The sequence below is a fragment of the Antechinus flavipes genome, chromosome 1 (assembly GCF_016432865.1).
Source record: "Antechinus flavipes isolate AdamAnt ecotype Samford, QLD, Australia chromosome 1, AdamAnt_v2, whole genome shotgun sequence".
Classification (NCBI taxonomy): domain Eukaryota; kingdom Metazoa; phylum Chordata; class Mammalia; order Dasyuromorphia; family Dasyuridae; genus Antechinus; species Antechinus flavipes.
Genome location: NC_067398.1, coordinates 286,929,805 through 287,493,743, shown reverse-complemented (window position 1 = coordinate 287,493,743; position 563,939 = coordinate 286,929,805). Strand labels below are relative to the sequence as shown.

The 563,939-nt window shown below is 34.3% G+C and overlaps 4 protein-coding genes and 1 pseudogene across 5 annotated transcripts; 2 read left to right on the top strand and 3 right to left on the bottom strand.

The window, feature by feature from the left end:
• Positions 1-50,651: 50,651 nt before the first annotated feature.
• On the bottom strand, positions 50,652-52,157 carry LOC127538419 (tubulin alpha-8 chain-like). The gene has a single exon (XM_051962190.1). The coding sequence runs from the start codon at positions 52,089-52,091 to the stop codon at positions 50,742-50,744; it is 1,350 nt and encodes a 449-aa protein (XP_051818150.1). The 5' UTR covers positions 52,092-52,157; the 3' UTR covers positions 50,652-50,741.
• Positions 52,158-72,241: 20,084 nt separating this feature from the next.
• Positions 72,242-75,214, top strand: LOC127554904 (Na(+)/H(+) exchange regulatory cofactor NHE-RF1-like; annotated as a pseudogene).
• Positions 75,215-87,279: 12,065 nt separating this feature from the next.
• Positions 87,280-312,771, top strand: MCC (MCC regulator of WNT signaling pathway). Of its 2 annotated transcripts, XM_051962155.1 has the most exons (17): positions 87,289-88,123; positions 184,141-184,254; positions 202,490-202,632; positions 206,208-206,350; positions 219,506-219,669; positions 224,617-224,823; positions 245,747-245,893; positions 247,023-247,112; positions 248,395-248,543; positions 260,249-260,389; positions 263,291-263,391; positions 265,535-265,718; positions 280,296-280,530; positions 285,754-285,960; positions 294,589-294,689; positions 305,589-305,711; positions 307,227-312,771. In XM_051962155.1, exons 1-17 carry the CDS (start codon positions 88,067-88,069, stop codon positions 307,405-307,407), a joined length of 2,487 nt encoding a protein of 828 aa, XP_051818115.1. In that variant the 5' UTR covers positions 87,289-88,066; the 3' UTR covers positions 307,408-312,771. The 2 variants fall into 2 exon arrangements, with proteins under 2 accessions (XP_051818123.1, XP_051818115.1); XM_051962163.1 differs by lacking the exons at positions 305,589-305,711; positions 307,227-312,771 and adding an exon at positions 295,939-297,540 and having other exon boundaries at positions 87,280-88,123.
• Positions 312,772-314,316: 1,545 nt separating this feature from the next.
• Positions 314,317-386,539, bottom strand: DCP2 (decapping mRNA 2). Its single transcript, XM_051962177.1, has 11 exons — positions 386,391-386,539; positions 373,221-373,372; positions 358,892-359,019; positions 357,712-357,810; positions 353,611-353,763; positions 353,283-353,395; positions 353,092-353,199; positions 344,113-344,248; positions 341,088-341,201; positions 334,713-334,764; positions 314,317-321,527 (listed from the first exon to the last, which is right to left on the bottom strand). Exons 1-11 carry the CDS (start codon positions 386,441-386,443, stop codon positions 321,364-321,366), a joined length of 1,272 nt encoding a protein of 423 aa, XP_051818137.1. The 5' UTR covers positions 386,444-386,539; the 3' UTR covers positions 314,317-321,363.
• A 42,746-nt stretch (positions 386,540-429,285) lies between these two features.
• Positions 429,286-563,648, bottom strand: TMC1 (transmembrane channel like 1). The gene is made up of 20 exons (XM_051972587.1): positions 563,537-563,648; positions 561,247-561,291; positions 558,448-558,613; positions 550,019-550,147; positions 535,080-535,170; positions 531,100-531,181; positions 524,364-524,470; positions 521,218-521,316; positions 509,436-509,578; positions 481,703-481,847; positions 479,890-480,084; positions 470,437-470,616; positions 469,982-470,143; positions 463,474-463,602; positions 447,494-447,561; positions 444,205-444,444; positions 437,142-437,267; positions 433,272-433,350; positions 433,121-433,172; positions 429,286-429,371 (listed from the first exon to the last, which is right to left on the bottom strand). The coding sequence occupies exons 1-20, from the start codon at positions 563,646-563,648 to the stop codon at positions 429,349-429,351; spliced, it is 2,373 nt and encodes a 790-aa protein (XP_051828547.1). The 3' UTR covers positions 429,286-429,348.
• Between the last annotated feature and the right edge of the window lie 291 nt (positions 563,649-563,939).

Below are 563,939 nucleotides of genomic sequence, written 5' to 3'. Positions count from 1 at the left end.
GAAAAATATTAAGTGCTCTTGGATCGGCCGAGCGAACATAATAAAGATGACAATACTCCCTAAACTAATCTATTTATTTAGTGCTATACCAATCAGACTTCCAAGAAAATATTTTAATGATCTAGAAAAAAATAACAACAAAATTCATATGGAACAATAAAAAGTCGAGAATCTCAAGGGAATTAATGAAAAAAAAAAATCAAATGAAGGTGGCCTAGCTGTACCTGATCTAAAATTATATTATAAAGCAGCAGTCACCAAAACCATTTGGTATTGGCTAAGAAATAGATTAGTGGATCAGTGGAAAAGGTTAGGTTCACAAGACAGAATAGTCAACTATAGCAATCTAGTGTTTGACAAACCCAAAGCCCCTAACTTCTGGGAAAAGAATTCATTATTTGATAAAAACTGCTGGGATAATTGGAAATTAGTATGGCAGAAATTAGGCATGGACCCACACCTAACACCATATACCAAGGGGTCCATGACCTAGGCATAAAGAACGAGATTATAAATAAATTAGAGGAACATAGAATAGTTTATCTCTCAGACTTGTGGAGGAGAAAGAAATTTGTGACCAAAGATGAACTAGAGACCATTACTGATCACAAAATAGAAAATTTTGATTACATCAAATTAAAAAGCCTTTGTACAAACAAAACTAATGCAAACAAGATTAAAAGGGAAGCAACAAACTGGGAAAACATCTTCACAGTTAAAGGTTCTGATAAAGGCCTCATTTCTAAAATATATAGAGAACTGACTCAAATTTATAAGAAATCAAGCCATTCTCCAATTGATAAATGGTCAAAGGATATGAACAGACAATTTTCAGAGGATGAAGTTGAAACTATTACCACTCATATGAAAGAGTGTTCCAAATCATTATTGATCAGAGAAATGCAAATTAAGACAACTCTGAGATACCACTACACACCTGTCAGATTGGCTAAGATGACAGGAAAAAATAATGATGAATGTTGGAGGGGATGCGGGAAAACTGGGACACTAATGCATTGTTGGTGGAGTTGTGAACGAATCCAACCATTCTGGAGAGCAATCTGGAATTATGCCCAAAAAATTATCAAATTGTGCATACCCTTTGATCCAGCAGTGTTTCTATTGGGCTTATATCCCAAAGAAATACTAAAGAAGGGAAAGGGACCTGTATGTGCCAAAATATTTGTAGCAGCCCTATTTGTAGTGGCTAGAAACTGGAAATGAATGGATGCCCATCAATTGGAGAATGGCTGGGTAAATTGTGGTATATGAATGTTATGGAATATTATTGTTCTGTAAGAAATGACCAGCAGGATGAATACAGAGAGTACTGGCGAGACTTACATGAACTGATGCTAAGTGAAATGAGCAGAACCAGGAGATCATTATACACTTCGACAACGATATTGTATGAGGACATATTTTGATGGAAGTGGATTTCTTTGACAAAGAGACCTAACTAAGTTTCAATTGATAAATGACGGACATAAGCAGCTACACCCAAAGAACGAACACTGGGAAACAAATGTGAACTATCTGCATTTTAGTTTTTTCTTCCCGGGTTATTTATACCTTCTGAATCCAATTCTCCCTATGCAACAAGAGAACTGTTCGGTTCTGCAAACATATATTGTATCTAGGATATACTGCAACATATCCAACATATAAAGGACTGCTTGCCATCTAGGGGAGGGGGTGGAGGGAGGGAGGGGGAAAAAATTGGAAAAGAAACGAGTGCAAGGAATAATGTTGTCATTATAAAGTAATCATTAAATAAAAAATTAAAAAAAAAAAGAAGAAGAAATAGGAAGCCTATGCCCAATGCACAGGGTAAAGGTAAAGAGCAACAATAATAAAAAATTGAATCCTGAAAAAAAAAATTACCCTGGCATGGGTTCTGTCAATAAAAAGTTATTATAAAAAAAAAAAGAGCATGATTGATTGTGGTCACAAAACAATTTTTGAAGTAATTCACAATTATTTCTTCAAATAAAGTGGAATTCATGCTAAAAAAAAAACATATAGGACTGCTTGCCATCTGGGGAGAGGATGGAGGGAGGGAGGGGAAAAGTTAGAACAGAAGTTAGGGCAAGGGATAATGTTGTAAAGAAATTGTTTTCAAAATTACAAAAAAAAAAAGAAAGAAAGAAAGAAAAGAAAAATTACTTATGCATATGTTTTGTAAATAAAAGGCTATAACAAAAAAAAATAAAATAAAAACATTATATATACATGCCTAGGATCTCATATCTCCCCTCCTGGCTATATGCTAAGTAAGCTTAACAGAAGAGAAACACTGATACAGAAAATATATGCCTGGCATTCTTTACTCCCAATCAAAATAGCATTTTTGAATTGCATTCAAGTCACGGAGAGTAAGTAGTACATTTTCATTGATCCAGAGTAACTCATCCTTGGATTAACTGGATCAGTGATAGAATTAGTAATTTATATCATTTTTAAAAGATATTTTATTTCTCAGGAATGAAAAGTAAGCCTCAGAGAAGTACTTTGTTCAAGATCAGCATTGAGATAATTTTGGAATCTTAATGCAATACAGGGTTACATTAACTTTGGGAGCTGATACCTCAAACCATTTAACTTCCTCTTCTGGAGGATAAATGTAGATTATTTCAATACCGATGAATTGGAGTTGGAATAAACAGAAAATGTTGATGATGATTAGGCAGGCAACGTGAAATCAAGCTTGTAGTAAACTAACTGCCTACATATTTTTTTAAAAAATAACTTTATATTTTATTTTGATTTATGTCATCATATTATTCCAAATATCCACTACCCTACCCTTCCTAGTGGGGTGAGAAAAAGCAATTTTCAGAAAGGAAAAATCAGCACCAACTGATGAAAAAATATGAAGACTTTCAATATATAACAACTTTAGACCTCCAACTTCCATGACAGGGTATATTGGAAGTGTTGGGAGTTCTGCTTGACCTTTATAATTTTCTTAAATTTACTTTTCAATTTTTTGGTGTGGGATTGTCTTTCCATTTATATTGTTGTAGTTATTGTATACATTGTTTTCTTGACTCTGCTTACTTTACTGTGCAACATTTCATCTAGATTTTTCCAGAATTCAGTTTTTTAGATGACACAACTAAGAGAGGTCCAGGACTAAAATTAGGATAGACCTGAACTCAAATCCACATTCTAATACTCTCTGAATGAACTTGAGTAAGTCATTTAACCTCTGCTTACCTCAATTTAATTATGTATAAATTGGGATAATAATAGTTCCTACCTCACAGGGTTATTGTGAAGATAAAATGTGATGATAATTATAAAGTACTTCCACAGTGCCTGATAGAATATTATGTAAGTGTTAATTATTATTATCATTATTGTTGATTATTCATCATGCATGGCATTTTCCATAGAATAGAAATATCCCATTACATTTTCATACCACAATTTCTTTAGCCATTTTATAATTAATGGGTATCAATTTTATTTCTGATTCTTAGTGAGTACAAAAAGTGCTGTTATAAATATTTTGGAGTATAGGGGTACTTTCTTCTTATTTTGATGGGTTCCCTGGGGTATAAATTCAGTAATGGAATAGTTCACAGGGTATGGACATTTCAATAAGTTTATTTGCATAATTCCAATCTGATTTCCAAAATGGTTGTGCCATTTCACAGATTTACCAGCAACAATGTGCCTATCTTTCCATAGCTTTTCCAACATTGACTACTACCACTTTGGGGATCATTTTTACCAATTTGCAGAAGTGAGAAGTGAAACTTCAGTATTGTCTTTATTTGTGTTGATGTTATTATGAGTGAGCTAAAATATTTTTTTTTGGTATTGTTGTGAATACTTTGCAATTTTCTTGAGAATTATTTCTTCATATCTTTTGAACATTTATCTCTTATAGATCAGTTATTATAACAGCTGATATTGTTATTATTTATATATCTTGAGTAGCAAACTCTTAAAAAAATTTAATATGAAGATTTTTTTCCCAGTCACTTCCCTTCTTATTCTAGGTACATTAACATATTCACATAAACTTTTCAAATAATTAATTAGCTATTGTATCTTTTGAAATTATGTTTATATCTTCTTTAGTTAAGAATACATTTATCGGGTCTTCTGGCCAAGATGGCTGAAAGGAGGCACATAGCTGTGTAAACTCTGCGTTTTCTCTCAGAATCCATTTCATTACAAGCCTCTGAATTAATGCTTTACTGAAAAAAAAAAAAAAAAAAACACAAATAGTTACCAAGAGAAGACATCCTTGAAATTCGCCAGGAAAGTTTGGTTTTTGCTCAAGGGCAGGGAAGGTGTTAGATCGGGAGCTGTTGGAATCCTTAAAAAGTGCTATTTTAGCATGGTACTTAGCAAATCCTCTAGCTCACTAATGTATTTAAGTACTCACTGGAGTTCACACATTTGGGAGATTTCAGGGTTTAGTATGAGATAACTGAATTCACACCTCCCTTAATCCCTGCCTCCAGAAGGAGGAGTCAACCTTTGGGAGATCATATATAAAGAGGCTCTTAGCTTCAGGTTAGTGTGTTACTTCGGAACATTGCCAGGGGTTGGAGAGGAGCACTCTGGGAGGAAGCCCACAAGCCCTCTCTCGGAGGCAAAAGAGACTCATTCTATTTTCCATCTGGCTGGCTGGAGGCTGAAGGACAAACCTTTGGATTTGGAGACATTCGGAGGGAGCTCTTGGAACCAAGCAGAAAGATAGGCCTCTAAGAAAAACTAACTGGGCTCTTTTGGAGGAAGCAATAAAAGATTTGAACTTTTAGCACCTGACTGCATTTGGGTGATTATTACTTTTAACTGAAACTAAGGCTGCCTCCAGAAAACCTCCCCAAGAAACCTGCTCCCAGAGAGAACCATTATATTATAAAAGAACAAAAACACCATAGGGTGCAGGCTGAGGGCAGGCAGCAACAACCAAAGCACAACAGGAAGAGCACAGCAGGCAGCTCACAGTTGAGCAGAGCAGAGTGTGGTAGGATGTGATCTCAGCTGTCTCTGCAGGGAGAGCTTTGCCTCAGAATTGGATACTTTGCCCCAGCGCAAGCCAGTAGCCCAGCAGAGAAACTAAAAACACAGGGGGTGAAGAATACATCCCCCTGAACACCTGGAGTCTCTCAGAACCTGACCACCCCTCCCCCACAGTGTCTCTGCATGCTCTCAGAGTCTCAAAGCACAGGCGCAGCACAGTCCTGCTAGTGCCTCACTGCTGCCCCCCGCAGTCTGTAGAGGAAGCTTGGTAACACCACCCAGTCCAAAAAAGAAAAAAAAAAAAAAAAAAAAAAAAAAAAAAAGCAGATTCCATTTGTTTTTTTTTCCTTTTTTTCTTTGCTAGTTTGTCTTTGATTCTTCTCTGACAAAATGAGCAAAAAATTGAAACGAACCTTAACCATTGACAGCTTCTATACTGATAGAGAGCAGACTCTAAACCCTTAGGAGACTAAAAACAGACTGTCTCCAGGTGAATCCCCAAAGGAGGAGATCATCTGATCCTCAGCACAGATGAATCTCATAGAAGAAATAAAAAGGCTCTCACAAGGGAGCTAGAAGAAAAATGGGAAAAGGAGAGGGAGGCTTGGCAAGAGAGTCTGGAGAAGTCATCCCACACATTTAAAGACAGAGTGGATAAAAAAAATCAAATCGTTGAAAAATAGAATTAGTGAACTGGAAACAGAAAAATAGCTCTCTAAAAAATAAAATTGGCAAAATGGAAAAAAATTCCATAGAACAAAACAACTCACTTAAAAACTCAATTAGACAATTAGAAAAAGATATTTTAAAAAAGAGTGAAGAAAATACTTCATTAAAAATCAGAATCGAATAAATGGAATTGAATGACTCAAGGAGACAAGAAGAATCAGTCAAGCAAAACCAAAAAAAAAAAAAAAATCAAATAATGGAAAAAAATGTGAAATACCTTCTTGGGAAAACAACAGACCTAGAAAATAGATCTGGGAGAGACAATCTGAGAATTATTGGACTCCCAGAAAAATATGATGAAAAAAGAGCCTGGACACTATTTTCCAGGAAATTATCAAATAGAACTGCCCAGAAGTCATAGAAACAGAGGGCAAAATAGACATTGAAAGAATTTGTCGATCACCTACTGAAAGGGATCCTAAAATCAAAACACCAAGAAATATAGTGGCCAAATGCCAGAACCTTCAGATGAAGGAAAAAATACTGCAAGCAGCTAGAAAAATCCAATTCAAATATAAAGGAGCCACAATAAGAATTACCCAGGATCTAGCAGCGTCCTCCTTAAAAGATCAAAGGGCCTGGAATATGATATTCCAAAAGGCTAAGAAACTCAGTATGCAACCAAAAATAACTTACCAGCCAAAATGAACATCTTTTTCCAGGGAAGAAGATGGACATTCAATGAAATAAGTGAATTTCACTTATTTTTGATGAAAAAACCAGAACTTAACAAAAAGTTTGACCTACAAATATAGAACTCAAGAGAAACCTAAAAAGGTAAAAAGAAATCTTGGGAACTATATTTCAGCTATAAAGATGTATAAAGAATACATGTATACCTTGTTCTAGAAACTAGAGGTGGAAAGGACATTGTACCAGAAAAAGGGTAAAGTGGGGGGTACTACATCTCATGAAGAGGCAAAGGAAACCTATAATATCTGAGAGAAAGAATGGAGGGGGATGAATATAGGGGGTATCTTACTGCCATCAGAACTGGCTTTAAGAGAAAAATTTTAGACATATTCAATTTATGGTGAAACTTCTCCCACCTCATTGAAAAGTAGGAAGGGAAAAGTGAAAAGGGAAGGAATAAGCTAAGTGGAAGGGAATAAGGAAACTGTGAGGAAAAGGAGTAAAATAGGGGGAGGGATTCTAAGGTGGGGGGAGGGATACTAAAAAGGGAGGGCTGTGAGAAGCAAGTGGTGTTTAATATTCACAAATTTAATACTGGGGAGGGGCTAAGGGGGAAAGAAGGGAGAAAAGCATAAACCGGGGTTAACAAGATGGCAAGTAATACAGAATTGGTCATTTTAACCATAAATGTGAACGGGGTAAACTCCCCCATAAAGAGGAAGCAGTTAGCAGAATGGATTAAAAGCCAGAATCCTACAATATATTGTTTACAGGAAACAACCTGAAGCAGGGAGATACATACAGAGTAAAGGGAAAAGGTTGGAGCAGAATCTACTATGCTTCAGGTGAAGTTAAAAAAGCAGGAAAAAAAGCAGGATCCTGATCTCAGATCAAGGAAAAGCAAAAATTGATCTAATTAAAAGAGATAAGGAAGGGCACTATATCTTGCTAAAGGATATCATAGACAATGAAGCAATATCAATATTAAACATATATGCACCAAGTAGTGTAGCATCTAAATTCTTAAAAGAGAAATTAAGAGAGCTGCAAGAAGAAATAGACAGCAAAACTATAATAGTGGGAGATCTCAACTTTGCACTCTCAGAATTAGATAAATCAAACCAAAAAATAAGAAAGAAGTCAAAGAGGTAAATAGAATACTAGAAAAGTTAGATATGATAGCTCTCTGGAGAAAACTAAATGGAGACAGAAAGTACTACACTTTCTTCTAGGCAGTTCATGGAACCTATACAAAAATTGACCATATATTAGGACATAAAAACCTCAAATTCAAATGCAGTAAGGCAGAAATAGTAAATGCATCCTTTTCAGACCACGATGCAATGAAAATTACATTCAACAAAAAGCCAGGGGGAAGTAGACCAAAAAATAATTGGAAACTAAATAATCTCATACTAAAGAATGATTGGGTGAAACAACAAATCATAGACATAATTATTAACTTCACCCAAGAAAATGACAATAATGAGACATCATACCAAAATGTGTGGGATGCAGCCAAAGTGGTAATAAGGGGAAATTTCATATCCCTAGAGGCCTACTTGCATTAAATAGAGAAAGAGGTCAATGAATTGGGTTTGCAACTAAAAATCCCCAGTCAAACACTAAACTTGAAATTCTAAAAATAAAAGGAGAGATCAATAAAATTGAAAGTAAAAAAACTATTGAATTAATTTATAAAACTAAGAGTTGGTTTATGAAAAAACCAACAAAATAGACAAACCCTTAGTAAATCTGATTTAAAAAAGGAAAGAGGAAAATCAAATTGTTAGTCTTAAAAATGTAAAGGGAGAACTCGCCACTAACAAAGAGGAAATTAGAGCAATAATTAGGAGTTACTTTGCCCAACTTTATGCCAATAAATTCAACAACTTAAATGAAATGGAAGAATACCTTCAAAAATATAGCTTAACAGAGGAAGAAGTAAATATCCTAAACAGTCCCATTTTAGAAAAAGAAGTAGAACAAGCTATTAACCAACTTCTTAAGAAAAAATCCCCAGGACCAGATGGATTTACATGTGAATTCTACTAAACATTTAAAGAACAATTAACTCCAATGCTATATAAACTATTTGAAAAAATAGGGATTAATTCTCCCTGTGCAGCGGGAGAACTGTTCGGTTCTGCAAATATGTATTGTATCTAGGATATACTGCAACATATTTAACATATATAGGACTGCTTGCCATCTTGGGGGGGGGGGGAGGGAGGGAGGGAGAAAAAAAACGAAACATAAGTGATTGCAAGGGATAATGCTGTGTAAAAATTATCCTGGCATGGATTCTGTCAATACAAAGTTATTATTAAATAAAATTAAATTTAAAAAAAAAAAAAAAGAAAAAGAAAAAATAGGGATTGAAGGAGTCCTACCAAACTCCTTTTACTACACAGATATGATACTGATACCTAAACCAGGTAGGTTGAAAACAGAGAAAGAAAATTATAGACCAATCTCCCTAATGAATATTGATGATAAAATCTTAAATAAAATATTAGCAAAAAGATTACAGAAAATCATCCTCAGGATAATACACTATGACCAAGTAGGATTTATACCAGGAATGCAGGGGCTGGTTCAATATTAGGAAAACTATTAGCATAATCGACTATATCAATAACCAAACTAACAAGAACCATATGATCATCTCAATAGACGCAGAAAAAGCATTTGATAAAATCCAACATCCATTCCTAATAAAAACACTTGAGAGTATAGGAATAAATGGACTTTTCATTAAAATAATCAATAACATATATTTAAAACCGTCAGTAAGCATCATATGCAATAGAGAAAAACTGGAACCTTTCCCAGTAAGATCTGGAGTGAAGTAAGGTTGCCTATTATCACCATTATTATTCAATATTGTATTAGAAACACTAACCTCGACAATGAGTTGAGAAAGAGATTAAAGGAATTAGAGTAGGCAGATGATATGATGGTATACTTAGAGAACCCCAGAGATTCTAATAATTCACAACTTTAGCAAAATTGCAGGATACAAAATAAATCTCCATAAATCCTCAGCATTTTTATATATCACCAACAAAATCCAACAGCAAGAGATACAAAGAGAAATTCCTTTTAAAATAACTGTCGACAACATAAAATATTTGGGAATCTAGCTACCAAAGGATTACAAAAAACTTTTCACACAAATAAAGTCAGACTTAAGTAATTGGAAAAATATTAAGTGCTCTTGGATAGGCCAAGCGAATATAATAAAGATGACAATACTCCCTAAACTAATCTATTTATTTAGTGCTATACCAATCAGACTTCCAAGAAAATATTTTAATGATACAGAAAAAATAACAACAAAATTCATATGGAAGAACAAAAGATCAAGAATCTCAAGGGAATTAATGAAAAAAATCAAATGAAGGTGGCCTAGCTGTACTTGATCTAAAACTATATTATAAAGCAGCAGTCACCAAAACCATTTGATATTGACTAAGAAATAGATTAGTTGATCAGTAGAATAGGTTAGGCTCAGAAGACAAAATAGTCAACTATAGCAATCTAGTGTTTGACAAACGCAAAGATCCTAACTTTTGGGATAAAAATTCATTATTTGACAAAACCTGCTAGGATAACTGGAAATTAGTATGGCAGAAATTAGGCATGGTCCCATACTTAACACCGTATACCAAGATAAGATTAAAATGGGTCCATGATTTAGGTATAAAGAACAAGATTATAAATAAATTAGAGGAACATAGGATAGTTTATCTGTCAGACTTGTGGAGGAGGAAGAAATTTGTGACCGAAGATGAACTAGAGACCATTATTGATCATAAAATAGAAAATTTTTATTACATCAAATTAAAAAGCCTTTGTACAAACAAAACTAATGCAAATAAGATTAGAAGGGAAGCAACAACCTGGGAAAACATCTTCACAGTTAAAGGTTCTGATAAAGGCCTCATTTCCCAAATATATAGAGAATTGACTGTAATTTATAAGAAATCAAACCATTCTCCAATTGATAAATGATCAAAGGATATGAACAATTTTCAGATGATGAAATTGAAACTATCTCCACTCATATGAAAGTGTTCCAAATCACTGTTGATCAGAGAAATGCAAATTAAGACAACTCTGAGATACCACTACACACCTATCAGATTGGCTAAGATGACAGGAAAAAATAATGGTGAATGTTGGAGAGGATGTGGGAAAACTGGGACACTGATGGTGGAGTTGTAAACAAATCCAACCATTCTGGAAAGCAATCTGGAATTATGCCTAAAAAGTTATCAAACTGTGCATACTCTTTGATCCAGCAGTGCTAGTATTGGGCTTATATCCCAAAGAGATACTAAAGAAGGGAAAAGGACCTGTATGTGCCAAAATGTTTGTGGCAGCCCTATTTGTAGTGGCTAGAAACTGGAAAATGAATGGATGCCCATCAATTGGAGAATGGCTGGGTAAATTGTGATATATGAATGTTATGGAATATTATTGTTCTGTAAGAAATGACCAGCAGGATGAATACAGAGAGGCTTGGAGAGACTTACATGAACTGATGCTAAGTGAAATGAGCAGAACCAGGAGATCATTATATACCTCAACAACAATACTGCATGAGGATGTATTCTGATGGAAGTGGATTTCTTCAACAAAGAGAAGATCTAACTCAGTTTCAATTGATCAATGATAGACAGAAGCAGCTACACTCAAAGGAAAAACACTGGGAAATGAATCCAAACTGTTTGCATTTTTGTTTTTCTTCCCTAGTTATTTTTATCTTCTGAATCCAATTCTCCCTGTGCAACAAGAGAACTGTTCGGTTCTGCACACATATATTGTATCTAGGATATACCGCAACATATTTAACATATATGGGACTGCTTGCCATCTAGGGGAGGGGGTGAAGAGAGAGAGGGGAGAAGTCGGAACAGAAGTGAATGCAAGGGATAATGATATAAAAAAAATTACACAGTCATGGGTTCTGTCAATAAAAAGTTATTTAAAATAAAAGAATACATTTATCTATTACAGTGAGAAGTATATGATCTGCTTATGTCCTCGTTTTTTAATTTGTATAACCTATTAATATTAAGATCACATATCCATTTAGAATTTACTGGGGAATGTGATGTAAAGCATTGATCTAAGCCCAATATATGTAATATTCTTCTATAAAATGTAATGTCTGGGAGCAAGTTTTTTGGGGGGCTTTTGGGAGCAGCCTTCCTTTCAGTTCAGTAATCACAAGTGTAGACAGGGATTAAAGTCCAAATCCTTTATTGACTCCTTCAAAGTCTTATCTCCTTCACTTGGGACTTTGCTAGTTTTCTGGAGGCCTTCCGGATCTTGTTTCAGTGTTCTTCAGAGGACAGCCTGCCACCACTTCTCTGTCTTCCTTAGTTCTGCCTGACTGCCTTCTCTGGCTTCTGAATCTCCCAGACTGAATCCTGCCTGAGGCTCTGAGAGCTTCTAATGGGCTTGACTTTTCTGGCCCTGAGAGCTCCTCCTTAAATGTTCCATACCGAGTATACACCAAACATAGGAAACCATTATTTGTTGTAGGATTAAATCAATGCTAAACAAGATTTAACCATTATCTCCTCAATTCCACTTAGTACCTTGTTTCAAGTTCTGGCCCACAACATCTCTTTGTATGATTAAATCAATCATACGGAATCATGCTAAATTAGATAATTATTGTCTCTATCGATTCCACTGACTTAGCACCTTATTTCAAGTCCTGGTCCATAACATATACATGCCATACTTTCTAATTTTCCTTATAGTTTTAATAACAGAAATTTCCCTCGAAAAAGTAATTTATGTTTTTCATTTTATCAAACCCTGGATTATTAGTTTCAATTGTTTCTTTATCTCTCTTGTCTAATGTGTTCCATTGATGATTTGTTTTGTTTTGATAATTATTGCTTTATAAAAAGTTTGGAAATGTTATTCTCTCTTCATTTCTACTTCTCTTCATTTCCCTTGCTATTCTAGATCCTTTATTTTTTCCAAATGAATATTAAAATTATTTTATCAAGTTCTGTAAAGTATTTGCTTGGTAATTTTATTGGTTCAACATTAAAAGAATACTATTGATCATACTATCATTTTTATTATATTTTCATAGCCTAGTCATTGAATATTACTCCAGACATTTGATTTGTTCTTTGGATATATAAAAGTCCTTTGTGTGCTTTGGGAGATATTTTGTATATCTTGCAGTAATTTGGAATGGGATTTCCATGATCATTTCTTGTGTTTTATTATTCTTATACAAAAATGTTGATTTTTAAGGATTTATTTTGTATTTGTTTACTTTGTTAAAGCTATTGTCTCAATTAGTATTTTTACTGATTCCCTAGGATTTTCCAAGGAAACTTTCATATCTTCAACAAACAGGGATAGCTTTATTCACTCTTTATCTTTATTTCTTTAATTTCTTTCAATTGTCTTATTGTTATTGCAAATATTTTCTGAATTGTATCAAATATGATGGGAAGAGTAGATATAATAGCTTCTCTTCTATATTTACTGAAGAAAGTTCTAGTATATTCTTATTGCATAGGATACTTGCTATTTGTTTTTGATAGAATTATTTAATAATATTAAACAAAGGTTCCTCTATGCCTATACTTTTTAGCACCAAAGAGTATTGAATATTTTCAAAAGCTTTTTTGTGTCTATTGAGATGATCATTTTGTTTTGGATAGTTGAGCTTTTAATATTTAATCATATGTTATTTGTTTTCCTAATGTTGAACCATCCTTGCATTTCTGGAGAATGGTTATTATTGTAGTTGACATATTTTTGATGTAATTCTCTTTTAAACCATTAACACCAGGAATTTTTCCTTCATGATGGGACTTTACAACTTTATTTTCTTTTCTGAGATTGCATTTTCTAAAATCTGCATAGTTTTCTGATAGCATGAGTATTTTATAATTTTGAAGTTATTCCTTTATTTGTTTGTGTTGTTGGTTTTGTTAGCATACAGCTAATTTGGTTGTATTCCATCACTTCTGATATTGATTGTTTCTATAACTTGTTATGTGACCCACTCATTTTTTAGGCTTAGATTATTTAGTTTTCAATGAATTTTTAGTATATCTTTCCATGGCTCTTTATTATGCATGGTTTTTTATTGTATCCTGATCTGAAAAGGATGTGGTTAGTATTTCATTTGGTTTTGAGTTTTTTATGACCTGATACATGGTCAATTTTTGTATTGGTGCCATGTACTGCTGAGAAAAAGGTATATTCTTTTCTATCCCCATTCAATTTTCTCCAAAGGTCTGTCATATCTAACTTTTCTAAAATTCTGTTTACCTCCTTAACTTCCTTCTCATTTATTTTGTAATTAAATTTATGTAATTCTGAGAGGGGAAAGTTGAAGCCCTCCTCTAGTATAATTTTATTATCTGTTTCCTTAAATGAATTAAACTCATTTAACTTCTCTGATAGAAATCTGGATGCTATACCATTTGGTGTATATATATCTACTATTGCTAATACCTCATGTTCTATGGTACCTTTTAGCCAGAGATAGTTTCCTTCTTCTCTTTTCTTTCTTCTTTCTCTTCCCTTCCCTCTGCCCATATAGAGTATCATAGTCCTGTCCAAAGGAATGTAAATTTTGATCCCTGAAATCTCAAGATATCTTGGGATTTATGGACTAGGACCATGTCTTAAATCCAAATCATTCTGGCTCTCATTGTTTGACCAATAAGAGGTTTCAAGTCAAGTCCAGTTGGTCATAGTTTGGGTCCTAATTGATTCAAAGTGAATATAAATGGCAATTGTATTATTTTGATTGGACTCCCTGAGGATCTTCCCATTGATCAGTGAGATTTTTTGGTTTTGTTTTTGGGTTGTTGTTGGGTCTTTTGGACAAGGTAGAAGAGTTTCCCTCCCCCTTCAAGTTCATGTAAGTCTTTCTAGAATTTTCTGAAATCAGTCTGCTTATCATTTTTTACAGAACAATAATATTTCATTAGCTTCATAAACCATAACTTATTCAGTCATTGCTCAACTAATGGGCATCCATTCAATTTCCACTTTCTTGCCACTACAAAAAGAGCTGCTACAAACATTTCTGGGCATATATAATCTTTTCAGAATATAAACCCAGTAGTGACACTACTGGATCAAAGGGTATGAACGTTTTTTTTTTAATAATTATAACTTTTTATTGGCAGAACCTGGGTAATTTTTTACAACATGTTTGAATTTCCTATTGCACTATTGAAGGCCTCACACCTGTCCCATTGTCCTATACATATTAAAGGTGTGACTCACTATCATTATGGTATAAGCTCCTTCCATGGATGCTTGATATCATAATCTGTCCATAATGTCCCCATCTGTCATTTTCATTCATTCATTCACTACCAGATTCCCACCTTTATTTCTAACTCCTTGTGTACATTAAAAAGAAATCTCTTACTTAAAAGAAAATCTTGTTTTCACTCTGTTGCTATTGCTGTCCTTAGACTGATGAATTTATTAATTTCTTTGCATTTCTTCACTTCTGGCTTTCTTTCTGAAAAAAAATGTTTCCAACTCTTCATTTTTAAACATCCACCTTTTTTTCATGCATGGCTAAGCTCAGATTTGCAGAGTAGATCACCCTGAGTTTTGTTGTTCTTTAGAAAACATTATTCTATTCCTTTCTATATTTCCTAGTTAGTGCAGAATATTTTGTATTACTTGAATATACTTTCCTTTGCATTTGAAGGTCTTTTTACTGATTCATTGGGGACCTTATTGTTTCTGAATTGAATTGCTAACTTTCACTGCTGTGTTTCTAGGAGTTTATAGCCTTGTTTATTTGTTTGTTTTTTCTCCTAAAGGACAACTGGGAATTTTTTCAATTAGAATTTTATTACCTATACTCAGAATTTCTGAAAAATTCTCTTTTCTTACTTCCTTTATTATATTGTTTTTTTTAATTCTGTCAACTTCTTCTGAGAGATCTATGATCTCACATCTTCTGTTGCTTCACATATTCTGTTTTGCTTGCCTAACTAGCATATTTTCCTTTAAAGTTATAGATTTTTGTTTATTGTCGTTTAAATTGAACTTCATTTCTGTATATTGTAGTCCCAAACTAGTATTCTCTCTTTTGTTTCCTTGGTAACACTTGCCATTTCAGATTCCTGTTTTTTGTACTGCCTGTAATTTTATTGTTGCCACCTGAAAACAAATGAACAAAAGTCAAAGATGCTGCACAACTGCTATTAACTCTGAAAATACCAAAGAACTCACAGAGGGCATTGCAACCACAATTGAGACAAAGAAATAAAATAAAGTTAAAAACAATAAAACCAAAGATTGAACAGGAATCATAAGCAAAAAGTTTTATTCCAGTGGAGAAGGAAAACAAGATGCATGAGTAGGTATCTTCTCTAGAAGACCTGTTGGAGTTCTTGTTCTTCTTTAAAATATAATATGAAAGATGGTTCTCTCTGGGAGAAAGCAGGTTTCTTGGGGAGGTTTTCTGGAGGCAGCCTTAGTTGCAGTTGAAAGTAATAATCACCTCAAAACACAGCCAGTTGATAAAAATTCAGATCTTTTATTGCCTCCAATATAGCCCGGTTAGCTTAGAGGCCTATCTCTTAGTACCTTGTTTCAGGTTCTGGCCCAAAACATCTTCTTGTAAGATCAGATCAATAGTCTATCAACTCTAATGAGTTAGCAGTTTGTAAAGATTCCAACAAAGACCCAAAGCAGTGAGGCTACCCTTTGATGTATATTGTTGTGGCTAGACAAAGAATCAAACAGTGCAGTGTAATAATCGTATTAGAAAAAAGTCCATTAATTGCAGGGCTTCGTATCTGGACCTGTCAGTGTTTGCTTGAGTTCAGAGACCATCAGTTCTGTGATTTAATTGCAACAGAGCTCAGAAAATTAGTACAAAGAGCTGTTATGTCAAACTCAGGCTACAACATGCTTGATAGGCCTTATCTCCTAATAGGAGTAAAAAGAGAAAGCATCCTAACACTGTTTCTGGTCTCATAATTCTCCATTTCCTTTTGGACCACTTAGGAAGTTGTGTCTATTAGTCTTGTGTTCAAGAGTCCATATTCATCTCAAATACCACAGATTCCTCTGTCTTAGCAATGGTTGGATCATTTTCCTTTGTTTTATAGGATTTATTCATAAATTCCTGAACTCATTTACTAGCTCTAGAGGATGTTTCCTTCCACTATTGCTAATTTTTTCCCTTCTTCTTTATGTATTTATGTTTAAGGTCTGAGTTTTCTTGTTCCTGAGATCTTTGGTGATTTCAGTGTCCTTCCATAGCCTTATCTTCCCTTAGAGCTCAGTTTCTAATTTCTTCCCTTTTGATTGTGGTTTTCTTAAAAAAGCTGAATTTTAAACTAAGCCTCCTTCCAGAGCAAGCAATTCATAGATCTTCAGCCTGGGTCTCTTCCTCTAGCTGACTTTTCAGTAGTCAGAATTGGCCCCAGCTGAGTGCTATGTTCTTTCCCTCAGGCACAACCCTCCTACACAGACACACCCATAGTGTCTTATTGTGGTTTCTTGTCCCTCTTTCTCTGTTCTTTGGCCTGGCACCAGCAGTTTAGAACTTACAGAGTTAGTACTACATGATTAACTGCCCCAGCACTACTGATATCACAGCATTGCCCATCCTAGCAGTCCAGAGCATTGAAGCACAAGCACAACAAGGTTTGGGCCCTCCAGCAGGTTTTTGTTCCTAAGGGGCTCTCTCTAATTGGCTGGCTGTCAAAGTTTCTGCAAACTGGAATTAAGAGTTCTATAGCAGTGGAAAGATAGAAGGGGACTGACTTGTGGAGGTAGGAGTTTTTAATCTATGTTATGTTTTGGTTCTGCTAGTACAATCTCATTACTAGTAGCTTTGGAAGTGGTAAATGAGCTCAGAATCAGTGAACACCAATTCATGAAGATTTTTATACTGCTTTTGGATTCTGGGTGTCCTAGACTTTGGAGGTAGCCACGTTGCAGAAATACCCTTGTTGAGCAAGGAACAATGATTCATGACCATGGGAACGGGTTTCAGTCTGAAGGTCACAGCCTAGTTGCTTCTGAGCAGGGATAGCTGAACAGGGCCTCTTGCCTGTGAGCTAGTTGCTAAATTGCTGGATTGGCCCTCCTCCCATTGGCAGATACCATATATATACAAAGCCCACGAACTGCTTCTCTGAATGGTGGTTGGGGATTGCCTACTGTTCAGGCACTGATCACTCTTGCAAAAATGTATATCAACAAGGCTATACAGTATAATAAACTGGAGCTCTTTTCATACTCTATAAGTATCCTGCCTCATTCATCTTGCCTCTGAGATCATAGGGCTCATATACTTTGAACTCTTAAGACAGCCGCAATAGTTTTCCTTCAAAGAATCATCTGAAAAATGTATAAACATGTCATCTATACTTTTATTCAAGTCATTGATTTAATGTTATTTATTATAGGATCAGGTACAAATAACTCAAATGAAGGCCTCCTGCTATGCATACTCTTGTTCTAGTTTCCCCAAACTGACTTCCATATGTTTAACTAATCTTGCTAAATCTAACAGTTAAAAAAAAAAAAAAAAATTGACTCACCTTCTCCAACAGCATTTTTTAAAATTTATAACAGTCTAAGAAGCAATTGAAAAATTTGGCTAACCCTCAAGGTTGTGAAACACCCATTTGATGCTATTGGGAGGAATCACTACACCATTAATAGATCCATAAGGTCAAATAGAGAAGTGAAGTCCATGTATATGTGAGAGGATTTAAAGGAAAAAATGGCTGAACTTTATGTACATAAAAATGACATAGTATTATATGAACTTTGACCTTTCCCTCTTATTGTGGTGAATTTGGATTAAACTGATGAACAATTTACCAGTGTTATGCCTACAAAGTATGTGTGTGTGAGATCTCTGCTTTTTACTCAGATCTAGTACATTTATTAATTATTTATTTAAAGAAAATAAAGACATTTATAACAACTTCACAGAATTAAAGACCCAGAATTGAAAGATACCTCAAAGACATCTGTTCTAATTCTTTAATTGTATTGTTATTATTCATTGTTTGTCCTCCATTTTCTAAGAGGGCCAAGACATCAGTAAAGTGATGCCATGACATACAAGTGAGTTGGATTTAACTTCACTTTCTCCGCCAGAAGGATCTGAAAAAATACATGAATCCTGGAGGGGAAGACCCTCAGGATTTCTGGCCCAAACAGAAACAATTATTATTTACATGCAGTGAACCAATCTGGGCCAAACAATGACCAAGAGGGGCTTAATCTGGAAACTATTATTGGTCAATCCATGAGAACCAGAGTGATTTGGGTTTAAAATATGATTCTAACCCCTAAAACCTAACATAACTCTTTAATTTTATAGATTAGTGAACTGGGGCTGAAAATCATGTGGCAGAGCCATGATTTAAATTAAGGTTATATGATTCCAATTTCAGTTATCTTTCCATTGTGCCAGAAAGATCACTAACCCTCTTAGAGATGAACTTTTAGTTTCCCCATTTTTTCCAATTTTTAAACACACAAAATGACTGGTCAGATATTATTGGCATATTCTCATACTGGTATAGTATGAGGACTAATTGAGGAAATGTCTATATCAAATGTAGGTAACATGAGCAGTGGAGTGGCAGAGAGAATTAATTACTAAGGAAAGAGTGATTGAGAGATTAAAGTTTGCACTGTATAGAAGTTATACTATGTCTTAATAATTGGTTCATTTTAGTCCTAGTATATTAATAGAATACCCCCTAAAGTTCATGTGTTTCCCTCCTTTGCATTTACCTGGAAGTTTATTTGGAAGGAAAAATGTGTATTAACTCAATCATAAATTGTTCCATGCCTCAAGTTGGAAAAATTTCTTACATGTGGAAAAGTTGGGCTCTCTGTATTGTTACATATATGTGTATTTCTTATTAACCCCTGACTTCTTTGTCTTTGAAATAAAACCTAGATTATTACAAATATCTTAACAAAAGAATTGATAACGTATCTGTGAATAAACAGGCAATGAAAAGACAAATTGAGAAAGAGCAGAGATTTATTAGAAATTCCCTTAGTCATTGGGGGCATGATTATACTAGTCATATCACCCCAGTTCTTTTAGTACAATATGCCTGCTGATCTGATATGATAGCCCTCATCAATAGTATCCTTCTCTGCTTCAGCTCACTTCTTTCTCATTTGCTGATTACCTCTGGGTTGCTGTTCGTTTCTGGCTTAACTTTGTATGATTCTGAGCTTTCCTCTCCACTTCTGAACCCTCAGAATCTCTATCTGGTTCTGATAAATTCTCTTTTATACAAATCCTTCCATGAATGATTCTTCTTTCACATACTAGTTTTAATTAATTCAGAGGTGTTTGAGTTCTATTCATAATCACTTCTGATTGGTTTAATCAAAGTAATTACTTTTAAATGAAGCAGGATACTTATTGAAGCCCCATCCTTATTTTCTGAAATTATCCTCATCAAACCTAATGGAATGTGTTTCACAAAGTCCACAATACCTAATCCTTGATCACTCTACAGTGAAATGCATTATGTTTTTTGATTGCCTTGCACAACACTGTGTACTAAAAGTTCTCAGGTAAAGGATGTCTAGCATGGTTCATAATAAAATCTAGCAATGAATATTTCTCCCTCTCCAGTAGATTTAAACTCTCAATCTAGCATAAAAATGCTCTGCCATCCAATTCCAATCCCAAAATAGCATCAATTTTTCCTTAGCAAGCTTGAAAAGAAAGCCAGTCCAAATCTTGGTTGGAACAATTTAGGCAGACTATGCAAAATAATACATAGCTATCACACTAAGAACAGTTCACAAACTAAGGATATTTAATTATATAACTCATGCACATTACTAATAACAACATACCAAAATTTGTAGGACACAAAGGAGTCCTTATGGGAAAATTTATATCTCTAAACACTTTCATTAGGGAAAAAAACAAAAAAGTAGGGCTATAAGATTAATTAAGTATACAATTTGAAGAATTAGAAAATCAATAATTCTTTAAAAATCCAATTTGACACCAATGTAGAAATCCTGAAAATTAAGGAAAAGTAAAAAATAACTTTCACAGATAAATTATTTACAAACTAACAAACATTTATATAGTTCTTTAAACCATTTTACCATACTTTTTCTTATAGTTGTATTGGCATAAAAAGTGTTCATGGGCTTACAAACATGCACATTATTACATAAAATGTTTGCAAGAATAATAAAAGGAGTCTTATCAAATTCTTTCTATGACACAAATAGAATAGAGAAAGACAGAGACAGAGAGAAAGATGTGCCCAGAAGTCAAAATAGAAAAAAAAAGCATAGACTAATATTGCAAATCATTTAAATAAAATATTACCCACAAGCGTACAACAGCATATCACAAAAATGAACATATATATGCTATTACAAGGTTGGTTTAATATTAAGAACATTCCTAATGTGTCCATATTACAAATGGAAAGATAACATAATTATATTCACATATACAGAAAAAGAAAGCTTTTGACAAAGTTGTTTAAAAAACAAGAAACATAGGAATAAATGAACAAGTATTTAAAACAATAAATTGTATCTAAAACAAGTGTCCTTTCTTTTTTTTTTACCATTTCTATGTAATTCTGTTTATATCATAAAACAAGAAATGAGGAAATAAGCATAGGCAATGAAAAAACAAAATTATTAATTTTGTTAGTAAATCATACTATATTCAAAGAAATCTAGAAGGTTTCTCTTGATATTATTAACAACTAGAGAAATACAAATTAAGACAACTCTGAAGTACCACTATACAACTCTCAGATTGGCTAAAATGACAGGAAAAGATAAATAATAAATGTTGGAGGGGTTGTGGGAAAACTGGGATACTAATAGATTGTTGGTGGAGCTGTTAACTGATCCAACTATTCTGGAGAGCAATTTGGAACTATGCCCAAAGAACTCTCAAGCAGTGTCTCTATTAGGTCTGTATCCCAAAGAGATCATTAAAAAAAGAGAGAAAAGGATCCACATGTGCAAAAAATGTTCATAGCAGCCCTTTTTGTAATGGCAAGGAAACTGAGTGGATGCCTATCAGTTGGGGAATGGCTGAATAAGCAATTGTATATGAATGTTATAGAATATTAATGTTCTATAAGAAACAATCAGCAGACATTGTAGGTGGAGTGAATACATCCAGCCATTCTGGAGAGCGACTTGGAACTGTGCTCAAAAAGTTATCAAACTGTGCATACCCTTTGATCCAGCAGTGTTTCTACTGGGCTTATACCCCAAAGAGATCTTAAAGAAGGGAAAGGGACCTGTATGTGCAAGAATGTTTGTGGCAGCCCTCTTTGGAGTGGCCAGAAACTGGAAACTGAGTGGATGCTCATCATGTGGAGAATGGCTGAATAAATTGTGGTATATGGATGTTATGGAATATTATTGTTCTGTAAGAAATGACCAGCAGGATGATTTCAGAAAGGCCTAGAAAGACTTACATGAACTAATGCTGAATGAAATGAGCAGAACCAGAAGATCATTATATACTTCAACAACAATACTATATGATGATCAATTCTGATGGACATGGCCCTCTTCAACAATGAGATGAAACAAATCAGTTCCAATAGAGAAGTATTGAATCGAACCAGCTACACCCAACTAAAGAACTCTAGGAAATGAGTGTGAACCACTACATAGAATTCCCAATCTCTCTATTTTTGTCCAACTGAATTTTTGATTTCCTTCACAGGTTAATTGTACACTATTTCAAGGTCCGATTCTTCTTGTGCAGCAAAATAACTGTATAGATATGTATACATATATTGTATTTAACTTATACTTTAACATATTAAACATGTATTGGTCTACCTGCCATCTAGGGGAGGGGTTGGAGGGAAGGAAGGGGAAAATTGGAACAAAAGGTTTTGCAATTATCAATGCTGAAAAATTACCCATGCATATCATCTTGTAAATAAAAAGCTATAATAATAATAAAAAAAGAAATAAAGAGAGTCAAATCAGCTTAAAAAAGAAAGAAAGAATCAGCAGGATGATTTCAGAAAGGCCTATAGAGACTTGCACAAACTTATGCTAAATGAAGTGAATAGAACCAAAAGAATACAATTCACAACAACAAGATTATGTGATGATCAAATGTGATGGACTTAGCTCTTTTCAACAGTGAAGTGATTCCTGTCAATTCCAATAGACTTATGTTGGAAAGAACTATCTGCATCCAGAAGGATGACTATGGGAACTGAGTATAGATCATAATGTAGTATTTTCATGTAATTTGTTGCTGTTTGCTTGCTTTTTTTTCTTTCTTATCTTTCTTTTTTTATTTGATTTTTTCTTGTACAGCATGATAAATGTGGAAATATGTTTACAAGGCATGTTTAACCTATATTGGATTACTTGCTGGCTAGGGGAGAGGAATGGGGAGAAAATAGTGTAACACAAGGTTTTGCAAGGGCAAACGTTGAAAATTATCTTTGCAAGTATTTTGAAAATACAAGGCCATTATAAAATAATTAATAACTTAGCAAACTTGCAGGATATAACATAAATCCAAACAAATCATCAGTATTTCTGTTTGACACTAAGAAAACTCAATAAAAAGAAACGAAGTGAAATTCTATTTAAAATTACTACAGAATGTATACAACACTTGAGAGTTTATTTACTAACACAAACACAATAACTATATAAATACAAATACTAATCACTATTTACAAATATAGACAGACCTAGTGAGTAGATAAATATTAATTGCTCATGTGTATGCTGTCTTAATATAATCAAATGACAATACTACTAAATTAATTTACTCATTAAATGTCTTGTCAATCAAATTGCCATTTATACATTTAGAAAAATTAAAACAAAATTTATATGGAAACACAAAGGTCTAGAATCTCAAGGGAAATAGATTTTAAATGTGGAAACAAAGGGAGCCTATCAGTACCAGATCCCAAACTGTATTACAAATGAATAATTCTCAAAATAATTAAATACTATTTTTAAAGGAAAGATTGAGCAGTAAAAGATATTAGATATACAGAATCAAACGAAACTTAGTAGTCTAGTGTTTGATAAACATAAAAACTCAACTATTAGGATGAGATTCACCATTTCAGGAAAAAAATGAACTCCTGGAAAAGTTGAACAACAGTATGGAAGAACACAAGGATTATTTTATGATCCCAGAGGACCAATGATGATGCAGACTAGCCAGCTCATGAAAGAGATGTAATGGACTTGGGACAGAATGAGACATCGATTTAACAGGCAAAATCAATGAGGGAATTTGTTTTCCTTGATTGTGCATATCTGTTATGAAGATTTTGTTTTTTCTTTTTCCCCCCTCAATGGAATGGATGTGGGGAGGAGAAAAATATTTTTTGATTAATTAAAAATAAGAATAATTTAATTTTTAAAAAGTAAATAAACTACTGAATGCTATCCTCTTGTGGGCAAGATATATCTTAGAAGATAATATCAAATTCATGAATAATCAGAAAAAGGGATGGATTGATCATATAAAAAATAACATTTTTGTGAGGTTATGGGAAAACTGGGACACTAATACATTGTTAGTGGAGCTGTGAACTCCACAGTTCACAGCCTTGTGGAGTCCACAAACCACCATGAATTATTAAGATTCAAGAAAGTTCTTTAGCATATAGGATAGGGCCTCTAAGGAAAATTCATTTAAAAAGACATGGAAAAAATCCACATTGTTGAAAAAAGCTTCTAAGTCTATGAAAAAATATAGTCCCTGTGAATTTTCTATTCATTTCCCCCAAAATTTTAAACTTTTATAGTTTTTTTTTTTAAATCCAAGTGTAGTGTTCATTTTATCAGATCATTTTAGCCTGTCAAATCCCCTATTTTGTTCTTTAATGTTAGTAATCCCTTAAAAATTTCTATTTTTAAAATTGGTTAAACATCATTAATATCTTCATCCAAATAATTGACAAAAAATTCAAATAATAAATGGATTCCTTCTTTTAAAAATATACTGCTTCCTACAGTTACTCTTTTTAGGAAAAAACTCAACATAGGCTTTAGAAACCTATAATAGCAACTAACATATTTATAATATATAATAATGCCTGACTCTTTATGAAACCATTTAAACTTTTCTTGGTAAAGATATTTAGTGGTTGACAAAAACAAATTCCCCCCCAAATAGCTGAAATTTCATGTTTCTTACTGCATTTAAAATTTTAACCTATCAGAGCAGAGGTAAAGGTTATCTGATTGTGGATTCATTGTTTATCATTGTATTAATTGCACTTCTAAAATCTTCAAAAGTTATTTTCTCTTTAATGTTGTTACCATTGTATAAATTATTCTCCTAGTTATAATCATTTTGCTTTGTATCAATTCATAAAGGCAATCTGTTTCTTTTAAAATTATCCATCTTGTCATTTCTGATGACCCGATAAAAGTCCATTATATTCATCTATGAAAAAATGTTTTAAATATTCTCCAAAAGAAGGATAGCCCCTTGCTTTTTATAATTACCATAAAATAACTGGAACAATGTACAGATCCAACAACAATATATAATTTAGCTATTTTCTAGAAGGCTTTGCAAAATCTGTCATTTTATTCTTCTCATCTTTGAGAATCTGATGAGTATGAAGAGAAATATTAAAATTATTTTAATTTATATTATCTTAATAATATATTAATTAATTAATAATATTTTAATATTATATATTAATATATAATGATATACATATAATTAATGTAGAGAGAGAACTATATTGATATAGAACAATTATTGATAACTTAGATATCTTTCTTTGAAAGCTGCCTACTCTTTTGTGATTTATCCATTGCAGAGTGTCTCCTGGACTTATACATATGAATTAATTCTGTATTAATCTTGGATTATGAGAGCTTTATCAAAAAAACTTATTGCAAAGAATTTTTTTCCTAGATTACTCATTTCCCTTTTATTTTAACTAAACTATGCTAGATTTTTTGTGTAAAAAAATTTAATTTTATATTATCAAAACTGATCATTTTTCCTTGATCTCCTCTATTACTCATCTAGTCATGAACTCTTCTGCTCTCTATATATCCAAAAAAAAATCCAAATCCTTGTTCCTCTAATAATTTTATGATGTTAACATTATTATCTAGATTCTATTCAGAACTTGGTATATGGAGTGATTAGTTGGTATATGGCTTTTAATTAGAAACCTAATTTCTTCCAGACTGTTGTCCCATTTTCTCATCATTTTCTGTCAACTAGTGAGGCTTTTTTCCCATTAAATGAAATTTTTGGGTTACTCTTAACACATGGTTAATTGAAGTTTCTTGCTTTCATATGTTATTTATCTAATATGTTATCTCAGTGAACTCTCTTTTTAAAATAAATACCAAAATGTTTCAATGAATACTGTTAATATAGTCTGAGATGATATTTTCTTTCCACTTGTTTTTTTCCATTAATATCCTAGAGGTTTTCAACCTTTTGTCCCTATATACAAATATCATTATCATCTTTTTCTTGCTCTATGAATATTATTTGGGGAGTTTGATTGGTACAGTACTGAATAAGTAAAATATGTAGTATTGTAATTTTTATTATTTTGACTCAACTTGCCCATAAGCATTTAATTTTTCTTTACTTATTTGGGTCTCTAGTTCTGAAGAATATTTTATATTTAAATTTGTAGTTTGTGAAAAAATATTAGAAGCTATGTTGCCAAGTGTTTTATTGTTCTTATTCCCTTTTTGGTATTATTTGGAATTGCAGAAAGTTGGAACTCTAAAAAGGCAGCAGAGCACTTATGGTTAATTACCTACTCAATGTGAGATAATGGTTCTATAAGCATTTACTTAGATGATATGGTAATGTGATGGCTCTCCTCACCATTGGCACTTGCTGAATGTGTGGTGATGAGATAATGTTAGGCAAAAATTGGAGGGCTGAGGGAGAGAGATCAGAGTCTCTGCCACAGCACACTGAGGACAGAGGACTCAGGTTTCAGACTCCAGAATCCGGAATTCATCTTGGGCAAGCCAAGTGGCAGTTTGCCTATCACCTTCACTTCTCCTCCTAAAGACCAAGGACTTTGCCTGATCCTGACTATGACTGATCCTCCAGAGAGCTAGCCTGAACATTATATACTGGCACCTATATGGACTAAGGATCTGCATGCAGCTTGATCGTAATTTCAGTGAAGAAGTCCCTGTGACCTGAAAATAGGATGAGTATTAAAATGGAAAAGGAGGAAACTTTGTTAAGGGCTAAATTAACTTTTGTTTTGTAGCTGAAATGGGGCAGATACTAGGAAAAGAGTCTCCCCACCCCCACACCGAGAGAAGTCTATAGAAAACATACTAAGGTTAATAAATAGGCAAGGTTTGCTTGTAACTTGGGAGCAGATTGGTGGACTCTTAGAAATATTAGAATATACATCCTCTTGGTTCTCCAAGGAAGAAGAATTAGAGGCAGATAAATGGAAACTAGTAGGAGAGCAACTTATAGACTGTTACAATGATAATGGTCCTGATTCAATTTCTTTTTTTTATTATAGCTTTTTATTTACAAAATATATGCATTGACAATTGCAAAACCTTTTGTTCCAATCTTTCTCTTCACCCCTTGCAGGATGGCAGGTAGACCAATACATATTAAATATGTTAAAGTATATGTTAAATACAATATATGTATACATATCTATACAGTTATTTTGCTGCACAAGAAGAATCAGACTTTGAAATAATGTGCAATTAACCTGTGAAGGAAATCAAAAATTCAGGTGGACAAAAATAGAGGGATTGGGAATTCTATGTAGTGGTTCACACTCATTTCCCAGAGTTCTTACACTGGGTGTAGCTGGTTCTATTCATTATTGAACAAATGGAAATTATTTGGTTCATCTCATTGTTGAAGAAGGCCACATCGATCAGAATTGATCATCATATAGTATTGTTGTTGAAGTATATAATGATCTTCTGGTCCTGCTCATTTTACTCATCATCAGTTCGTGTAAGTCTCTCCAGGCTTTTCTGAAATCATCCTGCTGATCATTTCTTACAGAACAACAATATTCCATAACATTCACATACCACAATTTATTCAACCATTCTCCAATTGATGGGCATCCACTGAGTTTCCAGTTTCTAGCCACTACAAAGAGGGTTGCCACAAACATTTTTGCACAGGTCCATTCCCCTTCTTTAAGATTTCTTTGAGATATAAACCCAGTAGTAATACTGGTGGACCAAAGGGTATGCACAGTTTGATAACTTTTTAAGCATAATTCCAAATCGCTCTCTAGAATGGCTGGATGTATTCACAATTCTATCAACAAGTACCTGATTCAATTTCTAAGGAAATATTCTATATATACAACATAATACAATTGGCCTTAAAGAATCCCACAAGTTCTAAAAAAAGAAAAAAGAAAGAAAGAAAGAAAAAGAAAAGTTTTGAGGAGAACAACCAGTCAAGGAAGCCTGAGAAGAAAGAGGAGGAGAAGGGGATGGTAATGACATAATAGTGGAAAAGACATAGAGAGTTGAGTGAAATTAAAGGGTGTGGTGAATCTCACTCTCACAGCTCAGCTTCACATCAGCCTATATCCCAGCAGGATCTTGACCATCTCCCACCAATTTTGCCTTCTTGGGTGAAGGGAAGAGGAAGAGGAGGAGGGGCAGTGGTATCACCAGCACCACCCCCATAGCAACCCCTCTCTCCCCTCCCCCCCATGACTCAATTACAAAAGGCACTACTTAAAGCTCACAAAGAAGGAAAGGATGTATCTGATTTGAGAATAGAAGCATACCCTGTGCTGAAGACCTTAACTCTTCAGGTCAAAATAAAAGAAGATACACTTCTTTTAATCTAGAAATTATCAAAGATCTAAAAAAGGCTTGCACTCTTTATGGGTCTACATCATCTTATGTTAAGATGTTATTGAAGAATTTGGCTTTTGAAGATTTAACCCAATCTATAGCAAGGACACGTTTAGAACCTGGACAAAACTTGTTGTGGCTTTCTGAGTAGTGGACTTTATACTGGACACAAGCTCAATGAAATAGGCAACCTGGAGTTAATACACTCATCTGTGACCAACTAATACTTGTAGGTTCTTATGCAGATACTTTAGCACAGATTAATTATCCTATAGCAGCATATGAGCAAATTGTTTGTACTGTTATCAAAGCCTGGGGCACCCTCCCAGGGAGGCAAGATAGAGGGGAAGCATTCACGACAATAGCACAAGGTCCAAATGAACCCTTTGCTGATTTCGTGGGACATCTGCAGACAGCTGTCATACAAACTATTCAAGTATTCAAACATGACCAATCAGCCAAGAAACAACCTGATGGGAGAAAGGATTTACAATTAGGGAAAATAGAGTTTTATGCAGCTGGGACTACTGAGATATTCCCTGAAGAGGTGAAATCTATTCCTCTCTGGCTTATAGATCCCTTGCCTCCAGACATAGTAGGCTTGACCATTTCACCTCCTGAGAGTGCTTACAAAACAGTGTCCATCCATACACTGATATGGGAAACCAGGGAATGTGTAGATAATATCCCAGTCACTAACACAGGTAGACAATGTGTGACTTATCAATCAGGAGAAGTAGTAACATCAGGTTTACTGATACAGACTCCTAATAGGCAATCTGATGATATTTGCCCAGATTTTGACTCCCAACAACAGAATCTAGGAATATTTTGGATTGTAGCTGTTACAGCTGACCATCCTATGCTCACTATCTATATAAAAGGCATACCATTAGAAGGAATGGTAGACACAGGTGCAGATCATACAGTCATTAGAGGTGCTAGGTGGCCCATTCATTGGCCAAAGATTAAGGCACACACAGCTAAAGTTAGTATTACCCCTTTGAGATGGACATTTGAAGGTGAAACAGGAGTTTTTGCTCCTTTTGTAGTTGAAAAGTCCCCTATCAATCTGTGGAGAAGAGACATCTTATAACAGTTAGGATTACAAATGAATACTTCAGCTTTTTAGGCAGGGCTACTATTGAAGGGCTGCCAACATTCTCACCTGTTCCTATTCTCTTTTTTGTATTTTTTTTATTATATCTTTTTATTTACAAGATATGGATAATTTTTCAGCATTGACAGTTGCAAAACCTTTTGTTCCAATTTTTCCCTTCCTTCCCCCCACTGCCTCCCCCATATGGCAGGTTGATCAATACATGCTAAATATGTTAAAGTATATGTTAAATACAATATATGTATACATGTCCAAACAGTTATTTTGCTGTACAAAAAGAATCAGACTTTGAAACAGTGTACAATTAACCTGTGAAGGAAATAAAAAATTCAGGTGGACAAAAACAGAGGGATTGGGAATTCTATGTAATGGTTCATACTCATTTCCCAGAGTTCTTACACTGGGTGTAGTTGGTTCTATTCATTACTTCTCTATTGGAACTGATTTGGTTCATCTCATTGTTGAAGAGGGCCATGTTGCTCAGAATTGGTCACCATATAGAATTGTTATTGAAGTGTGCAATGATTTCTTGGTCCTGCTCATTTCACTCAGCATCAGTTCATGTAAGTTTCTCCAGGCCTTTCTGAAATCATCCTGCTGGTCATTTCTTACAGAACAATAATATTCCATAACATTCATATACCACAATTTATTCAGCCATTCTCCAATTGATGAGCATCCACTCAGTTTCCAGTTTCTGTCCACTACAAAGAGGCTACCACAAACATTCTTGCATATACATCATCTGTTCCTATTCAATGGAAAACTGATACACCAGTATGTATGAATAGAACAGTGGCCCTTAGCTAGTGAAAAAATTCAGGCCTTATTAAATATAATACAGGAGCAATTTGACCAAGGACACTTACAATCTACTTACTCTAAGTCCTCGGAATTCCCTTGTATTTGTTGCAAAAAAGAAATCTGGAAAATGGAGGATGTTTTTAGATTTTAAGACAAGTAAATGAACAGATGGAAACTATGGGAACTCTTCAGCCTGGACTTCCATCTCCTACTCAATTGTCTAGTGAATAGCCTCTTTGGGTTATAGACATTAAGGATTGTTTCTATTCTATCACTCTAGATAAGGAGGATATGAAAAGATTTGCCTTTTCAGTGCCCAGCATTAATTTAGCTGAGCCTTATAAAAGATAAGAATGGACAGTTTTGCCACAGGGAATGAAAAATAGCCTTACTATGTGTCAAATGTATGTTGCTGCTGCTCTTACTCGGTAAGAAAAGCATTTCCAAAAGTTGTGTTGTTACATTACATGGATGATATATTTGGAGTGTGCATCTGAGGAGCAAATGTTAGAAGCATTGTCTACAAAAGACCATAGAAACATTAAGGAACTACAAATTGCATGTAGCTTTAGAAAAAATTCAAAGACATGCTCCTTTTCAATATTTAGGATATAAAGTATATACTAAAGTTCTTACAGTACAAAAACTTTCCTTAAGAACAGAGAAGCTAAACACTTTAAATGACTTTGAGAAATTGATAGGAGATATCCAATGGATGCATCAGTGTTAGCCTTGACTACCTATCAATTACAAGCATTATATGACATTTTAAGGGGAGATAATGCTTTAAACTCACCACACCAGCTTACAAAAGAAGCTCAAGAGCTTTTGAGAGAAGTTGAACTGGCTTTATCCAATGTGGTTGAAAGAATTACTCAAAAACTCTTGAAAATATCAGTTTTTGCTACATAAGAGGCACCCACAGCAGTCCTTCATCAAGAAGACAGTGTGATAGAGTGGGTGAACCTCCCAGCACAACCAGAACAAAACCTTATTCCTTACCCAGTGCTTGTGGCTAGAATTTTATTAAAGACCATTAAGCAAGCAGTACAATTATCTGGGATAAGACCTGACAAGGTATACATCTTTTATACTAATACACAAATTAATGTGTGCTGTGAGACCATCCCACAGTGGCAAATTTTATTGGCCATGGCTCCAAATTTTACACACGGGTCTTCATTAAAGATAAACTGACTATTACATAATTGGCAATGGATTCTTGAAGAAAAGATTTCTAAGGTTCCTCTTGAAGGACAACTATCTTTACAGATGCATCCAAATATAACATTTGTGCTGTATACTCTCATGACTTAACTATAAAGAGAATCGTCAGAACTCCTTTTCGGTCCACTCAGCAGAATGAATTGAATGCAATCTTTCTATCTCTTACTTATTATCCAGGAGATATAAATATAATATCTGATTTGGCCTATTCAGTAGGTGTGGTACAAAGAATCGCCACGGACCAAATGAAATTTGTAGCTTCTAAAATATATCAGCTCTTTAAGGAACTTCAAGAGCAAGTGAGAAAGCATCCAGGTAAGATTTATATCTTGCATGTCCACTCTCATAGTGGACTTCCAGGTCCTATTTTTGATGGTAATTCACAGGCAGATCTCCTTCTAACCATCTTATCCAATACTTCTTTATTTTAGGCAACCCCAAAATCTCATTCTAAATATCATCAGGCTGCTGAAGCTTTATGTTTACAATTTGGGATAACAAAAAAACATAGTAAAAGGCTGTACAACTTACCTCCCCTTCCACCCTCCTAAGCTCCCTCTGGGAAAGAACCCTTGTGGTTTGAGACCCAGTGAAATCTGGCAAATGGATGTCACCCATTATAAATCTTTTGGTCATCTGTCTTTTATCCATGTTGTAGTAGATACCTTTTCAGAATTTACTTTTGCAATACCAGCAGCAAAAGAGAAAGCCTGAGTGGTCACTGAATTCCTTATAAAAACTAGGTGGCACAGTGGATAGAGCACTGGGTTAGGAGTCAGGAATTCCTGAGTTCAAATCCAGTCTCAGATACTTATCAGCTGTGTGATCCTAGGCAAGTAACTTAACCTCTGTCTGCCTCATAAAAAGCCACAGGTAACTCTAGAGAACTTCTAAATTTAGTTCTTTATACAATTAACTTTTTGATTTTTGACAAGATGCATTGGCTCCGGCAGACAGGTTTTATAACCCACTCGCAGGGTCCAATGTGATCAGCTCTACTATCTTTAGATAATTGCCAGGTTATGTAGAGAGATCCAGAAAGTAGTGAATGGAAGGGACCAGATAGGTTAACTGCTTGGGGAAGAGGGTTTGCTTGTATCTCCTCGGATGGAGAAGGAATCAGATGGGTGCCAAAGAACCATATTCAATCCTTGTCCATCAGAAAGAGACAGAGAAGACCCTTGAAACAAAGGAGAAGATCCAAGAAACATAGGGTAATTCCATCACTGACTGTACCTACCACTGAAAGAGCATGGCAGTTATAGCAATTGACTCATGGATATTAAAAATTGATAATGAGACTTAGCAGGACTTTAAAACCCTCAGGAATCATTGGAATCCCTAAGACATAATAAGACTATTGCAGGACTTCAAAAGCTTACAGGAATCATTGGCTTTCCTGACATGTGAAGTAATGGACAATAGACTGGTTTTAGACTATCTTTTGGCTGCTGAAGGAGGCATATGTGTGATTGTCATTTATATACCCTCATTCTAGGACTTCTGGAAATCTTTTACAATACCACATTGATTCATATTGTTTGTTATATCACTACTTGCATGTACAATTCATGTTTGTTACACCACATTGAGCCTGCACTGGCTGTGGGGAGAGTCATCACTACTAGCCTGTGCTATAATGCTATGTGCTTGTGTAATACCTCCCATGCTGATGGATTTATGTATGGTTGTTTCTAGTAAGAACCTTCAACCCAGAAACCCGCTAATAATATCTGATTTGACTACCCACTTCACTTTGGTATTTTTCATCTCTCTTCCTGAGAAGTCAAGGAGGGTGTGATCTCCTTTTGGGGGTTCTCCCCTCCCTGAGAAGTCAGGGAGGGTGTGACCACCTGTATTCTAAAACAAAAGAAAGCGAGAAGTGTAGAGGGCTGAAACTCTGAAAAGGTGTACTTGAATCTAAGACAGCAGAGCCCTTAAGGCAAAATATCTACTCAATGTAAGATAATGGTTCTATAAGCATATACTTAAATGATGTGGTAATGTGATGGCTCTCTTCACAATTGGCGCTTGCTGAATGTGTGGTGGTGAGATAATCGTAGGCAAGGATTGGAGGGCTGAGGGAGAGAGATCAGAGTCTCTCTGCCACAGCAACTGAGGAGAGAGGACTTCAGGCTTCAGACTCCAGAGTCCAGGATTCATCTTTGGCAAGCTGAGTGGCAGCTTGCCTGCCTTCTTCACTTCTTCTTCTAAAGACCAAGGACTTTGAGTGATCCTGACTCTTGAAGCCCTCCAGAGAACTAGCCTGGACATTATAGGTAATGACGGACAACTTCGCTTTATCACTGATTTTATCTGAAAAGCTGCTAACTTAACTTATTATATGTGTTTATTCTTGGATTTGGAAAGTTGATAATTATCTTATGAGGGAAAGATCCATTTCTTCTTATACTTTCAAGTTTTTAAAATAGAAATGTTAGATGTTATCAAAATCCTTTTTTGCATCTTTTCATACAATCATGTAATTTTCATCATTTTTATTAATATAATTTATTGTATTTGTTTTATTCCTTCTATTAAATCAATCTTATATTCCTGATATAAATCCAACCTATCCTATTTGATAATATGTTAAATTATTTGTATTAGTGTACTCTTTGAATTTGGATATATATTGAAGTTTTTCACTTTTTTCTCCTTGCTTTATGTGTGGAATCCCTATTTATATTAAAGAAAGTGATCAAAAATATAATCTTCATGTCTATTTTTGTAAATAGTTTTTGTCATTTATTTATAACAATTTATCTTGCTTATGAGACTTTTTTTGGTTTAGTATCTTATTTGTTCTTGTTCAATTTGTTTTTATGATATTGAGTACTTTAATAATCTACATATTCTTTTGTTAATTTGGGTATTTTTATATTCATGTAAGTATTTACTTATTTCCTCTAAGTTATCAGTTTTATGAGCAGAAAATTGGAGCAAAATAGTTTCTGAAAATTTTCCTTAGGGAGCTAGAATTATGGCTCAGTCCCTTAATTCAGAAGGAAATCTGAATCAAAAAGAGATATGGTAGTATGTCACATAATAAGGGTTCATAAGGTAACAAAATATATAAATATAGAGGAATCAAGGATTTTAAAAGTCATCATGAGCACCTCACTTTCATCTAAATTAGTCAAAAGAAGGTTGAACACATTAAAATACAAAAATGCCCATAAGGTATGAAACAGAAAGAAATTAAATTCTACAAGGATATAGGTAGGGACAGGGATAATAGTGAGGGCTGAACAGATGAGGGAGAAGTCATAAGCAAAATAAACTCCAATACAGAAGGGTAAAACATGGTAAGGGGATTAAAAAGAAAGAAAAAGGAAAAAAGATGATGGAGTAAAGGCAGAAATTAGTCTGATTTCTTCCCCAACCCCTTCCAAATATCTTTAAATAATAACTCTAAACAAATTCTAGAATAGCACAACCCACGAAAAGATGGAGTGAAATAATTTTCCAGCCCAGGGCAATTTAGAAAGTCAGCAAGAAAAGTCTGTCACACCTGGGTGATAGTGGAGCATAGTCCAGCACAGGTCCTATCAACACAGCTTCAGCCCCAACAATGGCAAGCAGGAGCAGAACTTGGGAGCCACTGAATCAGTAGTATTCAGAGATCTCAGCCCATGGATAGTAAGGGGGTCAAACAACTGTTTAGAAGAATATTACAGGGGTCCTTTTGCTAGCACTGAAGCAAGATGTTGTTGTTTTGCTCATACTCAGATCTAGGTAGCAGTCCTAGACAAGGAGGAGCTGTAGCACATCAGAGCTTATAGGCACATTTGCAGGGCAGAAAAGAGTGTTTGTGGTTGCTTACAAACCAGAGCATAAGCCAATAAATACACCTTTCCTTAGTTCTTCCATGTTGGAAGGTCCCCAGAAGTTTCTCTGAAAATAACTGCAAAAACATCTGAAGTTTTGGACAGTGCATCCTTCACCTTGAAAGCCTAATTCTAATAAAGAGTTAAAAATTAAGTAATAAGCTGGGAAAATGAGCAAACAATAGAACAAATTTTGACTATAGAAAGTTATTATATGACAAGGGAGATCAAAACACATACTCATTTCTTGGCCAAGAGGTTGTTCTACTCTAGCTGTCCTGATTTCAAGTAGCCACACTCTACCATTTTGACCTTCTTATTAAACTTTATAATACACAGCCTCTTTCCAAATCTCCAGCATATAACCAGTCAGCAGTATATCTTTAAGACTTCAATTTCATCAGAGGATGTACAATAAATGTAAGCTGCAATTCATCCATGTCTTCACCTAGGTTGTGACTAACACTTATTGCCTAGTATCCAATTTACTGATGACAAGTCTATCTGAACATAGCTAGGCAAATCAAAAACTACACCATCTGCATGGTATGATAAATTCTCAAAGTTTTTCTAGTTTGGTAGGACTTTTCCAGAGCCTGGACTCTTATTGGGAAGTCTTTGAGAGTTTGGGCCTCTTCTATAAGACTTCAAAGGAGGATTATATTTAGTGGAGGTAGAACTTAATCAATAAATATTAGATCAGGTGAGGGGGGAATGAACATTAACACAGAAATAATAAAATAATAAAACAATATCTTCAAAGGATTTATAATGTAGTTAGACTTCCACTTGTTGAGAACATATCATATACAAGACATTATGCTAAGTATTTGGAAGGAATTAATGATTAAAGACTCTCATCTAATATTATGTGTAAAACAATAGCTATATTATATAAGGGAAGTATATAAAACTGGAAGAAGAAATAAATGGAAAACCATCACCTCCTTCCATTTGATTTAAAAATGTGTTTTGAGGGCAATATTAAGAATAAGTAGACAAAAATAAACTATTTTTGTTCTCAAATAGGTTATATTTTTCCTACTCTTCTGACTTGGGGAAATTAGAAGTCCTCATAGAAAATATGGCATGTGAGGTTGGCCTCAAAGAGTAGATAGAAATAAAATATAGTTGGGAATGAATGACAATCTAGGCAAAAGGAACAGAATGACTAAATATAGGGAGTGAGGAAGTAGCCGAATACAAGGAACAGAAAGAGTATAGGCTACATGGCAGGAAGTAGTGAAAAATGAATCTAGAAAAGTGGTTTGAAGGCAATTGTGGAAGGCATAAAATGACAAAAGAATTTGAAAATTCCAATATCAATGGTACAAGGAATACAAAGTGCAAAACACTATAATAAAACAAAAATCCTGTGAGATATATATTATAGGTGTTATGGAGTAATTTATTAAAAGCAAGATAAGGATTGAGGCAGTTAAGTGGACAGTGAATAAAATGCCAGGCTTAGAACTTTAATGCCAGAGAGACTGAGGCAGGACAGTGTTAGGGATCACAGCCCTAACTCCTGAGTGGAATAGGCCTTATGTGACCAACACTGCATGTCCACCTGAAATGGTGAAGAGTGTAAGTAATGAGGGGCAAAAGCCAAGGTGTGGTGAGACTCCATTTATTACAAAGACTGCAGGTCCTTTTATCATCTTGGTGCCTGTTTCTAGTTACTACTTCATACATAATCACATTCTAGCCTATAGTAGATACATGATTCTCTATAGAAAACTACACATAGATATGATGTGTGCATTCCATTCCTAATAAGGATATTCAAGGTACTCCCCTCTAAGGTCCAGCACGCCTCTTCTGGGAACTGTCACATTGCTCTTTTGGGTGGGAACCCCTTCCTCCCAGCGCCATCTTGTTCACCCTTACAAGGTTACCCTCAGATAACCTGAACCATGCCCTGTGTAATGTCCAAGGCTGGCAGAGGTTGGCAGGCCCTCTTACAGGATAGAAATTGGAGAGTTTTAATATTTTTTTTTGAAAGAGAGAGATTTGCTGGGGGCATGATGCCCCCAGGGTTGATGTCTCAAAACATCCAACAGCTGATGTATGCTTCCCAGTAAATATATATGCACATGGCTCCAAGCTACTAGGGGGTAGACTGAGGCAGGGGCAGAGTCAGAACAATGAGAGTGGGAATGGACTATTAGTCCAGTTCTGACAGGATGGGGGGAAGCAGTGGACATTCTGATAAGTAGGGAAGGTCTGGGGTCATGCTGTCTAAGAAGGTCTTTCTCCTTATCTGGATCATGATGATTAGGAGGAGGGATGTTGCAACCAGGCAGAACAATTCAGGGAAATTGAGGTAGAACAATTAGGGAAACTGAGGTAGAATAATCAAAGGAAACTGTGGCACAACAGAACCAGGAAGATTCCCAGCTTTGTGGATTCATGTCTGATATTAGCTATGTGACCCTGAGCAAGTTGTTTAACCCCATTTACTTCAGTTTCCCTATCTATAAAATGATCTGGAGAAGAAAGTGGCAAACCATTCCAGTATCTTTGCTAAGAAAATTTCAATAAGATCATAAAAAAGTTGGACATGACAGAAAATGATTCAACAAAAAATGGGGATTATGAAATGGGAAAGATGTGGTCCAATTTTGAATATCACTTGAGGTAAGTATTTTTTTAAAATACCAGCTTTCTGCTGATTTTATCATATGGCAGCAAGCCACAGAATACAATTTTTTCCAAAAAAATTAAAAATGAATATCACAAAAGCATAGTAGGTGTGAACACAGTAGGTGTGAATCAGGCTGTAAGCTATAGCCAATGAGATGCTTCAAAGAGGAACAGGAATAAAATATGTCATCAGGGAATTGTATGATAGAAGTATTACTAATATTTGTAATAATGAGAATAAGGAGATGGTTTAGACATATGACAAAAAAAAATAAATAAAGAGCCAGGTTACTCATAACCTTAAAATATCAGGACAATGTAAAGAGGATTCCAGCACATTGCAATGCTGTGAAGAAACTTATCTGAGGACATTGGCTAGCATTTACATAGGATTGATATGAGATCTGAATCATTGGAAGGACCTCTCAAATAGATGAGATCATAGATCTATTTACAGATTCAAAATGCTAAGAATCAGAAAATTGTTTTCGTCTGATATTTTCAATTGTTTGAAAAGGTGAGATGATCTATTTGCAGTTCAAGAACTATGTCAGCTAGGAGAATCTTGTTTTTTAAAATGAAAATCCCTTAGAAGTGTTAGTTACAAAAATAATTGCATCATTAGAGAATTCTTAATTATCAGCCTTTAATAATTATTTTAGACAGTTTAAATATGCAACCTAGAGACATTTAGATTCATGCCTTTAATTGCTGATGACTATAACTCCTGGGAGGTAGAAAGAACTAATTGGAAGAAAGATTATTATAGGAAGTGAATCCTGAAGCATTATCAGAAATACAAATTAGTACTTGAAAGTATTGTCAAAATAGAAATGAAATCTATTTCAATCTTGGACAATGAATGTAAAACTTGTGAAGAGGTCACTTTTGTATTTAGGTATAATGGAAACTAAATTTTTGCATTATTATAAAATAAGTTTAAGTAACTGCACAATAATTAATGGCAGAATCAAAACACAGGTAAACTATGCATATTAAAAAGTCCAAGCAAAAGGGCTGAAGATGACTGGAAAATATTTCATGATAATTAAGCAACATTAATGGATGGTTTTTTGAGTAGGACACATAGTGTTTAATAATGTCAGGTGGCACAGTGAAGAGACCACTAGATCTGGAATCAAGAAGAACTGAGTTCATCCTACTTCAAATACATACTAGTTGAGTAATTTCTAGACAATTCATTTATTTTCAGCTTCAATTTTTCTTTAAAGAAAAAAAAAGGATTGTTGAATTTTTCTATATCTTGTTTTATCAGGTTGAATATATTTGTAAATATTTTGTTAAGTTGAGTATCTTTGTAGATAATAAACTGAATTTTCACAAGTCAACTGAATTTTAGTTTTATGTTCACATAATTATGTGCACTTTTTGTTCATAATTATGTTACTTTTTGGTCATTCTTTTTATATCTTCTTTGTTGTCAATTTGCCCAGTTGATTTTTTTTAATCTGGGTAATTTCATTTTCTTCCCTCTTTTTCTAGAATAGGTTAGCTAATAGTTGATTGACTTTTTAGTCTCTTCCAATAAAAAGTTTTTACTTTGGCTTTATAGATTTTATCTTCAATTTTCAACATTTTCTCCTATAATTTTCAAAAAATTTTTCTTATGAGCTTTTGTGAATTTGCTGATCTTGATAATGTTTTAAAATTTTTCTGCTTCCTCCACTGATCATTTTTTGTCTTTAATTAACTCAAATTTTCAGAGATATAAAATTTCCTTTGATGACTGTTTTAGCTACATCTCATAAATTTTATTATAGTTTCATTATTTTAGTTTATTTAATTCAATTGTATTCTGTTTGTGGTTTCAAGTTCCATTCCAAGCACCTTCTGTTCTAAGATTATTATTTTCCATGCAAATTTTTTTCACCTCCAGAGCACTTTCACTTTAAAAATCTCTTCCTTCATTTCTTCTAGGTATTCTTCTAGTCATTATAGCCAAGCTATTTCCCCCCCCAAAGACTCTTTGATCATGGCTTTTATGTGATTTTATTCTAAAACAATGTATAAGTGATATTCTTTGTTTTGAACAATGTTCAAACATTTTTTCTGAGAGTATGAATAATCAATGTTTGGTCATATGACTTTGAATAAGAATTAAAATCTTTTCACTTAATCTTTGTCTTTAAAGTTGATCTTTGGATGCCAAGCCTGTCTAGATGGCCCTATAAGAGCCTCTCTATTCCTGGAATAAAATTTTGTCCTGTCTATATCTTACTTTGAGGAGAAGTATTATGAAGCAATGGAATAAATAACAAATATTTATTAAATGCTTGCTATGTTCCAGCCCTGTGTCCAGCATTGAGAACATGAAATAATGGGGGAAAGTCCTGATTTTCAGGGAGGTCATGGTATAATTGGAGAATGCCAGAGAAACTGAGGCAAGACAGAGATTGATTTTTTAATATATTGATATGGAGAATTTAGACTAGCTGAAGCCAGCCTGCTGCATAGGACTCTTGTTTCAAAACATTCAGCAGCCAGAAACTAATTCAAGAGACTTTCATAGTTAGGGGAAACAAAAAGCAGGTGGGGTGGGGAGAACGAGGATACTGGACAAGCCACAGCTCCAGAAAAGGATCATAACTCAATCCTGACAAGATAATGGTAAGGGGGACAAAGGTACTGGGTGAGTGGACAAGATAAGAAGGTCAAGGGCAGGAGACAGCAAGGCCAAGCAAGGGACAATACTCAAAGGAGGAGGAATTATCCCAGCAGGCATTTGAGATAAGGTACCTAAAGTTTTATGATACAATGGAATGTAAAGTGGCCAAGGTTTTAATTCTCTCAGTCCTAATGGCCAGGAAGGGGGAGAGTGGAAGGGGGAGTGGCCAAAATTTTATTCAGGGCATAGCATAATTCAGGGAATCTGAGGCATTACAAGACAACATACAAAAAACTATTTACAAAGAATCACTATATCTACTCGATAAATTAGTAATGATTTCAAAGGGAAAGTACAAAGGTTAAGAATAACTGGGAAAGATTTCTGTGCAAAAGATAAAATTCTTCCTGATACTTGAAGGAATCCAGAGAAGCCTGAAGAGGAGAAAGGGAGCTGAGAGGAGGAGAAGGAAAGGAAGGGGAAGAGACAGAGATAGAAAGAGAAAGACAGATAGACAGAGTTCTATTCATGGAGAAGAGTCATTGAAAATACCTAGAATCAGGAAATGGAACAGGAGACAAGAAAAAGAAGACAAGTATCATTGGATCCTAGATGATATAGAAGGTACTAATTGGTTTTGGAAATATAAGAAAGGCCAAGATTATGAAGAGGTTTAAAAGTTGCAGTATTTTGTATTTGGTCTTCAAGTTAATAAGAAAACATTGAAGTTTATTGAGTAGAAATGGAGATGATTTGGTCAAAACTGTACTTTACAAAGGCCAATTTGACAACTGAATGGAAGATGGAGTAGAATGGTGAATGGTGAAGCAGGGAGATCAATCAATAGGCCACTACAACAGACCCGGAATTAAGGGATAAGAGCCTCCACAATAGCAGTGAAAGTGATAGAGAAGAGAAGAGAGTGAATATAAGAGATGTTATGAACATAGAATCAACAGTCTATGGCTGTTGATTGGATCTGGGGTTAAGAGAAGGAGGATGACACCTACATTGTGAGCCTAGGTAACTGAAAGAATGATGGTATTCTAAAATTTTTTTGGAGGTGGATGTAATTTTTTCATCAGGAGTCCTTTGGAAATTTCTTGGATCATTGTAGAGTAGCCAAGTCTTTTACAGTTAAATATGATTATAGTACTGCTGTTACTTTGCACAATGATCTGCTTTTTACTTCATTTATCAATTCATATAGATATTACTATGTTTTTCTGAAACCACTCCTCTTGTCTTTTCTTATTAGCACAATTGTACACCAAGATTTGTAATTCAGAGAGAAAAGCATTCCTTTTCAGTCTTAGGAAGGATTCAGCATCCCACTACCCAGCATGGAGAAGGGAGTAGAAAAAAATAAGTACCCATGTCCAATCCCATAGTTATATCAGAATGTAACTTCAGAATGTTACATCAGTTTGACAAATAGCAATCCAACTTCAATATCCAAATAAGAGAAAAAAGAGTATTGTACAAGAAACCACAAATCTCCATGCTGAAAGCTTATTGTTTATCTTTTTTAGGCAGAAAATTTCCCAGTACTCAATGTATTTTTAGGTAATTTTAAGGGGAAAAAAAGAAAAAGTTTCAAACAACCAAGCAATATGTTAATCAATCTGCAAGCATTTATCAATGATTATTATGTTATAGACACTAAATACAAAAACAAAAATGCAGTCACTCCTCAAGTGCAAGATCAAGGAGCTTGCACAATATTGCTGAAAATGTATACACATATAAATACAAGGGACATACATGGTAATATGGAGGATAAAGGGAGAGAGTCTCATTTGGGAGGATCAGAAAAAACCTCTTCAACTAATCTTTGAAGGAAGCTAGGAACATCAGGAAGTAAAGATATAAAATAAAGACATTCCATGCCTATGAAAAGACATGGAAATATGAAATGAAATATTGTTTGTGGAATAGAGCAAATCGATATATATAACTCTGGGCAAGACATTTAACTCAGTAACTTTTGGTCAGAGGTGTCAAAAAACATTGAAGTGGGGCCAGAGTATGCCCTAATTCTCTGAGTCCCACTGAAATGTACTGTTTGTAGATTTAACAAAATAAAAATACAATAGAACATAATATTAATGTGTGGCTTTCTAAGCATTGTGTAGCCTTCAGGGAGCCTAATATACAATTTAGGGGTCCAATTGTATTTGATTTTGACACTACTTGCCTAGACAAATCTCTAAAATTATAAGTTACAGAGAAGATACTAACCTAAGTAAAGATATGATGCTTCCCCATCCAGGAGTTCCTTCTTCCAATGAAATCACAGGTTCATTCTCTATCCTTATATGTCAAGTACATCATATATTTATACTTGTATTTTACATATAGTACAGCAAATTCCCACATTCTGCAAGTATCTCTTTTCCAATTACTTTCAGGGAAGCAGTTAAAATTGGATATTTTTGTTTTTATCTGTAGACTACTTATAAAATTACTTCATATGACAGCTTTTGGTATTTTTTTAATCTATTAGAAAATTTTGGCTTGTGGGGTTTACTTACAACCTTCCCTTAAAATTACAGAAAAAATATAATCTGCTATATTTCCAGATTTTTATGAATGGTAAAAATATGGATAAAAATAGATTTTCAATGAAAGTTAAGTACTTTTAGCCTTTAACTGGTAAGGTAAGCTTTGTGATAAAGCTTTGTGCTGCATTTAGATAATCTGCACTATCATCTGATTTAGGATGTAATTGGCAAAAGTATACTCAAAAAAACCTGAACAAAGTATATTTATATAATATAATAATTTAATGGGTTACTATCAAAAAAATTTTTATACAAAAGAATGAAATGAAATTTAAAAAATAAAAAATTCTGAATACCAAGGAGATAATCTATAATCCCATGTTTGTTGATGCACAAAGACCAGAATTTGTATATCCTTAGCTCAGGAAAGAGATTAAGTCTTAGAATCATCTATAAAAGGAAGAAAATCATACCTATTGGAATTATTGACCATGAGTCTAGGACCACTGGAATCCTCAGCTCAAGTCCCAGAGAGGGTCAGAAAGAACAAAGCTGTAATGTCAGGGAATCTGAAGCAGATGTCAGCTTTATTATGTAAGGCATGTAGGGGATTACCATCTAATGCTTGTAAACAGAGAAACCCAGAATCTTGTCTGAGTTCAGTGAGAGAGAGTTACATAAAACTATTTAAAGCTAAAAATCACAATGTTATTCTGATTTAGATGGCAGTTTCCAGGAGCATGAAGCCTTGCAGTTTTTCTAGGTATGCGTAACCAGGGTATTGAAACAGTGGGGACTTTTCCATGTTGCAAAACCACATTGCATCTGATGGTTTCAACATTCAAAGAATCATTGGTATGGGATTACCTTGTTCAAAGCTCAAACATATGGTTAATGTTAGTGAGATCATGTTCACATTCCCTCCTTTTGACCAAAGAAACAAAAAGTACATCCCCTGATGGCCAAGTGGGGAACAACATGGAGTATGATCTTATTGACTAATATAGCAGAACAGAGAGAGATAAGAGTGAGAACAAACTTAAAGCCTGTGAAAGCACAGAGACATAGAACCCACATATCTAAGTTTTAGGGGTCCATTTCCCTGGGAAACTATCCAGAGATGTCAATATTGGGGACTCAAGGATGATTTTCTCAAAAAAAGTGATGTGTTTGAATAACTAGTTGACTCATTCGTTTAGGAAAAAACATTCTTCTTGGATTAATTCACAGGTACCTCTTTGGGCAGCCAACAGGACATCCAACACATAGGATTCTGAAACACAGTGGACAGAATGTAATTGTCATTGTGATGTTGTTCTAGTGACAATGTAGAGAGTTGAGGTGGGAATCCCCTTTTGGTTGGAGGAGCAGGTCCTTCGTGAAAGAATTCACAAACCCAAAATCTGTTAGTGGCAAAGGGAAGTTTTATTGGCACTGCAGAAATCAGTTTTGCTACAAGACTGACTTCCTCAGTGGCAGAGAAATGATAAAAGATTTTTCCCTGAGAAGAGGGTCTCTTCACAGAGGGTAAGAGTCCTGGCAGGCAGCTAGGCCAAGAAGTTCCTTGACAAAGCATAATCTTGCTTTGGACATTCTGCAAAGAAATGAGTTTAAAATTGCCCTTTAATAGAAAATGTGAGAATGAAGTTCCCAGTTGAAAAGAAAGCCAATGTCCCCAGGCTTAGATACTTGTCAATACCAGGCCCAGATCTCCCAATTGAATGAAAATCGCTTTGAAGGCTTTAGAGTTTCCTGAATGAGGATGCAACTCTTCAAAAGATCAGTGGGGGTTGATTTGCCCTTGAATGATGACACTTATCTCAATCTGGGAGAATGTTTCTTCTTTCTAGACTCTCTGGCGCCTGGGAGACCTCCAATCTCTCTTCTTTTGCAGATAAAGGGGATATTGTTTCAGTGATTATTTTACACAATTTTTACAGAGTTCACTCCTGTCAATTTCAAGGGCTGCATGCCAATTGCAATAGACTGAGTGTGTTCAGCAAGTTTGGCAGAGATTTAGGAAAAGAATCTGCATTAACCATACCTGTAATAACCCCCAAAAAAGCAAATAGCCCCTAGGATGAAAAAGAGAATATAAGGTGCTCTACTAAGTCTCAACAAGGAATGTCAGGTGTAAATTAGCTAGTAGGCTAGGAGATCTGGGCCCCATAAAGGCAAGTTAGGAAAAAGTGAGACCAGGTCTCAGGCACCCTTGCCAAAAGTATGGCAAAGTCAATACAACTGAGTACTTAAGAAATACCTTTCAAGGTTGTTATGCAAAGAGACAAAAAAAAGAAAACCTATTTAATAGGAAAAGTAACTTTTGGTTCCTCAAAGTCATCTCACCAGAGGCTGGAGAATAAGAAAGGCCTGGTGTGGCTCTGATAGTCCCATTATCAAAAGTAGTAGCAATTTAACCTTTCAGAGGTTAAAACAAGAGGTACCAATCTGGATCCTGGAAAATGACTGGGGAACTGGCCAGTTGTTTACAGTTTCAATTTCTCATCTTCCAACCTTCCCACAAATGGGAGGTAGGCAAGGGGGACAAAGTTTCAGAGCCCCCCCAAAATTAAAGGGGACACAATTTACATAGCTTTAATTGGGTGGACTTAGTTATGTAAGAGAAAATTGTAACATATAGTGAATAAAATTTGAGCAGAAATGCTATTAATACAAAACAATTTTTAATCTCAATATTGTCATATGAATTGCAATTGTAAAAGAATATTACTGTGTGGGACTAGCCCACCCGTTCAAATAAATCAAACAAATTAAGGAGATTTCTCAAGACAAAAGCAGAAAGGAATTTTATTACAATCTCATGAGAAATGGCCTCTCCCTCCCCATAAGCAGGCAAGAAGAGGCAAGGCCCAGTTAACACACAAGAATTATATAGGGGTCTGGGTTAACACTCCCTATAAACTGGATCTTTGCCCTCATTAGCCAAGACAAATGACCTCATATTCTAAGTCATAAATGAGGAAAATTTTTCAACCCAACCACATTTTTAGGATTTAGGACATAAGGATTACCTTATATGGGAGTTTCAATGCCAAGGTGGCCCCAACTTAATCTTACAAAGAAAAGGACCATATGGTCCCACTCCTTGTAAACTATGTGATCTCTGGAGAAAGAAACTTGGCCCTGAGACACAGCCGGCCTTCACTCAATTTTTACAACACTGTCTCCATCTTGTGAGACAGCTTTTACAATTTATTCATTCGTTACCATTTGAAAACCTGACCATTATGAAAATTATTAAGGTGGTTTAAAGATGCAGCTTCAACAATTTCATGATGAGTCAAACATCAAGTATTTGTTATATGTATCTAAAGCCTCAGAATGTAGTCAATTTTAATTTGTAAGTAAAGGAGTAGTGAAATGTTAACAGTTAGGGAAATATCAGGAAAATATTCAAGCTCTAAGTTGTGATTAGTGAAATTTTGCTATTTTAGATAAAAATTCCTGGGATTGTAAATTTCCTGGTTTTTGAATTTTGATTACTGGAACCATTATCTTAATTATCATAAAGTCAATAGTAGAAAATGGCATGTGTGGCAGTCTGAGGACTGTTAAGGTGGATGTTTGTTCCTAGGAAAGGTTGTGAGGACAAACTAGGACTATATTTGGTTGGTTGTTTTTGTTTTGTTTTGCTGAGGCATTTAGGGTTAAGTGATTTGCCCAGCATCACACAGCTAGGGAGTGTTAAGTATCTGAGGTCAGATTTGAACTCAGATCCTCCTGACTTCAGGGCTGGTACTCTATCTACTGCATCAACTAGCTGCCCCAAGGACAATATTTGTAAGTGAAGTTAAGCAGAAGTAATTTAGAAATTGAAATCATTGCTTTTATAGGGGAAAAAAATAAGTGTTGATGTTTCTTTTTGTTACCAGAATTCTTTTAAATGAAATTAAAGATTCAGAATCCTTTATTTAGGAATTGAAGATGGATCTTGAGTTCTGGCCTTTGAGATTTTGGTTGGTATTATATGCAGAAAATTCTCTCCATCCCTGAGTGAATCAATGTGTGTCACAACATCCAACAAGTTGAGGTCATATAATTTTCAGATGAAGAAATTAAAGCCATTTCTAGTCATATGAAAAAATACTCTAAATCACTATTGATAAGAGAAATTCAAATTAAAACAACTCTCAGGTACCACTTCACATCTCTAAGATTGGCTAAAATGACAGGGAAAGATAATAATAAATATTGAAAGGGATGTGGGTAAACTGGGACATTATGCATTGTTGGTGGAGTTATAAACTGATCCAACCATTCTGGAGAGCAATTTGGAACTATATCCAAAGGCCTATAAAACTGTTCATAATCTTTATTAATCCAGCAATGTCTCTACTGAGTCTGTATTCCAAAAAAATCATAAAAGAGGGGAAAAGACCTACATGTGTAAAAATGTTTATAGCAGCCCTTTTTGTAGTGACAAGTAACTAGAAATTCAGTGGATGCCAATCAGTTGGGGAATGGATAAATAAGTTATAGTATATGAAGATAATAGAATATTATTGTTCTTTGAAAAAGATGAGCAGGCTAATTTCAGAAAAGCCTGGAAAGATTTACATGAACTGATGTTGAATGAAATGAACAGAACCAAGAGAGCATTGTGCTTTGTAATAACAAGATTATATGATGATCAACTCTGATGGACTTGGCTCTTTTCAACAAAGAGGTGATTCAAGGCAATTCCAATAGACTTAGATGGAAAGTGCCATCTGCATCCAGAGAGAGAACTATGGTTATTGAATGTGGTTCAAAGAATAGTATTTTCAATTTTTGATGTTATCTTTGTTTGTTTGCTTGTATTTTTTTTCTGCTTGGATTTGATTTTTATTGTTCAGCTTGATGTTTAACCTATATAAACATATGTAAAATTGCTTGCTATCTTGGGGAGCAGGTAAGGGGAAAGAAAGGGAGAAAAAATTTGAATACAAGGTCTTGCAAAAGTGAATATTGAAAACTCTCCTTCCATGTATTTAGAAAAATAAAATACTATTTAAAAAAGGAAATGATGAGCAGTCTGATTTCAGAAAAGCCTGGAAAAACTTATGTGAACTGATGCTGAATGAAGTGAACAGAACCAGGAGAACATTGTACAGAGTAACAGCAAGATTATTTGATGAAAGATTACAATAGACTTAGCTCTTCTCAACAATATAATGATCCAAGACAATTCCAACCTATTTGGGGTAGAAAATTCAATTGGTGTCCAGAGAAAGAACTATGGAAACAGAATGTGAATTGAAGCATACCATTTTCATCTTTTTTGTTTGTTTTTTTCTTTTTCATGGTTTTTCCCTTTGTTCTGATTTTTCTTTGACATGACTAATATGGAAATATATTCTAAATGATTATATATGTATAATATGTACATATTTCTGTCTTGGGAAGAGAGGAGGTAAGGGAGAAAAAGAAAAAAATTAAAACTCAAAAGCTTACAAAAATATAATTGGAAAAATAAAGTACTATTGAGGAAAAAAATAAAAAGTAAAACTATGAAGGAATAGGTAAAAAGAGTAATTATGTTTTATGAATGGGGTACAAGAGAAAAACATTGACACAGAAATTAGATGGGGGGAGGTCTTGTAGTTCTGGATCATCACTCTCATTGACAATGAGTTAAAGAAATATATATATACATATATATGCACATATATGTATATATATATATATTTTACATATGTATATATGTATATACATATGTAAAAAATCTAAATTTATAAAGAAATAACAGGTATAAAGAATAAAATAAGGAGGGACGCAGAAGGGTATATAGATTAAAGGGAATGGGATAAAGAGAGAGGGAAAGAACAGGGGGAGAGGATAAAGGAAGACTCACTGGAACATGTAGGAGGTTGGTTAAGTAACAGCAAGGCAAGGTAGTAGATATAAGTAAAGAAGAGGAGTCAGGAAGGATAGGAAATAAAGAGATACACACAAACAATAATAATGATCAAGAGTAGAGTTTATTAGAAAAAATCAAGTGTAGTAATCATTGATCTTAGACAAGTTAAAATAGATGTAATTAAAAGGGAAAAATAGGGTAACTAATTCTGTATCAGCCATATTAAACAATATTGCTTTAGACTATTTAAAATAATTAGACAATATAAGGTTGCTATTGTGTAGGAAATTATTATTTGGTGGATATAGAAAGCCCAAGAAAGACTTGGCCTTATGTAGGATGATGCTACCTACCTTCAGAGTAACAGAGCACAATCATAGTACAGCTTTACATAGATATATATGGATGTATTATGTATATGTGAATGTATGTGTGTATATATGTGTGTGTGTGTCTGTATTTAAATGTAGCTTTCTTGAGGGATAGGGAAGGGAGGAAAGGTGTAAAAAAGAATAAAGTACAAGTACACAGCAGAGAACAAAAGAAAACCTATAAGGAAGCAAAGAAAAGATGGACAGCACTGGACAGTACTGAACACAATGTGTAGTATTTATTATATAGACTTTCTTGAGATGGAAAGTTACTGTTTTATATTTTGAATCCTTTCTTTTGTTGTTCTGTTGTACACGTGGCAATTTTTTTTTCTTTTCCTATTTTCTTTTTAAGTTTTGAATAAATAAATAAATTTAAAATAAAAAAAAAAGAATTTGTCAGTTTGAAAAAGTTTGGAAAGCAATTGAGGAAGGAGAGATACATACTCTAAACCGACACAAAAACAAAAAGGCTCTGGTTATTGTGAGAGCTATCTCACTACATGAATCCCATTCAGAAAGTGTTTATTTTTGGTGCAATTAGATAGTCTAGAGACAAATTCTTCATAACAGTCTTAGTATATGCCTATAAAAATCGGAAGTCATTTGAAAGTTTGAGAAAAATGAGGTTTAGATTAAATAATCTGAAGTGTTATAATTTTTATCAAGTATAAATCTTAACAAAATATTAACAATATTTTAACAATGTTTTTCGCAAGTTTCTGCTGGTCAGAGTATTTATATAATATATCAAAAATGGCTTTTTTTCTTTTTTCTTTTTTGGTTTCTATTTAGTTAGGAAAGAAGACAACAATAGCAGGATTCTTTTTTTTTTTAATTTTTTATTTAATGATTACTTTATATTGACAACATTATCCCTTGCACTCGTTTCTTTTCCGATTTTTTTTCCCCTCCCTCCCTCCACCCCCTCCCCTAGATGGCAAGCAGTCCTTTATATGTTGGATATGTTGCAGTATATCCTAGATACAATATATGTTTGCAGAACCAAACAGTTCTCTTGTTGCATAGGGAGAATTGGATTCAGAAGGTATAAATAACCCGGGAAGAAAAACAAAAATACAGATAGTTCACATTCGTTTCCCAGTGTTCATTCTTTGGGTGTAGCTGCTTTTGTCCGTCATTTATCAATTGAAACTTAGTTAGGTCTCTTTGTCAAAGAAATCCACTTCCATCAAAATATGTCCTCATACAATATCGTTGTCGAAGTGTATAATGATCTCCTGGTTCTGCTCATTTCACTTAGCATCAGTTCATGTAAGTCTCGCCAGTCCTCTCTGTATTCATCCTGCTGGTCATTTCTTACAGAACAATAATATTCCATAACATTCTTTTTTTTTTTTTTTTAAGCTTCAGTGGTGATCCGTGCACACATGTATGAACACACACATGCACGAAAGTCCACATTTATTGCTAGTAAGAAAGATTTTATTTTGGGGAGTGTGCGAGAAGAGAAGGATATGAACACTGAGACGAGTTTGGATTCTGGATGCCTTCTAGAACTCCTCGCTTTCATCTTCACCCTCTATAGAGTCTGTGCCCACTTCCTCATAATCCTTCTCCAGGGCAGCCAGGTCTTCCCGAGCCTCGGAGTACTCGCCTTCCTCCATGCCTTCGCCCACGTACCAGTGCACAAATGCCTGCTTGGCGTACATGAGGTCAAACTTGTGATCCAGACGGGCCCATGCTTCGGCAATGGCCATAGTGTTACTGAGCATGCACACTGCCCGCTGCACTTTAGCCAGGTCTCCACCAGGTACCACCGTCGGGGGCTGGTAGTTGATACCAACCTTGAAGCCAGTGGGACACCAGTCTACAAACTGGATGGTCCTCTTGGTCTTGATGGTGGCAATGGCGGCATTGACATCCTTGGGCACGACGTCCCCTCGGTACAGCATGCAACAGGCCATGTACTTGCCGTGCCGCGGGTCACACTTGACCATCTGGTTGGAGGGGTCAAAGCAGGCATTGGAGATCTCGGCGACGGACAGCTGCTCGTGGTAGGCCTTCTCAGCAGAGACTATGGGCGAGTAGGTGACGAGCGGGAAGTGGATGCGAGGGTAGGGCACCAGGTTGGTCTGGAACTCCGTGAGGTCCACATTGAGGGCGCCATCAAAGCGCAGGGAGGCAGTGATGGAGGAGACGATCTGGCCGATGAGCCGGTTGAGGTTGGTGTAGGTGGGGCGCTCGATGTCCAGGTTCCGGCGGCAGATGTCATAGATGGCTTCGTTGTCCACCATGAAGGCACAGTCCGAGTGCTCCAGCGTGGTGTGAGTGGTTAAAATGGAGTTATAAGGCTCCACGACAGCCGTGGACACCTGTGGGGCTGGGTAGATGGCAAACTCCAGCTTGGACTTCTTGCCATAGTCCACAGAGAGTCTCTCCATCAGCAGAGAGGTGAAGCCTGAACCTGTACCGCCCCCAAAGCTGTGGAAGATCAGGAATCCCTGCAGTCCAGTGCATTGGTCCGACAGTTTTCGGATACGCTCCAATACAAGATCAATTATTTCCTTTCCAACAGTATAATGACCCCGGGCATAGTTATTGGCAGCATCTTCCTTGCCAGAGATCAGCTGTTCAGGATGAAATAGCTGTTTATAGATGCTGGTCCGGACCTCATCTATCACAGCAGGCTCCAAGTCTACAAAGACTGCTCTGGGGACATGCTTGCCAGCTCCAGTCTCACTGAAGAAGGTATTGAAGGAGTCATCACCACCCTCCAGAGTCCTGTCACTGGACATGGTACCATTGGGTTGGATACCATGTTCCAAGCAGTATAATTCCCAGCAGGCATTGCCCATCTGCACTCCAGCCTGGCCGACATGGATGGAGATACATTCACGCATGGTTGCTCCAACGAGTGAAGATGGGAGGGTGCTGTTGACTGCAGACAGGTTACGGGTCTCTGCCAACACAGCAAATCCCCATAACATTCATATACCACAATTTACCCAGCCATTCTCCAATTGATGGGCATCCATTCATTTTCCAGTTTCTATACAAATAGGGCTGAATAGCAGGATTCTTAATGAAGTGATTTTAAACAAGTCAGTTATTCAGATTTTAATTCTTTTTTTCTTACAAATTCATTGTCTTTTATTATTTGTTAGACTGGGGGCACAAGTCATATTTTCAACTTGACTGGTTTTTCATGTTATTACTGTACATTTTGAATTGGCTACTTTTATCACCAGTTTCCCAATGTATTGAGTGTCATACTATAGTCAGTTTTCCACATGCTTTTTAAAATTCTAGAAGGAGATAATAGGATTAAAAATATTATATATTACTTCAACAACAATACTATATGATGATCAATTCTGATGGACGTGGACATCTCCAGCAATGAGATGAACCAAATCAGTTCCAATAGAGCAGTAATGAATTGAACCAGCTACACACAGCGAAAGAACTCTGGGAGATAACTATGAACCATTACATAGAATTCCCAATCTCTCTATTTTTGTCTGCCTGCATTTTTGATTTCCTTCACAGGCTAATAGTACACTATTTCAAAGTCCGATTCTTTTTGTACAGCAAAATAACTGTTGGACATGTATGCTTATATTTTATTTAATTTATACTTTAACATATTTAACATGTATTGGTCAACCTGCCATGCTGTAAAATTACCCATGCATATAACTTGTAAATAAACTATAATAAAAAAAAAGAAAGAAAAAAAATAGTATATATTTGCTTTCATAGACTAATGAAGGAAAGATATTTTCCTTAATTCTTGTCTATTGTGCCTATTCATTCTAATGTACCTATTCATTTCCTTTAGATCAGTTAAGGTGATGAAATAAATACTCTCTTACAATATACTCTCTCCCACAAATACTATACAAAGACCTAGAAAATTTGCTAAAATAAATCCCAATCAGGAATTAAAGAAAAAAGTCCCAACATAACATGGATTTTGAGTCAAGTCTGTTATACATCATCCTTCCTCCAGAGGTCTTAGAGGATTTGGAGTTATCTGGGTCACTTTTTTTGCCACTGGTTAGAGCATTTCAGCAATTGTGCTCTCCCAATTTTAATTCAGTGGCTAACATTCCAGTTCCATTTAAACATTTAACATTAGATTAGCCTTTAAAAAAAGATATGTATATATATACATATATATATATACATATCTTTTTTGGAGGGGAAAGGATAATTTAATCATTTTATTAACAAGGATATGAGGTTATTAAATTTAAAAGGATGGTCATTTCACCATTTCTTTTAGACCAAAGACAAGCATGCCCATCAAACACTTCATCAAGGATTTCTCATTATGGGATTAATAGGGGAGACAATGTGAGAAGGAAAATGGAAAGATGGATGATGTTTGACAAAAATCAAAGGGGACAATTCCCTTTAATAACATTGACAAAATCAAAGAGGGCAGTCCCTTTTGACAAGAAGACCTTAAAGAAAAGATTCAAAAGGGTAAAGTAGACATCTTCTTTCCTTTAGAAACATCTTATGCAGTCCTGTGCCTCTGGTGTGGTCTGTTCTTCTCCAGTTCAGGTCACTTATAGAAATTTCCTACAGAATTGATCTCAAATAAACTTCTAGTTTACTTTGCCAAAAACCAGGTAAGATAGTGAAAGTTAGTTCAAACCTTATGTCTTTTCAAATTATGAATCTTTTAGATCAGGAAATTCACAATTTTACCTATCATCTATATCACCTATTGTTAGGTTAAAATTTATGATTTGCTCCTACAGGATGGCTTGCTCCCACAAGACCTAAGATTCCAGGCTGTATGAAAATGCTTAATAACAATGAATATAATAACAATGAATTATTTTAAAAAGGAAAATAAGAATTGACAATGAAGTTCTTACAGCAAAAGCATTTAATGCATCCTATGATTAATATAACTAGTATAATACAAAGAGATAAACTAGAGGGGAAGAGAAGAAAGAATACATCACCAATTCAGGGAAGCACCAGCATTGCAGACCTCAAGCTGGGGAACCCCAGATCATAGCTTTGCAAGGCTCCACCAGGAGAGTCCCAGGCAGAGTATCCTCTCCATGGGTGAGATTCCAATTTGGGTATTGATCTATCATGATTTAAATAAGCCCAGGGAATAAAGGTGGCTAAATGCCAGCAAGACTGACTTCACTTTCCAGTGAATCCAGAAGCAGGGCCAATCCTGCCAGAGTCTGTCAAGAGTGAAGCTTTACTCCTAGAGTGGCTAGTTCTAGTATATAGATAACACCCTTGGTGATTTTGGCCAGAATCCATCCAGCTTGGTGTTCTTGAAACTATATTTATTCCCAGGGTGATTCAGTAGCTACAAAACAGGGATGAATAATAGTTCACTGTATTGTAATTACCCCATGGACATGGAGGGAAACCGAGGACCAAGGCCTAAGAATCTTATCCTTATGCCTACATCTTTTACTTGTAAGGGATATTTGATTTTAAAATGTAGTAAGGACAAATATATGAACATTTTTCACAACATCTTAAAGACATAGAGTCCCCCCCCCCCACCTTAGATTCTAGGGAAGGAACAGGTAATGTCATCCCTTAGTTCCTACATAGTATTGGTTCTAACAAGTTTAAGTCCAAAACTCCAAAGGATAGCAATTCTAGACTCTAATTTCTCAGGGTTTTCCAATGGTCTGGCTACAAAATCTAACCTGGAAGCATGAGCTCCAAGATCCACCAGATTATACATTTCTTGTGGGAAGGGATTGACTTTTGCCTCTTTTCATATCTTTGGCACTTAGCATAGTACCTGGCACATTAAGGTGCTTAATAATTGCTTATTGATCGATCTTTATGACTTAAACTCTCAGGTCAGGAATTTCAATCCCTAAAACAAGAGCAAATAAAAAAAGACCAAAACCCTAAGCATATATTCTTAAGGTTGCATTGCTTAAAGGAGGAGTAGCTCTCACCTGCCAACCCTTCTTAGTATTACTTATATAAGTGAAGGGGTCCTGCACACTTAGATGCAAATGGTGGTAACAACTGCTTGTCAGATAGATTTTAAAGGTGACAGTAGTTCAGTCAAAGCAGCCAGTGAAAAGAGACTTATCCCAACCATATGACAGGCCAATGGAGAAAATTCACTCAAGCCCCAGTTTTCTTTTTTCGCAGAAGCAGATTTTCAGAGTCCAATAGAGAGGTGACTCTGTCTTAAGTGATCTGAACATATGTCAAGTTCCTATTACAACCACAAGTCAAATTTTTATTCCAGTTTGGCATAGAAAGACAGAGACAGGCCAAAAGGTCTACTGACATTGAGGATGATTCAGGAGTGATCTGTTAAACCTTTCAGTATAAGGATTAAACCAGACCCACAGACAAGAAGAGGTTTCAGATATACTTAAAAGGGTTCAGACAAGCAACATGAACAAGTGATTCACTATAAAACTAGGTCATATATTCAGATTACACTAAAGGACTCTTACAGGAACATTAAGGAGTAATGAGTAGTCATCTACTTAGGCTGCTAAGCTGTGTACTAAAAGGAAAATCACAGAAGCAAATAGCAGTTATGTAACTGACACCAGGAGGAGAGGAGCAGATATCTCAGTTTCATTCCCCAGTTCAATCTAAAATTGGCCATAGAATAACCAGGGCAATATCTCTTTGTATTATACTAGTTATATTAATCATAGGATGCATTAAATGCTTTTGCTGTAAGAACTTCACTGTCAATTCTTATTTTCCTTTTTTGTCATTCTGAACCTGCAGATCTTTTTCTGGCTGATAGTGGCTGAGCCCAGAAGTAATACACTATAACTCCAACTGGGGGAAAGCTCACAGGTATGCTTTTCAAACCCAAATCCCTTTAAAGAATTTGCAAAGTTCCAAACATAAGGGCAGTGCTGAGACTTGACATTGGATCATAAAACTTTGGGAGCACTGAGAGCTTAACAGAACCCAAGTCTGAGCTATTTCTAAGATCCTAGAATAACACAATACTCAAAAGCTTAAAAGAATGCCAGCACAATCCAAGATAACATAAGCCTAACTCAGATATTCTATCAAGAAGTGTGCAGATTCTGTTCCAAATATAAAATCCAAAATCAGGAAGTGAGTGGGAAGAATGAGGAAACCAAAAAAACTAAAAAAAAAAAAAAATCGTACCATAAAAAGCTATTGTGTGGACAGAAAAATTCAAGACATAAACACAGAAAAAAATTATTCCAAAACATCTACAAACTAAATATCAAAGAAAAATAGTTTGTATGAAAGTTCAACTAGAATTCCTGAAAGAGATACAGAATGAAATTTTTTAAAAATTGAATCTTTTCATAAATGAAATTACAATATTAGAGAAAAATGAAAAAGAAATGAGATTTATGGAAGAATGAATTGAAAAGAAGCATAAGAGATCTAAAATTTTCCCCAAGTCTATCTGAAAATTAGAATAGAACAAATAAAACATTATGACTCCTTCAAGAAAATAAGAAGTACTAAAATAAAGTCAAAAGACTTAAAGAAGAAAATGTAAGTTTTCTCATAGCAAAAACAAGTGACCTGAAAAAACAGGTTGAAGAGAGATCACTTAAAAATCACTTTCCTCAAAAAAAGAACACAAATATCTAAGATATCCAAGAACCAAAAGTCATTGTCCATCCCTATAGAGGAAAAGTGAATAAATCATCCTATAAAGATCACAGTAGGGGTAGAAGGTAGGGTTCAGCGCTCTCTTTTAGTCATTGTTGGCAAGATTTTTTTTCTAGATTCCTCCTTAACTGATACTTTAAGTAGAAGATGATCATCTATGCAAGAGCCCCAAGTGGCTTCAGAAAGGACTAGGAAATGGTCAACATGGTGTTTGCTCTCCAACAGCTCCTGAAGAAATGCCAGGAGCAAAAGAGAGTCCTTTTTGCTGACCAAATCCCTTGAAGAGGACTTGTTCATCAGTATTGTACATCAATTTCATGGTCTTAGGTACAGGGAGAACTTTTGATACCATGTAAAGAAGTTTGAATTTTACTCTGAATTTATTCTGTACTCAGGAACCACTGAAGATTACTGAGAAGAGGGAGAAGATTACAGAGAACAAGTATGATCAGATGTGTGCGTAATTTCTAATTGTGGCATTAAGGATAGATTGTGGAGAATAGAAGTGTGACTACAATTGAACTTACTGAAATAGTACTCTCAGGTGGTAACAGTGAGAAGAAAAAAGAGATGAATTTGAGAGATACTGTGGAGATAGAATTAATAGGTTCCAGGTACTGCTCAATAATCTTTAGTGATTCCTTGTTGCCCAGAATATAAAATTCAAATTTCTTTTCTTGGCATTCAAGGTCTTCTTGCATTTAACAACATCCTCACCTTTACAACTTTATGCCATACTACTTCCTCCAGTACTTATGCTCCAATCTAATACAACAAAACACTCAACTCTTACATTCTCTTGCTTTTACTTAGACTTTTACCTATACCTAGAATGTCTACCTTCTCTCCCTTCACCTATTGAATTTCTGTGTTTCTTTTAAAGCACAAATAGATGCTTTCTAAGAGGCTTTCTCAGATCCTCCTGATTGACAGTAACTTTGTTTCTCACACTTTATATTTTATTTTAAATTATCTAATGTACTTACATAATATTGTACATTATACCTACCTACTTTATTCCCTCAATAGAGTGTAAACTCCTTGACAACAGGCATCTTTCTTTGTTTTCTCCTTAATGTATAACAGCACTCTATATATATTTGGTGCTTAATATAAGCTTTCTATATTTTCTTGTATTATATCCTTCATTCTACTTTTCTCTTACTCTCTTTATCAGTCACTTCCAAGATCTCCCTTCACCAACATCAAAAATCTTTTAGCTATTTTATTCCATACAAAGATAAAAATTATGTATATAATATTGTCCTTCAGAATATTATAAATAAAAACCTAGAACATAATAGTATTATCGTGTTTCCCCGATAATAAGACACTGTCTTATTATTTTCTTGGACAGAAAAACACCAGCGGGCTTATTTTCAGGGCAGGGCTTATTTTAATGAACCTTGACAGCAATTTTAACAAACAGGTAAATGTGAACCAAAAAAAGTACCTTTATTCAATAATGATCATGTCATCTTCTTCAACAACATCGTCATAAGTGTCCATACCCTGAATTCCATCCTGGATGTCTTGGGCCTCTATTTCCTTCAGAAGAAGTGGACCCAATCTGTCATGTCCAGCAATATAGCTCTCTTTAAATGAACATGTCTTGTCCAGGTAACCTGCTCGTAGTGCCTTGGCAACACAGCTGTCAGTAATTTTATCCCATGACTTCTTCACCCAAGTCACGACTTCTTGCAGACAGGGCTTCACAAATTTTCCACGCTGATTTCTTTCCATTCTATTTTCAATGTAATCACTGACTTCCATGCGCAAATGGTCCTTGAATGGCTTGTTTATTGCAATATCAAGGGTCTGGAGATAGGCAGTCGTTCCTGCAGGAATCATTACTTGATCTATTTTTCTCTCTGCAAGGAAGTTCTTCATTTCTTTAGCGCGGTGAGTGCTGGCTGAGTTCTTCTTTTATCCTCCATCATGCCCTCTGAGTTCTTCTTTTATCCTCCATCATGCCCCTTTTATCCTCCACCATGCCCCTCACTCCCACTTATATACCAGGTTTTTATGTTGTCCTCCCTCATCTCTCCTCTGCGGCACTGCTCTCAATGGCGCCAGCAAGCAAATCACTGGGGAAGAACAGGATGCTTTGATCCAGCAGTGTTTCTACTGGGCTTATACCCCAAAGAGATACTAAAGAAGGGAAAGGAACCTGTATGTGCCAAAATGTTTGTGGCAGCCCTGTTTGTAGTGGCTAGAAGCTGGAAAATGAATGGATGCCCATCAATTGGAAAATGGTTGAGTAAATTGTGGTATATGAACGTTATGGAATATTATTGTTCTATAAGGAATGACCAGCGGGATGAATCAGAGAGAACTGGTGAGACTTACATGAACTGATGCTAAGTGAAATGAGCAGAACCAGGAGACCATTATATACCTCAGCAATGATACTATTTGAGGATGTATTCTGATGGAAGTGGATCTCTTCGATAAAGAGAGTTAATTCAGTTTCAATAGATTAAAAATGGGCAGAAGCAGCTACACCCAAAGAAAGAACACTGGGAAATGAATATAAACTGCTTGCATTTTGTTTTTCTTCCTGGGTTATTTATATCTTCTGAATTCAATTCTCCCTGTGCAACAAGAAAACTGTTCGGTTCTGCACACGCATATTGTATCTAGGATATACTGTAATCTATTCAACATGTAAAGGACTACTTGCCATCTGGGGGAGAGGGTGGAGAGAGGGAGGGGAAAAATCGGAACAGAAGTGAATGCAAGGGATAATGCTGTAAAAAATTATCCTGGTATGGGTTCTATCAATAAAAAGTTATTAAAAAAAAAAAAAAAAAAAAAGGAAGAACAGGATGACGTGCTCACTGCTGCAACTCTGATTGGATGCTGCTCGGAGCGTGGCGTGCGTTTCATGGGGGGGGGGGGGGGGAGGGAAGGGGACAGATGACGGTGCATACAAAGGGAACCGTAATGTAGCATGTAGCGCAGGGGATCACCTTCACTACAGTAGCAATCTCAATAGGGCTTATTTTCAAGGGAGGGCTTATTTTAGAGGAATCTTACACAGTAAGGGGAGGGCTTATTTTCGGGATAGGTCTTATTATTGGGGAAACAGTGTAGCAAATATAGTACATCTTAAAATTCTCATTTCTCACCAAACCTTTCTAAAATTCAATTATAAAGTTATTTTATTCTATACAAAGATATAAATAATGCATGTAATATTGTCCTCCAGAATATTAAAAATTATGTATTAGGTTATCTACATATAGTATATCTTAAAAACTCTCTACTCTCACTAAATCTTTCTAAAATTGTTATAAAGTTATATTATTTATAGGAAAATGGACTTAACCAGTGGGAAAGCAGAATCCCTTAAATCTAGAATGCTTTTTTAAAGGAGGGCACATATAAGATTGGCCTTTAAGAAATTGATGACTAAGTCTCAGCTAATTTATTGCCATAAATAAAACTTTGTCAACTGCAAAGCTACAAAAACATGAGAAGACATTTCTTAAAATAAAGTATTAATTACCTATATAGAGTACATCTTAAAAACTCTCAATTCTCACCAAACCTATCTAAAATTCAGTTATAAAGTTATATGAGCTATAGGAAAATGGACCTTAACTATCATCTTCTCCCCTCTCATTTTACAGATAAAGGCCCAAAGAGTCAAAATTAGGGATATTATTTTCATCCAGATCCTCCTAGTCCAAATTCAGTGCTTTTTCCTGTCCCAAATTGCCTCAACTTTTTGTCCAACTTACTGATCATCTAAAGATACCATTTAATTGGTATACAAAATGCTCACCAAATTAATTGTTTTCAGTGCCAAAGAAGGTAAGTAGATGTGGACAAGTCAGCAAAGCAATAGAATTTCTTTGTATAATGGAAAATTGACTCAAATTTATCAGAATTCAAGACATTCTCCAATTGATGAATCATCAAAGGATATGAACATATAATTTCAGATGATGAAAATGAAACCATTTCTAGTCATATGACAAGGTGTTCTAAATCACTATTGATTAGATAAATGTGAATTAAGACAGCTCTGAGATACCACTGCATATTTCTCAGTTTGGCTAAGATGACAGGCAAAGATAATGATAAATGTCGGAGGGGATGTGGGAACATTGGGACACTAATACATTGTTGGTTGAGTTGTGAACTAATTCAAGCATTCTGGAGAGTAATTTCGAACTATGCCAAAGGGCTATCAAACTGTACATATCCTTTAATACAACAGTGTCTTTACTGCGTCTGTATTCCAAAGAGATCATAAAAGAGGAGAAAGAATTTACATGTACAAAAATGTTTTGTTGCAGCCTTTTTTGTAGTGATAAAGAACTGGAAATTCAGTGGATGCTGATCAGATGGAGAATGGGTGAATAAGTTGTGGTATATTAATGTTATGGAATATTATTTTTCTATAAGAAACAAGCAGCAGGTTGATTTCAGAAAGGCCTGCAGAGACTTGTATGAACTGATGCTAAGTGAAATGAATAGAACCAAGAGAACATTGTACACAGCAACAAGAAGATTATCCCAGGGTCTGCTATGATAGATGTGGCTTTTTTCAACAATGGGGTGATTCAGGCCAATTCCAATGGTCCTGTGATGAATAGAGTCATCTGCATCCAGAAAGAGGACTGTGGTGACTGAATGTGGATCCCAACATAGCATTTTCACCTTTTTTGTTGTCTGCTTGCTCTTTATTTTCTTTCTCATTTTTTCTCCTTTTTAATTTGATTTTCCTTGTGCAGCATGATGAATGTAGAAATGTGTATAGAAAAATTGCACATTTAATATATATTGAATTACTTGCTATCTAAGAGAGGGGATGGAGGGGAAGGACAAAGAGAAAACTTGGAACACAAGGTTTTGCAAGGGTAAATGTTGAAAACTATCTTTGCATATGTTTTGAAAATAAAAAGTTTTATTTAAAAAAATTAAGTAAAAACAAATATATATATAAAAAAGAAATGTCTATGTAAGTCTTAGGTACTTCAGTTTTTTTTTAAGTCCTCTATTGGAAACATTTTTAACTTCATCATGTGAACACTGTGCCTACCTTGACAATATATAAATAATCTATAGATGGCAATGAATATTGTATATTTTTTAAAAATTTATTTTGACCATATTTATCATACAGATTAGAAAAAGCAAGATCAATGTTTACTGTAGCGTCTAAGCAAAGTCTCTTCTGTGCTTTTGGATAACAAGTCCTATAACATGGTCATGCTGGACAACCTTTACTTCATGGACCTAGAAACTATCATCCAGTTTACGTTTGAAGAAGCTTATTACCAAAATGTTGGTCAGAATAGATTTTTTAACATAGGAATGTATGAGACCACTTACTAAGGTAAAGAAGTACTGCCAAGTACATTTATGGAAATGTTATCAGTGACAATCAGGTGTTAAATCAGTACAATTAACAAATTAAAAAAAAAAATTTTAGGAGATGGCACATCCTTGTAAACATTATTTCTTAATATGCATATTGTTATGCAAGTAATTAAACTTGAGAAATGTGGATATGGTATATTATTATATTTTCCAAAATTTTAATCAAGAACATTTCTCAATTACAAAAACATAATCAAACTAAAGTTTATTGGGATTTTTCCTTGTCATCCATGAGTACAAACTGCTGAACTCTTTAAACTGTCGTCATTGGGAATGAAAGTGAGCTCAACAATAAGAAGGATCATCCACTCATTTGTAATGAAAACCATGACCTCCAATTGAGAAATTCCTTATAATATTTTGTATAGGTTCGCTATTTAAAATCGTAGTTTTTAAGGAAGCTATTGTATTTTTAAGCAATTCTGCAGTTTTCCAGATATCCAGAAGGGGGAACTCTGGTTTAGTGATTATTTCTCTCTTTCTTTAACAACTTTAGTTTAACAGGAGTTAGAAAACAGGTTGCTGCTAGTTCAAAGATCCAGTTCTTGAACATTTGGATCCATCTTTTAAAGACCATAGCTTTTAACTGTGACCTTTCAATTCACTGGCATGATGGTCTGTACGTTTCTTTTTTGGACCAGAGCTCTGATTTCACTGGTTCTAAGAATTTTCAGTGAAGAAGCTCCAGGTTGGCACTTTCTCTGATATTTGTATCCTAAAAAGTTGTCTACGATACTTGAAAAATAAGATTTATGCTAGGTCAAACAATCTTGGATCAGACCTGATGATAAGACCAGTTCTCCATCCACTATATTCATCATCTTGGATATAATGGGTTTTTTAAATGTTGAATTAAATTGAACTTTGGGATCTTACTTCAGGCTTTTTCCAATAAATTTTCACTAAAAATTAATATAAAATAGGTTTCAGGAAAACAAAAAGTATGTTAATTTAATTTCCATTATCCAAGAAAGGAATAGAAGTTTAGTAAAAGAATGTTAACTGCTCTTTTATTTTCTTTCTCCCAAAAAATTTTGTTTACTTGAGAGCTGTTTCAGTATAATGGAATAGAGCTGTTTGCTGATCCTAATGTATATTTACATAAAGAAGTGTTTTTTTTTTTTCCTTTTTAAATAATGATTTAACTTTGGAAAATTGGAGGAGGTATCAAATAATTTTGTTTAATGTTTAATTCTGCATCTTATGAATAGGTAAGAAATTGTCTTGAAAGCATTTAAGAAAACATTATTAATGTTATATTGAAGCCATAGTAAAGAGGTTTTTAAAAAAGTTATCTGTTGTCCATCTATAAAATATATATCTTGTAGCTTTTTGTGGTGTTAGGTCTAGTTATATCTTTATTGTATTCAAGGATAGGAACATTTATTGATCTAACCAGCTCTAGTTTTAACAGCATGTTAAAGATAGCCTTTTTCAAAATAATTCACTAAATTTTCTAAGAGCAGAATGTTATTAATAGAGTTTGGTTTATAAAGACATCTTATCTCCCAAAGAATTTTATATTTCAAGTATTATATAGTTGACATCGTTATAAAGTGTGCAAACATATAATTTTCTCAAAAGCAAAAATATTTGGAACAAGTACACAGAAGATTCCAGGTTTTTGTTCCTTTTTTAGCGCCATTTTTCTGAGGAAGTCAGTGACTCTTTAGTTTGTCATCACCATGTAGAAAATCTTCTAGAAACACCTGTTTGGAATTTTATTTTAAAAATTTCATTTGAAACCCAAATTTGAGTTTCTCCTTACCAAAAATCAAAACTCTTAAGAAAAATAGAAACCATGTTTAAACTATATATACTTACATTTGTCATGTGTTTATAAGGATATATATAGATATATATATATATATCTAGATATAGATATATATATATATATCTAAGTAGCTAAAGATCTCATATATTTCATCCCTCAAAACTTTTGCATGTCAACTATGCAATTTACAGCTCAGCTGACTGAAAGGATTTGAAGTATATCCCCTATTACTGGATTAAATCCAATGGTGCATGCTTTTATTATAGTGGACCTAATTAACTTGCAGTTGAACTAATCAAAATGGCATTTCTCATGAGCTGGATCCCATTGGAAGAGATAACATGGTAGTTAGGGCTAGAAGCCTCAGTCTCTGAGAGAGTAATACTCTAGGAATATATATGATGATAATTGTGAATATACATTTAATGAGAAAAGCACCCTACTCATGTACCCTACTCATGTTAGAAGAAGAGACATTTTGCACCCAACTCACAATTAGCAACTTTGAATGAAGAACAATGGTATGACCATCTATTCATTAACAACTAGAGTCCAGTAACAGGTAAGTAACTGGTTTTCTAAAAAAGTGATATATTAATTTACTACTTTAAGGAGCTTATACCTTCTAAAAGCCTAATGGTCACTTGATCTATTCACCTTTAGGTGCCTTCTGAAGGCATAAACTTTCTGATCATTATGGAAAGAAATCTCCTAAAACCAGACAACCTCACTTTAAGTCTTCCATAGTTGTTTCTTGTTCTGAGCTCTAAATAAAAGAGGCAGAGAATATTTACTAGTAAATAGGAGTTATCAGTATTCTTAAGTGTAGAATATAGGCTCTCAAAACCTCAAAAAGATACCCAAAAAATCTTTTTTAGACTGTGAGAAAGCAAATATCAAGAGTTTTCTCTGGACTGTATCAAGAATCATCTGAGTTCCTCACACCCAATAGCTAAGAGGCCTGACTTGATTTTTATAGGATTGATCTTTAATCATTTATCATGGTCCCTGATCAATACTATGTCATCAGAGTATTGGTATATATCAGTGCCCTTAGGAAACAGGATTTCTTTCAGGTCTCTCCCTACCAGATTTAATAGTATGAGAGTTTAAATACTCTTTTACAAGAACAGTGAATATATTGGAAGGATTAATTTTAGGTGAAATACAACTATCATTGACCTATATCATCCAGAAAAATAGATTTAAAAGAAAAGACATTATTAAGCTAAAAAAAAAAAAAAATCTACAGGGCAGCTAGTTGGTGTAGTGGATAGAATACCAACTCTGAAGTCAGGAGGACCTGAGTTCAAATCTGACCTCAGACACTTAAAACTTCCTAACTGTGTGATCCTGGGCAAGTCACCTAACCCCAATTGTCAAATAAAAACAATCTACCAGAATTTCAAGCAGTATGTCTTCTGCTATCTGCAGTGGCCTACTTGCACTGATAGCCATGTATGACCTGGCAGCCTCTTTGGCTGTCCTAATTGGCTCAAATTTCATCACTTGATCTACTCATGTCTCCTATGACTCAAAATATAATACTCAAAATAACTTATCCACTCAAAATCATACTTAAAACAATATTATTGTTGTTTACAATTTCTCTTAATTCTGCTCATTTCACTCTTCCTTATTTCATGGAACACCTTCCATATCTCAAGATTGTTTTAATTTGCATTTCTCTAAATAATAGTGACTTAGAGCATTGTTTTTATTTTATTATATATTGTTTTGATTTCTTCATTGGAAGACTGACTCTTCATATCCTTTTACCATTTATCAATTGGGGAGTGATTCACATTCTTACAAATTTGATAGTTATTTATATATTTTAGATATGAGACCTTTATAAACTGTACATAAAAATTTTACCCAAATTTCTGCTTCCCTTCTGACTTCAGCTATATTTGTTTTATTTGCACAAAACCTTTTTGATTTAATGTAATCAAAATTATTCATGTTACACCTAACTTTGCCTTCTAACTCACTTAGTTATAAATTGTTTGCCTGTCCATAAGTCTGATAAGTAACCTGTTCTAATGTTCTTCTAATTTCTTGTAAAAATCTCTTTTTATTTTTATTTTTATTTGTTTGTTTGTTTGCTTTTTGCTGAGGCAATTAGGGTTAAATGACTTGCCTAGGTCACACAGCTAGGAAGTAGTAAGTGTCTTGAGATCAGATTTGAACTCAGGTTCTCCTGACTTCAGAGTTGGTGCTCTAAAGTCTCTTTTAATAATCAATTTTGATTTTATCTTGGTAAATGAGGTGAGATATTGAATTATGCTCTGTTTTTGCCATATTTCTTTTCAGTTTTCCTAATGATTTTTACCAAAAAATGAATTCTTATTCCTAAATATTAAGTCTTTAGACTTGTCAAATACAAGATTATTATTTTTTATTTGCTATGTTTACTCAACCAGGACCACTTTAAAATCTGATATTGCTAACTTCCTTCTTTTACATTTTTTCCCCATTAATTCTTTCTATTTTCTTGACTTTTTGTTCTTCCAAATGAATTGTTATTTTTGCTAATTCAGCAAAAAAATCTATAATTTAATTGGAATTGTGTTGAATATATAAATTGGTTTAGGTAAAATTGTCATTTTTATTATATTGGCCTTGCCAATTCATGAATACTTAATATTTTTCCAGTTTTTAAAATCTAATTTTATTTGTGTAAAAAAAAAGTTTTCTTTTAATAATTTTGTTTACATAATTCCAGGGTTTGTTTTGGCAGGTGTACTGCCAGGTATCTTATTCTGTCTAGAGTTATTATATCTAGTTGGGCAAGTTATTTAACCTCTACTTGCGTCAGTCTCATCAATTTTAAAAGGTTGCATCTACTTTATAAGGTTGTAATTATCCAATGCGATAATATTTACAAAGAGCTTAGTACAATTCCTGGCATATTGGTGGTGACTAATAATAAATAAAATCTTTTTGCTTTCTTATCTCCATCAAGTTGTCCTCAAGACAGGTTAACCATAAGATGTTGCAGGTTGGGAGTAAGATGGAGGTGAGGGAGCCAGCATCAATCTAATACTAATATATCAAATCTATCACTTTTTTGAATATCAGCCCCTCCCTTGCAGATCCTAACTGGGAACCAGCCACAATGGGAATTTATCTTTAAAGGACCACTTATACATAACTCTCCAATTCAGTCACCTAAAATTGGGAAAAGAAAATATCCCTATCTCACTGATTTAACAGGCTATGGAAAAGTTAATTCTATTATACCACATTTTCACATTGTTCTAATGACTCATTAATTACTATTTTAAATTCTCCAATTTCTTGATTTCTCTCTAACGCCTAGTCTACCTTTAAACCATAGCTCCACAATCTTTATTCTAATAGGTCAGCTGCTCTCGAATGGGTGATAATAAGTAGAGATGGCCAAATCTGATGCTTTCCTTAATTTCACAATATTTCTGGAATATGCACCTTTTTCTTCTCTGAAACTGCCACTACTATAACATAATCCCTCTTCATCTTATGCCTAGACTATTGCAGTAGCCTAATGATCTTGGTATGCCTGACTCAAAACTCTTCCCATTCTAATCCATCTTCCACTCAGATATCTAGGTGATCATCCTAAAGTTTGTGGTCTGAATGTTTCACCCTCTTATTCATTAAGCCACTCCAGTGGCTCCCTTCTGCCTCCAGGATCAAACAACAACAAAATCTCTTGCTTGTTTTTTTAAGTTCTTCATAACTTGGTTTTTCCCCCCACGTCTCTTGTTTTCTTTTTAAATCTTTGTTATTAAAAAGAAAAACAGAAAAGGAATATAAAATAAAAGAGAACATTAGTATGTGCCCAGCACAACCCAGAGGAAGATTCAAAATATATAAAAACAAATGACTAGTTCAATAAAGTGTATGTATGTATATATGTATACACACACACATATTAGTAGAAGAAATTATATTCATGAGAGTCCATCTTTTCTTTACTTCCTTGTAAATTGTTCTATTACACAGCAGAGATGTTGTGCCCTTTTTTTACTTTATTCTTTGCCCCTTTCCACCCCCATGGCTTTCATCCCTTCTCACCTCTCCCAAGCAGGCTATAGTTAAGAAAAGATATGTTTAAGTGTAGATATAGATATATAAATATACATGTGCATACACACATACAGCCCCTCCATACACACACACACACACACACACACACACACACACACACACACACACACCTTTCCTCTCCCTGCTGACCCTTGGCTTTATTTCTGCTCCTTAACTTGCCTTGCTATTACTTAACCTCCTCCTTCTTCCCATCCCCAATAATCCCTCCCTTGTCTACTTCCGTCACCCTCTGCTTCCCTGTCCACCCATGCCTCTTCCCTTATTTATAGATTTTTGGAGGGTGCTATACCCTTCCTGGTATATATGTAGTGCTATCTATTTAACCCATTCCCAATGTAAATAGGTTTTCAGAACTATGAGTCCTCCTCCCCACTTTAATACTCTGCACCTCATGTGTATAACATAATTATTATTTTTACCTTAACTCTGTGCCAGTCTTTGTTTTGAACTACCCTATTGTTGGTGTCAATCTTAAACATATGGTATATATTTCCCATGTTAAAAAAAAACAAAATTGTCCATGTTGTGTTCCTTGAAACTGATCTTTGATATTGGCTCTTATATTAAATTTTCTATTAAGTTCAGGTTTGGTTGATAGAAAGTCCTGAAAATTTCCAAGTTTATTATGTCCATTGAAAAAATGGACAATGGAGAAAATCATTCAATATTATAAATAATTTTGCTGGACTTGATACTTTTGGCCACAGACCTAATTCTTTTGACTGTGGATCAGGAGATATGATTGCAGGAGCTGTGGAATTTTATTGTGGCTGCTGCTAAGTCCTAGAAAGAAAAAAAACCTGAGAAGGAAAACAAAAAAATGCAATCAAACAATAACAGAAAGAGTGAAAATACTATGTTGTGGTCCACACTCAGTTGCCATAGTCCTCTCTCTCTGGGTGAGATGGCTCTCTTCATTACTGAAAAATTGGAACTGGTTTGAATCATCTCATTGTTAAAGAGAGCCATGTCCATCAGAATTGATCATTATATAGTGTATAATGATCTCCTGGTTCTGCTCATTTCCCTTAGCACCAATTCATGTAAGTCTCTCCAGGTATCTCTGAAATCATCCTGTTGGTCATTTCTTACAGAACAATAATATTCTATAACATTCATAGACCACAATTTATGCAGCCATTCTCCAATGGATGGGCATCCATTCAGTTTCCTGTTTCTTGCCACTACAAAAACAGGTGCCGTAAACATTTTTGCACATGTGGGTCACTTTCCCTCCTTAAAGATCTCTTTGGGGTATAAGCCCAGTAGAAACACTGTTGGGTCAGAGGGTATGCACAGTTTGATAACTTTTTGAGTATAGTTCCAAATTGCTCTCCAGAATGGTTGGATCTGTTCACAGTTCAATCAACAATGCATTAGTGTCCCAATTTTCCTGCATCCCTTCCAACATTCGTCATTATCTTTTCCTGTCATCTTAGCCAATCTGAGAGGTGTGTAGTGGTACCTCAGAGTTGTCTTAATTTGCATTTCTCTGGTCAATAGTGATTCGGAGCACCTTTTCATGTGACTAGAAATAGTTTCAGTTTCCTCATCTGAAAATTGTGTGTTCATATCCTTTGTATGGTTGAGTTCTTTCTTCTTTATTGGTTCCTTTTTTTATTATTATTATTAAGTGGCATTACTGTAAGCGCCTCTAATTGTGAGGTGGGGAAATGGTGCCTCTAGCTTCACTTCAACTCTCCTCTCCCCAACCAAAAGCTCCCCACTCCTGCAAGTGCACACAGCCAGCAGCATTTTGCCCCACTGCTTCTGCACTCAGGGATGTGCTGGTTCCTTCTCACCCAGGGCTGCATCTGCAGCACAGTTGGCTCTGGGTTATCTAATCAACCAAGGTTTCCTGAATCCTCCCTAACTCAGACTCCCTACTCCTCAAGGTGTCTATGTAAGTGAAATTTTCTGTGGTTACTGCTGAGGCTCCAAAACCAGCTTGCCCCAGGGCTCCCCACCTGATGTTTCTGTGAAAATAGCCTTAATGTGCTTGCATTTCACTTGGGATTAATCCCCAGCCTGGGGGCTTTCTTCTGAAACCTGGAGGACCCTGTTTTATCCCAAGACTACTGGATTTTCACTATTCTATGTTTGCCCTGAGATGCAAATTTGTGCTATATGTTGGGGGAAATTTGAAGAGCTTGAAATTTACCAATCTACTCAGCCATCTTCCCAGAACTCTCTTGTTCTCTTATGTTCTGTTACCCTTTAATATACTCTGTTATCCAACAAGTCTGGCCTTCTTGCTGTTACTCCCAACTCTATGCTTTTGGGGCTGTCTCCTGTATTTGGAATGTTTTCCTTCACCTCTTTTTTTTCTTCCTTCACCTTCTTGATCTCTTCCTTCAAGTTGAGCTAAAATCTTACTTTCTATAAGAATTTTTTTATACTCCTACTCCATATTAGTGCTTCCTTATCAAATTATTTCCAGTTTTATCTGTACAATGTAATTAAGAGCTCTTGGGGTATAAATTTTTTACTTAAAATATTTCTTCAATTAAAAAAAATAACTACTTGATTCTTTAAACATTATTTACCTCATTATTTAAATTGCACAAAAATATACTGTTTTCTTAATTGAAATAAAAATCCCAAGTAACCTAAGTAATTCTTGGGTATTCAACAACAAAATATTACTTTTTTCTTTCCTGTCTTGAAAGCAGTGTAGGTAACGGTAATTAATGTATCATTCTGAAATTTGCTGAGTAGAAAAAGAGATACAAAATTGTAAGGAAGAAATAAAAAGGAATTTAAATATCAAATAAGGGAGAACAAGGAATAATTAGGGAAAAATGAAAGCAATGTAAGAAAATTATGACAAAAATTTTTAAAAAGTACGAACCTTCTTTTTTTTTTTTAAAGCTTTTTATTTTCAAAATGTATACATGGATAATTTTTCAACATTGACCCTTGAAAAACCTTATGTTCCAAATTGTCCACACCTTTTCCCCTATTCCTTCCCCTACATGGCAAGCAATCTAATATTATTATACATGTTAAAATATATGTTAAATCCAAAATATATAAGCATATTTATACAATTATCTTGCTGCATAAGACAAATCAGATTAAAAAGGAAAGAAAATGAGTAAGGAAAAAACATAAGCGAACATCAACAAAAAGAATGAGAATATTATGTTGTGATCCACACTCAGTTCCCATAGTCATCTTTCTGGGTATAGATGGCTCTCTTCATCACAAGATCATTGGGACTGGCCGCAATCATTTCATTGTTGGAAAGTCACATCCATCAGAATTGATCATTGTATAATCTTCCTGTTGCCATGTAAAATGATCTCCTAGTTCTGCTAATTTGACTTAGCATCATTTCATGTAAGTCTCTCCAGACCTCTCTAAAATCATCCTGGTGATCATTTCTTATAGAACAATAATATTCCATAACATTCCTATACCATAACTTACTTAGCCATTCTCCAACTAATGGGCATCCACTCAGTTTCCAGTTTCTTGCTACTATGAAAAGGGCTGCCACAAACATTTTTGCACTTGTGGGTCCCTTTCCCTCCTTTTAGATATCTTTGAGATATAAGCCCAGAGAAATACTGCTGGATCAAAGGGTATGCACAATTTGATAATTGCTCTTCAGAATTGCTGGATCGTTCACAATTCCACCAATAATGTATTAATGTCCCAGTTTTCCCACATCCCCTCCAACATTCATCATTATCTTTTCCTGTCATCTTAGCCAATCTGAGAGATGGGTAGTGTTATCTCAGAGTTGTCTTAATTTGAATTTCTCTGATCAATAGTGATTTAAAGCACCTTTTTATGTGACTAGAAATAGTTTTAATTTCTTCACCTGAAAATTGTCTATTCAAATCCTTTGACCATTTATCAATTGGAGAATGGCTTGAATTCTTATAAATTTCAGCCAATTCTCTATATTTTTTTAAATTGGGGCCTTTAGAAGATACAAAATCTTAAGGAAGAAAATAATTCCTTGAAAAAAATAACTGGGAGAGACCTCCTCCCTCCTCTCGGCCATGACTCCTGTATATGTTTCATTCCGGATTCCCGGGAGCGGAAGTGGGGAGGGCAGAAGGAGGGAAGGGAAGACAAGGGATGATTGGTGAATCAGCTCCATGAACAAAGCTCCCTGAGGTGCTCCAGAGCAAGATGAGCGCAGACGGGACTCCGGGAGCACCTTGCCCCAGCTCTGTAATCTGGAGGAGGAGCCGAATGGCTACGGCTTCCACCTCCACGGCGAGGGCAAAGTGAGACAGTTTATCCGACAGGTGGAGCTAGGTTCCCCGGCGGAAAAAGCGGGACTGCTGGCCAGTGACCGGTTGGTGGAGGTTAATGGCGAGAACGTGGAGCAGGAGACTCACCAGCAGGTGGTGAGCTGCGTTCGAGCCGCATTCATTTCCCTGCGCCTGCTAGTGGTCGACTAGGAGATGGACGAGAGCCTGCAGAAGCTGCATCCAAGAGCGGGAGAAACTACTGCGAGTCCAAGAGGGGAGGGATGGAAAAGGGGGCGGGGAATGGGAGGGTAGGGAATGGGGGGAAGAGGGGGAGGAGGGAGCCTAGCCCGCAGAGGACCGCGGAGAAGCAGCAGCAGGGAGCGGCGGGGAAGCCGCGGGGAAGCCGCGGGAAGAGAAGAGCCAGCAGGAACAGAGGGAGCTGAGATTCCGACTTGGTGCTATGAAAAAAGGTCCCATTGGCTATGGCTTCAACCTGCACAGTGATAAGCCTAAACCTGGCCAGTATATCCGTGTTGTGGGTTCCAGCTCACCGGCTGAGGCTTCAGGGTTCCAGGGCCAGGACCGGATTGTGGAGGTGAATGGGATCTGCATGGTAGGAAAATAGCATGGGGACGTGGTCGCTGCAATCAAGCCTGGTGGAGATGAGACCAAGCTGCTAATTGTGAACAAGACGACAGACGAGTTCTTCAAAAAGTGTAAAGTGATACCGTCCCAGGAGCACCTGAGTGGTCCCTTGCCAGAGGCTGTTGCCAAAGGAGGGGTAGAGAAGGAGAGCAGTGGCACCTGGACTGAAGCAGTGTGTTTGAACCCTAAAGCAGCATTATCAAGATCTACCTACAGTGAAACTAGTGATGAGATGGATTCTCCCAGGGGTCCGCAAATTACGGCCTGCCGGCCAAATGCGGCAGCTGAGGACGATTAGACCCCTCACCCAGGGCGATGAAGTTTCTTTATTTAAAGGCCCACAAAACAAAGTTTTTGTTTTTACTATCGTCCGGCCCTCCAGCAGTCTGAGGGACAGTGAACTGGCCCCCTATTTAAAAAGTTTGAGGACCCCTGCAAGACAGTCCCAAGAAACAAAATTCCACTTTAAGAAGAGAAAGTTGGGGGAGGGGGACTGAGTTGCGCCCCTTGATCTTCCTTCCCTTTCCTCTTCTCATCTCTTTCCAAATCAAAGTACAAATCAGCACCAGCATCTGATTTTCCTAGAACCCATGTTCTTTCTAAAACCCAGGAGCATGTTTTCCTTTTCTATCCAAATAAAAAGACACCTTTCCCTAAATCCCTTCTTTTTAGGGCCCTAAGAAGGGTCCACTTCTTGACTACGGGTTCCCTACTCCCTGCCAGCTGGAAGACTACGAGATGATTTAATAGGATAGATTTTTTTTCCAATTTATTTATTTTTTCATGCCATCCAACATAAAATCGTCCTGAGCCTGAGAATGGCTGAATGCACCCTACGGGCAGAAACCACATCTCAGGGATGGTCAGCATCTTCTCCCTAAAAGCTACAAATCAGGGTATTTGGAGAGGTTTTTTGTTTTGTTTTGTTTTGTTTTTGTTTTTGTTTTTTTGTTTTTTTTTGGAGGGGGAGTGGGAAATGTTTGTTTTAGTGTCATACATAAGTTTAGACGGATTTTTTTGTGTTGTGATTAATATAATTTTTCACAGTTTCTATGTTCAAAAAAAAGAAAAGAAAAGAATAATTGGGCAAGTGGAATTAAATGACATTATGACTCCAAGATATAAAATTAAAAATAAATGGAAGAGAATCTGAAATATCTCATTAGAAAAATAATTAATCTGGGGGACAGATTGAGAAGAGGCAATATACGAATTGTCACTCTACCTGAAAGTTATGATTTAAAAAAAATAATCTGGATACATTATTACAAGAAATTGTTAAAGAAAAGAAGGTAGAGATAGTAAGAATCCACCAATCAATACATGAAAGAAATCATAGAGAAAAAACTTACAAGAATGTCATAGTTAAGTTTCAAAACCCAGGTTAAAAAGAAAATATTGCAACCTGTGAGAAAGAAATTAACTACTGTGGGAAAACAATCAGGATTTTACAAGGACTAGCAGGTTCTATTCTAAAAGACTAAGCCCTAGAATATTATATTTCAGAGCAAAAGAGCTGAGCTTGCAACCAAGAATAACTTATCGAGCAAAGTTGAGTATAATTCTGGGAGAGGGGAAATGGACATTTGGTGAGCTGAAAGACTGTCAAATATTAGTAAAAAATAAAAACAAAAAACAAAATTGCGTAAAAAGGAAAAAAAGATAAAAAAGCATAAAAGGAAGAACTAATACAGAGGAAAACAGGCGGGGGGATGGAGGGCTGTTATTGGTTAGAATATCATTTAGATTGAAGAAACAAAGTGTGCTTCTGAGGCGATTTTAGAAGTCTTCTAAACTTTATGGTGAAAAAGGTCAGGGAGAAACCTAAAAAGGTGATTAGGAGATTGAGGGAGAAGATAAAGAAGAGAATTTTAGAAGTATGGATAAAATAAGGAATAAGAAGGTAAGAGGAAAAGATAAGGTGATTGGGATAGGTTAAAAAGAGAGGCTGAGGAGGAAAATAATGAGTAAAATTAAGATGGAGGGAAATTCACAAATAGAATGTATAACTTTGAATGTGAATGGGATTAACTCACCTATAAAATGCAAACAGGTAGAATAATGGATTAAAAATAAGAATCCAATATGTTGTTTATAAGAAATATGTGAGAACACACAGAGTTAAAATAGAGGGTTGGAGTAGAATTTGTTACGCATCAACTGATATAAAAAAATGATGATCTCAGACAAAGTTATGGCTAAAATGTATTAAAAGAGATAAACAGGGTAACTACATTTTGATAAAAGGTACCATAGACAATGAAGCAATATCAATTTTGAACTCATATGCACCAAATACTATAGCATCTAAATTAAAAACAAAAAGTTAAATGAATTATAGATGATTAGTGCTAATAGTAGCACTAAAATAATAGAAGACTTATCTTACCCTCTCAGAACTTGAAAAACCTATCCCAAAAATAAATGAGAAAGAAGTTAAGAAAATAAATAGAATTTTAGAGAAACGTAATATGATAGATATCTGGAGAGAATTGGATGAAAATAGAAAATAATACACTTTTTCTCGGAATTCATGGTACTTTACAAAGTTTGACCATATATTAGTACTATAAGTATCAAAGTTAAATACAGAAAAACTAATATTAAAATTAACCTTTTCAGATCATAATTCAATAAAGCTATATTTAACAAGGGACCAAGGAAAGATAAATTAAAAAATACTTGGAGACTAAAATAACCAAATCTTAAAGAATGAATGAGTTACAATATATTTATGTGTCCATCCCAGCACCTTTTCATAACTGGCAACTTTAGATGTATTCATTTTTGTATTGGAATTCATCATAAAGATTAGCTTCTGATTTTGGCTTGTCTTTTGATCATGCATAAATTGGATTTAAGTGAGGCAGAGTTGCACAGTCATCAGCCTTACTCTCTCTTGCAGAGTCATCAGGACAGAATTAAAATGACTGGTAATGACTCGAAATGCACTGGATGACCTTAGCATCTTCAATGTCTGACCAAGCTCTAAGTGCTCCACAGCACCTGCTTCACCTGTCATAATGGTCTTTGGAAACAAACTGTTTTCATTCACTCATTCCATCAGGAGAAGTCTTTACATATTTGGGGTATGTAACTCATCATAGGGTTTGACACCCCTTGGTTATCCTTAACCTGATTTAGCCTCTTTGCTGAAACAGTTTACTGGAATGTGGCCACTGTACATGCTATAACTTCTTGGACCCACAAATGAGTGTTGGGTAGATCAGGTAGACATCAAAAGTAGAAAGCAGCCCTATAAAAGGCTCAGTAGCCTTCACCCCAGAGGCACTAGTCTTTCCTGAACATGCCCTCTACTTCATGTCTTTTGATTCTTGCATAAATCTTTGTAGATATAAAAAGTGATATAGGTGATGGATATAGGTGATATAAATGACATAGATGATGTAAATGATAGGTAAAATTGTGGTCTAATAAGATCCCAAATTTGAAAAGACTTAAAGTTTGAGCTAACTTTCATTATTTACCTATTTTTTGGCAAAAATAATTTGGAAGTTTACTTGAGACCAAATCTGTAGGAAATTTCTACAAGTGAATTCTCCTGAATTGGTGAACAAACCATACCAGTGACACTGGACTGAATCAGACGTTTGTTTCTAGAGGAAGGGAGATATCTACTTTTTTCCTTTGTGTCTTTTATCTGTAAGGTCTATTTATTGAAGGAAATTAACCCTCTTTGATTTTGTCAATATTATCAAAGGAAATTGCCCCCTTTGATTTTTGTCGAGCACCATCCATTTTCCCATTGTCTTCCCATTGTCTCTTACATTGTCTTCCCTTCTAAGTTCCATAGTTAGAAATCCTTCATGAAGTGTTTGATGGACATGATTATTTTGGTTTCTGATCTAAAAGAGATGGTCAAATGACCATCTTTTTAATGTAATAACTTCGTAGCCTTGTTAATGAAATGATAAAACTGCCCCCTCTCTGCAAAGAGAATGAGTGAGTTAAAGAACAAATCATAGAAACAATCAATAATTTCATTAAAAAGTGACATTATTGAAACAATATCAAAATCACTGGTATACAACAAAAGCAGTAATTAGAGGAAAATTTATAATTCTGAATGCTTACATCATTAATGCAGAAAAATAGCAGATTAATGTACTGGTTGTGCAATTTTTAAAATACTAGAAAAACAAATTAAAAATCTCTATTTAAACACTAAATTGAAAGTCCTAAAAATTAAAGGTGAAATTAATGAAATTGAGAGGGAAAAAGAAAAGCACTGAATTGATAAATAAAAGTAGGAGTTGCTTTTATGAAAAAATAAATAAAACAGATAAACCAGTGGTTAATTTTATTTAAAAAAGAAAGAAGAAACCAAATCACTTCTTTCAAAAATGAAAAAGGTAAATTACACAAAGATGAAATTAGAGTCATTATAAGGAGTTATTTTGCCCAATTATTTGTCAATACAGCTAACAATTTAAGAGAAATGGAAGTATATTTACAAACCCATAAATTGCCTAGATTAAGAGAAGATGATATAATAGCTAAATATGTTTATTTTAGAAAAAGAAATTGAATAGGCCACAAATGAGCTTCTTAAAAGAAAAGCACTAAGACCAATTAAATTTACAAATGAATTCTATTCACCATTTAAAGATCAACTATTTTCACTATTAAATAAATTATTTAGAATAATTGGTGAAGAAGAGATCCTACCAAATTTCTTTTATGAAACAAATATAATAATGTTACCTAAACCAGGAAGAGTAAAAATAGAAAAAGAAAATTCATTAACATTAATTAATGAATATGAATATAAAAATCATAAATAAAATACTAGCTAAAAAATTACAACAATATATTACAAAAATTATACATTATGATCAGGTAGGATTTATACCCGGAATCGAGGGATGATTTAATATAAGGAAAACTATTAACATAATTGATTTCATAAGTAATAAAAAATTTAAAATATTATCAATGCATCGATAGATGCAGAAAAAGCTTTTGGTGAAATTCAAAACTGATTTTTATTATAAGTACTTGCAGGTATTAGTATGAGTGGACTTTACCTTAAATTAACAAAAAACATTTATCTAAAACCATTAGCAAGCATTATTTTTAATAAGGATGAACTAGAAGCCTTCTCAGATTAGGTTTAAACAAAGATGCCTACTGTCACTAATGTTATTCAATATAGTATTGGAAATCCTAGCAATAGCAATAAGAGAAGGAAAAGAAATTAAATCAGAAATCAGAGATAACAAAACAATCTCGTTTGGCAGATAAAATGATAACATACTTGGAAAATCCCAAAGACTCAACTTTTTAGTTATTTGAAACAATTAATAATTTTAGCAAAAGTAGTAGGATATAAAGTAAATCCACAGAAATTACAAGCAGTCTTACAAGTCACAAACAAAATGCTGCAAGAAGATAGCATAATTTAAAATAACTCTAGACAGTATAAAATTGCTAGGAGTACAATTGCCAAAACAAACCTAAGAATGATATAAATAAAATTATTAAAAAAAAAACTTTATACAAATAAAATCAGATTTAAATAGTTGTAGCAATATTGATTATTCATAGATGGGTAGAGCCAGTACAATAAAAATGATGAATTTACCCAAATTAATTTATATATTCAACACAATTCCAATTAAATTAACTACTTTTTTGACTGAAGGGAAAAAATAATAACAAAATTCATTTGGAAAAACAAAAAGTCAAGAAAATAAAAGGAAATAAATGAAAAAAAATGTAAAGGAAGAAGATTCAACGATATAAAATCTTAAACTATATTATAAGATAGCAATTACCAAAACTATGTGGTCCTGGCTAAGAAACAGAAAGATAAATTAATAGAAAAGAGTAGATATACAATTTACCGTAACAAATAATAATAATAATAATTTTGTATTTGAAAAGTGTGAAGACTTAAGGTTTTGGGATAAGAATTCATTATTTGACAAAAATTATTAGGAATACTGGAAAGGGACTTCCGGTTAAGATGGCGGAGAGGAGGCTCACAGCTGCATAAGCTCCACGCTTTCTCTCACTATCCACTTCATTACAAGCCTCTGAATCAATGCTTGACTGAAAAAAACCCACATATAGTTACCAAGAGAAGCCATCCTTGAGATTCGCCAAGAAAGGTCTGTCTTTCCTGGAGGGCTGGGACGGTTTTAGATCGGGCGCAGGCGGCGGGCAGCGGCAGTGAGAGCACGGGAGCAGACTGGAGAGGGGGTGGGGAGTGATCGCAGCCATCTCTGCGGGGAGAGCTTCGCTACAGGTTTGGATACTTTGCTCCAGCAGCAAGTCAGCAGCCCAGCAGAGAAGCTAAAAACACCGGGGCTGAAGAATACAACCCCAAATAGCTGGAGCCTCTCGGGACCTGGCCGCCCCCCCCTTCCCCCCTCACAGTGACTCAGCACGCTTTGGGATCTCAGAGCGCACGCGCAACACAGTCCTGCTAGTGCCTCACTGCTGCCCCCTGCAGTCTGTAGAGGAAGCTCGATAGCATACCCAACCCCTCCCCCAAAGAAAGACTCCAGTTTTTTCTGTTTTTCTTTGGTAGTTTGTCTCTGATTAATAGACAGAATAAGCAAGAAGCTGAAGAGGACTTTAACCCTTGACAGCTTCTATACAGATAGAGAGCAGACTCTAAATCCTGAGGAGACTAAAAACAGGCAGTCTCCAGGTGAATCCCCAAAGGAGGAGATCATCTGTTCCTCAGCACAGATGAACCTCATAGAAGTGATTAAAAAGGCTCTCACAAGGGAGCTAGAAGAAAAATGGGGAAAGCAGAGTGAGGCTTGGCAAAAGGAGAGGGAAGCTTGGGAAAAGGAGAGGGAGGCTTGGCAAAAGAGCCTGGAGAAAGTTAAAGAGAGAGTGGATAAAGAAGTAAAATCCTTGAAAAATAGGATTGGTGAACTGGAAAACAAAATTGGCGAAATGGAAAAAAATTCCACAGAACAAAAGAACTCAATTGGACAATTAGAAAAAGATTTTAAAAAAGTGAGTGAAGAGAATACTTCACTGAAAATAAGACTTGAACAAGTGGAATTGAATGACTCGAGGAGACAAGAAGAATCAGTCAAGCAAATTCAAAAAAATCAAACAATGGAGAAAAATGTGAAATACCTTCTGGGGAAGACAACAGACCTGGAAAACAGATCCAGGAGAGACAATCTGAGAATCATTGGACTTCCAGAAAAACATGATGAAAAAAAGAGCCTGGACACTATTTTCCAGGAAATTATCAAAGAGAACTGCCCAGAAGTCATAGGAACAGAGGAAAAAATAAACATTGAAAGGATTCATCGATCACCCACTGAAAGGGATCCTAAAATCAAAACACCAAGGAATATAGTGGCCAAATGCCAGAACCCTCAGATGAAGGAAAAAATACTGCAAGCGGCTAGAAAAACCCAATTCAAGTATCAAGGAGCCACAATAAGGATCACCCAGGATCTGGCAGCATCCACATTAAAAGATCGAAGGGCCTGGAATATGATATTCCGAAAGGCTAAGGAACTTGGTATGCAACCAAAAATAACTTACCCAGCGAGAATGAGCATCTTTTTCCAGGGAAGAAGATGGACATTCAACGAAGTAAGCGAATTTCATCTATTTCTGATGAAAAAACCAGAACTTAACAAAAAGTTTGATCTACAAATATAGAACTCAAGAGAAATCTAAAAAGGTAAAGATTAATCTTGGGAACTATATTTTGACTATATAGATGTATAAAGAATACATGTATACCTTGTTCTAGAAATTGATGTGGAAAGGACATTGTATCAGAAAAAGGGTAAAGTGGGGGTAGTACATCTCATGAAGAGGCATAGGAAACCTATTATATCTGAGAGAAAGAATGGAGGGGGATGAATATAGTGGGTATCTTACTGCCTTCAGAATTGGCTTTAAGTGAAAAATCTTAAGACATATTCAATCTATGGTGAAACTTCTCCCACCTCATTGAAAAGTGAGAAGGGAAAAGTGAAAAGGGAAGGAATAAGCTAAGCGGAAGGGAATACGGGAACTGGGAGGGAAAGGGGTAAGATAGGGGGAGGAACTCTAAGGCGGGGGGAGGGATACTAAAAAGGGAGGGCTGTGAGAAGCAAGTGGTGCTCACAAGCTTAATACTGGGAAGGGGGGGAAAGGGGAAAGAAGGGAGGAAAGCATAAACCGGGGTTAACAAGATGGCAAGTAATACAGAATTGGTCATTCTAACCATAAATGTGAACGGGGTAAACTCCCCCATAAAGAGGAAGCGGTTAGCAGAATGGATTAAAAGCCAGAATCCTACAATATGTTGTTTACAGGAAACACACCTGAAGCGGGGAGATACATGCAGGTTAAAGGTAAAAGGTTGGAGCAAAATCTACTATGCTTCAAGTGAAGTCAAAAAAGCAGGGGTAGCCATCCTGATCTCAGATCAAGCTAAAGCAAAAATTGACCTAATTAAAAGAGATAAGGAAGGACACTATATCTTGCTAAAGGGTAGCATGGATAATGAAGCACTATCTATATTAAACATATATGCACCAAGTGGGGTAGCATCTAAATTCTTAAAAGAGGAATACTGGAAAGAAACGTAGCAGAAACTGTCCAATATCTTACACATTTACCAAGATAAAATCAAAATGTATACATGACCTAGACATAATGAGAGATTTTACAAGAAAATTTGAATAACATGGAATACATTACTTATCAGAACAATTTATGAAAGAAAACAAAATTAGGTATAAAAAGGATAATTTTGATTACATTAAATTAAAAAGATTTTGTATAAATAAAACAAATATAGCCAATATCAGAAGGAAAGCAGAAAAATGGGAGGGAAATTTCATAGACAGTTTATGAGATATAGGCCTTAAATTTAAAATATTAAAATATTTTTGTCAAATCTATAAGAATATGAGTCATCCCCAATTCATAATTGATCAAAAGATATGAGACAGTTTTCCTATGATAAAATCAAAACAATTTGTAGTCATATGAACAAATACTCTAAATCATTATTTATTAGAGAACTGCAAATTAAAGAAACCTTTAGATAATATTTTATACCTACCAATGGCGAAAATGATAGGAGAGAATGACAAATGTTGAAAGAAATGGGGAAAAATTGGGACACATTCATTGTTGGTTGAATTGTAAATTGATTCAAGCATTATGAAGAACAATCTGGAATTGTGCCCCCAAAATTATTAAACCACCTATACCCTTTGATCCAATAATATCACTACTAGATCTATTTATGAAAATAATTAGGGAATAAGAAAAAGAACCTATATGTTCTAAAATGTTTACAACAGCTGTCTTTGTGATGGGAAAGAAATGGAAATTGCAGGTATGTTCATTAATTGGGGAATGACTGAACAAGTTGTGTTATGTGATTATTATGGAATACCAATGTGCCATCAGAAATGAGCACAATTTTAGAAAAACTTGTACATAATAATGAAAAGTGAAATGATTGTAGTGTTTACACTGATAGGAATATTGTTTTAAGAATGACTTTGAAATGAAAAGGCTATTTTGACTATTATAAATAGCCAAATTAATTATAAAGAACATGCAAAGAAAAATTCTTTCTGCTTCCAGAGAAAGAACTGATAAAAAGTTTGTACAGAATGATTTTATATGTGTGTGTATGTGTGTGTGTGTGTGTGTGTGTGAGAGAGAGAGAGAGAGAGAGAGAGACTATATCTAATTCCAGTCCTCTCTAGAGCAAAGAGGAGGGAAGAAAAAAATAAATTTACATGATAATTTTATTGTATATTTGAAAGGAAGAGCAAGTTGTGCATGGCAGATTTGTAGTTTCATGTACAATCAAATTTTTTTTCTATACTATGTTAAAAAAAAGTTTTTTTTAAATTGACCTTATTTTTTATTTTCTAATCACCAATTAGGTTAACAAATTCACACACTAACTGAGTCTGAAATTGTATGTTATATTATTCTTCACTTCTTGTCTATCACTTTCTTTCCAAGAGATAAGAAAGTCATTAGTCCTTTGGAGTTATTTTGGTGATTTTTTTAAATCATAGTTCTTAAGTCTTTTATAGTTGTTTTCCTTTAGTCATTGGATAAGTTTTAAATATCAACTATGTACCAGATAATGTGTTAAATACTAGAAATACAAAAAGAGTCAAAAGATAGCCCCCGCTCTCAATGAGCTTGAAATTTCATGGGATAACAAATCTGTGCAAATAAGCACAGATTGCACAAATGGGAATATTCTAATCTTATAAATTTTTCCACTAATTCTTTTCAGTCTATCCTCTATCAATATCAAAATCCTCCCCAGTTTTTTTTAATCCATCTCTTTAGTTAATTCTTATACCACAATAATATTAATATTAATATACCATGAAAAGTAACATGTTGCAGTGGATAGAGGACTGGTCTTGAAACCAGGAAGACGAGTTCAAATTCTGTCTCTGACAAAAACCAGTTATGCGACTTTGTTTGTTGAGGGATGAGATACCTTAACAGCGTTTGGGGGTCCCCAGGCCAGTGTCCAGATTTTGTGAAAGAATTGGAAAGAATTAGCAGTCCCAGTCTCCAAGTGGGCTCCTTCCTGATTAGGAAAGTAGCTGTGATTTGGGGTACAATTTCATTTAGTTTTCTGTGGCCTGAAGCTAAGGAGCGATCTCTAGATGAATTGAGGGAATAATTTCTAGATTAATAATGGATGGTGATTATTTCTGAGGCCAGGATCTCCAAGTGAATTGAAGGTGGGGATTTTTTTTTTTTAATTAAAGCTCTTTATTCACAAAGCATATGCATGGGTAATTTTTCCAACACTGACCCCTACATAACCCCCTGCAGCAAATTGTCCCCTTCTTCCCCTCGTCCCCTCCTCTATCTGGCAGACAGTCCAATGCATGCCAGATATGCTGAAATATATGCCAGATGCAATATGTGTATTCACACAGCCATCTGGTTGCACAAGAAAAATCAGATCAAGAAGGAAGAAAAAGAAAAACTGAGAAAAAAGAAACAAAATGCAAGCAAATAATAACAGAGTGAGAATGCTATGCTGTGTTGCCATGATTCTCTCTCTGGGTGTAGATGATTCTCTTCATCATTGCACAAGTAGAACTGGTCTGAATCATCTCAATGTTGAAGACAGTCATGTCAGTCAGAATTGATCATCACATGGTGGTGATGTTGCTGTGTATAATGATTTCCTGGTTCTGCTCATTTTGCTTTGCATCAGTTCATGTAGGTCTCTCCAAGCCTCTCTGAAATCATCCTGCTGGTCGTTTCTTATAGAACAATAGCATTCCATAACATTCATATGCCATAATTTATTTAGCTATTCTTCAATTGATGGGCATCCACTCAGTTTCCAGTTTCTTGCCACTACGAAAAAAGGCTGTCATAAACATTTTTGCACATGTGGATCCCTTTCCCTCTTTTAGGATCTCTTTGGGATATAATCCTAATAGAAACATTGCAGGATCAAAAGGTATGCATAGTTTGATACCTTTTTGAACATAGTTCCAAACTGCGCTCCACAATAGTTGGATCCATTCACAGTTCCACCAACAATGTATCAATGTCTCAGTTTTCCCACATCCCTCCAACATTTGTCATTATCTTTTCCTGTCAACTTAGCCAACCGGACAGATGTGTAGTGTTGTCTTGATTTGCATTTCTCTGATCAATAGTGATTTAAAGCACATTTTTATGTGACTAGAAATAATTTTAATTTCTTCATCTGAAAATTATCTGTTCATATCCTTTGTCCATTTATCAATTGAGAGAATGGCTTGAACTATTATAAATTTGAATCAATTCTCTATATATTTTAGAAATGAGGCCTTTATTAGATCCTTTGGATGTAAAAATGTTTTCCCAGTTTATTGCTTCCCTTCTAATCTTGTTTGCATTAGTTTTGTTTGTACAAAAACTTATTAACATAGTCAAAATTATCTATTTTATGATCTTTTGGTCACAAATTCCTTCCTCCTCCACAAATCTGAGAGGTAAATTACACTATTTTTTTCTACTTTGTTTATAGTATCATTCTTTATGTCTAGATCATAAACCCATTTTGACCTTATCTTGGTATAGGGTGTTAGGTATGCCTACTTTCTGCCATACTAGTTTGCAATTTTCCCAGCAGTTTTTGTCAAATAGTGAATTCTTATCCCTCAAACTGGGGCCTTTGGGTTTATCAAATATTAGATTGCTATAGTTATTCACTATTTTATTTTGTGAACCTAACCTATTCTGCTGATCAACTTCTGTATTTCTTAGCCAGTTCCAAATGGTTTTGATGACCACTGCTTTATAATATAGTTTTAGATCTGGTACAGCTAGACTACCTTCATTTGCTTTTCATTCATTATTTCCTTTGAAATTGATCTTTTTCTTCTTCCAGATGAATTTTGTTGTTGTTTTTTCTAGGTCAGTAAAATAGCTTCTTGGGAGTTTGATAGGCATAGCACTAAATAAATAGATTAGTTTAGAGAGTATTGTCATCTTATTATATTTGCTCTACTTATCAAGAGCACTTGATATTTTTCTAATTTGCTTAGATCTGACTTTATTTGTGTGGAAAGTGTTTTGTAGTTTTGTTTATATATTTCCTGACTTTCCCTTGGCAGATAAATTCCCAAATATTTTATATTATCAATAGTTAGTTTAAATTGGAATTTCTCTTTGTATTGCTTGCAGTTGGATTTTGTAAGTGATGTATAAGAATGCTAATGATTTAGGTAGATTTATTTTATATCTTGCAACTTTGATAAAGTTGGGGATTATTTCTAATAACTTTTCAATTGATTCTCTGGAGTTCTCTAAGTATACCATCATATCATCTGCAAAGAGTGATAATTTGGTTTCATCATTACCTCCTCCAATTCCTTTAATCTCTTTTTCTTCTCTTATTGCCACGGCTAGCATTTCTAATACAATATTGAATAGCAATGGTGATAGTAGGCAACCTTGTTTCACCCCTAATATTATTGGGAATGGTTCTAGTTTATCTCCATTACATAAGATGCTTGCTGATGGTTTTAAATAGATGCTACTGACTATTTTAAGGAAAAGTCCATTTATTCCTATACTCTCTAGTGTTTTTAACAGGAATGGGTATTGGGTTTTATCAAATGCTTTTTCTGCATCTATTGAGGTAACCATATGACTTTTGTTAATTTGGTTATTGATATAGTCAATTATGTTATGTAGTTACACCAGTTCCTGGGCTACACTGAGCATGTGTTGTGCTCTTGGCCTGAACATCTCTTTGGTATCTGGGGACCTTTCTGTCTCTCTGCTATGCAGACCTTTGTGAACTGTGACTTGCCCTATATCATCTATTTGATTTCAGTCTGATGTATTTTCTAGATCTATTTGAAGTAGTCTTGTGTAGGGGAGCTTGGCTATACAGTTCACTGCCACTTCATCATCTTGACTCCGCCTCCCCCTACCTTTTACTAGGATAGGTCTTTCATCCCAGGAACCAGAAGCAAAATAAGTAATCAATTTCAGAAGTAAAGGCTTAAGAGCAGGAGGAATTCCATTTTTGGATGACAGAGTTTTGCTTGAAAGAATCAGAGGAGGTAGGACTCTCTTCAGAGCTGGCTTCATTCTAAAAGTCCAACCATTAATCCTAATCCTGTGCTTTGGAGTCACAGAGAAAAATTCAACCCTCTTTCACATTTCTTTAGATATTAGAAAATAGTTTTCCTTCCTAAATATAGAAAATGGGTTCCATCCATGTTAACAGAGAGGGAAAGTTAATAACCATCCTGGATTGATAATTACAAAAGTATAGATTCTAACTCACATAAGAAATCCCTTTTGCAATATACTCTACAAGAATCTAGTTTTTCCTTGAAGACATTTAAGAAGGGAACTCACTAACTACCTAGGAAATTCATTCCTTTTTGGGATAAATTCCCAGTTTTAAAGAGTTTTCCTCTGCATCGTTTTAAATCTGTCTCTCTACCGCTTTCACCTGTTTCTCTTCTGGGGTCAGAGAGGCTCTTCCAAGATGACAACACTTCATATCTTTGAAAACAGCTGTTATAACCTTCCCTATCAAATCTCTTTGCTACGCTAAATATCATCAGTTCCTTCAACTAGTCTTCCAGTAAATATAGTCTTCAATCCCTTGATCATCTGCTTCTGGAGGAGTTTGTTAGTTTGTAAACTATCTTTTAATTCCCAAGATTCCTTAACAATTCTCTTTGGTTGATCTGAGAAAATATCTGCCTTAAGCTAATGTAAAATCTTAATGAAGTTCAAGACTATCTGAAAGTTTTCAGATTAGTCAGTACCTTAGAGGGAAGGACTTTTCATGACTTAGTGAAGTCTATAGCTTTTCCTTTTCCTTTCCCTGTTTCCTTCCTCCCCCAAACCCTAGACAACCTTATTTCCTAGGCTATTTAAGTGGCTTTTCTTGTTTTTTTTTTTTTTAAAACCTTGTAGTTTTAGATGCTGTAATTAGTATTACAAAGACTTTGGAAAGATGCCTGCAGTTACAAAATGTCCTCCTCCCTCCTTTTTCTTTTTAGGTCCCGCCTCTTCTGCTCACCCTTTAGCCAGCAGCAAGACAGCTGTGTTCAATCAGAAATCACTTACAACTCCAGGCTGAAAAGGAGGGGGAAAACTATAGTGTGTAGTGCCGCTGAGAGGTCGATGTCTCACTCCAGCGGTCTCTTGTTCCACGGGGCTCGTCCGACTGATTCTTTGGAAGCGTCCTGGATGGTTTCTCGAGTTCTGGTCTCTTCTGGTAGTTGTCTTCCAACCCAGCTGAAGAGAAAGGTAGCTCAGAACTGCGAGGATATTGTTGGAGCTGTTATTTCACATGGACTTTTGGCAGTTTGGAAATGCAAAGCGTTTACTACCTTCTGTCTGCAGTCGGGGCAGTGTTAGAGAATTTTTTGTAGCAATGGATCTTTGGTGAAACGAAAAACCTAACAACCTGGCTATTTTCGGAGTGCTTGCATCATTATTTTGGATTTACAAATTCCTGAGTGAAAATGGCTGTCTGAACAAAATGTGCAAAAAGGAAAACGCGTGGAAAGGGAGTCAGTATTGAGTCTTATACACAATTTCCGTGTATTAAAACCTGGCGGAATAATCAAGTCTGAAAAGTTCAATCATGAATTCTGGAGTTGTCTTGAAATATGGAAATGACTCCTCTGCGGAGCTGAATGAGGTAAGAAAATCGCTGAAGTTTGAGCGTTCCTATTTGTCATGCGGTTTTTTTTTTTTTTTCTTTTTAAAAATCCTTCCTCTTCCTTTTTCACGTCTGTCTCCCTCCACCCCCTACTTTGTGCTTCCAGGCTGCAGTCCTTGCGATGAAAGATTAATTGATTTTCTATGTTATGTTTTAACTTGCAGTGCTGCTCAGGAAATGACCTGAACTTACTTTTACTTTGAATTTGCACTGAAGTGATTAAAAACAAAAACGATTCTTGTTCGGAGAGGCTTTTTCCTTGATTTAGTAAAGGATTCCCTCTCCTCTTCCGCCTCCCTTCTCCCCCACTCCCCCATTCGTTGTTGCTGTAGGTACAAACCATAGATCTTAGCAGAGATTAAGCGGATGGTAACTAAAATTTGATAGGAAGAAGAAATAGTATTAAGCCAACAACTTTGGTTGAACCCTTGAAATATTTGATTAAAATTTGAGAGAGTCCTGCTGCGTCTGTTTTGATGAGTTTATTTTTGTTGGGGGATGGGAAGGAAGGACAGTGAAAGCCTTTTAGAAGTTGATTTCCTGTCTTAATGGTAGGACTTGGATTCCACCAAACTAACTGAAATCTTGACCAGTTGTATTTAAATGGATTTTCAAATTAAAAGTCACCTAAAACGTTATGAAGATATTAGAATAGTACTGCTCTAAATTGCCCTTTTTTATAGCTGTAGGAATATCTTGGACATTTTGTAGTGGTTTTGAATGCGTGAAAAGAGCTGATAAGATTTTTAATGTCCAATTTGAGATTAGAACATCATTGTTTGCAATTTTTAAAAATGATAAGACTGATATAAACTTCTTTCTTTCTTTCCTTTTTTTCTTTTCCCATTTTATACACAGCTAATGAAGGGGGAAGTGAATAAATGTGGCAAATGTAGATTTCCAAACTAGTCACAAAGATGACTAGAGATGAGATCTATATCTTTCTGTGGTTAGCTGGATGGGGGTTGGAAATTTGAAAGAACTGGAGAGGAAGAGGAAGAACATCAGAAAAGGAAACCTGAGAAGGTTTAATGTTCTCATGAATAACCACTTACTGCAATTGGCCATGTAGCATGACACTTTGATTTAAAAATCTTTCTATTGTACTGTATTCTGTTTTGGTGGGGGAGGAGGGAGGAACAGATAAAATTACATTTTGTATTTATAGACAGTTACATTAGTTACGTAAGCCATATATTTTACAAATCCATTTAGGATTGGGGGGGAATAGATAATGACCTCAGGATTTTGTAGATGAAGATTAAGGACAGTTATTAAATAATGTGCCAAATTTACCAATAGGAAGTTATTAATATGGTAGGAAAAGAACCAAAGACACACATTTAAATCCTAGTAGGACTCTAAACCTCTTTTCCCCCATGTCCTGATGTCAAATCCTTTTGAAATTTTTCTTTTTTTAAAATGATGTTATGGCATAAAAGAATATTCACTAGGCTCACTAATCTTGCTTGCAATATTTATGAATATCATCAGTTTTTCTGTGCCATTTAGTTTCCTGGGCTTTAAACTTAAATGGTAACAATTCTGAGAGGTTTTTTAAATTGATTTCTGGATAAACCATCATTTTCTTGTGCAATGTTGTCAAACTCAGAAGTGGGGAAACTATATTTGAGGGCCTCATAGTGACTTAAGTTTTTAAAATGTAATATTATCCATGTTTTATTGTATTTTTATTTATTTGTTAAGTATTTTCTAATTACTTAAAATTGGTTTGGGTAGGATTTGGTGATGTGTTGGGTGGGAATGAGATCTTCATTTTAGTCCCTGTTTGTTTTTTTAACTTAAAATTGTGTGCTATCTCAGCAAAATGCTTCAAAACAGGCCTCAATTTCTGCAGTAGTAGTAATTTACAACTTAAAAAAAAAAAAAAGATATGCAGAACAAGCAACTTTTGCTTATAACCCTGCAATCAGAGCTACACCTTAAACTTGAAGTCAAAGCAAAGGTAGGTTTACCCTGCCATCTTCTAGATTTTTTTTATTATCTATTTTCCTCTAGCAATTTTTTCTTTCCTTCAAACTCAATCTGAATTTCCAGGAGTTTTCTCCACAAACATCTATGCTCTTTGATTTTATTTTAATAATTTTTTGGAGTCCGAATCAGTATTTTTGTAGGGATGGTCCTTTATTATTGATACAATTTAAGTTGCTTTTAAGTGTTTGAAAAACCTCAATCCAAAATAAATTTATGCTAGTTTGTTTTTTAAAAAAAAAGAACTTAAACTTTCACTTTCTGTTTTTAAAAAATTAAATTTAAAATGATGTGTACCAGAATAAAAGTGTGCATTTCCATCTTTTTAGGCTGTCGTCCAATAAAACATCTTGGTTTCATCAAATATATATTCTTTTCTTCATCTTTCCTTCTATGTTTAAGACTTTTTTTTTTTTAATAACCCGTACAACAAACTCTATGGAGAAATTGCTTTCTCTATTAAAAACAACAACAATCCGTAACTAACTTAAATAATAATGAAATGGCTCTCCCCAAAACCTTAAACTTATTGAAATTAGCTCAAAGAGGGAATAGCAAAATACTTTTAAGAATGGACAGGGTGAAAGGAGAGAGAGTGAGCAGGATAAACAGCCCAAATTGAATGAAAGAAAATAATTATAACTGTATAAAAATTTTTATAGCAAGTTTCTCTGATAAAGACTTTATTCTCAAATATATAAAGAATGGAGTCAAATTTATAAAAACAAGAGCCATTTCTCAGTTGCTAAATAGTCAAAAGATATAAACAAGCAGTTTTCAAATAAAGTAATCAAAGCCTTATATAGTTTTATGGGAAAAAAAGTTCCAAATCACTATTTATTAGAGAAATAACAATTAAAACAAATCAGAGCTACCCTTCCACACCTATCAGGTTGTCTAATATGACACAAAAACGAAAATGATTGGTTAAGTCATGAACTGATTCAGCTGTTCTGGAAAGCAATTTGAAACTATAGTGAAAGGGCTATAAAAATCATGCATATCTTTTGACCAAGCAATTCTATTACTATGGCTGTATCTTGAAGAGATTTAAAAAAAAAAAAAAAAAAGAAATATTTTAGCAGGTTGTTTTTTATTTTTGTTTTTGACATGGTGAAGAATTGGAAATTGATGCAACACCCATGAATTGGGCAATGATTGAACAAGTTTTTGTATGTGATTGTGTTGGAATACTATTAAATGCTGTAAGAAATGACAAGCAAGATATACTTGGAAAAAATGAGACGTCTATGAACTAATGCAAATTGAAATGAGTAGAAGCAGGAGAATATCGTATACAGTAACAGCAATATTAGATAGTGATCAACTGTGAATAATTTGGCTATTCCCAGCATTATAATGATCCAAGAAAATTCTGAAGGATTTATGAATTAAAAATTCTATACATCTCTAGAGAAAGAACTGGTGGACTCTGAATGAAGTTTGAAACATCCCTTTTCTTTAATTTTCTTTCTTTTCTTTTTCTTTTTTTGGTCTGTTTTCTTTCACGACATTTTACAAGATTGTACATGTATAATCTATGTCAAATTGCTTTCTCAATTGTGGGAGAGGGGAGGGAAGGAGAGCATTTGGCACTCAAAAGATTTTTAAAAAATGAATGTTAAAATTGTTTTTACATCTAACTGGAGAAAAATAAAATATTGAATTATAAAAAAATCCTCCATATCTCAGGGTTATCAAAATTAAGAAAAAACTATTTGTCCTACTTTCCTTTCTTGGAAAGCCTCTTTATCTCTACTCACATAGCTAGCCCTCTGATGTAGATCTTCATTCCATCTTTCCTATCATATTTATAAAGTGGTGTTCTTAAAAGTCCTACCCTTGCTTAGTAAGCTTCAAAAACTCCCCGTCCTCTTCAGAATCAAATATAGAAAAAAAAGAAGGCAAAAGATTTACATAATTTTGTTATTTGAAATGAATAACAAGTTGAATTTAGTAGATTTGCAATTTCACTTACAGTCATCTTTTTATTGTATTATGTTATGGAAATGTTTTATTCCATAAATATATATATTAATGTTTAAAAAGGGGAAAAATTTTTAAAAAGAATCAAAAAGGTTTGATTTTGATTCAAATTCTATGTTTGGCATTTAAAGCTCTTCACAATTTGAAATTTTTCTGTTTCCAATCTTCTTGTACTTTACAATCCACCATCCATTCTAGGTTATAGCTTTACATTCTGCTCTCCTTCAATATATAAAGAATGGAGTCAAATTTATAAAAATAAGAGCCATTCCTCAGTTGCTAAATGGTCAAAAGATATAAACAAGCAGTTTATAGGTAACAATCCCATCTTTCAACTCTGTCTTTTTACTGACATGCATGTAATACCTTCCCTTCTCATCTCTAATCTCTTCCCCTTTCTTCAAGACTTTGCTCAGATCCCACCTTTTGCAGGAGGCCTTTCTTAGTGTGGACCCTTTGATATTACCTTCCATTCACATTGTGTATCTTGTTATGCAGTTAGCTACATGTTGTTTTTCCCATTACAATGTGAGGAAAGAGAGGGATAATATTTTTGCCTTTCCTTATATTCCTAGCACTTAGAATGATGCCTGGCGTAAGTTTATGTATGTTTTATGTATGCTTGTTGACTGAAAACTTTCTTGTGGCAAAGGAGCACATCCTCAAATATCTAGCTGTAACCCTGCCACTCCAAATTGGTGGAATTAAAAGTATTGATGATTATGAGACCAAGTCCGTCTTAATTGTCTAAAAGTTTCAATGATCACAAATATCATTCTGGATATCCTGAGTTAGCCTTATTTAATTGGTGTTGAACTTTGATACTGGCTTGTCAGTTTTAATTTTTTAAATGCCTTCCAAATCATTTCTGTAGCATGGAGACAGGAGAATTGATACTGGGTGCATTTTCCTATTTATTATTATTGATGAACAAATTAGGCTCTTGCCAACAGTGTAGGATGCTTGGTAATAATACTTGGGAAGACAGTGTCTGACTTCAAAGAGGTTGCATTCTTAAAATTACAGCAAAAAGATAAGATTGATTTAATCAGTAACAGAGTAAACGAATTTAATATGTATTAAGATGAGTACTTTACTTCAGGGGAAAATATAGAATATTTGATGTATGTGTTATAAGTAATCATGCTAAAATTTTATTCCAGTTATTCATCATGACTTGAAAGTAAACAACGTAAGAGTTTTAAAGTTGTTAGCAGAATATAGGCTCCAGAAAGACAGAGTAATATAATGGAAGTATGTTGGCCTTCATTTTTGATGAGCAATTTAAATCTGGCCGTAATGTAAGTTATGACTATGGGCTAGCCAACCTCTCTGGGCCTTACTAATTTTATATATATAAACATCATTCAAGAAGTACTTACTATGTCTCTACCATGATCCAAACACTGAGAATACAAAGTAAAAAATAAAACAGCCCATCACGAAAACAAAATATACATATGTAATATTTTAAAAAGTAATTTGGGACAAGAAAGGGAGAGCACAGGTAATTAGGGGAAAAATAAAAAAGACCTCATGTAGGAAATGGAATTTAATCAGAGTTTTGAAGAAAGGTAATCTAAGAAGCAGAAGTGTGTTGTGAGGTCAATTTGTCTAAATCATAGAGAAATATAAAGTGATGTAGAAAACCTTTTTAACTAAAGTTAAGGGAATGATTTGTAAAACTTAAAAATATTGTATAAATGTGGATTGTTATCACCAAGTCAGTCAGTTAGTAAAGACTTATTAAGTACCTACCATATGCCAAGCACTGTGTTAAGCTCTGGGAGTACAAATGCAAGAAAAGAAAGTTAGTCTCTTTCCTAAAGGAATTTCCAATCTAATGGAAGAAAACACGGAGAAAGCTGCAAAGTGGTGAGCCTGACGGAGGGTATTTAACTGTTGCAGCTGCTGAGAAATGAAATGTTCTAAATGAACTACTTCCTCATATGGAGAAATTCGTGGCTCTACTCTCCAGTTAGAAGACAATGGTGTTGAGGTGAAATCCTAAGGATGATGGGATCTTGCAGAATGTTGTTTTTCTAATAATGAGCTTCCTGAGGCATGGTAGGGAAACCAGAGAAATAGAAAAGTAGTGTAGCATGGTGATAAGTGAAAGGCTGGCATTCAAAAAATATCCCAGATAGATTCATCACTTATGGTGATTTTCAATGTAATATAAGTTAGTTTTGTATAAGCGAATCATGAAAGCCATTTGCTAAGGTATGAAGCACTTGTCACTTTTGTAGAAAAAGAACCCACATGAATTATTTTCAGCTTTTTACAGTATTGAAGTGTTATGAGCAAACACCAAATACCTTAATGGGGAAAAAGCAAGATTTTTTTTAGGTTGTTAATTATATTTAGGTATTAAAGAATATTCATTTCATAGATTCATGGGACCTTGGAGTTGGAAGAGACCCCAGAAATGATCTGAATATCAGAATAAGAATCTCTGCAACATCCTGAAGATGAGACCATATATGGGGAAGTTAAAGTTAGTTGGTGCAGTGGATTGAGCTCCACCCAGGAGTTAGGAGGACTTGAGCCTCAGATACTTAAAATACAACTTAACCCTAATTGCCTAAAAAATAAAATGAGTATATATTCTCCCCTTAAAGATGTATAATGAATGTATAATTTGTTAGCTTGGTGCCTTTGACTTTGCGCATCTATATTTGAGCATTTCCTGAAATTTAGTTTGTTGTAAAATGTAGACAGTGGACATGTAGTATATATATATAAAATGTAGTACCTGTGGACATTTTGTATAACACTTAAGTTTTCAAAGTGTTTTTTGTCCATGACTCACTTATAAGGTAGATAGAAATATCAGTTTACAGCCTGTTTACAGATAGGGACACTGACACACAAAAAGTTTACTACTATAAGGTCATCCAGTAAGTAATAGAATTGGAACTTTAAGCCTTCTAACATCAAAATTATGCTCTTCCACTATAATAGAGTATTATCCATGATCACTAATGATCTTAAGATAAAACCTATATTTAAAAACAAAATAATAATCCTTGCCAACAGGAATTTAACCAAAATCTTAACTAGTGAATTGACTAGTTGTATTATTTTTTCCAGTTTATTAAGTGATCATCTCAATGAATTCATCAAGAGAATTTTTTTTTTTTAGTAGAGAGACTTGTTGGGAATTTTGTATATGCTATTTTTATGATTTTCCATTCTATTCACAAAGGGAGAAATACTATAAAATTGATAGTGACATTATAGTCTTACAAATCCTATAAAGAGAAAAGCTTCTTTCAGTAATTGAGTGTTATTTTTAAGGGCAGGTACTATTATTGTGGATCTTGATAAACTTCGTGTATAGTTTTGTCTTTCCTAAATATTACAGGTACCTCCTTTGGCTCTTACAGCAGACATAAGTCAGGAAGAAGTTTCAAGAGCAGTATATAAGGCAGTGAGAGCATGCTGATATTATTAATTATTCACACTAATACACAACATCTGAGATTTAAAAAGCTCTTCACATGCAATCTGACAATTTCAATAAGGAGATTGTCTTAGGTGTTTTATTGATATGAATGACTTTTTCTTAGGCAAACCTAGAATAGTAGAAATTAGTCATGACTGAAATCCAATTTAATGATTTTTGTACTATACATACAACTGTTTATTATGTATAAAGATTTTTTTTTGCAGTACTTCAAAATATTTAATTTCCTCTTTTCTCTCCTTCCTTTAAAGATACTGCCTCGATAAATTGGTTCAAAGTCACCTTTATCAGATCTTACAAAATTTTGTCTTATAATAATTGCCTTACAATTCTTCTAGATTGTACTAAGCTAGTCCTTTAGATGAACTTTACCTCTTTGTGTCTCATTAAGCAGTTCTAATACTCTTAGAAACTTACCTTTACTAATTAAAAAGTAGCATTTCCCATCCTCCAAACCCCTCCCCCCCAATTCAATCCTTCTATGATCTGGAATCTTCCCCTCCCTGAACACCCCACATTAGTTCCACAAGTTGTAACATAATGTAACATTGAACATTGCATGATGAGCAACAACTTTGCTTGTATGTTTGATGAATACATCTGGATTGTGGGGATCCAATGGCTTGTCCAAAGGTTGGCAGAGTTGAAAGGAGTGCTACATTTTGAGTCAGAATGTTCTGGTACCTTAATGCAAATTCTGCCTTATTCGCCAGTTGTGTAACCTTGGCTAAATTGCTTAAACCTGATCAGCCTGTTTTCTCATCTGTAAAATGGAGATGTCATCTCCCTCAAAGAGTTGTTATGAGAAATAAGTAAGTTTGCAAAGTACTTTGTAAACCTTGAAGTACTGTTTAATTATTTGTTAATAATATTTTGGAAACTCCTAGGGCTGTTGAATAAATGTTTTTGATAATGAAAGTGGAGATGATTATAGATTAGGTGAAATTACTTTTGATTCTACTGTGTTCTGTACTTTCACACTAGGCAACTTATAGAATCTTAGAATTGAATCTAAAGCTAATATAGTTCAACCATTACCTGAACTTCAGTTCAGAAAAGTCTCCAATTCTGATCCCTTGAAAAGGATTGTGCGGTGATCCTAGTCCTATCCTTTGGCTTTATCAGTACTCTATGGATGTTCAAATATTCCTTCATTTTCCAACCATAGTAAAAACGACAGGGAACCACATTGTGTACCTAATCAATCTCTTCTTTCCATTCCTGGTTAAAGACCTGTTTCAATAATAGGCAAGTTTAGTCATTTGTTATTATTATTTTGCTGAGGCAATTGGGGTTGAGTGACTTGCCCAGGGTCACACAGTTAGGAAGTGTCAAGTGTTTGGGGACAGATTTGAATTTGGGTCCTCCTGATTTCAGGGCTAGTTCTCTATCCAAAGTTTAGTCATTTAACAGATATTTGGTAGGTATCTATTTTTTTGGTATATTTGGTAAGTATTTTGTGCCAAGCACAAAAGTAGAATAGTCCCTGTCTGCAAGAAATTTATATTTGGGGGTAAGAGGAAACAATATGAACATATAAAAACAAACATAATATAGAAATTATAATTTTTGTGTGCAGTGAACACTTGGGGTATGACAAGAATAGACTTCCTACTGAACTTTTAAGGAAACTTTGGGATCCTGGGAAGAGGGAGCACATTAATGGCTTGGGGAGAGCTTTAATCAATAAATATTTATTAAGTACATGCTCTGTGCCAGATGTTGTGCTAAGTGCTAGGGATACAAAGAAAACATAAAAGACAGTTCCTATCCTCAAGGAGCTCAAAGTTTAATGGCAGAGGCAAGATGCTAACGACACACTTTATAAAATATATACAAAATAAATAAAAATAATTGATAGAGGGAAGACACTAAATTAAGTGTCAGAAGGGTCAGAAAAAACTTAATGTGGAAGATAGGATTTTAATTGAGACTTAAGCAAGCAAGGAGAGAGATGAGGGAGCAGAGCATTCCAGGCATGAGGATGCCAATAAAAATGCACAGAGTTGGGATTTGGAGTATTGTGTTTGAGGAATAGCAAGGCAGGATATGGAGAATGAGAAAAGAATGTAAGATTTAAGAAGATTTCTATTTTAAAAGTAGAAGAGATAGGTTATGCAAGATTTTGAATACCAAACAGCATTTTCTATTTGAATGTAGAGGTGATTAAAAAGTCAGTGGAATTTTTTGAGTAGGGGAGTAAAGATGAATTATATGATCAGATTTGAACTTTAAGATCACTTTTTAAAATAGCTGAATGGAGGATGGAGTCAAGTAGGAAGAGACTTGTGGTAGACAGGCCAAACAGCAGACTATTGCAGTAGTCCTGATATAAGGTGCTGAAGCCCTATATAATAAGGTGGTGAAAGTGTTGTAAGAGATATTAATAATATTAATAGGACAAAGTGGTCAGATAGATATGAGGACAGCAAAGAGAAAATAACCTACCTAAATCTTAGAGAGAAGAAGGTATCAATAAGAGGGTGTCAAAAGCTTTAGTAAAGTCCAAAAAGAGGGAACTAAGAAAAGACTATTAGGTTTGACTAATAATAGATTGTTATTAATTTTGGGGAAAGTACTTTCCATTGAATGATGAGGTTAATATGTCTTAAGAAGGCATGAAGGCAGGAGATGCAATGTTATAGATAGGGAACAGCAAATATTCCAGGTTGTCTCGAATGTAAATTGTGTGAAAGTGTAATGATACTAGAAAAATAGATTGGAGCTGGATTGTGAAGGGTTTTTTGAACTGGGGAATGATATAGTCAAACATGGTTTTAGGAATATCAGTTTGGCAATTATGTATAAAATGAATTGGAAAGGAGAGAGTCTGTCTTCAGAATACTAAAACATTTAAAATATAATTTTTAATCATTTGTATTTATGGAGGGAATCACAGTATAGGGCATTTATAATATGTCCACTGGGTAAAGAACTAGAATTCCTCCCAAGAAATGAATTTCCTAATGGTATTTTCTTCAGGATGTCACTAGTAGGATAATAACTTCTAAGTTTCAAATGAATAACCTAAATGAGCAGAGTTTATATGAAGAGAGATGAGAATCAAATTTATAGTGTAAATATTTACTAAAACTTCATATTTTTTGGTAGTCCTAAAGGAAAATTGGTAATAAATTGGGAAAGGAATATTTTAAAAGACATATTTTTCATGAAGAGTAAATTATTCTAAAGCTCTTGGAATTTATATAAATTATTAGTATAATTTAAAAATACTTATGAAAAATCAATTGAAACCTTGAAATAGAATTTCTTTAAAATTTTATTTTAATGATATATTATTTTTCTAATTACAAGGAAAGGTGTTTTTCAACATTCATTTTTCTAAGATTTTGAGTTCCACATTTTTTTTCCTCCCTTTCCTCCCCCTCCAAGACAGCAAGCAATCTAATAAAGGTTATACATAAACGATCGCTTTTAACATTTTTCTATACATTGGGAAAGAGTAATCGGAACCAAAGGGAAAGAAAGAAAAAACCAAAACAAACAATAACAACAAAAGGGTGAAAATAGTTTGCGTCAATCTGAATTCAATCTCCATATTTCTTTCCCTGGATGTGAATGGCATTTTTCATCCAGCCTATTGGGATTGTCTTGGATCATTGTAGTTCTGAAAGAGCTATGTCTGTCATAGTTGATCACACAATCTTAATGTTACTGTGTACAATGTTTTCCTTTTCTGCTCATTTTATTCAGCGTCAGTTCATATAAGTCTTTCCAGATTTTTGTAATATTAGCTTGTTCATCTCTCTTTTTTTGTTATAGTGTTTTATTTTTCAAAATACATGTAAAGATAATTTTCAACATTCATTTTTTTTGATCAATTAAGATAACCAAGTTTACTATAATTGTTCACAAAATAAGATTATAAAGGATACAAATAAGGGTCTTCTGGGCTTTCTTTTTCTTTTTTTTTTTATTAAAGCTTTTTTATTTTCAAACCTATGTATAATTTTCAACATCTACCCTTGCAAAATCTTGGTTCCAAATTATTCCCCTCACTTCCTCTTACCTCCTCCCCTAGATGGCAAGTAATCCTATATATGTTAAACATGTGCAATTTTTCTATACATATTTCCATAGTTGTATAAGAAAAATTAGATCAAAAGTGGGGGAAAAAAACCATGAGAGGGGAAAAAAAAAAAAACAAGACAAACAATAACCACAACAAAATGGTGAAAATACTATGCTTCGATCTATATTCAGGCTCTATAGTTCTTTCTCTGGATGAGGATGACATTTACAATCCCAAGTCTAATGGAATTGCCTTGAATCAACGCATTGTTGAAAAGAGCCAAGATCATCACAGTTGGTCCTGTGATAATCATATTACTGTGTATGTTTTCTTTTTTTTTCCATTATTTTTTATTAAAGCTTTTTATTTACAAAACATATGGCATGGGTAATTTTTCCAACATTGACCCTTGCCTAACCTTTTGTTCCAAATTTTCCCTTCCTTACCTCCTCTCCCTCCCCTAGCTGGCAGGTAATCCAATTCATGTTAAATATGTGGAAATACATATGGGATCCAATATATGTATACATATTTATACACTTGTTGCACAAGAAAAATCAGATGAAGAAGGAAGAAAAAGAAAAACTGAAAAAGAAAACAAACTGCAAGCAAATAACAACAGAGAGAGTGAGAATGCTAGGTTGTGTTCCATACTCTGTTCCCATGGTTCTTGCAAGCTCTGAGTGTAGATGACTTTCTTCATCACAGCACAAGTGGAACTGGTTTGAATCATCTTAATGTTAGCGAGCCATGCCCATCAGAATTAATCGTTGTATAGTCTTCTTGTTGCTATGTACAATGATCTCCTAGTTCTGCTCATTTCACTTAGCATCAATTCATGTAGGTTTCTCTAAGCCTCTATGAAATCATCTTGCTGGTCGTTTCTTACAGAACAATAGTATTCCATAACATAATTTATTCAGCCACTCTCCAATTGATGGGCATCCACTCAGTTTCCACTTTCTTGCCACTACAAATAGGGCTGCCACAAACATTTTTGCACATATGGGTCCCTTTCCCTTTTTTAGGACCTCTTTGGGATAAAATCCCAGTAGAAACACTGCTGGATCAAAGGGTATACACAATTTGATAATTTTTTGAGCATACTTCCAAATTGATCTCCAGAATGGTTGGATCTATTCACAGTTCCATGTATCACTGTATCACATTGTATCAGTGTCCTAGTTTTCCCATGTCCCTTCCAACATTTGTCATTATCTTTTCCTGTCATCTTAGCCAATCTGACAAGTGTGTAGCGATATATCAGAATTGTCTTGATTTGCATTTCTCTGATCAATAGTGATTTGGAACATCTCTTCATGTAGCTACAAATAGTTTCAATTTCTTCATCTAAAAATAGTTAATATCCTTTGACCATTTATCAGTTGGGGGATAGCTTGAACTATTATAAATTTGAGTCAGTTCTCTATATATTTTAGAAATGAGGCCTATATCAGATCCTTTGGATGTAAAAGTTTTTCCAGTTTATTGCTTCCCTTCTAATCTTGTCTGTATTAGGTTTATCAGATCCTTTGGATGTAAAAGTTTTTCCAGTTTATTGCTTCCCTTCTAATCTTGTCTGTATTAGGTTTATCAGATCCTTTGGATGTAAAAGTTTTTCCAGTTTATTGCTTCCCTTCTAATCTTGTCTGCATTAGGTTTCTTTGTACAAAAACATTTTAACTTAATATAATCAAAATTATTTATTTTATGATCAATAATGACCTTTAGTTCTCTTTTGGCCACAAATTCCTTCGTCCTCCACAAATGTGGGAGATAAACTATCCTATGTGTTAGGATCCTTACAAGCTGTTAGGTCATTAGAATTGATAGAGACAATAATTGTCTAATTTAGCATGGTTCAGTATGATTGATCTGATCTTACAAGGAGATGTTATGGGCCAGAACTTGAAACAAGGTACTAAGTGGAACTGATAGAAACAATGCTTGTGTTCACACCTTTAGAGAGCTCATATAAACAAGAAGCTCTTAGGGCCAAAGAGCACTCTGGGAGGAAGCCCACAAGCCCACTCTCAGAGGTGGAGTCAGATTCATTCCATCTTCTATCTTTGTGCTGGCTGGAGGCTGAAGAAAACAGGCAGAAGCAAAGGACAAGCTGTAAGAGCTCTTGGAATCAAGATAGAAGAAAATAAACGTTTGGATTTTATCAACTGGCTGTATTTGTGGTGATTATTACTTTGAACTGAAACCAAGGTTGCCTCCAGAAAACCTCCCCAAGAAACCTGCTCCCAGAGAGAACCATTATATTATATAAAAAAAGAAGAACACCACATTTTGGCGCCCTGAACGTGGGACTGACAGGACTCTGATCTCAGATCCTGAATTCAGTGGAAAAGCTTTTGATCCTTATTTAGTGGAAAAGTCTCCTCAACCCAGAAATTAGGGTGAGTACAACAAAGAAATTTTGTTTAAAAAGTTAAAGTAGAATTTCATCTAAGATGGGACAGATGTTTAGAAAACAGCCTGTTTCTGTTCAAGGAAAATGTTTAGAGAGTATTGCCAAGGTTATGAAAAGCCAAGGTTTGATTATAGTTTTGCAGCAGATCACTGAACTTTTAGAAACTGTAGAACGCATATGTCCTTGGTTCTCTATGAGAAAAGAATTGGATCTAGAGGAGTGAAAATTAGTAGGAGAGGATCTTTGTCAATTCTACAATAAAATTGGACCTGACTCAATTTTCAAAGACATACTTAGTACATATAATTTAATACAACTGGCTTTAGGAAATTATTTAAGTGTTAGAATAAGGAAAAAGAAGAAAGAGCAGGAGGGGAGGTGCCAACTAAACTAGGTGAAAAGGAGGAAGAATCAGATAAGAATGGAGTAAAGTACAATTCTGAGTGTGATACTTCACAGCAGGAGAAATTAGATCATTCCATATCTCATGACCCTCCCCCCTCAATTAACCCTTCATGGGTAGAGGAAGAAGGGGGAGGGAGAGAGGCAAAAACACAATCAGCATTTCCTGTGAAGCAGAATATGACAAGATTAGAAAAGGCATTAATTAAGGCAAAAAATGAAGGAGAAGATATATCTGATTTTATAAATGCATATCCTGTGATCGAAGAGCTTGCCTCTTCAGGTCAAAAAGGGAGAACATACACTCCTTTTAATTTGGAAAAAATTAAAGATTTGAAAAAGGGTTGCACTCTTTATGGGGCTACATCCTTTTATGTTAAGATGTTACTAGATAATTTGTCTTATGAAATCTTAACCCCGAGTGATTGGAAATCCATAGCTAGAACATGTTTAGAACCTGGACAAAATTTGTTGTGGCTTTCAGAGTTTCATGAATTATGTAGGATTCAAGCCCAATAAAATAGACAAACAGGAGTTAATGTACAAATCGCTTTTGACCAACTAGCTGGTGAATGGAGAGAATTCAGAACAGATTTATTATCCCAAACCAGTGTATGAGCAAATTTCTAAGGCTTCAATAAAATCTTGGAGTTCTCTTCCAGGACAAAAAGATCTAGGGGAAGCCTTCACAAAAATAGAGCAAGGTCCCAATGAACCTTTTGCGGATTTTGTGGGACGTTTGCAAACAGCTGTAATAAGAACCATTAGAGATAATGCAGCTACAGAAATAATGACCAGACATCTGGCTAAGGAAAATGCCAATGAAGTTTGCAAAAGAATTATATGGGGACTAGACAAAGATGCCCCTTTAGAGAAGATCATAAGGTGCTGTGCCACAGGGGGCACAAATGAAACAAACTGAAAGAGCATGGCTGATAATGAGACTGTTAAAAGAACTTTAAAATCTTCAGGAATCATTGGATTCCCTAATACAAGATGAACAAAAACCAGCAGGAATCATTGGATTCCTTGAGATGAAAAATTGTTGTTGAGACTACTGCAGTACTTCAAAGCTTACAGGAATTATTGGATTCCTGGCACATGAACTAATGGACAATGGATTCCTTTTGGATTATTTCTAGGACTTATGGACATGTATAATTCTGTATGTTGATTCATGTTATTTGTTATATCACTACTAGCCTGTGTTATATTGTTATGTGCTTATGCAGTTATGTGTAATGCTTCCCATATTGATGGAATAATGTATACCTGTTTTAAGTGAGCCCTTTTAGAAACCCGCTAATCTGATTTGATTTCCCATTTCCTTTGGTGTTTTCATCTCCCTTCCTGAGATGTCAGGAAGGGTGTGACCACTTTCTTTTTATGGTGTTTTCACTTCTTTTTTGAGCAGTCAGGGAAAGTGGGATCACCTTCTTTTTGGGGTTCTCACCTCTTTGAGAAGTCAGGGAGGTCATGACCACCTTATGTTCTAAATCAAAAGAAAGCGGGAGATGTTAGATTCCTTCCAAGCTGTTAAGTCATTAGAATTGATAGAGAAAATAATTATCTAATTTAGCATGGTTCAGTATGATTGATCTGATCTTACAAGGAGATGTTATGGGCCAGAACTTGAAACAAAGTACTAAGTGGAACTGATAGAAACAATACTTGTGTTCACACCTTTAGAGAGTTCATATAAGCAAGAAGCTTTTAGGCCAAAGAGCACTCTGGGAAGAAGCCCACAAGCCCACTCTTGGAGGTGGACTCAGGTTCATTCCATCTTCCACCTTTGTGATGGCTGGAGGCTGAAGAAAGCAGAGGCAGAAGCAAAAGATAAGTTGCAAGACCTCTTGGAATCAAGGAAGGAGAAAATAAATGTTTGGATTTTATCAGCTGGCTGTATTTGTGGTGATTATTTCTTTGAACTGAAACTAAGGTTGCCTCCAGAAAACCTCCCCAAGAAACCTGCTCCCAGAGAGAACCAGCATTTATATTATATTTTAAAGAAGAGAACACTACACTATGTTCTTCTAATTTCTTTATAGTATTCTTTATGTCTAAATGATGAATCTATTTGAACCTTATCTTGGTATAGGATGTTAGGTGTCGATCTATGCCTACTTTCTGCCATGCTAGTTTCCAAATTTCCCAACAGTTTTTGTCAAATTAGTGAATTCTTATCCCCCAAACTGGGGCCTTTGGATTTTTCAAATATTAGATTGTTATAGTGATTGACTATTTTGTTCTGTGAACCTAACCTATTCTACTGATCAACTTCTGTATTTCTTAGCCAGTTCCAAATGGTTTTGATGACCGCTACTTTATAATATAGTTTTAGATCTGGTACAGCTAGACCACCTTCATTTGCTTTTCATTCATTATTTCTTTTGAAATTCTTGATCTTTTCTTCTTCCAGATGAATTTTGTTGTTGTTTTTTCTAGGTCAGTAAAATAGCTTCTTAGGAGTTTAATAGGTATAGCACTAAATAAATAGATTAGTTTAGGGAGTATTGTCATCTTATTATATTTGTTCGACTTATCAAGAGCACTTGATATTTTTCTAATTTGCTTAGATCTGACTTTATTTGTGTGGAAAGTGTTTTGTAGTTTTGTTTATATAGTTCCTGACTTTCCCTTGGCAGATAAATTCCCAAATATTTTATATTATCAACACTTATTTTAAATGGAATTTCTCTTTGTATTGCTTGCAGTTGGATTTTGTTAGTGATGTATAAGAATGCTGATGATTTATGTAAATTTATTTTATATCTTGCAACTTTGCTAAAGTTGTGGATTATTTCTAATAACTTTTCAATTGATTCTCTGGAGTTCTCTAAGTATACCATCATATCATCTGCAAAGAGTGATAATTTGGTTTCATCATTACCTCCTCTAATTCCTTTAATCTCTTTTTTTTTCTCTTATTGCCAAGGCTAGCATTTCTAATACAATATTGAATAGCATTGGTGATAGTGGGCAACCTTGTTTTACCCTAATCTTATTGGGAATGGTTCTAGTTTATCTCCATTACATATGATGCTTGTTGATGGCTTTAAATAGATGCTACTGACTATTTTAAGGAAAAGTCCATTTATTTCTATACTAGTGTTTTTAATAGGAATGGGTGTTGGATTTTATCAAATGCTTTTTTTGCATCTATTGAGATAATCATATAGTTTTTGTTAATTTGGTTATTGATATAGTCAATTATGTTAATAGTTTTCCTAATATTCACCAGTCCTGAATTCCTAGTATAAATCTTACTTGGTTGTGGTGTATTAACCTGGGGATGATTTTCTGTAATCTCTTTGATAAGATTTTATTTAAGATTTTAGCATCACTGAGTGAAATGAGCAGGACCAGGATTTCATTATATACTTCAACAACAGTACTATATGATGATCAATTCTGATGGACCTGGCCATCTTTAGCAATGAGATGAACCAAATTAGCAGTACCAATGGAGCAGTAATGAACTGAACTAGCTACACCCAGCGAAAGAACTGGGAGATGACTGAGATGAATTCCCAATCCCTATATTTTTGCCTGCCTGCATTTTTGATTTCCTTGACAGGCTAATTGTACAATATTTCAGAGTCCGATTCTTTTTGTACAGCAAAATAATGGTTTGGACATGTATACTTATTTTGTTTTAATTTATGCTTTAATTTTAACATGTTTTGGTCATCTTGCCATCTAGGGGAGGGGGTGGGAGGAAGGAGGGGAAAAATTGGAATAAAAGGTTTGGCAATTGTCAATGCTGTAAAATTACCCATGCATATAACTTGTAAATAAAAATCTATTAAAAATTAAAAAAAAAAAAGATTTTAGTATCAATATTTGAAATGGACAAAGGGCTGGCCTCCCCTTCCCTCCCTCAATCTTAACTTAAAGGGCCCAGAGAAGGGTCTGCTCATCTAGATTAGGGGACTTCTTTTGCACTTCAAAGTGCCAAATCAACAATGCTCCCAAGGATATCTGTTCCATGAGGGTGGTCACCTAACCCTGATCCCTATCTATGTTAAAACATCTGCCTTTGTATCTTTCTTCCTGTACAGTCCAGTTACTGTTTAATGTCAAAAGTGCCAGCAAGGGTGAACAAGAATGCTTATAAGGCTGTCCCTACTTCATTTGGCACAGAACTATGCCAGAATCCTACTGGAGGTCCATCCTGGCCATGCACACCATCTAGGCCAGTTACAAATAAATTATTTCTAAATTATGAATTACTATGGCCGTCTTGAATTTTATTGCCTGGGCTATTTCATATTCATTAGGGCAATTGGTCTATAATTTTCTTTCTTTGTTTTCATCCTACCTGGTTTAGGTATCAGTACCATATCTGTGTATAAAAGGAATTTGGTGGGAGCCCTTCATTCTCTATACTTTCAAATAGTTTATATAGCATTAGAATTAATCATTCTTTAAATGTTAGGTAGAATTCACATGTAAATTCATCTGGTTCTGGGGATTTTTTCTTAGGGAGTTGATTAATAGCTTGTTTTACTTTTTTTTTTCCTAAAATGAGACTATTTAAATAATTTATTTCCTGTTCTGTTAACCTGGGCAATCTATATTTTTGTAGGTATTACTCCATTTCACTTAGGTTGTCAGATTTATTGGCATAAAGTTGTGCAAAGTAACTCCCAATAATTGCTCTAATTTCCTCTTCATTGGTGGATAGTTCTCCCTTTTATTTTTGAGAATAACAATTTGATTTTCCTCTTTCCTTTTTCAAATCATATTAATGAAAGTTTTATCTGTTTTGTTATTTTTTTGTAAAACCAACTCTTAGTTTTATTTATTAATTTAACAATTATTTATTAATTTATTTATTTATTCAATAGTCTTTTTACTTTCAATTTATTGATATCTCCTTTTCTTTTTAGTCTCATGCTATTAACATTAAAGTGATTTCTACATTCTAGAATGCTAAATTGGTATAGAAAAATAGTTATGAAATAAAAAACAAACAAACACATGATATTTATGTGATAGTCTTCATTGTCCATATTTTCTGGTATTATGAGGGAGTGTCTATTGAAACTATGGAACATTTCTATAAGTATAGTGGTTGCAACATCAGCCTAATATTTTATTGTCTATATGAAATGGGCTTGATTATACTTCCCAGAAAAACATATAACTGTTTTTCTTGCAAAAGTTTCTTTGGTGTGAAAGCAAAATATCAAATGGATAGCTAAGAAAGGAATGATTGTTTTCTTTTCCATGGAAATAAGTCATGTTGTATAAGAAGAAAATATATTTCTTTGAGAAAATCTCATGACATAGATTTTCAGAGGAAGCAAGGTAAAGAGCATTTGGAAAAAGAAAATTGTAGGGGAAAACCACGAAAACAGCCAGACAGAAGAATTCTTGATTTTTAGAAACCAATTACAAAGCCTGCATAGAGGAATAGTGCAATGGTTCTGGTGAACTATTTGTGTAATTTACCTGTGTAAACTATTGTTGGAACTCTCTCCTCAAAATAAAGTCGCTAATTTCTTGAGTTGTCTTTATTATTATTTAGTTTTTCAAAAAGGCAGAGGAAACAATGAAGATTTACTATTGTGAACTTGATCCTTACTAATGAAAACTTGCTTAATGAATGAAACAGAAATCAGAAACAATGGGAACTTTGGAAAGGAAGTGATCCATCCCCCTTTCGAGTTAGTGATGAAAAAGAAACAAATCGGATTTAGGAAGAGAAGACTTTGAAAAGTTTAAAGAAAGAGAAGAATCTCTTGGGCTGAAATCTCATTAAGAAAATCAGTCCAAGCAAGATAAGGTTCTCTGTAAAAGATAGATTTTGCTGCCAAATAAAAGGGGAATTTGTCTAAAGAACTCATTTTCAGATGGTATTTGACTTAACATTACTGCCATCTCCTAAAACATCTCCTTTAACAGTGTATAATTGGCCAAAATCCTATGAATAGTCAGGATTATGAAAGAGTTATGACTTATTTTTAAACTATGTTTAGACCAAAAGAGGTCCAGGAAGAGATAGAACCTCTCCTTGGGATAAATAAGTCAATAATAATTGACAAATGATAAAAAGTGTAATCATGCAGTTGTTCTTTTCTACCAAGAACAACGATCATCCAGATGGTAAATATGAAACAAAAAAAATTTAATAAGTTTTTTTGTAATTTTAGAGCAATGAATTCAAGTTATCAGACAAATTGCATCCTACAGATGCACAGGAGGGGCATGCCTCAACTTCTAGGGTAGATCTTCCAAACACACTGGGCAGTCAGAATATACTTAAAATCAAGTTTTTGAGCACAGGTCAATATATTTACTTTAATTTTTCAGCCAAAGGACGCAATTAGTTCAAAATGAAGGCATTTAATGAAATTGTATAATAAGAAAAACAATAATAAACATTCCTTATATAGATACTCCTTAGCTTTGTAGAGAGAGAAATAATGAGGACTGCAGGTTAATACCATAGTTATGAATCAGACAAAATGAAAAACCTGTATTATCTTTGACATAAATAGGGAAATTTGGAAGGAAGAAGGATTTGAGGAGAAAGATAATGAATTCAATGTTAGACATATTGAGTTTAAGATTTCCCTAAGACATACAGTTTGAAATACTCAGTAAGCAATTGAGGATATAAAAATTTAAATTCAAGGAGGAGACAATAAGTGTTGTGTGTGTGTAAGTAATCAGCATAGAGATGATAATTAAACTCATGGGAGCAAATGGCCTCACCAAAAAAAATAGTCAGAGAAGAGGGCCTAGGACAGCGCCTTGGGGAATCCCCACAATTAGTGAGGTGTGATATAGTTGATAAGCCAGAAAGAGACTGAGAAGACTGGTTAGACAAGTAGGAAAATTGAAGTATGAAGAAAGTATGGGGGGGAGGGGTGTAAATAGTGTTCGGTGAAGCAAAAGTCTTTTACTCAAAATCCTTCTATAACTATCACATTTGGCAGTTGATTTAATTGATAAATTTGGAATTCAAAATGTAAAAGATTGAGTGATAGAGGATGTCAAAGAATGTAACATTGACAACTGATCTAATGCATAAAATAAAATACATACAATTAAATATTTTGTCTTCAAATCAGTTAGTTAACATTTGGATAGGTGAATTTATCTTTGATAAATTTTTATGTCCAGAAAGAAAATTATTATGAATCCATGGTTCAATTTTAATGCCATCAAAATAGAAATAACTTCTGAAAAAGTTCTGAAGTATTTCCAGTTTTCTCATTAAAAAAATTGACAGAGAACTTTATATTTTAACTCTATCTTGTTAAAGCACTAACTATAATAATTGAAAATTTGTAAGAATGTTGACCTTTTCTCTCTCCTTACATACAAGAAGCTTAGCCAAAGAAAGCCTTTATGTTTTCAGTAGCATCCATCATGTTGACTTTGGATCTTAAATTGAGTGATTTATCTCATTCAAATGATTAACAATATCTGCTAAGTAAGCCAGACAATGGATAAAATAGTTTGTTTCAAAGTGTTTGAAGAATGTCTTTTTTTTTTCCCTAGAAAAAAGCAGAAGTTTCTGCCTTTAGTTCAAACAAATGATTCAAAACTTGTCTTCTTAACATATGCAGGGGATAATTTTTCAACACTGACCCTTGCAAAACTTTCTGTTCCAGATTTTCCCTTCCTCCTCCTCACCTTCTGCCCTATATGGCAGGTAATTCAATACATATTAATTATGTTAAAATATGTCAAATCCAATATATGTATACATATTTATACAATTATCTTGTTGCACACGAAAACTCAGATCAAGAAGGGGAAAAAAAACCTGAGAAAAGAAAATGCAAGCATACAGTAAAAGAAAGAGTGAAAATGCTATGTTGTGGTCCATACTCAGTTCCCACAGTCCTCTCTTTGAGTATAGATGGTTCTCTCTATCACGGAATTGGAACTGGTTTTAATCATCTCATTGGTGAAGAGAGCCATGTCTATCAGAATTGATCATCGTATAGTCTTGTTGTTGCTGTGTGTAATGATCTCCTGATTTTGCTCATTTCACTTAGCATCAATTCATGTAAGTTTCTCCAAGCCTCTCTGAAACCATCCTGTTGGTCGTTTCTTACAGAGCAATAATATTCCATAACATTCATATACCATAATTTATTCAGCCATTGACCAATTGATGGGCATCCATTTGGTTTATTACCACTACAAAAATCCTACTTGTTTAATGATGCCGAAGACTAATTACTCTTCTAATACATTATTACATATAATACAATATTACTGAATATTACATTAAATATGTGTCTTTACTACAGACATTCATTTGATTTACCAGGCTTAAAATTATTACTTTTCATTGGAAGAGTACTTTTCTTAATACCTTTGATATTCTTAAGATAGATTTCTAAACAAGAAATAAGTTCTGTTTTGAGGGTGAGATGTGATAGGACTGATTGAAATGTAATTGTGCCCATATATACAGAAATAGCGTCTTTATATATTTATATAATTATGGAAACTCACAAATTGAATTCAGATAACTCTTTGCTAAGTCACAAATGAGTTGTTTTTTTGGGGAAGTTTGGAGTATGGGAAAGGAATATTTCTTAATTTGTAATGATAAGAATTTAAATTGATTTTGAGAATTTATGTTTTAAAATTTTTATTAGTGTTCTCTTACAGTTATATGAAAATGAGTAGTAAATGGTTCTAATTATAGGTCTACACTTATTACCATTTAAACTATGGAAGGGCAGAACTTCAGTTTTCTTCAATGCCTTTGGCACCACCATTTTAGAGCGAGACAATCTTAGATTCTTGCTGGTTAGGAAATTTTTTTTTGGCATGTTATACAAAGTAACAAAATTATTCAAAGGAGGTTATAGATGTTTACTCATTGCAACAGTCAGAGTAAAATATCTAATCTTATCAGAAATGGAAGGTTATGAATTTTTATCTTAAAACATGGATTTTTATTTGTTTTTGTTCTTATTGCCAAATACATTATTTAATGCTTTGAGAATGATTTCCTGAATGTTAGGACTTTTTTTGTCTGAGAATTCTTTAAGTGTTTGACTGGTTTAAGACTTTGAGCCAGTGACTGTACCTTTCTCAGTCCCAGTTTCCTCATCTGTAAAATTATGGGGTTTGACTAAGTAATCTTCAACTTCCTTTTTAGCTCTAACGTTGTGTTATTCATAATTGATTTTTATAAATACAATTTTCATTATAGATTTAAAGCAGAAATCAAACCTGTATGGTTTTCTTAGTATTTAGCCCTAGTAGGAAGCATCAACAGATTTTTAATCCTCTTTTAAGGGGACACCTAATGAATTTCATCCATTGTTTGTGGATTTGAAGATAATTTGTGCTACCTTGTGGGCCCAGGTTACTGTGACAACTCAGAGCATCCTTTTGAAGGAAGGAACTGGCTAGATTTATCTTTTTTGTCTTTGTATTCTCAGTGCTCAGAAAAAGTATAAACACTAAATTGAATTGAATTCAATGAACTGAGAATCTAGAAACATCATCCTTGGTAGCTAGTTTATTCGGAAAATTACCCAGATGTTGATTTCTAAGATCCGTTTGTTTGTTTTGATGATGCTATTTTCCATGCAGATTTGGTACTTTAAGCGGTAATGCAATAGCATTGAGAATACCATAAGCCTCTATATTCTCTATCACTATATATTCACAATTAAAAGAAAAGACAATTGCACTTAATGTTTTTGATGAACCAATCAACATTATTAATTTCTTTTTTTTTAAAATTTAATTTTATTTAATAATAACTTTGTATTGACAGAATCCATGCCAGGGTAATTTTTTACAACATTATCCCTTGCACTCGCTTATATTTCGTTTTTTTCCCCTCCCTCCCTCAACCCCCCCCTCCCCCAAGATGGCAAGCAGTCCTATATATGTTAAATAACATCATTAATTTCATTAAATCTTTATGCATCATTCTGTGTGATGAAATGGGAAATGAGCATGTGTGAGACAATGAAACCCCTGATCAAACATGACTACTCAGAGATCTCTCAAAGTGAAAAGTAGAAGTTTTATTAGAATCTCAGGAGAAGCAGGTAGTCGGTGCCCTGACTGCTCAGAGAAAGGAGGCCAGTTTTACAAAGGCGGTTTAAATGGTCAAGAAAACAAAAAGATTATAGAAACTATTCACCCACCCATCTCCTGTTAATCCTCCTAAAATCATTGGTAAACTCAACCTTTATTCGTTTATTTGTCTTTGGAATACAGATGGGCTTTTGTGGTACGAGAGTCTTGGTTAAGCAATAAATGTTCCAAAATATTAAGAAAAAGAGGTCTATTCTGTTTCAAAGTTTAATAATCATTTTCTAAGAAGATTTATTTAGAGCTAAATAATTGATTAAGCCTGAACGGTTAAAAGGTTTCCTAGATTACTTGATCTAGTAACTAAGGAAATTTGGTCTAATTTACTTCAGATAAGTAATCAACAAATAGAGATAGCCAGTTTGGAGACTTCTCATATCTCTAGGACATTAAATAATTTAAGTTCTTCTCTAAGCAGTTAAGTAAAGGTCAAGGGGTTACCTTAGGTATTTTCTACTGGAAAAGTAAATCTTTGCTCTTCTTCCCAGAGCCTAATAATTAAACAGATCCTTGATGCTGAATCTTGAATTACCCAAAGTTATTATTCTGAGAAGTCCTCAGTTTCCTGTTTCACTAAAGCATAAAGCTCTTCTGTTATATATGAAAGAAAAAGCACTTGGGGAATTGAGTTGTGAACTTTTTATGAAACATCATACTGACAAACAGGTTTTGGGAAAATATTTTCTCAAAAATGAACCTGTCCCTTCAAGGAAAATAACTGACAGTATTTGTTGCCAATGATAAAATTTGAGCTTTGATGTGGAATTTCAAGTTTTGGAAACTTATGTGATCATGAGCTCGACAGCTTCCCAATACTTAAGATTTTTTTTTTAATGAGAAAAATCAGGAAAAAAACCACAGATCAATGGCCACTAACAAATGTGTTTTTTAAAAAAAATATTAAATAATAAAATATGTCATCTTTCCAGTGATTAATGCATGATGTTACAAAATCACACATGAGTAAAAGATGCATTTAGAACTTGGGAGATCAATGCATGTTTAATGTAATAGATTATGAAAAGTTCATATATATAATTTTGATTCTACGTTCCAACCAACCTTGAAGAAATTGTCACTTGTTGAATTTTGATGTAATTTGAAGGAATGAATGTCCACAATTATCAGAAAAAGCTATTAAAATACTTTTCCATTTTCCTATGATATAATCTGTGTGAAGCCAGATTTTTTTCATATTCTTTAACCAAAACAATATATAAAACCAGTTTGGATTAAAATGAGAGATAAGAATCCAGAGATTAAAGAAATTTGCAAATATATAAAACATTGCCATTCTTCTTAGGTAAATTTTTTTGTTTTGGAAAAGTTATTTTAGGTAAAAATGGTTTTGTTGTTAATGTATAATAGGTTTTTGTTATTTTAAATAAATTAATATAAATGTCATTGGATAGATCCCACATAAACAAAAGCTCATTAGGATTCTGAATTTTTTAAAGTGCAAAGCGTTTTGGAGACCAAAATGTTTGAGAATTTCTTCCCTAGATGATAGTTTTCCAACCAAATTCTTATAAAAGAAAGAGGAAAAGGATTCAGAGAGTAAAGGATTATAGGGATATATGTGCTTCTGAAATGTGGGGGAAAACACTCATTAATTTTTTTTTGGAGTGTTTGATCCCAAAAGGAAAATATGTGAAGAGTTTAAAAATAGAATCTTTATGACAAAAAGGCCCTTTAAAATAATCTACCAGGTGAAATAAATGGCTAACATCTGTTGTCTCATCCACAACGGTTTTCGCTAGTCTGCTGCATATTAATTATTTAGGAATTTAGGAATTATTTAGGAATTATTTAGGAATGGTGGCAAATGTATTGCCGGTGATCTCTGAATATATAATAGAGGAAAGCGCTCTACCTGCTTTTTTTGGAGGCATTTTGAGATTACTTCTTTGTTTCAAAGGGATTACTAAGAGCTTAAGTTTGTTTGAATCTGTTAAAGACTATGAAAGACTGGGTCACACCCTGAGCAATTTGTATTAGAAGGGGAAACTGTCTCAGAATTAGTTGAGGACAGAGATTTTGAGCATATGACTTCTGACTTCAAAGCAAAAGCAAAGATTGGGAGAAGAAAAAAAGAACTATTGAGGGGAATTATTGACTTTAGAAGGAAGCCTATTATATCTGCTTGTTTGCTTTGACTCAGTTATATACTCTTGTGCGGTTCAGAAATGGTGAGGGGGTCACCATTTAATAAAAAAAAGCTGGAGAGATCTCTAGAGACAAAGCAAAGTTTATTATACATTCTCTCAAGAAGAGCATCTCACCTATCGAGCAGACAGTTGAAGGGAGGAAGCACCGTTGGGGGCAGGGTCAACACTTCTAATCCCTAACCCAAATACCCCCTCCCACCACTGACCCTCATCCTTATTGGCTGAGGATCTTGCATTCTTAACGCAGGAACTACCCAAGAAATTGAACTTGACTAATAAGTACATAGTGGCCCATATTTGACCGAATCAGGGAGATACTGATGTCATAGGAGGATAGCAGGAAGGGGACTTAAGTATGCCCTTGACTCAATGCTTAAAGTCCTTCAGGCCTTCTCAAACTCTGAAATAGATGAAGCCTTACTCGATTTTCATAACTGTCTTGAAAGATCTCATCTCATCTTGTTCATTCTCAAAAGTTTGACTTAGGAGGTCCATCAGACTTTGCTGGAAGCCTTCCTTGATTTTACTTGGCATCTGGAGGGTACTTATAGAAGAACACTTTTGTTATTTGGGGGTTATCTGTAAAGAGCTGATAATTGAAGTTATGGAAGTATAACGATAAAAGTAAAGAACAGGGTCTTGAGCAGTGCTCACAATTAGACAGTAAAGGTAGAATAGTAGCCTCAGAAGGTCATGGAGGAGTGACAGTTCTCCATAAGCATATGCATGAGTTTAAATGGTTTAACAATGCAGTCATTGTATAGAATTCTTAGTTGATCAAAACTGGATTATAACTAATCTTTTGGCTATCCTTATAGAGGGCTGGAACTCTAGAAAAGTATACTTGAAACAAGGTGTTAACTCAGTGGAATTGATGATATAATGGTTCTGTAGTTCACATTTATATTTAGTACTTAGTATGGTGATAAAATGATTCTCTAAGTTCACACATAAACAGTATGCTGTAATGATGTAATTACAATAAAGTATATGTTTGGGGCAATTGCACCTACCCAAACTGACTATTCAGGAGTCACTCCAAATGATGTATAGAAAGAATTTATTAGAATCTTGAGAAGCAGACCATCCTGGCCTGTAGGCCCTAAAGGACAGCAAGTATACCTACAGGAGAAGAATCATTCACTTGAAGATGCTTACAACTTTTATACATTTCAGACAAAGAACCCCCCAAATCCCACCCTCTACAGGCTGTGATTGGTTACATAAACCTTCATCCCCCTATTTGGTCAGTGGAACCCAGTGAAAAAGGTGATATACAGCTTCGGCCATTTAATTCCTTCTTTGGACAATGGAATGCAGTCCAGGTCTCATCTAAAATCATGTGACTGGGGCCTATCGGCCTGATCTACTTTAGTTAACAGTCTCTGATCAATATGTGCTTAATCTGCAAGTTCTTCACCTTTCCACACATATATAAGGGCTAAAAAGGACTAGAAGATAGACATTCCATCTTTGACTCCCAGCCTTGTTGTAGCTGTCCTGCCTTCATCACTTCTCCACCAAGACTAAGGACTCAGGCTGATCCTGAGGACCTCTAGAAAGCTAGCCCAAACATTACATACCCTATTAGAATAAGGCTGCTTTCCCTACTTATTAATGAAAATTTGGGAGCATCTACCAAGTGGCATAAGAGATATGAAATGTAAAAAAAAAAAATGAAATAAAATATTAAATGGAGATAAATTGCTTGGCAAGTCTTTAAAATGTTATATGTGTATGTGTGAACTATTATATCAATCATCAAGGACACATGCTATTTGAAAAGGAGACTGGTAGTGTGATCATGAAATGTTTAAAATAAAAACTATAGCTATACACATTATGTAGATTTATTAAGGAGGATTTGTAGAAGAATCAATCACCAATCGTTATTTATTTATTTATTTTGTGGCAGAAGAAATTTAATGCAATGGGTAATTCTGTGCAGAACTAATCTGAGCAAAACTGGTGAAGATAGATCGTGTTTGTTTGTTTGTTGTTGTTTTTCTTTTGGTGTGTGTGTGTGTGTTTATTCATATCTCCTGCTTTGAATACTTTTCTTTTTCTTTAAAAAAAAATAATAGCTTTTCCTTTTTCTTTTTTAAAAATCTTTTTTTTTTCTTTTGTGAGGCAGTTGGGGGTTAATTATAACATATTAATATAACAAAATATTATGAGTAATGAATTTTAAAGATTGACATATGAAGGAATGATATGAGAGAATACAGAATGAAAAAAGTTATAAAACTATACACCATTTCAGCAATGTAAGGACAACTCTTAAAGCAACAAAATTCACTTTGAAGAGATGCTATTAAATTTGCAGATGGTTAAAAATTAGGAGAGATCTCTAATCCATTGTATAACTTGATCTAGGAAGTTGGAATAAATTTTAAAAATAAAATTTTGTAGACATAAATATAAAGTCCTATAATTGGGTTTAAGGAATTAATAATTACTATCAGTTGTTCTGAAAAAGATATGAGGGTTTTAGTATACAAGTTTAATATGAATTTGGAGATATGAATGTCCTGCAACTAACATATACTGATCTATGTGACCCTGGTCACTGAATCTGGTGGTTCTGAAATGCACACAGCATCATTTTTTTTTTTCTGTTCTGAATCATAACTACAGGATATTTGGAGAATTGCTTATGTGAAAGTTGCTCATTTGATTTATAAGCTGCTGCACATCTTTTGAGAAGCTTTGACTTAACTTATTAATGAACAGTAGTAATTACTAGCAGTAAGTGGCAGAATAGAAATGGATCTGCTTTGGTAGACCAAGTTTAATTAAAGGGGTGTTCTCTACACTTTTAAAATCACAGCTCTAGGCCAAAAATAATATGGAATATGGAGATGAAAGCCATACCTTTAGCTCAGACTGACTTGAATCATTTCATATGGATATAGTTTTCATTTCTGGGCACCACATTTTAGTAAGGGCATTGGCAAATTGAAGAGAACTAAGAGGAATGCAATTTCAGTAGAGAAGGTCTGTGCCATTTAAGAATTGATAGAAGAAAATGGAAAGACTGGAAGAGATAAAAAGTACAATACTCTGTTAGTTGTCTTCAAGTATTGGAAAGGCTATCTTGTAAAAGTGTTGAACTTAAACTGTTTTGTTCTAGGGTAGAATTACAAGCAATAGGTAGCAATTGGAAAGAAGAAATTTCAGGATTTGTTAAGAGTGAGAAATGTGGGGTGAGAGATACCCGAACAGCATGGGCCCCACAAGCAGGTGTCTGCAGGTTTTTGCAAAAGATTTCACAGTCCTTATCTGCAGGTGAGGTTTTTGCTCCCCCCTCCCCACCCCCCCCCAAAAAAAAAAAAAAAAAAAAGGTTTATTTTCACTGAGAAACTACTTCCCTCAGCAGGCTATTCCTGATAGGAATTAGCCAAGGTTTGGGTACAGAGCCTGGTCTTTTATTAGCTTTCTATGGTTTGGGGCTAGGGAGTGATTAAGGGCTAATTTTCATATCAATAAGGGTAATGATTGTTTCACAGACCAAAGTGATTCATAGATTAATTGGAGGTGAGGGATTCCTTTGGTAAACCCTGCAGAGATTCAGGTGGGTGGGGATCATTTTTAGGAATTTCCCCAGGCCAGGTGGCCCACCCTACACAGAGATTAGAGGACATATTTCTATCACATTAGATTCATGTTATGAAAAATTTGGTTATAATTATTGTTGTTCAAAAGTAGAATAACTCCTACCTGGAGAAGTGGTGCATTTTTTTCCCTTGGTGGTTTTCAAGCAAATTTTATTTTAAAAAAACAAAAAAACTTTTATTAAATGTCTACTGTGTGCCAGGTATTTGCTAAGTGTGATAATACAAAGAAAAGCCAAAAAAAAAAAAAAAAAAAAAAAGATATGGGCTTTGGGAAGAGATTCTTGTAGAAGTTAGACTTTTAGTTAAAGCCATTAGGAAGGCAGGGAAACCAGGATATTGAAGTTAAGGGGTGAGGGGAAGGTTCTAGTGGAAAATTTTAGGGATGGAGGCAAAACCATGAAAATGCAAGAAATTTAGATATAAATTATAATGTAAAGAACAGCAAGGAAAGCGGTGTCATATAGAATATGTACAGGGAAGTAAGATGTAAGAAAATTGAAAAAAGCAGAAGACAGGTTATAAGGAGTTTTAAAAACCAAAAAAAGAATTTTATATTTGATCCTGGAAAAATAGAAAATCCCACAGGAGTATATTGAGTTGGCTTGGGGATTGGTAACATGGTCATATTTGTGCTTTAGGCAGATTAATGGAGAATAAACTTGAGTGAGAATTGGTTTGAGGCAGGAATACCAATTAGAAGACTTTTACTTGAATTTAGGCATGAGGTCGAGAGGGCTTTCACCAGATTGGTGCTGGTTTCAGAGGTGGGAAGAGGGCATATGAGAAATGTTACAAAAGCAAAATTGACAGGACTTGGCAGCAGATTGGAAGTGGATTAATGAGGAGTGAGGAATAGAGAATGACATCAACATTGTAAACCTAGGTGGCTGGGAGGTTGATGGTACTCTTGATAAACAGTAAGTTAGGAAGGAGGGAAGGTTTGTTGTGAGGCTAGATAATGAGTTTCATCTTAGATGTATTAAGTTTGAAGTTGCTATAGGACATAAAGTTTGCTATGTCCAATAGAGAGTTGTAGATGTGAAACAGAAGGTCTTTAGAGAGATTAGGGCTGGATAAATAGATCTGAGAGCCCTCTGTATAAAGAATTGACTCTACAGTTGTTGATAAAATCGCCAAATTAAACTGGACAGAATGGGAGAAGAGGATGAAAGACAGAGTCTTGGAATATACCTATGCTTAGCAGTCATGACCAGGATGAAGATTTAGCACAAGAGAATGAGAAGCAGCAACCAGAGAGGTAGGAAAAGAGCCAGGAAGTCTCTCAGAGTATCAAGGTGTGTCATCAAATCTACAAGGGTCAAGAAGGATGATGTTTAAGAAAAATACATTTAATTGAAGAATGAACTTTATGTTGAATTATAAAATTGGAAGCCAGATTGATTTAAACTGTGTCCCCTTTAATCTTTGGGGGAAGGGTGAGCTGGGGTCTCAAGCCCTCCTGGCCTTTGGGAGGGATACACTCTTCTGTTCATAAGGGAAATTCCCAGATAAGTAATTTCATTCACTTGGAAATCTCTGCCTGGACCGAGATTCATCACATGATTCATCCAGATTCATCATCAGATTCATCTGGAGATTGGCCCTCAGCTTGGAGCCAGAGACCAAAGAAGCCCCAATATATCTAGCGCTGTATGCCCAGACATTTCACAGAAGTCCTAACAAGATTTTGCCCGCTAAGAAAGCTGTCTTAGCATACTGTTTTCTTAGTGTAAATAACCCCATTCTTGCCATAAACCTTGAGTCTCTTCATTGGAGTTTGTGAAGTCTTGCTGTCAGGGGATCTTAATTCTCACATTTAAACAAGATTATACAGAGAAAAAAGGAAATGCAGACAGATAAGGAAATATGTTTAAAAGAATTGCACATATTCTTGTTTGCTATCAGGAATGTAAAAGAGGGAGGAGGGAAAAATTTGGAATGCAAAATTTTACAAAAATGAATGTTGAAAACTGTCTTTACATGTATTTGGAAAAATAAAATGTTATTTCTAAAGTAGGTAATGAGAAGAAAGGAAGTGATGGCACTGGTTATAGGAAACCTTTTGAAGAAATTTAGCCATGAATAGGAAGAGCGATATATGAGATAATAGAGAGTGGGCATGAATGGATTGAGTGAATGTTTGCTTTTTTATTTTGTAAGAATTGAAAAGGCATACATTTGGCAACAGTGAAGCAGCCAATAGACAGGGAAAGATTGAAGATTAGTGAGAAAATGAGAATGATGGAGAGGCAATTCTCTGGAGAGGATAGAAAGAAAAAGGATCAATTGTACAGTTAAAGGAATTTTCCCTGGCAAGAAGAAACACTTCTTTACATGAAGTAGGGATGAAGGAGCTAATGTCAGAAGGCATCTGAGTCTTGTGAAAGGAGAAAAAGAGAAGAGCGAGTTCTTGGCAAATGGCCTCAGTTTTTCCAGTGAAATATAAGGCATGAAATTAAGACAACTCTGAGATACCACTACACACCTGTCAGATTGGCTAAGAAGACAGGAAAAAATAATGATGAATGTTGGAGGGGATGTGGGAAAACAGGGACACTGATGCATTGTTGGTGGAGTTATGAACGAATCCAACCATTCTGGAGAGCAATCTGGAATTATGCCCTAAAAGTTATCAACCTGTGCATAACCTTTGATCCAGCAGTGTTACTACTGGGTTTATATCCCAAAGAAATACTAAAGAAGGGAAAGGGACCTATATGTGCCAAAATGTTTGTGGCAGCCCTGTTTGTTGTGGCTAGGAACTGGAAAATGAATGGATGCCCATCAATTGGAGAATGGTGTAAATCAATTGGGTAAATTGTGGTATATGAATGTTATGGAATATTATTGTTCTGTAAGAAATGACCAGCAGGATGAATACAGAGAGGCTTGGAGAGACTTACATGAACTGATGCTAAGTGAAATGAGCAGAACCAGGAGATCATTATATACTTCAACGATACTGTATGAAGATGCATTCTGATGGAAGTGGATTTCTTTGACAAAGAGACCTAACTCAGTTTCAATTGGTCAATGATGGACAGAAGCAGCTACACCCAAAGAAAGAACACTGGGAAATGAATGTAAAGTGTTTGCATTTTGGTTTTTCTTCCTGGATTATTTCTATCTTCTGAATCCAATTCTCCCTGTGCAACAAGAGAACTGTTTGGTTCTGCACACATATATTGTATCTAGGATATACTGTGACATATTTAACATATATAGGACTGCTTGCCATCTAGGGAGGGGGTGGAGGGAAAGAAGGGAAAAATCGTAACGGAAGTGAGTACAAGGGATAATGTAAAAAATTACCCTGGCGTGGGTTTTGTCAATAAAAAGTTCTTATAAAATAAATAAATAAATAAAGATTTAAAAAAAATTTAAAAAAAAGAAATATAAGGCATGATGCTCAGCTAAAGTATGGCAAGCATGAAAGTGTAGGGGGGTGGGAGGAGGGGAAGAATGAAAAATTTTGGAAAAGCTAATGCAATGAGTGAAGTAATGAATCAGAGAGTTATAAAAGTATTGCATTGCTGCAATGAAGATTGAATTGAGATTAACAAATTTGTACTGGACCCAGAAAACACAGTTTTATTATTTTCCTCAGTTTTGTCTAACAGACTGTGAGAAGAATGGAAGGCATACAGTGGTGAGATCAGTGATAATTTAAGAGACAAAGGATTCAAATGAAGAGAACATTATAGGGTTGAACTAATTAATTACTTGGTATTGTCATAATGGGAATTTTTTTTTTTTCAGTTTTGAGTTAGGTTACATGTCTGGTGAGCTCTCTTTTAATTATAAAATGCTGGTACTTCTTTTCTAACCCAATAGATAGTAGCATGTACTTTCACTCACAATCATTATCAAGTGGGTTTAGGAAGATTATACTTAAGGTGTGGTTATTGAGTGGTGTGGAAGCAAAAATTGTCAATAAAAATAATTATCATAGCTGTTCAAAATTAAAATGGACTGCCTTCTAAGGTAGTGGATTTCCCAACACCTTGAGTTATTAAAGCCTAGGTGGATGTCATTGTATTATGGGTGTTGTAGAGAGAATTAATGCATTAAGGAGTTTGCCTAGAAGACTTAGAATTTTCCCTTCACTTTGAAGATTCTGTTATTCAGTAATACATAGACATTTATTAAGTGCTTAATAAGTACTATTGATACAAAGATAAAAGTGAAAGTGGGTTTAAGAATTTACCTTACAGAGAGGCAATCATGTACTTACAAATGTAATTAAGTGCATAGAAAATATGAAATAGTATTTACAACGTAGTTTTGGTAGAAAGTACATTAGCAGCTAGCATGAACTAAGTACTTCATGTAGAAGGTGGTATTTGATCTAAATGTTGAAGGAAACCAACATTTCCAATGATGGTGGGAAGGGAGAACATTTTTCTCCAGAGGGAGAACTCAGTTCTCAGCCTGGCTTGGGGAAAGAGGGAAGATTAGAACATTAGAGCTAGACCATGACAAATTTAATGAATGGTTTGACCATGATTATGTACAAAGGTATTGTGCTAAAGTATTTGTGATACAAAAATGGGATAATATAAAACTCCAGGTGGAGAAAGACTTTGAATCTGAGACCTCAGCAGTGTGGGCATTTCTTTCATAGGTGTATCTCAACCCATCTGTGATTTCTCATAGTTGTAAGTCATTGACCATATATTTTCATGATTATTACAAAGGCATGTGAAATAATGAGTGCAAGGAAAATAAAAGAAATGAAAAAAAAAAAAAAAAAAGAGACCCAAGTGAAGAGCTATGAGAAACTTGGTGGTAGTATTTAAAATAGTATAGTGTTAGTGTTTGAGGCAGAATAAATCACTTGTGAGGTTGTTAAGTTCAGGCTAGCTCCCTGGAGGCCTCAGGACAACCAGATTCAGGATAAATTAAAATCCTTGGTCTTTAGGGGGAGAAGTGAAGGAGACAGACATGAGGCTAGCCACCAACTTCTCTCCTCCCCATCCTATGCAAAGTGAGTTCTCTCCTCTCTCACCCCACCCTCTAATCCTTGCCTACAATGATCTTAACATCAAACATTGAGCCAGCACTAATGTTGAGGAGAGCTATTTTTCCAAACATATGCTAATAGAGTCATTGTCTTATATGGAATAGGTAATTAGCCTTAAGTGCTCGGTTATCTGATTCAAGTATACCTTTTCATAATTTCAGCCCTTTACATCTCCTCCTTTCTTTTGTTTTAGAACACAGGTGGGTCACTCTATCCCTGACTTATCAGTGAGGTGAGAACCCCAAAAAGGAAGTGATCATGCCCTCCCTGACTTCTCAGGAAAGGAGGTGAAAATAAAAAGAAGATCATCACCCCACCCACCCCCCTTCTCAAGAAGGGAGGTGAAAGCACTAAAAAGGAGATGATCATGCCCTCCCTTACTTCTTCAGAAGAGACTCCCCACCAAAGGAAAGTGGGGAGTCAAGCCAGATATTGTTAGCAGGTTTCTGGGCTGAAGGGTCTTACTAGAAACTGGTATATACAAACCCATTAGCATGGGGGGTATTACACAAGCACAAAGCAATAAAGTATAGGCTAGCAGTGATGACTCTCCCCACAGCTGGTGCAGGCTCAATGTGATGTAACAAACATGAACTGTACATGCAAGTAGTGATATAACAAACAATATGAATCAACATGGTGTTGTAAAGGATTTCCAGAAGTTCTAGAAGGAGGGTATGTAAATAACAATCACATATGTGCTCCTTCAGCAACTAAGAGAGGGTCCAAAACCAAATTATTGTCTATTACTTCATGTGTTAGGGAATCCAATGATCCCTGAAAGTTTTTGAAGTCCTGCAACAGTCTTTTTATGTGTTAGGGAACCCAATGATTCCTGCAGATTTTGAAGTCTTGCAACAGTCTTATCATGTCTCAGAGAATCCAATGATTCCTGAGGGTTTTCAAATCCTACAATAATCTTATCATGTCTCAGGGATTCCATTGATTCCTGAGGGATTTGAAGTCCTGGATCAGTCTCATTAACAATTTTTGATGTCCGTGAGTCAGTTGCCATAACTGCCATGCTCTTTCAGTGGTGGACACAGTCAGCAACGGAACCACCCGATATTTCTTGGGTCTTCTCCTTCATTTCAAGGGTCTGTTCCGTCTCTCTCCGATGGATAAGGCGAATACAGCTTGTTGGCACCCATCTGATTCCTTCACCATCTGTAGAGATACAAGCAAACCCTCTCCCCCCAAGCAGTTAACCTATCTGGTCCCTTCTGTTCACTGCTTTATGGATCCTTGCCCGGCGATTATTTAAAGATAGTGGAGCAGCTCGCACTACACACTGCCCTTCCATTGGGTTATACAACCTGTCTGCCAGAGCTAGCGCATCTTAGTCTAAAATCAAGAAGTTAACAGTATACAGAGCTAAATTTAGAAGTTCTCTAGGGTTACCTGTGGCTCCCCCTTTCTTTTGTTTTTGGAGGAGTGTCATAATGTCTCTTTTTCTCCTCTCTACTATTGCCTGTCTTTGAGGATTAAAGGGTATGCCAGTGGTGTGTAAAATCTGATACTGTGCACAAAAGTGAGCAAAATGTTTAGAAATATATGCAGGTCCATTATAAGTTTTTATTGCTTGTGGCACACCCATAATTGCAAATGCTTGTATAAGAAATTCAGGGACCACTTGGGCTGTCTCTTTTGCTGCTGGTATTGCAAAAGTGAATCCTGAAAAGATGTCTACCACAACATGGATAAAAGACAGATGACCAAAAGATTTATAATGGGTCACATTCATTTGCCAAATTTCATTAGTTCTCAAACCATGAGGGTTCTTCCCTGGAGGGAGTATAGGCGTGACGAAAGGAAGGCAAGCTGTACAGGCTTTTACTATGCTCCTAGCTTCCTCTCTTGTTATTCCAAATTGTAAACGTAAAGCTGGAGCAGCCTGATGATATTTAAAATGAGATTCTTGGGCTTCCTGAAATAAAGGAGTATTGGCCAATATGGTTAGAAGGCTATCTGTCTTTGAATTACCATCAAAAATAGGACCTGGAAGTCCATTATGAGAGTAGACATGCAAGATATAAATCTTACCTGGATCCTTTCTCACTTGCTCTTGAAGTTCCTTAAAGAGCTGATATATATTAGAGGCTACAAATTTTATTTGGTCTGTGGCAATTCTTTGTACCACACCCACTGAATAAGCCAAATCAGATATTATATTTATATCTCTGGATAATAAGTAAGAGCTAGAATGATTGCATACAATTCATTCTGCTGAGTGGACTGAAAAGGGCATCTGTAAAGATGCATCTGTAAAGATAGTTGGTCCTTTAAGAGGAACTTTAGAAACCTTTTTTTCAAGAATCCATCGCCAATTATGTAATAGTCTGGTTATCTTTAATGAAGACCCGTGTGTAAAATTTGAAGCCATGGCCAATAAAATTTGCCACTTGTGGGATGGTCTCACAGCACACATTAATTTGTGTATTAGTATAAAAGGTGTATATCTTGTCAGGTCTTATCCCAGATAATTGTACTACTTGCTTAATGGTCTTTAATAAAATTCTAGCCACAAGCACTGGGTAAGGAGTAAGGTTTTGTTCTGGTTGTGCTGGGAGGTTCACCCACTCTATCACACTGTCTTCTTGATGAAGGACTGCTGTGGGTGCCTCTTATGTAGCAAAAACTGATATTTCCAACAGTTTTTGAGTAATTCTTTCAACCACATTGGATAAAGCCAGTTCAACTTCTCTCAAAGTCTCTTGAACTTCTTTTGTAAGCTAGTGTGATGAGTTTAAAGCACTGTCTCCCCTTAAAATGTCATACAATGGTTGTAATTGATAAGTAGTCAAGACTAACACTGGATGTATCGATTGGATATCTCATATCAATTTATGAAAGTCATTTAAGGTGTTTAGCTTTTCTGTTTTTAAGGAAAAGTTTTTGTACTATAAGCAACCTAGGGTATATATTATATCCTAAATATTGAAAAGGAGCAGGCCTTTGAGTTTTTCTGGAGCTATGTGCAATTTGTAGTTCCTTAACGTTTCTATGGTCTTTTGTAGACATGCTTCTAATATTTGTTCTTCAGGTGCACATCCCAATATATCATCCATGTAATGTAATAACATTACTTTAGGAAATGCTTTTCTTACTGGAGTAAGAGTAGTAGCAACATACATTCGACACACAGTAGGGCTGTTTTTCATTCCCTGTGGCAAAACTGTCCATTCATATCTCATATAAGGCTCAGCTAAGTTAACACTGGGCACTGAAAAGGCAAATCTTTTTATATCCTCCTTATCTAGAGGAATAGAATAGAAATAATCCTTAATGTTTATAATTCAAAGAGGCCATTTTCTAGCAATTGAGAAGGAAATGGAAGTCCAGGTTGAAGAGTTCCCATAGTTTCCATCTGTTCATTTACTTTTCTGAAATCAATCAGCATCCTCTATTTTCCAGATTTCTTTTTTACAATAGATACAGGGGAATTCCAAGGACTTAGAGAAGGTTGTAAGTGTCCTTGGTCAAGTTGCTCCTGTACTATATCTAATGAGGCCTGAATTTTATCTTTGGCTAAGGGCTACTATTCTATCCACACTTGTGTATCAGTTTTCCATTGAATAGGAACAAATGAAAGTGTTGGCAGGCCTTCATTTGTAATGTTCTCTGTTTTGGTTTTCTTCAGGTCTCTGGTAGCAGCCTTCATTTGAGTTCAGTAATCACCACAAATGCAGCTAGGTGTTAAAGTCCAAATCCTTTATTGTCTCCTTCAAAGTTTTGTTTCCTTTCATGGGGCCCAGTTAGCTTTCTTAGAGGTCTATCTCTCTCCTTGGTTTCGAGAGCTTGAGTTCCTGCCTGTTTTCTATGCCCTCTGAATTTCTTCAAATGAATCCTGGCTTATATGCCCTACACTGAGTATAAAGCAATCATTATACCACTAGGAAACCATTATTTGTTGTAGGAGTAAATCAATCTTACTGAACCTTGCTAAACCATTATCTCCTCAATTCTACTTAGTACCTTGGTAAGCATCCTTTGTTCCAGGTTCAGTGTTCTGGCCCATAACTGTAAGGGTTCTTTGAATGGGCCAGCACAGTGCAACAGGAGGTTTGAGTGCCCTAAAAGTAGTTTTCTGTGGCTAGGGACTGTCCCATGGGCAGGGCTCTTGTCATATTGAGAAAGCTTTGTATGGAAGACGGCTCCCTTACTGATTGGCTGTGTATGACCTCACAGAACCTTTCTAAGCCCACTGCAAGCAGCAGGTCGTTCTCTTTATTCTGGGGTAGCTGAGCTGAGTGTATGGATAGCCAAGAGAGGTAAGAAGCTTGATAGTGAACACATGGGTCTCCAGACCACCTGTTCATTGGGGAGTCAACAAGTCAGGGCATTATGTGAGTAAGGCATTATGTGAGCAATAAAGGCTTTAAGTTTGCACATGGCTGTTCTTGAGTGCACTATCGGTTATCAAACAATGATTCAAGAAATCGTAGGCAGAGATCTCTGAAAGCCTCAGAGGAGGCGAGCTAGGTCAGTGGCCAGAGATACCCTGACGCCATGGGAATTAGGAGAGACTGGCAATGTGAAATATCTGGTAATAAAACAATATTTTACACATAACATTCAACAGCAGCCCTGTCTAAAAAACCAAGGCACTCATTTGTAATGCTAATTGTTGTAAAATGTCTTTTCTCCATAGATTGATAGGGATTTTGTCAACTATAAAAAGAGTAAAAACTCCTCTTTCACCTTCACATATCCATCTCAAAGTGGATAGCACTAACTTTAGCTGTTATTGATCCTCTTACATTAGACATGTAGGTGTCTGCCTTAACCTTTGGCCAGTGACTGGGCCAGTTGACACTTCTAATGACTATATGATCTACACCTGTGTCTGCCAGTCCCTCTAATGGCATGCCATTCATATAAATAGTGAGCATAGGATGGTCAGCTGTAACTGCTACAGTCCAGAATATTCCTGGATTCTGTTGCTTGGAGTCTAGGCAGCTATCACCAGATTGCCTATTAGGAGTGTGTCAGTAGATAAGGGACACAGTTCCAATTTTATAATTCAACAAAGTTCATTCTTCAATTAAATGTATTTTTCTTAAACTTCATCCTTCTTGACCCTTGTAGATTTGATGACACACCTTGATACTCTGGGAGATTTTCTGGTTCTTTTCCTACCTCTCTGGTTGCTGCTTCTCATTCTCTTGTGCTAAATCTTCATCCGGATCATGACTACTAAGCATAGGTATATTCCAAGACTCTGTCTTTTATCCTCTTCTCTCATTCTGTCCAGTTTAATTTGGTGATTTTATCAACAATTGTTCCTATTTTGGGAAGTCTGCATCATAGCCTGTGTATAAAAGCTATTTGTCCCCACTGTGGCACAGATCTTATGATCTCCTCTAAAGGAGCATCCTTGTATAGTCCTAGTATAATTATTTTACAAACCTCATTAGCATTTTCTTTAGCAAGTTGCTTTATCATAATTTCTGTTGTTGCATTTTTGCCAATAGTTTGTATGACAGCTGTCTGCAAACGCCCCACAAAATCGGAAGCAAAGGGTTCATTTGGCCCTTGTGCTAATTTTTGAAGGCCTTTCCTCTGTCCTGTTTATCTGGGATAAATCCCCATGCTTTGATAGCAGTAGAAGCAATTTGCTCATATGCTGTTATGGGTAATTAATCTGTGGTGAAGTCTCTGCATAAGAACCTACACCTGTTAGTTGGTCACAGGTGATTGGAGTATTAATTCCAGCTTGCCTATTTTGTTGGGCTTGTATCCTACAGAGCTCACTATATTCAGAAAGCTGCAACAAATTTTGTCCAAGTTCTAAGCATGTCCTTCATATAAGTTTCCAGTCACTGGGGGTTAAAATTTCACGTGCCAAATCCTGTAATAATATCTTAACATAAGATGATGTACGAGCAGGGCCAGGAGATCATTATATACTTCAACAACAATACTATATGATGACCAATTCTGATGGACCTTTCACCCCTTTACATGAGGTGATGGGAAATGGGCTGAGAAGGATTTCTGGGAACAGCTGGCCTGTTGAGTTGGGCTCTGGAGGAAGGGGAGAAATGGGTCAGGGAGGAAGATGTAAGCAAAAGCATGGAAAAAAGATGGTTGAGGTGAGGCAGGAGAGTAGGTCAGCAAAGAGTAGTAATGTGAAATAAAGAAAGAAAAATAGACTGAAGCTGGCTTCAGTCTTCAAGAGCCTTGAATTTCAGGATTTTATTTTTTCCAGGAGTTTATATTTTATTTGTTATTTTTGTTATTTTTTTTTACTTGTTAATAATGTTATCTGTATTCTTGTAAACAATACTATTTGTAATATTAGAAATTTGTAATAACAGATATTTGTTAATATGCCTGAGTGATACATTAGGACTGAATAACTACTGGAGATACTACATAAAATATAATGTGTAGGCAATGTTTGTATAGCTTGTCTCTTAAATAATTATATAAGTTACCTTTTATATCAAAACATTTCAGGTATACAATGTTCTTGTCTCCCTGGGTTATCTCAAGAGAGTGCAGATGGGTCATAAATAATATAGATCCATTAAGATTGATACGTTAATCTAAAAACTGGCATGGGGCTTGGGAAACTAATAAAAGTTCGTTTACTCTTTTACCTGGTCTAGTGAAAAATCAGGCTTTGTAAGTATTGTTATTTGATTAATTATCTTTGGAAAACTGAGTTGGCAGGAAAGTTTTAGTCATAACAAATATGTTTACTTTTTCTTTTGCTTGATAAAAAAAAACCCAAAGTTATTTGATTAGCTTCATTCATTCCTTCTGTCCTGGTATCAAATCCTGGTAGACAGTTAGTTCTTGGGTCTAATAGAGGGAAAAAAAGGAAGAATCTCCTATTCCTCAGCATAATGATTAAAAAATATGTAAAGATGGAAGCCAGGATGGTGGAGATGACATATGTTTCTTTCTGACCTTCTCCTACAACCCTCAGACTAGTTAGCAAAACCAGCCTCTGAATCAGCTCTGGATCAGCAGAACCCACAAATATTGGGAATGCAACAAATTACCAGCAGAAAATAATTTTGAAGAGCGCCAGAAAAGGTCTGTTTCAATTGGAAATGGGAGGGAGGCAGCCAGCGCAAGCAGCTGAGCACAAACCCCAGTGCATTCAGTGCAGAATCCTTGGGTGGTGTAGACTCTGTAGAGCAGTATGGACTCCTGGAGGAGAATCTATAAGGAGGAATCTACAGGAATCTACAGCAGTATTGGCTACTCTGCCCTGGTTGCAAGCCAATAGATTAGCAGAGAAGTTATAAAACATCCCACATAAACACAAAAGATCAATAGTGAACCCAAAATGCCAGAATCTAACAGAACCTGGTCACACCCACCCAGTCAGTACTGACCCAGTGTAGCCCCAGCTACTTATAAAAGAAGCTACTGCTTATAGAGGAAGCTTGGAAAACCTCCCTCATCTTAAAAGCAGACCTTAACTTTTTTTTTTTTTTAATGAGTAAAAAAGTAAAGAGGACTCTAACAATAGACAGCTTTTATGATGAAAGAGAAGAACAAATTTCAAACCCTGAGGAGATTAAAGGTAGATTGTCTCCAGATGAAGCCCCCAAAAGTGATATAACCTGGGTCTCCATCACACAAGGCTCTTCTAGAAGAAATTAATGAGGATCTTAAAAGAGAGCTAGAAGAAAAATGGGGAAAGGAAATGATAACTTTGCAAGAGGGTTTGGAAAAGGCATATAAGTCATTAAAAGATAGATTTGATAAAATGGAAAAAAAAAGCAACTCTCAGAAAAACACAATTTATGAAATAGAAAAAGAACATAACTCCTTAAAAAAACAGAATTTGTGAAATGGAAAAAAAATTCCATAGAACAAAATAACTCATTTAAAAATTCAGTTGGACAAATATAAAAAAAAGTTAAAAAAAAAGTAAATGGAGAAAATAACTTACTAAAATTCAGAATTGAACAAATGGAAATGAATGACTCCATGAGACAACAAGAATCAGTTAAGCAAAACCAAAAAAATTAAAAAAAATAGAAAAAAATGTAAAATACCTAATCGGGAAAATAACCGACCTGGAAAATATCTAGGAGAAACAATCTAAGGATTATTGGACTCCCTGAAATACATGATGAAAAAAAGAGCCTAGACACTATCTTTCAGGAAATCATCAAAGAGAACTGCCCAGATATCACAGAAACAGAAGGTAAAATGACCACTGAAAGAATTCACCTAACACCTCCTGAAAGAGACCCCAAAATTAAAACCCCAAGGAATAACATGGCAAAACTTGAGAACTATCGAACCAAGGAAAAAATATTACAAGCAGCCAGAAAGAAACAATTCAAACACTGAGGAGCCACAATAAGGATTACTCAGGACTTAGTAGCTTCCACTTTAAAGAATCGACGGGCCTGGAATCTGATATTCTGAAAGGAAAGGAACTTGGAATGCAGCCAAGAAAAAATTGCCCTGCTAAACTGAGCATTTTCTTTCAGGGAAGAAGATGGACATTCAATGAAACTGGTGATTTCCATTTATTTTTGATGAAAAGACCAGAGCCAAACAAAAAATTTAACTTCCAAATTTAGAATTCAAGAGAAGCATAAAAAGGTAAAATGAACTCTTGAGAACTGTATTACTGTTATGGGTATACATAGAGAGTACATGTATAATCTGATTTTACTGTTATAAAAAAAAATTAGAAGTGGAAAGGGGATTGTAACAGAAAACAAAAAGAGGAAAGTGGAGATAAAATGAGGGAAATTACATCTTAGGAAGAGGCAAAGAAAACCTATTATAATGAGGGGAAGAAGGGAGGGTGATGAATATTGTGTGAATCTTACTCTCATCAGATTTGGCCCAAAGAAAGAATATTAGAGATATTTGATTTCACCAAGAAACATCTTTCACCTTATAGAAAAGTGGGAGGGGAAAGGGGAAAAGGGAAGGAGTAGGCTAAATAGAAGGGAAAACAGATATAATAGGGGAAAAGGTATAAGAAAGGGGGAGGGTCTCTAAAAAGGGAGGAGTGCTTGAAGCATGTGTTCATAAGTAAAATACTGGGGAGGAGGGAAAGGATAAAAAGAAAGTATTTTGGGGGCTAATAAGATGGCAGGAAATATAGAATTAGTAGTTTTAAATAAATGTGAATGGGGTGAACTATTCCATTAAAAAGTAAGTGGATAACAGACTGGATTAAAAGCCAGAATCCTACAGTATGTTGTTTACAAGAAACACATTTAAAGCAGAATGATACAAACAGAGTAAAGGTAAAAGGCTGGAGTAGAACCTATTATATTTCAGGTGAAGTCAAAAAAGCAGATGTAGCCATCCTGATCACATATCAAGCAAAAGCAAAAATTGATCTAATTGATCAAAAATTGATCTAAAAGAGATAAGGAAGGACACTATATTTTGCTAAAGAGTGCTATAGATAACGAAGCAATATCAATATTAAACATATATACACCAAGTGGTGTAGTATCTAAATTTCTAAAGGAGAAGTTAAAAGGATTGCAAGAAGAAATAGAAAGCAAAACTATTATAGTGGGCGATTTCAACCTTGCTCTCTCAAAACTAGATAAAACCACAAAATAAATAGGAAAGAAGTTAAAGAGGTAAATAGAATACTAGAGAAATTAGATATGATAGATCTTTGGAGAAAACTGAGCAGTTCATGGAACCTATACAAAAATTGACCATATATTAGGACATAAAGATCTCAAAATCAAATGCAGAAAGGCAGAAACAGTAAATGCATTTTTTTCAGATCATGATGCAATAACAATTACATTCAATAAAAGACCAGGGGGAAGTAGACCAAAAGGAAATTGGAAATTAAATAATCTCATGCTAAAGAATGAATGGATGAAACAGCAAATCATAGACACAATCAATAATTTCATCCAAGAGAATAACAATAATGAGACAACATACCAAAATTTGTGGGATGCAGGCAAAGCGGTAATAAGGGGAAATTTTATATCTCTATATGCTTACTTGAATAGAATAGAGAAAGAGAAGATCAATAAATTGAACTTGCAACTAAAAAATCCAGAAAAAAGAACAAATTAAAACCCCCAATGAAATACTAAATTTGAAATTCTAAAAAGAAAAGGAGATAATATTGAAAGTAAAAAGACTATTGAATTAATAAATAAAACTAAGAATTGTGAACTATCCACCAATGAAGAGGAAAATTAGAAAAAATTATTAGGAGTTACTTTGCCCAACTTTATGCCAATAAATTTGACAACCTAAGTGAAATGGAGGAATACCTACAAAAATATAGATTATCCAGATTAATAGAAGAGGAAATAAATTACTTAAATAGTCCTGTTTTAGAAAAAGGAAATAGAACAACCTATTAATCAACTCCATAAGAAAAAATCCCCGGGACCAGATGGATTTACATGTGAATTCTATCAAACATTTAAAGAACAATTAATTCCTGTACTATATAAACTATTTGAAAAATAGGGAGCAAAGGACTCCTACCAAATTACTTCTATGACACAAACATGGTATTGACACCTAAACCAGGCAGGATGAAAACCGAGAGAGAAAATTATAGATCAATTTTCCTAATGAATTTTGATGCAAAAATCTTAAATAAAACATTAGCAAAGAGATTGTAGAAAATCATCCTCAGGATAATACACCATGACCAAGGAGGATTTAATACTATGATTGTAAGGCTGGTTCAATATTAGGAAAACTATTAGCATAATTGACTATATCAATAACCAAATTAACAAAAACTATATGATTATCGCAATAGATGTAGAAAAAGCATTTCATAAAATCCAATACCCATTCCTAATAAAAACACTAGAGAGTATAGGAATAAATTGATTTTTCCTTAAAATAGTCAGTAGCATCTATTTAAAACCATCAGTAAGCATCATATGTAATGGGGATAAACTAGAACCATTCCCAGTAAGATCAGGGCTGAAATAAGGTTGTCCACTATCACCATTACTATTCAATTATGTATTAGAAATGGTAGCTTCGGCAATAAGAGAAGAAAGAGGAATTAAAGCATTTAGTGTAGGTAATGAGGAAACGAATTATCACTCTTTGCAGATGGTATAGTGGTATACTTAAGAGAGTCCCAGAGAATCAACTAAAAAGGTATTAAAAATAATCCACAACTTTCGCAATGTTGCAGGATACAAAATAAATCCACATAAATCATCAGCATTCTTATACATCACTAATAAAGTCCATCAGCAAGAAATAAAAAGAGAAATTCCATTTCAAATAACCATCGATAGTATAAATTATTTGGGGATCTATCTGCCAAAGGAAAGTCAGGTTTGCTATCTGAGCAAAACTACAAAACACTTTCCACACAAATAAAGTCAGATCTAAGCAATTGGGAAAATATCAAATGCTTGTGGATAGGTCAAGTGAATGTAATAAAGATGACAGTACTCCCTAAACTAATCTATTTATTTAGTGCTATACCAATCAAACTCCCAAGAAGCTATTTTACTAACCTAGAAAAAACAACAACAAAATTCATCTGGAAGAACAAAAGGTCAAGAATTTCAAAGGAATTAATGAAGAGACAAGCAAATGAAAGTGGTCTAGCTGTACCAGATCTAAAACTATATTATAAAGCAGCAGTCATCAAAACCATTTGTTACTGGTTAAGAAATACAGAAGTTATTCAATGGAATAGGTTAGGGTCACAAAACAAAATAGTCAATAACTATAGCAATATAGTATTTGATAAACCCAAAGGCCTCAGTTCTGGGGATAAGAATTCACTATTTGACAAAAACTGCTGGGAAAATTGGAAACTAGTATGGCAGAAAGTAGGCACACCTAACACCCTATACCAATCTAAGGTTGAAATGGCTTCCTGATCTAGACATAAAGAATGAGATTATAAACAAATTAAAAGATCATAGGATAGTTTACCTCTCAGATTTGTGGAAGAGGAAGGAATTTGTGACCAAATAAGGACTAGAGATCTTTATTGATCACAAAATAAATAAATTTGATTATATTAAAATAAAAAGTTTTTGTACAAACTAGGAAACATTTTTTTTACATCTAAAGGACCTGAAAAAGATCTCATTTCTAAAATAAGAATTGACTCAAATTTATAATAGCCATTCTCCAATTGATAAATGGTTAAAGGATATGAACAGACGATTTTCAGATGAAGAAATTGAAATTATTTATAGTCATATGAAAAGGTACTCTAAATCACTATTGATCAGAGAAATGCAAAATAAGATAACTCTGAGAGACACCTGTCAGGTTGGCTATGATGACAAGAATAGATAATGATGACTGTTCGAGGGGATGTGAAAAAAACTAGGATACTAACATATTGTTGGTGCAGCTGTGAAGGGATCCAACCATTCTGGAGAACAATTTGGAACTATGCTCAAAAAGTTATCAAACTGTGCATATCCTTTGATCCATCAAAGTTTCTACAGGGATTAGATCCTAAATAGATCTTAAAGGAGGGAAAGGGACCCATGTATGCAAAAATGTTTGTGGCAGCTCTCTTGTAGTGGCAAGAAACTGGAAACTGAATGGGTGCCCATCAATTGGAGAATGGCTGAATAAATTGTGGTATATGAATGCTATGTTCTGTAAGAAACAACCAGCAGGATGATTTCAGAGAGGCCTGGAGAGATCTACCTTAACTGATGCTAAGTGAAATGAACAGAACCTGGAGATCATTATACATGGCAATAACAAGACTATATAACGATCAGTTCTGATGCACTTGGTTCTCTTCAACAGTGAGATGATTAAGACCAGTTCCATATGTGCAATGGTGAAGAGAGCCATCTACACCCAGAGTGAGAACCACGGGAACAGAGTGTGGAACACAACACAGCATTCTCACTTTCTCTCTGTTGTCATTAGCTTACCTTTTGTTTTCTTTCTTAGTTTTTCTTTTACTTTTTTCTTGATGTGATTTTTTTTGTGCAGCAAGATAACTGTATAAATATATATACGCATATTGATTTTAACATGTACTTCAACATATTTAACATATATTGGACTATCTGCCAGCTAGGGGAAGGAGTAGGAGAAAGGAGAGGATAATTTTGAACAAAAGGTTATGCAAGCGTCAATGTTGGAAAAATTCCCCTTGCATATGCTGTGTAACTAAAAAGCTTTAATAAAAAATGTAAATTTAAATATAAATACATATTTTCAGATAATGATAGGCAATTTTTACCTAGCCTAATTGGTAGAAATTTATACAAATGAATAGAATATAGTTAATAGCTACCCTTGATATAGCACTTTAAGTTTTGCAAAGCATTTTATATACATGAAATCATTTGATCCTTTCAGCAACCTTGGGGGAGGTAGTGCTATTATTATCTCCATTTTACAGTTGTGTCCGCTGAGGCTGAGGGACTTGCCAAGGGTCACTTAACTAGCAAAAGTTTGAGGCAGCATTTGAAAGTTGGTTGTGGTAGATTCCAAATATAGTACCCTACCTCATTTCTAAAATTCTAAAATCTCTAAAAAATAGAATTGACTCAAATATAAAAATACAAGCCATTCTCCAACTGATAAATGGGCAAAGGATATGAACAGATAATTTTCAGGTGAAGAAGTTAAATATTTCTATTCATGAAAAAATGCTTTAAGTCAGACTTGATTAGAGAAATGCAAATTAAGACAACTCTGAGGTACCTCTACATAACTTTCAGATTATCTCAGATGATGGGAAAACATAATGAATAAATGTTGGAGGGGTTGTGGGAAAACTGGGATGCTAATACTTTGTTGGTGGAGCTTTGCACTGATCGAACCATTCTTGAGAGGAATTTGAAAGTATGCTCAAAGGGCTATCAAACTGTGCATACCCTTTGATCCAGCAGTGTCTCTACTGGGTCTGTATCCCAAAAAAGATCATAAAAATGGGACAAGGACCCACATGTGCAAAAATGTTTGTAGCAGCCTTTTTTGTAGTGGTAAAGAATTGGAAACTGACTAGATGCCCATCAGTTGGAGCAGTGGTTCTCATGAAAGTATGGTCTAGAGAATCCTGGGGATCTCTGAAATCCTTTTAGAGGGTCTACAAATTCAAAAATTAGTTTTTATTTCCAATATGGTAAATGTCTATAAATATAATCCAGATAAACAAAAACGCTTTGGAAATACCCTCAATTTTTAATAGGATAAAGATACTGAAAACAAAAGTTTGAGAATCACTGATTTGGAGAATGGCTGAATAAGTTATGTTATATGAATGTAATTGAATATTATTGTTCTATAAGAAACAATCAGCAGGCTGCTCACTTCTCTTTAAAAGAGAAGTGAGCAGATCTAGGAGAACATTGTACACAGCTACAAGAATGTAACGATCAGCTGTGATGGACTCTTTTCAACAATGAGGTAATTCAGGTTAATTCCAATAAATTTATGATATGCAGAAAGCCATTGTCTTCCTGAGAGAGAACTATGGGGACTGAATAAGGATCAAAACATAGTATTTTCACTTTTTAATTGTTGTTTTCTTACTTTGCAGCATGATGAATGTGAAAGTGGAAATGTGTTTAGAAGAATTGCACATGTTTAACCTATATTGGATTACTTGCTGTCCAGGGGAAGGGGATGGGAGGAAAGAAGGAAGAAAAATTTGTAATGCAAAGTTTTGCAGGGATCAATGTTGAAATCTATCTTTACATATATTTTGAAAATAACAAGTATTATTAAAAATAAAAAACCCAATATATATAATACCCTACTCATTACACAGATGAACTCTTCATTAATAATCACTGTGCTCTGATACAATTTTAGGAGGTTGCTTTATGGTGTACCTTAAGAAGAATACAAAGTATAAAACTGGAAAATTTTAAAGTATTTTGCTTAAAGTGACATTCTCTTGAAATTCATTAAATTAAAAGCCCAAGAATCTTATGAAAGTTTTATGTGTCTATTTTACCTGCCAACATAAGGTTTTATTATCCTTTTTTTGGTGGGGAGGAAGATAGGTAATATTTTCCCCAATTGGAACAACCTGATTCCTATACTCACTGCTTGAAATAATTAGTTGTTTTTTTCAGCCAGTTCTGGTTTTCTTTTTAACTCTATATCCGGAATCCATGTAGAAGTAAGATATTATTTGCAAGACTGGGTGGAGGAGACCTGAATTTCCTTTAGGAAATGGGTCAGAGATGAGTGTGGTTAGTATTCATTTTACTTATTTTTAAGCTTTATAAGTAAACATTGAAAACATGGGAAGAGAATTTTCTCAATTTTTCTTCAACATTTTTCGTTTAGCAGTTAACATTTTAAAGAAAATTGTACTGGCATATTGTATCAAAATTTGCTTCAGCATGTATCTTTATTCTATCTGATAAAAGACTTGGGTTCAAAGATACATTCCTTGAAAGAAGAACGTGCTAAGTTTCTCTGTTATTGCATTTTACTAAACTTTTTGAGTTCTTGTTCTACTAAACTATATCTTAATGGAAGGAAAGTATTATCAAAACTTTATATATTTTAAGTAAGCTAGAGTTTCATTCAGAGGAAGTCCGAAACTCCCAGAATCTTAGTCTCTTCATTTGTAAAATGTGAATAGATGCATAGATGGTCTCTGAGAGTAGAGAAGTTACAGTTCTAGATGTATGATGTTGTTATTCTGGTTTCTTTCTGGTTCTGTGTGAGAGCAGTACAGTTGATTGCATGTATTTGGGCATGAATCACAGAAGCAGATATGCTTTAAGGAGTGGCTTTAATAACAGTATGTTGGTATTAGTGTAAAAGGTATGGAAGACTTTTAACAGTTCCTTTTTTTATGGTAGATTTTATAGTGATTGCAAAGTAGTTTTACTTAATGAGCCATTATAGCATTTCTGAGAACTAATCAAATAACCATTAAAGTTAGAATTGGTCATTAATTATCCCATTTATAAACTTAAAATAACATGGGCAGTGGAGTTGATTCTCTCCTCTTAAAATTGAGTTGGAGAGGGTTTCCTCTTATTTTTTCATGTTAGCTTTTGCTCAAAATATATTTTTACATATACTTGCATATCTTTTTGGGGGAAGGCAGAGATTTAATCTCCTAGTTTTTATATTTACATAAATATAAGTAAGAATGATAGTTTTTATATCGATATATGATCAGTTTTATTAGTATATGATCATAGGCAGATCTCTGGGTTTGCAGTTATTCCTCTGTAAGTAAGGGGATCTGATTAAATTAAAAGATTAAATGATCTGAGGCATATCTTAGTTGTGCTATCCTATGGTCTCTTATCAACTTATGATGAGAAATCTTTATTTGGGCTTTGGGATAGGGCATAGGATACCTATGATTTCTCACTGTCACTAGGTATCCAGGTTCTCAACTATTGGATAAATGTGACATTTAACCTTATATCCATGGAACATAGTTATTTAACATCCATTAACCTTCAGGTTTCCTCACTTGGAAAATGGAAATAATACTCATAGTACCTAGTCGATTTTCTAGTACTTAGGAGGTTAAATGAGATAAAGGATTTTACAAATTTCAAAGAATTATCAAGATGCTTTTATTAGCAAAATATTATTTGTACCATTTATATTCTATTTTTAGAAAAGCTCTTAGGAAAAAATTTATACATTTGTTAATCTCAATTTTTTTCAAGTCATAGACATTAGCAATAGCAATTATGTAAATGACATTTTTACCTTGCACAGATATTAAGAAAAATCAGGATTTTTTTTCTTTTTCTTTCATTTTCAACTACAAATTTAAAAGGTGGAATAGTGAAAACATTAATGAAAAAGTAATGAACATTTTACTTCAGGAGAAGAATGAATTGTGTAGAAAGTAATAGCAGAAGAATCCTCCATATTTGGGCTTTTTGAATTGTAATATCAAGTGTCAACCTTCCCTTAAAGTCATCTTTTATATAATTTTGAAAATTGCCAAATGGAACAATAAGTTATTTTTATTTTAATTTTGTCCAAAGCCTCATACTGAAATAAATTTAAGTATGAATCATTGTATGTATTGGAAAATGACCTTTACTAATGGTCCTGTGACAGTCTTATATCTGGAAGAAAGGTGAGCAACAAAGTTTCAAGAGCTACTTGGGGTATCGAGACATGAAAATATAACGCAAAAAACAATAACATATGTTGAATATTAACTATATTCTAGCTATTGTGGGGTACAAAGACAAAAAAAATGGTCCTTCTATTCTAGAATGTTATAGCTTAGTGGAGAAGGGATGATAGTAGCAGTAATTCAACATGTACACAGTTGAGTATATGACATGGTATTTAAAGAGGGAAAGAACATCTAGCAGTTAGTTGTACAGAGTAGTCAGGGAAGGCCTCAGGTAGAAGGCCTAGCCTTAAAAAAAAGAATTTAATACATTCTGGGCTTAGAGGAATCTAGTTCAGAAAACAACTAGTACTTGCACTTTGGGTTGGAGAAAAGTTTCAGTATAGTAGGAGAGACAAATACCCTGTTTAGTGATTGATGGCACCTAAGATTTTTAAGTTGACAGAATGGGATTTGAGGTCTATGTCCTGTGGGAATGTGTTTATAGTATTAAAAGTCTTATAGGAGGGATTTAATTTAGAAAAAAGCTAGTAGGACATTTTGGTTTGGAGAAATGTTTCAATACTATGGAAGGATGATGTATCAGGTAGGCAATAGAGAAATAGATGTCTTTTAGAAATAGATTTATGAAATTTCCTGAAATACTTTTGTAAGAAATAAAATATCTCCACTGACTTGCTGATGAATTCAGGAAAGATTTATTTTACGTTTTTGCATGGATGAGTGCCTAGATTGGTAGACACACATTTGAAGCTCCAAAGGCAGCTTTTTATTTGCTATTCTGAAGCACAATTTTTTTCCCCTAATTCCCCATTAATTGGATGTTACTGAAATTAGACAACATGAATCTCCACTCCTCATTACATAGGCAGTCCCTGCCCTCAAGGAGCTTACATTTCAGAAAGAAGTTAACCTAGGAGAGGTAAGGGCAAAGAATAAAAGATTCTTTTCAAATCTCAGACCATCACACTTGATTACAAAAGTCAGTCCCTGCCCCCCAAGGATTCTTTTGGGGTAAGATATGTCCTTGTGAGTCAGTTTTCTAATTTAAGTTTCATTTCTTCAACTTAATTTTCTGTGGAAACCAAATAAATGTTCATCCATTTCTCATACTTCTTTTTCGAAATCCTGGAAAATCTGCAATTTTTCCAGGAGACTTTGGTGAATTGCTCTCTCTAGAATTGAGAATGAAACTCCCAAAAGAACTGTGGAAATTTCAGCATAACATGAAATTTAAGTGTCCTGATATATTTCTCTTTTTCTTTTATCATTAAAAAAACTCTGAACTTAAACATCAAAAAACAAATGCAGCTACACATGGAAAGTGGAAATGAAAAAGAGAATTGTACGTGTAGTGGTATATTTGCATTGTTGACAACTTGCTTCTCCCTTCAAGTATTTAAAAAAAAAAAATCAGCATTCTATTTTCAGAGCTGTTTGTCTTTGTTTCTAATTGCTATTCTTTTTGAACATCTCTTCCTTTGCTTTTTCTCTGTTTTTCTTTTCTTGGAGTAGCTATAAAGTAGGTATCTACAATTTGCTGTCCATTAAGATATAACCACTTTAATTTTTTGTGATGTTTAGTGCACATTACTTTGAGAGCCTTCTAAATTCTTTTGAAGAAAATCTCTAAGATATCCATATATAAGGCATCAGAGTGATAGACAAAACAGACTTTTTAAATTATTGTGTCCTTCTTAGAATTTTTAGTGTGCTTTTTTGAAATTTAGTTTTAAAAAATAAGAAATCTATATGTTGAGTCTTTTGTGCTATACTCTACATAATCAGATGAGATACACTTTACATAAAGTACCTCCTTTTACATAATTTTTATTTTTATATGTTCTACATATTTTTAAAATAGTCCATGTATGGGAGCAAAACTTAAAAATGGAAGAATTTAAAATGTTCTAAGAGACCTTTCTGTTTTAAAGCATTTTTCAAATCTTTTTTACTTATAAGACCACAGATCTTCATAAATATAGCTTACTTATGTACATGTACATACACATATAGTATACACGCATTTATTTATGTGTATAATTCAATACATTACTTTCAAAGATATTCAGTTTTTCAGCATTTATCTTTGGACTTGCTTCTGTTAACTTTTGTGCATTTTAAAAAATGCTCTAGTGACTAATTTATTTCTTTTTCGTTTTTTTCTAACCATTTTATCAGTTGCGCTCCTTGGGTGATTCTTCTCCTGAAATAAAGACAAATATTCATAGACAAGCAAAACCAATCCATATACTTGACTTGTTGAAAAATATGTGGTTCATTCTAACCCATGGCATGCATCAGGAGAATGGGTAACATGCTTCATGTTAATTCTTTTATAAGGGGGAAGAATCTCCCAGTACTTTATCTGTTTTGAAAAACCTAGCTTTTTATGTTAGGTTTGTTTAAAATGAGATGAGCCCACATTTTTAGATCATGAAACTGTCTCTCTTTAAGCATTATATTATCTTAATGGAATAAGATTTGTGATTTGTGGATTTGTGAACAAAGAAAGGAAAAGCAACTGCTGCACTTAACTGATTATCTTGACCTACCATTTGCCCTCCTGATTTAGTGGATGATGTTAGTAAGGAGAAAAAAGTAGAGACACTCAGATCTTATTACCCTTTCACCTATCTTGACATCCAAGCACAGTCCCATGAAATATTATTCTTTCCATCCCAGCTTTCTCAATTCTGTAACCATAGCAAACATTCTCAGGAATAGAGTGGGAGACATACAATGAGACATACAATATATATATATATGTGTGTGTGTGTATGTATATATGTATGTATGTATATGTTGTACTTTTAGTGGAAGAGGTTTTTTAAGATTTATATTCATATCATTTATACCTCTGTGTAGCCTAGTATTTACCAGGCCATGTATACAAAGTTGAAAAATATACTCTATTAAATTAATGTTAGTAGTGGAAAGTGGGGAGAAGAGACATGAAAATCTACTTGTGAGAATTCACATTATTATTTACTCTTTGGGTATTGTTGTCTTTTAAAGGATATTTTTACTTGAAACAAAAATAATTACTCTGACATTAAAATTATAAATAGAAATCTACATGACTTTGGTGAATCTTTTTCTCTGGTCAAGGTACATTTATAAAAATACATACTTTGCATACTTTGTGTTCTAGTTAATAATGAATGCTACATCAATTCCGTCATTACACATAATGAGATTACATGAAATATTTTCTTTATACTTTACTATAAACTTTTAAAGTCTATGAACACACAAAAAATATTCATCCTGTTGGCTTTTAGTTATGTGGTCTAAAGTTTCTGGTTAATTTATGGTTTCTGAAGTGAAAAAGTGAGGAAAATTTAGGCCCATAAAGGAAGAACAGAGCAAGCTGGACTCTATTTTTAAAAATTGCACAGCATTTAAAATAATCTCATATTGCTCTCTAAGAAATCCATTTTTAAGACTATTAAAATGTTTGATGTTTGATGGGTGTAAATAATTCATGAAAGACTATAATCTCTACTGAATCAAAATTATGATTGACCCAAAAGGCAGACACATGATAGATACTATGAATGTACGTTTTTGTGCAAGAAGATCTCATCATAAGTATAATTTTTAAAAGGAGGTAGTTGACTTATACAGTGAAAGAGGGAGAGAGAGGGACAAAGAGGGAGACAAGTGAGAGGGAAAAAGAGAAAAGAGAGGAAAATCTCTAAATTTTGGTAGCTCCACCTTGGAGGATTTGTGGGAATACATGAATAAGAGTTAAAGAAGATGTGAGGGCCTGAATGAATCTTGAGGAGAAAGAGCAAAAAGATTTAGTGCCTTAGGCACTTTAGAAATCATCCAGTACAACTTCTTCATCTTATGAATAAGCACAGTGAGTTCCCGAATGTTTAGATTCCTTGTCCAATATTTAGTCAGCACAGATTTGCATCTGGATATTTTGACTGATTACTTCCTTACTATGCCATACTTTACTCTTTTAGAAATTAAAGACAAATATTACAAATAATTGTTTTACAAACGATGAAAAGTAGTATTTTTGATGATAGCAATTTTTATAGATATCAAGTTTAGTGTATGTGCCTATCATTTGCTGCAATTATTTGAGAGTTCCTTCAATTCCTCAGTGATAAAGAAAGATCCAGGTTTTATAGTATTCTAAATTCTAGAGATGATCTCTACTAGTGTTACAGGTGCAACCTGCTAGTGGCTGCTGGAGATCTAATTCTGATGAGCAGAATAGATCCCTTCATGTGAGAGGATGATAAACGATACAAGGAGACTGAGTGGCAATTGCATTCTGTGACCTTTTTCCTCTTCCCTCCTGCTTCCAATTAATTTCATTTCCAATCCACAAGCAACATTGGCTTCAGTAAAGTGATTTGCAATTCCTTTAAGTGTGTTTTGATTCACAACTGTGGGCACTTTTGGAAAATCGACCTACCTCTTCACACTTAAGCATGGTCCTTAACATACTAGTATGAAGAGAATTGCCATAATTTTTTTTGTTTAAAAAAAAAAAACTTTCACACATGAATTAACTATACAAATTCAGGTTAATCCTGTTTTAGCTCATTGGCCTGGGTATCTCCCTATAAAGAAAATGTATAGGATGGTATTGTGTGGGACAGCTATGATTCCAATCTAAATTAAAATCAGAGACTCTCAAGGTAGAAAACCGAAAGGATTTATTATGATCTTGCAAGAAAGTGCAACTCCCAACAGATAAGGGTCAGTAAAGGAATGCAAAGGTCAAATTGCAAAACACAAAATTATAAAGACCCTAAGACAGAAGCCACTGACCTCCCCAACACATTGTCTGGAGGAGTTTTTGAAATCTATCCTAGAAACAAAAGAATAGGAGTAAATAACAAACTCTTTATCCATAAAGTACTTAAATGCTAATTAATAGGTGAGGGAACAGGAGGGGAAATGTTTTTTTTGTTTTTGTTTTTGTTTTTTTGCTTCCACGCTTACATTCTTTTTTTTTTTTTTAATAACTTTTTATTGACAGAGCCCATGCCTGGGTAATTTTTTTACAACATTATCCCTTGCCCTCACTTCTGTTCTGACTTTTCCCCTCCCTGCCTTCACCACCTCCTCCAGATGGCAAGCAGTCCTATACAAGTAAAATATGTCACAGTATCCTATCCTAGGTACAATATATGTGTGCAGAACCGAACAGTTCTCTTGTTGCACAGGAAGAATTGGATTCAGAAGGTAAAAATAACCTGGGAAGAAAAACAAAAATGCATGCAGTTTACATTCATTTCCCAGTGTTTTTTCTTTGGGTGTAGCTGCTTCTGTTCATCCTTGATCAATTGAAACAGAGTTAGATCTTTTCTTTGTCAAAGAAATCCACTTCTGTTATGAGTTCAAATGTTGGAGTTCTTGTTTTTCTCAAAACGCAGCCGGTTTAGCTTAGAGCCCTCCGGATGTCTCCAAATCCAAAGGTTCTGTCCTTCAGCTTCTGCCTCTGCTTTCTTCAGCCTCCAACCAGCACAGAGATGGAATGAATCTCTTGTTTCCTTCACTTGGGGCTCGGCTAGCTTTCTGGTGAGTCTTTCAGACCAGCTTGGTCTCAGTGGGGGGCGTGCAGGAGCCTAGCCACCTACCACAGTGGTGTGAGATGAAGATGAATCTAGTTGTTCACTGAACTCTCACTCGTAGCTTTATCCTCTGAAAACTCTTCGTCTGCCACCAGAGTCGCTCCTCTCCAGTCCAGCTGAACTCTCTTCTGCAACCAGCCAGCCAAGTGGAAAAAATGTATTCTTGAATAGCTCTCTCCTTATATGCGAATCTTCTGAGAGAATGGGATTATGGGTTTTCTCCCATAGTGCTCTCTGGCCCAAAGAGCTTTAAGGGAGGTGTGAACTCCCTTGAAGTTAGAAAGTTTACTTTGTGAAGCTAGCATACTTGTGAACTCCAATGAGTAAAGGTGTGAACACAAGCCTTGTATTAATTAGTTCTACTTAGTACCTTGTTTCAGGTTCTGGCCAAAATCTTCTTGTAAGATTAGATTAACTCTAATTAGTTAGCAGTTAGTAAGGATTCCAACACACTTCCATCAGAATACATCCTCATACAGTATCATTGTTGAGGTATAGAATGATCTCCTGGTTCTGCTCATTTCACTTAGCATCAGTTCATGTAAGTCTCATCAATCCTCTCTGTATTCATCCTGCTGGTCGTTCCTTACAGAACAATAATATTCCATAACGTTCATATACCACAATTTACTCAACCATTCTCCAATTGATGGGCATCCTTTCATTTTCCAGCTTCTAGCCACTACAAACAGGGCTGCCACAAACATTTTGGCACATACAGGTCCCTTTCCCTTCTTTAGTATCTCTTTGGGGTATAAGCCCAGTAGAAACACTGCTGGATCAAAGGGTATGCACAGTTTGATAACTTTTTGAACATCGTTCCAAATTGCTCTCCAGGGGAAATGTTCTTACAAAACAATTGAAACACTTGCAGCTTTTTAGCCATAACTCAACTTGTTATTACAAGGTCTCGAGTCACAATTAGGGCATAGGTCAAGACCACATTCTTATGAGAGATCTTCACTCAGTTTATCCCACTCAGTCCCTCCTCTTTTTATTAACTTTTGAAGAATGTGGTCTTGATACATTTCCTCAACCATCTTGTTCTCAATGTCCAATCCCTCTGCACCTGATGTGGTCTTTTTTCTCTAAGGGGGTCCATTCTGGTCCTTTTAATACTCCAAGTCTAACTAGATCTCCCCCTCCAGGTTGTTCAGTTTTTCCTCTGTGAAAATCTTAGTCACGTCCCTGAAGTTAAATTTTCCATATAAATCCTACTTGTGGGACATGTCTGCTACCTTCCTTTGGGTTAGTGCATTACGGCACTCTGCCTCATGGTGTCTTTCTCCTTATCCCTGCCCCCATGCCATGTAATATCTTCCCTAATGCTACCATGCTTCCCAACCCCACTTCTCTTCCTTACAGCTAACTTGTAATGACCGCATATTTAAAATCAGCCGGAGTCAGGAATTCAGGTTAAGGGAAAAATCTTCAATATTTATTGAAGTGAAGAGATGAACAAGGATTGCGATAGCAATATGGGCAAGAAAGATTGCTATAGCAATATGGGCAGCTGCAACAGGAAGCCAGCTAACAGAGAGCGATCTGCTGAGCAAACCGTTGCAATAGCAATGCCAAAAGTCTCTCCTTCCCCTTCCTTTTCCACTCCCTTGCCTCCACCCACCAAAATCGTTCATTTCCTATACGACACATCAGATCTTGCACAAAGAGTGGGCGGGGACCATTCTTTCTCCAAGCTTATATATTAATAGATTATGGTCCAATTACTATTTAGTCTCATGTGCTTGGGACCTCAGTGCATCAATTCAAGCCTCAGCCCATTACACTAACCAACTCTTTTTTTTTTTTTTTTTAAGTCCCTTCAGGATTTAGCCTGCCAACTATGCCTCAAACTCATGAAATTATGAGTTCCACTGAGGAATTTGTCTTTCATATGCTCTCTGAATTCTATTTCATGTTTCTGGTGTCTATTGTATCCCTTCATTTTGTCTGTGACTTATTTCCCCAAATAAATCTAGCCTTTGCCAAAGAGATTGGTCATTGTGAATTCTTCACATGATCAAACTCCAACTTTTGACTGCCATCATCTGGTGACAAACCCCACACCATAGATCACCTCAGTGAAGACTAGGTTTGGAATGGGACAATTTTTTAATGTCTTTGGCAATTTCTTTCACTACCTGTCCATTATCATCAATTTTTACACAGCAAGAATTTAATTTTCCACAAACTTTATCTTCTTCAGGCACAAGTAGTATAATACCAATTTATGCTGGAGTACTGCTTCTCTAATCTGAGTGGCCTGGTCTGCTAACAAATCCAGTGCCTTGTTGTCTGGTTATGGCCTGGAATCTAATGAACCTATTCAGGATACAAATTGAGGTTCTATTCCCCCAACTCCCATCTGGGGCTATCTAAATGTGAAATGGCTCCTTGCCCAGAGAGAATTTATAGTAGAATTTAAAAAATTTAAAAATCACATGAGATATTGAGGAAAAACTAAAAACAAAAACGAAAATTAAAAAAAAACAAACAGAAAAAAAGATCCAAGAAAAGCAAGAAGAATATGAAAAAAAAAAAAGTTAACCAACTAGAAAAGAAGATTGTCTCAAAGATGAAAATAACACTTTGAAAATTAGAATTGGGCAAGGGCAAGTGAGTGAAGGTATGAAAAACCAAGAAATAAGAGAAGAAATAATAAAGAATGAAAAAATAGAACAGAATGTGAAACATTTCATAAGAATAATGATGTATCAAGAGGAAAGAATATAAGAATAATTGTACTGCTTGAAAGTTGTGACCAAAACCACTATACACCTATCAGATGGGCTAAATTGACACCAAAAAATAATGATAAATGTTGGAGGGGATGTGGGGAAATTGGGGCATTTTGGAATTATGCCCAAAGGGTTATCATACTGTACATACCCTTTGATCTAGCAGTGTCTCTCCTGGGTCTGTCATAAAAAAGGGGAAAGGACCCACATGTGCAAAAATGTTTGTGACAGCCCTTTTTGTAGTGGCAATGAACTGGAAACTGAACAGATGTCCATTAGTTGGGGAATGACTAAGTTATGGCATATGAATATTTTGGAATATTGTTCTATAAGAAATAATCAATAGGCTGATTTCAGCAAGGCCTGGAGAGACTTGCTTGAACTGGTGCTAAGTGAAGTGAGCAGAACCAGGACATCATTGTACATGGCAACAACAAGATTATACAATGATCAATTATGATGGACAGCCCAGTTTCAATGGACTTGTGATGGAGAGAGTCATCTATACCCAGAAAAAGGACTGTGGGAACTGAGTATATTTCATAACATAGCATTTTCACTCTTTTTGTTGTTCTTTGCTTACATTTTGTCTTTCTTATTTTTTTCCTTTTTGATCTGATTTTTCTTGTGCAACATGATAATTGTGGAAATAAATATAGAAAAATTACACATATTGAAATATATTATTGTTCTATAAGAAACAATCAGCAAGATGACTTCATAAAAGCCTGGAGAGACTTATATGAACTGATATTAAATGAAGTGAGTAGAACCAAGAGAGAACATTGTACATAGCAACAACAAGAATAAGTGATGATCCATTGTATTTAGACTTGGCTCTTTTTAACAATGAGATGATTCAGGCTAGTTCCAATAGAGTTGTGATAGAGTCATCTATATCCAGAAAGAAGATGTTGGGGACTGAATATGGATCACAACCTGAATATTTTTACTTTTTTTGTTGTTTGCTTGCTTTTTTTTTTCTTTCTCTTTTTTCCCCTCTTTGATCTAATTTTTTTCTTGTGCAGCAGCACAATAAATGTGGAAATATGTATAGAAGAGTTACACATATTTAACCTATATTGGATTACTTGCTATCTAGGAGAGATGGGCAGAAGGAAAGAAGAAAACTTTGGAACACAAGATATTGCAGTAGTGAATGGTAAAAACTATCTTTGTCTATATTTTGAAAATAAAAAGTTATTTAAAAATACATAAATAAAAAAAGAAAGTTGTGATAAAAAAAGAATCTTGACACAATAATAAAAAAAATCTAAGAAATTTTCCTGGAGTGATAGAACATAAAGGGAAAATAGAAATAGGAAAAAATTCACTTATCACCACTTTAATGAGATCCTTTGTGGAAAACACATAGGAATATTATTGCCAAATTTTGAAACCCCAGATCAAAGAGAAAATTTTTCAAGAAATAAGAATAAAACAGTTCAAATCCATTGAAGCTACAATTAGAATTACACAGGATTTATCAGCAGCCACAATAAAAGACTGCAAGTGTTGGAATCATACTTACCTGGAATCAAAAGGACTAGACCTTTGGCCAAAAATATCATCCAGCAAAATTACCTATAACATTAAATGAGAAAAAAATGTACATTCAATTATTTTGCAGATTTTTTTTTTAGTGCTTTCTATCATCCAAACAAACTTAATAGAAAATCTAACATAAAAGCCAATATCAAAGATCAAGTTCAAGGAACTCAACATGAACAAATTGTTTATGTTTTTTTTTTTTTTTTTTAACATTGGAAATGCATACCATATGTTTAAGATTGACAAAAAGAAGCTTGGGGAAGAATTAAGGTAAAAATAGTAAATATACAAATGAGGTGCAGAGGAAGAATAGATACAGAGGTATTAGGGGAGGAAGGCTCATGTTCTGAAAACCTACTTACCTTGGGAATAGGTTAAATAAGTAACACTGCATATATACACTATGAAGGGTAGAATATGCTCCAAAATCTATAAAGGATCTAGGGAAGAGGAATGGGTTGATCAGGAAACAGAGCCTCTGGGAAAAGGACAAGGGAGGGATCTATGGATTGGGGGAGGTTAAATAATTGCAAGGCAAATTAAGGAGCAGAATTAAAGCTAAGGAGAAGTAGGGATAAGAGATAAGTGTATATATAGGTGTATGTCTACATCTTTTTTTATAAATATATTTTTATTTTAACTATACCTTGGTTGAAAGTGAACGAGATGAGGTGAGATCTTTCAAGACAGTTGTGAAAATCGAGTAAGACTTCATCTATTTCAAAGTTTGAGTAGGCCTTAAGGACTTTAAGCATTAAGTCAAGGGCATACTTAAGCCCCCTCCCTGCTATTCTCCTAAAGGCATACTTAAGTCCCCTGGTTATCCTCCTATGACATCAGTGTCTTTCTGTTTAGGTCAAATATGGGCAACTATGTACTTACTGGTCAAGTTCAATTTCTTGGGTAGTTCCCTCGTTTAGAATGTAAGATCCTCAACCAATAAGGATGAGGGGTCAATGGTGGGAGGGGGTATTTGCATTAGGGATTAAAAGTATTGACCCTGCTCCCTAGGTGCCTCCTCCCTTCAATTATCTGCTCCACGGGGTGGGATGCCGGATTCTTGCAAGAATGTATAATAAACTTTGCTTTGTTTCTAGAGATCTGTCCAGCTTTTTATATTAAATAAGTATCTGAACCACACAGAGGTGGTGGTGAGGATGAAAGGGAAAAGAAGACTAAAATAAAAAAGGTGAGCCACAGCACAGAACAAAAGAACAATTTATAAGGAAGTAAAGATGGATACTCATGAATATAATTTCTTCTACTATTATATGTACTTTCTTGAACTGGTAATTTGTTTTTATATATTTTAAATTTTCCCTGACATTCTGCTGGGCACATAATAATGTTATGTCTTTTTAAAAAATTTTGCTTTTTGTTCCTTTTCTTTTCTTTTTTTTATAAAATGAATAAAAAAGAAATAAAGTGGCAAAATTTATCATCCTTCATGTAAACACTCAAAAGCAGAGGTAGTAATCATGATTTTAGACAAGGCTACAGTAAATATGGATAATAAAATGTAACAGCTTTTACCTTTTATTTTATGTTTAAAGACACCATGCAAATCAATCCATGTTAATACTTAAAATCTATGCACACATAAATATGTAAAGGGGAAGTTAATTGAATTTGAAAGAAAAATAGGTAGTAAGACTATAAAAGTAGGTATTCTCAATATACATTGTTCAAAGCTAGACAAATATAAATACAAGATAAACAAAGAAAGAAATCAAAGACCTGAACAGATCTTTAGAAAAATTATAGGTGATAGACCTCTCTGTTGGTCCAGATGAGAAGAGAAAGGAATTAATATACTTTTAACTTTACATGGTACATTTAAGAATAAACAAGTAAATAAAACTGACCAATAAATTGAAGCATAAAGATTTCATGTAAAGACATAGAAATGCAGATATATCAAATATAATTTATTTATCACAATTCAATAAAATCACATTTGAAAAAGGACCCTTAAAGTAAACACAAAAATTAAATGAAGACATTGTTATTACTATTAAGATATTATACAGAACCAGCGGATTAAGGAACAACTTACACAAACTCAAAAATTTCATTAAAAAAAATAAAGATAATGAGATAGTATGCCACAATTTATGAGATGCTAAAGCAATTCTGAGGGGAAATTTTCTATCTCTAAATATTTTCATCAAGAAAAAAGAGAATAAATCAATGATTTGCATGTTCAGTTAATTTACCAAAAAACCCCCCAAAAAACAAAAAAAAAAACCCCAAACTTTGAATAACCAGAAATCCAACTAAATTAGAAAGTAGAAATGCTGAAAATTAGAAAAGAAATTAATGAAATAGAAACAACAAAAAATTGAATTGATAAAATCTTGGGCTAATTTTTCAACAACAGCAAAACTAATAAAATCAATAATATCTAAATGGTTATGAATAAGCTTAATGTCGGTTGAATTGTTGAAATTTAATGTTAGGACAAAATTAGACATTCTCAAGTCATTAAACAGCTTAAAAAAAGAAACTTTACTTTGTCCTAATATAATAAGGTTATGCACTTGTGTACTTGTGTACTTGTATGTACTTGTGTAGATTGATCCAGCCATAGTAGAGAGTAGTTTGAAAGTATGCCCAGAGTTATTAAACTTTGTGTAATCTTTGATACCTTATATCTCTCTTTTTTTTTTAAATTTAATTTTATTTATTTATTTTTTTTAAGTAACTTTTTATTGACAGAATCAGTGCCGGGGTAATTTTTTACAGCATTATCCTTTGCACAAACTTCTGTTCCGATTTTTCCCCTCTCTCCCTCCACCCCCTCCCCCAGATGGCAAGCAGTCCTTTACATGTTGAATAGATTACAGTATATCCTAGATACAATATATGTGCGCAGAACTGAACAGTTTTCTTGTTGCACAGGGAGAATTGGATTCAGAAGGTATAAATAACCCGGGAAGAAAAACAAAAATGCAAGCAGTTTATATTCATTTCCCAGTGTTCTTTCTTTGAGTGTAGCTGCTTCTGTCCATCTTTGATCAATTGAAACTGAATTAGCTCTCTTTATCGAAGAGATCCACTTCCATCAGAATACATCCTCATACAGTATCATTGTTGAGGTATATAATGATCTCCCGGTTCTGCTCATTTCACTTAGCATCAGTTCATGTAAGTCTCGCCAGTCCTCTCTGTATTCATCCTGCTGGTCATTCCTTACAGAACAATAATATTCCATAACATTCATATACCACAATTTACTTAACCATTCTCCAATTGATGGGCATCCATTCATTTTCTAGCTTCTAGCCACTACAAACAAGGCCACAAACATTTTGGCACATACAGGTCCCTTTTCCTTCTTTAGTATCTCTTTGGAGTATAAGCCCAATAGAAACACTGCTGGATCAAAGGGTATGCACAGTTTGATAACTTTTGGAGCATAGTTCCAAATTGCTCTTCAGAATGGCTGGATGTGTTCACAGTTCCACCAACAATGTGATACCTTATATCTCGAAGAAATCAAAAAAAGAAGAAATGGACCTTTATGTGTAATAATATTTATAGAAACTTTTCCCCCCCTGAGGCAATTGGGGTTAAGTGACTTGCCCATAGTCACACAGCTAGGAAATGTTAAGTTTGTAAAGCCAGATTTGAACTCAAGACTTCCTGACTTCAGGGCTCCATTTGAATTTATAAAGTTTTCTTGGTTTTAAAAGATTAGACTGCATATAACCATTGAATACTATGCAGAAAAATAATATGATACCTCTTTCCTATAATACAGCCAAGTAACAAAATTCTGCCTAGTCCTGGTTTTCCTTAACAAATGTCCATGTTTAGAATATCTAAGGATTAAGTGAAATAAAATTATTTATTACTTATCTCTGTTGTGAGTCTGGATGGAATTGTGAAAGGGAAAGGCTTTTCTTCCCTCTCTTTACCTTATAAAGTAGTGTAATTTATGTATAGTTACTAAAATATCTTTATATTTTAAACTTGCCTTTACCTTCATTTATCCCTCATTATTATAGAATAAGAGAGTTAAAACTAATTTGATATTGTGATGAAATAATTATTGTATACATAATTTCAAGGACTTCCTATTTTTAGAGAACTAGAATGCAATAAATTGTGCTAAGCCTACTTTAAACTTTCTTAGATTGATATTACATTGCTTAAGAGCTATAATTATGACCAACATTTTATTTTCATTGTATAGATTATATAATAGATACTTGAGCTTCTTGTCTGTTTTGATTCTGGATGAAGGACAGTTTTTTTTTTTTTTTAATAACTTTTTATTGATAGAACCCATGCCAGGGTAATTTTTTAACAGCATTATCCCTTGCATTCACTTATGTTCTGATTTTTCCCCTCCCTCCCTCCATTCCCTCCCCCAGATGGCAAGCAGTTCTTTACATGTTGAATAGGTTACAGTATATCCTAGATACAATATATGTGTACAGAACTGAACAGTTTTCTTTTTTTTTTTTTTAAATTTTTATTTAATAATTACTTTATATTGACAGAATTCATGCCAGGGTAATTTTTTTTTTTTTTACAACATTATCCTTTGCACTTGTTTCCTGAACAGTTTTCTTGTTGCACAGGGAGAATTGAATTCAGAAGGTATAAATAACCCGGGAAGAAAAACAAAAATGCAAGCAGTTTATATTCATTTCCCAGTGTTCTTTCTTTGGGTGTAGCTGCTTCTGTCCATCTTTGATCAATTGAAACTGAATTAGCTCTCTTTATTGAAGAGATCCACTTCCATCAGAATACATCCTCATACAGTATCATTGTTGGGGTATATAATGATCTCCCGGTTCTGCTCATTTCACTTAGCATCAGTTCATGTAAGTCTCGCCAGTCCTCTCTGTATTCATCCTGCTGGTCATTCCTTACAGAACAATAATATTCCATAACGTTCATATACCACAATTTACTCAACCATTCTCCAATTGATGGGCATCCTTTCTTGTTGGAATCCTTACTAACTGCTAACTAATTAGAGTTGATCTAATCTTACAAGAAGATTTTGGCCAGAACCTGAAACAAGGTACTAAGTAGAACTAATTAATACAAAGCTTGTGTTTACACCTTTACTCATTGGAGTCCACAAGTATGCTAGCTTCACAAAGTACACTTTCTAACTTCAAGGGAGTCCACACCTCCCTTAAAGCTCTTTGGGCCAGAGAGCACTATGGGAGAAAACCCATAATCCCATTCTCTCAGAAGATTCACATATAAGGCGAGACAGCCATTCCAGAATACATTTTTTCCTCTTGGCTGGCTGGTGGCAGACGAAGAGTTTACAGAGGAAGAAGCTACGAGTGGAGAGTTCAGTGGACAACCAGATTCATCTTCATCTCACACCACTGTAGTTGGTGCCTGGGCTCCCCAGAAGGATACAAGAGAAATATTCCATCTCTGTGTTGGTTGGAGGCTGAAGAAAGCAGAGGCAGAGGCTGAAGGACAGAACCTTTGGATTTGGAGATATTCGGAGAGCTCAGACCTCTCTCTCTGCTAGCTGTTTGTTTCTCTTCTTCTTTTTGCTTTTTGCTGAGGCAGTTGGGGTTAAGTGACTTGCCCATGGTCATACAACCAGGAATTGTTAAGTGTCTGAGGCTGGATTTGACTTCAAGGCTGGTGCTCTATCCACTGAGCCATCTCCTCCCAATGTTATGAGTTCAAATGTTGGAGTTCTTATTCTTCTCAAAACACAGCCGGTTTAGAGGCTTAGAGCCCTCCGAATATCTCCAAATCCAAAGGTTCTGTCCTTCAGCCTCTGCCTCTGCTTTCTTCAGCCTCCAACCAACACAGAGATGGAATGTTTCTCTTGTATCCTTCTGGGGAGCCCAGGCACCAACTACAGTGGTGTGAGATGAAGATGAATCTGGTTGTCCACTGAACTCTCCACTCGTAGCTTCTTCCTCTGTAAACTCTTCGTCTGCCACCAGCCAGCCAAGAGGAAAAAATGTATTCTGGAATGGCTGTCTCGCCTTATATGTGAATCTTCTGAGAGAATGGGATTATGGGTTTTCTCCCATAGTGCTCTCTGGCCCAAAGAGCTTTAAGGGAGGTGTGGACTCCCTTGAAGTTAGAAAGTGTACTTTGTGAAGCTAGCATACTTGTGGACTCCAATGAGTAAAGCCTTGTATTAATTAGTTCTACTTAGTACCTTGTTTCAGGTTCTGGCCAAAATCTTCTTGTAAGATTAGATCAACTCTAATTAGTTAGCAGTTAGTAAGGATTCCAACACTTTCTTTTTCCAGCTTCTAGCCACTACAAACAGGGCTGCCACAAACATTTTGGCACATACAGGTCCTTTTCCCTTCTTTAGTATCTCTTTGGGATATAAGCCCAGTAGAAACATTATTGGATCAAAGGGATCCAAGGATCATAATTTGATAACTTTTTGAGCATAGTTCCAAATTGCTCTCCAGAATGGCTGGATGTGTTCACAATTCCACCAACAATGTATCAGTGTCCCTGTTTTCCCACATCCCCTCCAACATTCCACATTATCTTTCCCTGTCACTCTAGCCAATCTGACAGGTATGTAGTGGTATCTCAGAGTTGTGAAGGACAGTTTTTAATATTACTTACATTCCTAAAAACTAGTGCATGGTTTCAACATCAATCTTTTCTCTAGTACCTAAAATTTTGTTCCTTTTCTATGGCTATTTAAATTATTGTTAAATTTTAAAAAATCATTTAACAAATCCCTACTATATACACTCCATTGTGATAAATGACGAGAAAACAAATATAACCATGCTCTCAGGACACTTAAATTCACAGATTTATTAATTATGATACTATTTTATAAAACTGTTGTCTTAAATATTTTCCACTACATACTTTTGACTATCAATTTCCCCTATAAACATGCTATATTCGTTTCTACCTACATGCTTTTGTCTGTTATTACTCTTGACAAAATTCTGTCTCCTTTCTTTCACCTCCTCTTGTGAAGTCTTTTCTATCCTAGCCTCCCTTTCTCTGTTCTTTTAAAGCATTTAAGTCTAACTCTCATGTAGTGTGACTTATCTCTGGTATGACATTTCTGTTTTATGTATTTGTGGTGAACAAGATGGAGTGAGATCTCTCAAGACAGTTGTGAAAATCGAGTAAGGCTTCACCTACCCCAGAGTTGGAGTAGGCCTGAAGGTCCTTGGGCATTGATTCAAGGGCATACCTAAGTCCCTTTCCTGCTATTCTCCCATGACATCATTTTCTTCCTACCTCGATCAGATATGGGTAGCTATGTACTTACTGGCTAAAGTTCAATTTCCTGGATAGTTCCTGCATCTAGAATGTAAGACCTCAGCCAATGAGGTTGAGGGTCAGTGGTGGGAGGGGTATTTGCATTAGGGACTATTTAAAGTATCAAACCTGTCCCAAAGGTGCCTCTTCTTTTCAATTGCACGTTCAACTGAAGAGATGCCCACTTCTCTCAAGAATGTATAATAAACTTTCCTTTTGCTCCTAGAGATATTTCCAGTCTTTTTTTTTATTATTATTATTAAATGGTGATCACTCACTATTCTGAGCCACACAGTAGTGTCTTCACTTGTCTCAGCCAAAATTATTTCATGTTTAAATGAAGAGGTTGGACTAGATTACTTTAAGGATCACTTCCAATTTGAGGTTGATGATCTGTGATCCTTTTCCTTTGAATTCCTTTGATAATTTTCAGTCTATATCACAAAACTTTACAACATAGCTTTATTATCAGTATTAATTGTTATCATCATCAGTATTTATTTTAGCTCTTCAGAACCAGGAGCTCTCATTATGCTTAGCCATTTAAGGTAGTGAGGGGAACATAGGTTCAAATTAATGCTTAGTGTTGCTAATTTTAAAAGAGATAGGGAAAAAATGTAGATAAGTTACTTGATTATGCATTTTGGTATCTTAGAAGTCCTGAATGGAGCAAGTCATTTGTCTGAAAAATTCCTGCATGCTGTTAAGGCCCAATATTGTCACTACATTTCTTCCACTGATTTACCCTTCTGTTAATGCTGAGCTCTATTGATCAGTCTTAGTGAAGTTACCAAATCAGATCACATTATTCTTATTGGAAAAAAGAAGCTAAAAATCACAAAGAATTTTTTTCTGAATGTTTTATTATGAGCAGACTAGTTGAGTGAGGACCATGCCTTTGAAATCCTGTCTCCTCTAAAATGTGACTGAGTTAGCATTTCCAGAAGTCACTTAACTTTCTCAACACTGTGTGTAGATGTCAGCATCTTTTTGCTGGCTCTTCACTTTTCTTGTTTGTACCTGTAAAACAATGTGGACTGAAGTGTTCTGATCAAAATATGTTGTCACAGGAAAAGATTGTGTATAGTATCTCTGCTATTGTATCATCCAATCCTACTTTCAAAGCAAACAGTAGAGATAGGTCAGCTAGAACAGTTACCTGCATCCTTATGATGTAAAAGGACTTTTTTGGTTCTCTGATCTTTGTGGAGGGCCTGGGTTAGAAAATCCTGAATCTTCTGGTTCTGCCTCACCAACCTCCTTCCCCTTCCCCCCCACTCTTAATTCACCTGAAGATCACTCTTTATTTTCTAGCCTCTCCTGAGATGATCTCTACCCATAATTCATCTGGAAATTATTCTCTAGATCACCAACCATCACCCTTAATTCATCCAAAGATCTATCCCTAGCCCTAGGCTACGGAAGACTAAATAAAATTAAAATCTGTCTCTCAATTCCCTGCTATCTCCCTACTCAGGATCCTATGGGGCTGAGAACCCCTCAGTCTCAATAAATCCTCTTTTGCCAAACCTTGGAGACTGGGACTTCGAATTCTTTTATAAAACCTGTGACACTGGCTTGGGGACCCCCAAATGCTGTTAGGGTGTTTCATCCCTCAACACTAATATATCAAAAAAAAAAAAAAAAAAAGAAAAGAAACAATTACTTTGCTCTTAAGGGATTTGAGAACTTTTTAAGGTGTAGGGAAAAACTTATTGGATCAGTTAATATAAAACCCTTTTCAAAAGGATCTTTCCTATTTGGCCTGTAAAATAAATAAAATTAATAAACATATAGAAAATCAAAGAACTATCCAGAAAATCAAAATGAGTCTTTAAAAAACTTTTTCTTTCCTTTTGTTTTTTTAGTGTCCATTAAAATCTTCTCATGCGAAACCAGTACGTTTGTTAATGTTTAAATTTTCCATCCTTTGGTAAGAGCAGATTGATCTTGATTTACTTTAGATGGAAAATCAATGACATTTAAAAATTGGAAAGAAATTTGAGGCCCTAATTATTAGCAACTATTTCTGAGGTATTTATGTAAGATGTGTTTCTATGTGGCAGAGTTACCATGCCCATTTTTAGCTAAAATTGGATGTATTGTTCTAGGAGCTAGAACTATTAGAGAAACTCAAAGGACAAAGGACATGTTCCATCCTGCTCTATTCTGATTGTCTTATCTGTTTTTTGGAATGAAGACTATCTTAATGAATCTCTACCAACTTAATTGAGGAATAAGATAAGGGCTGCAGGAGGGGCTCTGTGTGGAGGGGAGTAGGGGAAATGGGGGTGGTGGTAAAGGAGGTGAGGGGGTAGAACAATACACTAATGACCTGGGAGTCTACATGATATAATTTAAAAAGGAGCAGACTAGCAGTTGAGAGGCTTGGGCTATAATAGTTGCTCTCTCACTTGACTATATTATTTTGGGCAAGTCACTTTTGGTCCTTAGTTCACCTGGAAAATGAGGCTTGTACTTAATTTCTTTTTTTTTTTTTCTTTTTCTTTTTTTTGCTGAAGCAATTGGGGTTCAGTGACTTGCCCAGGTCACACAGCTAAGAAGTGTTAAGTGTCTGAGGCCAAATTTGAACTCAGGTCCTCCTGACTTCAGGGCTGGTGCCCTATCTACTGCACCACCTAGCTGTCCCTGTTGTTACTTAATTTCTAAAATTTGTTCCAGCTTTCATATTATGCAAATATCTTATATATCCAAGCCCAAAGTAGATGAACCAATAATAGAGATCTCACTCCTATTTAATATTCACTTACCAATTAGTGCCATAGTATGTCAGATAGGTACATGTAATCTGGACTATCACTTTCTATGGGGAAATACTGCTTTCAGTCAATTAGCAGTAAATAAGAATTGATTCAGCTTCTACTGTTTACCACCACCGTGCTAAGAATATTTTGAAGCTTACAAAGACACAAGTCCAACAATTTCTGACCTCAAGGAACTGATATCCTCTTATGAGAAACCACATGTACAGATATAGATAAAAACAGAAGATATTCAATAAATACATAATTATTTTTGAGCAGCATTGAAAGCTGGGGTAGGGAGCATGGGAAGGCTTCAATTACTTGAATTGAGCTTTGAAGGGAGCTAATATTTCTAAGATTTAACAAAGAAGGAAGACATTCTAGGGGTTTCCTATGCAAAGGCAGGATGGCAGGAAATAGATTGTTATATATGAATAACTGCTAGTTTGGCTTAAAATAGAAAGTATATGAAGGGAAGTCATGTGTAACAAGCCTGGAGTGGAAGTCTGTCACTCAAATGTTAAGTATTTTAAATGTTTAATAGAGATATTTATATTTTATCCTGAGCCATTGATGTTTTGTGGGGAGGGTTAGATCTATGTTTAAGATATCATTTTGGCAGCTATGATCTGGTTGGATAAGAGAGGGGAAAACTTGAAGCATGTTGCTCTAGTCCAAATAAGAAATAATGAAAGCCCAATTGGGGTGATGACTGCAAGAGTGGGAAGAAGGGAAAAGCTATTAGCTGTTTAGTCAATATAGAACCAAAATGACATGGCAGTGCACTGGATAAGTTATATGAAAGAGAAGGGTCACAGAGGGTTGAGTTTACATTTTATTTTTCGTAGCTACATGTCAAATTTTAAAATTGTTATAACAAAAAGTTATATTAAAAAACAGCATCCTGAAAATCTAGCAGTTCATTGAATGCCTATTTTGTTGTTGTTGTTCAGTTTCAATGCAGGGTATGATTCTTTTGACTGCAACTCCAGTTCTTTTGCTCTTCCAAATGGTCTATGATCTTTTGTTGTAGCTGCTGCTAGGTCTTGTGTGATTCTATTGTGGCTCTGTCATATATGAATTTTATTTTCTTGTTGCTCATAACATTTTCTCCTTGACATGGAGGTTTTAGAATTTGGCTATGATATTCCTGTAGATTTTCTTTGTAGAATCTCAGGTGGTGATATGTATTTTTTTTTTTTTTCTATTTCTGTTTTCCCTTCTTGTTCTAATGCGTCAGGGCATTTTTCCTTAATTATTTATTAGAAGCTTCTTGTTTTGATTGTAGCTTTCAGGTTGTCCTGTTATTCTTATTTTTCTCTTTTTGATCTGTTCATTAGTGTTTATTTTTATAACATTTATTTAAAATAACTTTTGTTTCAAATGCCCTTCTTTGCTCTACTCCCTCCCTCAGTTATTGAGAAAGCAAGCAATATATCAATTATGAATGATAACTCTTCTTAATTTTTTCTTTTTCACTCATTTAATTTTTAAACTTTTTTTATCTTTTTTTTAAGCTTTTCCAGGAATTGGGCTTATTTCCAGTTTGCAGTTTTCTTTCAGACTTTATAGCTGTTTTCATATTATTATTTTCTTGAGTTTGTCTTTTCTTCCTTTTCACCATAGTAGCTTTCTTTGGCCAAATTCTCTTTTTGTTATTTTGTGTTGTTTACTTATTTTCTCACCCCATTTCTTTGAACTTTATGTTAAAATTAGGATCTGCTCACCTTGGGCTGGAGTACTGATCCAAGTTTCAGGCTTTTTTGCCCCTAATATTTTCAGTCAGTTTGAATGTTTTCAGGGTTTGCAAATGTTAAGTCCAGAGAATTGTCACTGCTCTCCTGAACTATGATTTGGTCCTTCCTCAGCAAAGTCCTCTGCTTCTTTGTAGCTATTAGGGCTTTTTTCTGTGTTGGAATGTGACAAGGGCACTTGCTCCCTTCAAACCCCAAGTGCTTCTCTCTTTTCTACTCCCTTATGAATATATAAGAGCTACTTGCTGGGATAGAGTGGAGAAGAATAGTAGAGGCCTAGAGGTAAAGGTTTTATCAAATAGCTCCAGTTCCTGTACCCTATACTAATACAGGGGTTTCTTGTAATCTCTTTATAAATAGTTGTATAATTTGCATACTGCCTTTGGGCTAAGAGATCCTGAAGCTGAGCTGCTCTTGCTTAGGTTGTAGCTATCTGTGAGGCCCACCAGCTGCTGCTGCATGAGCTCAAGGCTAAATTACTCCACTTCCCTGTCAGAGATCTCTCTTTCTGACCCCCTATTTAACTTTGGTTGGAAAAATGCCTCTAGTTTTGAATTTTGTTGACTTTGCTGCTACAGAATTCAATTCAGGGCGATATTTTAAAGTTTTTTAGAGGAGAATATTGGGAGAGCTGCGTTGTGGCACTTAATCATCTACTCTGCCATCTTGGTTCCACCTTTTTCTTTGTAATATATTTTAAGCACTTATTTAAAGAATGGAAATGAGGAATGGATTAAGTATAAATTAGAAGAGAATAGTTAACTAAAAGAATGGAAGCTGACCCTAAATTTGTTCTTGAGATTGCTATCTTTGCTGCCTTGATGAAGCCAAAACTTCATCATCTCAGATTTATAGCATATGTTCTATTTTGAAGAAATTTTCTACAGTGCTTCAACATTAAGGAATCTGTATCGTTTGAATTTTCCAATATTTCTTGATTATTCTGCTCTTGAATTGAATTAATTTAGATAAGTTTTAGAACATCCCCAAATAAAATAGCCTTTGTAAGATATCTAAATATACTTCACTTACATTAAGGTCTGTTATATTACAAACTGGCCAAGACATTTTTCTTGTTTACTTAAAAGTTTAGTTGAGATTATATACTCCTTCTGTACTAAAGAGAATTATGTTCGGGAGGAAGATACCTACACAAATTGACTACTCAGAGATCACTCATAAAAAGCAGAATATTTATTAGAATTTTGAGAAGCAGTTCATCTCATTCTGCGAGCTGAAGCTCACAGTAAGAGGGCCACTCCTTTGAGAGTAGTCACAGTTTTTATACATTTCAGACAAAGAATCCCTAAAATCCTACCCTCTTTATGTTGTGATTGGTTACATAAGTCTCTATTCTCCTATTTGGTCAGTGGAATGCAGTCGATAATGTGATGTATAACTTCTTTGGCCACGCATACTTTTTTAGTCCCTTCTTTGGGCAATAGAATGTAGTTCCGGTCTTATCTAAGTCATGTGACAACAAAGAAGCCGAAACTGAGGCCTTAAGACTTCAATTAATTTAGCTAACAGTCTCTGATCAATATGTGCTTGATCTGTAAGTTCTTCACCTTTTCCATACCATTATATGGCAGGAAAAAAAATCATGAAACTAATCTTAGTTTATTTCATTTTGCCTCTTTCCCTTTTATGGAAAAATATATTTTTGTTGCTCATCAGCTTTTTTTTTTTAACCCTCATATTTGCTTATCTTGTTGTAACTATAATCTTAAAATGACCACCAAATATTTATAAAACTTCAAACAAATCTTTTTGATGTGCTTTTTTTTAATCTTGTCTTTAGCAAGTGAAACTATAATTCTGAGTAACTATTTGAACACTAAACAAAATTTTTCATTTCAAGATATTCTTTCAGGACATGGCCTAACACATTTTAAGGATAAATGGGAAGGAAAGAAAATGGGAGAGAAGGTGAAGGAAGGCTGTTTTTTATCAGATGTAGAGATTTAACATTAATATAATGATCATTGGATAGTGCTTTTTATATCTGGTTTCTTACTGCTACTAATACCTGTTACATTCTTTCAGTCTCTCAAACACCATTTTAGTTTTTCTTCTAATAATCAGTATGGTTTAGTAGGTTTCAAGAAATATCCATTCATTTTCTTAGCGGCATTATGTCTATATATTTGTTTGCCTTTGTGTGGGATGCAAAGACCCTAACTCAAATTGACTGAACAAAGGCATCTCAAAGTACAAACAGAAAGTTTCTTTATTTCAATTCTTGTGAGAAGCAGGACAATCCCTCACCAGAAAGTCTGGAGCAGGAAAGCCAATTTTACTGAAGTAAGGAGTATAGTTATAAAGCCAAGGCTTACAGAAACCTCTTTCACCTACCCACCTCCTAATCTTTTTAAAAAAATCATTGGCCAACTTGATCCTCATTCCTTGTCTTTGGAATATAGGTGGGCCTTTGTATGTTGATTAAGCAATAAATGTTTCAAAATGTTATTAAGAAAAGGGGTCTGTTTTGCTTCAAAAGTAAGTAATCAATTAAGCAAGAGAGGTCGAAGGTTTCTAAATTACTTAAGCCAATAATCAAAGGGGTCTGTTTCAGGCATTCCTAAATAAATCAGATAGGAATGGCTAGATTGGAGATTTCTCAGATATCTCTAGACCATTAAACATTTGGTCAGGTTTAATACTCTATGAGAAGCAGTTGAGCAAGGGGTCAAGAGGGTTATCTCAAATATTTTGCTGGAAGAGCAAGTCTTTGGTCTTCTTCTAGAGCCTAATAATTAAAAATTTCTAATTTTATCTAAATAATTAAAAATTAGTGCTGAGTTTGAACTACCCAAGGTAATTATTCTGAGAAGTCCTCAGTTTCCCCATTTCACTCATTTTGTTTCTTGCAAGACAAAAAGGTGAATTAAGATTTAGGTTATTTTGTAACTACTTTATTAAAATAAAATACTTTGAATAAGCTGAATATGCTTAGAAGTATTGCTGGCAAATTGTTGAAAATTCTATCTTAATTGTATTCCCTCGTAGGCCTCAGGAATTGAATTGTACTTCTTAAACATTTAATTTGATAAAGGAAATCTGTATCTTTAAAGAAACCCTATTAGGTAGTAGTAAGTCTTGGTTCATATATCAATTATATTATTTTTGTTTTTTGCAATTGTTGCTAAACAATCTTATGTAAATTACAAAAAAAAAAAAAAAAGAAAGAAAAACATTTTCTGCTAAATTTCCATGTGTGTTTTTTTTTGGGGGGAAGTAAATTTATCTTTTTAATGATATATGCAAATATCTATCTATAATATAATATAATATGATATGATATAATATTATATACATATATATGCTATTATTGTTATTATGATCCCTGACCACATTATTAATGTTATCAGAAATATGGCATAAAAGACTAGCAGTAAATAGGGTAAAACGAGTGTGGAAGACTTCTTCCTGTTGACCTTCGTCCACTTTTGATCTTCTAGTGACAGATAACTGAAGGCCTGAAATAACTGCACAGAATTTAAAGGATCTGACAGTATTCCTGAAAAGTAAGTGATATTCAGCCTGTTGCCAAAAAAAAAAAAAAAAAAAAAAAAAATTACATGGAATAGAAAAGCAAGTGCTTTATTCTAAATTTTTAGGAAGAACCAATAGCAGCCTCAAAGGTGGTATTTTAAAATTTTCATTATCTTGGCATTAAATTGATTTTGCTTCTTTGGCAAAGTTAATTCCAAATGTGAAAACTTTCAGAGATTCCAATAAACAGCTCATCTGTAATTTTAAGAGTGTGAGAAGTTACGGGAATTTTTCATAGTCACATTTATCATGTGACTTGATACCAGGTTTAGCTCCTTCAGGTATTCTAGGATTGGTGGCTTTCTGGAATTTCATATATACTCATTAAAAAAAAATAAAGGTACATAAGAGATATTATATGATGCTAATATCTAGTGATTCTTAATATTAATTTATATCATATTTTATATCAGGTTTCATATATTTATGACTTTTGTAATTTTTTGTTGAATATTGGTTACTGTGCTGTTTTGTTAAAGTCTTGGAAAACGAATCCTCATTCTAGTGAATAAAGAAATTTTATTACAGCATTCTGTAAATAACATCTACTTAGGGAATATTCTTTGGTCCCTGGAGAAGGTCAACAAAATGATATTAAGACACAGAATACTCTGGTCTGAAGAATGCTGAAAGCTTATTGATATGAGATTAGGCTCACTGGACACATTGTGCTGTCACAAGCAGGAGCACATCCAAGTAATTGAGAGGAAGAAGAAGGGAGGAGCAGGAAAGAGAAGTTGAAGTTCATTAAAAGGCTCATATTAAATGAGTGAGGGGAGGAGGGAAAGAAATCACACCAAAATCATTTACTGTTCAGTCAGTGGATAAGGTTTGTTACTCTATTTTCAAAGAAATAAAGCAGTCCTTTGTAAGATATGAGCATTGTCCTTCAAAAGTAAAATCCTGGAAAAAAAAAAAAAAAAAAACCTTATTTTACACTCTTTTTAAATACTGTTTGTGTGATTGAGATTGCTCCCTGGACAAGAAGATCACCACCATCTTATAGAGCTGACCATTGTTAAATTTAGCAACTAGAAAGTCAACTAGCCTTTGAACTCCCTCCAGTCTTTGTGTGCCTGTATTGGGTGTGTCTGTTTTTGAACAAAAGGGAAGAGTACTGATTACTAAAGGTTTCCTGACTGTGTGTGGATCTGCAGTAATAAAAGGGAAATAGAAGGGAAAAAAGTCACATAAAACAAATGTTATTTTGATAGCATTTGGTCTCCTTAATTTGTAAACTATGCTAACTGATATGGTTGATGTAGATACCAGATGATGGTAGGTACCAAATGTTGGGGTTTCCTTTAATCTTTCTTCTTTGCTTAGTATTTTGCTGTATTCTTGTGTGCACATAAATCATATTTGTGCCTTTATAACTGTCTGCAAGCACAACAAAGGAATTAGATTAGACAATTTTTTTTGTTAATGTGATTTATACATATATTTTTTACTTAATAGTATGCTATTTTTCCTATTACATGTAAAGATAGTTTTCAATATTCATTTTTGTAAGATTTTGTTTCAAATTTTTCTCTCTTCCCTTCACTTCCCCTTCCCCTTGAAAGCAAGTAATCTGATATACGTTATGCATCATAATCATGTTAAACATAGTTCTCTATTAGTCATATTGTGAAAGAAGACTCAGAACAAAAGGGGAAAAGAAGAGAAAGGGGAAAAAAAGTAAGAAAAGTGAAAATAGTATGCTTCAATTTGCATTCCAATTCCATAAGTTTATCTTTGGATATGCCCAGCATTTTCCATTCCAAGTCTCTTGGAATTGTCTTGGATAGCTGGATCAGAAGAGTCTATCGTAGTTGGTCATCACACAGTTCCGTGTACAGTGTTCTTCTAGTTTTGCTCACTTCATTCTGCATCAGCTTATCTAAGTCTTTCTGTGATTTTCTGAAATCTGCCTGCTCATCAGTTGATTGTTGTACTTTATCAAAAGGTTTTTTTCTCCATCAGTTGATATAATCGTAATGAAATCCTGGATTGCTAGATGGGATTGTCAGAAAGAGTCTGAAGTACTGATAAAATTATTCCCTGAGATAACAGGAGGATCATTTTAACCTTATAGGTTGTGGATAAACCCATCTTGTTCTATTCAGTCAGAATCCAAGAGATGTCAAACCCTTGAGGTTAGATTTCCCCTATAAATTTGTTTATGGCCCATGCCATCTTTGCTGAATCCTTTTTGGGGTTATAGCTCTCCATGGTTTTCTGCCTCATGGTATCTTTCTCCTCATCTCTCCCCTATGCCTCATGATGTCTTTCTTTCTCTTTGTTCCCCCACCATATCTCATGGTGTCTTTCTTCTTATATCTGACCAACTTTTAGGGTACATAATCCCTATATGGATTTAGCTTACTAGTTAAGAGTACGCTTCCACCTCATGGAGTCTCTTAGTTAATTGTGAGTTTCACTAAGGAACTTGTCTTTTCTATTGTTAATTGTTAAAACCTCTTTCCTTGCTAAGTATATGCTCTCCTAATTCTATTTCATATTTCCCATTCCTGATATCTATTGTATCTCTTCATTTTGTCTGTAACCTCTTCTAAATAAATTTATCTTTAGCCAAAGAAAATGGCCACTGTGAATTCTTCATATGACCAAATCCCAGTATTTGATGCCTCAATCACAATATTTAGTGCTAAACCCCAAACATGTCATTTGGAAGTAGGAATTGCTATCCTAAGCACATCATTCATATGATCTTCAAAATGCTATTATTAATGGTTATGTTAATTCTGTTAATAGCTTTCCTTATGTTAAATCATCCCTGTATTTATTCCTGGTATGATTCTCACTTGATCATAATGTATAATCTTTGTGATACATTATTGTGATCTGTTAGCTAGTATTTTATTTAGGATTTTTGCATTATTCTTTAATGAAATTGGTCTATAATAATCTTTCTCTTTTTTTACCCTTTCTGATTTAGGTATCAATATCATATTTGTTTCACAAAAGGAGTTTGATAGGATCTCTTCTTCACTCCAAAGAGTTTATTCAGTATTGGAATTAGTTGATCTTTAAATGTTTGATAATTCACTTGTGAGTCCTTCTGGTCTTGGAGCTTTTTTCTTAGGAACCTCAATTATGGCTGCTTGATTTCTTTTTCTAAAATAGTTCTATTTAAATATTCAGTTTCCTTTTCTCTTAATCCAGGCAGTTTATAGTTTTGTAAATATTTTCCTGTTAGAATCCTTACAAAGTGTTAACTCACTGGAATCGATAGAAACAATACTTAAGTTTACACCTTTGAGAGTTCACATATTAGCTCACACATTAGAGTTCACAAGTCCTGGAGATTCACAAGTTACACCTCCCACAATCCCATTCTCGGAGGAGGAGTCAATCTTTGGGTTCACACCTTTAAGAGATCATATATAAGAAGCTCTTAAAGCCTCAGTCAGAGTCAGTGAAGTCAGTCAATTGGGGAGACTGACAGAGCCAGAATTTAGTTGAGAAGATTTAGAACTGGAGATTCAGAGAAAGCTGGAGGCAGAAGTTGGAAGAGTTAAAGGACAAGCTGCAAAAGCTCTTGGAACCAAGGAGGGAGATAGGCCTCTAAGAAAACTAACCAGGCTATTTTAGAAGAGACAATAAAGGACTTGTACTTTAACAGCTGGCTGCAGTTGAGGTGATTATTACTCTAAACTGAAACTGCCTCCAGAAGCCCCTCGAGAAACCTGTTCCCCAGAGAACCATTATAGTTTTTCCATTTCTCTTAATTTGTTAAATTTATTGGCATGTAATTGGATAAAATAATGAGTTAAGACAAATTATCATTTCCCATAGAGGGGCATAGTGACTAGAACTTTGGGCCTGAAGTCAGAAAGACCTGAATTCAAATCCACTTCAGATGCTTAATAACAGCTTGACCCTGAGCAAGTCAATCTGCCTCAGTTTCCTTAACTGTAAATACTAATAGCATCTACTTTTTAGGGTTGTTGTTAAGATCATAATATTTGTGAAACCCTTAGCATTAACTATGATGAACTTAACTCTTTTCAACAATGAAGTGATTCAGACCAATTCCAATTGACTTTGTGATGGAGAGAGCCATCTGCAACCAGAAAGAGGATTATAAGGACTGAAACGTGGAGCACAACATAGTATTTTCACCTTTTTTTTGGTTGTTTACTTGCTTGTTTTTTTTTTTCTCTTTCTCTCTCTCTCTCTCTCTCTCTCTTTTTTTTTTGGCCATTTTTATCCCATTTTTCTTATGCAACATAGTATTTGTAGAAATATGTTTAGAAGAATTGCACGTGTTTAACCTATATTGGATTACTTGCTTTCTAGAGGAGAGTCAAAGGGAGGAGAGAGGTAGAAAAATTTGGAATACAAGGTATTGCAAGGTTGAATGTTGAAAACTGTCTTTGCATGTATTAAAGAAAAAATAAAAAGCTATCATTATTTAAACAACAACAACAACAACCCAAACCTTAGCATTTAGCATAGGTACTTAATAAATACTTGTTCTCTTTCATTCTTCTCCCAGAGAGTGTAGCTGTAATACAGTGGAAGGTTGTAGGCAAAGCAGTCCCTATGTATGTAGGAAGACTTAGATTCAAGTCCTACCTCTGACACATACTGGCCACATCACTTAACATCTCAGTTATAGTCAACTCTCTAAGACTATGTGTTGCAGATAAAAAGTTGAATTATATTGGTAGAAGATTCCTTACCTGGAAGTTCCCCATACTAAAGAAATCACTTTTCCAGTTCTTATTCTTAACATATTTGGTTTTCATAGTGGCTAGAAACTGGAAATTGAATGGATGCCCATCAATTGGAGAATGGTTGGGTAAATTGTGGTATATGAATGTTATGGAATATTATTGTTCTGTAAGAAATGACCAGCAGGATGAATACAGAGAGGCTTGGCGAGACTTACATGAACTGATGCTAAGTGAAATGAGCAGAACCAGGAGATCATTATACACTTCGACAATGATATTGTATGAGGATGTATTCTGATAGAAGTGGATTTCTTTGACAAAGAGACCTAACTGAGTTTCAATTGATAAATGATGGACAGAAGCAGCTACACCCAAAGAAAGAACACTGGGAAATGAATGTGAACTATCTGCATTTTTGTTTTTCTTCCCGGGTTATTTTTACCTTCTGAATCCAATTCTTCCTGTGCAACAAGAGAACTGTTCAGTTCTGCAAACATATATTGTATCAAGGACATACTGCAACATATCTAACATATATGGGACTGCTTGCCATCTAGGGGAGGGGGTGGAGGGAGGGAGGGGAAAAATCGGAACAGAAATGAGTGCAAGGGATAATGTAAAAAAAATTACCCTGGCATGGATTCTGTCAATATAAAGTTATTATTAAATAAAATAAAATATTAATAAAAAACATATTTGGTTTTCATCATCTAGAATATGAAAACATTTTTCCCCCCAGAGGAAATATTCATGATTAAAAGCATGAGATTTCACTGTAATCTATGTTTCCAGATTTTTTCATGAAGTGTTTTTCTCTATTTCTCCCTATCCTTACCTTTTTTGTATATTTGTATGGAAATCACAAGTATTAAAAGCACATATTGATTTAGAGAACATAATCAAGTTCCTGTTATAATTTCTTTATCTCTTCATGCTCAACAACCAATGTTTGTAATTATTTTCATAGAAGTCCTCTTGAAAATATTAATCCTTTAATTCAACACGTAACCACTCTGCCAACTCACAATTAGCTGTGCTTCTCTCTCTCTTTCCCTCCATATATATGTTATATTCCATATGTGTTTATACACACACACACACACACACACACACAAATATGTAACACTGGCAGATATAGATATGTATATATGTAAATATATACACATATCTGTTAATGTGAAGGAGAGAAAGACAGAATCGGGGGAGGGAGGGGTAGTGGGTGTCAGCTAAATGGTTCAGTGGATAGAGTTCTGGGCCTGGAGCCAGGAAGATTTGAATTGAAGTCCAGCCTCAGACATTCACTAACTCTGTGATCTTGGGCAAATCATTTAACCTCTATATGCCTTAATTCACTGGAGAAGAAAATGACAAATCATTCTAATATCTTGTGTAACTATACAAAATTGCACATGACAGAACAACAAATAATTTATTTGTTAATATTTACTTATATTTATATAGATAATTTTTATCTCTTTATATAGATATTTATATAATCTAATATTTATATAGATAAATAAAAATTCCTCACTTCTAAATGTATTACCATCCATCCCCTTCTCTTTTCAACCTTACCCACCCCCAGCTTCATTTAATCCCCTTTGGTTACACAAATCCATATTTAAATAAATAACCAAATTGTTTTAGATTAGCAATTTTTTTTTGTTTCAAAATCTCTTTATACTCACAAAATTATCAAGGCCCTCTTCCCAAAAGTTTTGTTTATGTGGGTTGTATCTGTCAATGTATTATCATATTATAAATGAAAATATCTAGAAATTATTATTTAAAACTTTTAATTTCATGGGTACCCTGAAAGGATCTTGGGGCCCTCTAGTACTCAGTTCAGAGAACTTCTTTCTAAAAGAAACTGATTTCTGTCCAAACAAATGATAAAACAGCAAAGAGAATTGTAAAGAATAAAAACTCCATGTCTCCCATGAAAAAGAGGAAAGAGCAGAAAGGAAAAAAAGTTTGAGAACAGGAATTGCCAGTTCTTTTCTCAGATATCACCTTTTACTTTCTGTTTTGATGTCTTATTGTTTTTATTACCAGTAGGTACCAGTTTCTGAACACATAAAATCCTATCTGTGCTGGGTTTAGGATAGCTTCTTTCTCCCTTTGTTAGAATATTCTATATGTCTACTTTGCTACACCACTATCCCCAGTGTCCATAGACTTCTCTGATTCTCTTTGCCAATGTAAGCTGGAAAAAGAAAAAAATGGTCATTGTAATTTTAAAAGAAATTTCCCAATCAGAACTAGGTCTGATGTATTTTCTAGATATCTGTGGAATAGATGTGAAGGCCAACTCACTTATTCTTTCTGCTATTATCCCATCTTGGCTGTATTTTCTCAAGGCAATGTTCTTCTACTATACCAAGCTACTTCACATGATATACAGTGAAAATTGCTATTTCAGTTAATTCGTCTATTTTTAAAAATCATACAAGTCATGGAATCACTGATGTTATTCGTCACCCATTTATTTTTTTTTAATCGTTACCTCTCTTCCTTTCTTTCTCCTTTCCTCAAAGAAGTTGAAGAAATCTTCCTGATGGTTTCCTATTTTGCCTAGTCTTTAGACTTTAGTCCTTAGTCCTTAACCCAGCCCAGAATATGTTTGCAATGGAGCCTCCCTAGGTCATTGCTAAATTTCATGTCTAATTTGCAATGCATTAAAAGTAGTGTGCCTTTAGAAGAGTTTTAGTTTGTCATACAGATGAAAAATGTGTTTGAGGCATCAAATTATGTTGGACTGAATTAAGTAATTTCTTTCAGACTAGATTTTAAGTCTGATTCTTAATTGTTAACTAATTTGCACTCTATAAGCACTCACATAAAGAAACATTTTATTTTTCTGTAGGTTTATAAGAGAGATTTAACCCATTTCAAAGGTGGTTGGCTTCAGATGAATAATTAATTATTTATTGAATTTCAACCTAAATTCAAAGTAATTCTTATACTAATGTGATTAACAGGATATTTTGCAGCTGACTACACTTGCACTGCTGCTTTAAGTTTGCCTGCTAAAAGAAAACATTTGGACTTCTCCATGTGGGTACATAGTGCATTTTTCTCTAACTTTTGAGGTAGGACAGAACTTCTGGTAGTTGGAATGATTTAGATCCATGTTCATTTGTGGATACAGTTAATTTTTTTTTGAGAATTAATCCATCACAGGCTTTAGTTTATTTTGCTTCCAGTACAAAATGGTGAACAAGAAGTCCAGAAGGTAGATTCTAAAAACTTCTGAAAGCATCTTCAATCAGTTGTGCTAGCTTGCTTTTATTTTCCTTCTTTATTGAGTTTGTAACTATTTTTGGCTTATTTGATTTTACTTTCTGCTTCCCAGATTCAGATTTTTCCTTATTTATTTTTAATATAGATTGTTTGATAATGAAATTAATATTTTACTATATATGGCATATTTCTGTCTAAGACTTTCTTGATGTATATGTATAATAATGGTTAAAAGGTATAAAAATTTTAGATTCTATGCATGAGGTTTTGTAGAACACAATTTTTAAAATAATGGTTGTATCTATTTATAGCTCCAATAATAGCATATATATATTTCTGTCTTTCTTCCTTCTCTCAAACATTAACTACTGTCATTATTTGTTGTCTTTGCCAACTTTCTAGGTTTTGGTGGAGGGTGTGATAAGATTTGAAAAATTTAATTCAGAACATAATAATTAAGCTTGTGTGGGACAATTTTATCCAAAATTAGACTCTCAGGGGTGTCTCAAGGTATAGAACAAAAGCTTTATTAGGACCTCGCTAGAGCCGCCGGGCAGTCATCCAGACTTCCAGCAAAAGGGATGTGTTCAGAGCCAGGAGAGAGCTGCCACCCAGTGCCCACTTGCAACTTTTATACAGCCCCAAGAAAAAGCCCAGACCCACCTCCAGTACCCCTCATATATATTCTGATTGGTTATATAGATTGTGTTCCCGGAACAATCTAGAATGTTTACAAGTTATAAATCTTTCTTCTCCCCCCCCCCCCCCACATGATTTTTAAGAAACTGAAACTTAGGCCTGCAGGTTTTACCTACTTTAACCAATAGTTATGAGAGATATTCAAGAAACCAAAACGTAGGCCTGCAGACTTGATCTATTTTAGTTAATGATTATGAGAGATCTTCACTTTAGCTATTTGCACTCAAGCTGAATCTTGAAGGAGATTCCCAGGCAAGGGAAATGAGAAGGGAAAGCATCATGGGTAAGGCAAACACCTAAAGACATAAGAGAAAGATGGAATGGTGTTATCATGTGTAAGAGCAAAAAGTAGAGTGTGGAGGGGAGTAATATGTAAAAAGGTCAGAAAGTTAAGATAGGGATAGCATGTGAAGTTTTTTTGCCAGAGACATTTATATATGAACTATCACTTTTAGTTGATAGAACATTACTCAGGTTTAAAGGGGGTGGGGTAGGATGAGAAATACTAACCTGGTCAGACTGGATCTACTACAAGTTTGTTGCAACTTTTATACAGCCCCAAGAAAAAGCCCAGACCCACCTCCAGTACCCCTCATATATATTCTTATTGGTTATATAGATTGTGTTCCCGGAACAATCTAGAATGTTTACAGATTATAAATCTTTCTTCCCCCTCCCCCCCCCCCCCCACATGATTTTTAAGAAACTGAAACTTAGGCCTGCAGGTTTTACCTACTTTAACCAATAGTTATAAGAGATATTCAAGAAACCAAAACGTAGGCCTGCAGACTTGATCTATTTTAGTTAATGATTATGATGTATGTAATGTTGTATAAACAACATGATCTGAGCCCTCACTGCTGCTCAAGCAATCCTACTGCATTTCCCTTATTAACTCATTATCCCATTGTTCACAGTGGCTCTTGCAGACCCTTTCATTTCTCCTCAAACCTTCCATGGCTTTTCTTACCCTCTCAAGTGAGGACTGTGGCACATGTTTTACAGAAAAAAAATGAGGCCATTCTCTGTGAACTTCCTCTTCTTCCCTTTTTCTCATTTTCTATAGTTCAGATGCTTTCTGCCTCTTTTTTTTTTTCCCTCATACATGTTTTACATGATGAAATCTTGTCTCCTTAATAGATTGCCATCTCTGTCATCTTCAGTCTTTTACTTTTTTCATTCTCTCCTCGTCTTCTGGATCATTTCCTACTGTCTATACAAACATGCCTATGTCTCTTCCATTCTCAAAAAAAACCCCTCACTTGATTCTTCCATCCCTGCTAAATATTCTTATATCTTTTTAACCCTTTGTAGCTCAAGTTCTCTAAAAGGGGGTACCTAGTACCTATGTAAAGTGAATCTATTTTCTCTTCTCTCACTTTATTCTTAATCTTTATAATTTGGTTTCAGACTTTATCCTTCATCTGAAACTACTCTCTCCAGAGTTACTAGTAATTTCTTAGTTGCCAAATTCAGTGGTCTTTTCTCATTACTCATTCACCGTGACATCTTTGAAACCTTTCGCTGATGCTCTTTTCTCTCTCCTCTCCTGGCTTTTTTCCTATCTATCTGATCATTCTTTCTCTATCTCTTCTGTTGAATCTCTGTACAAATTATGCTCTCTAATTATAGGCATCCCCCAAACTTCTGTCCTTGGCTTTCTCTTCTTCCTCTATCCCAGGGCTTCTTAAATTTTTTTCACTTGGGTCCACTTTTTACTTGAGAAATTTTTACATGATCTTGGATATATAGACATATGAAATAAATACACAAATCAAACATTTACTGATAATAAATTATAATTCCACAATCCCTATATTATTAGGAGACTTTATATGGGGTTTATAAGGTGACCCACACTTTAAGAAGCTGGATTCTATATTATTTCACTTAGTCATGTCACCATGAATGTAATTGCCATCTTTATGCTGATTTTTTTCAAATTTGTCTTTCTTTGCTGACCTCCAATCTTAAATTTCTAAATGACTTTTAGGAATCTCAAACTGAATCACCAATAGATATCTTAAACTCAATATGTTCAAAATGGGACTCATTATCTTTTTCATTAAACTCTCTTCATCTCCTATTTCTCATTTTACTGTAAAGGGAAACATCATCCTTCCATTCCTTTAGGGTCTCAGATAAGGAGTCATACTGGATTCCTCAATTTCTTTCATCCCCTTATATCTAAGTTATTACTAAGGCCTGCCAATTTCATCTTTGCAACATCTCCTAATATATCCCTTCTCTCCTTTGCTGTTGCTTCCACACTATTGCAGTCACTAATCATCTCATGCCTTGATTATTACAATAGCCTACTGAAGCTGGAGCTGGATACACGATTTTCTGGAGTGGCTGCTGCAGTGAAGGGGAGCTTTGTGAAGCTGGTGTAGGTTTTGTGATCAAAACTAATCTAGTAAATAAGCTCTTATGCCTTTCAAAAGGAGTGAACCACAGGCTTGTGACAATGCGATTGCCACTTGCAGGAAAATTCCATATCACCATCATCAGTATCTATGCTCTCACAATGATGCATCCTGATGAAATTAGAAAGCCCTTTTCATCAGTGTGCCAAAAGAGGGCAAGCTTATAATTCTGGGTGACTTTAATGCTAGGGTAAGCTCACACTACGAGACATGTCAGGGAGTCCTTGGGAGAAATGGATTTGGAAAAAGCAACAACAATGGTCACTTATTACTGAAGATTTGTGCATCTTGTGATTTCATCACCAACACTGCCCTCCATTTATCTAAACACAATAAAATTTCATGGATGCTCTCTTACAGCAAACATTGCCACTTAATAAACTATGTGATTGAAAGGAAAAGAGACAGACAGGACGTGAAAGTGATGAAAGCAATGTGTGGTACAGAATGTTGGACTGATCATAGACTTATCCTTTCCAAGCTGAATATTCACACTCAACAAAAGTGGAGTCCCCAAGACAAAAAGATTACCAGAAGAATTAATGTCAACAGCTAGAGTGCTTCTCTGATAGGGCATAGATTTGTTGCTAACTTTGAGGGTAAATTGAGCCAACTCACAATTGGCAACAGTAGCAGAAAAGGAGTGGGTAGTTTTCAAAGATTTGGTGTACAGCATTGATGATCTGTGTCAGTTTACTGATAAGTCTGCAGCAATTACCTTATCCAAGATTGAGTAAACATTTAGATCCTGGTGCCCCTTCATCAGTATTCTCTCTCATAAAATGAAAAGAAAAATATTGCTGTTGGTGCTAGTGTGTAATAAACAAAAAATAAACAAACAAAAATATGACTTCTACCCAGTGAGCTGTATTGTAAATGATATTTAATGATTTCAAGTTACCAGGCTATAATTGAACTTCCTTGTACTACTACTACCCCAGTATTTGCCAGTAGTGGGAGTTCTAACTCTGAATGTGTTTGATTTCTTGACCATTTTGACAGTATGGATTTTATCGCACCAGTTAGTTTCTGTTTATTTGCCAGGAGTCTTAAAGTGAATTGAGTGATATTCTTTGGTGAATTTCATAATTTCAGCTTCTCAGGCACAGGAATTAGAGGTTCTCTTTAATTTTTTTTTGTTATTTTTTAGGCTTTTCAATGTCAGCAGGGCATTATAGAGGAGAAAGAAGGTAGGACTGAGAGTTAAGATCCCTGGTTTATTAGTCTTATCTGGTCTTCAATAGATTCATCTGCAAACACAGATATTTACTATGGTAGTATGGTAAGATTAACTAATACAAAACAAATTTCCATGATTTATTATAAAAACAGCTTGGCAGTAAACTTTACATACTTTATTTCATTTATCCTCACAATAATCTTGTGAAATATATATTTATAGCATATTAAAGAATTGTGGTATGATCATCATAACAATTTAAGACAGGTGAGGAATGTCTGAAGTGGTCTTGACGTGGTCTCCTATGATGTCATTTTTTATATGGATTACATAAACCCTTAGTAATTTGTTTGATTTGCTTTCTCATTCTAACCTGTATTCTAACAAGTATAATCACAGACGCTGTAACCTCCATCCTTCCATCCATCTCTCAAGGAACATTTTTAGGATTTAAAGGGGAAGGAGTAGTTGGCATGAGGTGGACTTGCTTTTTTCCACTGTATTAGCTGACCCATTAGTTAATAAAGTAGTGAAGCCATGGAATATTTCTATTTCCTGAGAAAGGAAAAAAAAATGTTCTTGTTTCTTTAACAGCAACATTTTTGTTTCCTCCCACCCTCTGAACATATTTTCATTTCAGTTTTATTGATTTAACTGATTAAAATTCAGTAACTACATAGAATCTTGTTTCATTATGATTGATAAGATTGAGACCTTAAGTTTATTGTAGTTTTTAAAGTTCCAAATGAAATATTTGAGAAACAAGAGCTAGATGGTCATATTCAAAGATTCATTTTTCCCAAATAAATGTTCATTATATTTCAGTTTTTTCTTTTTAAAAAGACCATCAAATTTAATTTGTCAGTATAATCAGGTTCCTTGTTTTACAAAACATTTTAGAAAGAGTTTGTTTTTTTTATCTCTGGAACTGATTAGAGCCTACAAAAGAGACAGCTCAAAAATCATCTTGTTACCAAGATTATATACATATTTGGTTCATTACAGGGTATATGAGGCTGTATTGCCAGTTGAAAACAGTTGTCCTCACTAAAATATCCAGTTGGATTTTTAAAATATTGAATTGGCTGATAGCTCATCTATAGATATAGCCTGAAATTAGACATAAGAACAGGGTACTTTTGAGAGAGGCAGGTTAGACAAGGGAATTATTGCTTGCTTTTATCTCCAGAGGCCGAAGTCTTAAGTTCTGATTTATATCTACAATTATTCCAGCTCTGCCAGGTTTAATGGAAATAAGTTTGAGATCCTATACTGACCTCCATCCATTCTCCTCTTTCAGGATTTTAGATACTGTGTTTACTTTGAAATAAATGAGACTTACAAAAAGATCTGGCAAAACAAGGTTCTCACAAGGCTTTATATGAGCATTCTTTTAAGTTTGTGGGATTCCCAAGCAATGAAAAAGAAACAAATCAAGAGTTTAAATGTAACTCTGTGTTTCTGATGCCTATCCTGTCATACTTAAAGGAAACTAAACTATTTAAAGGACTAAATTAATAAGGACTATAACACATTTGAAAAAAAACTATAATGAAGTCATAGACTACATTGAAAGGCATAGTTTTCAGTATTAGTTTAGCAGTAGCCTTATTGTACTCTTCAATGTCTTCAGTATTGAATGCCATAATTTAGAAAGGACATTGATAACCTTAAGAGAAAAGTTAGAACATAGATCATGCTATTGGAGCATCAGTTGAAAGAACTGGGAACGTTTAAAGAAGAAAAGGTTTCGAAGGATGTATTGAATTATCTTTGTTGTGCTTGGCTTCAGAAAAATCCTCTAATAAGTGCTTGATGGCCAATTCACAAGCAAGTTGTAGTGGGGAATTCATGTTCAGATACAGATTTCAACTAGATTGTTCCTTTAAACTCAAATTATTTGAAGATATTTATGGATATCTGACCTTTAGCTTATAAAATATTCTCTCCAGGATTTAAGTTCACTATCATCTCCAATTCTGTTCCTTGCTGATGTTCCTTTTTTCTTAAAATAGCTTTTTATTTTTCAAAATACATGCTAAAATAGTTTTCAGCATTCATCCTTACAAAATATTGTGTTCCAAATTTTTCTCCCTCTCTTTCCTTCTCTCTCCTCCTCTAGACAACATGTAATCCAATACAGGTTAAACATATCCTTGCTGATGTTCTTAATCCTTGTCTTTGTTGGTAATTATGTCTGCTTGCACTGGTGCGTCATTACCTTCATTTCTTGGCTTTGAATTTCTAAAAGTATTCTTATTTGTTCCTTTCTTGGTAACTATGTGAGAGAAAGGAAGATGAAATCCAGAAGTGAGAAACATGGTGTCATCTCTTGATTACTCTTTTTTTTTTTTTAATAATTATAACTTTTTATTGACAGAGCCCATGCCTGGGTAATTTTTTATAACATTATCCCTTGCACTCACTTCTGTTCCGAATTTTCACCTCCCTCCCTTCACCACCCCTCCCCTAGATGGCAAGCAGTCCTATATATGTTAGATATGTTGCAGTATATCCTGGATACAATATATGTTTGCAGAACCGAACAGTTCTCTTGTTGCACAGGAAGAATTGGATTCAGAAGGTAAAAATAACCTGGGAAGAAAAAGCAAAATACAAACAGTTTACATTCATTTCCCAGTGTTCTTTCTTTGGGTATAGCTGCTTCTGTCCATCGTTGATCAATTGAAACTGAGTTAGATCTTCTCTTTATCAAAGAAATCCACTTCCATCAGAATACATCCTCATACAGTATCGTTGTTGAAGTATATAATGATTTCCTGGTTCTGCTCATTTCACTTAGCATCAGTTCATGTAAGTCTCTCCAAGCCTCTCTGTATTCATCCTGCTGGTCATTTCTTACAGAACAATAATATTTCATAACATTTATATACCACAATTTACCCAACCATTCTCCAATTGATGGGCATCCATTCATTTTCCAGTTTCTAGCCACTACAAACAGAGCTGCCACAAACATTTTGGCACATATAGGTCCCTTTCCCTTCTTTAGTATCTCTTTGGGGTATAAAACCAGTAGTAGCACTGCTGGATCAATGGGTATGCACAATTTGATAACTTTTTGGGCATAATTCCAGATTGCTCTCCAGAATGGTTGGATTCGTTCACAACTCCACCAACAATGCATCAGTGTCCCAGTTTTCCCGCATCCTCTCCAACGTTCGTTATTATTTTTTCTGTCATCTTAGCCAATCTGACAGGTGTGTAGTGGTATCTCAGAGTTATCTTCATTTGCATTTCTCTGATTAATAATAACTTGGAGCATCTTTTCATATAACTAGAAATAGTTTCAATTTCATCATCTGAAAATTGTCTGTTCATATCCTTTGACCATTTATCAATTGGAGAATGGCTTGATTTCTTATAAATTAGAGTCAATTCTCTATATATTTTGGAAATTCGGCCTTTATTAGAATCTTTAACTGTGAAAATGTTTTCCCAATTTGTTGCTTCCCTTCTAATCTTGTTTGCATTAGTTTGGTTGTACAAAGGCTTTTTAATTTGATGTAATCAGAATTTTCTATTTTGTGATCAGTAATGATCTCTAGTTCATCTTTGGTCACAAATTTCTTCCTCCTCCACAAGTCTGAGAGATAAACTCTCCTATATTCCTCTAATTTATTTATAATCTTATTCTTTATGCCTTAATCATGGATCCATTTTGATCTTATCTTGGTATATAGTGTTGAATGTGGGTCCATGCTCTTGATTACTCTTAATAATGATGATAGAGAGTAGGTGAAGCATAAAACTCATTCTTGTCAGTGGTAAATTGCATTTAACTAAGTTAAAATAAATAAAGGGAGCTGAGGATTGGAAAATTGCCTATATAGTTTTCTCTTCCGTTCTCTTCTGTTCCTCACCTCTTTGGAACCTGTCCTTTATCAGAAGTGATCAAAAAGATATTATTTAGTGAAACTCAAGCCCACATATAGTTGGAAGTCTTTCACATCTCTTTGTCTCTTTTAAAGAAAAATTACTTAAAAAAAAATCATATCTTTCTTCCTAGGAGATACAACATCTTTTCCCAAGACTCAGATAAGATAGTGTATTTTTGTTTGTTTGCTGAGGCAATTGGGGTTAAGTGACTTACCCAGGGTAACATAGCTAAGAAGTATTACGTGTCTGAGGCCAGATTTGAACTTAGGTCTCTTGACTTCAGGGCTGATGCTTTATCTACTGCACCCTAGCTGCCCTAAAACAGAGTATTTTTGACCGAGTTTGTGTCTAAAAAGGGAAATCTTGCCATTTCTAACTCTACTCTGTAGGATGTAGGATCATTTCACTGAAGTGAAAATAAAGAATTTATTTCCTGAAGTTTTATCTGAAATCTGGTCATTTCTTTTGTCGTGCAGCTGTATTTCCTTTCCTTCTTTAAATCTGAGACACTACTGCTTTTAGATCAGCTTTTGATTTGTTATTTGCAGCCCAGTGCAATTAATTGAGTTGAAACTGCTCTAATATTTTAATTTATCAGTAATGGTGAATTTTGAGGCCTAATCTCATTCCCAATAGTTTGTTTTCCTTCTTTTCCCCATTCAAATCCTCACAAGATTTTATCAGTTGAGTGACATTAAATGAATCAGATTGTCTTAAAGCATTTTTTTCAATATGTAGATAAAATCTTTTCAGTACTTTTTTTTTTTTGTAAAACTACATTTATCCTTGAAGATCAACTTCAATTTTTTAATCAGAATTTTTTTTGACATTTTCCATAGTCATAGCCTTTTAATCAGCAAATATCTTCTCTACTCTTTACCCACCTATCTACACATGAGATTTGAGATTGATAGTGATTTAATTATATAGATATGTAGATAGATAGATAAATTTGTCTATCCATATAGATTTGTATATGATTTGGATCATGACAATAAAAGGGAAGAGAGGTGGTAAGAGATTTTTTTCATGAAATCATAGGAACCTTATAATGTACTGAAAGTTATAATGTGCTGAAAGTGAGTCAGCAAACCTTCCAGAAAAAGCAATGACAAAATATCTTCTGGGCATATGTATTTGCAGTTTAGTTTTCAAAAAGTTAAAAATCAGTGAGTTTCATTACACCAAGATTCTGAGGGAAGTAAATGGTTTTCAGTCACAATTATTTTGGAAGGGCAGAAATTTTCCACCCATTAAGTCTGATTTTTTAATCATTAAGTAGTGATTTTTAGTCAAACTATATAATAGCATTTGGATATCAGATATTCTCCTAAATTTTAAATGAAGCCTATGTCCTGAACAGTAAAAGTTGCTCAGGGGAAGCTGCCAGATGGATTTAAACTTCTCAAATAAAGAATAAAAGAAAGCAATTGCTTCTTTACAAAGAATTTCTATAAATTAGTCTCTTGCAAAAATGTAAATTAGTGTCTTGCTAATATCTGATTTTCTTGGAAGTTTAATAACATGTCAGGACCACAAATTATGTAATTACATATTTATTTAATTTATAAAGATAAAGGCTAATTCTATATTACCCTGTTAGAGGCAAAAGCTAGAGTATTATTTCTAGTTTAGGTCTTCAGTTTTTATGGGTATTCTTTCCTACATACTAAATATTTTAGCCTTTTCTGTACCCACTAATGCTCTTTTTTTTTTATCTTTTCTTTTTAATTTTTTTATTATAGCTTTTTATTTACAAGTTATATGCTTGGGTAATTTTACAGCATTGACAATTGCCAAACCTTTTGTTCCAATTTTTCCCCTCCTTCCTCCTACCCCCTCCCCGAGATGGCAGGTTGACCAATACATGTTAAATATGTTAAAGTATAAATTAAATACAATATAAGTATACATGTCCAAACAGTTATTTTGCTGTACAAAAGAATCGGATTTTGAAATGGTGTTCATGTAAGTCTCTCCAGGCCTTTCTGAAATCATCCTGTTGGTCATTTCTTACCGAACAATAATATTCCATAATATTCATATACCACAATTTATTCAGCCATTCTCCAATTGATGGGCCACTACAAAGAGGGCTGCCACAAACATTCTTGCACATACAGGTCTTTTTCTCTTTTTAAAAATCTCTTTTGGATATAAGCCCAGTAGTAACACTGCTGGATCAAAGAATATGCACAGTTTGATAACTTTTTGAGCATAGTTCCAAATTGTTCTCCAGAATGGCTGAATATAATCTCAATTCCACCAACAATGTATCAGCGCTGGTCCCTGTTTTCCCACATCCCCTCCAACATTCCACATTATCTTTCACTAATGCTCTTCTTAAACTATTTTAACTATTGCAACAACAACAACAAAAAAAAAAACACAAAAATTTTTTTGTTTGTTTCTGTTTTTATAGCTCCATTTAGCAGCCCTGGCATCTCTGAAAGGAGACATAATGGAGCTTAATAATCGTCTACAGCAAACAGAAAGAGAAAGGGACCTTTTGGAAAAGAAATTGGCAAAGGCACAGGTGGGTGATGTATAATGTTTCTGAAAAGTGTTTTTTTAAGACTCAGTTTTAAAACTAGAATGTATTTTGATAATTATTCATAGAGAACTTAAAGGTTTACCAGTTCAATTAAATGACTTTTATTGAGGATCTAAGCTTAAGGCACTCTACTATACAGAACCTTCAGTGTCTTCAAGGAATTTATATTCTACTGGTTATGTATTGTTTGGAAAACAGTGCATAAGCAAGTAAAGACAAAGTAATAACTATGTAATTTTAAGAGGAAGAGCCCTAACAGACAAGAGAATGAATATAAATTTCCTCAAAGTGGTGGTATATAAGATGTAATTTGAAAGCTGAGGTAAGATGGGGTTGTTCTGGGTCCCTATGCAAAGAAAAGAGAATAGTGGAATGTTTTGTATATGGAACAACAAGCTTGGTAATTTCATCAGAAGAGAGCTGATCCTTAGGAGGAGTGTTGATCCCTGGATAATAAACCATAGCCACCTCCCTTTCTTGCAATTAGGAGTGGGAAAATTGAGTTTTGAAAAGAGCCCAGGAAAACCTTGAAGTTCTGACCTCCCTTTATATACCATTGTATCATAAACGCATATTGCATTATCTCTATCCTTGCTATCGCTATCTTCTATCCTTGATTCTCCCTTCTTTTGAGTATTGCCTCTTGCCTCATGTCTTCTGTCCTTGATCTTCTTATCTTGACCCCTGTTCTGTCAAATTTAAGTTATGATCCTTTCCTGGAATTTTGGCTTGTCCATCCTCCCAGTGTCCTTACCCCCCTTATCTGCCTTTGTTTGCCCTATAAAATTGTATACTCAAGTTATGTATTCTGTTTGCAAACCCTAGTTAACTATAAGAATATATAAGCTCTCTGCCTCTGTTTATCTGCACTGAGTACTTTGGACTACAGTTCCATTCAGTCAGCTAGCTTAAACTCTCCACTTTAAATTAAAAACTAATCTCTACTTGCCTCAATTTCTCTGGTATCACAGGATGAGTATGAATTAGGGATGTAAAGATAGGTGGCACCCCAAACTGAGAATTATGTATTTTCTCCAAGAGGCAATAGTAGCAATTATTTGTTGTGTTTACAGAGTGCTTTATGTACATTACCTCATTTGAGTCTTACTATACTCTAAGAAGTAGGTACTATAGAAAAATATTGTCCCTGTTTTACAAATGAGGAAACTGAGGTTTAGAAAGGTTAAATGACTTGCCCTTTATTACATAGCTTAGTAAGCACAAAAGTAGTATTTGAAATCTAGTTTTCTCCTGGCTCCAAATTAAGCATTATTTCTAGTGAAAGTTTAACACCAACATTTTACTAATAAAGAAATTGATGTACAGAGGGACAAAACTTCTCTAGGGTTTTTCTTAATATAACAAAATGACATCTGGAATTCAACTCTTTTGACTTCCCATGCAATGTTCTGTTTAAGAAAAAAATGATAAACATAATAACCACCAATAAAAATGAACAATATTTCAATACTTCAATATATCCATGTTATCTATTTGAAAATCAGAATACATTTTCACTTTTTCTCACCCCATAAAATTGTTATCTCTGTTCTTTGGTAGATTTTAATCACTGGGGCTATCCAATATCTTGTGAGTCTTCTCTCAGATCTTTTTTAATATTTCATGGGCAACAACAGCTAGAGTATCTTTCTGTTATCTCTGGCCTCACAACTAAATACACTCATTTGCATTTCCTAAATTTCTAAGATAAGCTCATCCACTTTTCCAGTCATGCATTGCTTGATGAATGTACTTTATCATATTCTACAGCTTTCTTTGCCCAAATTGCTCTTTGAATATAGGAGAGCTTTTGTTTTCTCACAGAGAGATATTGAGAGAATATTTGCATTAAGGATTTTTTAAAATGTAGGGTATGATAGATGTGTCTGATTCCAGGTGAGTTTTTGTTTAATGTTGGAATTAAAGAAGATACTTGTAGGTAATTTAACAGATAACAGAAAGAAGGTTGCTTAACTTTGGCAGAAAAAGGATATTTAGCAAGGATACTACAATTCTTAATGTAATTAAACTCACTCTCACTCCTGACATCCCCCAATTTGGAAATGCAACTGGTCAGCATTGGGGAAGAGTTGTAACTCACCATGGTCTCCTGCGTTGTCAACCCTAACTTAAAATAGAGGATCTTTTATGCCTTTTGACTAGGAAGCCTTGTTAATATAGTTGATCTACCTGGAAATTGTGTTTAAGAAGGGACAACTTGAGCTCAGCACTTTTGACTAGTTGCCTTTTAGGGAAAAAACCAAAACAAACAAACAAAACTTGCTTACTCATGTATCCAAGAGGGACAATCCTGGTTCTATCTTAAGAGGGGAACAGCTTATCTTTCAAAGCATTGTTCTTTTCAAATGCTGATTTCAGCCCAGTGTATACTGATTTCAGATTCATTGTTTATTCATATTACCAGAACCAGAGATATGTTCTCATGTATGTTAGTATGAGGTTTTTTTTTTTTTTTAATCTATTTGGCTTTTCCTATGTCAACTGGACCAAACCTGTTGGCCAATGGAGGTTGTAACCAAATAGCCAGAGCAGGGAAAACTTATCCAGAGACTAAAACAAAAATTAATTTCCTATAGGAAGGGAAATAGCTTGTAAGCAAGGAAGGGAGCTAGATATATGTTCTAGAGTTCCCCCCCAATAAGTGGTGGAATCCAAGGCAGTGAGGCTAAACTTCAATACTTATTCCAATGGCTACAGAGTGAGTTATAGTCCTGATAATGATGGGTAACAACAACAATGTGACAAGTTGGATTCATAGCACATCTTCATGATTGAAACTTGTCTGAGCTTGTCCCATACTTGTCTAAACTCAAAGACTACCTCATGCTGTTCTAAGCAGTGCAATAATCATATAAAACAATTCTGGGATTTAGCTGTGGCTGAGATCATCCAGGGGTGAACACAAAGGATTGTTTTTTGCCAAACTCAGGGCATAGCTTGCATGCTGGGCCTTGGCTCTGCAAAATACCATGTCTCCTAATACTTGATACCTGGATTACTAATCAACCCAATGTTAATCTAGAGAAGGAAGCATTTAGAGGATTTTGTGATTTTTGAAGAGTCCTTCTATGTGGACTCTCCCCAATGTGATCTAATTATAGCATACAGAACTTACAACCACAGGGGAGCTGGAGTCCTGATCATATTTCCAGGGTGGAAAAGAATATTTGTGGTCATTCACAGACTAAAGCACAAGATGAGAGAATAGTAAACATACCTTATTTTAAATCATACCACCTTGAAACAACTGAAATCTTATAGATCTCTAGAAGTAGCTGTGAAAACAGCCACATAAAAGCTCTAAGGCTTCATGTAAAAACACCTTTGAAGCAGAGCTCCCCTTTAGCTATAAGAATTAAAAATCAAAAATAGGCTGGAAAAATTAACAAGCAACAGGAACAAATTCTGACTATAGAAAATTACTATGGTTACAAGGATGATCAAAATCTACTCAGAAGAAAACAACAAAATCAAAACTCCTTTATCCAAAACCTCTTAAAAAATATGAATTGCTCTTAGGCCATGGAAGAGCTCAAAAAGAATTTTAAAAATCATGTAAGAGAGGTTAAGGAAAAATTGGGAAGAGAAATGAGTGATGCAAAAAAAAAAAAATCATGAAAAGAGAGTCAACTGTCTGGTAAAAGAGGCATAAAAACACTGAATTAAATAACACCTTTAAAATAGACTAGGCTAGGGGTAGCTAGGTGGTATAGGGAATAGAATACCAACCCTGAAGTCAGCAGGACTTGAGTTCAAATCTGGCCTCAGATACTTAACACTTCCTAGTTGTGTGACCCTGGGCAAGTCACTTAACCCCAATGACCTTAGCAAATAAATAAATTAAAATAGACTAGGCTATATGGTTAAAGAGGTACAAAAATTCAAAAAAGAGAAAAATGCCTTGAAAAGCAGAGTTGGCCAAATGGAAAAGCAGAAGCAAAAGTTCACTGAAGAAAATTATTCTTTAAAAATTAGAATTGAACAAGTTGAAGTCAGTAATATGAAACATCAAGGAACAATAAAGCAAAACTAAAAGAATGAAAAAAAATTAAAGAATATGTGAAATATCTCATTTGAAAAACAACTGATTTGGAAAATAGATCCAGGAGAAATAACTGAAAATTATTGGACTACCTAAAAACCATGGTCAAAAACAGAGCCTAGACATAATTTTTCTTTTTTTTCTTTTATTGTATTTGAATGGATATTTATTTTTTATAAAGCTTTTTATTTTCAGAACATATGCACCGATAATTTGACAACATTGACCTTTGCATAGCCTTATGTTTCAGATTTTCTCCTCCTTCCTCCTACCCCCTCCTCTACATGGCAAGCAATTCAATATATATTAAACATGTTAAAATATATGTTAAATCCAATATGTATAAACATATACAATTCTCTTGTTGCACAAGAGAAATCAGATCAAAAAAAAGTAAATGAATAAGAAAACAAAATGTAAGCAAACAACAACAAAAAGAGTGAAAATGTTATGTTGTGATCCCCATTCAGTTCCTACAGTCTTCTCTCTGGATGTAGATGACTTTCTTCATCATACAATCACTGGAATTAGCATCAGTTATATCAATGTTGGAAAGTCATGTTCATCAAAATTGATCATTGTGTAATATTGATGTTGTGTACAACGATCTCGTTTCACTTATTTCACTTAGCATTAGTTCATGTAAGTCTCTACAAGCCTTTCTAAAATTATCCTCCTGATCATTTCTTATAGAACAATAATATTCTATAACATTCATATACCATAACTTATTCAACCATTCTCCAACTGATGGGCATCTACTCAGTTTCCAGTTTCTTGCAACTACAAAAAGGAATGCCACAAACATTTTTGCACATGTGGGTTCCTTTCCTTCCTTTAAGATCTCTTTGGGATATAGGTCCAATAGAAACACTGCTGGGTCAAAGAAAATACACAGTTTGATAACTTTTTGAACATAGTTCCAAATTGCTCTCCAGAATGGTTGGATTTGTTCACAACTCCACCAACAATGCATTAGTGTCCCAGTTTTCCCATATCCCCTTCAACATTCATCCTTGTCTTTTCCTGTCATCTTAACAAATCTGAGAAGTACATAGTGGTATCTCCGAGTTGTCTTAATTTGCATTTCTCCGATCAATAGTGATTGTACTCTAGCACATTCTCATATGATTAGAAATAATTTTAATTTCTTCATCTGAAAATTGTTCATATCATTTGACCATTTATCAGTTGAAGAATGGCTTGAATCTAGACATTGTTTTTCAAGAAATTATCAAGGAAAACTGCTCTGATACTCTGGAACTAGGAGGCAAAATTGAAATTGAAAAAATCCACCAGTTTATCCTGAAAGAGATGTTATATATAGGAATATTATAACCAAATTCCCAAGCTCCCAGGTCAAGGAGAAAATATTGCAAGAAGCTAGACAGTAACAAGACAAGTATTGTGGAGCTATAGTCAGAATAATAAAAGATTTAATAGATTCTATGTTATAGGATGAAAAGACTTGGAATATTGTTATAGGCCAGAATTTGAAACAAGATGCTAAGTCATTGGAATTGATAGACAATGCTTATGTACTTAGTTCACACCTTTAGAGTTCACACCTTTAAGAGAGTTCACACATTAATTCACACATTAGAGTTTACACCCTTAAGAGAATTCACACATTAGTGTTCACATCTTTAGAGAGCATATATAAGCTAGGAACTCAACTAGGATTGACTTCAGGAGATTCACAAGTCAGAAACCCACAAGCCCACTCTCTGGGAGGCTGAGTCAGAGTCATTCCTTCTTCTACCTTTGTGCCAGCTGGAGACATTCAGAGGGTGCTAGAGGCTGAAGTTGGCAGAGGCAAAGGACAAGCGAGAAGAGCTCTTGGATCCAAGTTGAGAGATACTCCTCTAAGAAAACTAACCGGGCTATTTTGAAGGAGACAATAAAGGACTGGACTTTAACTCCTGGCTGCATTTGAGGTGATTATTACATTGAACTGAAATGAAGGCTGCCTCCAGAAGCCCCCTGAGAAATCTGCTTCCAGAGAACTTTATAATTTAGAGAAGAGAACATTACATTTTGGTGCCCAACAGGGGCAGACATAATCCTGATTCCAGTGGAAAAGCCTCCGACCCTGATCTCAGTGGAAAAGCCTTTGATCCTGATTTCAATGGAAAAGTCTACTCAACCCAGAAATTGGTGTGAGTACAATAAGGAAACTTTGTTAAAGAGCTAAAGTAGAATTTCAGCTGAAATAGGACAGATGTTTAGAAAACAACCTGCTTTTCCTCTTTAAGGAAAATGTTTAAAGAGCATTGTCAGACTTATGAAAAGCCAAGGTTTTATTATAATTTGGGAGCAGATCACTGAACTTTTAGAAACTAGAAACTGTACAGTACACATCTCCATGGTTCTTTATGTAAAAAGAATTGAATCAAGATGAGTGGAGATTAGTAGGAGAGCAACTAGGTGAATACTACAATTCCAACCCAAACTCAATTTCCAAAAATACACTTAATACATATAATTTAATACAATTGGCTTTAAGAAATTATATAAGTACTAGAATAAGGAAAAAGAAGAAAGAGCAGGAAGAGGAGGAGACAACTAAAGCAGGTGAAAAGGATGAAGAATCAGGATAAGAATTCACAGCAGGAGAAATTAGATCATTCCATCTCTCATGACCCTCCCCCTTCAATTAACCCTTCATGGATGGAGGGAGAAGGAGGAGGGTGAGAGGCAGTAACGCAATCAGCTCCTCCTATGAAGCAACCTATGACAAGATTAGAAAAGGCATTGGGTAAGGCAAAAAATGAAGGGCAGGATGTATCTGATTTTATAAATGCATACCCTGTGATTGAAGAAATTGACTCTTCAGGTCAAAAAGGGAGAAGATACACTCCTTTTGATCTGGAAAAAATTAAGGATTTGAAAAAGGGTTGCACTCTTTATGGGGCTACATCATCTTATATTAAGATGTTATTAGATAATTTGGCTTATGAAATCCTAGCCCCCAGTAATTGGAAATCCATAGCTAGGACATGTTTAGAACCTGGACAGAACTTGTTGTGGCTTTTGGAGGATCATGAATTACGTAGGATTCAAGCCAGATACAATAGGCAAACAGGAGTTAATGTACAATGGACATGTTTAGAACCTGGACAGAACTTGTTGTGGCTTTTGGAGAATCATGAATTACGTAGGATTCAAGCCAGATACAATAGGCAAACAGGAGTTAATGTACAAGTCACTTTTGACCAACTAGCAAGTGAAGGTCAATACAGCGAGAATTCAGAACAGATTAATTATCCCATAACAGTGTATGAGCAAATTTCTAAGGCTGCAATAAAGCTTGGAGTTCCCTCCCTGGACAGAAAGATGGAGGTAAAGCCTTCACAAAAATAGACCAAGGTCCCAATGAACCTTTTGCTGATTTTGTGGGACAGAAACTAGCTGTCACAAGAACCATTGGAGAAAATGCAGCTACAGAAATAATGACCAGACATCTGGCTAAGGAAAATGCTAATGAAATTTGCAAAAGAATTATATGGGGACTACACAAAGATGCTCCTTTAGAGGAAATCATAAGACATTGTGCCACCATGGGCACAAATGCTTATTATACCCAGACTATGATGAACATGGAAAGACAAGGTCCCTCTTGGCAAGGGACTTCTAGAGAAACTCATCAATGGTTTCAGTGTGGAAAGATTGAACATCTAAGAGCCCAATGCAGATGTAGAGATAGAGTGAGAAGACAGGGTGAGAAAAAACCCAAAACCCCATGTCCAAAATACAACCAAGGCTTCCCCTGGGCCTCAGAATGTAGATTGACCCAGGGAAATGAGAGGCAGGGCCCAGCCCCAAGATATCATACAAAAGATAAGTGGGGCATGATGGCAGCTGAGTTTACACCCAAAGGTTTTTAGAAGGTCAGGACTCTGGTGTGATCAATCAGCCAAAAAGCAATCATATAGCAGACAGGGATTACAATTGGGGAGAATACAGGCTCTTTAATCCAGTGCCCAATGCATACAGCTCCAGTGTAATTGCCAGATGATGAGGAGAGTTTTAGAAAGTGGTAAATAGAAGGGAATTAGGTAGGTTAACTGCTTGGGAGAAAGGGTTTGCTTGTATTCCTAAAGGAATAAAATGGAGAAGGAAACAGATGGGTAATAATGAGCACCTGTAGAGAGATAGAAAAGGAGAAAACCTCAAAACAAAGGAGAAGATCTAAGAAACACTGACACTGAAAGAGCATGGCTGATAATGAGGCTGTTGCAGGACTTGAAAACCAGCAGGAGCCATTGGATTCCCTGAGATGAAAAATTGTTGATAAAGACTGTTGCAGGACTTGAAAACCAGCAAGAATCATTGGATTCGCTAACACAAGATGAGATTATTGCAGGACTTCAAAGCTTGAAGGAATTATTGGATTCCTGGGACACGAACTAATGGACAATAGATTTCTTTTGGACTATTTGTAGGACTTATGGACATGTATAAATTCTCATGTTGATTCATGTTATTTGTTACATCATTTCTATCCTGTGTTATGTTACTATTTCCTTATGTAATTTATGTAATTATGTGTAATATCTCTCATATTGATGGATTTATGTATACTTGTTTCAAGTGAGCCCCTTCAGAAATCCGCTAATCTGATTTGATTTCCCATTTCCTTTATTTTCATCTTCCTTCCTGAGCAGTCAGGGAGGACATGATCACCTTCTTTTTATGGTGTTTTCACTCCTTTTTTGAGCTGTCAGGGAAGATGTGATCACCTTCTTTTTGGGGGTTCTCACCTCCTTGAGAAGTCAGGGAGGTCATGACCACCTTATGTTCTAAACCCAAAGAAAGTAGGAGATGTTATGGTCCAGAACTTGAAACAAGGTGCTAAGTCACTGCAATTGATAGAGACAATGCTTATGTACTTAGTTCACACCTTTAGAGTTCACACCTTTAAGAGAATTGACACATTAGAGTTCACACTTTTAAGAGAGCATATATCAGGAAGAGCTCCCACAAGCCCAGAGAGAACCCACAATCCCACTCTCGGAGGAGCCAGATTCATTCCATATTCCACCTTTGGGCTGGCTGGAGATTTGGAGGGAGCTAAAGGTTGACGCTGGAAGAAACAAAGGACCAGCAGCAAGAGCTCTCGGAACCAAAGAGAGAGATAAGCCTCTAAGAAAGCTAACCGGGCTATTTTGGAAGAGACAATAAAGAACTGAACTTTAACTCCTGGCTGTTATGATTATTACTTTGAACTGAAAGGAAGGCTGCCTCCAGAAGCCCCCAAAAGAAATCTGCTCCCAGAGAACATATTCTAGAGAAAAACTTTGCAGAATATGATATTCTGGAGTGCAAAAGAGCTAGGATTCAAGCAAGAATCACTAAATATAATAAAACTGAATATAATTTTTCAGAGGAAAAATTGCTATTCAATGAAATGAGGAATTTGAAACATTCTTGATATAAAGATTCCCGAGCTCAGTAGAAAATTTGACTTTCAAATAAGATTCAAGAGAAGCATAAAAAGATAAAAGAGGCAAAGGGAAATCAGAAGGGACTAATAAGATATGACTATATACATTCCAATATGGAAAGATGATATTTGTAACTCATAACTCCAAGATCACAGTTCCAGGTAGCAGTCCTAGACTGAGGAGAAGATTACAGCCATAAGGGAGCAAGGACCTTGATCACATTTTCAGGGTGGAAAAGAATGTTTGTGGTCACCTAGAGACCGAAGCAATTAGGGCAGTTAGAAGGAGTGTATATAGATAGGAAAAAATGCATCAGTTTATCGTGAAAGAGATATTTTATTATATACAGGAATATTATAGACAAATTCCAGAACTCCCAAGTCAAGAAAAAAATATTTAATCTAATATCATGGGATATCTTAAAAAAAAAAAAACTAAAATTAAGGAGTGAACAAAGGGAGTGTGAGTTGAATATGATGGAATGATATCTGAAAAAAAATAAAAGGGTGAGAAAGAGAAAGGGAGAGATAGAATGGAGTAAATTATCTCACATACAAGGATCAAGAAAAAGATTAAACCTTACTCTCAAAACTGACTCAAACAAGGAATAACATTCAATTAGGTATATAGGAAAGTAGAAAAGAAAAGGGATAGAGAAAGAGGGGAGTTCTTAAAGAAGAGAGATTAGAGGAGGTGATAGTTAGAAGCAAGACACTTTTGAAGAAGGGCAAGATGAAAATGTTTGTAGCAGCCCTGTTTGTAGTGGCTAGAAACTGGAAAATGAATGGATGCCCATCAATTGGAGAATGGCTGGGTAAATTGTGGTATATGAATGTTATGGAATATTATTGCTCTGTAAGGAATGACCAGCAGGATGAATACAGAGAGGCTTGGAGAGACCTACACGGACTGATGCTAAGTGAGATGAGCAGAACCAGGAGATCATTATACACTTCGACAACGATATTGTATGAGGATGTATTCTGATGGAAGTGGATTTCTGTGACAAAGAGACTTAACTGAGTTTCAATGGATAAATGATGGACAGAAACAGCTACACCCAAAGAAGGAACACTGGGAAATGAATGTGAACTATTTGCATTTTTGATTTTCTTCCCGAGTTATTTTTACCTTCTGAATCCAATTCTCCCTGTGCAGCGGGAGAACTGTTCGGTTCTGCAAATATGTATTGTATCTAGGATATACTGCAACATATTTAACATATATAGGACTGCTTGCCATTTGTGGGGGGGTGGAGGGAGGGAGGGGAAAAAACGAAATATAAGCAAGTGCAAGGGATAATGTTGTAAAAAAAATTATCCTGGCATGGATTCTGTCAATACAAAGTTATTATTAAATAACTATTTAATTTAAATTTAAATTAAATTAAAAATTTAAATTAAAACAAATAAAATGTATTATCTTTTCCCTCAAAAAAAAAAAAAAAAAGGAAGGGCAAGATGAAAGAGAGAATAGAATAAGCAGAAAGGAAAATAGAGTAGAGGAAAATATAGGTAACAATCGTAACTGAAAAAATTTTTGAAGCAAATTTCTCTGACAAATACTTCATCTTTCAAAATACATGAGAAATGAGTCAAATTTATAAGTATAAGAGCCATTCCTCATTTGATAAATGGTCAAAAAATATGAAATGTTTTTAGGTGAAGTAATCAAGGCTAGCCTATTTATACCTATATGAAAAAATGCTCTAAATCATTTTGCTTGGAGAAATTCAAATTAAAACAGATCTGTGGAACTACCTCCACCTATTAGATTGGCTAATAGGACAGAGAAAGAAGATGACAAATGTTGGAGAGGATGTGGGAAAATTATATCAATCCATTGTTAGTAGAGTTGTGAACTGATTCAGTCATTATGTAGAGCAACTTGAAACTATGTCAAAAGGCCTATGAAACCATGCATAACCTTTGACCTACATATATCATTATCCGAGAAATAAAAAACCAAAAAGTTATGTACAAAAGTATTTATAACAGTTCTTTTCTGGTGGTAAAGAATTGGAAATTGAGGGAATGCCTACCAATTAGGAAATTGCTGAACAAGTTTGTGATATTTAATTGTGATGGAATACTATTTTCCTATAAGAAATGATGAACTAGATATTCTCAGAAAACCTGGAAAATATATATTAACTGATTAAAGTAGATTGAATAGAGCCAGGAAAACATTGTACACAGTAACAGCAATATTGTAAGATGATCAACTATGAATGACTTAGCTATTCTCAACAATACTATGATCCAAGACTACTCTGAAGGCCTTGTGATGAAAGGTGCTATCTATTAACAGCACCATCAGAAAGAACTGATGGAATCTAAATATAGATCAAAGCATATTTTCTCTCACTTTTTTCTCTGGTTTTTATGTATGCCCTTATATTTAAAAGCTGTAATTGATATAATAACTTAAAATCAGAGTCCTTGGTGGGATAATTTTTCCCCCTGAGGAAATTGGTATTAAGTGACTTTCCCAGGGTCACACAGCTTGGAAGTGTTAAGTGTCTGAGACCACATTTGAACTCAGTCAGGTCCTCCTGAATTCAGGGCTTGTGCTCTATCCACGGTGCCATCTATCTGCCCTGGTGATATAAAATTAAGTTAATGAAGAATGTCAATAATTTAAACTCATTCTCAAAAAGAGCTTAAATTCTTAGGCCATTTTATCTCAAGACCATGGTTGTTTCAGTTGCAGTCAATTTTCAAAGTTAAGCTGTATCTAGATGCTTGCTTGTAGATAACTTCATTTATTTAAGTAGTCAGACTTCATCATTCTGGTATAGATCCCACCTTGTCATGTTATATCATGTTTGTGGAATATTTCTGTAATCTAACTAGTCTTTTATTTAAAATTTGTGTATTAGTATTCATTAGGGAAATTGTTCGTTGGTTTTCATTCTCAGTTTCTGCTCTCCTTGGTTTAGTTATCAAAATTATATCTGTGTTAAAGAAAAAATGTGGTAGGACTCCTACTTATCTATTTATTCAGATGATATAGATAGTAGTGGAATTAATTAAAATTTTTAGAAGAATTCACTTATGAATTCTTTTGGTCCTGGGGATTTCTTCGTAGGGAATTCATCTTAGGGAATTATTAGAGAATTAAATTTTAAAAATTTATTCAGTTTCTTTTATTTTAATATTCTGTTTCCTTTTCTATAAATATGGGTAATTTATATCTTAGCAAATATTTATTCATTTCACTTTAGGTTGTCAGGTTTAATGGCATATAATTAGACAAAATAGATCCTAAAATTGTTTTGATTTCACCTTCATTGGTATTCCATTCACCCTCTTCATTTTTGAAATAATATTAACCAATTTTACATCTATTTTGTTGGTTTCGTGGTAAAATCAGTTTCTTATTTTATTAGTTCAATGGATTTTATAAAAATCTTCCATTTTATTAATCTCTCCTTTGATTTTTCAGGATCAGTATTTTTGATTTGCTATTTTTTTCTACTTTATTTAGTTGCATAACCAGTTCATTGATGAATTTTTCTCTTTTTTCCCCCTAATGTAAGCATTGAGTGATATAATATTTCCCTTAAGTACTATTTGCATCCCATAAAGTTTGATGTGTTGTCTCATTATTGTCATTATCTTTAGTGAAATTTTTTTAATGATTTGTTATTTGACTCATTCATTCTTTAGAATTAGGTTACTTAGTCTCCAATTAATTTCTAAACTATGTTTCTAAGACCCTTTGAATATAATTTTTATAACATTATGGTTCTAAAAGGATCTGTTTGATATTTCTGCTTTTCTGTGTGTGTTTGTGAGGCTATTGTGTCTTAATACTCTTTTCTTTCCTATTAAGTTTTCTCCAGACACCTATTATAGCTATCTTTTCTATAATTCTGCTTGTCTCCTTAATTTCTTTCTTATTCATTTTATGGCTATATTATCTAGTTTTGAGAGATTGAACTCCCCTACTAGTGTATTCTTACTATTTCATTCTATAACTCATTTAACTTTTCCTTTAAAAATTTGGATGCTATGTTATTTGGTATATACTTCACTGTCTTTTAGCAAAATATAATTTCTTTGCTTCTCTCTTTTAATCAGGTCTATTTTTTTCTTTTTTGTGTGTGATACCATGATTGCTTGCCCCTGAATTTTTTTATTTCTACTAAAGCATAATAGATTTTGTTTCAGCCCCTTGTTTTAACTATGTGTTTCTTTTACACGGCAATAACAAAATTATATGATGATCAATTCTGATGGATGTGGCTCTTTTCAACAATGAGGTGATTCAGACCAATTCCAATGATCTTGTGATGATAAGAACCATCTATATCCAGTGAGAGGTCTGTGGGAACTAAGGATGGATTACAGCCTAGCATTTTCACTCTTTTTGTTGCAGTTTGCTTGAATTTTATTCTCTCTCTCTCTCTCTCTCTCTCTCTCTCTCTCTCTCTCTCTCTCTCTTTCTCTCTCTCTCTTTTTCTTGTGCAGCAAGATAATTGTATAAATATGTATGCCTATATTGAACTTAACATTATTTTTACAATGTTTGACATATATTGGATTACATGCCATTTAGTGGAGAGGGTAGGGGGAAGGGGAGCAAAATTGGAACACTGGGTTTTTCAAGGGTCAATGTTGAAGAATTACTTTTGCATATTTTGAAAATAAAAAACTTCAATTAAAAAAAGTTTCATTCTATCTACTTCCATTTTATGGGTAAGTTTATCCCATTCACACTATACTTATGATTACTGTGTATTTCCCTCCACCTTATTTTCTTCTGTTCATCCTTCTCTTCATGTTTTTTACCCTTTTCCTTTGCAGGTATTTATTTTGCTTCTTAACACCTTTTCTTCTCTGTAATGTTCTGGTTAGCTTTTTGGAGGTCTTGAGACCAACCTTCGTTTTAGCAGAGTGATCACCATGAGAATAGTCAGGGATAAAGTCCAAAGTCTTTATTATTGCCTTCAGCCTATCTCCTTCATCTAGGGCCCAGAATGAGTCTTGGTTTCAGTGCAGGAAGCAGGAGAGCCACCAGGACGGTCTCTGTCTTGAAGTCTGTCTCTGGCTGGGTTTGTCCCAGTTTATATACTCTATTACAATTACATCATTACAGTATATTGAGTATAAACCAATCATATCACTAGGGAACCATTATTTGTTATAAGATTAAATCAGTCATACTGAACTAGAGAACTCACATGCTAAACTAGATAACCATTGTTTTATCAATTCCACTGAGTTAACAATTTGTTGTAGGATTAAGTCATACAGAGTTCCTGCCCTTTACACTTGTCTTAAACCCCTTTTTTCCCTCCATCCTTGTTGGATAAGATAAATTCTTATATCTAAGTCTCTGTATGTATGTATATATTCTTCCCCTTTTCAAACAATTTAGACAAAAATGAGGTTCAAGCATTACTTATGTCCTGTCCCCTCACCATTTGTATCTCCACTCTTAAATTGATTCCTTAGACACCTCTTTAATGTGAGATAATTTCCCAATTATCTTCTTTTTTCAGTGCATCCTTTTCTCACACTTCCATTCTTCTTTTGAAATAATTCCAATATAATGTGCCCTCTGTCTATGACTCTTTTAAAATACCTTAATAATATTAAAAGTTCTTAGAAGTTACCTAAATCATTTTCTTATATGGAATTGTAAACAGTTTCATGTTATTGAGTCCCTTATGATTTTTCTGTCATGCTTATCTTTATATGTGTTTAAATGTGAAATTTTTGTACTCAATTCTGGTCTTTTCATTAGGAATGCTTAAAAGATCTCTATTTCCTTATATACCTAATTTTTTTTCCTCTGAAGGATTATATCCAGTTTTGCTATGTAGATTTTTCTTGGTTGTAATCTTAACTCAGTCAGCTATGCAATATAGATCGACAGGTCTGGAGTTAGGAAGACTTAAGTTCACATTTGGCTTCAGGCATTGAATAGACTCTGGGCAAGTCACTTAATCCCATTTGCCTCAGTTTCCTCATCTATAAAATGGAGAAGGAAATGTCAAGTCACTTTAAGTATGTCAGCTAACAAAATCCTAAACTGGGATCATGAAAAGTTGGACATGACAGAAAAATGACAAAATAAAGCAAAGTTTTGTGTGATTGTTACTGTGATTCTATGGTATTTGAATTATTTCTTTCTGGCTGCTTATAATGTTTTCTTTTCGACCTGGGAATTTTAGAATTTTGATGATTATATTCCTAGTAATATTCTATCATATCATGTTGGGGTATCTTTCAGGAAAGGATTACTTTTCTTTCTGTTTCTTATATATTGGGGCAAGTTTCCTTTATAATTTCTTGCAATATGATGTCCAGATCCCCGCCTTCCCCCCCCTTTTTTTAGTCTTGGCTTTCAGGTAATTTATTCTCTCTTAAATTATCTTTCCTTGATCTATTTTTAGATCAGTTGTTTTTAGCAATGAGTTTCACCTTTCCTTCTGTTTTTTTCATTCTTTGATATTTCTTTATTGTTTCTTGATGTCTCAATAGAATTATTAGCTTCCACTTGACAAATTCTAAGTAATCGTTTTCTTCATTTTTGTTTTATTGCTTTCCCATATCTTACAGCTATGAATGTCTGAGGCAGGATTTGAATTATGATAAAGGTGATGCACACATGATAATTTTATCCATCATAACTCCTTTCTGCTCACACATCTTTCACTTACCTATGTTAAAGTATTACATTCTTGGGTTTCTCATTCTGCAATTAATCATAATCAAGAATGCTGTAACAAATTTGGTTTTTGTTAGCTTGTGGTAAATGCAGTTGACATCTTGCTTTCTCCAGAATCTTTGTGGGAATTGCTTTACTTCATCGCATGTCTTATAAAGCTCAAGAAAGCTCAAGGGGATTCCTTATTAAAGCAATTTTTTTTCCAACAGAATATATGTATAACACAGAATTAAGAAAGTGTTTAACTTAATATGATAAAATAAGGTGGCTTGTATCCTGTGTTTAGTTTATTAATATATTCAGGGTCTAAAATTTGGCTTCATTCTGATCTCACTAGTCTTTCCCTTCTGAGTTGTCTTATTTGAGTGATGATGAACCAACATTTTTTTCATTAGGAAAACCATTCCTGAGGGTCTCCTACTACCTCACCACCATACCATGTTTGCCTGCTTGGTTGTACTGTAGAAATATTCAGTAACTTGAAATTACTATAATTCACTTGGTTGTTGTGGTCACATAATTTATATCCCTGTAAACAAATCTCTAATAACATCTTGTATGGACTTCTTGGCATCTTTACCATGATCTTTTCAACATCATTATTAGTGTATTTGAGAGTATAGTCTTTCATTCAATTAAAATATTAATTTAATACATATTACTGGGCACTATGCTAAGTTTTAAAAATACTAAGGAAAATCAAACAAACAACCTAAAGAAACTTGCATTCTAATGTAAGTAACAAAGAATGTACAAAATACTGAATAGATGAGAAGTATCTAAGGTGATCTAGAAAGACTTGCAGAAATTGAAAGGTTTTGTTTTTTCTTTTGTTTTTGCTGAGGATTATATATATTTCAATAGTATTTTATTTTTCCAAATACATGTAAAGATATTCAACATTCATTTTTTGTAAGACTTTATATTCCAGACTTTTCTTCCTCCCTCCCTTGCCTTTCCCCTACAAGTAATTTAATATAGGTTAAATGTGTGCAATTCTTTTACAAATTATTTCCATATTTGTCATATTGTACAAGAAAAATCAGACCAAAAGGGGAAACTAAACAAAACAACAAGGTGAAAATACTATATTTTGATCCATATTCAGTCTCAATAGTTCTCTCTCTTGCTGTGGAGTGGATGGCATTTTTCATCCCAAGTCTATTAGAATTGCTTTGAATCACCACATTGTTGGGAGGAGCCAAGTCCATTGCAGTTTATCTTTATCATCATGTAATCTTCTTGTTCTCTTAGCTCTGCTTGCTGAAAGTGAAGTTTAATATGAGTCTTGTAGAAGCCAGGAAAGGAAGAAATAGAGGTGTGATAAGAGAAATATCATAGGAGAAATGGAGCATCTTATACAGCAAGTAGACTAGTTATGCTGGATAACAGAACTAGCGACCACTTGAGCCAGGAATCTAACGTAGATATCCTGGCTTCTGCTTCAAGTGTTCTTACCACTGTGCCATGTGATCAATATAGTTCTGAAATAAATGTCTAATCTGTCAGAAAGTGAAAGAAAAACATGTTATCTTTTTGGTATCTTCAACTACTAACTTGTTCAGCCATGGAGTTATCATGTATTGAGATCATTGTAAAGGCAGAGAAAGAATTTTGAAAGGCAAAGTAGCATACTGGTTAGACAGAGAGCTTCTGGTGGAAGATCTGTTCACTGCAGAGGAGTGCCAGTCTGCATTGGGTGAGAGAATTTCATGATCAAGAGTTCCCTATCAGGAAACTGCAGGTCCAATAATAAAACAACAAAGCCTGTTGAGTTTATTTCCTTCAAGTGTACTATAGACAAATGTGAAATACAGTGAATTTTGACTTTGGATGATCCTATCATAGGAAAATAGCCAATTTATTATATTTGGGTTTGATTATGGACTCTTCAGCATTTCCATTTGGTATTTGAGAAGATTTTAATCTAGATATTGAATGGAATCATATACCTAGGATGACCAGATGAGACATAGACTCTCAGTGCGCTTTTGCTTCTTTTCTATGGTTTCTTCCTTGGAGTTAGGGAGAGCAATCCCATCTCATGAAAGAACATGAAGATGTTCAAGAACAAATGAACCTGCGTTATGAGGAACGAATCACGGAACTTCACAGCATCATTGCTGAGCTAAATAAGAAAATTGACTACCTCCAAGGAACAACAATCAGGTAAGGTATTCCAGATTGTTTTTCTAATTTCTTTTAAAAAAAATTTAATAGTATTTTACTTTTTCCAGATTTTTCTCCCTCATGTCTCCTTTCCTCCCCATCCCAAAACAGCAAGCAATGTGCACATTTTTCTAATTTCTAAAAAGGAAATGATGTAAGAAAAATATAGATTATGTGATCACAGGTATAGATAGAACCCTTTATTATGGGGAATATTACAAGGCTATTATCTGTTTTCCTTTATCCTCTTTATTTTGGCTTTGTTTCACATAAATAATGTATTCCTCTCTAGGATCTTAAATTGGCTTATGGGTATTGGAGCTGGGCATCTTTCTGTGGTAATCTTTTATAATTGTGGAGATGTAAGGAACTGGCCTCAGGAAGACAAATTCATGTCTCTCTCTGATATACACTTGCTCTTTGACTCTCATTGCCACTTAATGTCTCTCAGTACTCCAAGACTAAGAAGTTATGGAGAATAAGAAGTTACAACAGTCTCCAGTCTGCATTGGTAGACAAAATTCCTTTTACTAATGAAATTACAGATGTAGAGTAGGTATTTTTCTCTTTCATCTTCACCCCTCAACCTAATACTTGGGTATTTATTGATTCAAGCTATCTGCTAAATATGGTTTTTCCAGTCATCAGAATGAAGGATTAAAAAACTTATTATTGGTAGAGTTAAGTGACTTTCTTGGAGTCATTGTCATTGATGAACAAAAACAGGATTAGACTTCAGAATTTTTCGTAGTCTTTTTCTCATTTCTATAAGAATCATTGATATCTAAAACTTCATCCTCAGCCATAGTTTTTTTTTTTTTTTAAATCCACTGTCCCAAGTTTATTTAGTGTGCTTTCCATCATCATTCAGAAAAGGGTTTGATTTAAGTAGATTATTAGATTAGAGATGAAATTTTTTGTTTTAAGAAGGCTCGTGGAACAGCCTTAAGGAAAGTAGATAGTTGGTACCTACATCTGTAGAAATAACAGGTCTATATATAAGCATTTTCTTGGAATAACAGAAGATTTGTATAAGCATTTTCTTGCCTAGAATTCTGAATTAGGGCGAGAGGAAAATTCTTTAAAATAAAATTCTAAAGCTCTGTCTTAAAATATCCAAAAGGATAGGAAATTGGTAGAATAGTAAGTAATCAAAATAACATTAATAGTAGAAACAATGTCTATTCTACTCTTAATATTTTCTTTACAAAGAATTGTGCAAAAAGTTGAAGTTGGAATTAACCACATGCTATCATTGATAACATAAATATCTCAGTCTTTCATCTTTCAAGGTTGCAAAGTTAGCAAGATTTGGGCAATATTGAACTTTCTGTATAAACAACAAATTATAACAAAGTTAGTAGAGACTGATATAAATTAATTTATATTTTATATGAAAACATAATCACTTTTCAGATACCTCTGAGTGTGAGGCCAAATGGATTTAGGAAGTTTTTAGAAAGTGGCTTACACTTGTTGAGCCTATGGCATTTTAATGAAGATAAATCATAAGGTAGTAAAAAAAAAAAAGTTAGAAGAGAGAACATTTTATTATGAATAAATTAATAGACTTAATTTCTATAATGCTTTGAATTTGAAGGAACATTATTAAAATACTTAATTTTCCTTTACAAATAACATTAAAGTAATGATATGAATACCACAAAAATTCCTTTGCTATATTCTTTTTGTTTTAAGAAAAAATAAAAAACTGAAGATACATCAGGTAATGGGCAAATATTTTCTTTGAACTATTGTAGTTTAGAGATTATTTCCCCATGAACTTTACATAATATGATGTTATTCCCAGAATTTGAAGATTATTTTATCTCAGAGTATTTGAAAAAAAATATTCCATTGACTCTTTATGATTCTTGACAGATTCATATCAGCTATGAAGCTGATGATGATATGAGCTAGATATGACATTGAAGATCAAGGAACATAATGGCCTTGGATAATACTCAAACAAAAGCTATCCATATTATTGTTATTTTTAAGTGCTGGGGTGTAGTTAGTTATATTATAGAGTTTAAGGAAAAATTTTCCAACTCTGATATACTTGACTTTTTTCCAATCCAATACAAACAAAAAACAGTCTACTAGGAACTTATGTTTGGATGAAGGATACAACATGTGTGTAAAAAAAAAAAATCCATAAAAGATAGTAGATGCAAAGCAACTTCATTTTTAATTAATTAATTTTTTTGAAAGGCAACTTTAGAGAATAAATTTCTAGTAACTGGGGTCACTAGTAAAAATTATGCTGTAGAAGATGGTGTTTAATTAAGGCTTGAAGAAAAACAGAGTTTGCAACACATTCCAGGTGTGAGGGACAGCCAGTACAGAGAGAGGGAAGTAGAGTGTACTGTGTATATGGCTGATCTGTAAAGTAGGAGGGGATTCAGAAAAATGGAAAAAGCATGGAACCAGGTTGAAAAGCTTTAAGCTGAAATGGAGGATTTTGTTACCTCTAGGTTCAAATATAAGGAGTCACTTCAATTTACTGAATATGGGGACAGAAGGAAAGAATTATGTCTTATGGAACTTTGCAGTACAGGTTAAATTCTTTATCCTCTTTGGAATTTAGTTTCTTCCTCTGTAAAATTATAGGATTGGCCTCAATGATTCCTAGAATTCCTTCCAGCTTTAAATTTGATAATCTTGTAAACTTGTGGAAGATTCTGGTTCAGTTAGATCTGTAATAGAGTCAAAATAATTCCTCTTTATTTTTTTAAAGTTTATTTAGAATAAATTAAGGAAAATGCATATGGAATTCATCTCTCTTAATAGGAAACAGATTAAAGTAGATTCAAGTAATATTTTTATGGGTCTTTGAACAATAGATGGCTTAAAATTACTTTATTAAATTGAATTGCATTGGATTAAATTGGGTAACATTGCATTTAACCCAATTTAATAAACAATTTGTTTGTAAAACTTTGGACCCATTGATTAAAAATAAGAATTAGGAGATAAGAACACCATCCCTGCTTTCATGAAGTTGATAGTCTAATAACTCAGTTTTATAGGATGGAAATTACTTCTCCTCATAAATCCTGCAGCATCTAGTTCAGTTTGAAGTATGAAGCTTAACTTTCCATTGGTTTTAGCAGTTCATTAGCTCATTCAAATTACTCTGGGCTTTCTTTTTCAAGAAAAAATACCAATCAGCAGAAAAGGTTGGGAAACTGCTCTACAGCTGTGTATCTGCTCTCATCTTCTATGACTTATATGCTAGGGTATTAGAAAATAGCCTCTTTCCTCATTTGAATTGAAAAGTATTTCCAATTCAATAAGTTATAGTCCTATTCCATTTATTTATTTTTAAATTTATTTTTTTTCTATATTCCCACTTTATAAGTGAATATATTTGTAGGAGTAACAATAGATCTTGATCTACCACCTAAATCGAGAATGTGTGTCTTTGATTTGTTAAAAAAGGAATCTTTATGACTGCTGGGAGAGAGGTCATCACTCCATGGGTGGCTTTGCTCTTGTCCCTTAGTCTTCCTTGAGTGACTTTATCGTAATCCTCCCATTGTGGGTTATCTTACTGACTCTTTTTTGTTTAGGGAAGAAGATGAGTATTCAGAGTTTCGATCAGAGCTCAGTCAAAGTCAACAAGAAGTCAATGAGGATTCTCGAAGCTTGGATCAAGACCAAACATCTGTTTCCATCCCTGAAAATCAATCTACCATAGTCACTGCTGATATGGGTGAGTCCTTTAATAAGAGTAATAGATTTGGAATTAAAAAAGAATTGAGTTTGCATTCTCCTTCTGTCACTATATGTATGTGACTTTGTTTAAGTCAGTTAACTTCTGGGCCTGAAGTTTCCTCATATGCAAGTAAGGGCATTAGACTAAATGATTTCCAAAGTCTCTTCCACCCCTAAATTAGTGAATTTATAATGCTTATGCCTATTGCAACATGGATAGCGCTCTAGTCTTTATATATCTAATACATGTTATGTGAAGGAAGTATTAATCTGAGAATTTAAATCAAGAAGTCAAAGAATAGTCTTTAGATGAACGAAGCAAATAAAGTTCCAAATAGATACATGACCTTGACATAAAAGGTTTTTGTCATAAATGGTTCATTGCTCTATAAACTTTGTCCATAGAAAATATGATACAATTTTTACATATCATTACTCCTTTATAAGGTGTGAAAAAGTTTCTCAAGCAACTAATTGGAATTAGAGAGAGGTTAGCCAATGGCTTCCTAAGCATTAGCCTTAGTGGATTTTAAAAGCAAGATTAAGCTCTTAGAAATCACTCTTTTCCAGATGTCTAGAAGAGGAAGTAATCTTTAGAGGGAGGAAGAATTTATTTTTTACCTTTTTCATTACACCTCTACCAGAATCCACTGGGAAATGGGAGAATTAACTGGCATCAATTGACAGTGTCATCATAGAGCATAGTAACTGAGATATTGAGCCAAGAGATAGTGTGCCCAGAAGTCCATCTCCAGAATTCAGTTGATGTGTGGAAAAGAGAACCCAGGAAACCAAGCAGAGCCATCACACTCCAGGAAAGCATCATGAGGACTTTATGACAAGAGTAAAAATATCACAGTCTTATAGTATGAGGTGTAAATTCATTGGCAATGTGTGTTCCTTACATATCTATAATCTCTGGTAACTTACTCTGCATTTGTTCTATTCTTCCCAATGATCCAAAAAGTTTCATTCTATGGAACAATTTCTTTTTACTTCCACCCCATCCTCTAACTAGATAACCCGAAAGCTCATCATCTTACAGATGAATCTACCTTTTAAGTTTAACATCTCAATCTTCTGATTGGAAGGCTGGAAGAAAGAGCAATAAATTCCTCTAAAAGTTTTCTTTTATAAATAAAGAAGATTCAGAATAATCCAAGTAACTCTCCATTTTTTTTTCAACATTCTTGATTTACATTCCATAAAATATCATGCCCCCGAGTTGAAGGGGAAAAACTCTTTTCAGCTTTCTTTTGTGTGTTGTCTTTACACATGGAATTATAACTTCCTTTAAGGCACAGACTATCTTTTTCTTTTTAATTATCTCTCCAAAAAACCTGGTACATAGTATCTCATCACAATCATATTCTATCACAATCACATGCCAAAACTTTTTCAGCCCATGTTCAATTGATGCATCCCTCAATTTCAAATTCTTTACCATCACAAAAAGAGCTACTATAAATATTTTTGTACCTGTAGATTCTTTTCCTTTTTATTTGATATCTGTGAGGTACAGAACTAGTAGCAGTATCTCTGGGCCAAAGGGTATGCAAAATTTTATAGCTCTTTGGGCATAATTCCAAATTGCTCTCTATTATGGTTCATTAGTTCACAGCTTCAACAGTAGGGCATTAATGTACCTATTTTGCACATCCGATCCAGCATTTATCATTTTCATTTTATTTCATGTTAGGCAGTGTGAGATAGTACCTCTGAGTTGTTTTAATTTGTATTTTTTAATTATTAGTGAGTAAGAGCATTTTTATGTGACTATTGATTTTTTTCTCCTGAAAACTGCCTATTCATATCCTTTGGATATCAATTGGATATCAATTGGAAAATGTCACTGTTATTTATATAAATTTGTCTCAGGTCTCTGAGAAATTTGAGAAATGTGGCCTTTATCAAAGAAAATTGCTATAAAAATAAATTCCCCAGTTTTTTGATTTCCTTCTTATTTTGTCTGCATTGGTTTTATTTATGCAAAACCTTTTCAATGTGATGTAATTAGAACTTCGTGTTTTACGGTACAATCTCACTACTGAATCCAGCAATCTCACTACTGGATCTGTATTCAAAAGAGATAATAAAAGAGGAGAAAGTTCCCACATGTGCAAAAGTATTTGTAGCAACCCTTTTTGTAGTGGCAAGAAATGGGAAATTGAGTGGATGCTCATACGTTGGGAAATGACTGATTAAGTTATGGTATATGAATGTAATAGAATATTATTGTTCTATTAGAAAAAAAAGATGAGCAAGCTGATTTCAGAAAGTCCTGGAAGGATTTACATGAACGATGCTAAATGGCTGAGTAAAATGAGTAGAACCAAGAGACCATTATACGCAGTAACAAGAAGATTATTTGATTATCAAATGTGATAGAGTTGAGGTTCTTCTCAAAAATGTTGTGATTCAAGATAATTCCAATAACTCAGAATGCAGAGACAGAATTATAGAGACTGAATGTAGATAAAAAACACAGTATTACATCCTTTTTTTTGGTTTTTCTTGTGTTTTCCCCCCTTTTGATCAGATTTTTTTTGCACAACATGACAAATTGTTTAAAAGAATTGAACATATTTAACCTATATCAGATTGCTTGCTGTCTTGGGGAAAAGGGAGTTAGGGAGGAAGGAAGAAAATCTGAAATATGCAGTCTTGCAAAAATGAATGTTGAAAACTACTTTTATATGTTTGGAAAATGAAATACTATTAAAAAAATTTAAAAAATGATAATGATGATAGTACTTAGACAAAAGAATTATCTGTTTTATATTCCATGATCTTTTCTATTTCTTCTTTGGGCTAAACTTTTGGGATAAACTTCTACTTTATCCATTGATCTGAGGAGGTAGTTTTCCCCCCATATTCCCCTAATATTTTTATGGTCTCATTCATTATGATGAAATCATGTATCCATTTTAAGTTTACTTTGCTATATACACTGTGAGATGTGGTTCTATGCATAGTATTTGCTTTCCAGTTTTCCCAGAATTTTTTGTCAAATAGTGATTTCTTGTCTTAATAACTTGGATCTTTGGGTTTATCAAACACTAGGTTACTGTATCTTTACTTGTATTCCTAATCTATCCTGTTAATCTACCACTCTTTTTCTTTGCCTGTACCAGATTGTTATGATGATTATCACTTTGTAATGTACTTTGAAAACTGGTTACTGCTGTCACCTTCACTTTTTTTTTTTTAAGCGATTGCTTTGATGTCTTTTACTTTGTGTTCTTCCAGATTAAGGGGTAAAAAAATAAATAAATAAATAAAAGAATTGTATGGGGAGAAGAGGAAAGGGGGAGGCAGAATTGGTAAATTATATCACATAAGGAGGTGCAAAAGACCTATTATAGTAATGGGTAAGAAAGAAAGGGTTGTGCTTACTCTCACTGGATCTGGGTCAAAGAGGAAATAACATAAACACTTAATTGGATATAGAAATTTTATCTTACCTTATAGAGAAATGGGAGGATAAAGTGTAAATAAAAGGAATACTGATAAAAGGGAGAGCAGATTAAGGAAAGTGAAGATCAGAAACTAAGGTGAATAGGGACAGGGCGAAAGGAGAGAGAAAAGTATAAACAGGAAAAATAGGATGGAGGAAAATATGCAGTTAGTAATCAGAACTGTGAATGAGAATAGGATAAATTCCCACATAAAAAGGAAGCAGATAGAAGAGTGTATTAAAAGCCAGAATCCTACAATATGTTGTTTATAAGAAATATATTTAAATTAGAGAGATTCACACAGAATAATTGTAAAAGATTGGAGTGGAATATATTATGCTTCAGTTGAAGTGAAAATAGTAAGGGTAGCAATCCTGATCTGAAACAAAGCAAAAGCAAAAATAGATCTAATTAAAAGAGATAAAAAAGGAAACTACGTCTTGCAAAGGTACCATAGACAATTAAATAATATCAATATTAAACATATATGCACCAAGTAGTATAGCATCCAAATTCCTAGAGAGAAGTTAAGTTATGGGAAGAAATAGACAACAAAATTATGCTAGTAGGGGACTGCAGCCACCCTCTCATTACTAGATAAATCAAACTACAAAATAAACAAGAAAGAAGTAAAGGAGGTGAATGGAATTTTAGAAAAGTTAGATATGATAGACCTCTGGATAATAGGGTTAGAAAGAAATATACCTATTTCTCAATTGTATATGGCACCTACACAAAAATTTTCCATATATTAGGGCATTAAAAAGCCTTACAATCAAATGCAGAAAGGGGAAAATATTTACTGTCTTCTTTTCAGATCATAATGCAATATAAATTATTAAAGGCCATAAACTGATGAACCAAAATTAATTGGAAACAAATAATCTAATCCTAAAGAATGAATGGGTCAAACAATAAATCGGAGACAACATAATGAAAATTATGGGATATAGCTAAAATAGTTCTTAGAAGAAATTTTATATTTCTAAGTGCTTACATGAGTTAAGAGGATATCAGTGAGTTAGATTTGCAACTAAAAAAGCCAAAAAACCAACAAAAATTCCCATTTAAATACCAAATTGGGAAATCTGAAAATTAAAGGAGAAGTTAATAAATGTGAGTAAGAAAACTATTGCGCTGATAAATAAAACTAATCATTGATTACATAAGCATTTGGTTAATTTGATTAGAAAAAAGAAAGAAAACCAAATTACCAGTCTCAAAAATGAGAAGGGAAAACCTCACCACCAATGAAGAGAAAATTAAGACAATAATTAGGAAGTATTTTGCCCAAATTTGTGCTAACAAATTTGAAATGTATGAATATTTGCAAAAAAACATAAAATTGCCTGGATTAACAAAAGAAATAATACAACATCCCATTTTAGAAATAGAAATTGAACAAGCTATCAATGAGCTCATAAGAAAAAAATTCCAGGGGCTAGATGGATTTACAAGGAAATTCTACCAAACATTTAAAAACAATTAATTTCAACATTGTATAAACTATTTGGAAAAATAGCTGAAGAAAGAGTCCTTTTATGATGCAAATATAGGTCTGATATGTAAAGCAGGAAAAGCCAAAACAGAGAAAGAAAATTATAGACCACTTTCCTTAATATCAATACAAAAATTTTAAATAAAATATTAGCAAAGGGATTTACAGCAATTTTTTGCCAAGATAATGACCAGATGGGATTTATACCAGGAATGCAGGGCTGGTTCAATATTAGGAAAATATTAGCATAATTGATCACATCAATAACAAAACCAACAAATCACATGATTATCTTAATAGATACAGAAAAGGCCATTGGCAAACCATTTCTAATCCTATTAAAAAGCATTAGAGAGCATAGGAACAAATGGAGTTTTCCTTAAAATGATAAATTGAATCTATCTGAAACTATCAGTAAGCATTATATGTGATAGCAATAAGCTAGAAGTATTCAGTTAGACCAAGGGAGAACAAAGATGTCCATTATCACCACTATTATTTATCATACTACTAGAAATGTTAGCTTTAGTAGTAAGAGAAGAAAAAAAATAGAAAGAATTAGACTAGGCAATGAGAAAACAAAACTATCACTCTTTGCAGTAGATACATGGTATTCTAAGAAAATCCTAGAGAATCAACTACAAAACTATTTTGAAACAATGAATAACTTTAGCAAAATTTCAGGATATAAAACAAACCCTTATAAACTATCAGCATTTCTATATATTACCAACAAAGCCCAACAACAAGAGACAGAAAGAGAAATTCCATTTAAAATAACTATAGACAATATACAGTATTTGGAAGGCCACTTGCCAAGACAAAGCCAGGAAAAATATAAACACAATTACAAAAAACTTTTCCCACAAATAAAATCAGATCTAAACAACTAGAAATATATCAATTGCTTATGGATAGGCCAAGCTAATACAATAAAAATGACAATTCTACCCAAATTAATCTACTTATTTCAGTGCCATACCAATCAAATTGCCAAAAATTATTTTGTTGAGATAGAAAAAATAACAAAATTCATCTGGAAGAACAAAAGGTGAAGTATATTAAAGAAATTAATGAAAAAAATGCAAAGGAAGGTGGCCTAGTTAGAGCATACCTAAAACTATATTATAAAGCAAAAGTCATTAAAAAAAAAATTGGTATTGCCTAAGAAATAGTGTGGTGGATCAGTGGTATAGGTTAGGTACACAAGACATGAAAGTGACAATAGTAAAATGTCTGATAAACCAAAGCCTCTAGCTTCTGAAGTAAGAACTCAGTATTTGACAAAAACTGCTGGGAAAGCTGGAAAAAAGTAGGGCAGAAACTAGGCATAATACATTTTGATCCTAATTGTGATAACATTCTTAGGATCTAAATCTTCTTATTTGGGAATTTAAGTTTAACCTTACTAAGTTCCTTATGATTTCCCACTTATGTTTATATTTTTATTCTTTTGAGTCTTGTATTTTTCTTTTTATTTCTGATCTTTTCAGCATTAATGCTTGCAAGCCCTCTATATCATTCAATATCCTTCTTCCTCTCCCCCAGTATTATACTCAGTTTTGCTAAGTAAGTTTTTCTTGGTTGAAATCCCAGCTATTTGCCCTCCAAAATCATCATTCTAAGCCCTCTACTCCTTTAATGTGATTGCTACTAAAACTGTATGGTTCTGATTGTAGCTCTACAGTATTTGAATTAATTCCTTCTGGCTGCTTGTAGTATTTTCTCTTTGACCTGAGACTTCTGGGATCTGAATATAATATTCGTGGGAGTTTTTATTTTGAACTCTCTTTTAGGAGATAATTGGCTTTTAGTTTCTATTTTTCTCCTTGGTTCTAAGATATCCAAGTAGTTTTCCATCATAATTTCATTAAATATGATTTCCAGAATTTTTTTTTATCATGGCTTTTAGGTAGTTTGTTAACTCTTAAAATATCTCTCTTGGATCTGATTTGCAGGTCAGTTGTTTTTCCTTTGTCTTTTCATTCTTTTGCCATTTGGTTAGTTTTGTTTTGTTAAGGGTTTATTTTCTTCAATACTTTTTGGTGTCTCTTTTCTTCATTTTCTTTTCATAATATTCTTGCATAACTTTAAATTTATTTCCCAGTTTATCTTCTATTTGATTTTTAAAATCATTTTTGCCATTAAAAATATTTTTAGCTCTTTTAGGAATTTGTTTTTGAGAATGTTTTCAATTTTCTTTTTTCTTTTTTTTTTTACAAGATAATATTTTCCTCTGAATTATAAAAGTTTCGAGTTTTAAATTAATCTCCTTCCCTCCCCTCATCTCTTTCTGAGTTGTTAAGCAATGTGATACAGGTTATACATGTAATTGTTTGGTAGACTTCACCTGTGAATCTATCTGGCCCTGGAGATTTTTTCTTAGGGAGTTCATTAATACATATTTTTTCTTTTACTAAAATGGGATTATTTAAGCATTCAATTTCCCCTTTTAATCTAGGCAAATTATATTTTTTGTAAATATATATCCATTTTCCTTAGATTGCAATATTTATTGACATATAATCAAGTTGGATAATTTTTAACAATTATTTTAATTTCCTCTTTATTTGGTGGGAAATTAACTCCTTTCATTTTTGATATTGATAATTTGTTTTTCTTTCCTTTTTAATTAAATTACCCTATGATTTATCTATTTTATTGCTTTCACACTACCCTCCCCAAACCATTTTCTAATTTTATTTATTAAATCAATTGTTTTCTTAATTTCAGTTTTATTATTTTTTTCTTTGATTTTTCAAGATTTTCAATTTGGTGTTTGTTTAATTGGGGAATTTTAATGTATTATTTTTCTAAATTAAAAAAATTCAATGCCCAATTCATTGATATCTTCTTTTTCTATTTTATTAATATATTTAAAGATATAAATTTTCCTCTAAATACTACCAAAGTTTTGGCATGCTGTCTCATTTTTGTCATTCTCAATGTAATTGTTTTTAAGCTTTGTTCTTTTACCCACTTATTCTGTCAAATTAGTGTGGTGTTATCTTCTTTTTTATAATAGGATGGTTCTCTGAGAGCAGGTTTCTTGGGGAGGTTTTCTGGAGGCAGCTTTAGTTTCAGTTCAGATCAATAATCACCCCAAATGCAGCCAGGGATTAAAGTATAGTCTTTTATTTTCTCTTCCAAAATAGCCTGATAAGCTTTCCTTGGTTCTGACAGTTCTTGTTGCTAGTCTCCCAGCAGAAGCTGGCTTCCAGCTCTCTCTGAATCTTGGTTCTACTCCTCTGAATCCTTTGTTCTGCCCAACTGCAGTCTTTAGCTTGTCAGTCTCCCGAACTCACTGACTTATGGCTTTCAATCTTTTTCAACTGACTTCTCCTGACTGAGCTCAGCTCTTTTTATGCTCTTTTAGATGTGTAAATGCAAAGGTTGACTCCTCCTCCAAGAGTGGGATTATGGGAAGTGTGAATTCTCAAAGCTATAAAGTTCACTTTGTCTATCTCCCATACTTGTGAACTCCAATGTGTGAGCTCTAATGTGTAAACTTTCTTAAAGGTGTGAACTCTAATGTGTGAACTCTAATGTGTAAACTCTTAAAGGTGTAAACACAAGCATTGTTTCTATCAGCTCTAATGACTTAAAACACTTTGTAAGGATTCTAACAAACTAGATTAGTTTTTAATTAATTTTTAAGTCTGGTTCCACAACACTTTATTGAATGTAATTTTTAGTCAATTGTGATATGATTTAATATTTTTGCTTTTCTGAGTTTGTTTTGAGGTCTGTCATATTTAACTCTAATAAAATTTTATCCATCTTCTTAACTTTTCTTGTCTATTTTTTATTTACATTTATCTAATTCTAAGAATGAAAAGTTGAGGATCCCCACTAGTACAGTTTTATTGTCTATTTTCTCCTGTAATTTCTTTTAAAATTTAGATGCATATGTTTGGTTTTATTACCTGTTGTACCCTTTTACCAAGATAGACTTTTTCCTTATCTTTTTGAATTAGATTTAGTTTTAGATTTTTAAATTAGACTTTTGAGATTATGATTTTAAAACTTTAGCTGAAGTATAATAGATTTTGTTTCACCCCCTTACCTTTACTCTGTGTCTCTGTCTCTGTGATTCAAATGTTTTTTTTTTAATTTTTAAAAATTTCATTCATAAAAAGGAATTTTAAAAAAAGAAAATATGTCATGTGCCTAGCAGAACATCAGGGAGAATTCAAAATATATAACAGCAAATTACCAGCTCAAGGAAGGATATATAATAGTAAAAGAAATTATATTCATGAATATCCACCTTTTATTTCCTTGTAGGTTGTTCTTTTATTCTGTTGCACACTTTTTTTACTTTATTCTTTTTTTCCCCTTTCATCTCTCCCACCTCACACAAGCAGGCTGTAATTAAGTAAGGATGTATTTATGTATACATATATAAATATTTACATAGACACACATACTGGTGTGTCTCCCCCCATCTTTCTTATTTTTGATTTAATTCTGCCCTTTATCTTGCCTTGCTATTACTTAACTTCCTCCCCACCATGGATTCTTCCCTTGTCTTTCTCCCTTACCCTTTGCTTCATCTTCTACCCGTCCCTTTCCCCCTATTTCTTTATAGATTTTGGAGGGTGCTAGATCTTTGATGGTATGTAGGTAGTATTGCCTATTTAACTTATTCCTGATGTGGTTGGTTTTCAGAACCACAAGCCTTCCTCTTCCCTCTGATGCTTCTATGTCTGTTCTTCCTGTGCACCTCATTTGTGTAACAAAATTACTATTTTTACCTTAACTCTGCCCTAGCCTTTTTTTTTAGTTACTCTATTTCTGATCTCAATCTCAAACATACAGTATACATTTCCCATGTAAAAAATCTAACTTCCTTGTTAACTTCCTTGAAATTGATTTTTGATATTGGCTCTTATATGTTAAAGCAGTGGTTCTCAAACTTTTGTTCTCAGTATCTTCATGTTATTAAAAAACTATCAGAGATCTGTTCAAAAAGTTTTTGTTCACATGAGTTATATTTATAGCTATTTACTATATTAGAAATAAAAAAAATAATTTTGAATTTGTAGACCCTCTGAAAGGGTTTCAGAGACCCCAACAATTCTTTGGACTACACTTTGAGGACCACTGCGTTAAAGTTTCTATTAGGTTCAAATTTGCTTGATTAAAAAGTCCTGAAAATCTGCAAATTCATTGAAAGTCTATTTTTTTCCTCATTCAATATTATGAATAATTTTGCTGAATATAATATTTTTAGCTCCAGACCTAGTTCTTTTGATTGCCAGCATATATGATTCCAGGATCTGCAGTCTCCTATTGTGACTGCTGAAAAAAAAATACAATTCTGTATAATTTTAATTGTCTCTCCAATGTATTTGAATTTTTTTCCCTTGTTTCTTGCATTTCCACAAAGGATCTCTTTGAGGTGATCGGTGGATTTTTTCTATTTCTCCTTTCTTCAGATGTTCCTTTCACTCCAGGACAACTTTCTTGGTTCATTCTTTATATTGTTTTGTTATTTATTGGTCTCTTGTAGCTTCACTAGGTTCCCCTTCCCTGAATTTAATTTTCAAGGAGTTATTTTTGAGATTGTAACATCTTCTTTTCTAGTTGGTTAACTTTTTTTCATAATTTCTTGTTTTTCTTGGATGGTTTTTATTTTTTTGGTGTTTCCTCAGTGTTTTTAAATTCTTTTTTGAGTTCTATAAATTCTCTCTGGGAGCCATTTAATGTCACTCTTTTAGATAAAAGTTTTTTTTTTTAAACTTCATTGTTCTCTGAAGATGAACTTCAGTCTTCCCTGTTCCCATAGTAAATTTCTATAGTTGGGTTCTTCTTTGCTGGTTCATTTTTTTAAATAAGAAGTATTGGTGTAAGTACTTCTAATTGTGGAGTGGGTGATTGTGAAGTGCTACTCTCCCACTTTACCGCTAATCAATCCTAATTCCTAGGTCTGATCAGAGAAACTCTGGTAAATATTTTAAATCTTACCTCTTATTGAGGCCCCCAGAAATCCTTCAGCTGCGATCTCATATGGCCGCAGTTTGAGCACAACAGAGCACCCGGGAGTTTTGGCAGACAAGCTTTAGACTTTATTCATGTGGTTTACACCTCACTCTATGACCTTCTGCACTATCTTAGTATCTCTCCCCGAGACGAGTTCCAGGTGAAGAAGGTGGAAAAGAGATGGAAAAGAGGTCAAGCGCTTCCTCCTGTGAATTTATATAGGGTCTATGGGGTCACAGGCACAATCCAATTGAAGATGGAGATTAATTCCCATTCTTGATGTGATTTCAGAGTGTTTAAGATTCCCACCATGGCTGGAGGTCCTACCCAGGAAGGAAGTCCCTATGTACTCATATCCAATCACATCCGGGGACCTCAAGACCATTGACCTACTTACATCCCAATTGCTTGCCTGACCTCTCTAATGGACCTCTTACAGGTGGTTGGTACCTCTAGCTTCCCTTCACCTTTCTCCTCTGACCTGGAACCCCAAACCAGAGTTTGACTCTCCTACAAGTGCCAGCAGTGTCCCTACCCTACAGCTTCTGCACTTGGGTGTCCTCTCTCAGGGCCAGGTCTCTGCAGCACAGCCGGATGTGGTGTTCCTCATTAGCCAAGGTTCTCTCAGTCTTGCTGGACTCAAATCCCCTCCATGAGGATGAATTCCTCCTCCATGAACAGTCCGGAAGGTGAAAGTTTCTGTGGTTCCTGATGAGGCTTCAGCCAAACCAAGCTAATCCCAGGGTTCCCCACTTAATGTTTCTGTGGAGCTAGCCTAGAGATATTTGCATTTCACACAGATTAATCCCTGGCCTGGGGTCTTCAGCTCTTCTTGGCTTGTACCAGGAAGACCTATGTTCTGCCCAAAGTCTTCTTGACTTATCCCTAGTCTTGTTTACCTTGACACACAAATTTATTCTGTTTATGAGGAAAATCAAGAGCGCTTAAAAATTACTGACCTACTCTACCCTCTTCCCAGAATCCACCCTCAAATGTATTTCTTGTAAATAATTTATTGTACAGTTCTGGATTTTAATCCATTCTGCTGTCTATTATAATATGTATATTATGGGTGAATTCATCTCATTCACATTTATGGTTTTTATAACTAGATATGATCCTATTTTTCCTTTGTTTCTTTTTATTTCTTTTTTATCTTGCACCATTTCCCTTCCCTTCCCTAATAGGTTAATGAAGCATTATGCTTCCAGTCACCACCAACTCCAATCTTTCTTTCCTTCTGTCCTTATCTTTTTTTTACTTTGCTGTAGGGTAAGATTGATTTTTGTATTCCACTGTTCAAAGGACATCATTTTTGTCACTTTATTTGCGTAATTTCTTTCCAAAATGTCTTTATTCACAGTTTCAGAATATACTATTTCCATCTTTTGTAATTTTTGTTTGTTTATTGGGTATGAAGTAAAATCTCATGGTTTGTTTTTCTTTAAATGATTAGTGATTTGAAGCATTCTTTTATATGATTCTTAATAGTTTGCAATTCTTTTGAGAACTGTTTTTTTATATCCTCTGACTATTTTGTATTAGGGAATGGTTTTTGGCTTTAGATACACATGTAGGCACATAAATACACACATATGCATATATGTTTGTGTTTTGTATGTATTATGGATGCCAAACTCCCATCTAATTAATATGAGAGGGGGCCCAATTTTGAGAGCCTATATAATATGCTCTGCTTGATATCAATCTACATGAAAGCTTGATTGTTTTAGCTGAAGTATAAAGATTTACAGGGATCCTTCATAATTATAATGTATCATAATAGAAAAAGGAAAAACAACACAGCCTGGTCATTATGTCTATGCTGCTTATACCTTGTGTTAACCTTCAGAAGAGATATCTGATATATGCTAAATAGACTTGACTTGTTGCTAATGGTAAGTACAACCTGTTCATGTAATCAGAAGTACTTTTCCTTTCTCCAGATCTCATCCCTCAGAATTAGATCCTATCCTGAGTATGTTAACTGTTATGTCCAATAATTGATCCTAATTTTTAATATAATAATAAGTAAAACACTTGAGGCTACCAAGTGGCTTAATGGATTGCATGTCAGTCTCAGACCTTTACTGTGACTCTGGACAAATCATTTAATCTTTTTTGCCTAGAAGCTTTTTGATGTACTTACTGAATATACTTAATTTTGCTCTTTTTTTTTTTTTTTTTTTTTTTTTTTTTTTTTTTTTTACAGATAACTGCAGTGATCTTAACTCAGAACTGCAAAGAGTACTGACTGGACTGGAAAATGTTGTTTGTGGGAGAAAGAAGAGTAGCTGTGGTCTTTCAGTAGCTGAAGTAGACAGACATATTGAACAGCTCACCACCGCAAGTGAACACTGTGATTTGGCTATTAAGGTAACCATACCAAACTCACAGATCAAAAATGATATCATTTGAAAGATTATCATGAAAAGACATACTCTTTACACTTTCCTATTGGTAATAGATACTATAAAGTAAAAAACCATGCTCAGTGTGTTGTGCCTTCAAGCAGATAGCAGATAATCAGCTCAAAAGCAGTCACAGCCTGATAGCAGTGACCAATTTACACAAATATAATTAGGTTATTTAAATGTTGAGCCAAATTCTTTCAGTGTCTGAGAAATTCCTAAGTTATATTAATCAGAACTCGTAGGAGCTTACCAAGTAAGATAATATAAAGAGAAAAGAGAAGAGGGCCTAAGACAGATCCTTTTTCTTTTTTTTGGCCTGCTAATTATACTTTATTCTTTAAAAAACAAAAAACAAACTCTTAACAAAAACCAAATATAATGGAAAGTCCATATTCATAGCATTTTTTAAAAAGGATTGCTTGTGCAACAGTGGGTCTCAGTTTTGTGCATTTTCCATTTTCTTTTAAGTGTATTATAAATTCAGACTATAAATTTTAAATCCTCCCTCTTTTCCTTCCTTCCTTTTATCTTTCTTTCCTTTCTTCTTCCCTTCCTCTTTCCTTCTGTCCTTCCTCTCTTTCCTTTTTTGCTAAGACAGATTCTTTTTTCTCCCCGAGTACATATTTTCTTTTTTCTTTTCTAACTTTTTTCTTTCCTTAATAATAGCTTTTTATTTTCAAAATACATGCAAAGAGTTTTCAACACTCATCCTTGCAAAACCTTGTGTTCCAAATTTTTCTCCTTCTTTTCCCCTTACTTCTCTCCTCTAGACAACAAGTAATCCAATATATGATAAACATGTACAATTCTTCTATATATATAGTTCCACATTTATCATATTGCTGCATAAGAAAAATCAGATCCAAAATGAAAAAAAAGTGAGAAAAAAAAATAAGGAAACATCAAGAAAGGTGAAAATACTATATTGTGATCTATTCAGTCCTCATAATCCTCATTCAGGAAGTAGATGGCTTTCTCCATCACAAGTCTATTGGAATTAGCCTGAATCACCTTATTGTTGAAAAGACTCACATAAGACAGATTCTTAAGGGCATAATATGCATGATGAACTCATAAAGGAAATTGAAAATACTAAGATTGGAGGAGAACAAGAGTAAAGAGTGTCATGAAAGCCTGAAGAAGAGATAGTATAAAGGAAGAAATGGTAATTAGCATTGTCAGAGGCATCAGAGAAATCCACAAGTTTGAGGATTGAAAAAAGGTCATTAGATCTGGCAATTAAGAGTTCATTGATAACTATAAAGGGCAGTTTCAGTTGCATAATGAGATTAGATGACATATTACAGAGGGTGAGAAAGAATATGGCTGGATCAGTACAAAGTCATTAACTTTATAACAAGAATAACATAGAATATATGTTCTATTGAGAGAGGACCATAAATACAAAAAGGAGTCCTTTAAACATATTATTGCCTGCTCATATATATTAATATATAATCCCAAAAGAATTTCCTTGCTCAAAATCCATATCTAGTTTCAGAGGAAGAACTTGAAAATGCTTCTGAACCCAACACTCTGTCATCATATACCACATAGCTTCTTAGCCTCCTAACATGAGAATCTTAATAATTGTAAGAGATGTTTAAGTTAGGAGCAGCTAGATGGCACAGTGGATAGAGCATCAGTCCTGAAAGTCTGGAGGACCTGAATTCAAATCTGATCTCAGACACTTAAGACTTCTTAGCTGTGTGACCCTGGGCAAGTCACTTAACCCTAATTACCTCATCAACAAAAAATGTTATAACCAGAAGACTGCTTATATCAAGGCAAAGTCTGATCTAGTGTTTGCAAGGTAATATCCTATATCTACATCTAATCTAAGAATTATTTTCATCAAAATTTTTCAGTATCCCAGAGAGACTTAGCATATTTTATGTAATGATTTATCTTTTTGAGTTACCTGAAATATGTCAGTACAGTTATGAGGAGGATCTCTGATGTTAGCCTTTTCTAGTATCTCACAGCTGTTGTTTAAAAACTTAAAATGACAGAGGAGAAGCAGCAATGTATATTAAGTGAGAGGAAGCCAGGAGGATGAAAGTATAGTTCTCTGAGAACCCTAACATCACTGGACCACAGACTTCTGAACCACAAATTAAGGAGAGTGTCAAGGACAGTCTTCACTTGAATGAACAGGTATCTTTGAGAAGAGCATTAAATGTGAAAATATGAGCTCTTAGTACTGTAAGTAGTATTAATAATTGCCACTACATGCTAAAAGGAGAAAACAGAGAAGTATCTTGTTTGTTTGTTTGTTTGTTTTTTAATGTGATAATACCCAAAGATAGCCATATGGACCTATGTTTTTCCTTTGTGTTTAAAACCTACCTGGAAAGTATTTATTGGCACCACCTGGAAATCATGATCTATTTGGGAAATATATTTCAATATAATTGCCTGACCAGTTAGTACTTAAGATTATCATTATGTTATGCATTTTCTCCATCCATATCTATACACTTAAGCCCTGACCCTTTAAAAAATTCATAGGCTAATATTTCTTTCTATAAGGAATGTAGAATTAAGTGTTTCAGAAAACAGGAAAAATTGGTAAATTTTTGGGCCTCATTTTCCATGTTATTTTTCTTTTAAACACATATACACATACAATATTCAACTCCCATTTTCAAGCACTATTGAGGAAGGCTTTATAATGACACATCCATCAAAGACTATGTATTTCTTCTTCAACAGGCTGTTTTGCTTTTTTCCTGTTTTAGAACTGAAGCTCATACATGCAGTCTAAATTCCTGTGATGCATGAAGAGCTCTGTTATAGTGAAATAACTTGTCTTGTCACCTAATTAGTTTTTTAAAAAGAAAACTATAAATAAGGAAATTTCCAATCAGATTTTCTACATAATAGTTATTATAAAGTGTTCCACAGGAGCAGCTTGTTGAGTAGTTGTATGATCCTAAGGATTTAAATATTTTTGAGATTCTTAATCTAGAATTGCAAAGGTAAAAAGTCATGAGCCTACTGTGTTCCAGGAAAAAGAGAGCTGTATGTGAGGAACATTAAAAAGGCCAGTTTGCTAAACCATAGAGTGTGAGAAAATCATATAAATAACAAGATTTGAATATTTGTTTGGGGCTAGGTTGTAAAGTTCTTAAAAGACAGAGGAACTTAATGTTTGATCTAGAGTCAATTGTAATTGACAGGAGTTTGTTGATTAAGGGAGTAGTAACATGGACAGACTTAACAGTTTAGGGGAAAAACTGTATTTAGGATGAAATTATGTGTAGCTTGTAAGGGGAGAAACTTAATACAGGAGATCAATTATAGACAAGAGGTGATGAGAGCTTGAACTAGGGTGATAGCCATGTAAATAGATTCTAGAAATGTGAATGTGTAAACCGCAACATTTGTCAACTGATGGATATATAGTAAGAGGACAAATATAACAAGCATAATTTTGGATAACACCAAGGTTGTTAATTTGAGTGACTGAATGGTAATATCTTTGACAAAAACAGGGAAGTTCAGCAGAGGTACTTGTGGCAAAAGACGAATTCAATTTTTTTACATATTGAAACTGAGATGCCCATAGAATATTACATTTTAAAAACCCAGTGGGCTATTAGAGATGTGCAACTATATTTGATGAACATATGCATAGAAATGATAAAGTTGCAGAAGATGATGAGATCACCAAATGAGAGCAGTTAGATGAAATAAAGATAATATCTATGATGCATTTTAACTAAGTATCTAGTATATTGTAGGCACTTAGTAGGAAATGCTTTTTTCCTTCCTTAGGAAAAGAAGACAAGAGAAGAAACCCATAATTAGGGGGTGTGACTTGGATGATGAGCCAGTAAAGGAGACTCAGAAGAAGACAGGTTGAAGATATTCCAGGAGTAGGAGCAGCATAATAAAAACCCAGAGAGGAGAGAGGGTATTAAGGAGCGAGAAAAGTCAGTTGGGTCCAAATGCAGCAAAGAGTTCAAGAAGAATGAGTATGAACTTTGAAAATGGCGTTAGATTTGCCAATTAAGAGGTTCATACTAACTTGGTTTCAGTTGAGTAATAAGATTAAAAGTCAAATTGCAGAATTAAGAGAAGTGGAGATAAAGATTGTTGATGGCTTTTTTCTGGGAGCTAGGCTGCAAAGGTGAAGAAAATCATAGGATGATAGTTTGAGTGGATGATAGAATGTAATGATGTGTTGGATTGGGATTTTTGGCTTTGTTTTCTTTAGCAGTGCTTGTGTTTTAAGAAAAGAGCCAGTACATAGAGAGAAACTGAAATTTAAAAAGTAGGGATGAAGAGGTCATTCTCCTCCAACAACTGGGAAGCAGTGGACTGGAGAAGAGCTAGCCTTATCCAGGAAAGAAGAGCTCTGCATCAGAGACTGGAGTAAAGGAGGTTAGAAAGAATCAAAGGGAGTTTGTGGGTAATGCTTTCTATCTCCACAAGTTTGAGATGTGTTGAACTAAGAAAATTGGGAGGGGAATAGTGTGAGAGGATTGAGGAGAAAAATTTTGGAACAGTCTATGAAGAGTAGGACATACAATCAGTTAGGGAAGAATAAAAGAAGTGTCTTGCTATGGTGGGAGGACCCAATTGAGATTACTTAACACATTTTAAATGCTTGTATTGAATATTACAATTCCCTTCATAGATGTAAAATGAGGAAAAATAATATTTTCCTGGTTCATGAGATTTTTGAATAGCAGTTTATGACCATACTTGCTCAAGAAATCTGTCTGTAAAACAGATGAATTATTGAAAATTTTAAGATTTAAAAGAATATAATTAATCTTAAATACCATTTTAAAAGAAATCATTGTGCCAATCTCAGGTGGACTCATTTATTTTTGATGCATTTTTTCTCTCTCCTTAATCTCTAAAGTTAATATCTTTTCCTTCTTTCTGGTTTTTGTAGACAGTTGAAGAGATTGAAGGAGTATTAGGTCGAGATCTCTATCCCAATTTGGCTGAAGAGAGATCTCGATGTGAAAAAGAGCTGGCTGGCCTAAGAGAGGAAAATGAAAGCCTGACTGCCATGCTGTGTAGCAAAGAGGAAGAACTCAACAGGACCAAAGCCACCATGAATGCTATCCGGGAAGAAAGAGACAGACTCCGAAGAAGGGTAAGAAGCATGGTAGCATACGTAGCTTTTTTATTTTCTCTTGAAAGTATGTTTCTAAAAGGAAATAGTTCAGAAAGATTCTATCTTGAACTTTAATTATCATTAAAAATCTTAGCTTTCCCAAACCATTATTTATAAAGTAATATTTTGAAAATATGCAGAAGAAGTTGAAATAAGATTTTTTTTCTTTAGTAAAGTGATTTAACCTAATGAATAGGAATCCAGGTACATTTTCATCTTCTGTCATGGAATGTTTTGATAATAGTAAAACTGAAGTGTAGAAACAAGAGTAGAAAAATATATCAAATTGATTTGCAGAAAGAGTGATTTTTAAAGTTATGATTTCTCCTTGAAAGGCATATCCTTTGTCTTGTTCTGAGTTAGCTCTGGTTTGAAGTAAAAGAGAACAAAACAAAAGTAGGACTTCTCTCAGTAAATGTGCTTTGAAATGAGCTCTGAATCTCCTGGCTATTCTAAACTCATTCTCCTTTTCTTAGTGTCTTGTAGTAAAATGCCAACCTAAAATCTTTGTTTTCTAAAACATAACCAGTAGGAGTTCAATTGAGAGAAAACCGAATCACTACAAACAAAAAAGTTTTAGAAGACACAGTCAGCCCTCTAGTAGTCCCTTAATTCTCATCACCTTCTAAAGAACAACTCTGAAAAATGTGATTTCTCTATTAATATCAACATTAGTGAACATCACATTTGTTTCTAAATTGTGTGCCATGTTAATTTTCTTATGAATTTTCATTGTACTTGAGTAAAGAATACAGAAAATTTTTAAATTAATATTTTTCTTTAGTAGCTGAGCATATCAATAATTCTTAATTATTCAATTAAATTATCTTAACTTTTTTTTTGTATTCTGATATTTTATTGCTTACAATTATACATATGAACAATTTTTAACATTCTTTTTAAAAAAGTTTGGGTTTCAAATTCTCTCTCTCCTAACCTCCTTCCTCCCTAAGACATCAGGCAATTTGATATAGGTATGCAAAACATATTTTCATATTAGTCATGTTATGAAAGAAAACAGACCCCAAGGAAAAAATTAAGTGAAAAATAGTATTTATTTCAATCTGCATTCAGATACCAATAGTTCTTTCTTTGAAGGTGGATATTTTTCATCATAAGTCCTTCAGAATTATCTTAGATCATTGTATTGCTGAAAGTAGCTAAGTCATTCATAGTTGTTCATCATACAATATTGCTGTTACTAGAACAATGTTCTCCTGCTTTGGCACACTTCATTTTGTATTAGTTCCTGTAAATTTTTCCAGTTTTTCTGAAAGTATTCTCTTTATTTCTTATATCACAAAACTATTGCATCACAATTATATATCACAACTTTTTCAGGTGTTCTCCAGTTGATGGAATCCCATCAATTTAAGAAGAGCTGCTATTTTTCATTTTAAACAATCTTTTGCACAGACCTAGCAATATTATACTTTTTTAGCTCTTTGGGTATAGGACCAAATTGCTCTTTATTCTCTGTGTCATAGGCTTAGACAAAATATATTACTGTTACTGGCAGTATGACTTATTATTAGATTAACAAACTATACATAAACATATTTAAATATTTCAATAGTTTTATCGGATGTGAGAAATATCACAGGGAAAAATCACTAACCATCAGATACAGTTGCTCTCCTCTTTAATATTAGGTTTTAGTTTTTTCCCCCCCTTATTCTCAGAATAAGTTAAACTCAATTCTGGGAAAGTTGAATTCAGACTTTTGAATTCAGAATTCCTGAGTCTAAGGTCAGTGCTCTATGTACTGCATTAATTAGAATAATTTACCAGTTTGCTTCCATAATGAAGGACAAACAACCATTTCTGTGAGTAGGAATTTACTTACATAAGCACCAAGCAACAGAGCTTGCTTCTTCCCTTTCTACTCCTCTCCTCTTACCTCCTTTCTCCTTTTCCCTCTCTTCTTTCTTCCTTCCTTCCACTCTTCTTCTCCTCCCTTCCTCCCTCTTTCCTTCTTTCCTTTCCTCCCTTTCTCCTTCCACCCTCCTCCTCTTTTCCTTTCCCCCCTCCCTTCCTCTTTTCCTTTCCCCCTTTTTTTCCTTCTTCCCTCCCCTCCCCTTCCTTCCTTCTGCCCCCTCCTTTCTTTCTTTATTTCTTCCCTTCTTCCCTCTCTTCCCTCTCCCCACCCAAATCATTCTGACTAAGCCAAGCCCACTTAGTCTGTGTTCTTTTTTGTAAATGGCAATTGTTACTGTTTTGGCAGAAATCCTGAATGTCTTTCCTTCCCAGATTGATACCCACCCCCCCTTTTTTTTTCTTGATTAGGTCACAAGGCCATTCTTTGCCTCTTTTCTTTCTTACCTAGCTTAATCAGAGGGTCATGCTCAATCTTCCTGATCTATATCTTGCCACTGAACCAAGATAGCTCTGAAGGGGAAAGTGTAGCAGGTACACAACCCTTCCTCATTCCCATCCAATTCATGTGTACATCATGGAATCACCTCCCTGATTTCATGGCTGTCTTCGAGAATGAAAGGACAAACCACAACAACATTTGTGAACTATTTGCTCAAAGAGCTGTTGTGATTGCTATTTCTTTTCAACCAGCAATCAATCAGCAATACTTATTAAGCACTGAAAAAACAAAGAAAAGCAAAAACAAACACCACCCTTCTAGATCACAACATGAATATACAGGAAATAGAAAGTAACTTTAGAAAGAAAGGCTTAAAGCAATGAGAATAAGAGTAATTTGGGGGAAGACAGAGAAAGGAAGAGGAGAAAAAATAAGACATCTAAGCTTAATCTTGAAATAAGGGATTTTTTTTTTTTAATGATTTAACATTTTTTATTATAACACTTCTAAGTGGATATCATCTTTGTGATGTTTAAGTTTTAATATATATGTAATCACAAACTCAAAACAGAATTGTTTCATTCTTGATGGTAACTTCTTAGAGGGACAAGTGGCATTCAGCCACCCGAGATTGAGCAATAACAGGTCTGTGATGCCCTTAGATGTCCGGGGCTGCACGCCTGCTATACTGACTGGCTCAGCGTGTGCCTACCCTACGCCGGCAGGTGCGGGTAACCCGTTGAACCCCATTTGTGATGGGGATGGGGATTGCAATTATTCCCCATGAAAGAGGAATTCCCAGTAAGTGCGGGTCATAAGCTTGCGTTGATTAAGTCTCTGCTCTTTGTATACACCGCCCGTTGCTACTACCGATTGGATAGTTTAGTGAGGTCCTCGGATCTTTTTTCCCCCAATAGTGTTTTATTTTTCAAAATACCTGCAAAGATAGTTTTTAACATTCACCTTTGCAAAGCATTGTGTTAAATTTTTTTCTCCTTTCTTTTCCTTCCTCCTCCCTCCCCAAGACATCAAATAATCAGATATAGGTTTAAACATGAATAATTCTTCTAAACATATTTCCATATTTATCATATTGTGCAAGAAAAATCTGATTAAGAGGGGAAAAGCCATGAGAGAGGAAAAAATAAGCAAACAACAACAACAAAAAGGTGAAAATACTATGCTTTGATACACTTTCAGTCTCTATAGTTTTCTCTCTGGATGCTAATGACACTTTCTTTAACAAGTCTATTGGAATTGCCTACCACATTGTTGAAAAGAGCCAAGGAAGGAAAGAATTCTAAAAGGAGAGCATTCCAGGAATGGAAAGCCAAGTAGATGAGCATTTTGTGCGAGGAACTCTGTATAAAGGTGAGGAACTCTGTATAAAGGTCTGAAACTCTTGAGTTCATGCCCTGAGGTCAGACACCTGAGCACTTAAGGCTAACTATTGATTGGACAATACTCTATTAGCATATGCTTGGAAAATGGCCCTTCCCACTATTCTGTGCTGATTCAATCTTTTGGGGTATACAAAGAATTGTGGGAAGTATTAGGGGGTGGAGTAGGACAAGCCAGTGGTGGAGGTGGAAAAGGAAGGTTGAGGAGATCCTGTGTCCATTCCCTTTACTTCTACCCCTAAAGACCAAGAATAGAGACCAAGGACTTTTGCTTATTCTGACTCCGGCTGATTCTAAGGTATCCAGGGTGCTAACTAGGTTTTCACAACTCTGTAAAGTAGAGCTGATTTCTTTTATATCTTTATGACCTTCATATAAAATACATAGTTGATATACTTTTTTAGGTATACTTCTGAACAAATTTGAAGCAAACTTCAACATTATTTGATCCATAAGAGCCTCTGTCTCATTGAACTGCTACTTTCAAGAATTAAGCCATTTTTTAGGTCATACAGACCCTTCTGTGGAGTAAAGCCTATGTTTGTCAGTGCTTTTTTTTATATTTATGTCCTTCTAATGTCTGGGAAAGATTGTTGAGCTTAACAAATCATTTGAGCATTGGTCCCCCTTCTATGATTGTCCACTTACTGACAAAGGGAATATGTGTCGCTGGTATGAATGAATTATTGGTGTGACAAATAGAGGCTACTAAACAGCTATGATATGGCTTTTATCCTAAATGCCCAATGCTATGTTTCCTTCCTTATCTCTTTTAATTAGATTTATCTTTGCTTTTACTTGTTCTGTGATCAGTATTGCTATCCTGCTTTTTTTTCCCCCTCATCTGAAGCATAATATATTTTGCTCCAACCCTTTATCTTCACTCTATATATATCACTGTGCTTTAAATGTGTTTCTTGTAAGTAACATATAGAATTCTGGCTTTTAATCCAATCTGCTATCTGCTTCTGGTTTATGGAGGAATTCATCCCATTCACATTCACAGTTAGAATAACTAATTCTGTATTTCCTGCTATCTTATTTACTCTAAGTTATTCTTTTCACTTTTCTATCCCCCTTCTCTCTTCCCATTGCTTTTGATGACCACCTCCCTTGAATAATCCTTCCCCTTTAGAGCTCCTCCCCTTTTTTTACACTTTTCTTCTGTTTTTCCTTCTATTAATCTTTCCCTTTCTTTCCCCCTTTCCCTCCTGCTTCCCTATGAGACAAGTTTCTTTATGATACCAAACATGTCTGATATTCTCTTAGAGCCATATCTGATGAGAATAAGATTCACACAATGCTCTTCCCCCTCCCTTCTTTCCCACAATTATAATGGGTTTTCTTTGTCTCTTTCTGAGATGTAATTTTCTTATTTTACCTCTTTTTTCCTTTTCTTCCAGTGTTATCCCTTTTCCACCTCTAGTTTCTTTTTCATGTTATCATAATAAAATTAAATTATACCCACATTTTCAAATTATACCTGCATCTTTAAATTATACCCATAAGAGAAATGTAGTTTTCAAGAGTTCTTTCCTTCTTACCATTTTATGCTTCTCTTGAGTTCTGTATTTGGAGATCAAATTTTTTGTTCAGTTCTGGTCTTTTCAATAGAAATAAATGAAATTCACCTATATCATTGAAAGTCCATCTTCTTCCCTGAAAGATAATGCTCATTTTAACTGGATAGCTTATTCTGGGCTATAATCCACATTCCTTTGCCTTTAAGAATATCATATTCCAGGCCCTTCGATCCTTTAAGATGGAAGCTGCTAGGTCCTGGGTAATCCTAATTGTGGCTCCTTGGTATTTAAATTATTTCTTTCTGTTTACATTATCTTTTCCTTGGTACGCCAGTTCTGAAATTTAGGCATGCTATTCCCTGAGGATTTAATTTTGGGGTCCCTTTCAGGAGGTGATTGGTGGCTTCTTTCAATGGCTCTTTTACATTCTGATTCTAAAATATCAGGGCAGTTTTCTCTTATGATTTCCTGTATGATAATGTCTAGTTTCTTTTTTTTCATCCTGGCTTTTAGGAAGCCCAATAATCCTTAGATTGTCTTTCCTAGATCTATTTTCCAAGTCAGTTGTTTTTCCTAGGAGATATTTCATATTTCTTCTATTTAAAATTTTTTTTGTTTTTGTTTGATTCTTGAAATCTTATTGAGTCATTCACTTCCATTTGTTCAATTCTAATTTTTAGTGTATTATTTTCTTCAGTTACCTTTTTTAGCTCCTTTTGCAATTGGCCAATAAAATTTTTTTGTTCATTGCATTCTTTCCTCATTTTTTCCATTCCTTCTTCTTATTTTATTTATTTATTTATTTTTTTTTGCTAAGGTAATTGGAGTTAAGTGATTTGCCCAGAGTCACACAGCTAGGAAATGTTAAGTATCCAAGGCCAGATTTGAACTCGGGTCCTCCTGACTTCAGGGCTGGTATTCTATCCTTTCTATTCCTTCTTGCAATGATCTCATTTCATTTCCCCATTTTTTTCCTAACTCTCTTTTAAGATCCTTTATGCAATCTTTGAAGAAAGCCTCATGAAATGGGGATCAGCTCATGTGTCTCTTTGGCACTTCTTATGGAGTTGCTTTCCCTTTAGGAACCTCAGGATTTGAAGTCTTTTCTCTCTCTGCATAAAAGCTGTCTTATAGTGAGAGTTCTTTTTTGTTTTTTATTCATTTTTTAAAGGCTTGAGATCTGTTCAGTGCAAAGGAGTGAAAGCTGCTTTAATTTGCTTTGGGACTATTCTGCTGATTGATTTCCAGTGCTGGGTAATGGCGGCTAGGTCCAGTGTTCTTCTGGGGTTCAGGGTTTACAATTTGTCTTTTTCAAAAGACAAATCTGCCAAACCACCTGCTTGCAACCAGGACAGAGTGGCCTAAGAAGTTCACAGAAAATTTCCAGGTGTGTAGAAGCTACAATGCTCTGATTCTCAGCTCCAGTTTCTTGCCCCGGTCTCCTGTTTCTTTCCTGTTTGAAACAGAGCTGTTCTGAAGTTCTTTCAAGGTATCTTCTTCTAGAAATGTGTTGTACTCCAAATATTTGTGGATTCTTTAACTTCAAAAGCAGTTTAGAGGCTTAATCTGCTATTGATTTGAGAGAAGGCTGGAGGAGGTTACAAAGAGCTGTATTTGCTTTCCACTATATTGGCTCTGTCCCCTGATAAGGCTTAACATTTCAGAGATCCCAAGGATCTTAGAGATCATATGATCAAACCCTTCTCATTTTAAATATGAAAAACTGAAGTTTGGGTAGTGGATGACTCACTTAAGGCAACATTCTATAATGTACATGAGTCTTTTGAATTTTAGCCCTAATCTAATCTAATGAATAAATTAATCTAGTATAAAAATCCTTGGGAAAAAAATAATAGTTAATTTGTCACCAATATTTTACTTTACTTTTTTCTAGTTAGTGATACATGTATGTTTCTTTGTCTCCTTCAAGCCAAAGTTCCCAAGGTGCTGTCATAGAAGTACCGGATTCAACTAATAAGTGGAATAAATAGAGTTGGCATTCCAGCAAAAGTTCATTGGATCATAAAATTAAAGCTAGGAGCATATTTATGAGATTTCCTAGTCCAAAGCTTTTTGAACTGTAGATTGCACCACAAAACAAATGGGGTGATTATGAAAAATTTGCTAATAGTAAAAAGTTTCTGAATGCTTTCTATCCTGCAGTCTCAAATAATCTGCCAAGATTTAATTCTTTATTAAAAAATAAACAAGTACATCAATCTCATTTATATGCAAATTTGCTTTCATCTTTAATAAATGGTAAAATTATAAGTATACCAAAGAATTGTTTTAAAATAAATTTCTTTATGATTTATTATCAGTAAATGTTTGATTTATATACTTATTTTACATACCTATATATCTGGAGTCACATTAAAATAAAAAAGGAGTACTGAGTGGAAAAAGTTTAAGAAGCCCTGTTCTAATTCAACCCTCTCACTTTACAAATAAATTTGAAAAATATTTTAGTGAATAGGATCAAAAACCGGATTTTCTGTGATGAATAATTTTGGGTCACTTTACTTTGTACATTTTCTTTCCCTTCTTCTTATTAAAAAACTCATTGTAATTACTTCCAGGAGAATGAAGTTCACTTTTTGTTGTTGTTAGGAGAAGATGGAGGTAAGGGAGAAACAGTAAGAGAAAGCCATCTTAAGATGTATAGGCTTAGAGTAATTTCCACAGTATAACTTCAAAAAGTAATATAGTACTACTATATACTCTTACAGGACATTTAAAAAAAATTCACATAAGTATAAAACAGTTAAAGTATGTCTATTAAGGTATGTTTTTTTAAAGAATAGCTTTTTATTTTCAAAATATATGCAGAGATTATTTTCAGTATTCACCCTTGCAAAGCCTTGTATTCCAAATTTTTCTCCCCTCTTTCTACTCCCCCTCCCCATTCTCTGCCTTTAGACAGCAAGTAATCCCATATATGTTAAACATGTGAAATTCTTCTAAACATATTTCTACATTTATCATGCTACATAAGAAAAATCAGATCAAAAAGGAAAAAAAAATGAGAGAACAAAAAGCAAGGAAAAAATAACCAAAAAGGTGAAAATACTATGTTATTATCCACCTTCAGTTCCCACAGTCTCTTTCTGAATGCGGTTGGCTCTCTCCATCACAATTGTGTCTATTGGAATTGGCCTGAATCATTTCATTGTTGAAAAGAGCCACGTCTGAAGAAATTGAAACTATTTATAGACATATGAAAATATGCTCCAAATCATTATTAATCAGAGAAATGCAAATTAAGACAACTCTGAGATACCACTACACACCTGTCAGATTGGCTAGAATGACAGGGAAAGATAATGGGGAATGTTTGAGGGGATGTGGGAAAACAGGGACACTGATACATTGTTGGTGGAATTGTGAACACATCCAGCCATTCTGGAGAGCAATCTGGAACTATGCTCAAAAAGTTATCAAGCTGTGCATACCCTTTGATCCAGCAGTGTTTCTACTGGACTTATACCCCAAAGAGATACTAAAGAAAGGAAAGGGACCTGTATGTGCCAAAATGTTTGTGGCAGCCCTGTTTGTAATGGCTAGAAGCTGGAAAATGAAAGGATGCCCATCAATTGGAGAATGGTTGAGTAAATTGTGGTATATGAACGTTATGGAATATTATTGTTCTGTAAGGAACGACCAGCAGGATGAATACAGAGAGGACTGGCGAGACTTACATGAACTGATGCTGAGTGAAATGAGCAGAACCAGGAGATCATTATATACCTCAACAATGATACTGTTTGAGGATGTATTCTGATGGAAGTGGACCTCTTTGATAAAGAGAGCCTTAATTGATCAAAGATGGACAGAAGCAGCTACACCCAGAGAAAGAACACTGGAAATGAATATAAACTGCTTGCATTTTTGTTTTTCCTCCCGGGTTATTTATACCTTCTGAATTCAATTCTCCCTATGCAACAAGAAAACTGTTTGGTTCTGCACACATATATTGTATCTAGGATATACTGCAACCCATTCAACATGTAAAGGACTCTTGCCATCTGAGGGGAAGGGGTGGAGGAAGGGAGGGGAAAAATCGGAACAGAAATGAATGCAAGGGATAATGCTATAAAAAATTACCCTGGCATGCGTTCTATCAATAAAAAATTATTTAAAAAAAAAAAAAAGAAAGAAAAAGAAAAGAGCCACGTCTGTCAGTTGATCATTATATAATCTTGTTCCTGTGTATAACATTCTCTCATGTCACTTAGCATCAGTTCATGTAAGTCTCTCTAGGCCTTTATGAAATCATCCTGCTTATCATTTCTTATAGAACAACATACTCCATAACATTCATACAGCCATTCCCCCAACTGATGGGTATTCTAGTTTCTAGTTTCTTTCTACTACAAAAAGGGCCAGCAAAATTTTAAAATATATTTTCCAGAGACCACAGATGATTTCAGCTATTTTTTGGCTTTGTCAGACTTCAGAGAGCACATGCACATTTAGCACCTTATATAATGAACTTGCTAGTTGTGTTAATTTGCAAAAAATCCCATGATATGCTTGATAGATATTCCACTAAGGTCATTATTTCTTAATTGATTGAAGTTAATTAATTATAAATACGATTAATTCAATAATATGTTTTTGATGTTCATCTATATCAGCTCTAGAGTTATATCCTAATTATTCATTCTGTTTACAGGAAACGGGATGTTAAGTCTTATCAAAATTTAACCCATCTGAAAGTCTATTCCAATAATTGGCAACTGCACTAATCCCTTTATTCTGAGTCAGCCTGCTCATTATCTTATTAATAATAACATTATTATTATCTTATTATGACTCATTTTATTAATCCTCAGCCTGGGTTCTAAAGAAATCATTGAATATGTCCCATTTTTGTCAAAAATAATAATGTAGTCTCTCTAATTAATTAACTCTAAGCTCCCATATAACATTTTTCTCATAAGCCTTTGCCTTCTCTCTTCCTCTCTGCCTGTCTGTGCCTCTCTTCTTTCTTTCTTTTCTTTCTCTCCCTAGTCTACTAGCTGAAACATATACACTTTTAATTTTTAACAGTAAAACAAATCAAAGATTACATTTAAATATTTCCCGAGACTATTACAGTAAAAAGAATCAAAGAGTTAACTCAAACTATCACCAGTAGTAGATGAATTCTTAACTCTAAACACACTACTATTCATTTCTCTCAGAAAATGTCAGTCACTCATGAATTCTTTACTATACTTTCACAGCATATTTTCTCCATTGCATAAAAGTTAAAACTAATTTCTCTCAGAAATTATTTCTTTGAACTATTATTGGCAGCTAGCTCTCTCATTCTCTCAGAAAATAACTTATCTTAATCTACTCTGTCTACAATTTCTCTCAAGCCATGTCAGCAGAATCCAGCTAACATTTTCTCTATACCCAAGATTCTACTCCCTCCTACACCATCATAATATTTATACTCTTTGGGACAGTATATTGAAGTTTGGTTTGCATAAATATACAAACATCTGACCGAGAGCCAGAAACTTTTGTTAATAGTGAATATCACCTGTTTGTCATGTGTTTCATCCTATCAATTCACAATTAATAAGTATTAACGTATAACATGGTGGTTAGGCTATCTAGACCCATCAGGCTGAGATTACAGTAGAAATTTTTGTCAGTCCTTCCCTTTGCCTGCCCATATGGTTTGCTCCGAGTTCATTGCTTTGTATGTCTTCTCAGTCGCAGACTTAGGAGCCCCATTGTTCCATTTCTGTGCTCACCTCAGATTTCTGTAGAACAGTTCTACTTTTAGTTCTATTCTTAGGCATCCTTCCCATAAAGAAGCTGGGGTGGAGAAGAGAGGGCTTTAGGGAAGAGAAAGTAAAAAAGGTATCCATAGTATAAACATGAATTAAATATGGAATAAGTAATTTTATTCCTATACTGGAAGGGGAATGCTAAGCAATAAAGAATCATAGATCACAAGCAATTGAAAAGTGTTCATGCTTTTCAATATCTCATTAGCTAATTAACCTTTCATTCCCATTGAGTACAGCCTGATCAATGCCAACTGGGCTCTTTATCTTTCTATTGGGTTCTCTCTGCATAAGTAACTCTTTTCCTCTTGACTAGTCTGAATCTGCCACTGTCATTGTTGCTGTTGCAAGCCCTCCAATAGCAAACTTCCCACTGTTTATCTCTGAAGGAGACAAGGTGCTAACTCCTTTAAATGTCTTACAAAGTTCTACAGCCCGAAACATAATGTTTACACTACATCCTGGAGCAGGATGGATTACCTCTTGTTTAACCTTAGGATCCTAAGAAAATACAGTTTTGGAGTAAAATTGTCCATTCACTGAGGGAAGAAATTGCTGAATTATCACTCTCTAACTATGCTGGAAAATCATTGGCTTAAGCTTATCATCTCCACTGGGTTTTGTTTTAAAGTATTACATGACTTATGGTTAGAAGTTTCTCTTGTTAGATATGAGTCCCTAGGAAAGATATTGTAAGCATCAGCTTCATTTTAACATTATAAAAGGTATAGTATCTCAACAGATAAGATGAGAAGCAGAATACTGTTTTTATTTCTAAGTCCAATACTCATTGGACCACAGAGCAAAATGAAAGTCAAGAGAACTGAAATTTATTAAATACCAGATATGTGCCAAACATTGTGCTAAGTGGTAATGATACAAAGAAAGGGGGAGGAAATCCCATAAAGAATAGACCCATTTCTTTAAATATGAAAAAAAAGTTGTTTGCTTTTCTTTTGTATGTCTCAATTGTTGTTTCATTCAGTAATTATTCTGAGAATTGTGGTCTATTCCTCATCTCTTAAGAGTATATTTAGTCGGCAAGCAGAGAAACTAAAAACACAGGGGGTGAAGAATACAACCCTGAACAGCTGGAGTCTCTCAGACCTGGCCATCCCTCCCCCACAGTGTCTCATAACGCTCTCAGAGTCTCAGCACAGGTGCAGCACAGCCATCGCTGTCCTGTTGGGGCCTCGCTGCTGCTCCCTGCAGTCTGTAGAGGAAGCTCGGTAACACCACCCAGCCCAAAAAAGAAAGCAGATTCCTTTTGGTTTTTTTTTTCTTTTTTTCTTTGCTAATTTGTCTTCGATTCTTCTCTGACAAAATGAGCAAAAAATTGAAATGGACCTTAACCATTGACAGCTTCTATATGGATAGAGAGCAGACTCTAAACCCTGAGGAGACTAAAAACAGACTATCTCCAAGTGGATCCCCAAAGGAGGAGATCATCTGGTCCTCAGCACAGATGAATCTCATAGAAGAAATTAAAAAGGTTCTCACAAGGGAGCTAGAAAAAAATGGGAAAAGGAGAGGGAGGCTTGGCAAGAGAGTCTGGAGAAGTCATCCCACACATTTAAAGACAGAGTGGATAAAGAAATCAAATTGTTGAAAAATAGAATTAGTGAAGTGGAAACAGAAAATAGCTCTCTAAAAAATAAAATTGTCAAAATGGAAAAAAAATTCCATAGAACAAAACAACTCACTTAAAAACTCAATTGGACAATTAGAAAAAGATATTTTAAAAGTGAGTGAAGAAAATACTTCATTGAAAATCAGAATCGAACAAATGGAATTGAATGATTCAAGGAGACAACAAGAATCAGTCAAGCAAAACCAAAAAAATCAAACAATGGAAAAAAATGTGAAATACCTTCTTGGGAAAACAACAGACCTGGAAAATAGATCTTATGAGAGACAATCTGAGAATTATTGGACTCCAGAAAAATATGATGAAAAAAAGAGCCTGGACACTATTTTCCAAGAAATTATCAAATAGAACTGCCCAGAAGTCATAGAAACAGAGGGCAAAATAGACATTGAAAGAATTCATCTATCACCTACTGAAAGGGATCCTAAAATCAAAACACCAAGAAATATAGTGGCCAAATGCCAGAACTCTCAGATGAAGGAAAAAATACTACAAGCAGCTAGAAAAACCCAATTCAAATATAGAGGAGCCACAATAAGGATTACCCAAGATCTAGCAGCATCCACCTTAAAAGATCGAAGGGCCTGGAATATGATATTCCGAAAGGCTAAGGAACTCGGTATGCAACCAAAAATAACTTACCAGCCAAAATAAGCATCTTTTCCCAGGGAAGAAGATGGACATTCAATGAAATAAGTGAATTTCATCTATTTTTGATGAAAAAACCAGAACTTAACAAAAAGTTTGACCTACAAATATAGAACTCAAGAGAAACCTAAAAAGGTAAAAAGAAATCTTGGGAGCTATATCTCTGCTGTAAAGATGTATAAAGAATACATGTATACCTTGTTCTAGAAACTAGAAGTGGAAAGGACATTGTACCAGAAAAAGAGTAAAGTGGGGGTACTACATTTCATGAAGAGGCAAAGGAAACCTATTATATCTGAGAGAAAAAATGGAGGGGGGTGAATATAGGGGTATCTTACTGCCATCAAAATTGGCTTTAAGAGAAAAATTTTAGACATATTCAATTTATGGTGAAACTTCTCCCACCTCATTGAAAAGTGGGAAGGGAAAAGTGAAAAGGGAGGGAATAAGCTAAGCGGAAGGGAATACAGAAACTGTGAGAAAAAGGAGTAAGATAGGGGGAGGAACTCTAAAGTGGGGGGAGGAATATTAAAAAGGGAGGGCTGTGAGAAGCAAGTTTAATACTGAAGAGGGGTTAAGGGGGAAAGAAGGGAGAAAAGCATAAACAGGGGTTAAGAAGATGGCAAGTAATACAGAATTGGTAATTTTAACCATAAATGTGAACGGGGTAAACTCCCCCATAAAGAGGAAGCAGTTAGCAGAATGGATTAAAAGCCAGAATCCTACAATATGTTGTTTACAGGAAACACACCTGAAGCAGGGTAAAGATAAAAGGTTGGAGCAGAATCTACTATGCTTCAGGTAAAGTCAAAAAAGCAGTTGTAGACATCCTGATCTCAGATCAAGCAAAAGCAAAAGTTGTCTAATTAAAAGAGATAAGGAAGGGCACTATATCTTGCTAAAGGATAGCATAGACAATGAAGCAATATCAATATTAAACATATATGCACCAAGTGGTGTAGCATCTAAATTCTTAAAAGAGAAATTAAGAGAGCTGCAAGAAGAAATAGACAGCAAAACTATAATAGTGGGAGATCTCAACCTTGCACTCTCAGAATTAGATAAATCAAACCACAAAATAAATAAATAATAAAGAAGTCAAAGAGGTAAATAAAGTACTAGAAGAGTTAGATATCATAGATCTCAGTAGTTCATGGAGCCTATACAAAAATTGACCATATATTAGGATATAAAGACCTCAAACTCAAATGCAGTAAAGCAGAAATAGTAAATGCATCCTTCTCAGACCACGATGCAATGAAAATTACATTCAACAAAGGCAAAGGAAAATCGATCAAAAAATAATTGAAAACTAAATAATCTCATACTAAAGAATGATTGGGCAAAACAGCAAATCATAGACATAATTAATAACTTCACTCAAGAAAATGACAATAATGAGATGTCATACCAAAATGTGTGGGATGCAGCCAAAGGGGAATAGGAGGAAATTTCATATCCCTAGAGGCCTATTTGCATAAAATAGAGAAAGAGAAGGTTAAAGAATTGTGCTTGCAACTAAAAATGCTAGAAAAGGAACAAATTTAATAACCCCAGTCAAACTTGAAATTCTAAAAATAAAAGGAGAGATCAATAAAATTGAAAGTAAAAAAATATATATTGAATTAATTAATAAAACTAAGAGTTGGTTTATGAAAAAAACCAACAAAATAGGCAAACCCTTAATAAATCTGATTTAAAAGAGTTGAAAGGGGAAAATCAAATTGTTAGTCTTAAAAATGAAAAGGGAGAACTCGCCATTAACGAAAAGGAAATTAGAGCAATAGTTAGGAGTTACTTTGCCCAACTTTATGCCAATAAATTCAACAACTTAAATGAAGTGGAAGAATACGTTTAAAAATATAGCTTGCCTAGATTCACAGAGGAAGAAGTAAATATCCTAAACAGTCCCATTTTTAGAAAAAGAAATAGAACAAGCTATTAACCACCTCCCTAAGAAAAAATCCACAGGACCAGATGGATTTACATGTGAATTCTACCAAACATTTAAAGAACAATTAACTCCAGTGCTATATAAACTATTTGAAAAACTAGGGATTGAAGGAGTCCTACCAAACTCCTTTTACAACACAGACATGATACTGATACCTAAACCAGGTAGGTTGAAAACAGAGAAAGAAAATTATAGACCAATCTCCCTAATGATCATTGATGCTAAAATCTTAAATAGAATATTAGCAAAAAGATTACAGAAAATCATCCCCAGGATAATACACTATAACCAAATAGGATTTATACCAGGAATGCAGGGCTAATTTAATATTAGGAAAACTATTAGCATAATCGACTATATCAATAACCAAACTAACAAAAACCATATGATCATCTCAATAGACTCAGAAAAAGCATTTGATAAAATCCAACATCCATTCTTAATAAAAACACTTGAGAATATAGGAATAAATGGACTTTTCCTTAAAATAGCAGTGGGGAAAAACTGGAACCTTTCCCAGTAAGATCTGTCATGAAACAAGGTTGCCCACTATCACCATTATTATTCAGTATTGTGTTAGAAACGTTAGCCTTGGCAATAAGAGTCGAGAAAGAGATTAAAGGAATTAGAGTAGGCAATGAGGAAACTAACTATCACTCTTTGCAGATGATATGATGGTATACTTGGAGAACCCCGGAGAGTCTACTAAAAAGCTATTATAAATAATTCATAACTTTAGCAATGTTGCAGGATACAAAATAAATGCCCATAAATCCTCAGCATTTTTATACATCACCAACAAAATGCACCAGCAAGAGATACAAAGAAAAATTCCATTCAAACTAACAGTGTAAAATATTTATTATATTTATATTTATATATTATATTTAGTTGACAGTATAAAATATTTGGGAATCTATCTACCAAAGGAAAGTCAGGAATTATATGAGCAAAATTACAAAAAACTTTCCACACAAATAAAGTTAGACTTAAATAATTGGAAAAATATTAAGTGCTCTTGGATAGGCTGAGCGAATATAATAAAGATGACCATACTCCCTAAACTAATCTATTTATTTAGTACTATACCAATCAAACTTCCAAGAAAATATTTTAATGATCTAGAAAAAATAACAACAAAATTAATATGGAAGAACAAAAGATAGAGAATCTCAAGGGAACTAATGAAAAAAAAAATCAAATGAATGTGGCCTAGCTGTATCTGATCTAAAACTATATTATAAAGCAGCAGTCACCAAAACCATTTGGTATTGGCTAAGAAATAGATTAGTTGATCAGTGGATTAAGTTAGGTTCACAAGACAAAATAGTCAACTATAGCAATCTAGTATTTGACAAACCCAAAGATCCTAACTTTTGGGATAAGAATTCATTATTTGACAAAAACTGCTGGGATAACTGGAAATTAGTATGGCAGAAATTAGGCATGGACCTACACTTAACACCATATACCAAGATAAGATCAAAATGGATCCATGATTTAGGCATAAAGAATGAGATTATAAATAAATCAGAGGAACATAGGATAGTTTATCTCTCAGACTTGTGGAGGAGGAAGAAATTTGTGACCAAAGATGAACTAGAGACCATTATTGATCACAAAACAGAAAATTTTAATTACATCAAATTAAAAAGCCTTTGTACAAACAAAACTAATGCAAACAAAATTAGAAGGGAAGGAACAAACTGGGAAACATCTTCACAGTTAAAGGTTCTGATAAAGGCCTCATTTCCAAAATATATGGAGAATTGATTCTAATTTATAAGAAATCAAGCCATTCTCCAATTGATAAATGGTCAAAGGATATGAACAGACAATTTTTAGATGATGGAATTGAATCTATTTCCACTCATATGAAAGAGTGTTCCAAATCACTATTGATCAGAGAAATGCAAATTAAGACAACTCTGAGATAGCACTACATACCTGTCAGATTGGCTAAGATGACAGGAAAAAAAAATGATGAATGTTGGAGAGGATGCGGGAAAACTGGGACATTGATGCATTGTTGGTAGAGTTGTGAATGAATCAAACCATTCTGGAGAGCAATCTGGAATTATGCCCCAAAAGTTACCAAACTGTGCATACCCTTTGATCCAGCACTGTTACTTCTGGGCTTATACCCCAAAGAAATACTAAAGAAGGGAAAGAGACCTGTATGTGCCAAAATGTTTGTGTCAGCCCTGTTTGTAGTGACTAGAAACTGGAAAATGAATGGATACCCATCAATTGGAGAATGGTTGAGTAAATTGTGCTATATGATTGTTATGAATATTATTTTTCTGTAAGAAATGATAGCAGTATGAATATAGAGAGCTTGGGAGAGATTTAACATGAACTGATGCTAAGTGAAATGAGCAGAACCAGGAGATCATTATATACTTCAACAACGATACTGTATGAGGATGTATTCTGATGGAAGTGGATTTCTGTGACAAAGAGAAGATCTAACTCAGTTTCAATGGATCAATGATAGACAGAAGCAGCTGCATCCAAAGAAAGAATACTGGGAAATGAATGTAAATTGTTTGCATTTTTGTTTTTCTTCCTGAGTTATTTCTACCATCTGAATCCAATTCTCCCTCTGCAACAATAGAACTGTTTGGTTCTCCACTATATATTGTATCTATACTGTGACATATTTAACATGTATAAGATTGCTTGCCATCTGGGGGAGAGGGTGGAGGGAGGGAGGGGAAAAATCAGAACAGAAGTAAGTGCAAGGGATAATGTTGTAAAAATTAGCCTGGCATGGGTTCTGTCAATAAAAAGTTATTTTAAAAAAAGAATATATTTAGTCATTTTTAATTCCTTAGCAAAGGAAAATACTATTGGAAATAGAATGGGGCTTTCTTTAGTCATGTAGCAAGTGTGATTTCACAATATTTTCCAGACAAATAAATATCCATTCCTCTAAGTGGAACAAATAAGTATTGACTTTTCTTGTTCTTTAGACTCCTAAAATATTTTACAAATACAGGAAACTAGCATCTTATTATCATCATTGAAACAACTATTGGACACTCCATTTAACCTAAGTTTCCTAGACTCTTGTTTCACTTTTCCCCGTGCAGAATTTACCTTATCTGACTTTATACAATGAAATTTTAAAATTCTGACAAACTAATTGTCAAAATTATCATGTTAATAAATGCTGTTATAGATCATAGGCCGAACCAATCATATTCTTTTTATGGTAACTATAATACATGCAAAATATTTTTTTCTTTTGAATCTTCTTTAAAAACTGATCTTTATAATCTTCTAATTTGAGATCTGAGGATGTGATTATTAATTTTTTTCAGATTTTTTTAGACTTATTTTTTGTTTACCAATATATCTCAGTTGAAATAAGTAAACTAGATTTTAGCTTTTTCTGTCTTGTTTAAGACTATTCATTATTTCCTTCCATATTCATGCTGTTCTGTTTTTTAGCTTACCTATATTGTATTTCTTAATGTCTTTATTAATTTCATTTCTCCTGGATTCCATGTAAGGATTTTTATTCACTGTTTGCTAATAAAGCAAAAACCAAAAGAAACAATTATTTGTTATTTTGGTTTGTTTGTTTTTTAGTATTCTCAGGGTACAAAGCTTATAAAGAGTAAAATCCAGTTTATGCTGTGCAAGGGAATATTTTGTTTCTAAACCAACAGTTTAGGGGCAGCTAGATGGTGCATTTCATAGAGTCAGAAGGATCTGAGTTCAAATACAACCTCAGAAACTTGACACACTAGTTGAGTGATATTGGGCAAGTCACTTAATTCTGATTGCCTCACCAAACCCCCCCCCAAAAAAAACAAAAACAAAAACAAAAACAAAAAAAAAAAACCCTACAGGATAAAAGATGGATGGGATTCTAGGAATAAAAGAAATGAAAGGATAATAAATTGGTCAGAATTGTAGAGGAAAGAATTTTTTAAAAAGTAAATAGTTTTATAAATGAGATGCAAAATCTTACCCATGTGACAGAATTTCTGAAAATTAGATTAAACTAAATAGAAATAAATTACTTCATCTAAGAAAACAAAAAATTTACTAGAACAAAATGAAAAAAAAAATACAAGAAAATGTAAAATATTGTCATCAAATCAACTGGCCTCGAAAATATTTCAAGAAGGGATGATTTAGTAATCAGCAAAGCTCTGTGAAAACCATGACCAAAACAAATTGAAAGCCTAAATTTTACATTCTAAGAAATCATGAATGAAAACTGCCCAGACCTCTTAGAACTAAAGGGTTAAGTAAAAAGGAAATAAAATCCATTGATCACCTCCCTCAGTGAAATTGTAAAATGAAACCTTCCAAGAATGTTATAATCAAAATCCAAAGTTTCTAGGTAAAGAAATTATACTGCAAACAACTAGAAAGAAAAAATTCAAGTTTTAAGAAGCCATAGTTCAAATAAAGCAAGACTTGATAGGTGCTTCCTTCCCAAGAAAGGAGGATTTGGAATATACTATTCCAGAAGGTAAAAGATTAAAGACAACCAATAATTACTTACCTGGCAAAACTGATTATAATCCTATAGGAGAGAAATGGAATTTAAATGAAATAGAAGATTTCTGAATGTACCTCATACAAAAACATCAGCTAAGTATATATTTTGAAGTATAAACCCAAATAACAAATTAAACTTAGGAAAATACATACACTTAAACAATTGGTAGAGTTTATAGGATGATGAAGTATTTGCTTCTAATAAGGAGAGAAGAAACCATATTCTTTCAGAAAACTACAGTCAAATAAATAAATATATTTTGTTGTGTTTTTAAGGTCTTGGGAGAAAGAAAAGGGAGCCATAAACAAACACTAGGGAAGAAAGAAAAAGGAAAATTGAGCTATTTAAGAAGACTGTACATATACAGAAGAAGGAATAGATTACCAAGAACTTCACTTTCACCTAAAGTAGAGAAGAGCTGAATGTACTTACTTGTTTATGTGTATTTCATATATGTGTGCATATGCATACACATAAAGTTTGATGTAGAGACATGTTAAATTCAGTAGGAAATTAGGTTGGAACAGAGAGAAAGGAGTAGGAGATAGGGAGTAAGAAAGGATAGATTTAGTGAAAGGATTAGTCATAGATTTCAACTTACAGGGTAGATTGTGAAGGGAAAAATAAAAGGAAAGAAATTCGTTTTCCCTATGTTTCCCCAAATTGGGAAAAGGGAACTGAACAAAGGAAGAAAAGCATTGTATCAGTTATATAATTAATGTTGAACACATTCCTCTCACCACTTTGTTTATAAACAGAGGGCAAGAAGACAAAAAGGAGGCAATATAATGATAGGATAGAGTAAAATACCGAATAAATTATCAAAACTGTGACTATGGATATGATAAACTTATCTATAAAATGAGGGGAGGGAAGGTAGAATAATAAGTAGAAATCATTTGACCCACAAAATTTGCATACAAGTCTAGATCTACATAATATTTTGTGGTTTTTATCCAGTTTAAGTTTCCTGACTCAGTCTCTGGCAGTCAGTCTTTCGGAATGAGCGCTATCCCATCAAGACATCCAGATCATGAACTCAAATTTTAATTTAAATTTGCTAAAGACTATGTCATTTGTGTCTAAAAGATTTTATTGTTTCAGGTTCGAGAACTACAAACACGCTTACAGAGTGTCCAAGCAGCGGGACCTTCTAGTCCAGGTCACCTCACTTCTATTAACCGACCAATTAATCCCAGTACTGGAGAGCTGAGCACCAGCAGTAGCAGCAATGATATCCCCATTGCCAAGGTGAACTATTTTGAGTTGGCAATAATAGCTTTCCTTATGTGAGAGCCAGTTTCCATTGTACACCATTATTGTGCAAGCATGTGATCGGTTAGAAAGAATTCCTTGTGTTCCAAGACAATTTTCCCAATACTTAGAACTTCTATGTTTGAGCTAAAGAGAGAGGTAATCCACTCATATTTTTTATTCTTTTTTCAATTGGGTCACAAATACCAGTTCACAATAACCAACCCAGCATGGCAAGGACTTCCTAGTGTGATAGCTCATTGTGAAGACAATCTGTGCTTCAGATTGAATAAAAGTTTCCTCTTGTCTACAAAATAGATTGAGACAATGGAAAAGAGATTTGGTTAGTATACGTGTTCTTCCCAGGTAATAAGAACAAAAATGGTAGCACTAGAAAAATGGGGGCAGATAGATTATGACCAGAGTGAAAACTTTTTTTAGACCATCTGTATCAAAATGAGAGAGAAGTTTGTGTGATGGACAAAAGAGCTAGGAAAATGACCTCACAGATCTCAACTAACAGGAAGTCTGTTACACAAAGAAGGCCTGTCAGGGTACTGTGTCAGCTTTTCCAGCAGATATCTCTAATCCTAATGCTGTATTAATAAATGGAGTTTAGTTAAGCTGATTTTTTTTTTCCTGAGGCATTTGGAGTTAAGTGATTTGCCCAGTGTCTCATAGCTAGGAAGTGTTAAGTGTCTGAGGCCAGATTTGAACTCAGGTCATCCTGACTTCAGGGCTGGTGCTCAGTTAAACTGACTTTTAAGAAAATAAGTAAAAAAAATTTTTTTTAGGACATAAGAATAAGCAACATTAATTTGTTTCTTTTCAGGGCAGGTTAAACACATGTGGAGAAAAAAATCTGGCTGAGACATAATCAAAACCTCACATAGCTCATAATCTAGTAAGGGGCCAAGATACCAGTACATTTAGCTGTAATACATCATAGGCGTACTATGTATTATGTAGTAGTACTACATATCAATGTACTTAAGTACATCGATATGCTTTGAAACAAAATTCTGTGTAAGGCCTAAGAAAGAAATTTGAAGAAGTTTGACTGAAATACAAGATAGAACAGTATCGATATATACACACAATCCAAATGATTTGTGATTTTCTTTAGGTTGCTGAGAGAGTGAAGCTGTCAAAGACAAGATCAGAGTCTTCTTCATCTGATCGGCCCATCCTAGGATCAGAAATCAGCAGCATAGGGGTGAGTGTTCTTTAGAGATGCATCAGAAAAAACTTTAAAAAAACTACTTGGATTTTTTTTAAGTTTAGAGATTATTTAAATGGACATTCAAGTTTTTGATCCAACAAACCAATTGACTATAATGCTAATTTTTTTTTGTTTCCAACATTGATTTTAATGTAGTAGATAATTTTTGTGAGAGCAAGTTATTTTTATTTTCCTTTATGAAACTATTGAAAAAGAAATTATTTAGGTCTGATCATTGTATACAGATGAAAAACTGAAGCTTTTTTCTGTCTTCTATAACATGAAATGTTTTCTATGACAGAAAACATTGTAGCTATCAAGCCCACAAAGAACCACATTTTGTTCACCTCACTATTAAAAGGGGATAAATTCTCTAGCAAGGATAAATTTTGCTTCTGAAGGATTAGCTCAGCATTATGAAAGGTTGAGATTTTGTACTTTAGAAGTAGAATTTTTGTCAGTGAAACCAATAAATTCCTAATTTGGAGCAGAGTAGATAGGTGATTGAAAATAGATAAGGAATTTATCTAGTACTCTTAATGGATTGCATAGTGAGAAGAATTCACAGTGGACTCAGACACTATTTGATACTGCATCACATGAACTTACAGTTTTCATGTAGAATTTTGCCTTTTGTAGAAATTTCACTGAATTGTGAAAATGCAGTCAATTAGATGTTGACTTTCTAGAAATTCCTTTAACTATGCTGAAATCTCAGGGCTCTCAATTGTAAAGAACAAAAAAGTAAAGAAAATGCCTAGGTTCCATAGGTCTGTGCTATTCTAGGACTTAGAAAGGAGAAAGGTGGATCTGTTTGTGCCTGCTGCCAGACACTATTGATTCTAAACATGGAATATTTGGATGTGCTTATTATTAAAGTCATTTCTAAAAACTATTTTTTAAACTTGCTTTTGGAAATATAGTGAAATTATGTAAAGCAAAAAACACAGCTGAAGTAATTGTCTCTCTTTTATGTGGTACCCAGTTCTCTGAGAATATCAGCTTACAATAATTTGTTATCGGAATCTTTACAAAGTATAAAGTCATTAGAGTTGATAGAGACAATAATTATCTAATTTAGCATGGCTCAGTATGATTGATCTGATCCTACAAGGAGATGTTATGGGCCAGAAGAAACAAGGTACTAAGTGTAACATGACTTTACACTTTGTAAAGATTCCAACAATTTGTCATTTCTACAAGTGGAATGGATTGGAATCCATTGCAATACCAGCCTGTAGCCTTATCAAAGAGGATCTTCTAACTCTTACTTCAGGTATCTGGCAGTGTGGCAGAGCATCTTGCTCACTCTCTGCAGGACTGTTCCAACATCCAGGAGATTTTCCAGACCCTCTATTCACATGGATCTGCCATCTCAGAAAGTAAAATTCGAGAATTTGAAGTAGAGACAGAGAGATTGAACAGGTAAGTTTAAAAAATGACACCTGAAGATACAAATACAAAAGTGTCTTTTCTGCCCTACCCCCAATTCCCCCACACTCTATTCTTTCCTTTTCACATCCCTCTCCTAGCTCTTGTTCTCACTGTGTTTGTGTCACATAGACTTATATGTTATCAATCATTACAGTCCCCTTCTTAATATGACCAACATCATAGAAAACATTTTAGTTGTCAAATAATGTCCAGATTGATTTTCCTCTTACTATATGATATACTGATTTGCATGTGTGTCTGTAACAGTACAAAATCTCAATGGTATTTTTTCATCTCAGTCATAATTTTGAATTGGTTCGAAAATTATCCTGTGTAGACTGAAGTTCCTGTCTCCAGGAAGTGCACATTTTAAAAAGTGACAAACTGTCTTACACATGTAGACACCTATAAATAACCCACCATTTTCTGATAGTTTAGTATTTCTTGTTTTCCAACATTGGGTAATTTATTGCTTAAAAATATGATAGCTATTAACTTTATAGAGTAGGAAGTGAATTACTCTGCCTTTCTTATATGCTATGAAAGGAATGTATTCCTCTGAATTGTCTTTTGAATTCTCTCAAATGCATCAGTTGCTTGAGGTAAATTGACTATAGATGATTTTCCTCTTGGCAGCATTCACTCTGAGGATTTTTTGATCTTTTTAAAATTCAGTGTTCAGAACATTTATTCTTTTAAATATGCTTTGAAAATTCTAGATACCCTTGTGTTTGATGCCATTCTCTTCCCATCTCCTTCAGGAGCTTGCCTCTGTATCTTCCTAATTTTCAACCTCTTCTAGGTTGACGCTCTTCAAAACTTTTTTCTGTTGTCCAGATTTTCCCTTTAAATCCATTAAGAACTTTCATTTGGCCTATTATCCCCTCAAAATGTTATCCTATTTCTCTCCTTCCCTTTACAGCAAACCCCCCAAGAAAAAACTGTTGTCCTTGATACTCTCTCCTCCTTTTATTTCCTTCCCAACCCTTTGAAATTTGGCTACCCTCCTGACTACTCCATTGAGAACTCTCCCTGCAAGTTCATTAATGCCTTCTTACTTGCTAAATTAAGTTATCTTTTCGTAATTCTCATTCTTCATGACCTCTCTACAACATTTGACACTTCACTATTTTCTCCTCCTGGATACTTGCTCCCCTCTGGATTTTCACAATATTCTCCTAGAGCTCTTCCTATGTGAAATTCCTCTTTGAGTCTGTTTTCCTTGTAGAATTATTCCCTGACAATATGTCATCAAATATGTACAGCCCCCCCCAAAAAACAAGTTTCTTTCCTATCTCTTCTTTTTTTATATTTTCACCATCTGCCATATATTTTTCATCAGCTACCATCTCTCTATTCATTCTCAAATCTGTGCATTTCTTATTTCTCTCTTGAAATTATCCTGTCTTTCTAACTTCATTTCCACCTAGATAAACATCTCAAAATCAACAAACACAAAGCAGAACTCATTATTCTTCCTGTACATATTCCTATTTATTACTTCCCTATTTTGTTAAGGTGACCTTTATTTTTCTGTTTCCCCAGACTTACCACTTAGGAATCACCTTTGATTATTCACATCCACCCACCAACCATTACCAATCGTTTGCCAGTCTTTGATTTTCCCTCTACAGTGTTTCTTACATCTTCTCTTACCTATATTATTGTAATAGTCTCTTAACTGGCTAACTAAGCTGCCAAACTAAAATTCTTAAGTGCAGATCTAACCATGTCATTCCACTGCTTAAAAAGCTTTATTAACATCCTTTGTTTTTAGGAAAAACTCTTTTATTTTGCATTTGAAATCCTTTACAGTCTGATCAGGGCCTACCTTTTCAGGGTGACTGCAAATTACTCTGCTTTAATGCACTCTACATATACCTTGTCTAACATAGATGCCATAATGTTATGCTCCGTACTAGATATTCTATCTCCTATATCTGTGCTTTTGGTTGGGCTATGAATACTCCTTGTTACTTCTGAGTTTCCATAAAAGCTTAGCTCAAGTGCTCCCTTATTCAAGAACCTTATTATCCACCCCTATCCCCATCACTCTATACTTATTTTTCATATATCCTGCATTTACACATAATAAGTTAACATTTTTATAGTTGCAAAGTGCTAGGTATTTCTTTACTCATCTGTATCCTTCATATGAAATATAATTTTCTTAAAGACACGGATTTCCTACTCCCCTGAAAACTTCCTGATTATCCTGGTCTAGTGTCCTACTTAATTTAAACTTGCTATTAATAGCCAGCATTTACTGGCCTCTTTGGTCTCTAAAAAAATTTTAAATTAGATTTGGTCATCTAAAAAATAGATGGTATTTATATTTATAGATATCTATTTATATATATATTTATAGGTCTCTATATTCTTATCTGTAGATCTCTCTAACTATACCTATAAATAGAGTTAGCTAGATACAAACACACACACACATACACATCCAGCAATTACTTAAGGTACTAGAAAGACAAGCAAATGTTGACTATTAATAGCAACTTTAAATTAAGTAGAACACTATAGTAGAACAATTTTTGAGTAATTAGAAATCTTTGCCTTCAAGAAACTTACAATCTGTGTGAAGGATTAATAGCTATCTATTCATATCTTTAGTCATTAATATCTATAAACTATTTCAGTGATTCATTTAATCATATATACTTACTGATCTATATTAAAATATTTCTTCCATCTGAACAATAAAAATCACTGATATGAACATATAATACTTTTTTTTTTAAAGAATTGGCAGATTGGAGAGGATTCTGGGAAGATGGAAGAATAAGTCAAAAAATTCTAAGCTCTCCAGATTTCCCTCACAAACAAGACAAAATAGCACCTTAGGGCTAACACAGAATGTTAAAACCAATTAAGAATTAGGGTGCAACAGTGGAACAACAAAGAATATACCAGGATAGAAGTTTGACCCTTATGAAGTATAAACACCTTCAAGTTAGTTTAGCTGAAAGAGAAAGTGGTGAACCCTGATGCTAACTGGGTTGGGAAACAGCTTCAGCTCCAGCCATAGTAATTTTCATATCCCACATAGAGTGGCATATGAGATCTCTGAATTGGGGAAGATTAAGGAAACCTCTACTGATAAGAAACATTCAGTTCAGTTGTGCTGTTGAGATAAAGCCTTGCAGAGGAAGGAATTAGTACACACCAGGTGAGTGCAAAAGCAGGAAGACAGGGATCCTGCTGGCTGTGGGCACGTACAGGAAGATAGAATTCTTGGTTTAGGGTTCCAGGACAGAGAGGACAATTGAAGTAGGATCTCATACCCTCTCATAGTAGAGTGGGTTATGGCAACAATCTGCTAAAAAACTAAAAGATTTTAAAAATGAGCAAACTCTGGGCAAGTCACTTAACCTCAATTGCCTCAGCAAGAAAAGCAAAAAAATAAAATAAAATAAGAATAAAAAATAAAAAATAAAAAAAACGAGCAAACTAAGGAGAATGACCCCAATGATATAAAGTTAATTCAGGGATAGTGAAGATCAGGATTCATCTTCTGAGGAGGATATTGAGGTAAAAAAGCTTCTTCTACCCCAGAAAGTAATGTTAAATGGCCACCTGCCCATTAAGAATTCATAGAAGAGGTTGTTTCCGGTTAAGATGGCGGAGAGGAGGCTCACAGCTGCATAAGCTCCACGCTCTCTCTCACTATCCATTTCATTACAAGCCTCTGAATCAATGCTTGACTGAAAAAAACCCACAAATAGTTACCAAGAGAAGCCATCCTTGAGATCCGCCAAGAAAGGTCTGTCTTTACTGGAGGGCTGGGACGGTTTTAGATCGGGCGCAGGCTGAGGGCAGTGGCAGTGAGAGCACGGGAGCAGACTGGAGAGGGGGTGGGGAGTGATCGCAGCCGTCTCTGCGGGGAGAGCTTCGCTACAGGTTTGGATAATTTGCTCCGGCAGCAAGTCAACAGCCCAGCAGAGAAGCTAAAAACACCGGGGCTGAAGAATACAACCCCAAACAGCTGGAGTCTCTCAGGACCTGGCCACCCCCCCCCTTCCCCCCCTCAGTGACTCAGCACGCTTTGGGATCTCAGAGCGCAGGCGCAGCACAGTCCTGCTAGTGCCTCACTGCTGCCCCCTGCAGTCTGTAGAGGAAGCTCGATAACACACCCAGCCCCGCCCCAAAGAAAGACTCCAGTTTTTTCTGTTTTTCTGTGGTAGTTTGTCTCTGATTAATAGACAGAATGAGCAAGAAGCTGAAGAGGACTTTAACCCTTGACAGCTTCTATACAGATAGAGAGCAGACTCTAAATCCTGAGGAGACTAAAAACAGGCAGTCCCCAGGTGAATCCCCAAAGGAGGAGATCGTCTGTTCCTCAGCACAGATGAACCTCATAGAAGTGATTAAAAAGGCTCTCACAAGGGAGCTAGAAGAAAAATGGGAAAAGAGCCTGGAGAAGTCAGTTAAAGAGAGAGTGGATAAAGAAGTAAAATCCTTGAAAAATAGGATTAATGAACTGGAAACAGAAAACAGCTCTCTAAAAAACAAAATTGGCGAAATGGAAAAAAAATCCACAGAACAAAAGAACTCAATTGGACAATTAGAAAAAGATTTTAAAAAAGTGAGTGAAGAGAATACTTCACTGAAAATCAGAATTGAACAAGTGGAATTGAATGACTCGAGGAGACAAGAAGAATCAGTCAAGCAAATCCAAAAAAATCAAACAATGGAGAAAAATGTGAAATACCTTCTGGGGAAGACAACAGACCTGGAAAACAGATCCAGGAGAGACAATCTGAGAATCATTGGACTCCCAGAAAAACATGATGAAAAAAAGAGCCTGGACACTGTCTTCCAGGAAATTATCAAAGAGAACTGCCCAGAAGTCATAGGAACAGAGGAAAAAATAAACATTGAAAGGATTCATCGATCACCCACTGAAAGGGATCCTAAAATCAAAACACCAAGGAATATAGTGGCCAAATGCCAGAACCCTCAGATGAAAGAAAAAATATTGCAAGCGGCTAGAAAAACCCAATTCAAGTATCAAGGAGCCACAATAAGGATCACCCAGGATCTGGCAGCATCCACATTAAAAGATCGAAGGGCCTGGAATATGATATTCCGAAAGGCTAAGGAACTTGGTATGCAACCAAAAATAACTTACCCAGCGAGAATGAGCATCTTTTTCCAGGGAAGAAGATGGACATTCAACGAAGTAAGCGAATTTCATCTATTTCTGATGAAAAAACCAGAACTTAACAAAAAGTTTGATCTACAAATATAGAACTCAAGAGAAATCTAAAAAGGTAAAGATTAATCTTGGGAACTATATTTTGACTATATAGATGTATAAAGAATACATGTATACCTTGTTCTAGAAATTGATGTGGAAAGGACATTGTACCAGAAAAAGGGTAAAGTGGGGGTAGTACATCTCACGAAGAGGCATAGGAAACCTATTATATCTGAGAGAAAGAATGGAGGGGGATGAATATAGTGGGTATCTTACTGCCTTCAGAATTGGCTTTAAGTGAAAAATCTTAAGACATATTCAATCTATGGTGAAACTTCTCCCATCTCATTGAAAAGTGAGAAGGGAAAAGTGGAAAGGGAAGGAATAAGCTAAGCGGAAGGGAATACGGGAACTGGGAGGGAAAGGGGTAAGATAGGGGGAGGAACTCTAAGGCGGGGGGAGGGATACTAAAAAGGGAGGGCTGTGAGAAGCAAGGGGTGCTCACAAGCTTAATACTTGGAAGGGGGGGAAAGGGGAAAGAAGGGAGGAAAGCATAAACCGGGGTTAACAAGATGGCAAGTAATACAGAATTGGTCATTCTAACCATAAACGTGAACGGGGTAAACTCCCCCATAAAGAGGAAGCGGTTAGCAGAATGGATTAAAAGCCAGAATCCTACAATATGTTGTTTACAGGAAACACACCTGAAGCGGGGAGATACATGCAGGTTAAAGGTAAAAGGTTGGAGCAAAATCTACTATGCTTCAGGTGAAGTCAAAAAAGCAGGGGTAGCCATCCTGATCTCAGATCAAGCTAAAGCAAAAATTGACCTAATTAAAAGAGATAAGGAAGGACACTATATCTTGCTAAAGGGTAGCATGGATAATGAAGCACTATCTATATTAAACATATATGCACCAAGTGGGGTAGCATCTAAATTCTTAAAAGAGAAACTAAGAGAGCTGCAAGAAGAAATAGACAGTAAAACTATAATAGTGGGAGATCTTAACCTTGCACTCTCAGAATTAGATAAATCAAACCACAAAATAAATAAGAAAGAAGTCAAAGAGGTAAATAGAATACTAGAAAAGTTAGATATGATAGATCTCTGGAGAAAATGTAATGGAGACAGAAAGGAATACACTTTCTTTTCAGCAGTTCATGGAACCTATACAAAAATTGACCATATATTAGGACATAAAAACCTCAAACTCAAATGTAGTAAGGCAGAAATAGTAAATGCATCCTTTTCAGACCACGATGCAATGAAAATTACATTCAACAAAAAAGCAGGGGGAAGTAGACCAAAAAATAATTGGAAACTAAATAATCTCATACTAAAGAATGATTGGGTGAAACAGCAAATCATAGACATAATTAATAACTTCACCCAAGAAAATGATAATAATGAGACATCATACCAAAATGTATGGCATGCAGCCAAAGCGGTAATAAGGGGAAATTTCATATCTCTAGAGGCCTATTTGTATAAAATAGAGAAAGAGAAGGTCAATGAATTGGGTTTGCAATTAAAAATGCTAGAAAAGGAACAAATTAAAAACCCCCAGTCAAACACTAAACTTGAAATTCTAAAAGTAAAAGGTGAGATCAATAAAATTGAAAGTAAAAAAACTATTGAATTGATTAATAAAACTAAGAGTTGGTTCTATGAAAAAACCAACAAAATAGACAAACCCTTAGTAAATCTGATTAAAAAAAGGAAAGAGGAAAATCAAATTGTTAGTCTTAAAAATGAAAAGGGAGAACTCACCACTAACGAAGAGGAAATTAGAGCAATAATTAGGAGTTACTTTGCCCAACTTTATGCCAATAAATTCGACAACTTAAATGAAATAGAAAAATACCTCCAAAAATACAGCTTGCCCAAACTAACAGAGGAAGAAGTAAATATCCTAAACAGTCCCATCTCAGAAAAAGAAATAGAACAAACTATCAATCAACTCCCTAAGAAAAAATCCCCAGGACCAGATGGATTTACATGTGAATTCTACCAAACATTTAAAGAACAATTAACTCCAATGTTATATAAACTATTTGAAAAAATAGGGATTGAAGGAGTCCTACCAAACTCCTTTTATGACACAGATATGGTACTGATACCTAAACCAGGTAGGCTGAAAACAGAGAAAGAAAATTATAGACCAATCTCCCTAATGAATATTGATGCTAAAATCTTAAATAAAATATTAGCAAAAAGATTACAGAAAATCGTCACCAGGATAATACACTATGACCAAGTAGGATTTATACCAGGAATGCAGGGCTGGTTCAATATTAGGAAAACTATTAGCATAATTGACTATATCAATAACCAAACAAACAAAAACCACATGATCATCTCAATAGATGCAGAAAAAGCATTTGATAAAATCCAACATCCATTCCTAATAAAAACACTTGAGAGCATAGGAATAAATGGACTTTTCCTTAAAATAGTCAGGAGCATATATTTAAAACCATCAGTAAGCATCATATGCAATGGGGAAAAACTGGAACCTTTCCCAGTAAGATCTGGAGTGAAGCAAGGTTGCCCACTATCACCATTATTATTTAATATCGTATTAGAAACACTAGCCTCGGCAATAAGAGTCGAGAAAGATATAAAAGGAATTAGAGTAGGCAATGAGGAAACCAAACTATCACTCTTTGCAGATGATATGATGGTATACCTAGAGAACCCCAGAGATTCTACCAAAAAGCTATTGGAAATAATTCATAATTTTAGCAAAGTAGCTGGCTACAAAATAAATCCCCATAAATCCTCAGCATTTTTATACATCACCAACAAAACCCAACAGCAAGAGATACAAAGAGAAATTCCATTCAGAATAACTGTTGATACCATAAAATATTTGGGAATCTATCTACCAAAGGAAAGTCAGGAATTATATGAGCAAAATTATAAAAAAGTCTCCACACAAATAAAGTCAGACTTAAATAATTGGAAAAATATTAAGTGCTCTTGGATTGGCCGAGCGAACATAATAAAGATGACAATACTCCCTAAACTAATCTATTTATTTAGTGCTATACCAATCAGACTTCCAAGAAAATATTTTATTGATCTAGAAAAAATAACAACAAAATTCATATGGAACAATAAAAAGTCGAGAATCTCAAGGGAATTAATGAAAAAAAAATCAAATGAAGGTGGCCTAGCTGTACCTGATCTAAAATTATATTATAAAGCAGCAGTCACCAAAACCATTTGGTATTGGCTAAGAAATAGATTAGTGGATCAGTGGAAAAGGCTAGGCTCACAAGACAGAATAGTCAATTATAGCAATCTAGTGTTTGACAAACCCAAAGCCCCTAACTTCTGGGAAAAGAATTCATTATTTGATAAAAACTGCTGGGATAATTGGAAATTAGTATGGCAGAAATTAGGCATGGACCCACACTTAACACCATATACCAAGATAAGATCAAAATGGGTCTATGACCTAGGCATAAAGAACGAGATTATAAATAAATTAGAGGAACATAGAATAGTTTATCTCTCAGACTTGTGGAGGAGAAAGAAATTTGTGACCAAAGATGAACTAGAGACCATTACTGATCACAGAATAGAAAATTTCGATTACATCAAATTAAAAAGCCTTTGTACAAATAAAACTAATGCAAACAAGATTAGAAGGGAAGCAACAAACTGGGAAAACATTTTCACAGTTAAAGGTTCTGATAAAGGCCTCATTTCCAAAATATATAGAGAACTGACTCAAATTTATAAGAAATCAAGCCATTCTCCAATTGATAAATGGTCAAAGGATATGAACAGACATTTTTCAGAGGATGAAATTGAAACTATTACCACTCATATGAAAGAGTGTTCCAAATCATTATTGATCAGAGAAATGCAAATTAAGACAACTCTGAGATACCACTACACACCTGTCAGATTGGCTAAGATGACAGGAAAAAATAATGATGAATGTTGGAGGGGATGCGGGAAAACTGGGACACTAATGCATTGTTGGTGGAGTTGTGAACGAATCCAACCATTCTGGAGAGCAATCTGGAATTATGCCCAAAAAATTATCAAATTGTGCATACCCTTTGATCCAGCAGTGTTTCTATTGGGCTTATATCCCAAAGAAATACTAAAGAAGGGAAAGGGACCTGTATGTGCCAAAATGTTTGTAGCAGCCCTGTTTGTAGTGGCTAAAAACTGGAAAATGAATGGATGCCCATCAATTGGAGAATGGCTGGGTAAATTGTGGTATATGAATGTTATGGAATATTATTGTTCAATAAGAAATGACCAGCAGGATGAATACAGAGAGGACTGGCGAGACTTACATGAACTGATGCTAAGTGAAATGAGCAGAACCAGGAGATCATTATACACTTCGACAACGATATTGTATGAGGACATATTTTGATGGAAGTGGATTTCTTTGACAAAGAGACTTGAGTTTCAATTGATAAATGACGGACAAAAGCAGCTACACCCAAAGAAAGAACACTGGGAAACGAATGTAAACTATCTGCATTTTTGTTTTTCTTCCCGGATTATTTATACCTTCTGAATCCAATTCTCCCTACGCAACAAGAGAACTGTTCGGTTCTGCAAACATATATTGTATCTAGGATATACTGCAACATATCCAACATATAAAGGACTGCTTGCCATCTAGGGGAGGGGGTGGAGGGAGGGAGGGGAAAAAAAAAATCGGAACAGAAACGAGTGTCAATATAATGTAATTATTAAATAAAAAATTAAAAAAAAAATAAAAAATAAAAAATAAAAAAAAATAAAAAAAAGAATTCATAGAAGAATTTAGAAATTATTACAAAAATGAAATGAGGGAAATTGAAGAAAAACTAAAAAACAGAAAGTAAACAATTAAAGAAAAACAAGAAGATTATGAAAAGAAAGTCAGCTAATTAGAAAAGGAGATGCAGATTCTTAAGGAAGAAAATGACTCTTTGAAAACTAAAATTGGGTAGAGGGAAGTCAGCATAGTTATGAGATCAAGAAATAATAAAATAAAATATAAAAAATTGAAAAATTGAAGAGCATATGAGACATCATATAAGAAAAATTGCTGATCTGATGAAAAAGAAGATAAAATTTGGGAATGATAGAGCCACCTAAAAACTACAACTAAAAAAAAAAACTTTTGAAACAATAATAAAAGAAATAATTAATGAAAATTGTCTGAAGTGTTAGATAAGAGGGGAAAGTAGAAATAGAAAAATTCCACAGATTACTACTTGAAAGAGATCTTACAAGGAAAACCAACAGGAACATCATAGCCATATCTCAAAACCCTCAGATTAAGGAGAAAATATTACCAGAAACAAAAATATTTTTGCAGCCAAAAATATCATACCCAGCAAAATTAAACATATTCTTGAAAAAAGGAAAAGGGACATTCAATGAATTGCCAGGCTTTCATGATTTTGTTAATGAAAAGACCTGAACAAAATAGAAAATTTGTCAAATAAGATAAATGTCAAAGACAAATTTCAAGGAATTCAAAAGAGACAGTTTATGTTTTATACCTGGAAAAATAAGCCATATGTCTAAAATTGGTGTTAATAATTGGGCAGTTTGAAAGAAAGATTAGGGTATATGTGATTCTAAAAAGTAGAGCCATGTAGGAAAAGGTAAAAAGATGAACTAATGAACATTACACAAATGAGATTGAAAAGCAAAGACTGACATGTAGGAAATTAGATAGGAGAAAAGGGCTAGTAGTTCTGGAATCTTACATTAAGAATAGTTTAAAGAGGAAACAATACATATATATCTAGAAGAGAATAAAAGTCTTCTAAATTTATAAATAAATAAAAGAGGCAGGAAATAGGATAAGGAGGTATAGAAGAATATATAGATTAATGGATATGGGATAAGTTGTGTGTAGATTAAGGGGAATGGAATAAAAATGGAAGTTGAGGGGAGAAGATAAAGAATAAATCCTGAGGGTGGGACAGGTTAAATAATAATAAGGGAATGTAGCAGATAGAAGTAAAGCAAAGGAGTCATCAGAGATAGGAAATGAAAGATGTAGATAAACTTAATAATAATGATCAGTAATAGAATCTCTTTCTCTTCTCCAAGGGGGGCAAACAGTCTGATATAGGTTATATGTGTACAGTCATGTAGTAGGAAAAAAAGCAGCGTTGTAATCTTTGATCTCAAAGTTAAAGCTAAAATACATGTAATCAAAAGTGAAAAATAGGAAAACTAACCTTTGTGTCAGTCATATTAATTGATATTTTTTACATTTTAAAATAGCTAGAAAATATATAAAATATAAGAAAATATAAGATGAATTAGTAGATTTAGAAAAATAAAGACTTATAAAGGGAGCTATTATCCACCTTCAGAGAAGGAGCCTTCGTATTTTGTTTTTCCTTTTTATTTTTTATTTAAATTTAAAAAAGATAAATTTTTAAAAATATTGGCAGATTTAATAACTTCAGCAGAAAATTTGAAAATGAGTCTGTTTCTTTGTAGTCGAATAGAGCACCTAAAATCTCAAAATGATCTGCTGACCATAACACTGGAAGAATGCAAAAGCAACGCTGAGAGGATGAGCATGCTGGTGGGGAAATATGAATCCAACGCCACCGCTTTGAGACTTGCATTGCAATATAGGTAAGTCCATGGTTGTGATGAAGACAGTAACAAGACATTGTCTTTTAAAGCCACCTTTTATTTCAAAACCTATCTTGACAAATTTTGGCATATACCTTCTAAAGTTTGGGGCAGATGAGGCTGAAGTTTAGGAAAATTGATATTTAGTGTATTAGTGTACCAAAATCTCTTTGTAGCATTAAAAGAAGAGTCTTTGGCTGGCTTTTAAAATAGTTGTGGTTATTTTTAGGAGGTCAAAGTGATAGACTTTTATCTATGGCTCACTGATCACTGAAGCTTTTTACCAAGACTCAGGGTCAGTCATGGCATCTTTCTCTGGGCAGATCCAGATTATATGGAATGTTAGTTATCCCCTCTTTTTCCTGCTAAGACCCCTCCCCCCCACTAAAAGTTACCCATTTTGCAGTGTCAAAGCAAGTGGTACTCTCTTTAGAAACAGATAAGAATACAGTCTCCCTATTAGTCAAGTGAACCAAAGCTGTGTGTGAAATGGTTGACTTTTACTCCCTCTTCTTTTTTGAATCTTTTTTTTCAATAGTTTTTCATTTTTTTCCAATTATATGTAAAGATAGTTTTTTAGCATTTATTTCTTATAAGATTTTGAAGTCTAAATTTTTCTCCCTCTTTCTCTTCCCCAAGGGGGGCAAACAGTCTGATATTGGTTATATGTATACAGTCATGTTAAACATATTTTCACAGTCATATTGTGAAAGAAGAAATAGAATAAAAGAAAAAAACCATGAAAAAAAAAACCCCAACAAAAAAAAAAGATAAAAATAGTATGCTTCAATTTGCATTTAGAGTCTTTATCAGTTTTTTTTCTGAATGTGGATAATATCTTCCAACATGAGCCTTTTGAAATTGGAGTCCTTCAGCCCTTTTTGTAGTGGCAAGAAACTGGAAACTGAATAGATGCCATCATGAAAAATGGCAGAGTAAGTTGTGGTATATTAATGTTATGGAATATTATTGTTCTATGAGAAATGATCAGCAGGATGATTTCAGAGAGGCCTAGAGAAACTTACATGAACTGATGCTAAGTGAAATGAGCAGAACCACGAGATCATTGTACATGGCAACATCAATATTATACAACGAACAATTCGAGATGATTCAGACTAGTTCCAATGATCTTGTGATGAAGAGAGACATCTACACCCAGAAAGAGGATTGTGAGAACTGAGTATGGATCACAAAATAGCATTTTTACTCTTTTTGTTGTTGTTTGCTTGCATTTTGTTTTTTCTCATTTTTTTTTTCCCTTTTTGATCTGACTTTTCTTGTGCAGCAACATAATTGTATAAATATGTACACATATTGGAATAATTGCGCTAACACCCAGGACACCCCAGAATCAGCTGGAATCAGGATAAGCAAAAGTCCTTAATCTTTATTCTTGGTCTTAGATTCAGGATTGAATACTCTGCGATCACCTTCCCCCTCATCTCCGCCAATAATGTGCCTCTGGCTATCTTTACTCCACCCCCTAGTCCCTCCTACAGTCCTCTATACACCAATCACTGAGCCAGTACGGATAGTGGAAAGGACCATTTTCCAAGCATAATGCCCATAGAGAATACTCCAAGCGGTAGTTAGCCTTAAGCGCTTAGCAGTCCTGACCTCAGTGCATTGATTCCATAGTTAAAGCCCTCTACAACATATATTGAATTCAACATATTTTAAGATATTGAAAAATTATTTCTGCATATGTTTTGAAAATTAAAAAGCTTTAATTTAAAAAAAAGAAAAAAGGAACTTAGCCCACTATTGTCAGCATAATAAATTTTTTGTCCTTTAACTTGGGGGGAAAAAAAGAAGTTGGAGATCCTTTTCTTGAAAGGATTAAAGTCAATGGGGGTGGCCCAAGTTCTTTTCAGAGAGAAACTACCCTTCCTAGTGATATTAATTTAGCATTTTTTAAGAGTAAGCATTCAAGAAATAAGGAGGTAAAATAAATTATTATTATTATTCAGATAGGCCTAAATGAGTTTTGTCGCTTTTCTTTTATACCATTTGTATGCTGGTTGGCGTAGAATACATGTCACAGGAGTAATGGGGGTAAAAAGGCCAAGAGGATTACTTGAGATATCTTATTTGCACCCTAGCAAGTTGGCAGCATTTGTTCTTTAGCATTCATCACTTACATGCTCATTGTGAATGAGTTTTATGTTAGGCTAAGGGTTTTACTGATTGCCAGAATTATGTTTTACTCTTTCTATTGGTGACCATGATTCAGAAAGAGCGACGTCTTTATAGGGGAAGACATTAGAAGTTTTAAAATTTTCTCATCGAACCTCTCTCTATTCACATTTCAAAGGAAATCTAGAAAAGGGAGCCAAAAAGTAGAGTACCCTCCAAATGCAATTTCTCTATGCCTTAGTGGAAAATGGCCTCTAGATTTTAGTGCTTATTACATTTCATCTGAGCATTAAAAAAAGGCATACTCATCCCTTCCAGTTTTATTTTATTGCATCTTTTGGTTTTTTTCTAAATCTTAAAATAAAGGAGAAAAAAAAAAGCATGGTTACTGTTGATCCCAATAAATATTTATGGTGGATTTTTGTTCAGTTGTGCCGAGCCAGAATAATTGAGAGATAAGAGGAATAGACTTGTCATGGAGAAAAATTTCTCTAGCTTCATTTCTCACAGCTTACATTTATGTAGTTCTTATTATCTGCAAAGTACTTTTTTAGACAACTTGGATCATAATGGTGCATTAACTCCTATTTTACTGATGAAGAAAATGAAACTTAAAAAAGGTATCTATATTAACATATTTGTTTAGTGTTGATGCCAAGACTACAAGAAAGGTCTCTTCTCTTTAATTGCAATACCTGTTTTCTCATCTCTGACTGTATATATTTTTCCTTAATTGAGGACTTTGAATTTTATGTTTTACAGTGAGCAATGCATAGAAGCCTATGAACTCCTATTGGCGCTAGCAGAAAGTGAACAGTCTCTTATCCTTGGACAGTTCCGAGCAGCGGGTGTGGGATCTGTTGGTAAGGGCCACATGAATATCTCATAATTCTCTTAAATCCCATTCTGTGCTTCATTGAATATGTATTATCTTGCTCCTCTAAACTTGAGTTTTGGGGCTGTTTATGTGGTTTTTTTTTTTTCTTCTCTCCTAAGTAAACTGGTTATTTTGAATGGAATAAGGATTGTAATTGAAACACAGAATTACAAATTAAAACAAACAATACTTCACAATAAATTTATTTTCACAGATTAATAGAATTGCTAGACATTGACTTGTGCAGCAATAGAAATGATTCAACTTTGTTCTTTCAAAGCAGGAACCCACTTTCTTCAGTGTGTGGCATTGGCTTCGAGGGACTCATTCCTCTGTTGATTTTTTTTTTCCCCCTCAAGTTTTCTTTCCCATAATCAGAGCTTTATAATTTTTGTGTGGTAGATTTTTTTCTCTTTATTTTGAAGTCACCCTTTCCCAGTTACTGTTCTATAAAACCCTGATTCCTTTGAAATGTGAATAGAGGTTCCCTGAGAAAATTTTAAAACTTTTAATGTCTTCCCCTTTAAAAAATATGTGGAAATGTATGAATGTTTATGTATGAATTTCCTTGTTGCCCTTGCTCCTAAAATATTCCTAGTCTCTTTTTATCTAATAGTACTCTTTACAAACACTTTAATTTCATTAGGCCATTCTTAACTTCTTTTTTTTTTTTTTTTAATAGGACAATTACCTTTTCTAACTCCAAAACAGAGACAGTGCCAGCAATTCTATTAAAAACCTTATTTTTTTTTTTTCAGCGTCTTTTAGTGGATCTATAAAACTCTAATTCTCATATGAAACTGATCCAAAAATGGTCTTGGCCATCCCTTAAGATTTTTAAAAACATACCTATTAACAAATATGATCAGTTAAAAGGGAAAAATCATTTGGCTTATTTTTAGTTTATATTAGAGAGAACTCTTTATTTAAAGTTCAAAAACATTCTTTTTTTGGTAAGCTCTTGTAGCCTAGAACATAAACACAGTATAGAGATTGGGTATAGCTGGGATCATTTAAGTAAGTGTTTAAAATTAGTAATAAAGTAGTTCAAATTTACCTAGTTCTAGGTAAAAGATTTCTTTTACCTAAATATATTCATATTTATTAGGTAATCTTAGTTATACTATTTCTTCATAGTTGAACTTAAGAATTCTAATACTTAAAGGATGTATGATTTCATGGCTGTCAGTTCAACTTCTAACCAACCCAGATTGCAACCCTTCTGCTTTAATAGTCTTCATAGTTTTTTGGGGCAGAGGAAAAAATCATTTACAGGTTACTCAAATTGAATTGCTGAGTTTCTGAATTTTCTAAGCCTAGTCTTCAGTTTCCTCAGACAGGAAGTTTATTCCAGTCATCTTATAGCCAGAATTTAAAAAGTTTATTCCAATTGTTTTATAGCCAGACTGAATCCAGCTTTTCTAGGCTCTTAGGTCCAGTTTGCTATCCATATTACATCATGATGCCTTTTATTTTTTGCCAACGAAAAGGAAATGTCAGTGTTATAATGTTTGATCCCAGTATAATTTTTTTTCATAGACTTAACAGAGTTTTAAAAAAATTCATACTTTATTTGTACTTTTATTAATAACTGTAGCTAGATAAGCTCTTTATAGATATTGTCTCAGACTATTGATCAGACAAACATAATAGAAATGCAGTAATACCAGGTAAAAGAAATCTAAAGATAATTCGATGTTTTCATTTTAGCCATTAGTTCCTTCCCCTTTTCCTAATAATTCACAGGGAAGTGAATTAGTGGTAAAGTTGCATTATCTGGCCATTTGTTTCCCTTGTCTGCCCTCATAAAGAAAAACCTCTTTATGAAAAAAAGATGATAACCTAAGCCTAAGTTGGATAATTTCTGAATAATTGGATCTTAGAAGTGAAAGGTATTTTATTTCATACATGAGGAAACTGTTGCCAAGAAAGAAGATTACAAGATCAAAGAACAAGATTATATAGTAAGAGAACCAGAACGGGAACCTAGGTGTGCTGACATTTAGTTTAATGTCTTTTTCCCTACAGCACCCTACTTCTCATCCATTGAGTAATTGAATATTGCTTGCCTATGTTCCTCCCCAGGCTTATGCTATGTCAATTATTCCACTGATTACTTTACAACTTAGGGGACCAGACAAGAGATGAAAATGTTACCCAGATGCTTAAGCATGCTCATGATTGCCGGAAGACAGCAGAAAATGCCGCCAAAGCACTGCTGATGAAGCTGGACGGAAGCTGTGGGGGAGCATTTACTGTCTCTGGCTGTAGCATCCAGCCATGGGAGAGCCTTTCTTCCAACAGCCATACCAGGTAACCAGAACACGTTTCTTCTCTTGTCCTTTCTGCATTTTCTTTCAGCTTTAACAAGATTATTGATGTTTTAGTCCACTTATTCATTCAAACTGATGTGTAGGGTGTGCGGGCAACTATGTGTGTTTGCATCTGCATGTGTGTGCGCGCATGGGCATCATCATCAGGCTTGCGTGACCTAATTCTTTTTGAATCTTGGCCATATTCCATTCAAACTCTTTCTGTTTATTCTAATATGCAGGAAGTATTTTCTAAATTATCCTTCTTATTCCATGTGCAGATCAAAGTACCTAAAACTTTATAGGTTAGAGATAGAATTTATATCACAGGGTAGAAAGTACCGCTATTTTTGTTACTGCCCGAAAGTATATCACTGTATGGGTTTCAATATGTGCCATTTGCAGATGCAGCAATGTGGGCTAGTGCATCTTGCTGCCTGCCTCAAACTGCAGAAAAAGACAAAATCTTCCCAAATTCACTTAACTCATTGCCCACTGCCATGTTCTCTTCTTGTTCCAATTTATGCCAACAGTTGACTTGCTCTCATTCCAGAATGTAATTTTTTCATACTGTAGCTTCAGTACAAAAAACAGGTATTTTTCCTAATGGTATATCTAGTTGTTGTATGTATAGATTGTATATTAATTTTGCATAGACATATACATATACTTTGTCAGTGATGGCAGTCATTTTGTGCTATAAATCTTCTACTTAAATGGTTCAGTAAAGTTACTCTCCTCAGCAGTCTTCATTCTAACATACAGAGATATGTGAGGGCAAAAGTTTTATTACCATCTGTTCAGAAAGGAGATAAAAGTGAAGAAGGAGTTGAAATTTAAAAAAAATCCTGCCTGGAGTCAGCCTATGCAAATTTAAGCTTTCTCAAGGTACATATATAAATCTTAAGTTGGTTGTACTGATACTTTAGGGAAAAAAAGTTCCTTTCTAATATATTTATGAGGGGTTCAGAATACCACAAAATGTTCTGTGCACTAGGTGACCTATATTAGTTCTTAGGGAAAATGATCTCTGTTGCTTGGTAGAACTTAAACAAGTTTCATACTATGTGGCAGGAAGCACACACAAAAAAAAGTCCCCAAATTCTTTCATAATTATGGGTAATTGTTGTTATTTGTTTCTTAATCCTGATAGCCTAACTCATAGACTGTTAGGATATTAGAACTAGAAGGGATCTTTGATATTTTCCTTTCCAATTTTCTCATCTTATAGATGAGAAAATTGCAGCCTACAATGGTAAAATATATTGCCTACCACCAAAAGAAGAAAATTACTAAAATAAAATTTTATATAATTTGTCTACAGTTGTAAGGAATCTTTTTGAATAGGAAATTGAAATAGTGAAATGCTTGAAACGTAATTTTTGTTCTAAATCTAATTTCTGTCAGATGGCTGTCCAATTTTCCTAAGAGTTTTTGTCAAATAGTAAGCCTTTTCCCTCGTAAGTGGGATCTTTTGTAAGTTCGTGTACAACAATTACCTTTTTTAAACTGTACTATGTTCTGAAAATGCTTGTTTTATCCCATAAATTAAAATTAAATATAATTTTTTTAAAAAAAAGAAAACCATAAGCTACTATGTTTGTTTGGTTTCCTATGTTGAATACCTAATCTGTTCCACTGTTTCTCTTCTCCCTTCCTCCTTCTTTTTCTTTCTTCTTCTCCTCCTATTTCTTCTCTCCTTCAGCACAAAATCATTTTTACTACTTATTGCTTTGTAATACATTTTTGAGACCCCTCTTTTCTTAGTTAATAAACCCCCCTTTCCTTCCCATTTTTAAAAATTATTACCCTTGAGAATCTTAAATTTTGTTCCTTCATATGAATTTCACCATTATTTTTCTAATTCTACAAAATATTCTTTTGTGAGTCTGATTGTTTCAGCACTAAATCAAGTAATGTAGGTAGTATTACATTTTCATTTTAATGAGTCAGCTTAATGAAAATAATGTTTCTCAGATCATTTAGGCCTGTCTTTATTTCTTCAAAGAGTGTTTTACAATTTGAATCATGTAGACCCTGGGTAAATTTTGGTAGATAATTCCCAAGAATTGTATAACTTGTAGATATTTTTTAAAGGAATTTCTCTTTCTGGTTCATCTTTTCAGAGTTTGTTGTTATGTAGGAATGTTGATGAATTACATGCATTTGTCTTGTATCCTGAAACTTTATTGAAGTTTATTTCAATTAATTTTTACTTAACTCTCTGTGGTTCTTGAAATTATCATATCTGTAAAAAGATAATTTTGTTTTTTCTTTGTCTATGTTAGTTTCACTTTCTTAACATTGCTTATAGCTTGCATTTCTAGCACAGTGCAAATCAAGTCAGAGAGGTAGAGGAAAAGGTGGAAAAAGAAATGAGAGTAATAAAAGAAAATCATGGAGAAAAAGGAATCAACAGTATGGTAAAAGAGGCACAAAAAAATACTATATAAAATAACACCTTAAAAAACAGATTAGGCCAAATGGTGAAAGAGGCACAAAAATCCAAAGAAGAGAAGAATGCCTTGAAAAGCAGAATTGGCCAAATTGAAAAGGAAGTATGAAAGTTCAACTGAAGAAAGTAATTCCTTTAAAATTAGAATTGAACAAGTAGAAGCTAATGACTTTATGATACATCAAGAAACAAAGAAGTTGTCATAAAATTGAACAATTCAATGAATTAAGCATGCAATTAAAAAATTTTTGAGCTCTTCCATGACCTGAGACTTAATTCATATTTTTCTTGGAGCTTTGGATGTGGGAGTTTTGACTTTATTATCTTCTGAGTATGTGTTTTGATTTTCCTTGTTATCATAGTAAGTTTTTGTGATCAGAATTTTTTTTTTTGTTTGCTCATTTTTTTTATTTTTAATCCTTTGCTAAAATGGGGTTCTGCTTCCAAGGTGCTTTTAGTCCTGTACTTTCATCTCAGGCTTCCATTCTAAGCTTCAGGGATTTTCAGTGGCTGTTTTTAGGGATATGTTTTATGGATTTGTAAGTTTTTAATTCTTTCAGGATGGCTTGATCTAAGAAGAGGTATGATTACTAGTTTGTGACCACAAGCACTCTTTTCTACCCTAAAAACATGACCAGGGTCCCAGCTTCCCTATGGCTGCAAACTCTGATGTGCTACTGCTCTTCCTCACCCTGAGACTACCATCCAGGACTGCAGTTCCCTGGACTGGATCTAAGTTGGGGCAGTGGAACAGAATTCTGTCCCCAGTGCCAGCAAAGAGTCCCCTGTAATTTCCTTTAGACTAATTGTGAACTCCAGAAGCAGCCACCATTGATGCTTTAGTCCTTCCCAGGGACTGCTTCTGGCTTGCTGAGGCCTTCACTGTCACCTCAGTGAGATAGATGTTTCCTGAAGATCTAAGTTGCGCTGGAAAATTATTTGACCCATCCTTTTGTGAATTCTACCACTCTAGAATTAACTTTAGGGCATTATTCAAAGGTATTTAGAGAGGTTTGGGGGAGAGTTTAGGCAAGACAGGAGTCTTTTCTCTGCCATCTTGGTTCTGCACATTCTTGCTTTGGATTTTAGTTAGATATTATTTTAAGAAAAATTCCAATTATTCCTATGCTTTCTTGTGTGTGTGTGTGTGTGTGTGTGTGTGTGTGTGTGTGTGTGTTTTAACTAAGAATGGATGTTATATTTTTTCATTTTCATTCTCTTATAACCCTTCTGCTTTCTTCCAGCCCCATCATTCAAATTAACCTGTGTCCTCTCTCTGGGAATACAAAGAAGGGCAAAGATAGTACCCACTCTCATGGAGCTCATAGTCTAAGGGAGAGACAGCATACAGCAGTGAAGTTCAAGCAAGATATGTTCAAGACAAGTTGGCTATAATCTTGCTAGGAAGGCACTGAGATTATAGAGGATTGGCAAAGGTTTCCGCAGATGGCAATTAAGCTTAGACTTGAAAGAAGCCAAGAACCAGAATTAAAATGAAAGACAGCTCCAGCAAAGGAGATAAGAGTCAGTGAAAAGACGTGGAATTAGGAAATGAGTGTTATAAGAGACAGCAAAGAGAACAATTTTATTGGATCACAGAGTATATAAGTAAGATTTAAGAAGACTAGAAAACAAAAAAAAGGCCATATTTTTAAGGATTTTTAATACCAACCAGAAGATTATTTGAGGAAATAGGGAGCTACTGGAATTGATTAATGACTGAATGGAGGCAGAAAGAGATGTGATATGTGCTTTAGGAAGATCAGTTGGACAATTACCAATCATTTCTTGATTTCCTTTTTTCAATCTTTTTTTTATAGCTTTTTATTAACAAAATATATGCATAGGTAATTTTTCAGCATTGACAGTTGCAAATCCTTTTGTTCCGACTTTTTCCCTCCTTCCCCCCACTCCTTCCACCAGATGGCAGGTTGACCAATACCTGTTAAATATGTTAAAGTTTTTTCAATCTTAATTGCTATTTACCTGTTTGAAACCTTTGACCGTATTGATCACTTCTTCAAGATATTCTGTCCTTTGCCTGGTTTTTCATGGCATTGTTGTCTCTGGTTCTTCTACTTCTCCTGACTGCTCCCTCTCATTCTCCTTTGATGTGCTTTTTTTTTTTTTTTTTTTTTTTTTTTAAATCTATGTCACTTCAATAGCACTAGGTTTACTTCCTGGGTTCCATCTTGATCCTTTTTTCTTTTTTCTATATGTTGTCTCTCTTGGTGATCTTACTAGTTCCCATGGGTTTACCTTATCATCTCTGCAGATGATGATCTCTAGTCCCAGACAAATTGCATTTTGAACATTTTACAGTTTGAACTGCCTCAAAGTCAAGATATCCAAAATAGAACTCATTATCTCTTCCAAAATTTTTTTCCCACTTCTGAACTTCTCTGCTACTATAAAGGGCACCAGAGTCTTCTCTTTTACTCAGATTCACAACCCCAGTATTATCCCAGACTCTTTTTTTCCCCTCCTTATATGTAATCATTTGCCTTGCCTTATCATTTTAATCTTTACAATATTTTCCATCCTTTCCTTTCATTCCACTCCTATTTTGTAATCATTACATTCTCACCATTTCTTTTCTGTTTTGTTTTAGTTTGTTATGTTTTTGGCAAGGCAATTGAGGTTGTGATTCTCTCAGGTTCACACAGTGAGGAAGTATTAAGTGTCTGAGCTCAGTTTTGAACTCAAGTCCTCCTGACTTTGGGGCAGGTGCTCTATGCACTGTACCATCTAGCTGTCCCCATTCTCACCATTTCTTGCCTGGATTCTTCCAACCGACTTTTTAATCTTCTTGCCTCTAGTCTTCCATATAGTTGCAAAAGTAATTTTATAAGACCTGGATTTGTCCATGTCACATACATACCTTTCCCCATTCAATAAACCCCGAATCTAATATTTGTATAGTTCTTTATATAGCTCTCAAACACTTCATTTCCTTCCTAGCTTTCCATCCTTCTTACATTCTACTTCTATCTAAATCCCCTGTGACCCACTTATATTTGTGTATTGCTGTTCTTTGCACGTGATATTTAATTTCCCATGTCTATTCTGTTGCCCTAGTAAAGTTCTTTTCCATGTTTAGAATGTTTCATCTCAATCTCTGGCATTTATTAAGACAACTCAGTCAACTTGCATGGTCCCTTCCCTGTCCCTCTCTCCCTTCAGTCAATTCTAGACTTCCCATGGTATGTCTGCTCTGTCTACTTTGTATAGTATTTTCTATGTAATTTTTTACTTACATGTTATTTCCCTTTTAGAACTTAAAACTCCTTTGAGGTCAAGGGCTGTTATTTTTCTTTTTCTTTCTTTCTTTCTTTCTTTCTTTTTTTTTTTTTTTTTTTTTGTATTTTCCCTAGTGTCTAACACAATGCTTGGCTTAATAATAAATATTTAGTAAGTTTTTCAACTGACTTAAAACAATTCCCATTGAATATTGAGTCATTGTTATTTTAAGAATGGGGTTAGGAAAGTTTAGATAATTTCATGTAGTCTATACTGAGTGAGGAGAATGTGTGGGTGTGGGTTCAAAGGTCACTGAAGAGTATCTTTGTGCCATTGCAGTTCTGATTTCATAGTGACTGCTATACTATGCAAAAAACCAATGGCAAGTAATCAATGAAAGTAAAAACGATGTAATGTGAAATTAAGCAAAACCAAAAAGAAAGAAGCCCTGTTATCCTGTCCATATCACCTATGCTAGGGTGAAAATATGTATAGTCTGCTTTTTAAAGTAGTTCCAACAGGATTCTTTATCTACAACTCATGCCTACATTCCATCTGCTCCCTCACATACACAACCCTGAACTCTGCCCAATTGACTAAGATATAATACAACCTCAAACAGAATATTCCCTTGCTGATAACTGAGATCATAGACAAGCAGTTAATGGATGACATAACCTTCACCCAACAGCTGACAGCTTGTCACTAGGAGACAAACCACAGGCTGCTTTGTCTGCAAGCACCTATAGAAAGTATATATGGTATAGAAAGTACCATATTACATTTCTTCTTTTTTAAACATTATTATAATCATATTCAGCCATGGAACATTAAGAACATAAAACCATGTTGTAATTAACCTAGCTAATCTATTTTCCTTGTTGACATTCTAGAGGTGGAGGGGAGAGAGTTGGGCTTGTAAGAACACTTTGTTTGTTGTTCATCTGGAAATTAAGCTTTCATTTTGTGAAAGCAGTTTTTCTTGGTGAAAGGATATCTACAAAGGAAATTTTGTTTTCTTTTGAAAACAAAAGTCACCCAGGCTTTTTTCTATGGCTTATTCACACAGGTTTGTGAGGGTGATGGTGATCGAGGTGGGGAGGGAGGGTGTGAGAGCTGTAGAAGACTGATACTCTTTGAAAGGATTTAACATACATCCAAGCCTTTCAGCCCGTGGGCCTCGTTGGTTCAAGTTCTCTGGAATCATTTTAAATGATCCCTTTCAGTTCTAAAATTCTAGAAATTCTTTTGAATGGATGGTTTCTGAAATATGAGGACTCATAAAGTCTTGCAGAAGTTGCAAAGGGAGAAAATGTAAGTCTTATTAGCTCCAACCATTCATTCATGCATTTGTCAAACCTTTCATTAAATATCTACTATGTACAATGCATTCAGAATAAATATGACCTATATTCATAGGTGGCCTTAGAATCAGGAAGACTATTTGCCTTGTCTCTGACATATAAGAACTATGATATGGGCAAATATAACTTAACTTCTGTGCCCCAGACAGTTCTCTGATACTACATGTCACAGTGAATGTTCCCTATATTGATGAAGTCTAGACACGCCTAGTGCAGGTCTAGGAGGGGGAAAATGTAATGTATTATACACTGGGGAAGAAAAGAAACATAAGAAAGAAAAATAATCCCTGCTGTGTTTTGTCACATTAAGGCATTAAGTCCTATATCAGAGAAAATGTAAAACAAATAAGGAAATAAGCTCTGAGTGAATGGGAATGGTTTCTTTTTTGTCTTTGTATTCCCAGCACCTGTTAGCACATTATAAGCACCCAACAAATGCTTATTGCATATAAAATCCTATAAGCCTTAGCAATAGATTATTTATAGAAAGTGAGGGAAAGCAGTAGAGCATGACACTCATATTTAATTAAGAGGTTGATGGTAACCTTAAAAGTAAGAGAAGTTTGGCAGAGGGAAAGGTTTGAATAGGAGGGGGGAAAATGAGTTTAATTTAGTTTAGTTTTTTGTTTTTATAATTAGAGCTTTTTGTTTTTCAAGATACATGCAAAGATAGTTTTCAACATTCACCCTTGCAAAACTTGGTGTTCCAGATTTTTCTCCCTTGCTTTCCATGTACCTCCTCCCCTAGACAGCAAGCAATACAATATAAGTTAAACATGTGCAGTTCTTTTAAACATATTTCCATATTTATCATGCTGTACACAAAAAATCAGATCAAAAGGAAAAAAAAAAGCAACAACCACAACAAAAAAGATGAAAATACTGTGTTGTGATACCCATTCAGTGCCCACAGTCCTCTTTCTGAATATGGATGTATGTCTCCATTACAAGATTATTGGAATTGCCTTGAATCACCTCATTGTTGAAAAGAGCCAAGTCATCACATAATCTTCTTGTTACTGCATACAATGTTTTCCTGGTTCTGCTTACTTCACTTAGCTCAGGTTATATAAGTTTCTCCAGGCCTTTCTGAAATCATCCTACTGATCATTTCTTACAGAACAATAATATTCCATTACATTCATTTACCAAAACTTATTTAGCCATTTCCCAACTAACAAGACATCCACTCAATTTCCAGGTCCTTGCCACTACAAAAAGGACTGCTACAAACATTTTTGCATGTGTAGTTTCTTTTCCCTTTTTAATGATATAAGTTCAGTTTTCAATGTTGAGTTTAAAATGTCTATAGGACACCAAGATTAAACTATTTAATAGGAAGTTAGAGGTGTGAGTCTAAAGATTAAGAGAGAGAATAAATCTGGATAAATAATTCTAAGTAAGAGTAAAGATGATATTTTAATTCATAGAAGTTGACAACATTACCAAATGTAATATTATAGAGGAAGTGGAGAAACATGAGATAAAGCTCTAGGGAACACATTCAGAGTAGGTGTGACTGGATGAAGATCTATCACAAGACACTGAGCAACAGTAAGAGAGACAAGAAGAGAAGCAGGAGAGTGTCTAAAGAGAAGGGAAAGTAGTGTCTAAGGTAGGATGTAAAACTAGGTCCTCTGGTTTCATCACCAGTGATCTTTCCACTATACCACATCATTTCTATTTGCAAAGAGGATCATTAATAGTATCAAAGATTGCAGAGAGGTAAAGAAAGATGAGAACTGAGAAAAGGTCATTAGATTTGGCAATTAAGATATCATTAGTAACTTTGGAGGGAACAATTTTAGTTGATGAGTTTGAGTGCTAGATAGTAGAGAGTTAAAAAAAAAAAAAAAAGGACAAGAAGAAAGGATGTGGAGGTACCTATTGTACACAACCTTTTTAAGGTCTTAAGCCACAAAAGGGAGATATATGGAACAATAACCAATGCAGATGGATGGACTAGTTATGGAAAAGGAAAAGGGAGGCAGAAAGAAGTAAGGAGGGAGAATGTTCCAGGCATAGGGGACAGACTTTACAAAAACACAGGAATGAGAAGCCGCCTGGTTTGAGAAACAACAAGGCCAGTGTTTAAATGATAGAATGCAAGAAGAGGAGCAACATTTAATGAATTTGGACTATGGAAGGTATGAGAAATTAAGAAATGGTGTGTAACAACCTTTGTAGGATTTTTCAAGCAGAGTCATGCACATAGAGGTGATTTCCTCAATTGAGGCCTTGTTGAGGTTAAATAAGATCAATTTTTCACGGACTGAATTCAGTTGTGTATGACTTCTAGCTCTATTCAGAAATATTCAAAAGGAGTGGTGTTTGGTAAGCAGAAGCAATGATTAAAAAAAAAAAAAGGAGCAGTGGTTAAAAAAAAAAATTACCTGTTGCTTTTGATTCTCTTTTTAATAGAACTTGGTGAATGTTTCCATTGATGACATCATTGGGCTACTTTGCTCTTAAACTGGGCACATCTCTTCAAGGATGTTATAATGTCGTTGGAGCCCACATGTAAACCAAGGCAAATATCCAATTTCCCAGTTAGGGAGAGGAAAGATAGTTTGGGAATTGGGAATTGCTAGAATTTGTCATCCAGAGATGTTCTACAGCTATTCTACAATGCCCAAAGCGTGATGATGAAGATATAGTGTGTATATATACATATGTATATATGTGTATGAATTATATGTATGTGTGTGTGTGTGTATTTATTTATTTATCATAAAACTCATTTTGTCTAGTTTTGTGGTAAAATTTTTTTTCCCTGATGGCCTGAAATATTTCTGAATGTTTTCCTACTTGCTGGAAGAGGGACGATTTTTTTAAACTCCATTCCTGTCTAAAGATGCAAGTCTTATGACTTCTGAATGTTAATATTCTTTTGTCAGCAGTGCATATACTTAAATGTGTTCATTGTTCAATTGTCTTTAAATCTTAAAGATTTTCTAGTCAACTACTATTCTACCTCTGTCGTCTTCTTTCTACAATTGTGGAAACAGAAATGGCACAGTACAGTTGAAAAGTTTCCTGGTTATGGAGTCAAAAGACCTGATTCACATCCTTCTTTAGACACTACCTGTGTAATATTGGTCAAGTAATTTAATTTCCTTGAGCTTCAGTTTCTTCATTTATAAGTTGAAAGGTTTATGGCTTTTTATAAGATTAAAATTTGTTTTATAAAAGTTAAAATGACTTGCCCAAAATTAGACTATTAATTGTGTGAGGCTGTAGGCTCCTAAAATCTCTGAAAAAAATTTTTTGATATAAGATCTATCAAAAAACTATTTGTACAATGCAAAAAGACAATGTTTTGTTTTCCTTTATTTTAAAGTCTGCATTGTTCATTTGTGCTCAATTTCATCATCTATATCTACAATAGTATTCTTTGGCTACACTTATAATTTAGTCTAACCTTTCGTTAGATCACTTTTTTATATAGTTGATATTCTTTCATTTGTAGATAACATATATTTTACTGAGGTTCTCCAATAGAGAATACAGTTAATGTTATTGATCTTGTAAGAGCCCAATAGATATCAAAATGGCATTTTGTGTGGCAGATTGGAGTCAGGGAGGGTTCATGCCTTCAAGAAAAAAATACTTTATAGCAAAACTAGACGTTCATTGGCAATAATTTAACTTTATGTGGATGCATGTCACTGTTGTTTTTTAAAGAGTAAGAAAAAAAAGAATCCCGATATTCTTTGAATATTGTGTCACTTTGGGGTATTGCTTTCAACTTTGATTTATGAATATCAGTAAGAACTTTGTGAAATCAGAGGGAAAGAAGATTTAAAAAATCGTTTCTTAAAAACAAACAAACAAAAACACCTTTTCTTTTAGAATTGTCTTAATTACTATTTTACTGTATTTCATGGTGTGGGATTGTTAAGCAAGCCTAATACCAAACCTGCTTTCATTTTGATGTTGATGATCATTAAACAAACAAATGTTACTAAACAGTTAACAAAAAGAAGATTCAATTAGCCTTATATATAGCAAACCTACAATGGCACTTAGTTTTGGCAGATATCACCTCTTCCCCTCACCTTTTTGGCATTATACAAAAATATCTGTTCAACTGGGCAAACAGGTGTTGGTATAGTCTTCAGATATATGTAAGTATGTGAAATTTGAAAATATGATATCAACCTTATGTGAATGGGACCTTTTATGCACCTCAGTGACCAGGAAACCACATCAACAGAGTTCAACAAGAAACTTTTATCAAGGGAATTGTGAATATATCCAGCCATTCTGGAGAGTGATTTGTAACTATGCTCAAAAAGTTATCAAACTGTGCATACCCTTTGATCCAGAAGTGTTACTGCTGGGCTTATATCCCAAAGAGATCTTAAAGAAAGGAAAGGGACCTGTATGTGCAAGAATGTTTGTGGCAGCCCTCTTTGTAGTGGCCAAAAACTGGAAACTGAGTGGATGCCCATCAATTGGAGAATGGCTGAATAAATTGTGGTATATGAATATTATGGAATATTATTGTTCTGTAAGAAATGACCAGCAGGATGATTTCAGAAAGGCCTGGAGAGACTTCCATGAACTGATGCTGTGTGAAATGAGCAAGACCAGGAGATCATTATATACTTCAACAACAATACTATAAGATGATCAATTCTGATGGATGTGGCCCTCTTCAACAATGAGATGAACCAAATCAGTTCCAATAGAGAATTGAACCAGCTACACCCAGAGAAAGAACTCTGGAAAATGAGTATGAACCACTACATAGAATTCCCAGTCCCTCTATTTTTGTCCACCTGCATTTTTGATTTCCTTCACAGGTTAATTGTACACTATTTCAAAGTCTGATTCTTTTTGTACAGCAAAATAACTGTATAGATATGTATGCATATATTGTATTTAACTTATACTTTAACATATTTAACATGTATTGGTCAACCTGCCATCTGGAGGAGGAGGTGGAGGGAAGGAGGGGTAAAATTGGAACAAAAGGTTTTGCAATTGTCAATGCTGAAAAATTACCCATGCATATATCTTGTAAATAAAAAGCTGTAATAAAAAATTTAAAAAAAAAAAAGAAACTTTATCAAGGTGTCATATTTTGAGCTTTGGCCTACTCTTGGGCCAGTCAAGTCGGTGGCTTTGGCACTTATTAGAGAAGACCAACCCTAAGCTTTATTGCCAGGAGTAGAACAGGGAAATAGAGGCAAACTTGGATAGATATTGTTCCTGTTAAAGAATTCTGAAGTCTTCTTATCTTACTATAACCTACTGTAATTTTTCCCTCTTCCCTTTGTCTCTCCCCTCCTCTTTCCTTACATAATCCTGCTTTTCTTCTTCACCATAATCTTCAATTCTTTAATCCCTCAATTGCCTTCCAGACTGTCTTTCCTGAACTAACTCATCTCTCAACTTTTCCCTATCTTGAATCCTTGGTAAATTCAACTCTATATTATCCTCCTTTCTTGAATCCAGAGCCCCCTTATATTGCTTATTATGCCTGGTCAAACCTCAGTCATAGAACACTCTCACCATGTCTTTCCTTTGAAAATCAAAAGAGGGAGGGGGAAGAGATTTCTTTCTCTATGGAACTTTGTGGCAAAGAAAATGAAAGAATTTTTGAGAGTGATTTTGTAAGATGTTTTGAGTAATTAAATGGTGTAACTGTTCTTGGGAGTAAAGGGAAGTCATCTACAATTGTAGTGAAGATTTATGCTATATGATTAGAATGATTCATATAGCTAAAATATTATAAATAATTATGTTTATTTTATTATGTTTTATTAATTTTAGTTTTATTAATTAGTTCATAGATAGTAAGTTTTATGTCCAGATGCTTAAGTATTTATTTAATTCCGGGAGACTGAGTGGTGTTGTGTGTAACAAAGAAACTGAGAAAGAGACAGACAGAGTGAGCACATGCTACTGGAAAATGTTTCTTCAGTTTATCAAATAATGCTTGCATTGACAGGAATTTTAATTACTTGAGAGATATGTTAAAATTTATTTATGAAGAAACAAATTAATATACCCTGTTGGCACAGTGGATAGAATACCAGGCCTGGAATCAGGAAAACCAGAGTTCAAATCTGACTCTAGACAAGTCACTTAATCTTGTTTGTCTGAATTTTCTCATCTGTAAAATGAGTTGGAGAAGGAAATGTCAAACCACTCCAGTATCTCTGCCAAGAAAACCTCAAATGGGACCCACAAAGAGTTGGATATGGCTTAAAAAAATTAACTAAGATAAAACTAGATCTTAGAACTCTCTGATTAAATGATATGATTTACATTAAAAATTATTATAAAATATAAAAACCAGTCTTAGCTTATGAGCCATATGAAAACAGAAAGCAGGATGAATTTGATCCATGGGCTATAGTTTGCCAACCCTTGTTCTATGTAGTTTACAAGACAATAAATCAACCTCTGATTTCTAGTGTTTGCCAGTCTCCAAGAAGTAAATAGTCACACTGAAAATGTGGTTCCTCTGCACTTGTATGAGCTGACTTCAGGACACTTCTTGAAATTTCCCATTTAATTCTATTTCAAACCCTGAAGTTAGTCTTCTTAGCTTTTCCAACACTATTGATCAGCTGTTTCAGGGGAGTCTTTCTGCCTATCAAAATAGTCGTGTTTCTGCTTCTTTTCACTTACCTCTATCAAAGATCTTATAGAAAACAGATTTACAACAGAAGCATAGGAATATAAAATAACTTGTAATTTATTTTAAAAAACACAATAAAATTTACAGTTAGAGTGATGAGGGTAATAACAATTCTTTCTCCCAGGGTCATTGTAAAGATGAAATGAGATAATGTTTATAAAGCATTTAGCAATTCTTAAAATGGTGGCTTCCCATTGTTATTATTATTAAAATGAATAAATGAATGGATGTTGGGAATGCAAGCTTATTAAAAATCCTATTTCCCTTATTGTAGTTTCCCAGCACGATGATACAACATTTGTTGGAGCCTCCTCAAACATAGCCAGTCAAACATAGGTTAGGATATTTGATAGTTACAAGCTTTTAGGTTATGCTAAATGATTTATCCAACTCCTCAGATTGTTTTGGGAGTCACCAGAAACATTTCAGATAGAAAACCAAAAACATTTCAGATAGATAGATCAGAATCTAAATGGGCCAAAGGCCCATATCATAACACATTACTATGGAGAAGATTCACCCTAAATCTGGGCTGGTTCTCAAAACCTAGAAGAATCCACTCAATTCCATCTCTGGTGAGAAACATATGATTTTGAGTAAATGAAAATCTTTAAGCGATTCTGGACTTTATGGGTGTTAAGCACCTAGCTCAAGCACCTAGCTCATAGAAACAACTCTACTTTTTCTATTAATAAAGTATATTCCTTGCATGGTTCCTTTATGTTCCTTTGTGGTACATTGGATCAGAATGAAGTTTTAGGTCTGAAAATTTTAGCTATCCTTTCATTACTATCTATCTTTATCATTCCTATTCTAACACTGAATTATGGAAATATTTATAGGACTTTTTTTTTTTTTTTTCAGCACCACCAGCTCCACTGCTAGTAGCTGTGATACAGAATTCACTAAGGAAGATGAACAGAGACTAAAGGATTATATTCAACAGCTCAAGAATGACAGGGCAGCTGTCAAGCTGACCATGTTAGAATTGGAAAGCATCCATATTGATCCTCTTAGTTACGATATCAAACCTCGAGGAGATAGTCAAAGACTAGATCTAGAAAATGCTGTGCTGATGCAGGAGCTGATGGCAATGAAGGTACCTGTTCAATCACTGTTTCTATTTGCCAGACTGTCGATGGATGGGAGAATTTAGAGTTTCTCCTCAGAAGTGCCTTTGACAAATGATGGTAACAAATCAACTGTTACCTTGGCTTTTGAAATTATAATGGTTGTCTATGGACTTTTTTTTTTCCTTGTCTAATGAAAAAAAGGACAAGTGCCTAAAGTTAAATATGTTATGAAAGTATGTGATGTATTTCAATTATTACTAAGAGAAAGAAATTGAGACTATGAAAGAAATTTATTTATTGGCTTACAGGGAGTGACCAGATTAGGGACTGGAGCAGGATAGGACTAATCTAGAATAGAATGATAGTACAAAGAGAAAAGTATCAGGTGAAAGAGTTTGCATCTGGGTAAACAATTGATTTGGGATTGCATGAGCAGAATAGGGCTAATCTAGAGAAGGATGATAGTCCAGAGAGCTGGATATGAGATGAAGTTTTAAACCTGGGAAAATAATTGATTTGATAGCCACAAAGTAAGCGGATGTATCAAAATCTAAGCATAAGGTTATAGAATCCACTAGCCCCAAAGTAATTCTCATTCTGGATTATGTTATTTTATGTGTGTCCCATCCCCCTAGTAGTTTGCAAGCCTGTTTTTTATACAGTGTGTATTTAATAAATTTCCTAAGAACAAGATAAAACTAGTTTTTGTCTGAAAAAGATCTGGGTTCTTTAAGTAGATTCTAAGTTCCCCATGAGTTAAAAGTATTCTGACAGCCAAAATTCAATATTAGTGTTGAGAAGCAAAATCTCCATGACTAGGGAAATGATAAGTCCAATTTATTCTGTCTTCCCTTGTCAGACCATATCTGGAATATTATATTCTTGTATAAAAAGTAGGAATTGTCAATAGTCCCAAAACTGACATTTCAGAAATTGGCCAAGGGAATTATAAAGTAGGATATCAAGTAGATCAAGTGGGCAGGATCAATATGTTTCTCTTTTCCACTGGGACAAACCCTGCTCCTCTACCTAAGAATAAGAAAAAACAATTCTATGGCATACTAAAATAACTTCATGTTAGACCATACTCTTATCTAATATCACATTAAATATCTATTCTTCCTTTGCTCTTGGCCTCTGACAGGAATATGGCAAGCTTGGGCAGAGACCTGAGTTGTTTAGAAGACTAACTCTGGCACATCTCATTTTCCAAACTCTTCAAAAAATAAAAACAAACCCAACCACTCTTTCTCTTCAAACTCATGAGTTAGTTTATCTGGATCATACTATCTGCCTAAGAGATCTAATGATATAATATTTATAAAGTGCTTTGCACAGTGTCTTTCACATAATAGATACTTAATAAGTGCTTATTCCCATTTTACCCCAATAGAATGGGGACAGTTTAATGCATTATTTCTCATATTACTGTTTGTTAATTAAGATTGAATGGTTGGATTATTTCCTTGCTGTTTGGGAAGAAAGTAAAACAATCCACTTTTAGCCTTTAATTTCTGAGGGGACTAGACACAATTTCTGGGATCCACAAGACATAAAGTCAGACTGATTTACTTGTTCTCTGTCTTTACCACTCCCTAAAAATTCAACTAAGGAATGTGTTGTATAAAGGAATAGGTGACATACTTATCAAATTAGCTGGTGACATAAAATTGAGAGGGATAGCTAACACATTGGATAACAGTCAAAATCTAAGAAATTTTGACAAAAAAGTTTAGGGTTTAAACCAAGAAGATAATACTAAATAAGAAGAAACATGAAATGTTACATTTAGATACAAAATAATCAACTTCACAAGTATAATAGGGAGATATAAACTCTATCAGTCATTTATCTGAAAATAAAAAAGTGACATTTTAGTGAACTACCAGCTCAGTATGAATTGGCCAAAGTAACTAATACAGTCTTGGGCTTCATTAAAAGAGGTATGGCTTCCAAGAAGAGGGAAATGATAGTAAATGTGACAGTTGTCCAAAAGTATAATGGATTTTTGTGACAAGTGGTAAGGTTGTAACTCCTTGGAGTTCTTCAGGCAGAGGTGTCTGAGCTCTTCTTAGGACATGGGTTCACCTAGATTGATACTGAGATGTAGAAGAAAAGTCTATAATTTTGAGAATCAGGAAACCTCAGTTCAAATCCTGATTCTAATATTTAATTTACCTTACCTTTGAGTAAGATATTTGGTTGCTCTGAGCTTCAGTTTCCACATTTATGACATGGGACTTAAAATTTTTACATTCTTCAAAATGCAAAATGTTTTGTAAAATTTTAAGTAAGTGTACAATAAATGAAATTATTGTGTGTTTTTAACCACCCCATAGCTTATTATTTTGAAAAGCAAGAAGTAGAACTCTAGTGCCACTGGGCATTTCAGTTTCAGTCTTCTTGCCTATTAATGGGAATATTAATAGAACATTGTAAGGATGAAATACAATACTAAGTGCAAAGCACTTTGCAAATCTAAAGTACTAAATGTTAGCCATTATAATTATTCTTATCAGCTGAAGAACACAGAAGAGAACTATCAGAATGATGGAGGATCTTAAGTTTATGCTAAGTACAGATTGTGTGAAGTAATTAGGATACTTAGCCTGAAAAAGAGAAGGTGGAGGAAGAGTTGTAGAAAGGAGGCAATAACTCCAGTCTTCCATTGTATAAAATTGTCATGTTCCTCATACATATGGCATGCTATCTGCTGTCTTGATGCTTTCTCCCAGGTTGTCCCAGGGGAGGAATGCATTACCTTCTCATCTCTGGTTAGAATCTCAAGTAACCGTCAAAGCTTAATGAAAGTGCCACCTCTTACAGGTTATCTGTAAAAATCCCAGAAGGAAGAAACTAGCAGTGGGGAGTGGTGGATGAGAGACAGTGGAAAGGGCCCTTAATAAAACTAGGAATTAGAGTCTTGAAGGAAGCTAAGAGGTGGTAGTAAAAAGGGAGAGCATTTAAGGCATGGGAATAGTCAATGAAAAGGGACAATTTCAGGATGGGGTATGCAAGGAACAGTAAGAAGGGCAATGTCTGGCCCACAGAGGACATGAAAGGGAATGAAGTTCAAGAAGACTGAGGAGAGCCAGGTTGTGAAAGGCTTTAAAAGCTAAACAGAGGAATTTGCAGATAATAGGAAATTCACTGGAAATTATTGAGCAAAGAGCATAGACTTGCATTTTTAGAAAAAAGCGAGGAGAAACTTAAGGAAGGGAGTCCTCTAGTAGTCCAGAAACAAAATGATGAGCTTACAACAGGGGTGTTTATTATGTGCATGGAGAGTGCTCTTACAAGTAAAAATGATAATATTTGCCAAAAATTGGATATGTTGAGTGAGTATAAAAGAGGAGTGAAGAATGACAAAAAATTCAGACAATAAGTATGTATTAAATGTGTACTGTGGTATGAATCCAAAAATGACATTCCCTGCCTTCGAGGAACTTAAAATATAATAGGAGAGAAAAAATGCTTGCAAATATATACAAAACTATCCTATTTACAGCTTAAATAGGAAATGATTAACAAAGGAAAGGCAATGAAATTAAGAGGGTTCAGAAAAGTTTCCTGTACACGTTGGAATTTTACCTGGAACTTGGAGAACTACAAGGTGGAATGGAGAAGGGAGAACATTTTAGACAGTGGGAGCAACTAGATTTTTCCAGAAGTCTGGAGCCAAGTGATGAAATGTTTTATTCATGAAACAGCAAGGAAGCCAGTGTCACTGAGTCAAAGAATGAGGTAAGTACTGGGAGGACAGAAATAGGTTACAAAGGGCTTCAAAAGCCAAGTAGAGGATTTTGTTTTTTAGCAAATTAGCCAAGATGAAAGAAAATAGAAATAGCAGTTGAAAGGCTATAGAAATATAGACCTATTGAAGCACTAGTGAAGCTGCTAGTTGCTTCAACTTTTCTGGAAGGCAATTGAGCAGTATGCTAAAAATAGGATTAAAATGTCCATTCCTCTTAACCCATGTTTCCCATTGGCTAACATATATTCTCAGATCAAAGACAGAAAGGTCTCAAATATACTTAAAATATTCATAGGAGCATTCTAGGGAACTAGAAACAAAGTAGATTTTTTTCCTTTTTGTTTCTCCATTTATTAAGCAATGAAAGAAATTTTGGTATTTGGTTAAAGTGGAACATTACTCCAACATAAGAAATGATGAACATGAAAAATTTAGAGAAAAATTGGAAGACTTCATGAACAGATATTAAGTGAAATGGGTAGAAACAAAAAGGCAATATGCATAATGACTAAAATAATGTAAACTGAAAAGACACCCCCCCAAAAAAAATACTAAGTGCTTTGTAATTTAATGACCAAGATATAGAAAAGGATGAGAGAATGCACTTCTTTCTCTTCTTTGCAGAGGGTAGAGCTTTGTGTGTATTGTTACTCAAGTGTTAGTTTTGGTGAACTAATATTTTCTCTTTTTGTAAGAAATGGTTTATTGGGTTAGTTGGGAAAGGCAGCAGCAAATATATTCAGAAATTAGAAAGATGTAAAAACAGAAGGTAATTTTCTCTTACAGAAATAACATAGTCCTGTGTCTTTCATATGTCAACAACTTGGCTAATATAGAGTTTTTCCTACATCATAAACAGATTATACTGATGAGCCAATTTTAAAGTAGTAATGTAATGAGTAGACTTTTAAATAAATGCTATCTTGATGGTAGAAACCATTCTTTGAACTTTCCCTTCTAGAGCAAATAGTTCATCTGCAAAGCTGCTCATACCCATTGTAGGAGCTGATGGTAATGGGAAAAAAATCGCTTACAGAGCTGGTATAGTAAAGGTTCAAAAATAAATCATTGTTAGCATGATCTAGCATCTGACCCAAATACAGTGCTCTCTCATTTAGAACTCAATTATATTCCTTCTTATTGAAATGCCAGTCTTTCATTTCTGTGGCCGCCTTCTAAAGAATACATTTTTTATTGACTCTCAGAAATAGACAAGGAGACATCTGTTTATAAGAGAGAAAGAGATAATGAAGGAGATAGTGACAGAAGGCGCTGAATGATAAATCAAGATTCTTAGCTGAAAGGGCTAGAGAAGGAGGGAGATCTAGAAAAGCCACTTTGGAAAGAATTAATTAGGTAGATATAGAAGTATTGCCTAGCAGAAGTGAGCGCCCAGTTGAGATCATGTGACATAAATTTGTAGTAGACACAATCAAAATGTCTGTGTGATTTTTTTCCCTCTGTGAATTAACAGAAAATTTCCTTTGCCACATAGGAGGAAATGGCTGAGCTGAAGGCCCAATTATATCTACTGGAAAAAGAAAAGAAAGCTCTTGAACTGAAGCTGAGTACTCGAGAGGCCCAGGAACAAGCATATTTGGTGCATATTGAACATCTCAAATCTGAAGTGGAAGAACAGAAGGAACAAAAAATGAGGTCCCTCAGCTCTACCAGCAGTGGGAGCAAAGAAAAATCTGGCAAGGTAAAGGATTGTAAAGTGCTGGTCAGTAGTTTGAATGGCAAATAGTTCTGGGTGGATAACTGGAAGGGAAATATATTGAGGAAGGGAGGAGGAAAGTAATTCACATTTTCACTACTCTTTCCAGGATATAGAATGTATTCAGAAGTTAAGATTCAAAATGGGTGTCATAAATTGTTACTGTCTCACACATTTTTGTTTCCCAGTGTACTTTGCAAACTTTACCTTTTATTCTGATTTCTCTAATGTTGAGGGTTTTTTTTTTTAATTTGTTTTAATTTTTTTTCAGTTAAACTTTGTTTTCTTCATTCCATTGAATATCACTGAATTAGTTTAAATGGCATTTTCTTTTCTATTATATTGGCTCAATCTGCATAAGAAGTTAATATTTTGAAAATTATTTGGGTATATTTCCACAAAGACTATTTTGTAGCTGTAGTTACTATGTTGTCTTAAGTAGGGAGATGCCTAATTTTTTTTTTTTTTATATTCTGTATTTACCTTAATTGGAATTTTTATTTCTATCTCTTCTTGCTGGGTTTGTTGGAAATATATAGAAATGGTATTTGGATTTATTTTTTTACCCTACAATTTTACTGGAGTTATTTTGTTAAATTGTAATTGACTCTAGGCTTTTCTAAATAAACATTATTATCTACAGAAAGTGATCATTTTGTTTCCCATTTGCCCATGTTTATTTCTCCAATTTTCTCTTGGTATATAGCTAACTTTTTTTTTTTTTTTTAGCACTACATCAGATAATAGTGGAGATACTTCCTTGCTTTTTCTCTGATTTTACAGGAAAGGTCTCTAGTTTATTCCTATCATTGATAAGGCTGTCTCTTGATTTTAGATGCCACTTAGCATATAAAGGATAGGTTTATTTTTTAGTGTTCTTAACAAAAAAGGATGTTGATTTCTGTCAAAAATTTTTTTTCCTATTTAGATGTAATCACATGGTTATTTTTACTAAATTCTATTATGTCTATAATTTTCCTATTATCAAATCCTAATATCAGATAATAATATCAAAAATTTTTTTCCTACTATCAAATTCATTCCCAAAGTAAATCAAACCAGGTTATCGTGTATAATTGTTGTGATATATTGATTTAGCCTACATCATAATAAATAATAAGTCAAATCATAAATAAATCAAAATAAAACATTTTATTTAATATGTTTAAGTTAATAGTCATTAGAGATAATAGTCTATAAAATACTTTTATTTATTTTTACTCTCTTTGATTTAGGTATGAAAACGACTTTTGTATTGGTTGAATTCCTTTTGCTGGGGCAGCTAGGTGGTTGCAGTGGATAGAGCACCAGCCCTGAAGTCAGGAGGACCTGAGTTCAAATCTGGTCTCAGACACTTAACACTTCCCAGATGTGTGACTTTGGGCAAGTCACTTAACCCCCATTGCCTCAGGGGAAAAAAAAAAAAAAGAATTCCTTTTGATTCTGTTGTATATAATATGTGGTGTCCCAAATGTCTAAAAGCTTAAAATTTCCCTAAAGATTATTAGGACACCCTATATAACATTTAATAATTCTTTAAACATTTAGTAGAATTTGATTTCGAATCCAACTGATCCCAGAGTTATTTTCTTTGGAAATGTATTTATGACTTGTTTTTTTCCTGGAATTGAGTTATTTAGATTCTTAATTTCTTATTCTGTTTAACCTCTGCATTTCATATTTTTATCAATATCCATGTCTCTCATTAGAAGTGTGTGAGACAGGTGATAGACCCACTTTCCCAAATTAACTAACCAGAAACATCTTCAGGTACAAAGACAAAACATTTATTTAGTACCTGCAGAAAGAGGCCCAGACACACAACTGGGAGCCATAGCAGCTCCCACCATGTGCTCCTGGAACCAGCTTCCGGGTTGTCAGGGTTTAAATAACAAAAGACCCAAGCCTTTTCTTTGAGACTAAAAGGACGCAGTCACCAATATTGTCTGGTTACCACAGGTCATGTCGCTTCCTGTAACTTTCTGAGAGTCTGACCTTTAGAGACCATGTGACTCCCTGCAACTCAAGGTCCAAAAATTGATCTTCCAACTCTGGGAATAGAGATCATGTGACTTAGTCTCAAACTGAGAAAACTTCATCCAATCAGTCCTATTCAGAAGTTTTATTGATAATTAAATAAAATAATTTATTAATTCCCCTTCTTTAATTTTCAGTTGCTATGAATTTTTCTTTTTAATGTTTCATGCTGGTAATTTGGTTTTTCTTTTCCTTTTAATCAAAATAGTTACTAATAGTTTATTTTATTGATTCTTTTCTTCCTCCAAAAAAGCCCGATTCATTAAGTAGATTTTTGCTTTTAATTCTGTTTTTTTCTGTCTTTCTTTTCAAGATTTCTACTTTTAAATTATTAATTGTTTGGGTTTATGAAATAATTATATGTACAATTCATTCTCTCTTTCTTTTTCTTTTCTTTTCTTTTTTCTTTTTCTTTTTCTTCTTCTTTTTTTTTTTTTTTGCTAAGGCAATTGGGGTTAAGTGACTGGCCCAGGGTCACATAGCTAGGAAGTATTAAGTATCCTCTCTCTCTTTTTAAAGATGATTTTATCTTAGGCTTATTTCATCAACATCATTCAGAAAATGTGTTTTCTCATTGTTGTCTATTTTTTTTGTTTCTGTGATTTGTTCTTTGGCCCACCAATTGTTTTATTTAGTTTCCAGATTAATTTTTCATTGTGTTTGCAATGGATAAATTTTATAACATGACTTTTTGGAGCACCCTATACTCTACCTCAAGGAGCTTGCCATGCAGCTGAGGCCAGTTCCTTTTTTTCCCAGCTTCTAAATAATCTCAAAAAATTACTTGGGGTCTGGACTGAGATGGATGAAAAGTGAATTCACTGTAATTGAAGGAAATCCAGTCCTCAATTGATGTTGCTACCAAGGGTAGCAAGGTGAATGGTAGGGAAATATTCAGGGGAAAAGGTTGAAATTGCAAAAGACCCTAAGGAAGAAGGAAATTCATTAAAAAAAAAAACAAACAAACTTGACCATAAACAGATGTTAATTAATAGAAGGTTAAAATGGCCTCCAGATTATCTAAAGAAAAGCAAACATCTCTGAATGATTTTGAAAGACTAAGAAAAACAAGGACATTGGATCTCTAAGAAAGCATAAAATCACCGCAGAATGTTCCTGAATGGTTTGAAACAGAAAGATTTTTGAAAACAAATTTTGTGATCTATATAGCAGAAATAATTAGCTGAATCAAAAACTTGGATTCTTGGTGGCAAACCTGTATTTTCAAATATATATATATATATATATATATATATATATATATATATATATATACACATACACTATATATTCAAAAGTGTATATTTATATAAAATCTCTATCCTAGCAAAATATATTGATCTTGAAATCTTGAAGATAGGATAAATAGAAAATACAAATCTCCCCCTAAAAAGTAAGATAATTTTTCTTACATTATGGAAGAAAAATACTCATAATTTCTAAACACAGGCAAAGGTGGGCATGGGGAAGTGGGGAGGAGAGATCAAAAGAATCCTCAAATCACTTCCAGTAGAGAAAAATTATACTGCAAACTCATAGATATATGATAGTTTAATTTAATAATTCTAGTGACAAAACAAATTCTGCAAATAACTAGGAGAAAAACCCTTAAAATATAAAGGAAACAAAATTTGAGTAGCACAAAATTTTTCTGCATCCATCATAAACTGAATGAGGGAATGAAAAAAATGTAACCACACTGACATACTTGCAAATAATATAATATTAAAAGATAGATTTTCAGTAAAGGAGAAGCAATGAAATATTTCTTCAAAGGAAGTCAAACCTAAACAGATTTTTGCTTTACAAAAGTCAATCCAAGTATCAGAAATACAAGAAAGATATCCATATATATATATATATATATATATATATATATTCACAAACATGGCAGTAATTGATAGCATCACTATGTCCTACAAGAATTGATATTTTTAAGAGTGAGACAAGCAATTGTATATGAATTGGAATTAAGTGAGGTGGAGTTTCCACAAAGTTATCAACCTCTCTGTCCCAGTGCCAAGACAAAATAATGACTGATAATAGTTCAGAATGCTGTGGAGTACCTTGGCATTTAGGTTGGTCTAAGCACTCCACAAAAGGAAGTGCTTCAAGTGCCTACATGGCTATTGAAACAAATTGTTCTCATTCACTCATTCTGCCAGGAGAAGTCTTCATGTGTTTGCAGTAGATACTTCTCTAACTCAGTTATGCTCAATTTGCTGAGATAAATGAAAAACCCAAGAGAAAGAGTTCTGAGTAATTGGTATTCAATTTATTAATTAGGCTAGCTAATTCATGGTCATTGGTTTCTCTTGGTAACCAAAGACATGAAGAGACTGGATGTCTTAATGTACTTTTAGAAAAGAGGGTGCTCCTTGAAACAAGCAGAAACAGAAATGATTGTACACAATAACAGCATGAATGTGCAATGATCAACTATGAAAGACTTGGTTCTTCTCAGTGGTTCAATGATCCAAACAATCCTAATAAACTTTGGACAGAGAATGCCATTTGTATCCAGAAAACGAACAGTGGAGATTCAATGTAAATAAACACATCCTATGTTTACCCCTTTTTTGTCTTTTTTTTCTTTCCCATGGTTTTAACCTTTTGCTCGGATTTTTCTCTCCCAACATGATTCATAAAGCATGACAAGTAAAAATCAATTCTGATCGATTAAAAATTGATGAGGGGGTAAGTTAAAAGTCTTCAGCTTCTTGGCTTGATCATAAAACTCAACACTCCAGCAGTCTGAACAGGGAAATCCATTTCAATCCAGACCAGTCTGGTTGGTTTTCTCCTTTACAAACATCAGTTATGGGGAGAGAACTGGGAGATACTAGGGCATAAATTTAAATGCTTTTGGGGTGGAATTCACTTAGATTAGATTCTATTTATACTCTAAAAAAAGGCAAAGTCTCCCAGCTAGGTGGGGTCAAGCCTAAGATCTAGGAGCATGTTCCCAGAAGATTTGGGCAATCTATTAGTCTGTACCTTTGAGACTGGATGACTGACCTACAACCTAAATAAGGAAATAGAGAAGCATGGATCTCAATTTAATAACTGTTTATTAATATAGTAGAAAAATAATTTCCCTCATTTCTTTCATGTCATTTCTACTGATAAACTATCTATTTCTAAATAAAATAACTAAATAGCTAAATAGAATAGCTAAATCATTTGACATACCAGGGACTTGGGTGTCAAATTTTTTTTTTTCTCTGCATCTTTAACAATTTGTAACTAAAACACCTACAGGAATATTTGCAAACTGCATCACTCATGGGTTGCTTCCTAGGATGATGACTAGAACTAGAAGCATTGCTCAGGGTGCTAAGCAATCTCCATTGGAGTCTGGGGATAATGTGGTCAAAAAGGTAGTGGTTTGATTTCTCTGGTAATTGCTGACTCTTATCTGTTTCAGGTTGCCTTCTTGCTTCTGTTAGGGTGGCTTGTCTATTCTGTGAGTAGCACTTGGTTAGCAGTAGGAAGAAATGACTGGCCACTTTTCACAAAAATTTCTTGCCTGGAAGGAGGAATGATATTCTCAGTGGTATTCCAAGGGCTCCTTTGTCTGCTGAAAGCAGCTGGTCATCAGAAATTGCTAATGAACAAAAATGGGCCATATATGCAGAATTTCTCCTGGTATTTGTTAGAAGTAGGCCTGGATGTCAATGCTCTTCTCCAGGTTTTTGGAGGCAGGGTTCCAAGCTCTCTGAATCAAGGCCTGAAGAGAGATGGTAGTCTGACTTGGCTAGCACATTCTTCCTTCTGTCTCTCTTTCACAGTGCCTCGCTGCTTTAAATAGCCTATCCTGTCTGTTCTATGATCCATATGGTGGGGAGAGATGGTCTTTTAATCACAAAAGTTGCTACAATGACTATGAGCACTGGGATGAAAATAGGACCAGTGGTTTGGGGAGTTTTTATCGTTAGGCAGGAAGTCCACATGTAAAGAACCATATACATATTTTCAGAATTTTTCAGTGCATTGATCAATTTTGCTAATTTTTTTCTATTCTTCTTTTTCTTTAAAAAAATTATTAGTTATTTGAGATAGCTACCTGAGAGGACATGAGGGGAAGAATACTGAAAATAATTCTTGTGACATAAAAACGAAAGATATTATTAAATTGTATTTAAAAAAATAAAAACAGAATCCTTGTTTCACACACACACACACACACACACACACACACACACACACACACACACAATCAAGCAAAATAAATAATCACGTTGGCCATATCCAAAATGAGTAATGCTCCTATCATTTGTATAGACTTCTACCTTTACTCTTAATTATGTGAGCTAAATCTCTTTTACCCTATTCCACTTTTCTTCCCTAATGGGGCCTTTTTCCTCTTCCCTTTTCTTAAGTTCATCAACATATAGTAAAGATCACTCCCAAATATTCTATTTTATTTGACTCCCTCTATGATTCCTACTGATAACACAGTTTTTTTCTTTTCTTTTTTTTTTTTTAATTATAGCTTTTTATTGACAGAACATATGTATGGGTAATTTTTCAATACTGACTTCTTGCAAACACTTCTGTTCCAACTTTTCCCCTCTTTCCCTCTACCCCCTCCCCTAGATGGCAAGCAGTCTCATACATGTTAAACATGTTAAAGTGATATCACAGTTTTTAAGAGACGTTTATATTACAACTGCTCCCTATTAAGATACAAACACTTCATCCTTTCTAAAAGATACAAAGTCTATAAAGACATCTTAAATATTTTTCAATTACTTGTATTTTACTTTTTTATGTTTCTCTTTACTACCATATTTCTGCTTGAACTTTCTATTTAGGTCTTATATTTTCATCAGGAATGTTTAGCATTATAATAGCTTTTTTTTTCCAGTTGAATTATTCGTGGTTATAAACCTATATCTTTTTGCCTTTTCAAATACCTTAGCCCAAGTTCTGTACTCTTCAATAGCTGTAGCTGCTAAACTTTTACCATGTTGACTGATTCCTCTGTTCTTCAACTCCTTTATGGCTATTTGCAATACTTTTTTTATTGATTTGGAAGCTATAGATTTTGTGTATGACATTTCTAGGAGGTTTTACTTTGAGTTTTTTTTTCATGAGATAACTGTATTATTTCTATTTTCAGTTTTTTTTCTGCTTCTAAAAGATCTGCGCGATTTTCTTTTAATGATTTCTTGAAATATGTCTAATGGTATATGCTCTAAGCAAAGCTTCAGTCTCCATATCCAACCTTCATCCTCACCCTTCCCCCCAGGAAGCTTGGACCTAATGGGATGGTGGGAGAGTATAAGTGTCCAGTAACTCAATACCTCTCAGAAAATGAGTTGGGTAAAGAAGGCCAGGTAGGTGGGGCAGTGGATAGAGCACCAGCCCTGAAGTCAGGAAGACCAGAGTTCAAATATGCCCTCAGGTACTTAACACTTCCTAGCTGTGTGACCCTAGACACTTAATCCCAATTGCCTCAGCAACAAAAGAAAAAAGAAAACATCCAGTTCAACTGGATGTTTTCTCCAAAGCTAGAAGCCACATTTGCTTCTTTGGAGAACTGGGTGGGGAAGAATGGTTAGGTTGCAGACTGAAGATGTATTCCTTATGGCACAAAAATTGTTTAGTACTCATGACTTTCATGGTATCTTCTGGAACCAATTAATGATGAGTCCCAAGGTATCACTGTATCTTGAGCTGCTTTGCTTTTCAGGAGACATTATTACATTCTTTTATATTTCTAGTGGGTGTAAAATAGACTCATGTATTCAAATATTCTTTCCTTCATATTTTGAAATTTTTCTCTAAGTCATTTGTAAAATGTGTTATTTGTCATTAGAATTGCTAAATTTAATCAATTTTGAGTTTTTTTAGCTTAGGTTTTTTTGTTTTTCTAGAGGCAGTTTTGTAGATTTTTTTGATTAGTTCTTTATGTTTTGTGTTCAGAAGTTTGGGGCAATTTTCTTATATTATTTCTTACATTGTAGAGTTCATATTTTTTTGAGTTCTCCTGGAATTCCTATGATCCTTAAGTTGACTCTAGGCTTCCTGCCTTCAAATTCAATATTTTAAAAATTAATTTTTATCAAATAGGCTTTTGTTTTTATTTTATTTTTCCTACTTCCAACTGAAAAACAAAGGGAAGCAAAATTTATTGTTTCAAATATGTATATTTAAGTAAAACACATTCTGCTAATAGTCATGTGCAAAAATCATGTGATGTTTGCATGTGTGTTCACATGTACATACATACATAGATCTGCATTTTGAGTCCATTACTGATTGGGAGGTTTTTAGCTTGTTTCCTCATGCTTTGGAATGCTGGTTGTTGAACTAATTCCTAATTCTTGCCAAGTTGTTTGTCTTTACATATTTACATGTTAATTTTGTTAATTTGTTCAATTGTTTAAATTGTCTTCCCTGATTCTACTTACTTCACTTTGCATGTGTCTTCTTGAGATGTACACAGACTTTAACATGACACTAGTGCATTTTTTTTGTTACTTCATTTGTATTTGCTCTGCTATAGAGCAGGTTCAAGTTTCTAAGATAGTCCAAATTATATATAACAACCAGTTAATTTATTTTCAGGAGTGTATGGATGGAGCCTCATCTGTGCTATCATTAGCTGACCTGAGGATAACATTCAGTGAGAATGATTTGGCTGCAGAAGTTACCAATGCACTGCGACGGTATGTAGCCTTTCTCAACACACCAGAGAAATGACTTATTCTCTTAAAATAAAATTTCATCTTGGATTTTATCAGTTAATCAGCCAGTTCTTTCTGGATTTTCAAAGAGGGTGGTACAGCTGGCAACTATTTGACCATTTTGCCATTGACTTTTCTACTTTGAAAAAAGTGAATCTTTTTGGAAAGGAAGTTGTATATAATGTTGAAAAAGCATGGCGCACTTTGATGCTAGGTCTTTCAAAAAGAAAAAGGATGTGTCTGTCATATAATAAATAATCTGAGTGACCATTGCTGTGATGGAGATTTCACCTACTTTTTGTTCCAACTCCCATCTATTTTTTCTTTTTATTTCAAATTATTCTAAATGTTGCTGCCAGCTGTCAGCTTCTGTGACTTTATAATTAATGAATATAATTACTTTTCTGAGACAGGAAAAAGCCAGCCAGATATCCCATTGATTCCCTTGCAAGGAGAAATTGCTACATGCTAGAGAAATGAGATCAGAAGCCACTAACTAGTTCTAACTGAGCCTTTTAGGTTCTGTCTTATAAGTTCCTGATTATTCAAATTTCCCAAATACCAAAGGTGTTTTCTGGCAGAGATGAAATAGGCATGAAATACAGCATCTGCTGACTAAACATAAAGATTTTTTTTTTCCTGTCTACTACAATGTATTTTAGTGGACCATCTCAAATCAGTTAAACATGAATTTCTCATTAAAGAGCCAGGAAATCTGGAACCAAAAAAGATCCTGCAGAACAAGAGAAAGAAACTTAATTATCCTGCAACTGATTTGGTTTACTTGAATTTTGTTTTGTTTTTCATTTTTTCCTTTTTGATATGATTTTTCTTGTGTAGCTTGATAATTGTGGAAATGTGTATAGAAGAATTGCAAATGTTTAACATGTATTGCTTGCTGTCTAGGGGAGGAGGTGGGGGGAAGTGAGAGAGAAAAAAATTTGGAACACAGGGTTTTGCAGGGGTGAATGTTGAAATGTTGAATGTTGAAAACTATCTCTGCATTTGTTTTGAAAATAAAAAGCTTTAAAATTAAAAATAAAAAATAAAAAATTATACCGCAATTGAAATAGATATGTTTAGAATAAATATGGTATAAAAACATGAGAGCTGATTTGATTTTTAGTTTTGTTCTCTTATTTGTTTTCATAAGCTGGAAAGATTTAAGAAAAATATGTCAAATCACAGCAGAGTTAGAGTTTAATCTCTCATTACTTTATTTGCCTTGCAGATAATTTTAAAAATATAACTTGAAAAACCAGCCACAGAAACATTCAAATGAACAAATAAAAAGAAAGATTATACCTGAAGCCATAAACTCCAAACCTAATGGTTTGTAAAAGTTTGTAAAAAATTTTACTGATAGATCTTATTTTGACAGAACAGAAATTCCCCCATAAATCTCCTAAAAGTATATGCACTTATTAAAAAAAAAAAAAAAAAAAAAAAAGCCTGTCTGCTTTTTTATTTTGTTGGCTTCATTTGTTAATGAAAAAGTTCTTCTTTCAACTTTGATAATGTGGCATCAACATTGAATATTAATTTTGACCCATTCTTCCTCAGTATTCTCTTTACAAACCATGCTAAAAACAGACAATTTGAATTTTTTTTTAAAGTGTATTAAATGTTAACAAAATGATAATGGAAACTTCCTTGTACCCTTCTGATCTTTTGTTAGGTATATTTTTGAACTTTTTTTTGCTATTAATAATTTCTTACATTGTTTAAATGTTACATTGTTATTCCAGTTCTTCATACCGTACCTTCATATAAGATTATACTTCTTTTTGTTCTTTATATTTGTCATGGCAGTTGGATAAACCTAGACAAGTCACTTAACCTGTGTGTCTCTGTTTCTTCATCTATAAAATGGAGATGATCATGATAACATCTGTCTCTCAGAATTAAGGTTAAAACAAGCTAATATTCATAAAGCCTCAAAGTACTGTTTAAATGTTAGCTATTACTCTTGTTTATAGTTTAGAAGGAGTGTTGCTGGTAGATAGAGAACCAATGTTAAAACCTGGCAAAACTCAGTGTCTCAGATCATCTTCCAAGTCTGTAGTTTGAAGAGCAATGGCTGATTTGCATTCATAGAAGAAGTTTTTTTTTACTGGAAATTTCTAGACATAAGTCCAAAGCTCCCTACACCTACCCTTTAAAAAAAAAAAAAGAAGAAAATTGCTAAAAACAGGTTGGTAGTTTTAGATCCCCGTATATCAGAATTAGGATATCTAATTTAAAAAATTACCAAAGAGAATAGGTAATGTGTTGAGGAAGAAGCATTAAATCTGAAGTCAGATAATCAGGGTTAATTACCTTACTTACTGTTTCTTTATCTACAAAATAAGGATTTAAATTAAGTAATTTCAAAAATCCCTGTTTGCTCTTGGGATAATCATATAGTTCCAGTTTTGGATTAGATTTATCCATAAAATTAAAAAAATAATTTTTGTCTCCCTGAAGCTCAAGTGCCAATCAAAACCAAATTATTCAGATCTTTTGCCTATAGTAGTGTTGTTTTTTTTAAAACTATTTTCTTTATTAATTTTTTTTGTTACAGTCTAGAATGATATTTAATTAGATTATAAGACTAAAACTTCCTGAGGTTACATATATAAGGCCAAATTACTATCTGTTCTCATTCTGCTTGATTATCAGATTTCTATATAGACATGCTTAAGCTTTTATTGTTAGAGCATTTGCATTCAGCAAGTTTTGTTTTTGTTTTGTTTTTTGAGGGAGGGATTTTATTTGTTTGTTCCAAACTCTTGATTATAAGGTCTGTGCTGCCTCTGTTCTTTGATCAAAATAAAAATCTGCAGTTATTATAAACACCATAACATGAACACAAAAGTCACAGGAGTTTTTTTTTTTTTTTTTTTAATGTGTTCTTATTTGATAGAATATCTTCTTGTACTTATTTAGCTTCATTCTTAGGATATCAAACAAGAACTTTTAATTGATCTTTTCTACATTTCTAAGGTATAGACATTTCTCTGTATATAAATGTAGAAACTAGCCCTGAATAGCTAAGTTGCTTATCCAGTCAGCTCATAGGGGAAGGAAGGGGTCCTGTGCCTCTCCAGGCTGTTCTGACCCTGTTAGGTATTCCATCCTTATGGATTTAGATTATCTTTTAGTGATTATGTGCCTAATCTCATGTGAATGTATGTGAACAATATACCCACTAAGGTCAGCATCTGTTTAGATAAGATCTTATCAACAGACAAGATAGACAGATGTGTGTGTCTTATATATACTTAGCTATTTTCATTACTTCCTTTAGAATGTGATCTTCTTGTGAACAGAGACTGTTTTTGTTTTGCATTGTGTGCCTAATTCTTCACACAGTGCCTGGCACAAAGTAAATGCTTAATTGGGAGACTAGCCAAGATGACATAGTAAGAAGAAGTCATGTAGTCCAGCTCCCCTAAGATGAACAAAGATGACCATGCCAGAACTGGTAATGATCAGAAACATAAAGAAAAACAATAATAGATCTACTTTCCAACCCACGAGTTAGAAAATATGGAATATAGGTTTTGTTGGATTGGAGACTAGATTTGTGAAGAATTAGTATATTGATCTCGGCTCTTGGGTAAAGAGTAGGGCCTTAGTAGTTGCCTTAGTTCCTAAAGGGGATACTTTTCCCCTACATCCCTTTTCCCATATCAAAGAGTAGAGCCTCAATGCTTTGTCCTAATCTCTAGAGGAGAAGTTTAAAGCTTGAAATCCAGCCCCATCCAAATTCACTTAGAGTCAGACCCCTGGAAAAGTTAGAAGAGGAGATCTTGGAGCCATTCTCCAGGTTGCATAACTGTTGCTTTGACCTCAGTAGCACAACAGATAAGATAAGCAGTGTTACAAATATGAACTTGCCCCTTAGACTGCAAAAAAGTTCAGATTCCTACACTTTTTTGTTATTGCAGAGTTGATAAATACTTTAGCCTACAGCATTCTCTGTTTTGTAAATCTCTACCATAAAGCCATCTTCTGTTTGAATCATCTCCAACTCCATTTCCTACACTCTTACTTTTATTTTTAATACATTTTTCATATTTTGACAACTCAACTTCCTTGTAAAAAAGAAAAACAAACAAAACTATTTAATCCAGAAACTGTGCTCATGAGGTATTTGATATTTTATTGTTCTTATATCTTTGCTGTGAGGATAAAGGTCTATTTTATTTTGTCTTTTCCAAAAACATCACTGCTTTATTCCATTACTAAGGAGTTTATCTTCTTTTCAGTTATCAGTTTTCAGTTATTTATTCAATTCCATATTTAAAGTTCCATATGTAAAGTTCTACTTATTTCACTTGGCCTGACTTTCTATAATTCATTTGCCATTTCTTTAAATTCCTTTCTTAATGTATGATATCATTTCATGTTTCATAATTTTTTACCTTTTCCCCAATTGATGGACACTTACTTATTTGTTTCACTTCTCAGCTCCAACAAAGTATGAGTATTTTAGCGTATGTTAAACCTTTGCTGTTGTCTTAGACTTACTTGTCTAATAGTGAAATTACAATGATTCGAATGATTTTCTTATTCCAAACGCTTTCTTGATAACCTCAGCCTGAAATGAATATTCTATCTCCTGAATTCTAATGGTATGTTATGGGCCAGAACTCTGAACTTGAAACAAAGGATTCTTGAATACAAGGTACTAAGTCAGTGGAATTGATAGACAATAGTTATCTAATTTAGCATGGTGCTTAACAGTTCTCTAGTTCAGTACATATACTTAGTACTTATTGTAGTTCTACAAGATTCACACCTTTGATAAGAAAGCATATAAGCTGGGACAAACTCAGCCAGAATCAGAACTGGAAGACAGAGACCGTGGTGGCAGTCCTCCTGCTTCCCCCACAGAAACCAAGACACATTCAGGAGGACTTCAAGAAGCTGGCAGAAGCAGAGAAGACAATGGGTGGCAGCAGGAGCTCTCAGAACCAAGGAGAGAGATAGGCCTCTAAGAAAGCTTTTAGAGTATAGTGAATTATGTATGATTCAAGCCCAATGCAATAAGCAAACTGGAGTTAACATACAAATCACTTTTGACCACCTAGCAGGCGAAGGTCGTATGCAGGCAATTCAGCACAAATTAATTACCCTACAGCAGTATATGAACAAATTGCTACTATTGCAATAAAAGCTTGGGGCACCCTCCCAGGGAAGATGGAGGGGAAGCCTTCACAAAACTAGAGGAAGGTCCCAATGAACCTTTTGCTGATTTTGTGGGATGTCTGCAGACAGCTGTCACAAGAACCATTGGAGAGAATGCAGCTATAAGAATTATGATAAGACAACTGGTTAAGGAAAATGCTAATGAGGTTTGCAGAAGAATTACATAAGGACTACACAAAGATGCTCCTTTAGAGGAGATCATAAGACGCTGTGCCACAGTGGTCATAAATGCTTATTATAATCAGACTATGATGAACATGGAAAGACTTGCTCTTGGCAAGGGACTTCTAGAGAGATTCGTTGATGCTTTCAGTGTGGAAAATTTGGACATCTGAGAGCCCAATGTAGGCATAAAGATAAAGTGAGGAGACAGGGTGCTAAAACACTATGTCCAAAATGCAACCAAGGTTTCCAATGGGCCTCAGAATGTAGATTGACCCAGGGAAATGAGAGGCAGGGCCCAGCTCCAAGATATCATACAAAAGACAGATGGGGCATAATGGCAGCTGAGTTTACACTCAGAGAGTCTTTAGAAGTTCAGGACTCTGATGTGATCACTCAGCAGAAAAGCAATCAGATAGCAGAATTACAATTGGGGAGAACACAGGCTTTTTTAATCCAACAGAAGGGCAGTATCCAGTGCAAGCAGCTCCAATGTAATTGCCAGGTGATGAGAAGAGATTTAGAAAGTGGTAAATAGAAGGGACTAGATGGGTTAACTGCTTGAGAGAAAGGGTTTGCTTGTCTCTCTACAGATGGAGAAGAAAATCAGATGGGTGGCAACAAGCACCTGGAAAGAGACAGAAAAAAAAGAGAAAAACCTCGAAACAAAGGAAAGACCTAAGAAACATCTGACACTGAAAGAGCATGGCTGATAATGAGAGTGTTGCAGGACTTTGAATAAAACCAGCAGGAATCATTGGATTCCCTGAGATGAAAAATTGTTTATAAGACTGATACAGGACTTCAAAACTTGCAGGAATCATTTTTGGACTATTTCTAGGACTTATGGGCATGCGTAATTCTTCATCTTGATTCATATTATTTGTTACATCACTACTAGCCTGTGTTATATTGCTATGTGCTTATGTAATTTAAGTAATTACATGTAATACTTCCGTTATTGATGGATTTAGACCCTTAAGAAACCCGCTAATCTGATTTGATTTCCCATTTCCTTTGGTGTTTTCATCTCCCTTCCTGAGACATCAGGGAGGGCATGATCATCTCCTTTTATGGTGTTTTCACCCCTTTTTTGAGCAGTCAGAAAAGGTGTGATCACCTCCTTTTGGGGGATTCTCACCTCCTTGAGAAGTCAGGGAGGTCATGACCACCTGTGTTCTAAAAACAAAAGAAAATGGGAGATGTTATGAGCCAGAACTGTAAACTTGAAACAGAGGATTCTTACAAGATACTAAGTCAGTGGAATTGATAGACAATAGTTATCTAATTTAGCATGGTGCTTAACAGTTCTCTAGTTCAGTACATATACTTAGTACTTATTGTAGTTCTACAAGATTCACACCTTTGATAAGAGAGCATATAAGCTGGGACAAACTCAGCCAGAATCAGAACTGGAAGACAGAGACCGTGGTGGCAGTCCTCCTGCTTCCCCCACAGAAACCAAGACACATTCAGGAGGACTTCAAGAAGCTGGCAGAAGCAGAGAAGACAAAGGACTGGCAGCAGGAGCTTAAGCTCTCAGAACCAAGGAGAGAGTTAGGCCTCTAAGAAAGCTAACCAGGCCCCAGGAAAGGAGACAAGACGTGGAAAGAGACAATAAAGGATTTGGATTTTAATCCCTGGCTCCACCTGTGGTGATTACTGAACTGAAAGGAAGGTTGCCTCCAGAGATCCCAAGAAAACCTCAACAGAGAACATTACATTTTAGAGAATATTACAATGGTACTTAGTATCTTTTACTGCAGAAAATTTAGTAGATTTTGTAAATGCCCAATAAATGGTTTTTGAATACATGAGTGAATGAATCAAAACTTTTTGGTACTAGGGTACTATCCTCTTTGGTACAAATGCATGTGTTCCCAGCTCTGCCTAGCCAGGTCTTACCTAGATTATCTTTGACTTAGCCTTAACTACCAGTAGCCACTAATATCAAGAATCCTCAATGAGATAATTATCTTAACTTTTCCAAGATAACAATTGAATTAGTTATCTTAGATTTCTTTGTCTCTTATCCCAGGCTTTTGAGAAATCCACAATATTTCTTCATTAGGAAACCATTACAAACCATTATGGTTATTTATACAAATAACTCATTTGTATGCAATGGTCTAGTACAGGGGTCCTCAAACTTTTTAAATAGGGGGCCAGTTCACTGTCCCTCAGAGTATTGGAGGGCCAGACTATAGTAAAAACAAAAACTTTGTTTTGTGGGCCTTTAAATAAAGAAACTTCATAGTCCTGGGTGAGGGGGATAAATGTCCTCAGCTGCTGCATCTGGCCCGCAGGCGTAGTTTGAGCATGCCTGGGCCTAATAGCTGCTGGATGAAGCAAGCTAAGCAAACAAAGTCTCTTGAACAGCATCCCCAACAGTGATTATACTGAGTAGTTGTTATCTATAGATTTAAGACAGATGTACTACCAACAAGCTTTTCTATATTGTACCCACAGAAAGACTGCTCATTCTCTCTTTGGTATAATTCTCATAATAGCCATGAAATATTTGGCATAGTGAGGAACCCAAGGCTCTGGGAACTACCCTGTGACAAACCATAGTAAGCCACCAAATAAAATAAATGCTTAACTCAATAGTATAACAATTGCCAAATTGTGCTGTCATCTACAAATTTTTGCAATATAGAAAAATGCTATCTAGTCCTAAATAAGAGACTTCAGTTCAAGGGATAATAAATGAAGAAACTGCATTGTATATCTTCACAAATTGTGACATAGGGACAGCTAGGTGGATAGAGCATCAGCCCTGAAGTTAGGAGGACCTGAGTTCAAATCTGGCCTCAAACACTTAACACTTCCTAGCTGTGTGACTCTAGGCAAGTTGCTTAACCCCAATTGCCTTAGCAAAAACAAACAAACAAAACCACAACATTTTGTGACATAGTGGAATGGGCTCTACACTTAGCAGAAATTGGGGCTCAAACCCCAGGAAGTTGGGGGTTCAAATTCCAATTTAGAATTTGTTATATGTGTTATTATGGGCACGTTACTTAGAATGAGAAAATGTTAGAATTAGAAGAAAACTTGGCAGCCGTCATCTCATCTCAAACAAAAATGAGGATTCTTTTTAGGTATAGTTTGTAATAGATGGTTACTCAGCCCCTTCTACTTCTGGATAGCTCTGGTATTTAAGATTTTTTTTCCTGACATAAAGCCCAATTTTTTCTCTTTGTAACCTTTACTCATTGTGCCTTGTTTCTGTGGCCAAGTAAGTTCTGTGGCCAAAGTTTTTTTCAGAAAGACAGCATCATGTCCCAGTGCTCTTTAATTTTTTTTCCAAGCTCTAATTTTCATGTTGCATTTACTCAAAATCCTTCAGAGCTCTGATTGTTCTTCTCTGGATGTTCTCTGCCTTATCAACAACTTTCCTAAACTTGCATCTATATCTGAATACAGTATTCCATATTCTCAGACCTCTTGGGAACTTAATGAACCATAGACTATATTACCTTTTTTGCCTTGGCCCATCCCAGTGCTGATTCACTCTGCAATTTCAGTCCATCAAAATCCCCAGATCTTTTTAAAAACTACTACCTAATTAAATTTCCCCTCCTCTCTCATCTTGTATTCTTAATATTGACTTTTAAAACCCAGTAATAAATGTTTAGTCTTAGTATGGAGCAAAGCCACCCCATCATAGAAGAGACGGGTGAAGGAGGAGATAGTGACAGAAGATATATAAATGATATGAGATTAGGAAGAGGGGTGAAGAGGGAGATCATAGCATTTTTTCTGTAAAACATGTGATGAGGATCTTAGCTAAGAGCCTAAGGTTGGAGAGGGAACTGTGGGGAATTTGTTGTTTAATGATTTTTAGTTTTATCAACTCTTTGTGATCCCATTTGGGGTTTTCTTGGCAAAGATATTAAGGCTTGTCATTTTCTTCTCCAGTTTATTTTACAGATAAGGAAACTGAGACAGTTAAGTGACTTGCCCAAGGTCACACAGCTAGTAAATGTCTGAGGCCAGATTGAATTCAGAGATAGGCGTCTTTCTAACTCCAGACCCAGTGTTCTATCTACTGTACTACCTACTTGCTCTTAAGGGAGGTTTAAGGAAAAATGAAAAAGTTTGAAATAGCTACTATGGAACAATTACCTTGCAGCAGTGAAGGCCCAGTTAGGGTTATGTAACCCAAATATGCACTAGACCCAGTTAGAATGTTTGTCTGATTTTCTATAGCTTTGTTTAGCAGCACATGTGTAAGAGCAAAGGCTGCAGATTGTGGGAGTGATCCAAAGCTGATATAAGGAAGCTAGGGATTCAAGAAAGGACAGTGTAGACCTGACTCAATAGGTCACAATGGAGAAAAGAGAAAATATGTAGTGGAAATTTGCTAGAAAGTAGCAATGTTAAATCTTGCCACTACCAGCTACTAGCTGTTTTAGCACAAAAAAGTAATTTAACTCCTTTGAGCTTTAGTTTCCTTATCTATAAAATTGAGATTAATACTTTTGATATTTAATTCACAAGGTGATTGTAAGGACTATATAAAATATGCAAACCTATTTTTGCCATCTCTTCTCAGTTTTACATACCATCTACAGTTGTTCCATGTTCCTTTCTTGGAGATTAGAACCATATCTGTTTTCCCCCCACAAATTAGACTTATTTTAGAGCTGACAATGGAGATTAGTTTGTCTTCCCTTTTGAGCAATTATGGGCAGAAATAAATTCAGTCTCTTGAAAATGAATTATATTCTTGGTCCAGACCATCTTGTCCTTCCTGTGATTCTCAATACATTATTAGATCTTCTTGACATTGGTTAAGGTCAACCAGGAGACCCAGTATGTATTTTAACCCATTATCCTGTGGTTTCATGGAAGATGCCTAATAGATGTGCCTTGTTAGCCTCAGCCACAGTTATTTTTATTTATTTCTATGACTCTTATACTGTTTGAAATATAAATAGGTAGTAAAGCATGAAAATATTCTGGGGAGGATGGGAACATCATTATTCCATGTCCTCATAAGTAAATTGTTGCAATGTCTGGGCTAGCTCTCTGGAGGGCCTCAGGATCAATTGCAGTCAGAGGATCAGTCAAAGTCCTTGGTCTTTAGGAGGAGAAGAGAAAGAGACAAGCAAGTTGCCACGTGGCTCATCAAAGATCGATCCTGGAATCTGGATTCTGGAACCTGGGGTCTTCCGTGCTGAGCAAGCTGTGGCAGAGAGATTCACTCTCCCTAATTCCAATCCTTCCCTCTGATTATCTCCTCACAATACATTCATTAGGTGCACCAATTGTGAGGAGAGCCATCATATCACCATATCATTTAAGTATATGTTTATAGAACCATTATCTCACATTGAATAGGCACTTAGCCTTATGTACTGTGCTGTCTTAGATTCGAGTACCCCTTTTCAGAGTTCCAGCCCTCTGCAATCCTTTCAGCCTTCTACAAATTATATCACCTACTATATTTATCTCTGATCCAGCATAGTACACTCACCATCATCAGACCCCTCAATGCCTCTTCCCTTGACACAGGGAGAAGAAACTGAAAGCCAGAGTCCAGGAGCTTGTGAATGCCTTAGAAAGACTGACAAAGAGCAGTGAAATCCGACACCAGCAGTCTGCTGAGTTTGTTAATGATCTGAAAAGAGCTAACAGGTAAAAATTCACAAAATCTCAGTTTGATTTTCTATCTTGCATACTCATTCCCATATTTTTACTTTGGTCAATATACAAAGAATTATATAAAATTGTATGAAAACATTGCCCCACTCCAAAAGGTTGGTTTAGAAGAAGCTGCCTCAAGAACCAGGCCCTCCATTTAATAGACATGGCTCTTCCTGAGAAGGGATTTCTTTGCTTTTTTTTTTTTGCTTTTTTTTTTTAACCCTCAGGAATTAGCTAGTTTCAAATCGATTGTTGTCCCTCTTTTTTGAAGAGAATGAAAATGACAATACTACATTAGAATTGAGTTACAGTATGTCTAATTGTGGCTGATCAGACCAATATAAGCTTGGAATGCTCCAAATGTAAAAAAACAAGGTGAAGTTGGTCCCAGCAATATCATTCCATGTTTTATAGCCTTTAGTGTCTAAGTGGTCTACATTTAAGAACTGTTTTTAGTTTTAGAGTCAAAAAAGGATAACCTGGGTACCATCCTAGGAGGTGTTGTATGGTAGAAGGAAAACCAAACATGGGGCAAATCAGAGGGATTGAGTTCCAGCTCTACTACTTGCTATCCTCTGTAACATGATTAAATGACCTCTAAAATCCTTTCTGTCACTGGATCCATAATATAGATATTTTTTTCTATTTTCTGTTTTTTCTCAGACAGGAGTGAACCTGTTTTGTTATTGACATGACTCTCACTTTTCTGGCAACAATTTTTCTTTTTATTTCAATCTGTCTTTTTTATTTCAGTCTGTCTGCCTACTATGAATCATTAAGAGAAAAAAACTGGTTCTCTATCTTTCCTCTTGCCTCCTCCCATTTTTTTAACTTTTCCATCTTTTCTATTTGCTATAACTGTTCTGTTATACTTCAAATTGCTAGTATCACTTCATATACTGCCAGAAGCAATTAAAATGATGGAGAATAGGAATTTAATTATAAAAACTCATATGCCATATTTCTGAGTATTACTAGTTAAGAAAAGCTCAAACTTGTGTTAAATAGATAATATAGAAACTCATGTATTTTTACCTTTTATTACATATATTTTTATGTATACATAGAATTTGTCATTTTTAATCTTTGGGGGTTTTTTATACTGGTTTAACATAGGTTTTTAGGGCAGTTGTTCAATTAGATCCTTTTTAACCTAAATTGCAGATGGGCAGCAGAATTAATGGATAGAAGCTGGTGTCAGAGCCAGGAAACCATCTAATCCTATACTGACTGATACACATTAGCTGTGTGACCCTGAATAAATCATTTAACCTCTCAAGAGCTCTTGGGAGTCGTCTTTAAAACTGAAGTTTCATAAAGGCTCACTATTTGCATTGATGAAGTCACAGGTCTAGTCCCTATCCTAATTTGTTCTTCAGCCTATCTGACATGCTTTCTTTCATGTCTGTTGTCCTAGGCTAATTATTCACTTTTAAACTTCATTCAATTAGCGTCACTTTAGCTAAGTTGTGTTTATACCTATCATCTTTTTCCATTCCTCCATAGTAACCTGGTGGCTGCATATGAGAAAGCCAAGAAGAAGCACCAAAATAAACTGAAAAAGCTGGAATCTCAGATGATGGCCATGGTGGAGAGACATGAAACCCAAGTGAGGATGCTCAAGCAGAGAATAGCTCTTCTGGAGGAGGAAAATTCAAGGCCCCATACAAATGAGACCTCACTTTAAAAGGTTTTCAAAGCACCAAAACTCTGCCCACCAAAGCCAATCTTGAGGGAAAGACCAGGAGAGTTAAAGTGTATTAGGGGAAATCTACCCAAGGAAAGGCTGCCAGACAGGAGCAGTATCTATCAAGTTGACCTTGAAGAGCTTCCCAAGAGACAATGGTGGTTGACTGCATATGTATTACTGTGCAAATAAAGGGAATGTATCTTACACCAAGGTCCAAAGAAGAATCAATGATAATGCACATTTCTTTTGTTCAGGTTTTCCTGGCCTACCATACCTCACAGGTAACTGATCCCAATAGATTTGTTTTCAGCCTGTTTCCTCTTACCATTCCCACCCCCCAAAAACCAAATACCTTTGTCTGTCTTGAAGCTACTATATAAAGTGAGTTTTGTTTTCAATAATTTCAATGTTTTCTCTTTTTTGTCCAGATAGATAGTGTGCCCATGTTTAAATTTTCCCTTAGTTTTCCACCTAATGTTAGGAAAAGTTCTGACATAGATATATGGCAGGTGTGTGGTCTTAGGTGCCCAAGGGATGCTTATTGAGATCCTTCATATTTGAAGTTTATTTTACAACTTGAGGATCTCACCTAAGTGTGCCTTCCTCATCCTTGAAGCTGAGTTGTATATGTCATTCAAAATGTGTGTCCTTCACTAATGACTAGCCCAGATCCTTTAGTGGAACAGTATAAACCTGGAGTTTCTGAGAAATGAAGCCTTTGTGAAACTTCCCTTCATGAATTTGGGACGTCAGTTCCCAAAATGTTGTATTATGTGGATTTCTCAAAAACAAAACAAAACATTTCTGCAATTTTCCATATTAATCCAAAACGTTAAATATAAATATAAGTTGGAATAAATACATTTTAGCAAAGTTGTGCTAAAGAAGCCATTTTTGTTAGAACGTGTAGAATTTTCAAATCAAAGGAACTTTCTCCATAGTTTCCCAATATCCTTGTGGCTTGTGGTCTCTTTACTCAGGGAAAGTAGAGATTAGCACACAGTGACTAGAACAGTCTCAGATGAAGAATGTATGGGACTAAAAAAAAATGCAGTTGCCCACACACTTCTTAGGTTAGATTTGGAATTATTTTGTTTTGTTTTTTCCAGTTGAAAGTTTTCTACTCCCATCTCAAATGGGAGTAGCTGCTAAATGTTTTGACTTACTAACTTCTGCCATTTTAATTTCAGCTCTTCTGATTAGCCCTCCTTTATCAACATTTTCAACTAATTTTCACCTGTGATTTTTAAAGGCCCAATCTCAAATTAGCTAATAGCTAATTTTGTAATGGCAACATATGAGGTTCTATCCGAAGCTATTTATCAATTTTTTTTTTTTGGTACTATCATACCTGAATATAAACTGAAATTCATGTAAATACTGAGTAACTAGGCTGAGTAAAGAGGCTGAAATTGGTCTGTAAATCACTCTATTGTGAAAAAGTGCAGGATTTATATTGAGTGGAAGAGCATGTTAAGGTTCTAGCTATAATAGAATTCCACTGTACAAATATTAAGCACTTTTACCCACAATGAGTTATGCTGCTTGGGATACCAAATAAAATTAAACAAAACAGTCTCTGTGATCAGGGATCTTCCAGGGAATAGGCAATGTATACAAATAAGATGAAATGTATTTGTTTTATTAAAGGGAAACTGTGTCCATGGTAGGATCAGACAAGGAGAGACCAGAACTCTATCAGAGCTAGAAAGCATCTGAGATTTTCTAGTCCAAACATCTTATTTTTGTGGAGAAATGCAAGTAAAATGGCTTGCCTAAGGTAAGTAGTAGAGCCAGGACTTAAACCCCATGTCTCTTGCTTTTTTTCCTACTACATGATAAAGCAATGAAGTTGTTGACCATATTGAGCTGTTTCCCCAAAGTAATTGATTAGGTTCTGATGATAAGACAGGTCAGCATTAACAATCCTTCCTATTCTTTTAATAAATAGCTAGCATTCATATGCTTTAAGGTTTTGCAAAGTGCTTTACTAGCATTTTATCCTCATAATAGCCCTACAGATGGAAACTGAGGCAAAAAGAAATTGACTTATCCAGATCAAATAAGCTAGAAAATGTTTGTTTGAGACTTTTGAATTCAGATTTTCCTGGCTGAAGTCAGGCCCAGCATTTTGCCATTTAACTGCCTCTTTTTAAATATACACTAAAGACATACCACTTTGCTTACTGAATGAGAAAGTTCTTCCAGGGAAAAATAGAATAGTGTTGCTTCACAATTGTGTAAGAAAATAAAACACAAGAGATAATTTTTCTTTGCTTTTATTTTTCAAATACTTGAAAAGAATAATTTCCAGCCAAAGCTAGAACTGTAACAGTTCATTTAAATAATTACACACACACACTCACACACACTTCAAGGAGTGGTCCAGACTTGCTTTCTTCAGCTGTGTGAAAAGTTGCTCTACTGATACAGTTCAGCAATTCCTCTATCTGTATTGTACAATAAAGAAAAGGATTAATGAGTTGCCCATGTACCATATAGCCAGTATATGTCAAATGCAAGAATGGAACCCATCTTTTCCTTCAAGACCTACCCTTGCAATGCTTCCTTTTTTATGATTAGATTTATTAAAACACTGACTCTAAAAATTCATGAAAATTGGTACTCAAATCTTTTGTATTTTAAACTAGGTACATTTAAAAAAATTTAGTTAAACATAATTTTAATTGATTATCTCTGATTTGGGTAGGGTAGAAACAATAGAGATAAAAGTCTATTTTGCCTTCCAGTTCTAGAATTCTTTAATTATTATTTGACCAAGAGACCTTTATCTCCATTTTTTTCAGGTTCCAAGAGGACTACTATCTGTTAGATAAGCATTATAGTTTCTAGTTCATGATTATCAAAGTGTGTAAAAACTTTGTAGCCTCTCCCCACCCTGCAAAAATTTTTTCCTGATGTCATTCCTCTTTTGTTGAAATTAAGCTGTCTCTGACATCACTTAATGTCTAGTTCATCTTATTTTAGAAAATAAGCAGAACAAATATTTGCTGTAACAAATATTTCGACCTTTTTTATGCTTTCTAGTTGTAAGTAAAGAGACAGTTGAGGGAGAGAGGAATGTGGTGGAGAAAAATCCTAGGGAACCAGCAATTTCACTTCAGCAAGAGAAAAATCTTCCTTTAACTCTAAAGTGAATAATCCTAAAGTCTTACTTGTTTTTCCCCCGAGATTAGCCTTTTGTACAGACTAGAATGGTCAAAAGGTGCCTAATTTTTATTTGTCCAGTTCAAAAAAAATACCACACAAGAGTTTTTGGTTCTATACCCTCGGGTTGGTTTTGATATACTGTGAAGACCTTTAGTATATTATTTTTAATAATCTTTAACACTTTTCTTCTCTAAAACTGGTATGTATAGTCTTCCAATGAAAAAGCCTTTCATGGAACAAAATTTACCTAAAAATGTCTATTTTTTACCAGTATTCACATGCCTAAATTTTTGCGGCATGTTTGGTGGTGAATATAATGCCAGTTAACAAACTCATCTGTTCTCATTATATAATAGACATAGATGTCAAATAAATATAATAAATTAATAAATATAATAGTTCAACTTTTCTTTCATCTGTGTGTCCATAACCTGGGCTTAATGAGCAGGTTTCTCTGCTCAAGCCTAAAAAACTTATAGAGGCCTTTCTTCAAAGCTATTACAGAAGATGGAAAATATTTTTTAAAACAAGCAAACTTATTTGAAACTATCTTGATTTTTCCTGGTTACAACCAATCTAAATGTTTTTCCTAAATAAAAAAAATGTCCTTTTTATTCTTCAGAAAAAAACATTTGAGTGCATCCTCAAATCGTAGAAACTGTTTTACAATATCTTCCTTATAGTATTTCCTTAAAAGCCACAAAAAAAACTGTCTTATAATTCTTTCCAAATTCCTGCTGGTTCATTTTTTTTTTTTTACACGAGTTATTTAATTTTTGAGTTGATTCTTTTAAAGGAGGGAGAATGTTTTGGATAGGTGGAAGTTTTCAAACTCTTCATTTTTTTTTGATTTTCTCTGGTAGCTGAGTTTTGCAAATGTTGGAAAAGCCAATTCCTTGTATATGAACCTAAAAAAAAATTTGTAAACAATAATTAAGAAAGGAACTTATTAATGCTTTATCTATTAATGCAAATATCTATTTATTCCATGAGTCAGCAAGTTTGGTTTTTTTTTTTGATTGTTGTTTTTGCTGTGAAATAAAGTGTTTATTGCTAAAAAATGTCTTTTAAATCCAAATAAGTTGACTTATTTTTTAAAGTATTTCTTTTATTAAAATATACTTATGTGCAGATAGGTCAACTTATAAGTGTAAAGTGTTCTCCCAAGAGCTATTTTGTTATGTAATCATTTATGTTTAATAAGTTATTGTAATATCACAAATACCAATCTCCACATTTACATTTTAGTTACAGTCTTTAAAATTTTAGATACTCCATTTAGACTTCTTATGTTTGTTCATTCATCTTTCTGTTACAGGATCTAGGAACATTTATATATGTTTAAGTAAATGCTCTTATGTGAGGTACTCTGAGTAAAGTGTTACTGAAAACTAAACCTCTGAAATAATTATGAAACTTGGCCATCAGTTGGAGGTGTGTGATTCTCTTAACAATAAATACAACTTAAATGCACTTAGGAAACATTAATAAAAGCCTTACTTCATAAGGACCATGAATATGAATTATAAAATAGTAGCTCAGCAGAACAGAATTAGGTCCATAGCTCCTCTGAATATTAACTGGAGTGCATGTAGACAAATCTAGAGTTGTTACAGTTGCAGCAACTGGTATAACGATGTGTTGCTAGTAGGAATATGTAAAGTTCATTTCATCTTCATTGCAGTTATTCAGAAAGTCACAAAGCAAAACCTCTTATCAATCTTACCGAATGTAACATAATTACACTTATTCACTCATCTGTTCCCAAGAAAACTTTAAAATAGCATTTTATTTGTTTTGCATGAAAGCTTAGTTTTTTCCTGTTCATTTTTTTTTAAGTGCAACTTTTATTTCACTCAAATTAGAATTCTTAGAAAATTTGCACCAGTCTAAATGCATTGTCTTTGTTATTAAAGCACATGTTACTGTCTGGGATTTGTCATTTATTGTTCAGTTGTATCATAAGCTGTTACTTTATCCTATATTATACCTTGTGATTTTTGATTCTTGTATGTTTTAAGTGTTTCCAGTTTCCTTTAGTTTTAGCTGCTGTATAACGGCTATTGTGTTAATATAGAATTGTAAAAACAAAAACAAAAAACCTGCATTTATTTATACAGAGACATTTATAATACTTATTTTACAAATGTTCTTATATTCAGAATAAATATTTCTAATGCCATAATAAAATTGTCAAATATTCCTACTGTCTAAAACAATTTAAGTAAAATAAGATCCTAGGAAAGCAAAATCAAAAGTTGTGAACAATTTAAATAAGATAGTATGTTTTACACACTAATGTCAAATACCAGTTTTTATCTTAAATTTAAAGAAATGTTCCAATTAGAGGACAACAGTACAGAATACATCAAAATGGTTAAGCAGACAGGAACAGTATTTTGTAGCATACATAATAAGCACATCTAACTCCTGCCAAGCAAAATATTACTCATGTCTTTTACTGGAATTTGACAGAAGTAGGAAATTAATGTATATAAAATTCATTTTTGTTTGTCATGGAAACAAGGAAATTAATATAGCCTACCATAATTAGAACTTAACTAGGTAAGGAAGACTTACCTATATCCACTGGGCCACATATGTGTGAATACTGCTAGAGGTTCTCATACTAAAAATTACAAAGTGCTTTTAAAGAAAAGATATAGTAACAATGTAATAGTATAAGGATCAAATAATAAGCTTTTAAAAGTTATTCATTAACCTTTTCAGTGTTCAAATTAAGCTTCCTTTGATGATTTGGTTTTTAAGTAAGATTTATACTTGTCAGTCTGAACATTTTGAAGAATTGTATTAATTTGTAGTCCTCACAAAATCCTAAGTATCAGATCCCCGGTCAAATTAGCAATTCAGAAATAGGAAAAAAAAGTAAGCTCCTCAATGTAATTTTTGTTTTCTCAGTACTTTTGTATTTAACCAGCTTGGTTCACACAATTGCTATAACACAATTGCAACTCTGCTGGAGCTTATGTTGCCTCAAAAATCAGAAAGGAATAAAGTTCTTGCTGGCTATAGAGGATAGACTGAGGTTGAATGGGAAGTAAATGGCTCTTCTTTCCCAGCTCCATGCCAACTGTGAAACGGAAGCAGTAGGCACAAAACTATGGAATATTTATAAATGGCCTTCTGCCTCCTTTTAACTAAGTGATCTCTGAGAACAATGTCTCAATTTAGGCAACTTCTTTTTCAATCACTTTCTTAAAGATTCTTTTCATTAAAAAGGTTGCTTCTTCACAAGAATGGAAAATTTTGTTAGTTAGGAACTCAGTAGTTATCTGTTCCAGACCACAACAGAAAAATAATCCTCATTACAGCATACTATTTATGATGTTCATTCCATCTCTGCTCAAATATCTCCAATGAAAGATAACCCATTTGTTCCCCATACATTGCATCCCATTTTTGAACAAACATTTGGATGAAGGGTCTTGTCATAAAAATTGGTGAGTGTATGTACAACTGATTTATTACTTGCTCTTTTCAGTAGGGACTGAGAAAAGTTTTGAAGGGAAGGAGAAAGTTAGAACTCAAAATTTAAAAAGAAAAGAATGTTTTTTAATAAATTATAGATTTGAAAAATAAACTAGTGAGTAACTTCTCTATTAAGTGATAGAAAATTAAAATCTGAAGTAGCAAGCCTTTCATCCTGCATATGTAAATGGTTGCTCTGGCATTTTAAATAAATTAGTAAAAGGAGAAAACATCAAAGTGTCAAACTGCCAGAGCTAAAAACTTTATTGATTTATCACACAATGCAAACAATAATGCATTCTCTCCAAGAATACAGAAAATTTACCCAATAATGATTCTACAGAAAAAAGTAATATTTGAATACTCATCAGAAATAAATGTTTTAAAGTACAAAAAAACCCCCAAAATATGATTAAACATTAAGCAAAATATGAAAATGTTTTAATTCTGAATTGATACTTTTACATAAAAAAAAGGAAATAAACATAACTTAATACTAACAACACATGCCTTTGCTGTTTGTTGGTGGTCTTTAGGACTCTAATAAGTCTCATAACGTAGAAATAGTTAAATATCCTTATTTCACTAACACAATTACTTACAAATCTTTGAGAGATTTCTACTCAATTTTAGCAATACTTAGTCCTTTTCCCACAGAACAAGTGAATTTCATTACGATTTGGGAAAAGAAGAAATCCCACAGGTGTAATTCAATCATAAGAACTTAAGGACTATCTAATACTCAACCACTTATGAAGATTAAATGTGATAACAAACTTTCTAGTCAGCATTAGCCTCTCTCTAAGTTGAAACTGACTGGTTTCACTGGTTTCTTTTTTGGTGTCTGTGTGTTGTTGGGTCATTATATATTATATACATAATATATATATTATATATTAACAAATAAAAAATATAGAAGAATTTGATTACTGCTTGGATAGATTAATTTAAATGTTCTGTCATACATCTTCAAGGATCTTATCCTAGAAAGCAGTTTAAAAAAAAATATCCCTGGTATAATCTAATTGGAAAAAAAGAATTATTTGTTATAAGCCAAATTGTTATTAGAAAATAAAGAAATTTATAAACTTGCATTACTCTTCCTTAAAAAGAGTCAGTTTACTTCCTTAATGATTCTATACATGATTAGTAGTCTGTATTTATTAACTCCTTTAGTCACTAATATTTTCTTTCAATTGCCATTTAAAGGGAAGTGCTTCACTGAACACAGTTGTGCTTCAACACTATCAGTCCTTTTTTAAAAATTGTAAACTGAGCTATGCCCATGTATTTGGGGAACAGAGAAAAAATGTTTTCTCATAAACAGAGTACCATATTACCATAGCAACACAACTTCAATTTCTCTTATAAACCAACCTGTAATTTTAATATGTTTTAGAGATAAAAAGAACTTCCACTGATCATAAAAGGGTTTCATTTGCCCCCATCCGAAAAGATTTATCTTAATGTCTTTAAAAAAAAGGATAACAACAACAAAAAAACCCAAAACAAACAAAAACAAAAAAAAAGGATAACTTTTTATAGGAGGGATCCAGACTGAGCCTAGACTTTATATAACTAACATCAGTTTTCTTAAACTTATAAATTTTATCCTTTACAACAGAATCACAAATGGTCTGAGTTCATTTTTTTTTTGCATATTTTCTTTCTGCTACTAGCCACTGTTTTTTGGGTCAAACAAGTGTGGTGTTTCACAGCTTTTGAGAGCTGGCACACGAAGGTCCCTTTGTTTTCTTCTCAGGTTTTAATCTAAAGTCAGCAAAACACTAAATGCAAAACTGTTCTCTGAACATGTGCAATAAGAAGCTTATTCTGGTACAGATGATAAGCATAAAATAAATGTTAAAGGCAACAGTTTTCAATGTGGCTCAGCAAAACCAGATTGCTTGAAAAGTAGTAGAATGCACAAAAAGGAAATATAAGCATTTTTTTTGTGTTTTTCCCATCAATGCATACAAACAGTACATGAACTGTACTGTATAATTCACATATTATACATAAATAGACCAAATTGACAGTTTTTAAAATTTCATTTTCATGTAAGAACCTTGAAACTGCTTTCCATCATCAAAATCAATGTAAAACCATAAAAGTTGGGTGCTATAAACAGTATAATCAACCATTCAGCAAGTTTGACATCTGCTTTCTCCAAGCATAAGGAAGGAATATTAGTGCAGATGGGTGTGCACTGAGTTTTTATACTACAGTTTACACTGTTGTTAGAGCCTAATATGTACAATGCTTTAAAAAAATTAATAAAATTATTAAATTCTTTTACTACAAATATACTACCCCAAATTTGTGGAAAATATTACCTGGGTTTTCTGAAAGGAAGAGACATGTACATTTTTTTGTACGTGAGTACATTTCTTGCAAGGTAAAATAGTTAATTCCCTGCAGGTATACCACAAAGATATGAAGAGAGGACTACAGTGAGAAAGCTCAGAAGACAACACAACATTCTATAATTTTTCTATACCACTCAAATTTGAGTCGTGTTTTATTTTATTTCTTGAGGGGAGGAAGATGTTCTTAATGTATATTCACACTAAAGCTCTTCTAGAGATTATCCAAATCACAACATACTGAATTTAAAAGGATCCAGAAATCTTTATGGCTGGAAATTTGCGGCTTTCACCTTGTTCTTCTAGGGGAATGATCAATACTATGTTTATTAACTTAAAGGTGGAGGTGGTATAGGAGGTCTATAAACAAATGACTGGAATACAGAGTTCTCTTAACTATACCTTCCCACTGAATATATGGTTTACCAAAATAACACAAGAATTTTCTTGTACTTAACTCCTTACTCACCTTAAAAAAAAACCAACTTGTATATATACATTCAAGACTTGATTCTTCCATTGAAAAAAAAGTAACCTAAGGTGCTATACAGCTTTTTCACCCAAATCAGCCTTACACAACATTTTTTCCTCCACAATTCTAATTAGAGGTTCATTCACTGAGCTAACTATAACTGATATAAGAATGCAATGTATCCTTTTAATAGTCTTATTTTAGAGACTTTTCTTTATAATATGTAGATTTAACTATTGAATTTTAACTTTATCCCAGAATTTTTTTGCTCATATTTACATAGGCTGTAAAATGCCAATCAACTCAAATGAAGGTTAAAATAAGTTCAATTCCCATGTTGAGCCAATTTGCTTTGCTTACACAGTACCTATTAATTACACTTCTGTTTAATCATGTTTTAAAATCATGAAATTAGTTCTAAAGGGGAACAGAATGAGTGTGATCATATTAGTTCAAAGGAATTAATACCACTAGAAAAGATAGTGAATATGGCATATTAGACACAAAGGACAGCAGCATATTAAAAATCTAAGTATGTCTTTAATTAGCACAAAACATATGACTACTAAATTAGGATCACAAATAAAAATCCTACTGTCTGCTAGTTCACAAATGCCCTATGCTGAAAGGAAAAATGAGTGAAAGGGAGTATAGTTCAGCAAACACATCTATTACTATCAAAGCACTTAACTACCTATTATTATTTTTGTTTATGAAGTATAACACAATTATTAAAAGCTCACCTTAATTTTTATTTCTAGTTATTTCAGTTTGGCTCAAGTGGTCCAGTATCAGCAGAGAAAGAAACTAAGTCCCAAACACTGTGGTAGTCTTTAAAAGGGGGGAAAAAATGCCTTCCATTAGATTCATTTGGAGACTGAATTACATGGCAATCATAGTAAATACTAATTAATTTTATTCAGAGCTGGAGAAAGCATGGCATTGGTCATATGCTTTACCATCATATTCAATAAACTAGTATTTAAAGGGGAAAATAAACTATTATCTAGCTTAAATATAGACTTTCAAGCACTAATTTTCCCCCTATCAAATAAAACCATAATGGTTATAAGAATAAACGTACCTTCTTAAATTCCTTTCTTAATGCTCATTAGCAAACTATTCCTTCCACTAAAACTAGTCTATGAAGTATGGTCTTCTCACCTTATAGGCTTAAACCCATGACAATTGTTAACCATTCTTTCCAAATTTAAATTCATACTATATAATCATATTGTAAAAGTGATTTGAGCTAAATAAGCAGTACTTAAGTAACAGTAATGAGCTAGGAAGTCTAGGATTGGATAGGGTTTACTTGACGGAAGGCAAAAAGGAAAAGGAGAAAATAAAATGATTTTTAACATATACTACACACTGAAGACTAGAACCCTTCAAGAAATTATTCAAACCATAACATGCTGAATTAAACAGGACTCTTTAATCTTTATGATTCCAAGTACCAATATTCAAATTTATAAATTACTGAAACCTTTTTTAAAAAATGCTTTACCAACACTGTCAAATAAAATGGCTTTTGCTACAGATTTTCATCATTTGAAATCAACTATTTATGTGTTATTTAGTAGAAAAGTAAAAGCCTTTGTTTGCAAAGGCTCAAATAAATAAGTGATCATCACAATTCATTTATTAATACAGAATGAAGCAGAAGTATTTAAAAATTAAAAAAAAAACTCAACCCTCTTAGTTTTCACACAACTTTAAATTTCTCTAAGGACTTATTTATTCACAGTTAGTTCTATTAGACACTCACACCTGCTCAAATACCTATCTCTCAGAGAAGTATGTCTTCATTTGAGAAATCACTCATCTGGCATGTCTTCACATATAGGCTTGCAGCAAAACATGAAAATGGTACTCCTGCATTTTGGAATACACTTTAAATATAAAATACTTAACCTAAAATCTTCAAATCATAAAAATTACATATTAAAAGTACCTACAAAATTTTTTTTTGAAATGCAAAATATTCTCAGTGCATTGTACCTCAGAACACATAAGGCTAATAATATTTAATATTCAAAAAGAGAATGCCTCACAGAGGCATTTTTAAAAATGAAGCCAGTAACAGTATTTTTCAACTTCCTGAAATCCAACACACTTATAAAGAAGTAAATAATTATCTCTTTAGCATACATTTTATTGGATTTTCCTCTAAATTAAGAAGAAATCCAGTTTTTGTGCTAAATTTGGCCTTTCTCAGGACATTTTCACCTCTGAAAACCTGATTAACCTAGAGTGCAAGGAAGTAAGTTTTAATTTATGTATGTTAATCCCAAACTATTTTGTAGCTAGTTAAAGCTATAAGATTGAAATGAACATAATCCTATCCTAATTATACCATCCTTAATACATAGTTTTCATAGTACATCAAAAATTAAAGCGCACAAGTACTTATTATTAAAAAAGGACATTTAGCTTTTGAAGATGTTTGTTAACTAGATGAATAAGGGAGGATCCATTTCTGGTCAATGCTGATCTGTTTTGCTTTAATATTCTGATTGGGAAATACAATGGTGCCAGGGCACCAGGAATACTGACCAAGGCATTAAAAAAACTTTTAAAAATAAAAATGGCTTCTGAATTACAATGAAAAAAATTCCTTTTGGGCAAACCAAGGTTTTCTTCTCTTATTGCTCATATATTGCTCACTAACTATACAATATGGCTCAGGAAGACCCAAGCAAAGAAGCAATATTCTAAGAAAGTAACAGAAAAGTTTTCCAATCACATTCATCTAAAGCATAAAAAAATAAATAAAAATTGTGGAAGTTCACAAGTTTGTCACATTAAAAGATACAGACTTCTAGAGTTCTTAATACTAGATATACTAATGTTAATGAACACCTACCTGCCCAGTATCAAAGAGGTCAAAAACTTTACTCAATAAATAGAAATTTCCCATTTAAAAGCCAATGCATGATTATTAAAATAGCTCCTATCTTAAATTCTACTGGTTAAATTGAGTTCCTTTTAAATGGGCTAGCTATCTAGAATTAAAGGTACCTATAATAAGATTTGGCAGTAGGGACTGTGGATACCACACATAATATGTTTTAAAAAGCAAACAAAGGTATGAATAAACATGGGTACTCATATACCCAAGTATTCCTTCTCCTTTCTTTACCCATCTTACACAAATGTCATACTTGAGGTCAGACACAAAATATTAAAGCACCTTCATCCCTAGTGATTGTCCTTAATTAAAGTCAAATTTTCACTACAAATGCATATTATCTACTTAGACATGATTCATTAATCCTGAAGTAACATTCCTAAAAGAATGAGATGAAATTACAAAATATTAGTTTTTTTTTATTTCCTAACCATACATGGAGGCAAAAATGAAACAGATACCTTCTCTTCTCTCATTCCATTATCCAGGGGCTAGAGCATGTCTAATTTTGTAACTCTAGATCACACTACTACCATTAGAAAATAGAATGTCAATTTCTATACAGCCACTCTGAGATGTGATCCTTACATAAAATTCAATAATATTGGTTTTGTACATATACATATTATATTTTAGGGGAAAAAATCATAGCAAAGAAAAAAACTAAAGTACATACTAAATAAGAGTTAAAATGAGGATGAGACAAAAACAGCACCTGTGTACAGGCCTTCAATTCTCACTCCATAAGCCTCACAGGGTTCATCATACATGCAGCAGAGAAGTTAAATTTTTAGCACTGCTATTCTTCACAAATCCAATTCTTTTCTCTTCAGTAAAAATTATTTTGTCTTTAAGGGAAGAGAAAACTGGACCGAACTATGCAACTTATATTTTCTAAGTATAAAATCTCAAAGAAGTACATTATAAAGATTTGAGAAAAAGGAGCCAGGAGTTAAATATAAGCATGGATATCAGGCTCCAATAATGTCTCATCACAAATACTTTAAAAGGCTTTCAACAGCCCAAGAACTTGGAAGCAGAAAAGTTTTATGAAATGCCTCCAAAGCAGATGAGATGTTGAATTTGATGTCACTTCAGCAATCATAATCAAAAATCAGTAATTAGTAGGCAGAGTCTATATAATTCTCTTGCAGTCCCCCCACTCCAAAAAGAAAAGGGGGTATATTCCTTTCCAATTCTGCCATCTGCCTAGACATAAAACTTTTCTAAGATGTTAGTAAAATATTAATTATATTTTTTAACCCAGAACACAAAATACTTCAGCCACACAGAAAGTACACTCAAAACCAAAATGCTGAGCTATAGAGCAGAACACTGAAAAGATAAATTTATGTATAAAAGTTATACTGCATTTACAATGCAAGTAATTTTCACACCATTCTTTTGCAAAGAGTAATCTCTTCAGGAACACCATTGCCTTCCTGTATTTTTTTGTCACCTGAGAAAGATAAGGCTTAATTAGACAAGCACTCAATGACAATAGATCTCTGATCCTGGGACTTCCTAAACACTTCTCTCTCTCAAAGGTCAAAGTTCTTCATTATGGCATTGTGGTCAAACTTGAAGCTCAAAAAAGCTCTTGATGAAAACATGAACTTGCAGTGTCCATTACATGCTATAGAATGCTCTTCCACCTGATCTAGTAGCTGGTCTTCACTGGAGCAAGAAAAATCATATACTGCATCTGTTGAAGGAAACAAAATAAAGCAACTATTAAAAAAAATACTGCATCCTAAGGACAATTATGGACACAAGAAAATTAATATACCAAAGTATCTTCCTACATTCAAATGCGCCATTTCTTTCTACATTTGGCCATTTTCCAATTTGTTGCTTAATTCAACTTTTAGAAAGGCTTTTTAACATCCCTATCTTCAAATTAGGTCTCTACTCTGACTTACTCTTGACTTACTAAGGGTTTACTTCTTCACAGTTATAATTTTGTGTCTACTTAATGAGAGCCTCTTGGTAGAGAAATGAATCCCGAGATGGAAAAAGTGTACAAAAATGAGCAATATTAAAATGGTGTGGCTAAAGAAGTGGTGATGGTATTAGCAGTAATTGTTATAGTATTTTACTATGTTTTAAATTTAGTCTAATAAATTATTAAACATTAATTATATGCAAAATATTAAGATAGGTACATAAATGCTACAAAAATAATCACTTAGTTTTCAAGGAGTCTACACTATAAATATTAAAATAAAAACACGTACAAGAAAAAAACATGATACAAAGAAGAATGTGACAAGGACAAAATAGAGGTTCAAACAAACTGTTAATAAAAATTGAAAAGGTTCTTTTAATTAGAAAAATTAGAGGCTTTATGGAGGAGCTGAACCTTTAAGGAAAATAAATCAACAAATGAATATGTGAAGAAAGGGAATTCCAGGATGGATTACATAACTACACTAAGCATGAGATCAAAATATAGCTAATGGTATACTACTGGAACACAGATTTAGGGAAAAGAAATTGATATGAAACAAAACTGACAGTTGAAGCCAAACTGTTTATTAGTATGTGGAATTTGTATTTTATTTTATATTTTCAATCTATAAGCATGTATTAAGTACTTACTATGTGCCAGGCACTGGAACAATAGGGATACAAAGGGCAAAAGACAGTCTCTGCTGTCAAGGAGTTGACAATCTAATGCATGATAGGAAAAATTTACTATTTTTGAGAAATACATATGTCTTAAGTATAATCTGTACTTAAAACTATATTGTAAAGCAGCAGTCATCAAAACCATTTTGTACTGGCTAAGAAAGAGAGTAGTTGATCAGTGGAATAGGTTAGGTTCATAGGAAAAAGAAGTTAATGACTACAGTAATCTAGTGTTTGATAATTCCAAAGACAACAGCTTCTGAGACAAAAACTTGCTATTTGACAAAAACTGCTGGGAAAACTGGAAATTGGTATGGCAGAAACTAGACATTTCTTAACACCCTATATCAACGTAAGATCGAAATAAAGAGTGATACTATAAGCAAAATAGAAGAAGAAAGAGATAGTCTACTTCTCAGAACTGTAGAGAAGGAAGGAATTTGTGGCCAAAGAAGTAGAGTACATTATAGAATACAAAATGGATAATTTTGATTATATTAAGTTAAAAAGTTTTTGTATAAACAAAATCAATGAAGACAAGATTAGAAGGAAAGTAGAAAACTGGGAAAAAAATTTTACATCCAAGAATTTTGATAAAGGCCTCAGTTCTAAAATATATACAGAATTTTTTTTATTGTATTAAAGTATATTTATTTTTAATAAACATTGCTTAAATAAATCATGTTGGGAGAGAAAAATCAGAGCAAAAGGGAAAACAATGGAAGAGTATTAAAAAACAAAAACAAAAACAAAAAAAAGAAGTGAACATAATACATGTTGATTTACATTCAGTCTCCTTAGATCTTTCTCTGGAAGCAGATGACATTTTCTGTCATCTCTCTCTCAAAGGTCAAAGTTGTGGTCAAACTTGAAGCTCAAAAAAGCTCTTGATGAAAACATGAACTTGCAGTGTCCATTACATGCTATAAAATGTTCCTCTATTGGGACTGTTTTAGATCATTGAACTGCTGAGAACCAAGCCTTTCATTAATTGATCATCACATATTCTTGCTGTTACTGTGGACAATGTATTCATGGTTCTGTTTGTTTCGCTCAGCAATAGTTCATGTAAAACTTTCCAGGACTTTCTATAATCAGCTTGTTCATCATTTTTTATAGAACAATAATATTCCAATACCTTTATATACCACAGCTTGTTCAGCCATTCTCCAATTGATAGGCACCTATTCCTTTTCCAATTCTTTGCTACCACAAAAAGAGCTGCTACATTTTTGCATGTGAGGCTTTTTCCTTTCTTTATGATTTCCTTGTGATACAGACCAAGTAATGGCAGTGCTAGGTCAAAGGTCAAGGTACAGCATTTTGGACATAGTTCCAGATTGTTCTCCAGAATGGTTAGATCATTTCCTAACTCCACGACAATGCATTAGTACCCCACTTTTCCCACATCCCTTCAAACATTTATCATTATCCTTTCCTGTCAGCTTAGTCAATCTGAGAGGTATGAGGTGGTACCTCAGAATTGTTTTAATTTGCACTTCTCTAATCAATAGTGATTTACAGCATTTTTTCATATTGCTATAAATGACTTTAATTTCACCACCTAAAAATTGTCTATTCATATTTTGTGGTCATTTATCAATTGAGGAATGATGTGTATTCTTATAAATTTGACACAATTCTTTATATATTTTAGAAATGAGACTTTTATCAGAAATACTGACAGTAAAAATTTTTCCTGGCTTTATACTTCCCTTTTGATCTTGTTTGTGCAAAAACTTTTAAATTTAATGTAAAGTTGTCCATTTTGCTTTCATAATGTTCTCAAGTTCTTCTATGATCATAAATTCCTCCTCTCTCCAAAGATCTGATAAATTATGGTTTGTTCTCTTAATCTGTTTATGGTATCATCCTTTATACCCAAATTATGTAGTCATTTTGACTGTATTTTGGTATGAGATGTGACATCTATGTGACTCTATGCTGAGTTTCTGACATACTATTTTCCAGTTTTCCCAGCAATTTTTGTCAAATAGCGAGTTCTTATTCCAGAAGTTGGAATCAAGTAGGCCTTGATTATTGTGTCATGTGTATCTAATCTATTCCATTGATTCTTAGCCAGTACCAAATGATTTTGATTACTGCTACTTTATTTATTTTTTTTAATTAAAGCTTTTCATTTACAGAGCATATGCATGGGTAATTTTTTCAACATTGACTCTTGCATAACTTTTGTTGCAAATTTTCCCCTTCTTCCTCCCAGCCCCTCCCCTATCTGGTTGGTAGTCCAATACATGTTACATATGTTGAAATACATGCAGTTATCAGGTTGCACAAGAAAAATCAAATTAAGAAGGGAAAAAAGAAAAACAGAAAAAAAAATGCAAGCAAATAACAAAGAGAGTGAGATATTGTGTTCTACCCTCTGTTCCCATGGTTTTTTTCTAGGTGTAGATGATTCTCTTTGTCACACTGCATAAGTGGAACTGGTTTGAATCATCTTGATGTTGAAGAGAGCCACATCCATCAGAATTGATCATCATATCGTCTTCTTGTTGCTGTGTATAATGACCTCCTGGTTCTGCTCATTTCACTTAGTATCAGTTCATGTAGGTCTCTCCAAGCCTCTCTGAAATAATCCTGCTGGTTGTTTCTTATAGAACATTAGTATTCCACAGCATTCATATACCACAACTTATTTAGCCATTCTCTAATTAATGGGCATCCACTCAATTTCCAGTTCCTTGTCACTACAAAGAGGGCTGCCATAAACATTTTTTGCACATGTGGGTCCTGATTATTGCTACTTTATAATATAGTTTTAGATTTATTAGCCATTCTCTAATTGATGGGGATCCACTCAATTTCCAGTTCCTTGTCACCACAAAGAGGGCTGCCATAAACATTTTTTGCACATTTGGGTTCTGATTATTGCTACTTCATAATATAGTTTTAGATTTAGTACTGCTAAGCCACCATCCTTTGTATTTTTTTCCTTAATTGCCTTCATATTCTTGACCTTTTATTCTCTCAGATGAATTGTTATTTTTTTCTAGTTCTATAAAATAATACTTTGGCAGCCTTATTGATATGGCCCTCAACAAGTAGACTAATTTGGGCAGAACTGTCATTTTTATTACATTAGCTCAGCCTAGCCATGAACAATTGACATTTTTCCAATTGTTTAAATCTGATTTTATTTGTATGAGAAATGTTTTACAAATGTCTTCATGTAGTTCTTAGGTTTGTCTAGGCAGTTAGATCCGCAAGTATTTTATTTTGTCTACAGTAATTTTAAATGGAATTTATCTCTTGCTGATGATTTGTGTAGCTTTATTTTATATCCTGCAACTTTACTAAAACTGTGAATTGTTTCCAGTAAGTTTTTGGATGATTTTCTAGGATTCTCTAAGTACATCATCTGCAAAGAGTGATGGTCGTATCTCCTCATTACCTATTCTAATCCCTTTAATTTCTTTCTTATTGCTAAAGCCAACTTTTCTCATACAATTCTGAATAAAAGTGGTGATAATGGGCATCCTTCTTTCACTTCTGATCTTACTGGGAATGCATCCAGCTTCTCTCCATTACAAATAATGTTTCCTATAGATTTGAGATACTACCCATTATTTTAAGCAAAGTTCCCTTCATCCCTATATTCTTCAGTGTATTTAATAGGAATGGCTGCTGTATTTTGTCAAAAGCTTTTTCTGCATCTATCATGATTTCTGTTGGTTTTGTTATTGATATGGTCAATTGTGGTAATAATTTTCCTGCTGATAAATTGCTATAAATTGACAAAGGTCAATATTTTATTTAAAAATTTTCCATCAATATTCATTTGGGAGATTGGTGTGTAATTTTCTGTTTTGGCCCTTTCTAGTTTAGATAGCAGGACCATGTTTGTTTCAAAGAAGGAAACTTGGCAGAACTCTTTCTTTAGCTATTTTTCCAAATAGTTTACATAGTATTGAATTTTTAAATGTTTGGTAGAATTCACTTCTGAATCCATCTGACCCTGAAGATTTCTTCTTAGGGAATTCATTAATAACTTCTTCTATTTCTTTTTTTCTAAAATGTGACTATTTGAAGTATTTTATTTCCTCTCCTATTAACCTAGGCAATTTATGTTTTCATAAATATTCTTCCATTTCGATTAAATTGTCAGATTTGCTGCCATAGAGTTGGCAAAATAGTTCCTAATTATTGCTTTAATTTCTTTTTCACTGGTATTAAGTTTACCTCTTTCATTTTTGATGCTGGTGATTTGTTTTCTTTCCTTTTTTTATTCAAATTAACTAAATATTTATTTTGTTATTTTTTCATAAAACCAAACAATTTTGTTTACTAGCTCAATAGTTTTCTTAGTTTCTATTTTATTAATCTCTCCTTTGAGTTTTAAATTTTCTAATTTGATATTCAATGGGGGTGGGGGGTGGGGGTGGTAATTTGTTCTTTTTCTAGCTTTTCAGCTGCATGCCTAATTCAATGATTTCCTTTTCCTCTATTTTATTCATAGCTATTTAGAGATATAAAATTTCCCCTAAGAACTGCTTTGGCTGCATCCCATAGATTTTGGTATGCTGTCTCATTATTGTCATTTTCTTGGATGAAATTATGGATTATTTTTGTGATTTGTTGTTTGACCCATTCATTCTTTACAATTAGATTATTTAATTTCCAATTGGGTTTTAGTCTATCTTTCCCTGATCCTTTATTGAATTAATTTTTATTGCATTGTCATCTAAAAAGGAAGCATCTACTATTTCTGCCTTTTTGTATTTGATTGTGAGGTTTTTATGCTTTAATACATGGATTTTTGTTTATGTGCCATGTACTGCCAAAAAAGAGGTGTATTCCTTTCTGTCCCTATCCAGTTTTCTCTAGAGTTCTATCACATCTAGGTATTCTAGGATCCTATTAACTTCCCTAGTTTATTTCTTGTTTATTTTGTGATTAAATTTGTCTAATTTGGAAAGGGGAAGGTCAAAATTTCATACAAGAATGATTCTGCTGTCTATTTCTTCCTGTAACTGGCTTAAAATCTTCTCTAGGAATCTGCCTGCTCTACCATTTGGTGCATACACATTCAGTATTGTTACTTCTTTATTTACTGTACCCTTTATCAAGTTGTACTTTTGCTTTACCTGAAATCAGAATTGCTATTTCTGCTTTTATTTTTTTTTACTTCAACTTTAAGTGTAATAAATTCTGTTCCAGCCTTTTACCTTTATTCTATATGTCTCTCTGTGTCAGATGTGTTTCTTTTAAACAACATACAGTAGGATTCTATTTTTTAATCCACTCTGCTATTTGGTTGTTTTATTGGAGAGTTTATGCCATTCACATTCACAGTTAAGATTCCAGTTCTGTATTTCCCTCCATCCTGTTTTCTCTCCTGAATATACTTTTGTTCTCTCTTTCCACCTGTTCTTAGGATTGTTTTTTTTTTTTTACCCACTCCACTTATTACCTTATTTTTAATCAGTCCTTCCCCCCTTTTCTTACCTTTCCTACTAATGTTTCTGCTCTCCCTTCTATCCTGTCCCTCCCTTTTCTTTTTCTTCTATTTCTTTATAGATTACATGAATTTCCATACCCAATATGCCCATCCTTCTCCCCTTTTCCCCCCTTGATTTAATATGTCTTTTGGTGTGAATTAATTGTCCCATTATACCTCCCCTTTCCTTTTTCCAGTACAGACCTTTCTCCACTTCTTAATGTCTTTTTTCTTTAATGTCATCACATCAGAATCCATTCACAACCACACCCTCAGGTCATGTGATGACACTCTTTGTCTAACCCAGGGATATATTCAGTTCTCAAGAGTTACAGATATTGTTTACCCATCTAGGAATGTAAACAGATTAGACTTTAAATATATCCCTCCACCCCCATCGTTTACCTTTTCTTGAGTCCTGCGATTATAAATTAAATTTTCTGCTTAGTTCTGGTTTTTTCAATAGAAATGATTTAAAGTCTCCTACTTCATTGAAGCTCTATCTCCTCCCCTGAAACACAATGCTAAATCTCACTGGGTAGTTAATTCTTGGCTATAATCCCAGGTACTTTGCCTTCTGAAATATGGTATTCCAAATCCTGTAATCCTGGGTAATCCTGATTGTTGCTCCTTGATATATGAATTGCTTTTGTCTGGCAGCTTGCAGTATTTTTTCCTTGAAATTATAGTTTTAGAGTTTTGCAACAATGTTCCTCGAGGTTTTTCTTGTGGCATCTCTTTCATTAGTAATCCATGGATTCTTTGAATGAGTTTTTCCCTGTTTCTAGAATATTGGGGCAGTTTTCCTTAAGGACATCTTGTAGAATGCTACCCAGGCTTTTTTTTTGGTCATGGCCTTTGGTTATTGGCTTACCAAATTATCTCTTCTGGATCTATTTTCCAGATCAGCTGTTTTGCCAATGAGGTATTTCACATTTTCTTCCATTTTTTCATTGTTTTAGTTTGTTTGACTGATTGTTGCTATCTCATAAAGTCATTAGTTTCCATTTGCCCTTTTCTAGTTTTTAATGTATCATTTTCTTCAGTTATCTTTTATATCTTTTTCCATTTAGTTTATTCTACTGTTTAAGTAGGTGTTTTCTTCAGATGGTTTTTTTCTTTCCTTTTCCAAACTGTTAATGTCTCATTTCTTTTCTCATTTTTTCTTTTATCTCTATTTGCCTTTTGAAGTCTTTTATGAGCATTTCCAAGAAGCCTCTTTGGGCTTGAGACCAATTTATCTCATCTGAGATTTCTTCCGTGGACATTCTGTCCTCATCTGAGTTTGTGTTTTGGTATGTCCTGTCACCAAAATAGCTTTAGCTTTCCATTGTCAAGGTTCTTTTGTTTCTTGCTCATTTTCTTTTCTTTTGGTATTTCCTCTTTTTTACTTTTAAGGTGGAATTCTGCTCCTGGAGTAAAGGTAGCACTGTTCCAAGCTTCCTATGCAGCTCTGAGCACAAGGGCCTCTTGTATTATAAGGGGATGATTTTTGCCTGCTCTGTTCAAGAAATAGCCTGGTTTCCCAGAGTTTGCCTTCTGATCTGAGACTGGGGGCTGCCCCTGCCTTCCTCCTCTGATTTGCTCCTCTATTGAGCTAGGACTGAGGGTCTTAACTGCTGATTTGCTTTGATTAAAACCTTCTCACCTGCTTTCCCAGAGCCAATCTCACCTGGCCTGAACACCCTTTTCATTCTAGTGAGACTGACCTTTCTTGAAGTTTTTTCAGTCTCTCTTGAGCTGGAGAGTGATTTCATTATATCAGATTCTGTTCAGAGGCTTGGTTTCATGTGGTTTTTGAGGGAAATTGGGAGAGCTTGAGTAGCTTCTGACTTTACTCTGTCATCTTGGTTCCACCCCTGGAACTCAATATATACAGAATTGACTGAAATTTATAAGAATATAAGCCATTCTGCAATTGACAAATGGTCAAAGGATATGAACAGTCTATTTTCAAATGAAGAAATTTAAAACCATTTCTAGTCATTTGAAAAAATACTTTGATCAGAGAAAAATGCAAATTAAGACAACTCTGAGATAGCACTACATACTTCTCAGATTGGCTAAAATGACAAGAAAACAATGATAAATATTACAGGGCATGTAGAAAGACTGGGACACTAATATGTTGCCGGTGAAGTTGTGAATTAATCCTACCATTCTGGAGAACAATTTGGAATTATGCCCTAAGGGCTATCAAACTGTAAACCTTTTGATCCAGCAATGTTTCTACCAGGTCTATATCCCAAAGAGATAAAAAAGGGAAAGGGACCCACACATGCAAAAATGTTTACAGCAGCCTTTTTTGGTAGTGTAAAAGAACTGGAAACTGAGTGTATGTCCATTAGCTGGGGAATGGCTGAATTAAGTTATGGTATATGAATGTGATGAAATATAATTGTTGTATAAGAAACAATCATGAGGATGATTTCAGAAAGGCTTGGAGAGATTTACATAAAATGATGCTAAATAAAGTGAGTAGAACCAAGAGAAAATTGTACATAGTGGCAACAATATTATGTAATGATCAATTGTGATGGACTTGGGTTTTTTCCAACAACGATGTGATTCAGGCCAATTCCAATAAATTTGTGATGGAGGGAATCTTCTCCATTCAGAAAGAAGACTGAGGATTGAATGTGGATCACAACACAGTATTTGCAGTTTCTATTGTTGTTTGCTTGCTTTTTTTTTTTTCTTTATCATTTTTTCCCTTTTTGATCTGATTTTTCTTGTGAAAGATAAATGCAGACATAAAAGAATTGTACATGTTTAACATATATTGATTAGATTGCTATCTAGGGGGAGGGGGTGTGGGGAAAGAAGGGAGAAAATCTGGGAAGATAGGGTTTTGCGAGGATGAATGGTGAAACCTATTTTTGCATGTATTTTGAAAATAAAAAGCTCTTATTTAAAAAAATAAATAAAATTTATTATCTTTACTTTGGCAACCCCTCCCCCCAAAAAAAAATTAGATGTGGAAGGTGCTTTAGATGTGAAATGCTGCAAATACTCTTAAATAAGGTCACTTGTATAAAGGAGGAAAAAGGATCCACATGTGCAAAAATGTCTGTAGTGGCTCATTTTGTGTTAGCAAAGAACTGGAAAATGGGTGAATGCTCATCAAATGGGGAATAGCTGAAAAAGCTGTCCTATATGAAGATTTAAAAAAAAAAGCAGAGAAATGAAATCTGACAGACTGGATTAGAGAAGAGAGGAAATATGGAAACAAGCAGACCAGTTTAGAGGCTATTACAATGGAGATAATGAGAACCTGAACTAAGCTAGTGAAACTCAGCAAATAGGAAGAGATAGATTTAAGATTTTTGATAGAAGTGCAATTATTTTGTAAATGACTGAACACAAGAGTCTGGGAGAGAAAATTAAAGATGATTCTTCTGTTTTAAATCTATATAACCTAACAGTGAATGATGGTGTCATGCTCTTGAAAAAGAACAGGCTTTAGATCAGATATGGGGAATGTCCAGTCTGCTTAAGTCCCATGAAATTGTTTGTTTTGGCTCTGCCAAAGTCCATAGGCAACAACAACTACCTACTGTTTGAGTTCTTTAAGTTGAGAATTCTAAATGACCCAAGAATGTTATAAATATCCAAATATACCCAAATGATCTTTGGCAGAAAAAAAGGCTTCCCAACCCTGTCTTAAACGATGAAGCTCAGTTTTAAATATTTTAAGTGTGAAATGGCAAATTTCTAAATAGAGAAGTGCAGCGGGCAACTGGAATGTGGGGGAAATTAGAACTAGATAGGTTTAGGAGTTAACAGCATAGAGATTGCAAATGAGAAGCCTTAAGTAAAAACTATACTTAAGAGTACTGAAAAAGAAGAGAAACCATCAAAGGAATATGCATATGGACAGGAAAAAACCAAAGAAATGAATGTCAAAGAAAGCCCACGAAAGAGAAAGTAACTAGGTGACCTGTCAAGTATCAAATACTGCATTAAGTTCAAGAGGTCAAAAAACATATAGCTATAAAATAATAACACTAGAGAAAAGAACACTGGGATTGATTTTTTCTTGCCAAGTGTAACCTCTTAACATCTTATTCCAAAAGAATAAAAATATTATTAAATGTACTGGATTATCAAACAGAGCACACCCTTTAACTCTACAATACCACTACTAGATCTATATACCAAAAAGATCAAATAAAAAGAAGAGGATCTATATGTACAAAATTATGTATAATACTATACAGTAGCACTTTTTGTGATGGCAAAAAATTAGAAGATGAGGGAATGCCCATCAAGTGGGGAACACTGAACAAGCTATGGTCTATGATTGTCATGGAATACTATTGTGCCATTAAAAAAACCTGAGAAGATTTATATGAACTGATGCAAAGAAAAGTGATTTAAAACTAATTTATATACTTAATGCCATCACAATTAAACTACCAAAAAATTATTTTATTAAATTGGAAAAATAACAAAATTCATTTGGAAAAACAAAACAAATAAATATCAAAAGAACTAATTTAAAAATGTGAAGAGAGATTTAGCAATAAAAGATCTTAAACTATAAGACAGTAATTATTAAAACTATTATTTTGGAAGTAAGCTAAAAAATTATTAAACTACCTATTCTCTTTGATCCAGCATTACCACTATTAGGTCTATTACCAAAGAAATAGAAAAGAACTTGCATTTTCTAAAATGTTTATATTAGCTTGTTTTGTGGTGGGAAAGAACTGGAAATTATAGGAATGCCCATCAATGACTGAACAAATTAAGGTATATGATTGTGATGGAATACTATTATGGTATAATAAGTGGACAACTTAATGTTCTTAGAAAAACATGGAAAGACTTGCATGATATAATGAAGAGTGAAGTAAGCAGAACCAAGAAGACAGATGGAATAAAATCAATATTGTCATAAAGACAACTTTGAGGGAATGTTATTTTGTCTATTATAAATACCCAAATTAAATATAAAAGAAGAAAGAACTGATAAATAGATATATGTATAGAATAATTTTATATATAAAAACAATTCCTTATGTTAGCCATCTCTAAGGTGGGGGAGGAGAGGAAGAAAAAAAAAGAAATTTACAAACTTTATTATACATTTGAAAAGAACAGCAAGGTATACATAATAGATGTGCACTTTCATAAGCAATCATTTTTATTTAATGTTTCAGAAATATTTATTTTATTTCAGAAATTAAAAATATTGTAATGATGATCAATGAATACTCTAATCAAGATGGTGACAAAAATAACACCATAGAACTCATGATGAAAAATGCTATAAACCTTAAAAGAAAGAAGTGATGAATTCTGAGTGCACACTGAAGCATACTTTTTTCACTTTATTTACTTTGCCCTTTTTTTTTTTTTTGCAAGATGGCTAATATGGAAATATTTATTACTTCGAACGTATAATTAATAAATTATTTGCCTTCTCAATAGATGGGGAAGGGGCAGGAGGAAGAGAATTTGAAACTCAAAATTTTAAAAGTGAAGGCTAAAAATAAATGAATAAGTAAGTAACAAATATATATACTTTAAAAAGTAGTACAATACAAATTCATTTATCCAGTGTTCTAATTTACCCAGATTCCCCAACCCTTTTCTCTCTCCTCTCAGTGGGAAGGGAAAAAAAGAGCAGGGGCAAGGCAGGGCAAGTCTGGAACATTGTGACAAAATATGGTAGAAATAGATTTGGAGAATAAAAGATCACCTGACTAGAACCCATTTACCACTCCAGATTTTAAGTTTTTGTAGCTCCAGATCATTATCAGATGATCTAAACATACAAAGTCATATTTTACTTTCATGTGTTTCTAATATCTTTGATTTCTGAAGAATGAATAAAAAACCTTTCATTCAATGTAACATTCTTTCCCAACTCAAATGAGTTACGAGAACTATTTTATAGAATGGAATTTTATAATAGTAATTATATACTCAACTCAGGTACTTTCATTAATTATATCTAGGCACAAATTTTTCAAGCATGGTTAAAACATCCTGCTTCTATTCCAACAGCACACTTCACTCAAAATCGTAACAAAGACTAGAGAAAGGAATATTACTATAAAGCTTCTTATTTCTTAGAAACATTTCCATATAGAATCTTAAATTTAGATGCTGAATAATTACATTACTAAAAAGAAAACTGTATAATTCAGAAAAAACAGGACATTCCTTTTTCAAAGTAAAAACTATTAAATGAGCATTAGAAAATAGCTTTATATATGCTAGTTTTAATTTCCAATTCTGATCATTATAGTTTTTCAAGTGAGGATAAAGAGACACAATTTTTTATTCATAATAAAAGTCTATTCTTATTTAAAATTTTAACCCTATTATCAAAACCGTTACCTACCATATTTGATTTCTAAGGTGTGACTGTTATAGATTTAGCATATGACCTTTAGTAAGTCATCAGTCTATCTACATTCAACATAATAAATATGTATGAAAGGACTTGAAGTTTGAGATCTATAAAGAAATAGTGCTGATATGAAACACAATAATCACCTCATCTTCCTTATTTAGCTTCATTATTTACTATATTGCATATTACAGAATTAAATATTCTACTAAAAAATGAAATATAATACTCATTTTTCTTATTTCTACCTGCTTCAAAATTGAAAGGCCATTATTACATATAGAAAATACATACATAATTTGGGCAATTGCTCTATAATACATAGTTCTCCCAATAAAAAGAAGGCCCTTTTCTATAAAAACTAAGCCAGTCAGAATAAGTCCTAAACAATGTCACATTAGATTGAGAATATCAAAAGATAGGAAAATACTCACCTGTTTCAAAATTATCCTGAAGTTTCCTTATATGAAGTTTCTTTTCACATTTCTATTAAAAAAACAAACAAACAAAAAAAACCCAATAGTTAAGCTCTTCACATAGTAACCCAGAAATATAATTCTAACATCACTAAATAGGAAGGATACATTAGTAATGATAAAATTTTCAAATTAAATTCTCAATGACAATTATGTTCTCTTGAAACAACAAAACCCAAACTATTTCTTATTAATACTGTCTACACGGATAGATCTAGTTAATACTATTCAAAGATAAATAATATATGGCATTTAAGTTGGGTTTTCCTTGGTGTCAGTAGTAGGAGATTCAAAACATCACTTATGATGTCCACTTCAAGAAAATCTAATACACAAAAAGATGAAATTTAAAAATCAATGATTACGCAAAAGAATTATTTAATTTACCACAAGAGTCAAAAAGGTTTTCCTAGTGAATTTTAAAGTAAGCATTTTAAAAATGTATTTACATGAAATGTCTCAAGAATATTGTCATCTGAAAAGCAGCACAAAAAAACCCGTCAACTTCAGAGTCCAAAAGTTTTGGGTTCAACTCCCACTATGACCCTGGGAAAGCCAATAAACCTTGAAGTGCTCCAGGCAATTCTCTAAGACCAGAAATTACATTAGCAGTAGTTTCCTTCTCTGATAGTTTCCTATACTAACAAATGCATAATTGATAGATCAATAGATAACACACAAACACGTATAATCTCAGCAAATTAATTACATTTTGTAACACACACACACTCTCCCAAAATTCTTAGTGCAAACCATTATAAGCCTTTATGGAAGCCATCATATAAACTTTTATGTAGGGAAATAAACTATATTCTGCAATGTCTATATCAGTATCTATATAAATAAGCATAAAATCCTACATTTACATAATACCTAATATATGAAGTAATTTTCACCTAAGTCTCACAAAAAAGCAACTTGCCAATTACTAAGCTGTGGACTAACTCCAAAAGCAATATTCTTCCCATTCTATATGAAACTCCACAACATTTAATAAAGCTTAACTGATTTCCCATGTCCCACTTATTTGATGAATTTGTAAGATGAATAAAATGTCTCATCTTCCACAGAATCCTGACAAATATGTAATTAGTCTAGTCAAAATGGTATTGTGGAGAGACTTTACTAAGTGAGCCACAGAAAAAAAGTTTGTTCCAAGTAGTTCTAATTACTAGTTCTATTGGGTTCCTAATGTTATTTTCAAATTATAATGAGAACCCTATAAAGCACCTTGGCCTGGTTTGAGCAGGAAACAGTCAATAATCTCAGCAATTGAAGGCAGAGAAATCACTGAAGAAAACAAACAATAAAAATACTCCCTCCCCATCTGTCACATCAAACTAAACTGTCTTGGACTTTCTTTGAAGCTGGCACTGATTGACCACTCTGATTCCGCAAGTATTTCTTTACTAATTTATACACACTACACTACACCACAGATTTATGACTCCATTAGACTGTGAGCTTCTTAAAAGCAGGAAACTGGTCTTTTTTTACTTTTTTTATATCCATTTTTTAGGCCAGCAACGAACAAATAGTATATACTAATAAATGCTTGTTCCTATCAAGGCCACTTTTCTCCTAACAACTTCGGGGTAGGGATTTGGCAACAAATCTCAGCTAAGGACTGGTCTAGAGGCACAGAGAAATGAAGAAAATAAAGGATAACAGGTAGATCAGTTCCCTTCTCCTCCTCTCCCCCACTTCACTCCCCCCACCCCCCCAATATTGCTCTACAATATAGTGGGACATTTCCTTTTTTTTTTGAGAGGAAAGAAGACTGCATTTTAATAAATGCATGCGCAGCATGTCTCAAAGCAACTAAATTCCTAACAATTTCTTTTGTTTTTATTCCAATAGTAGTTTATTTTTCCAATTATATGTAAAGCTAGTTTTAAGCATTCGTCTTTGTAAGCCTTGCTGTTACAAATTTTTTTTCTCATTCCCTTCTCCCCAGATGGGCAAGTAATCTGATATATAATTATCTGTTAGAATTCTTACAAGGTGCTAAGTCAGTGGAATTGATAGAGACAATGGTTATTTAGCAGGGTGCTTAACAGTTCTCTAGATGTATTTAGTACTTATTAGAGTTCACACCTTTAAGAGAGCATATATAAGCTAGGAGCCTCAACCAGGATGCACTTTGGGAGATTCACAAGGCAGGATTCAGTCAAGGAGATTCACAAGTCAGAGACTGCAGTGGGGGCAGAACGAAGGAAGACAGAGAAGTGGTGGCAGGCTTCCTGTGGAGAACAATGAAACCAAGATCTGGAAGGCCTCCAGAAAATTAGTGCATTCGGGGTGATTACTCTGAAATGAAATTAAGGCTGTCTCCAGAAGCAATCCAAGAAACCTGCTCCTGGAGAACATTATATTTTAGAGAAGAACATTACATTTTGGTGCCCGAATGTGGGACAGACATGATCCTGATCCAGTGGAAAAGTCTCCTCAACCCAGAAATTAGGGTGAATACAACAAGGAAAATTTATTAAAGAGCCAAAATAGTATTTCAGCTGAAATGGGAAAGATGTTTGTTTAGAAAACAGTCTTCTTTTCCAATTCAAGGAAAATGTATAGAGCATCATCAGACTTATGAAAAGCCAAGGTTTGATTATAATTTGGGAGCAGATCACTGAACTTTTAGAAACTGTACAGTACACATCTCCTTGGTTCTCTATGGAAAAAGAATTGGATGCAGACAAGTGGAAATTAGTAGGAGAGCAACTAGGTGAATACTACAAATTCTAATCCAAACTCAATTTCCAAAAATACATTTAATACATATAATTTAATACAACTGGCTTTAGGAAATTATATAAGCTATAGAATAAGGAAAAAAGAAGAAAGAGCAGGGAGGGGGAGGTGCCAACTAAACTAGGTGAAAAGGATGAAGAATCAGATAAACAAAGGAGAAGACCTAAGAACAAAATCTGCAGGAATCATTGGATTTCTTAACACAATATAAGACTTGCAGAAGTTAAGTACAATTCTGAGTGTGGCGCTTCACAACAGGAGCATTTCCCAGCCCCTGACCTCCCTCCCTCAATTAACCCTTCATGGGTGGAGAGAGAAGGAGGGGGAGAGCCAGAAACACAATCAGCATCTCCGATGAAGCAGCCTATGACAAGATTACAAAAGGCACTGATTGAGGCAAAAATGAAGGACAGGATATATCTGATTTAAAAATAAATGCATACTCTGTGATTGAAGAGCTTGATTCTTCAAGCCAAAAAAGGAAAAGATATACTCTCTTTGATTTGGAAAAAATTAAGGATTTAAAAAAGGACTGCACTCTTTTGGGGGCTACATCATCTTATGTTAAGATGTTATGAAATCCTAACCCCCAGTGACTGGAAATCCATAGCAAGGACATGTTTAGAACCTGGACAAACTTGTTGTGGCTTTCAGAGTATCATGAATTATATAGGATTCAAGCCCAACGCAAAGGAGAAAAGGCAAACAAGAGTTAATGTACAAGTCACTTTTGACCAATTAGCAAGTGAAGGTCAGTATGGAGAGAATTCAGCACAGATTAATTATCCCATAACAGTGTATGAACAAATTTTTATGGCTGCAATAAAAGCTTGGAGTTCCCTTCCCAGACAAAAAGATTGCGGGGAAGCCTTCACAAAAAACAGAACAAGGTCCCAATGAACCTTTTGCTGATTTTGTGGGATGTTTGCAAACAGCTGTCACAAGAACGACTGGAGAAAATGCAGCTACAAAAATTATGATAAGACAACTGGCTAAGGAAAATGCCAATGAGGTTTGCAAAAGAATTATATGGGGACTACACAAAGATGCTCCTTTAGAGGAGATCATAAGACACTGTGCCACAGTGGGCACAAATGCTTATTATACCCAGACTATAATGAACATGGAAAGACAGGGTCCCTAGAGACTTCTAGAGAAAATTGTCGATGTTTTCAGTGTGGAAAGATAGGACATCTGAGAGCCCATTGTAGATATGGAGATAGAGTGAAAAGACAGGCTGAGAGAAAACCCAAAACCCTATGTCCAAAATGCCACAAGGGCTTCCACTGGGCCCCAGAATGTAGATTGACCCAGAGAAATGAGAAGCAGGGCCCAGCTGCAAGATGTCATACAAAAGATAGGTGGGGCATGATGGCAACTGAGTTTACTCCCAGAGAGTCTTTAGAAGGTCAGGATTCTGATGTGATCTATCAGCCAAAAAGCAATCACATGGCAGAAAGAGATTACAATTGGGGAGAACACAGGCTTTTTAAACCAACAGGGCAGTGTCCAGTACAAACAGCTCCAATGTAAATTGCCAGGTAATGAGAAGAAATTTAGAAAGTGGTAAACAGAAGGGACTAGATAGATTAACTGCCTGGGAGAGAGGATTTCCTTGTATTCCTACAGATGGAGAAGGAAACAGATGGGTGGCAACGAGCACCTGCAGAGAGACAGAAAAAGAGAAAAATCTGGAAACAAAGGAAAAGACCTAAGAACAAAATCCGCAGGAATCATTGGATTCCCTAACACAAGATAAGACTGTTACAGGACTTGAAAACCAGCAGAAATCATTGGATTCCTTGAGATGAAAAATTGTTGATGAGATTATTGCAGAACTACAAAGCTTGCAGGAATTATTGGATTTCTGGCACATGAATTAATGGACAATAGATTCCTTTTGGACTATTGCTAGGACTTATGGACATGTATAATTCCTCATGTTGATTCATGTTATTTGTTACAGCACTACTAGCCTGTGTTATATTGCTATGTGCTTATGTAATTTATGTAATTATGTGTAATACCTCCCATATTGATGGATTTATGCATAACTGTTTTAAGAGTGAGCCCCTTCAGAAACCTGCTAATCTGATTTGATTTCCCATTTCCTTTGGTGTTTTCATCTCCCTTCCTGAGAAGTCAGGGAGGGTGTGACCACCTCCTTTTTATGGTGTTTTCACTCCTTTTTTGAGCAGTCAGGGAAGGTGGGATCACCTTCTTTTTGGGGGTTCTCACCACCTTGAGAAGTCAGGGAGGTCATGACTACTTATGTTATAAATCAAAAGAAAGCAGGAGATGTTAGAATTCTTACAAGGTGCTAAGTCAATGGAATTGACAGAGACAATGTTCGTTTAGCAGGGTGCTTAACAGTTCTTTAGATGTACTTAGTACTTCTTAGAGTTCACACCTTTAAGAGAGCATATATAAGGTAGGAGCCTCAACCAGGATGCACTTCGGGAGATTCACAAGGCAGGATTCAGTCAAGGATTCACAAGTCAGAAGCTACAGTCGGGCAGAACGAAGGAAGACAGAGAAATGGTGGCAGGCTGTCCTGTGGAGAATACTGAAACCAAAATCCGGAAGGCCTCCAGAAAATTAGCTGAGCCCCAAGTGAAGGAGATAAGATTTTGGAAGAGACAATAAAGGATTTGGATCTTTAACTCCTGGCTGCATTCGAGGTAATTACTCTGTACTGAAACTATGGCTGCCTCCAGAAGCCCCCTAAGAAACCTGCTCCCAGAGAACATTATATTTTAGAGAAGAACACTACAATTATCCATGTGTAATCATTTTAAACATGTCTTAATACTGATCATGTTGTAAAAGAAAAATCACAACAAAAGGGAAAAACCACAAAGAAAAAATAGCAAATAAAAAAAGTAAAAATTTTATGTGATTCAATACATAGTCAGTCTCCATAATTCTCTCTCTAGATGAGAATGGCATTTTCTATTCCAAGTCTATCAGATTATCTTAGATCACAATATTGCTGAGAAGAATTAAGATCATAGTTGATGATCACATAATCTTGTTATATGGTGCACAAAGGTTTCTAGTTCTGATCACTCAGCATTGCTCATGTTAAGTCTTTCTAATCTTTTCTGAAATCAGCCACCCCATCATTTTTTATAGAACAATAGTATTCCATTATATTCAAAGATCTTAAGTTGTTTGGTCATTTCCTCACTGATAGGCACAGTGGGACCTTCTTAATGATGCTCATTGTTATAAGCCAGAACTAAAACCCATTTATTAGCTAGCTAACTCTATCAATTTTGGGGAGGCTTTTTTTTTTTTTTTTACTAATATGATAATTAAATACCATAGAACTTTATATGACAAGCAATGTTTTTAAATTCATGTAAAAGAGCTATTATAACTTTCAGTCTTAAAAACAAATAATCACCAAACTTTTGCCAATTTATCAAGTTGAATTTCTAAGTAAAATATTTTCTACCCTCATCTTTGCAAAGAAAATACATTAGACAGAATAGCTGAAATAACCTTGTAAACAGAACATTGAAAATTTTAGGTTAAGCATTGTAGTTTTAACCAAAAAATCATTTTGCCTCTTACCAATGTGTGGTTCTGCTGCTTAGGCTGCTGATTGTGAACTATATTTGTTCTCTTCTTTTGGTTAGGGGAGTCTTGATACTGTCTTCTGCCATTTCCTCTCATATTCTGATTCTGCTATTCCAAAAAGAGAAATTAAATTGAAGCATGAATCACTGAATTAGGGAAATATCAAATTAACATCCCTATAAATCATGAATGTCTGATGGTATGAGAATTTAACAAATCCTCCCCAAATTTCACATTATACTGCACATTATATGATAGCTGTATTTTTTTAGATAGGACAATAATTTCCAAAGAAAGTTTAAAGATTTCGGGTCTCTATCAATCTTCTAGAATCTTGACTTTCCTTCATCTTGGCACCAGATTCTAGTTATTAGATATAAATGAAAGAAATGACTACGTAAAAGAAACAGGAAAGAGATTTAGAAATTTTAAACTAGTTGCCAAAGAGGCTCATTTGGAAGAAAGAAATAAGACAATATTGCTATGATGTCATAAAAATCCAGGAACACAAAATGTGAAATTTATTAAAACTAGAATGACCTGATTGTACCTCCTTATTTTACAGCTGAAGACAATATATGGAATAGAGAGTAAGACAAGAGTATCCTGGAAAAATGAGTAATGGCAATACCCACAAATGAAATGTGTTGTTTAACAATGCTCAAGACATTCAAATATAGAGCAGACAGTATTATCAATAAAATCAACATGATGTAAATTTTGCTCTAAATGAATTGTTCTAAAACTTGACACATTAAAATACTTTTTTTTCCTAAAATCAGAGTAAACATTTTAGAATTAAAAATTTTAAAGTTAAATTAAATATATGTAGAAATTTTGTTCATTTAAAATTGGAGGTGTTGAAATGGTAACTAAAAAAACTAAAATATCCTGTGAATGTTTAGTGATGACATTGACATTTAAAAATAAAGGTAGTTTTTTGCTGATGGTGGTTTTTAACAAATTTAGATTTTAAAATCTAAAGAGAGATTCCAAACATGGCTACCATGTGAGGACCCTCTGTCCAGTGCCCTCCTTATCTCTATCTTCACCTAATAATAAACCTCTTTTATCAATCTAAAAAAAAAAAATTCTTTTTAAAATTTTCATTCTTTAATTTTGGATTGCTTCTAAACTGGCTATGATAAACAAAATTTGTCATTTTCTAGGTTTTTACAATAGTGCCATCTGTTGTAAGTTTTTAAATTTGCTCCAGCAAGGCCATTTTATTTGCAAGTTAAATCATATAGCCTATTGGCTCATCTACAGTCAAGCCTACAGAATTTAGCTGACATTTCCAATAATTAACTCAAGATAATTAAGTGGCAAGCAGAAAAGAGCTCTGGCACCATTTTAAAATAACCATTCACGCAACTAACTTGTTTATATTTGGGGATCAATTTACAATTATGTCTGACGTAATTTTCCTCCTGTTATTTTCTGACATGTAAATTACCTTCTCCATTTGTCTGCCATTAATTTCACAACTTTATCTTCGAAATATAAATCTTTACCTCTTACATTTGGCAGCTGTACCTTTTCTTCTCTGATGTAACTAGTAACTACTTATGTCTTATAGTTCCTTGTCTACTGATCAGAAATTTAGAACCTCTGAGCAGGGCTCAATAATAAAATCTGGATTGAAAATGTCTCGCATATTGACAAATGTGATTGGTAGCAATACCTACCCACATAATAACTTGACATTTCTACAAAACATCCTTTGTTTCCCATAAAAGGAAGATATATGTGAAAGATACTACCTTTCTGGCACATATATAATCTTACCCTGCAACCTAGCTCTCACTTTCTTTCTATTCACTGACCTAAAATCATAAGTGGCAAATTCAACTAGCTGTTCAGACAAATGGCAACAATCAGTGAGCACATCCAAATGTGGTACATTCAAAATGTCTTGCTTATCACTTGTCTATCTTGTTTTCTCCAGTTTACTGCCAATATATTCAGATCTTCATTATGCTTGCTAATACAACCAGAAATCTTGCCCTAATTCCCTCCCCACTTCATTCAAATTCATATAAAGTTATCTTCAAGTATAATATTTATCTTATCAATGATCCATTAAAAACCTTTAATAGCTTTTTATTACCTCCCCAATGAAATGCAATTTCCTGGGTGGGACTCCAAATCCTTCCACTATTAGGCCCTAGTCTCTCTCTCTTTACAAGCTTTTTAATAAGGCTTAATGGTTTATTTAAAAACTTAATAGTTTCTAATCAAAAACAATTCATTTCTCAAATATATCCCAAGCTTTCCTATCAGTTTTTTTTCTCTTTTTATTTTCTCTGCTGGTAATGAACTTATTCACTTCCACTGCCTCTGAAAATCCTATCCATCTTCACTAAGGCTCAGTTCAAGTGCCACATACATTACCTTCCTTAAAGCTCCAGAATTCAGAAATAATTTTTCCCTGCCTTCATAGCACTTTATAGGTACTTTTTGAAAACACTTGTTACATTATGACTTAAATTAATTTTTATATGTCTTATTTCCCCCAATAAACTGTAAGTACCTTGAGGATAGAGGATGATACATTATTCAATTTGAAATCTGGATCATCTCAGGGTTCTGTATACCAGTATAATAGGCATGAAATGAATATTTCTTGAAATGAATTCTAGCTCACTTTATAAACTCTCTAATTTCTGATTTTTATTCTTCTTGCAAAAATATGCAATGGAAATATCACTGTAGTTTTATACAGGCCAATGAATCCTTATTGCCCTTTATGTGTAAAAAGCCCCCCTTGACTCCTTTTCTGAACAAAACTTTCTTTAGATAGTTAAGATGCACCAAAATTAAACATATGTTAATCACCATTAATTACCTGTATTGAATTTATATCCATAATGAAAAAATTAAGTATTAGGTATCTTCCCTATGAAGACCATTAATGTATTTGCAAATTATTTTTTTAAGTTTTTTCTTTCAGAGAGGATTAGGGTTTTGAAGGTCAAAATTTCAAAGGTCTGCAAACTTTTAAATGCAGTCCACTTACCTTTGTTTTTAAAAGATCAGATATGTCAGAATGATTACTAAATGGCTTCTGTTGCTGTGATTGCCTGTGTTTCACCCACTGGTCACTTGGAGAATTATCTGGAAACAACTGCTGGTTGTAGCGAAATTTAGATCTACTATAGTAACAAACCAGAAAAAGAAAAAAAAAAATTAGGTTATAAGAGTCTGTTTTTAGGATTATTATAAATCTACCATGCATAGCAAATTAGGGAAGGAAAAAAAAACAAGTCAGAGAATTTTAAAAATTATCTCATAAAATTAATTTTTCAATAAAATGCTTATGATTAAAGTTCTAATTTTTTTTTGAATTAAATTAAAACATGATCCCACTTTAATACCCGCCAGAAGCACAGAAGAACCTATTTTCTCTTTTTGATCCAGCACCTTGACTTTATCAATTAAGTTAACTCCTAGTAAGCAAACTCCTTTTATAAGTATAAATCTTCCAACTGCTTTGTAACATAATCTTATAGATTTTCCTGGAATATTAAATGTCTTGTCCAGGATCACAAAGTCAGTCAGATCAAGGTGAGCCAATAATCTATCTTTCTATTAAATAAAATTACTAATAAATATGAAGTCCTTCTTTGTGTTTCTCTCTCTAGAAAGAGGGAGAGAGATTTAATATAGGCTCATAGTTAAACCTTGGTCCTTGGGTTCATTTTTGTCCTTCATTTCTTGGTTGACTCCTTAATGTTGGAATCCTTACTAACTGCTAACTAATTAGAGTTGATCTAATCTTACAAGAAGATGTTTTGGGCAGAACCTGAAACAAGGTACTAAGTAGAACTAATTAATACAAGGCTTGTGTTCACACCTTTACTCATTGGAGTTCAATGAGTTCACACCTCCCTTGAAGCTCTTTGGGCCAGAGAGCACTATGGGAGAAAACCCACAATCCCTCTCTTGAAGGAGCATAAATAGAGCTTCAATGGGCCAGTCGAAGAAGTTCTTCAGAGTGAAGAAGCTACAAGTCGAGATTTCACTGGAATGACATGAAGAGTGGAGCTGGCTGGAGGCTGAAGAAAGCAGAGGCAGAGGCTGAAGGACCAGACCTTTGGATTTGGCGACATTCGGAGAGAGCTCTTGGAACCAAGTAGAGAGATAGGCCTCTAAGCTAACCGGGCTATATTGGAGATAATAAAAGATCTGAACTTTTATCACCTGGCTGCGTTTTGAGAAGAAAAAGCTCAACCACACCTTAACACCAAAAATTTAGAGCACAATAAAAATGAGATTCTCTTTTATCAGGACACAAAATCTATTATAAAAGTATATATAGCAAGTAATCAAACTTTAAGGACATAACATAACAGGAAAACTCCTGAATTATTAAACCCATAAGGTAGGAGACAGAAGTAAAAAGGGAATCAATTTACCAGCTTCCAGTTGCAAAAGTCGTTAAGGAAACCCACAAAATTATATCCAGATATATTTTCCTTCACTGAGTCAGTGAACCAGACACAATTCTAATTGATCATGATTATGCTCAGTTCAGGAATCCCTGGGCAAGTCACTTAACTCCTTTTCCTTAATCCACTGGAGAAGGAAATGGCAAACCACTCCAATATCTTTGCCAAGAAAACCCTAGAATAGGTCACAAAGAGTTGGGAACAACTAAACAACAACAAAAGTATTTTTAGAACTATCTTATTTTAACCTATCTCTATGTAGATTGACATGTCCAATTCTATTCATAAAATCTATAAATCTAGTCTGCTTCAGAACTACATTCATATATCACCAACTGCTTATCAGAAATTTCAAACTGGATATTCCACAGGCATCTCAAATATGTCAAAAACCAAATTAAACTTTTACCTTCTAGTCACTTAGATTTGCAAACTTAGCTTTATACTAAATTTCTCACTTTCTCACCCCACATTTCCAATCAACAGTTATATCTTGACATTTCTACCTTCACAATTTCCCTTCTAACAAGTACTACCTTAGTTTAGATCTCATTATTTGTACAATTTGTCTTTCTACCTAGTATTACCTGCACTACAATCTGTCTTCCACAGTTCCACAGGAACTACCCTATATATAACTACCCTATTCATTAAACTCCAATGGCTCCTATCATGTCTAAGATCAAAAATAAATTCTTCTGTTTGGCATTCCAAACTTTTCACAATATAACTTCTCAACCTTTTCAGTTTTATTAGATATCACTCTCATTAATGAACTCAATGTCCAGTCAGACTGGTCTTGTGTTTCTTATGCATATTTCATTTCCTACCTCTGGACCTTTGTATTGAAAGATTCAGTGTCTGGAATGCACTCCTTCCTCATCTCTGCCTCTGGCTTCCTTTCAAGACCCATCAGATTCTACACAAGACCATTCTTGATCACAATTTTCTAAAAGGTTGTCTGGTACAGTAGATCAATTTTTGAACTTGGGAGTAAAGAAGACCTGAGTATCAAGTTAAAACACCTCACACATATGAATGAGACAGAAATAGGAATATGACAGAAAAGGAAAATAATAAATGTCCGAGTGGAAAAGAATATAGATGTGTTGGTGGCACTGAACCAATCAATAGTTTATTATTATGCCCAAAGAGCTATAAAATCATGTAGGCCCCTTGACCCAGCAATACCACTACTAGGTCTGAATGCCAAAGACATCAAAGAAAATGAGAACCTATATATATATACGATGATCAACTGTGAATAACTTAGTTGTTCTCAGAACTATTGTTGTGATGTGGGAGCCACCTGCCAGTGGCTGCTAGAAGTCTAATTCAGATCTGTAGAATGGATCTCTTCATATGAGAGGATCATGATGACACAAGGAGACTGAGAGGCAGTTGCGTGCTTAGACCTCTCTTCTTCCCACTCGTCTCCAATTTATTTCATTCCCAATCTACAAGGAACATCTGCGTTAGTAAAAGCTGCTTTGCAACTCCTTCAAGTGTTATGATTCACAGCTGTAAAGGCTCTGAGAGAACTGACCTACCCCTTCACTTAGGCATAGTCCTTAACAATTTCCTGTTTTTTGTTTTATGAGACTGTGATTATTTTTCCCCCACTGCATGGTCAGTAAGTTTATGCATTAATTGTTATTTGAGACTACATGCTAAGGTATCTAAGTCTGCATGCTAGGGAGTGCAAATAGCTCTATAGCAGGTGCTGAAGCTTGTGAGATGTTAATGGAGGCAAACTTTCAAACAGAGAAGAAGACTATAGTCAGAACAGGCATTTTTCATAAGTCTTTCATCAGTCTCCTGGATCGGCCCTTTGATGTATTGTCCCACTTAATTACCCTGACTAAAAAAGTCTTACTGGGTCTCTTTTCCTTTTCCTTCCCTGCGAGTTACCAAAAGAACTCCCTTGGGAGGATTTTACTCATGAACAGCTCTAAAGTACAGCTGCTTCTTTGTTTCTTATGATCCATGTTCGGGCGCCACACTATTATTTCATAAGGGTTTATGATGAAAAATGCTATCCATCTCCAGAGAAGGAATTGATAGACTCTGAATCTGATTGAAGCATATTTTTTTAAACTTTATTTTTCTTATGGCTTTTTTTAAGAGGAGGAGTCTATATCAAATTGCTTCTTTTCTCAAGGAAGAGGAATTTGTAACTCAATGTTTTTTTTTAAAGGATGTTAAATTTGCTTTTAAATATAATTGGTAAAAAAGAAAATTTAAAATAAAAAAAGCAAAATTGAATTCTGGAACAAGAGTCAACAAAAAGCCAGAATCAGACATTTGTAAAAACTCGAGACAACTTGGGAGTTTGGAAGAAGAGGTCTATGACAGTCAGGTAAAGCCTGGCCTTCTACAGCTCAGCACAATAGAGCAGCAACACCAGCTGTGGGGCCTTTGACTTTGTGGCAACAATGATAGCAGCTATGAAATGATAAGTGAATCTGAAAACTGGCCAAAAAAAAGAGATTACAGGATACTACTCGGTCACCGTACTCAGTCCTGGACACCACTTGGTATACTACACTAATGATTGCTCAGTTTTAAGTCACAATTCCAGGGCAGAGAAAAGTGCATGTGGTCACAAAGGTAGAGAAAGGAACAGAAGGCCTTCCTGGATAGAGACCAGAACACAGAGCAGTGATCCATATTTCTGCTCAGATCACATCATCTTGAAAGCCCCAATTTTTTAGAATTTCAAAACTAGCTGTGAGAACAAAAGGCAAAAAAGCCAGGACTTTTGGGATAATGATCAGATCATTCCCCACCCCCACACTTCTATCCAAAGATGAGAAGAGCCCAACTCTAACATCAGGTTCAAATCATGAAAAAGGCAGAAAAATGAGCAAAAAAAAAAAAAACCTTCAACCATTAAAAAAAAAAAAGCTACCATAATGACAAGGAAGTTCAGAAACCAAAGATGTGAAAATATCTACAAACAAAGCCTCAAAGATAAAATGCAAATTGGACACAAGCCCAACAAAAACCCAGAAAAGAATTTAACAATTTTAAAAAGCAAACAAAAATGATAGAGGAAAAAGTGAGAAAAAGAAGGACAGAGCCAAGATGGAAGAAAAAAAGCAAAAATTCACCTGAATTTTTCCAACATTCCCTTCCAAGCATCTTTAACTTTTAACGGTGACACTGGAGTGGTGGCTCAAAGAGGGAAGAATATACAAACTCGGATGGGTATAGAAATCTTATCTTACCCTATAAGGAAGCAGGAGGGACAAGAGAAGAAGAAATGTGACACTCATAGAAAGAAGGACAGATTAAGAAAGACAGTAAGTCAGAATTAAAACAGACTTTTTAAAAGGGAGAAGATAAAAGGGGATGGCATATGGGATGAGGAATAGGATGAAGGGAAATAAGTAATAATTATAACTATGAATGTACTCACTCATAGAACAGAAGCAGATAACCAGAACAGATTATAAAATAGAATCCAACAATATTTACTCACAAGAAAAACATTTTGAATAGAGACATAAAGAGAAAATGAAAATAAGGAGCTGGCACAGAATCTATTATACTTCAGCTGAGGTTAAAAAAAAAAGCAGAGATAGAAATCATGATCTCAGACAAATCAAAACAAAAATAGATCTAATTAAAAGGCACAACAAAGAATACTATATTTTGCTAAAAGGGGCCACAGACAAAGAAATAAATTTAGTACTAAACATATATGCAACAAATGGCAGAGCAATCAAATCCTTCTATTTTCTTTATTAAAGCTTTTTATTTTTCAAAACATATGCGTGGACAATTTTTCAACATTAGCCCTTGCAAAACCTTGTGTTCCAATTCCCCCCAGCCCTTGCCCCATGCTCTCCCATAGATGGAAAGTAGTCTAATATATGTTAAACATGGTAGAAATATATGTTAAATCCAATATATAGCATCTAAATTCTTAAAGTTATGGGAGGAAATATGAAAAACAATGCTAGTTGGAGAACTAAACTTTTCCTTTTCATAACTAGATATAAAAAAGTAAAGAAGATGAGTGCAATTTGAAAAGATGTTAGATATGATAAAAAATAAAAAGAAAATATGAAAACGTAAGGGAAGTAACCAAAGTAGTACTTAAAGGAAAATTAATTATCTAAAAAATTACATCAAAAAAATTTAAAAAGTACAGATTGATGAAGTGGGCATGCAATTTAAAAAACTAGAAAAAGAACAAATTAAAGAGTACCTAATCAAATACCAAATGGTATATCCTAAAAAACAAAGGAGAGGTTAATAAAATTAAAAGTAAGAAGGCTATTGAACTAATAGATAAAGCTAGGAGCTAGTTTTATAAAAACAAAATAAAACACCTAGCAAAACAAATAAATCATTTATTAGTTAATTTCATTTTTTAAAAAAGAAAACTAAATTGCCAGGGTCAAAAATGGAAAGGGTAAATTCATCATCAGTGAAGAAAAAAATTCAGGCAATTGTTAGGTGCTATTTTGTCAAATTTTATGCCAATAAAGCCTACAATCTAAGTTAAATAAATATTTATAAAAATATAAATTTCCCAGATAAACAGAAGAGGAAATAGAATACTTAGAAAAATGCTGCATTAAAAATAAAAAAAATTTGAACGTCATAAATTAACCCCTAAGAAAAAAATCTACAGAACAAGAAGGATTTACAAAGTGAATTTTATCAAACATTTAAAGAACAATGAATTCCAATACCCTATTAAAAACTATATGAAAAAGGCAAAAAAGGAGCCCTGCCAAATTCCTTTAAAGACACACATATAATGCTGACAAACTAGGAAGGGCAAAACAGAAAAAGAAAACTACAGACCAATTTCCCTAATGAATATTAATGCAAAAATTTTTAATAAAATGCTGACATGGAGATTACTGCAATGTACCAAAGAACATGCACTATGACTAGGATTTATATTAGGAAATTATAAGCCAACAAAATCACGACAATCTCTAGCTAAGATGACAGGAAAAAATAATGATGAATGTTGGAGGGGATGCGGGAAAACTGGGACACTAATGCATTGTTGGTGGAGTTGTGAACGAATCCAACCATTCTGGAGAGCAATCTGGAATTATGCCCAAAAAATTATCAAAATGTGCATATCCTTTGATCCAGCAGTGTTTCTATTGGGCTTATATCCCAAAGAAATACTAAAGAAGGGAAAGGGACCTGTATGTGCCAAAATGTTTGTAGCAGCCCTGTTTGTAGTGGCTAGAAACTGGAAAATGAATGGATGCCCATCAATTGGAGAATGGCTGGGTAAATTGTGGTATATGAATGTTATGGAATATTATTGTTCTGTAAGAAATGACCAGCAGGATGAATACAGAGAGGCTTGGAGAGACCTACATGAACTGATGCTAAGTGAAATGAGCAGAACCAGGAGATCATTATACACTTCGACAACGATATTGTATGAGGACATATTTTGATGGAAGTGGATTTCTTTGACAAAGAGATCTGAGTTTCAATTGATAAATGACGGACAAAAGCAGCTACACCCAAAGAAAGAACACTGGGAAACGAATGTGAACTATCTGCATTTTTGTTTTTCTTCCCAGATTATTTATACCTTCTGAATCCAATTCTCCCTACGCAACAAGAGAACTGTTCGGTTCTGCAAACATATATTGTATCTAGGATATACTGCAACATATCCAACATATAAAGGACTGCTTGCCATCTAGGGGAGGGGGTGGAGGGAGGGAGGGGAAAAAAAAATCGGAACAGAAATGAGTGTCAATATAATGTAATTATTAAATAAAAAATTAAAAAAAAAAAAAAAGAAAAAAAAATCACGACAATCTCAATAGATGCAGAAAATGCTTCTGACAAAATAAAATATCCATTCCAAAACAAACAAACAAACAAACAAACCACCTATTAGAAAATACAGGGAAAAAATGGCAACTTCCTTAAAGTGCTAAGTATACTACAAGGAAGAGCAAAATCTGTAATAAGGATAAACTTCTCACTAAGATTAGGAGTGATTCAAGGATGCCCATTTAGCACCACCATTATTCAACATACTAGAAATACTAGTTATACAAATAAGAAAAGAAAAAGAAGCTGAAGGGATCAGAATAGCAATGAGGGAAATAAAACTATCACTTTTTGCACACTATTGACAGTATAGTTAGGGAATCCTAGACAATATACTAAAAAATTAATTGAAAAAATTAACAACTTTAGCAAAGATGCAAGATATAAAATAAACCTATATAAATCAACATAATTTCTACATCACCAGAAACTAGAAGGAAGAAATCAAATGAGAAATTTCAATATAAAATAATTTGAGAATCTACCTGCCAATTCAAATCCAGGAACCATATGAACACCAATACTTTCATATAAATAAAGACAGATCTAAACAAGTGAAAATTATTAATTGCTCCTGGGTTGGCTGAGACAATATAATCAAAACAGCAATTCTACCTAAACTAATTTGCTTATTCAGTGCCATACTAATCAAACTACCAAAAAATTATTTTATTTAGCTAAGAAAAAATTTTTTTAAAAATTCATCTGTAACATCCAAAGGTCAAGAATATTAAGGGGTTCAAAGGAAAAAAAAGTGTCAGGGACCCAGAAGTACCAGATTTCAGAAGTATCAGCACAATTCAGTAAAATATTCATTTTAAACAGGATTGCAATAAAATAATATGGATGGCTTATGAAGTTCATTATGAGATTTTATAAAATTTTTAAAATCATGCTATCACACTCCTTTCTTAATTCTAAAACTATAAATACTTAATCTTAATACCATGCATTTAATGAACTTTTAGCTACCAGTTATTCAGTTCTTTATATTTCTAAAATACATTAATAATATATTCCCCACTTCACATATATTCAATAATGATATATTCACTCAGTCCAGGGGCTGATGTGAAAAAAAAAAAAAAACCTCAGGAAATGACAAAGATGGTTTTTCAATTCCCTACTGCATCTATTCATCTTTTTTTTTTTTTCCCTGAGGCAACTGAGGTTAAATGACTTGCCTAGGGTCACATAGCTAGGAAGTGTTAAGTGTCTGAGACCACATTTGAACTCAGGTCTTCCTGACGTCAGGGCTGGTGCTCTATCCAATGCACCATCTAGCTGCCCCTGCATCTATTCATCTTAAAGGCATTTATCTTCTTAAATTTGCCAACTCAAAATGACTAAAATTTTATGAAAGACATTGAAACAATTTCTGATAATGTTAAAAAAAACCTCAAAGAATATTTTCTAATTATAAAAGGACAATTAATAAATACAGTGCTAAGCCTGAGGAAGACATCATCCTGAATTCAAATCTTATCTCATACACTTAGCTCTGTGATCCTGGTCAAGTTACTTAACACTGTTTGCCCCAGATCCTTATTTGTAAAATGGGCTGAACAATGAAATGACAAATCACTCTAATATCTGTGCCAAATAAATCCCAAATGGGGTGAGAAAGAGTTGAACATGCCTAAATCAACCAAACAACAACAACAAAAAATTTTAAACTGCCAGAAAGCAAGAGTCACATAAATATGCTTCCTTACCTCATTTTCTCCACACTAGATTTAGCTGATGTCCCACTAGTTAAGGAAAATCCATTATCACTGTCTGAGGAATCCCCAAACCGTCGAGAAATCCAGTCCCTTAGTGGTCTGTAAAAATAATCATAGCTTTTATCTTTCAATTATTAAAATTATAGCATGGAAAGCTTGTATTTCAAGTACCAAAAACATACCTGATAAATGGAATGGCCATGAAGAACTTATTAGGTGCCAAACCAAGTTTCGACTTTGGGGTCATGTCATTTCTATGGCAGGGCAATTTTTCAATTGAGAACCAATCAATATTCTGAAAGAGTAAAAAAAATCCCTTCTGTTAATAAATTAGAACTGAGACTGAAAAAAATATCACTGCCAAAGATAAGAGCATGCATGGCTAGAGTTTGCTAATTTTTATGTACAAGTAATCCAGCACCCTTTGTACTTTTTAAAAATTACTCTGTATGAACAAAATTGACCCTAGTATAGTGTAAAAACCATATACATGTTTTCACTGTTATATACCCGAATCTCTCTTCTGGTTTTTGGGTTGAATTTTGTATCCTTTGGAATTCCTGGGATGATGTACAAACGAGCTAGTTGGTCATTGATTCTCAGTTCAATATAATCATCTTTACAAATATAGTCTCTGATATCAAAACCAGTTTCTTCAAAGACCTAAAAATTAAAACAATTAGAAATATTTTAATTCAATTGTAAAATATTGTATAAATCCATTGGTTCATTCATGTAAATTAATTACTTCATTTATACACATAATATTATGAAATATGCAGATGTTTTTAATAAATAATTTTCACTTTATTCTCCAATTTATACTTGGAACTGTGGATTTTTGGTGATTGAATCACAATAATACTTTCTAGCATTGTTCAACCAGTGTGCAAATATACTCTAAAGACACATTATGAATTCACTAGGAGCTTATTATAAAATATCCAGATAATGCTTTTAATAAAAGTTTTTACTTCATCCTCAAAAATATAAGGAATGGGGGAATGAGGGGATGGAGGGGACAACTAGGAAGGGGTGCAGAGTACACTGGTCCTGAAGTCAGGAATACTTGAACTGAATTCAGGAATACCTGACTTCAAATTCAGGCTTAGACACCTAACACTTCCTAGCTGTGTGACCCTGGGCAAGTCACTTAATCTTAACTGCCTTACCCTAAAATGAAAAAAAAAAAAAATTAGTAAAAAACAAATTATATTTGGAACTGTGGATTTATGGTGCTCGAGTAAGGATATGTTTAAATAAGGCTTTCTAATATTGTCTACTTAACTTGCAAATATATTTTAAAGACACATCATGAGTTCACTAGGAGGTAGAACTTTCCTCAAAATTTGAGTTATCACTTTCTCTTTACATGGACTGCAGCAGAAGCCATTATTATGGTTATCTATTCACTCTAGGGGCAGGTAGGTGGTGCAAGGGTCAGAGTGGTAGGCCTGGAGTCAAGAAGACATGAGTTCAAATAAGGTTTTGTATACTTATTACCTATGTGACCTTGGGCAAGTCATTTAATCCTATTTGCCTCAGTTTCTTCATACAATACATTTGCTTGTATTTTTTTCATTCTTTTGACTTGTTTGATTGATTCTTGCAGTCTTATAGTTACTGGCTTTCACTTGCCCTATTCTAATTTTTAAGTAATTATTTTCTTCATTGAACTTTTGTACCTCTTTTTGTATTGGGCCAATTCTACTTTTTAAAGTGGTGTTTTCTTTAGTGAACTTTTATATATCTTTTTCCATTTTTTTGTGCTGTTTTTACCAACCTGTTGACTCTCATGATTCTCTTTCATAAATTAAATTTCTTTCCCCAATTTTTCTTAAACTTCTCTTACTTGATTTTTAAAGTCCTTTTAAGCTCTTCCATGGGGACTTTTTGGACCTGAAACCAATTCATATTTCTCTTAAGGCTTCAGTTCAGTTCAGATGTTTTGATACTGTTGTCCTCTTTTGAGTTTTTGTTTTAATCTTCCTTGTCACCATAGTAGCATTCTTTGGTCAAGGTTCTTTGTATTTTTTTTAAATACATTTTCCTATTTCATGACTTTTAAAGTTGAGCCCTCCTCCTTGGATACAGGGGGGCAACATCCCAAGATTCTTGCTCCAAGAGCCAGGGGGCCTGTTCACTGACTTGCTGAGCCAGGGGCCTACAGGTCTGATAGCTCACCTGTTATGCTGGGATCACCTATCCTAGTTGCTCCTGATCTACTAGGATCTTTGGGATTGTCAGCTAACCTTCTGCACCAGCCCAGACGTCTGCCCAGCCTGCCCACTAAATTGCTATGCCAAATCTAGAGGCCTCACAGCTGACTCACTGTGCTACTAGTCTATTGAGCCAGAAGCATAAGGCCTTGATCTGTGATGGGGCTATCTGACTCCACTGACTTCCCCTGATACCACCAACACTATACTGTACTCCCCCCTTTACCCATGTGAAGTACAGTCCTTTCCTTCAGTCCTTCTAAGTTAATTTGAATGGAAACTTTTAATTCTAGGCATTTTCTTTAGGTATGGCCCATGAATGAAAGAACTTTCCCATTTTATCTCTGCCTAATAGATTTCTTTAGATTAGATCTTCTACAGGGAACCTTTCCCAATGATTCTTAACACTAATGCCTCCCTCTCTTTATTATTTCCTATTTGCTCCATCTATAACTTATTTGTGTGTATTTTGTGTGAGTGCCTGGTAGATAAAAAGCACTTAATAAATACTTATTGACTGATAATAAAAGAAGGATAAAAAAAGTAAAAACGTAAAAAAAGCAGAAATGAAAAACTTCTATCAACCAGACTACAACAAAAACGGGAATTAATACTGGAACTTTGCACAAGACATACCACAAACAGAAACAAAGTAATAATATTTTAAATAATGAATGAATCAAAAAACAACTCATAGAAATAACAGATAAGTTTTATATATAAACATATGTGTATATAATAAAAAGGTTAGTGAGAAAATAATTAAATACCAATTGAAGAATATACAACTTAATCCTCAGGAATTCATTGATGAAAGAGCTAATCAGAGCAATAATAAAGTCATTAAAGATAATAATAACAATAACAATGACATACTCTATCAAAATCTGAGGTAAATAGATAAAGCAAGCCTTAGGGGAAAATTTATGTCTTTAAACACTTTCATTAACAAAAGGGGAAAGTATGTCAATTAGACATACAAGGAAAAAACCAGAAACACTAAAAAAAAAAAAAAAAAAAAAAATCCAAATACCAAAATGGAAATTCTGAAAAATCAAAAAAAAAAAAATTTATTTATCAAATAAAGTCAAAGCAAAAAAAAAAAAGTACTTAATAAGTACAACTAGGAATTATTTTTAAAAGACTAATAAAAAAAGATAATTTACTAGTTAATTTCATTCTTAAAAGTAAGAAATCAAATTACCACTACTGAAAATTGAAATAGAAATGGAGAATTTTCAACAAATTATGAAGAAATAAAAAATATCATTAGTATTTATTTTAGAACCTACAGGGTGACATTCTAAATAAAAAAAACAAAAACATAAAATACTCAAATTAACTGAAAAAAAGAAAGACAATTTAAATGATTCAATCTCAGAAAAAGAATTTGAATAAGCTATGAATTAAGTCCCCCAAAAATGAACTCAAGAACTAGATGAGTTACAAGGAAATGCTATCAAACTTTTAAATAACAATTGCAATATTAAATAAACCAGGGGAAAAATTTTGAAAAGAAAGTTTCCTACAAAATTCCTTCTCTGACACAATATGATCCTAATATCCAAAACTAGGAGAGAAAAAACAAAGCAAAGAATAGCCCATCCCTGATGAATATCAAAGAAATAAGTACCAACCAATATTTCTAACAAACATCACAAAAATATTAAATAAAATATTGGCAAAGAGACTACAGTAATGTACCAAAAAACACAATAAACTAACACCTGATTAGATATATGTTCAATTTGAAAAAAATCTATCAATAAAACATTGCTGTTTGGTCATTTGAGTCATGTCTGATTCTTTATTATATCTTTTGAAGTTTTTTTTTTTTTTTTTTTTTGCAGAGATGCTGAAATGATTTGCCATTTCTTTTTCCAGATCATTTAACAAATAGAATTAAGTGACTTGCCCACGGTCACACCACAGCTAGTAAGTGTCTGAGTCCAGATTTGAACTCACAAAGATGGAACTGACTTCAAGCTCATGATAAGAGTAAGGAATTTGTTATTTATCTTTCAGATCTATGGATAAGAGAATGTATAAGCAACAAAGAAAGAGAGGATCACAAAAGATAAAATGGAAGATTCTGATAATACAAAAACTATAAGGTTTTGCTTAAAGAAAGCCAATATAGTTGAAAAATAGAAGAGAAATAATTACCTAAGGGGAAAAAAATCTTTGCTACTAATTTCTCCCTGTGGAAAACCTAAATTGAAAATACATAAGCAATTGGGAAATGTATGTGAGAAAACATCAGAAGGCAAACATACAAATAGACTGCTATATTCTGGAAGAAATGATAAAGGAATTATTCAGATCACTAAAATGAAAAGAAAAAATTGGTTATAATAGCCCAATAATACCATTTACCAGCATACCAACTTACCTCTCTTGCAGCACAGTCATGTGGAGCTTCTTCTTTATTTACTTTTCCCTTTGGAAATCCCCAGCCTGATTTTGCTAGATAACCTTGAACCAATAATACCTCAAAAAATAAAAGCAAAACACAAATAAATATAATTTGTTGAAATTCATATAAGAAATGTCTAATTTCTGTATTTAATATTGTTCCTGAAACAGTAATTACTTGACAATACTTTGTGATTGATTCACTACAAGGAAAATAAAACATCCTCAAATAAAACAATTGAATTGTTTGGGATTTTTCTATCAATTAAGATGTCATCAGAAAGATCTGAAATGGAATTCAATTATTTCCCTAAATATAAAGTTAAACTACCAATCACCAGTGAAGTGAAAGGGTAATTTGTCTTTATTTTTGATTCCTCAGCATTTGTTACTTAGTCCCAATGAACCAAACTACCAAAATCAGGAAACCACTACTAAACCAAAAATTGGGGTAGGGAGAGGGAAGAAGAAAAATATAATACAGGATTTCACTCTCTTTGTAGAATCCAATACTATTATTTTAAAGCCTCAATTCAAAACAATAATATAAAACACATATATTTAATTAAGCCAAAAAGTTACCCAAATTAAATGTTAGTTCATTTAAAATAGTCCATATGATTCCAATAGACATGGGAAAGAAAATGCCATCTTTTACCTTTTTTTGATTTTGTTTGCTTTTTCTCTCTCATGGTTTCTTCCTTTTTCACAATATGACAAATATGGAAATAAGTTTAAAATGATTATACCTGTATAATTTATATGAAATTGCTTGATGACTTGGAAAGTGTGAAAGGGAGGGAACTGAAAAAATTGTTTTGAATTGAGGCTTTAAAATAATAGTATTGGATTCTACAAAGAGAGTGAAATCCTGTATTATATTTTTCTTCTTCCCTCTCCCTACCCCAATTTTTGGTTTAGTAGTGGTTTCCTGATTTTGGTAGTTTGGTTCATTGGGACTAAGTAACAAATGCTGAGGAATCAAAAATAAAGACAAATTACCCTTTTTTTCATTGAGGGAGCTCAAAATCTTACAAAAAAATGAATGGTGAAAACTATCTTTACTTGTAATTGGAAAAATAAAATACTCTTGAGAAAAGAAAAAAAGAAAAGGAAAAAATATTGTATATGTCATCTCGACTCTTAATTTTACTCACATTTTCAAGTGTTTCGTCAAGAATAATTGCACCATATGTTGGTACTCCCATTTTATATTCCTTCCATTCATCTAAAACTTTTTGCACATCTTCACCTTGAGGCAGTAAAAAAGGACAATGACTGAAGAGTAGAAGCAATGTCAAGGAAGCCAATTAGTTAAATATATATGATATATAATACATATATATACACACACACACACAGTATATAGACAAAAGAAATAAAACCATTCACATGAAATATATATTTTTTAATCCTATGAAATAAACTTAAAAAAGCCTGACTCTTGGATATATCATGGTTAGTTTTTTATATTTATTTTTTCCTTAAGATAAACTATAATCAAAAACAATATCAAGGATATATATAATTGGAAGTGAACACACAATAGATGCCCTAGTATATCTTAGTTACTAATAGAATAAGAAAGGCTATGAAAGAATTAATGTAGGTATTGTATATCCTGCTAGCTTGCTAAAATATTCAACCACTTTTTCATTGAATCTCTTAAGATTTTCGATATATATCACCTAAAAGAGTTTTATTACTTAATTACCCATTCTGATTCCCTCAATATCTTTTTCTTCTCTTAATGATATTGCTAGGATTTCTAATATAATATTGAATTATATTAATGATAATAGGCATCCTTGTTTTACTCCTGATCTTATATAAAAGGCTTATCACCATTTATAAATAATAACTGCTGACAACCGACGTAGATATTTATCATTTTAAAGAAAAATCAACTTTTGCAACTATGCTTTCATGTGTTTTTAATAGGAATGAACATCTTAAAATAAATTATTAGAATTTTGTATATTACCAACAAAACCCTGCCAGAAGAGATAGTAAGATATACCCCATATAAAATTTAGATTATGTAAAATACTAGGAAGTGTATCTGCGAATACAGGAACTACATAAATAAGCTTATAAAACACTTTTTATAGAAATTAAGATTTATACAACTGAAGAAATGTTCATGTTCATGGGTGACAATTCTGCCTAAACTAATCTACTTATTCAATGTCATCCAAATTAAAGTATGAAAAAATTATTCTTCTGAGCTAGGAAAAAAAATAAAATTCATTTGGTAGAACAAAAGGTCAAGAATATGAAAGGACTTAATGAAAAAATAAAGGAAGAAGATTTAGCAGTACTAATTTTTTTTTTTTTTTTTTTTGCGCTGAGGCAATTGGGGTTAAGTGACTGGCCCAGGGTCACACAGCTAGGAAGTGTTAAGTGGCAAGGCTAGATTTGAACTCAAATCCTCCTGACTTCAGGGCTGGCGCTCTATCCACTATGCCACCTAGCTGCCCCTAGCAGTACGAAATCTTAAACTAAATTACAAGGCAATAATTATAAAAACTATCTGGTTCTGGCTAAGAAAGGTAGATCAATGGAACAGAATAAATATACAATACACAGTAGTAAATTATATACAATATTATTGACCTTGTATTTGGCAAATGTAGAAATTTATGTTTCTGGGATAAGAATATGCTATTTGGTTTAAAAAAAAATCGGTTAAAAAAAACAGAAAGCAGTCTGATAGAAATTGGATATAGAACCATATCTTACACCATTTATCAAGATATAGTCAAAAAGGATACATGACCTATATAGAAAGATATATATTATAAAAATCTAGAATATGGGATATATTACTTATCAGATTTAAAGAGAGAATTATGAATGAACAAGAGATAGAGAACATTATGAGATATAAAATAGGCAACTTATTACACTAAATTTTAAAAGGTTTTATAAATAATGTAGCCAAAATTAGAAGGAAAGCAGAAAAGGTTGGGGAAATTCCTATATACACTTTCTTAGACAAAGGGTCTCATATCTCAAATACATAGAGAATTTTTGTCAGATTTCTAAAAATATCAGTAATTCCTCAAAGGATATGAACAGGCAGTTTCTTGATGAAATCAAAGCTACAAATAGCCACATTAAAAATGCTCTTAATCATTACTGATTTGAGAATTCAAATTAAAACCACTTTATACCAATCAGATTAGATAACATGCCAGAAAAGTAAAATGACAAATGTTGGAGAAGATGTGGGAAAATTGGGACATTAATGGAGCTGTGAACTGATCCAAACATTCTGAAGAACAATGTAGAATTACACCCAGAGTTACAAAACTGTATATAATCTTTAATCCAGCAATAACACTATTAGTTGTTTACCAAGAAAATCAGGGAAAAAAATAAAAGAACCTATATCGTCTAAAATATCTGTATTAGCTCTGTTTGTGGTAGCAAAGAAGTAGAAATAGAGGGAATGCCCACTACTTGGGGAAAAGCTGAACAAGTTGTGGTCTATAGTAGTGATGAAATACTACCATGCTGTAAAAAATAAGCTGCAGAAGATGATTCTGATTTGATATCAGAGTAGGTCAGAAAATTCTAAGCTCTCGGTATCTCCCCCACAAACAAGACAAAATTACACTTCAGAGTGAACAGAGTGGTAAAAAAACAAAAAAGAGTTGGGGCAGAACAATGTTCTTTCTGAGACAATCAGGGAAGATCCAGATACCAGGACAGGATAACCCTTGAGTTACCTGGGTTGGAAAGTAGCTTCAAGCCCCAGCCATAAGAACTTTCATTTTCCAGAGTATAGGGAGCCAGGCATCTATATAGGGAAAACTGAAGGCACTTCAGCTGATAAGGAATGCCAGTTCCAGCTGTATTCTTGCATGTCTCTATCACATTACAGAAGCAACGAGAAGGAACACTGCTGGCTATTACAGGAAGGTAGAGTTATCAGTTTGGGGTTCTAAGGCACAGAGAGGAAAACCTAAGGCCAGAGGTACAACACTTCCCCACCACACATCAAAAAGTTGATTATACTAACAGGCAATAAAGGAAAAAGAAGCCAACATAAAAAGTTACTTTGGGAATAGGGAAAAATCTGGGTTCATTTTCAGAGGATATTGAAGTTTAAAAAATATAAAAGAAAAACCTCTTGTACCCCAAAAGATTAAATTTTTTTTTTTACTAAAAAAGAATTCCTAGAAGAACTCAAAAAGACTTTTAAAATCACATGACACTGAAGGGAAAAAAACAACAACAAAGAACTATCCAAGAAAAACAAGATTATGAAAAGACAGCCAACTAGAAAAGAAGATTCATAGTTATAAAGGAAAAAATGACTCTAATAATAAAACAAAATATGAAGAATGAAAAACTAGAAAAGAATGTGAGAAATCCCATGAGAAAAACAACAGTTCTAGAAAACAGATCAAGAAGAGAAAACATAAGAATAATTATACTACCTGAAAGCTAAAACCAAAAATAGACTCAGGATACAGTAATAAAAAATAAAGAAAAGTCCTTAAAGTATTAGTATAAGACAAAATAAAAAATTTTTAAAAAGAAATCTACCAGTCACCACTTGAAATAAATCTTACAAGGAAAACCTACAGAAACATTATTGTTAAATTTCAAAACCCAGAGATCAATGAGAAAATTTAAAATTCTTCAGGCAAAAATATAAAAACAATTCAAATAAACTGGAACCACAATCAGAACCATAAGACCTATAAAAGATTACAATAAAAGACTACAGGTCTTGGAATATTATATATCAAAGATGAGGGTTGCGACTGAAAAGATAATATCTAGCAAAATTAAGTATAGTATTGAATGAAAAAAAAAAAAAAACTAACAACCTAAATATTCAGTGAACTGCCAGCTTTTCAGGATTTTGTTGCAAATAAACCTCAACTTTATGGAAAATTTAACACCTAAGAGTCAACATCAAAGAATTATGTTATATATTTCTGCCATGTTAAACTTATATTAGGCTATTTGCCATCTAAGGGAGGGAGTAGGGGAAAGGGAGGGAATTGGAACACAAGATTTTGCAAGGGTTAATGTTGAAGAATTATCCATACACATTTTGTTTTTGTTTTTGTTTTGCTTTTTGCTGAGGCAATTGGGGTTAAGTGATTTGCCCAGTCACACAGCTAAGAAGTGTTAAGTGTCTGAGACCAGATTTGAACTCAGGTCCTCCTCACCTTCAGGGCTGGTGCTCCATCCACTGCAGCACCTAGCTGCCCCCATACATGTTTTGAAAATAAAAAGCTTTAATAAAAAAAAAAGTTATATACACGATATGAAAACCAAGAATTGACACAGAGAAATTACACAGGAGAGGAAGACTGGTAGTCCTAAAATCCTTCTCACATCAGGAATGAATTAAAAAAAATCTCTCACTGCACACACACACACACACACACACACACACACACCTAGAAGTATATAAAATTTTCCAAAATTTATAAAGAAATAAGAGGGGGAGGGATAGGTTAATGGAAATGGGATAAAGTATGTAAATTACTGGCAAAAGGGATAAAGAAGGAGGGAAAGGATTGGAGGAGAGAATAAGGAAGGGATCCTTGAGATGGAGGGAGGTTAAATAACAGCAAGGCAAGCTAAAGGCTAGAAGTAAAATAGAAGAGTTAGCAGAAATAGGAAACAAGAAATACACAAAATTTATTAGGAGTAGTAGTCATAGACCTCTGACAAAAATCAAAGTTTAAAAAGATTCAAATAAAAGAGAGAAATCTACATTACATGTCAACCATATTTATACAGTTTTAGATGTATGCTTGTGTATGCATGTATACATCAACACATCCATGCTATAGATAAACTTGGGGAAGACAGGGAGGGAGAAAAGAGGGGGGGAAAAAGGATAAAGTATGGACAGTTCTAAATACAATGTCTTCTATTGTTCAATATGCTTTCTTGCAATAAAAATTTATTGTTACATATTTTGAATTCTCTTATGTCCTGTTGTGTACATGACAATTCTTTTTCTATTTTGGGTTATTTTTTGTTTAGCATTTAAATTGATTTTAGAAAAATATAGAAAGATTGCAGGGAGTAATAAAAAGTGAAATGACCAGAACCAAGAGAACAATTAACAGCAATAATGTTATTCAAAAAATAATTATGAACCCCCAAGTTATTCTGATTACTATAAATACTCAAATCAAGATACCATCCATCTACAGAGAAAGAATTAACAGAAATACACATGGTATAGTACATGTATAAACATATTTATAAATCTCTCTCAAACAGTGACTTTCTATAGGGTGTGATGGAGAAGGACAAAGGGACAAAGACAAAATGGAACATAAAATGTGACCAAAAAAAATTTAATTTAAAAAAAGTTTAATGTATACCTTCTTGTCATAGGAATTCTTAATCTTTTTTGTGTCTTGGAACCCTTATCGCAATATGGTGTACAATACAAAATACACAGGAATACAAATGAAAATAATTATATTGAAATGTAATTATCAATTTTAAAGTTAACAGATCCAAAGTTGAAAACTTCTGCTCTATGAGAAAATATGGACCAGAAAATGCATCAGAGAAGCAGCTAGGGAGAAGTGATATTCTGTATTACTAGATGGAAGATCTACACTGATAAATACACAGCTCTTTCAAATTTTCCAATTATCTTTTGTCCCAGAAGACTCTAAATTAACAGGTTATTAACTTCTGTAATTACAATGTAGCAACAAAGTAACAGATTCTATAATGACAAATTTAGCTTCAGACCCCCATGAAGATATTCTGAAATTTATTTAAGATAAAAAGTATCCCTTTAGACATGAGGGTACAAATGTAGGAAAAAAAAATTCAAAGTTCTGCAGTTGGAAAAATTCCAAGCAAGTCTCAGAAGGTCAACCCAACCCATCACCTGACAGAGTTAAGTTAAGGTACAATACTAACAGCAAAGTCCTAGCAAAATAAATGAATCTTCAAATCACTATTGATCAGAAAAATGCAAATTCAGACAACTCTGAGATAACACTACCCACCTCTCAGATTGGCTAAGATGACAGGAAAAGATAATGACCAATGTTGGAGGGAATATGGGAAAACTGGGACACTGGTACATTGTTGGTGGAACTGTGATTGGATACAACTATTCTGGAGAATAGTTTGGAACTATGTTCAAAAAGTTAGCAAACTGTGCATACCCCTTGATCCAGCAAAGTTTCTACAGGGATTAGATCCCAAACAGATCTTAAAGGAGGGAAAGGGATTCACGTGTGCAAAAATGTTTGTGGCAGCTCTCTTTGTACTGGCAAGAACCTGGAAATTGCCCATCAATTGGAGAATGGCTGAATAAATTATAGTATATGAATGCTATGTTCTGTAAGAAATGATCAGCAGGATGATTTAAGCGGCCTGGAGAGACCTATATGAACTGATGCAAAGTGAAATGAGCAAAACCACATCATTATACATGGCAACAAGATGACTATATGATAATCAATTATGATGGATGTGGCTCTCTTCAACATTGAGATGATTCAAACCAGTTTCACATGTGCAGTGATAAAAAGAACCATTTACACCCAGAGAGAGACAAATGGGAACAGAGGGTGGAACACAACACAGCATTCTAACTCTTCCAACTTTTCCCCTTCTTCCCCCCACCCCCGTGTTAAATATTATATATATAATATACATATATATATATATATACACACACACACATACATACACACACACACACACACACATTTATACAGTTATTTTGCTACACAAGAAAAATTGGATTTAGAAAGAAAGTAAAAATAATCTTAGAAGAAAAACAAAAATGCAAGCAAACTATAACAGAAAGAAGTGGAAATGCTATGTTGTGGTCCACACTCATTACCCAGTGTTCTTTTGCTAGATGTAGTTGCTTCTGTTCATTATTGATCAATTGGAACTGATTTGGATCCTCTCATTGTTGAAGATAGCCACTTCTATCAGAACCGATCCTCATACAATACAGTTGTTGAAGTGTATAATGACCTCCTGATTCTGCTCATTTCACTTAGCATCAGTTCATGTAAGTCTCTTCAAGTCTCTCTGTATTCATCCTGCTGGTTGTTTCTTACAAAACAATAGTATTCTATAGCATTCATATACCATAATTTATTCACCCATTCTCCAATTGAAGGGCATCCATTTAATTTCCAGTTTCTACCCACAACAAAAAAGCTTGCCACAAACATTTTTACATATATAGATCCCTTTCCCTTCTTTAATATCTCTTTAGGATATAAGCCCAGTAGTAACACTGCTAGATCAAAGGGTATGCAGTTTGATAACTTTTTGAGTATAGTTCCAAATTGCTCTCCAGAATGGTGGGATCTGTTCTGCATCAGTGTCCTAGTATTCCCACATCCCCTCTAACATTCATCATGATTTTTTCCTGTCATCTCAGCCAATCTGACAGTTGTGTAGTGATATTTTTGGAACAGGTTTTTATATGAATAAAATTGGTTTCAATTTCTTCATCCAAAAATTGTTCATATTCTTTGACCACCTATCAACTGGAGAATGGCTTGATTTCTTATAAATTAAGAGTCAATTCTCCATATATTTTAGAAATGGGGCTTTTATCAGAATCTTTGGATGTAAAAATGTTTTCCCTATTTATTATTTCCCTTCTAATATTGTCTGCATTAGTTTTGTTTGTACAAAAACTTTTTAACTTAATATAATAAAATTATCTATTTTGTGATCAATAATGATCTCTAGTTCTTCTTTGGTCATAAATTCCTTCCTCCTCCACAGATCTGAGAGCTAAACTATCCTATATTCTTTTGATTTGTTTATATCAATCTTTATGCCTAGATCATGGACCCATTTTGACCTTATCTTGGCTTATGGTATTAAGTGTGGGTCAATGCCCAGTTTCTGCTACACTAGTTTCCAATTTTCCCAGCTTTTTTTTTTTTTTTTTAAATCAAATAGTGAATTCTTATCCCAAAAGCTGGGTCTTTGGGTTTGTCAAACACTAGATTGTTATAGTGATTGACTACTTTGTCCTAGGACCCAAACCTATTCCACTGATCAACTACTCCGTTTCTTAGCCAATACCAAATGGTTTTGGTAACTGCTGCTTTATAATATAATTTTAGATCTGGTACAGCTAGGCCACCTTCATTTGATTTGTTTTTCCATTAATTCCCTTGATATTCTTAACTTTTTGTTCTTCCAGATAAATTTTGTTATTTTTTCTAAATCAGTAAGATAGTTTCTTGGGAGTCTGACTGGCATAGCACTAAATAGATTAGTTTAGGTAGTATTGTCATCTTTATTATATTCATGGGACCTAACCAAGAGCATTTGATATTTTTCCAGTTATTTAAATCTGACTTTGTGTGGAGAGCGTTTTGTGGTTTTGCTCATATACTTCCTGACTTTGCCTTGGGAGATAGATTCCCAAATATTTTATACTATTGACAGTTATTTTAAATGGAATTTCTCTTTGTATCTCTTGCTGTTGGATTTTGTTAGGATGCTGATGATTTATGTGGATTTATTTTGTATCCTACAACTTTGCTAAAGTTGTGGATTATGTCAAAAAGCTTTTTAGTAGAATCTATGAGGTTATCTAAGTATATCAACATATATCTGCAAAGAGTGATAATTTGGTTTTCTCATTACCCATTCTAATTCCTTTAATATCTTTTTGCCAAAGCTAACATTTCTAATATAATATGGAAAAGTAATGGTGATAGTGGGCAACCTTGTTTCACTCTTGATCTTACTGGGAATGGTTCCAGTTTATCCCCATTACATATGAGGCTTACTGGTGGTTTTAAATAGATCCTACTATTTTAAGGAAAAGTCCATTTATTCCTATACATTCAAGTGTTTTTAATAGGAATGGATGTTGGATTTTATCAAATGCTTTTTGTGCACCTACTGAGATGATCATATGGTTTTTGTTAATTTGGTTATTATAGTCAATTATGCTAATAGTTTTCCTAATATTGAACCAGCCCTGCATTCCTGGTATAAATCCTACATGGTCATGGTGTATTATCTTGGGGATGATTTTCTATAATCTCTTTACTAATATTTTATTTAAGATTTTTGCATCAATATTCATTAAGGAGATTGGTCTATAATTTTCTGTTTTCAGCCTACCTGGTTTAGGTGTCAGTACCATGTCTGTGTCATAAAAAAATTTGGTAGGACTCCTTCAATTCCTATTTTTTTCAAATAGTTTATATACAATTGGAATTAAAAATTCTTTAAATGTTTGGTAGAATTCACATGTAAATCCATCTGTTCCTGGGGATTTTTTCTTAGGGAGTTGATTAATAGCTTGTTTTATTTCTTTTTCTAAAATGGGACTATTTAACCTATTTACTTCTTCCTCTGTTAATCTGGACAACCTATATTTTTGAAGGTATTCATCCATTTCATTTAAGTTAGCAAATTTATTGGCATAAAGTTGGGTAAAGTAACTCCTCAGTAATGCTCTAATTTCCTCTCTATTATTGTAAAGTTCTCCTTTTTCCTTTTTAAGACTAACAATTTGATTTTCTTCTTTCCTTTTTTCTAATCAAATTTACCAAGGGTTTATCTATTTTGTTGTTTTTTTCACAGAAGCAACTCTTAGTTTTCTTTATTAATTCAATAGTTTTTTTTTAAACTTTCAATTTTATTGATCTCTCCTTTTATTTTTAGAATTTCAAGTTTAGTGTTTGATGGGGGGTTTTAATTTGCTCTTTCTCTAGCTTTTTTAATTGCAAGCCTAATTCACTGATTTTCTCTTTCTCTATTTTATGCAAGTAGGCCTCTAGATATATAAAATTTCCCCTTATACTACTTTATCTACATCCTACATTTTGTTATGTTGTCTCATTATCATTCTCTTTGGCGGAATTATTGTGTCTATGATTTATTATTTCACCCATTTATTCTTTAGGATGAGATTATTTAGTGTTCAATTACTTTTTTGGTCTATTTCCCCTGGCTTTTTATTAAATGTAATTTTTATTGCATCGTGATCTAAAAAGGATGCATTTACTATTTCTGCCTTTATGCATTTGAATTTGAGGTCTTTATGTCCCAATATATGGTCGATTTTTGTATAGGTTGCATGAACTGCTGAGAAGAAAGTGTATTCCTTTCTGTCTTCATTCAGTTTTCTCCAAAGATCTATCACACCTAACTTTTCTAGTGTTCTAGTTACATCTTTAACTTCTTTCTTACTTATTTTGTGGTTTGATTTATCTAATTCTGAGAGTGCAAAGATCTACAGTTTTGCTGTCTTCTTGCAGTTCTCTCCTTTAGGAATTCAGATGCTACACCACTTGGTGCATATATGTTTAATATTGATGTTGCTTCATTATCTATGCTATCCTTTAGCAAGATATCCTTATCTCTTAATTAAATCAATTTTCTTTTTACTTTTGCTTGATCTGAGATCAGCATGGTTACCCCTAAATTTTGATTTCACTTGAAGTATAGTAGGTTCTGCTCAAGCCTTCTACCTTTATTCTGTATCATCCTGCTTCAAGTGTGTTTTCTGTAAGCATCATAATGTAGGATTCTGGCTATTAATCCAGTCTGCTCTCCACCTCCATTTTATGGGGGAGTTTACTCCATTCACATTTATGGTTAAAACTACTAATTCTGCATTTCCTGCCATCTTGTTATCCCCAGATTACGCTTTTCTCTTTCCTTTCCCCCTTTCCCCCTTCCCAATATTAAACTTATAAGCACCACTTGCTTCATGCAGCCTTCCCTCTTTAGACTCCTTCCCTCCCCTTTTCTTAAACCTTTCCCTTACAATTTCTGTATTCCTTTCTACTTAACTACCCCTTCCCTTTTTTGTTTTTCCCCTCCCATTTTTCAATGAGATGGGAGAAATTTCTCTGTAAACCGAACATGTCTAATATTTTCTCTCTGAGCGAATTCTGATGAGAGTAAGATTAACACTATGTTCATCTCCCTCCCCTCTTTCCCTCAGATATAATAAATAGGTTTCCTTTACCTCTTTGTGAGATGTAGTACCTCCACTTTTCCCTTTTTCTGGTACAATTTCCTTTCTACCTCTCGATCCTTTTTCATATTATACAGTAAAACCAAATTATACATGTACTCCTTATGTATACCCATAAGAGAAATACAGTTCTCAAGAGTTCTTTTTACCTTTTTATGCTTCTTTGAGTCTTATATTTGGAGGTCAAACATTTTGTTTAGCTCTGGTTTTTTTCATCAGAAATAAATGGAGTCACTTATTTCATTGAATGTCCAGCTTCTTCCCTGAAAGATAATTCTGGATTTGGCCGGATAAGTTATTCTTGGCTGCATACCAAGTTCCTTCGCCTTTCAGAATATCAGATTCTAGGCCCTTCGATCCTTTAATGTGGATGCTGCTATTTCCTGAGTAATCCTTATTGTGATTCCTCTATATTTGAACTGTTTTTTTTTTTTTTTTTCTGGCTGTTTGCAGTATTTTTTCCTTGATCTGATAGTTCTGGAATTTAGCCACAATATTTCTTGGAGTTTTAATTTTGGGGTCTCTTTCAGTAGGTGATCCATGATGAATTCTTTCAATGTCTATTTTTACCTTCTGACTCTATGACATCTGGGCAGTTCTCGTTGATGATTTCCTGAAAAATAGTGTGTAGGCTCTTTTTTTCATCATGATTTTTAGGGAGTCCAATAATCATTAGATTATCTCTCCGAGATCTATTTTCCAGGTCTGTTGTTTTCCCAAATAGGTATTTAACTTTTTTTCCATTTCATTTTTTTGGTATAGCTTGACTGATTCTTGGTATCTCCTTGAGTTATTCATTTCCATTTGTTCAATTCTGGTTTTTAATGAATTATTTTCTTCTTTTAATTTTTTATTTCTTTTTGCATTTGTCCAATTGAGTTTTTAAATGAGTTGTTTTGTTCTATGGAATTTTTTTCCATTTCGCCAATTTTATTTTTTAAGGAGTTATTTTCTTTTTCTAATTCACAATTTCTGTTTTTCAGGGAGTTTTCTTTTTTCACTATCTTTTAATGAGTTATATGCCTTATCCAAGCCCTCTTGCTAAGCTTCCCTTTCCTTTCCCCATTTTTCTTCTAGCTCTCTTTTAAAATCCTTTTAAATTTCTTTTATGAGAGCCTTATGAGAGACAAACTGTTTAGTCTCCTCAGGGTTTGAAATCTGCTCCCTTTCAGTATAGAAGCTATCTCTGGTTAGCGCCTGCTTTGCCTTTTTACTCATAAAACAAACAAACAAACAAAAAAATGCTGCAGTCTGCTCATGGGATATGGGGGTATTTCCAAGCTGCATCTATAGACAACAGGAAGTGGCAGTGAAGGGGCAGTGGGATGGCAGTGGCTGTGCTGGGATTAGTGGTTGCACACTGAGATTAGGAGTTGCCTGCTGAGATCATGCCAGTCCCTCCCAGTATTGGGGGGGTATGGCCAGGTACTGAGAGACTCTAGTGCTTTGGGTTATAGTGTTTACCCTCTGTGTTTATATCTTCTCTGCTAATCTACTGGCTGCTGCCAGGGCACAGTAGCCAAAACTGTGTCTACTAGTGGAGACCACATCCTGCCCTCCTCAGTCTGCTCAGCGTGAGCTGTTCTCTGTGCTCTTACTGCCCATCTGCCCGAGTCTGTGCCTGGCCTAACTCCATTCTGTCCCCACATGCAAGCAAAAACAGATCTTTTTCTGGCGAATTTTGAGATTATCTTCTGTTGGTAATGTGTTGTACTCCCAATATTTGTGGGTTCTTCTGATAGTCAAGCACTAATTCAGAGGCCGAGTTTCGTAAAACAGTTCGAGGGTAGAGGATAACTCAGAAAGACGTGTGTGTCCTCTCTGCCATCTTGGCTCTGCCCCCCAACATTACACATACACACACACACACACACACACACACACACACACACACACACCCCACTAAGGAATTTTAGCTTTATAGTTATTGACTACCAACAGAATTGTCCTAGAACATTTTAAAATATAGGCAGAAACAAATAGAATATTACAGGAAATTTATATCTAGGCATATTCACATGCCCACATTTATATCAAGTGACAGATTAAAAAATACTGGGTTAAAAGAACAATTACAAATCAAATTGTGAAACAACAATACTTCTTTCCTTTTTTATTAACCAATATTAACTGTTAACTGGTTTTTGAAGAATGTATGGGAGAAGAAAAGGGAAAAGGTTAAGAAGTATCTGTTTTATGAAAATAAAATTCACACAAAAAATTTTTATATTAAAATAAATGTTTAAAGAACCAACCCCACAAAAAGACTAAAATCATTCTCTGACTGAGAAAAATCTGCTTAGTGTCATCAAGTCATGATCAAAACTTTTCTGAGACTATGACTATTAATAGATAATGAAGATTATTAACTATCAATTACTAATAACTCTTTCTTACTAACTATTAGTTCTACCTGGTGTTCTTGTTCCAATCTAATTTGCACTTTATCAAAAGAGAAATCTTTCTGAAACAATGATTTGCTCATAAACTCTCTTTATTTGCATGCTCAATGCTGAACACAGGGCCTGGCATATAATAGATACTTAAAAACTTTAAATGACTACCTATCTGATTCATAGCAAATAAAATTCAAACTCTTTAGTCTAGTATTTAGGAACCATCTACAATAAGATTTCAATCTATCTTTCCAGGTTCACATTCCATACCATATTTTACTTTGCCACCAAATAATTAAATATACCTTGAACTTTCTTATTCCTAACCTTTTGCTCAAGTATTCTTTCTGAAATGTTCTTTTTGCTAAATTAATAGCTATCTCATTTCCTGTTTTCTCTGAATAGTACAATTTAAAGTAAAATCTTCTCATCTGAACTCTTTAAAGCATATTTGGCAATTAATCATATGCTATAGCTTCAGACTGCTCCTTTATTTTGTCTTGAACTATTTAGTTTTTTTACTGTTTAAAATATGTGTTTATATCTAATCTTCACAACTACTGTAAATCAAACAATTTACAATTGATAGCAGGAACCAAGCAGGACAGGACACAGTAACTTGCTTGGTGGGTAGTATGCTATTCAAGTCATTTTTGACTTGACCAAGTTAAATGAAAAAACGTTTCTGATGAGTTCTTCATCTAACTAACGATGGCAGTATGATTAAAGTAAACTTTGTAAAATACATTTGTATCAACAGAAATATGGATAGAGAATGAATCTATGATTCATTCAATGCCTGGATAAAGAAAAATTTCAAACAACAGGAAAAACAGACAAAGGCAGATAAGTTCATAGGCCAACTTTAACTGTTCAAAAAAAAAAAAAGGGAAAAATGTTTTCTTAAAAAAATAAGTTTCAAGACAAGTTTCTTAAAGACTTATTTTTTTTCTTCTTCTCTTAAAGATAAGCTGATGTTTTGGGTAGGTTATAATCCTTATATACAAGATAAGGAAGAAAACTTTAGTGTTAACAACATTTTACTAACAAGAATAAAAAAATGATAATTATACTAATTTTAAAAAAGGATATCAGCTTTAGCAAAGTCTCTTATCCCACACTGAGGTAATCCTGGTGTGTTCTGCATGTAGAAATCCAAATAAAACCAATGGGCAAGTTCAATCTGAAAACATACTCGTATAGCGTTGTCTCTTTCCTCGCTGGGGATATGCAAAATAAATCGGCTGACAAAACAGAAACAAAAACAAGGAAAAAATTACATTAACAAATAGCAATATAGAGAAAAGAAATGCATTCATCAGCCTAGAAATAGGACCAATAATGCTGAAAGACATAAAAGGGTTAACCAAAGACTTACTAATACAGAAGTAGTCTTTGTCATAAAAGAAAGATGTACTCCTCAGGAAATCCTAGTGTCATTGTCTGGGAAGAGGTAGTCAGAAAAAGAAGGTGCTATTATTTACCATATCATTACATCAAGTTCAGATAAAAAGGTAAATACTCATTTTAAAAGAAAAAAAATCAAAATAATTATAGAAAGAAATACTGGTAAAAAAAAATTAAAAATGTGACTCTAAAATAGTCCAAATTCTACTAAAATAAATAATACTTACCACTAACTCCACTTGTACAGCTACATTTCCAAGAATACAGAATAAGTTCACATTTATAAACTGAAATAGCATCATAAAACTACCTGCACAACCTATCATAAATTTGTATCATATATACAAATAAGCTTGTAACTTGACCAAAATATAACTAAGTTGGTATATAATATATTAAAAGAAAAATATTTAGCAAACATTTTCTTATTTATTAATAATTTTAGATTTCACCTCAAATCTAGCAAACTGACAAAAAGATGGTAAAAGACAGGAACTGCTTATTAGAAAACAAGTTCATGAATATGAGTGGAGACATGAATTGGTTCCCTTATAGAAAACAATCTGAAGTCATAACGGAAAAATGACCTTTGTATGGAATGGAGAGATGAAAAACTTATAGTAATGTGTGCATTTTTTTCTATATTTTCATTATTCCTGTGTTTCCCTATGACCTACATAAGTACAAGATGTGCAGGCCTATATTTACTTAAATCTTGAGTTAGTTACGGGGATATTTACTTAACCTAAGTTGGTGGCATTTATCAGTGTTTGTCTATTTATTTAGGCTATTAGCTTGACCACAGTGGGCTCCATTATCTAAAGCCTGAAGATCTAAGCCAGAAACCTTCCATTTCAATATCTCCGGATAGCAACAACCAATTAGATGCTACTCCCCTCCCCCATGCTCTCTTACTTGTGATGTAATCTCTTGTAACAAAATCTATAAGAGTTGTGTATATTCACTGATTCTTGGGCCCTCCTGCTGGAATACTTTATCTCATAGCTGGACTGCCTCGCCTCTCATGAGATGCTATAACAAACAATCTTTCTGCTTTCTATTTTTGAGTGATCTCTGAGTAGTCATTTTGGAGAGGGGTCATCCGCATCCCACACACCTTTGAATCACTCAATCCCAACTAAGTATATGTCTCAAGCAGACCAAAAAATGGAAAAAGGAACTATATAAAAATATTTATAGTGGAATTTTTTTATGGTAGAAAAAACAAACAGACAAAAACAAAGGGTGGAAATAGTCTAAGGACCCACTAATTGAATGGTTGAACAAATCATGTCATATAACTGCCACTATACTGTATATAAATGGGAGATAATTATAAGTAAAGACAACCAAAAGAACAATACACATACTAGCCACAACAATGTAAAGAAAAACAAAAAAATTAGCATTTAATTTTGATTGTTACTAATATTCCTTTCATGTTTTCTTACTAACTTTTTCAATTAATAAGCTTTTTTTTTAAATTTAGAACTATCAGTACTCAGATCAATACAATCACTAATTATGACTACAGAGGACCACTAATTAAGTAAACAAACATGTATTTATTAACTGCTAGGTCTGGAGTCAGGAAATCTCATGTGATATGAGGCAAGCCACGACCCAGTTTGCTTCAGTTTTCTTGTCTGTAAAGTGTACTAGAGAAGGAAGTAGCAAGAAAATCCCAAATGGGGTTATAAAGTAATGTGGACTTTGAAACCAGTTCATTCTCTTCCCTAATCAGGAAGGAATCCAGAAGGTTATCATCAATTATAATAAAGTACACAAAAGGAAGTTAGTTTTTGCAGACTATTCTGCTTAAATAGGAAGATGAGATAAACTCTTATCAACTTCCACAGTCTCAATCCTCTCAGACTCTCTTGATTAGCATATCTTTAGCTAGGTTTGGGACTTGGGCAGCTAGGTGGATTCCACCTGGCTCCTCCTAGATCCCCTCTTTATCCCTCCAAACTCCTTCCTGGTTCTTCCCCCTTTTTTCATAGAACCTACCTTTAAAAGTTGTGTACCCCAAAATGCAAACTGCTCATTCATTTGTGATTCTGCAATGTAACTTGAGCTAGTAAAGCTATTTATGTAAATAAATAGTATCCCTTTCTTAGGTAACTCCTTTTCAAGACTAAGCCTGCTATGAGGTACTCTTTCTCCTCTCCCTCCCCCATAATATCTTTCTGTTGGTGACTTCAGTCTTCCTGCTTAACCAAATTCCACTAGGGAATTTATATTTCCCTTTATTATACACATAATAAACTTTATTTACAGTAAATCTTTGTAATCTGTAATGGATTTCTTGTCATGGTTGCCCCATGTTGCAAACTTTTACGTAACATTCTTTTTAGAATTTGTTGCTCTCCTGAATCTATTTCTATTTATCATGCTTGGTGCCTATTTTACCTCATCAAAAGAGCTAGACAGAATTGATAAACTGAACATCAACATTTGCCATGGTAGGGAATATAAAGTCAATATAAAAAGTAAGTTTAGAAGAAAATACACTAGCAGCCTTTAAGCTGAAGGAAGAAATGAAGGCAAGAATCAGGAAAGGCTCCAAGTAGGAGTAGCACTTAGCTGAAACCTGAAGGAAGATTCTAAGTGAAGTTAAGGAAGAATTTTTACAAAGTTGCCAGTGTAAAGGCAAAGAGGTGGGAGATAAGAGTGTCATGTAAGGGCAAGAGAAATCAGACTGGTATAACTGGAACTGTTGTGCCACAGTTCTCTTTTATTGTGCTGACTCAGTTTCCCTGAATTGTTCTGCCTCAATTCCTAATTGTTCTGTTCAATCCTGCAATACTACCTCTCTCTCCTAATCATGATGATCCAGATAAGGAGAAAGACCTTCTATTTTAGACATCATCAGAATGTTGGGTGCTTCTCCCCATTCTGTAACCCCAATTTATCAGAATGTACTTCTCCCCACCCTGTCAGAACCAGATTGATAGTCCGTTTCCACTCTCAGCACTCTGACTCCACCCCTACCTCAGTCTACTCCTGTAGCTGAGCTACCTGTCTGTATATATGTCATTGAGAATTCACATTGATTGCTGGATTCTTGGAGATGATAGTCACATTCAGCCTGGGACCAAACTGTGGATCCATTTGGTCCCAGTAAATCTGTTCCTTTCAAATAAAATATTAAAAACTCCTTAATTTCTATCTTGCCTCAGTTTCTCCAGTATTACATTTTGGAGGCTTCCCACTGAGTTGTTAGAAAATGGGAACAGGATTAAAGATTAGAGACCTTCGGGTCTCCGCCTTGGGCTTGAGGTGGTTGAGGATCTGGTTTCTGGGCCTGGAGAGGCTGGCCCTCTTGATTTTTTTCCCAAAGTCTCCAGGAAAAGAGAGCAGTTTTCAGCTGGAGACACACCAATGGTGAACACCTTAATTCGGCCACTGGAGAGTAAGTCTGGATATCTTAGGACATAATCTGATCTGTTTACCTGTTCTGTCTGTGCTAGCATCTGGATTCTCAGAATAATAAAATGCTGATAGGCATTAAATTCTAAGAAGGGTATCATTCCAGGACACTGGATGATTACCTCTGGTTTGGGTGTCTTCTAAGACACATCTGGTCTGATATGATTCTGAGAGCCTTTTTTAGACACTCTGGTTATATATGTTAAATGTTTTGTTTAATGTGTTAACTGTGCAGTTTGTGTGTAATTTGTGCTCTGTGTGATTTGAGTGTTTTATTAATTTAAGAGCTCTGTTAAAATTTAAGAACAATGATTAAGAAGTTTGGCAATTGGTTACTTCAATGTTGGAATTGTGCTTAGTATAAAAATTTGCTTGTAATTTTAAACTTTTTAACCTTTTCTGATTGAAACTCAGGCAGGAGAAAACATTTGATTAGTAATCTTAGGATGATTCTGAAACCATGGGAAATAATTTTATTGTTGCCTATGCAGGTTAGATTTGGTTATCTTTGAGAATAAGATCTTAAGAATAATGGTTTGTTAAAGAGAAGTTCTGTTAACTTGCCTGAAAGAGGTCACGTGCTTCTAATTAGGTAAATTATGTTACCTTCTGAAATACTTTGGGTAATTTGTTAACATTATAAGTTATACTTTAAATTCAACTCTGCTGGACATATGGGTTTTATGGAGTCATTTACCTATGTAATATCCTATACAGACATTTACCAGATATTTTCAAAAGGACAATTACATATAACCAGATTGGAAACATCAAGCTATGACATATAGTTTATATTTAAAACTATCAAATAATAAGGCCAAGAAATTTTACCTCCAATAACAAATCCCATTAACCAAAGTTTCAGATAAATCCCAAACAGGTATTTACTATACCCTTATATTTATAACAGTAAGAATTTGTCTCAGTAAGTTCACTTCTTTCATATCTAAGTATACAGTTTCATAAGTGAACAAGTAATCATTATATCCTAAATACTTACTTGGGCAAATAAGTATTTAGCCTGGTCATCTTATCTGTTATTGGATATTGCGTCTATGATATTCAAGTGTTTTTAAAGGACAATTAATAGTGGTCTATGAAACCTAACTGCTGTTTATTATTGAGAGGATAGTCGTTTGCCTGTCCTACGAAGCAAACTCATCTCTTCACATAGGAAGCTGAAGCTGCTGGCTCTTCACATTTTGCAGCAGTTTTGTGAACCAAGTCTTTCTATCTCATACTGTTCTAACCTTTATTTGTTAGATTCGTGGTTTTTTATTCTAGATTTTGGTCAAATTACAGATATTGACTTGCTTCTGGGACTTAAATCAGTTTTGATTGTCAGCACGCCATACCACACGCATTCCCTTGTATGGATTGAGAGTCTCCACCCGTGCTCAGATTGAAGCAGTTTTGAATGAGGCTTTGTCCCTTACCCCTGATGGATTGATATGGGGGAATCTGGGAATGGTTGATGAATGACTGTTAAATCCTGATTGTGTCATCTATTACTGTGTTTAAGATTTGGGATGGAAATTGTTAAAATTGTGTAATTATTGATGTTATGTTTCAGGAATTTTTAGGAAACCCTGCTGTACTAGTCTGTTATGTATAGGAATTTTAATTTACTCTTGGGATTTATATGTGGGATGGTTATTTAATAATTCCTTTCCATGGGAAAAAAAGGGAGGAAGAGATAGGAAATTGGGGAGACTAGTGGATTTTTCTCAAAATACCTGAAAGAATGAGAACCCCTAGTTCCTATTCACTTTGCCTTAGGTACTTCTATCCCACCCCCTATTGTAAAGGGGCTGAAACGCTTGAGTCGATGCACTGAGGTAGGATCGAGCACTTAAGGCTAATTACTGATTGGACAATACTCTATAAGCACATATTTGGAAAATGGCCCTTCCCACTATCCTGTGCTGGCTCCATAATTGGTGTATATAGAGAATTGTAGGAGGGATGAGGGGGGTGGAGTAAAACTAGCCAGGGTGACTCTGGGCAGGAGACATTGAAGGAGGGTCATGGAGATTCTGCTTCCATCCAATTCACTCCTACCTCTAAAGACCAAGAATAAAGACTAAGGACTTTTGCTTATCCTGACTTCGGCTGATTCTAAGGTATCCAAGGTGCTAATGTGGTCATCACACCCTATCTCACGAGTTCAGATTGAATTGGAAATCCTTTAAACAGTCCTTTTTGTTTTTTACCCCTTGCTTAAATTTACTGGACTATGATTTGCTGGTTACGCTTTAACTTTGAAATCCCTTATTCTGTTGGCTTTAACTTTGAAATCCCTTATTCTGTTGGAATTGCCCTGGCAGACTCAGTTTTGGGGATTATTTTTTTTTAGAAACAACCAGAAATCAGACACCTGTCTTGGGACTGGCAATCTCTCTGATCTGTTTCTCCACTCCTGTAACCCCAATTCCTTAATTAGTATTTCCGCATTTTCAAAAGACCTTGCAGTTTGGTATCAGGCCTCTAAGAGTTCAGAGTTGCCTGCCTTGGTCTAACTGTGCATACACTGCTCAGAAATCTGTATCCTAGTTAACAGCCCTGTCTGTTCCTCTGGGTGGGGACAGGTGGAGATACTCCAAGCCTCACCCTTCTCTCCTGGAGAGGGTTGCCCCTCTGAATGAGCAGCACAACTGTCTTAAGCCCTGTCTTAAGCTCAGCAGAGGCTGAGTTAAATGTATAAATGACTGCAGACCACCTAACTCACAGTGAACTGTCCATCTCAAACTGGGTTCTCTGGATGAGATGGTGCCCCAACTGCAGAGGACCTGACAAGCTAGCAACAGGGAGCCTTTGTATTGCTGATTACCTCTGGGGTTATCAGGGAAAGACTTGTCCTTGCCATAAGTCCTTGCATTTTTCTAGTTGTATTTTCATTTATTTGCTTCACATGGAGTTGGTCAAATTTATGGTGCTAAGACCTTTCACATAATATCTAGAAGAAGGTAATTCAATGATTTGAATATTCAAAAGAGAGTGTGGAATGTTGTGCCATAGTTCTCTTTTATTGTCCTGACTCAGTTTCCCTAACTGTCTTGACCCAGTTTCCTGAATTATTCTGCCTCAGTTCCTAATTGTTCTGTTCAATCCTGCAACATTACTCCTCCCTCCTAATCATGATCATCCAGATAAGGAGAAAGACCTATTTTAGACATCATCAGAATGTTGGGTGCCTCTTCCCATTCTGTAATCCCAATTTATCAGAATGTCCTGTGCCTCTCCCCATCCTGTCAGAACCAGAATGATAGTGCGTTCCCACTCTCAGCACTCTGATTTCACCCCTGCCTCAGTCTACTACCCCTGTAGCTGAGCCACCTGTCTGTATATATGTGTCATTGAGAACTCACGGTTGCTGGATTCTTGGAGACAATAGTCTCATTCAGTCCTGGGACCAAATTGTAGATCCATCTGGTCCCAGTAAATCTCTCCCTTTCAAATAAAATATTAAAAACTCTTTAATCTCTATCTTGCCTCAATTTCTCCAGCATTACAGACCAGAATATAGTACAAGAGTGGCATGATAAATGTGGAAATAGTTTAGAAGAATTGCACACATTTAATTTGTACTGGATTACTTGCTATCTAAGGGAGGAAAGAGGGAGAAAAATTGGAATATGGTTTTATAAAGATGAATACTGAAAACTATCTTTGCATATATTTTGAAAAATAAAAAGCTATTATTTAAAAATGTACAAGATAGCTAGAAAGGTAGAATGGTACACAGCTTCAAAAAAAAAAAAAAAAAAACCATTGGAGGAGTTTATATTTGATCTTAGAGAGCTTCAAAAGAATACTGAATATGTAAGTGACGTGGTCAGATCTTCATCTTAGGAAAAATCACTTTGGCAACTATGGGAAGAGTGAATTGAAGAGGGGAAATTCTTATTTTGAGGCTCAAAAGCCCCATTCTGTAATCCTAATTTATCAGAATGTCCTGTGCCTCTCCCCATCCCATCAGAACCTAGATTGATAGTCCGTTCCTGCTCTTAGCACTCTGACTTCACCCTTGCCTCAGTCTATTACCCCAATTGCCTCAGCAAAAATAAAATAAAATAAAATGTGTTAACTTTAAATATGTGAAGTAAGAGAGTAGAATCAATGATGAAAGTGAGATTGCAAACTTGAGTAACAAAAATAATGGTGGTACCCTCAACAATAAGAACAAAGTATTTGCATACTGGGTGAGTTTGAAAAGATTCATAACGAATTGTTTTGATGTACAGATTTCAAACATATCCCTCCTTGGTGGGTCACAGGTGTGGAAGAAGTCATATACTGTCAACATATTTTTTTTTAAATTATAAGGTATTTCACTTTTATTTGTAAAACCATTTGTTCAACTATTATTTCCTATCCGTTGTTCCTTATACTCAGTCCAAAATATGATGTAATTAGAGTGAACCTTTCAACCAAATCTTATCCCAAAATTTCCCCCTCATCAAGAAATTAGCTATTTCCTAAAAACCTGATATGTACAGGAGAAAGTAAGGCAGGCAAGACAGAAACCTGTAATAAAACAATATAAAATCTCTCTAAATCCAAAGCAAATGACGATATAAAGGAAACAAGAGGGAATATGTAATTTGCTATAGATTAAATTGCTACAGAAAGCAAATAACTATGTTTAATTTCATTTTAAAATATATCATAAACAATATTTTAGCACTATAAATATATTGAAATAGGATATATATAAATGGTGAGGTCAGGAGTAATAACTCCTAGTACAAAATAAACATGTGACAAATTCACAATGACCATTCTCTTTGCCAAAAAGTAGGTGTATTTAGGGAAAGACACAAAATGAAGAGGTAAAATAGTTACCAGGAGAGATAAATATGAAATAGATATGGGGAAGTTATAGTTACCAAGAAAAAGAATTTTGAAGAATCTAGTAAAGAAATAAACCTAAGTATGCCATTGATTGGAAGCCTAAATCCATAGAGGAGTTTAGCAGACTAATCAATTAGCTAAAGGAAGGAAAAAGATGCCAATTAAAGGGAATTGCACTATGAGGAGGAGAGGAAAAGGAGAAGGAGAGGGAGAAGGAAAGGAAGAAGAGAAAGAGGGAGAGAGGAAGAGAAATGGAGAGGGAGAGGGAGAAGGAAAGGGAGAGGGAAAAGGGAGAGAGGAGGGAGGGAGAGAGAGAATCTCATCGTGGGTTTAGTCCTGAAAATGACTTAACCAAGATCTTCATCATGAGCAGATCTTTTATAGGGGAAATAGAACCTTGGGGGTTTCTCAGGGGAAGAGGGAAAGTATCAGGGAGCTCAGAGGGAGTCAGATGGAATAACTTTATAAAAAACATACTAATCAATATCTCAAAGTTTGTATAAAGATGTTGAAAGATTTGAGGTATAGACAGTGGAGGTTAATAAAAGAGTTCCATTCTCACAATCATTCTATACAAATAGGATAGTCTGAGACTTTGTTATGCTCATAATAGCTGATTGTGCTTCTTTCTGACTCAGAATTCACATTACAATGACATGTACAACTACAACTAAATTAAAAATATAATCAAGCAACCCAAAAATATAATCAACACACAGACATATATATTCTGCCTGCTTTTCAATATAATCTTTTTTTTTTTTAAATTCAAGTTGTGAAGAAAAGTAGTAAGTAGGTGCCAGAAACCAACTCTCAAGTAGTTATGTGATCCTGGACAAATCACTTCATCTGTTTGCCCTGAAAAACTAAACAGCAAACCACTCCAATATCTTTGCCAGGAAAACCCTATCAACAATACTAACATGCTATGGTTCACAGGAACACAGGAACACAGTCAGACATAACCGAACAACAAATAAGTAGCTTCCCTTCAAGTTTTAATTATTTCAGGCTTAGCATTCTCCAACTGATAAAATGGTCAAAAGATTTGAATAGACAATTTTCAGATGAAGAAATCAAAACCATTTCTAATCATATGAAAAAATGCTCTAAATCACTATTGAAAGAGAAATGCAAATTAAGACAACTCTAAGGTACCTCTACACAGCTCTCAGATTAGCTAAAATGACAGGAAATGATAATGCTAAATGTTGGAGAGGATGTGGGAAAATTAGAACACTAACACATTGTTGGCAAAGTTGTGAACTGATCCAACCATTTTGGAGAACAATTTGGAGTTCTGTCCTATTAAACTCTGCAAACTCTTTGATCCAGCAGTGTCTCTACTTGACCTGTATTCCAGAGACCATAAAAAAGAGAAATGAATCCACATGTTTGTAGCAAGGAACTGGAAACTGAATGGATGTCCATCAACTGGGGAATAGCTGAATAAGTTATAATATATGAATATTATGGAATATTATCGTTCTATAAGAAACGATCAGCAGGATAATTTCAGAAAGGCCTAGAGAGACTTAGATGAACAATACTAAGTGAAGTGAGTAGAACCAAGGGAACACTGTACATGGCAACAAGATTATGCGATGATCATGACTGCTTTTAACAATAAGGTGATTCAGGCCAATTCCAATAGACTTGTGATAGAGAGAGAGCTATCTGCAACCAGAAAGAGGATTGTGGGGACTTGTGGATCACAACATAGTATTTTTATCTTTTTGGTTGTTATTTGCTTGCTTTTTGTTTTCTTTCTCATTTTTTTCCCCTTTTTTATCTGATTTTTCTTCTGTAGCATGACAAATGTGGAAATATGTAGAGAAGAATTGCACATGTTTAACATATTAAATTACTTGCTGTCTAGGGGAGGACATGGGGGGAAAGGAGAGAGAAAAATGTGGAACACAAGGTTTTGCAAGGATGAATGCTGAAAACTATCTTTGCACATATTTTGAAAATAAAAAGTTTTTATATTATATATATACATATATGTATACACACACACACATTTTTGTTTTTTTTTTAATTTATATTTCAGGCTTAGGTAGCCAAAAGCATAAAAAAAATTATATCACTGATCACAGATTTTTGAGCAGGATAGAACTATCAAATCCAACTCTTGCATTTTATAGGTGAAGAAACTGAGGCATAAAGAGATCTTTAAAAGATGGACATCCAAACACCTTTCTATTTATCCTAAGTGAAATTTTAGCATCTTTACTGAGCAAGTTGTTCAGCTGAGTTCCCAAGATCTGGTTCTCCTCATAGCTAAAGGTCTTTGGTCTGTTTTCTTTTGTCAGGGGTACCTCCCTTACGTTGCTCCATTCCTCTGGTTTCTTTCTTTTTATGTCTATACACCCTATATCTTTACCTCCTGCTGGATACAATATTTCCTATTGATCCAGTAGCTCCCCTTCAATACTAAAGCTCTAATAATGAGGGTTAAGAAGAAAGGGGATAGAATTCTTACTTTTCCTGCCCCAACAAGAAGCTCAAGTCTTTCAAGGTCTCCAACTATCAAAACAGAACTATTAAAATCTGTACAGGGCTTAATAATTTTAAACTACCTGAGGCTTGGCTAATTTGGTTGCAGTCAAAGCCAACAGACTCTTGACTCTGATAATCAGAGAAGTGCTGAATCTCATAAACACATGAAGGCAAGCTTCTTTTACAATTAATTTAGCATCTAATTAATACACTGTGATGACATTTTGGGCCTGCAACTATATTAATTATATTAATATCATATTATATAGAGAATTCTTAAAATCCCTAACTAGTCTTGAAATACAAACTATGCTTTGAATTATTGTTCGCTTTTATGATGGCCAAACTCTTGGAAAAAACTAGAATGATTTGCCATTTCCTTCTCTGGCTCATTTTATAGATGAGGAACTGAAGCAAGTAGGATTAAGTGACTTGCCCAGAAAATATCTGAGACCAGATTTGAAATCAGAAAGAGGAGCTCTCTTGACTTTAATCTGATATTCTATCTATTGCACCAAGTGCTCAATAAAATGACTTAGAAAGCTAAGTGGCTGAATGGATACAACACCAGATCTGGGATCAGGAAAGTCTGAGTTCAAATTCTGTCTCGGAAGTTTAATAGCTTTGTAACCCTGAGCAAGTCATTTAATTTCAATTTGCCTCAGTTTCTTTATCAGTAAATTTAATAGCACCTTACCTCTCCAGCTTGTTGTGAAGATCCGCTGAGAGTCAGGTATATTATAACTGCTGTATAAATGCGAGTATTATTATTATCATTTGATTTCTGAAACAACTATATCTAATAGTTAAACTTAAAGAGTTTACACATATATAATATCAATTGTTTAGGACAATTAAAAAATTATCAAAACTTTCTCTAAATCTATTTTCTTCGCCTCTTCATTTAAAATGCACCTTTTCAAATACTTTTATATTAACTGTGTCTCCTTTAATCTGAGGAAGAAGGGTCGTAAAGGAACCTTTGGGGAAAGGGTGCTCCTGGGTCTCAAACCCTCCTGGCCTCTGGGAGGGACCATACCCATTCTTAAGGGAAACTCCCAGACAAGTAATCTCATTCAATTCGAAATTTCAGCCAAACTACTCTCCAGCTCCAGGCCAGGACAAACCCGATAAAACCCGCTAATTCCTAATCAGGAATTTGCCAGCAAAAAAAAAGCTATTTTCGTCGCATAAATAAACCCATTCTTGCCTGTATTCACTGAGGTTTGCGAATTCTTTCGCCAAGCCAGCCACCGGCCAAGGCTGGGGGAAGAAGGGGGGCGGAGAGGGAGAAGGGGGAAGGGAGGCCGGGATCCCACTGCTGTTAGGGTATTTCTCAACGCTCAATTCTCATACCTCATCACTTAATAGAATCTCTGGGGTTCTCTAAGTATATATCAAATCATTTGCAAAAAGTGCTAATTTGGATTTCTCATTACCTACTCTAATTCCTTTCATCTCTTTCTCAACTCTTATTGCCGAAGCTAGCACTTCTAATACAATATTGTATAATAATGGTGATAGTGACACTTAAACTACACTTAAAATGCCATCCATAGATGTACCACTTCCATATTCATAACTTTGAAATTCTTTTCTATGACCACAGAAAACCGAGAATACATTTCCCCCTGTACAATGAGGACAGGAAACAGATTGAGGAAAGAATAAAATCTCTTCGGAAAGGTGTTTTTAAACAAATTCTAGGGGGGAGCTTACAACCAAATGTGGTTGCTATAAATATAAAAGGAAGTGTCCATACAGAGATATGAAGAGAATCTAAAGCTGTAAGAAAATGAATGCAATTTTTAAAAAGCAGGATCTTCGAGGGAGAGGAGAGTCTGAAAGAAGAGAAAGTGGGCATGAGAAAAGCAGATAGCCGGAAGACAGAACAGAAGACTGAGAAGAGGGCTAAGAAGTCGGAGGGTACAATGTGAAAGGACAAAGGGGAAGCAAGGGGAAAAAAGTGGGAGGGGCAGGCGCCACGGGAAGATAGAAAAGGAGAGACTGAGGGTAAGGGGTGGTATTGAGGATGGAAATAGAGAACCAGGAGGCGTCTCTGAGTACCTGCAGAGGTCGTCCAGTACGCTGCCAGGAATCTCGACTCGTTTGGTCTCCATGATGAGCACCAACAGCAGGAGCAGAGCATCCCGGCCGCGCCGGGGGGACGAAGGGTAATGCACCCGCGCACGCGCGCGAACACGCGAACACACACACAACACACAACACACACACACACACACACACACACACACACACACTCACAAAAGCGAGCTGCAGCGGCTCCCTGAGAAATACAATAGTACCCACTTCATATGGACGCAAGCCCCAAAGGAAGAGGCGGGGAGAAGACCGGAATCTTTTCACTACAGTCCCCTCTACTAGCAGATTACTGCCTGTAGCTGTGGCCTTGATCAAGGGAGCCGAATAGCTACGATAATCTCTCCTTCCTTCTCCAGGGTCCAATGAGAAGCGGGCATAGGGGCGAGACGAAAGATTTAGCCAATAGACGCTTTGTTTGTTCAAGCGTCAGTCCTAATCGCTACTCAGGAAGCGCTATCTGGAGGAACCAACTTCCCGCCGCCAAAGAAAGAATCCTTGGATGCAAGTGCGCGTGGCGTGCGCGTGCGCATTCTAGGTTGCTTAAGTCTAGGGAGTATGTGAAAGTGCTTTATGTCTTACTAGTAGGAGCTTCTGTCTTCTGTAACAATGTCTTCGTCTCTAAGGACTCTGTATCTGGGAAAGAAAAGGGATACTCTTAAGGAGTTTACATTCTCTTGAGAAACAACATATATATGTTGATGCAGAATATCAACAAAATGTATACAAGCTAAGGGGGTGGGGACAGCTAAGCCATACTTTTTTTTTTTTTTTTTTTTTTGGCGGGGGGGGGGGGGGGGGTAGGGTTGGGAACATAAACTCTTTAACAACTGCGGATAGAGTTTGAACAGAACATTAAAGGGACCTAGAGATTCTAAAACAGAAAGGTGAGGAGGGAGCGCATTCCATCCTTGAAGGACAGACAGGACAAAGGCCTAACAAATGGGAGGAGAAATGGAATGGGTGAGGAAGAGCAGACAGGCCAATTTGACTGAAAGGTAGAGAGTGTGCAGTAGGAAGTAATGGGTAATAAGCCCAGAAAGGTAGGAGGAGCTAGTTTTCCAATGTCTTTAACTGCAATATTGAGTTCAGTATTTTAGAGCAGGAACTGTCTTAGTTTTCTGTTTGTATCCCCAGAACACACAGTGTTTTGCGCACAAATACCTAGTAAATAGTTCTTCATCCATTAATTCTATTCGAGAGGCAATAAAGATATTTTATCTACAGATATTTATATCTGCAGTTATATCTAATTAATTCAGAGAAATCTTGGTAAGATCTGTGCTTTAAGAACTTTGGCATTTTTGTGGGATATGAATAAAAGAAAAGCTATACTGGAAAGCAAAAAAATAGTGCAGGTTCTAAAAGGATAAGGATAAATCGATTGCAAACTGCTGTGGCATTTTAAAAATCTTCAAAGCTCAATTTAAGCATCACCTTCTACATGAGCCCTTTTTTAATGTCCCCTTCCCTGATAGCTCCCTTCTCAAAAAATTGTCTATCTATTTTGCATGCACACATTTTTTGGTATTCTTATATAACAAGGGGTGCATTCCACCCCCATTAAGCGTTGGCAAAGATCCCATCACCTGTCTTCTCCAGCTGATCATGAATCTAGCTGACTTGGTACTTAAGGATTCTAGTATTTGGAAATTACCAAACAATATCCTTCTTGGCCAATGAGTAAGAAAAGCTGCTGACTCTGTGCATAAAAAATTGCCTTCAATCCCTTTCTTCAGTATCTATCCTTGGAGGAACATCTGTTGATTTTTACCTAACCCTAGGAGTTGTGGTAAACTGAACAAATCATGTATGTGCTTAGTCAGGCCTGACCCTGAATGTTGCCAACTTACCTAACTTTTCTGCTTTTGTTTCCTTCACTAAGCATAGGTGATCAAACAGCAACCCAAAGATGAACTTGTCCATCCTTGAAATAAAACTTGTGAATTCAAAAGGCCATTAGTTATTAGGTCCATTGGCAGCAAAGTAGAATTTCTTCATTGGAGAGAACAACCACTTACAAGAGGAGCTCAATCCCTATCTGGCACAACCTAAACAAAAATTGAAGGAGAAGGAAAGGAAATACCATCAGACTTATGGTTTGGGCAAGAATTCTTAACCAAGCAAGGCAAAGTTATCCTTAACTTTCTGAGTGAAAAATAAGTCTCAGCTGCATTATTAACATTTTCTTTCTTATTTTCCTAGTCTTCAGAACTTCTCCATTGTTCCAGGAGGGCCATTGTTCTATCCCATCTTTTATTTGTTTTTATCACTGTAGTTAGCCCTGAGGAGGGAATAGGATAAGAGATGAGGTATAGAAGGATGTGATGATTAACCAGAATGGGATAAAAAGAGAGGGGAAAAGGGAAGAGGATAAAAGAAGGTTCTTTAGGGATAGATTAGGTAATAGCAAGGCAAAATAGTGAGTAGGAGTAAAGGAGAGGAGACAATAGGAATAGGAAATAAGAAATACATATAACATAATAAATACACAAAACATAATGATCAAGACTAGAATTTATTAGGGAAAAAACAGGGGTTGTAGTTATTGATCCCAGAAAAAGTTAAAACTAAAATCGATTCATTCAAAAGAGAAAAAAAATAGGGAAACTAAAGTATATGTCAGGCATATTAGTCAATATTGTTTTAGACTATTTAAAATAACTTCAGTATAAGGTTGGAATATTATGGTGTAAGAAATGAATTGGTGGGTTTAGAAAAATAGGGAAAGACATGGCAGCCACTATAGCAAAAGCAGGAGCTGTTGGTGTGCTCTTTGCCCAGAGACTATAAGAGGGTTAGACAAATGGTCACAAAAAATTAAAGAAAACAATTTACTAAAACCAGGTACAATTGACAATGACTAGTAATTCTATTGTCCATATACTATAATTCTGGGTCACAGTTTCAGAATAGAGAGGAGTGCTTGTAGTTGGTCACAGGAATAAAGGGCCTCTGATTGCAATTCCAGGAGAAAAAGGAACTTTAGTGCTTTATGGCTTCAGGAGGGCAGGGGACCCAGTGTCAGTTACAGGGCTAAGAGAAATACTACCATTTGTGGCTAAAGGGGAGGAGAGAACAAAGTCATGGTTCCAGGACAGAGAAGAGTATGGAAGCTCACATGACTGCAGTACCAATAGAAGTACTTAGTGACTCAAAGAAAAGAGAGCAGAGAGAGAATTCTAGGAAGATGGCAGAGTAAATCAAAAAATTCCAGATTTCCCCCATAAACAAAACAAAATATATATTCAGGGCAAATATAGATTGTCCTAGTTTTTATTTTTCAACAAAAACAAAAACTCAGAGAAGCTCCAAAGAAAGACCCTAGAAGGAGGTTTGGTCAGTGTGAAGTGTAAACTCCTTGAGGTTAGCTCCAATGAAACAGTAAGTTGAGAGCCCTTAGGATAAGCTAGATTCGGAGTTAGCCTCAACTCCAAACACAGACACTTTCCTGGACAGTGTTAGGAGTCCAAAGTTTAAGTCTAAGGAAATTGAGGAAACTTCTGTTAATAAGAAACACCAATTCAACTATATTGCTGAGACACTTCCCTGGACATTGAAGCAAGGAACACAAAACTGGACGAGGGCCTAAATTGTGGGGCAGGAAAGCTGTTGACTACAGGCACTAAGAGGAGAATGGAGTCTTGATTTACGGTTCCTGACTAGGGGGAAGGAGAACTGAAGGAAGAACTGAAGCCAGAGGCACCATTCTTCCCAATATAGATTAGAGGTGATTACACTAACAAACTCTTATTAAAAGATAAAAAGAAAAAACACAAATAAAAAACAATGAATAAGTAAGAAAAAAAAAATTCATTCATAGAAAGTAACTATGAGATTAGGGAAGATCCAGTTTTATCCTGAGAGGAGAATACTGAAATAAAAAAATGCCTTTCCTATCCCAAAGAGTAACATCAAATGGTTCCCTGCCTCAAAATAATTTATAAAACTCAAAAAAGACTTTAAAAGCAAATGAGAGAGATTGAGGAAAAACTTAAGAAATAAAAAATAAGAACAATGCAAGAAAAACAAGATTATGAAAAGAAAGTCAACCACTTAAAAAAGGAGATGCAAGAAGAAAAATGAATTTGAAAATTAGAATTGGACAAAGGAGACCCAGTGAAGTTAAGAGATATCAAGAAATAATAAAAATATAAAGAATGAAAAAATAAAAAGGATATTTAGTAACTCATAAGAAAAACATCTGGAGAACAGATCAAGTAAACATAAGAATAATTAGGCTACTTGAAAGCTATGACCAAATACAATAATACAAAAAATATTGAAATGGTAGAACAAGAAGAGAAAGTAGAAATGCAAGGAACCCCACCAATCACCACCTGAAAGAAATCATATTTGAAATTCCCAGATCAATTACTTATAAAATAACAACAAAATTCAAATATTCTGGAGCTAGAATTAGAGTTACATAAGACTCATCATGTACTGCAATAAAAGACTGCAGATGTTGATATTTATCAACAATTAAAAGAATTGGAGTAGGACCAAAATATTATATCCAGCAAAATTAAGTATACAATTAATGAAAAAAATGAACATTAAATGAATTATCAAAAGTTTCAGGATTTTGTTGCAAAGAAATTTGAAATCAATAAAAAAATTAACATATAAGAGCCAACATCAAAGGCTGATTTCAAGGGACTCAATAAGAACAAATTGTTTATGTTCTATACATAGAGATGTAGATCATATCTAAGATTTTCACTAGTAATTGGGAAATCCCAAAGAATTGATTGAGGTAGAGTTAAGTATGATGTGATTATATAAAGCAAAACAACTCAAAATCTCTTTTGGTCTTCATGCCAAGTAGTGATATTGTTAGGTCAAAGGATATGCATGAATTTATAGCCGCTGCAACACAGTTCATATCTTTTAACCATTTATTAACTGGAGCAGGGCTCTTATTTTTTATAAATTTGACTCAGTTCCCTATGTGTTTGAGAAATAAAACCTCAGAGAAATTTGCTTTGAAATTTTTAAAAATAATTATTATTGCTAACTGTATTTCTCTCCTATTTATTCTCTCCTTTCAACCTGTCCCTCCTCAAAAGTATTTTGGTATTGACCACTCCCTCCCCCAATCTATCCTCTCTTTTATCCCCCTTTCCTCTCTTCCCCTATCTCATTCCCCTTCTATTTTCCTGCAGGGTAAGATAGATTTCTATATCCCTACTAAGTATGTATCTTATTTCCTCTTTGAGTAATTTCAGATGAAAGTAAGGTTCACTTTCTCATCCTCTATTTGACCCTTTCTCCCCTCCAGTATAAAACCTTTTTCTTCATTCTTTTCTTATGGCAGATAATTTGCACCATCCCACTTTGCCTTTTCCCTTTAAGATACCATCCCTTATTAAACTCATACCTGTGCCTTCTGTCTATATATACTCCTTATAACTGCCATAAAAATGAGAAAGTTCTAATGAGCTATATCATTCCAATTGGGAATGTAAATATATAAACCTTATTAAGTTCCTTATGATATCACTTTCCTGATTACCTCCTTATGTTTCTCCAGAGTCCTGTTTTGAAAATCAAAATTCCCATTCAGCTCATCACAAATGTTTGAAAATCCTCTTTTTCACTGAATGACCACTTTTTCCTCTGAAGGATTATACTCAGTTTTGCTGGGTAGGTGATTCTTGGTTGTAATCCTAGCTCCATTGTTCTCTGGAATATCATGTTAGGAGCCTGCTGGGCCTTTAATGTAAAAGCTGATAAATTTTGTGTTATCCTGACTGTAGCTCCACTATATTGGAATGATTTCTTTCTGGATGCTTGCAATTTTTTTTCCCTTGACCTGGGAATTCCAGAATTTGGCTATAATATTCCTAGGAGTTTTCATTTTGGGCTCTTTTTCAAGAGGTTATTGGTGGATTTTTTTTTCAATTTCTATTTTACCTTCTGGTTCTAGAATATCAGGAGAGTTTTCCTTGATAATTTCTTGAAAGATGATGTCCAGGTTCTTTTTTTGATCGTGACTGTCAGATAGATCAATAGTTTTTAAATTATCTCTCCTGGATCTATTTCCCAGCCAGTTGTTTTTCTAAAAAGATATTTCACATTTTTTCTATTTTTTTCATTTTTTTTTCACTTTATTGTATCTTGATTTCTCATAAAATCATTAGCTTCCATTTACTCAATTTTAATTTTTAAGGAATTATTTTCCTCAGCGAGCTTTTGTATCTCCTTTCCCCTATGGTCAATTTTGCTTTTTTTAAGGCATTCTCCTCATTAAGCTTTTTGCTTTTTCTTTTATACCACTCTCAATTCTTTTCCTGATTTTTCCTCTTTCTCTCTTATTTGATTATCAAAATCCCTTTTGAGTGAGCTCTTTCATCACCTGAGCCCAATTCTTATTTTTCTTGGAGTTTGATTTTGTTATCATCTTCTGAATATTTGCTTTGATCTTCCTTGTCACCATAATAACTTTCAATGGTCAGAAACATTTTTTGATAATTCATTTTCCTAGCCTATTACTTGGCTTGTAATTCTTTATTAAAGTAGGACTCTTTCTAGGATGGAGGATGTCTACCCTGTCTCAAGCTTCAGGAGTTTTATGCAGCTAATTTCAGAGATCCTTTCAGGAATCTGACCACAAGCACTCTTTTCTGCCCTGGAGCTGTTAGGAGTACCTCTGCCCTACTGGCTGTAAGATGTAGTATGCTAAATCATTAAGAGTTGCTTTGCTTATGCTCAGCCCCTGGGATTGAGACTGGGGCTGCATTGAGGCAATCTGCACTGGGACTGCACCTTGAAGTCTCACTTTGTTTCCACAGACCCTCTTCACTGACCTTCCAAGTCCTTCCTGGTGTCCTCTGGCCAAGAGGTTCAGAGTCATCTAGCACTACTGTTGATTCAGGGGTCCCACCTTGCTGAGATGGCTCCCTGAGCTGGGGCTTAATTGGGGTTGGGCCAGGGTTGCAATGATACAGTTTACACTGGGATTACATGCTAAACTCCTTCCCTAGTTCCATAGACTTTTTCTGCTGACCTTCCAGGTTCTCTTTGATGTCTCTGAAATAAAAAAAGTTTCACATATATTAAATCTGTGGTACATATACAAGACATTCAAATGGAAATGTCTTTTGGAGCTCCAAAAGGAAAACAGGAAGATAAATACAAATTTGGGAGTAATTTGCATAAATATCATAAACATGAGATTGTCAAATAATAGTATAGAGATATAAAGATAAAGAAAATAATTTCTTTTCTATGCAAAATAATTTTGCATAATACCAATATTAAGGGATCATTGTGAACAAGGAAAGGAGACAGAGATAGACCATTTTGTGAGACAAAGAATCAAAAGTTATAGTAAATGTGGTTAAGGACTGAAAAAAAGCATTTGGAATTGATGACTATTAGGCTAGTGATAAATTTTGGCAGCAGCTTAAGTCAAGTAAATATAATGGAGTTGTGGGGAGTAGAATAGAACTTGAGTTACAATGGGATGAAAAGAGATTAGGTATGCTCCAAATCATTATTAATCAGAGAAATGCAAATTAAGACAACTCTGAGATACCACTACACACCTGTCAGATTGGCTAGAGTGACAGGGAAAGATCATGTGGAATGTTGGAGGGGATGTGGGAAAACAGGGACACTGATACATTGTTGGTGGAATTGTGAACACATCCAGCCATTCTGGAGAGCAATTTGGAACTATGCTCAAAAAGTTATCAAACTGTGCATACCCTTTGATCCAGCAGTGTTTCTAGGGACCTGTATGTGCCAAAATGTTTGTGGCAGCCCTGTTTGTAGTGGCTAGAAGCTGGAAAATGAATGGATGCCCATCAATTGGAGGATGGTTGAGTAAATTGTGGTATATGAACGTTATGGAATATTATTGTTCTGTAAGGAATGACCAGCAGGATGAATACAGAGAGGACTGGCGAGACTTACATGAACTGATGCTAAGTGAAATGAGCAGAACCAGGAGATCATTATATACCTCAACAATGATACTGTTTGAGGATGTATTCTGATGGAAGTGGATCTCTTCGATAAAGAGAGCTAATTCAGTTTCAATTGATCAAAGATGGGCAGAAGCAGCTACACCCAAAGAAAGAACACTGGGAGATGAATATAAACTGCTTGCATTCTTGTTTTTCTTCCCGGATTATTTATACCTTCTGAATTCAATTCTCCCCATGCAACAAGAAAACTGTTCGGTTCTGCACACATATATTGTATCTAGGATATACTGTAATCTATTCAACATGTAAAGGATTGCTTGCCATCTGGGGGAGGGGAAAAATCAGAACAGAAGTGAATGCAAGGGATAATGTAAAAAATTACCCTGGCATGAGTTCTATCAATAAAAAGTTATTAAAAAAAAAAAAAGAAAAGAGATTAGGTAGTGTGAAATATGCATCCATGGGATGTAAATGGTCCTTTTTTGGTGAAAAGGAGAAGATAACAATCATCAAGGGAAAAAGTGTCTCTAGCTAGTGTAATACATTGAATCTAATGTAACAAACCAAATTCTGTAGTAATACTATCCTTTCCTCACTCTAGTTTTTCTGAAAAGAAAGTGATTCCTTTCATTGCAAGAACAGATGAGCATTGATTGACTACCATCAAGAGATCATGAAATGAAACCATACAGGTTTTATGATTTTATACCATTTTTCTTCACTCTAGTTTGAAAGATCAAGTTCTTGTTGAATTCCATGTCTTCTCCTTGATTCTGCTTGGAAAGTATATGGTCTACATTCAACCTTTTGTGAAAGACTATTTCAAGTCACTGAAGACATTCTTTCATTCCAGTAGATGCAATAAGGATCTGCTTGAAAGCTCTCCAATACTGTTTGAAAAAGCTATAGCTATTAATTGTAAGGGCTATTGGGTCCATAGTTGCCCTAGTCTATATGGAAATCAATGAAGTTCAGTTTTCTGCTTTCCTCTAAAAGTAGGAGAGGGGAACTGTTTTTTGTTTGCTTGGTTTTTGTTTTTGTTTTGTTTTTGCTAAGGGCCATTTGGATATTTATAACATCATTCACAGGCCATACAAAATTATCAGCTAACAGAACTTAAGCCATGGATGGTTGTTCTACCTAACTTTCAGTTCATTATCACCAACAATTTATTATGAAAATGATTTGTGAGCCTTATATGAGCTAAGAAAAGCTTTACTAGCAGGGTATGCTTCCCTAGGAATAAAGGCAATTGCATAGAAAGCTAGACCTCTTGCGCATTTTGAGGGCAGTTATTGTATTTCTTTGATCCTCACTATTGTCTTAATTGGACCAATTTTAGTAACATTCCTATAGTCCTTTTTCATTGTAAATGGGTTTTCTCTTTTAGAAAAGGCTCTGCCCAAATAAAGGCATTTTGCCAATGCAGGGAAAGAGAAAAGTCTTAACAACACCTACCAAAGCAAGAAAAATCATAGTCTCTAGCTATTGCAAAGCATTGAATCTAATGAATCAAACCATGTTCTGCAGTAATACCATTCTTTCCACACTGGTTTTTCTTAAAAGAAAGCAAAACCTTTCATTGCAAGAAGAGATTGGCATTAGTTGGTATCCAACAAGAGATCATGGAATGAAACTGTAAAGATTATGCTTTATGTTTTATATTGTATAAATCTTCACAATAGTTTAGAAGATCAATTCTTGTAATGCCAGTGCATCTTTGAATTCAGTGTCTTTTCTTGACTTTGCTTGGAATATGCTTTCTCATGAAGGAATATTTTCTGCATTCAACTGAACATTTGCAGCAAACGTCCCTTTATGATATACTATTCCAAGTGGCTGAGAGCATTCCTTAATTTCAGTAGAGACCAGCTTTCCAATACAGTTTGTAAAGATTGCTTATGCAGATCCACTGTAAGAGCCATTGCAGGCAAAGTTGCCTTAGTGAACTGATCCACCATTCTTGAGATTAATTTGGAACTATACCCAAAGCATGCTGACAGCGTGCATGCCCATTTATACCACTATTAGGTCTGTGTCCTAAAGAATGATTTTTTAAAAAAGGTAAAAAGACCTATATATATACAAATATTTATGATAGCTCTCTTCATTTGGCAAAATATTGGAAATTGAGGGGATGCCCATCAACTGGGGAATGGCTGAACAAAGGGTGTTAATGTGCAATAAAATACTATTGTGAAATAAAAAATGAAAAACAGACTGATTTCAGAAAAGCCTGGAAAGACTTAAATGAGGTATGCACAATGAAATGAGCAGAATCAGAAAAAAACATTGTAACTAGTATCAGCAACATTTTGTGATGATCAACTATGAATGATTTAACTTTTCTCAGCAATACAGTATAAAATAAGTACAAAGTACAAAGAACCCATGAAGGAAAATGCTATCCACATCCAAGTAAAGAACTTTTTGATCTATTTCTACCCTCACAACTATTACTAATATGGAAATATGTTTTACCTGATAACACATGAATAACCTATATCAATTATCTTGCCATTTTAAAAAGAGAAGATGGGAGGGAGAGAAGAAGAAAAATTTGGAACGCAAAATTTTGCAAAAATGAATGCTAAAAATTGTCTTCTCGTGTAATTGGAGGGAAAACAAATAAACATTATTAAAAATAAAATAAAGTTATTATCTTAAAAATAATAAATAATAAATAAAACCATCAGCAAGCATTATATGTTATGGGAATAAGCTAGAAGCCTTCCCAGTGCAATCAAGGGTAAAGCAAGGGTGCACATTATCAACTTTATTATTTAATATTGTACTAGAAATGTTAGCTATGACAATAAGAGAAGAAAAAGAAATTGGAGGAATTAGACTAAGTTGGAGGAATTAGACTAGACAATAATGAAACAAAACTATCTTTCTTTGCCAATGATATGATGTTATACTTACAGCATCCTAGAGAATCAACTAAAATTATTTTAATTTCTAATTTTAGCAAAATTGAAGAATATAAAATAAACCCACATAAATCATCAGCATTTCTATATATTGCCAACATGGTCCTCTTAAAATAATATAGACAATGTAAAATACTTGGGAATCTACCTGCCAAGACAAACTCAGGAATTGTATGAACACAGTTATAAACAAATAAAATCATATCCAAATAGTTGGAAAAATATTAATTGCTCATAGGTAAGCTGTTATATAATAAAAATAAATTTTAATTAATCTTATTTATTAAACGCTATATCAACCAAACTAGAAAAATCAAGCTAGAGAAAAAAAAATGTATCTGTAAGAACAAAAGCTCAAGCATAATAAGGGAATCAATAAAGGTAATGTCAATGAAGATGATCTAGTCACACAAGATCTCAAACTATATTGTAAAGTGGAAATTATCAAGTAATCTGGCATTGGATAATAAATACAGTGGACCAGTGTAATAGATAAGGTACAAAGTGCCTTATGTTAAATGATATAATAGTCTAGAATATGATAAACTCTAAAATCCAAGCTTTCAGAACCCAAAACTCATTATTTGACAAAATCTATTGGGAAAAATGGAAAATAGTATGACAGAACTAGATATAGATCAACATTTCATACCAAATACCAAGATAAGGGGAAAATGGGTAGGTGATTTATATGTAAGGGATAATATCATAAGTGTATTAAAAGAGCATGGAATAGTTTTTTTTTTTTTTTGGTCACATTCATGAATAACAGAAAAAATTAGGACTAAAGAACAACAAAAAAGCAAACAAAATGTAAAAAAGATAATTCTGATTGTATAAAATTAAAGTTTTTTGCACAAAAAACCCCAAAAAACCAAAATTACAAGAAAAGCAGAAAACTGGGAAAAGATTTTTTTGGCAACAAATATTTCTGATAAAGGCCTCATTTCTCAAATATATAGAGAACTGAGTCAAATTTATAAAAAATATAAATCATTTCATACTTAATAAATGGTCAAAGAATATGAACAGGCAGTTTTCTAAGAGAGAAATGAAAGCTATCTATAGTCATAAGAAAAATCACTATGATTAGAGATACAGATTGGCTAATACAACAAAAAAGGAAAATGTGGGATGTTGGAGGGGATGGACAAAAACTGAACACTGATGTATTATTGGTGGAGTTGTGAACTGATCCAATCATTCTAGAGAGCAATTTGCTTCTTTCTGGTTGCTTGCAATATTTTTTTTTCCCCTTGACCTGAGAGCTCTGGAATTTGAATATAATATTCTTGAAAGTTTTCATTTTGGGATCTCTTTCAGGAGTTGATAGGAGGATTCTTTCAATTTCTATTTTATTTTTAGAATGTAAATTATGCTAATCCCATAAATTTATTTCGAATAGTCATTTAGGTGACACAGTAAATAGAGACTACTGGACCTCAAGTTAGGAACACCTAAGTTTAAATCAAACTCTATATACTCACTAGTCATATAGCTCTGAGTAAATGATTTAACTTTATTTACCTCAGTTTCATTATCTGTAATAGAGGGACTATAACAGCATTCACTTTCTAGGCTTACCATGAAGATAAAATAAGATAATATTTATAGAATGCTTTAAAACTTTAAATGCTATATAAAGGCCAGTTATTATTACAAAATTCATCAATTCAGAATATATCATCAGTTTAACATCAACTTTTTTTTTCCTTCCACTAAATTTGAAAACATCCTTTCTGAATAACCTTCTTCTAATCCAATTGTACATGTCTAATTGCTATAGTAATTAAAACCCAGTAGGTGAAAGACTTTAAAAATTGATTCAACAAAAAAGGCTCAATTTCTATCTTAAAGGCATAGAAAACTCTAATTTCTAGTACTAAGCAATTTTACTTATTTTTCAATCATCCTACTTGATAGAAGTTTTAGTCTTTTTTTCTGAAGTGAATAAGGCAGGGAAAAAGTAATAGGCTGTGGGAAATCACATTTTAAGGAAGATTTCTTTTAAAAATTTCAACATAAATAAATATTCTCATATTATTTGGGGGATATAATATAAAAGATCCTTCATTAGAGCTCTGGGTATCAGGCAGAGCTAAGACAATGAATTAGAGGCCGCTCTCCCCACATCACACCACTTTGGAGGCATTGAAAATTTGCAGGCCCCCCAGAACTGGCTCTGAAAATTGGAGCACCAAAAAATGTAAAGCTTGATATAGTGCCTCATTATTCCCATCCCCAGGATCAGCAAAATGCAACAGTAACAAAAAGTACAAAATTAAGATATTGGATGGTTGGGAAAGGATCAAAAAAACAAAAACAAATTAACAAACAAACCAAAAAAAAAAAAAAAAAACAACCTTAAAAAGCTACCCTGGTGGCAGGGAAGACCCAGACACAAAGTCAGAAGAAGAAAATAATGTGACAACAACTACAACCAAAGAAAAAGTCCAATGATACAAACCCAACAAAAATTCCTGGAAGAGCTAAAGAAATAAATGAATGGTAAAATAATATATATATATATATATATATATATATATATATCAAATGGATTGATCAAATGGAAAAAGAAATGCAAAAATTCACTGAAGAAAATAAATCTTTAAGAATTCAGAAAGGATTATAGGAAGATGGAGTAGACCAGAAAATGTCAAGCTCTCCAGATCTCCCCGGCAAATAAGATAAAAGAGCATGTATAAGATGAATATAGAGTGGGTAAAAATAAATGAGTCAGGGAAGAACTGTGGTGGTCCTGAGACAACTGAAAAAAGATCTGAAAAAGATACAAAAATGGAGGTTTGGTTGCATGCAGTATAAACACCTCCAGGCTCCCTCCCTTGAAACAGCAATTAACCCAGCGGCTAGATGGATTGTGAAGTAGACTCGGCTCCAGTCACAAGAATTTTCACTTCCCAGGGTGGAGAGTTGGGTGTCTGAGCAGAGGAAGATTAAGGGAAACTCTTTTGAAAGGAGTGCCAAGCCCAGCTGGGCTGCTGAAATGTAGCCCTGGGCAAAAAGAACCAGCACATGGGAAATGAATGCAGAAGCAGTTGGACAGGATCGCTGCTGACAATGTGCACCAACAGGAGACCAGAGTTCTTGGTTTGGGTTCCAGGTAGAGGAAAGAACTGAAGACCTTAGACCAGAGACACTATCCCCCCACACTTTAGGACTAAAAGTGATTTCGATTGGAAGCTTCTATAAGTAAAATGAGGAGGAGGAGGAGGAGGAAGAAACAAAGGGAAAAAACCCAACAATAGAAAGTTACTATGAGAATGGAGAAACTTGGGTCTGTCTTCTGAGGAGGATACTGAAGCAAAAAAATATTTTTTCTACCCCAAATAGTAATATCAAATGGTCACTGCCCAACAAAGAATTTATATAAGAGTTCAAAAAAAAACTTTAAAAAAATCAAATGACAGTGATAGAGAAAAAATGTGAAAATAAATACAATCCAAGAAAAACAAGATATTTATTAAAAGAAAGTCAACCAACTATGAAAGGAGATCTAGAATCTTAAGGAAGAAAATCACTCCTTAAAATTTAGAATTGGAAAAGGGGAAGGTAGAAAAATTATAAGAGATCAAGAAATAAAAAAATAAAATAAAAAATGAATAATAGAAGAAAATGCAAAACAACTCATAAGAAAAACCACTGGAGGATAGATCTGGAGAAAAAAAATCAAGAAGAGAAAACATAAGAATAATTGGTTTATCTGAAAGCCATGACCAAAAAAGGAATCTTGATACAATAATATAAGTATTAATTAAAAGAAAATTTTCCTTAAGTGTTGTTAGAATAAGAGAGAAAGTAGATAAAGAAAAAATCCATTGATTACCTCCTGAAAGAATTCCTATAAGGAAAACTTACAGGAATATCATAACTAAATTCTGAAGCCCCCAGGTCAAGGAAAAAATATTATGCACAACAACAACAACAACAACAACAACAACAACAACAACAAAACAATTCAAGATCTGTGGAGCCAAAATTAGAATCACATAAGAACCAGCATCAGCTACATTAAAAGATGACAGGTCTTGGAACTTATATATTAAAGAACAAAAGAATTGGGGTTGCCGCTAAAAATATCATACTCAACAAAGTTAAGCATAATCCTGAACAACAACAATAGAGAAGATGTTCAATGAATTGACAGACTTGCAGGATTTTGTTATTTAAAAACCTGAACTTAAGAGAAAATTTGCCATTATGTGATCCAGAGAAATATAAGGTAAATATTAAAGACTAATTACAAGAGACTCAGTAAGGACAAACTGTTTACTTTTTATATGTGGAAATATAAATTGTATGTCTAAAATTGTCATTAGCAATTTGTTAGTTTGAAAGAAACACCGGAGTAAAGCTTGAGTATGTAAAACAAATAAAGCAAAACCATGTAAGAAAAGGTAAAAAGAGTAATTATAAGAATGAAGTGTGAGAGGAAGAACTGACAGAGAAATTAGATGGGGAAGGAGGGCTAATAATTCTGTAATTCTACTTTCATTGTTAATTAATTAAAAAGGGAAAAATTCATATATATATACATATATATGCACATATGTATATATTTATATCTATATCTTTATCTATCTATCTATCTATCTATCTATCTATATAAAGAGAGAGAAGGAGAGGTAGAGAGAGAGGGAGAGGGGGAGGAAGAGAAAGAAGGAGAGGAGCATATATCTTTTAAATTCAGAAGGAGATAAGAGGGTAAGGGGATTGGGAGGGAGGAGAAGACAAGGGAAGAATTTTCAGAGGGAACCCAACATCAGTAGATCTAAATTAGAGAGAGATCTAGATCAAAGAGAGAACTATACATTTAGAAGGGAATAAAAGTATTATCACTAGTACTTATCTTCCTTTTCCTTCAAGTCTCACCTTGTTGTGATCTAGTTCAGATGGATCTGAATCTGTTCTTGTTCTTCCTAAAACACAGCCGGTTTAGCTTAGAGCCCTCCAAATATCTCCAAATCCAAAGGTTCTGTCCTTCAGCCTCTGCCTCTGCTTTCTTCAGCCTCCAACCAACACAGAGATGGAATGTCTCTCTTGTCTCCTTCTGGGGAACCCAGCCACCAACTACAGTGGTGTGAGATGAAGATGAATCTGGTTGTCCACTGAACTCTCCACTCGTAGCTTTATCCTCAGAAAACTCTTCATCTGCCACCAGCCAGCCAAGAGGAAAAAATGTATTCTGGAATGGCTGTCTCACCTTATATGTGAATCTTCTGAGAGAATGGGATTATGGGTTTTCTCCCATAGTGCTCTCTGGCCCAAAGAGCTTTAAGGGAGGTGTGAACTCCCTTGAAGTTAGAAAGTTTACTTTGTGAAGCTGGCATACTTGTGAACTCCAATGAGTAAAGGTGTGAACACAAGCCTTGTATTAATTAGTTCTACTTAGTACCTTGTTTCAGGTTCTGGCCAAAATCTTCTTGTAAGATTAGATCAACTCTAATTAGTTAGCAGTTAGTAAGGATTCCAACATCTCCCCCTTTCTTTTGTTAGATGAAAACATTTATTTCAAGGAAAGGAAATAGGAAATCTAATCAGATTAGTGGATTTCTAAAGGGGTACACATAAATCCATCAATATGGGCCAGAACTTTGTAACAGATATACATGGTATACATAAATCCATCAATATGGGAGGCATTATACATAATTTACATAAGCACATAGCAATATAACACAGGCTAGTAGTAATGTAACAACATGAATCAACCTGAAAATTTACACATGTCCATAAGTCCTAGAAATAGTCCATAAGGAATCCATTGTCCATTAGTTCATGTGCCAGGAATCCAATAGTTCCTGTAAGTCCTGAAGTACTGCAAAAGTCTCATCAACAATTTTTCATCTTAAGGAATCCAATGATTCTCTCTGGTTTTTCAAGAACTAAAACAGTTTCATCTTGTGTTAGGAAATCCAATGATTCCTGAAGATTTTAAAAGTCTTTTTAACAGTCTCCTTGTCAGCTATGCTCTTTCAATGGTGAGCACAATCAGCAACAGAACCATCCGATATTTCTTGGGTCTTCTCCTTTGTTTCAAGGATCTGCTCCATCTGTCTGCGATGGACAAGGCGAATGCGGCTCGTAGGCACCCATCTGATTCCTTCTCCACATGTAGAGATGCAAGCAAATCCTCTCCCCCAAGCAGTTAGCCTATCTGGTCCCTTCCATTCACCACTTTCTGGGTCTCTCCACATCACCTGGCGATTATCTAAAGATAGTGGAGCTGCTCACACTGGACACTGCTCTTCTGGTGAGTTATAAAACCTGTCTGCTGGAGCCAGTGCATCTTTATCAAAGATTAAAAAATTAATGGTATAGAGAACTAAATTTAGAAGTTCTCTAGGGTTACCCATGGCTCCCCCTTTCTTTTGTTTTTGGAGGAGTGTCTTAATGTCTCTGTTTCTTCTTTCTACTATTGCTTGACCTTGAGGATTAAAGGGTATGCCAGTAGTGTGTAAAATCTTATACTGTGCACAAAAGTGTTCAAAATGTTTGGAGGTATATGCTGGTCCATTATCTGTTTTTATTTCTTGTGGCACACCCATAATTGCGAATGCTTGAATGAGGAATTCAGTGACCACTCGGGCTGTCTCTTTTGCTGCTGGTATGGCAAAAGTGAATCCTGAAAAGGTGTCTACCACAACGTGGATTCCAACATCACCTCATTTGCTACTATCTCTGTGAAGTCTTCCCAAATTACTTCCCTCAAGCTGAAAGTATTCTTTCCTTCCTTTCCTAGAATATTTTGTCTTGGTTTCTTCTATGGCCCCATGAGAGTCTACCTTATATTTGTCTGTACATGTAGTTTCTCCCTAATAGAACACAAGCTTCTTGAGGGCAGGAATCTGGTCATTTTTCATCTTCATTTCTCCAGCACCTGGGACACTGCCATGGTACATGATAGGTTACATGATAGTCACTTAATTGAACTGAATTTCTAAAACAAAAATAATTTAAAACTATTTTAATTTTGGAGGAGCAAAGTCTTGAGTTGAGTTGATACATTTATCAAATGTATTATGTATTATAATAATAGTATATGATATAACAACATATAACCTAATAACAATGTAATACAACATATAAATGAAATGTAATATAGCATAACGATGTAAAGTAACATAATGTAATGTAACATAAAGTAATATAATCTGTTTCTTATTCAGCTAACTTTTTATAACTTCTGCTGGCCAGACAACCAACAAGCAATCATTTGCAATTTTTTCCCCAATTTTTTTTTTAAAGAAACAGAATTAGAAAAAAGAAAAACAGAAAAGGAATACAAAACAAAATGAAACAAAAAAAGAGAACATTTTTATGTGTCCAGCAGAACATCAGGAAGGATTCAAAATATATAACAACAAATGCCAGTTCAAAAAAGCATATATATATGCTTTTTTGAAATTATATTCATGTGTCCATCTTTTCTGTACTTTTGTTTTCTGCTGTGTACCTTTTTTACTTTATTCTTTTTCCCTCCTTTCTCACTACCACCCCTAAACAGGCCATAGTTAAGAAAGGATATAGGCACACATATATTTTTCTTATTCCTGCTGACCCTTTGCTTTAATTCTGCTTCTAACTTGCCTTCCTATTACTTAACCTGCTCCCACCCATGGATCCCTCTCTTGCCTTCTTCCCTCACTCTTTGCTTCTCTGTCAGCCCATCCCTCCTCATATATATATATATATATATATATATATATATATATATATATATATATATATATATATATATATATATATATATATATATATATATATATATGGATATGGAGAGAGAGAGAGAGTTGCCTATTTAACCCATTCCTGATATGAGTAGGTTTTTAGAACTACTCCTCCCCCCTCTAATGCCTCTGTTCTTCCTCTGCATCTCATTTGTATGACATAATTACTATTATCACTTTAACTCTGTCCCCAATCTTTCTTTTGAGCTATTGCATTGTTGATGTCAATCTTAAACATATGTTATAAATTTCTTACGTAAAAAAAGTATTTTATATGTGTTGAGTTTCTTGAAATTGCTCTTTGATATTGGTTCTTATATGTTAAATTTTTTAAAGTTTGGATTTGGTTGATAGAAAATCCCGAAAATCTGCAGGTTCATTAAATATCCATTTTTTCTTGTTCAATATTATAGATAATTTTGTTGGATATTATATTTTTGTCCACAGGCCTATTTCTTTTGATTGTCGGGATATGATTTCAGGACCTGCAATCTTTTATTGTAGCTGATGATAAGTCCTGCACAATTCTAATTGTTAGTTCCAGTGTATTTGAATTGTTTTTTTTTTTCCTTGTTTCTTGTAAAATATTCTCTTTGATCTGGGAATTTCAAAATTTGGCAATAATATTCCTATATGTTTTCTACAAAGGATCTCTTTGAAGTGGTGATTAGCAAATGTTTTCTATTTCTACTTTCCCCTCATGTTTTATCACTCCAGGATAATTTTCTTGGATTATTTCTTGTATTTTTGTTTCAAGGTTTTTTTTTTTTTTTTTTTTTTTTTTGGTCACAACTTTCAAGCAATCCAATTATTCTTATATTTTCTCTTCTTGATCTGTTCTCCAGATCTGTCATTTTTCTCATAAAATATTTCACATTCTGTTTTATTTTTTCATTTTTATAATGTTTTGTTATCTCTTGGTCTTGCATAGCTTCCCTGGCTTCTTCTTGCCCAATTCTAATTTTCAAAGAGTTATTTTTGTCTTTGAGACTCTATATCCTTTTTTAGTTGGTTAACTTTTTTTCATAATCTTGTTTTTCTTGGATTTTTAAAAAAAGTTTTTCCTCAATATCTCTCATTCAACTTCTAAATTATTTTTTTAGTTCTTTGATAAATTTTCTCTTGGCAAGGAGTCATTTCACATTATTTTTTGGGTGGAAGCTTTTCTTTACTTCATTGTCTCCTCTGAAGATGAACCCTGATCTTCCCTGTTCCCATAGTATATGTCTTTAGTGAAATTCTTTCTTCTTTGCTGGTTCATTTAAAAAAAAAAAAAAGAGGCATTATGGTAAGCACCTCTAATCCTGTGTGCGGGGGATGGTTCCACTAGATTCATTCATTTGAGCTCGTCCCTCTGACCAGAAACCCTAAATCAAGAGCTCCACCCTCCAGCAAGTGTCCACAGTCAGCAGTGTCCCTGCCACACTTCCTTTGTACCACCTGCTGCTGGTTCTTTTTCATCCTGGGCTGCTGGGCCTGGTGTTTCTAATCAGCCAAGGTTCACTCAGTCTTCCCAGACTCAGATCCCAACTCTGCAAGCAGTCTAGGAGGTGAAAGTCTCTGTGGTTCCTGCTGAGATTCTGGTCAAACCCAGTTCATCCTGGGGCTCTTTACTTGGTGCTTCTGTGGAGTTAGCCTGGAGGTGTTTGCACTTCATGTGGGTTAATCCCAACACTGGATTGGATTTTATCAGGAGGACCCTTGTTCTCCCCTAAGTCTTGATATTTCATCAGTCTATATTGGCCCTAGAGCACAAATTTGTTTGATTTGTGGGGGAAATTAGGAGAGCTTGAAATTTACCAACTACTCTGCCATCTTCCCAGAATCTTCCCCCTCTCCCCCTTAAAATGGGTCATTTGTTGTTGACCCAGGAAAGCCTCTTAATCTGGAAGTTCTGAAAAAGATCAAAGGATCATAGGACTAGAGCTAGAAGGTACCTCAGAAGCTATCTAGACCAACTTCATAGTTTTTGCGCTTGAAAAACTCAGCTCCAGTGAGGTTAAGTGACTTGTCAAGCTACATAGTCAAAAAACATCCTATGTTCACTTGTATCCAACACTTCATGATCTTCTTTGAAGTTTTCATTGCAAACATACTAGAGTGGGTTTTCATTTCCAGCTACAAATGATAAATTGCGACAGAGTGAAATGATTTGCCCAAGATCATATAACTTGTGTCTGAGATCAGATATGAACTCATTAAGTTTTCCTTATTCCAAGCCCAGTACTCTATTCATTTTATCACCAGTTAATCCTTAAAAACAAAACAAAACAACCCCTCCCCCCAAAAGAGGGAAAATTTAAACCCTTGTCCTCAGATTCTAGAGCTAGTGTTCTTTCCACTGTACCACACACACATTCATCACATTTGCAATTATGTACTCCAGGATGTTATCCATAAATGTTCTGCTTCTTAAAAATATTTTGCCAAAGCTATAAACTGCATAACACCATTTAATCAGTTAATTAAGCTCCAAAAAAAAATTAGCAGAAAAGTAGCCTTTTTTGCTCTCATATATATCACACTTCTAAAAGAGCATCTCTTACTTTGCTCCTAGTTAATATAATTTCCCCTATTCTTATCCTTAATAGGGAAGTGCCTGTCTACATTGTTATACACAACAAGGGACTCTGACAACACTGCAACTGAAATAGCCCAAGCAATAGAATTCAAGACAGCCAAGATATGGGTAATTTAGAGAGAGTTTATTTTTATTTTTTAATAGTTTTTTATTTACAAGTTATATGTATGGGTAATTTTACAGCCTTGACAATTGGCAAACCTCTTATTCCAATTTTTCCCCTCCTTGCCCCCACCCCCTTCCCTAGATGGCAGGATGACCAGTAGATGTAAAATATAGTAAAGTATAAATTAGATACACAATAAGTATACATGACCAAACCGTTATTTTGCTGTAAAAAAAGAATCAGACTCTGAAATATTGTACAATTAGCCTATGAAGGAAATCCAAAATGCAGGCAGGCAAAAATATAGGGACTGGGAAGTCAATGTAATGGTTCTTAGTCATCTCCCAGAATTCTTTCTCTGGGCGTAGCTGAACCAGCTCCATTACTACTCCATTGGATCTGATTTGATTGATCTCATTGCTGAGGATTGCCATGTCCATCAGAATTGATCATATAGTATTGTTGTTGAAGTATATAATGATCTCCTGGCCCTGCTCGTTTCACTCAGCATCAGTTCGTGTAAGTGTCTCCAGGCCTTTCTGAAATCATCCTGTTGGTCATTTCTTACCGGACAATAATATTCCATAATATTCATATACCACAATTTATTCAGCCATTTTCTGATTGATGGGCATCTACTCAGTTTCCAGTTTCTGGATACTACAAAGAAGGCTGCCACAAACATTCATGCACATACAGATCACTTTCCCTTCTTTATGATCTCTTTGAGACATAAGCCCAGTAGAAACACTGCTGGATCAAAGGTATGCACAGTTTGATAACTTTTTGAGCATAGTTCCAAATTATAGAGAATTTATTTTACCAGTTGGGATGGATCTCTGATAGAGTTCCAACTCGAATAGACCTAGAGACAGCCTTATAAACATTCTTGTTCAGCTTTGCTGTCACATTTTGACATTAAACAGTGACTCGATTTTCCACTTACAGATGGAAAAAAAAGAGGTTTACAGGACGTAAGGAGAATGCACAGTGGCAGATGTTTTGACATAGATTATAGATCAGGGTTAAGCAACCACCCTCATGGAATAAATATCCTTCCGAGCATTGTTGAGCAGGTACTTTGAAGTGCAAAACACCTCTTTTAATCTGGCTGAGCAAACTTTTCTCTACAACCCTAAGACACAAGGAGGGGAGGGGAGGGGAGGCCAATCCTTTGTCTATTTTACAACTACTAGAATCTGGAAACTTGTGGACCGCTAAGGCACTTGTGTGCCTTATTGAATCAGTTTGGAGATCTCTTGACTCGTTATCTCTTTCCTTATCTGTCCAAATTCAAGTTCTCACTCTTTCATTCAGTTGATCCCCGAACTGAATGGTAAAACATATTACTCTAAATTACTCAAAAGAACCAAATGCCCAGTTGATTACTGTTTTCATTTTTTTCTCAACCTCTTTCTAATAATCTTAATCAACATCACTGCTTTTAAAACCAAAACATATCAACTACAAAACCCAATCTATACATTTAATGATCTGTTTCTTGTAATTCTAACATTGTGGTCATTACCTCACACTTTGGTTAGGGGTATCTGAATGCCAAAAAAAGTCTACCTTAAAGAATCTAATGTATAATTTCCCAACAATAATGCTTTCTCCTTTTCATGAGGGAAGATGACTAATTTAGGATAACTTCTTGATTTCCTTAAGGAAACATCAATCTGATTTGTAAGTGAGTAAAGACTATTTATTAAATACATACATGCCAGACACTGTTCTGTGTTAAAGATATAAAAAAGGCAAAAGACAGTCTCTGTAGTAAGCTCTGAGTAGCCAGATCTCTCTTTTCTCTAATTCTCACCCACTTCCCCCTCTCTACTCAAGTATGGACATTAAATGATCAGTTTCCACTGAAGAAGAGAGTCCCATATAATTGGCCCTTTGAGTCAAAGAAATGACCCTGTCCCTCTCTTGCAACTATTCTTCCAGATTAGCAATTTATCTAGGAAATTTAAGATAAAGGAAGAATGACTTATCACAAGTGGACATAAGACTCACTATTATTTTTGTTGTCTTTGGCCACATTTGCTTTGTAGAAGAAAAAAGAAAAAGAAAATGACCTAGCAAACTTCCAACTTTGGGGCAAGAAAACAGGGGAACTGTGAGGGACCTGAAGCCCTCCCTTACATCAAAAATATTCTATGTTCTACTAGTGAAGTAACTAACCTCCTTAGAAGGTAATTGAGTGACAATTGTAGAGCATGTTACTCCTTCCCTACATAATGTCTTTTTATATTATAGTTGTGGGGTATTTGCCAAGAAAGTGGAATGTAGATGTTAAGAAGTATATAAGGATTTCATAATTCTTACATTGCTTGGGCTGAACATCTAACCAAGTATACAAATATTGGCCTATCTCTCTTGGGCAGTGGGTTCCAAATTTTATGTAGAGAGGTTTCCCATTTTTATGAAAATATACAACTCCTATTCTCTTTCCCTTACTCCATCTCCCCACCTTCCTTTGTATTACTTAATTTTCTAGAACTGTATGAGGAGTAGATTTGGTGAAATCTGAAGAAGAGACATCCTGGTCTTCAGGCTTCCACATTTGAAACTTACTATGCATATTCCCAATTTACTATGCTCAGGACTTTGGGAAATTTCTCTTGGGGTGAGATCTTTCTTAATTGAGCTGAGTTTTAACAATCCCAGTGAAAGAGTTCACTTTCTGTGAATATTGTCTGTTATATTTTCTCATATGTCAACCTTTGATTACTGTTCTGCTATTGGATTGAAACATACATTCATTGTGGAACTGACATTTGGTGAGAAGGGAATCAAACCTGTGATGTTTAATTTAGGGCATTTCTTCCCATCAAGGAATGATCAGAAATACTAATTGATTTTTCCCCTTAAATTAACAATATTAAGGAAGTAGATAGATGAAATAATAAAAATAAAAGCATGATTGGTTGTTGTCCTTAATTCTCAAAGAGGTCCAAAAGATATCCCAATGTTAGAATCAAGTTACAGTGTATCCTACTGTGACTGATCTAATCAATAGGATTAATGTGGGCACAAATAGTCCATAGAATAGTTGGTGTAGTTTCTTTAACTTTGCAAATCTTGAGTTTCTTCTGAACTACTTAAATTCATTTTTCTCACAGAGCACAGCACTTGTTCTGATGAGGAGACACCATGCTGTACCAGTGTCATACAATCAATTAAAAACTCTTGGGACCTTGAGAGTGTCCTTGTATCTCTATTTCTGACCACCACGTGAGTGCTTGCCCTGTGTGAGTTTTTCATAAAATAGTCTTTGACAAGCATACATTTGCCCAATGGAGTTGTGCTCTCTACAATAGAATTTGAATGCTTGGCACTTTAATTTGAGAAAGTACTTCTGTCCCCAGTATCTTATCCTGCCAGGTGATCTTCAGAATCAAATATATGCAAAGATAGTTTAACATTCACCTTTGCAAAACCTTGTGTTTTGAACTTTTCTCCCTCTCTTCTCCACCATGTCCCCAAGACAGCAAACAATCTGATATAGATTAAACATGTGTAATTCTTCTAAACTTATTTCCACATTTGTCATGCTGCACAAGAAAAAACAGATCAAAAAAGGAAAAAAAATGAGAAAAAAAAAAAAGCAGACAAACAACAGCAAAGGTGATAATACTGTGCTTTGATCCACATTTAGTCTCCCTGGTTCTTTTTCTGGATACGGACAGTACTTTCTAATATCTATTGGAGTTGCTTTGAATCATCTCATTGTTGCAAAGAACCAAGTAATATCTTCTTGTTACTGTGTACAATCTTCCTTTATTCTGCTCACTTTACTTAGCAGCAGTTCATGTAAATCTTTTCAGGTTTTTCTGAAATCACTCTGCTCATCATTTCTTTTCTTTTCATCTTTAAAAATATAATTTTATTTACTTCATTAAATATTTGTCACTTACATGTAAATTTTCGTTTCTTTTTTTATAATAGCCTTTTATTTTTCAAAATACATGCAATGATAGTTTTCAATATTCATCCTCGCAAAACCTTGTGTTCCAAATTTTTCTCCCTCCTTCCCCATTTCCCCCTCCTCCTAGACAGCAAGTAATCCAATATAAGTTAAATATGCAATCTTTCTAAACATATTTCCATATTTACCAAGCTGCACAAGAAAAATCAGATCAAAAAGAAAAAAAATGATAGAGAAAAAAACCAAGTGCGCAAACAACAAGAAGAAATCTCTCTCTGACTCTAAAAAGAAAAAAAAAAAAGAGGATAAAAAAAGCAAGCAAACAGCAAGAAGAAAAAGGGTGAAAATTCTATGTTGTGATCCACATTCTGTCCCCGTAGTCCTCTCTCTGATTCTCTTCATCACAAGTCTATTGGAATTAACCTGAATTACTTCATTGTTGAAAAGAGCCAAGTGCATCACAGTTGATCATAACATAATCTTGTTGCTATGAATTGTGTTTTTTTGATTCTACTCACATAACTTATCATAAGTTCAAGTCTCTCCAGGTCTTTCTGAAATTATCCTGATTATTATTTCTTATAGAACAATAATATTCCATAATATTCATATAGCATAATTTATTCAGCCATTCCTCAACTTCAAGTTTCTTGCCACTACAAAAAAGGGCTGCTACAAACATTTTTTTGCACTTGTGGGTCCCTTTCCCTTTTTTATGATCTCTTTGGGATACAGACCCATTAGAGACACTGCTGAATCAAAGGAGATGAACAGTTTGATAGCCCTTTGGGCATAGAGAATCACAATTTTTAAAGAAAAATGTATGATGTACATTTAACTGTAATTCCTTTGAAAATGGTGGATTGGCCATAGTGGTCCATGTCCATAATCATAGCTACTACAGAAGGTTGAGATTTGTGGGATCACTTCATTTGAGGGATTTAATCTACAACAGGCTAAAACTAATCAAGCATTTGCATTTAATTAGGCAAAAAAGACCTCAGGAGTGGAAGCCCACATGAATGCTTTTAAGGAAAGTTCTGTAATGCTGAAGAAATGGAGGCAAGATAGAGATTAGAGAGTTTGTTCTCTTGGTTCTACTCACTCCATTTAGCATCAGTTCATGTAAGTCTCTCCAAGTCTTTCTTGAATCATCCTGCTGATCATTTCTTATAGAACAATAATATTCCATAACATACATATATGATAATTTATTCAGCCATTCTCCAACCATTCTCCAACTGATGGGCATTCACTCAACTTCCAGTTCCTCGCCATTACAAAAAGGACTTCCACAAACAAAAAGGACATGTGGTTCCTTTTCCTTTTTTGATGATCTCTTTGGGATACAGGCTCAGTAGAGACACTATTGGATCAAAGGGTATTCTTAGTTTGATAGCCCTTTGGGCATAGTTCCATATTGATTTCCAGAATTCTTGGATTCATAATTACACCAACAATGTAATAGTGTCCCAGTTTTCCCACATCCCCTCCAACACTCATCATTATCTTTTTCAGTCATCTTAGCCAATCTGAGAAGTATGTAGTGGTACCTCAAAGTTATCTTAATTACTGTTTCTCTAATAGTGATTTGGAACATTTTTTCATATGACAAGAAATGGTTTTAGTTTCATCTGAAAATTATCTGTTTATGGTTTTTGGCGATTTATCAATTGCAGAATGGTTTGTATTCTTATAAATTTGAGTCAACCCTCTATACATCTTAGAAATGAGATCTTTAATCAGAACTCTTGGATATAAATTTATTTTCCCCAGTTTTCTGCTTTTCTTCTATTCTTGGCTGCATTGGTTTTGTTTGTACAGGAACTTCTCAATTTAATATAATTAAAATTGTGCATTTTGCATTTAATTTTTGTTCTCTGATTATTCTTTGGCCATAAATTCCTTCCTTCTCTACAGAACTAAGAGGTGAACTGCCCTCTGTTCTCCTAATATGCTTATAGTATCACCCTTTATGTCTGAGACATGAACCCATTTTAACCTTATGTTGGTATAAGGTGCTAGGTGTTAGAGCAGAGTTTCTGCCCATTATTTTCCAAATTTCCCAGCAATTTTTGTCAAATATAATGAGTTCTTATCCCAGAAGCTGGAATCTCTGGGTTTATCAAATACTTGATTACTATAATCATTGACTAATCACATTGTCTTGTGAGCCTAATCTATTCCTTTGATCAACTATTCTATTTCTTAGCCAGTACTTCTGGGCTATAATTTATTTATATACTTTTTTTCATTAAATCTCTTGAAATTCTTGGCCTTTTGTTCTTCCAGATGAATTTTATTATTATGTTTTCTATTTCTGAAAAGTAACTCTGAAAAGTAGTTTGATTGGTATGGCACTGAATAAGTAGATTAATTTAGGCAGCATTATTTTTTTATTTTATTGTATTTTATTATAATAGTTTGACCTACTCATGAACACTTGATATTCTTCCAATTGTTTAAATCTAACTTTATTAGTGTGGAAAGTGTTTTGTAATTGTGTCCTGATTGTGTCCATATAGTTCGTGGATTTGTTTTGGCAGGTATATTCATAAATATTTTATCTTACCTGCAGTTATTTTAAATGGAATTTTTCTTTGCACCTCTTGCTGCTGAACTTTATTCATAATATATAAAAATGTTGATGATTTATGTAAATTTATTTTGTACCTTGCAACTTTGCTAAAGTTGTTATTTCTACTAGTTTTTTAGTTGATTCTCTAGAATTCTCTAAGTGTACCATCATATCATTTGCATAGAGTGATAATTTGGTTTCCTCATTACCAATTCTAATTCCTTTTTCTTCTTTTATTACTAAAGTTAACATTTCTAATACAATATTGAATAGTAATGGTGATAGTGGACAATCTTGTTTCCTCGCTGATCTAAGTGGGAATGCTTCTTTTATCCCCATTACATATGATGCTTGCTGATGGTTTTAGATAGATGCTACTGATCATTTTAAGAACAACTTCATTTATTCTTATACACTCTAGTATTTTTAAGAGGAATGGGTGTTGGGTTTTGTCAAATGCTTTTTTTGCATCTATTGAGCTAATCATATAATTTCTATTAGCTTGGTTATTGATTAGTTCATTATGCTAATAGTTTTATTAATATAGAATCAGCCCTCCTTTCTGGTATAAATCCTACTTAGTCATAGTAGGATTCACAGGTCATTATCCTGGTGATAACTTGCTGTAACCTCTTTGATAATATTTTATTTATGATTTTTTGCATCAATATTCATTAGGGAAATTGGTCTGTAATTTTCTTTCTCTGTTTTGACCTCACCTGGTTTAGGTATCAGCATATATATTGCACCATATCTGTGTTTTAAGAGGATTTTGGTAGGACTCCTTTCCCTACTTTTTCAAATAGTTTGCATTGTACTGAAATTAATTTTCTTTAAATGCTTGGTAGAATTCACATTTAACCTTGGAGATTTTTTTTAGAGAGTTGATTAATAGCTTGTTCAAGTTTTTTTTTCTGAAATGGGACTATTTAAGTAATTTTTTTCCTCCTCTATTAATCTGCACAATCTATATTTTTGTAAGTATTCATCCATTTCATTTATGTCATTAGATTTATTGGCATATATTTGGGCAAAATAGCTACTAATTATGCCTTTAATTTTCTCTTCATTGTTGAGTATATTCTTTTCATTTTTGATACTGGCAATTTGGTTTTCTTCTTTTCTTTTTCTAATCAAATTAACTAAAGGTCTATCTATTTTGTTTTGGTTTTTTATAAAACCAACTCAGTTTTATTTATTAGTTCAATAGTTTTCAATTTTATTAATCTCCCCTTTTATTTTCAGAATTTCAAATATGGCATTTACTTGAGGGTTTTTAATTTGTTTTTTTTTTCCCTAGTTTTTTTTCTTTTAGTTGCATGCCCAATTCATTGACTTTCTCTTTCTTTATTTTATTCAAGTAGGTATCTAGAGATATAAAACTTCCCCTAAGAACTGCCTTGGCTGCATCCCATAAATTTTGGTATGTTGTCTCATGATTGTCATTTTCTTCGATTAAATTATCAATTGTATCTGTGATTTATCATATCACCCACTCATTCATTAGGGTATCTTATTTAGTTTCCAATTAATTTTTGGTTTATTTTCTACCAACTTTTTATTACATGTTACTTTTATTGCATCACGATCTGAAAAAGATGCATTTACTATTTCTGCCTTTTTTGCATGTGATTTTGAGGTTTTTATGTCCTAATATATGATCAATTTTTGTATAGATTCCACATACCACTGAGATAAGAGTATATTCCTTTCTGTCCCCATTAAATTTTGTCTCTAGGTCTATCATAACTATCTTTCCTAAAATTCTATTTACCTTTTTAACTTTATTCCTGATTATTTTGTGGTTTGATTTATCTAGTTCTGATAGAGCAAGGTTGAGATTCCCCCACTAGTACAGTTTTGCTGTCTATTTCTTCTTACAGCTCTCTGAACTTCTCCTCTAGGAATTTGGATGCTATACTACTTGGTGCATATATATTTAATATTGATATTACTTCACTGTCTATGGTACCTTTAGTAAAATGTAGTTTCCTTCCTTATCTCTTTTAATTAGATCTTTATTTGCTTTTGCTTTGTAATGACTGCGTATTTAAAATCAGCCAGAGTCAGGAATTCAGGTTAAGGGAAAAATCTTCAATATTTATTAAGGTGAAGAGGTGAATAAAGATTGCGATAGCAAATATAGGCAAGAAAGATTGCAATAGCAATATGGGCAGCTGCAACAGGAAGCCAGCTAGCAGAGAGCGATCTGACCTGAGCCAACCGTCGCAATAGCAATTCCAAAAGTCTCTCCTTCCCCTTCCTTTTCCACTCCCCTGCCTCTACCCACCAAAATCATTTCCTATACAACACATCAGGACTTGCACAAAGATTGGGCGGGGGCCATTCTTTCTCCAAGCTTATATATTAATAGAGTATGGTCCAATTACTATTTAGCCTCATGTGCTTGGGACCTCAGTGCATCAACTCAAGCCTCAGCCCATTACATTGCTTGATCTGATGTCAGGATTTCTACCTTTGCTTTTTTTTTTTTTTTTTTTTTTTTACTTAGGCTGAAGCATTTTATGATTCTGCTCCAGCTTTTTACCTTTACTCTGTATATATCTCTTTGTTTCAAATGTGTTTCTTGTAAACAACATTTTGTGGGATTCTGGTTTATAATCCAGTCTGCTAGCCACTTTGGTTTTATGAGACAGTTCATACCATTCACATTCACAGTTAAAACAACTAACTCTATTTACTGCCATCCTATTTTCCCCAAGTTATACTTATCCTTTTCCCCTTCCCCTCCTCACCAATGTTTTGCTTCTGATCACCACCTTCCTCAATCTTCTTTCCCCTTTTCCCCTTTACACCCTTTTCTTACCCCTTTTCCCCTTCTATTGTTGTTCTTCCTCCTTTTTTCTTTCCCCTTTCCCTTCCTATTTCCCCATAGGGTGAGCCTAGTTTCTTTTCCTTTTTTTTTAATTGAAACTTTTTATTTACAAAATATATGCATGGGTAATTTTTTAACATTGATCCTTGTAAAATCTTCTGTTCCAAATGTTCCCCTTCTTCTCCCCAAAATATATATATACACACACATAGTTATTTTGCTGCACAAGAAAAAGATCAAGAAGAAAAAAAAAACTGAGAAAGAAAACAAAATGCAAGCAAACAACAACAGAAAGAGTGAAAATGCTATGTTGTAGTTCACAGTCCTCTTTCTCTCACAATGGCTCTCTTCATCGTGAATCATCTCATTGTTGAAGAGAGCCACGTCCATCAGAATTGATCATTGTATAGTCTTGTTGTTGCTGTGTATAATGATCTCCTGGTTCTGCTCATTTCATTTAGTATCAGTTCATGTAAGTCTCTCCAGGCTTCTCTGAAATCATCCCGCTGGTCATTTCTTACAGAACAATAATATTCCATCACCTTCACATACCATAATTTATTCAGCCATTCTCCAATTGCTGGGCATTCATTCAGTTTCCAGTTTCTCACCACTACAAAAAGGGTTGCTACAAACATTTTTGCACATGTGGGTCCCTTTTCTTCCTTTGAAGATCTCTTTGGGATATAAGCCCAGTAGAAACACTGCTGGATAAAGGGGATGCACAGTTTGATAACTGTTTGAGCATAGTTCCAAATTGCTCTCCAGAATGGCTGGTTCTTCTCACAGTTCCACCAACAATGTATCAGTGTCCCAATTTTCCTACATCCCCTCCAACATTCGTCATTATCTTTTCCTGTCATCTTAGCCAATCTGAGACATGTATAGTGGTATCTCAGAGTAGTCTTAATTTGCATTTCTCTGATCATTAGTGATTTGGAACATACTATGACACATGTTTCATATGACATAGTTTCAATTTCTTCATCTGAAAATTGTCTGTTCATTTCCTTTGACCATTTATCATTTGGAGAACAGTAAGCCTAGTATCTATATCAACTGTATATATGTATGATATTCTCTCTTTGAGCTAAATATGATGAGATTAAGGTTCAAACAATGCTCATCCCCCTTTCTTCTTTCCCTCAATTGTAAAAGGTCTTTTTTGCCTCTTCATGTGACATAATTTACCCCATTTTACCTCCCCTTTCCTCTTCTTAGATTACAATCTCTTTCCCACTTGTAGTTTCTTTTTTAATATCATCACAATAATGTTAAATTATACCTACACTCTCTAAGTATGTCCCTAACAAAGTTACAGTTCTCAAGACTTCTCCTATCATCTTCCCATTGAAGTAAAATAAACATTTTAATCTTTAAAAAACATTTTTTTTTCCTTTTTTAATCTTCTTATGCTTTTCTTGAGTTCTGTATTTAAAGATCAGATTTTCTGCTAAGCTCTGCTCTTTTCATCAAAAATAAATGAAAATCCCCTATTTCAGTGAATGGCCATCTTTTTCCCTGAAAGAAAATGTTTAGTTTTGCTGGGTAGTTGATTCTTGGCTATAGTCCAAGCTTCTTTGCCCTCCAGAATATCATATTCCAGGGCCTTCGACCTTTAAAGTGGAACTTGCTAGGTCCTGGGCAATCCTGAATGTGGCTTGATAGCTTTCTGGCTGCTTGTAGTATTTTCTCCTTGATCTCATAATTCTGGAATTTAGCTACAATATTCCTTGGAGTTTTCATTTTGGGATCCCTTTTGGGAGATGATTGGTGGATTCATTCAATGATTATTTTACCCTCCATTTCTAGGACTTCAGGTACGTTTTACTTGATGATTTCTTAAAAGATACTGTCTTGACTCTTTTTTTAATCATGGTTTTCTGGTGGTCCAATAATTCTTACATTGTCTCTTCTAAATCTATTTTTGAGTTTGGTTGTTTTCCAGTGAGGTATTTTGCATTTTCTTCTCTTTCTTCATTTTTTTGGTTTTGTTTGTCTTGATTCTTGATGTCTCATTGAGTCATTCATTTCCATTTGTTCTATTCTAATTTGTAGTGAATTATTTTCTTCAATTAGCTTTCTTACCTTTTTTTTTTTTGCATTTGACCAATTGAATTTTTAAATGAGTTGTTTTGTTCATTAGATTTTTTTTTCCCATTTTGTCAATTTTATTTTAAAGGAATTGTTTTCTTTTTCCACTTCACCAAATCTAATTTTTTAAGAAATAGGTTTCTTCAATATGTTTCTTTCCCCCATTTCACCATTTATATTTTTAAAGAAGTTGCTTTCTCCAGACAATTTCTGTGTTTCCTTTTCCAAAGCTTGCATTTTCTTTCCTCATTTTTATTCTAACTCTCTTTTAAGATCCTTTTTCAATTCTTTCAAAAGAGCCTTTTGAATCGGAGACCAACTCATGTCTCTCTTTGAGGCTTCATCTGGAGATTGTTTTGCCTTTATTCTTCTTAGGGTATGAAGTCTGTTCTTCTCTGTCTTCATAATAGCTATCTATGATCAGAGATCTTTTTGCTTTTTTGCTCATTTTTAAAGATTGAGGTATGCTTTTAGGGGAAAAGGGAGATTGTGCCAAGCTTCCTCTATAGGTGACAGCAGCTTCATATTGCCCTGGAATCGGTACTGTTGGCTTCCTTCCCATGCTGGGTGGATGTGACCAAGTTCTACTTCTTATACTGGGGTTCAGGGACTCACTATTTGCTTTCTGTAGTTGTTTTGAAGTCTTACAACTAGTTTGCTGATCCACTGGCTTCTGAATTAGGACAAAAAAGCCACTATTGCTGTATTTTGTCTAAGAGCCTCCCAATGGATTCCCCATCTCCTTCATGCACCCTGGTCTTTCCTGCACTGTGCCTGTCTTGGGCCATATCCCCCCTGCCCAACTGAAATAGATCTTTCTTGAAGTCCTTTCAAGATATCTTCTGCTGGAAACGTGTTACACTCCAAGTATTTGTGGGTTCTGTCAGTCCAAAGTCCATCCAGAGGCTTGATATGGTGTTAATTTTGAGGGAAGCCAGGAAAAGCTCAGGCAAAGACATGTTTACTTTCTGCCATCTTGGCTCTGAGTGCTATATAATTCAGAATTTTATTGACAACAAACATATAATTAGAAATTAAATAATGCTATAGGAGAGCTCTAGAGAGTTTCCCAAGATTAAGAACTTCAGATAATTCATGGCAATTTATATGAGATCATTATAGATAAAAGGGAGAATTGTGGCCATGTTAGCTGTTGGAAGAGATTTAGTATTCTCATATAGAAGTGCCATTTGCTCTTTTCCAACATCTACCATGCACCCAAAGAATATGATACATTAAAGTATTTATAATTTAAACTTTACATATATTTTTGTTGACACAATGACAGTGACAGCTATTCATCTGAACAAATTAAATAATGCTAATACTTGCTTATCTCACAGAATGGATGTAAGTGAATTCACCAAGATAGTATATATATATATATATATATATATATAGTGGATACTATATATATGTTTACATAGTATAGTGAAACTGTAAAACAATAATACAAATAAATGATAGATCTTTACTACATTGTTGTTGATGTTTTTGGTTAAGTTCTGTTGCATAATGACTAGAATGCTGGTCTCAAAGTCAGAAAGACCTGGTTTTAAGTCCCTTGTCTGATATATATTGGTTATGTGACCCTGGACAATTCATATAACCTCTCTTCTCCCTAAGACTCCACATCTGAGAAGGTACCAATGTGCATTGGTAGAGGCAGTTTCCTTACGTAGAAATGCTTTTTTAAATATGTCACAGGTCTATTCCTTATAAGGAGGAGAAATGCTTGCTATTTCTGTTATATAAATGGGCCAGAACTCTTGTACTTGAAACAAGGATTCTTACAAGGTGTTGTCAGTGATTCCACTGACATTGATAAAATAATGGTTATCTAGTTTATTATGGTGATTAATAGTTCTCTAGTTCAGTACATGTATTTAATACTTAATATAGTTCCACAAGATTCTCACCTATGCTAATGTAATTATAATAGAGTATATAATAGCCAGCAAGGACTGGACAAGATTCATTCCATCTTTGGTCAGGCTCCTGGTGGCTCTCCTGGGGGACCGAGGGATTCAGAGACAAATTCACTTCATCTCATACCACCATGGTGTCTGGCCTCCTGAACTTCCCCCCCCCCTCTGAGACCAAGGCCAGTCTGAAAGGCTCTCCAAAAAAGCTGCCCAGCCCCAGGGAAGGAAACAATAAAGAATTTGGACTTTAACACCTGGCTATTCTCATGGTGATTATTCTACTGAAACAAAGGCTGCTCCAGAGATCTCCAGAAAACCAATAAGAACACTATAGAAAACCATCCTATTGTCTATTGTATTTGAACAATTATTTCTGAGGAAAGAAAGGAGAGGCTGAGCCACAACTCTGTCTTTTATGGTAGAAAAGGGAAATTGAGGCTATTTTGTCTATCAGAGTTTTTACCTTCTGTTTATAACTGTGTGCTCTATTGATTGAGCCACCTCTCTAGAAAAATAACCAAGAATATGGGTAATGTATGTTCCTATCTGTTCCTGGGCATCCTGATATTTATGATCCAATGATGAACAAAATGATAAAAAATCAATCATGCTTCATATTTAATAAATATCATATATTTATTTGAGCAGTTTGAGACTCCTTTCTTTTCTACTAAAGCTATAAAACATTATGGACAATACCTACCCTTCAATCCAATTATTCATTTCTTTAATCTAATGATTCTGAAATGGACAAAAGACTGGCCCCCTCATCCCTGGGTCAAGGGCCTCAGGCTTATAGGCAGATGTTGCTCAAACTAAATTAAGGGAAGTGTTATGTTCAGACTGGTCCATCCCCTGGTTCATGAGACCCTACACAACTTTGCAAAACATGTCAACAGGTTCCGTTGTGTGTTCACTCCCATCCAGACATTTCCCTATTGTAAATGAGAAACTGTGTCAGTGATTTCTGAAATCTGTAACTGCAAGGCTGTACCTGGATGTGGTAAGCACACTTAAAAGTGTACCTTGCTAAAGGTTCGGGGCTGATCTCTTTTAGCCTCTCTAGTGGAGGTCAGTCCTGGCTGGCCAGCTATTAAAGGATGCTTTAAATTAAGTAATCTGGTCTGAGCTATCTATCTTGTATTTGTCCATTTCATTTGGAGGTTCCACTGAGATAAGCCTTTGCTCAGTCTTATGGCCAGTCCCTCTCCTTGAAGGGCGAAAGAGGTTATGGATCTTAGGGAGTGGCCACCAAGAGATGTCCTCGGCCCCAGTTTACTGAAATCTCTTTCTGCGGACCAGAAGAGTGAGATCCAAATTTTTGAATTCGGTTCAAAATTGGCACAGAGCATCCTAAAAAGCATCCTAAAAACTAGTTCTGGTTAATAAGATTTTAAGGGACTCCATCAGCTGCCTAACTATCCTGCAGCCATCTGTCTGGTCTAGTGAGTACTGTATCTATTGCAAATGGGGTAAGCTGGATGCAGCGCTAAGCCCCCTTGCTGACCTCCACAGGATGCTGTGTGATGGTCATGGGTGTCTAAATCTGGACACATCTGGTCTGATCTGATTCTGAGTGCCTTTTTGGGGCACTCTTCTAGTTGTATGTGTTCTGTGTGATTTGTCTGTTTTGTTAATTTAAGAGCTCTATTAAGTTTTAAGAACAATGATTAAGAAATTTAGGAATTGGTTATTTGAAAATTTGTTTGTGATTTTAAACTTTTTAACCTGTTGTACTAATTTGTAAGTAAATGGGACATGGCCATTTTAAACTGACAGGAAAGTTTTTTCCACCTTAAAGCAGTTTTCAGAGCCTGCTAGAGTAGAGGGCAATAAAACCCTATCTGATTGAAACTCAGGAAGAAAAAAAATGATTAGGGATATAGGGATATAATGAATATTGGGATGATTCTGAAATTATGGGAAATATAATTTTGCTATTGCCTTTGCATATTGATACCTTTATTATTAAAGAAAAAAAAAGCAGCCTGATTTAGTTAAAGAGGAAGAGAAAGGACAATACAATTCAAGCTCTGCTTGGACAGATAAGAGAGATGCTAATTGTGGTCAGGCAAACACTCAGGCAAGAAAAAAAAAGGAAGAAGAAGAAGTTTGATTTGATTCAGTTTAAATGTTAATATTGTAAGTTATGCTTTATGGAGTTATCTAGCTATTCACTATATTGTGAATCTTTAAAGTTTTGAAGAGAACTGGAAAGAAGAACGCAGATGATTTATGAAGGATTGGTTTGTAGGAACAATTAAAGGTTTGCATGATTTTAGGAAGTAAGAGAAAGGTTTTTGGCAGCAGGAAGAAGAGGTAGGGGAGAGAGAAATAGGGAGAGGGTCCTTTGTCTTCACCCACCAGCTTTCTGCTACTTTAGCTAGTTAAAGTTGTTGGAGACGGTGTAAGTATGTAGCATAAGAGAAAGAGAATATTGGGAAACTGATGGATTTGGGAAGAAACTTGATATTGGGAGAAAGTAAATAAATTGATGAGCTAAATCTTGAGAAGGATTCCCGAGTAAGAAATTGAGTGGGGAACCTGAGGAAATTTTTGTCCAGGAGTGCAGGAGTGGCAGAAGGGTGGCCACTTGCAATCCTTTCCTCCCCTTACCCCTCTAAGTGTTTTTTTTTTTTTTAAAGCAAGTTACTGCTGGTTCAGCAAACTGATTTAAAGGGACAGACTTACTTTTAGGTTAATTGACTGAATAATTATTTCTTGATACATAATGGTTTTCTTGTTTGAGGAATATGGTCATAAATGTGATCCATTCTTTGGTAGGATTATTTCTAAAAGTTTAAAGAATCTTTTAGATTCTCTTATGTGGTATTTGGTCATTCTGTATAAGTTTTAAATTGATTGTATTAGGTCATCCTAAGGTTATTTAAAAGGCCTCTGAAAATAATAGTTTTCTTTGTCCTTTTGAAAATGTTTCTGTTATGGACAATATGCGATTTGTGATATTTTCTGTGTATTGGGTATTTTAAAAGCAAATTGATTTGTATGTATAATGTTCACTTATGAAACATCTATTTGGATAATTGTTTAAGTTGTGAACTTGTTAGGACAAATTTCTTATTGTTATCACTGTAAGGTTATGGTAAATATTTGTTTAGGATTTACCAGAAATTTAATTAATGGAACCTGTTATTGGAGATAAAATTTATTGGGCTTATAGTTAATTAGTTAATGCTTTATGGGAATTTTAAAGTTCCACTCTCTGACAGATAGTGGGACAATTTATTGGAATAAAACTGGGTTAAAACTATTTTATCCTGTATGTGCTGAAGGTTGAATTTTGACTGCTTATGTTATGCAATAGTTAAGTTCTTGCAATTTTTCCTCCCATAACTGATTTCTAGGGTTTGTTAATGCAATTTAATTATGTCATACCTTGCTGTTTTCAGTCTGATTATATGTAATCATTGTATCCTAAATGCTTAGGCAAATAAGTATTTAGCCTGGTCATCTGTCTATTATTGGATATTTGTGTTTTGTTTTTCTTAAGGTTTCTAAATGATAAGAGGACAATTGACAATGGTCTGTGAGACCTAACTGCTGTTAAGACTTGAGACTATAAAGCAGTCATCTCTTCACATAGGAAGCTGTGGCTCTTCACATTTTTCAGCAGTCTTATGGACCAGTCTTTTTATCTCAGACTGTTCTAACTTTTATTTGTGAGATTTGTGGATCTCACTTCATGGATATTGACTTGCTTCTGGGATCTTGATCAGCATTGATTGTCATCATGGCACACCCACCCTCTGCATGGACTGAGAGCCACCGGCCATCTTTGTCAGGATGCAGTTTTAACTGAGAAGCTTTGTCCCCTCATACCTGATGGACTAATCTGGGGGACTGTGTGAATGGTTGATGACTGACTGTTAAATCTTGACTGGGTCATCAATTATTGTGTATTTAAGATTTGAGATGAGATTTGTTAAAACTATGTAACGGTTGCTGTTATGTTTGTGGGATTTTTAGGAAATGCTACTCTACTAGTCTGTTATGTATAGGGATTTTGATTCACTCGTGGTATTTGTATGTGGAATGGTCATTTGATAATTCCTTTCCATGAAAAAAAAAAGGGAGGATGAGATAGAACATTGGGGAAAATGGTATATTTTTCTAAAAATATCTGAAAGACTAGGAATCCCTTATTCTGTCAGAATTGCCCTGGCAGACTAAATTCTTGGGATTATTATTATTATTATTTTTTTTTTAGAAACAACCAGAAATCAGACACCTGTCTTGGGATTGGCAGTCTCTCTGATCTGTTTTTCCAGTCCTGTAACCCCAGTTCATTAATTAGTATTTCAGCAATCTCAAAGGACCTTGTAGTTTGATATCAGGCATCTAAAAGTTGGGGGTTTGCCTGCCTTGATGGTCTAACTGTGCATAATCTGCTCTGCAATCTGATCCTTTCTGCAGCCCTGTCTGTTCCTCTAGGCAGGGACAGGTGAAGCTACTCCAAGCCTCACCCTTCTCCCGATAGAGCAGGTTGCCCCTCTGAATGGGCCTTGAACCCTTGAGCCCTGCTGCTCTGTAAACAGAGACTGAATTAAGTGCACAAATGACTGCAGACCACCTAAACTCACAGTAAACTGTCCATCTCAAACTGGATTCTCTGGCTGAGATGGTGCCCCAACTACAGAAGACCTGACATGCTACAACAGGGAGCCTTTGTACTGCTGTTAACTCTGGGATTATCAGGGAGAGACTTGTCCTTGCATTTTTTTCTTTTCTAGTTTTATTTTGGTTTATTTGCTTCACATAGGACTCAGTTTCCCTAATTGATTCTGCCTCAGTTTTCCTAAATTGTTCTGCCTCAGTTTCCTTAACTGTTCTGCCTCAATTCCCTTAGTTGCAACCCCCTCCCTCCCCCTCGCCACAGTTCATTAAGAATGAAGGTCACTTGCTCTAAGGTTATAAATTGTTAATGTGAGACTCAAGATAAGGGGGAATTCAGACTTCCTGGCTCCTATCAGTATGTCCAGTGTCTCCCACCACGCTGTCAGAACCAGAAGGCTGTTCCCACTCTCAATGTTCTGACCCCAACTTCCTGGCTTCCAGTGCAAAGCCTTTTCATTAAACCAGATGAATTTCTTTGATTTTTGAATACAGTAATGTTTAAAATTGCACACTTTCCTAAAGATAAATATTAAAAACAATTTAATGATTTAAGATCAGTATAAAAAACAAAGTATCCTCAATATGGTTGTTACTGGATTGTTGTCATTCCTAAATGTAAAATTTTCAAAAGACTCCCTTTTTCCCCTTATAATGTCACATACTATTTTGAGAATCAAGATAGTAAAACTGCTGGTGATTCTGCCTCAGAATAACTCAACTGAAACTACTGGTGATATACACAATTTTTATGAGATTCCAGGCTGAGTATATTTCATTTCTTTTGTTTTTACTCAAAGAATAGATGATTGAGAGAGATTCTTTAGGAAGTTAATTACTTTTCTAATGTTATTCGATTGCATTTGTAAAGCTTTTCCAGATATTTAAGGTTAACTAACAAAGTTCAACTTCATTAGAATTCCTTTTTGAGATTGTTCTTGGTAGCGTCTATTCTTTTCATTTGACTTTCACAATTGGAAATATCTAGGACAATATTTTTCAAATCCTTCTTTGAATCAGTATATTCGATAGTTTAAAAATTAGGCATCACTGGAAATTATTCCTTTAGACTCCCAGACATTTTTAAAGAATTATATGTGGGAAAGAAGATTTGATATCCAAAGACATGGTTGTGCTCACCTTGATCTGTTTCTCACTATCAATGTGACTTCAGTATTAATCATTTAAAATTTCTAAATCTATTTCCTAATTTGAAGAGACAGAAAATCAGAGATACAGAGATAGAGAGAAAGAATACAAATAGAAAGAGGAAGTTAAAAAAAAAAAGAAAGAAAAGAGGAAGGAAATAAGGGGGGAAAAGAAGAAAACAAAAAGGAAAAGAAAAAAAGGAAACTAGATTATCTCTAATCTGACTTTCATCTCTAAATAAACTTCATAGGAGCTTAGATCTAGTACTTGCAGAAACATTCAGAGTCTTCTTCCCGTCACCCTCCTCCATTTTATGATGAGATGAGAAATTTGAAATCCAGAGAAGGAAAGTGATTTGCCTAAGGTTACATAGGAAGTTAAGTGTTAAATCCAAGATTCAAATACAATTTGAAAAACTCCAGATATCATTCACTTTCTCACTTCTATTCAGCAACCATTTACTATTAAGTGCATAAAAAGTTTATATATCTAAGGTTGCCTAACTTAAAACCAAGAAGCAGCTTAGGTAATGATCAAATTCAGCTCATTATTTATATATTTTCTTCTGAGTTTACCTTCCCAAAATAAATAGCACTTGCATATGTATTCACCTGTATTTATATGACTTTTCATTTTTAAAGGTCATAAAATTTGATATACATTTTCTCATCCTCACTCACCATCCTTATAAAGTAGATAATGCACAAGTGGCACCATGCCTACTATTACTATGAGGTCACAAAGCAGTTTTCTTATGATCTCATGCCATTTATTCTACAAAAGTCAGAGGAAGTGCAATAGTGGCCCATAGATCATTTGTATTATTGGATGAATTCTTTTATACCATGATGACATTTTCATCTATATAGCACATATATAGAACAAATTCTTCATTCTAAAATGTAGCAATAAGTATAAAGGATCCTATTTAATTAGTTAACAAGTATTTATTAAGCACCTACTGTGTGTACAATACTGAATTGGGTACCTTTGAGGAATATAAAAGTTAGAAGATATGATCCCTGCTCTTAAGGAGCTTACATCTATTTCAGAAGAGTAAATCATACCCAAAGGAGAACATTTGAGATGCAAAAAACATGTCAATAATTGCAAATAATATACTACAAATTGAAGATGTATTATTGAAAGATAAAAGATAAGGCAATAGATCAGAATGAACTGGGGTTACTCTGAACAGCTTTCCTGGAGAATATAACTTTTGAGATGGATAATAAAGGAGGTTGTAAATCCATGACTTGGCAGGAATAATTAGGAACAGCATATGCAAGCATGCAGGGATAGTAGTGTATAAATTATTTATAAGGAGTAGTCAGCAAGTTGGTTTAGCTGAAGCATATTTTCTGTCTTGGAGAGTACAGAAAGATAAAAATACAGAAGCATAGAAAGACCTATTGACAAAGGGCCTTAAGAATCAATTATTCAAAGTAAATTACTTTTGTAAATAAATTATAATGATGGGGCAGTTAGGTGGTGTAGTGGATAGAGCACCAGCCCTTAAGTCAGAAGGACCTGAGTTCAAATCTGACCTCAGACACTTAACACTTCCAAGCTGTGGGACCCTGGGCAAGTCATTTAACCCCAATTGCCTCACTATATATATATATATATATATATATATATATATATATAAAATGATGAAATACACCCATAACCTAATTATTGTGCCTCCAAAGGATGCTTTCTCATTCATTACAAAATATTTTTATACCTATATGTTGAAAAATATATTAACTTGGGGGATATTTTCATTATTTCCTATTAATAGTCAAATGAATCATCTGTAGTATCAATTAAATCTTGGGTAATATGAATGAGCTTTTTTTTTTTTCTTAAAAAAGAGCTGCTTTTCTAAGCTCTACATGAAAGACACACTTAAAAAGTGTTGCTAAACTGACTCCTCCTCTTTTGACATCAAAAGTCAGAAGCTTGACAATAGAGATTTTTTTTTTTTCATTTGAACTGGTCAGCTAGTGAATAAATCAGCTACAAACTTTAGTTATTATATGTAACACTTATCCCAAGAAGGAAAAAGGTGACATATCTCTGCTCAGATTGCAACTGTAAAAATTTCTGAGAGCAAACTTATTTTAGAAAGAATATAAAAAAGGCCATTTTATATGGCTCCATATTTAACACAACTCTTAGGCTAATCATTGAGTCAATGTACTGAGATTTTTTTGTTCATCCCTTCTCAGGCTCTCATGTTCCTAAAGAACTGATGAAAGAGGTCTTAAAGAGAAGAAATTAGGTCTGTTGTAATTAATCATTGGTACAGAATCAACTGGAAGTCTTTATATCTGAAAAATAATTTGAAATGTGTTTGACCTTGAAGAACAATAGAAACAAGGAAAAAGATTTTAAATAACAACATGGAAGTTCTTTGGACATCCAATTTATTATTCTTCCTTTCCAAGTTTAGGATGTATTCCTGTGTCCCAGAGCTGTCTGTTAAGGTTACTGGCCACCTGCTGCAGCTGCTAAAATAAACTCGTGAAAAAAAGAAAATAAAAATTTAATTTTCTATGTAATTAATAAATGTTTCTAATGCAATGTTTCATTGAAATCTATATTTTAACAACATTTGACATACTGTAATATGACATTTACATAACAATTTTTCAGTCAGAGCATTTTCATATCTCATAGCAACTCTGTAGAGAGGCTAGGCAAACCAACTTTATTTTAAACATTTACTCTTTTCTAATAATTCTAGCATTTTAAAATGTAATAGTGATTTCTTTGGTGATAACTTAAATGAAATTCCAAAAGATCACATGACTTAGGAATAGAAAGGATCTGAGAGCAATATGGAATAGTGACCAGAAAATCCTAGGTTTAGAGTCTATCCTTTACTATGAAACCTACTTTAGATCTTGTGATCTTGGGATGGTCTTAACCCCTCAGTTTCATTTTCCCTTATCTATAAAGTGGTGATAATTACACCTATGGACCCAAAGTCATTGTAAGTATCAAATAAGGATTGACTATTAAGGTTTGTGTAAAAGATTACTCCAGATTACTAGTAATGAGAGAAATATTTGATCAATATGACTGAGGTTTCTCCTCTTATCCAGGAAGGTGACAAAGATGGAAACAGTAAGTGTTGGAAGAATTGTAGAAACACACAAATGGAATGTGCTAGACCCAGCTTTAACCTGAGTGGTAGAATCCATTGTTAAATTTCTGTATGAGCATTTATTTATATTTCAGAAATCAGAAATCTCTATAAACTAGGTCTGGTTTATTGTTTTGTTGATTGTATAGACTTAAGAAAGTTTTAATAATGCAAATAAAAGTTAAAAGTGTAGGTGTGTATAATACTTTCCATTCCAGTTATAACATTTACTAGCATACCCCTCTATTGCTCTATACATATTGAGTATTCATAGGATACTCAAAGTATAAAATCATATCACTAAATTGGATTCCTGGTGATTGTAAGTTAATGATACTAATGAAAATAACTATTATTTATATAACTCTTTAAGATGTGTAAAATGTTTTATGTCCATTTTCTCATGTGAGTCCCAACACTTCTTAAACACAGGTATACTATGGGAGTGGAACTATGTGAATTGGTCCAACAATTATGCTAAGCAATTTGAAATTATGAGAAGACAGTGACTTAAATTTCCATTTGTTTGGAAAAATCCTCTCGTAAACATTTATCCACAGGATGTCAAGGATTAAAAAAAAAAAACTATTTGTACCAAAATAGTTATATCAGAACTTTTTTTTCCTAGTTGCAAAATATTTGAAACAAAAGTAAGATCAAAGAACCACAGTTCTTCACCTGGAAGCGACCTCACAAGCTGACTAATTCAACTCCCTAAATGCATATTGATTGAGGAGTGGATTAAAAATAACAATGATATAGGTTAGAATGATATAAGAAATAATATAATGGAAATAGAAAGAATTATATGAATTGATGCAAAGAAAAATTAAACAAACAAGAAAATAATAAACACAATGATTTGGACTTCGTTATTTGCAAAGACAAAAGTAACTAAACAATCAAAACTAATCATTGTGAGATTAAAATGGCTCCAAAAAAGAAACTGGAAACTTGTCCATTTCCCCAATTTTGTTTTGCAAGTGTCTGGATTATGGTTCCAGAAAAAAAATTATAATAAAATATAGTTAATATATTGATTAATTTTAGTAAACCATTTCCCCCCTTTTTTGTTTTAAAATATGGCTCTCTGGGACAGAGAGAAGGAAGGGATATATTTGGAAATATAGATGATGAAAGACAGAAGATTAACAAATATATTTTTAAAATTATCATCTTCATTTAGTTTATTGTACTACATTTTTCTGAATACTGTGCATTAATGGGGGAAGGTGTTTGAAGGAGGAGGGCATAACCAAAATAAAAAGCACTCTCAAATCTACTTTCCATTACACGTCTGGTTAGGGAGTAGCATGAAGCATAGAAGCCTGGAGACACTGGCTACTTTGGGCATAAACACCAAAATATAGCACCTTGGGCATTATAGAGGAGTTGGCTTGGAGTAGATTACATGAGAGAAGCAGCTTGTGCCAGTTTGTGGCCTCTTATTTTTACTAAATATTCTTGCCAACTAGGTGTTAAACTTATGTAAATTCTAATAGTAACTTTTAAATACCTCCCTGCCACCTAAAATGGATAAAATCTTGGTCTTTGCACCCAGTTATAGTTCTTGGTAAAAGATAGACTTCAGAATAAGAAGGACAGAAGAATATGAGAGGTGGAATTTGGCAAAAGATAATAGAACTGGAGCTGTTACATCCGTATGATATCTAGGTAAAAAAATATGGACAGTTTAATCACTTGCCATAATTCTAAATTGCTTTCCAGAATGGTTGGTAGAATTCATAGCATTACTAACAATGTGCTTGTCTTTTTGCAAGCCCTTCAACATTGCCAATTTTTTTGTCATCTTTGTCAAATTGTGAGTGTCTTGTAAAACCTCATGTTTCTTTTAATTTTGTATTGCTTTTTACTTTTTTCAGCATTTTAGAGCAATGTTTCATAAAGTTGTTACTAGTTTGCATTTCTCCTTTTGGGAATTGTTTGTTTTCTCTGAACATTCATCTATCAGAAAATGATTTTTTATTTTATAGGTTTATGTTAGTTGTCTATGTAATGAAAATCAGGCTATTATCAGACATATTTAATATAAAGATTTTTTTTCAGCTCTCTATTTTCCTTCTTACCCTAACTGCATTAACTTTGCTTTTCAATTTGAAGGAAAGTTTTCTGTTTTATCTTTTGTGATTACTTCTAGCTCATATTCACTTAAGGATTCTTCCTCCAAGCATAGCTCTAAAACGGCTTTTAATATTCACTTCAATTTTGAACTAATTCTAGCATATGGTGAAACATATTCTAAACCCAGTTCTATCATTATGCTTTTCAGTTATCAAACCATTTTTTGACCGATAAGGAGTTTATGTAGCTTATATTCTTGAGCTTATTTAGATTACTAATTTTTATTTATTTCTGATTCTATCTTAACTAATTTATTCTAAATTTTTACTTTTCTATTTTTAATGAGTACTAAGTTTGATAACCACTTTTTTATGATATAATACTTAATTCCAACTTAAAAAAATCTTTTCCTTTGAGATTTTAAATATTTCTGCTATTATTTTATTTATTTCCATAAAATAGTTTGATTGTTGGAGCACTAATCTGTGCTTATTAAATCTATAATTAAATTTAGATACTGTTATGATTTTTTTCTATAAAAAATCTAGATGTAGACATTACTTATCCCTCCAGATATTTAGATATTTCTTTAAGAATAATTGATAGTTGCATTTATATAAATTTATATGAGTAGCTTTGTAGACTGACTTTCAGAAATTTTTTACATTTTTAGTTATTTTGAATAGGATTTCCTTATCATTTTTGTTTGAATTTTGCTATTGCTATAAATTACATTTTTTGGGTGGGATTTCTTTGCTTATTCTCTAAGATTTTCCAAATCAACCATCATGTCATTAGTAAAAAGTGACATGATTTTGTTTCTTCTTTGCCTATTTGTATTCTTTTAATTTTTTTCTTGTCTTCTGATTATTAGCATTCCTAGCATTGCTATATAAGCATATCTTCCTGGACACTAATGCCATTACTACCACTACCATCACTTTGTTCCATATATTCTACCAAATGACTCTTGCAAAGAAGAGGAAAAATCTTACTTACAAAATACATTGTCACAAAATTATTTCTAACCTGCTCTTGCAGCTGCCATTTTTTTGTTTCTCATTTTGTTCTCCTCCGCTTGCTATGCAAAGAAAATGAGAAGCAAAATTTCAGTATCTTAGTTTTTTCTATGATTTGAAAATAATAAGACACTATTTTCATTCAGTGAATGATATCTTACCATCTTCATCTTCTTCTTTAATTCTAAGTTTCCAAGTTTCTGCACCTTACTGGCAGCATTGAGGTAATAGATAGTCAAGCTAAAAGGAAAGGAAAATGAGATAATTTATGTTTCCTCTCTCAATTTTTAAAGCTATTATTTGAATCATAGAATTTTACAATAAAGAGGATACTTAGGTCCAAGAAATATTGTATTTCTTGTTTAAGCTCACAGAAATTATGGCAGAGCTCAACTAGAATCAGTCTTCCCATGTTTGGGACTTCATGACATCTCCCCATTTATTTCTTCATTTATAAAATAGCACCCCTTTCCTGGATTGTTGTGAAGATAAAATTAAATAATATTTATAAAGCACTTTGCAAATCTTGAAGTACTATATAAATGCTATTTTTATGTTATTTTGGATTCTGGAATTTCTATTTCATTCTCTCATTTGTTATAAATATTAAAAATCACTAATTTTTGATAATTCATTTATGTAACATTTCAAAAAAAGGATGAAAATGTTACAGGTGTTGGTACTTGCCAACTTAAAAAAAATCAGTTTTAATTAATGTCTTTTATCGACACAATTCATTAATTATATTTTTCATTAACACAGATGTTTCACATAATTTACTCATATTTATTTTTGAAAATAAGTACTTAATTTTTTAAAAAAGCAAACTTAGGTTCTAAAGACCTTTTCAGATACCCAGAATTGGTCAGTACCCCACATAACAGTCAAGCGAATCTACAAAAAAGAAAAATGTTCCTATCTTCTAATATATAGATTTGCAGATAGATAATATGCATACAACATTATTCTTTGCTGCTAATAACTGGAGATGGAATACAGTTCTTCTACTCACAACCATCCTAGATTAAAACTTTTATGTGCCATCTGGCCCTAGTAAAGCAATAACTCAGATGATTTGGCTCAGTCTAAACTGGTATTACTCCAAATAATGTGGGAATTTGAAATCATTCACAAAGCCTGTCAATCATTGCTGTAAGATGGATGATTTTATTATAGAGTCTATTCAGTAAGACAAACTGGTGGACTTGGAAATCACCTTCTATTATCACTTTAATCACTAGTTGTGCTCTCCTGGGTGATCAAAATATAAAGTCTTGTCTCCTACTAACTAGTAGGATGTTCTTGTGCAAATCATTGAATCATTCTAGAATTTATCTCATTAACTTTTTCTGCTAATCAACACAATAAACAAATAAGATTCAACAAAAAGTTAGTCAAATAATCAATGATATTCATTGAATGCCTAATATATATGTGTTAGCCACAGGGACTACCAAGACAGAAGTGAAATAATTCCTGCATTCAAGAAGTCTACTATTACATATTAAGGAAGGGGGGAACAACAGACATACATATGTACTATATACACAAAAAATGTATAATTATTTGGAGTAGAAGACTTGGTAGGAATAAAAAAAGGTTGAATGTAGAAAGCAGGTCTTTAGCTGAGCCAAGAGAAGGTAGAGGGGAGAAGGAGAACAACAAAATGATTCCAAGAAGTAGAGATAGGAAAGGGATATATTTTAGGTATTTAGGTAACTATCATACCAGAGGTGCAAAAATGGGAGAAAGAGAGTAATGTCTGAGGAACAACAAGAAAGTCAATTTTGCTAAAATGGAAAGGGAGTATTATGTAATAAGAATGGAAATATAGGTGAGAACTAGTTGGAGAGGGATTTTAATGCTAAACAGAGAAATCTAGAATAGAGATAATGAGGAATCAATGGAATTGAATAGAAGAGTGACATAGATCTACATGTTAGGAAAATCATTTTGGCAATGATATCAAACCTAAATAGAAAGGGAGGCACTAAACCATATATAAGGATTCCTATTAATGACATAATCAGTGAACACATATTAATATTATCTATATCTTATTGTATTTTTGATAATTTTGTTAAATATTTCCCAACTGCATTTTAGTATAGTTGGGGCATTTTATAGTGTTGCTCCATGTTTGATAACTCCAATTTAGAGAATAGATTGGAAGGGGGAGAAATCTGAGATAGAGAGATCAATTAGAAATCTATAAAAGATATAAGATGAAGGATGATTTAGGTCAGTAGTTGTAGGGATGGAAATAAGAGGATAAATTTAAGTGATGTGGAAGTAGGAAAAATAAGATGCAGTGAATGACACTGAAGATTCAAGAACTATACTAAAATTATGAACCTAGGTTGAGGCTATAACCTACTAGAAATAGGAAAGTTCAGAAGAGTGACGTCAGGGGGGAAAGACAATGAGTTCTATTTTGAATATGTTGAATTTGAGATACCTGCAAGGACATCCAGTTCAACTGATTGGCAGCTTAAAATCTCCAAAAGGCAATAACCCTCATTGTTAATCTAACTTAAATGAATAATAACTAGCATTTACTTATTACTTCATGACTTGCAAAATGCTTTACACATTACTTCACTTTCTTCTCACTATAATACTGTGAAGTGAGGAAACTGAAGCTGAGAAGATGTGATTTGCTTGGGTCCACAGATCTAGTAAGTGTTTGAGCAAAGATTAGGATTTATGTCTTCCTGTCCCTAAATTCACTTCACTATTCATTATTCCACCCACATGACTCCAAAAGGCAGCCAGAGAACATCATCCTTAAACTTTACCAAAACTAGCATCAGATTGGTTACCTAAAGAACATAAATATTAAAAGTCTAGGGGAATAGTTCATAGCAAACTCTCTAAACACCAATCTACTAAATCCTAGAATCTTAAGTGTGAAAGTACATTTAGTTCATCTAGTACAATCCACAGCTTTCAGTAATTTGTATTACTAACTTTCCCATGACAGATTATTCCATGCTATCTCAGCATAGAGATTCTGCATGTGTTCATAGTAAACCCTCTTGATGTTACCTTATAAGAATTTTTTCCTTAGAAAATGAATGATTTATATAAGGTCATAGAGTTCTGTGTTATTACATTCTCAATAGAGAATAGAGACCATCTTGTCCAACTCCCTGATTTTTTTTATATGAGAGAACTGAGGTTCAGCTGAGGTTCAAGGAAGTTGAATAATTTGCCTGTTTGAAACAATTAAAGTGTCAAAAGTTTGGTGGATATGTTGTAAAAATGAGTGTTGATCAGTGAACAGCCAGAGTAGGTGACTTGTGAAGTCCTTCTCTCTTTTATCCCCTTCATGTCCTTAGTTTTAAATCTGTCACTCTACTGTACTAGCAAATCCATAGTTTATTTTTATTTTTAAGTGTGAATATCTCAAGAAATGGAGAAGGGAAAAGGAAATGAAGTGTTATCTTTTTTGAAAACATGGGGAAGCAGTCAGTACATGATATTTCCAAGAATTCTTTCAGTCCTGTGATTTTATTGTCATAAGCAAACATTTATGTATGGCCTGTTGAATGTAAGTGCTTGAAATGCTTATGATCTCTAAGACCCTCAGCATTGAAAAATGGCCTAGAGGATACCCAAGGAGAGTACTAATATTCAGGATAATCATGTTTGTTTATTCAATGCCATCTGCTTTTGGGTTTAAGGAGAGGAGATGAGGGGTGAAATTCAATCCCCTGATTATATTTATCATTATATCCTTCCCTTCTGTTGGATGTTTTAATTATTATTTTGGCCAGTTGGTAACAAATTATTTAGTCCTGAAATGGTGAAAAGAGATGTGGAAGCCTGAATCATATCCAGTTGTATCAAAATTAAAGCTCCTGAATTTTAATCCTCGCCACAAAATAATCAATCCTGAAATTGGTTTGGTTTCAGTGAGCCCCTTGGGAAGCTGAGGGTTAGAGAGAAAGTAGAAAAATTGGAAAAAAATGAGAGAGAAGAAGAGGGTTATAAAGGCTTTGTTCTTTTAGCAGAAGAAGTCTATGTACACCATGATCAAAATGACAGCAATGACGAGTCCAGGGTTAGAGAGCTGCCGTAAGATTTTTGCCAACCAGCTGGGGAAATCGTGCTCCAGAGTTTCACCAATAACTTCAAACATTCTGTTTTTGCCACTGAAAAATAATAAGAAAGAAGAGTTTAGAACATAGAGAATAATTGCCAACTTTTATGAAGGGCTTTACAATTTGCAAACCCCCCTTTATAAGTATCATGTCATCTTAGTCTAACAACAGCCTTATGAAATATATTCACTAGTCATTGTTGTATTTATTTCACGTATGAACTAACTACGACTTAGAGGTGTAAAGTCATTTACCAAGGATACACAGCTAGTTAAGCATTAAAATCAAAATTTGGACCCAAGTCTCCATAACTGCAAATAGAGTTCATTGTCCACAACAGCAAATGAGTCTTCCAGATTATGCCCTTTTTACAAAAACATTGCACTAATACCAACAAAACTACCCAAGAACAGGGAATGGAAACACAGTACCACCTAATCTATGATCCTTTTAATCTAATCATGTTTACTTCTCATTGAAATGAAGCGCCAGATTGCCAACCTATATCTGAGAAACAAAACATATCCATCTCCCCCTCTCTCTCCTCTTCTGCTCCTCTTTCCCTTTCCTTTCCCTTTTCCTTTTCTTTCCCCCCTTCCTCCTCTTCACTTCTTTTCCCTCTTCTCTTCTTTTTTCTTTCATTCTCTTTCTCTCATACTCACAGATACACACACACATACACAAACACACGCGCGCGCGCACACACAGACACACACACACACATACACACACACATACCTTCTGCATCTCAGTTGCTCTCCTTTCTGTGCCTATAATCAAGTTCATGTCTCCTCTATATTGCATAATAAAAACACCACTACAATTAAAGATATAACCTTTTCCTTGAACCCCTCCCATCAAGCTATTAGTATATATCTATCTCTTTTTTTCTTTCCTACTACACTTCTAAAAACAGTGATTTTTTCATTCACTATTTCCATCTCTTCAGCATCAAGTCATTTCCCAACACCCTGTAGTCCAAAACAGTGTTTTTCTTAAAATATACAGAATAATAACCCTCTATGAAAAGTGTGAGAACTTTAGCTGAAAATGATTGCTCCCTCTAATTGTCTTAAAAGTATTTTAAATGGGACCTCTATTTTTTTTTCTTTCAAGATATTTTACTTTGTAACCAAGTTATTTTTGTAAGATCTCTGAGGTCATGGATTATAAATTTTGTTTTGTTTTCCCTTTTGTCTTAATTTCCCAAGTATTTATTCATCCTAGTACCTTGCACATATTAGGTTCTTAGCAAATGTATTATTAAATTAAATAACACTAATACTAAGAAACACTAGGAAAATAATATTTATTTGGCTTTATGGCATTTGTAATTTGCTAATCATCACTAAAATTTCTATAAAATAATATCCTAGGAAAAGCTAAATTCTCTATTTCACATTGTTTTCTTTGTAGGAGAAACCACTCTTTTAGTTGTTGATATAACAAGTAAGGAATATATAAGAAGTACACTGTATTTGTTTTTTAAGCAAAGAAATATACATTAGCAATAATTTAACAAAATAAAAACCATTGATAATCTAAAATTTCAATCAGACAATAATTTTAATATCATTATTCAATAAAGCTGTAAGTAAACAACTGAAAAATAATTTTAAAAAACTTCCTTTTCTTACTCTCACAGTTTGATGAGTATGAGGTAATTGAAAGTAATGCAAGAGAAGAAAACTAAGGGTGGTTGGGAAGTGACTTGATGATGATTTGATGTTGAAGAAATGGAAACAGTGAGTGAAAAAATAACTTTTTAGAGGGTTAGCAGGGAAGAAAAAAGAGATAGGTATACACTTATAGCTTGATGGGGAGAGGTTCAAGGAAAAGGTTATACTTTTAATTGTGGTGGGTTTTGTTATGCAGTATAGGGGAGACATGAACATGGTTATAGCACAGAAAGGAGGGCATTGAGAGATTGAAGGTGTGTGTGTGTGTGTGTGTGTGTGTGTGTGTGTGTGTGTGTGTGTGTGTGACTATAAGAGAAGAAAGAGAATATAAGAAAAGAGAAAGGAAGAGGGAAAGGAATTAAAGAAGAGGAAGGGGAAAAGAGGGAAATGGGAGAGGAAAGGAAAAGAGGAGCAGAAGAGGAGAGAGGAGAGAGGGATGTTGTTATATTTTGTTTCTCAAATAAAGGTTGGCAATCTGGCACTTCATCTCAGTAAGAAGAAAACATGATTAGATTAAAAGGATCATAGATTATGGGGTGCCATGTTTCCTTTCCCTGTTCTTGGGCAGTTTTGTTGATATTAATGCAATGTTTTTGTGAGAAGGGCATAATCTGGAGGACTCTATTTGGAGTTATGGAGACTTGGGTTCAAATTTTGACTTTGATACTTAACTAGTTACATGTCTTTGGTAAATCATTTTACATTTCTGAGCCTTAGTTAGTTCATATGTGAAATAAATATAACAAGGGTTGATGAATTTATAACATGAAAGTATAGAATGGTCTCTTTATCTGATGTTTTAAAACAAACAAAAACAAACTCTAAAAAACATTCTGCATACTTCAAAGGTATAGAATTGCTCTGTCAATTATAATGCCTTTAGATAGATCAGGAAACTCTGTTTGGAGCCATTTTTTGCTTTTGCCTGGCTGCTAACCATGAGATTGCAGAACAAACTTACAAGTCAGATTTCTCTCCAGGAAATAGTGTTTTCCACTGATTTGAATAAAACACACAATATGATTGATGGGGTAAAATGGAAGAAATCTAGTCACGTTAGGATTTCTCTTACTCAAAAATGGCTGTTATTTCTAATCATTCAATGTGTTAAAAGAAGCCCTATCTATTATAATAGGACAAAAGCCAGAAAAAGATGACAGAAGTTATCCCTTTGTTTATTTAGAGCTAGCAAGGTGGCATAGTGCATAGTATAATGAATTTGAAGTTTAAAAAGTTTAGTTTTGAATCCTGCCTGAGATACCTGGTAGCTGTCTAAACCTAGTCACTTAATCTCTCTCAGATTTATTTTCTTATATATAAAAAATAGAATAATTAGATTATTCTCACAAACTGAGGGTATGATATGTGAGTAGGATGAGGGTAACATCATATAATCTCTGGGTTTATGAATGAAATACAAAACATGGAATCAAGAAGATTTGAGTTTAAATCTAGATTCAGACACTTATTAGCTGTGTGATCTCTAGCAAGTCATATAACCTCTGTCTACCTTAACCTCATTTATAAAATAGAGATTGATAACAACATTTATTTTCCTGGGTGATGATCAGATGAGATGATACTTCTAAAGTGTTTTGCAAATCTTAAAGCACTATATAAATGGTAATTCATTATTATTAGCTACCCAGAATTTTACCCCTTTATACTGTATTAAAAAATGGTGGAGAATTGCTAGGAGATGCAGGTTTTCCTAGAGTTCTAGTTTCTTTGTTTCTTTGACACAAGAAAAAGTTTAAAGCTCCCAATAATGGACAACCACCAAAGCATCTATAAAAAACTATGTCCTCATACCTCAATTTAACTTAGCTTAGAGTTTACCAAGTAATGGGGTACTCATTATTTGACTGTAGTTTCATTTAGATCTTTTAACAGTATGATAGGATAATTTTTTGGGTTACCTTTCTACTCTGGTCAGGTTTTCCCAAATCAGGCCTTTAGAGACTAAACTAGGGGGTCTGTTCACTTTACCAAATTGGTCTACTTTTCAAAAAGTAACCAATTTATAGTGCCACTCTATCTGGAAAGAGGGTAATGAAGGAAAGTTTTCATTTCTACTGACAAGCCATCATCTTACCAGTTCTATTGAAATCTCTCACTTCCTTAAACTTATGTTCACTGACAGGTAGTTCTAATTAGTAAGAAGCAAGCCTATCACAAAATAGGTTGGGAAAATTTAGCAATATCACAGAAGAATAAAAGAATGTTAGAATTAGAAAATACCTTAAAAACCGTGTAATTCAATCCATTCTAAAATGATGCCACTTTTCAAGAATTTCTGATAGACATCCAGCATTTTTTGAAGATTTCTGGTAATAAACAACCCACTATATCTAGAGGCAGTCTATTCTATTTGGGAGAATTCTAACCACCTTCCTCCTGGGCATTATTCCTTTCTTAAACATTATCAAACCATAGACAATGTTTTCCAGAAATGGCAAATGATAGTTATTCCTTGAAAACTATTTTCCATTCCCCATATATTTCTTGGGGAAAAAATTTAACTTTTTTTCAATTTGTGAAGCTAAACCACAAAACCAAGAAATTAATAATAATGCAGAAATATTAGCTTACACAAAGTGATCAACTTGAAAGAAAAAAAATAGTCTATCTAACAAAGGATCCTAGTAAGCAGATGAGACTACTCTTCACAAGACAGTCAAATTGGAAAGAAAGAGTGAGTGAGAGAGATAGAGATAGAAAGAGAGAAAGCAGCAGCAGCAAAAGCAGCAGAAGTAGCAACAGCAAAAGAAGAAGAAGAAGAAGAAGAAGAAGAAGAAGAAGAAGAAGAAGAAGAAGAAGAAGAAGAAGAAGAAGAAGAAGAAGAAGAAGAAGAAGAAGAAGAAGAAGAAGAAGAAGAAGAAGAAGAAGAAGGAAGAAGAAGAGGAAGAAGAAGAAGAAGAAGAAGAAGAAGAAGAAGAAGAAGAAGAAGAAGAAGAAGAAGAAGAAGAAGAAGAAGAAGAAGAAGAAGAAGAAGAAGAAGAAGAAGAAGAAGAAGAAGAAGAAGAAGAAGAAGAAGAAGAAGAAGAAGAAGAAGAAGAAGAAGAAGAAGAAGAAGAAGAAAAGTAAGGAAGGGAGGGAGGAGAGAGTGAGGAAGGAAGTTCAGGAGAGAAACTGAACATGTATATTTAGATTTAGGAGTTGTGCATAGAGATCTTCTGTAAATCCATAGAAGCTCAAAAACTCAGGAAGTGAGTAATTAGAGACAGAATAGAAGTCCCAAGACAAAATCATGGTTGTAGCATGCATACTGCATTACCAAGTTGATAGCTAAGTTCCTTTTCTAGGGTATATAAGGGGCACCTTTCAATTGCTAAAATAAATTGAGATTTTATAGTATCACTATCTGACCATTATATAATTGTTTAGAAAAAAAATTTACACATGATCTCATTTTATCCTTTAATAATCCTCTGAAGTAAATTAGGAAACTAAGGCTGAAGGAAATGAAGTGAATTATCAAATGGTACCCAGTTAGTAAGTGACAAAATGAACTCTTGAACTCAGGGCCTCTGATTCTTAAAACCTGTGATTTTTTCATTCCTGGGGAATGCCATCATGCAGAAAAAGTTCTTTGGGTTAGTTCCATCTCTCTTAAGAGAACCAGAGAAGTTATTTTAAAAAGTTATTTGACTGAAAGGGTTACACAATCCCACAATTTATTAATAGTGGGTCTAAGGCTACAATTTCAATTTTAACCTCCAGATGTCACTCTATATTATATGACAGCCCACTTACTTGGCGATGGCAAGTCCACAGAGACGCAATTAGTTGGGTTATTCATGAGGGTATTTTACATTTATGAAAGTATTTTGCACTTATTAAAGTCATCGTTTCCATTTGCAGATATGAATCATTATGATACCATGGAAAGAGATGATGCAAACACTACTACAATCATTTTTGTAGGACAGGATTTATTTGATGGCCCCAATTCACTAGCAAGGAACAATCCATCAAATGTATGCTAATCAATGTCAATCTTTCTCATTACTCAGTCTTTGCTTTGCAGTATCCCTCATTCTTATCAGAGTTTTGGGGAATTAACTGACCCTGCCCCAAAATAAGAATTTACTCAGTCATTGAATCAATTATTGAAACTGTTATGGAGAGGACAATACAATAAACAATCCCAAATTGAGCAGGAACTCTTATTTATGCTTTCTTCTGAGACTGACATCAGAAGTTTACTATTGACAACTGGGAAGAATGTAGGAAAATCAGTATCATTCTTCCTGCCTTCTCTCATGATTCATAAAGATTCCAACAGGCTAGAATGAAAAGCCAAATCTAATAATATGAATTTAATATAGATAAATATGAAGTCCTAAATATGAGTTCAGTAACATTTTCCCAACAACTGCACAAGTCTTCTATCCAAATGACTTTGCAATGACTGACTTCACATCTGAATGCATTCCTCACCTCAGCCTCATAAAATGAATGTCTATTTTCCTTCATTCTGTACTGAAGCACCACTTCCAGTTCCTAATGCCTTCTTTCTTTTTCTCCTATCCCAGTAATTCCCTCCCTCTTTCCCTCTCGCCTTCCTCCTCGTCCTCCTCCTCTTCCTCCTCCTCCTCCTCCTCCTCCTCCTCCTCCTTCTTCTTCTTCTTCTTCTTCTTCCTTCTTCCTTCTTCCTTCTTCTTCTCTCTCTCTCTTCCCATCTCTGTCTCTTTTTGTCTGTCTCTGTTTTTCTCTGTCTCTTTGTCTGTCTCTCTATTTCTCTCTTTTTCTCTATGTTATTTTTATACTTTCTACTTCTGTTCACAAATGCATGGCCCTACTTTTTGTTTATTATCTCTCACAACTAAAGCTGTACTATTCTAAAGGATAATGAGATTTTTATTGGTTAACCTCTGGGATAACCTGTACTTTCTGTACTTCTGGGATAGAGGGAAGGAACTCCTAATATGCTGATCCTGAAAAATCTGCCTGATGGCATGAGAATTTGGATAATATGTGCCCCCAAATGATTACCCAAATTTATAATGCCAGTAATTGCCTCAGTTACCCCTTGAATTAGAAATGCCTCTTCTCCATCATTCATATTTCTCTCAGGGAGAGAGTCATATCCTAGCATTTAAAGAATGTGTTCAGTATGTCTCCGTTAGTAAGTCCATAGGTAGATTTGGCATTAAAGCTCACTGCCCCTGAATTTTATTGATTATAAGCCCTTCTAAACAATTTTGCCTCTATGATGAGGGGAGGAGAGTAGCATTACAAGTTGTAAATATACAGTAATCTCATTTTACAATAAGTAAGAATAAAGAGTTTCAAAAGTAAGGTACCTGAATGGGCCACAGTCAAAAGATGGTGGGAAGGAGACAATCATATACAGCACTGGCATTGTAGACAAGAAAAGGATGAGCAAAAGCATAGCTAAGTAAAAATTATTAGACTTAGAGGCTTTGAAGACCCTCGCCTCAGGAACATTACAACACATCACAGCCCAGCATTGAAAGTACATGGACGTATGCAGGCGAAGTATGTTGATAGCTGGTAGGCAAGGAGCATAAAATGATCCCATCCTGGAAACAATCAAAGAAAACATGACATGGCTCAATTTTGGAGTCTGATTCCCACATTAAAGCCACAAGAACCCATTTTATATCATCCTTTTGTTGGGAAAGATGAAAGCTGGATGTCCATTTTCAATCATTTTAAATGAATTTAACAACTGGCCTTGTCTATCTTTTCTGTACATATTGTAATGGCTCCACCCAAATATAGTACATATTATTCTATGGTCTTAGTAAATATTTCCTCCCAAATATTTTTGTATATACTGTTAGGAAAGGGTTTTATAATCAAAATAGTTAACCAACATTCCATATAATCATTAGGATTTTTTTTTCCTCTAGGACATAAATCCACCCATGCTCGAAAAGGCATTGCAGCTGTTTTTCAAAACACTGATCATGTTCATTGCCCATCTTTCTATAGAAAAATCCCCACATTCTATCTAAGAATGTCAGGTACTTTTGTAAGAGAATTGGGGAATTAGTGCATGATTTTGGGAAGGAGGCCTGGCTATAGTGTCATTGGAAAGAAATTTGTATTAATTAGTACAGAGATAGTACATAATACCAATCAACAGGCAGCTACTTTGACAGCTTTCCAGACAACAAAAACTGATTTCTAGTCTGGGCCAATCTGTTGTCTTAACTTAGAAGGTAACAGGTAGACATGCAGCATATGGATGTACAAATGACACTAAATTGACTTTGTGGGTTGATTTAGACCTTCTGTAAGAGCTGGACTTAAAATAATTATATGACTGGGCAGTATTTTTCTTTTTTTTTTTTTTTTTAATTACTTGACTAACATTAAGTATCAGTCTATCATCACAAATAGTAGAAATCCAGTAGAGAATTGAAATATCCCAAATGCTTACTTAATGGTTACTCCCTCTCCTTTGACAGTTGGTCACTCCTTAAACAATCCCAAGTAGATTCTTGGCTTTTTCCTCCTATTAAGGAAGCAGTCATGATGTGGAATTTGCAAGCCACTTTTTTGGGTATCACTTTAACTTGAATAAACTGCTACTTCTAACAATTTAGAAATCGAAAGTATCCCCCCAAAATTCATTTTCCTTTAAAATATAAATGGAGAAAATTAAAAGAAACTGCACTCTCATCCTTTTCTTAAGTTTACATTATCTGTTGATAAAAGGGGATTTTGAAAACAGAGATAAGAGAACAGTATCCTTGTGATCATATTCATTTCCTCCTAGAATTACTATAGCATAATGATTTTAAAATTCAACAGAAGAAACCAATCTGCTAGTACATAGTGATTCAATTATTCAGATCATAAATGATTTAAATATTTGAACACTGGATAAATGGATAAAGGTTCTTCCAAAATTGTTTACCAGTACATTTCTAGCAAAATTGATTAGCAGTACATTCCATAAAGTGTTTTATGATCATTTAGTTAAATAAAATTTTATTGAATATATATATATATATATATATATATATATATATATATATATATAAAACAGTATAAAATGAGTCAACTATAACCATTTGTACTGTTAGTTAAAAATGACTATTCTAGATTATCAAATGAAATACTTCATTTGATTACATTTTTAAATTTAAAATGTTCTATTATTAAAAAAAAATCATTTCCACTATACAAATGCAATGTCACTTGGCTAAAGCTTTATGAAAAGAATTAGTGAAGAGAATATAAGCTTTAAGTCAAAGTTCCTGAGTTCAAATCTTTCCTCTCACATTTATTAACAGTATATAACCTTGGCCAAGTAATTTCAATTTTTGGACTTCATTTTTTTTGACCATATAATTAATAGGTTGGATCAAAGTGGTTTCTGAGCCAGTTCTCAATCTATGATCTCTGTTTACATTCGACAAAGTATATTCAACATGATGTGTGAATTAACTATTTGAATCTATTTTGATGTGGATGTCTCCATGTAAAACTGATTCAAAATTAAACATCCAGCATTTCACTGGACCTCTGACAAAAAAATGCATGCCCCATAATGTAACTGAAAGTGACTCATCAACTGTAAGAATCAAGAGAGAAATTGAATATCTTCCAGTTTAAGCCCCTCATTTAATAAATGAGGAATCCAACACTAGTAATTTGTAAAAGTTACTAATTTTCTGAATCTTAAGTCCAAAACTCAATATCTATACATCAACTAGAAACTTATGTAGTAATTGGCAACTTTGTACAACTAGGCAGATAAAATGTAGTTTGGAATCAGGAAGATCTGAGTTCCAATCCAGTTTCAGTATCCTTATATGTAAAATGGGGATGAGCTCCCTTCCAAGGTTGTTATGAGGATTAAATGAGATAATAATTGTAAAATGCTGAGCACAGTACCTGGCACATTGTAAGTGCTATTATTATGAAAAGCATTATTGTTTAAATACTTGTAACAATTACATGAGAAACAGTGTGATGTGATGAGTAGCAAGTTGGTCTTTGAAGTGGATTCAAGTCTTGCTTCTAATACATATTGGTTATGTATATTTGTATGATGATGAGAAAGTCACTTCATCACTTCACCATGGGCAACTCACTTTACCTTGCTTGAAGCAACAAAGACTGCTACAGAGGATTTGTCAATCTATTTTGGAAAAACAAGTTTCCAACAGAGAGTTCTCTTTACTTAAGAAATCAAAGATCAAGACAAAAAATTACTTGTAATAAAGTCAGATTGTGAAATATTACATTTTTAACAACTTTCATATTTGATATATGTGGCAGTATTGAGATCAGGCAAAATTCCTCCTATGGTTTCTGGTTTCATAAATGCTGAAAAATACTTCCAAAAAGTCCTACAAAGAAGACCCATGGATAGGTTCATCATCCATCCTCTGAGAAACATCTGGAAAAAGATAGCTATGCAAAACAGATGCTACATGGCCTTTGAGCATCAAGGATGAATCAATAATAGATATTTTTTACTCAGTGCAGAGAAATGTCAAATTGTTTCTCAAAGTATAGTGTCCTTTGATAGGAGGTCATGCTATTTCATGAGGACATATACTCTTTCATATTTTCCCATCTAATTCTAACCATCATATATAGTTTGCCTACCAGATCATGCCTTGATTGAAGATCAGTGCTAGAACATTGCCGCTGATATCAAATTCCGTATAAGAGGGCTAAGAAGAGATACAAGCATTTTCATAAAGTTAGGCTCACAATGACTTCAAACAAAATGAGCGAATATTGTCATGAAGGCATGGGTAAGACAATTAATTGCCAATTACACTCAATACTAACAAAATGATACTAATAGAATAGAATATGGTCTAGCACTACAATAATTTATTAACTTCTTGTGCAGAGCATTCTACTAGAAGGGGAGAATACAAAGGTTTGATAAAACACATTTCCTGCCTGTAGAGACCTTACATTCTAATGGGGAGGTACAAAGGTACCAATAGAGTTATAACATACATTATAAGATAAACTCATTAGAAAGTTACTAAACCAAGTGCTATGTGAAATCTAAATGTAAAGGATAAGTAAATAAGGGGGATTAGGGAGGATGTCTAAGAAGAAATGGCATTTTTGTTGACATTTTATCTAATACTTTTTTCTACTAGTGTTTATTTTTTGGGAAAAGAAAAAAGAAAAGAAAAACCCTTATATAACAAATATTTAAGGAAACAAATTTCCAAATTGATCTTATCTCATTCTGAATCTTAAGTCCATGAATTCTCTGTCAGGAGGTAGGTAGCACTCAACAATCCTTTGGGATTCTGATTTGATTACTAGAAGGATGGGGAGAAGTCCAATAGTTGAAAAAAGAGGGTAAGGGAACACTAGGTTTAGAAAAATAAACTTAATAAAGCATAGAGGCAGGAAAGAGAAGCACATGTAGTAGACTGGGAAAGAAGGGAGTCATTGATTTGTCCAGTTTGGCCAGAGTTAAGAGAACACTGATATCAAGGTGTGAAAGAGTGGAAGAAGATTGTAGAAAATCAAGCATGTTAGGCACAGGAGTATGAAACAATAGAATGCAGTTCTGCTTTACGATTATCCCATTCACTCTAAATTTTCCATCACTTATGCTACTTAATAGATATCCTAGACCTTAATCTCATGATTTAAAACAATAACAACAAAAACAAAACAGGCATGATTATACTCATCTGCTCAACTTTCAAACAAAGGAATTTTTCATCATGTAACAGAAATAAATCAAAAGAAAAACAAGGTTTTAAATATAAAAGGAAATGGTAAGATGCCAAATAAAAGGAATGCCCAGTGTTTGTGCGTTAATGACCCAAGGATAGATTGTAAATTTTCAGTAAAGAATATTATTAAGTTACTAGTAAAGATACTAATGGAAAATTCAAAAAGCATCAAGAGTGTATACATTTCCTTGAATATTAGCAATTGCAAGTGAAAAAGGTTGGCATATGATGGCTTTGATATAAAACCAAAAATGCACGCACTATTCTTTGTCTATGAAAATGACACTAGTAATTTAGCATTACTGAAACGTGAGCTTTGCATTGTTCTTTTTTTTTTTTTTTTTTTTTTTTTCTGAGGCAAGGGTCACATAGCTAAGAAGTGTTAAGTGTCTGAGGCCATATTTGAACTCAGTTCCTCCTGACTTCAGAACTGGTGCTCTATCCATTGTGCTACCTAGCTGTCCCAACTTTGCATTGTTTTTAGACATACAAATAACAATCATATTTTATAATAATAAATGCTTCAGAATTTAGAAAGCACTTTCTAGTAAAGAGGCATCAAGACATTAGACACTGTTGTATTTTGTTTCTTCCCTGACTTATCTGATTTGTCCTTTTCAGTCTTCTCTGCAGGATTATTTTCTATGTCCCACTACCTATATGTTTGTATCTCCTAGGGTACTATACCTTTTCTTTGCTCACTCTGTTTTCTCTCTCCTTTCTTTTCCTTCTTTCACTCTTTCTCTGTTTGATTCTGTTTTTCTGTTTCTTTCTCTTCCCTTGTACCTCCTCTTATCAGCTCCCACAGTTTCAATTAACAATTATATGCAGATGAATGCTAAATATCTACCTATCACGCATCTATCACTTAAGCTCCAGTCCAACTTTTCCAAATCCCTGCTGGACATTTCTACCTTAATGATCCAAAGGCATCTCAAACTCAACAAATCCAAAACAAGAACTTAGTATCTTTCCCACTATATTTGCTCTTCCTGCTAGATTTTAAACTCCTTGAAGGACAAATTCTCCTTGAATCCTATCACTGTGAGGATCCCACCGGAGGACAAGCAGCTTCATTCTGTTGTCTGGGTAGGGCTGGTAGAGTTTGGAGCTGGAGATACCAATCCTATTGAATTAGAGAAACACCCTACTCAATTGAAGATTTCCTATTCAATTCCAACTCCACCCATCAGCCTCATTGAGAGGGGGAGCAGGCCTTGGCTTGTAGCCAAAGATTTCCTTATAAAAATGGCAATTTTAAACTCATTTCTTTGCAGAGGTCCTAACATGCCATGCCATACCATGTTATGCTATGCCAAAGAAACCTCTACCCATTGAAATAATATCCTCTTCCAGTACTATCCTCTCTTTATCTCCCTCACCTATTTCCCTAATGAGACTTTATACCTCTCTGTAGGGATTTGTTTTGCTTCCCTGCTGGGACTTTGCCACTAAGGAATTCAGCCTTTCTATTCATGCATGGCAAAGGCTGACTTCCCAATGCTTATAATGAACCTTTTTTACCAATCTAGGTTTTTGGGTTCAATTCCTTTACAAAGAACCTCTGCACTGCCAGAAAGAAGTAACCCAAAATTCCCTACCCATGTGCAGAATCCCAAAGAGGTTTAGGGGGGCCAAACCTCTCCATTTGGTTCCCTGAACCCTAAAACTGCTACTAAACCTTATCATTTAACTTCCTGACCACCAGGAACCCTAAACTCATTTTGGATCCCTGAATCTAATCTCATCATTTGGCTCCCTGACAATCCTAAATTTAGACCTTATCAATGATACCACTTCCAGCTTCCCCTTTTGTAATCTCACATCCAACCTCAACTTTTCCCTCTTCTTCATCCCTTTCATTCCACCAGCTGTTAAGATCTTTCAATTCTGCCTTTATAATTCTTTGTATCCTCTTTCTCTTCATCCATTCCATACCTCCCTAGTTCAGGCATATGGAAGCTCACACCTTGATCATTGAAGCCCTCTCCTAACTGGTTTCTGTGCATTCAATCTCTCCTTTCTCCAATTCTTCTTTCATACAGTTATAAAATTGATATTCCTAAAAGAAAGATTTGACTATGTAATTTTTTTACTAAAAACATTCTCTTGGCTTGCTATTCTTATATAAAAAACAAATTCCTTTGTTTAGGATTTTAAAACTTTTTATTTACTTTTAATTTATAGAATAGACTGATCATTTCCATAACATAATAAAAAGCTCAATCATGAAACTTCAAATCTATTATATACAACTTTCTATTCCTTTTGAATATATAATAAAGTTATTATATAAAATGTTTACTATTTAAAATCCTTCACAGTCTTACTCCAGCATATCTCTCCAGGGTAATAAAGCACTACTCCTTTCATGCACACTGAGTTCTTACCAAACTGGTCTATTTGCTGTTCATTGAATAAGATATTCTTTCTCACAACTCCATGCCTAGAATTCTGTACCTTCTTTCATGAAAATTCTTAGAATTTCTTAAGTATCACCTTTTTCAAAAGACCTTTCTTGATTCTCCTCCTTGTTTTTAGTCTCTCCTCTACATTTAAACATGTATTTACATAGTATATAAATAAATATGTAATATATAACATAATATAAATTTAAGATATGCATTGTACTGTATATATATGTAATATGTGTGCATGTGTAATATGTGTGTGTGCATGTGTGTATTTCTCGTTTATTTTCTGCAGACATCTTATATCCTCCCAGTACAATATTCTCTTTGAAGTCAAAGACAACTTTACTTTTGTATTTTATCAATAATGGTTATAATTGTATAATAGCTTAAAATGATTAATTAGAGCTTTTGGGACACTCTGTGTAAATATCTACAGTGATTTATATTATCTCATTAGGGCTTTATCACAATCCTAAGGTGCAGATACTTCAGGTGTTATTAGTCTATTTTATAGATGAGGAAACTAAAGTCATAAAGGTTAACTAATTTATACACTGTCACACAGCTAGCAAATTTCAAAGGTAGGATTTGAACCCTTGGCTTCCCGACTCTGAGCTCAACACTACCATATCATACCCAGTAATATCGGCATACTTTTATAATACTCATTGGAACCATAGTGCATATTTGTTAGATTCCCTTTTGAGTAGTTTATGCCATCTGTGGTTATGGGACAGAGTTCTTCTAATCTAGGAATAAAACCAGAAGCATTTGCCTACTTAGCAAAATACTTGATATTCCAAATTGATCTCATGGAAAGTGAAAGAGAAGAGGACAAACTTTTCAATCCAAGTTTTCTTTGCTCTCAAAGTTACAAAAACTTACAAAATGCCAGCTGAAATGAAATCCTTTTTTTAAGTCAGTAATGATCCATTTCCCTTAAACAAAACAAACAAACAAACAAACAAAAAAAAACCCAGATGAATAGCCTAGAGCTCCTGAGACAGATTTTGTGACTATAATAAGCCATTGAAAAAAGTAACATTTAGAAATTTGCCAAAGAGAATGCTAGGTGACATAGTGAATAGAGTACCAGCCCTGAAGTCAGGAGGACCTGAGTTCAAATCTGACCTCAGACACTTGATACTTTCTACTGTATGACCCTGGGCAAGTCACTTAACCCCAACTGCCTCAGGGGGAAAAAAATCCACCACAGTATATTATAATTATGTAATGAAAAGTAGTGTCTTATAGAAGAAGGTTTGAAATACAGGAAACTAGGATTCCAAGCCCAACTTAACTATTAATCACCTCAATGACTGATTCTGAGCAAGGCTTTTAACTTGGCCAGGCCTCTCTTTTCTTACCTGTAAAATCATAAAACAGGACGAGCTTGACAATAAAATCATCTAAAGGATTCAAGAATCACTCTTTTCCATTTCTATGGCAATACAGAAGAAATGTATCTCTGAACACAACTAAATTTTGAAAATGAGTTTAATATAGCCATGAATGTAGGGGAGTTGTTCTCTGACTGAGAAATCCTACTTTTTCAGATTTAAACCCAGAATTCAGCTTATTTCTTTCTCCTTTAGCAAAGCTCAGAACTTACTCTTTAAAAGGACATTTTTCTAAGTAAAAAATTCTCCTTGACTTATTTTGAAAAATCCTCATAAAACATTTCTTTCTTTTAGTTTTTATTTTAAAGGTAAAATCAATTAGAAATATTTGTATTATGTTCCTTTTTAAATGAACATAGTGTAACACAGTTCATAAATCCCAAAATAGCCAAAAAATTATACTACATGTAATCAACATCCTTCAGTTATGAAGGGCCATTCAATTCTCATTAGACATGCTGTGGTCATTAACAGAGGAGCCCAATTGCTAGGTTCCTATTGCTATGCCACAGTCTCTTTTGAACTGTTCTACCTCAGTTTTCCTGTATGAGTTTCCCTTATCTCAGTCTCCCTAACTATTCCCCTTAGTTGTAAACCTCCTCCTCCCCCCCAGTCCATTAAGACTGAGGACCATTTACTCCAAGGTTATAAATTGTTAGTACAAGCAAAATAAACAAGAGAATAGACCTCTTGACTCTTTTCTGTCCTCAAGAATTTACAATATCCCTCTAAAATATTCCAAGATACCTCACTGACATCTTTATTTCTGTGTATTCAGACATCTTCTCTTTGGATTTTTTAGAATTTATGGCCTCCCCTATCCTGACAGATGCTTTCGCGCCCTTTTCTCTCTTCTTTATTTATAAAAGGTGTTTAAGGGTTTGAGATTCTCCCATTCAGCACTGGATAATTTGAGATGAGAGTCCTGTCCAGTCAATTATGTTCTCCAATTAATAAAATATTAAAAACTCTCTAATCTCTCTCTTGCCTCAGTTTCTCTGGCATTACACTATGTTACTAGAGGAAGGTATAGTTTTCATTTTGTACTTATACTCCCTGAGTTGAGAATAAGGACTTGTACAGAGTAGGTATTTAATATAAGTTCAATGAATAAACAAATAATGGAGAAAGATTAAGTCAATAAAAAGATGAATGAGTAAATAAATGAATGAAAAAGCATTTAGTAAGAACTTAGTGTGTGCCACCCTTTGTACTAAATGTTCAGAAAATAAATACAAGGAAGCACCCAAGATTTCTGCATTAAAAAAAAAAAACTGAGTCCCTCTATCATATTTGGGATAGAAATAAAGGGGTTACTCAAAAGCCTGATCCCACTATTGATTGGCAATAGTAGCTTTGACTTCCATTTCCAAATGGAGACATTTCACTACTACTTAAGCACTCTTGATAATGTCTTCACTCTGGAAATTTTTTAGCATAACCTTTTATTCCATGGTCTGACAGTGGGTACATTGACTTAGATTTCCTTATCAGTGGAGTTTAGAATTGAGCTGGATTTGGCCAGTATTGATGCAGTAGATGCAATGGAATTTCTAGGGAAACTGCCCTTTAGCGTACTACATTCTGGGATCAAACTATTCACTAAATGAATTCTCATTAGAGCAATTAAGAACTATTGATCTTCTTGGAAGATGTTTGGAAAAATTAATTTACCTTACATGATTCAATAATTTACTCTTAGTAAATAATTTCCTCACTCCAAGAACAAGATTTGATATGGTGGTCCCTAAAGCAAGAAATGGAAATTTACAAATGTCTAGATTAACTTCAATCCACTCATTCCTAAACAACTTGTTTAACATTATCTACTCTGATGTTCTGTATATTTTTGTTGAATTTTTTCCTAACATATAGGGGAATATAAAGGTACCTTGGTGCCTGTTTAGAAAAATGTGGTGTTCTTTTTCTTCTTTAAAATATATAATATGACGGTTCTCTCTGGGAGTGAGCAGGTTTCTCGGGGAGATTTTTTGGAGGCAGCCTTAGTATCAGTTCAGATCAATAATTACCCCAAATGCAGCCAGGTGATAAAAGTTCAGATCTTTTATTGTCTCCAATTTAGCCCGGTTAGCTTAGAAGCCTATCTCTCTGCTTGGTTCCAAGAGCTCTTGCAGCTTTGTCCTTTGCTTCTGCCTCTGATTTCTTCAGCCTCCAGAGCCAGCACCAAGTTGAATCTGTCTTGCCTCTGAGAGAGGGCTTCTGGCTCTCAATCTCCCAGAGTGCTCCTTTCCAACCCCTGTAAATGTTCCCAAGTAAAACTCCTCACTCTGAGAGGGCTTCTGGCTGAACTCAGTTGACGCTCCCCTCTCAATCTAAAATCAACTGAACTCCTCTGACTGGGCCTCTGTCTGTTTCTTATATCTGAGAGAGTAGGATTGTGGGATATCTTCCAGAGTGCTCTCTGGCCTTAAGAGCTTCAAGGGAGGTGTGAATTCACAAAGTTACACAGTTAACTTTGTGAATCTCCCATACTTGTGAATTCCAATGAGTATTTAAATACTTCTTTGTTTATATGAGATCTCTAAAGGTATGAACACAAGCATTATTGTCTATCAGTTCTACTTAGTACCTTCTTTCTTCTGGCCCATAACATCTCCTTATAGGATTAGATCAATCATATTGAACCATGCTAAATTAGGTAATTATTGTCTCTATCAACTCTAATGACTTAACAATTTGTAAAGATTCCAACAGAAAAGTATTCTCTCCATACCAATAGGTGTGGGTTTTTTTACCCTTTATGTGTATCCAGTCACTAGATCTAGAAAAAATAAAATACCTGCCAGAAGAAACTGGAAAGTAGTAATTCTTGCAATGGTCTTTCATTTATTTAATTGTAGGCAACTTTTCCATGGGGGGGGGGATATTTAAAGCCACTTGCAGGTAATTTCCCCCATTTTTATAGGAGATTGGTATGAACATATTTAAAGAATCTGAATGCAGAGATCCCAAAGTAATTTTTAAAATGGGAATAAAGATTGTAACTCCTGTGTGATGGGAGGTTAAGCATTTATTTATATAAGACCTATTATGTACAAATATTATCTCATTTGATCTCCACAACTCACAAAATAAGTGTTACTATTACCCTAATTTTGTAGTTGAGGAAACTAAAAAAACAGATATTAAGTGACTTTTCCAATATGATACTGATCATAAATATGAGACCAGATCTAAATGCAAATAAATCTTCCTGAATCTAGGTCCAGAGTTCTATCTATCTATAACTCTATATACAGCTACTTTTTACCTTCTGACTAAGAAAACTTCTACAAATGTAGGTCAACATTTTTTTCTTTAAGCTTACAATTTTTGAAAGTTGCCTAAAACACTGAGACTTGTCACATAGATAGTATGTCAGGGGAAACATATGAACCAGGGGATATGTCAGGGGAAAGATATGGCTCAGAGGGAAGCTACTGTTCCATATGTTGTCTCTCAAAATATATATTTTTTAAAATACTTAAGTATGAGAAATAAAAAGTATTCAACAAACTTTGCCATAATCAAAATTAAGATATGTTCAATTTGATTCAACAAAAATAACCCTAACAAAAAGATGGATTTTTCATCTTCATATGCAAGTACAAGAAGAAAATGGTATGGGAATTTCATGTTTTGGGGGTTTTTTCCATTTAATTTTATTTCTATTTCCAGCTTTTCTCCCTTCACAATCCTTTAAGAAGATAAGAAACACAAAACTCATTACAAATATGAAGTAATGCAAAAACAGATTTCCACATTGGACATGAGAAGAAGGAGAAGGAAAAGAAGAATTAGAAAAAGAATTAGGAGAAAAAGAAGAACAAAAACAAGAAGAATAAGAAAAATAAGAACAATAAGAACAAGAACAAAAACAAGATGAACCAGAAGACGAACAAGAACAAGGAAAAAAAAAGAAGAGAGAATATGCTTTAATTTGCATTCTGAGTCCATTACTTTTCTATCTGAAGGTAGATAGCATTTTTTCATCAAGAGTCCTTTGAAATTGTGGGGCATTACTATCAAACAGAGTCACTAAATCTTTCATAGTTGATTATCATTATAATATTTCTGGTACTGTGTAAATTGTTCTCCTGAATGACTCACATAACTTTGCATCAGTTCATAAAAGTTTTAGTTGGTTTTTCTCAAATCATTCCTTTATTGTTTATATTTTAAATAATCTTATCCAATTTAATTATGAATTGGCACCTCAAAGTTATTTTAATTTGCATTTCTTTAATATTTGTGACTTTAATTTCTTTCTCTGAAAACTGCTTGCTCATATTCTTTGACTATCTATAAATTGGGGAATATCATTTTTATTTGTATTTGAGGGATTACTGAACATGCTATGATGTTCTTTGTATTTGAGAAATGAAACTTTTATCAGAGAAACTTGCTGTAAAGATTTTTGCCAGTTTCCTGCTTTTCTCCTAATTTTAGCTACGCTAATTTTGTTTGGGCAGAAGCCTTTCTAATTTAGTGCAATCAAAACTCTTCACTTTACCTGTCTCTTTTTTGGTTTTAAATTCTTCTCTCACTTGTAGATTCAATGCTCCATTCCCTTAATTTGCTTATTACTTCACCCTTTATATTTAAATCATGTATGCATTTGGGGTTTATTTTAGAATATGGTATGAAATGATGGTCTATGTCAAGTTTTTATTAAAACTACATTACAGATTTCCAGCAGGTTTCTCCCCCCAAATAATGTATTCTTGTCCCAGTAGCTAGGGCTTTTGGATTACTCAAATACTAAATTAATGTGCTGACTTGCTTTTATATATTGTATATTTAAGGTGCTCTACTGATCAATAATGCTCTTTCTTATCTAGCATCAAATTCTTTCAATGATTACAGCTTTGCAGTATAGTTTGAGATCTGGTACTGCTAGGATTCATTCCTTTGTAGTTTTTTTAAAAACTGATTCCCTTGTTATTCTTAACATTATTTTTTATTCCTGCAGAAGAGTTTTGTTACTATTTTTTATAGCTCTATAAAATAATTCTTTGGTATTTTGATTGGTGTGGCACTGAATATGTAAATTACTTAGTATTTTTATGTTTTTTTATTGGCTCAACCTAACCATAGCATTAATATTTTTCCAATTAGATCAGTCTTTATTTGTGTGAAGAGTGTTTTGCAATTGTATTCATGGAATTCTAATGTATGTCTTGGCAATTGAACTCCCAAGTATTGTATATTATTTATAGTTATTTTATTTTTTAAAAATAATTTCCTCAAATTACATGTCAAGACAATTTTAGCATTTATTTTCACAAGATTTTGATATTCGATTTTTTTCCCTCCCTCTTTTTCTTCCTTTTTTTCTGAAAATGGTTGGAAATTTGATATAGGATATATGTGTGCTATCATGTAAAACATATTTCCATGTTTGCCACAGTTGTGAGAGGAGAAACAGATAAAAAAGAATAAAGTAAGTGAAAAAAATATGCTTTGATCTGCATTTGGAGTCCATTTATTAATATTTTCCTTCATGAGTCCTTTGTACTTGAATCATTGTATTGCTAAGAACAGCTGAGTCCTTTGTAATTGATAATCACACAATATTACTGATACTAAATACACTGTTTTTTTAGATTTGCTCATTTCATTTTGTATCAGTTTGTACAAATCTTTCCAGGTTTTTCTGAAATATGCTTGTTCATAATTTCTTATTGCATAGTAGTATTTCATTACACTTATGTATCACAGCATGTTCAGTAATCCCTCAAGTAATAGGCATCAACTTCCAATATTTTGCCACCATGAAAAGAGCTGTTATGTATTTGTACATATAGGTTCTTTTTCCTTTTTTGTGATCTTTTTAGGATACAGACATAGTAGTGGTATATTGCTGGATCAAAAGATATGCACAGTTTACTTACTTTGTGGACATAATTTCAAATTATTCACCAAAATGATTGTATCACTTCAAAATGCTGCCACTGAATTGGTGTACAAATTTTCCCATCTCCCCGTCAATATTTATAATTTTCCTTTTTTTGTCATATTAGCCAACCTAATGGATGTGAGGTAGTACTTCAGAACTTTTGGTAATATCTAAAAATGCTAATTATTTATATGGATTTATTTTATATCCTGCAATTTCACTTAAGTTGTTAATTGTTTCAACTGGTTTTTTAGTTGATCTCTAGGGTTCTTTAAGTAAATCATTATATCATTTGCCAAAAATGATGTTTTTTCCTTTCATTGTTTATGCTTATTTCTTCAATTTCTTTTTCTTGTCATTGCTATAGTTATCAGTTCTAGTAAAATATTAAATAATAATGGTGATAGTGGACATTCTTGTTTCACCCTGATCTTATAGGAAAACTTTTTAGTCTATCTTCATTATCAATGATGTTTACTTTCTGTTTTAAATAGATTCTACTTATCATTTCTTTAAAAGCCCTGTTAATTCTCTGTTTTTAGTTGTTTTCTTTTTCTTTTTTTTTTTTTTTAACATGAATGGGTATTGTAGTTTGTCAAAACCTTTTTCTGCCTCTATGGAAATAATTATATGATTTTTGTTATTAATGTGATCATTATAGTTACAGTTTTCCTGATCTCTAGGTACAAATCCAGTCTGATCACAATGTATGATTTTTGTGATATATTATTGTAATCTCCTTGAAAATATTTTCTCAAAAATTTTTGCATCAACATTTATTAGGACAATTGATCTATAATTCTCTTTCTCTGTTGTGGGTCTTTTTTGATATCAAAATCATATTTATGATTTGGTAATCTGTTAGTACATCTTCTTTACAAAAGGGAAGTTCAATAAGTCCTTTCCTTATGTCCATCATCCCAACTCTTTCAATGTTCTCTATGACCTTTCAATATAGATCATTATTCTCATTCTCTGTCACTTTATCTTTGCTTTGCTTTTCTCCTTCTTCATCCCTACCTTTTTTCTTTTTTCTTTTTTTTTCTTATCTGTATTCACTTCTTTGTCAATTTCATCTATTTCCACTATATGAAATGTCTGCTCCACTGCACTGGGGCTCAGATTTACTGCTTGTTTGCTGAGGTGAGACTTGCTGCTGGCTCTCTGGGATGCTTCCATCTGGGATTGTGTATACATATAAACACACATAAACATATGCATATTTATGAAAATGTTCATGTAGCCAGGTAAAGTAAACATAGCACACACGTACACATAAATCCATATATGTAGATATGTACATATATATACATATACAAAATACACATGCACACCTTCATATCTATTAATAACACCACAGACCTTTTCACAGCACTGAAATGCATGTTTTTTGCACTTTCATATCATTTTTCCTACATCTTATCAAATCAATTACAAGTTCTAAAAATTCTGTTTTCACACTGTCTCATCTCTCCTTTTCACTAGTATTTCTGAGATAGCATGGGTTAATGAAAATTGGAGTCAGGAGAGTCAAGGTTCAAATCTTGCCTCTGTCACATTAGTTATATGGTCCTACTTAATTTCAGTCTCTTTTGCAAAATGTAGGCAATAATAGCATCTATTTCATATTATTATTGTGAGACTAAAATCGGATAGCATATGTAAAACATTCTACAAATCAGAAATCTTTCTGTAAATGTCAATTAATATAATCCTGTTTTTTCAGAACATTATTTTCCCAATCTCACTAATTAGCCTCCTAATTAGTTCTCTTATTTTCCATCTCTCTGATCCATCATCACTATATTTGCCAAAATAATCTTACAAAGGTATAGCTCTGATAAAGTGATTCATTGCTTCAAAAATTTTTAGTGTTTTCTCTGTGATAAGATGGAACTGTTCGGACTTCTGCAAGTTGCATCCAACTCACCACTGTAGTCTTAGTTTATTTTACATATACTCTATACATACTCTACATTCTAGTCAAACAAGCCTACTAAGTTGTCCCCAATATCATTGTGTTCCCTCCTGCCTTCATGCAGATCATTTTAAATGGCCAGAACTTTCTCCCAGTATATTTCTATCTAGGGAAAGCCTTCTTTTTCTTCAAGGCCTCTTAAAGGTGTCATTTCCACCATGGAAATAACTGTTACACTGTTGGAATAGTGTCATTACTCTTCCCATTTTGTAGAAAAGAAACATAAACTTAAGATGTTATTTAATTTTCATTTGATAGATGTCAGTCAGCAAGCATTTTATATTATAGCCCTAAGAACATGCTAGACAACATTCTAAGTGTTGAAGATAAATGTTATCTCTCCCTCTCAAAAGAGAAACAATGTTTAACTGACTTGCCTAGGATTATGTAGTTAGTAAGAGTTGTAAACAACATTCAAATCTAAGTCTTCTTAAGTCCAGATCCAGCACTTTGTCAACTACACCATGAACCTTTGGCATTTATAATTTTCTGAACTACATCACAGTTGCTTGTGTATTTATTTTATTTCTCTCATTTCACTAAAGACTCCTTTTAGGCAAGGATATTTTTGTATTCCCTAAAGCGCTTTGATGTGGTCAGGGAACATAATATTTAATAAATGTTTAGGAAGTAGATAATTACTTTGATCATATGATGGTAAATCTCAAGCTAGAAGGAATTTCAGAGGTTGTCTCATTTTATAGGTAAGGATGCTGAAACCCCCAAAGATTAAATAATCAAAATCACACAAGTGTCAGAGTTAGGAAATCAAACTCAAGTTCAGTGATTGCAAATTCATTGACCTTTCACTGCAGCACAATACCTCCCAATCATGAAAATAAAAAGATCCCATGTTAGAAAATTAGTATTCAAGGATGTTGGGTTGTCACAATATTGTATTCTTTCCTTTCTAAGATCTTTTTTTTTTTTTTTTTTAGCAGAAAACAGAAGGATAAGACAAGAGTTAATTTCTTTTCTACCTAGGACAGGAACTTTGTCCTTTTCTCACATATTTTGTACAGAGCCAAGAATACTATCGGCTCTCAATATATAATAAATTACAATAATTTAATTACAGTTTTATGTATCTGGGCCATATTTTATTGACTTCATTTTTTTGTGGCACATTTTTTAGCCCTTAAGACAATAATAGCTAGGAAAAGAGACAAGCAAAAAATCAGACAATGCTATAAAATTCCAGGTGGAGAAACTTCCATTGTGATGCCTACATAAGATTATAGCTGCATCTGGCAAGAAAAACAGAAATGAAATCAAGTCATCTAAGTATTTCATGGCAAGGAATGGCAAGGAGACTCAATAGCACCTTGAGTCTACAGCATTTTCATTCACCAAAGAGCATTAGCTAACTGTTCTTGGCATTCTGAGCATGGATAATAGTGATGACCTAACAGATGGCTGCCAAAGTTAGGATTACTCCAACTTATTTCAAGTAGGATCCAACATGGAGAGCTATGATAAATAGCTCTCAGTGTTGAGAGGTGGCCAGGAGTGGTTGTTACTAATTTAAAATCTACTAAGTAATGTTAATTATACCAACTAAATAAGTAGGGAAAAAACCCCTTAGAGTTAGACTCAGATGACTTAAATTCAACTCCCAGCTCATCCCCTTAATAGCTAAATAATCATGGACAAATTGTATTTCTCTGAACCTCAGTCACCTCACCTATAAAGCAGAAAAAGAAAAATTATAGGACCTGCTTCAGGTCAGAGACTGGTTTTAATCCACCAATCCATTGACAGGTATAAGCAATTATTAATCATGTATTTCTTTGTGTTAAAAACTGAAAATACAAAAACAAAAATGCATTTCTTGCCTTCAGGGAGCTCCATTCTATTGAGAGAAATAACATTGCTTCTAACTATGAATACCTAGCAGCCAGCCTAGTGCTGAGAGGCATGTAAATAGGCATTTGATAAATGCTGGTTGAAATGAATTCTATAGTTCAGATGAAATAATATATGCAAAGTATTTTGTAACTATGAAGAGTTATGTTTTCAGTCTAATTGGCCTCCTTGATCTTCTCACATAATAATATTTTATTTTCCATCATTGTGCTCTTGCCCAGGATATGACCCGTTTTTAATGTACCATTCTTCTTTTTACCTATGCCTCTTAGAATACATAGTTTTCTTCAGAAAGTTCATCTTAAATTCTACATCCTACATGAAGCCCTTGTGAAACACTTAACTCCTAGTCCTCCATTCCCTTCAAAAATTATCTTGTGTCAACAGTTTAAAGTCCAGGATCACTTCATTTGTCTTTAAATTCCTAATAGTGTAGCATATACTATCTGGCATATAATAAGCCCTTAATAAAGATTTGTTGATTGAATGATTAATTGAAACATATATTATTATAATTCTAGATAAGATATAGATAGGAACCATAGAATATATTCGTGCACAGGTGCAACATTACTGTTACAATCCTCGGTGAGAGATACATGAAAATCAAGAAACATTAGGCTCAAAGTCATCTCTAATATTTTCTTTAGAGGCAAGGAAGGAAGTGATTTGATAGCAACAATGAAGGGAATGAAGAATGGTAATCTCAGTTTTTTTTTGTGATAAGGAAGGTAAGGTAATACTTTGTGTATAATTTCAAAATATAAAAAGGATTGGGGGTGGGGGAAAGCTAGATGGTGAATAGTGCCCAAGAGCTTAAATGTTAAAGCAAGAGTCACGGCCAGAAGTCTGTTTCATTATTTCAAATAAACACAAGGAAGGTGACATAACTGACGTCACACCCTTTGCCCTCTGCCTCATTGTTAGAAAAATGCAAAGTTGGGGAGGGGGATGAAAAATTAAGGACAATGTCTACACACAATAGCTATCATATTTTAAAAACTGATCTCAATTAACAGGTTAGGATCCTCACCCTCTTTACTCCATACTCCTTAGACACATTCTGCTTTTGTGATTATGGGCTTATTTAACTGGACTACAACATATGACACGATTTAGGATTGACTTTTTTTTTTTCTTAGTCTTTTAACTATCACTTGCAGTCTTAAACATTTTGTATTTATAGTTTGTAAAGGAGATTCCCCCATTACAAACTATGAGATACTTTCTTCTCTTCAGTGTGATAAGCTACAAAAAAAGCAAGTGACCCTGAAACAATATAAAGAGAGATAAGGAAACCATATCAATACTTACATAGCCATATTCCAGGTCCCAGCACCAACAGTAATTACAAAACCTGACAAAGCAGGCTCTTACGAAGTCACCAATGAGAATTGTGACATAGGTTGTGAGGACATCAGACACAGTTAGTCGCACAAATTCCTGTTGAGAGATTATCAGTCAATCAATAAATCAATCAATAAACATTTAGTAAGTGCCTGTGTGCTAAATAATGGAGATACCAAAACAGGCAAAAGATAATCATTGCCTCCAAGAAGCTCACATTTTAATGGAGTGTCAATAATGAATTATCAGTATTAAAACAAATATCCCTCTTTAGAATAGGGGGAAGCAGTAGTACTAGGAAATCCTAGGTTTAAATGTTGCTTCTTATACTTGCTAGATAACTCAATAGATAAAATAGAGACTTTGAATATCTAAGACTAAATCCAGCTGCAGATACTGACCTTGGGCAAATCACTGATTTCTTTATCTGTAGAACGGGGACATTAAAAGCTTTTACCTCCCAGGGTTGTTATAAAGATAAAATAAGTTAAAATTTTTAAAAATGTTTTGCAAATCTAAAAGTACCTACAATATATATTATAATTATTAAATATCTGATAATGGTCAAGTCATTTCAATTCTCTGAGCCATGGTGTTCTGATCTGTAAAATGAAAATAATAAACATTGTATAACCTATGTCCAGGGTTGTTGTGAGACTCAAATTATATGATGTGATGTTTCCATAAACATTTAACCATCCATCTAGTTATATATGTATCACTAGTTTTTTTATCTTTTGTGTTTATAAAAATATGGGTTATGTCTTATGAATATGGATACAAGAAAAAGAATTATATGTCTTTATCTCCATTGTATTTCAATAAGTCAGCATCAAAATTCATTGCTTCCCATAATTAAATCTTCCCATCATCTGTCTGAACTCTTCTTTTGGGAGGTCTGAAAATGGGGTAGGAACAAAGGAACCATAATGAGTTTACAACTCTATTTTCCTTTTTCTTTCTCTAAACTGAAGGATTCCTAACTTCAATCTGAAGGATTCCTAACTTCAATGTCATTTCAAATTTGTGGAAAAAGGTGAGAGGAAAGGAAGCATTGAGGAAATTAAAGAAAGGGGTGAGAGGAAAAGTGGGGGTAAAAGAATGAAAATGGAAAAATAAGGCAAAAGGGATCCTCCAGAGAGATTTGTACTTGTAGGCTAAAAGCCACCAAAAGAAGAAATTAAGTGATTATTATCTTTGGTTCACCCTCCACCATCTCTTTTCCTTACATTGTCCTCTTGCCTTCCCCCTACCCCCCAACTTTAGCACTGTCTTTATGTAGAAAACATTTGTGTGTGTGTGTGTGTGTGTGTGTGTTGCATGAAGAGAGACAAAGAATGAAAGGGAAGATGAAAATGACCAAACATAGCCATATAGTGTTTTTTGATTTAAAATCTGATCTCAGACATTTACTAGCTATGTGAATTTGAACAAGTCATTTTATCCTATTTGTCTCATTGTCATCATTTGTAAAATGAGTTGGCAAAGAAAATGGCAAATCACTTCTTTGCCAAGAAAACCCCCAAAGGAGTCATTAGGAGTCAGATATGACAGAAACAATTGAACAAACTGCAATACCTATCCTATGATGTTCTGATGACTCATGAACTCTTCATGGGATCATGAGTCCTGCAATATCATGGACCCTGGTTAACACTAAATTTAAAATTTCCAGTCTAGTTATTATTTTTTTCCTTTTCACTGTATCAGCTTAAACTATCATACCTAGGAAATTACTCTGTCTTGGCTTTAAATTGTGTAAAAGATAAAATTATGAAAATATTCCTAATATTCCTGAGGGAAGGTTGAAAAAATCACTCTAAATTCATGGTTTAGTATAGTGAGGTGTGTATAAAGAAGTCAGGAAGTTGAACTTCAAAGATTATCTTCTTCCTCTGCCCTATAGCACTTTCATCTATCTCCTTAACTAACTTGGACGTTTTGACATAAGGAAATAGAACCATTTTTCCTTTTCAAGAGATAGCATGGTTAGTAGATAGAACCATGCTTTGGAATTAGGAAATCTTGAGTTTCAGTTCTTCTTAAGATGCCTACTGACTATGTGACCTTGGACAAGTCAATTAACTTCTGTGGGCCTGAGTTTCTTCATCTGTCAAATAAGGAGATTGCAAGGCCTATGTCAGGTTGAAATCTATGATCCTAGGAGATCTCTACATCATGGGTATACTATCTACGTAGCTAAAAACCAGGAATAAGCATCCAGAAAGCAATCTACACACAGAATCCATGAGGTAATATGAACTCCAGGTTAAGAGCTCCTAGTTTATAGGAAAGGAAACAGAAGCAGCAATAGTTTGGCCAGCAGAGTCTTTCCATTCAGCTTGTCCATGGACCTAAGAATATTTCATTCATGGTGGTGCATAGAAGAGCTATTTCCTTATCCCTGATCACAGAGAAAGAAATCATACTATATGAAGATCTTCTCTTGCCTATCATTTTTATATGAGTGGAATGTGATGACAATGAATAATAAGGATAATTTTGATCAATGTAACCCTCTGTCAATCAGTTGATAAAGATTTCAGTAGTATTTGCCATGAGCTAGATATTGTGCTAAGTTCTGGGGATTTAAAGAAAGTCAAAAACATGATCTTATTCCTTAAGTAGCTCACATTCTAATGGAGGAGAAAAAATATAAATAAGTATGTGCATATACAGTATATACTAAAGATTAAAGGTAATTTGAGAAATGGAAGGAAAGGAGTAAGGGATAGGCTGGAGCCAGCTCAAACTGTTACAATCCATTATTAAAATTTCAATGTAAGCATTTATACCTTAGAATTTGGCAAATGCTATGAATTAAGAACTGATTTATTGGATTGTGAGGTTTTTTTTGATGGCCTAAACTTAGAAAGAAATGGGGAAAATATTAGTAATTTGACATATCATGCATACATTACTAGAACACCACTAGAGGAGTCCTCCTGAAGAATGTGAAATTTGAGTTGAGTTTTGAAGGAAGCCAACCAAAAAGCAGAGATGAAGAAGTAGAACAGTGCAGAAATGTAGGACAGCTAGTGCAAAGATATAGAGTTGGAGTTGGAGAGTAATTTGTGTGGAACACCAAGTAGATTAGTGTTGATATAGACACCAGATCATGGGAAGAATCAGGTGATATGCTTTAGGAGAGCACTAAGTGGTCAAACTCAATCATGTGAAGAATTCATAATGGCCATTCTCTTTGGAAAAAAGTAGGTTTATTTGGGAGAAGAGAATATAGCCAAAAAGGGATACAGTTGATGCCAGGAATGGCAAATACGAAATGAAGTTGGGAGAGCATAGAAAGGGTGTTTTAATAAGTAATGATAGAAATGGCAAGTTAAGGAAATACTCCATGTTGGAGCATGCCTTTAGTTGGTAGGCTAAATCCTGAAAGGGATTTAGCACTCTGTGAATTAGTTGTAATGAGGAGAAGTGGGAATGAGAAGCATAGTAGAATTAGGGGAGACACCACCTGATTTGGGGGAAGGGGAAGGGGAAAGACACTATGAGGCAGAGTGCTGTGACAGACTAACTCAAAGTAAGGTAGTCAATGTGGCATGGGCCATAAGTAAATTTATAGGGAAAACTTAACATTTAACTCCAGGGAATGACTAGGATTTCTAACAGTACATGGCAGGGTGAGCCTGCCCAAGACCCCTTACAGATGGTGGCCTTCAAGGGTTTGACATATCCTGGATTTCTGACTGGCCTGCCCTAGGGAACAATTCCATCAATGTTCCAATTTTTCTCTGCCAGCCACATCTACCATTCAGGCAGGACCTCTTCAGTGTCCCCAAAATGTAAAATGCATGGAGGAAAGAAAAGTGTGAGAAGGAATAGCCTAGGTTGTGAAGGCATTAAAATGCAAAAGGGAGAATTTTATGTTTGATCCTGGAGGTAATAGAAGGCCACAGGTAGAAATGTTCTTCTGACATGAAAGATGAGCAATAAGTCAAAAGAAACTAAGGAGAAATATATTGAGATGAGCAATAATACATGGTACCTTACCTTTTTTTCCTTTCAAGCTCTTTCAGGGAATCTGTCTTACTTAATCCAAAATAAAACAGTTCTAACAATATTATCAAAGTATTACAGATTTTTAGCTGAGAGGGACCTAGTAAGGCTATCCTGTGCAACTCCCTCATTTTAGAGGTTTTGTTCTTCTCTATTCCCATTTCAAATCTTAGAGAAGATTTTTATCTAATCCAATATACTTTGCATTTGACTAACATTATAGCATGTATATATGCATGCATACATACATGTATGCATAAATGTATGAGCATGCATGTATACCCATATGCATATACATATGATGCTTTTGTATTATTTTTATACATACCCACCTCTTCTATTAGAATATAATCTCCTTGAGAGATTGATTGTTTCATTCTTTGTATCCTTAGAACCTAGCACAATCTGGCAATATAATACCTTGACTTCAAAACTTAATATTATAAGTAAGAAAAAAATTCCCATTTTCCCCCCTGATAATCAACTCCACTTTAGGTAGGAGTAAACTTGAACAAAATAACTCATCTCTAAGAGAAGTTGGGCCTTGGACAGACCCAAAGAGAAGCAGAGAAACACATTGGGATGCTTGATGAGTTAGAAAAACTCACATAAAATTCAGAGCCTCTGGTAAAGGTATATAATACTCTGTAAAATTTTCAAAATTGAGCTTTTAATTTTTTGGCAAGTTTATTTTTCTTAAATCTGTCTATACTGTTTCTGTTAAGCTCCCCTTAAACAAATGAGGACCAAATCAGTAATATCAATATGGATGTTTTTCTTTCAAAGCCATGGCCTTACTAATCCTATTTTTAAATAAATCCCATTTGTTATGTTCACTTTCTTCTCATGCTTTTCATTTGCCTCCTCAGAAATCCCACTCAGAACCCTCCCACTGTCTTTCTTTTGTCTGCCTCATCCAGCCATCTCTCAAGTGCTAAGTAATCTTTCTGAGAGAAGACAGGAAGAGGGAAAGAGAACAAATGCTCCCAAATAAATTGACTATTAGAGAGAAACAGGGAGAAGTGTACAAAAAAAAAAAGGAAATAGAGAGAGGAGGGAGGTGGGGAATGAAAGAGGGAAAGAAAGAGCAGGGAAAGAGGAAGAAGGGAAAAAAAGAAGAGAGAAAAACGAGAAAGAATAAAACAGAAAGACATAGAAGCAAAAAAATTCACTGTTTTTAAAAAAAACATCAATATTTCATGACAGAACAAACTGCGCAAGGACTTCAGAAAGCAAGAGATTTAATCAATCAATTTCCACTTTTGTTTTGAGTCAATATGTGAGGAAAGTCACATAAGCTCTCCTAATCAGAAACTGAAGGTCATTTTTAGATAACATTGGAAATGAATGAATAAATCAGCTCCAGAAGTAGACAAGCTTGTTCTCTGCAGCTAGGTACAAACCCCAAATAGTTAGGTTTGTGGTAGACATTAGGTAGATGTCAGTTTAAGGACTTCTATTAATATAGAAACCAATGATTTCTGGGTGCAGTTGTATTGGAAGAAAGGATTATTTACCCCCAGAAAGTATGGTCTGAGGTTCAAGGTACTTGACCTCCCAATCCTTGGAAAATGAGGAAAAGAAGAAGTTTTGGAAAAGAAGTCCCTAAAACAAAGATGCCCCTGAAGCTAAGAATGACAAACCAGCAGAGGAATTCAACCTTCCTACATGTTAGCCCTGGTTACCTCAATTGACTTATAGTATTGATCATATTTGGAACTATCTCCTGACTGAAAAGAAGAATATCTGTGAAGAGGAATGAAATGATAAGAGCAATAGTGATGTACTTAATTTTCCAATGAATTGTAAAAATCTTCATAGCAGAGTGATAGCTGCTATAGATTTGTTGAAGCATATATTTAGAACTGGACAGCTAGGTGGCACAGTAAATAGAGCATTGAGCTTGTTATCAGGAAGACTCATCTTCATGAATTCAAATGCAGCCACAGATACTAACTTTTGTGACTCTGGGCAACTCATTTAACCCTGGTTGCCTGTTAAATGAGCTGGAGAAGGAAATGACAAACCATTATACTATATTTGCCAAGAAAAATGGCACTTAAACAGTATCATGAAGAGTCAGACACAATTGAACAATAATAAATTCTTAGAATCATGACTATAATTGGTTTGGGCCAAATGAAAGGAATGTCAAAGAAATATTTCCTGACAATACCGTTAGCCATTCTTTTTTCGTATTCCAAAAGACTACAGTTTAAGATAAATATACTATAAACTTTGTCAAACCATAGATGGTTAAACACAGATCTATGAGTATCCTTCAGATGTCAAGAGAAATTGGGGAAAGACCTAGCAGCACACTAAGTGGCCTGAACTTATGGGAAGACATGAACATGAATATCACTTAGTGAACAGATAAGATTAATTTACAATAAACATATTTGTTGAGGTAACAAATTTGAGTCCCAAGCCATCCCAATATCATTCATTTCATTACCTGTCCTACCATTGTCTCCCAGCAGGGCCCCCTGGGTACATCAGCAGGTTCCACAAAGTAAGGAGGACCAGTGCTATTTTCATTTTGAGATGAATTGAAGGCTTTGATCATGTTTGCTTCCCATATGGTGATGTTTGCCATAACTAACTTCTCTTCTTCCAGCTAGAAAAGAAAACACAAGGAAATCAGCTAAGTAATCAATCAATAAGTATTTATTAAGCATCAGTGCTCTGCTAAGCACCAGGGATACAAAAAGAGGGCAAAAGATAGTTCTTGCCCTCAAAGAGCTTACCACTTAAGCTGGGAGATAACAAGCAAACATATATTCACAACAAGCTATATAAAGGATAAATAATAATTTATAAAAGGAAAGACAAATACAGTTGTCAAAGACATCCCTGGCAGTCTTATGGTTGGAAGCATATGCTGATCCATAATCCAAAAATAGTACTTACCTTGTTATTGATCTCATCCAACAAGGCAAGAATAAATACATACAAGTTGCCAAGAAGAAGAGCAAAGATGCGACCCAATAGCCATTTCAAAGCTATAAGGGGATGATAGTTTTCCAGCTCAGCAAATAAGTCAAATAAGGTTGGACAGAACATGCCCAGGAGAGACATGATCATGTTCATCTGCAAAAATAATTAAATAAATAAATGAAACTGGAAAGAAACCAGTTGAGAGATCTTAAAGTTTTCCCTTTTCCTAAGATTTTTCATTGACAGTTTTCTTTAGTCCTGTATAGTAAGAGAATGATTTTGAACTATTATGACCTTAGTCTATCTAAATGAATGAATATCGTATATTAAGTTCTTACTATATGCCTGCAGAGGTACTTAATAATTTATCAGCTAACTGATTATAGATATAAATTAGAAGTACAAATACCATATAAATTATATAGTTTCTGCATTCAGGGAGTTTGCCTTCTACTTTGGGAGTGGTTCATTGTGAAGAGTATTTTAGTTACAGTCACAGGCAGAGATATTCAGGGATATGTTTTTGAGGGAAAAAATGTATATATATAAGTTTAATCTACATTATTCATATTTTCTCTATCATTGTCTTAAGTCTAAACTATTATCAAAGCAGTAAATTGAAGTTTGATTTATAGTATTTGCCAATTCCTGCCAAATATAAGATTTTCAGGAGATCTGATTTCAGCATACCCCTAGAAGGGAAACTCAATTAACAAATCCTTTACAGAAATATTAGTGCTGACTTAATTACAGTTGTCAGAGATAGAATTGGAAAACAGCATGTCATCAGGTTGGCCAGGTAATAGCATAGTGATTGTGAGTTTGGGCAAAAGTAAGGCTAAACTCTCAATATGCTTACTGGGGTATGTGTATGTATGTTTTAAAGCATAATAGAACTTTAAAAATTAAATTAAATTAAATGACTAATTAACTTTCAAGGTTCAATAACTATATTGTTATGTTATGACTATATATTATTATGTTCATATGGAAGATGACTTTAGATGTAACAGAACCAATGTTATGCTGTGAATGCCTGCTTCAAAGTGATTTTTTTTATGGAAGTTGATTAAGAAATCTGTGTTTTTTCCTCCATTTTTCCTAGGAGCATATAAGACCTCAAAGAATAAATATATTGTTGTACATTCTTGTTTAGCCTTAAATAATTTTTTTATTTGTAAAAATGTGTGCCTTTTTTTTTCCTTTTGGTGTATTTTCACTTTCTACAATTTATTTATTTGCTGGCATAGAGCAGGAGTATCATAGAATTAATGATACAGATTATCCAGTTCAACCTTCTCATTTTTTAGTATAATTTAATAAACCACTCAAGTAGGAGTAACAGAATATAAGGAATAGTGTCTATTATATAATCTACTGTCTATGATATTATTATATAAACTATTATCTATTATATATCTATCTATAACATCTCATAATAATCTATATAATATCTACTATATATGTATGCAATAGATAATCTACACATTTTAAATCTCTGAACCACTAATCTCACTTCCAACTAGCCCAAATCTCTCCTATTCAATTCCTTCAGACTATCTTATCACCAATTTATGAAAGTTGCCAATCACCCAATCAGTATTTGATGTATACCTAGGAGGTGTCAAGTATCACGAAAAAAAAATAATAATGGTAATAGCTGCAGGAGGAGGAGAAGGAAGAAGAGTGGAAAAGAAGTAGTAGAAGGAGGAGGAAGTAGAAAGTACTCTGTGATGCTTTAATAGCATTTATATAACTTATTAGGGTTTACAAAACATTTTACAAGAAGAAAAAATAACGATAAAATTAACACAAGAATCACATAAGCTATAAGATGGAGAACTAGACATTTTTTTGATCTCCACAATGTTTCATATCTCTTCAAAACAGAAATTATGTAACAAAAATAATGTCAGCTTCCTTCAAAACCTAGAACACCTAGAACCCAAAAGAAGGTTAAAACACACACACACACACACACACACACACACACACACACACGAACTTACTGTAAGCTTATTAAATATGTAGAGCCTTCTTTCTTCTGTACAATATCAGAACTGTTTTAGAATGGTATATTAAATAAAAGCTAAGAACTGTTTGAGAATCAATAGACTCAGTAATGTCTTCCTTTTTATGAAGGCAAACAAGAGTACCAAAGTAAAAATAAGATTAACTGAAAGTCAGAAGATGCAGGTTTCAGGCCTGGATTAGTAAACACTTAACTGTATAACTTTGGGTAATGTTAGAATCCTAGTATTAACTCAACTTGAAACAAGGTAATAACTCAAGGAAGATATTAGAATCCTAGTGTTAACTCAATGGAATTGATACAATGTTTATTGGTTCACATCTTAGAGCAAATCCTTACAAAGTGATAAGTCAGTTGTCTAATTTAGCATGGTACTTAGCAAATTCTCTAACTCACTAATGTATTTAAGTACTCACTGGAGTTCACAAGTATGGGAGATAACTTGTGAATTCACACCTCCCTTAATCCCTTCCTCTGAGGAGGAGTCAATCTTTTACAGGTAGCATAAACAGAGCTTCAGTGAGCTAGTCAGGGCAGTTCAGAAGAAGCCCACTCTTGGAGGCGCAACCAGATTTATTCATCCCATCTCACACCACCGTGGTGTCTGGCCTCCTGCACTTCCCCCACTGAGATCAAGGCTGGTCTGAAAGGCTCTGCAAAAAACTGCCCAGCCCCAGGCAAGGAGACAAAACTCAGAAGGAGCACTCTGGGACAGACACAAAGCACTCTGGGAGGAAGCCTACAAGCCCACTCTTGGAGGTGGAGTCAGATTCATTCCATCTTCCACCTCTGTGCTGGCTGGAGATTGAAGGACAAACCTTTGGATTTGGAGACATTCGGAGGGAGCTCTTGGAACCAAGCAGAGAGATAGGCCACCAAGAAAATTAACCAAGCTATTTTGGAGAAAGCAATAAAAGATCTGAACATTATGTATAATGCCTCCCATATTGATGGATTTATGTATACCATGTATATCTGTTACAAAGTTCTGGCCCATATTGATGGATTTATGTGTACCCCTTCAGAAACCCACTAATCTGATTTGATTTCCTATTTCCTTTGGTGTTTTCATCTCCCTTCCTGAGATGTCAGGGAAGGCATGATCACCTTTTAGGTGGGGTTCTCACCTCCTTGAGAAATCAGGGAGGTCATGACCATCCTATGTTCCAAAACAAAAGAAAGGGGGAGATGTTGGAATCCTTACAAACTGCTAACTAATTAGAGTTGATCTAATCTTACAAGAAGATTTTGGCCAGAACCTGAAACAAGGTACTAAGTTGAACTAATTAGTACAATGCTTGTGTTTACACCTTTGTGTTCTGTGATCTGAACTTTTAACACCTGATTATTGATCTGAACTGATACTAAGGCTGCCTCCAGAAAACCTTCCCAAGAACCTGCTCCCAGAGAGAACCATTATATTATAAAAAAGAAAAAGACCACATTTTGGCGCCCTGAACATGGGACTGACAAGCCCCTCAGTGGATTTCAGTGGAAAAGCCTCCAATCCTGATTTCAGTGAAAAAGCCTCTGATCCTGAATCCAGTGGAAAAGTCTCCTCAACCCAGAAATTAGGATGAGTACAACAAAGACATTTTGTTAAAAGAGTTAAAGTAGAATTTCAGCTAAGATGGGACAGATGTTTAGAAAACAGCCTTCTGTTTCTGTTCAAGGAAAATGTTTAGAGAGCATTGTCAAGGTTATGGAAAGCCAAGGTTTGATTATAATTTTGGAGCAGATCACTGAACTTTTAGAAACTATTAAGTACATATGTCCCTGGTTCTCTACAGAAAAAGAATTGGATCCAAATGAGTGGAAATTAGTAGGAGAGAAACTGGGTGAATACTACAATTCTAATCCAAACTCAATGGAGTGGAAATTAGTAGGAGAGGATCTTTGTCAATTCTGCAATAAAAATGCAATTTTCAAAGACATACTTAATACATACAATTTAATACAACTGGCTATAAGAAATTATTTAAGTGTTAGAATGAAGAACAAAAAGAAAGCAAGAAGGGAAGGTGCCAACTATACTAGATGAACAGCAGATAAGAATGGAGTTAAGTACAATTCTGAGTGTGATACTTCACAAGCAGAAGAAATTAGATCATTCCACATCTCATGACCCTCTCCCCTCAATTAATCCTTTATGGGTGGAGGAAGAAGGGGGAGGGAGAGAGGCAAAAACACAATCAGCTTCTCCTGTGAAGCAGAATATGATAAGATTAGAAAAGGCATTAATTAAGGCAAAAAATGAAGGAGAAGATATATCTGATTTTATAAATGTGTATCCTGTGATTGAAAAGCTTGACTCATCATATCAAAAAGAGAGAAAATACACTCCTTTTAATTTGGAAAAAATTAAAGATTTGAAAAAGGGTTGCAATCTTTATGGGGCTACATCTTCTTATGTTAAGATGCTACTAGATAATTTGTCTTATGAAATCTTTAACCTCGAGTGATTGGAAATCTATAGCTAGAACATGTTTAGAACCTGGACAAAATTTGTTGTGGCTTTCAGAGTTTCATGAATTATGTAGGATTCAAGCCCAATGCAATAGGCAAATAGGAGCTATTGGACAAATCACTTTTGACCAACTAGCTGGTGAAGGTCAGTATGGAGAGAATTCAGAACAGATTTATTATCCCATAACAGTGTATGAGCAAATTTCTAAGGCTGCAATAAAAGCGTGGAGTTCTCTCCCTGGACAGAAAGATGGATGTAAAGCCTTCACAAAAATAGAGCAAGGTCCCAATGAACCTTTTGTTGATTTTGTGGGACATTTGCAAATAGCTGTAATAAGAACCTTCGGAGACAATGCAGCAACAGAAATAATGAGCAGACATTTGGCTAAGGAAAATGCCAATGAGATTTGCAAAAGAATTATATGGGGACTAGACAAAGATGCTCCTTTAGAGGAGATCATAAGGCGTTGTGCCACAGTGGGCACAAATGCCTATTATGCCCAAACTATGATGAACATGGAAACACAGGGTCCCTCTTGGCAAGGGACTTCTAGAGAAAATCGTCAATGTTTTCAATGTGGAGAAATAGGACATCTTAGAGCTCAGTGTAGATATAGAGTGAGAGGATAGGGTGAGAGAATAAAACTCCAAACCCCATGTCCAAAATGTAACCGAGGCTTCCACTGGGCCTCACACTGTAGATTGACCCAGAGAAATGAGAGGCAGAGCCCAGTTCCAAGATATCAATCAAAAGACAGATGGAGCATGATGGTAGCTGAGGTTACATCCAGAGAGTCTTTAGAAGGTCAGGACTTTGATGTGATCAATCAGCCTAAAAATAATCACATGGCACAAAGAGATTACAGTTGGGGAGAATACAGGCCTTTTAACCCAACAGGGCAGTGTCCAGTGCAAACAGCTCCAATGTAATTGCCAGATGATGAGGAGAAATCCCCAAAGTGGTGAATGGAAGGGACCAGATAGGTTAACTGCTTGGGGAAGAGGGTTTGCTTGTATTTATACAGATGTAGAAGAAATGAGATGGGTGCCAACAAGCCATATTCACCTTGTCCATCAGAGAGAAACGAAAAAGAGAAAATATCTGGAAACAAAGCAGAAGATCTAAGAACAAAATCTCCCGGAATCATTGGATTCCTTGAGATGAAAAACTGTTGATAAAGACTGATTGCAGGACTTGAAAACCAGTAGGAATAATTGGATTCCTTGAGATGAAAAATTGTTGATGAGACTATTGCAGTACTTCAACGCTTACCGGAATTATTGGATTCCTGGCACATGAACTAATGGACAATGGATTCCTTTTGGATTATTTCTAGGACTTATGGACATGTATAAATTCTCATGTTGATTCATGTTATTTATTACATCACTACTAGCCTGTGTTATATTGCTATGTGCTGATGTATTTTATGTAATTATGTGTAATACCTCCCATATTGATGGATTTATGTATACCTGTTTCAAGTGAGCCCCTTTAGAAACCTGCTAATCTGATTTGATTTCCTATTTCCTTTGGTGTTTTCATCTCCCTTCCTGAGATGTCAGGGAGGGTGTAAACACCTTCTTTTTATGGTGTTTTCACTTCTTTTTTGAGCAGTCAGGGAAGGCGTGATCACCTTCTTTTGGGGGTTCTCACCTCCTTGAGAAGTCAGGAAGGTCATGACCACCTATGTTCTAAATCAAAAGAAAGGGGGAGATGTTGGAATCCTTACAAAGTGTTAACTCATTAGAGTCGATAGAGACAATAATTATCTAATTTAGCATGGTTCAGTATGATTGATCTGATCTTACAAGGAGATGTTATAGGCCAGAACTTGAAACAAGGTACTAAGTGGAACTATAGAAACAATGCTTGTGTTCACACCTTTAGAGAGCTCATATAAGCAAGAAGCTCTTAGGGCCACAGAAGCACTCTGGGACAGACACAGAGCTTCCTCCTCTGGGAGGAAGCCCACAAGCCCACTCTCAGAAGTGGAGTCAGATCCATTCCAACTTTCGCCTTGGTACTGACTAGAGACATTCGGAATTGAGCTAGAGGCAAAAGAATAGCAACGAGAGCTCTTGGAACCAAGGAAAGCTGAGACCTTTAAGAAAGCTACCCGGGCCCAAGGAAGAAGAAAATAAATGTTTGGATTTTATCAGCTGGCTGTATTTGGAGTGATTATTACTTGATCTGAAACTAAGGCTGCCTCTAGAAAACTTCCCTGCGAAACCTGCTCCCTCAAAGAGAACCATTATATATTATAAAAAAGAAGAGAACACCACAGGGTAATGCTTTCTCTCTATTGACTTCAGTTTCAAAATGAATGATTTAAATAACATGATCTTTAAGTTCTTTCCTAGCTTTGAAATTTTGTTCCTAAATATTGCCAATTTTATTATTTGTCTATTCTTCCAAAAGGTATTTATTAAACACACCTATTATACATAAGGTTACAATAGACTAGCTGCTAGAGATACAGAGAAAGGAGAGAGAGAGAGAGAGAGAGAGAGAGAGAGAGAGAGAGAGAGAGAGAGAGAGAGAGAAAGAGAGAGAGAGAGAGAGAGAGAGAGAGAGAGACAGAGAGACAGAGAGACAGAGAGAGAGACAGAGAGAGAGAGAGAGAGAGAGAGAGAGAGAGAGAGAGAGAGAGGAGAAAGAGAAGAACTAGTTCTTGAATTTTCCTCCTTAAGGTTACAAATATATACGCATAAAAGTACATTTTAAATATATTCAAAGTAAGTTCTATGTAATATTAGAAGTAGTGAGGGAGAAGAAGCATTAATAATTGGAAGTATTAGAACAGGCTTTCTATTGGAAGTCATCCTTGAGTTGCAGCTTAAAAAGGCAAAGGTGAGAAGGGAGAAGAACATTCTAGGAACTTGAAATGTCTCTGGAACATGTACAGAAAGAGATGGAATGTCATGTATATAGAACAACTATAGGCCAGTTTGATTATAACCCAAATTAGGTGAAGGAGAGTAATATGAATTAATCCCAGGAAGATAGCTAGATTAGAAAAAGCTCAATATGAGATAGAGTTGGTACTTTGTTTAGAGGCAATAGGGAGCCATTGCAATTTTATGAAAGTGAGATGATAAGAAATGCACCTGAAAAAAAAAAAACTTGTCAATGATGTAGAAAATTAGAAAGGGAAGAAACTGGAAATGGAGAAATAGAGAATGATTTTATTACAATAGTTTAGAAAGAGGTGATAAGGGAGTATCTAAACCAAAATGACAGTTTGGCCATGGAATGGAAAGAAAGGAATGATGAGTATGAGGAATATCATAGAAGTAGAAGTGACAAGATTAAGTAACTGATTAAATAACATGGGAGGGGAGAGTTATAGTGACTGAGTATCATAGAGTCATAGAATGGATTAGTGATGAAAGAATGGTGAAGTCCTTAGCAGAAACAGAGAAGTTAGGAAAAGAGTTTGGAGGGAATTATAATGAGTTAGATTTGGGACAATTTGAATTTGAGGTATGTGCATATGAAGCACCACATAGGCAGTTGATGTGTTATTAAAGCTCAAGAGAAAGTTGTTTAGCTATTTCAGTTGTATCTTGCTCCCATTTGTGACTCTTCCTTTCCCCCCATTTGAGGTTTTCTTGGCACAGATACTGGAGTTGTTTATAATTTCCTTCTCCAGTTTATTTTATATGTAAGGAAACTGAGGCAAACAGGATAAAGTCATTTGTCCAGAGTCATACAACTAGTGTTAGGCTGGATTTAAGGTTTATTTAATTGCAGGCCCAGCACTCTATTCACTATTCACCTGGCTATCCTCCAGGGGACATAATAACTAGATTTATATATAGAATATATAGATTTGGAAACAGCACGGTGAGATATTTATGATCATTGAGACTGTAGGAGCTGATGACTACCCAGAGAGAGACTATAAAACCTACAAATGGCCAAAATAGATGTTAGCTGTTGCAGATTCTTAAAATCATTCAGTTGTCTCCATTCTTCCTACATATTGCAGTTTGCTCTAACACTGGTTACTGGTATTTTCCTCAGGCTTTGGGCATATTTATGAAATAGTGATGGGAAAGGAAGGAGAAAGTCAGGAGGGATCAGGGGAATAATGTGGCTACTTCATTTACAAATCTCTTGGCACTACAATAAAAAGAAGTGCTCTTCCGTAGGGTGATGGCAAGGAACATGAAGTGAAACAGGGTAGAAAGTAAAATGAAAAACTTTGACATGCATAAATTAATATTATTATCATTATTTCTCAGCTTTAGAATAAACTTAACTGTACTTAATCTGTAAATTAATTTATCTGCATTACTCTTTTGAGTGAGCCATTATTCCGCAGCCAAGAAACTCACATTATTGAAGCCCAGAGTCAACCATTAAAATTCTAAGAATTTTTTACTTACAGCTTTAACTTCCTATTATGCCTTCTTTCCAATACCATCCCCCTATTGTCCTTTTCACTCATCCCCATGTTATTTTCACTATCTGAAATTTCATAGGTCCCTGACCTATGTCAAATCCTAGTTTTTCAATTGTCTATATGTCCTTTGAAAATATTCCTGAGTTTTAGTTTTCTCATATGTGAAATAAGGGGACTGTCCTAGATAAACTACAATCCTTCCCAGCTCTAGATTCTTATAATTATGTCAAAGCCAAAGATAATCAAATACCCTCCTTTTACAATGGAGAAAACTTTGACTCAGGAAAGTTAAGTGATATACTCAAAATTGATTAATTATCAAACATCAAGTACTATATCTGGAGCACTATCCTCTTATGTAGAAGACACAGGAATAGGAATATAATTGAATGGAAAATTCAGAGAATGAAGTCAAATAAATGGAGGGGAGAAAAGAAAAAAAGCCAAAGTAGGTTCCATAGTCCACAAAATAGTAAAATGATATTCCAAAAACATAGGAAGCATGCAGGGACGAACTTCATTTTTTTCCCACCACCCAAGGGTGTCTGGGTCTTGCTGCGCAAATTCCTGAGATCTCTTCACAGCCCAAAAAATGAGATATCCACTTGCACCAAGTGTGAGGAAACAGAAGAAGTTAGCAAGAAACCTCAGGAATCGGATTAAGTGAACGTTTTCTTCCCTTTGGGCTGCAAATTCCTCATCAATTGCTTCCTATAGAGAGGAGAAAAAGAAAGGAATTACTGAGCTATTTAAAAGAGCATGGCTTCAGATGAGCTTTGCTGAAATTGAAAGTTGAAAAATCAAAGTTCTTATTAATCCCCAGGGATCTATATAATAAATGAGATAGATACTTGGGAAGAGATGCTATGCTACCTAGAGATGCTACCTGGAGACCTATGATTGCTTTAAGCAGTAACTCTCTCTCTCTCTCTCTCTCTCTCTCTCTCTCTCTCTCTCTCTCTCTCTCTCTCTTAATAACTTTTTATTGACAGAACCCATGCCAGGGTAATTTTTTTACAGCATTATCCCTTGCACTCAATTCTGTTCCGATTTTTCTCCTCCTTCCCTCCACCCCCTCCCTCAGATGGCAAGCAGTCCTTTACATGTTAAATAGGTTACAGTATATCCTAGATACAATATATGTGTGCAGAACTGAACAGTTCTTTTGTTGCACAGGGAGAATTGGATTCAGAAGGTATAAATAACCCAGGAAGAAAAACAAAAATGCAAGCAGTTTACATTCATTTCCCAGTGTTCTTTCTTTGGGTGTAGCTGCTTCTGTCCATCCTTGATCAATTGAAACTGAATTAGCTCTCTTTATCGAAAAGATCCTCTTCCAACAGAATACATCCTCAAACAGTATTGTTGTTGAGATATATAATGATCTCCTGGTTCTGCTCATTTCACTTAACATCAGTTCATGTAAGTCTCGCCAGTCCTCTCTATATTCATCCTGCTGGTCATTTCTTACATATTCAACAATAATATTCCATAACGATCATATACCACAATTTACTCAAGCATTCTCCAATTGATGGGCATCCATTCATTTTCCAGTTTCTAGCCACTACAAACAGGGCTGCCACAAACATTTTGGTACATACAGGTCCCGTTCCCTTCTTTAGTATCTTTTTGGGGTAAAGCAGTAACTCTCAATGAGGAAATTTTTTTCTACCAAAGCAGAGCTAAAACTGTTCTGCAATAGCAGTCTCAGTTATGTGCTCAATTTTCATTATGCTTCAGAGTAGGATTTGAACCCAACTCTTTGATATCCAATGTTCTACTATCTCTGACTGATGAGGAAACATCCTCAGAAAAGTTAGTGATTTGCTCAAGGTACCAGAACTTATAAGTAGTAACTAATTCCAAGATTCCTATTCTTTTCCACAACAGTGGCCTTTGTTCTAATGCTAAAATTATGAATGATGAATTTCTCACTTCTTGTCAATATTATTATTGTGGAAATTAAGAAAATAGGACGATGCTATCACATTAATGCTGGAAAATGTCATTGGATTTTTAATAATAACAGCAGGAATTGTCCCCAGATACTGTTGGACAGATATGATGAGTCAATCTTTCCTTTCATCCTGAAGATATTTTGCTAGACCATAGAAGATAATTTGGGAGAGTGAAAAGATTTTGCTCTCAGAAATTTAGTAGGGGCAGCTAGGTGGTACAGTGGATAAAGGAACAGTCCTGAAGTCAGAAGGACCTGAGTTCAAATTTGATCTTAGATACTTAATACTTCCTAGCAAGTTACTTGATCGCAATTGCCTCTGCAAATAAATAAATAAAAATAAAAAAATAATTAGAAAAATCCCTTTACCTTAAAGTTCATGATGATAGAGTTAAACTTGTTGTCTGCTGTTTCAGGATTACCAATCAGGAAGTCCCAGCTTGTGAACATTTTCCAGCTGAAATTGAAAGTGTTGTCATCCCCACCTCCATCCTCACCAAGGTTCTTTGCCATTCTGTAAAGACAAAAAAACAAATTTAGAATTTGGGCTTCAAAAGAAAAGATTAAAAAGGTTCCATTATGACAGAAGTAGAGATGATAAATTCAAGGAGGAAAAAACTGACAAGGAACATATGAGAAGGAAAAGAAACATTTTTCCTCTAATAGATTTCTCTGCTACAGGTTTTTTTTTCCCATTTCTTTTTTTCCTGGGATCATAACATTTCTATGGATTCCAAATATGAATATTTTTTGAGCAAACTAAGGTATATAAAGTGCTTTTATGTTTCTAAACTAACACAATAGCTTTAGAGCTGTAAAGGAAATTTTTTAGAGGCCTATATTTTTATGTTTCTCAATTATCTTCTAGCACAGTGGATTGCTGTTATTCATTTTTTATTCTTGAAGACCAATGATTTCATGATAGTGATTTTGACTTGCAAGTGAATTGGATTTTTTTTTTTTTTTTTTTTTTTTTTTTTTTCTTTTTTTTTTTTTTTTTTTTTTTAAGTTTTTTTATTTAATAATTACATTATATTGACACTCATTTCTGTTCCGATTTTTTTTCCCCTCCCTCCCTCCACCCCCTCCCCTAGATGGCAAGCAGTCCTTTATATGTTGGATATGTTGCAGTATATCCTAGATACAATATATGTTTGCAGAACCGAACAGTTCTCTTGTTGCGTAGGGAGAATTGGATTCAGAAGGTATAAATAACCCGGGAAGAAAAACAAAAATGCAGATAGTTCACATTCGTTTCCCAGTGTTCTTTCTTTGGGTGTAGCTGCTTTTGTCCGTCATTTATCAATTGGAAACTCAGGTCTCTTTGTCAAAGAAATCCACTTCCATCAAAATATGTCCTCATACAATATCGTTGTCGAAGTGTATAATGATCTCCTGGTTCTGCTCATTTCACTTAGCATCAGTTCATGAAGATCTCTCCAAGCCTCTCTGTATTCATCCTGCTGGTCATTTCTTACAGAACAATAATATTCCATAACATTCATATACCACAATTTACCCAGCCATTCTCCAATTGATGGGCATCCATTCATTTTCCAGTTTCTAGCCACTACAAACAGGGCTGCTACAAACATTTTGGCACATACAGGTCCCTTTCCCTTCTTTAGTATTTCTTTGGGATATAAGCCCAATAGAAACACTGCTGGATCAAAGGATATGCACATTTTGATAATTTTTTGGGCATAATTCCAGATTGCTCTCCAGAATGGTTGGATTCGTTCACAACTCCACCAACAATGCATTAGTGTCCCAGTTTTCCCGCATCCCCTCCAACATTCATCATTATTTTTTCCTGTCATCTTAGCCAATCTGACAGGTGTGTAGTGGTATCTCAGAGTTGTCTTAATTTGCATTTCTCTGATCAATAATGATTTGGAACACTCTTTCATATGAGTGGTAATAGTTTCAATCTCATCCTCTGAAAATTGTCTGTTCATATCCTTTGACCATTTATCAATTGGAGAATGGCTTGATTTCTTATAAATTTGAGTCAGTTCTCTATATATTTTGGAAATGAGGCCTTTATCAGAACCTTTAACTGTGAAAATGTTTTCCCAGTTTGTTGCTTCCCTTCTAATCTTGTTTGCATTAGTTTTATTTGTACAAAGGCTTTTTAATTTGATGTAATCGAAATTTTCTATTCTGTGATCAGTAATGGTCTCTAGTTCATCTTTGGTCACAAATTTCTTTCTCCTCCACAAGTCTGAGAGATAAACTATTCTATGTTCCTCTAATTTATTTATAGTCTCGTTCTTTATGCCTAGGTCATAGACCCATTTTGATCTTATCTTGGTATATGGTGTTAAGTGTGGGTCCATGCCTAATTTCTGCCATACTAATTTCCAATTATCCCAGCAGTTTTTATCAAATAATGAATTCTTTTCCCAGAAGTTAGGGGCTTTGGGTTTGTCAAACACTAGATTGCTATAATTGACTATTCTGTCTTGTGAGCCTAGCCTTTTCCACTGATCCACTAATCTATTTCTTAGCCAATACCAAATGGTTTTGGTGACTGCTGCTTTATAATATAATTTTAGATCAGGTACAGCTAGGCCACCTTCATTTGATTTTTTTTTCATTAATTCCCTTGAGATTCTCGACTTTTTATTGTTCCATATGAATTTTGTTGTTATTTTTTTAGATCAATTAAATATTTTCTTGGAAGTCTGATTGGTATAGCACTAAATAAATAGATTAGTTTAGGGAGTATTGTCATCTTTATTATGTTCGCTCGGCCGATCCAAGAGCACTTAATATTTTTCCAATTATTTAAGTCTGACTTTATTTGTGTGGAGACTTTTTTATAATTTTGCTCATATAATTCCTGACTTTCCTTTGGTAGATAGATTCCCAAATATTTTATGGTATCAACAGTTATTCTGAATGGAATTTCTCTTTGTATCTCTTGCTGTTGGGTTTTGTTGGTGATGTATAAAAATGCTGAGGATTTATGGGGATTTATTTTGTAGCCAGCTACTTTGCTAAAATTATGAATTATTTCCAATAGCTTTTTGGTAGAATCTCTGGGGTTCTCTAGGTATACCATCATATCATCTGCAAAGAGTGATAGTTTGGTTTCCTCATTGCCTACTCTAATTCCTTTTATATCTTTCTCGACTCTTATTGCCGAGGCTAGTGTTTCTAATACGATATTAAATAATAATGGTGATAGTGGGCAACCTTGCTTCACTCCAGATCTTACTGGGAAAGGTTCCAGTTTTTCCCCATTGCATATGATGCTTACTGATGGTTTTAAATATATGCTCCTGACTATTTTAAGGAAAAGTCCATTTATTCCTATGCTCTCAAGTGTTTTTATTAGGAATGGATGTTGGATTTTATCAAATGCTTTTTCTGCATCTATTGAGATGATCATGTGGTTTTTGTTTGTTTGGTTATTGATATAGTCAATTATGCTAATAGTTTTCCTAATATTGAACCAGCCCTGCATTCCTGGTATAAATCCTACTTGGTCATAGTGTATTATCCTGGTGACAATTTTCTGTAATCTTTTTGCTAATATTTTATTTAAGATTTTAGCATCAATATTCATTAGGGAGATTGGTCTATAATTTTCTTTCTCTGTTTTCAGCCTACCTGGTTTAGGTATCAGTACCATATCTGTGTCATAAAAGGAGTTTGGTAGGACTCCTTCAATCCCTATTTTTTCAAATAGTTTATATAACATTGGAGTTAATTGTTCTTTAAATGTTTGGTAGAATTCACATGTAAATCCATCTGGTCCTGGGGATTTTTTCTTAGGGAGTTGATTGATAGTTTGTTCTATTTCTTTTTCTGAGATGGGACTGTTTAGGATATTTACTTCTTCCTCTGTTAGTTTGGGCAAGCTGTATTTTTGGAGGTATTTTTCTATTTCATTTAAGTTGTCGAATTTATTGGCATAAAGTTGGGCAAAGTAACTCCTAATTATTGCTCTAATTTCCTCTTCGTTAGTGGTGAGTTCTCCCTTTTCATTTTTAAGACTAACAATTTGATTTTCCTCTTTCCTTTTTTTAATCAGATTTACTAAGGGTTTGTCTATTTTGTTGGTTTTTTCATAGAACCAACTCTTAGTTTTATTAATCAATTCAATAGTTTTTTTACTTTCAATTTTATTGATCTCACCTTTTACTTTTAGAATTTCAAGTTTAGTGTTTGACTGGGGGTTTTTAATTTGTTCCTTTTCTAGCATTTTTAATTGCAAACCCAATTCATTGACCTTCTCTTTCTCTATTTTATACAAATAGGCCTCTAGAGATATGAAATTTCCCCTTATTACCGCTTTGGCTGCATCCCATACATTTTGGTATGATGTCTCATTATTATCGTTTTCTTGGGTGAAGTTATTAATTATGTCTATGATTTGCTGTTTTACCCAATCATTCTTTAGTATGAGATTATTTAGTTTCCAATTATTTTTTGGTCTACTTCCCCCTGCTTTTTTGTTGAATGTAATTTTCATTGCATCGTGGTCTGAAAAGGATGCATTTACTATTTCTGCCTTACTACATTTGAGTTTGAGGTTTTTATGTCCTAATATATGGTCAATTTTTGTATAGGTTCCATGAACTGCTGAAAAGAAAGTGTATTCCTTTCTGTCTCCATTACATTTTCTCCAGAGATCTATCATATCTAGCTTTTCTAGTATTCTGTTTACCTCTTTGACTTCTTTCTTATTTATTTTCTGGTTTGATTTATCTAATTCTGAGAGTGCAAGGTTAAGATCTCCCACTATTATAGTTTTACTGTCTATTTCTTCTTGCAGCTCTCTTAGTTTCTCTTTTAAGAATTTAGATGCTACCCCACTTGGTGCATATATGTTTAATATAGATAGTGCTTCATTATCCATGCTACCCTTTAGCAAGATATAGTGTCCTTCCTTATCTCTTTTAATTAGGTCAATTTTTGCTTTAGCTTGATCTGAGATCAGGATGGCTACCCCTGCTTTTTTGACTTCACCTGAAGCATAGTAGATTTTGCTCCAACCTTTTACCTTTAACCTGCATGTATCTCCCCGCTTCAGGTGTGTTTCCTGTAAACAACATATTGTAGGATTCTGGCTTTTAATCCATTCTGCTAACCGCTTCCTCTTTATGGGGGAGTTTACCCCGTTCACATTTATGGTTAGAATGACCAATTCTGTATTACTTGCCATCTTGTTAACCCCGGTTTATGCTTTCCTCCCTTCTTTCCCCTTTCCCCCCCTTCCAAGTATTAAGCTTGTGAGCACCCCTTGTTTCTCACAGCCCTCCCTTTTTAGTGTCCCTCCCCCCCCCTTAGAATTCCTCCCCCTATCTTACCCCTTTCCCTCCCAGTTCCCGTATTCCCTTCCGCTTAGCTTATTCCTTCCCTTTCCACTTTTCCCTTCTCACTTTTCAATGAGATGGGAGAAGTTTCACCATAGATTGAATATGTCTTAAGATTTTTCACTTAAAGCCAATTCTGAAGGCAGTAAGATACCCACTATATTCATCCCCCTCCATTCTTTCTCTCAGATATAATAGGTTTCCTATGCCTCTTCATGAGATGTACTACCCCCACTTTACCCTTTTTCTGGTACAATGTCCTTTCCACATCAATTTCTAGAACAAGGTATACATGTATTCTTTATGCATCTATATAGTCAAAATATAGTTCCCAAGATTAATCTTTACCTTTTTAGATTTCTCTTGAGTTCTATATTTGTAGATCAAACTTTTTGTTAAGTTCTGGTTTTTTCATCAGAAATAGATGAAATTCGCTTACTTCGTTGAATGTCCATCTTCTTCCCTGGAAAAAGATGCTCATTCTCGCTGGGTAAGTTATTTTTGGTTGCATACCAAGTTCCTTAGCCTTTCGGAATATCATATTCCAGGCCCTTCGATCTTTTAATGTGGATGCTGCCAGATCCTGGGTGATCCTTATTGTGGCTCCTTGATACTTGAATTGGGTTTTTCTAGCCGCTTGCAATATTTTTTCTTTCATCTGAGGGTTCTGGCATTTGGCCACTATATTCCTTGGTGTTTTGATTTTAGGATCCCTTTCAGTGGGTGATCGATGAATCCTTTCAATGTTTATTTTTTCCTCTGTTCCTATGACTTCTGGGCAGTTCTCTTTGATAATTTCCTGGAAGACAGTGTCCAGGCTCTTTTTTTCATCATGTTTTTCTGGGAGTCCAATGATTCTCAGATTGTCTCTCCTGGATCTGTTTTCCAGGTCTGTTGTCTTCCCCAGAAGGTATTTCACATTTTTCTCCATTGTTTGATTTTTTTGGATTTGCTTGACTGATTCTTCTTGTCTCCTCGAGTCATTCAATTCCACTTGTTCAATTCTGATTTTCAGTGAAGTATTCTCTTCACTCACTTTTTTAAAATCTTTCTCTAATTGTCCAATTGAGTTCTTTTGTTCTGTGGAATTTTTTTCCATTTCGCCAATTTTGTTTTCCAGTTCACTAATCCTATTTTTCAAGGATTTTACTTCTTTATCCACTCTCTCTTTAACTGACTTCTCCAGGCTCTTTTGCCAAGCCTCCCTCTCCTTTTCCCAAGCTTCCTTCTCCTTTTGCCAAGCCTCACTCTGCTTTCCCCATTTTTCTTCTAGCTCCCTTGTGAGAGCCTTTTTAATCACTTCTATGAGGTTCATCTGTGCTGAGGAACAGACGATCTCCTCCTTTGGGGAATCACCTGGGGACTGCCTGTTTTTAGTCTCCTCAGGATTTAGAGTCTGCTCTCTATCTGTGTAGAAGCTGTCTAGGGTTAAAGTCCTCTTCAGCTTCTTGCTCATTCTGTCTATTAATCAGAGACAAACTACCAAAGAAAAACAGAAAAAACTGGAGTCTTTCTTTGGGGGGGGGCTGGGTGTGTTATCGAGCTTCCTCTACAGACTGCAGGTGGCAGCAGTGAGGCACTAGCAGGACTGTGCTGCGCCTGCGCTCTGAGATCCCAAAGCGTGCTGAGTCACTGAGGGGGGGGAAGGGGGGGGCGGCCAGGTCCTGAGAGACTCCAGCTGTTTGCGGTTGTGTTCTTCAGCCCCGGTGTTTTTAGCTTCTCTGCTGGGCTGTTGACTTGCTGCAGGTTCCAAACCTGTAGCGAAGCTCTCCCCGCAGAGACAGCTGCGATCACTCCCCACCCCCTCTCCAGTCTGCTCCCGTGCTCTCACTGCCGCTGCCCGCCGCCTGCGCCCGATCTAAAACCGCCCCAGCCCTCCAGTAAAGACAGACCTTTCTTGGCGGATCTCAAGGATGGCTTCTCTTGGTAACTATTTGTGGGTTTTTTTCAGTCAAGCATTGATTCAGAGGCTTGTAATGAAGTGGATAGTGAGAGAAAGCGCGGAGCTTATGCAACTGTGAGCCTCCTCTCCGCCATCTTAACCGGAAGTCCCGTGAATTGGATTTTTGTGAGGAAGCGCTGCACAAAGTTATGAGTCTCACTCTCCTCTAGAGTCATCTGAGTCCATTGGCAAGGTATAAATCAAAATGACTTGTGATGGCCCCACTGGATGGCCCCGCTTGGAAGTCAGGAAAACCTACATTTAAGAGTTGTCTCTGAAAAACATAGGCTGTCAGTTAATAGTTAAGCTTTTATTAAGTTCCTACTGTGTGGCAAGCTCTGGGCTAAACATGAGGCATAAAAATAAAGGCAAAAAACCAATCTTCATTCTAAAGGAGCTCAGAACTTAATGGGAGAAAGAATATTGAAATAGTAATGTAAAACAAGATATAATTAAAAATAAATTAGAGATAGTCAACAGAGGTAATTCTATAGTATGAAAGGATTAGGGAAGACTTCCTATAGAAAATAATCTGTTAGCTGGAATTTGAAGAAAACCAGGGAAACCAATAGGTGAAAGAGGATTATGGAGAACATTCTAGTCATGAAGGAAAGCCCATGAAAATGCCTCAAGTCTGTAACTTTGGACACAACTTTTCAAAGCCTCAGAAAATCTTCTAAAAGTATAAATTATAGAGTAAATGCTAGATCTTGAACTTTGAAGAGAATTTCTTGCCATAAAAATTTTTTATGAGACAGTTGTAAACCATGTTTGTTTGTTTTTGATTTTGTTATTACATTATGTAATATACTGTTGAAGTTTTTAGCATTTTGTAATACTAAATGTAAAATAAAATTACAGGTCTAGTAAAAGGAAAAAAAGTCCTTTATTTATATAACTCCAAAATTTGCCCTGAGTTGATAGAACTAGATTTTTAAGTATTTTTAATGGTAAGTAGCTATAGTCATTCAAATTAAAGGTAGAAGTAGATACAGGTTCCCCATCCACCCACCCCCAACAGAGCACAAATGATATTTACTTGTGGTTTGGTTTTAATGGTTCCATATAATCCACCTCTATTTCTATCATCATCAGTTTATTCATTATTAGAATTTCAGACATTATATTCTACAAAAATTCACCTGATTAAAAAAAAAATAAATGAGAACCACAATGTGATAAAAAAAAATTCTCTAAGAGCTTTATAAATGAAACTGTTCTCTGTCCATTTGTCTTCTATCCTTATTTTAAGAATTTTCTCCAAGGCAGAGTAGTAAAAAGTAGCTCAAAAGATATGTTGACAATGATGATAATAGTGGTAATGGTGATAAATATTTTTATAGGTCAAAATTATCAAAGCACCTTTCATATATTAATCTAACTTGATCCTCATAACAATCCTTTGAAGTAGGTGTTATTATTATTTTGCACATTTTGCAATAGAAAAAAAATCTATCTGAAAGAGACTAATTGAGTTGTTTAGAATCACAGAGCACTACCTAAGTGCTTCAATCTCAGATTTTTTTTTTTTATGTCCAACACTCTATCCCTACAAGGAACCCAACTTCAGAATTCATTTAATAAAAATACCTCCTTATAGAAGAGAAAACTGAGTTCCAGAGTCCTCACGTCTGTAATCTGGGAGAGAAAAACCATTTATTCAACTATCTCCTTACCACTAATTATCTTTATCTGAGAGAAAACCCTGAATAAGACACAAAACAGAAAAGTTGAAAGAAGGGTAAGAGAAAAGAAAAGGTTGGCTGGACAGGGATGGGAGTGGGTGGTGGTAGTGAGAAAGTTGATAAGAAAAAAAGACTTAGGAAGAAAAACTGGAATGCCATTGAGAATATTGAGAAGAGTGGGAGGCATTGAGAACAAACTTTGTTTACCTTTTAATTTTGCCTCAAGATGGTCGAGATTTTTTTATACCTAGCTTAGACTCTGTGTCATTTTTGTCCAAGGGGCTATCCATGTCACATAGTACAGGCATGAAAAATTTCATGAGACAATTATAAACCATGTTTGTTTTTAATTTTGTTATTACATTATGTAATATGCTGTTTGAATTTCTAATATTTTGTAAATGTGCCCCAAAGCATGCTTTTTTCATAAATAACATAAAAGACTTGAAATATAGGCACTAGTATCATAGAAATTACACTAACAATGAAAGGATGATAAGTGATGAGAGAAGTGGAAAAGGCTAAGAAAGATACTCCACTGAGGTGCAAGGCTCTTCTTGTCAACTGCAACCTCCTTGAATTCAAGGTTTAGTTCACGTGAGGTTTTCAGCAAGTAGTCAATGTCAGTCAATATTTGTCTAAATTAGGTAACATATATAATATAATAATTCATTATGCATTAAACAAAGGTTATGTAACCCTGGGAAACTCACTTAACCTCTGCCTATCTTAATCTTCAACTACAAAATTCAGATAATAGTACCTGCCTCTTAAAGTCGTTGTAAGGATAAAATGAGAAAATATTGATAGTGCTCTTTTTACATCTTAAAGCACTATATAAAAGTTGTTTTTGTCACTATTATATCAAAATACAGTAATGTTTGGATCCCATTACCTTAGTGAAACATTCTTTCATGAATCTATCAATGCAGAGTCTGAAAGTTACTTTCAATTATGGATTGGAGTCAGACATTAGTTTTGACTTGATTCAATATATCCTATAATTCTTGAATCTAATTCTATCTATTAGAAAACAATATTTTCCTTGACTTCATCAAAATTAACACTATATTAGGGCTGTAGCAATGAGATTTCAGATAAATAATATTGACTAACTTATTTATTATACTATTTTGGTATTTCTCCCTTAAAGTCCATGTTTTTGAATAATGACAAACCTAGACTTTGTCAACATGTTAGGAGATACTCTGTTTTTTAGAGATAAGATCCAGCAAGCCAGCTGTGCCCTTGAGCTTGGCATAACAACAATCCTTTACACTTACATTCTAGATAAACTCAGCCGAGCAAAAACCCAGAATTGTTTCTGGTCATGAAGCCCTCATACGAATCAAACACATCACATTGTTGCTGTTATCTCTTGTTGTCGGGGCTATAACTCACTGCATAACCATAGTATAAGTATGGACTCTCCCCACACTAAAGAAGGTTCTTCCACTAGGGACAGGGCTCTGGAACATGTGCTTACAAAACATTTTTCTCATTTTGAAATTAAACATCAATTTGATTCCTGACTCTCCTGTTTCTAACCTGTTTTGTTTGACTCCAGCCATCCACAGATTAGAGGCCTGATTCAACCGATTGACATTAATTGGTGTTAGAAATGGGATTGAACATGGAATAGATCACACTGGACTCTCTTTACCAGTAGGAATGAAATAGGCACTCCTGGAGATTTACTTTTTAGGAGCCCAATACTGCCCTCTTCCCCCACTCACACACTCATTTGGTGAGTCTTCTGCTCTTGTCCCTACTTCTATTCTCCAAACCTCACCTTGGTTGAGTTCTATATTCTTAGGAAGAAAATTCTAGGACCCTTTCTATGATTTGGTTCATCCAAAAATCTCTGGTAAAGATAACTGTACATCTCACTGTGTGCCTCAGTGAAATTGCAACTGTGTACTTAACTGCATGCTTCAAAAACCTGTGTGCCTCAGTCAAACCAGTTAAAATTAGAATTGACATTTCTGTTTGTAGCTGTCTTGTCATTTTATCTGTGTTTCTGTCTTTGTATATCAAATATCAGTATCATGTTTCTGTAGTGAGCTGTTCTGCTACCTTGAAAGATTTAAAATACAGCCAATCAGAACAATTTTTAAGAACTGTAGTCAGAGAGTTTTATATTCAGTTTGTCAGGATGATTGTCCAATTGTGCCAGGATGCAATTGTCCTAATAAGCAGGACTAACTTCCACTTTAGCTTTCATAGGAGATTGTGTTATGTTATAAGAAAAAAGAAAACACCTGCAAAACACTTCCCCCCCCCTTTCATTTCAACATTGGCTATGTTGGAATTATATAAAGTTATATAATTAAAGTTTGTTGAACTGCTAAAAATAATTTAGCACATTAAGGGATTTAAAAATTTATGATTTTTAGGATTCCAGGGGAGAACTCCTGAGATTTAGGAAGATAATTCTAGGAACTAACTCCCTTCTGAAATATCTTAGTAACTCTGGAGTGGTACTACTCTGTAGAATTTATTTTAAGACAAAAAACAAAACAAAGCAAAATAGTAGAGCCAAGATGCAGGAAAGAAGACATTAAGTTGTCTGAGTTCTCCATAGTTTTCCTTGGAAACAACATTAAATCAAGCTTCTGGATAGATTCTTGATAGATAGAACCTACAAAGAGATGGAGTAAAATAATTTTCTAGCTTAAGATAGTTTGGAATGACTTCAGGAAAGGTGTCATACATGAGTGGGAGGGGAACACAGTCCGGTGCAGATAGTGTCTGGGCAAGCTATGGGAAGCTCTTGGCCATAGCACAGATCACATAGACCCTTTTGTTCTGTCTCAATAGGCTATTGACATGGCAGGCCAGTGATGGAGTCTCCAGTATTGGCAGAATAGGCAAATATCCAGCCTCAGAAATTAGGCAACAACAGGTGCAACTTGGTTGAGCAACCCCAGTGCAGTAGTAAGACACCAAATACCTGAGGCCACAGAACTCAAAGTCAGTTATCCCAGGACATGTCTCCCAAGGCAAGAAGCTTAGGGTAGTATCCTCTGTGCCACAAATGCAAAGCTCAATTTTAAAAGCTATAAAATGACATTCCCCCCCTCCCCCAAAATGAGCAAGAAGCAAAAAGGACCCTTGACTATAGAAAGCTACTATGGTGACAGGAAAGGATGCCATCTCAGAAGAAGATAAAATATTTGCATACAAAACTTCAAAAGGGGATATGAATTAGTGTCAAGTTCAAAAAGCCTTGTTGGAAGATCTCAAAAAGAATTTGAAAAACCAAATAAGAGAGATAAAAGAAAAATTGGGAAAAGAAATGAGATGTAAAACAGAGTCAACTTGGAAACAAGTTGGAAAAGGACAAAAAGTGACTGAAGAAAATAATTTCTTTAAAAATACAAATGGCCAAATGCAAAAAAAAAAAAAGAAAGAAAGAAAGAAAAAAGAAAGAAAAAGTAAAGAAAATAAAATTCACTGAAGAAAACAACTCCTTTAAATATAAAATTAGTCAAATGGAAGAGGAGGTAAAAAAGCTAACTGAAGAAAATCAAAGCTTAAAAATTTGAATTGGGCAAATGGAAGCTAATGACTCTATGAGACATCAGGAATCTGTCAAACAAAATTAAAGGAATAACACAAACTTAGCTGGGCATAGAAATTTATCTTTTTAAAAATAATTATAACTTTTTATTGACAGTACATATGCATGGGTAATTTTTTACAACATTATACGTTGCACTCACTTCTGTTCCGATTTTTCCCTTCCCTCCCTCCACCCCCTTCCCTAGATGGCAAGCAATCTTATACATGTTAAATATGTTATAGTATATCCTAGATACAATATATGTGTGCAGAACTGAACATTTCTCTTGTTGCACAGGAATAATTGGATTCAGAAAGTAAAAATAACCTGTGGGGAAAAAACCCCAAAAATGCAAACAGTTTGTACTCATTTCCCAGTGTTCCTTCTCTGGGTGTAGCTGCTTCTGTCAATCATTGATCAATTGAAACTGAGTTAGATCTTCTCTTTGTTGAAGACATCCATTTCTATCAGAATATATCCTCATATAGTATTGTTGTTGAAGTGTATAATGATCTCCTGGTTCTGCTCATTTCACTCAGCATCAGTTCATGTAAGTCTCTCCAAGTTTCTCTGTATTCATCCTGCTGGTCATTTCTTACAGAACAATAATATTCCATAACATTCATACGCCATAATTTACTGAACCATTCTCCAACTGATGGACATCTATTCCAGTTTCTAGCTACTACAAAAAGGGCTGCCACAAACATTTTGGCGCATACAGGTCCTTTTCCTTATTTAGTATTTCTTTGGGATATAAGCCCAGTAGTAGCATTGCTGGATCAAAGGGTATGCACAGTATGATAACGTTTGGGGCATAATTCCAGATAATTCTCCAGAATGGTTGGATTTGTTCACAACTCCACCAATAATGCATCAATAACCCAGTTTTCCGCATCCTCTCCAACATTCATCATTTTTTTTCCTGTCATCTTAGCCAGTCTGACAGATGTATAAATAAATAAATAGTGGTATCTTAGAGTTGTCCTAATTTGCATTTCTCTGATCAGTAGTGATTTGGACCACTCTTTCATATGAGTGGAAACAGTTTCAATTTCATCCATCTGAAAATTGTTCATATCCTTTGACTAATTATCAATTGGAGAATGGCTTTCTTTCTTTTTTTTTTTTAATTTAAATTTTATTTTATTTAATAATAACTTTGTATTGACAGAATCCATGCCAGGATAATTTTTTTACAACATTATCCCTTGCACTCGCTTATGTTTTGTTTTTTTCCCCTCCCTCCCTCTACACCCCCCCCCCCAAGATGGCAAGCAGTCCTATATATGTTAAATATGTAGCAGTATATCCTAGATACAATACATATTTGCAGAACCGAACAGTTCTCCCGCTGCACAGGGAGAATTGGATTCAGAAGGTAAAAATAACTCGGGAAGAAAATCAAAAATGCAAATAGTTCACATTCATTTCCCAGTGTTCCTTCTTTGGGTGTAGCTATTTCTGTCCATCATTTATCCATTGAAACTCAGTTAGGTCTCTTTGTCATAGAAATCCACTTCCATCAGAATACATCCTCATACAATATCGTTATCGAAGTATATAATGATCTCCTGGTTCTGCTCATTTCACTTAGCATCAGTTCATGTAAGTCTCGCCAGTCCTCTCTGTATTCATCCTGCTGGTCATTCCTTACAGAGCAATAATATTCCATAACATTCATATACCACAATTTACCCAGCCATTCTCCAATTGATGGGCATCCATTCATTTTCCAGTTTCTAGCCACTACAAACAGGGCTGCCACAAACATTTTGGCACATACAGGTCCCTTTCCCTTTTTTAGTATCTCTTTGGGGTATAAGCCCAATAGAAACACTGCTGGATCAAAGGGTATGCACAGTTTGATAACTTTTTGGGCATAATTCCAGATTGCTCTCCAGAATGGCTGGATTCGTTCACAACTCCACCAACAATGCATCAGTGTCCCCGTTTTCCCGCATCCCCTCCAACATTCATCATTATTTTTTCCTGTCATCTTAACCAATCTGACAGGTGTGTAGTGATATCTCAGAGTTGTTTTAATTTGCATTTCTCTGATCAATAGTGATTTGGAACACTCTTTCATGTGAGTGGTAATAGTTTCAATTTCTTCATCTGAAAATTGTCTGTTCATATCCTTTGATTTTTTATAAATTTGAGTCAGTTCTCTATATATTTTGGAAATGAGGCCTTTATCAGAACCTTTAATTGTAAAGATGTTTTCCCAGTTTGTTGCTTCCCTACTAATCTTGTTTGCATTCGTTCTGTTTGTACAAAGGCTTTTTAGTTTGATATAATCAAAATTTTCTATTTTGTGATCGGTAATGGTCTCTAGTTCATCTTTGGTCACAAATTTCTTTCTCCTCCACAAGTCTGAGAGATAAACTATCCTATGTTCCTCTAATTTATTTATAATCTTGTTCTTTATGCCTAGGTCATGGACCTATTTTGATCTTATCTTGGTATGTGGTGTTAAGTGTGGGTCCTTGGAATGGCTTTATTTCTTATAAATTACAGTCAATTCTCTCTATATTTTGGAAATGAGACCTTTTATCAGAACCTTGAACTGTAAAAATGTTTTCCCAGTTTATTGCTTCCCTTCTAATCCTACCCGCATTAGTTTTGTTTATACAAAGGCTTTTTAATTTGATGTAATCAAAATTTTCTGTTTTGTGATCAATAACGATTTCTAGTTCTTCTTTGGTCACAAATTCCTTGCTCCTCCACAAGTCTGAGAGGTAAACTATCCTATGTTCCTCTAATTTATTTATGATCTTGTTCTTTATGCCTAAATCATGGACCCATTTTGATTTTATCTTGTTATATGGTACTAAGTGTGGGTCCATGCCTAATTTCTGCCATGCTAATTTCCAGTTTTCCCAGCAGTTTTTGTCAAATAATGAATTCTTATCCCAAAAACTGGGATCTTTGGGTTTGTCAAACACTAGATTGCTATAGTTTTTGACTATTTTGTCTTGTAAACCTAACCTATTCCACTGATCAACAAATCTATTTCTTAGCCAATACCAAATGGTTTTTGTGACTGCTGGTTTAAAATATAGTTTTAGATCAGGTACAGCTAGGCCACCTTCATTTAATTTTTTTTTTCATTAGTTCCCTTGAAATTCTCAACCTTTTGTTCTCCCATATGAATTTTGTTGTTATTTTTTCTAGGTCTTTAAAATGGTTTCTTGGGAGTCTGATTGGTATAGCACTAAATAAATAGATTAGTTTAGGAAATATTGTCATCTTTATTATATTCACTCGGCCTATCCAAGAGCACATAATATTTTTCCAATTATTTAAATCTGACTTTATTTGTGTGGAAAGTGTTTTATAATTTTACTCATATAATTCCTGACTTTCCTTTGGGAGATAGATTCCCAAATATTTTATGCTATTGACAATTATTTTGAATGGAATTTCTCTTTGTTGGTGATGTATAGAAATGCTGAGGATTTAGTTATTTATTTATGTGGATTTATTTTATATTCTTCAACTTTGCTGAAGTTGTGAATTATTTCTAATAGCTTTTTAGTAAAATCGCTGGAGTTCTCTAAGTATATCATCATATCATCTGCAAAGTGATAATTTGGTTTTCTCATTACCTATTCTAATTCCTTTAATCTCTTTCTCGACTCTTATTGCTGAGATTAGTGTTTCTAATAAAATATTGAATAATAATGGTGATAGTAGGCAACCTTGTTTCACTCCTGATTTTAATGGGAAAGGTTCCAGTTTTTCCCCATTACATATGATGTTTACTGACAGTTTTAAATGTATACTCCTGACAATTTTAAGGAAAAGTCCATTTATTCCTATCCTCTTAAGTGTTTTTATTAGAAATGGATGTTGAATTTTATCAAATGCTTTTTCTGCATCTATTGAGATGATCATATGGTTTTTGCTAATTTCGTTATTGCTATAGTCAATTATGCTAATAGTTTTCCTAATATTGAACCAGCCCTGCATTCCTGGTATAAATCCTACTTAGTAATAGTGTATTGTCCTGGGGATGATTTTCTGTAATCTTTTTGCTAATATTTTACTTAAGATTTTAGCATCAATATTCATTAGGGTGATTAGTCTATAATTTTCTTCCTCTTTTCAACCTACCTGGTTTAGGTATCAGTACCATATCTGTGTCATAAAAGGAATTTGGTAGGACTCCTTCAATCCCTATTTTTTCAAATGGTTTATTGGACTTAATTGTTCTTTACATGTTTGGTAGAGTTCACATGTAAATTCATCTGGTCTGGGTATTTTTTCTTAGAGAGTTGGTTAATAGCTTGTTCTATTTCTTTTTCTAAAATGGGACTTTTAGTCTATTTACTTCTTCCTTTGTTAATCTGGGCAAGGTATATTTTTGAAGGTATTCTTCCATTTCATTTAAGTTGTTGAATTTATTGGCATAAAGCTGGGCAAAGTAATTCCTATTTATTGCTCTAATTTCCTCTTCATTACTGGTGAGTTCTCCCTTTTCATTTTTAAGACAATTTGATTTTCCTCTTTCCTTTTTTAAATCAGATTTACTAAGTGTTTGTCTATTTTGTTAGTTTTTTCATAGAAACAACTCTTAGTTTTATTAATTAATTCAATAGTTTTTTTACTTTCAATTTTATTGATCTCTCCTTTTATTTTTAGAATTTCAAGTTTAGTGTTTGACTGGGGATTTTTAATTTGTTCCTTTTCTAGCATTTTTAGTTGCAAGCCCAATTCATTGACCTTCTCTTTCTCTATTTTATCCAATTAGGCCTCTAGAGATATGAACTTTCCCCTTATTACGACTTTGGCTGCATCCCACACATTTTGGTATGACATCTCATTATTGTCATTTTCTTGGGTGAAGTTATTAATTATGTCTATAATTTGTTGTTTCACCTAATCATTCTTACTATGAGATTATTTAGTTTCCAATTATTTTTTGGTCTATTTTCCCCTGGCTTTTTATTGAATGTAATTTTCATTGCATTGTGGTCTGAAAAGGATGCATTTACTATTTCTGCATTAATGCATTTGAATTGGAGGTTTTTATGTCCTAATATATGGTCATTTTTTGTGTAGGTTCCATGAACTGCTGAGAAGAAAGTGTACTCCTTTCTGTCTCCATTTAGTTTTCTCCAGAGATCCATCATATCTAACTTTTCTAGAATTCTATTTACCTCTTTGACTTCTTTCTTATTTATTTTGTGGTTTGATTTATCTAATTCTAAGAATGTAAGGTTGGGATCTCCCACTATTATAGTTTTGCTGTCTATTTCTTCTTGCAGCTCTCTTAATTTAGATGCTACACTACTTGGTGCATATATGCTTAATATTGATATTACTTCATTGTCTATGCTCCCCTTTAGCAAGATATAGTGCCCTTCCTTATCTCTTTTAATTAGATCAGTTTTTGCTTTTGCTTGATCTGAGATCAGGATGGCTATCCCTGCTTTTTTGACTTCATCCTGAAGCATAGTAGATTCTGCTCCAACCTTTTACCTTTACTCCTTTACTCTGTATGTATCACCCTGCTTCAGGTGTGTTTCCTGTAAACAATATATTGTAGGATTCTGGCTTTTAATCCAGTCTGCTAACCACTTCCTCTTTATGGGGGAGTTTACCCCATTCACATTTATGGTTAAAATTACCAATTCTGTATTACTTGCCATCTTGTTAACCCTTGTTTATGATTTTCTCCTTTCCTTCCCCTTTACTCCCCTCCCCAGTATAAAATTTGTGAGCACTACTTGCTTCTCACAGCCCTCCCTTTTTAGTGTCCTTTCTCCTACCTTAGAGTTCCTCCCCCATCTTACCCCTTTTACTCCCAATTTCTGTATTCCCTTCCGCTTAGCTTACTCCTTCCCTTTTCACTTTTCCCCTCCAACTTTTCAGTGAGGTAGGAGAAGTTTCATCATAAATCAAATATGTCTAATATTTTTCTCTTTAAGCCAATTCTAATGGCAGTAAGATACACATTATGTTCATCCCCCTCCATTCTTTCTCTCAGATATAATAGGTTTCCTTTGCCGCTTCATGAGATGTGGTCCCTTTAGGGTCCCTTTCAGTAGGTGATCAATGAATTCTTTCAATTTCTATTTTGTTCTCTGTTTGTATAACTTCTCAGCAGTTCTCTTTGATAATTTCCTGGAAAATAGTGTTCAGACTCTTTTTTTCATCATATTTTTCAGAGAGTTTTATAATTCTCACATTATCTCTCCTAGACCTATTTTCCAGGTCTGTTGTTTTCCCAAGAAGGTATTTGACATTATTTTTCTCTTTTTTTTGGTTTTGCTTGATTGATTCTTGGTGTCTCCTCGAATCATTCAATTCCATTTGTTTGATTCTGATTTTCAATGAATTATTTTCTTCACTCACTTTTTGAATATATTTTTCTAATTGTCCAGTTGAGTTTTTAAGTGAGTTGTTTCGTTCTATGGAATTTTTTTCCATTTCGCCAATTTTATTTTTTAGAAAGCTATTTCTTTTTCCAAATCACTAATTCTGTGTTGGAGGGGATGCAGGAAAACGGGGACACTGATGCATTGTTGGTGCAGTTGTGAACGAATCCAGCCATTCTGGAGAGCAATCTGGAATTATGCCCAAAAAGTTATCAAACTGTGCATACCCTTTGATCCAGCAGTGTTTCTATTGGGCTTATACCCCAAAGAGATACTAAAAAAGGGAAAGGGACCTGTATGTGCCAAAATGTTTGTGGCAGCCCTGTTTGTAGTGGCTAGAAACTGAAAAATGAATGGATGCCCATCAATTGGAGAATGGCTGGGTAAATTGTGGTATATGAATGTTATGGAATATTATTGCTCTGTAAGGAATGACCAGCAGGATGAATACAGAGAGGCTTGGAGAGACCTACATGGACTGATGCTAAGTGAGATGAGCAGAACCAGGAGATCATTATACACTTCGACAACGATATTGTATGAGGATGTATTCTGATGGAAGTGGATTTCTCTGACAAAGAGACTTAACTGAGTTTCATTGGATAAATGATGGACAGAAACAGCTACACCCAAAGAAGGAATACTGGGAAATGAATGTGAACTATTTGATTTTTGATTTTCTTCCTGAGTTATTTTTACCTTCTGAATCCAATTCTCCCTGTGCAGCGGGAGAACTGTTCGGTTCTGCAAATATGTATTGTATCTAGGATATACTGCAACATATTTAACATATATAGGACTGCTTGCCATCTTGGGGGGGGGAGGAGGAAGGGAGGGGAAAAAATGAAACATAGGTGATTGCAGGGGATAATGCTGTGTAAAAATTATCCTGGCATGGATTCTGTCAATACAAAGTTATTATTAAATAAAATTAAATTTAAAAACAAAAAAAACAAAACAAAACAAAAAAAAACAAATCACTAATTCTGTTTTTCAAGGATTTGATTTCTTAATCCACCCTATCTTTAAATGAGTGGGATGACTTTTCCAGACTCTCTTGCTGAGCTTCCCTTTCCTTTTCCCATTTTTCTTCCAGCTCTCTTGTGAGATACTTTTTAATTTCTTCTATAAGGTCTTATGTGTTGAGGACCAGATCATATCCCCCTTTGGGGATTCATCTGGAGACAGTCTGTTTTTAGTCTCCTCAGGGAGACTGCTCTCTATCCATATAGAAGCTATCAATAGAGTCCGTTGAAATTTTTTGCTCATTTTGTCAGAGAAGAATCAAAGAAGACAAACTAGCAAAAAAACAAATGCAGTCTGCTTTTTTTGGCGGGGGTGGGTGTAGGGGTGGGTGGCGGGGGAGAAGAGGGCAGGGGAGGGTCTGGATGGTATTACCGAGTTTTCTCTACAGACTGTGGGGGGGCAACAGTGAGGCACTAATGGGTTAGCAATGGCTGAGCTGCATCTGTGCTCTGAGACTCTGAGACTCTTAGAGCATGCTGAGACACTGAGTGGGTGTGGTCAGATCCCGAGAGACCCTGACTTTTCAGGCTTATAGTCTTTACCTCCTGTGTTTACAGCTCCTCTGCTGGTCTACTGGCTTGCTGCCAAAGCAAAATAGCCATTCTGTGTTTTAAAGTTCTTTTCCACAGCTGAGATCAATCCTACCCCACTCTGGTCTGCTCAGTGTAAGCTGCCTTCATACTTTCACTGCCACTCCCTGCCCAGTCTAATCGTCCCTACCCTTGAGACCTTTTTTGGTGAATTTCAAGGATGTCTTCTGTTGGTAATTATTTGTGGGTTTTTCTTTTTTTCAGTCAAGCACTAATTCTGAGGCTTGTCATGAAATAAATTCTGAGAGCAAAGATGGAGATTAGGTAGATGTGTGTGTCCTCTCCACCATCTTGGGTGGAAGTCCCATAGAAATTTATGTTACTCTATAGAGAAATATGAAAAGAAAGAGGAAAGAAAAAGAAGGGGCTTAATAGAAGGGGAGGACAGAAGTAGTAGGGGAAAGGAGAAAAAAAAGTGAGGAAGGGGTGATAGAAGGGAAGGCAGAATGAAAAAGACAGTGGTAAAAAGCAAAACACTGGTGAGCAGGGACTGGTTGAAAAGAGAGAAAAAATGTATAAGCTGGCGAAAAAAATGTGGAGGGAAATACAAAATTGGTAATCAGAGCTGTGAATGTGAATGGGATGAACTCTTCCATAAAATGGAAGCAGATGGCAGAGTGGATTGTGAGAAACATTTGAAACAGAGAGATACACACACAAAAAAGGTAAAAGACTAGAGTAGAATATATTGTGCTTCTATTGAGATTAAAAAATAAAATCAGGGATTGCAATCTGGATCTCAGACAAAGCAAAACCAGATCTAATTAAAAGAGATCATGAAGAAAACTATATCTTGCTAAAAGGCACCATAAAGAATGAAGTAATATCAATACTAAACATATATGTAACAAGTGGTATAGCATCCAAATTCTTAGAGAAGTTAATAAATTACAGATAGAAATAGATAGCAAAACCATATTTGTGAAAGACCTCTACCTCCCTATCTCAGAATTAGGTAAATCTACCCACAAAATAAACCAGAAAGAAGTTAGAAGGTGAATAAAATTTTAGAAAAGTTAGATATGATAGATTTCTGAAGAAAACTGAATAGGGATAGAAATGAATAAACCTTTTGTTCACCATTACATTGCACATATACAAAAATTGAGCATGTATTAGGGAATAAAATACTCACAATTAGATGGAAAAAATCAGAAGTAGTAAATGCATCTTTTTTAGATTATGGTGCAATTAAATTTACCTATAATGAAGGGCCATGGGAAAATGGAATAAAAGCTAATGGGAAGGTTAAAAATCAAATCCTAAAGAATGGGGATGGGTCAAACAACAAATCATAAAAACAATCACTAATTTCATCCAAGAAAATAACAATAATGAGACAACGTACCAAAAATTATGGGATGTGGCCAAAACAGTACTTGGGGGAAATATTTTTTGTCTTGATAATTGAAAAAATCTTTTTCATTAAGCTTTTTATTTTCAGAACACATGTATAGATAATTTTCAACATTGATTCTTGCAAACTTTATGTTCCAAATTTTTTTCCCTCTCTTCCCCTATCTCCTCATCTAGATGGCAAGCAATCCAATATATGTTAAACATGTGCAATTCCTTTATACATATTTCTACAATTATGTTGCACAAGAAAAATTATATGTTAGAATTATATAGGAACCTTTAGATTTGGAATGAAAGAAGCAGAATTCATTATAGAACTGTCCTGAAAATAAGGCTATTGTCTAAGAAAAGCTATCTAAGGACCAGATAACCAATTCTGGGGGTTCAAAATGTGCTGATTAAATGGGTATTGAGAATGAGTTATTAGAACACAAAGTTAATTAATATTAGTGATAACTATTGCATTGCTCTAGTCTTGTGTTTCAGGATGCTTGATGTTTAAGTTTTGTTAATCATCTTGGTGATATGTAAATCTCCCTTTTAAAATTAGTCCCTTTTGAGTCCTTTAAGCATTTGATTTGCAGCTTGGAACTAATATAATCTGACTTGACATAATTATGATTGTGAATTTATGATAACCTTATAGATTTGGTTTGTAATGGATTGAGAGGATTAGAACAGCAATTGGCTAGTTGTGGAAATTATGAACCACACAGATTTCATCTTGTGAGTCTATCCTGTAACTAATACCTGTTCAATTATGGCTCTAGTCCAGTCTCTGTCTTATGAGAAACATTTATTCAATTATGGGAATTAGGAAAAATCTTTATTGCATTTTTTCAATCTTACCCTGTTTGTCTGGGAAATTGGATCATCTCTCCATATATGTGTTTTAGAGACCCTTAACTAAGGGACCCACACAGCTTCTAAACTTGTAGATGTGTACTCCTAGATCATCTGAAGAAAGATCATGTCCCTAATAGATAGCAGAATCCTCCAGAGGCCTAAAGGCCTCTCTAATAAGGACTCATTCATATGAGACAGCTGTCCCAAGATTCCAGAAGAGGGATGAGCACATTGTTATAGGGTTTTTGTTTTTTTGGTTTTTTTCTCCTCTTTCTTTTTGTATATGCACAACTACCAAAGCCCTAATTTGAATGTGCATTGACATTCTTGACCCCCTTTTCTTTATTCTGCTTTTAAATAAATAATGGACTAGCAATGATATCTGGAATATATTTCTCCAATAAGTCCTCTCAAGTAATTAAGCCCCTGTAAAGCATGTCATCTTGTGCAATTGATCTCTTGTGATATCTTGGCTCATACATACTTCTTTTTTATTGGCCATAAAAATAAGTGTTTGTTTTTCCCCCCCAGAGATCCTCCCTTTGGCAAAAGGAGAAAATATCAAGATATTAGGAGATACCTATTTTCCAGAGCTACAGCTTAGAGAGCAGGTTGTGTCCTGAACTTGACATACCAACAATCCTTTGCAGTCATCTTCTGGATGATCTCAGCCACAGAAAAATTTCAGAGTTGTTTCTGGTCATGAATCTTTGATATGATCAATTTCATTACCTTGTTGCTGTTACCTGCAGGCTATCAGGCTACAGCTCCCTGAATAACTATGTATGTATCTCCCATTTATGGCAGGGCTCCAGAACATGTGTGAACATGTTTACAAGCCATTTTCTTCACTTTGAATTTAAACTTTTGTTTGATTCCTGACTCTTCTGTCTTTAATATGCTCTGTTTGGCTTTAGCCACCCATAGGTTAGAGGCCAGTTCTATCTGTAGAATGGATATTATTTAAATTAGATAGTAATATTTGTTAGAAACTTTTTCTTTGAGATTATAAATAAATTAGAGGAACATAGGATAGTTTATCTCTCAGACTTGTGGAAGAGAAAGAAATTTGTGACCAAAGATGAACTAGAGACCATTACTGATCATAAAATAGAAAATTTTGATTATATCAAATTAAAAAGCCTTTGTACAAACAAAACTAATGCAAACAAGATTAGAAGGGAAGCAACAAACTGGGAAAACATCTTCACAGTTAAAGGTTCTGATAAAGGCCTCATTTCCAAGATTTATAGAGAATTGACTCAAATGTATAAAAAATCAAGCCATTCTCCAATTGATAAATGGTCAAAGGATATGAACAGACAATTTTCAGATGATGAAATTAAAACTATTACCACTCATATGAAAGAGTATTCCAAATCATTATTGATCAGAGAAATGCAAATTAAGACAACTCTGAGATAGCACTACACCTGTCAGATTGGCTAAGATGATAGGAAAAAATAATGATGAATGTTGGAGGGGATGCGGGAAAACTGGGACACTGATGCATTGTTGGTGGAGTTGTGAACGAATCCAACCATTCTGGAGAGCAATCTGGAATTATGCCTAAAAAGTTATTAAACTGTGCATACCCTTTGATCCAGCAGTGTTACTTCTGGGTTTATATCCCAAAGAAATACTAAAGAAGGAAAAGGGACCTGTATGTGCCAAAATGTTTGTGGCAGCCCTGTCTGTAGTGGCTAGAAACTGGAAATTGAATGGATGCCCATCAATTGGAGAATGGCTGGGTAAATTGTGGTATATGAATGTTATGGAATATTATTGTTCTGTAAGGAATGACCAGCAGGATGAATACAGAGAGGCTTGGCGAGACTTACATGAACTGATGCTAAGTGAAATGAACAGAACCAGGAGATCATTATACACTTCAACAATGATACTGTATGAAAATGTATTCTGATGGAAGTGGATTTCTTTGACAAAGAGACCTAACTCAGTTTCAATTGATAAATGATGGACAGAAGCTGCTACATCCAAAGAAAGAATACTGGGAAATGAATGTAAACTATTTGCATTTTTGTTTTTCTTCCCGGGTTATTTTTACCTTCTGAATCCAATTCTTCCTGTGCAATAAGAGAACTGTTCGGTTCTGCAAACATATATTGTATCTAGGATATACTGCAACATATTTAATATATATAGGACTGCTTGCCATCTAGGGGAGGGGGTGGAGGGAGGGAGGGGAAAAATCGGAACAGAAACGAGTGCAAGGGATAATGTTGTAAAAAAATTACCCTGGCATGGGTTCTGTCAATAAAAAGTTATTATAAATATATATTTGTTCACCAAATAAAAAAAAGAAACTTTTTCTTTGTTTCATTTTAAATTTTATTTATTTTATTAAGAATGTTGGAATCAGTTGTTCTTGGCGGGGGGGGGGGGGGGGGAGGGGGGGAACATGGATAGACTTTCATGAAATAAAACAATGAGAAGTGAAATGACTTGTCCAGTCAGCATTTTGTCAAAATCTGGACCTGACCCAAGATCTTTATGATTCTCTGGTCAACTCTCTATTCATTACAGTGGGCTATCTCTTTGATCATCATGATAGAAATGACCATTTCTTACATTAATAACCAATTGGAGAGATCCAGAACTTTTTTCTTTCCTGTTTCCTCATTCTTTACTCAAGTCAGCCCCTGAAGAATTGGGTGCATAATGAGATTGAATTTAAAATTCTCTTCAGTCTTGTTCAGATACCACCTAAGTGGGGAAGCCCATTATGTTCTAATTAGGCTTGGGTGGTGTATATCCTTAAAGTCTCCAGACCTGATAATGGTTAATCAATATTTCAGCTCTTCATTAGAAGAGGTCCACCACTCAGTATAATAATGTTCATTCTCTCATTAGTTGCTAACCTATTATACTGTATTGCTGTCTGTCTTTAAGCTCTCTTCCAAGGTCATAAAAGCTTTAATAGGCCTCAGTGATCTGTTTTTTTGTGCAGGAGAGCTGGCCAAATGACCATCCTTTTATTAATTACTCATTCATTATAATTAACAAAATTATTAGTTATGCAGAAATTATGTTTCTTGAACTTCTTATATACCACAATCATTATCATTTTTTAAAAAATTCAAATGAACTCCATACACATGGATTTCTATAGTGTAATCATTGGAACATCTCATTTCTCACCTAGCTACAGAACTGAGTAGTTCTCTAACTTTTCCATCATGCCTCAAGAAACTCATTCTTGACTTTCCCAAGTCACCTCCTCCCCTTTTCATCTTCCTTTGGTGTGTTGTCTTCCCCTATTGGATTATAAAATCTTGAGGATAGATACCATCTTTCTCTTTTGTACTTATCCTGCTTGGCGCATAATAAGTGTTTGATATATATTTATTGATTGACTGACTGGCTCCAAAATAAGAAAAAATTTAAACATGTCTTTCCACATTAAAGACTCCACAAACAATGGAAGAGTGCAATAAAATAGTAATGAACTGGATTAGGTGCAAGAAAGAGACTCTCAAGAGAAATTTTGGTTGAAAAAGATGAAAATTCCTTAAATGCATAAGTAGCCAACACACCCTTATAATATTCCGCTAGTCACTTATTCAGCGTTTTGAGAATAGTCTTAGTACCAGTAAGATTCCCAAGTTAGAACACTTTTTTCAGGTATTTATTTACTTATTGATCTATTCATTATTTTAGTTTTATAAAAATGTCATATAGGTTCCATTGCTTGCTATCTAGGGGAAGGGAAAGGGGGAGGGAGAAGGGAAGATTTGGAAGACAGGGTTTTACAAAGGTAAATGTTGAAAACTATCTTTGCATATGTTTTGAAAATAAAAAGCTGTTATTAAATAAATAAATAAACACTACCTCTGCAAGCCTCAGATTATTCAATAAAAAAATTAAGGCTACATTGATATCTAATACTCTTTCCAAGTTACTGAATGTTATAGAATAGTGGTAAAGGACAAACAGCTTATACCACATTAGCCAGGAAGTTAAAAATCAAACCAATGTTTAATAAATTAAATGTTAATTCTAATTTCAGCAAAATGGATATGTCTAAACCATTTAGATAAATATCTCACAAATTGTTATATGGTGGAACTTTGTCTTTCTGGAACATCAGGAAGCCCCCAAAAACAATTGTGAAGAAAACTCTGTACTTATCAAAAAGATAAGCTAGTGAATACTGGTAATTGATTGGTACACTGCAGGTGAATGCTGTGAAAACTTAATTCTCAAGTAAAGTTAGCATATATTATTGGTTGAAGCTATTATTGATTACTAGTTAAAATAATAGTACAATGGTACCCTGTATTTAGTAGCACCTGAGTTCAAATCCATGCTCAGACACTCACTAAGTAAGTAATCCTGAGCAAGTCACTTAACTCTGTTTGTCTCAGCTCTTTACATGTAAAATGAGCTGGAGGAGGAAATAGTAAACCATTCCATTACTTGCTTAGAAAACATCAAATAGTCAGGAAGAATGAAACATGACTAATTAGCTAAACAACCATAAACTGGGACAAGAACTTTACAACGCTATATAGATTTCTTAATTATTGAAAAATACATTTTTTGCAATGAAAAAAAAACAAAAATGAAAACAAAGTTGATCTTGTTTCCAACTGAAATTTTTCTTTATGATGAAATGTATCCTTTTCCAAAAAAATACAAACATGTGCAAAGATAGTATTCTGTCGATCTCTTTGGAGACCACATTTTTTCTACTATTGCATATTGCTGAAATAGTTGGTTTAATGATTATTCTACTTTATTTAAAAAAAATAAGAAAACAGATTTCAAATTTCTTAAAACAAGCAAAAAGAACTGAACCCAAATATTTGAATGAATAAAAATCAATGGCTGTTTTCTGAATATATACTGAGCAATTTCCTTATACCTCTAAGTTCAGTTTCTTAAATTCTGAGGTCTTATGTAGGGTCTTGTAATTAAATGTGGGGATTGCAAAATTATGATTTATTATCAGCAAATGTTTGATTTCTATAACTATTTCATATACTCAAACCCCTAGGGATATGTAAACATTTCTCCAGTGAAAGGGAGTTTGAGTAGCAAAAGTTTAAGAAGTCCTACTTAAAGTACTAAAAGGTAATATTATATTAGTTAAAAATTGCTCAAGTTGGTAATGGAATAAGTGGCCAGCTATTAATTTAAGCAAAGTGAAGTGATGTGAAGGACTTGTATACCAAATTGGAACAATATCAATCTCACATCAGTCCTGATATTCAAACTGTATATCATCTCCTCTCATTTGCATATTCTCTGGATACAAAACAATACTTTACCCAGTTCTCAAATAACTATCTATTCCCCATCTTTTTTTGGTTACAGTAATAATTTTCTTCTCTGAGGACAGATAGAACTTACGTTCTGATGACAATCAGGAAGCTGTATCCAATGCACATGATTCCCACCAGAAAGTAGGAGAGAGGCAATCTGAAATTCATGGCTCCAATCGTTCGTTTATTGTCGTAATAGCCGTAAAAGAGGACAGAATATTGTGCCATACCCTAAAACCCAAGGATAAAAAACCTGAAAGGAATATCATTAAATGCAAAAGAAAACAACAAAACATTTATTTTCAAACTTGGATTATGACTTTGGGCATGAAAGCTATTGTTTTTCTTTGGATAATAATTGCCCAGTTGATTGGCAACATCGATATGTATTCAAAATTCAAGACATTCTGAAATTCAAGATCCTTGCTGTTGTTATTATTTTTTCAGGCCTGCTCAACTGAAAATAGAAGTCACTGTCCTGACATAAGGCCATTTCTATAGCACTGTTACATTGATCAAGCTATCAGTCAACAAACATTTGTTAAGGCCTATTATGTGCCAGGCACTCTGCTAGACAAAGAAAAGATAGAAATGAAAGAACACCTGTCCTCAGAGATAGCTCACATTGCGTATATTAATATATAAAGAGAAAATAATGATGGCACAGTGGAGAGAATACCAGGCTTGAGATCAAATCTAGCCTTAGACATTTACTAACTGTGTGAGTTCTGAGCAAGTCATTTAACCCTGTTTACCACAGTTTTCCTGTGTGTAAAATGAACTAGAGAAGGAATGACAAAATACACCAGTATCTTTGTCAAGAAAACCCTACATGGGATCACAAAAAATTAGACATAACTGAAATGACTGAACAATAACAATAATGAATGGGACAATTACTTCAGCTAGTTGAGCTTTGGAAAGGTTTTATATAGAAGGTGCTTTTAAGTGTTCACTAGTAGAGGAACAATGCTGTATAAGAATACTTCCTCCAAAGTCTGCAACAGCATTTCCAGTCACCTCACTGGTCATGTGAAGTCCTGAAATGTAGCTTCTATATATTCTCATTAAGACACATTGATTATATTCATTTAGCCTTAAGTAGGATAGATGACTTTTGAGACATTTCATTTTTCTCTTCCTCAATATTTGAAAGTAGACATATTAACTTATTTCTTCCAATTCAATTTTTCATTAATTAATTCAATTAATCAAAACAAAAATCCATTGTGCAAGATTCTGGATGAGATGGATTTTTTGGTAAGTGAATCAAAAATAATCCCTATCCTCCAATGAATTTACAATTCACCACACCAAGAGTAAGACACATGCAGAAGTATAATAATATGAACAAATGACAGCTTTTTCTAGTACCCATATCAATTGGCATTTTGGAAGACATGAATATTTTCCTATATTATTAATAGCAAACTTCAGAATCATTTCAACCTTTCCTGCATTCAAAACATTATCAAATTTTAGTGCTTATTTCTCAAAAACACCTCATTTTAATCTCTTACACAGTACACACACATACATACATACACACACACACGAAATCTGTACTCAAATTAGAATATATGATAAATGTCCATCTAATTTTTACTTAAATACTTCTTGTCTTGTAAAAAGGACCCCTGAGGTATCTCATTGTACTTTAGGTTAATTCCATCAAAAGTTTTCTTGTTCCTTGCATTGCTTCTACCCATTGCTTCTATTTCTAATCTTTGTGTACAAGAAGAAGTATAATCCTCTATGTCCAAGAAAATCTTTCCAATACTTGAAGAAAGCTCTGCTTACAACTAAGTATTCCATTTTCTAGTTAAATATCCCTAACCATTTAGTATGGAGAAGAAGAAGAGGGCATGTGAAGAAAAATAAGGAAAATAAGCCCAAACCCAATGCTGAAGATAAATTTGCTTCCCTTTACAATTTTGCCTCAGATCAACCCTGATTTATTTAAGTATCCTGGAATGGATTCCTCAGATACATCACTTTTCATAGACTGCTGCCACCACTATTTTACTTATAGAGGTATTGAAAAATAATAAAAAGTCAAAGTGAAAATATAAGCAGGGGTTCTTGATCTGAAGTCCATGAGTTTGTTTTTTAAAAATATCTTTATAATTTTATTTTTTGTTATAACTTTTTATTTACAAGATATATGCTTAGATAATTTTTCAGCATTGACAATTGCAAAACATTTAGTTCCAATTTTTCCTCTCCTTCCTCCTACCCACTCCCCCAGATAGCAGGTTGACCAATACATGTTAAATATGTTAAAGTATAAGGTAAGCACAATATATGTATACATGTCCATACAGTTATTTTGCTGTACAAAAAGAATCGGACTTTGAAATAGTGTACAATTAACCTGTGAAGGAAATCAAAAATGTAGCAGAGAAAAATAGAGGGATTGGGAATTCTTTGTAGTGGTTCATAGTCATTTCCCAGAGTTCTTTTGCTGGGTATAGCTAGTTCAATTCATTACTGCTCTATTGGTACTGATTTGGTTCATCTCATTGTTGAAGGTATAATTTCATTTTGATATAATTGGTTGTCTTTGTATTCCTATGTGTTTATTTAATGTGTTTAAGAATTTTTCCTCTACCCCTAGAAAATGCACAAACTTCAACACATTTTTAAAGGTGTTCACGTTACCAAAAAAGAGATCAAAACCCTTGCTCTCAAGGAAGCTCAACAGAGAATTATCAGAAAGTTTTAACTCCTTAGTTCTAAGAGCAAACAGGGTAAGACAAAAGCAAGGATACTCTCAGAAAAATTTATGGCAAGGTAATTGTGTTACAAGAGTTTCTCACAGATATGTTATAACATTATTTTTCTTATGGAATTAATTAGTAGCTTGTTCAATTTCTTTTTCTAAAATGGGAATATTTAAGTAATTATTTTCTCCTCTGTTAATCTGGGAAATCTATATTTTGTTAGTATTCATCCATTTCACTTAGATTATCAGATTTATTGGCATACAGTTGGGCAAAATAGCTCATAATTGTTACCTTAACTTCCTCTTCAGTGGTGAAAAGTTCACTCTTTTCATTTTTGATACTGGCAATTTGATTTTCTTTTCTTTTTTAAATCAAATTAACTAAAGGGTTACCTATTGTGTTTTTTTTTCATAAAACCAACTCTTAGTTTTATTACTTCAATAGTTTTCTTTCTTTCAATTTTATTAATCTCACATTTTATTTTCAGAATTTCAAATCTGGCATTTAATTACGGGTTTTTAGTTATTCTTTTTCTAACATTTTTTTTTTAGTTGCATGTCCAATTAATTGACTTTCTCTTTCTCTATTTTATTCAAGTAGCTATCTAGTGATATAAAACTTCCCCTAAGAACTGCTCTGGCTGCATCCCATTAATTTTGGTATGTTGTCTCATGATTGTCATTTTCTTTGATGAAATTATCAATTGTGAATATAACATCGTTTCACCCACTCATTCTTTAGATTATATTATTTAGTTTCCAATTAATTTTTGGTTTATTTTCTCCCAACCCTTTATTACATGTAATTTTTATTGCATCATGATCTGAAAAAGATGCATTCACTATTTCTGCCTTTCTGCATTTGATTTTGAGGTTTTTATGCCCTAGCAAATGGTCAGTTTTTGTGTAAGTTACATGTACTGCTGAAATAAAAGTATATGCCTTTCTGCCCCCATTCAATTTTCTCCAAAGGTCTATCATAACTACCTTTTCTAAAATTCTATTTACCTCTTTAACTTTTTTGTTTATTTTGTAGTTTGATGTATTTAGTTCTGGTAGAGCAAAGTTGAGATCCCCCACTAGTACAGTTTTGCTCTCTATTTCTTCTTACAGCTCTCTGAACTTCTCCTCTAGGACTTGGTGCATACATATTTAGTATTGCTATTACTTCATTGTCTATGGTGCCTTTTAGCAAAATGTAGTTTTGTTCCTTTGTTCCTTATCTCTTTTAATTAGATCTATTTTTGCTTTTGCTTGATCTGCTGTCAAGATATCTACCTCTGCCTTTTTAACTTCAGCTGAAGCATTTCATGATTCTGCTCCAGCCTTTTACCTTTTCTCTGTATATATCTTTGCTTCAAATGTGTTTCTTGTAAATAACATTTTGTAGGATTCTGGCTTTTAATCCAGTCTGCTATCCACTTTGCTTTTATGAGACAATTCATCCCATTCACATTCACAGTTAAAATGACTAATTCTGTATTTTCTGCCATCCTATTTTTCCCAAGTTATATTTATCCTTTCCCCCTTTCCCTCCAACCAGTGTTTTGCTTCTGACCACCACCTCCCTCAATCTTCCCTTCCCTTTTACATCCCCTCCTCCTTTTCATATTCCTTTCTCCCTTCTATTTCTGTTCTTCCTTCTACTAGCCTCTTCCTTTCTTTCCCCTTTCCCTTCCTATTTTCCTATAGAGTGAGACAAGTTCCTACATCAAACTAAATATGTCTGATATTCTCTCTGAGTCAAATCTGGTGAAATTAAGGTTTAGACAGTGCTCACCCTCCTCCCTTCTTTCCATCAACTGTAGTAGGATTTTTTTTTCACCTCTTCATGTGATATAATTTATCCCATTTTATCTCCCCTTTCCTCTACTTCCAATACAATCCTTTTTCCATGCCTAGTTTCTTTTTTATATTATCATAATAAAATGAAATTATACCTATACCTGCTAAGTATACCCTTAACAAAATTACAATTCCCAAGAATTCTCATATCATCTTCCCATGGAAGGATATAAACATTTTAACTTTAAAAAAAATATAGTTATTGTTTTTTTTCTTCCCTTTTAACCTTTTTATTCTTCTCTTGATTTCTGTATTTGAATTTTAGGTTTTCTGTTCAGCTCTGCTCTTTTCATAAAAAAAAAAATTGAAAATCCCCAATTTCATTGAATATCCTTCTTTTCCCCTGAAAGAAAATTCTTAGTTGTCCTGGGTAGTTGATTCTTGGGTATAGTCCAAATTCATTTGCTCTCCAGAATATCATATTCTAGGCACTTCAATCCTTAAAAATAGAAACTTCTAGATTCTGGGTAATCCTGAATCTGGCTCCTTGATATTTAAATTGTTTCTTTTTGGATGCTTCCAGTATTTTCTCCTTGATGTGATAAGTTTGGAATTTAGCTACAATATTCCTTGGAGTTTTCATTTTGGGGTCTCTTTCAGGAGATAATTGGTAGATTCAGTAGCTATTTTACCCTTTGATTCTAGGATATCGGGGCAGTTTTCCTTGATGATTTCTTGAAAGATTTTTCTAGACTGTTTTTTTCATCATGTTTTTCAGGTAATTCAGTAATTCTTAGATTGCCTCTCCTGGATCTATTTTCCAGTTTGGTTGTTTTTTTACATTTTCTTCTGTTTTTTCATCTTTTTTTGTTTATTTGTCTTTATTCTTGATATTCTATTGAGTCATTCATTTTTATTTGTTCAATTCTAATTTTTATTGAATTATTTTCTTCAATTAGCTTTTTTACCTCTTTTTGAATTTAATTAATTAAACTTTTAAATGAGCTGTTTTATTCATTGAGTTTTTTTTCCCATTTCACCAATTCTATATTTTAGGGAGTTGTTATCTTTTTCCATTTCACCATTTCTGTTTTTCAGGGAGTTGTTTTCTTTTTTCAGTTCACCAAATCTATTTTTTTAAAGAGTGGCTTTCTTCAGATAATTTCTGTATTTCCTTTTACAACTTTTGTGCAAAGCTATCATTTCCTTTCCTCATTTTTCTTCTCTTTCTTAAGATCCTTTTTGAATTCTTCCAAGAGAGCTTTTTGAGCAGGAGACCAACTCATATCATCCCCTGACACTTTAACTGGAAATGTTTTACCTTTAGTGTCCTCGGGGTTTGAGGCCTCGTTTCCCTGTGTCCATAATAGCTACCTATGGTCAAAGCTCTTTTTTGCTTTTTTGCTCATTTTTAAAGGTTGAAGTCTGTTCTTAGGGCAAAGAGAGATTGTCCCAAGCCTCCCCTATAGGTGACAGAGGTTTCACACTGCCCTGGGGCTGGTGCTGCAGGTTTTTCCAGTGCTGGATGGATGTTGCCAAATCCCATTTGTTATGCTGGGCTTTGGGGCTACTATTTGCCTTCTATAGTTGTGTTGGAGGTATCACAGCTAGTCTGCTGATCCACTAGCTTCTGGAATCAGGGCAGAATACCTAACACTGTTTTATTTTGGCTAGGAGCTTCTCCGTAGATTTCCCCAGTGCACTCTCTACCCTGGGCCACATTCCTTCTCTTTCTCTTTCTCTTCTTCCTTACCCCAAATTGAGACAGACCTTTCCTGAAATTCTTCCAAAATATCTTCTGCTATAAATTTGTTACAATCCAAATATTTGTGGGTCCTGTCACTCTAATACCTGTTCAGAGGCTTGATCTGGTGTGAGTTCTGAGGGAAGCCAGGAAGAACTCAGGTAAAGATCTGTCTATTCTCCATCATCTTGACTCCTTCCCTTATGGAATTTTTTTTTAACTATTCATCATAGTATCAAAAAATAATATAATTGGTCCTAGAAAGGGCCTCAGAGATAGCCTAGTCCCAATTAGTTTTAATGATAAGGAAACTGAAACCCAGAGAGTTTAACTACCTTGCCTGCAGTCACATAAGTAATATTAATCACAGGTATGTTTTGAATCCAGGTTCTTTGACAGAATGCTTTTTCCACTGCCTGAAGTTTTTATGAAATGCTAAGCTCAATTGTTTCTAAATTGATGTAAGAATACATGTGTTAAGTTTAGTAACTTCTAAAAGGTCAGTGTCTTGGGTAAAAGTAACATTTGCCCTGTCTTCATTAAAGGCTTGGTCTTAAATATACGTTCAATGACTACTGCAATTTTTTTCCATCAAGTAGTCTTTTATATTGTGACTGTATTCTTTTATCAAAAGTCTTCATAATATCAATAATAATAATAACTGATATTTTATATGAACTATTCTCCCAGTGGTCTTCAAATCATACCATGTAAAAAGTTTATACTTCACTTAAGGTTAGAACTAATACTGCTAAAAAGAGTTCTAAAATGAATTGAATTAAATCGCAATGGATTGAGCCTAAAATAATTTGGAAACCATTCAGTTTACTCTAAATCCATATTAAAGTCAAGTCACTTCTACAGTTGGAGAAAATTTGATGATGGTTGCTAGCTAATGACATCTGCAAAGCTTTATAATGTATATAAAAACAAATATGGATATATACATCATACACATATATATATATACATACAAGCAATTTCACAAACTCTATATGTATGAATATACTATATGCATAAATGTAAGCACTACCAAAATTATTTAAACTTTCTCAATAGGTCATTGCAAATTTTAGCAAGATTCATTCATGGTGCTATGTTATTCAACATAATAAAAAAAATTGTAGAAATATAAAGAACAATACATTTGAAGGGAAAAGGGAAATATGGAAAGACTTGTGAATGACAGAAAGTAAATTCAATATTACCAGAGCAGTGAATATAGAAAACTGAGTGAAAAACAACAGTTCCTGATATTCAGAAGAAGATCCAAAGTAAATGTGTGTGTGTGTGTGTGTGTGTGTGTGTGTGTGTGTGTAGAAGGCAAATGGGGTTAAGTGAGTTATCCAGTTAAGTGAGTCATCTAGCTACTGTCTGAAATTAAATTTGAACTCAGGTCTTACCCCAGGGCCATTGTACATATCCAATTAACTGTCCCTAAACAATATACATTTTAAAATTTTTGATACCAAGATATATAAAATAATATCTAATTAAGATATGTATTGTTTAAATAAAAAAAAAAAAGTTGTGCCTTGTGTTTGATTACATTATTGGCTAATTGTTAATGGTTTTAAATATCAAATTTAAAGTAACAATAACAATCATAATTCTCTAAGAAGATTCTTTCATTGTCCCCAAGTGACACTCTCAGGGAAAATTTCTCATTTCAATACTTTAAAGATCTGTTATCAGGATGAACATACCAGCCACCAATACAGATCAAAATTCCATACTAAAACTTAGTAAATGATCTTCATGAGAGGGCAAAAACTCTATTATCCTGTAATTTACTTAGTAACCTTTTCAGCCTTAGTTAGGCTGATTCATAGATAGTAGACAAACAGTATACAGTTAGCCAAACCTTTGTAAAACTCCACTTCAATTAATTTATAGAAATGCCATGATGATTTTCACAATGAAGCACAATTAGAGCATAAAAGTGGATCTCCCTCTTTATGAAGGCAGTAATAATTATTATAATTCATCCTTTCTGAATAATCAAAAATGTGAATTAGACAGAGTCTGAGCTCTTGTTTATCATGGTAAACTCATGGTTTACAACTTATGAAAACAAGAATTTGTAAGCAAATAAGTGTAAAGGTATTTTAAAGTAAATATTTAACTTAAAGGAATGCTGGGGGTGGAGGGGAGAGTATCAATTTGGCAAGTTAATCCACCCCTTAGAGATTCAGTTTCTTCTGTCAAATAAAGGATTAGATTAGATAACCTTTAATGTCCTATCTACCTCTAAATCTATGATCCTATGTTCAATAGAATAGCAATTATATGGAGCAGAGTTCAAATCCAGTATCTGACATTTATTAGCTATGAGACCCTAGACAAGTTTACTTAAGTTCTGTAAATAAGGATAATCACCTGCAAAATAGGGATAATAATGGTACCTCATACTCATAAGTATGAATATAAAATGATATAATACTTGTGAAATGTTTTTAAAGCCTTAAAGTGACATATCAATGCTGTTATACATATGTGTATATATACATGTACACATATATATCTATAGATATAGATATATGTGTATGTGTGTGCATATGTGTATGTATGTATGTATTACCGGAGATAGTTAGCTACCTGGATTTATTTCAGGTTCCTTTATACAATTTTAATGGACATGAATGGAAGCTGCGAGATAAAGGCAGAACGATTCAATACCATCTTACTTCTAATAATGACCTATACATCCCAGAACTAGACCATTCTAACAAAAGACAAATAAGAAAAACTCTTGGGGATGAATTATATATAATGAAGTAATTTTTTAAAAGTGGGTGAAAAAAGGTAAAAAAGGAGAAATTAATAAAAATGGGGCATGAAAGGAAAAAGTAAGGAAGCAGATAGGGGTGGAGGACTAGTAATGTTGGAATTCTCCTCTGGATTGAGAAAGAAATAATGTAAATGTCTGAAGAGATTTAGGAGTCTTCTTAACTTCTAGAGAAGTAAAAAAACTGGGGGGTAGAACAGAAGAGGGACTTTTAGAGGGGTGAATAGATTAAGATAAGCAGTGTAGGGTGAGTAAGATAAGGGAGAGATTAAAATAAGGATTAAGAGAGAAAAGGGAAAAAAGTAAGAGGGTCAGGTAATAGGAATAAGGTAAAAAGAGACTGAGAAGGAAAATATGAATAAAAATAAAGATAGAGGGAAATTCAAAAATTAGTAATTAAAACTTTGAATGTGAATGAGATAAATTTACCCATACAATAGAAATGGAAAGAACAGATTAAAAATCAGAATTCAACAATATGTTGTTTACAAGAAACACATTTAAGAATAATACACACACAATTAAAATAGAGGGTCAGAATAGAATCTATTATGCATCAGCTGATGTAAAAAAGGCAGAAACAGCTATCATGACCTTAGACAAAGTTATGGTTAAAATAAATTTAATTAGAAATGAACAGGGTAACTACAGTTTGATAAAGATAACATAAACAATGAAGCAATATTAATATTATATTTATATGCATCAAACACTATAAGATCTAAATTTTTAAAAGAAAAGTAAATGAGTTACAGGTGAAGATAGATAGTAGTACTATAATAGTGGGAACTTTAATCTTCTCCTCTGAGAACTTGATAAATCTAAGCCAAAAATAAATTTTAAAAGAAATTTAGTAAGTGAACAGAATTTTAGATAGACCTGATAAGAGAGATATTTGGAGAGAATTGAATGGAAGCAGAAAGAATCTTTTCCCTAATGGTTTATGGTACCAATATAAAGACTGACCATCTATTAATTCATAAAATGTTCATAGTTAAAAACAAAAAAGCAGAAATTTTAAAAGCATTCTTTTTGGATAATAATGCAATAAAGTTAAATTTAATAAAAAGCCAAGGAAACATAGATTAAAAAATAATTGGAGATTAAAGAACCTAATCTTAAAGAATTTTGAATAATTTGCTATAAATTATTCTTGCTATCTATTAAGCCCTTCTTTTTTATGGCTACTGAACAAATATCATTAGCATACTCTAAATGCTATTGCCCTGGGATTAAATCCTGATCATACTGCCCTAATTACTCCTCTATTTTTTTCTCCTCAGAAACTAGGAACATCTCTTAAAAAGTATGCTTCTATCATTGCTCAAGAGTCTTCTACTCTCTTCCTTCTTTCAGAATCAATGGTTTCTTGTATTATGCATTATTTAGCTTTCAGAAGATCAATGGCAACATAATATAAAAGCATAAGATTTTAAGAGGGAAGATAGGTTTAAATTCCAACTTCATCATATACTATATAGATAATAATAATGACATTTACATATTATTTGGAAGTTTTCAAAGTTCTTTAAATATATTATCTGATTTGATCCTAATAACAAGCATTTTGTTGCTGTTATACCCGTTGTGCTATTGAGGTGCGGTTGAAAGAGGTTAATCAACTTAGTTAAGTTACAAAGTTACAAAGACTCTAAGGAAAGATCTGAACTCAGTTATTCCTGATTCTAAACCTTGGGTGCTCTATTGACTCATGAAAATTAGTAAAAATGTCTGTAAGAGATTTGGAGTAATGTCCTTTGAGTATCCTTCTGGTGTGATACAAAAAAAGAACTAAAAAAAATAACTCCTGGCCACTAATGAGTTGATAACATAGTGGGGAAGACATAGCATCAAAGTTAAATATATGAAGTTTTCCACTTAAGTATTCCCTTGTCTTTCTCCTTTCTTCATTTCCCATTCATTTCATTGTTGTTTACTTTCTTTAAGCTACTTTCCAAATATGTCATGAAATGCCAGACAACACCCCACAAACCCTCAACTTAGTTAAGGTACAGAGTTACAAAAACTAAGGAAAGATCTGAACTCAGTTATTCCTGATTCCAACCCTCATGCTCTATTACACCATACATAAGACTCATCTGCTCCAGATGTAATTTTGAACATAAGGTATGGTTCTTGTCTTATTGACAAAGATAAGTTCAATTCAAGAAATATTCTCAGTAAGTAGATATAAGCCAGTAGAATAATTAAAATATTCCTATCATCAATAAGTACTATAATATTGTACAGGGAAGATATTTGGGAAGGAAGGGGTAGTTCTTTCTTCAAGTCTGAAAATTTTGATTCTGTATGCCATAAGAAAATTTCAACTATTCTTGCCCCCCAAAATAAATAAATATTTTAAATAAAGAATAAACATTTGTAAACTCTCAGGGAAAATCAAAATAAATTGGAATGTCTTTTTTCACTTTCTTGTCTTTAAAAACATGAGGTATTTAGGTGCTTACAGGATACTACAGAAGATAAGGGATGGTTGATCCATGCTTTCAAGGAATTTACAATCTAGTAGAGTACAGATGTTTGTTTCTTTTCTTTGAACTCCAAGTATAGGTACATTCTGTACTCTACTATCTCTTTACTCAGGTTCCAACAATGTTTTCACTCAAAAATTTACTTTCACAGCTGGCTAGATTTAGAATATACTACAGCTGAGAAAATTCTCAAAATTGGATTGGATTTCCAATATGATGGAATGAGACTTTTGCTTCTGAAATGCTGAATATATTCTGGAAACCACATTCCTGAAGCTCCAGAAGTTTAGGTTCATTCTGGGTATTAGAGGAATGCTTCCCTGGAAAGACACTTACATTGAAGTCATATAGCACACCAAAGTTCTGGGCAGTTGCTTCTTCAGCTCTTGGGACCGTTTTTCTAGGTAAACTTCCATATGGCAAGCCCCATAATGCCTGTATAGAGAGAATATAAAACAATAGTTACTGTCTAGAGGCATGGCATAAGAAATATAGACAACCTTAATTTATTTTTTCAAAGTATATTCTTTTATATATTTGAAAATTGCTTGTTAGATGCAATATTCTGCCCAAAATATTAAAAAGCATAATTTACATGATTCCAATATTTTTAATGGAGAATTAATTTCTCATTTTTAAGACTGTCAGAAGTGACTTTGCTTTCTGTCCCTTTAATTATGATATGATCTCAAAATAACTACAAAGTTAATTTTAATTTATATCAGGCTTTAGACTACTAGTTCTTAACCAGGAGCCCATGAAATTAGTTTTTAAAATATTTTAAGAACTATAATTCAATATGTAATATTCTTCTCTAAAATGTAATCTTCTCTTGTTGAAGTTTCCTTGTGGTCTCTGGAGGCAGCCTTCCTTTCAGTTCAGTCATCCCAAATGCAGCCAGGTGTTAAAGTCTAAATCCTTTATTGTCTCAAAGTCTTGTCTCCTTTCCTGGGGCCTGGTTAGCTTTCTTTGAGGCCTATCTCTCTCCTTGGTTCTGAGAGCTTAAGCTCCTGTGGCCAGTCCTTTGTCTTCTCTGCTTCTGCCAGCTTCTTGAGGTCCTCCTGAATGTGTCTTGGTTTCTGTGGGGGAGGCAGGAGGACCTCCACCACTTCTCTGTCTTCCCTAGTTCTGATTCTGGCTGAGCTTGTCCAAGCTTATAACCTCTATCATCATAGGTGTGAATCTTGTAGCACTATAGTAAGTACTAAATACATGTATTGAACTAGAGAAGTGTTAAGCACCCTGCTAAACAACCATTGTCTCTATCAATTCCACTGATTTAGCACCTTGTTTCAAGTTCTGGCCCAAAACATCAATATAATTGATTTCTTTTATAATATTATTTTTTGCATTTAAAGACATAATTTTAAGAAGGCATTATTAAACTCAGGGAAAAGGACACACAACAAAAATTAAAATCCTGCTCCAGCAGATGCTGAACTATTAAAAGAAGAGAAAATGGGGTTATGGATAATATAGATTAATATAAACATAGATTTAGAACAGGAACTAACCCTAGATGTCATCTAGTTTTTTGTCTTACAAATAAGGAAACTGAGGTCCAGAGAGAATAAGTAACACATCAAAGTTCATCCGGATCATAAGTAGTAAAGCTTGGAATTAAAAAAAAAAATAGCTAGCATTTGTATAGCAATTTAAGGTTTGTAATATATTTTATAAATATTATATTATATATATTCCCACAAAGCCCCCTCTAGATCTCTTTCCATAATTAATGAACTTCCTTGAACCTAAAACATTTTCCTTTCTCACTCCTTCCTTCCATGTTCTGGCATTCACTGAGGCTAACGCTTTACTGATGAAACTGCTTTTCCTGACCTCATTTTCAGCACTGGCTACATTTTTCCTAATAACCCACAACTTACTGCTCATGTATTTTTTTGCTAGAGTATTTTTTGCTTCTCATTACCACTTCCAGACTCCCTCTATTACCATCAGTCAATAACTTCTCCTTTTGAGGTTTGATAAAAAAAAATTACTTATCTTATAGAGTTGTCATGAGGATCAAATAAGATATATTTTGTAAAATGCCTAGCACAGTACCTGGAACATAATTGATATCTAATAAATCTCTGTCTCTTTTTCTCTCTCTCATCTTTCCTTCCTTCCTTCCTTCCTTCTTTCCTTCCTTCCTTCCTTCCTTCCTTCCTTCCTTCCTTCCTTCCTTCCTTCCTTCCTTTTTTCCTTTCTTCCATCCTTCCTTCTTTTCTTCCTTCCTTCTTACTGTTGATCATGATATGTGAAACTCCAAAACTGAATTACTGCTTTGACCTGCCTCCTTTGATCTGCTGCTGAAGGGAACTAGAAGAAATCACAAATTTATGCTGATTAGTGCAGTTGCACTAAGTTCATTCTGCACTAGTTAACTAGCTATCACTAATTAGCTATTGGTTCATATCCCTTTTTCCTTTCTTTAAATTCCTTGAAAAAGTTATCTTTAAACTGATTATTTGCACTTTTCTTCTTATTATCTTCTGAACCCAAGTGTAATTTGACTTCTAATCTTATCATTCAAATAAATCTGCTCTCTCCAAAATTGTCAACAATTTGGTCAAATTTAATGACAATTTGATAAATTTTCATTCTTCTTTACCTCTCTTGAAACATCAGACACTATCAATCAACTTCTGCTAGCTATAATCTCCTCTCTGGGTTTTCATAATATTGCTCTCTTTCTTGGCCATCTTCCTACCTCTTCGACTTTCCTTCCTAGTCATCTTTGCTGAATTTTCATTGTGATCACTCCTTCAGAGTAAATATGACCACCAAGTCTTTGCTCTGAGCCCACTTCTCTTTTCTCTTTCTGTTCTCTCCTTTGATGATTTATCATCAAGAATGATTCCTCTGTGTGTGTGTGTGTGTGTGTGTATACAATCCTACTTTCTCTTCTGAGATAAAATCCTATGTATCCATTTAAAATTTGATGTGCCATAGACATCTGAAACTCAATATCACCAAAACAGAACTCATTGATTATGCCCCAATCTGTGTCCTTTGACCTCTCTTAGGATTAAGTATTTTTGTTTGTAAAATGAGGATGGTAGACTATAAGTCTCTAAGATTCTTTCTAGCTTCACATTTATGATCCTATGACCCTTAGCTCTTCTGAAAATTCCTATTTTTGAAGATACCATTATTCTCACAATTCCCCAGGTTTTCAATCTCAGTGTTGTTTTTCCCTCTTCATTTGGACTCACTTCATCTATTTTAATCTGTTGTCAAGGCTTGTCATGTCACAGGAATACACATATACCCCCCACCCACCCACACACCCACACACACACACATACACCCCTGAGGCAAACTTGTCCAAATGCCCCAAAAAATCAGAGCATCCCCACAAAGGAAGTAAGTCAGTCATCCCACTCTTCCTAAGGCATTAAAAAAATTTCCTTTTGAGTTATTGGTCTAGTGAGTAATCTATTTAAATATGATTTCCAAATTATTAGTCATAATCTCACCTCAGGTAACATAATAAGGCTAAATGTCAGTACAAAGAGAACCATATTCACTCCATACATCCACCGCAAGAAATGAAAATAAGAGGCAACCGATGACCCAAACTGGCCTATAGAAGGAGAAAAAAAAAAGAGTCAAAAGAAATTCTTATTTTTGCTACTTCTCTGAGCAAAGCTATAACATTTTAACTTAAAATATCATATGTGTTCTTTGATTCTAAAGCCAACACTTTTGTCTTGTTCATAGGTATAACTGAAAAGAATATTTATCAACCAGCCCTTTAAATTATATGGACAGATATTCCTTGTTTGGCTCTATTTCACCTTATGGAACTTAAGAAAGTCTACTGCTACCCATGTATGACTTGTAATCAAAGAATTTGAAGTAATAAACATAATGATTACATCAGCATAAAGGAAAGGATATTAAAACAAACTTGAATATGTAATTATAATGATCAAATGTACCTCTAGAGAAATCTTGAGAAAACGTAAGTAGAGAAGCAAGGAAATATGGGTGTGGAATACTGAAGTCAGATAGGGGAGTTGTTGAGTGTTAGTTATTTTGTTAATTTTTTTCTTTTACTTTTAATTATTATTCCAAGAATATGCTGGAGAGCAATTTGGAACTATGTCCAAAGAATTATCAAACTGTGCATACTTTTTGATTCAGCAGTGTTTCTGCTGGGCTTATATCCTAAAGAGATCTTAAAGGAGGGAAAGGGCCCCATATGTGCAAAAATGTTTGTGGCAGCCCTTTTTGTAGTGGCAAGAAACTGGAAATTGAGTGGATGTGCATCAGTTGGAGAATGACTGAATAAGTTATGGTATATGAATGCAATGGAATATTATTTTTCCACAAGAAACAATAAGCAAGATGATTTTAGAGAGGCCTGAAGAGATTTGTATGAACTGATAGTAAGTGAAATGAGCAGAACCAGGAGATCATTGTACATAGAAACAGCAAGATTATATGATGATCAATGCTGATGTACATGGCTCTCTTCAGCAATGAGATGATTCAGACCAGTTCCAATGGTCTTGTGATCAAAAGAGCCATCTACATTCAGAGAGAGGACTGTGGGAACTGAGTATGGTTCACAACATAGTATTCTCACTCTTGTTTTTGTTTGCTTGCATTTTATTTTCTTCATCATTTTATTTTCTGGTTTGATTTGAATTTTCTTGTACAACAAGTTAATTGTATAAATATGTATGCATATATTGCATTTAACATATATTTCTACCATGTTTAACATAGATTGGACTACTTGCCATCTAAGGGAGGGAATGGAGGGGAAAAACTGAAACATAAGATTTTGCAAGAGCTAATGTTGCAGAATTATCTATGCATATGTTTTGAAAAATAAAAAGCTTTAATAAAAATTTTACAAGAATATATTTGAGAGAGTGGGGCAGGCAAAAATATCCAGGAACAAATATGATGTTATTGTCAATGTTGCAGATTTGTTTTATTTTTATTACTTTTATTTATTACAAGACTGCCATTTCATTTTTTTTTAACAGAGGGATGAATTGATGGGGGAACTAGAGAGAATGTTATCAAAAAAAGAAGAAAGAAAAAAGGGTTAAAAGGGTCATTGAAGTATTTTCATATGCACGAAAGAAGGAAGAGCAAAAGGAAATATAGATAAGCAGTACATATTTTAAATGTTGAATATATAATTATTAAAAGTTAAAAAAAGTACATAAAGAGATTCATAGTTTTATCTATCTTCTTTTCCTTTTCCATTTAGTATGTGAAAATATTCTTTTTAATTGATATGCATTGAATTCAAATGAAAAAGAAAATGTTTAATGAATATGATATAAAAATAAAAACTTAATATTTTTAAAGAGGGGAAATTATTTAATCTCTAAAGTGCTGAAATACTAATTTGGATTTCAAATAAGTTAAGCTTTCCAGAGTTCAAAGTGTCAAAAGTCTTCAGAAAGCTGTTCAGCAAAATATTGTTAATACCTGTGGGTAACCCTTGGATTTTATGCTTATGCCTTTCACAAGCTTAGTATGCCAATAAAACCCTTTGGAAATCAAAATACCAGTCAGTTTCTTTAAGAATCTCTGTGAAGAGCTCTGAGGTATATATTTTTCAAGTTTTTTTTTCTTACCCTGTCCATAGATTTTCAGTCACCATTGGAATAGCAAGCAATTTCTATTAAAAAATTCAATCTTCACACAACAGTGCCTTCCAGTTTCAATATTTTAAGTGAAGTTGTTATAAGATTAAGTATTCCCCCCAAAAAAAGACTATGTAGGCAATTTATTAAAAGATATATTTCCTAGGAATTTGGTAAATAGCTGGATTTTTTTTCCCATCTGACTCTGATGGTTTGCTGTCCAGTAATCATAAAATAATCAAATTCTGGAAGTATAGACTTATAGCTATATGAGAACTTAGGGTCATCTAGTGCAATGGTTCTCAGACTTTTGTTTTTACTATCTTTATACCATTAAAAACTACTAGGGATCTGTTCAAAGAGTTTTTACTTATGTGGGTTATATTTATAGATATGTACAATATTAGAAATAAAAACTAATTTTGAATTTGTAGACCCTCTGAAAGGACTTCAGAGACCCCCAGGATTCTCTGGACCACACTTTCAGAACCACTGATCTGGTCCAACCCTTTCCTTCTATAGATGAGAAATAGACCCAGAAAGGTAGGCTCTATGATTTGCTCACAATCATATAGGCAGGAAATAATAGAAGTAGGATCAGAGCAGAAATCTCACTGATTTCAAATCCAAGCTTCTTTTCACAGCATCATGATACTATTTCAAATGTGATCTTTTCCTTGCTTAAACATATGAAACTGACCATTTGATTGCTTAGTCAAGTCATTCATACATCCAGATTCCTTCTCTAGTCCATCTTTTGCACTACTATTAAAATAATGTCCCCAAACTATAGGTATAATCCAGGATTCAACTCAGCTTCTTCCTTGTATTGGGTTCTTTCCCTCATCATTCAAATTCCCTTTCTGAATTATATCTTTCATATATATTTCCTAGGTAAAAATCTAGGTTCCTAGACACAGAAAATATTTTTTCATTTTCCATCTCCATAATCTACATTGAATTTAGTAAGCAATTAACAATTTTTAAAATTGAATTAAAATGTTTTGGGTGTCAGTTTATGAATTTGTCTTAATTTGATAGGACAACTTCTAAATAGAACCTAGGAAGTTAGTTGTATATGTTTTATTTCAGCTATCAGTTAAAATAATATGTTCTCCTTATAATTTTTATTTAATAGTTTGGGAAGTCATAAGTTAAATGTGATGTTTTTTATAGTTAAAATTTCATATTTTAGTAGTTAAAAATTTTGTATTTATAGAAAAAAATCACCTCATGCAAAAATCAGTACATATGCAAGAAATCTAGAAATTGTTGCTTCAAGTCATTTCATTATATGACTAATTATGGTAAAATAAAATGCCCCTGAGAGAAACATCCTATAGCTGTTGTGTGTGTAGGGCATGTGTGATCATAAGGACTGTGAGATATATGAATCCTGACCTTCTTTGCCATATATATGCCATAGATATGCTTTTCATGAACAGATGTAGAAATTTGTCCTATAAAATTCTCTGTAATAGGTCAGTTAATAAATATAGCTTAGTTTTATACAAATGAAGTAAAGTCCCATTATAAATGAGTTAGACATCTTCACAAGAAAATCTGGCTAGATCATAAAGATGGGAAAAGCCCATTCTTATTTAAGTAATTCATTTTTGCTATAGATGTCCTGGTAGCTAAGACTTTTCCAAGAGCTGAGATCACTGGAGACAAGAAAGGGGATGGAGTTATAGAGGAGCGGCACTTCTGGGAAGCAACTAGTTCAGGTCAAGGATGGGAAATTGAAAACTCCTTAATAGTACTTAAAATAACCTTGTTAGATTAAGCTTTGTTTTAAGGAATGTATATTTTCATTATTGACAAGCCTTTTATCTGAAAAAACTCAGGCGAATATAAGATGGGTGGCAAGATGCAACCTTGAAGAAGTGGCACAAAATTCATTGGTCACCTACAGGATTAGAGGTGCAAGTCAATAAGAGATAGCTTCCAGAAGACTACAATCATATCGTATCAGAAGAGATTAGGTTGACAGACTAAATCATTGATAATAAACAAATTCCTCTGGATTGTTTTTACTCTGGAGGCTCATATTCTTGAGCCTAGACTTTGCCAAGATGTTACAATAGGAATGAACAAGAAACAAAACAACTAAGCATGTGTGGTGTTGAATGGGATGAATAAGGCAGCAATGTCCATGAGCATGAAAGGTATGGAAACAATAAGAAATGCCTCTAACTAAAGACTTAAATTCATTATATGACAAGTTTGAGCAGCCTAGAATTTCCCATAGCTTTTAGCTGAAGCTAAATGAATTCCTTAATGAATTAGAAAAATCAAGGTTTTCTCTATCAAGGTCACAACATAAAGTTGTTTCCCAACTTATCTGAATTTCACATATCTTAAATTCACCAGAAAAATGCAAAACTATCCAAAAGGAATTTGGAGATTACTTAAACCAACTCTTTTATTTTCCAGAGGAAGAAAACAAATGGCTTGCCTAAAAATCACATTTCTAGTCAATGCAGCATTGAGAGTAGAATTTCTCTCCTCTAAAACCAGTGGTGGTTCTAATAGAATCATAGAATCTGAAGGTTGTGAAGAGACCTGGAAGGATTAATTGAGTTGCTACATAATATTGCTGTGAAGATGTTGCCAAAAGCATCCACTGTATATCTTGTTTTGAAATGCTTAACGTGTCACTTCCATGATATGGTAGAAAAATCTTGTAATTAAGACAGGACTATTGGCTTCAAATCTCCATTCTAGCACTTACTATTTACCACTTCTGTGGTTTTGAACAATTCAGTTGCTTAATCTTTTTTAGCCTCAGGTTACATGTCTATGAAAAGGACACAATGATACAGCACTTGTCTCAACAGTTATGAGAAAAATGTTTTACAAACTAAAATACTATACCAGAGATTTAGAGCTTAAGGTTCAACTAGTCAAAATCTTTCACATAACATGAAGAAACAGAATCAAAATATCATGTGACTTGATTAAGATCACACAGATAGTAAATGACATGGCTGAAATTTAAACCTAGACCCTTTGACTCTAGTACTCTTTCTACCATACCTCAGATAAAAATGAGCTATGATTAATTTAGTAATTTAAATTGTTTCCATTTTGAAACAAGAACTAGGACCAGAGACCAAAGAGAGTCACACATTACTAAAAATTATCCAATCATATCAAGGAAGTATCATCTAGGTTATCTTTTTATTGAGTCACTATTTTAATTACATACTATTTTACTTAACCAGAAAGAAGTCCTTTCCCCCTCCCCCCCAATTTTTAGAGAGAAAGGGTATGTGGGAATAAGAATCAGATCCTATTCAAAATCCCTGGATATCGAAACATTAGGAAATTGCAACAAGATAAAGCTGTAACTTTTTGATTTGGGCTTTCAATAAAAATTATTTCTTTATTTTCTTGAATTCCCTCGATAATTAAGGAAATTACTTAAAGGCTACCAAATTAACTCCTGATGAAGAATAAGGAGAGCAGAACCAAAAGCACAATATACATAATGACTGAAATCACTTCAGTGACTCAAAACAACATAATTCAGGTCAAATACAATGAGCATTAGTTCTCAATAATAGAGATTAAAAAACCCAACACTTGTATGTGGTCCATTAAAAATGGTAAATGGTAAGAGTGGGAAGTAACATTTGCTGGCAGTTATCATCTCTCTAGATTAGATGTTTTTATACTTTGCCTTTTTTAAAGGGCATAATAAAATGGATAGAACATTGGTCTTAGAACAGGAAGATTGGTTTAAATCTACCTTTGACCCACACATTGGTTGTGCAACCCTGAACAGATCACTTTACTTCTCAGTGCCATAGAAAATCCTATAACCCTTTAAGATTATAAGTTATAGAAAAAGGCTGACATTTATTAGAAGTTTCTTCATGAAGAAGTTTTAAAAACTTATCTTTATTTCTAAGGGAAAGGCAAGTGTTTTTTTAAGAATTGATGTATCAAAATAATTTTTTTTAAATTAATTAACTTTAAAGTACTGGAATCTGTCTTAAAATCCAGAAGTACTTATTAAATGTCTTTATTAGAAAATTGATTTTCTCCATTATTTGTATGACTGCTTCCTATCTTATCAATATATACTATATGGCAGAAATTTTAAAATGATCCCTAAAAGAGATTCCCTTTTATTAAAAATGTCACTATTAGTTATTAGAATTATTGTATCATATTCATAGGAATCACAGACATGTAATGTTATATTTGTCATAAAAATAAAATCTCTACTAAAACAAACATATGCTGAGGTATCGTTCACCTTTTGCAGAGCAGAAAGAAAACACAAAGTCACATCAGAAAAGATAAGTTTTAATCTAAGAAGTGAGAGTGGAGCTAAATGATTCTTTTTCCTGGGTTGATACATACATAATATGTATAGTTATTTATATTCTAGGAAGCTTCACAGCATGAAAAAGATGGCTATAAAAAATGTTGTTGGTTTGTTTTTTTTCTTTTTTCTTTCTAATGGGTCAAAGAGAGGGAAAGGCATTTTACAAACTTAGCAAGTCTGGCTGAAATCAATAGTTTATCTTAGGCAATCTTCCTTCTATTCTTCCCTTCCCATCACCATTATGATTTAATGAGCACTTACTTTCAACAGCTTTGATTTTATTTTCCCATGGTATACATGCCTGCTTGAAGATTTCAAAATCACGAAGAAATTTTGCCCATTTCTGAAAAGGAAAAACACAACATTGGTTTTCAAAGTGTTGAAAGTCAAATCAAATGAAGCATGAACTCCACTAAGACTACATGCCATATCAAGTGTGTGACATGGAATGCTCAGCCTTCTTGCAAAGTAAGAAGAAATTCTTGCAAAGTAAGAGGAAATAAAACATGAAGTTCCAAAGCCCTTTATCCACCACCCACCCCTATTCCAAGGCAAGAATACATTTGGTCAATTCAGTGGAGGAGAGCATAATATGGAGTAGATTGTAAGGTCCTTGGGGACAAGAACTGTTTTATATATATATATATGCATATATATGTACACATGCATGTGTGTGTACATACATATATATAAATATAAATCTAACATTGTAAGCACTTAAAAATGCTTATTGAGTAATTAATTGATTAAATAACAGATACTTTTCAATCTCCAGTCTGGGGGGAATCTTTATGTGGATAAGATGAGAATTAGGGAATCATAGAAGGTGAACATAGGAAGAATCTTAGAGGTCAACTAGTCCAAATCCCTCATGAGAAAAATGACACTCTGTCTCAGGTCACATTGTGAGTTAATGACAGAACTAGAACAAGAACTCAGATCATCTGAGTCTTAAACCAATTCTAACTTATTCTTTACTTGTTTCAGAGAAGTGCAAAGAATTCCAGAATTCCATACCATTACACAGACAGAACTAAACCAACAACAAGTTAGGTCTATGGTGTAAAATCATAAGCAAACATTTCCAAAGCAAACATATCCAAAATTGTGCATTATTTTCCACTTCGAACTTAGCTCCAGCCCCTCCTTGAAGATGTTCCTCATTTCCCATCAGCTATTGGTGTCCTCCCCTCCAATATTGCCTTGAATCTATTTGGTATATATTCATATATTCACAACTGGTCTTCCCTAATAGAATATAAGTTCTCTAAGATCAAGGACTATTTCACTTTTGTCATTGTATTTTTAGAGCCCATTGTATAGTAAGGATTTTTAAAAGAGCTAATATTTATAAAAAGCTATGTATCAGGTACAATGTCAAACACTTTACAATTATCTTATTTGATTCGTGCAGTAATCTGAAGAGATAAGTGCTATTGTTATTCTCATTTTAAAGATGAGGAAACTGAGGCAGGCATAGGTTAAGTGATTTGCCCAGGATCATAGAGCTAAGTAAGTGTATGAGACTGTATTTGAACTCAGGTTCAGGTACAGAGCTCTACTGAAATATCTAGCTGCCCTGTGATTGAATACTTAAATGATTAATTGATTTAGCATAGATTAAAGGAAGAAACTAATTAAAATGTGTAAGAAACAGCAAGGGTATACTGGAGTCTGCTCCAAATAGCTTGCACAAATTAAAATTTCAGTGTATGCATTTACACTTCAGAAATCTGCCAACATTAAAAATCAGAACTTGGTTTATTGTTTTATTGATTATCTAGAATTAAGAAAGTGATAGACAAGCTGTTCCTAATTCAATGAAACAAAAATGTGTCCTGTGTAAATTATTTTTTATTAGCAAGTAGTTAAGCGTTTATATAGAGTTATATAGCATATCCCTGGAAAGTAGGAAAGTTTACCTTGTAGTCTCATTGGAAAATAGGAAAATAGGGGTAAAACCAGGTGCCGGAAGATAACAGCAGGCATCTGGTTTTACCCCTATTTTCCTATCTAATCTATCTAATATCCTAGCTAATTTTGCATCTACAGAAAAAATATTCTATCCCAATGGCATGGCCTACTTGAGTTAATAAGATTGGAGACATATATTTTTCAGCACTCTTAAGCTTCATGTTCCTAAGAAAAGTGTCTCATTTGCCCCACCTTTAAGAAAAGATTTGAATGTCAAACAGTAACCTCTTCAGAATAGTGCATTTGCTTTCTCTTCTGGAAGCATCAGTGGTATAAAACAACTTTTACAACAGAGAAAGCAAATAAATCTGCAAGTGTGAGAGAGAAGGCCTAACTTTATAGGCAGATAGACATTTAGATCCCTTGGCTTCTGACCTATTATTTTAGAGAACTTTATGTAAGTTTCCCCACAATCAATAGAATTGAGTTTTTGAAACATTTTACAGATGACTTTGTCTAACTTCCTCATTTTACAATGAAAAGAGATTCAGAGAAGATTGTGATTTGACCAAGCTAAATTGTGAGCTCCTAAAAGAAAAAAAAATTTTGTATCTTTCTTTGTATCTCTAGTACTCAGCAAAGTTCTTGGGTACTTAATATTAGTAGACCCTTAACATATGATTTGACATTACTTGACACAGAGATACATTGTGGTATAAGTTTTGTGTTCTAGATCTGAGGTCTGAGGACCTAGGTTCAGCTTTATTTTTGATGGTTGGTTGCTACTGCTTTTTATCTTGGGCAAATCCTTTAACCTTGCTGGTTGTCTAATCATAATTCCGTGAAAAGAAGCCCAAGGTCACAGATGTAAATAGCATATCCCTGGCAAGCAGGGTAAAAATTTTCCTGTACCATGGTACAGGAAAAAGAGAATTGGATGTGGGGTCAGCAAGAATAGGTTCCCTTCCCAAATCTCCCACTAGCTACCTTTGTCACCTTGAGCAAGATATCTTTCCTCTCTGCACTTTCCTCTGTAAAATGAGGACTACATTGTGGTGATCTTTTTCTTCTTTAAAATATGTAATAAATATGATGGTTCTCTCTGGGAGAGGTGCAGGTTTCTCGGAGAGGTTTTCTTGGAGGCAGCCTTAGTTTCAGTTCAAAGTAATAATCACCCAAAATGCAGCCAGCTGGTAAAAATACAAACGTTTATTTTCTCCTTCCAAAGTGGCCTGGTTAGTTGAGGCCTCTCTCTCTGCTTGGTTCTAAGAGCTCCCTCTGAATGTCTCCAAATCCAAACGTTTTGTCCTTCAGCCTCTGCCTCTGCTTTCTTCAGCTTCCAGCCAGCACAAAGATGGAATGAATCTCTTGTCTCCTTCACTTGGGTCTCGGCTAGCTTTCTGGTGAGTCTTTCAGACCAGCTTGGTCTCAGTGGGGGAAGTGCAGGAGCCCAGACACCACAGTGGTGTGAGATGAAGATGAATCTGGTTGTGCCTCTGAGAGAGCTTTCTCAGTCTTCCACTGAACTCTCGACTTGTAGTTTCTTCCTCTGAAAACTCTCCTTCTGCTACCAGCCAGCCAAGTGGAAAATATTCCAATGAATTTCTCTTCACTGGGCTTAAATATGACTCTTCTGAGAGAATGGGATTATGGGTTTTCTGGTGCTCTCTGGCCCTAAGAGCTTCAAGGGAGGTGTGAATTCAGATATCTCATACTAAACCCTGAAATTTCCCAAACGTGTGAACTTCAATGAGTAAAGCTGCAAACACAAGCATTGTATCAATTAGTTCTACTTAGTACCTTGTTTCAGGTTCTGGCCCAAAACATCTTCTTGTAAGATCAGATCAATAATCTATCAACTCTAATGAGTTAGCAGTTGGTAAAGATTCCAACACTACATGACCTCCAAAGTTTTTTCTTCCAGCTCTAAATCTGTAGTCTCAATGGCAAAGCCAGGATAGAACTCTAGCCTTTTTCCTCCAAACCAACTGTTCTTTCCATGAATTCTACTAACATTTGTAATAGTATTTGGGGCTTCTTTGACAGAAAAGCTAATATGTACAACAAAGTACTTACTGCCTATTGTGCTATCCTTCTGCATTCCCCATTCCTTGCCCCACAAAGATTGATTGTCAGAGAAAATTTAAATGGTCTTTTAGTATTCTAGATGTATTAAAAACAGCCAAAGTATGTTTGGAAACTTGGGCTGTCTCTTTGGCTTCCAAGGATAAGCATGTAAGGGATAATATTTAAAAGTTGTGTAATTAACAGGAAGATGTAGACTTATCTTTTACTACTGAAAAAAATCCATCTATAAAAATACTTACTTTTTTCATCATCATCTTGAATGCAAACCATCGTTTTCCTTTTCCTTTCCCAAGTGCCCCTTCATTTGCACTTACAAATTCTTTGGCTTCTCTTGCAAGAGGAAAAAAAAAGAGAGAGAAGATGAGGAATATAAGCTGATGGAAATTACCTCCCCTCAACTAATTAAAAAATATATATATATATAACAATACTTCTTCAAATATAACAATACTTTTAGGACATTTGAAGAACTTTTCCATCTAACAGTATCATTGTTATAGAGGAACTACCAATTCTACTTTCCAGGGTAGTGGTGGTAGTAATTTGTACTTATCTTGCTCCAACTTACATCCTCTCTAGCCAAAGATGACTAATGTTTGCATATATTAGTGTGAAAAGATCCCAATACCTTCACTACTCCTAAATCCCAAGGATGAGACTGAGGTGGTAATTGTCTGCAAAACCTCCTGGAAATCTGACTAGGTCTCTTGTCATGTCATCCAGAGAACCACCATCAAAGAGTGTTTTATGGGTGAGAGATCAGAATCATTGACTTCAGAAATGGAAGGACTCAAACTCAATTTGACAAGGAGTTGGCTAACAAACATAAGCATGTCTATAGTCATCTACTGACCATGTTATTCAACTGACATAGCTTCCTTCATAAAAATTAAATCAAAAAAAGTATTTAAAGAAAGAGAAAAAAAAGTCATAATATTCCAAATTTATTTTGGACTTGCTTTTAATTTTCTAATTTGTGCTGATTTAATTTTCTAATTTTCAGATCCTTATATGTGAATCTGCACTTATTTTAATGGCTAAATATAACATATAAATTCTTTCAAGCTTTCAAATTCTACCTAGGAAGAAAAATCTACTTTTCAGTTCCTGTGACTTACAAGCAATAGCTTATATAAATGACACAAGGAAATATCTGAAAACAGCTAAAAGGCAGGCCTCGGCTACTCTGTCACTTTACCTATAAAGGAAATGAAAAAAATTTCCACAACATTTTGACCGTTTGTGAGCCGATTTTAATGCCAGATTCATTTCCTGGTTTTCATTGGCAGAAACAGGGAACAAAGTTAGGGCAGATTGACATCACAAAAAATGAATTGTCCAGTTTGCACTCCAGAAAAAGGCTGCATTTTAAAAAATCAAAAATAAGTTGTCCAATTCTGCCTAATAACATTTATTCTTGAATTTTGGATTCTTCAGAAAGTATACTGTGGTTGGTTGGGGCCAGATTGTCTACCTCTTAACTCCTATTTTACTTGAGCAGGAGTAATTTTAGCTATGTTTTCCTCAAATACATGTTTTTGTATAGGTACAGTTTTGGCTTATATTCAAAAATGAACCATTCATTGGCACATGAATTGAACCTACAAAAAATGGAAGTTCTGTGTAGATTTTTTACTCAAAATTACAAGGAATACATGATATGTATTTCTATATGTAATCATTTGAATACTCAAAGAATTAGTAGCAAATTATGTGGAATAATTTTACACACACACACACACACACACACACACACACACACACATACACACACACACACACACACACATACACACCTTTTATTTGGACCTAATCTGTAGAGAAGGGAGAGAGAAGAAAAAAATCAACTTATATGATAATGATTATATATTTAAAAGGAATAATAAATTGCTCATAAAGGATTTGTAGTTTCATGTGCAATTATCTTTTTTATTATACTATATTACGGAAATGCTTGCTTTACTTCATAAATTAAACATAAAACAAATATACATAATTAATTTCATTGTTATTTTATGAGTTATGTTTTTTCATAAAGGAAAGTGTCTAGAGTTTTAAAAGAAAATAAAAATCTTCAAACAGTTTGATGAATGTGATATATAGATACCATTAAAGCATATAATAATATAGACAAACATATTGCCTAAGTTCTAGGTATTTAACAATGTACTATCAATATTGTTCTACTAATAGTAGGGTGAGAAATGAGATAGTATAGTGAATGGAAGGTTAGCTATGAAATTAGGAAGACCCAATTCAAATTTTCTTAGATATATGAACCAACCAATTAGCAATCAAACATTTCCTTTGTACAAAGCAATAGAATATTTACTAGACATCTGTGTTTTAGGAATCACATGATGTGAAGTCACATAACCTCTCAGTGTCCCATAAAAATTCTCTATGACTTTAAATGATAGAGGTATTGCCAATCTGCATTGGTAGAGGGAATTGCCAATATAGATAGAATTACTGATCTGGATCCTGCCCCTCCAAAATTGGTAAAATATGAGCTTTGAGTTGCTTTTCTAGTTATGGTTCAGTCATGTTCAACTCTATGTGATCCCCATGGTCAGATATAGATATATATCCATATCTATGTGTCTAAACATAGACATATGGATATATAGATATAGATATAGATATATCTGTCAGTAGTTGAAACATGCAGTGCATGAAAGTGTTGGGCCTGGAGTTGTCTGCCTGACTGAAATCTCATCTCAAATACTTATCAGCTAAATGATTTGGAGCAAGATACTTAATGCTGCTTGCCTCAGTTTTCTTATCTGCAAAACAAGCCTATGCTTATGAGCTGGAGGTTGATACAGTTGGTGGTTTCAGAACAAGAAAAACTAAGTGGACCAAATTAGATTTTAGCCCAGACTGAAGCTTAAATATTTTTGCTTACATAATGAGAAGTGGGACTCATTGGAAAACATTCACACAATGGGAAAGATTGAAGCCAAATGAAAAAGAATGAGATGGATAGATAGTATCATGGAAAAAATTAACATGAGTTTGGATAGACTTTGGGAGATAGAAGAGCTGGCATGAGACTCTGGGCAAGTCATTTAACTCTATTTGCCTCAGTTTCTTCATCTGTAAAATGAGTTGGAGAAGGAAATGGCAAACCACTCCAGTATCTTTGCCAAGAAAACCCCAAATGGCGTTACAAAGATTTGAACATGACCAAAAAATGATTCAACAATAGCCAGAGGCAAGTCATTTAATTTTTAAGATTATAAAATTTAGAAGCTGCTTTAAAACTACAAATCACAGACAATTACCAATATGTTATCAGTGGAGGAAATTTCTACATTGGAATTTCCTTATATTGAGGAAATCAGAGATCAAGACTACCTATAATACCAAATAAGAAGAATATAAAGGACATCTCTTGGTCTTAAATCATTTTTATGTTACTTTCTAAATAAGTCTCCAATTGGAAAAATTTGAACATGCAACTAAACTGTGATGATCCTACAACATTTTCTTCACTATTATTGTCAGTGTTTTAATTGCTTTAAGTTGCAAACAAATGACACTGGTCTATGAGCTATTCAAAATGAAGAATAGAATTTAGCTTTATAATTAAATTAAGCATAATTTATAGTCATCTGATGTTATATGATAACTAGGCATAAATGTTCATTAGTTCATGTAAGTCACTATAATTAATATATGAAGTTTGACATAGTCTTCTGTTAGTTCTCTAGCAAGCATTTATAAAATGAACATATCAACAGATTTCCGATTGTTTATGTAATTAATCTTCATCAAGCATCAGTTATTAATAATCCTAAGTAATAAGGATCATTCATATACAAGCATTTATTGATAAGATTTGAGAATATTCTAGCCTCAAACTGGCCCACATTCTTCCTGACAAAGATCCTCTTGAATTGTACTCCATAAAAGTGGTATGCCAGAACTGTAATCCAGCCTCCACCTTTCTATGCTCAACCCAACCCTAGAACAATATGCACAGCTCTGAGTTGTAACCCCAGACCCTAGGACAAATAATTAATGGGGAGTCTACTTAAAGATAATAATACCTGGCCTCATGCAAGATTGATAAGCTTGTTGGGTTGGTAATTAGATCAAGAAAGTTTCTTAGGCTTTGAAAAAGGCTTTCACAGTTAGTTGTGGAAACACACTTTTTCCTAACTGACAAAATAGATAATTTACTTATAGCATATAATTTTGATTACACAGTGAAAACTCTCTATATACTCTGCAGTCTTGAACACTTCCTCAACTCAGGATATACCCTTTGTTGAACTTTGAGTTAGCTGAGCTGTATTTTCATTTTAGATTTGAAAAGAACTACTATTTTTTTAGTAAAATATTGAAATTTTCATAATCATCATTCAGTGCAAAATAGAAACATGTTCTGATGTTTTGAACTTTTTTGCTAGAAATTTCAGAGATGAGTGAAAATTTTTCTTTAGTAATATGACTCCATAGTATTATTGTTTTTTCTTATCTTATAGTACAGAAAACTTCCCAATGGTTCATTAACTTTTCAGAAAAATCAATGGAATTCCCATGATAGTAAAAAGCCAGTTACACCAGTATAACAAATTTAAACTGAGTGAAATACCTGTAGCAAAATTACATTACAACCACAGGGAAGAAAGAAACTAATGAATTTTTTTTGGTATTTTCCCATTAAAGAAGATGCAAAACCAAAAAGAGGAAGGAGAAACTTACAAAAGGAATTATTTATTCTAATTTTCATTTCAGGTCTATATTATATATAGGGGATGTATCAGGGTACCTCAGAGCAAAACAAAAAAGCACCACTTCCTCTTCCCACAAGAATAACTCATTCTGTGGTGTCTATTTAGACTAAGCTTTAATGTGAACAGTTCTTGGAACTAAATAACCAGGGGTGTAATTACTATATGGGGAAAAGCAATAACCCTGAACTTGAGATCATGATAGAAGGATCCAGGTGTCAGGCTACAGAGGCCCCAGTAATTACATAGCACAATACTATAAAATGAGACAAGGGTATTTTAGCCTGAAGTCTCTTGCAACAAAGGTTTACTACTTTATGCTACAAAGGCGTGTGTGTGTGTGTGTGTGTGTGTGTGTGTGTGTGTGTGTGTGTGTGTGTGTGTCTTCCTACTGAAGTGATTTGGCTTGATGGTCCAGTAGAAAAAACATTGATTGATCCTAACCCAACTCCTGACACAGAGACACATTTTTGAAGGATTTTTTTTTTCAGTAATCCCAATTCAGAATTTTTTTTCCCCTTCCCAATGAAGGGGAGAGGTATAAGTGAGGGAAAAAATGCACATTAACAGGGTGGAAAAGTTTAAAACAAAAATTTTTAAATCGTATTGGCTATGGAATCAGAGGACCTGAGCCTAAATGCTTCTTTTGATGCTTTCTAATTTAATTACTCATTCTCAAGCAATCTTTTAACCTTTCTAGGCCTCACTTTCCACATCTATAAAATGTGAGAGAGGAGAGAATTGGAATATTGGTTTCTAAGGACTCTTCCAGTTTTAGATCTATGATGCTATCATAACTTCTTGGGAACAATGGAGTTTGGTAAAAAAGTGATGTTTTGGCATCTCCCTAATTTAAAATTTGTTTTTGTTTTTGTTTTCATCAGTTAATAGGAGAGCTATTTTTCAAAATGATACTAATGTGTTGGCTGTCTTGAGCTCCATTCTGATTAAGCAGTTTATCTCATTTCACCTCTTTATAATCTCCATTGTGATTATAACCGTTATCAAAAACATAAATTTCAAAATGCATTTTGTAAAAGGTATGAGGAATACAAAACAGCACAATATCATCCCTTTGAGAGTCTTGAAAGGGACTAAAAAGTGAACTTTGTTAAGTATATTCAGCTGTATTGGTTTATAGTTTGGTTTTCAGTAACTCTTTTGACAAGTGTGGATTGAGTATCAAATCAATAGATAGCACTATACTTGGCACTAAGTTAGGTGGGGAAGTTAGGAAGAAAAAATACAAAGGAAATGCAATTAGGCTGACTATTAGTTCTTTGAAACTGGAGATGATTTGCTTTTCCCTCATTCCCAGATGAATATTGTAGCTCAGGAAATAATTTCTCCCACTTTGTGCTACCAATCATATCTAGGAAGAAGCCTTGGAAGTTTAATTATATAGAGAAGCCTCTGTGAACTTAAAAAAATAATTTTGATTCTTTCTGCCATGTTGATAGTAGATAGTAACTGGCTGACTTTCCTAAACCAGAAGATAGAGAAAAGAAGTGAATACATATTGGTTTTAGATTCTTGAAGGGATTCAAATATGAATCATGTCTCAATTCTTATGATAGGATTCAAGAGAGAGGCTTTTACAAACTTCATGAACAAGAACATGGTAATTAATTGCAATTACCATATAGATAAAGATCTTTGATTTCATGAGGAAATATGAACAGCTCATAGCTTATCTACCACTTAATTGAAAAGCCCTGAGGAGTAATCTGAGGCACACAAAGCTTACGTGACTAATTCAGATTCACATTACTAATGTAAGCAGAGATTGGAATTTTGGCCTTTTTGACAAAGCCCAGAACTCTGCCCACTACTCCTCTGTTGGCTCTATTTAGGCCAATTTTTTTTTTATTCAACTTGTGAATGATTTCATTCACATGGGGAACTCAAAGAGAAAAAATCCATCTACCAATGTAGCTCAATGTTTGCTTTGTAATCTGCAGTTTTAGCGAGTTGCTTTTGGTAGAAGTATCAACCATTGACAATAATAAGCCAAGAATGACTCAGACCAGATCAAAAATTAATTGGGGGGTGGGGGAGGGCAGCTAGATGGTGTAGTGGATAAAATGCCAGCCCTGAAGTCATGAGGATCTGAGTTCAAATTCAGTCTCAAACACTTAATACTTCTTAGCTGTGTGACTCTGGGCAAGTCACTTAATCCCAAATGCCTCAGGAAAAAAAAATTAATTGGGAAACATTTAACAAAATAAACAAAAATTTAATAGAATATAGATGATATTGATAAGCGATGTTCTAAGTTAGTATGTACCCTAGAAAGATTCTAATATGCAAGTTGGTGGCTCTTATTTTTTTTTTTGAGCATGAGAGAAATGGTTTAAGGTACTATGAAGTTCAATATCTTTGGCAGGGTCAAGTAGCTAGTACATATTAGAAGCAAGATTTGGACACATCTTATACTTATATCTTATACTGAGTATAAGGCCATCAGGAAGGATGCTTGTTAGTTCATAGGATACTAAAATTAGCTTGCTGGTGAGTTTTGATGTGTGTAGCATAAGATGTAAATGGCAACCTCTTATATCTCTGTCTCTCTGCTTCTGTCTCTCTCCCTTTCTGTCTCTTATCCTGTCTTTTTGTTTTTGTCTAACTCTGTTTCTCTCCCTTACCTTTCCCTCACTTAGCTATATCATTTTCTTCCTCTCTTCATGATCTTTTTTTCTTTTATAATCCTATTTCCTCTTATGAGATTCAACATGCAATGAATGGATGCCAAAGTAATCTCTATCATATTATAATTTGTCAATATTTGAGTTTGAAACTTCAGGAATTCTTCATGTAATGAATGGCTGTGAATTTCCCCTACCCTGCCTCTGCTATATTATATCTCCGTTCAATGTTGTCTTCTCTAGTCCAATCTACCCACTTCAGCCTAGTGTTTCCTTAACTGCTCTGCTTCTCTCCTTCTGGAAAGAGAAGAAAAAAAAAAAAAAAAAAGGAAGAATGTTCTAGCTGCCTGCCTAAGGAAATTTAAAACATGGCATGAATCTTCTCAGAAACATAGAGACTCACAATGATTTCTAATTTGTAGGATCTAATGGGATTTTCTCAGTCTTCACCCTTCTTGACATTGCAGCAGTTTTTGACATCGTTAATAACCTCTTTCCTTTATACTTTCTTTCTTTAGTTGGTGTGACATTTTACACTCTCCTGGTTCTCTTCCCACCTGTTATTTGTCAGTCTTCTTTGCTGGACTTTCTTTCATATCACTCTTACTACCAATGGAGGTCCCACAGGGTTCAACCCTGAGCCTTCATCTCTTCTCCCTCATCTATTGTTTTGCTTGGTAATCTCAAAAGCTCCCATAGATTCTTATTGTCTCTATTCTAATGATTTTCAGATTTGTTATCCAGCCCAACTTTCCCCTAACCTCTAAGATTCAAATCTCAAAGTGGGTGTCAGATTCAATATATCCAAAACTGAATTTTATCTTTCCTCCATTATTTCTTCTCCTTTTAGAATTCCTCTATTACTGAAGATATCACCATCCTTCCAGTTATCTGAGTGTAAAACTTAGTGTTATTCTCTATTCCTCACTCTCTCACCTCCCATATTCTCATCTGTCAATTTTACCTTCCTAATATTTCTCATATGTCTCTCCTACTCCCCTTTGACAACTGCCATCAATCACATAAACATTTAAACTCAGCTACAGAAAGCATAACTCTGTTGGTCTGGCTACACTGTTTGAATGCCAAAAAGACTATTACATGGAGAACTCACTCAGGTGACTACCGAGGGTGGTCAGAAAAAAATCCATATAAGGACATTTTCAATGTCTCTCCTAAGAACATTAGCACTGATTGTATGACATGGGAAACACTGGCACAGGACTGTCCATCACTTCATGCCCTCATCAGAGAGGATGCTGTGCTCTATGAGTAAAGTAGACTTGAATTAGCTCAGAAGAAAGCAAAATGCACAAAATTAGAGAAGCCACCCCAAATATCCATAGGGACTATTTGTGTCCAACCTGCGCCCTAAATTCTGAGCTTATCGTGGTCTGATCAGCCACAATTGGATACACTAACTTGAATCTAACATAATGATGTCATTTTGGTCCTTTTCAAGAATAAAGAACAACAGCCTAATCACTTCATGTTTGCATTATTGCAATAATCTGCTGGTTGGTACCTTAAATCTCTCCTTACTAGTGAATCTTAACTGTCAAACTCTCAAACTGATCTTCCTAAAGAACAGGTCTGAATATGTTACTCCAGTAGCTTCCTATTTCTTTCAAGATCAAATATAAAATTTTTTTTTAGCATTCAAAGCCTTTCATAACCTGCCCCATTCTTATCGTTTCATTCTTTCTATAGTTTATCCCTCTCCACATACTCAGTAATTCAAATAATGTTTCATTGCTATTTCACTCACAAGGGTTTCCATCTCCTATCTCTGCATTTTCACTGCCTCTCCCTCATGCCTGGAATTCTCTCTCTCCTTATTTCTAGCTGCTGGCTTCTCTGACTTTCTTCAAGTCACAGCTAAATCCATATTTTCTACAAAGTCTTTCCCTCTGATTAACTCCAGTTTATCCTGGGATTTCTTATTTATACATTGTTATTGAACTGATGATGAATATTGTCTCCCCCATCAAACTTTTAAACTCCCTCAAGAAAGGGTTTTTGTGTTTTCTCAGACCTTAACACAATATATAGCACATCATAGGCACTTAATAAATGCTTGTTGAACTGACAGAATGACATTTTATATCAACCAGCACCTAAGTAAAGAAAAAGCAGATGAAACCAAGATTTTACTGTCCTAGATTCAAGAAAAAAAGATTTGAAAATGTTAAATAGGATTTTTTGGCATAAAAAAGAGTCAGTTCTTTGAGGGAGAACCATCCCATCACAAAAATATACACATTCCATCATAAGCTAACATTGTAAATTTTGTCCTCCATGGGCCACTTCCTGATTAAGTCTAAGAGTAATAAGTGTGGTGGTGTGTGTGTGTGTGTGTGTGTGTGTGTGTGTGTGTGTGTGTGTGAAAGAGAGAGACAGAGAGACAAGAGAGAGAGAATATCAATGAGGATTTTTTTGTTATTAGATATTTACTTAACAAATGCATTTTTGAAAATAAAGGAAAATAATGTTTTGGTAATGAATCGAATAATGTGGGCCCCTTGGTTTCACACTGTCTATACAAAACTGCTTTCAATATTGTAAATGGCAGCACATGCACCAGCTTCCTAGTCTCTTCTCCAACTCATTCTGACTATATAATGTACTTTTATGTAGTATATTATAAATACCTAACATTAAAATTTGCTCATGTTTGATATAGAACTGTTGTGTTGTAAAACACAGAGCACATTCATGTGTAGCTCCTTGTCACTGATAGATGGCAAAAGAAAATATATTTGTTTGTCTTGAGTTATGATTCTATAAATATAGAGCTGTGGGTATGGAGTCAGGTGGAGAAAATTAAAACTATTTAGCACTCCAGGAGAAAATATATTGATGTTTCCTAGAATTCTGTTTCATTCAAACTTGTGCCCCAGGATAATAGGGGAAAAAAAGTCCCTCGCACAACCCATACTAAATTTCAAACATAACAAAATGTGCCAGAGAACTGGAATGCTGAATCTCCACATCCAACATTCCCGTTTATAACATTTTATGTCTGTATACGTGCTTATACAAGCAGGCAGTCCCCCAACTTGCAAAGAGATTCTGTTCCAAATGCTAATTTATGTCTCTTTTGGGAAATTTGGAACAAAGTTTCCCATAGAAAACATATAATAATTAGTGGCTTGATTCCCAGACCAGCTTACAAAAGCCTATTTAACCCATAATATTAGAAACTTAGTGTTAAAAGTATTTTGGAATTTATCCTGTGTTCCATTCCCCTCATTTCATTATTTTCAATTTTTATTTAAAAATATTTTTAAATAAAATAATTTTTTTTTTAATTTCTAATTCTGGGTTTCCCTATCTCATCTAGGCTAGAAAGACAGAGATCAGTCACAGCCCAAATCCACTCTAATCTGTAGGGAGTTTTGACCTCCTCCATTTCTCACATGAATTGGTTCTCCTCTCTTTACACAACCTCATGGCATGCATTTCTATATTAATCATTATATTAAGGCCAAACAGTGCAAAGTCCTCATTGACATAGTCCCCTGTAGCTTCAAACTCTTGAACTCTAAAGCTCCAAAAGCCTCAGTCTCCCTAGAAACAAGGATTATAGGCAAATGTTCCTCCGTACTATAGATAATGAAATTCAAGCCATGAAAACTGAATGATTTATCCCAAGTTATCTCATTAATTGCAGAATGTGCAGTAGAACAAGTCTTCCAATATCTAGTTCAGCTTTCTTGTATTAATATAACTATTTTGCCACTAATGTTTATTAAATACCACAACAGCATAATGTAATAAACACCAAATTGGCCTCGAGGCCAGAAAAACCTGGCTTCAAGTCCTCCTTCTGAAATACATTGGTTGTGTGACCTTGAGCATATTATTTTTTTCTAGCTCTAAGCAGACTTTGATATTGTTGATCACTATTTCCCTCTAACTACTCTCTTTTCTCTAGGTTGTCATGATCTACCTCTCTTTTGGTTCTTTCCTTCTATTTGCCTCCACAGCTCCTCTTCTGAATCTTAATCTGAATTATGCCTTAGAAATCCCTCCAAGACTCTTGGTCTTAGTGCTTCTTCTCTCTTGATGCTGTTTAGGTGACAGACTGAATATGAGGAGAAAGTGAAAATAAGGAGCAAAAAATGATGAAAAACTTGTGTGACTAGAAGAATGGTGATGTCCTTGAAAATAATAGGAAAGCTAGGAAGGAGGAAGAATTTTGGGGAAAAGATAAATTCTCTTTTGGATATGTTGACTTTGGGATGCCTAAGGTACATCCATTTTGAGCTGTTAAAAAGGCAAGTTGGTATTGTATTGAAGTATTGTAGTGTAGTTGTGTTGAAGTGCTGAAGTAGTTGTAGTGAAGTACTGAAGATAAGGAGGGAGAAAGAAGTTATGTTGTTTCTACCTTTGTAATATCCCTCATATATGTCCCTTTCTCTCTTAACACAATCACAGACTAGTACAAGTCCTTCTCACCTTGTGCCTCATCTATTCCAATAGACTATCTCTCCTCACTCCAGGTTATCCTCTATTCATCTGTCAGATATCTGATTTCCCTAAAGCATAATCAAGTCATCACCTGTAGAATAGATTATAATGACTTCCTACTGCCTCTGGGATCAATTAGAAAACCCTCTGGCCTTTAAAACCCTTTGTAACCTAGCTTCTTTACGAGATGTGCTTGACACAGGATTGCCACCTTCAATTTATAACAATATCTGCAAAATTCAATAAAGCAAAGCATAATTTAAAAAGCTATGCCTGTATAGTATATCAGACATTGAGAGGGTAGAATACAAATGTAGTGACTCAATTATGAGACTATGATTAAAATATGATTAAAATAAAAGCTAGTAAATCTGTTTCACTTGACATATCTAAATATAATTTATCTAAAAATATTTGGGTGGATGATCAAGTTGGATTTGATTTCTGAAGGCTTATTTCCCATCCGTGATTTTTTGGTGTTTTATGAGCTCAATCATCATAGTTTTTAATAGTTTGAAAATGAGATTGAATTCTAAATAAGAGCTGCTTTTAACTTTCAGATAATTATGTTTTATAAAGAGATCTGGTTTCTAGATTCTTTTGGTCTTGTGAGAGTGGTAACTATTTTGTATTTATTAAATTTCTCCAAGAACTACAAATAATCAGTGTCCCTTAATTTATTTCCCATTTTTCAGAATCAAAATCAGTTTGAATAAATCAGGTTAAATCTGTAGTAATTTTATTGAGTGTTATCTTCTCATCTTTATCTTTCTGATTTTGAACTTTGTTATAGTCAATTGATAATCTGACAACGTACAAACATGTTGGTAGCCAGTCATTTTCTGTCTATTAATTTTCTGTAATGTTAGAAGAAAGGTTTTTTGATAAAAAATCCAGCATGGTTTCATCAAAAGCAAGTAATACTAGTACCAACTTCATTTCCTTTTGTGACCAGGTAAGGCAAAGAAGTTATGGGGTTGGGGCATAATATAATACACATATTTTCAAACATGGCCAATGTGTTTATTTTTTTGATCTACTATGAATATAAGAAAGGGTTCCTATCAGGAGGTAGGGAGAAGATTGCTTAATACAGATTGATAGACATTTTCTTTTAAAGAGCATTAAAATATTTCCCAAAAAAAAAAAAAAAAAAAAAAAAAACTCAGCAACAGAAAGAAGCACAGAATGGTCCAGCACTCTTTCTAATGTATCTCCTATTTAACCTAATGCCTCCATTTAACCAAAGGATTCTAGATTTTAAGCTAGAGATGACATTACAGAACATTTAGTTGCCTTCATTTTATGGTTTAAGAAACCGAGAGCTAGAGAGGTAAATAACTTGTCCTCATCACAAATGTAGTAAATAGCAGAATTGGGGTTGGAACTTAGGTCAACTGAATAAAAAAGGAACTCTGAAGTAAAAGGAACAATCATAGAATATTCCTGAATCTCTAATGATGGATTAAAATTCACATATATTGTATGTATGTGTATGTGTAGGGTGGGATCTCTAAATCTCCTTTGGAAGGGAGAATAGAGATAAGGAGAGGAGATTCTTCCTTATATTTTCACAAACCAGCTATTTCTAAAGATAATTTAACTTACACACCTGTCAGATTGGCTAAGATGACAGGAAAAAATAATGATGAATGTTGGAGGGGATGCGGGAAAACGGGGACACTGATGCATTGTTGGTGGAGTTGTGAACGAATCCAACCATTCTGGAGAGCCATCTGGAATTATGCCCAAAAAGTTATCAAACTGTGCATACCCTTTGATCCAGCAGTGTTTCTATTGGGCTTATACCCCAAAGAGATACTAAAAAAAGCAAAGGGACCTGTATGTGCCAAAATGTTTGTAGCAGCCCTGTTTGTAGTGGCTAGAAACTGGAAAATGAATGGATGCCCATCAATTGGAGAATGGCTGGGTAAATTGTGGTATATGAATGTTATGGAATATTATTGTTCTGTAAGAAATGACCAACAGGATGAATACAGAGAGACTTGGAGAGACCTACATGGACTGATGCTAAGTGAGATGAGCAGAACCAGGAGATCATTATACACTTTGACAACGATATTGTATGAGGATGTATTCTGATGGAAGTGGATTTCTATGACAAAGAGACCTAACTGAGTTTCAATGGATAAATGATGGACAGAAACAGTTACACCCAAAGAAGGAACACTGGGAAACGAATGTGAACTATTTGCATTTTTTATTTTCTTCCCGAGTTATTTTTACCTTCTGAATCCAATTCTCCCTGTGCTACAGGAGAACTGTTTGGTTCTGCAAATATGTATTATTTCTAGGATATACTGCAACATATTTAACACATATAGGACTGCTTGCCATCTTGGGGGGGGGTGGAGGGAGGGAGGGGGAAAAACGAAACATAAGCGAGTGCAAGGGATAATGTTGTAAAAAATTACCCTGGCATGGATTCTGTCAATACAAAGTTATTATTAAATAAAATTAAATTAAAAAAAAAGATAATTTAACTTAGTTATGCCTATTGTTGCATATGGATCTTTATATTTATAGAGCATTACTGGCCTGAGGTTATTATCCTGTACATATAAAATAACATAATCACTAACTGGTTTTTGGTTCTAGTTTAAAGGATAGTCTTTTGTTAACTACCCAATGTTTTAATGAGAGTTGTCATGTGTTCTATTACCTGAGGCTGGGACCCATTTAAGAAGCAAGTATACAAGTTGAATACATATATTGTAAGGGTCCATTAGAGAGGCCAAGCAAACACAGTTAGGATGTAAGAGAGGCCTATGGCCTGGAGATCCCTGGACGTGATTGGCTATGAGTACATAAGGACTACCTTCGTGTATGGGATCTCCAGCCATGGTGGGAATCCTAAATACTGTGAAATCACTTCAGGAACTCTATCTCTGATTGGCTGGGCCTATGACCTCATGGACCCGATAAAGCTCCGTGAAGGAGGAACCTGACCCTTTTCACCTGGAACTCAGCCATAGGCCTGTGTTACATCCTAATTGTGCTTGCCTGGCCTCTCTACTGGACCCTTACAACATATGAAATGTAACTACTGTCTCTTTGAGATAGTAATCACAGTATTAGACCAAAATGAAAATGAAACATCACTTCAAAAGAATAATTGGAGGTAACAATAGATAGTCCATGTGCCCCTATTAATTAATTTGCTAATAGCTGTTTCTTATTTAGAGACCATTAGCTCACATTCTTCTTAGCTGTGCAAAATAAAATAAACAATACTCCAGATTTTTTTAGCAAGTAAATACTGAGAAATTTTTTCTTAATTATGAAAAAAGCACATACTTTAGGACTTGGATCTTCTTTTCCATCTTCCATGGTTGACACTTGACTGTAGCAATAACTTGTCTTTTTTCATCTAACTCTGCCTTCATTTTTTCCAATTCTTCTTCATCAATTTCATCATCTTCATCTCTTTAAGGGAGGAAGACCACATAAGATTAACAGACAGACAATTGAAGCTTGGTTTCAATTACCAACATAAAAAAGACTGATATTATCATTGCAACAACTACTTAGTCTTATGTCCTTGACTTAGAAAATTGAATATAGTACTGTAATCACTAAATTCTATCATTTGTATTTGCAACTTTCACCTCAAATTTCAAAAAAAATTACATTTAAGTGATACTTGCTTTTGTTTATTTTGTTTTTAATAATAGTCTATTTTTAATATTCTGAAACATTTCTTTCTTAGATAGATAGTCAACCATAGAACCAGATCTTTATGAGGAAATGGGACATATGAAGTTTTGAGGGAGCTTCCTTTTATCTTTTATCCCTTATCCATTCTGGCCATCTCTACTTTCATTTTCTATTCAAACTATAATTGCCAACAAAAGATAGTGGGATAAAAGTGGCATTATTTTCAAAATTTCAATTGGTCTTGTCTTAAGAAAGGAGAAAAGTTATAAAGTTAATAAAGTTATTTTGTGAGATAATGGATTTAAAGGTATCAAGGACCTTAAAAATTAGTCCAATCTCTTCATTTTACAAGTGAGGATACTACATCTAGAGAGATAAAATGATTTATCCAAGGCTATATAGGTAACCTTATGGTTATAAATAGTAGGGAAGGATTTGATTCTTGGTTCTCTGACTTCAAATTCACTGCCTCTTTTTTTTTTTTTAATACTACTATTACTCCTTATAAGGTTCAATTGTTAATTCAAATATATTTAATTAGAAACTGGAAAATGAATGGATGCCCATCAATTGGAGAATGGTTGGGTAAATTGTAGTATATGAATGTTATGGAATATTATTGTTCTGTAAGAAATGACCAGCAGGATGAATACAGAGAGGCTTGGAGAGACTTACCTGAACTGATGCTAAATGAAATGAGCAGAACCAGGAGATCATTATATTCTTCCTTCAACAACGATACTGTATGAGGATGTATTTTGATGAGAGTGGATTACTTCGACAAAGAGATTTAACTCAGTTCCAAATGATCAATGATGGACAGAAGCAGCTACACTCAAAGAAAGAACACTGGGAAATGAATGTAAATTGTCTGTATTTTTGTTTTTCTTCCCGGGTTATTTATGCCTTCTGAATCCAATTCTTCCTGTGTAACAAGAGAACTGTTTGGTTCTCACACATATATTGTATCTAGAATATACTGTGACATAGTTTAACATGTATAAGACTGCTTGCCATCTGGGGGAGGGGATAGAGAAAGAAAAGAGAAAGTCAGAACAGAAGTGAGTGCAAGGGATAATGTAAAAAATTACCCAGGCATGGGCTCTGTCAATAAAAAGTTATAATTATTAAAAAACAAAAACAAAAACAAATATATTTAATGAGGAGTGAAACACATATTGTGTGTGTGTGTGTGTGTGTGTGTATGTGTGTGTGTGTGTGTAGGTGAGCACGTGTATGTGTATCTTTGTATTTAAACCAACATAGAAGATTTCTTAATTATTGAGTAGTTGTAGTTTACTTTATCCTCTGTACTTGTATTTATCTGCTTTAAAAAAAAAGCCTATGTGAAAACAGAATGATATATTTTCAAAGTTAGCAGTGGGACTAATATTGTCTCTCTTTCTGCCTCTCTTTCTCTTGCCTCTCTCTGTTTCCGTCTGTCTATGTGTGTCTCACTGTTTCTGTCTGTCTCTGTGTTTGTCTCTAGCACTCTAGAAACTAGAGGTTTCTAGAAACCTCTCTTTCTGCTCTCTGTCTCTCTCCTCTTTCTCTGTTCCTTCACATTAATCTCCTTCACCTAAACAATAAAAATAAAATGCAATAAAGGACAAAAGTCTATTTTCACAAGGCCACTTGTGCAGTTGGTTCTCAAATTGGGCATCATGGCATCCCAAATCACCAACAAAGGAAACACAAAAATACTACATCTGTTGGAGGTACCAATGAGCTCAAAAGTATTTCACAGTTTCTATATTTGATCATGCTATATTACTTTCTTTATGTTCTAAAATGAGTTTCTGATTTTCAGGAAATTGAGTTTTCAGATATCTGGGAATCATTGAGACCCAGAATTTCAGGGACAGAGGTTCATGCTAGGCTTTCTAGTCAGTCCAGAATTGGTGCTTTAAGAATACTCTTCAGGGGTGACTTTTGGATCCAGTTTAGGAATAGCTGAAATAAGGGTTCACCTAATAGTCACACCACATCTGGACTTGCACTTGGTAACCAGTTAGGAATTGTACTCTCTCCAGAAACCAAGCTAGTTTTGGGATATGTCTGTACCTTAGGGTCTTTTCCCAGTTTTGATTTTTTTTTTTTTTTTGAGTAGGCAAAATAGGCCATCTTTTGCCTCTTTTCTTACCTAGCTTTAAATCACCTAAGACAAACTGAGACATGGAAAATACCTTAGCTTTAAAAAACCAAAGTATTTCATTGAATTTGGTGTCATGTTTTCCTGACCTATGTCTTGCTACTGGATTCAGGAGGAGAGAGTGAGGCTTATGAATTTGCTCAGTTTTGCCTCAATCCAATTCACTTGTAAATCAAGACATCATCCTTCTAATATCACTGGCCCTCTTTGAGAACAAAGGACAAACAACAAGTTGTTGACAAACAACAAGACAACAATGTCTATCAACATCACTACAGATGTTCATTGCATTCTTTGCAGATTCTTTTGATTCTTTACTATTCTAAAACTTTGCTGATCAGTAAACTTGTGTCAGATAAAAAATGGAGTTTAATAAAAAAGACATTTTAGAAATCTATCCAAAAAAAGAGAAAAGAAATGTTCATTTGGTCTATAATGCTTGGTCCAATTAAGTATAATGGGAAAAAACTACAGATGTTAAATTAGAAAACCATAATATAATCCAGACTCTATCAAATACTAGCTGTGACTCATTAAATTATTGAACTTCTTATCTCCAAAATACTTACCTCTAAATCTATGGTTTTATGATATTACTCCTGACTCGATTATTATTTAACAGCATCACTGTTGAAAAGTGATCTTTTATATAATCTTTTATATATAGGGGAGTCATGATTAGATTTGAGGTCCTGTGAAAAAGATCAGGGCTTTGAATGAACTACAAGCTTATTATGAAGCAACAGTGTGATGTAGAAATTTTCTAAAAATATCCTATATTGTACTGAGAGAGCCTGTTACTTAGAACAAAGAAGCTGATGCTTCCATTATATGTTGTCTTAGTTGGGCTGCATCTGAAGCACTGTTTTCAGTATGCACCTTATTTTAGGAAAAAATGTAGACATGCTGATGGTGAGAAGATTAGAGAATATGTTAAATAAATATCAGAGGAAAGAACTGGGAGCATGCTCCTTAGCTTTGAAGATATTTGAAGAATTTGAAGGGCTGTCTGTCATTGGAGGAGGTATAAATTCATTCTGCTTGGTCTCCAGAGTCAGAACTAGGAACAAAGGAATAAAATGTAAGGTCCTCCCTAGAATATAAGCTTGTTGAGGACATTTTATGTTCTCAGTGCCTGACTCATATTAAGTTCATTTTTTATAATAGCTTTTTACTTTCAAAATACATGCATATAGTTTTCAACATTTACCCTTGCAAAACCTTGTGCTCCAAATTTTTCTCCCTCCCTTCCCTCACCGCCTCTCCTAGAAAGCAAGTAATCCAATATTGGTTAAATATGTGCAATTCTTCCACATTTATCATGCTGCATAAGAAAAATCAAATCAAAAAGAGAAAAAAGTGAGAAAAAATCCTAGCAAACAATAACAATAAAAGTGAAAATATGTGTTGTAGTCCACATTCAGTCCCATAGTCCTCTTTCTGTATGCAGAAGTCTCTCTTCATCACAAGTCTATTGAAATTGGACTGAATCACCTCATTGCTGAAAAGAGCCAAGTCCATTACAGCTGATCATCACATAGTCTGGTCGTTGTGTACAACATTCTCTTGGTTCTACTTACGTTACTTAGCATCAGTTCATACAAACCTCTTCAGGTCTTTCTGAAAATCATCTTGTTGATACTTTCACATTTAGTTCTTAATAGATGGTTATTGATAGATTAATGGATTGATTGTGTCTGAAGAGAGGAAAAATTTGTGCTGAATATAAAAAAAAAACTTTTTTAAGTTTTTAAACTATCCAATAAAGCTATCCAAAGCCTTTCAAATTAAACTATCCAAAAGTGGAATCCACTTCACCCTTTCTTTGAAGGTCTACTCATTATTGAATATGTTATAAAAGTATTCTTGGATCAATACATATAATAATAACTAGTATCTGAAGCTCTTTCCAAGTCCTAGATGAATAAAAAAACAAATAAATGAAAAAAGGATTCATTAAGTAATTACTATTTGCTAAAATTCTGACCTCAGGCTAACAGCCTATGGCACTATGTTAACTTTTTAATTATTAACATTCAGACTGAAAACAATCTATTTTACTTTGATTACTCAGATAACAATCTGTATTATGAATTGTCTTCTTTTGTAACTATTATTTAATATATATTGCAAAAAATATTATGGTAGATACTATAGTGAGCAAAGAATAAAATCATGATGGTAACAACATCTAGATGGGAAAATTTCAAGGCAAGTTTTTTTTGTTTTTTTGCTTTAAAAAGCAACATTTTCCCAGCTGTCTTTGAAAAAAAATAGTTTAATAAAATAGTCAAAATACTGAAAACATTTTTTATGCAATCCAGACTATCTAATTTAAAGAAATTATTTGAGTTATTTTGAACCTCGATTCAAGCCCCACTTTTAAGATATTAGCTGCCTGGTCCAGGTCAACTAAGACACCATCTCTTTCAGTTTGGTTTCCATATTTATAAAATGGAGAAACTGATAGCATCTACTCCAGATGAAGTGTGAAAATCAATTGATGTAAAATGTGTATGAAGCATTCTGGAGACTTTAAAGTGTTACAGAAATGTTATCTATTATATCTATTATTATTATTTGGAGATATTTTTCAGCTGTTGGTTAGATGAAAAAAATCATCTTATGCTGAACTTCTCACAGCTCTGAACACATACCTAAAGTTGGGTCAGGAAAAGCCAGTGATATTATTAGACACATTCTAAACTATATTACAAGGCATTGTTCTTTAACTGTCTCCAAAGATGTCAGCTTTACAAGCTTTGATCTTTAGTAGGTTTCAGATATTTTTTTAGTGCTTGGGAAATTCACATGGGTATTGTTTTGGTCTTTTAATAAGGATCCTCTAGTTAATTAACTGAAATGAATATGTCCTCATTTGTTTACTAATCCTCTTCAAAGCATGTGTGCTTATTGTTTTGTTTTCCTATTTAAAATGCAAGTTTTAGTCTTTGGGAAAGAAAATGGGCTTTAAATTAGAGAACAGAGTTACTACTTATCACAAGTCTATTATTCTTATAAGACAAAAATATTAACAAGGCAGCAGAATAGATCCTTCCAGAGATGTCTCCATAAATAAAGACTTAGTTACATTTGTTATTTTTACAAAATAACTTTTTAAGAAAGTCTGTAGTTCCCAGAGCTAGATCAATAGCAAAAAACCCAACCAACCAACCAAACAATACAAAACAAAACAAAACAAAAAACAACTCAAGAAGGAAAAGTAAGGGTCTTAAGTCTTGGGCTCTGCAGAGTAATGTAAGGTCCACTTGGGGAATGTTTTCCCTATAAACCTTAATATACACATACCATTATCCCTTCTACATTGCAGCTGTCCTTACCACTATTTCTCACATGCAGAAGGACCTGAAGTTGGAGAAGGGTGTACCTGAGCCAGTTTTCCAGGGGGGGGGAGGATTATCCTGGGAGAAATGGAAACTTCCACTCAAATTTACACTCTCTGTATCCCCCTCCATTTTAATCTTTATCTGTCTGTCTCTTTAACTCTCCCTCTCTCTGTCTGATTCTCTCTGTATCTCTATTACTGTGTATGTCTCTCTTTGTGAGTCTATGCTATTCGGTATGTGTCTCTATATCTCTTTCTGTGTGTCTCTCTTTGTATCTCTCTCTGTGAGACACTTTTTCTTTTTCTCTCTATTTCTCACTGCTGCTATTTCTTTCTCTGGCTATCTCTGTGTACTCTCTTTCCTCCAAAAGGCTGAGAAAACTAGACAGTATCAGTTAGCCTTACATGAAAGTATTTCATGTAACCTTCTGAGATTCATTAAGCAGGCAACCCAAATCATTAAATATATTCTTATGACTCCTATATTGTATCTCTGGTCATTATTCTAATAAAGTGTGTTGGAATGCATCTTTCCCATTAAAAGAAGCAAGATAAGACAAGTATATTTTTATTATGGAAGAATTGGACTTGTGGTGTCATTTGTCATATGGAACTCCTGGGAAAGGAATAAGATACAGAATGAAAGGAAAGAAAAATTGAAGAAGGAGAAGTTCTTGTTTATTTAACTGGCCTTATACTTATCTAATGCTTAGCTTTCTACATCTAAAATCAAAAATTAGCTCCTCTCCAAGAAATGTTTCCCCTACAAACTTCAATACACATATCCTTTCTACATTGCAACTTTCCTTATCACTATTTCAATATAGTGTGGATCATCATAAGAAATTAAATGGGAATATTGAGGGAGTTTTGTGGAAACTGCAGATGATACACAAAGGTCATCAGACAACACAGAACCCATGAAAAACTCAACCAAAATTTTACAATAAGGTTCTATAAACACTCTATAAAAGAAAAAGAAACATTTAGATTTCTCCCCTGGTATGAAGGGAAAACCAAAAAATTGCATTCAGATTTTTAATTCTTCAGGGATGTGCAGTCCTTAGCTCCCACAATATGCAAGATATAATAACTGTTCAATCTCTACATGCACTCCAGTACCCCCTTGGCACTTCCAAAGAGAAGTAATATCAATCTTAATTTACTTAGAGTGTATTTATGTGTATATGTGTGTGTGCATATTTCTGTCTTTCTCATATGACTTTTTATTCCAGAAACTAGAACCAAATTATTATTTTTACATCTTAATCAATCAACAAGTATTTTTAAAACATCACAATGCCAGAAACTGTGTGGGAATTGGGAATACAAAGATAAAAATAAAAAAGGCTCTACTCTCAAGAAGAATATATTCTACTAGAAGAAGATAACAAGTACTTGTATAAGTATACACAAAATAAATACAAGATGATTTTGTTAGGGAAAACTGGAAAATTAGAAAAACTTTCATATCGGAGGTGGTCACTGAGCTGAGTCCAGAGGCAGAGATAAGAAAGGAGGCCATTCCAAGCCTAAAGAACAGCCTGTGCACAATTAGGAAGTATGATTCCCAGTAGGGTCTAGTGTAGTCCTCTGCACAGCAAGAGGCTTAATAACAATTGGATTGTTTCAATAAAAACCATCAAGTGATACGAGTAATAAATTAAATAAATAGTTCTGTTTTATTTCTTCAGTGGGTACAGGCAGGACCTACTGTCCTTTTATGAATGACTTTACAAAATGAATATAATTGGCCATGGCTGTATATCACCATAACTCCTGCTGTTGGGGGAAGTTGACACTGGTCAATTGCTTGACTTCAGGAGCTCTGATCTATAGTAGGGAAAAAAGCCAATTTGCCAACTTCACTAAATCTGGCACAAATATAGTGGAACTCTAAGAGCAGAAGATCACCATGTTGCCTAAGGCTGAAATGACCTAGGTCAGAAAAAAATAGAACAGATTAAAGTTATAGTTAAAATTAAAGTCTGAAGTTAAAAGTTAAAATCAGAAATGGGATCAAGTGATGAGTGATTATTGCACTGCCAATATGGACAAGATAGGGAGACCCAATTTTAAAAAAACAAAATCATACAAAAAACTGAGCATTATACCATGCAGAGATAAAAAGAGGAAGAAGAAGAAGAAGAAGAAGAAGAAGAAGAAGAAGAAGAAGAAGAGTCAAAACTTATCCTCTAGGAGTTTATACTCTAAAATGGACAAAGAAATGAATTAATAAATAATTTGCAAGTAATTATATAGATTAATAACTTTGAGTGATTTGGATCTAAGGAAATGAGCTAATGGATAGAAATATTGTATCTTCATTTTAATCCTACTTTAAACTGATGATAAATGCCTTTAAAATAGATTTTATCAAACTTAAAAAATCACGAGTTCCCCTTTTGTGCCTTGGAGGTATAACATACCAAAATACCCACCATTTCTACAAGTAGCTTTGGCTACCAACCTTGTGTACCCAACAAGCATGGTAAATACTAATAACATCTTCTGGCTATGTCTTTATTTTAATATTAGTTTCTAATTAAATAACCAGGCAAATTAACTTACGCTCCTCTCTTCATTTTCCTCCTCCTCTCTTTTTCCCTCGCTTTTCTGGTTTCTTCATCCTCAGGTTCAGGTGGCGGGTCATCCTCATTGATAACATCTCTGTTCCTTTTTCTCTGTGGTCTCATGCTCTTTCTTCGTGGCAACTTGTCTTCCTTCTCCTCTTCACCTACATGGAATATTTTATAATTCAGTGAGAAAATCCACAAATACAATCAACATTCCTATATGATAATCAGGATCAGTTTTCTCATGAGCTGATTATGGAGCAATTCTCAATACAGCCTAAGAAATCCTTGTCCCAATTATTTTATAGCTCTTTTAAAACAAACAAAAAACACACAAAGCAGGATGAGGTAGTGGAAAGAAATAAAAAGCTATCCTCAGAATGAGAAAGGCATGGATTCAAGTCCTGTCTCTGACATATATATTCACTCTGTAACCTTGGTTAAGTCATTAAACCTCTCAGTGGCCTTTGGCTACTCTCTAAAATTTTATATTTAAGAGTTTCAAAACAGGTGCCTGTCTATAATAGTAGTTGGGAGTTTCCTCAGTGAAATTTCTAGATGTCAATAAAATTACAAGTTGTATTGTTTAAAAGAAAAGAATTATAGCGAGTTCAGGTGGAAAAAAATCTTTTTAGATAGTGTTGTCCAATTTGGTTCAAATTTGAACTTTTATGGTGCTTCTACATTCCAGTAATTCTTAAAGTGAATGAATAAAAAAAAAAAAAAAAACATTTATTAGGTGCTTATTATTTGCCCAGTGCTATTAATTAGAAAAATAGCTTAGGGTTAAATAATATATTGTGAATACATTCTGCTTCTAAATCATCCCTTCAAATAAAGTCATTTTTAGTTGCAATGGAGTTTAACCATTACCATTACAGTGGTAAAAAGGCAGAAGTGTCCACTTTATTTATTGCTTCAAACATTGCTAAATTTATTTTTCATATACCCTTAGGCTATTAATAAAACACAAAGAAACAACAAGGAAAATAATAGGAAACAATTCCATAAATTTTTTTGTTACCAATAGCTATCAGTAATTGCCTTGTATGATCATTACTTTCCTTTTCCATTTTAAATTTAGTAGGCTTCAACAAAATGAACATCCAAATACATAAAATTATTTTATTTAAAATACTAAGTTCTTTTATGCAAAATTTTTAAATGTATTCATTAACTTAAAAAAAAGATAAAATTTTTTATTTCCATAAACTATTTCACTACATTCTTGTTCCTGTTCCCCTGCCTTCTCTCCTTTTTTCTCCTTTTTTTGCTTCCTACTTTTTTCCTTCCTTCTTTGTTTTTTCTTTTTTCATTCATTCCTCCTTCCCTTCCTTTCTTCCTTCTCTTCCTATTCCAAAATTTGAGTTATCATTTGAAACTCTACTTTATCTGCATGTTGAGATTATATGAATAACATGACGAACCAATTTTTATGATCTTCACACTCTCTCAAACTTTTTCAAAATTGAAATTAAGTGCAAGAGATAAAACCATTTCAGTTATCTCCATGGTATAGGATACGAAGAATTAAAATGAAGTAATGATTCAATAAGAAATGGCTAATAATGTTATCTCTAACAAGCTAATTTGTCAGATATTTTTAGTGATTTGGTCTGGTTAAAAAATCCTGCCCAATTCCTCATACAAATTTTGTTAGTCAAATTAGTACCAAATGTATAAGGAGCACAATGAATCTTCCTTATAAGGAGAGCAACTCTTAGAACTAGTTAGCATTTTGACATTTATGGTACAAAGGTCCTTCTTAAACTCTTCTGAAACTTTCAGAGGCCTGCTTTGTGTGAACTACATAGTTTCACATAAAAATGGAAAATCAGTTACAACTTATTAAATGCTAATGTGCTAACAATGCATATTGTTGCTGTTCTTGGTTTTTATCGTGTCCTATTAAATAAGCAGCTCTAATCTGACAAGTCACTACATTCATAAATTTTGAGGCCCTGGCCTGCTTCCATGGACCTAGCTTCCCTCTATGGTGGCCCCTGGAAAATGAGGATTACTACAAAATTATATCTGGGGAGACACATAATTAATATGATGAATTATTACAGTGAACTATTCATTAGTTGCAACTTCATGAAGACATACAGTAAACAATTTCTAAATGTCCTCTATTTAAATCCTTCTTTAGATATAATTCTTTATTTTGGCTCTGATAAAATCAAAGTCTTTTCCTATACAATGAGCCTTTTCTTATTCCAACCCAAGTATAAATTTAAAAAGATAAAGAAAGAGATAGAGAGAGAATGTTTTTCATGTTACTTCAGTAAAGGCAGAGTCTCCAAAAAATAGCAATCTAGCATATAATAATATATAATAACTGTCTACATAAAGTCAAAACACCAAATCAATTTAAAAAAATTGTCAATTGAATATAAAAGAATCCATAGAGACAGTTTTTTGAGTGAACTAACTGGTCAACTCAGACAAAACGGTCAGTCTTGTAACATTATGACACCTCAGCCTTAAATCTAATCTTTGAATCCATGATGGCTATCCATCTGGAAGAGGGGTCAGCAGAGAAACATATTTCCTTTCTGCTGCCAATATCCTTCAATAATGGACTATGATGCAGTGGAAAATGTGAATCTCCAGACTGAATAGTTTCAGAGACAGAGATTAACAATAGTTTTCATCTGCCTCCCATAAAACCATCAAAAACTCTGACAATGGGCATCTATAGTTTAATAGTTGTAAGCCAAAAATAATCTTCCTCATAATTATTAGTTTCAATTTAACAATTGTCTGCAAATATTAATCTATCCCTGCTTACCTGAGCTCTCTTCAGTGTCATCATCTTCTTCCACTTCTATTTGCACTATCAAAAATATAAAAAATAAAGAGTTGAATTTTCAAACAACAAACATTTTAAAATTTTTTTCTTAAGAACTTAAACATCAAAAAATGAGCTTTTTCATATGTGTAACAGAATAAATATACAATAACACGATTGCATATGAAATTGAACTCCATTTTATACTACTTTTGGGGTATTTTTTTAAGGATAAAATAAATTGTACACATTATTTTCAAAACTGCCTTACTTTTTATCTGTGGTTCCTTCTATGAATCTTTTTTAAAGGAATCTTTCAATGGATTTCTGTGTGTGTGTGTGTGTGTGTGTGTGTGTGTGTGTCTGTCTATCTGGCCATTTATTGCTAACTCAAACTCCACTAATGTCACATATTTACAGCAGAGGGGAAGAAAACTTCTGGTACAAGAAGTATTGTCAAGCAAAATAAAGCCCATGTTCAAAAACATGGGCAGAGCCCATGATGGTAGAGAGCAGACACGATTCTCTGTGACTTTCTCTGATCTCTGACTTTCTCAAACCAACAACAGAGTAAGTCTTTAAACTGGTTTTGAAGTCAAAAAATGCACAAATATTTGGAGTACAAATTTCTAGAAGAAGTTATCTTGGAAGATCTTCACAACAGGTCTGTTTTAAATGGGCAAGGGGACAGTCTGCTGAGCTCAGACCACAGAATAGGGAGCAAGAAGCTGAGGCTGGGAGTCAAAGCTTTGTAGCTTCCATGCACCTGGGAATCTTCTGTGAGCCTCTTAGGCCATTCTGTCCTGGTTGCAAGCAGGTAGTTTGGCACATTTGCATTTTATATAAGGCAAATTGTAAACTACTGAGCTCCCAAAGAGCTGGACCTATCCAGGATTACCCAGTACCAGAAATCAATCAGCATAGCAGCCCCAGGGCAAATTGAAGCAGCTGTCACTCCTTTGCATTGAACAGATCTCAAGCCATAAAAGAAAATGAATTAAAAAAACAAAAACAAAAACTCTCACCATAGACAGCTTTTATGGAGAGAGAGAACAGACCTCAAATCCTGAGTTTCTAAAGGCAAAGCAACTCCAGATGAAGCCCCAAAGAAAGATATGAGCCTGTACCCATTTCACAAGGCTTTTTTCAAAGTTTGCATAAAGTATCATAAAAAGAGAGTTAGAAGAAAAATGGGGAAATGAAATGAGATCATTGCAAGACGGAATGGAAAAAGCATATAATGCCCTACAAAAGAGATATAAAAAAGACACCAATTCACTGAAAAACAAAATTTGTGAAATGGAAAAAGAATTCAGTGAACAAAAAAATACAATTGGTCAACTGAAAAAGGAGCTAAAAAAGCTAACTGAAGAAAATAATACACTAAAAGTTAAAATGGAAAAAATGGAAGTGAATGACTCAAAAAGACTTCAAGAATCAATTAAACAAGAACAAAAAAAATGAAAAAATTAAAAATATGAAATATCTCTGAGGAAAAACAATTGACCTGGAAAACAGATCTAGGAGAGATTATCTAAGAATTATTAGACTTCCTGAAAGCCATGATGGAAAAAAAAAGAACCTAGACATTATTTTACAGGAAATCATAAAAGAAAACTGCCCTGATATTTTAGAATCAGAAGGTAATATAGAATCCACCATCACCTCCTGAAAGAGATCCCAAAATTAAATCCCAAAGGAATATCATGGCTAAATTTCAGAACTATTGTACCAAGGAAAAGATATTGCAAGCAGCCAAAAAGAAACAATTTAAATACTGAGTGTTGTGCCACAGTTCCCTTTTAATGTCCTGACCAGTTTCCCTAATTGTCCTTCTCAGTTACTCTGCCTCAGGTTATAACCATTCCCTTTTAATGTCTGATAGGATAAAGGTCTTATATCTTAGACATCATTAGAATATCAGCAGCCTCTCTGGGACTCCCTCTATTATGTCATCCTAGATGCCTGCTTCTATCGTCATTCTAGGTGCCTCCCCCCATTAGGTAATCCCCATCCCAGGTACTTCCCCCTATAAATCTTGTTGCTCTATAAAAGAATCTTGTATCCAGCATTCACTGCTGGATTCTTAGAAACGATAGTCTCAATAAGCCCTTGGACCAAACCATGGATTCATTTTGTCCCAGTAAATTTCTCCCTTTTAAATAAATTACTAAAAACTCTCTAATCTCTATCCTGCCTCAGTTTCTCCAGTATTACATTTTGGAGGCTTCCCACCGAGATATTAGAAAATGAGAGCAGGATTAGAGAATAGAGACATTCAGATCTATGCCTTGGGTCTCAGGGCGGCTGGGGATCTGGGTTCTTTGCTTGGAGAGGCTGGCCCTCTGGAGATTTTTTTCCCAGAGTCTCCAGTAAAAAGAGCAGTTTTCAGTTGCAGCCATGTCTGATGATGGACACCTTCATTTAGGCCATGGGACAGTAAGTGTAGATGTCTGTTTTAGGACACAATCTGATGTATTTATCTGTCTGTCTGTGTTAGCACCTGTATTCTCAGAATAATAAAATACTGATGGGCATTAAATTCTGAGAAGGATATTCAGCATGCTGGATAATACCCTCTGGTTTTGTGTCTCCTAAAACACATCTGGTCTAATCTGATTTTGAGTGCCTTTTTGGGAACTATCTGGTTACCTATTTTGTCTGTCTATGCTAGCATCTGGATTTTCAAAATA

What these genes read in the sequence shown, in the direction of transcription:
- LOC127538419 (XM_051962190.1), bottom strand. Translation starts at nt 52,091, where the DNA reads ATGCGTGAATGTATCTCCATCCATGTCGGCCAGGCTGGAGTGCAGATG.
- MCC (XM_051962155.1), top strand. Translation starts at nt 88,067, where the DNA reads ATGAATTCTGGAGTTGTCTTGAAATATGGAAATGACTCCTCTGCGGAG. An exon ending in AGAAATTGGCAAAGGCACAG is followed by an intron (nt 184,255 to 202,489) that starts GTGGGTGATGTA and finishes CCTTGGAGTTAG; the next exon opens with GGAGAGCAATCCCATCTCAT. An exon ending in CAGAAATCAGCAGCATAGGG is followed by an intron (nt 247,113 to 248,394) that starts GTGAGTGTTCTT and finishes CTCTTACTTCAG; the next exon opens with GTATCTGGCAGTGTGGCAGA.
- DCP2 (XM_051962177.1), bottom strand. Translation starts at nt 386,443, where the DNA reads ATGGAGACCAAACGAGTCGAGATTCCTGGCAGCGTACTGGACGACCTC. An exon ending in AAGAGACTTTGCTAAAGCTG is followed by an intron (nt 359,020 to 373,220) that starts ATATCCTTTTTT and finishes CATTGCTTCTAC; the next exon opens with TCTTCAGTCATTGTCCTTTT. An exon ending in ATGGCCATTCCATTTATCAG is followed by an intron (nt 353,200 to 353,282) that starts GTATGTTTTTGG and finishes TTATTTTTACAG; the next exon opens with ACCACTAAGGGACTGGATTT.
- TMC1 (XM_051972587.1), bottom strand. Translation starts at nt 563,648, where the DNA reads ATGGCTGCAACTGAAAACTGCTCTTTTTACTGGAGACTCTGGGAAAAA. An exon ending in AGGAAAATGAAGAGAGGAGC is followed by an intron (nt 550,148 to 558,447) that starts GTAAGTTAATTT and finishes CCTCCCTTAAAG; the next exon opens with AGATGAAGATGATGAAATTG. An exon ending in TAAAGAAGAAGATGAAGATG is followed by an intron (nt 433,173 to 433,271) that starts GTAAGATATCAT and finishes TTCTTTGCATAG; the next exon opens with CAAGCGGAGGAGAACAAAAT.